This window comes from Candida jiufengensis (assembly GCF_024610255.1).
Source record: "Candida jiufengensis strain CBS 10846 chromosome Unknown scaffold1, whole genome shotgun sequence".
Taxonomy (NCBI): domain Eukaryota; kingdom Fungi; phylum Ascomycota; class Pichiomycetes; order Serinales; family Debaryomycetaceae; genus Lodderomyces; species Lodderomyces jiufengensis.
In genome coordinates, this window is record NW_026261562.1 from 1,504,095 (window position 1) to 1,929,309 (window position 425,215).

A 425,215-nucleotide genomic window follows, 5' to 3' on the forward strand; every position below is an offset into this window, starting at 1 on the left:
ATAATATATAACAAAAATTTGTTTTAAATAATAATTTTGACATAAATAAAATAGACACGCTAAGGTAAATTATAAAATTATAATAATTTATTATATTTGCAAAAAGTAAAGAGATCTAAATTAATATTATTAATCTAATCAAACTAAAAGAAAATTGTCCTTTCGTAATGTAATGATGAATTTGATCGATGTACAGTAGAATTAAAAAAAAAAAACGTTCTCTGATAATGAATGAATTACTATGATAAGTAAAAAAGATTTATGACAATCTAAATTTTAATTTTTTTTCTTTGTCAATATTATATATAATTTAAATTTTTATCTAAATCAGTGATATAACAAGAAACGTCTTGACTAATTAATTTTAAGTTAAACTTATCAGAGTTATTATAAGAAAAATCTATTGTAAATCTTGTGTTCTTTATTTCAAACTTTAAAAAAATTCTAAATTCTAAGCTTCTAAAAACTAAAAATTCGAATATTATAACTAAAGCTTTTCTTAATGATTTGTGTTACTTAGAACTCTTTTAATTATGCATTATTGATTAAATTTTAATTCGACTAATAGTTAAAGTAATATAGCAATATTCTAAAATTTACTTTAATAAGAAATTTCTTCAAAAAGTATAAGCCTATTAAGCTCAGCATCAATCTTCAACTGAATATCTATCTTGTCTTATCTCTTGAACAATCAAAAAAGATCACAACAACTCCTTATTATTTCAATTGAGTTTGTGAGGATCAATGACACAACCAATAAACCCTAAATTATTATACTGATGATCAAAGTTGAATAGAACCCGATACGAATTGGAAATATAATAAATTATTTTTTTTACAATCAATATTATTATTATTATTATTTAGAGAGATCTCCTTACATATATTTTCAATAATATTTTGGTTTAATTGAAAGGGAGAAAGAGAGATGATATTTCTTTGTTACAAAATACAAAAAAAAAAATTATGAAACGCGAATAAAAAAAACTGAAAAATAATAAAAAATTAAATCTACATAATAAATTCTGCATATAAAAGATTTAAAACTTTGATTTCCTAATTTGGTTATAAATTAAAATTATAGAAAATCTTTAAATTTATTATTCAAGAATCTTATTTAAAATCATATCATTTTCTAGATTTTAAAATTTTTATCATTTATATATATCAGTTCTACATTCATTCATATATAATACAATTTCATTTCATCAAAGACTTTTTAATAAACCATTTTTAATTTCCATTCATTTAATTTATATCTTGATACCCATTTAATTTTTTTTTGCAGTAATTATTAATTAGCCAATTTCAACTCAATTTTTCACAAACTTTTGCAACAAGTTTTACTACTTTCCATACTTAACATTTCACATATATATATATAACTACAACTCAAAAATGTCAGATAAAGAAGCATTAAAAATATTTTCAAGACAACCTGTATCATTAGAAATGATTGATTTCTTAGTATCAACAACAAATTCAATAATTCAAGTTAAAAAATCCCCAAAATCATCATCATCAATTATATCCAATACAAATACAACTAAAATAATTTCAAATCCAATAATTTCATTAACTGATTTTATTAAAAATTTAATTAATTATTCAAATGTACAAACACCAACATTAATGTCAACATTATATTATTTAAATAAATTAAGAAATTTTTTACCTGCAAATGCTGTAGGAATGGAAACTACAAGACATCGTATATTTTTATCATGTTTAATTATAGCTGCTAAAAATTTAAATGATTCATCACCATTAAATAAACATTGGACAAAATATACAAATGGTTTATTAAATCTTTATGAAATTAATTTAGCAGAAAGAGAATTAATTGATATTTTAAATTGGAACCTTAAAATAAATGAATATGAATTAATTTTAGTATTACAACCATTTTTATTACCTATTAAACAACAATTAATAAATCAACAACAAATAAATTCATTTAAAAAATTAAATTATTATAAATTATCTCATAAAAATTATAAAAATTCAAATAATTCAATAAATTCATCTTACTCCACAGCTTCATCAAATTATTCATTATCTTCTATTAATTCATCAATTACTAATAATTCAGATTATGACTATCAAGAAAGAATTCCTTTGGCTAATAAATCTTTAAATAATTTACCTACTTTATCTAATAATTCTGAAAAAATTGTACCAATTATTAAAAAAAAAAGGTCAATGATGAATTATTTAAATAATTCTAGAATAATTAATTAATTTAAATGGGGTATTTTCATTTCTGGTAAATTTTTATAGGTTTTTAGGTATTTTAGGATTTAGGTTTTATTTTAATATAGACAATTAATATCAATTTAAGTATCTCTAACTTTTGTTGTTGCAATTGATTGAGTTTTTGGGTTTCATCTTAATACAGACTATTTTTGTTTAACATAAAATTCTAGATTCATTTGTTATTCTCAAAATTCTCCGTCATTACAAGACTAACAATTTATTATTTATTTATTCTATTACACACTTATTCATCAATTTTAATGACCATGAGGATCTTCTTTTGGAGGTTCAGGATGTACTTCAATCATTGTATCAATTCTTAAAATAGAAACACAAGCTTCTAAAGCAGATTTTAAAGATTTTATTTTTGATATAGTTGGTTCTAATACACCAGCAGTTGCTTCATCAACAATTTTACCATTAATTAAATCTAAACCATAATTTTTATATTTTTTCCTTTTTTCATCATCTGTTTTGGCCATTTGTGCAGCTGCATGATATGTTCTTAATTTTGATACTAAATCAGAAGCATCTTTTGCTGCATTCATTGCTAATGTTTTGGGGATAACTAATAAAGCAGCTCCAAATTCTGCTATTGCTAATTGTTCTCTACTTCCAACTGTTGATGCGAAATTTTCTAAATATATATTTAAAGCAGTTTCAACTGCTCCACCACCTGGAACTACATGACCACTTTCTAATGTTCTTTTTACAACTGATAATGAATCATTTATTGATCTTTGCATTTCATCTAATGAATAATCATTTGGACCTCTTAAAATTATAGAACTTGATGAATGTTGTTTTGTACCTTTTATTAATATACATTCATCATCACTAATTCTTGTTTGTACGACTTCTTCAGCATAACCTAAATTCAGTGATTCAAAAGTTTCATCACCTTCTAAATTACTTAATGATGATATTAAAGTTGCACCAGTAGCTCTTGCAATTCTTCTTAAATCTTCTTTTTTACAACGTCTGACTGCCATACAATTATTTTCAATAAATTCCTTTAAACATAAATCATCTATACCTTTTGTAGTTAATATAACATTTGCACCACTAGCTAAAATTTTTTGAATTCTTTCTATTATTATTCCATATTCTCTTTTTCTAATTTCTTCTAATTGATCAGGATCTTCTATATTTATTTGTACTCCCATTGCCATTCTTGCTTTTTGTAAATTTATATCAAGACATGCTATTTTAGCATTTTTAACCAGTTTAACCATTGCTTGTGATGCAACTGTACAATTCAATGCATAACCATTCACTAAAACAGATTCTAAAGATGATTTACCATGAGCTTTGAGGATATTGACTGCTTTTACTGGATATTTAACTTCTCCCTTTGTATTTGTAGTTTTAACAGCTAACATTGCATCAACAACTAATTTACTGAAAAATTCAGAATCTGATCCAATAATTTTTGATGACATTGATGTTTTTGCTATATTAATTAAAGTTTGTTTTCCTAAAGTATCAACATTTTGTGAAAGTATTTGATTGATATACCTTATAGCTTCTCTTAATGCTAATCTATAACCTGTTATAATTGTAGTTGGATGAATTTTATGTTTAACTAATTCATTTGCTCTTTTTAATAATTCAGCTGCAATTAATACTACTGAAGTTGTACCATCACCAACTTCTCTATCTTGTTGTTGAGCCAATTCCACTAAGATCTGACCAGCTGGATGTTGAACATCTAATAATGACAATATAGTAGCTCCATCATTTGTAACTGTAACATCTCCAATATCATCAACTAACATTTTATCTAATCCTACTGGTCCTAATGAAGATTTAACTACATTAGCAACTGTTTGTGAAGCTAATACTGTTTGATTTCTTACATCATCCCCACTTACTTTTTGAGCTCCCAAGAACAAAGTATCTGATCTAGCATTTGAATACATCTTTTGGTTGTAATTGATGTATTATTTTATTAGTTTTACGCTGCAAAAAAAAAATATTTGTGTTGTAAAAAATTTGATCTCTCTACTTAAGAATTCTATAGAATTAAAAGATAAGATTGAAGTATACAACAAAATAAATGTAGTATGAAGGTGGTGTTAAATAGCTCAATTGAATCACTAAAAGATCAATTAACTCATGTAGACACTTCCCCTGATCTATTATCAACTCTAATACGAGAATCATACAAATAAACGCACATAGACGGTGTAAACACGTACTAAAGTAGTCGCAAAGCCACTAAATTATATGGTACTAGTCATATCATTTCAATCATCATCTGATTTAACTTTCAATGAAGCATAAAAGTACATCAATGTACTCTTAAATGAATGATTATTATATTATGCTGGTTAATCTAAGTAGTGCAATTTGACCAAGTTATAATATCACACTGAAACACAAAAGATAATTTAAAATATAAACAAACCACTTAAACTTACGTGACTTATAACTATTTTTGTTTTTTCACAAATTATCAGTACCAAGATGTTTAAAACTATATTAAGGCCAGTTGGGGTTCAATTGGTCAAACAACAACAACAACCAGTCCATTCACTTACCTTAGGTTTTAAAAATTTCACCACCACCAGCACCAACTTAGCAAAGGCAAAAGTATCACCAGAATTAAAAAAATTAAAAAAACAATTAGATCAAGCTAAAACACGTCATAAAAAAACAGAATCAAAATTAAAAGAACATGAATCAAAAGTTAAAAAATTAATTAAAGAAAGAACTAAAACAGCTAAACAATCAGAAAAAGATAAAACTATTAAGGAAAAAGAATTGGAAAAACAAAAAAAATTAATTAAACAAGCATTAAGAGATCCAAGAACTTATACAGTTTTCAATTTTTATTCAAAAATCACTAAAACTCCAATTTCAACATTAAGAACAACTTTTGATAATTTACCATCATATGAACAAGATCAATGGTTAGAAGCAACTAAAGAATTTAATCAATTATTAAAAAAACAAGTTACTCCAAAACCAAAATTTGGTCCAACTTCAAAATATCAAAAATATGTTAGTGAAAATTATCCAACTGGAGAATCATCAAATGAAGCAATGAAAATTTTAGCTTCAAAATGGAAAAATTTAACTACTGAAGAAAAAAATTCATATGATGTATCTGAAGATGAAAAATTAAGAATTAAAAAATTACAACAAGAATGGCAAGATAAAAGATTAAAAGAATATCCTGAATTAGTTAAATTTAAAGAAAATTATACTTTTCAAATTAAAGAATAACTACCAAAGAAAGTTTTACATTTAAAAGTTACGTAAATATTCTATATTAAATAATACTGTCTAATAAATAAATTTCTAATTAAAATTACATTAAATGAACTAAATCTAACGTCTATTGTCTATTGTTTTTCCTTTTTAACTTCTTCTCCTAAATGTGTCAATACTTTTTTTAATTCATTTGGTAAAATTGGTTTACTTATAAAATCAATCATACCACATTTTATACATTTTTCACGATCATCACCTGCTACATTTGCAGTTAATGCTACTATTCTTGGTAAAAATTGTTTATTACCTTGTTTGGTATAATTGGCAATTAATTCTTTTGTAGCTGTTATACCATCTTTTATTGGCATTTGAATATCCATTAATATTACATCATATTTTAAACCTTTTGCGAGTTGTTCATCGCACTTCTCTAAAACTTCAACTCCATCTTTTGCATGATCTGCTTTAAAACCTAATTTTTCTAAATATTTAAGTGCAACTTTATAATTTAATAAATTATCTTCAGCTAAAAGAATTTTTAATGGGTATTCATCTGCTAATAATGCAGGTGTAATTTGTTGAGGTTTATGATCTTCATAAGTTTTGTATCTTAATAATCTAACAACTCTTTCTCTTTGAAATGGACATAATAATGCTTCATATTTTGAAGATTTTCCAGTAAGTGGTTTACCAAATTGTGCTAATATAACAACTTTTGCATCCTTTTTTAATTTATTTTCAATTTTACTAAATTCTTCATATTCATCAAGATTAATGAAAAAATAATCAGAAGCAAGATCTTTTTCCCTGACTTTATTTACATTTTCAGTATCTTTTACCAGTAATTCAAAAAATTGTAACATATTTTTAAGTGCAGCACCAGTTAATTCTAATTTATTAATAATTAAAGCAGATTTATTAGGTAATTGAATTTCAGGTTTTTGAAATAATTTAACATTAAAACTAACAGTAAAATAAAAAGTACTTCCAACTCCCTCTTCACTTTCAAATTTAATATCACCACCCATTAAATCTGCTAATTTCTTGGAAATAGCCAAACCTAAACCAGAACCACCAAATTCTCTTCTTGATGATCCATCAACTTGTGAAAATGCTCCAAATACCTTATTGTGTGATAAATCAGGTATACCTATACCTGTATCTTCAACTGATATTAAAATTTCATATCTATCACTAGTTAATTCCAATGCATTACAATTGATAATAATATGACCTTGAGTAGTGAATTTTATAGCATTACCAACTAAATTTATAATAATTTGTCTAACTCTTGTAACATCACCAGTAACAGTATCAATTTGTGGACAATTATTGAAAAATACAAGCTCTAATTCATTATCAACAACTTGTTCTCCTCCTAATTGTATAGCACTTTCAATACAATCATTTAATGAAAAAGGTGCACTTTCCAAAGTAAAAGAACCATGTTCAATTTTTGAAAAAGCTAAAATACCATCAATAATGTTTAAAGTAACCATAGCTGAACTTTTAATAGCTTCAACATATTCTCTTTGAGTTGAATTCAATGGAGTATCTAATAAAAATATAGAACAAGATAATAAAGAATTGAAAGGAGTTCTAATTTCATGTGACATATTTGCCAAAAAACTTGCTTTTTCAGCAGTTGCATCTTCAGCTGCCATTTTAGCAATTTCCATTTGTGAAATTAATTTAGCTTTACCCATTGCAACAGAAGCTTGTGAACAAAACAAATTTAATAAATCTCTTTTTCTACCATCAAATATAGCTTTCTTTTTGTTTTTACGATCATCAACTTCTAAATACAATGCACCAAATACTCCAAATTGATTTTTCAAAGGTATACAAACAACAGTACTCACTGAATTATATTTATAATAAGAATCTTTACCAAATCTGTTTGCGAAAGCAATATGATCATCTTCTTTATTTATTGTTTCACCTGTTTCCAAAACGTGCATTAACAATGAATAAGGACATACATCAATTCTTGAACTTAATGGTTCTTCTTGTAAACAATAAATATGTTGAGCAGATCCAACAGCTTGAATTATAGGTTCACCATCAGCATAAACAACAACTCCATAATCAACTTCTGCTAATTTTATTGCACATGTCATTAATTCTAATAAAATTGATTTTTCATCTGCTGCTTCTGATATACCTAAACATGCTTGTATAGTATTATTTAAATCATATGGAGAATTTGTATTTGAATTTTTATCAATTTTATGTCTGTTTTTTCTTGCATTTTTATTAACTTTAATTTCAGATTTCAATTTGTCGTCAACATGATTTGAATTACTTATTGGTAAAACAGCTTTTGATTGTTTTGTATAAAGTGGTGCTTTATGATTTGTGGTAGTGGTTGTTTTAGTGGCTGTAGTATCGTTCAAACCAGCCCAAGTGTATAATGAATCTTTTTCAAAATATTTACCAAATTCATTTTCCAACGATTTAATATATTCAGTAAAATCTAGTCTTTTCATTATATCCATTGCTCTAGTTGCAAAATGAATAATTCTTTTCTTATTGTGACTTACTTTAACTAACCATCTGGCACAGAATACACAAACCCAACATACATCATACCAATTTTTAACTTTTGTACCTTGATCAATTGATTCTTCAAATAAATCTAAAATATATAATTTATCAGGATTTTGTTCTCTTATAGCTTTTAATGCATCTAAAAATATAACTCTGTTACTAAAAGTTGCTTCATTACTGGCAGACCAGATCTTAGCCTTATGTAAAATGTCATCAAATATTTTAGTCTTTTTAGCTTCTATTTCTGGTGACATTTTAGAAGAAAAAGCAATATGTATAGCAGTCATAAAATAATAATGAGCACTGAAAAATAATAATGGATAATCACCAACTAAATTATGAACTTTACTTATTATTAATTCAACAGCTTCATCATATTTTTGATCATAAGTCATCGCATTTAATATTACAGAATAATAACAAAATTGACTTAATGGAAATTCATTTGAAAAATCATTTCTAGATTGAAATTCACTTAATGAAATTGATCCAAATAATAAATCTTCACAATCAAATAAATATAATTGATCTTTCAGTACATCATATTTTGGTCTTTGAGCTTTTCTTCTTTTAAACAGGTATGAAACTTCATAGGCTCTACCACTAACAAGCAACAAAAACAATTTAGCAGTTTCTAATACTAAATTCAATGCGGAAAAGCTTGATAATGTATCATTTTGATCAGTTTCTGTACTTATTTCAAAATATTTGAAAACTTGTGACATTGGTTCAAAATAATTTGCTAAAGTACAAACATATATTTCATATACTGTTCTAGTAAAACCTAATGAAATATCATTTGTTCTATTAACTAAAGTCATAGCAACATTACACAATTCTTTTGCTTTTAATTGACCTGAAGAAGTAAATTCTCTTGCAAAATCAGCAGCAAAATCCAATAATATAATTGCTGCATATGGTGATGATCCATGAGAGTGAATTAATTGAATAGCTTGTGCAACTAATAATTTTCTAGTTGCATTTTTGCGTAACACTACCAAAGGTGATAGTATTTGCGTTATTAAATGGAAAATCAACAAACTTTTTGCGTCATTAGTTCTCTTTTTATTTAAAATATTTCTAATTTCTGGTACGGAAACTGGAATTTTGGCTTTTATATGTTCAAATTCTTTTTGGTTCTTCTCTTCGTCTTTACTTATATTGATCCCTAGTTTTGGTAAGCTTTCAAAACAAATATTGATGGCTTCTTCAATTTGTCCTAATTGAATTTTACACTTCACCAACTGATGAAGGAACACTAATCTATCAAATCCATATTTTTTTTGAGATTTTGTCATAACTTCGAGACATTTATCATATTCTTTGAAATAATAATGATTTTGTGCAATTGTCAACACTGATTTTAATTGGGTTTTGGAATCCAATACATCTATTAATTCTCCAACCACTTCAAATAATTTTTGTGCCAATTTCATATTATAAGTTGATGAGGCATACCTACCAGCTTGAACCAAAACTTCAATGTATAATTCTTTTTCTTCAGGTCTTGCAACTTCGTAAGATTCACTGAAATATCCAGCCATTTGTAAATATCCACCAATATTTAAAGTTTTTTCTTTACTTATGGTTTTGTAATACCTTAATGCACATAATCTTGAATATTCTTTAAATTTGTTGGTTGTCATTAAATGATTTAAAATGTGACCACTAATGGAATCATGGAAAAATCTATAACTACAATGTGATGCTAATTCCCATACATTATTATCCGACAAGTCAAATGGTGACTCATTTGAACATAATGCTTGAAATGGAATTTTATAATATGTACTTGTGGGTATTATAACTTTTGCATCAATTAAAGTGTGTAATAATTGAAACACTTTTTCCATTGGTAAAGCAACAGCAACTACTAAATCTGAAAGATGGAAACTAGAACCATTTGATATAATTGCTGCAAATTCTAATAATTTTTGAGTTTCTGGAGTAGTTGAAGCATTCAAGTATTTAACAACAACTTCTTCTCTATTTTTACCATAGACTTCTGGTGATATATTATCTATTACAACTTCTCCATAATTTGGATGACTAACATAAAAACAATGTTGCCAAAATCTTGCCATTCTTGTAGCATAGATTAACAATAAAATATTCCCACCAGTTACGTCATAAAACTTTTTACCTTCTAAATCATATTTATTTGCAACTTTTTTAATTTCTGATTTCTTTTTATCATACATTGAAGACATACTTGTTGTTTCATCATTTTTATTTTGGATTGGATGATTAAAGAAAAAAATTGGATCACTTATATTTGAATCAGTTTTCAAAGGCGGTATATAGTAATAATTTAATTTGATATTTGATTTTTCAATGTGTGTCCTGAAACGTTTTTCTTTGTCGGTTGTACTTATCTTTTCTTGAAATTGATCGACATCTGTGGTGTATGTAGCTATAATTTTCAAAGACATTGAATTCAAATCATCTTCTTCTTGATCAAAATTAAATAATTCACAAAGTAACATCCATGATTCTTCTGTACACCATTGTAAATCATCAATGAATATGGTTAATCCTTGTAATGCAACAACTCTATAAAATGAACGAATGATTGATCTAAATTTAACTTCTAAACTTGAAGTTTGTTCTTCTTTTCTTGGAGTGTTTGGAGTATTATAACCCAGTTTATGTGAATAAATTGAAATATATTTTGGACCTAATAATTTTCTTAACTCAGGTATTAAATAAAATAATATACTTAAATCTAATGGAATATTACTAACAATTAAATTTTTCCAACTATCTTGAATTTCTTCAGAACATTCCAATATTTGAGTAATAATTGTTTTGATACCATCAAGTAATAATGAATATATTGAATTGCCAATATCTGCACAAGAAAATTTCCAAAAACAATAAAAATCATATTTGAAAACTGCCCCAGCTCTTAAATCATTTAATATAATGGTTTTACCAACTCCACTTTCACCACTCAACATAAATAAATTAATCCCACTATCAAATGAACTATGATATTTATCAAATATACTTTTATAAACATCTTCTCTACCAATGAACTTATTATTAAAACTTATAATTGGTGAATGACCAACTTTATTAGAATATTTAAATTTCTCTTTGTTTAAGTAGATATCAAATTCACCAGTTTTTTTCCAAAAATTCCAAACTTGTTCACCTAATGCTCCTACTTTATCAATATAATGATTTTTTGTAAGCATTAAATCACTTAGCAATGAATAAGAATCAAGGTATCTATCTTCTGGATTTTTCTCCAAACATCTCATTATAGTTGAACTTAATTTTTCAGAAATCCAATTTGGTGCTAATAAATGAGGTGCAATTGGTTTTTGGAAAACATGCATTCTAACTATTGAACTCGAATCATCTGCTTGGAAAGGTAAAGTATTCAATAATAACTCATATAGTACGATACCAATTGAATAAATATCTGATCTATAATCCACATATTTATTAACTACTCCTGAAACTTCTGGTGCCATATATGGTATTAACTCTTGAATTTCATTAAGATGGTTTTTCCTATAGCCATAAACGCTATTTTCATTATAACAAAAGGCAAATTCCCAACCTGTCAATTTAATATCATTTTGATTATCTTCTGATTTTAATAAATTTGAACTTGTTATCCCATTATGAACAAAACCTATTTCATGAATCTTGGCTAATGTTTCAACTACACTTATCATATCTGATATTATTTCAATTACTTTCAATGGAGTTTTTGGTGAACTTGTAACTTGTTTAGTTATTTTATTAAACAAAGAATTAGTTGAACTTGTAGCTCCAATTTGACCTATACCATTAAAGACACCAGTTGATTGTTCAATACTTTCAGATCGATTTGAACCTGATGCATTTGACATTGATGCCGCACTTGTAGCTGATTTTCTACGACTATGACCATTTGCAGAACCATTTGATGAAAAAGAACCGGTCCTTTCCACATCGTGATCACTTGTATCACAAAAAAATTCTTTAAGAGTTTTATAATTAAAGTCTTCATATACCAAAGCCATTCTTTTTTGTTCTCTAGAAGAATTAGTTCTTGGAAAATTTATATCTTCTTCACCAAGAAATGAAAAATTTAATACTTCTTTTGGATATAATACACCTGGTATATTGGTTGGTAAAGTTGGTGGTAATGATTTATCACTTAAATCAAGTGTTGGTCTTTTGGTGTCAGTAATAAATTCATTAGTTAAAGTTTCATTTGACCATAATAAATGAGTTTTTGGTGTATTCATACCAGATAAAATATACCATTCATTTAATAATCTTGATAATGATAAATTTTTTAAAATATTTGGAGATAATCTTAATATAACATTTGAATCAACTGTTACAAATGAACCTTGAGGATTAGCTAATTTACACAGAAAATCTTCATTATCAAGATTACCAGTATCACTTATTTTTAAACCATGATATAATAAATTTGTTTCAAAATTCATATTCCCAAATTGTTTAACTAAAGTATAACCTGGTACTGTATCAGGTAAAATATTTGAAAAATCAATATATTTTGAATCTGAATTTCTATGAGATTTTGTTGTATTTAAATTTTGATTTAAAAAATCTAAATGATCTCTTATATGATTTATATTATTTAAATAAGATGTTTTACTAAGGGCAACATTTTCTCTTGTTTCCAGTGATAATGATGAATGATCATCATTACTTTGTTGTGAAGAACCATTTGACATAAGTTCATGTTCATCAAATAAATTTGCAATACTTTGATGAGGATTTATATCTAATGATTCTTTATACTCAGTAAATGTATTGGGACTTAATGTTTGATCTATTGAATAATCATTTAAAGGAATATCTGGTATACTTATATCTGATGGAGGCTTTGTTAAATTAGATGCAGCAGGATCTGAATAATTTAAACTTAATGCAGATGGAGGTTCTGAATTTAATAATGTAGTATCAGTATTTAATGAATTTGTTAATTTTAAATTTGAGTATTTATCCAGTATTGATGAACTTGAATTATGTTTATGTTGCATTGGTAATAACATGGATTTATTATTATTGGTTGCAAATGCATAATCTGATTCAAATGTTGCTTTTCTCAGATAGTTTGGCCTTTTTGTATAATAATCATTTGGTAATATGTCATATTCATCATCTATTATTGTACTTGAAGCACTTGTTTCTCCCCTTATTGAAGTTGTTGGGGATATATTATCAAAAAATAAATTTTGACCATTTGGAGAACCCATATTGTATTTTGTTGTTTGAAAAAAAAATGAATTTACCTCTTAAAAGAGGGTATATATAAATTGATTAAGACTAAATTTTAATAATCCACGCCTTGATATGACGAATTGTTTAAATTGTATTTATAATAAATGCAAGTGAATAAATTTGGTTGTAAAATTACAAAAAAATGAATGGAAAAAAATATATAATGAAATTAAACTTGAAACTAAGATGCAAATGTCAATTGTAAGTTTGATCAACCCAAAAAATAGTAATTGAAAATCTAAAATATGAATAAGTTGATGAATTCTTTAAAAATTCTTGTAAATTGAAAGAAAATATAAATGGTTCTTTAATGGTTTTTTTTGAAATTGATAAAAAAAATTTAAACTTTAGAAAATTAAATTTTTTAATACAAAATGTTAAATAACTTAAAATTTAATATTATTTAAAACTATTAAACTATTATATTTTTTTTAACTATCAACAATTTGACATAATATTATTTATTTATTTAATATACTCAATTACTTGTTATAGATTTTTATTTAAATAAAACTTTATGAAGTTACAAGAGTTTGATGGTCTTAAATTTTAGATCTTTTTCATGTGAAAATGGTCTATTATCATTAAATAAATCAAACCTCTCAAAAGAATTTTTAAAGAGATAGAATACTTAGAATTATCACAATAAAGGGGACAAAAATAAATATAATATTACGGAACTCCTAAAATTTAATCAAATAATTTTACGAAAGAGAAATCTTTAAATTTTCAAATTCCAAATTTTTACTTTTTTTTTTTCCGAATATTTAATTAATTTAATCAAAGATCTTTCGAATAATATGAATTTTCAATATCAATTGAATAAGGGCTTGAATTCAAGTGCATATATAAATGAAGGACCAAAATATGATACTATCTCATAAAATTGCTGCTTGATGATCTTATCAAAATTAAATTTAAAATTTGGAATAAAACAATACAAATGATTTTGAATACTTTAATTTTTTTTCTAAATTTAAATAATTCCGCCCTAATTTTTTCTGACAAGAGATTTTTATTATTTACGTCAACTTTTTATGCGAGTTGCCCTTAAGATATAGTCTAATTTTGGGTCGAGAAGTAAGTTAACAATTGTTATTTGATAACTTTTGTTTGACGCTATTTATGAGTGAATTAAATTTGCCTTAACGATATTATGATTTGAGTAGAAATTAAGCTTAATCACTTGAAATTGATGATACTTTTGTATACAATTCCAACCATACACTTTACTTAATACTAGCCACCATTTTTTTTTTCAATTGACTTTGTGATAGAATTTGAACAAAGAATTAAAAAATATTTCAACTGGAGAAAAAAAAAAAAATTATATCTATGATTTAAGAGATGAAGGAAGTAGTCCATTTGAAAATTGGAATCCTGGCAATCTCGGTATAATCTCGGTACTCCAAAAATATATTTTTGTATAAATAGGTCCAAGAGATTCAATCAAAAGTAAAAGAGATGGAAAAATGTAAATTTGAAGCATGAAGCCCCTAAGCACAAACTTCCTTCTACTTATCTCGCATATAAACTTCATGTTTGTTTGAGACAAGTCTCACACACTGTCTGTTCTTTTAAACTTAATCTAAGTTGCTGTCTGTGCTATAAATTTTATTTTTTATAGTTACACGAGATGTTATATCTTTATTAAGCTAAAATTTCAAAAATTCATGATTGCTATTTAGGTTAAATATAAAAATTAAAAATATTTAAAATCATAACACAAAACTGTATTATTAAGAGAATTTTTTTTTTTTAAAGGTTTAATATATTGTACATACTTTAATTTAGAATTAGAAAAAAATCAGGACACTAAAATTGACTTTGGAAATTGACACTGGATTTGTATATAGCTTAAATTTTGCAACCAAACACAAATACATGAATAAGTTCAAAAATTAAAATCACCAATTATTACAGCCTATAAATTGTCAAATATTAGTCAAAACTTGTACAACTAAATTTAATTGAATCTAATTGAATCTATAAAGAAAATGAGAAAAAAAAAACGACAGAATGAAAAGGATATATATAAAGGATTAAAAGTACACTAAAGATAATATCAAAAAAAAATTGTTACTGCAACTTTAGTAAAATTTAAAATAAAAAAGATATCAAATTAAATACAAACTTATAAAAACAAAAATACAAACTTAAAAAAATCAAAATTTTAGAAAAATTAAAATAATCTAAATAATCAAAATTCAACGAAAAACTTAATATCTCTTCGGCTAACAACGATGTTATGAACTATCTCACCAACAATCTCTAACCAAAAAAACCTTAAGCAAAAAAAATAGAACTAAAAAACAAAAAAACGTATCTTTTTTTATCCATTCCACCAATTCAAAAAAACCACCAGTGTTCTTTTTTGTATCTCAAGCAAATACATTATATGGAACTTTTTTAACATTATATTTATTACCTTTTCTAGTATGTCTAGTTGGAGGAGGTACAAATTTTATATCTTTTGGATTACCGGTTTTTTTAAAAATTGTGAAACCTGAACTTGAACTATCACCTGAATATACTGATCCACATTCATGTTGTTGATTTATTGAAGTTCCATTATATTTATAACGAGCATTTTGAGATGGATCAGTTGCAAATAATGAAGATGAAGATTTTTTTATAGATTTTTGTGAAGTTGATAAATTAGTTGCACAATTTGATATTGTTGGTTTTGTTGATGTTGTAAATAATGGGGATGACATTGTTGATTGTTTTGTTGTTGTTGATTTGATAGATAATGGAGGTTTAGCATTATATGCATTATAGGAATATGATGATGGAGCAATACTTGATGTTTCTTCATATGGAATTGAAGTTCTTGGTAATGATGAACCTAAAGATTGTTTTGTTGATTTTGTAGATTGTAATGAAGTAGTTGAAGAATTTGAATTTGAAGATTTTAATGAAAAAATTGAAGATAATCTTTGTCTAAATCCTTTCTTTTCTTGTTGTTTTGGTTGTTGAATTGGAGTATTATTATCATTATATTCTTTTGCACTTACAAAAGATTGAGTTGATCTATTTATTGATTGTGAAGAATTCATATAAGCTCCATGATGATGACCTTTTAATGAATTTTTAATAGATGCAGAAGACATTGTATTTTGCATATACATTGGTTTTGGTGGTTTATTTAATGTTGTAGTAGATTGTGAAATATGTAATTTTGGCGTTGAAGGTAATGATACATTTTCAGGATGATTATAACCTTGTTGTTCAATTTCCTTTTTCAAAATAAATGAAGATCTCATAAACCCTAAAGAAGCTCTTGAATTAGAATTTATTGATGAAACTGAAGCTGAACAACTTTTTGAAAGTGAATACATTGAATTATTTCTCTTATGAGTATTTTTTTGTTGTTGTGGAACGTTAAATTGAAAATCATCTGAACCACTTGAACTTTGTCTTGAATGTTGTTGTTGATTTTGTTGTTGATTTTGTTGTTGATGTTGTTGTTGATGTAAATGATGAATTGGAGTTGGAACACCACCACCACTTTTACTAAGCATCATTGAATTAGAATCAACACCAGAAGAAATAGATGATCTATAATCTGAATTATGTAATGATAATGAACTTGTTCTTGAATTTGATTCTTCTGCACTTGAAATAGATTTTTTAGTAATTAATTTATTTTCACCATCAGATTCATATTTTGAAGAATTATCATCATCTTCAACAATTGGAGCTAAACCTTTTAAACCAAATGACTGATAATCAAATGTACCACCAGTTATTGGACCTCTTTGTAATGATCTTTCTGGTACAATCTCTTGTGTGTTTTTTTGAATGAAAAAAGTTTCTTCTTCTTGTTCATCAACTTCTGAAGATTCTGGTGATGGAACTTCAATTTCGTGTTTGTTGGTAGTTCTTCTTCTTCTTGGATCAAAAGTTGGAACAATTTCTTCAATTGAATCTTCTTCTGCAATTTCTTGTTGTTGTTTTGATTGTAATTTTGTAAATAATGAAGTTGGTGGTTGATAATTTTCTGAAAATGAACCTCTTCTACTTGGTTTTGGAGTTATAAATTCATCATTTTCATAATCACTTTCTTCTTTTTGTGATGGAATTTGTGGTAATTGTTTTTGTTCATTTACTGAAGAAGCACTTGATCTTGTAATTTTATTTTTTCTTCTTGGATCAAAACTTGGTTTTGAATTATAAGAATCTTCATCATCTTCCATTGGTGATGATAATAAAGATTTTAAATTTGATGAAATATTGGTTGTTGTTGTAGTATGAGTTTTTTGAAAAGTTTCACTAGTTGGAATTTGAACTTGAATTGGTGATGAAGCAACATCCATTGATCTTCTAAAACCTTTGTATTTATCATTTGATTTTAAATCAATTTCAATTGAATTAAATTGATTTAATAAAGCATTATTGGTCTTCATTGAACCTTGTCTAACATCAAAATTCATTTTTGGAGTCATTGATTCCTTTGGAGATTCTTTTGGTGACTCAATTGAAGTTTGTGGTGATGATTTTGTAGATGATAAATTTCTTTGAATATTTAATGGAGGAATTTCAACATCATTCATTGAATTAGTTTCACTAACAATATCTTCTTCAAATTGTAAAATTGAATTAGCAATAAAAACATAAACTTTAATCCATACTAATTCTAAAACACTTGTCCAATAAGTATTTAAAACTTGTTTAAAAGTAGTAATTAAAGCATTACCCATTGATTCTAAATATTTAACAGCTAAATTTGAAAATCTTTGATTTTCATTAACAAATTGATATAAAAATTCATCTATTAATTGACTATCTTCAATATTATTTATAACAAAATTAAATAAATCACTAAAAATATTTGAATGTTCTTGTACTATTGATTCATTATTATTGAAAATTTGTCTTAATGATCTATTTTGATCTAATAAATTTGGATATAATTTCTTATAAAATTGTTGTTTATTAGTTTTTGACCATGATGTTTTAATATTATGTAATTCAACAGGACCTAAATTTAAGTCAGACATCTTTGTTAAGTCTAATCTCTAATCTATTATTGGTATATTTGGTATAAATTGGGTATTAAAATTAAATAAAAATTTAGATTTGATATAGTAATGAACAAAAATTTCTTAGAAAAAGTTATATGATTACAAAATTTATGCATTTTTTAAAAAATTAGGAATATGTAAATTCTTATATATTTGTTATGAATAGATACAAGTTAAGGAAATATACTTAAATTGGTATAAAATGTTTTGTAATCTTAATTGTAAAAGATGTATTATATTGAAGACACAAAATTACATTTCAAAATCTAATAAGATTTCTTAATTAGGAAATTTCCATTTGAAAATTTAAATTTAATTTTTGCATCAAGTTAAAAAACCAAAAAAAAAAAAGTTTTACATTACAGTTTAATACGTCTAACTTGAGGTATATTGAAGCTAGTATATAGATTTAATGTATCTTTCTATATAGAAATTAATCAGATCCCTTTTTAAGTCTCTTTATATATCTAAGATTTATAGATCTAATTGATTTCCAATAGTTGCAAAGATTTCATAAACTACTATGTTCCCCACCTACAAAAGGTAACTAACATATGGTTATATATCTATATAATGCAGCCCAAATTATATTGTATAGTTAAGGAAGGAATAAATAATAATTACTGCCGTTAGAAACATTACTTAAAACTGAATATTACAGTATAAATTTTTGATTGCAAAAAATTTGGTAGCACAATATAAGAAATTTCCCGAAGTGGTAATTTCTTTTTATTCAATTTTTATTAGTACTCCCCACTAACTAAATACTTTATTAATGATGGTTAGTTAGCCATTATGTCTCAAGTTAAATAACATTGAATGAATAGTTTATACGTTTGATCATTTATATCAATATTTACTCAATTTAGTAAGTGACTCTTATTAATCAATTTTCAAACTACTATCGTTTAATCTGAAAAACCCTTTCAACTTTTAATAAACCCCTTTTTAATTCTAGCGACTTATAAGTGAGTAGTTGAAGATATTATTTCTAAAAATAAAGATTTAGATCTTATCTTCTTTGTAAATCTTTAAGTTCCTGTTGATTACGAAATTGATATATTGATATATTCCTTATAAGTAAATTTGGAATGGATTACTACCAAATTTGATATATATGACTTCTGTATCGTAGAAGAAACGTTTATATTACCTACAAAATTTAATTAGCGAGCCAAATTGACAAACTTTTTCACTATTGAAGCAAAAAGTTGTGATTGGTAATAAATATTATACCTATACTTGTTATTGTTTATACAAGTTCCTATTTCAAGATAAGATTTCAAAATTTGCAGCAAATAATATGTAATTTTTGTGTAAGAGATGATACAAATTTTGTCGAGATTTAACTCGCCTTGTAACTACCAATTTTTACGTTAATAATTCTTTGTGGGGTTGATATAAGTCGCGTACACAAACACGTATCAGAAATTACTTTATAACGAATAATAATAAGCTTGAAATATTGTTCATTACTAATTCAAACTATTAAAAACCTATATCGTTAACCCTCTCATTGCATTTTTTTTCAATTAAACTAAAACACCACCTAAATTAATAACCAACACCTCTTTCCCATTTCTTAAAAAATTAATATACTCATTCAATAAATTATGCTTCAACAAAGATTTAAACTCTTCATAAAATAAAATTTTTGAGTTATGTCTATAATTTGAAATTGACAGTGAATAAATTATAGATTGATTAAATTGAGTTTTAAAATTATTTAATATATATGATAAAAATTTAGAATTTGATTTTTTACCTAAATCTATATTATTTGAAAATAATTCTTGTTCTTGTGTTTGTTTAAAATTTTTAAAATTATGAGTAAAATTATTATGTTCATCGTAATTAGCTAATTTTTGAAAATTTGATTTTAAGTAGTGACATTCAGAACAATTACATGTATTAATTAATGAATGTCTTGTTAATTGTATTGTAGGTAACCACCAATTATAAAAATCAACAATTACTAAATCTGTTAATGATGGTAATAAACTAGTAGATTTTGTAAAATTTTTCCAATCGATTTTACATCTATCGTTCTTAATAAATTCATTGATATTTATATAAAATGATTCGATTTTGTTGAATTTTGTAAATAATGGATTGAGTTGGTTGTTGATTAAATAAGTATATTGCTCTAAATTACTTGTTTGATTTTTAGAATTATAATTGATAATACTAATTTTTTTCAATTTTGTTAATGCATCACTATTATTTGATAATTCTTTATAAAATTGATTAATACATGAACAATCAGAATGACAACAATTTAATTTCACTTCTAACTCAAGCAAATTTTCAAAATTAATTTTTGAGGCGAGCTGATTAAAATCAATTGGTGGTCTATTAAATGTATGTGAATATGATAATGAAAATTTATTGAGATTTGGTAAATTTAAATCTAATGAATGAAATGCTATTGTTGATAAACTTGTGTTAAGATTTAATTGTTCTAATTCTGGTAAATTGATCTTGTGGTTAGGTGTTGATTCATCCCCTATTATAATTTCAATAAAAAAATCTAAAGCCTTGAGATTATAATTATTATTAATTGGTAATGAATTTAATTCTTGTAAATTTAAAATTGACCAATTTTTCAAATTATATAATTTTGAACTTTTTGTATTTAAATTATAATCAATTTCATCATTTTCTTCTACAATTTTGTAGTAATTATGTTTAGTTAAATGTTGTAATATAGTTTGATTTTTTCGAATATTATCAATATCAAAATTAATAATTTCTATTGAATGATGAATTATATTCCAAAATCTATTTAATTTAGTGTATAATTGATTATATTCAAATTTATTAAAATTTGATTTACAATTAATATGAATTGATTTAATTTTGAGGAAATTATTTAAAGTTAATGAATTAACAAATGAATTGAATTGATTAATATGAATAAAAGTTCTATTATTTTCATGTGTTATAATTAATTTATTATCATCGTCATAAAATGTAATATTTGAATATAATTTTAAATTTGATAATTGATTAAATAATAATGAAGTATTTGATAATGATGTTAATGAGTTTTGATAATCAACTGGATTTGACAGTATTAATTGTAATTTATCATTTATTATTACTTCAAGTAAATCTAAAGGTAAATTTTGTAAATTCATGATTCTTTATTGAACCTAATCTATTCTTGAATTAATGCAAATAAAATTTAATCATTATAAATTAATAAGTTAAAATATGATTGCAAGTATGTGTCTTATATATGACTTTTAAAAATATTTAATCATCATCCTTTTAAATCTAAATCTAAAATTATAATTATAATAATAAATAAATAATAAATATTATAAATAAATAATAAAAAAGTATGGAGTAACTAATTCATTAGTAGTACAGAAACAGTTGAAGGAAATAAAACTCCGACGGCATTCTCGAATGCTAAGAAAAAATTATTTAACTACAATTGAAAAGGCATTTGAATTAAACTAAATTGTAAATAGTGAATAGTAAATATTATATGTAGAATTATAATAAAATATGTCAAGAAGGTGTAATGGATGAAGTTTTAGTTTAGTTTTATTATTGTGGTTGAACGGCAAAATTTATTTCTTAGTAGTGGTTCTATTCTATTTTGTTATTGCTAGTTTTTTGAAAGCAAACTACTCAGTTTAGTCAAAGCCATAGGAATAAAAGGTATTTAAATCGCTCAAAACATTATGCTAACTAAACTGCTTTGTCTCAAACAAAACTAAATAAACTAATTAAATTGTGTATTTATGTTTTAACTATATTTGTGGAGTTTTAAATATTCCACTTTACCGTTTTTATTTATTATTGTCTAGTGAAAGAAAAAAAATAATTTTTCTATTTACCCCAAATTTCTTTCTCGCTAAAAACTCACTTTATAAAATTTGGCATGGCTCGAAGGCTTTTGTTATTCTTTACTTATTCAACTTGACGCTTATAGAAGTTGATAAAAGGAACATTGGATGTAATGAACCCGTTGAACCATATGATTATAAAGGAATAGTCTCATCTTATGCACTCGTTTCTTTTTCATCTACTGACCCTACAATTTTCTTGGTTTATGCGGTTAGTATTTAATATTTAATTTCTTTTTTTCTATGAATTATGATTCAATCTAGAATCACTTATTAAATCACTTATTATAAACATATAATATAATATAATATCAACTACTATGAATAAACATTTGAACTCTGTCTTCAAAATGAACAAGCCTTCTTTCAAGTGTTGAGACTATAAATCGACTTTGACGTTTCTTTTTGATAGTGTAGAATAATTTCTTTATGTAACAAAAGGTTCAAGACAACTCCATAAAAACTCCTTTCAAACTAAGGATTCTTCTTTTACTATGAAGTACATGATGAATTAATCTAACATGGTAGTTGGATGCATTTCTCTTCATGTTGTCAACAAGTTCCTTTCACTAACCAAATTTGTTGTTTAAATTAATCCTTTAAAATATTCAAATCTTTCAAAATGACCTAGGCTACGACTAATACGAATTTAAAGTATGACTGACCAACGTTTTTAATTCTGGAAATTCGTTAAGTATTGATAATTTAATCAAAGTTCAAAATTGGTAATTAGTTAGTGTTACAATTCTGAAACAAACACAAAATCAAAAATGTAGTTATATTTATTTTAAATTTTAATTTCAAAAAAAAAAAAAAAGTACGTCCAACTAGTTTATTTAAATTGACGACCAAAATCAACAAAATGAAATATTCAGTTGACCAGCTTAAGTTATTTAATATTTATTTATTAGAAAATCAAGAATTAATATTAAATCAACCAATAAATGGAGATTTATGGAAAATTTATGAATTATTTAAAAAAAATATTATAGATAATAATATTTTACAATTTGAATCATTAAATGATTTTTTAAATTATTTTCAACAATTTAATGAATTAACTGGTGGATCTTTACATATTTCCAAATCGAAATTTTGTTCAGCTGAATTAACAAGATCAAGAATAGTTTGGATCAATAATATTGCATTAAACATATTACGTGATCTAAATAATGAAACACCAGAACCTTCATCACCACCAATAATCAAAGATGCAAGTTCATTATTTGATTTTATTTCACCACCAACTACAAGAAACTTAAATCAAATTAGAAATTTAACAATAAATGATATACAAGAATTTATAAAAAAACCAACAACAAAATTAATTCTTGATAAAAAAAGATCAAAATTAAATACTCCCATATCAAATTTCCCATTAATTTGTAACAGTCAACAACATTCATTAATTTTATCAAAGTTTGGATTAAATAGAAAAGAATTTTTAACAAAACAATCATTAAATGATAATATAATTCATCAAAGAATAACCCAGTCTAAAATTCAAATTAATCAAGATATTTTAAATTGTTATAATGAAAAAATTCATTTCTTACCTATTATTTATAATCATACTGATTCAAAATTAGGTGATTGTTCATATTTAGATACTTGCCACAAGATGAAAACTTGTCGTTACTTACATTACTATACATTAAACCCACCATTAAAATCAGAATCACCAACTCAACAACAACAACAACAACAACAACAACAACAACAAATAGATTATACATTAAATGAATGTTTTTCCCAAAATTTTAGAACAATCACACCACCACAATGGATAAATTGTGATATAACATCATTAAATTTTGAAAAATTAGGTAAATTTTCAGCTATTATATCAGATCCTGCATGGCTGATTCATCAAAATTTACCTTATGGAACATTTGGTGATTTAGAATCAATAAATTTACCAATGAATTTATTACAAGATGAAGGTATATTATTTTTATGGGTAACTGCAAGATCTTTAGATATTGGTAGAGAAGCTTTAAAAAAATGGGGTTATATTGTTAGTAATGAAGTTATATGGGTTAAATTAAATCAATTAAAAAGAACTATAGTAACTGGTAGAACAGGTCATTGGCTTAATCATTCAAAAGAACATTTATTAGTTGGATTAAAGGGGAATCCTTCATGGTTAAATTTATCAATTGATTTAGATGTTATTGTAAGTAATACAAGAGAAACTTCAAGAAAACCTGATGAATTATATGATATTATTGATAGAATGTGTGGTTTATATTCTAGAAAATTGGAATTATTTGGTAGACAACATAATGTTAGACCTGGTTGGTTAACTGTTGGTAATCAATTGAATAGTCAATGAGTGTAAAGTATTTAAAATTTTAATCCTTCTTCAGTCTTTGTATCGATCCCTCAAAAATTTTTCTATAGTTGCAGCATTAGAAGACCAAGTTGTTGTTCAAATTGTTATATGAATTAAACAAATAAACCTAAACTTTTCCCAATTCCAACAGACGCCATTCTCCTTTTGTATCCCCTTAACTCATTAAACAACCTAAATTAACTTCTAGTTAGCTTTAACCCCAGCTTTTTTAGCTTTTTCTCTAGCTTTAAAATCTCTTATATTTTTAGCTGCTTCATTATCCATTTTCCTCTTAACATCAAGTCTAAACCCACTATAAAAAGCAAATTCAAATACTGTGAAAAATGGAGCTAATACTATTGCACCTAGTAAATTATCTAAAAGTGCTGGTGATCTAAAGTAAGTTAGTAAAATGAACAATCAATTAAATAAATTTTATAAGACTCTTTCTGAACAACTTCAATTCAGTTAATGAGTTAGTGAGTAGTAAAAAAATCAAACATGCCTTTTCTCATGTACTCCATGACCATAGAATTGAGCAATCCAACTTAAAATATGTAATCCAATAGTAAACTTCAAAAAATTATCTTGATCAACAGAATCCAAACTCAAATAAACTCTTTTAATAAAATACCCAAAACTTATTAAAATTGAAGCTGATGGAATACCTAATTTCCAATCTAATGCAATATAATATAAACCATAAATCCATGCAACTATATTACCAAAGTTGAAATAATCATTACTTGAAATTGAAGGGAAGTTAATTAAACTTAAAAATGATATTGCTGTGAACAATATGATGGGAATGCATACTAAATGAATTGCTACGTTTGTACTGTTGAAATGATAACTTCTATAGAATATTAGGTGATGTTCTAAATCAAATAATCCTGCCATTTTGAAGATATAATTGTGAGTTTTTCAAGTGACTTATTGATTTGTAATTTTAAATGAGATAAATTCTATGATTGATTAAAAATTATTATTGTAAGTTGAATTGAGTAGTATATCAAGGGTGACGTGTTTGAATGAAAGATATAGAGGTATCTAATAATTTGTTATTCTTTTACCCCAATATTCAAAATACATGGAATTAATAATAATACTGTATATAATCATTTTATAACCGACTCACTACATACTCAAAGTTGATGTTGCAAAGAATGAGACTTTGTAGAGTAGCTGTGGACAATAAATCCAGCTCAATTTCAATTTCGTGAAAATAGCTGATGCAAACCAATAATTTATTCTTGCATTTACTTAGTATTTTATAATTACATGGGTGATCTTACCATTAAGGAATTATACATAAATTTGTTATTCGTTATTTACAGGCTCTATAAATTTATCAAGTTTCTCTTTGTTTACATCGTTTAATTTGATAAATTTATCAGGTAAGTCCTGATAAGTAAAACAAAACAAATATGCAAAAAATAAAATATCACTAGTTGAAGGTAATTCAGTATCTAAGAAATACTGTTGATTTGTATCTTTTTTCAAGGTTTTCAATTGTCTCAAGTACTTCTCAAATAACATCAAACATCTCATTGAATTTTTTGATTCTTTTAAAACTTCTTTAGTCTTGGATTTTTGTAATAAGAGTTTTTCATGTAATCCACTAATTGCCTTAGTTTTTTCTTCTTCTTCTTTATGCAATTCATCTTCTAGTTCGTTGAAAGTTTCAGTTTCTGCAATATTTTCATTTTGTCCAAACTGAAATATACTACTTGATGAAGAATTAGAATTTAATTTTAAAATTTTAATTTTTTCAATTGATTCATTATAAAAATTTAATGATTGATTATACATCCAAGGGAAAGAATAATATTTTGTAAATAATTTTCTAGTATATTGTTCATAGTTTTGCTTGTTTAGACAAAGATTATATAAATTTATTATTTCAAATCTTGTTTCTAAATAATTGATTATACTCATATTTAGTATATTTTGTTTGTAGTCTTTTGAAATGTAAATGTTGAAAGGATTGTAAGTTTTGATTAGATATTTTGATATACTATAAAACCCGTCATATTTTTCATCTTCACTTATTATAAGTACTGGTAATTGATTTAATTCTGATAATTTTGTATTATTTGATGTTATAATTTCGTATGGAATATCTAGTGGTTTTAAAACCAATTTTAATAACCAAGCAGCTGCAATACAATGAGGTGATATTATTGAAATCTCGTCTTTATAGCCCCAAACGTGTAATTGAATCATTTCATCAACTTTGTCCTAATGCTAATACCTTAATACTATACTATTGAAAAGATTATAGTCTTAGGTAAGTAGTGTAAATTGGTTTAAACTTTGTTTCTCACTTTAAAATAAAATTAAAATATCAAATTTAATTTTTTGACAACCAAATATCTTTGCATTTCTTTATTTATTATCAATTTAATATTGTTTATATTTCATTAATAGATCAATCAATCAACTATCTAGTTGGACGAAATTTGATAGATTCAAAGTTTATACATTCAAGGGTATTAACTTATCTACTTCATTTTCAATAACTAATCACAAATGCAATGAGTTCAGTATTCATACAATCAAAACCAAAAAAATTGTCGCTAGATAAAATTGGTCAATTAGAAGATGACTTAGAAACAAATCCATTGGATTATAATAAATGGATTAAATACTTAGATCACATTTTGGCAAAAGATAATCAAGAACAAGTTAGAAAGGCATTTGATAAATATTTGGAAATTTTCAAATTTGATGTATGTTAATGAACAGTAATGATGGTCACGAGTTAAAGAAAAGTTAAGACGAAGCATAAAGTGTTTAATGGGAAGGTGTCAAGCTGCTGGCTGGCTTTATTTTTTATTTCATTTTTTGGGAAAACTAGGTTATGAGTTACTTTCATTGTTCTTATTTTATTTCGTATATAGAACTTCAATTTGATGAATTTTATGTTTTGACTTGTTTATCAAGTCTTGGCTTTTCTTTAACTAGTAGACATGGTAAAAAAGACTTTGTAATACTAACTAAACAAATTCTAGGGAGTTCAATGGAATAGATACATAAAATATGAATTAAGTAGAGGAGAAAAAGAAGTTGCAGAATCGTTATTTCAAAAAAGTTTTGGTTTGGCTGATAATGTTGAATTATTTCGACTGTATGTTGATTATGTAAGAAGTGTAACTGATTTTATAACAGGAGGTGAAAAAGCAAGAGGAACAGTTATTCAAGCTTTTGAATTTGCAGTTGATAAAGTTGGATTAGATGTATCAAGTGATGGATTATGGCAAGATTATATTGGATTTTTAAAAACTTGGACTCCAGGAGCAAATTGGGAACAACAACAAAAAATTGATTTAATGAGAAAAGTTTATAAGAAATTTTTAGCTATCCCAACTGAAAATATTGAAAGTAGCTGGGCACAATATACAAAATGGGAAAATGAAATAAATCCTTCTGTTGCTCAAAAATATGTATCTGAAAAATCTTCCGATTTTATGGCAGCAAGATCTTGGAATACTGAATGGCAACATATCACGAACAAAAAATTAAAAAGAACTATAAATCCTCAATCATCATCATTAGATAATTCAACTGAAGAGCAAATTAAATACTGGAATAGTTGGATAGAACTAGAGAAGAAGAATTCTTTAGAATTAAAAGATTCTTTCACATTACAGAAAAGAATTAATTATGTTTATAAACAAGCAACATATGCTCTACCTTTTATACCACAATTATGGTTTGAATATGTAAAATATTTATTAATTACAAATGAGGAAAATAATTTAAATGATTGTATTGAAACTTTAAAAGATGGTTTAAAATTAAATCCTAAAAGTTTGTTACTCTCTTTTCAAGTTGCCGAACTATATGAAAAAGATAGTTCTTTTGAAAAATCTAAACTAGTTTATGAAAATTTAATAAGTAAATTGACTGTTAGTTTCGATAAAGTAACTAAAGAATTGAATGAATTAAAAGAAAAAATGAGCCCACCAAAGAAAGAAGAAAATAGTGATGATGATGAGGATGAAAATATGGAAGAATCAAATAAAAATGGAGAAGAAACAAATCAACAACCAAAAATTAATGGTAATGGATTACCAAATATACCAGGATTACCAAATAAACCAATGTCGTTACCTAATATACCGAATTTGCCAGGTGTACCTACTACTACAGCATTTCCAAACTCACCAAATCTACCAAAAATTCCAACCCACGCACAACTTAGCTCATCAGTTGTCTCTTTAGCAGATTCAAAACAATTACAAACATTGGAAAAACAACAAAAACAAATATCAGAGCAAATCACCTTAATATACATAAAGTTAATGATTGCAAGTAAAAGAGCAGAAGGTATGAAACAAGCAAGAAATGTCTTCAAACAAGCAAGAAAATTCCCTGGTATAGATTATCAAGTTTATATAGAAAGTGCTTTGCTAGAACATTATGCAGATAATAAAAAAACAGCAATCAAAGTATTCGATATTGGACAAAAGGCATTTCCTACAAATGGAGAATTTGCTTTGAAATATTTAGATTATTTGATAATGATTAATGATACCGAAAAATTAAGAAGTACATTACAGACTGCAGATACAAATTTTGCAAAAGAAATTTCTCAATTAACTGATGAAATCAACGTACCTGATATAGAACCAATTTTGAAGGCTGAAAAAGAAAAAAAATTGAAACAACTAAAAACTCAATTGAAAAACCTATATAAAAAGTATATATCATTTGCAGCTACAAATTTGTCATTAGATATAGCTAACACTTTTGCTAAAAAATACGATTCTTTATTCGCAGAAGATGATCCAATTGATTTATTCACAGATAGATACAAATTAGGTAGAATTAATATAATAAAACGTGATGAACTAGACCAAGATGGATATGATAAGGATTATGATAATGAAGATGAACCAGTAAGAAAAAGAAGAAGAAGAATATCAATTTCCAACAATTTCGAAAATGAAACTCAATCATCAGTTGTTAGAAACATTCAAGAATCTAGCCGTTTTGATCACGATTTACAAAATGGTCATAGTAATAATGCAAATAATGAATCAAATTTTGTTGGACCTTCAATTGTTGCTTTAATGACTGCATTACCAAATGCGTCATATTTTGGTTTACCTTCTGATAGTGTTTTCAATAGTGACAAATTAGTTACATTATTTGCTAATTTATCGAATATTTCGTAAGGCTCAAATAGATTAATAAAAGTTATATATGCATATAATAATATAAAAAGAACTTGCACTACCAAATTTTGTGTCAATATAAAAAATTGGCTGCAAAAATCTCTGATCTCTAAAAATAACAAAAAAAAAGATTAAAGTTCCGATTTAATTCATTCATTGACAAATCGTACCAAAACATCTAACTAAACCAAATATGAATATGAAAACACCTTTAAAGCAATACACAGCTTCATTATATAGACAAAGTGCAAAATGGTTGACTACCCCATATGAAAATCCAACAAAATCAAATTTAAAAATTGCTTTAACTTTAAGAAATGTGTTTATATGGTTAATCTTGATAAATATCTTAAATTATAATTTAAAAAATGTTATCAATTTTGGTAATATTGATATTGTTCAAGTTTTGGATAAAAAACTGAATCAATTATTAATTCAGTCCGATGAGTCTGATTTGACATCTAAAAAATATATGGAGAATTTGTTGATTGGAATATATATGAGAAATGAAGAAACTTACTTAAAAAATATTAATCATACTACTGTTTATTCAAGAGTAGTGTTTGAATTGAATGATTATGAAATTGAATTAAGAATGTATGAAGGACTAGTAAATTCAGAGCGTTTTAAAGATCAGAATCAAATTCATATAGCATCAGTTATCAACTGGGCACTTCCCTCAAAGTTCCCCATATTTGATTTAAGACAAAATCAGAATATGATTTCAAATTTTTGTAATATTCATTTGAATAAATTATACCCATTAAACAGTAATCACGAGGTAATAATAAAGAGAATAAATGAAACTTACCAAAATTTGATAATTGGTAAATTTATAATCTTGATCAATTCAATCATTATTTTAGTAACTCATATCTTAATATTTTACTGTCCCAAAAGATTAAGTTTCCATTACCTCAACTTATCTGTTTTATATTTTATGAATTTTTTCAACTTGATACTTATATTAATGATGATAATAAGTAGACAAAAGATAACATCAATAAGAGACAGTCAATTGGGTTTGCTAATTATTGAATTATTTTCAATCTTAAGTTTCAACTTAATATTTTATCAATCTCATGAAACAATAATGAATACTTTTTTCGTACAATTTACACCAACAGCATCTTCAATATACTCGGATAAAGAGGTAGAAACAGATACACGAAATTTACAACATGATGTCGAAACAGGTAATGTAAATGAAGCTGAAACTCCTTCTACAACAGCGGGGTTAACTGGTAGAACTGCAACTAAAAATTTAAGAGCTCATCCAAATGTAGTTCATGAAACAATTAACAATAGTAATGCAATTTTGAAGAACCTACCTAAATCACCTTATGAGTATAAGAAAACTGAATATGAACAAAGAAGAAGTGCAACTGCTCCCATTTTATCATCAACTGGAATTTCTGCATCTCCAAATTATACCCAAGTTTGATTGCAACTTTGACTGGCCATTCAGTCGATGTTGTAAGAAATAGCTGCTAGTTGTGTCAAATTTATCCCCACCAAATAATACAAGTGTCTATTAATTTCTATTTACAGTAATATACAATAACAATATCTCCCTGCTTCGACTTAAGCAAAATCCTCTTCACTAATATCAAAAGTTTCCTCAATAGAAGGTTTGAACGGCCATTGACCATAAGCGTTTGAAAACTCTAAAATATCCTGTTTAGTAAATTCAGAAGCTCTCTTTTCTAATATATCATCTGATAACAAACTAACTAAGTATTCAGCCCCAGGTGCTAATTTAGGTAAATGATCTTTTAATTTTGTAGAACTTACAAACATAGCAGATAGTAAATGTTCGATATTTGAAATACAATCTGTTTGATATTCACCGGGGAATACTTCAATTATAGCAACTTCTGAATTTCTTAAAAATGCATTCTTTTTCAAAACTATTGGTTGATCTCGTACCAAAACTCTTGGATCGTATCCTTTACCTAAAATATCAGAATCATCACCAATTGCTATAAGTTTAGAATGTGTATATAAATCTCTTTTTAATGAAGTTCTATTTCTCTTTTTGTATCCTGGTTCACTTAAAAATTTCATAGCTGTAGTAGATGGAATCATTAATAACATTCTAACTTTCCCATATTTCATTAACCAATTTCTATTTCCACAACATCCTATCCATTGAGCTATAATTGACTCATCTCCTTTACCAGTCCAATTCGCTACTATTAGCAATTCATCATTGAGTTTATCGTATGGTTGTGGTTTCAACTCTTCTATTATTCCATTTTGAAAGATTTTGTCATAGGTATCCCAAATAAATGGATCATGTTTTAAAATTTTGAAGTTTTCTTGATTTTGGTTCACAGTTTGTAAATGTTCTATTTTCTTACTCCATTTCTTGTAATTTTCTTCATGTTTATCTAGTAAAATGTGATTCTTCGGTTTTAATTCATAATTAAGCATAGATGAAAATAATCCAAATCCAGGGTTAACATCAATAATATTTAATTTTTTACTATTGTAATCATCTCTTAAATTTAACTTATTTATTATATTTTGACATTCTTCTGCATTTTTGAGTTGTGACTTTTCGTGTGTAAATCTAGGTAGTAGAAAAAACGAATCTTTTAGTAGTGGATTAAAAGATCTCAAAGCTATTTTGCTCATTAATCTTTGATCTTCTTCTTCTTCACTATTCTTTAAATTAATTGAAGATGCAAAATAGATTTGTTTAAAACACAAAATCAAATTATCAAATTTCCTTTCTTTTTCCCCTTATCAATTACACAACTACTATCAACATAATAATGTCAATAAACGGAGTAATATTGAAACCAAACTATATAAAACTATTAGAATCAAGCGAACTTCCTTTTGAAATAAGTAGTGATGGAATAGAACATCTAAAGTACAAAAGCAAAACATCAAGACAAAATCTCACAATAGTATCAAATAATCCACAACCAGATCAACCTAAATTAAAAATAACAGCACAAGATGGATACATATACTTAACAACAAAAAGACTCATATACATAACATTAACTCAGGGAGATATAGAATCATTTGTAATAGATCTAACATTAGCTTCTGTCTTGAAACTAAATCATAAGTTAATATCACCATGGTTTGGTGCAAACTACTGGCAATTTTTATTCTTTTCAGCTAAACAACCGTCTTTTGTAAGTGATGGGTTTCCTCCAGAACAGTATTACAAAGGTGAGATTAAATTTTTAGATGGTGGTTTATTTGAGTTTATTGAACAACTTAATGCAGTTTTGAATGATGTTGTGAATAATCGAGATATTGATGATCATTTACCTGCTTATAGTGCACAATAAAATACAAAGAAGTGATGTTAAAACTTGTTTAATTATTTATTATAATACAATATACATTTTATCGATATATTTAAAAATTGAAAACTAAAATTATTTGACTTCTCTATAAAAAGATTTGATCAAATTCTTGAAAATCTAAAAGTTCATCAACTTGTTCTTGTGATAATGAACTTGATAATTCTTTTAATTTGTTGATACATATATTCTCCAATGTAACAGCATCTTGATAAACAAATGATCCTTCTTCATTATACTTTTTAGCATTACTAAACATTAAATGAATATCTTCTAAAAACTCTCTAATTTTGGTGTATGTATTAGTTGAAGTATTTCTTTTGATGACATCAAGTGCAATTGGATGTTTAATTAAAATATAATAGTCTGGATATAATTTTTTAGAAGGTTTAACTAAGAACAAATCACTTAATTTTCTACCTTCTTCATCTGTGTGATTCATTATGAGTCCTAAAATATTTTCAATTTCATTCTGTAATCTTGCTCTTTCGTCTGGTGTTAATGGATCTATCGATGGTGTTGGTCTTGATAATAATGAACCTCTTCCTCTTCCTCTTCCACGCCCAACACCACGGCCGCGACCTCTACCTCTGCCACCGCCTCTTCCTCTAGTACTAGCTGTTGTAGGCGCTGTGTTGTTGGTGGTTGTTGTTTCTGATGGAGTGGTAGTAGTAGCAGTTGATGGAGCATTAGTTTCATTATTTGATCCAACTTCTGGAGTATCAAGTTTTTGTTTTTTTGAGGTGGTTGAATCTTCAGATTCGTCTTCAGCTAAACGCTTTGAAGATGATGAATCTTCACCATTTTCAGTATTTGATATATAACTATCTTCTCTATCAAAAGTAGCTCTGGCTCTACCTCGACCTCTTCCAGGACGACCACGACGACCAGATCCTCTACCTCTAGTTGATGGAGTTCTTGATTTTATTTCATCATCACTATCTAAATCATCATCTATTTCTTCTTCACTATCATTATCTGAAACAACTCCATCGATTTGTTTTAACCATTGTTCTTCAGTTAAATTATCATCATATTTAGTAGTTTTTCTTTCTCTTGCTCCACGACCATAATCTTCAGTTGATATATCTTCTTTTTTCAAAACTTCTTCAGGATCCTTTCTATAAATCGGTGGTAATTCTTGTTCTGATAATAATCTTGATGGGTATGTAGCATCTCTTGTTGCAATATATCTTTCTTCGTCTAACCTTTTAAAGGTCTCCAATTCTCCTTCATTTCTTGCGATAATTTGATTTAATTCATCATCATCTAAATCTTCTTCTTTTTCATCTGATCCTCTATGTTTCTTTTCATCTTCTTTTTCAATTAATGCTCTCAACATTGCCTCTTGTTCTTCTGCTGTTGATTTGTTATCAAATTTACCCGCTTGAATAACTTTACCATCAATTTCTAATTTTGCATGAGCTCTTTCCAAGATCATTTCTTCAACTGAGTTTTCAGTAATTAATCTTAATATTCTAACTTCATTCTTTTGACCAATTCTATGTGCTCTATCTTGAGCTTGTAAATCTTGATGAGGATTCCAATCGGTATCAAAAATAATAACCGTATCTGCAGTTTGTAAATTTAAACCTAACCCACCAGCTCTTGTGGATAACAAGAAACAAAAATAATCTGAGTCTGGTGCATTAAATAATTTTAACAATTCAGTTCTATCGTCAGCTTTAGTACCACCATCAAGTCTCATATATTTCATTTGCCTAAGTCTTAAAAAATCTTCCATAATATCCATGACTTGAGTCATTTGGAAAAAAATTAATACCTTATGGCCAGTTAATTTGAATTTTGGTAATACTTTATCTAACAATTCGAATTTACCTGCAACTCTCCAAATTAGATCATTATTTTCAGACGTTGGATTTATAAAATTTTCAACATCTTCATAAACAAAAGGATGATTACATATTTTTTTCAATTGCATGATTTGATTATTGGCATTTTTAATTGGAACAACAGCATTATCATCTTCTAAATCACCAGCATATAACACATTGTAACGTAACATTTGTTGATATAATTTAGCTTGTACTGATGACATCTTACATTTAACAACTTTTTCAATTTTATTTGGTAAATCTTTTTCAACATCCTTTTTCAACCTTCTTAACAAGAATGGTCTTAATACTTTATGTAATCTTCTAATAACCAATAAAGTTTCTTCTTCACTTAACTCGATTTTATCTTGACCACCAGTATTAGCGAATGGTGTATTAAACCATTCATCAAAAGATTTTACCGAATTAAAAATTTTTGGTAAAACGAAATTTAATAATGCCCATAATTCAGGTAAATTATTTTGTAATGGAGTACCAGTTAAAATTAATCTATAATCACTATGATAATTTGTAGTTAAAGTTTCAGATAACTTGGAGTTCGCATTTTTCATACGATGACCTTCATCAATAATCATATGAACCCATTTAACTCTACCTAATAAAGCTTTATCTTTGATAATATATTCAAAAGTTGTTAAAAGAATTTGAAAATTACCCATTTTGATATCATGTTGTAAAACTTTTCTTTGATTTGGTGTACCTTTGTAAGTAATCTTTTTAACTGAAGGTGCCCATTTTTCAAATTCAAGATTCCAATTTGTAACTGTTGATAATGGAACAATAACTAAATATGGCCCAGAAATTTTTTTGACTTCAATTAAATAAGTTAATAATGAAATAGTTTGGATAGTTTTACCTAAACCCATCTCATCTGCTAATATACCATTCAAATGATTATTAAATAATGAAACCATCCATTGTAAACCTTTTAATTGATACTCTTTCAAAGTACCACCAATTAAAATTGAGGGTTGTTTGGTAACTTCTTCTTTAATTCTATGAGCAACATTATAATAATCTGTTTTTTCTCTTTTATCATCTTCGTTGACTGCTGCGGTTGGTGCTTCTTCGTCAGGATTTTGACCAGCACTAGCAAGATTTTCTTGAGCTTCTTTCTGTTGTGATTGAACAGCTTGTGCTAATGAATCCAAAAATTGATTAGTTTGTGATAATAAATGAGTAATTCTAGTATCTTTTGTGTGATCTAAGAGTTTTAAATAAGCTTCTTCATCATTAGATTTCAAAGCTTGTAAACGTTGTTTGGCCATTCTTTCAAGTTTCTTTTGTTCTTCTTTAGCAGTTTGAGCATGGAAATTAGAAACTTTGCTGATGAAACGTGAAACTTTTTCTTGTCTTTTGGTAAATTTAATGGTGGTTCTATTAGTTGAATTTAAAACTTGTTCAACAATCATAGTATGTTTTTTAGATTGTTCTTCCATTTGTGATTCTAATTGAGTACGATACAATTCTATAGTTAATGCAACACTTTCCATTGATAAAGTATTAAATCTGGCCAAAAAGTTTGGATGCGAATTTGGGAGTAAAGATTTATTAAACCACATTTGAGTTAATACTTTACCTCTCGCTTCCTTCTGGTTCGCTATTATTTCCAACAGATTAAGTTTAGTTTGTAATTCTTTTCTTCTTTCAGATTCTGCTTCATCTATCATTGATAATCCTTTTTTAATTGAATCTTTTTCCATTTCTATACTCAATAACATATATAGCTCTCGATTGACAGCTATTTGACCCATATCAATTGTATCTGGCATTAAAGATGGTATTTGAAATCTACTTTGTGGTAAATATAAAGTACTTAATGGAACATCTTTTGCATGTTCTCCCACTATATCTGCAATTTGGAAAGTATCAACTTCCGTAATTGGTTCGGTAATTGGAACTACTATTTTTTTCTCTTTATTGCTTTCATTAACAACTTTACTAAGAAGTACTGGTGGTGAAGGATCAGCAAATACATATGGAGATTGTTGAGTTGGTTGCGGTTGAGATTGAGTAGGTGGAGCAGACACATTCAAATTCGTTGGTTGATTCACTTGGGGCTGGAATTGAGTTTGATTTGGAGGTGGGCCATTCTGTGAAAATTGTCTCATTTGTTGTTGATTTGGCGGCACTGGTCCTAGTTGTTGTTTTTGCGGAGGTATTTGTTGCTCTTGTTTTATTTGATTTTCCTGCATTTGTCTTTGTCTTTCAGCTGCTAATCTTTGCTCTTCTTCTCTCATTTGTTTTTTAGTCATCTTTTTAGGTTGATCTTTGTTCTTTGGTTTTGGTCCCCTTTTACCTTTCTTCTTCTCAGGTTCAGGTTTCAGATTGTTGACGTTGGTGTTATTTGGTAAATTAGGTGTATTTTGTTGCATTTGTGAAGTAGGTGGTGGTTGTTGAGGAAATGGTTGACTTAAATCAACACTTGCATTATTTTGCTTTGAAGCTGTTGCTGGTAGATAATTATCATTTGGATAAGATGAAGCAGGATTAGTAACAAATGATATTAAATTAGTTGGTATTGGATTTTGATTAGACTTTACTAAATATTTTAATGCTTGAACTTGAGATCTAAATAGTTGTTGTTGTTGATTTGTAAAAGCAGATTCTGAGTTGGTTATTGGCAGTTGTTGATTCATTAACCAGTTGTTGTTGGGAACTTGATTCTGCATTTGTGATTGAGGTGGTTGAGATCCATTATTTTGTATTTCTTGATTATTACCAAATTGAGGAGGAAACCTATCATTTGTAAAATTGTTATTAGTGTTATTATTAGTTATGTTGGCAGCAGCAGCAGCAGCAGCTAGATTTGAATTTTGAGATAGTGGAGTTCCATTAGCAGAGTTATTTAGATTTATCCCAATAGCTGGTGAATGACTTGGTTGAGCAGAAAATTGTTGATTATTAAAGTTATTATTATTATTGTTATTACTTCCAAATTGTTGTTGAGGTGTTGGTGGTACAGGATGTTGTTGATGAGGAGTTCCTTGTTGAGAAGTCTGACGGTGTTGTTGCTGTTGCTGTTGTTGTGTTTGATGTGCTTGCTGTTGTTGCTGCACTTGTTGTTGTGGAGGAATAGGTTGTTTTCCCATATTTTGTTGTTGTTGTTGTTGTTGTTGCTGTTGTTGATATTGTTGTTGCAATTGCTGTTGATGTTGCTTTATAGTATTTATAGTTTTATTTAATTGAGTAAATTCAGGTACATTAACAACTTGATCACCATATTGTTCTCTTAATTGATGCCAACGTTGAACTATTTTTTGAATTTCCTCTTTTGTCGGCATACGATTCATTTTCGGAAAAAATTTATGTTATGATATAGTTTAGTTATGTTGTATGTTAATTAATTAGTTATGTAGATTTACAATAGATTTATGGTATATTATTGAAATTATTAGATCTGAATGAAAATAAATAATATATAAATAGTAGTGAATGTATAAATTGCAAGTAAAAAATGTGAAATAGTATAATGAGAAATTAATTCCTCAATACACAAATCTTAAACAATCCAAAGATCTTTCTCTATAAAAAACGAAAGATAATAATGATGATAGTTGATTGATTGATTGATTAATTATATTAAAATATTATTATTATTATTATTACTTAGTATTAGTTTTTTCACTTTTGTTTAACAATTTTAAAATTCTTTTATTTACAATATTTTTTTAATTTTAAAGTTTTTTCTTTTTTGTCGAAGGTTTACAATTTAAGACATCTCAATAAATGAGGAGAATTCTGGAATTTTTTACGACAAGAAACCCCAGAATACGACAATAAACTTATATACAAAGTAGAACAAACAATATGTCAATAACATGAATCTACAACCTGTTGGTCGTACTAAATTAATGGTCTTAAATATATTTATATATTAATGAACTTCTAAAACAATTTACTAAATAGCTAAAATTAGTGAGTTTAAGACTTCAAAAAGTTATACGTTAGCCTGTGCTAAAAAACTTTATGATTAATCTTATAGTATACCAATCATTATTTTACAATCTATGATATTTTGAAATATGAATTAACGAGTGAAAATGCTCGCTGATTAGTAGAATTGATTAGTTTTGAACCAAACTCGCAACCAGTTCATGAAACAAACAATTGTTGGTTCCCAAGAACCATCATTTTTAAAAAATTCCTATGGTCTCCACAATTGGCCATTACCTCTTGGTGCATAATTAATAGCTTGAAACTTCTCCTTTTTAATATATCCATTGACAGAATTATTATCAATTTCTTCATGAACAGCACCTTCATTAGCTATATAAGTTTTAGGATTTCCTGAATTTCTTCTATTACCTCTTTTGTTATATTTAAAATTTAATTTGGGGGGTTCTTGATCTATTGTTTCATATTGATATAATGTTGTTGTATCTATTTTACTTTGTAAAATATTGTTGATTTCAATTTCATCATCGTTTAATGAGAATGGATTATATATCTTAAATGAATTAACGTCGTAATTTTGAAATATTAATAATTCTGCTTCGTTAACATTTACACAATCTATTCCAAATGATTGAGCCCAAATTTTAGTTATTGAATCTTCAGTTACTAATTTCCATTCTTCTATACTATTTCTCTTTTGTTGTGAAGAATTAGATGAAGAAGGTGGTGATTTTTCTAAAAATCTTTTATATATACATGTTCTAATTAAATACTTTAATCTTGGAGGCATTTCAGCAAATGAATTTGAATGTTGTAAAGCATTTTGATACGAAGGAGAATTTTCATAATGAATTTGAAATTTATTATCGTGAATTGAATTTTTCCTTTCTGATCTTGTTCTAAATTTTTGATTGTTTGTTTCGGTTGTTATTGGTTGTTGTGATGGCAATAAACTTGATTCAAATCTTGTCTTGTAATTTGGGAAATCTTTAATTTTTGGTGAATATACTTTGTATTTAAGACATTGATTCCATGATGGTGTATTATCATTTGGAGTTTCTAAATTTACATTATACTTAATTTGATCATTTGGTTGATTCTCATTATTCAAGTTGTTCTGATCTTGATAGTTATAGTTTTCAAGATGTTGATCAATAAATTTTATAGCTTCTCTTGCATTTGTTGCACTTATTGAAGTTCCCTTTTTAACAAATTCAAATTCATGTAAAGTATAAGATGGTATATACAAATTTAATAAAATAGGATCTGAATTTCTATTAAAATTTTGATTAATATATTCTTCATTAAACCATCTTTTGATATTTCCAATACCTCTTACAAATGCTGTTTGATCTAATATTAATTTAACTTGACGTAATGGATATTGGTTGTAAATTTGATTATTATGGTTGTTATTATTATTTGAATTTTTAGGTCCATTTGTAATTAAATCAATTAATTCATCTTGTAAAAATCTTTCACCTGGATCAGAATCATAATCTTGAGACATGATCATGAAATGATGTAGCAGTGGATTGTTCAGGTATAGTTTCTGAAGATATTCAAGTTCAAAGATTCTCCTTTTTAAAATATGAGACATTTTTACGAAGTAAGAAAAAAAAAAAAAAAACTTAGCACCACCATGTAGAAATGATTTAAATGATGTATAATTATATTTTGAAATAAAGATTAAGAGTTCATAAAGCTTTTTGAAATTTCAAACCAACTAAAGGCTGAGAGATTGATTCGGAATGTACATTCTTACTAAAAATACAATATAGACGAAAGATTTGGTCTAAATAAAGATCTTTTGATCTTAAAAACTTCACAACAAGTTAGTAATAATATTCAGGCAAATTTCAATCAAATCTCTATAAGCTTTTTTTGGTAAATCTTGCAAAATATATAATCAGATAAGTTTAGTCAAGGGTATAAGCATTGAGAAAAATCTCTAATATTAGAGATGCCAGAAAAAACATATTGATTAAAAACAAATTTCATCCTATTATATATATTGCTATTTTCCTTCTTAAAGATTTGAATGATATTGATTTTAAAAATAAATTTGAATTATTCATACCCTTTAAATCTTTATTTCTATTGGTTTTATGATTGTAAAGTCACTTTGTTTCTTGATTTGAGCGAAAGAAAAAACTTGAACTAAATACAATAATAAATTTTTTTACTTCCCAATTTGATTTTTCTTAATAAAAAATTCATATATAAACTTTTTTGGTAAATGTTACACGAATTACTTTTTATATATAAAATATTTGCAACCAATTTTACTTCACAAGTTATAATCTCTTGAAGCAATACCGATTTATGAAGCTTATTTATTTATCGTGTATAAGAGACTGCTCAAATGCAAGTTTTTTTGGAATTGATTTGTTAATGGTATGATTGTTCGTAAATATCAATTATTTCGTACTGATATCCAGCCAAAATTTGACTTTTTCGTTTGATAATTTGAGATTTAAAAGGATCATCGAATTTAGTTTAACTAACCAAATCATGTCTATACTTGTAATTATTACTTGCAAGACATCAAGTTTGGACAAAGAAGGATCGTCGGATTTAATTGTTGTATTTTAAATTCATGAGCCCCAATTAGTAAACGGAATTGAAACAATCACAAAACAAATTATTTATCGTCAAAAATTAATTCAATTAAAATCTATTGTTGTTTCATCAAATTTTCATTTAGACCTAAAAGAAGAAATTTTTCTGAATTATTCGTAATTGATTTGATTGTAAAGAAAAGAATAAAATTTTACGAGAAGTTTTATAAATAAGATTGTCTTGGATATATTTTATATATTTCTTATATTCATTTAAAACCCTTATGTTTCAAAAGTTTATAATTCCAGATCAATCTTTGTACTAAAAATAATGAGTAAATTAAATTTTTTAATCCATGGACCCTTTAGTTGATTGAACTACTAGATCAAATATATATTATTCTTTAATTAATAGGATCATGGGGATTAATAATAGTTGTTGTTAGCCAGCCCTTTACCTACATGTATTTTTAATATATTTTATTAATTTAAGTTGTTATACATTTTGATAAAATCAATTTTAATAAAAATCAAATTTACCTAATAAAGACTAAATCAAAATAAATTGGTAGCTGTCTCGAACATATACCCATTAAAAAATATTTCAAAAATTTAATTTATTTACAATTAATTTATTATCAATCCAGCCTCAACTTTGCATTGTTTGTTCTTTCAGATTTACATTGTTCTATTATAGTTTTATATAAAACAAGTATCTTTTTTTTTAATTTTATTTCATAGATCAATTTTTTTACATGAAAAGTTTTTAATGGTTTGAATATACCATTTGTATAAAATCAACAGTTTTTCCACAACTTACAATTATAAACAAAGCATAATCGAGCTTTCACAAAAGTCCGTTTTAAATTCATCTTTCAAAATCACAAGATGACACTGTTACCAACCACTCCAATTAAAGCATTTAACACCACTTTACAACAAAATAATCAATTAACTCCAATATCATCAAGACAACCACAACAACAACAACAAAGAAGTCCCATTTCATTAAATCAAGAACACAAAAGGAGGGCTAGATCTTTATCACCTGTAAAAAATTCTAAAAATAGACATAGTATAAATGGTTCAATAAATTCTCAAGATAATGATGATATAAGGTCAATTTTTAATTCCCCCAATTTAACACCAACTCAATTAAAGAATATATATAAAAATCCATTATCTTCAAAACTACATATAGTTGCTCATGGTAATCCTAATACAAATATAAATCAAAATAAATATATAATACCGATTCCATTAACTTTAAAGTTACCTCCAAAATTGAGTTCTTTAAATTCAAATTCTACAGAAAGTATGACAAATTCATCTGCGGCTTCAACTATTTCATCAAGATCAACTTCACCAAAAAGAAGTGGGAATTCACCAATAAGATCTAAGCCAAAACAAACAACTTTAATATATACACCACAAGGGTATGAAAAAGTAGATATATCACTGTCATCAGAAGATGATGAGATAAGTGAATCAAGTTTTGATAGGTCCACAAATTCATTAACTGAACAAAACCTATCAACTAATTTAAATCAATTTTTATCAACATCAATGAAGATATCACCGTCACCACCATCAGTAACAACAAACAATACAAAATATCTGAAATTAGCATATCAAAACAAAGAAGCAGATGAATTAAGTATGATAGAAGAAATGTCAAATTTTGGTTCAAGAAGTTCAAGTATTTTACTCAAATCAAAATCCATATCTCAAAAAGATATAAATCATAAACCAAGTAAAAAATTACCAGCATTACCACCAACTTTTGAAGATTTTACCACACTTAATAAATCACAAGAACCAAAATCACCTAGAAGAAAACCACCACCATCACCAATTGATTCAAGAAATGGATCAACTGATTCAGTAGTAAAACCATTAAATATATCACATAAAAGAAATCAGTCACAACCACAGCTTTCGCAACAACAGAACACAGCGAAATCAGTAACTCAAGCTCAACTTTTATCAAAAGACTTACCTCGAAATAAACTGGAACTTCGACCACGTTGTTTCAGTGATGAATCTCAAACTACATCAGTAAGTTCATTTGGTTCACCAGGAGATTTTGCATCATTTCAAAGATTACATAGAAAAACACCACCAGTTCCAATTTACAACAATCTCAATAACGCCAACAATAACAAGACTCAAAAATCCAATATACCTACAACATTATCAACTTTACAAGAATCACCAACAAACTCAAAAGCATCAAGCAGAGTCCCCTCAGATGCAAGCAATTTCTCAGAAAATTCAACATCAAGTATAAACAGTTGGAATTCATTACAAAAATCGATTGATATTACTTTAAGTAGAGAACCAACTCAAAGAACAATGGAACAAATTAAGGAATCATCATCAAAAGAGTCAGAAGAACAACAAGATGATTGGTCAGATACTGATGCGAGTGAAGTTGATGAAGAATTTGAAAAAGATACTACTCCTTTACATATTACAAAACTGATTGAATCTAAAACTACTCCATCACCTACGGAAAATAACGAAACTCCAGCCACAAGTGAAGAACAATTATTTGATAAAAATAATGGATTAGGAATAGCATTTAATTTCCCAAATAATTTCCAAAATATAACAAATAACAAACAACTTAAAACAAAATTATCATCAGACGATGAAACAGATTCGAAATCAATAAAATCAAGGTATAGTTTCTATTCACCATCAGGACAAATTGAAATTCCCGACTTATCAAATAAAAAAATAATGGACCAATTTTCAATAAAATCACCATCTTCAAAAGCTCCTTCTACATACAATGACGCAGTATTTTCAGATAGAAATACCGTTTCATCAGTTTCTGAATATAGTTCAAATAGTAGTCATCAACAATCTAATATTAGAATACCTAGTAAAAATGCATTATTTCATTTAGAACAACAATTAAAATTACATTCAATAGAAGATGAAGATTCAGAATATGAATTTACAACCAATACTAAAAATTCATTATATACAACTCCACAAATTTCAAAAACCTTACCTGATTTACAATGTAATTTTGTCAAGCATCCCACTACAGTTTCTCCACCAAGACACAAAAGAGGTAAATCAATGTATAATATAGATATTCAAGATTTCAATTTCACTACAAATCAAAACCCACCACAATTACCAAAAAATCATAATAGATCAAAATCAATAGATCCTTCATTACCTTTGAATAGACACAGAAGAGGTAATTCATTTGACGCTTTGAAACAAATCCAAACCGAAAACAATAAAATCATCAACCAATCACCAATAAAATCCACAACTCATAAACCTAACAATGCAATAGCAGAAGAAATGAATATCAAAATAGCAGAACCACCAAAACCAATAAACTACAAAATTGATTTCAGAGAAAACAACAATAACGATACTCGATTCGGCAATTACAATTCTACCCCTAAATCCATCAAAAAGACCAACCGAAAAACTTCAAAAAGCGACGATAACGAAAGCATAATCGTAGATCTCACAAAAGATCAATACGAAGTGTTTACAATCCAACGTCAAAATTCAACAATCTCATATAAATCTACAACTGAAGTATTTAAGGGAAAAGAAGTGGAAGTTATATTGGTTGAAGAAGAAGATGAAAAAGATGATGAGTTATTAAGTATTTATTCAAAGTATAGGAATAATACTTGGGTTTTTGGTAATGCAAAAAGATAGAACTAATTTTAGACGAAAAAATAGATATTATTTATTAAATTGAATAAAATTATTTATTAAATGACTAAATTGTAGATAATATCCTTTAGTATTCATCATTTGGCATTTCATTGATTTCATCCAACAATTTATCAACATGATCTTGATCATAATCATTATTTAAACTAACGAAATCATTGTTATTGAATACCAACTCTTGATTCATTTCTTCGTCATTTTCATTTATTAACTCTTTAGTTTTGACAAATGAATTCTCTGATTTATTCAACCCACCTAAATTCTTCAATGAGATCTCTTCAGAATCACTAAACCAAGAATACCGCTTTAAAGATTTCTTCCTCATTTCTAAACATTCACCACTTAACTCATGATTTAGATTAAATTCCGATCTTGCAAACTTTGGATTATATGGAACATTTTTATGGTTATGTTGTTGCATATAACTTCTATTACTTGAGTTTCTGGATAAGATCAGGTCAAATCTGTTTAGTTTGTTTGAGTCGTTTTCAACATCTTTGTTCTCAATTTCAGTTTTGGGACTTTGTTTTTGGTTTATTATTGATTGATCTTCTACAGAATTTAGGAAATTCATCATGCCTAATATTGATTCTCTATTAATGCTATCTTCTTTCTTTGTTGAATGATCTTGACTCCAAATTCCGTTATCTTTGATTGAATCATTACTAGCCTTGACATTATTATTAAACTTCTCTTTCTTAAATATTTCTTTTTGCCAATTATCAAATTCTTCAACCTTTTCACCAATTTTGAAATTCAATTTCTCATCAAAAGATTGATGAAATGAAGCAATACGTTCATTACTTACAATTCTCTCTTCTTTATTTTGTATGACTATTGGATCGCGATTAATCAATGATCTGTTGTTGTCATTTGATTTATTTCGGTGTCTTAGATTGTTACCAATTGTAACTCCGTTAATCAAGGGACTATTTAATTTTGAAGATGAAAATAACTCAAATGTTTCTGATTGATCTAAATTTGGTGATATGAATGAATTTATAGTGGAATTATTTCTCTGGTTTTGATTATTCTTGGTAGTAGTAGTTGAATCTGACTCTAAGTAATTTTCTAGTATATCTTCTTCTTCTTCTAAATCTGAACATTTTGGACTTGATATAGTTGATGAATTTAATGATGTGCCTTGAATTGATAAATGGTGTGATGCATTAAAAACTTTATTAGGTGGAAATGATCGATTTTTGATAAATTCTTCAAATTTTGAGTCTGATGATACTGGTGGTTCTGTTAATTTGACCAATGGTTCATTTGTGAAATACAATTTTGAAATTTCTTCTTCTTCTTCTATCCTACTTAACTCATAATAATCTGGACCTTCGTCTTGATGCTGTACCACTTCGTCATCAAAAACTAATTGTTTTGGAGTTAAATCCTCGTCTTGATCATTAAAACTTTTATCATTATCGTTAAACATATCATCATAAGCATTATTGCCACCTTGGAATTCATCATCATAATCATAATCTTCCATATCATCTACACATTCTCCATTATTTTCAAAATCATAATCTGAAAGCTCTTCATCTTCGTAACCTAAATCTTGTTCATCAAACGTAGATTGAACTATCTTGTTATTTGAAATTGCCTTGGTGGTCGAATCATTCTTGGTCTTGTAGTATTTCACTGATGTATTTCTACCATTTTTCATATCTTGTACAAATGAGAACTGTGATGTGTTGTCTTCTTCTTCTTCTTCTTCATCTTCTTCTTCGTGATCGTCATTTTGTGATTCATTTGAATAACTTGTATGGTCAGTTTTGAATTCTTCTTTATCTTCAATTGATGAATTTAATGCAGGATCAAAACAAACATCTTTTGTATAAAAATTATTTTTACTTTCTGGTAGTGATATATTACTGAAATTATCATTTGATAAGTCTATTGGTGGGCCCAAATTATTTGATGGTTCTAGATTTATCGGCACTTTTACTGAGAAGATTGGTTCTTGGCTTGTGTTAGTTAAATTTTGATATGTCTGGGATCGTGCATTAGTTGGTTGTTGTTTTGATTGATGAGGTCGTTGATATTGTGATTGTTGTTGAGCTTGAGACTTTGATGTATTGAATAATTGTAAATCATGTAAAGAAGGTGAAGACATAGAAGGTTGAACAATTTTATAAGTATTTGGAGCAGGTGGTAAATCCTCGGGTAGTTTTTTAAAATCATTTAAACTTGAAATATTATTATTACTTTTACTTCTTATATGTTTTCTAAATCTGGAAGTCTTGGAATCTTTTGGTGAATATTTATTAGGTGTATTGCTATTACTTTGTAAAATATCTTGTAAGTTATCATTTGATGAAGGAGAACTGGTAGTTGATTTATTTGAAGAAAATAAGTTTTTTATTGGAGTTAATAATTTTTTAGGAGATCCCATACCATTTGTTGTTGTGTTACTACTATGATGTGATGGTGGAGGAGTAAATTGTGCAAAGTTCAAAGATTTTGGTGATGATAATGGAGTTGATCTCAGATTGTAATAATTTATTGGAGGTTGGAAATTTGAATGAACTAAATTGAGGTTAGATACTCCAGTAGATGTCATATTCGAATCATTTTGTGAGTCATTTTGATGAGGTATATTATTATCATTTTTCCTTTTAATAAATGATCTCATTTATTGGAAAATATAATTAAAATTAATTTGGTTGTAAATTTCTTACTGGCTATTATATATCTTACTATTGAAATTATTTTAAACAATGAGAACCAGGTTTTGGCACGAAGATATTAGACTGATATTTAATACGTAGCAATGATAAATGAATTGAAAAAAATTAAGTATAAAATAAATGCAGTAATGATTGATGAGTATTACAAAGTAGTTGTAAGTTGTTAGATTGAATAAATTAAATTAAATTAAATAGGTTCTATAATAATAATCAATCTAATAATCTATGCAATTACACAAATAGGAAATTAATTTTTTATTATTTTCTTAACATTACGTAATGAAACACTAGTACTACCATGTGAAAGTAAATTGGTAGCAATTGTTATAATTAATTTTACTTCTATTTACACAATATCTAGAAGGTTTCATTAATATACAATGTAACATTCATCGAATAAATATTAAAATTTTATTTTTATTAACCTATATATATACATTGCTTACCTTTGAATTTTGTTTCATTAAAATTTGATTGTTTTGTTAATTTATTTATAAAAATTTCTTCTTGCTTTAACAGCATCAGATAATAATTTTAAAACATCTTCAGTATCTTCCCAACCAATACATGCATCAGTAATAGATATACCATATTTTAATGCATCTTTACCACCTTCTTCTGGTGATGGAACATCTTGTCTACCTTCTCCTATATTACTTTCAATCATTAATCCACATATTGATTTATTTCCTTTTTCTAATTGTTCAGCTACTTCTTTTGCAACTAATGGTTGATTTTTATGATTTTTATTACTATTTCCATGTGAACAATCAATCATTATTCTTGGACCCTTTTGAGTATCATTTATTAAATTGGCTTTTTTCAATTGTTCTTCTGTTTCATTTACTGATTTGGTATCATAATTTGTACCTTGTTTACCACCTCTCAATATAACAAAACAATCTTTATTACCATCTGTACCTACAATAGCTACTACACCTGGTTTAGTAACTGATAAGAAATGATGTGGATGTGAAGCTGCACGTACTGCATCAATTGCAACTCCTAAAGTACCATCAGTACCATTTTTAAATCCAACTGGGAAGGATAATCCTGAAGCTAGTTCTCTATGTAATTGAGATTCAGTAGTTCTTGCACCAATAGCACCAACTGAAAATAAATCAGATAAAAATTGTGGAGAAATAGTATCCAACATTTCACCAGCTATTGGTAATTTTGAAGTTAAATCAACAAATAATTTTCTTGATATTCTTAAACCTTTATTTATATGAAAAGTTCCATTGATATCAGGATCATTAATTAATCCTTTCCAACCAACTGTTGTTCTTGGTTTTTCCAAATATGCTCTCATAACAATTAATAATTCACCTTTATATTTTTGAGATTGTTTCTCTAATCTTTCAGCATAATCTAATGCAGATTTTGGATCATGTAATGAACAAGGACCAATTATAATAATTAATCTATCATCTTTACCATTTAATATATTACATGCAGAATCACGACCTTCTAATATTACTTTTTGAGATTCTGGAGTTAATGGATATTCATGTTGTAATAAATCTGGTGGAGTTAATGGATCATAACCTCGAACTAATTGATCATTTATGTTAGTAAAAAACGAGCATTAATTTGATTTTCTTGGATAAACTTTATATATTTGAGTCATCTTCTGTTAATGTACATACTTCTCCAATCTTCCATACGAGTTCTATCTCCAATATGTTCGTTTGTAATAAACATAATTTGTAGTAGAAATAGAATATATATCAGTAACTAGTGAATAATCACACTTATAAAGTTGATATTTTGAAACTTGGAGTAAATGGTATGATAATAAAAATAATAAATTTTATGACTGAAAAATTTGAAAATTAAATTTATTTTTCATTTTTGAGTCACTTTCTTACATCGGGTTTTATGCAGGAATGAATAGAAGCTATAATTTAAAATATTGATTACAACAATTTTATACCATGTGGTGAATAGATAATTCAACCATTTGTTAGAAATTTCATGAGAGCTAAAATTCAAATTTAAATTTGAGGTCCAAAAGCTCTTTATGCAATTAAGATTATTTATATTTGTTCAAATATATAAATATATGAGTTATTTTCAATATCATCCAAAGAATCACCACACAATACAACTTTTTCATCATTAAACAACACCCATCGTGTAATACCATCTATATTTTTTCTAACAAATGAAACATAATGACCAGTATGTGGTGATGAACCCTTGTGACAAATTACAGATTTTATAATGTATTTAGCTGAACCAGAAGGTTGAGATTTTAACTGGTTGAATAATTCTAATTTTTCCTTTTTTGTATCTATCTTGGGTTGTGTTGATTCTTCTATTGTACCATCATCTTCTGGATTTGTGAATAACCATTCTACTGCAGCATTGGGGTCTCCATTATTTACGTGAAGTGCTTTTTTTGATAATTGATGAGAAAATCCCATTGCCATTAGGTTGTTCACTGATTCTTCTGATGGTTCATTTGTTGTTGGTGCGGTTGTAGTTGTTGAAGTTAAATCTAATGGATCATCTATATTTGAGTCTTCCATATGTTCAAATAACCAATTCATTGCAGTTTCTGGATCTTTATTACCAGTTGTATATAATGCTCTAATACATCTTGGTTCTGGGAATCCCATTGCTAATAATGTATCTAATGCTTCTTGATTTGGTTGAAAAGATGTTAAGCTTTCTGTTGCTTTTGATTCAACTTCTACTTCTTCGCCTGAGAACGTAGGAGCTGAAAATTCTGATAAATTTAAATCATACGGTATCTCAACTGGCACGTCTATTTTTAAAGGTGTCCAATTTTCTAATTTTATTCTTTGAGCATTTACAATTAAATATCTGGGGAATGTTTTAAACCCACTTGTTTTTATAGCTGATTGTGAAGCGTTACAGTTATCACATTTAAAACCTTCTATAATTTCTGGTGATGTTAATTGCTTGAAACTATTGGTTAAATTTGTCTTTTTGTATATTTTTTTACCATCTTTGACTTCTAAAACTTCATCATTTATAGGTACTGATATGTTATCTATAATTTCATCTTTTATGGAACCATGTTTACAATTTGAACAAACTACTTTGTCAGTAAACAAAAAGCTGAATTTTTCATTTAATGTTAACCCAAAATTTTCATCTAATTTTTCCATCAAGTATAACAAAAACTCGAAAGCATCTTGTTGTTTTGAAGTTTGGAATTCAACGTGATTTCGACCAATCAAGGTTTTAAAAGTTGATGGTTTGATACCAATTTGATAATCTTCTCCTTTCAAGGACCCACTCTTGGAATATCTCCCACTATATATCCCATCATATATTTTGATCAATTGATTCTTGAAATCTTCAGCTGGATTTTTCACACTATAATCAAAATCCATATCCTTAAAAAATTCTTTATACTGATTTAAATCAAATAATGATTGTAATACAGAATTCAAGTAACAAGAGTTACCTAAATTTGCAAAACCTGTTAATCCTTTACCAAAAACAGGTTGTAATTTTTCATCATCTTTGAAATCCCAATTCATATTTTGATCAATATTTAATTCAATCAATGATTTTTCAGTCTTCACTGAAGTTTGTAAATCAATTCCATATTTTTGTAAAATTGCTGATAAATTGGGGACTTTAACTTCATCATTACATTGATAACAATAAGCGTCACAACTTTCCGGATCGGATGATAATGAACCTAATTTTAATGCTACTGGGTGTTGAGTATCTTCGTAATGTTTTAAGGCGTGCCCGTTACCTTTCATTGATGATCCATATTGCTGTCTTCCACAACCTAATGTTCCACAATGTAAACAAATCCATAAATTTTCTTTAAGTTCACATTCATTGCATTGAGTTAAGTCTGGTCTTGTTGTTGTTTCAAATTGTTGTACATCAATTGAGTGAGGACATGGTACTATTTCTTGTTCCCATTGTTTTATTTCATCATTCTTGTTTGACGAGTTGGATTCGAGTATTCGAGTAACCAATTTGTTGAATGGTTCACTTATTTCATCTCTTGCGTAGTATTTATCTTCTTCAACATCATAAATTGTAACTTCAGTATTATAATATTCATCAACATTAACATCTTTAACTTCTAATTTTGGTATTTTAGAGGTCTTTTCACCATTATCATCATACAACAATTTATTAATTTCTTCTTGAGGTTTTCTTATTTTATTTATATTTAAATAATATTTATTGCCCGTATTTTCATAATTTTGTATTGTAAAATTATAATCAGAATTTCTTGAATATGCCTTATATGTTTTTAAATCAATATCTATTCCTAATTCATTATTTTCTGGGGTATCAAATGTATACATGCAATCATCTTTGTAAATCTTGGAACCTTGTGGAATTATTGGTGGTATATCATTAGGCAATTCTAACATCGTTTCCTATATTTGATATGCTTTGGTGATTAATATGATGGTGGCGGTGATTGTCATGTAATTGTAATATAAATTTGTGTAAATTCAATTTTTACAACCAAATTTATTTTTTGGTCTCTTTTTGACTGCAAAATTTCTATTAATAATTTGCCAACTTGTTTTTGCTATTTAATGTGTCATAGGTTAGTTCAAAATTTCCAAAAAAGATTAGATCATAAACAAACTCCACTATCTTTAAATCAACAACATCTGAAATTTAAATCATGTGTATATTTTGCAAATTGGTCAGTATATGATAAAAAACATTTTCCTTCACATATACCAGTGAATTATTATTCTCATATTTTTTACGCATTTCTAACAATTGATGGAATCTCGGGAAATGTGAAGTTTACTGATACTTGGTGTGATTTGGAGATGGATATACCAACAAATGGTGTAAATTGTAAAGGGAATTTACAACTGTTTTATCAACTCAAAAAATTAAATCGTCACTTGAAAGTAATAATGTCAATTGGTGGATGGGGAACTTGCCACTTATTTGAAGCTATGGTTTCTGACTCTAACAAGATGGATAATTTTGTCACTAGCGCTGTTCAATTTGTGGAAGAATATGGATTTGATGGAATTGACATAGATTGGGAATTTTGTGGTGATCACCAAGGTTGGAAATTTGTTGATTTATTAAAGAAATTACGTCAGAGTCTACCTCTGCAATATATCTTAACAATAGCTGCTCCAGGAGGACAACAAAATATTCAAAACCTTAAGATCAAAGAAATGGATCAATACCTCACATTCTGGAATTTAATGTGTTATGATTTTTCAGGTCAAGGTTGGTCAACTACCACTGGTTATCATTCGAATCTATTTGGTGCTAACGGAGATAATGATATGAATGCAGCTGATATTGTACAGACTTATTTACAAAATGGTGTGCTGCCTTCAAAATTGATCTTAGGTCAACCAATGTATGGAAGAGTATTTTCTGGTGTTGGTTCAAACTCAATAAGTAAAAAATTTGCTAAGCAAGATGGAGAAGATACTATGAATTATAATGAGATTAATCAGGAGCAAAGCGAGTTTGATCATAAAAAAGTAAGCGCTTATTCATATGATCCCAAAACTAAAAAATATATATCCTATGATAACCCACAGAGTGCTAAAGTCAAAAGCCAATTTGTTAAACTGAAAAACTTGGGAGGTGGAATGTGGTGGGATTCATCAGGTGATAAACAAGGAGAAGATTCACTAGTTTATAATTTTGTTAATCAATTAGGTGGTGTTGATTCGCTAGATAACTCAGAAAATAATCTATCCTATCCAAGAAGTAAATATCTTAAGAACTTACAATAAACGACTATAGAAGGTTATAATAAATAGTAAAAATATATTTTAGTCAGTAATGAAACTTTTCTCTATATAATTGTATTTTATTATAATTATTATATTACTAATGAAAATTAAAGAATTGAATCCATTCTTGCAAATACACTTAACACAGCAGCTATTAATTCCAATTGTAATTCAGTTGCAGAGGATTCTTCAATTTCTGAACTAACTTGCTGACCTAAGTTTAACCCTAGACCTAAAGGACTTTGATGTGATAAATTAAACTGGAATTCAGAATAATCAGCTAAAATTTCATCAGCTCTTGCAAATGCTTGATCTCTCTTATCGTAATTTAGTGATAATAATACATTTTCCAACACATTAGCTGCATATGAACCACAAACTAAAGAAATTGATCTCAAATACTTGAATGAAACATCTTTTGGAAATTGATCATTTGATATTGTTTCAAGATCAATATTTCTCAGTATTAATAATGCTAATAATCTATTCTTTATATATTCTTTTGATAATTTATCAGCTACTGGATGAGTTGCCATATCAAACAAAAAAAAGTTTTTCCTTTCAGTTCTTAATATTCCTTTATCAACTAACCCTTTAGCTAATCTTTCTCTAACTTGTTTCAATTGATAATTTATTTTCATTAAATTCCAAGTTTCTCCACTTAATAAATCAATCCAATTAGTAACTGATAAATTTGATTCATCACTTTTCATAATTTTTAATGCTTCATCCAACAAAACTTCCCCTGTTGGTTCAGTATTTATAACTTCAACTAATCTATCACTTAATTCAAATCTTCTTCTTGCTGGATCGTTGACTAATGTAATCTTGTTTCTAAATGTTAATTCTAATAATATACAACCTCTTAACGCGTAAGATATATTATCATTCCAGAACGATAGATAACCTTCTTTATCTTTTAATCCCATTAATAAAACTTCTTCCATTAGTGTTAATAAAGGTTGTTTTAATTCTTTACGATCTTTTATATCACGATCATCATAACCTATTTTATGATCTGAATTATTATTATCTATATTTGAATTTGAATTTGAATGGTTGTTGTTATAGTCTCCTCTATCTTCATCAAATGAATTCGATGTACCTTTATTCGCACTTGATTGTTTGGCTCCACGACGTCTTTGCAATCCTGATGATGATGACATTTTATGTAATTGTGATTTATATTAAGGTTATTGGCAATTGATTAATATATATAAATAATATTTGAGAAACTGAGATGTATTATATGATAATGAAAAATACGATGAAATTTAAAGTTCGAATTTAGTAGTGTTTGTATAGCTTTATTAACCTAATGAATTTGATAGTATTAATTATATTAATTTATACAAGTGGAATATCTAATTCAATTGATCTAGAGTTGGTTTGTTTGGTTGTTCTTGTCTATATTTATAACTTGATTCAAGGATCCAGACTACTGGTATTTCATAAAAATTTGTTGTTCAACTTTTTTTTAGTTAAGAAAAAACAAAAAATTGATAAAAGCACGAATAAATTTATTTATTATGTATATCCAGTTAATATCATACAAAATACTAAGTAAAATTAAACTTGATGAACAAATATATCTTTATCTGAGCTATGAGTTTGATGATCAAATTGAGTTTATTCCATTTATAGAAGGCTACTTTTGGTGTCAATTCTTCAAAGTATAAAAATTATTAGGCTTTTCAGTTTTGCTTCAAATTAATATTTTACTATAGATTTTTTCAAGGTACAAAATCCTTATCAATTGGGACAGGAATAATAACACACCAGATCTATTATTAAATAAATATTATTATTACATAAATATATGATTTTCTGTAAAATCTCCCAAAACTCAATTGAAATATTACTGAAAAGATTCTTGACCAAGTGAAGTCTTTTTTACGCTGTTGTTCATATACGTTTTTAAGTTCGGAGGAAATCATAAATTTACAACCAATTTGTTTACACTGAACTCCAAAAAGTTAAACATATTGAACAGTTGAGGGGTGTATTCAATTTTCTTGTCTAGTGTTCAAGGAGAAGTAGATGAAAAAAGCTATGCATCTTTATTTTTATAAAAAGAACATTAGACAACTGTACACTTATTGATTTAAAAAGAAGTGGATTTTTTATAGAGTGATTAGTATTAATTTTATTTTTTTTGCAGCTATTTATATAATATGAAACACATAAAATTATATGCAAAAAGATGGCTTAAAATTTTGAGCAGTAAATAAATATTCAAATTCTATCGGAAGTTATTTATGAATTCAGATTTACGAATATAAAAGTTCGTTTATTAAATAAGAAAATTTAAAAATGATTAGAATTTCCATTTTCTTTAACCTGATTGTCACCGTTAGATTGATTTTTTAATTTTTGAGCACAACCATAATGAATAATATCACCATCATTAGTGACTGTTAAATAACTATAACCTAATCTTTCATTACAAACAGGACATAATTGTTTACTTGAACTTATCTTGTATCCTTCATTTTGTAAATTCAAAACTTTTGATTTTAAGTTAGTTGATCCAATTTTATATAGTTGTGAATTCATTTTGGAGTCGTTTAAGTTGTTGTTTACATTGTGTATTTGTTCATTTAAGAATGATTTTAATTTGTAAAGTGGGAAATTTATCGGTAGTATTTTGAATATTTTTTGTATGGACATTTTACTTCCTTGTTGAGTTAATAATTTTGAAATATCATCAACATTATAATTTGAATCTATTAATAAATCCTCTAATAATTTATGAAATAAATTTATACCTGTTATTTTACCATTTGGTTGTTTGTACATTTCTGAACAATATTCCATTGCTGCATCTAAATCATTTAATTGATTATATAATACATCTATTGATTTTTCATGTTCTTGTAATTTTTTATATATGAAAACTGTTAGTCTTAAAAATTTATCATCATTAGTTGGTATTTCTTTTAATACAGGCCATGGATCAAATGATTCACTTGTCAGTAATAAATTATATAAGCTTTTATAGTATTCATCTTCTTTGATTTTGTCTTTGATTTGTTGAATATATAATATGCACAATTTTGTTTCAAATTTCCCAAATTGACTACCTTTTTTTAGTTTTTCTTTGACATCACTTTTATATAAAACCCATTGTAAATATTCAATCGCAAGATCAATGTTTTTTCTAACAATCAAAAAATGTAAAATTTTACCATTATCATAATTCTCACATTCAAATGAATCATTCATGAACAATTTAAAACAATTATTTTCATCTTCATCAATTACCCAATTTGCAAATTCTAGTATAAGTGATAAGTGTTCATTACTCAATTTTTGTAAATATCGTACTGTCAATTGCGGACTTCGTACATAATCATCATCTAAATTATCCTCCTCATTTGAATGTTCAACAAATGCCTTATCATGAGATAATTTATAAAGCATTTCCAAAGCTTCTTTATGTAAATTTCTTCCATAATAAAAATCCAATAATTCCCTAATAAAATTTGGTTGCTTTAAGTTTCTTTGCTGAACATGATTGTGGATGTTACTCATTAAACATTGATTTACGATTTTTGAATCGCAATGATTGTTTGGGATACGTAGCAATGGTCCAAGCAACATTGGTTTGCAATAGAAGTAACACAAAAATAACGAAGTATCTATAATACTTGCAACTTCCTCAAGCTGATTTTCAAAAAGTGGATAGATATCAGCTGGTTCAATTTCAACATCTTTCCATAGTATTCTTGATTTATCAAAAAATTGCAATAGTATTCTTCTTTGTTCTGTTAAATATATGATCAAATTATTGACTGCTTTAATAAATCTTCTGATACTCACTGGTTTTTTACTTGTTGTTGTTGATGATGAACTATGAGGTTTACGTGTTGTTATATCAGTATCATACTCAGATTCTGATATTGTGTTAATTTCTAATTCTTCTTTTGTTAACTTTTTTATGGGATTCACAAATCCAGAATTTTGATTTCTATCAATTGATTTATCCTCTTTATGTAATAAATATTCACCATTCAAAAAATCAGGAAATAATGCTAGTATGTCACGAAATGATAATATCCAATCTGATCCTATTTCAACTAATGATTCATGGTATTTTGAATAGACCCCAAATAAATATGTTGCTTTCAATTTATTTAAATCTCTTAATTTTAATTCTTTTGATTTTTCACCATCAAAAATATCATTATTTGCTCTAACTTCCAAATTGAAAACAAGATCAATAGCCTTTTCTATACCAATTAGTTTTAAATCATTACTAGGGTCTTTCACATTACCATGTTGAGCTCTACCACTTACACTTAAGTACTGAGTAATTTGATTATGGAATGGAAGTATATTAAATTGAAAGATATTCAGACCTGATGCTAAACTTATAACTGATCCAGTATTATCTGTGAAAACTTGATTTGCATTGATGTGGTGCATGAACTTCTGTATAATTGTTCCTTGTTCAATGTCTAATATTTCAATTTTTTTGGAATATGTTACTGCTAAATATATTGGATATATGAAATTAATTGCTAGTGGAATTGAGGTGAATTTTATATTTGATGGCTGAACTTCAATTTTATCTTTTACAAGCACTACAACTGCAGTATCCTTAATTAGCAACATTTTGTTGACATTTATTGGAATTGTCCAAATCAGAGGACCCATTGAAGATAATCCAAAATATGAAAATGATGTACCATAATTGAAGACTTCCAGATCATTAATGTTTGATAAAGTTTTGGGTACGAAATTGTTCAAGTTTACAAGCCAATAATCATTCTCTACCGCCACTAAAATATTATCATCATCAAATTTATTAATTGTCCGTACTCTGTCTTTCAAAGACAAATCTTGAGCTTTTGTAAATTGTAATACATTTCTTGATTTATTTGTTATTTTGAAAATTAGTAGTTTTTTTTTGACACCAATGAACAATAGTCGATTTTCTCCATGTTCTAAATATAATGCATCTTTACAATTCAATTCTTCAAGATGATAGATTGAATTTGTATGAGTTCCAACAATTTCAAATATCTTTAGGATTGTTGGAGTTATGACTAGCACAATAGTTTTATGAACTGTATGTGATGAAGTGAAAGGTAGTATTTTGATTTTTTGTATACTTGAATTATCACCAACTATATTAATAAAAGAATTAACTAATTCATATTCATGTTTCTCATTAAATAAATGTCTTGTATCATGGAAAGATTTAAAAGATCGAATTGATTTAGTAGCCAGTGATTGGAATGTTTCGGGAAATGTTTTGGTGGTATGGCGATCAGTTTCAGGATTGGTTGATGCTGGTTGTGATGAAATTTCATATATAAATAAATCTCCTTTACTACTTCCAATATATAATTGATTTTCCGTTTGTAAAAAAGACGATATTTTATTATTACCGCTAGCATGTAATGAAGGTATTCGTACTCTTTTCGCTGGTTCAATTATATCTATATTCATTTCATTGTATTATTGGTCTTTTACTTGAGTTGTAAAAGTATATTAATGTAAGAGATTAATATTTGACATAGAGCGGTAATATTACATTACTGAAAAATTGGTAGCATCAGCAATATCACATATTTGATTGCAATTCTTACTATCAAAGCAGTTGTCAAATCATGGACCTAATGTGAACTAGTGAGATATACACTATAGAGTTGGCAAATCGTACAGCAATACTTTTATTAAGTACAGAAAACCCTATTTAATAAAATTTATTACAGAATTACAATATTTAACAACTTCATCTATCTTGTTGTTTAATTCGTCATTAGTTTGCACATATTCGTCTAATACTTCATGTAATTCTTCCTCGTCTTCATATTGATGTATAACATCACCATGAATTTTTAAAAACATTGCAAATATAGTTTCGATAATTTCAAAATTTTTATTGGTTCTTAAACCGTAAACTAATGCTTTGAGAAAATTTATCATTTCTGTTAATGGTGGTTGTGAATTCAATGATCTTATTTCGAGATCTAATTTTGATGGTGGTAGATTTACCAAATATTGAACAAATGAACTAAAATCATCATTTTCACCAGCTTCTCTTAATGATTTTGTGAATTCACTTTCAAATGCATAGCTTGTACTCTTGTTTAATGCTAAAAGTTTACCACCTTCTTCAGTTTCTTCTTGTTGGTTGGCAACTTTTGCACCTTCAGCTACTGATGCTCTATCACCAACAGCTTCACCTGTAAGATTCAAAAAGAAAGGAGTTTTTTCGGGTCTTTTAATAGCTTCCTTTGGTTTATTGTTTTGTCTTATAGTATCCAAATGTAATAAAGTACTAAATTTAGTTCTTGGACCAGCTGATAAAGTTACCAATCCTTCATCAATTTGAGAGCTTGATTCAAATTTCCCAAAAAATTGATCTTGTAGATCATCATTTTCATCTAATGCACCATCCAACAAAGTTGATCCACCATCACCAGATGCATTTGGTAATAACATAGTAGCAAATTCATCCTCTTCTATATGTCTTGTGGATATAGGCTTAAATTGTGCTCTATTTGTCCATAATGATATACCATTTCCTGAAACATGAGTAGTAGCTATCATATCGCCTATAGGTGAGAATTTAACAGAGGTAGCAACAATTGGTAAAACAACACCATCAATACAGCCACCTGTTGGTAAATCCCAAGTTCTTAATGTAGAATCCAACCCCACTGAAACTAGCCATCTTCCGTCTGGTGAAAAATCTAAACCCGAAATTCTGTTGGAATGACCAACCAAAACTCTTACAACTTTTTGAGTAGTTACATCAACAACAACAATAGATAAATCATCTAATGCACAAGCTATCAAGTCTGAAGATTTATGATACACCATTGATGTTATAGGAGCATCTAGTTGTAACTTTCCTAAATATTTGGATTTCCCAAAATCATAAAATCCCACAACACCGTCGAGTGCACAACTTACCATTTTCCTGTTCATTCCATCTATAGCTAATCCAGTAACTGCTTGTTTATGTAAAACATATCTTTTTCTCAATAAACCAGATTGTAAATTATATACCCCAATACCACCTAACGATGATCCAACTAAACCAAAATTACCACATTGAGTTATACATACAGCTTTACACATTCCTTGATCTATGGTGTTCAACACATTCTTACCTACTCTTTTTGTAGACGTATCCCAAGTTCTTGCAAATGGTTCATCTTTATGTGCAGTTAATACATTTTCCCAATCACCAGTACGTGAATCAGATGAAGTTATAGCTATTATTTCTGGAAATTTTTCTTTTAGTGAAGCAACTTGACCAGCTTGTCTCTTACCATCTTTTGATTTCTGCATTCTTTGAGAAAATTCTTGTGCTTGTGCATCTTTTCTTAATGAAAAATTCCAAAATGATCTATCTCTTGAAGCACTGAGTAAGAAATGAGTTTTATCTTCATCTGGGAAATTTATAGCCACTGGTGGTGCAGAATGACCACCTCTTGATCTTAAATGACGTGGTGGTGAAATGATTGTTGAGTTGGTGGACGTTAAGCTTGGATCAAATACAAATTCTTTCAAATGGTTATCTCCCCCATTTGTGACTACTATTGGTTGACCATTTAAAAATTGAGCTTTTGAAACACCACCATGAACTTCTCTATGCGCGTTTCTTAGTATGTGAACCCTTTGATTCTTATCTAAATCGTGAAAATACAAATCACCATTGTTCAAACTTGCAACTAAATGTGGTGATCCATCGGTTCTGAACGATATTGATGTTACTTTAATTGATGCTTCTGAACCTGATGTTATTATTTTCTCACCTATTACTGCACCTTTTCTCAAATTATATAAATATACATTTCCTGATGATGTACCAAGTGCTACTGTATCCAATACTGGTGCAAATTCAACACATGATATATTTTCTTCGCCAAATTGATGAACAGGTGATTTATACAAAAGTTTTCCAGAACGAACATTGATAATTAATATATGACTGGTAGTTGCAACAACAATTTTATTGAGGTAAGTCGGTGGATGTATAAGTCCTACAATTTCACCATCGACTTCAGTATTTATCTCATCTAAAGTCGAATATAATTCAGTTGGATATTTTAAGTCTGGTGATTTTTTGAAAACAAAAATTTCTCCCTTTGAACTAGTTGCAACGAGGTACTCTCCAAAATAACACAAATTATTGATGACACCTTCGGTATCACATACTAAGTTATGTTCCAATCTGCCTCTTTTGTAAATTCCAATTTCATTCCCATTTGCTGCAAAAATATAATGATAGTGAGTTGCAAAACATGTGATTTTACTTTTGGTTTGGGTCTGTGATACAAATAATAAATGTAATGTTGCTACATCATATATTTGAAATGATCTTCCTACTGATGTCACTACGTAAAATGTTGAACCTAGACTTCCTATTGCGAGTGGAGTTGAATCTGTTACATTTCCTAAAACTCTGAAAGGACTGAAAATTTTGGAAGGTCTTGACTTTTTTGTTATGGTCGTTGATCCATTGTTTTGATTATCTACTTTCCTCCTCTTCTCTATAATCTCAACCATTGTATGATATTGCACGGAGTGTTGTTATACTTGAAACACTTTTAAATTGGTTGTAAAATGTACAATTCAATAAATTTATTTTTCACTGCGATGATTTTAAATTATTGCAAAAAATAAAATACCATACAACTTTTGAATTTCTTGCAACCAACTACAAAACCACAATCACAATATGACAGTCCAAGAAAAACGACCTTTAGAAGAAGCTCAAAACCTAGCAGAAACAGAACTAAAAAAACAAAACACAGCATTATATACGAAGGGAGTAGCAAGTATTAAACCACAATATATCGTTCCTGCATCATCAATAACAGAAAATATAGTAGAATATGATGATGATGAAGCAGAAGCTGGGGATAGAAACCAAGAGCAACAAAATGGAAATAGAAGGGGTGGTAAAAATAACAAAAAGCAAAGAGGACAAAATAAAAATAGAGATATCAGACAAAGAAAAGAAACTATTAGGTTATGTTCTTCATTAATTGATCCAAATGATGAAACAAGACCATGCTTAGCTGGAGAAGATAGACAATGTAAATTTTCACATAACCTAGAAGAATATTTGGAATCGAAATTACCAGATATAGAAGGAACTTGCCCTGTTTTTGAAGCACTAGGTTATTGTCCTGTAGGTATGAAATGTAGATGGTTACATTCTCATTATAATAAAGAGACTAAAGAATTAATAAAAGATTTGGAGAAATTAAAAATAGCGAAAGAATCAAACTTCGAAGTGAATAATATTAATAAGGAAGATAAAGTAGCAATGCAGAAGAAGAAATACGAATTTAAAATTGCAAATCCTGTAATAGACTATATCGAATCAACAATAAACAAAGATGGAAAGAACGAACAGCAGTCAGATCCAAAAGAAGAAAGGAAAAACAACGAATCAGCATACGTCGAAGCACCATATAAAATCTCAGAAAAGAAAAAAATTAACTTGAGAAATGCTAAAATAGTATCACCATTAACAACAGTTGGGAACCTACCATATCGTAGATTGATGAAATCCTTAGGAGCTGATGTAACATACTCAGAAATGGCATTATCGGTACCATTAATTCAAGGACATCAACCAGAATGGGCATTACCAAAAGCTCATATTTCAGAATACCCGGGTTTTGGTGTACAAATTGCAAGTTCTAAGATTTGGTCAGCTGCAAAAGCTGCTGAAGCCATTTATAGAAATACAACTCATGTAAGTGAATTAAATTTGAACTGTGGTTGTCCTATTGATTTGTTATATAAGCAAGGTCAAGGGTCTGCATTGTTGGATCAACCTCCAAGATTATTAAGAATTGTTAAAGCTATGAATGCTGCTAGTGGTGATATACCAGTTACAGTTAAGATAAGAACAGGAGTAAAAGAAAATAAAAACACAGCTAAAAATTTAGTAGAAAGAGTTTTATCTGAAAATCAAGTTGCTGCTATAACTTTACATGGTAGATCAAGACAACAAAGATATACAAAGGAAGCAGATTGGAATTATATAGCAGAAGTTGGTGAAGTTGTATCAAAATGGAACACCAAGAGAGAAGAAGATAAAGAAATAAGTGATCCTGCAAATCCAACCTGGTTTGTTGGTAATGGTGATGTTTACACTCATGAAGATTGGTACAAAGGAGTAGGAACAGAAGGTATAGATTCAGTAATGGTGGCAAGAGGTGCATTAATAAAACCATGGATATTTGAAGAAGTTGAAGCACAACAATATTTGGATAAATCAGCTACAGAAAGATTACAAATGTATGAAAAATTTGCTAAATTTGCAATTCAACATTGGGGATCAGATGAATATGGAGTTGCAACAGCTAGAAGATTTATGTGTGAATTCTTGAGTTTTACTCATAGATACATTCCAGTGGGGATTATGGAAAGATTACCACCGAAATTAAACGAAAGACCTCCTAAATGGGTAGGTAGAAATGAATTAGAAACAATGTTAGCATCTGGTGATTATAGAGATTGGATTAAAACCACTGAAATGTTCTTGGGTAAAGCAGGTGATGATTTTGCATTTACTCCGAAACATAAGAGTAATTCATATGAAAATTAAGGAATTTGAAAAAATATGAGTTTTTTAGTATACAAAGAATTGGTGGATTGGTTAGTGGTAATATTTATAGACATAAAGCAATTTGCATTTTTCCTGTACTTAATTTATCTTTTCCCGTTACTTATTTTCTAATTTTCAATTCTGAAACTTCATCATAATCTTTATTTAAACTAGAAGCTTGACTTTTTAATAATTCTAAAGTCTCATCTTTTTCAGCCAACTGAGCTCTTAATTTTAAAATCTCTTCACTATCACCATCATTAACCGCTGAAACATTTGCAGTTTCTTCATGTTTCAATTCATCAACTTTATCCTTTGTTGCAATTAATTCAACAACCAAATTATAAGTTCTTGTTAAAATTAAAGTTAAAAATAATGTAAAACCACATAAATACATATTTCTTTGAGCATAAAATCTTCTTGCTTGAATTTCTGATCTATCATTCATAATTGAAGATCCTGGATGAGCTTGAGTTGATGAATGTAATTCTGAAGTAACTGCATAAACTCTATTGACTGAATCAATAAATAATACACCAACAAAACCCAAAATACATTTTAATGCAATTTGAAATTGTTCATTTCTAAAAGGGGCTGATACTGTTTGTAAAATAGTTCTTCTTACTGATCTTGGGTACGGTAATGAAAGTATTCCAAAGAATATCATTTCAATTACTAATAATCCAAATACTAAATTATAATATAAAGCCATTTTCCTCCTTGATTTAAATTTTTGATTGAATTAGTAGAAGAATATGTACAAAATTTTTGAATCAATTGAGTTGATAAATTGAATTAATTGAACTATTTGATTGATATTTTAACAACAAATCGAACAATTTAATTAAAATGATGAAGAAGTAATTGGAAAATGAATTAAATAATTAAAAATATATTTAAGTATCACACTTTGCTAAAATTATATTTGTGTACGGTTTTTAATTAATTTAGTTGTTTATTAAGATTGCTTTTTTATTAGTACTAGAACAAACAAATCTATATATTAAATTCAATTACTATGTTAGTGAATGTAATGGAATTATGCCAATTTACTTAATTCTATCTTCATGTAGTTTTAAAGTTATTATGTCTCTCTATTGTCAATTATATCTGGAGATCAATTACATTTTAAGGAACAAGTTATTATATTTAATATTTTGATCTGAACTATGACATATTTAATTGCAAAAATCTATATTTTTACGATTATATCAATTGAACAAACGACTTCATAAATGTTAGGTTAAAAAATTAAGACTCCGCAATTTCAAATAGAGACATTGAGTTAGAAAAATCTCACTGAATACTTTAAAAGATTTCTTCTAACCATTTATTGTAATTTATTTGGTCCAACAACTAAATAATAATAAATTTTGATGGCTGCAAAAGCGCGCGTAATTTTAAATCAATATAATAACATATTAGTTATGATCTTGATCTAATATAACATTTATTTGAATAAAAGAAATAATTAAGATTTAATCAAGACCTGAATACGAGGTATCAAGATTATGAATAAATGAATTCATCAGGGTATTGGGAAAGATCAAGTTCAGGACATAATAATAATAATATCAATAGTAGTATTAATTTAAGTGGGAATACAACAACAACAAATACTAATGAATCATCAAATATAATAAATCAAAGAATACAGCCAACAAACCAACAACAATTACAATCAGATTTTACTTTATCATCAGATATTAATAATATAACTTCAAGTAGTGATCAACTAAATACATCTCAGCGATTTTTTGAATTAATTAATAATCAACCTATTCAACATGAAGTTCAATTACAACCACAATTTACACCAGAAGAAATTCAACATTCAATAAATAATAATATTAATTCATCTTTTTTAAGTGGCAGTAATAATAATGATCAAAATAATAGTATCAGATTTACGAACAATAATTTTATGCAACTGATTGATGAAGATGATGAATTAAACCATGATGATGAAAGATTACAAGAAACTTTTCAAAGAATGAACCAAAATGCTGCTTCTTTCAATGTTGATGATGATGATAATATTGGTGAAGATGAAGAAGAAGAAGAAGAAGAAGGGGAGGAGGAAAACGGAGATATTGATGATGATTTTGACGCAATAGATCATGATATGATTAGTCATGGTACTACCACAAGTCATATTCATCGTCATAATAGTAGGAATAGATTTGAAGAAGAAGATGACGATGAAGAAGATGAAGATATTGAAGAAAGAATACAACAGGAAGAAAATAGTACATCATCATCATCACAACCAAGTTTAGAACAAATTCAAAAAGTTTATTACACAAAGGGATTACAAGAACTAGATAATTTACAACTAGTTGACTTATCACCATTAGCAACCTGGAAATTATCATCCTATAAACAAGGTTTTGGTTTAGCGCAGCTAAGAGAAGATAACCCAGAATCATATTGGCAAAGTGATGGTAGTAATGGTGGAAATAATACAAATCCCAACAGTTCAAATTTAGTAAATAATCATTTAAATAATCCACATTCTATCACTATACAATTTATTAAAAAAGTTTCTTTGGAAAGGATATCTATTTTTACAAATTATTCACTTGATGAAAGTTATACACCAAGCAAAATTAAAATCATGGCAGGGTCTAGTGAAGGTTGGGATTTAATTGAAGTATGCACTGTTAATTTCAATCAACCTATTGGATGGTCTCATATAATATTCAATGGAATGCGAAAAGATGCAGTATTAAAATGTTTTATGATTAAGATTTTCATATTGGCAAATCATCAAGAAGGTAAAGATAGTCATATTAGAGCTATTAGATGTTTTGGTAGAAAGAATCAACCTCAAAGATATTTAACAAGTGATTATTATGATAAATTAAGTCATTCAACTAGTTTGAATAAGGGAATAATTGAGCACCTGGATTTATTGAAAGATTTAAGTATTGCTAGTGGGTCTACCAGTTTATCTGGTATTTCATTGAATCAAAGAGTACTATCTACTAGTACAAATAAAGATCAACCGATAAATCATAATGAACCTACTGAAGATGAGAATGATATTGATGAGGAAGACCTTTCTATAGAGATGGACCCGGAAACGTCAAGAATTTTAAAAAATGTAAATGATGTAGTAAGAAATAACGTCGGATTTCAAAGTTTAGAATTAACAAGTGTATCTTCAATACGATAATAAACAAATTTTAATTCCATATATTATTTACAAAAGGTTATCTATATTTTACTCTTTTTCATACATCAATTTTCAACGAATAATCAATTATACCAGTACCTTGATGAATTGAAGAAGTTGAATAAATATCAATATCATTGCAAAGATAACTACTCAAATTTTTTAAAGTTAATCCACCAGAACATTCCAATAAAAACGCCTTGTTACTTCCATCATAATGTTTCTTTAAAGATTGAGCAACTTTTCTTAACTCTTCACCTTTAAAATTATCCAACATGATCACATCCGCACCAGCATCAATAGCTTCGCGAGCATCTTGCTCAGTGCTTACTTCAACTTCAATTTTAACTGCAAATCCACAAACTGTCTTGGCCTTTTTAACAGCTTGTGTTATACTACCAGTAGATGCTATATGATTATCTTTTAACATTACCATTGAACTTAAATCGTATCTATGAGTATCTACTCCTCCAACTAACATTGCGTATTTTTCAATCAATCTTAACCCGGGAGTGGTTTTTCTTGTACCTGCTATTAATCCAGTATATCCATTCTCGTCGGCTAATTTCTTGGTGATGTAAGATTGAGTAGCTACTCCAGAAGCTCTTGCCAATAAATTTAATGCAGTTCTTTCAGCTAATAATATATTTTTAGCTTGTCCACTTACTGAAGCTATAGCAATTTTCCCATTTGTTTGTTTTAATTCTTCCAATGTGATGTACGTCTTTTCGTCGTAATTCCATTTCACTTGTAAATTACATTGTTTAAAAACTTCTGCAGCGAACGGTATACCACATATTAAACCTTCTTGTTTCATATATAATGAAGCAGTTTCAGGTTTTGCACCAACCACAAAACCTCCAAAATCAAATGATGGAACATCTTCTGATAAAAAATCTGTTATTTGTTGTTTCCATTGACCACTTTTTGGTAATAAGTTTGCGTATTCTGACATATTTTGAAGTGAATTGATTTATACTTGTGTTGAAACATTTAAGATCTGGGGAAATCTGCAAAAAAAAAAATATGATTTAATTTTTTTTTGTTTACGAGTAACTTTAAATCTTACGGATATATAATTAATACAACAAATTACCAACATATTCAATCATTTTGCCAGTTAATAACCACATCCACTTTGCTAATATGAGACGACATGTCTGTGAAAGTTGCTAGTGACAAGTCTACCAAAAAGGTTCAATCAATACTAAATTTTACAGATAACAACATCAAGAAAACAATAACATGTACCATCTGTGAAATGACGTATAACTCAAAATTACCAGTAGATGTTGATTTACACAAGAAATATCATCTAGAATTTACGAATGGGATCAGTTGGCCGAATACGCTAACACCTTCGAATTACTTAGCACAAAATTTCAACTTAGTTGTCACTGAAACAAGGCCAAAACTAGGTAAATTAAAATCCATCAAAGCCCAGAACATAGTTAAAGCTAGAATTATTGTAATAGACAAAACCAACAAAAGACAGATTGAGAAAGTGGACAAGATATTAAAAATGGTAAATCAAGAATTAAATGCAACTGAAGATTCAAAACAATGGAGAAATTTAAATTTTAAAAACAGTAAAGCATTTGTTATAGTGATAAATAATAAAGCAGTAGGATTATGCACAACGGATACTATAACGGAAGGTAAATGGATGATTTTCAAAAATCAAAAATTAGTACCTAACCAAACAATTTCTGGAGTTAAAATTGGCATATCGAGAATTTGGATATCTCCTAGATGGAGACAATTGGGATTAGGTTTAAAATTATTGAAATTTGTAACTGAAAACTCCATATATGGTCAATCACTTTTCAAGAATCAAATAGCGTTTAGTCAACCTAGTTCTAATGGTGGTAAATTAGCTAAATCATTTAATGGAGTACTACACAAAAGTGGTGAAGTATTAATTCAAGTATATACAGAAGACGTATAATTTAATGACTATTAATGACTTATTCTATAAATTAATTACTCTAATTTAAACATTGTTTGACCACCAGCAGCATTAACAATATTCTCAACATATTCATAAACAGTTGCAGTCATACCACTACTTATCAACACCTTCAAGAATCTAGGTAGAGCTCCTTTAAACATTGATAATGGTCCTTGAGTTAAAAATAACTTGTATGCAGTTGATAATGAATCTCTGCATATTTTTTTACCATTTTTCAGTTGCATATGAGTTTTAACAACATCTAATGGTTGAGTTACCGCTATTACTGCTAACGATGACATTGCGTGAACTCCAATTGAAGTTATTACTGAATAATCTCTATTAGCCCACAAGTTTTCCTTTTGATGAGGGTTTATTAATTGACGCATAGCATTATATGAAGAAAACCAAACCCACGATAATGCAATTTGTCTAGTGTATGTTATGAAAGTACCTGCTGTGAATGCTTTTATACCTTTTAATCTATACATTTCCTTTATAGTACCAAATAATGTTAATGAGGGATGTTTGTTGTAGTATGATTTTAAATTTTCAATATGTAATTTTTCTTTTGATTTTGGTGGTTGGAATTTATGTTTGTTACTTTTCATTGAATCTATAATTTCCTCTAAATAATAAGCATTGGGTGATACGTATTGCCTCAAATATAATGGTTTATTGGATAACTTGTTATGATGATGTTGATATAATTGATGAGATTTTGATCCAGTGATGTCATAACCCAAATCTTTAGTTCTTGTCAATTCATTTTGCAATGATTGATTTTGAATCATTGTAACCTTTATATTTTCAAATGGTACAATCCATGCAGTTTCTATTGTAGCACTCATGATACCAGCTATAACAATTCTTGGTGCAGTTGTTTTATTTGTTTGTCCATGATGAGAATCAATTGCCATAAATTGACTAGCCCAATTATATGATATCAATCTCGTACCATTTTTGATAATTTCCCCAAGTACTAAAGCACTTCCACCTTTATACATTTGACCTAAAGTGCTTGGATAATTACCAGGTATCTTCCATTTTTTCATATAAGCATCCTTATTGATTTGTTGTTGAGTTTTAATAAAATCAAATGGATAGGTTAGAGTGGCAGTAAGTGCAGCAGCAGTACAGCCAGATACTAAAGCAACTAATAAGTTCTCACCATTGTCTGAAGCTTGTTTTGGTGGGGCCGTTAGTGACTTTTTTGGATCACTATCAACTTCAATTTTAGCCATTAATCCTGTACTTAAATCACAACAATAGAAAAACTATTATCAATGACGATCTACTTCTCCTATTATCTATTAATTGTTCCTGCTACCTCTTCAGCAGATCTTCAATTGAGCTATTATTCAAATGTTCTTTTAGAAGCAAACTTAAGTAGAATTAATTAAATACAAATCTCTAATAAAAACTCACTAGTAGTTACTTGGTAGCGGTTATCAAAATCAAAAATACACAAAAAACAAAACCGCTTAAATTTTTTTTTTCGAATCATAAACAAATCAATATTTATAATTTACAACCAATTCTTATAACAAAGATTTATGTAATTACAACAACTATTATAATATACTCAAACTTAAAGTAGATTAACAAGAAAAGATATAGAGAAATGCATATTAGGTATATATGATGGATAGTAGCAAGGAAAAAATGACATCGACTTTACTACCGAGTCTACATATAAATTTATTACAACCACCGATACTAAATCATGAATCAAAATCTCCAACAAGATCACCAATACGGTCTCCCTCCAAGTACAACATATCATTACCAGCTCATGAACCGATTAGTGAGTCATTATCAAACTTATCATGTAAAAGACCAAGAAGTGCATCTCCTACAAAATCATCTTCAATTCCGTCATTAAATCAATCGCAAAGACAGTCCATATTGTCATCACCAACTAAAAAAAGACCTCAAAAATTGACTAAACACCAACCAATAATAGTAACTGATTCAGGTGAAAAATACTTTAGAGCAAACTATAGAGGTCCTGTTACAATTCAATACCTAAAGTTCCTATGTAAAGTTGCAACATACCAAAGTGGTGAAACTAATCAGCATAAAAAGAGGAAACTTGAACCAATTAAAGTACAAAATGATGAGCCAATTAGCAGTCAAGATAACGACGAAGTAAATTCACATGAAACAGAGTCAGTCAATGTATTATATAACGACCTAAACAATCAAACAGATAATGAGGACCCAAATATCAATCAAACCCCACAAACGACTGCTCAAGTTGATGATTCAGAACCAATCATAACTTCTCAACAGGTCATTATCGAAAGTCAAACCCTTCGCCAAAATCATTCAAGTCAAAATGAACCAGTATCACCATTTTTATATAATGCATCGGAACACCAAACTTCAAAACCAGTTTCTTATTTACAAAAAATACTATCAGCTCAAAGAGCAAAATCTTCCACATCAAATTCAGCAGGATCAGATCTAGTTGAAGAAATTACCACAACAAACAACCAAATTCCAGAACCAACATCTCAACAAAATCTACCGAATAATGAAATTTTAAAACTGAGTCAAACTGAATATAGTGAACTTTTTAGTCAAAATTCATTTTCATACTATAGTGGAAATTCAAGTCAAAATTCTGCAAAACAAAGATTTTTTAAGAGGCCAACGTTTGTAATTGAAGAAGATGAACCAGTTGAAAAAGTTGCAAAGAAATCTGACGTTCCTGAAGAAAATAACAATCAGGAAGCACAAGACTTAGTTCAAGTGAATGATAAGTCGGATAAGAATTTAATTGATACGATAGACATTCCTGACAAAATTAGAGATGATAATAATGCCCACAATTCTTCACCGATTATTGACACATCATTGATTAAGGAAGTTGAAAACTTACAGGGGAATGATCAAATAGAAAACGACAAAAGAGCTCTAGATCAAACCAATGCTGACGACGAGATTGAGAAGCTGCTTCCACTCGTCCCCATTACATCAGCTAATGAAAACAATAAAACACTCTCCCCCGAAAATGAAGAATCTGATAGTCGAAGTCTATTTGTTAGTGACCCGTTATTTGTTAGTGACGTTGATGATGAAGCAGAAGAAGCCATCGATCGAGAATTGTCCAAGCCAATTGACGTGGGCGAAAACTTAGAAGATAAGGATAATTTCACAATTGAACTTAACGACCAAGACCAGGAACAATATCAGGAAGATGTCGCGGAAAATGATGGAGAAGTTGAAAAAGATGGTGAAGTAGCAGATATAATATCAACCAAGGATGCACTAACGCGAGATTTTACTTTGACCAAAGACAAAAAAATTCTAGATGATGACCAAATTACGGAACCCGCTTTAGCTGAACCCCAAGATGTAAACGTAATTGCAAACACAGACGCTAATGTAATTGAAGCAGATTTGGAGAAAATACCCACAAAATCTATGGATGAAGACAACCAAGAATCAGGTATGGAAATAAATGGTATCTCAGAATCCCCAGAGGATATTGGACAGGAATTAGATGAAGTATCTTCATCTAGATCTGATATGTCAACCATTGGTTCAACTGAAGACGATGAAGCAGGGCCGAGTACCAAATTGGTGGAAGAAAACGAAATAGACCCCAAATCCGCTGATCTAGAGGAAGAGCCCGTTGAATTGAATGGCTTTGGTGATGACAAACTATTCGTGGAAGATGAAGATGAAGATGTGAGTATGGCAAGTCCAAACAATTTTCAACTAGATATCAATAAAGCTGAAGTTGTGGTTTTAGATACTGCGCCTGAAAAGTCTGAGATAAAAGATGTTCAGGATCAAGTAATTGAAACAGGAGAAGACTTTATTGAAGAATCGGAGGAAAAATCACTTAGAGATAATGAAAATTTACAATTGGATGTTATAGTTGTCAAATCAAGATCACTGAATGAAGAAAATGGTGGAAAGGGTGATAATAGTGAATTGATTGAAGAGATCACTAAATTTGAACAATCAGAGAAAGTAAAAGTACCAATAAATGAACAGTCACAAAAAGTTATTGAAAACTTAGAGCTGTCAGAAGAAGTGCAAGTAGAAGATAAAGAAGGCCTTTTTGTTAATGAAAAGCCACAGGAAGATGTACAAGCTCCACAATTAGCTGAGGAAACAAATCGATCCATAAAACAAGCGACTCAAGAAAATATAGAAGTGGTGGAAGATCAACGACAGCATGAAGAACGATTGACGAAAGAAGGTGAAAAATCAAGTGAGACCCAGCAAGATGTAGATCATTTAATGAAGCCTTTGTCAATAAAAGAAACTGATCAACTTGTAGCCTTCGAGGAAAGCGGAATAATGAAAAACAAAGAAACAATTGAGGTGGAAGATCCACTTCAAAATATTCCAATTTTAAGACTAGTTGAATTTGATGATCAAACTAACGAAATGATTAGAATCATTGAATCGAACGACGATGATGAATTTAATGAAGGTAGTGACACAGAGTATACGATTAAAATAGATGATATCAATGAAATCGTTCAAAATGTCATTGATCAAAACAAATCAAACGAAGAAGCGAGTGAACAAAATGAAGATATTCTCGAATTGTCAAAAGCAGTATTAAGAAAGATCCAGTCCAAATCAAATTCATTTTTACAAAATCTAATGAATGATTTAAAGATGTATGCGTTTTCAAGAGATTCAACAGAAGTTGATATGTCTGATGTCTTGTTGTATTTGAAAAGAATAAATTTTGCTGGTAACAATGATTCTACAAAAGATGTTGAAAAAATCTCAGGAATTGCTCAGAGGAATTTGCCTTTGGAATTGTTTATGCAATTAGATGATAGTTTGTGTCAAACTATTTCTTTGCTAGGTGAAGATGATTCTACTACAAATGGTACTGAAAAAAAAGGTGATAATGCTAATATTGACATTTAAAATTTTGACTTTATATTATATACAGTAGTTAATAAATAAACAATGAAATGACATTTTGGGTGTTTTAGGAAATACTGGCTGCTGATAACTGTCTTTGATTTCTTACCAATTTTAATAATTCGAAAATAGCAGTTGGAGTAATACCTTGTATTCTACGAGCTTGACCAATGGTTTTTGGTTGTATAGTATTCAAAATTGAACAAGCTTCATAAGATATTTTCAAGTTACCTTCATTAGTGTAATTGAAATTTGTAGGAAGTACTAAATTTTCATCAGCTTCGTATGCGTTTAAATGGGTTTTTTCCTTAAACATAAACGGTTCATAATCACTTTCAACATCAATACGATTACATAATCTGCTTGTTAAGTTGTTGTAGAAATCTGGTACTTTCTCGACAAATTTGCTCATGTGTGGTAACATATCGTTAATCGAAACTCCTTTGTATGATAACAATTTCCATCCATCTACATGATTATTTGACCTCAAATCTGTTGCTGCACCTGATAAAGCTGGTGACCAAGTTCTTCCTGATAACCTTAAGTTTTTCAAGTGGCTCTTTATATTTTCAAATTGCTGAAGTTCTTTAGAAAAGTGATTGTATCTTTGATCACCGACAACTCCCAAATTGTAACCTAATTCCGTAAGTCTGATATCTGCATTATCTGATCTGATGGAGACTCTAAATTCGGATCTAGATGTGAACATTCTGTAAGGTTCTTCAACTCCTTTGGTAATAAGATCGTCAATTAAAACACCAACATAACCGTCCGATCTTTTCAACTCTAACAACGGCTTTTGCAAGTAAGAAAGTCCTGCGTTGATTCCAGCTATACAACCTTGTGAGGCAGCTTCTTCATACCCAGTAGTACCGTTTATTTGACCAGCTAAATATAATCCATCCACTAACTTAGTTTCTAAAGTATTTTTCAACTCTCTTGGATCAACGTAATCGTATTCTACTCCATAACCAGGTTGCTCCATTTTTACATTTTCACATCCTGGCATTAATTTAACTAGTTTCTCTTGTATCTCTTCTGGCATAGTACATGATATACCATTTGGATAGATCAAGTCTGTATCTAATCCTTCTGGCTCTAACCAAACAGTATGAAATTGTTTTTGAGGAAATTTTATGACTTTTGATTCAATACTGGGACAATATCTTGGACCTTTAACTGTTTCTCTTATATGTATAGATTTATCAAGATTTTCAGCAATCATTTTATGAAATTCTGGAGTGGTTTGAGTTTGATAACATTTCACAAGTTGATTTTCAAGTTCGACTTTATCATTCATATATGACATTGGTTGTGGTGGGAAATCTGATGGTTGTTCAATCATATTTGAAAAATCAATTGTTTTTGCTGATAATCTTGCAGGTGTTCCTGTTTTTAATCTACCTAATCTGAACCCAGCTTCTTTGAAAGTTTTTGATAATCCAAAAGTTGCTTTTTCTCCCATTCTACCTGAAGGAAATGCTTTTAATCCTATATGTATTTCTCCACCTAAAAATGTACCTGTTGTGACCACAATTTTGTCACATCTTAGTACTCTTCCATCTTCTAGTATTATACCTTTGACTTTACCAAACTTTCTCCCACTTTGATCTTCAGACTGAGTTGGTTCTATAATTATATCCTTAACCTGGGCTTCAATTATTGATAAATTTTGGTAATTGCAAATCTCGTTTTGCATTTCATTCAAATAAATTTTTCTGTCGATTTGAGCTCTTGGACCATGCACTGCAGGTCCTTTTGACGCATTTAATATTCTGAAATGTATACCAGCTTTATCGGTTATTCTGGAACTTACACCATCTAATGCATCTACTTCTCTCAATAAAGTTCCTTTTCCAACACCTCCCATTGATGGATTACAAGAAGCTGTCCCTATTTTACTTATTTCTGGTGTAATTAATGTTGTAGTAGTTCCTGATCTTGCTGAACCTGTAGCTGCTTCACATCCAGCATGCCCACCACCAATTATTACAACAGGATGTAATGAAGATTCCGCGAGCTTTATTCGTAGATCATTATTTATCACTATTGATCTGTTTTGCTGGATAAACAGAGATCTTATTTTATTCCGTAGTATTCTTTTCGACAACATTTTGGTTATATACGTTATATCATAACTTTTAACGATACGTTATAGGTGGTTGTAAAAATTGTAGATCTGATGTCTGAAAATCTAAAGATTTTGTGAAACAAATATTTTGTCTTAAATTTATTTACATATTCTCATCTCGTTTTGCAATAACCACTTTAGATTGAAAACAACTAATTCAAGATGGCCCCACATACCGCAGAAGCTGATGATTTGGATGATGGTTTGGAATACAAAGTTGAAATATCAGAGGATGAAGGGGCTTTAATAGATTCAACGAACGAAGAAAATGAGAAAGATCAAGAAGATGCAACAACCATAACTCCAGAGAATCCTAAAAAGCGTAAATCAGAAAGTTCTTTAAATTTCAAAGAAAAGAAGAAGATGAAAATGGAATTAGATACTGAACAAAAGAAAAACATATCAACAGAATCAAACACAGAAGTAATAACAGATTTTATAAATTCCAAAATAAATAGAAAAAACTCAAATTTATCTGCATTAGAATTAAGTGAATTATATTTTACAAAAGATGCTATAAGATCAACTTCAGAATATTCAAAACCAAGAACATTGGACAATTTAAGTGACTACATAACCCAAAGATTCAAGAATATGCTACCTGGAAAAGAAAGCAAAAAGAATAAAAAGACTAAGAAGAAAGGATCAAAAGGAAAAGAAGAAGAATCAGAATCTGCTCCTGCTGAGGATAGAAAATTTATAGCAATTGTTTCAATGTCAGCAATAAGAGCTTGTGATATACATAGAGCAACCAAAGACCTAAATGGAAGTTCAATAAAACTAATAAATAAAAATAAATTAGATGTTGATTTAAAAATTTTAAAAACTACAAGATCAAGAATATTATGTTGTACACCAGGTAGACTTCAAAAGATTTTAATTAATGATGATCCAGTATTGACAAAAGATGAAATTAAAATCATAATCGTAGATAACTCATATTTGGATCAAAAAAAACAAAATATTTGGGATATTAAAGAAACTGTTGAAGTGCTAAAAAGTTTAACGAAAGATGGATCAAAAATATATTTATATTAGCTATCTCAAACTATCAGTAAAGGTAAATATATGTTTTTTCTTGATTTAAAAAATGATGAAACTCCGCTAAATACTACCTCTAATGAATTATCATCAAATGTAGAACCATATATCTTTGAAATTCTAGTAATTTGATCTTGTACATCTTTCATTTCAAGTGGTGCATGATTGAAATGCAATATGAATATAAGATTTGCTATTATTTGTAGACCTTGAGCTTTGGAAATCTTAATCTCTTGTTCATTTTTATCAGTTGATTCAATCTCCTTTGCTTCATTGCCTCCATTAATTTCCTTTTTCACACTCGATAAATTTTTAAAATCCTCTACTTTGGTTTCAATAGCTTTGCTATAGCTATTGGCCAACTCTTTGAACCAAAAATTCTTTTCTGAAACAAATAACTTTAATGAATTTGAATTTCTGAAGATATTGATATTTTGATCTTCAATTGTAGATGCATGAGTTAAAATTTTTTGAGCTATTTCATATATAGTCAGTGCAAGTCTAAGGCTCGGTATTGTTGGTATTTCGGTACCCTTAATTTTTAGAATTTCTTCAACATTCAAATTGATTGGTTCATCAATATCTTCTGCAGTTAATAATTGAATGATGTCTTTGTAGATGGTTTTGATAAGTTTATTAACCTTATCTACGATGTTATTATCGACTTTTTGATTTGACTCAAATTCTGTATTCAAGTGAGTCAATAAACCAACTATGAAAAATAACTTATCAACATCTTTTAGATTTTGACTCAATTGCTCAACTGATTTACAGAAGTCTAACAACTCCTTCTTAAAAAGGCTGTCCATTTTGTTATGTAGAGTTTCAAAATTGAACTTCAAAGTATTTGCCGTGAACTCACCCCATTTGACATCATCACTATTGAAGGTTTGAAACAAACGTGGTAAGTAAGTAAATTCAGAATCTTTGGAAAATATTGATAAAGTAATTTGTTGCTGAAGATCTGTCAATTGTTTTAATTTTTTGAAATGTTCTAACCAAGCATATAACTCTTGTGTAATTATACTTTTAGACTCTAAGCTGGTTTGATTCACCACATTAGCAATATATTCATCAACGTTATAATCCATTAAATTGACAAAATTTGAATCAAATCCAAATTTTCTTGATTTTTCTGGTATCGTACTAGAAATTAGATTTTTTAAAGCTCCAATTATACCTTCTTCACTATTCAACTTGGATATATGTTGTTGACAAAATGTTTTTATAAATGTAGCTAATTTGATGGTGTAATCGTTGAAGAAACTGGACTTGGACAATAGTTTAATCAAATGAGATGAAGTACCTGATAACTCGAGATTGTCATTTAGCTTTTTTAAATTGATGAAAAAAGAATAGTATTGACCGACAATTTGAAATAAATTATTGATACTAAAAGTGTTTTCCACTGTTTCAAATGAAGCAAATATAGTTACTGATATGAGTGTGGTAATTTGCTGTTGCAAATTCTCAGTTGTAAATTTATCATTAGTCCTACTTTCAAACTCAACAGTGGTGTCATCTAACCAATCTCCAAAACCAACTAGTGATGTGAGGCTCCATGGTTTGTTTATGTTGCTAATAATTCTCAAATAATCACTACTTTCTTCATCTTCAAAGTACATTTCAACATATTTACAAGTATTTTCCAAATATTTGAGTAAGACGTAGTAATTTGTAGTATCTTCGGGATCTAGTGTTGATAGTAGTTGAGTTATATGATTTATTCTGAGTTTTATGAGTTCTTGTTTCACTTTGTCATGATTTCCAACCTCATTTTGTAATATGGTGTAACAGATTAAGTAATTACATAGCGGCAGTGTATTTTTATCTGACAGTGGCAGTTTTGAACTATTTATCATATCAAATTTTGAATTTTCCCCTTCATCATCACTTACTTCATCATCTCCTTCTTCATCTTCGTAATCATTATCTGCATCTCTTACGTCATTAGATTTTAAAATTAAATCTGTTCTTGTAAGCCTTTGCTTCATTCTAAATTTATCATTTGAACTCAAAATTGATTCGGTAATTTTGTAAACAGAAATCTCAAATTTGAAATATTCGAGTAAATTATTTTTGATCACATTGATATGCAGTTTTAATGATTTGTCCTTTTGTAAAATATCTTGAAATACGGTATTAATTGTGTACAATTCTTGAACAAATGATATGAAATGAGAAGTATGCAACAAAGGACTAGCTCCGTTTTTATTGACTTTACTATTCAACTTGTTTAATCTATTTTGCATGACATTTCTCACCACTATTGATCTTGAATCTCTTTGAACTTTTAATGCATTTTGACTTCTGATATATGTATCAAATTTTTGAGAATTGTCATTATATGGTGAAACAAACGTAGATGGTTTGTATGATAATTCTTGCAAATTACCATCAATTAGTATAGTCTGTTGTTGAACATTGCTTATATCTTCTGCAATTTTAATTAAATCTCTATATTTGTCACTGACTAAATCATGTAACTCATTTTTTGTATGCGATATTATTGATTTATACTTTGTTGCAATTTGCTGAATCTCAGATATGCTTAATTTTGAGAATAACTCATCAACATTTTCTTGATTAGGAATATCATTCTTCAATGTAGACACCTCTGTCATCAATAATTTGGTAAATTCCAATTTAAGTTGTAAAAAATACCAAAAGCTTGTATCTAGAAATTTACGAGTTGTTTTAAAAAATCCAGTTGGTCTAATTTGGTAGCATAATCTACAGAAATTGAAACATCATCAAAAACTTGAAAAGAATGGCCAATAAGGGCCAATAAGGGCTCCAAAGGTCTTCCTAGTAGTCATATGCTTTTTTCGCTTGATCAATACTTTTTATTTCAGCATCCCTCTTTAAAATAACCCAAGTTGCTCAGATGTAAAGTTTGTTTAAATCAATTTTTACAAAAATGTTGATGAAACTAATAGCTGTGAACTAAATCTTAGCTACAGAAAATCCCTAATAGATCAGCTTTACAAAGTTGAGGCTTTAAACTCATTCTTCGTAGGCAATGGTTGATGTTTCTTTCTTATTTATACTTGATGTTTCAAATATTTGCGTGTAAAAGTTTCAAATTTTGTTAGTGAAAAATTATAAAAAAATTTCAATTGATTTATATAATATATCAAAAATATTTGAGTCAGAATTTAAACTACTACAACCAAACCAATATTAACAATGAGTTCAACTAATTGTAGATTTTATGAAAACAAATATCCCGAAGTGGATGAAGTTGTCATGGTAAATGTTCAAGAGATAGCGGAAATGGGAGCATATGTAAAACTTTTAGAATATGATAATATTGAAGGTATGGTATTATTATCAGAATTATCAAGAAGACGTATTAGATCTATACAAAAATTAATTAGAGTTGGAAAAAATGAAGTTGCAGTTGTTTTAAGAGTTGATAAAGAAAAAGGGTATATTGATTTATCAAAAAGAAGAGTATCAGCTGAAGATATTGTAAAATGTGATGAAAGATATAACAAAAGTAAAGCAGTTCATTCAATATTAAGACATTGTGCTGAAAAATTTAATGTATCTTTGGAAAAATTATATGAAACTGTGGGATGGCCATTAAGTAGAAAATATGGTCATGCATATGATGCATTTAAATTATCAATAACGGATCCAAATATATTTGAAGATTTACAACCACCAAGTGAAGGATTATTAGAAGAACTAAAATTATATATTTCAAGAAGATTAACTCCACAAGCTATAAATATAAGAGCGGATGTTGAAGTATCATGTTTTGGTTATGAAGGTATTGATGCTATAAAAACTGCTTTAAAAGCTGCTGAGTCGGTTTCAACTGAACAAATGCAAGTAAAAGCTAAATTGGTTGCAGCTCCATTATATTTTTTATCAGTCCAATCATTAGATAAAAATGCTGGTGTATCATTATTAGAAAAGGCTATAGAAAAAATTGTTGAAAGTATAGAAAAAAATAACGGAGTTTGTAAAGTTAATATGGCTCCAAAAGCTGTTACTGCTACAGATGATGCAGAATTAGAACGTTTGTTGGAAAGTAATAAAAAGGTTGACGAAGAAGAAGAGGACGATGAAGAAGAAGATTAGAAAAAATGAGAAGAGTAAGATTACGATTAATAGATGTATATATTTTTTAATGTATTTTGGGCCACAAAACTTAAGGAATAGTAAAAGAACTGTAACAGATCGTTATGAGTTGAAATACATTAGCTCTTCCAGTTACTCTTATTTGTTGGATTTGTAATGAAGAGAAACTATAGATGCATATTCATTTATTAAATTCACGATTACAAAATCATAGGGTATGAAACTACTTTTGGAGCAGATTGCTTTATCGTAAGTTTATTATTATTAGCTCTTTCAGTAACTTTTGCAGGTAAATTGGCAAGTAATTCAGCAGAAACTCTTAGTTCAGTGACTGATTCAGGAACTTCAATATTATCTAAAGTTGATAATTCAGGGTTACCACCTAAATCTAAAAGTTTTAAATTTGGAAATTTAACATTTCTGATATATTTTAGTTCGTTATATGCTAAACTTAAATTGGTTAAAGTTTTTGGAAATTCATAATTTTCTAAAATTCTTATACCTTGATAACCTAATTTCAAAGTTTTTAAATTCGGTGGTAGTACAACGTCTCTTAATGTTATAATTTGTTTATCATTTTCGTAAGATTCTGGATCATTCTCAATGTCAAGAACTTCTAAAGAAATTGGAAATGAAACATTTTTGAGGGTTGTTAATAAATTATCTCCAATATAAAGTTCTTTTAAACTGGTTGGTAATTGGACTTTATTTAATGTTTTGATATTGTTATTGTTCAAATATAAAACTTCACAAGTTGGTGGTACTTTCAATGGGTTTATACTAACTATACCATTACCTGTCAAAATCAAAGTTTGTACATGAGTTGGTAATTTCAACCCTCTTGGACTTGTCATTGATGAATGTAAATTTAAAACCTCTAAACTATCAGGGAATCTAACACCAGCCATTGAATCACTTGGCATATTTGAAATTTCTAAACGTTTTATTGACTGTGGGAAAATTGTACCTTTCATACTTTCAATTGGATTGAAACCAAGATTTAGTGATTCTAATTTTCTTGGCCATCTAACATCTCTAATGTCTTCCAATCTATTTTGAGAAACATCTAAATTTTTTAGTGATGGTGGGAAATTAACTTCATCTAAAAAGTAAATTTTATTTTCTGGAAGGTCTAAATCTTCTAGTGAATCGGGGAATTTTACATCATGTAAAGTGTGTATAGCTCCGTGACCAGCATTCAATACTTTTAAATTTGGTGGCATTTTAAAACCTCTTAAAGTTTCTAAAGCATAACCACCTCCAATATTAAGCTGCTCCAATGTGTCTGGTAATTTGACATCTGGGAAACTACGAATACTACTTTCACAATAATCTAACACCTTTAAATTTTTCCAATATTCAATATCCAGTTGAATTTCATCTTTTAATTTATCCAAATCTTGATCTTCAGTTAAATAAACAGTTTCCATATCATATTTGTCAATAACAGCAAATTGAGTAATTTTTTCACCACAAATTTCGCTGATGTCTTTCAAAAAGTTTTTATACTGTGTCAAATCCTTTTTGGTATAATCTTTCCAATTTTTACCTGGTTGAAAATGAATATAAAGACCTATTTCTTTAGCATCTGCAATTGCTTTGGAATTTACTTTCAAAAAGTTGGAAAATTTTTCAAGTGGATCCCATTTATTTTCTTGATATTCCACACAGATATGGATGTAATCAGCTGGATTTGGTTTGGTGGTACTATTATTTTCAATCTCAATTATTTGTAGTTGACTATTCCTAGATTCTTTCAACTCTTTGATGATTATAATGGTATGATAATACTTTGGTTTGCCATTGATTAATAATAGTCTGGTTGGCGGTTCTTTTGAACCATCATTAATCTTATTAATCATTTAGATGTATAGTGTTGTAAGAAAAGTGATCTGTTTTCTTTACACACACAAAATTAAAAATTAAATTTTAAAACGCGTCTTGTATTAGTACTGTATATAAAAGATATTTAAAACATATTTATTTACTAAGCTTTTTCATTACTTTTGGAAAATACATTCTTTAATGTATCAGCTACTGATATAGAACTTAGAGTATAATCTTGATAATCTGAATCCTCAACTTCTTTGAGTTTGGAGTCTCTTGCTTTTAAGTAACCTCTTAGTAATAATGAAAACCCAGCAGCTGCGAAAAACATGATTCCTGAAAAGATTGCACAATTCTGATAACTTGATGGATCTACTTGAGCCGCAATACCTTTAATCAATTTGACACCAATTACTGGAGAAAAAATACCTAAAGATGTTAGTATCTAGTTAAAAAAGATGTAATATAATTACGTACTTGAAATACCCATTAGAATAAAAAGTTGAGCAAAGATTATATTTGTTTTTGGTAATCCAAAAGACCTAAGAAAGTTAGTATAAGAACTTATAACCATGTTAGTTGAAAAACCGTACCTTGTAATTATAGGAACAATTACTGGATAAATACTTCCGATTATTGATCCTTCAATGAATGCAAAAATTATAGCAGAAGCATAATTTCTTGAGGGAATCCACATAGCTAAACAAAAAATTCCTGATAGAACATATGCAATAGAAGCTACTGTTGTTGCGCCATATCTATCTGCTATAACTCCAACTGTCGGTCGGCCAATCAAATTTCCAAGCTGAACCATTGCACTAACTATAGAGCCTTGGTAAGCACTATATCCTAAAGTTTGAGTCCAATTTGCCAAAGTGTATAGTACAATAACGTAACCCAATATACTTGTAATGATAAAAAACGAAATCAAATAAAAACTGGCGTATTTGAATACAGAAAACTCAACAAGTTTGAATTCTATTTTGTGTTTTGCAGCTTTTGATCGAATAAGAAAAATTGCTATCCAAGTAATACCAAACCCAATTATAGCTTGAGCTCTTAATGCCCAATGGACATCTCTTACTTGCACCACTAAAAACTGTCAGTATACTTTTGTATAATCAAACAATTGAATACACATACCTATTTGCATTCCCAAATTGAAGACAATACCTCCTAAGCCACTACCTGCTGCTGCTATTCCGTTAGCAAACACTCTTTTCTTTTTAAACCATTCTCCTTGTATTGGAAAACTAACTATACTCAAAAATGCTAAACCAAAAGACTGCATAACCCCTTGAGTCAAATACAATTGCCATAATTTTGTGGACCAACTAGCCAACATCAAAGATGTAAATTGTAAAACATTGCCCAATATCAAAACAGCATGTAAACCAATATATCCTCTTAAAACGACTATCAAAGGACCAAAAATCATACCAACTCCATATGCAATACCCTAACAAAGTTAATATTTATTTGATTAGTTTATGTAACAGTTACGTACTCCCACGTATGCATAATCTATTTTTGTAGCACCTTCAAATGTGTTATTGGCTATATAATGAGCAAAATAGATTGCAAAACCAGCATTCATGCCCCTAATATTTTGTTAATACTTGTTTCTCAATATGTCATGATTTTTCCACATACCAAGTCCCAAAATTAAACATGACTCCAGCCGCTAAAATTACCCAAGCATAACCTCCATCAATATCGGGATCTTCACTTAAAATTTCTTTTTCGACAGCTTTTTCTAAATCATTTGAAACACTAACTGTGCTAGCTGAGGAACTTTGAACTGACATTTTTGGTTTAGTCGTGATTTAGTTCATATTTCTAATGAAGGATTGTCTTTCAACTAAAGTATATATATCAACTTCATTGAGTTTACTTCTGAACGGCATTAATAAGCGGAGAACTGCTCTCATTTTAAAAAACTTTTTAGACAATTAAATTATAAAGATACGGAGCATTTAATACGGAAATAATAGAGTTCATATTTGCTCATATTTGCTCAAAGTTATTCTGAAACATTTGTAAGCACAAGCTGCTACCAAAATATCAAGAATCTGAAACAATTAATTTATCGTTTTCGCATGACTGTTATTAAGAATCGGAGTTGGCTTGCCTACTCAAAAATACTTTGGCAAAAATGCTTTGTCTACATTTATCATTATCTAAATCATATATATCTATTTCATAAAAAAACCCAATTTAAGCTTTTTCCCTGCTTTTAGCAAAAACTTTTTTAAACACCTCTAGCACAGGTACAGTGACTGAGGTATAATCTTGATAATCAGAATCAACATGACCTTCTTTTTCAAATATATGATCTCTTGCTTTAAGGTACCCTCTAAGTGTTAATAAAAAACAACCGGCTGCTATATACATTACACCTGCGAAAATTGCACAGTTTTGATAACTTGTTGGATCTACTTGTGCTCCACTACCTTTGACTAGTTTGACACCAATAACAGGAGAAAAAATACCTAAGACATGTTAGTATTATGAATATGAAAGAAATAGTGTAAACCGACATACCTGTAATACCCATTAAAGTCCATATTTGAGCGAAAACAACATTCATCTTAGCAAGTCCAAAAGTTCTAAAATCGAGTTAGTATAAAATTAGTCTCATTGATTCACCTCATATATACATACCTTGCAACTATTGGAACGATAACGGCATAAACTGTCCCCATTAATGCTCCTTCAACTAATGCGAATATAACAGCAGATGCATAATTTCTAGCTGGAATCCACATAGCTAAACAAAATATTCCAGCTATTATATATGCAATTGATGCAACGGTTGTACCACCAAATCTATCAGAAATGAGTCCTATTATAGGACGACCAAATAAACTACCAACTTGAACCATGGCACTGACAATTGAAGCTTGATATGCACTATACCCCAAAGTTTGTACCCAATTAGCTAAAGTATACAACAAAATAACATAACCAAAAATACAAGTCAATACAAAAAACACTATCAAATAAAATCCAGCATTTTTTAAAACTGAAACTTCAAAAAGTTTAAACTCTAAATTATGACTAGAAGCTTTTGATCGTATAAGGCAAATTGCAATCCAAGTTAATCCAAACCCTATAATGGCTTGAGCTCTTAATGCCCAATGAACATCCCTAACTTGTACGACTTTTTGCATACCTAAATTGAAAACAACACCCCCCAAACCACTACCTGCTGCTGCTACTCCATTCGCAAATACTCTTTTCTTTTTAAACCACTCTCCTTGTATTGGTGTACTTACTAAACTTAATAACGCTAATCCAAATGATTGCATTAACCCTTGTGTCAAATATAATTGCCATAGTTTAGTTGTCCAACTTGCTAACATTAATGAAGTAAATTGTAAACAATTCCCCAATATCAAGATTGGAAGGTATCCTACAATACCTCTCATATATATTATAACTGGACTAAACATAATTCCAACTCCAAATGCGATACCCTAAAAAAGTTAGTATGATTACTTATGAACTTCTAATGTGTAAAACATACTCCAATATATGCATAATCCATTTTTGTAGCACCTTCATAAGTATCATTTGCAATGTAATGAGCAAAATAAATTGCAAATCCAGAATTCATACCCCTAAAATTGTTAGTCACTGATTTCGAAAGTTTGTTGATTTATCACATACCATGTACAAAAATTGAACATTACACCAGCAGCTAAAACTACCCATGCGTAACCTCCATCTATATTTGGATCATCTTCATATAATGTTTCTTTTGGTGGTGGATATACTGCTTCTTCGTCTATATCTTTTTCTTGTTCTTTTTCTGGTGATTGTGTTGTTACAGTGGTTGCAGAATCATTGGATAAATTGGGATGAGACATTATATTAAACTTTAACTTTATAATTTTATAATTTTATACTTTATAGCTCTTTATGTTACTTATTCCATTATATATTAATACAATTTGGTCTTTACATAAACTTTTAAAGTATCAAAACTATATTTAATCCACAATAATTACAAAAAATCGGTATTTGAAAATTTTCTACTAAACAAAAAAATTTTAAAACGTTTTGCATAATATTTAAAATTAGCGGAATTTTTTGACAGTTTTTAAAAGTTAATTTTTCATAATGTTAAAGTCTAAGAAATGATGTTTGTTGCTTACACATTACCACTTGAAGATACTTCGAGAGATCCTATTAGTTAGTCAACCAATTAAATATATCACTTTTATAAGAGTTTAGCTAAGGAGCTATAATTTTGTGGAGTTGAATAATCATTTTGAAACGGCTAAATATAATTTTTATTTGTAAGCAAGATATAATTCCGCCATTGTGTAATTATTTTAAAACACGGAGTATCGGTACGAATTATTGGAAGAATTAAAAGCAATGAGGATTAAATAATAAACGAATTAGTTTAGATCAGATCTCGATCTCGGTGAAGCTTATACATGTTTGAGATCAAATTGATTCAGATATTACTTAAAGGGTGCTGATATGAATTTTTGATTTTAGGCTTAATCAAAAATTTCGTTCAACTCAACCTTGGCAAACTTTATTTGTACAATACGAAGCCCGCGCTCAAGCTATGTCTGACGTAGTGAGTAAGATCATTTAAATGATTAGGCTGTCAATGAGGAAAATAACAAAAAAATTACTCTAGTCGATAAGTTTATGTAGAAATTGCTGATCAAAATTGGAGTCTTAAGAAATGAATGTCGAGTAAGTTAAAAACTACGTTTACGGGGTTAACCCGGAATCGAACCGGGGACCACCTCTATACTGGAGTAAAATCCCTAAAGAGGCATGATAGCCACTACACCATTAACCCTTGTTCTAGCACGGTGAATGCTCAATTTTAGTCCAAGAGCTCTTTTTGTTTGCACCAAAATTGGAACTGAGAATAGCTTATTTACGATAAATTGTAAAATTTACATTATCCAAAACAAGCTATTCTATATGTTGAAACTTCTAAACTTACTATTTTAGATGTATCAGAGAGCTAAAACCTTTACTGAGCTCCCCCTTATTAAATCTGATGTCTTCAAAGGTCATTAGACATCTGTATGCTGGACGAATTGCTTACTCTCATGGTTAGGCTTCCATCATCTTGATTTAAAAAATGCTGATGCTGAAATGTGTTGAAAAATATTTATCACTATCTTTAAATCAAAATCAACTGGAACAGTAACTAGTAGCTCGAAAGCAGTAGAAAGAGTGGATTTGACCAAAATGTTTAAGTAAATTTAAAGTAAAGTATTTTTTAAATCAGAACTTGTACAAAGTTTGAGGCAAAAAAAACAAAATTTGAAACAAAATTAAAAAATTCTAGGAACAGTATTCATTATTTGGAGCTATGACGCTTTAAGTGATCATATATCAAAAACCTATCTTCTTTTCGCAGTTTTGTTAACTTCACTACATTAAGCAAGTTATATTGACATTTGTTAAATTTATAAAGTATTGGAGAAAAAAAAATTTTGATTGCAAAAAAAAAAACCTTGCAACCATTTTGTTACAAACAGAAGAAAATAAAATATAAAAAATTTCGCTACCACTGATTTTTTACTATAATCATTAATGATACTACGACCTTCAAAAAGCATAATTTCAACACTACTCAGAAGATGTTATTCTACAGTTAACGATATAATACTACCTAAAACCAGAAACATTGGAATCATAGCTCATATAGATGCTGGTAAAACCACCACCACGGAACGTATGATTTTTTATAGTGGTAAAACAAAAAGAATCGGAAATGTTGATGAAGGAGATACAATAACTGATTATTTACCAAGTGAGAAAGAAAGAGGTATAACAATTCAACTGGCAGCTATAACAATTCCATGGAATGAAAATAAGATAAATATTATAGATACACCAGGACATGCTGATTTTACATTTGAAGTTATAAGATCTTTGCGAGTATTAGATGGTGCAGTTACAATATTAGATGCAGTTGCAGGAGTTGAAGCACAAACCGAAAAAGTATGGAAACAATCAAGTAACTTAAATTTGCCTAGGATCATTTATGTGAATAAAATGGATCGTCCAGGAGCTGGATTTAGTAGAACAGTCAAAGAAATTATTACTAAATTGGAAAGTAGAGTTGTATTATGTAATTTACCATATTTTGAAACATCGAAGGACCAAGAATTTCAATTTAAAGGTGTTATAGATGTTATACATGGGAAGTTATTAAAATGGAAAGAAAACGATGATGAAGGGAAAATCATTGAAGTTTTAGATTTTGGCCCAGAGCAATATGAAATGTTTGCCAATGCTAGAGAATCAATGGTTGAAACTTTAGGGGAATACGACGAATCGATTATTAATGCATTTTTAGAAACCGAAGATTACACTAAAATAGATTCTCAATTATTAGATGAAGTTATTAGAAAAGCTACAATTGATAATTTCATAACTCCTGTATTTTGTGGGTCATCATTCAGGAATATTGGAGTACAACCATTAATGGATGCAGTTGTGAAGTACTTACCATCTCCAATACAATCAGCAATACCCGAAATTAAAAGTAAAAAAAAACAAGTACCCAAAAAAATGGATTCAAAGGGGTTAATTTTCAATAATGATCATAATTTAACTGTGGGTCTCGCATTTAAAGTAATGACCCATGCAACAAGAGGTCCAATGGCGTTTGTAAGAGTTTATAGTGGTAAATTATCAGCATCATCAAATGTCGTGAATACAAGAACTGGTAAAAAACTATTAATTAGAAAGTTATTAATAATGCATGGAGATGCACCAGAAGAAGTTAAAAGTGTTGGAGCTGGAAATATAGCAGTAATACCAGGGTATGATACGGAATTCCAAACTGGTGATACTTTGGTGAGTACTGGTAAAAAATCAGTAGGTTCTTTGGAAAGTACACTAAAATTAATGCCGATAGATATACCACCACCTTTGTTTACCTCATCAATTGAACCACATACAGCTGGTGATGAAGCTCACATGAAAAAATGTTTAGACGTGTTGGTACGTGAAGATCCTTCTTTGAAAGTACATGTTGATGAAGAAATGGGACAAACTGTATTAAGTGGAATGGGAGAGTTACATTTGGAGATTGTTAGAGATAGATTGATAAATGATATGAAAGCAAAAGCCAACCTAAAAGAAGTTGCAGTTGCTTTTAAGGAATCATTTGTAAAACCAGCTACAAAGGTGGAACAAGAAGGGTTGAAAATTAGTGTTAGTCATGTTGAAAATTGTAGAGATTATGAAGGTGTTGACGGTGCAAATATATTTGAAGATGAAAATAATGTAATTATATTGGAAGATTCTGCAGCTTCTGAATTTGTTAGCACCTCCCTTAAAGAAAGAAGATGGAAATGTACCAATACCATAGAAGATTTAAAAGAAGCAATTATCAATGGGTGTTTAACTTCTTTACAAATGGGTGGTCCCAATTTAGGATTAACAATAAATTCAACACTTATAAAAATCGAATCTTGGGATGCTCCTGTGGATCAAGCAGAAGACTTGATACCTACATTAATGCATGCTGCTAGACAATCAATTCAACAACTCAAAACCACCACCAACTTTGCGGTTTTTGAACCAATTATGAAAACTAAAGTATATGTAAATTCAGCTGATTTAGGTGAGGTTTCTCACGATTTGACTCAAAGATGTCATGCGGTAATTTTAGCGGTAGAAGATGAATCATTACAGAATATTGAAGTTGCAAATTGGGCTGTTGAAGAAGCTGAAAGAATTTATTTACCACCAGATTATACACTTTCCTCCACAAAAAAAAGAGATCTTTCAAATAAAAAAATCATCATTGCTGAAACTCCACTAAAAGAAATGATTGGATATTTGTCAAAATTAAGAGCATCAACTCAAGGCAGAGCTACTTTTGATATGTCTTTTATTGGAATGAAAAGAGTTTCTGGTTCAAGAATTGATTCAATAACAAAAAATTCATAGATTTCATAGACCTGTATATAGTACCAATGTTTTACACACAAAATAAAAAATTTAATATTTGTAAATAAACAACTAAAGACAACAACCAATGCAAGATTATATAGATAGAGCACCATTATCACTAGATAGAGATAGAGTAACATGTTTACTACTTATAAATACTCATTTAATAAAAAAATGTTCAGGAATGTACAATAATATGTTAAGTAATCCCCAATTTATGCAACAAATGTCAAATGAGAATAGATTTAACGTAACTCAATCATATACAAATGCCTTAAAAAGATTACAATGTAATTTAGCTACTTTGAATTACCTAAATGAAAAATACCATGGTGGTCAATTTTATAAACCTGCCATTTATCCGACGATCGTGGTTGCACCTCCAGATATGCCTGAATTAAATCAATTATATGGGAAGTTACAAGAATTATATAGTGATGCAATGCAACATTTGAAAATGAGAATGGAGGAAATGAAAAGACAACAAATGTTTCAACAACCACAACAACAGCAGCAGCAGCAGCAGCAGCAGCAGCAACAACAACAACAACAGCAACAACAGCAACAACAACATCAACAACAGCAACAACAGCAACAACAACAGCAACCACTACAACAACCACTACAGAATCAGCAACAAGCTCCACCACCTCCTCCTCCAGCACAACCACAACCACAACCTTTGGATGATGTTTTACTAGGTTCTGGTGGTAATTTCAATTCTCAAACTCCTGCCAATGATTTTCAATCTGGATTTGGTGGTGGTAGTTCAAGTTTTATGCCTACGTTATCACCACAACAGATTCTACAACAAGCGAATGAGAGAAATACACCACTATCAACAAATGATTTTGGTGGAATGTTTTAAACAAAATCACTTATTGGTTACTAATTAATGTTCATCGCAATGAATTTTGTTTTGAGTTATTGGAGGTTTACTGCTTCATCAACAAACATTTTTAGTGGAAAATTTTTATAGTGTTATATGATCTTAATTTCATAAAACAAAAAAAAAAAAATGCTACACTACAAATCATTCTGCAATTATCAATTGATAGAAACACCATGCTATCGGAAAATGCTTTTTGATGGAATGTTGTAGATAGCAATATAGTGTTATCTATTCATAGACCAAGATCCTGATTGTTATTCATTAGTTTTTTTGAGACAAACACTATAAACCAGCAAGCGAAGTATTTACATTACCATCAAAGATTGGTCTAAAGTTTAAATGGAGCTGTCTAGTATACTCATTGATTCATATATCGTTATTTCAAATCACAATCCACGGATCGTCGTCAAAACAAACCTCAAACTAAGCGAATGTGAGAAATTTACCACAAATTGATGGGATTTTTAAATAGAGTTTTATAGGTTGATTATTTTTTTAATTTCTATAATACTAACTTATCTCCACGGTAGATTTGAAAACCTGTCGAAGGAAGCTCGTTTTCGGTAGAAAATCTAACTAGACTGGGTAATTCTATTTAACACAGGCATTTATAAAAGCTTACCAAGATATTCTCTCTGATCTTTTTTTTTCTCACGTAATTATCGCATTCCTAATTATTGATGTAAGGGTCTTGACAAAATTATTTTGCAGCCAGACACTTTTAAGCTTTAACTTCAAAAAGTATAGTAAAGTCTTGCTCAGATTGTCTTGTAGTAAGTTCGATAAGTAAAATGGTAATACGGGTCTTAGGGTTTTTGAATATTTTTTGGTACCTTTGATTATGAAGATAATTTTGCAAGCTCTTACTCCTAAACAAGATAATTTTGCAAGCTCTTACTCCGAAACAAAGACCAAATTTTTTGAATGAGGAAAGCACATGAGCCAAACCAACCCATACATCCAAGTAACAGTCAATATTGCAGTGTCCAAAGTATTTGATATAGTACTTTTTTAAAGCAGAGCAAAATCTACTAAGGTGTATCAAGGAATGATAATCAAAACGCTATTTTTTGCGAAATAACCCATAGTCATTAAAAATCAACAGCAGATTTAAATGTAAGTTGAATCGAGTAATCTATTTTCAAAAGTCCACTACTGAAATTGTTTGAGATATTCATTGTTTGCATTTGAATGGCAATTGATGTTTCTACATACATTATTAAAAAACGTTACAAACAGAGTGCAATAAGAGCACCTTAAAGTCATTTTATTCATAATTCATAATTCATAATTCATTTACTATAATCCTAAATCATTATTAATTATATCGGAGTAACCATTTGGAGTATCCATATTAAAGTAAAAATTTTTATCTAGTTCATTGGTGGTGGTTGGATCAGTATGAAAATTCAACCAACCCGCTTCATTTGAAATTTCATTCCATAATTTTTGTTCTTCATCGAGGTAAGTTAATCCTTCAATACCTGTAAGATCTGCATTTGTGTATAATTCCGTGTTTGGTAATGCTATTGGTAAATTTTCTTCTGGTTGTTGAGTAACATCTGGTTCTACATATTCATCATCATGTTTCTTGAGAAGTTCATTCATAACTCCATTAAAGTCTAAAACTTTAATCAATTTGAGTAGTTGTGCTCTTCTCAAAGCCGCTGGATAATTTCCTAATTTCTTCATTTTTGTAAACAAAATCAAAGCATGATCTAAATGATCTTTTGTTGCTTCATGAACTCCAAATGATGCATTAAATAAAATTAAAGTTGATGCTGACGTAAAAAGATATTCTCTATCCATCCAACCAAATAATGCAACCATATTATCAGGAATTAATGACCATATACTTTTTATAGTATTTATTGATGCTTGAAATGAAGAATTTAATAAACTAAGCACGTTTTTGGAGTATTTCGTCAAATCAATATATTTATTATCATTTTGATGGAAATGTAATTCTCTAAATTTTTTTGAAGCAAAATGAAACAATAACGGTCTAACAGCCAAATTAACCCCCTGGAAATATTCAGTCATTAAATTCACTAACAACCTAGAAACTTTTGGATCTTCAATTGAAAAATCAACACTAAGATACCTTGGTAATGTATTTTTCCAAGCAACTAATCTTTGAACACAATCAGAAACAATTGGTAAGATATTGTAACTTGGTTGTTTTGTATACAACGAAGACAAAATCACTGCATTAATTTGAGTTATTGTGACACAATTATTAATATAATCCGCCGGAGGGAATATATAATAACCTCTAACATCATGTTCATTTTTTGGAAAATCCGTTAAATCGATTTTGAAATCTATTGGTAACTCCGTAGAAACAGAATCATCAGCGAAACTCAAAGGTAAACCTGCTTTTGATGATAACATTCTCTCATACATATAAACAGTCCACCAAATTCTTCTTCTATGTTCCAACTCAAACCTATTGAGATTTTCCTTTTCTGCATCTACATGCCAACCTAAAATCAATGCTGCTCTCAAAGCTAATCCAAAATAAAAATATGAAGCAATAGTACAATCAGCAACTTGTAAATAAAAAGCATATAATAACATAACTTCAATACCACCATCTTTTGTGATATTATCAATAGCTCCAGAAGCAAACAATCCAGTAAATAATTCAGAAGCTTGATAAAAAAAACCAGCACCAGGTAAAGTATGTTTTTCTTTACTCTTGTTTCTTTTCATATTTTCCATTTTTTGTCTTCTGGCATGAGTGTTTGATTCTGTACCTAGATACATTTCTCCACTAGCAAAAATAAGCAAAATTTTACAAAACCAAATAGTTTCTAAAATAGTTTCGTCATCCATATCTTTTTTGATTGTGTTTTCATTTGTATTTACACTTCTATCAATTGGTGAGTTTCTTCTTAAAATTTTTTTATTCTCTTCAGTTTTTCCACCATATAAGTTAGTTAAAAACTGTTTAATTAGTCCTTCATTGAAGAAATAAAAACATCCATCATTATAATTTATGAACGTATCAACCAACAACATTGCATACGAATAAGAAGGCAATGAAAAGTTCATGGACAATCCAGGTCTTGTATTTGTTTTCGTAAGGGTAATCTTATAAGCATTACCTTCTTTTTCCAAAATTTTACTCTCTCTAGGCTCATGCAGTCGTATATCATTTGGTGAATTTATTGGAGTTGAGGGATTTGTACTACCACTTTCAGAACTTGCTCTTTGTTGTAATAAACTTGTATTTGTTGGTGGTACCATATTTTGAATTTCCAACCCAAACAATGTCATTGATGATGAACCAACATAAAATCTCTCTCCAGTCCTTGACTGTATCAATCTACCATATTTATCAAGTGAGGGATTTATTACCTCGACTCCAGAACCAGTAACTGGTGGATGTATTTGATTAATTGGTGAAAAATGATGTTTTGGTTCATTTGCGGAGTTTTCTTGCTCTAGTTCTTTTAAATTATTTCTTAACATAGCATTATCTTTTTTTAATCTCGCAATATCGTCATGTAATCTTGATAAATATTTCATTGATACCACAATTTTTTTATCTGCTTCTATATATTCACATTTTGTTTTTGCGAGTTGACATTTTTTACATGGATCACCTCCGGGACATCTTATATGACGAGTTCTACATCTTATACAAGCTAACGTTGAACGTTTTTGACGACCATTTGGTTGTTTTTTATTGTTATCTGATGATGAGTCTGTGGAAGACGATTCTGCTGGTTGTTCAATTGCTGGTTGTTCAATTGATGATTCTGTTTTTAGTTGATTATTTATATCATTGTTCATATTACGCTAGATGATTAATGCAACAAACTATTGTAAAATATAATTATTTTGAACTGATTATCTAGATAATAAAACGTAATCTAAACTCCTTTATGTATGATTTCAAAAATTTTTTTTTTTTTTTTTGTCTTTTAGAGGAGAAAGTTTTAGTTACACAAAAAGAAAAGGCTGCAAAATTGCAAAATGTAATAAAATAAATTAAAACAAGAACTAAATACATCAATAAATCAATCTCTCAACATTTTTTGAACCCAAAAGACTTGCTAAGATATGGCTGGAAAGACGTTATCTTTGGCTTGCCCTATTATGTTTGGAGATGAATCGGAATATTCACATACTACGTAATTTCGCCATTGATTTGGCCCATCACCACACCATTTCTTTGCACAACCAATGGTGTGTGTTGACTTCCATATTAAGGCGGTAAAGTGATTATAGTACTTCTCAGGATTGTTGTAGTCGAAAGGTTCATTGTACCAAGCTTGAAAAAACGTTAGTATAAAAGTTTTGAGAAAAAAACAATTTAAAAAAACATACCCATGAAAGTATCTTCAGCACCTTCAAACCCAGCAGCAAGATTTTCACCATAAGGACCATGAGTATGTGTTAAAACTCCAGAACAGTCGTAGTTGTCAGCATTGTTTTTGGCATAATTGTAAAGATCAACATCCCATTTTAATGGACCGGCTTGATGAATTGCTCTATATTTTTTGTGAAGGTCTATCATATCAGAAGCAAATGAAGCATCAACATCTTGACTTTGATCTATAGCTGCGTAAAGATCATCTGACGATGATGAAGTCAGTGAACTAGTTGAAGGTTTTATATATGATGAAGTAGATGGTGAGGTTGAGGATGAAGTTGGTAGGGTTTGTGCTAATGATGAAGTAGTTGCAATTGAAGTTAAAGCTTGTGAAAAAATTGGGGTATTAGTATTTGCAAGTGGTAATGCTGCTGCTGTTGATGCTGGTGTGACTGGTGTAGTTGCTGCAACTTGAGTTTGCGAATTTCCAGCAAAATAATCTTCTAATTGATCCCAAAATGAAGTACCACCTGATGATGTTGATGATGAGGAAGCTGGTGTAGCTGATGCTGAATTACTATTTAAAAGTCCCTTTAACCAAGATGACAATGAATTTGTGGCTGAGCTTGTAGATGGTGCATTTGATGATGAAGATGAGGATGAACCCAAACTATTTATTAAATTATTCCAAAAACTACCGGTTGATGTTGAAGCTGCTACTGCTGTGGCTGGTGCAGCTTGTTGTTGAGCAGCTAAAGCAGCTGTTTGGGTCGCTGGTGATCCTGTTGGTGTTATAATATTTGAAGTAACCGTTTGCCAAACTGTAACAATAGCTGGAGCTGGAGCTGCATTTATAAAGTTTATCAAACAAAATATTAACAACAAAAATCGGCTAGTTTCAAACATTTTGGTATAAGGTTAAGGTTGTTGATGATAAGATTATAAAAACATCTTGGAAAAACTTTAACTCAAAGAATTTACTAAGTATTTATTTGATTTAGAATTCAATGATTTAAATCTTCAATTATATTGTTGCAAAATTAAAAAAAATTACCTTTTTAGGTAATTCAAGTGTCAAGTTGGTAGCTATAAAACATGACACAAAAATTTGGAGTTAATTAAAAGGCTATTTGTGTTACTGTACCAAAAAGGTAATACTAATTTAAAGGTGAATTTGATTTCAGTGGGGAATTATCAATTAATTTATATAATCTACTCAACCTACAAGAATTTCTTTTAATGTATTTGCAATAATTTCTGCAACCCCACCACCGGTACAACGTACAATAATTCTCAAATCCTTCCCAATTTCATCAAGACCTAAAAATTTTGTTAATACACCATAATTTGATTTTTGAGTATGTAAGATTCCAACTCCACTTATATCTATATTAGTGGGTAAAAGGGGTGGTTGAACTACTGCAAATCCTAATCTTGTTAAGGACCTACTAATTTGTGATTCATCGTGTCTATGATTTAAATGAATTGTTAAAGAAGTTTCCCCTTCTACACCTAGATGTTGACCAATTTGTGACCACCTTCTTTCAAACTCTTCATAACTACTCAAAGCGGTAGGTGTTAAAGTTTTCAAAACTGATACTGGAAATTTCAAGTTGAGTTGATTGAATGATCCACCACATTTAAAAGTTAAGGAAAGTATTGGGTTTTCTTTAGATTCAACAATACCTCTAATTTTAACATCTACTTCCATGGATGTTTTATCAACAACATTAGCCTCTGGTAATTGTTTAATACTTAACAAATAGTTTGGATCATTTTGTTTTGCCAATGATTCAAGATTTAAAACAGTTAATCCAGTAATTGATTCACCAACAGTTTTTCCAGCACTATTCAAAATTATAAACTTTATAGATAAATCAAAATTAGTTTTCACTATTCTATAGGTTATTTTTATTAGTTGATTCTCAAAAAATATACCAGCATCAAAATGTAGCATTCTATGAAATCCTGAATACCAATTACTACTTAAGGTTGAATCAACTTTTTGTGGTTTGGATTTAATATTTTGAGCCATAACTAAAGATTTTGATCGTTTTAAGCTTGGATGAGTTGTAACACCTAATCTTCTCATTAAAGGACTTTCTTCTTGATTGAATGCAGGTATTTTTTTAACTACAGTTTTGGCTAATCTAAAATCATTATTTATCGTTGCTAGTTTTAAATATTCAAAAGCTCTAGTTTGTATTTCCAAATCCAAAGACAGTGTTTCAATTTCAAATAAATCAACAATTTCAGGAACAAACTCTTGGTCGGGAAATTTTACCAAGAACTTTAAAAATGAACTTAATAACATTGCTCTAGTTGAAACTGATACTGCAAAATAAGCATCAAACAACAATTTAAATTGAGTTTGAATATTTGTTTCCCCATTTTCTTCTAATTGATCTCCATACTCACCTAATATAAAAGCAGCAACTTTTATCAAATTTTCTGAAATTGGCGCTGATTGATGATTATTAAATGGTCTTTTTAACAAGTTCACGATTATTTTACAAGTTTGTATTTGCATATCATCATTATTCACCACTATTTGTACAATTCTTTCCCAAATTTCATTACTTATAAATCCAACACCATTTGAATTTGTACCACCACCTATTGATAACAATTTTAACATAGTCGTTACATACCATATGGAATCAGTTGCAAATCCTTCTGCTAAAACCGCTATTTTAATGGCAAGTTCTTGTTTCATTTGTAAATCTGTATGCGGGAAATAATTTAATAACTCATTAATTATAGTGGTGTAACATTCACTATTACAAATAGTATATAACAAATCTAAAGCTTTTCTTCTTACAGAAATATCTTTATCATTTAATAACCTTATATATATTGGCAAAGTTTCAGTGAATTTATCCTTTGTTGATAAATATGATGAATCCAGTCTTGCTGTTAGTTTGATTAATGCATCTAAAGCCAAATACCTAGTGTTTGTTTCATTTGAATTTATCAACATAAGTAAAGCATTTGATGCTCCAATGATTGCTTCTGGTGAAGCTTGTAGAAACACCGCCAAAGAAACAGCTTGGAATAATATTGCACTTTGTGAATTCCTATTTGGTAAACCTTTAACATGTTGAGAAGCATTTTGAATTGATTTCGAAACCACCTGTCTTAGTTCATTTATGGAATGCTGATCTATATTTTCAAGTGTAATTTTATAACTACCGTCTGAATCAGTAACTAAAAAGCAATTCTCTATAAATTGTAATAACTTAACAATAAGCCAAGGAGCCGGGGTGTTGTAATAATAATAATCTTGTGGACATTCATTTTTAAAAACCACCAGGAAAAGTCTATGAGCTATTGAAGGTATCACTGATTTTACAACTTCTGGTTTTAAATTTAATATATAGTTTAACAATGGTACAATTGATGTAACTACTCCCAAATCCTCCGATTCTTCCACAATTTTAAGTAGTCTTGGAATCCAATTGACATTCTTCAATATAACTTCTGGGTATAATCGCAATAATGAAATTAATGCTAAAACTGCCTTTTGTTTAACTATTGGCTTATTCAATGGTGATGTTACAGATGCATACACGAGATCAATTATCTCAACCCAAATTGAAGAATTTGAATCGTTATCATAAATTACTACATTCGAAGCAGTAAAACAAGTTGCAATCATTTGAATCGCTAAACAATTGATTTCTTCATCTCTAGACTGTAAATCCCGTATTAATGATTCATGAGTTTCTTCTAGTATATGATTCAAATGCTCTTTTGCTGTAAATAGGGTTTTCTTGCTATTTTTATTTTCATTATTTAAGAATATTGACACCGCGAGGTAACCTAATCTCTTTTCTCCAAAACTTGTTGAATTCATCAATTCAAATGATTCTTTCAATCCAAAATCAACCATATCTGAATTTCCCACAATGTATATATACATCAATTTACATATATATTTCTTCTTTTGATATCCATTTAATGATGTTCCTTGAAATTTTTGATGTATATTACTAATTTCTTGTTTAATTTTCTTATATTCTTCATCTTGATCTTTTGAATTTCTCAATTCTATTATAAATTGTTGTAAACCTTTCATTTGGTTCTTTTGTTGTAGTTTCAGCATTTTTGGTTGTAAATCAATCGGTTAAATATTTCGGACTTAAATTTTGATTCTCTTTTGATTTACTTTCTCGTGCGACAAAGTTTAATTTTTTTTGCAGCACTTTTTTTATATGGAATTGTACAAGCTTAAAACAAAGCTTGAAATCTGGACTACATTAATAAGGAGTTGGAGACTGTTTTATCTACTAGCTAACTCTATTGATTAGGTTTGATTATTAGGTTTTCCAGATTTGTAGTTGAGCTCTAGTTTAGACAGAAAATATGTTTTTCGGATGGTAAAACACCAAAAAAGTGCCAATTTGCGGGACTGAAGATGCAAGAGGTTTACTAGAGAGATTCCTAGCTCTGTTCAGTCTACTCTCATTCTTCAAAGCAAGTTAAGCAATCAAGCAAGAAAACTCTCATAAATGAATGGACTTTGGAGTTGTAAAAATTCGTTCTTTGTTTGAAATTTTTTTCATTGACTTAGGTATCAGTAGCTACGCCTAGTATCACCCCTTGATAAACATTTGAGATAGATCATTGATGATGGTGTCTAATGGTTGCAAAAAATAAAAACAAATATACTTAATTTCACATAGTAAATGTTTAGTAGTGTAATTTGTTCAATGTAATATTATTGGATAAATTTGTATGTGAATTTAAAATCGGTTAATTAACTATGGTTAAAATTGGTAGCATGACCACCAAAATAATCTTTCCAATCAATAGAAAAAAAAATTCATCAAATATATGAGAAACAAACTAAGCACAAATAAATATACCTATTCCACCATAAGATAAATATGTCAGTTTCACAACAAGCCGCCAAAAAGGTCAATTTTGCTGGACTTATTAAAAGTTTGGGTTTAACTGGTGAAACAGCAGCTTCATTGACTGCTTTCAAAAAAAGATACGATGAAGCTAAGAAAAACTACATAGATTTATCAAGTCAACCAACTGAAGTAGATTTCAATCATTATAGATCAATTTTGAAAAATACAAAAGTCATTGATGAAGTTGAAAAAGCAGTTCAAGGATTTAAACCAATTTCAGTTGATTTATCAAAAAATTTAAAAAATATTGATATTTTTGAACAAAAAGCTGTTGAAAATGCTCAATTAACTGAAAAATCAGTTTCAAAAGAAATTGCTGAATTAAAAGCTACATTAAAAGATATTGAAAGTTCAAGACCATTTGATCAATTAACTGTTGATGATGTTGCTGCTGCAAGACCAGATTTAGATGAAAAAGTTACTTATATGGTTAAACGTGGTAAATGGAATGTACCAAACAGTGACGCTTTCCCTAACTTGAGTGTTATGTAGATGTTTTAGAGGGGTTTAGTTAAAAAATATACATTGATGTCATAAGATTATTCTGTAAACTTGTGCTGAATTACTTGGACCAATCTCTAGTTTAGTTACAAATTTCGAGTCAGCAAAAATTTTTATCTTACTATGACTGTGCTCCTTTTCAAAAGTTAGGAAAAAGAATATATAATACACAGTGTATAGCTCTGCTTTATAGAGTAATATTCTTAATCTTTAAATAAATGTATATAAGTTGAATATATTATATGCAGTCTTGTTTCAGAAGCAAAAGTCATGTACAAAACTACCTTAACTACCTTAAAAAGTATAACTATCAAAATTAATCAGATTTTATGTCTTTATCCTATGTGTGTAGAGTGATAAGAGTTTAAGTAAACCACTCCTTTATCAGAGTAGTAAAATTTCAATCAGGTTGATGAAAAGACGGTCTACTCGTGTATTCAAAGTTCAATATAGCCAATGCTAATTCTGATATATGTTGTTACACTATCATCAATAGTATTACGTGCAAAACAATGACATCTATAACATATGTGAATACTCATTTATGATGGACTAGATTGCAGAACATAATATCCGTGTTCATGTAATTTGAATTTTCACACTAAATTCCATTTATTCTCATCTCTTTTAAACTCTTCTATTGAAGTTGAGAAATGTAGGAAATGACTAAACAGCTCCAAAAATGTAGTAGGTAATTTTGAGTATCTTTGAATTTCAGATTTATAGTAGTACGGTTTATCTGAATTCAAACCATTTTCAAATGAAACATCATAGCTGCAAACTAATATAGCGCAATTATATTTCTCATAAATTTTCTTCGTCAAAATTCCAAGCTCTTTGTATATTTCATTGCTTGAATAAAATTTATCTAAATCAAAATTTGAGAAATTTCTTTGATTCAATATTTGTAGATCCCAATAAAAATCTGATAAATTATTGATCTTTATTAGTTTCAATTGCTGAGGAAAATCTAGAATACCATGGACACCATTTGAGATATCACGTAGTTGATTGAGTAAATCTCCTATTGACTTAACTGATAATTTTGTTGCCGTTGATTTTAATTTTTGAGTTGTAATATTTAATGAATTTTGATCAAATACGTTTTTATTTCTTTTCAAAAATGATTGTAAATTAGACCGATTCTCAACTAATATGAAACATGACTGCAATGGTTTTATTGTCAAAGACTTACCATCACTTATTTCTAGTTCTATCTCATTATTATCTGATTGTATATGATCAATTAAATTAGTTATTTTCATGCAATCATACAATTACTCGAGGTTTAAAAAATATCTTATGAAAAAAAAAAAAGATAAACAAAATGTTAGAGAAAAAAAAGAAATGAAGAAACATCAAGATTAACCAGCTATCAATTCAAATTCAAAACAACACAACATAATAATGCTGATAAAACAACTACTAAGACGTAGTCTAATAATTATACATCCAATAATAAAACGAATATTTTATCGACTATTACAATTCACAATCAAATTTTTAAATTTTATAGCATTTTTAAACAATAAATTAATACAAGCCGTACTAAATGAAAGAACGCTAAAAGAATTTAGTAAAGAATTTGGAGTTAATTTTGCATTTGTTTTAGGATGTATATTGTTTACAGCATCAGTTAATTATATACCAAGACCAACTAATCAAATATTTTATAAATTCCTTTATAGATTTGATCCATATTTTTTCGATATTTGGCAACAACCAATAGGTTCTATTAGTGGATTGATTTTAACATGTCTTGGGGCTTACCTTATTAATAATTTTTATTATACACCACAATTAGATGACGATTTATTCAATTTACCAAATCATAATTACTTACAATTAAAACCTTTACAAATTTCAACATTACTTAATAATCAAAGTTCAAGAGCATCAACATCTACCTCCGGCTCTACAACATTATCACCATCAAGTGACTTAAATTGTACAGAAGAAGATGAAATTTTTGAATCGCCTATTAGTTCTTCACCGACTGAATACTACTACAATTTTAAATCATTAAATGATACATATAAACCAAATAAATGGAATAAAATACCCATAATTTTATTATGTTGTGCTTGGGTGGTCCTTAATATATTATATAATTTCAAATTACCAATTTATAAAACAAAAAACATAATTGCATGGATATTTCATGTCCCAGTACATTTTATTGTACCACCAATGATTGGAACTTGGCTTTATATATGGCATGCCCCAGGAGCATTTAAAGTTTTTACATTTTGTTTAGGTTTTCAAAATTTCGCATTAATATTGACTTATCTAATATTCCCAAATGCCCCACCAATGTTTATTAAAATTTATGGAGATAATAAAGTACCTACTTTCGATATGATATACAGTGATGGACAAGCATCAGAAGATAAAAAATTCTCCATTTTTTTACATAAAGCCATATATTATGCAACACCACATAAATTTGCTTCATTTCCAAGTTTACATTCAGCATTTGCATGTTTAATTTGTTTTTTTGTATGTTATTATTCTAAATGGTCATGGTTTAAACTTTTATCTATTATAAATGTTTTAGGTCAATGGTGGGCAGATTTATATTTTGATCATCATTGGAGAATAGATTCTCTAGCTGGTTTAGTTTATGCTATTTTAACTTGGACGTTATTAAGAAATTGGAATAAAAGTTTAAGTGAAATTGATTTTAAATTTAATAAAGCAAGAAATAATGGAGATTTTATAAATGGAAGTACAATGGGAATGAGATTATTTCGAAATACAAAATTACAAAATTTATTTGATCCTTTAGCTTAATAGAGTTTTATAGAATTTTAATGTATTACTAATTAATTAATTTACAATCCACCAAAATTAGAGAAATTTTTCTTGTTTATTTAGTTAAACTAAAGAAGACCTATTAAAAAAAGAGAACAAGATTTGATGCTAGTTGCCTCAACATTCAATTAATTCCACAACGTCCAAAGTAACAGGATGACATTGGAAACCAATTGATTGATCATATAAGTTATAAAAATGACCAGAAGCACATTGCCAAAATTTAGTACAATCACCTAAAGCTAATTGACCATCTTTTGTAACTGACCAACCAGCAGCATAGACAGCACCATGTTGTGGAGTTGGACCATCAAATTGAAATTGATGACCTGAAACAATACATCCAATTCTATCATCTGAATCTCTTAATATTGAATCATGTAATGACATTCTTAATGTTGCACTAGTATAACAAGCTACTGAATAAACTGGAGATTGAAATTCATCATCTTCATAATAATCATATTTACCACGATGATTTGAAGGACGCTTTTTATGAGATTTTTTTCGATCTTCTTCCGGGTAATAATCATTATATTCATCATGTAAATCTTTAGTATCTTCAAATGCATAATCATCAACATTATGATTTTGTGAATGTTTATCATGATAATGTTTTGATGATTCATCATATGGTTTATCTTTATATTCTCCTCCAAGATCATGTACATTTCTCTTGACGTAATGTCCATCACGGTAATCATTATTACTTTGTCTATCATCACCTTTTCTGTGTTTACCAGTACCTTTTTTTTGTCTGTCATCATTCGGATATTGTTTACCATTATGTCTATCATCATAAAGTTGATCATTGTCTCTATCATCATAATGTGGTTCACTCTTGTAATTTTTATCACCTTTGAATTGATCTTGTCTATCATAATCATCAAAACCTCTACCAGAATCATCAGAATAATAACCATTTGAATCACCACCTTTATTCTTACCTTTATAACGATTAGAATCATTACCTTTCAAATCTTTTAATTCTTTATCATCACATAATTCTTCATTAACTTTTTGAACTTGACCATCTTGAAGTTGTAAAATAATATCTTTAGTTTTAGTTGGTTTTGGAGCAGCAGTAACATAACTTGTAACAAAACTTGTTGTTAAACTTCTTGTAATTGATGTAATTTCAGGTTCTAATAATTCTCCTTCATTATTTAAAATATATGGATTTACTACAATTCCAAATTTAAAAGGTAAACTTGTAAAACATCCTGGTAAATAATTTGCTTTTGGTTTGAATTGTGTCCAATCATCTCCATTTGCTGGGACATAATATGCTTTTATGGATGATAAGATAGTAAATGATAATATTAATTGAGCTATTAACATTTTTAAATTGTTTTGAGAAAGAAGTTGATTGACAAGTTGAATTGAAAAATCTTGGTGTAAAACGAAATATTTATAATAAGCAATTATTTGTAACGCCTATAATAATCAGATCTAGTAAGATTGATGGCAATTAATGTTATTCTGGTACGCCAGTATAGGATTCAAGATCTGTTGTAAAGATCTATAGAATCTTTTTGACAATTATCATTGTATTAGCCTTGACAATATTTGGAGGCAGCTTTAAAGAAAACAAATTCATCTCTCTCTGGTAGACAATGGATCAATGACAACTTCGTAATTTAATGAGAAGCATGTTGATTGTTGGTGAAATATTAATTTGGTTGTAAAAAAAGTGTTTCACAATTATCAAATAAAATGTAACTAAAATTTGATTACATAAAATATTTGACCATCTTACACTACCAAATTTGATATTCTAAGAAAATCATTATCATAATATCAAACACTATTGATCAAATATTACTAATCCAATCAATACCCAACCTATTCAGAAATGTTTAAAAGAGCATTATTTAATACTAGGCTTAGTTCTAGACTAGTAAGTATCCCACTCAAAGTTATCAAATTCAAATTTTCAAATACTAACTTATTTTTAAGAATCTTCAACAAACAAGATTCATAAGTCAAGAAATAAAAGAAGCAATAAGTACAGCAATAAATACAACACCAGTAGTATTATTTATGAAAGGAACACCAGAATTCCCCCAATGTGGATTTTCAAAAGCAACAATTCAAACATTAGGTCAACAAGGAGTTGATCCACAAAAATTTGCTGCTTATAATGTATTAGAAGATCCTGAATTAAGAGATGGTATAAAAGAATTTAGTTCTTGGCCTACTATACCTCAATTATATGTTAATGGAGAATTTGTTGGTGGTTGTGATATTATTTTAAGTATGGCTCAAAATGGTGAATTAAGTGAATTTTTAGAAAAAGAAGGTGCTTTAATTCCTGAAAATGATGAAGTAATTGATGTTAAAGTTGCTGATGTTAAACCAAATAGAGATTAAGGATGGTTTGTTTGTTTGTGTATATAGAAGGTTTTTTAAGTAGATGTTTTAATGTAATGAGAGATATTTCTTACAAATGATAATTAAACGTAATTGATTTAGAATTGAAAACCTATAAAACCTATTTCCTAATTTTTATAATACACAATCAAAATGTGTGATTGATGCAATATGGATAGTTAAAATATCCACTTAAATATATATATTTATATAATAATTCCCCGAGTAAATAAATTGAATAAAAAATGTATGAAAAAAAAAATAGTAATCACTTTAAAGCTTTTATTTACCTTCTATTTCATTAACTGTATGAATCTGTCCTGAACTTGTACCAACATTACTTAAAATAGTTGATGGAGTTGTTGTATTTGTGGAATTGTTATTACCACATGATGTACTTCTTGATCTTTTTATAGATGATTTTCTTCTTGATAATAAATTTGAATCATTTAAATTCATTGTAAATTTATAATCACCATTAATACCACTTATTATTGATGATGATCTTGTTTGATATTCTGAAATTTCATTATCAGAATTTGAATTTGTTGTTGAATAATCTTCTTCATCTATATCATCATTTAATAATTTTGTTGATGGAAATTGTAAAGTTTTTGTTGAACTTGCTAAACTATTATTTCTTGATCTTGTAATTAATTTTGGTGTTAATTGTAAACTTGCAATTTCATCATCTAATTCACTAACTTCATCATCATAAATATCATCTTCTTCTTCATGAACTTTGATTTGTGATTTATCAACATTGAAAATATTTTGAAGATTAAATTCTTTTGGAAATGGAGTACGAACAAAAGTTGAGTGATCTCCACCAACATTAATTCCATCATCGTCATCCTCGTCTTCATCTTCTTCACTTTCCAGATCCTTATCATCTTCTTCTTCAATATTCTCTATAAATTGCGATGATGATTCTTTAAAAGTTTCTCCTAACATTGCTGGATTATCAAAAACTGTTTTTATAGCACGAGCTCTTGGTGATAATAAAGGTTGATTTGACATTGGAATAACTAAATTATCATTATTAATATCTTCAATATGATCAACTTCATAACTTTGTTGGAAGTAACTTGTTGCTTCAGTTTCTTGTTCATCTTTCAACCATGAATGATTCCAGATTTCTTCTATAGTAATTCTCTTTTCTGGATTTACATTCAACATCTTGGTAATTAAATCTTTTGCATCATCACTAATTTCATCCCACCAAGGTTGCAAAAATACAAATTCACCACGAATGATTTTCATTGTAACATCTTGAGAATCATCATCATAAAAAGGTGGGAACCCACATAATATAGTATACAAGAAACAACCCAAAGACCAAATATCAACAGCTTTTGAATATTGATTTTTACTTTTTTTGGAGTAATTTTTAGCGTTACAAGTTATAACTTCTGGAGCAGTATAACCAGCAGTACCACAAGGAGTTTTTAATGCAACCTTAAATTGATCATCATCTATTAATTGTTTTGCTAATCCAAAATCAGCTAATTTTATAGTACCTATGGTACCACCACCAATATGAGTTTTAAATTCTCCTTCATCTTGTTTACCATCATCATCTGATTTTCTTAAAGTGGTTTTGAATTCTTCATTTGATCTTGGGAAATATGGAATCTTTTTAAATAATAAATTTTCAGGTTTTATATCACGATGAACAATATTCATTCTATGTAAATTATCAATAGCAGAAAGTAATTGTTTGAAAATATGTTTTGATAATATTTCTGAAAAATAAGTATATTCAATAATTTTATTAAAAATTTCTCCTCCATTACAATATTCTAAAATTAAAAAACAGTGATCTTGAGTATCAAATGAACATTGTAATTGTAAAACATTTGGATGATGAATTTTTCTCATGATTTTAATTTCATTTTTAATATTTTGAAATTGTTTTGAAGTTAAATGTGATTTACTTATAATTTTTATTGCAACAATTTTATTTTGATTTAAATCAATAGCTGTATAAACTGTAGAAAATGCACCTTCTCCTAAAACACAAATTAATTTATATTGATTTGGTAAATCTGGATATAGTTCATTTAATGATGAATCAAATGTAAATGATGCAGTTGAAATATTCTTCTTGATAGGAGTAGTGGTGGTTGTTGAATTCGTAATATTAATTGGATCCGATAATGTATATTTATTATTTATCATATTGTCGTTGTTAATATTATTATCATTGGATATTATTGATGATAATATACTATCTTCAGTACTACTTGATTGTTTTAAATCAAAAAAATCTGGTGATGAATGATAAGGGGGTTGATTTTTTTTATCTAATGAATGTGATGTAATGTTAGTTTTCGTTATGGCAGTTGTTGGATTACTATTATTATTATTATTAAATAATTTTTTGAAATTCTATTAAAAAGGAAGGAATAATAGTTAGTATATATGAATTATCAAAATTGAAATTAAATAATTAATTAATAATAATATCTATAAATCATCAAAAATTTTGTTTGAAAATTAAAATAGAACAGAAAATTATCTGATTATATAATATTCAAAATTTCAATATGAAACAAAACTTTATCAATAAAATTTTTTCTTTTTTATCTTTTGTTTGAATCAATATTAAAATAAAAAAGTCTTGTGTTTTTATTAAAAATTCGTAACTGAAAATCAATAATATAAAATCTATTTCTGGAAATTTTAATAAATTATTATTTATTACCGAAGACCTTTAATAATAAATTTTTTAAGTTACCATTTTATGCATAATAACAATCAATAATTTAATACAAATTCTGAGTTATATAATAATATTCTTATCTTCACACGAATTAAATTTAATTTTTAATCAGAATTTCTTTTCCTCTCCTATTAATAAAAATGGTCGTGTAATTTCTTCGGGAAGTCAAAAAATTTACTTTTAAAACACAAAATTGAAATCTCACTAATAAATTTTCTGAATTGCTAATTATTTTCAATTTTTAATACATTCAACATAATGATGATATTTTAAAGTAAGTAAAACAATTGAAGTTCATCTATGTTTTAGTTCTTAACTGCTGATTTAATGACCCAACTTTTAATGTACTGCATGTTCTTGTATATAATAATCTTTGAACTCACTGCTTCATTTTCAAGTTCAAATAACAAATGCACTTGCTCTATTTACTAATAAGTAAAGATTGTATCTCTAATCTATTGAAGTAATGAGATTTGTGGAATCTTTAAATAAACTTTTGAATTGTATTCTAATACTTAATTATTCGTATATGAATTAATTTATGAATTTATTAAAATTATTGAGTTTGTTTTGTATATGATGATTTGATATTATTAATTAATTAATTAATTCTATTTCATATGAAATCATTAGAAAAAAAGTAAAAATATACATACCTCTACTATTGGCATAGTAATTATATTATAATATTAAATCGATATTAAAGATTTATTTTTGTAGTTGTTATGATTTTTAACTTGTAGGTTGATTAATCTTAAAAGTCAGTTAGTGATTTATTTAGTGATTAATGTGATACAAAATATAATTGTTAATCTAATAATATATGAATCGTTGAAATAAAATTGATGTTGTAAATAATTCAAAAATCAAGATTTTTTTAAATAATAATTTGGCAAAATACTGAAACTTTATTATATAATTGTACAATTATTTATTATTATTATTACAAAAATTGATGTTTAAAGTTAATTAATTAATTGATTAATTAATACAATTTTAATAATTACAAGTATGATTATTAATGAAATTGAATTGAAATTTTAAAATAAATTAATGAAAAAAAGTTGTTGTAAAAATTTAATGATAAATTTGGTTGTATAAAAATTAAAACTGTATTAAAAAGTAAGAGATTTATTTTGTACTTTATATTATAATTAATTTATTAACTATTATAAGTACGTAAGTTAGTAAGTAAATAAATAATACTTAAATAAAATAAAAATAAATAATAAAATTTTATTTCCCCTCAAAATAGAAAAATAAAAAAAAATAAAAAAATAAAAATAAAAAACTAAAAATAAATAAAAATAATATTATACCGGACTGCATATAAATTAGTACATATAAGAAATTTTTAGTTAGTAGTGTACTTACTCCAAAATAAAATTGAAAAGTACACGTAAATATTTCTGTTTTCAATTTAAACTTTTTTAGTTAAGATACTTTTTTAATATTTTATACTTACAGTTAAGTAAGTAAATCAATGTATTATATATAGAAATTTGTATTTGCAGTTAATTAATTCAACTATGAAACGTCTGACATGTGTAAAGGAATTTATTACAGGAAATGAAAGGAAATGCAAAGATTAGATAAGTTATGTATAGAAATAAAATGTAAGAAAATAATATTTAATAGATTCAATATATGATGTAATTATATTAAAATAGATAACTATAATATAACTAAACTTTCTTTTATCAATACTGTTTAGAGATTTTTAAAAAAAGTTTAATTTCGTATCAATGCTCGAAGAATTGTAATAAATCAAAACAATTAAATTATTTAAAATTTCTAATTATAGAATAGGTATATAATTGTTTACATTTAATTGTATTGTTGATTTGATAAAGATATCGGACTAGCTATTGTTTTAAGACCTAAACCAAATCAAATTCAAATGAAATTAATTGTGTGCTATTTGTTCTTACTAAAGAAAATTAGTAATAGATTGAAAAATAAAAAAAAAAGATGTAAAATTACATCATAGTGAAGAGTAACAATATAATAAATATTTTAATATTAAAATATTGATCTTACTATTATTATTTATTTATAAATAAATACAATAGATGATGAGGGTTTAATTTGTTTGTACAAACAATAACTCACAATGTTATAATAACTTACGAATAAAGCTTAAGCCAAGTTTTCAATTTGTAATACTGTTATTGTTTCTGATTTTGTTCAATTAAATGGTTAACTAATTAAATGGTTAACTAGATAATAGCAGAATTATTGTTTGACAATATTACGAAGTTTGTACCAAAACCAAAATTCGTATCGTATGTTATTTATTACTATTATGTAACATTTAATGTTGTATCACTTTGTTATTTTGCTAGATAGTGTTTGTTGGTTATCTTGAAATATTATTTTACTTTTTTACTTTTTCCTCTAGGTAGGGTCTTCTTTTTTTGCATTTATTTAAATTTTCGTAAAGTATTTGATATATTATTAACAAATTATAATATAATATTATATTTAGCATTAAAACAAGACTGTGATTTTTTAAGTCATTTGCTATCACCATTAACATTGTGCCTAACTTGTTTAATTTTACTTTACTACTCTATCATACTTTTATGTAATCTCCTGATCAGAAATCAAAAATTTATCTCACACAGTTAAAATATTTTCTTGGTTTTTAACAATAAAAAAGTACATGTAAAATAATGTAATATGATACAAATAATTTCTTTACAAAATATAATAATTTTGACACAACTTTGACAGATTTTTGCCGTTTACTCCTTTTTTTTCTAGGTACTTGGTCATCAACTACCATAACCAGATCAACTATGCAATCTAGTCAAGAAAATTCTACGGAAAGTGAGATCTTGTTCTAGTTTTACACCATGGGGATAAAGCTGTCAAAATTTCTTTTTCAGCAAAGTGGAATTGATAATTTTAATTTTAGTACGAGCAATTAATTTTGTGTATTGCTATGTGCGGAAAGTTCGATTGAATAATTTATTATTTATTACACCAATTCCATTAGTTGTGTCTATTAATTAATTTAAAAATAGTGATTAATACTTTACTACAAATTTTGACTTTCTATGAATGGTAATTTGAAGAGAAATTTTTTCTAAGAATCTAATTCCATGAAGAAAATTTTTCGTAGGCTTAGCTCTACTAAGAATCTATAAAGAATTATCACCCCCTTAAAATTATTTTTTATTATGTAATCGCTTAAGTTTTTCAGACATGTCCAGAAATTAAAATCAATGACAAATAATTTCTTTTACCACTAATTTTTAACAACCGAACGAAATACATAATAAATACAATAAATTACAGTTCCGCAGTTCTTTCAAATTAGCCGACAATAAATCAGAAGTCACGGACTTTGCTTCATCTAAAAAAAGCAATACTGGTTAAATTTAATAACGTGTGTTTCAAACCAATAATCCAAATAGGTAATAATAATCAATTAGAAACAGTAAACATTACGAGAATGATAGCATTGTCTCGGATTTTACTAATTATTATATAATTTCCTTGAAATATTTCTTCCTGGAATTTTCCCCAAGATTTCAATCAGTAGGTTATGTTAAAAGTTCGGCATTTAGATTGCTATATTTCTTTTAAGCTTCGAATATCATGATAATGTAACATTTCTTACTTTTTGTTTTAGTTTGTGGGTTTTTTTGTTTATCTTTGGAATTTTAAGGCACTTTACTAATTATTATAATCTCAGATCTTTGTCTAAGTTTTGTTATTGTTTTATAAAACTTTATCTCGAGATAGAGATGAAATTTTCAAGTTTTTTCATGCTAACAAATTACAAGCGATAAGAGAATTTAAATTGATTACGAACTATGAATTAGTATTGAGAAATTTAAACTTTTCTAGAAAAACAGGGGTTTTATAAAATTGTTTTTATTTTTTGTAGATTGCAAATCTTTAATTTTGAAAATCTCAAATTGTTTAGATCGGGATCTTTATTTGTTACTTTTAAATTTAATTTCTCGAGTCATTAAGCTAGAATCCAAAAAGTTTATTTAAACGCCTGCTAGGCTTTTCAAAAAATCATAATCATAAGTCCTTTTGAAATCCGAAGTATCTTTACTTTTCGAAAACCTTCCTATTGAATTTCTACAATCATGCATGTTTCTATCCCCAGCTGATTTATATTTGTTGTGGAGATCTATGCGGAGGAAATAAAGTATGGTATAATAATTAATACCTATTGATTAGTGTTGTTGCAGATAATTTAGATATGTACTTATCTCGACCAAACGTTTTAAAATTGTTTTGATTTCGTATCAATATTGTCTCACCACGTACCGAATATTATAGGTGGGGAAGTTTTACAACATTATGTACATGTAGAATAGATAAGTCTAAGGCTTAGTTTGATTAATGTAAAGTAAAAGTTGTATTATGTTTGAGCTACATCCGTACTAATCAGTTTTTTAAGTATCTCTTATTAATTTTTAAATGTACTTTTGATCCTTGTCAAATTGAAAGATTTTGATGCAAAATTTTGTAATTTTCCATAATCCATAAAAATTAAGAGCAGTAAAGCTATAATAAATGCAGTCAACGTCAATAATCTAAGTTTTGTAATAATTAATCAATTCTTATCTGACACAAGCTATATTATAAAGATTATTGTGCTGTCAAAATTCAGGAATACGCAAAATTTGAAGTGACCAAGCATGAGCAACTCAGAATTTAAAAACTTGAATTTGAACCAAATTTTGTTAAAGACCTACTAAAAGTTGTCATACAAATTACATTCACTTTTTTATCTAGTTTTAAGTGAGCTACTTTTTAAATGGGCTGAGTGAACCTTGATAATTAGGGTTGCAAAAATTTAAAAGGTCTTGTTAACTATGGTCACTAGGAGTAGAAGTCGGACAGAGTAGAAGTCGGACAGAGAAAAAATAAGCTTTTTGTATGTAAATGCTAACAAATTTTGTAAACTTCGATTCGATACTTTATAGTGTAGATTCTTCGGTTATCCCTCAAATCTGGTCTCATTTGATAGCCCTGTTCACATAGCTTCGAATGATGTCTGTGAATGTGAAATTAAAGACCCTGATCATTCGCTGACTCAATTGTAAAAAAATCCATACTTAATTTTTAGGCGGCTAACCGTGGCTTTTCTTCATTTTAATGTAAAAAAGGCGAATTTAGTATGTAAAAAAGTTGGATCCTGACAAAAGTAAATATTGTTGCTCAGATTTTGATTTACATGCCCTGAGACTTACGATGCTTAGTTTTTCACTTATTGAAAAAAATACTATGGTAGTTCGGTAGGTCTAGCTACAAAACTCAGTCGATAGCTAATGTATAAAAATTATCATTGTTTTGTTAGCGTTTACATAGTTAATTTTTGTCGAAAAATTTCACTCGTACTCTTTGATCGTTTGCAACAAGAATTGAAATATTGAAAATTTGAATGGAGCGAAGTTTGTTTCGTCAGCACTCGTTTTAGTCTCAAAGTAAATGTGCTTCTACTGTAAGCACTTTTGAAGCTTTTTTTCGTGAATTTATTGAATTAAAATCAATGCTCATTTGAAACACGAAATATCGAAATCTCAATTTTACACTAAAAACTCCATACGAAACAACAGTTTCGACCAAGGCACAGATTTTATTTAGGTAAATTTAATCTGTCACTAAGGTATATCGTATAAAGATAGTCTAATGTTCCGTATTGTATATTTTGATTGGATCATTTCACGGCTTTCATGAATTCAAAGAATCTAAAACTAAGATGTGAATTACTGCAATACAAAAATTCTTTCAATGATTTACAAACCCGACTTTGAGCCTGATAATACTATGGATTTAATCTGAAAGGAATTGAAAACTGACACAATGGTCCTATCATATCATTCTCCTATTCTTCAACTGAAATTATGCTGCAAAATTGAAGCACAAATTTCACGCTACCGAATTTTTGATAGTGCATCTCTTTTGTATTTACAATTTTTTTTGATCCATGAAACTGTTTAGCAGCCAAATATTAAAGACATCTAGAATGTCTGATAATAAAAAAAGGAAAACTTACTCATCAGTCAATGTCGACTATCAACTAATAGACAAACTAAATCAAGTAATAGAATCGAACGATCTTCAAAAATTATCACAATTTATAGACTATGGTAATTTAGGAAAATTATTACCTATTTGGTCTTATTATTCATCTACAAATAATCATCAAGAATTTGTTGAAACTACAAATAAGATAAATAATATACTATATAAAATTAATGAATCAAAGAACTCATTGTTATCGCAGAAACAAATTATAATAGACACATATAAGGATATACTAATAAACTATTCAAAAACCATTTACCGTGCATTAACGAGTCTCAAACCATCATCAACAAATCCAACAATCAGATTGTTAAATAATTTAATATCATATGACTACATAATAAGTGTTGAATTTATAAATCAATTTGATTTTTCATTGCCGGTATTACCAAAATTATTAGTACCAACTAAAATCGAAATTGAAAATGAAACAAATGATGTTTATTCAATAAGAAGTAGTTTTTTAAAATTTTATATTAACTTATGTTCATTATCAAATTATATAAATAGATTGGATTTATTACTGAATTTTAAAATTATAAGAAATATCTGGAAATATGTTGAATATGATACAGAACCAACTTCAGAAAATTTATTTAACTTCTTGAGTACTAAGGTTTTGGATGAAAGTAATTTTAAGAAAGCTCAAAAATGTAAAATATTGAATGACAATTTTATGTACAAAGTACAAATTTTACTCACCAAAATAAAAGAACCATTTTTCATGGAGTTCATGACCAAATTAACGACGGATTACAAAAATGGTTTAGTTTTCCCAAATGAAGAATTATGGAATGAAAATTCAAATATTGGAGTTGAAATAGTAATAAATAACAAAACATTCAAAATTGCAAATAAATTGTTATACACATTACTTACAACTTTAAAACCCACAAATGCAAATAAAGAAATTCAATTCATTGTTAAAATTTTATCTAGTTGTCAAGAATTAATACCTCCATATATGAATTATTTAGTTCAACATGGTGGTGGATATAATGATCCTTCTTTAACTTCATGGTGGATTTCTCATACCTTATTATACTCAAATGTTTTACAAATATCTTTACCACAATTTGAAATGAATCTAGAATTCTACAAATTTGATGCAAAATTGATCACGGAAAGTATTGTATTTGCACCAACACTGAAGGGGGTTTCAGTCGCTGGATTAATTTCAGATAAAGGATTAATTGTACAATTAACTTTACAGTTGATTTTATACATGTTAATCAGATTGGAGAAAATTTTAAACATTGTCAATGTTAGACAAGAATTAATCTCGAGTGTTTTCAATTCACTTCCAGATTTATCTTCAATCGCTCAAGCAATCACCAAAAACCCATCATCCAAGATCATTCAATTAACTGCATTAACAATTATTAATAAGTATGAAAACCTAAAACCAAATTCAGTAAGTAACACATCATTACAAAAATTAATATCAACAGGGGTAACAGACATAGTATCGAAACCAGAATTGAATACATATGACTTGTCCATACTAGACATATACATGAGTTTACAAAACCAAGATTTCAAATGGTGGAACAAGATAAATGGCCAAAATTCATTTTTCACAACATTGATCAAATTAACAACCAACAACAATATTTCCACTAACTACATTACCAAAATCTACCAGCTCTTAAATAAATTAACAAAAGATAAAATGTTCTTTAATGACAACTTATTAATAACTCCAATACTTTCATTAATTTACTCAATCAACTCACAAATGTCCCCCAAATTCTGGAATATGATTGATGAAACTATTGCAAGGTGCATCAGAACTCCATATAAGTACCTTGATATTGCACATTCAGAATACAATGACTTAAGTATCTTTGTCGTTGCATTAGTCGAACAATTTAAATTTATTGAACAAAATGAAGACAATATCTATTGGTTACGAAAATTTTTCAAATACTTGACGATATTTGGAAATGGTAAAGAAGAGTTGCAAAAATTGTATAAAACAATAAATGAGAAAGCATTGGATAGCTCATCAACTACAGAGACTGCATCAAGTTCACAATTTATTTTAGATATTGCCTTCAACTATTCAACCAAATCACAAATCTCAAAAATCATTAAAGCTTTAAAAGACAAAATTATTACATCAGATGTTGATTTTTTAGCAGTAATATATTTGTTGCAACAAACTAATGACTTAAATAATACTCTCTTTCCTATGATATGGGACTATTTAATAAGCAGTAACCAAAAAACATTGGATTACTTCACGACAGAGCTTGTGTGGAAGAGCATGTTAAATAATAACAAGAGTGAATCCTATAATGAAATCCTCAAAAATTTGCCAAAAGTCAATACTAAATATTTAGCTTCGTTTGTATGTGAACAAATTCAAAACCAACCTTCAAATAATGCATATGATAAATATTTTTGGACTTTAAGTGATGAGCAGATAATTCTGTTAAAAGATGTTGATAATGAAGCAATTACGGTAGAGTTCATGAAAAGAAAATTAACAGTCAATTTTGATCAGTTTTGGAGATTAATTAAAGCAAACAATAACGAATTAACTTCAGAAATTATAAAATTAAATTTAATAGAGTTTACGGATAATGAATTAAACCAAGTGGTTGATGAATTAATGAAAACTAAAAACTTAACTATCTTGCCTGATATTATTAATAGATACCACAACGTTGCAACTCAATTATTGGATAAAAATATACAAAATGACAATCTTAATTGTTTGATTGCTGCTTCAATGATACAACAAGATTTAGAAATGCCACAAAACTTTGTGAATTCAGTTTTATCAATTATTGAAAAACAATTGAAAAATAAGGATGTTACAAATTGGAATCAAGTATTAGTGATATTATCATCCCAAGAAAATAAATTAGAAGAACAAGTGTTGGAGCAAATTGATTTCAAACAAACATTGAACGCTATCTTTATTAAATATATTGCTAAAGTTCCAGAACAAAAACTCACTAATTGGTTACATAAATCTGTATTATATATTACAAAATCATTTGCAGAATTAGATTCATTAACTTCGAAATTTAATGAATTTTTGTTAAGTTTTGGTGATTATGTTTTGGATTCCAAAATGTGGGATTTAGTGCCGTCAAGTGTTTTGAATACTCAAATTGAAGTTATTTTTAGATCAAAATTCATACAAGACGAAAAATATTTGAAATACATCATAAAGTTATCAATTATAGCGCCTAGAAAGAAAATTGATTATGAGAAATTATTCCAAATTTCATTAACTAGTTTAAAAAGTTTGAACGAATTACCAACTGTAAACAACAAGACCTTAAAGTACTATTCATCATTTATAATATACATATTGTTTAATTTTGATCATCAAAAATTATCAACTTTATCAAATTTGGAGAATTTATTAGAAAAATATCAAGGATTAAATAACATAGAAGATCAAATTATTAAAACCATATTGAAAAAAATCGAATCAAAGATTTCAAAATCTTGGATTTTAAAAGTATCAAATTGGGAATTTAGTGAATTGAGTTTAAATAATGATTTGTTTCAAATGGATAATTTAATTACCAAGAAAAATAATCAATTTATTGTCACTTTAAATAAGGGGATCATTCAAAATAGTTTGAATGAAGAGGAGTTAGTACTCCCACCTTTAAAAAGTGGTAAAGAGCTATGGAGTCAAATTGGATTACTAGAGATTCAAAATCCATCTACATTAACCTATGACTTTGAGTTTTTAATCATGATAATTTTGAACAATGAGGAACTTTTGAAATTTAACAAATTGGAAGATGGCACCACTACAACAACTTTCAACATCAAAAATCTTATAGATACAGGAATTTTACAATTTATAGTGTCAAATTTATCAAATCAGTATCAATCAATAACAAGTATCATACTCAATAAAATTCTACTTTCATTAGATAATGACTCAAATCAATTCTTTAAGGACAAAAACATTTTCAAAGTTTATTTATCAATCATATGTTTTACATTACAGCAGGACTACAAGTTATCAGATTTAACATGGTTCATTTACTCACAATTTATCCCAATTATATCAAATCCTGGTCATTTCTTATACGAAAAAGCTTGTCGTTACTTATTATCACATCCAAAATTGAATAAATTTGATATACCTTTATATAATCTTATATTCAAAGCAGTTGATACCGAATTTTACTATAGAGAACTTACTTGGTTAATTGAAGTTGTTACACAAGGATTGAAAACCAAAGATGATTTAGTTGTCTTGAATAAGTTTTTCATTGAATCTGTTTTAAATTTATTAAATTCGAAAATCATAAATATGAAATTAAGAACAACAATATTAAGCTTAATATATAAGATACAAAGTATTGATCAAGGTTCGGACTTATTAATTACAAGATTTGGTATATTAAGTGATTTGCAATTATTAAGTAATGAACTTAATGAGGAGAAGACTGACGATAATGAAAACATTTTTAATGACCAGTTAAAATTAAATTTTAATGAAATAACAACTAGATTTGGTGTAGCTGATAGCAAAAGAATTGAAACCTGGTCGAACTTTGATTTTAGAAATAATTTAAAAAGAATTCATGACGAAATTAAATAGTTTGTGATAATTTATAGAGTTTTGATTATGTAAAGAAAATAAACAACTTCTCACCGATGCAAACAAGTGTAGTAACTAAACTTGTTTCTGTTAAGAGACATTTAAGTCCTTTGTTTTTATAACATTTTTCTAGAATCCTATTATTATCATTGAGAGACTATTGTGTTTTGAGAAAGTCAGACTGTCTCTAACTCATGAAGAAATAGTAACTTTGTGACACAAAAATTATTTACTTTTAATCGTTTCACTTTATTTTGGTTAATTTCAAGTATCCTATCACTTATTCATAACACACAACCAGAGAATATGAGTGTACGTATAATTTGTAGAGTACGATGATAATCAAGACTAGCCTACTAACAAATTTTGCAACAGTTAGGTAGATTGACCCATTACGGAATAGATTTAGTTTTAATATCAATAATATTAGCAGGAATTCATAGAAATACAGGATTACAATTTGATACACTGCATTTTAATTCAATAGATATAAGAAGATGGTTTGGTAATTATTTACATTTCGGTGAAATTTGTTATGATAAATTAGTTTCAGTGTTGAAATTTTCAGGATATTTTAAACAAAGAAACTTGATATTGGATAATTTGAAATTACAAGGTGATAAGATTTTGAAAGAACAGACCGGAAGAGATGCTGATGATTATTTACATAAAAAGTGAGCTCGAAGTGAAGATAAGTGTCGGTGGTAATATTGAAGTTCATTTCGAGGAGTGGGAACATTTTCATAGGTTTGGGTAAATTTAATTGAGGTACATACAATTTAATTCTTGCATTATTTAAAGCTTTAACCGTAAAAGTCAATTTATTAGATCCTGCTCTTCACTACTCTTCTGTTGTTGATTGATAAAACTTCCTTTAAATGTTCCTGCATAAAAATTTAATTTCATCTATACATTTACAACCAGACAAAGATCATTATCATTAAATTCATGAACTAAAATTGATTGAATATTAATCAGAAGGATCGAAAAGTAATGAAATGTAGTGTATACCGAATCAAAGAGATGCCTGAAATTTTTAAAATAGCTACACGTCAAAAAGTGTTGTATTATGAAAAATTTCAAAGAAAATTGATTCAAACATTTTTAAAACTCTGTTTTTTACGACTACTTCATGAGTTTATTTAATAAATTCAAAGACGAAATTCTAAAAGAACAAGAAGAAGATGTCACTCAAACTACTAAATACTTAGACTCATACCCACCAAAGAAATTAGCACAATTGGGTTATGCTATATTAAATTTGGTTGTAAGTAATATTAGAACGGGAATAGGTGGTAAAACAATTATAGAATTACAACTAGATAAATCTATATCAAATGGGGAGATTGATACAAGTACTATGAAAACAGGAGATATTGTGAAAATAGCGAAAATGATTAAAGAATCCAAGAAAAAACCCAAAGATGACCAAGAAGAATTAGCAATTGAAGCGGTAGTTATTAAAGTTACGAATCAGCAAGTTATATTATCAGTTGAAGGTTCAATCGATGATGAGAAAATACTATCAATTTACAACAATACAAATGATACTTCAAAATTGTGGATTGTCAAATTGGCAAATTCTATTACTTATAAAAGAATGATTACAACAATGAATAAAGTTTTGGAGCTAAAAGAAGGTGATAAAAATGATATTCATAGAATCTTACTAGGTGAGTCCAAATTCAATATACGGGAAAATTCTAATCCAAAAACTGATTTTTTCAATCCTGGTTTGAATCAATCTCAAAAAGATGCCATCAATTTTGCAATCAACAAGTCCAACATCTCCATAATATTTGGCCCACCAGGAACAGGCAAAACAATGACAATAATAGAATTAATTCAACAACTCACAAAAAAGGGAGAGAAAATTTTGGTTTGTGGACCATCAAATATATCAGTTGATACAATACTAGAAAGATTAGGGAAAAATTACAAACCGAATGAATTGATTAGACTTGGTCATCCAGCTAGATTGTTACCTATTAATTTGCAGCATTCTTTAGACGTATTATCAAAATCTTATGGTAAAGAAGTAATACAAGATCTTGAAAAAGATATTCAATCAACTTTGGGGAAAATTAAAAAGACTAAAAGATATGCTGAAAGAAAAGCCTTGTACGGAGAATTGAAATTATTGAAGAAGGAATTGATTCAAAGAGAGAAGAAAATTACACATGAACTACTAAATGGTGCAAAAGTTATATGTTCAACGTTACACGGTGCTGGTTCATATGTGCTAAAGCAGAGTCAGGTCAAATTCGATACAATTATTATAGATGAAGTTTCACAATCATTAGAACCACAATGCTGGATCCCTTTACTAATAAATAATAACTTCAAGAGATTAGTTATAGCAGGTGATAATATGCAATTGCCTCCAACCTTAATGAATAAAGATTCAATTTTGGGGAATACATTATTTGATCGAATAATCACACAACTAAAAGGAAATCAAGTAAAAAAATTATTAAATGTTCAGTATAGAATGAACGACAGTATAATGAAGTTCCCAAGTATGCAACTATACGAAAATAAATTAATCAGTGACAATTCAGTCAAGAGTATAACATTATCAGATTTGCCTAATGTTAAAGTAACTGATGACTCGAACTTAAAATGTATATGGTATGATACTCAAGGTGGTGATTTTCCAGAACAAATAATGGATTCAATTGGTGACTCAAAATACAATGAAATGGAAATACTAATAGTTAAAAGTCATGTGAATAAATTATTAGAGTTAGGAGTAGAGCCGAAAGATATTGGAATAATAGCTCCCTACTCCGCACAAGTTCAACTACTAAAAAAACAAATAGACCCCACAATAGAAATAAGTACAGTTGATGGATTTCAAGGTAGAGAAAAAGAAGTAATTATATTAACTTTGGTTAGATCAAATGATACAAAAGAAATTGGGTTTTTAAATGAAGAAAGAAGATTGAATGTTGCCATAACAAGATCTAAACGTCAGCTATGTATTATTGGAGATTTACAACTAATGAATGAATCTAATATTAAATTTTTAACAAATTGGAGTAAATATGTTGAAGATGGATTTGAGAATGATGAAATTGAACCTTATGAAATTATTTATCCAAACATTGATGATTATTTAGAAAATTGATCAATAAACGCCAAAGATTTTAGTCATATTATTGAATTGTTTTTTTACTACATTTACATATATTCTTCGAGTTCTCACTGTATTCCACGATTGATATTTCAGAATCAGTAGAAATGGAAGTTTTAAAATCTTCAGAGTTTTCAGAACTTTCAGTCGCTTCATTATCAGCTTTAGCTTTAGCTTCTTTTCCCGCTAAATTTCAACAGGAACTTGCAACACGTTATATTAGTTCAAAACAAACAGACTGAGTATTCCCTGAAAGAGCTAAACAACTACCATCACATTTGTTTTAATACAATTATCACAAACTTTAACGAGAACCTGCTGATACAACATGTTATTTGAAACTTCCTAAATCTTAGCTACCACTTCAAGAGGCTAAGAGTCACATACAGAATTGTTTTGCTGACGATTCTTTATGTCATATTTGTATACTTAAATACTTTGATAGTACACAACGCGTCTTAATACAAGAAAAATTTACAAAACATACACAAAATTCACGTGAGTTAATTTATACGCAAAACAAACAAAGTCAGTTCTAAAACTTCACTAAAAATATAAAGTACAAATTTGCAACCATTTTTTAGACTACAACCAAATCATCAATAGTAGACCATGTTACAATTCAAAAACGCATCTAAACTGAATAGTCAATTAGAACTTTTTTATTCAAACTCAATTACCTTATTTCCGCTTTAATCTGAATTATCAACAAAGTGCTAAAATAAAATAAAATATTATATAAATTTCTTGTCCAATATTATTTATTTTGTTTACAAACATTATTTTTTATGAAGCTATGGTACTATTTACTATGCTGCTAGGAAAATGGTTTAATTTTTGGCAAATCTTGGTATTATATAATATGAACGCAATTTCTGCTTTCAAACAATGCAAAATTTAAATAACATACATCAGAAAGTACACAATTGAAGATATAATGAAAGTGCAGGATTTCATACTATTTGGTTCACTAATATCACTAATTCAATCAGCTATAGTCGTAGTTACTGAAATAAAATACGTAACAGTACTGAGAGTTCCAATAATAAATGATTTAGGTACAATTTTTACTGAAGTTTTGCTAGAAGATACACCAACTCAAAATCCTGAACCAACTCCAATTATTGAAGAACCACAACCAGCAATAATAACAGATTTTGAACAACCACAACCACCTCAACCAATTGTTGAAGCTACAGTCATTACTCAAATACATGAAGTTGTTGTCCCAATAGAAGAAGAGCAGCCTCAGCTAGAACCTCAACCCCAATTACAACCACAACCTCAGTTGGAACCTCAGCCAGAACCTAAACCACAACCAGCGCCTCAAGCACAACCAGAACCACAACAAAAACAGAAACAAGAACAAGCACCTGTACAATCAGGTCCATCATTTGCGCAAGAAATTTTAAATGCTCACAATCAAAAGAGATCATTACATGGAGTACCACCATTAATATGGGATGAAAACCTATACAATTATGCTCAAAATTACGCTAATCAATTTGATCAAATTGGTTTTAAACATTCAGGAGGTCCATATGGAGAAAATTTAGCTCTTGGTCTTAATGATGCAACATCAGTTGTTAATATGTGGTATTCCGAGATTAAATACTACAGTTGGAATCATCAATATTCAAGTTCAACTGGACATTTTCTGCAAGTGGTCTGGAAATCTACAAGTAAATTGGGCTGTGGTAGATCTGGTAATTTTTGGATTTGTTCTTATTCATCACCTGGAAATTTACTGGGAGCTTTTGCTCAAAATGTTTTGCCTTTAGTTTAATCAAGCTAATTTTTTGCTTTGTTTCGTTACATCTGTTCAATGTACCTTTTTAGGATGCATATCATCCGAGAAAAAGAGAACTGTTTCACCTTCAGCTGAGCATGAACCTACTTTTATTGGTTTTTCTAGGTGCTCAAGACCCAAAGTTTCAATTCTTCATGTATAATTCTGTTATATTAAAATGTATTAGTATCATTACCTTTTAGTTTTACTATTAATGTTAAGTATTGTAAGAAATCTACGACTGAGTTAGGTTGTTCTATTAAGCCTTTATATAATAAAAAGGACTGTCACCTTTACTAGAGCTTAAGCATACCTTGATTGTGATATTAAGCCAGGCAGTATTCATTGGCAATGTAATACCCAACAATTTATCTTTTAGGTACAGCTCTGCGATGGTATTTGTCAATTCGGTACAGTTAATCGTTTATTCACTACTTTTGTTTCACATTTGCAACAGACGAATATTTGTGTATCTTAAAAAGTAAAACGGAAAAATTCTCACCTTAAACAAATATTAAACGATAATTTACAATGAGGGGTAACTTACTTACAAGAGTTCTACGATTATTATATTTTAAGAGAGATTCGATCAAGTTCAGATCTCATAGATACAGCAGGTCATAATTCAAATATAGTAAAATCTTCTTTTATTAATTAATTGTCAGACTAAAATTTTCCATGACCAACTAAAACTATATTATAATAAACTCCTTCAACATTCTGTTACTATACTGCTAAAGTATTGTATGTACCTTAATTTTAAATGTTAGTAATATTCAGTGATGTTTGAAATAATAAAATAGTACCTGAAGAATGATTTAATAATTATGAATATAATAATTTTTTTTACTTTAAATTGTTGGCGTTGTTAATTAAGCATTTATTTCTGAAACTTTGTAAGATCTAGATTATTTACTCTACTACATGAAATAAATATTTTCTACGCATATGCTAACTCAATATTATAATCAAGTTATAGAAACTAATATGTGATTTAATGATCATTGAAATGTCGTTGTGAGGAGACCTAAAGATCTAAGAAACTACTTTGTTTTGAATCATATTTTCTCGAAACACGAGGGATCTAAAAACAAAATCGGAGAATTCGAGAAAAAGTAATAAAAAAAATAAAAATTAGATCGAATCGACTAATTTGATTTCTGTTCAAACAATATAGACAGAATTTGAATCAAATCGATCTAACCACTTTAATTGAATTACATCATAGTTTAATTGTTAAACTTTATAGTTTTCCCACATAAGCAAGTACATAATGCAATTGTAAATAAAAATTGCAAGAAAAGTCAAAATCAGATTTAAGATCAAAATTTAATAATTTATTTTTTCTGCTTGCAATAAGGTACATAATAAATTCTGAACAAAATCAAGAAATCTTCTGAACATGTGGGAAAGAGAACAAGTCTATTTTATGTTGAATGAGAAGCTACTTGTCAAAATGGTTGCTCTAGATTTCCTCTTTAATCGCCATTGTAACAATCAAATTTTACAAAGTTGTTGTATTAAAGTTGACAATTCGTCTGTTTTCGTAAAATTAAAATCCCCCTTTTTTAAAAATAAAAACAAATCACAAAATAATTTTTATCTTTTTAATTAATTAAATTATGAAACACAATCTTACTACAAAATTAAAACTTAGTAATTAAGAAATGATACGCAAAAAAATTACAGATGATAATTTTCTTGACGTATAAGATTCAAATTTTAATTTGTAACAAACAACAAGGTACATTATTTACAATTAATCGACTAATTGGAATTTAAATTAGAATTTCTTTTATATTTCATATAAATATGATTTAATTTATTCTAATTTTTCATTTATAAATAATAAATTATTTTTTTAATTAATATTCTTTCATTTCAAATATTAAGATCTTTTCATTCATTTAGTTATTATTTCATTCATTTAATTAACTGTATATAACATCTACCATTCCTTTTCATTCAACTAAATTACAATTAATCATTTCCAACTATTAAGTCATTCCTTTAAATTAAAATTTATTCAAAAACTTTCATTCATTCATTCATTCATTTTTAAAACTTTCATTAAAAAATTAATTAATAAACTTTATAATTACGCGTACTAAAATAAAAAAAAAAAATTAAATTATGAAATTTTCAAATATTGCAACCATTGCTACCACTTTATTTGGTATTTCATTAGCTGATGTTAATTATGTTTATGTTACTCAAACTCGTCAAGTTACAAAATATGCTACCGTAACTTTTGGAGGTCAAGAAACTGTTGCTCCTGTTGCTACTGAACCAGCAACTACTGCAGAAATTCCAGCTCCAAGTGAATCAACTTGGATTTTTTCTACTAATGTTTTAGGTCAAGATATTGTTTTCACAAGTGTTGTTAACTTAAATCAACTTGGAGGAGCTGTTGTTAATTTATTTAATGAACATGTTATTGTTCAAAGTGGTGATTCATTTAGTACAAAAACTTTATTAGTCCAAGCTAATCCAACTACTTTATTGACTTCAACCCTTGGTGATGACAACGTTGCTTCAGAATCAGCTGCTGAAACTGTTGCTCCAATTGCTTCTGTTGCAACTACTTTAACTTCATCACAAATACAACCAACCATTGAAGCAGAAAGTGCTACCTCACAAGAAGAAACTACTGTTGCTCCAAGCTCCACCTCATTAGGAGAAACTACTGTTGCTCCACAACCTACTTTAGCAAAAACAACTTCAAAACAACAACCAACTACTACATCATCAACTAAAGCAGCAGCAACTACTACTTCCTCATCATCAGGATTAGATTCATTTGCTCAATCAATATTAGACGCACATAATCAAAAAAGAGCATTACATGGTGTACCAGCTTTATCATGGGATCAAACCCTTTCCAATTATGCTCAAAACTATGCAAACAAATATGATTGCTCAGGAAGTTTAAGTCATTCAGGTGGTCCATATGGAGAAAATTTAGCTGTTGGTTATAAAGATGGTGTTTCAGCATTAAATGCTTGGTATGATGAAATCAAAGATTACACATGGAATAATCAATTCTCAAGTGCTACGGGACACTTCACTGCTGTGGTTTGGAAATCTACTAGCAAACTTGGTTGTGCAAACAAACAATGTGGTTCTGGTCTTTACGTTATCTGTTCATATTCAGACTCAGTTCCAAATTTAGTTGGTGCTTTTGCACAAAATGTTTTGCCATTAGTATAATTTTTTATATAGTTTATACAAACACTTACCAATTATGCTTATAGTGCTTTTTTTCGAGTTTATACGTTAAAAATAGATGTTTATATTGATGACTTAATTTATTGATTGTAGTTCGTGTAATGAATTAATTTCTAAATTCTGCAACCGTATTTTTGTGTAACTTTTGTTTTTTGTACTATGATTCAATTTCTTGTCAAATTTTACATCAATTTCAATTTATGTACAGGATCAGATTCTAAATAATAAATCGTCATCTACTAAAACTATTCAGTCAGATGAAGATCATATGCCCAAATATATAATTGAAAATGGGTTAAGAAAAGTGGTTCCGTATCATATGAACTATCAAACTCATGTAAAACAAAGATGGGTTGGTAAAACTATAATTGATGTATACACAAATGATTTTGGTGAGACTAAACAAGGTATAATTCAAGATATTAATGAAGATAAATTATATATCGTCAATAATGTGGGGGTAACTTTACCAAGTGTTACAATAAAAGGGTTAAATATATTGAATGTAAGGAAGATCGAGAACAAAGATGTCATATATCATACAAAACATAAACATGAACCGATGATTCCATGGGTTGAAAAAATTCCAATAGTATTTGAGAATGATGAAATTTTAGTAGTTGATAAACCGTCGGGCATACCAACTCATCCCTCAGGAAATTACATGTATAACAGTTTATCTGAAATGATCAAAGAACAATTAAAGTTAAACTCAATTTGGACTTGTCATAGATTGGATAAAGCAACAAGTGGGATTTTAATTTTATGTAAAGCTAGAGAATCTGCTATAAAATATCTGAACTTGTTATTGGATAAGAAAAATAATGTTACAAAAACATATTTGGCAAGAGTTAAAGGAGAGTTTCCAGTAGGTGTTAAAACTTATACTTGTCCTATATTCATTGTAAATATGAATGGATATCTAGCACCAGGTGATTTAACAAAATTACCAACAAACACAACCACAATTTTTGAAAGAATACGGTATAATAAAGAACTAGATGAGAGTATAGTAAAATGCATACCGGTCACTGGTAAGTTCCATCAAATTAGAATACATTTGAGAAATTTGGGATACGCTATATCAAATGATGATTATTATAGACCGGATGATAGTCTACCATCTACTTATATTGAAAAATCTAATATAGAAAAAGGACTATACAAATTGTTATTTACACAGTATCCCCAATTTGCATCATTTTCAGGTGAATCAAACCCCGAAACAATAAATTTGTTAGATCTTATTAAATGGGACACCAATACTACCCTAGTGAACCGCCTCTTTTCACTTAAACTGAGTCATTCACAAATCCTATCAACAAAAAAGCTGTCAATTTGTTCCACTTGTTATAGACCAATATTTGATGAAGATATGAATGGAAATTCAAACATTTATCTACATGCATTAAGTTTCGAATATGATGATCATAAATTTGAAACTGAGGTTCCAAATTGGGCAAATATATAATATTTCACTTTACCTTTATGCTTTTAATTCCGAACCTTTCATAAATGGAAATCTGACTCTATTATCTGTCATATTACCAACCTTGTATGAATACTGAACGTTTTTGAAAAATTCACCAAGTTTTACCGTCTTAGATCCTGTAGGTTTTCTTGGTTTATTTAATTTATTAAGCAATTTCTTAAATGATTCTCTTACTAATTGATCTTCAATTTCATTAACTGGAACTTTTTTAATTGATAATGCATAAACTCCTGCTAATTTCCCCTTGCTTGTATTAGTTTCTTTTATTGCATCAATAAAAAGCTGTCTAAACTTTTTCTTAAGTTTTGTTCTTCCACATGCTGACTGGATTGGTTTTCTTTTGGTTTTGAAAAATTGTAAATTTCGTAGTTTTCCTTGGTATGACCTGAATTCTGTATCTAAAACTGGGCTATTCATTAGTGGAAGTTGTTGCATTGTAAAGAAAAAGGAAATATATGATTTTCTAAAATTACTGACTATGTGATCTTTTGGGAAAAATTGTATTGAGATAAATTCATTGTTAAGAATTGGATGATATAACTTTGGTCTAAACTTTGACTGTACTGCGACATGTATGGCTCCATCTATTCCTCTAATTTCTGATCGATTTGTTGGTAGAACGTGAGTTTGAAAACTTTTCAACCCGTGAATCTTCTTTGGTGGTTTAATCATTATATGTCTATAAGTTGATTTTGGTACTACTTTCAAATCGGCATTTTGAATTGGATTTTGAAATTTGCATGACTTTGACTTCGTTGCGATGTTAGATAGTAGAGTTTGAATCGAGTTCATATATGATTGATGATTTGAAACAGATTAGAAAAAATGTGGTAGCTTAGTTTTATCATAAAATTCATTAATCTATAAAATCTATTTATCTATTAAAATTCATTCATTCTTAGGTTGCCATAAATTAACTGTAGTATCAGCAGTTGCAAAGGTAAATAATTTTGGATTAAATAGTACAATTTTAGGTATACCGACGTTTGATTTTACAATATCATTAGATCTAGTTAATATAATTGGTTTTTCTTGATCAGATTTTAAATCTGACAAATCAAATATATGAATTAATGCCTTTGGACTTCCAATAAGTAAAAATTTACCACATGGTGTGAAAGCACAACATCCACTATAAGGATATTTAGTGGACATCCAGGTTAAATCTTTTCTGAATGATAATTTTGCAATTGCTAATAATTTACACAGGAAAGCATCTAAAATATAATGTTCTCTTGAATCTGTTGAAATTAATAAAAGTTTACCGTTATTTGAAAATTCTAATTTATTCCATATTTGATTCTGTAAACACGGTATCTCAACTTCGACAAATGGTCCTTTATCAAAAGATTTTAAATCATATAATCTTATTTTACCAGTTTGCAGATTACCAATTGGGTACTTTCCTATTGCTACTACTATCCCCTGAGGATCAAATGCAATTACTGAATTTTGTCCAACTGAAATATTCCCAATGGCTGAAGAAGACTTTAAATCCCAAAATTTTACTGTTCCATCGTAACTTGAACTACCAAAAGTATTATGTACTGGATTAACCTCAATACTTGTTACTTGAGCTTTGTGACCTTTGAAATACCGTATATATTGATTATTCGATAATGATAAATATCTTATGGTATCTTCATTTCCTTCATTTACTGTTGGATCTAAAGTTGATGCATATAAACAATTTAAACCTTCATGAGTAAAACGAGCTGAATGTGCTCCATATTTTTGAGATTGAATATCTTTGTAATGTATTCCCTTATGACAATCATATAATTGTATAGATTTATCAATCCCTGAAGAAATTAAATATTGACCTGAATCATCAAAATTTAATGATGTAATTGAAGTACCTTGATGATAATTGAAAGTTTTAGTCGGATGACAAGTAGTTAATACATCTTTTGTTATTTGTACAGTAGATGAAGAAGATATCAAAGACTTATTAGTTGGTTGTTTAACTCCATTTATTGACATCTATTTATAATTCTATAAATTTTCACTTTTCAATAAACTCCTATTTTTAAATTTAATCTCAACCAAAAAAAAATAATAATAATAATAATTTATTTTGATAACTATCTTTTTTTTAGACTTATCATTTTACAACCATTTACAACCGATTCCAAATTTACATCTTTTTCAATAAATTCAATTTAAGAAAGACTGACTCATCATTATATACTAGAGTACAACTCAATTGATCACTTAACACGTAAATTTATAACACAATGGCAGAGCTTGAATTACCATTTAAAGTTAAAGCAATCTTTGATTATAAATCTGATTATGAAGACGATTTACCTTTTGCAACTGGTCAAATTATTACCATAACAGCAATTGAGAATGATGAATGGTATACTGGTGAGTATGATGGTAAAACTGGGATGTTCCCCAAAAATTTTGTTGAAGTTTTAGTTGCCCCCACAATTCCGAATTCGAATAGACCAGTTAAAAAACATGAACCAGAAAATGAGGTTAAGGAACCAGAGCCAACACCAGTCGTCACCAAATTAGTGGAAGAAAAGAAACAATCTCCAAAAACTGAAAGTCCTGGTGCCAAAGTTCCGATGCCACATTCATATACATCTAAACCAAGTGATCCATATAGTATTAAAAAACAATTTGTAGCTGCAGCTCCATCATCATATGTTCCCAAAATTACTCCAAGAGATGAGTCAAATTTGGTGGCTCATCAAGCTCATGACACAAAACATTCAGAAGATATTGTTAAAGGAACACCAGTAAATGAAGAAGAACCAAAAGAAGAGTCTGGTCCTAAAGTATCATTAAAGGAAAGAATTGCATTACTTCAAAAGAAACAACAAGAAGAAGCTGAACGTGAAGCTGCTGCATTAAAACGTAAAGAGGAAAGAGCAAAGAAACAAGCTGAAGATAAAGAAAGAGTAAAACAATTGAGAGAACAAAAAAGTGGCGAAGCTCAATTAGCAGCTACCGCTGCAGAAGAAGCTGATGAAGAGGTACAAAATCATAGTCCAATAGTTCCAAATCATTCTGGCGCAAGTGAGGGAGTTTTTCATTCTAATCATACTGGTGAGTCAAAACCCAGAAGTCTTAGCGCTCATGAACCTGAAGAAATTGAAGAAGCCGAAGATGAAAAGGAAGAAGATCACGAACTTGAACAAGGTGAAGAAGATGATGAAGAATTAAAACGTAAGAAATTAGTTGAAAGAATGGCCAAAATTTCTGGTGGTAGAAATATGTTTGGTATGATGGGAATGCCATCTCCTTTTGGTGCTTCACCACCAGCTGACAAACCTAAAAAGGCGAAATCAACCCCTTCAGCTCCAATTGAACAGACACAACCGCAATCACCTACTCAAAATGTTGAATCAACAAAACAACCATCTATTCCAAATTCTGCACCTGAAATTCCTCATGAAAAATCTGCACCAAAATTCAGCCATGAAAGTTCTTCAATGGCTGAAGACGATGAACCTTCAGATTCTGATCAAGCTGAAATTATAACTCAAAATGATATAAATGAACAAAATCATCATCATGATGTTCACGTTTCAGATAGTGCAGATGATCAACATCGTCCAATTAGGTTGAAAAAACATAGTACATTAGAAGGTGAAGGTACTGGGTATGAAGCTGATGAAGATTTATCTGACATTACAAGACCTCATGAAACATCTAAAAATGAACACTTATTAAAAACTCATGAGAAGGATTCAAATGAGACTATATCTTTGGAAGAAGAACAATTTGGTAAAAATCCAACAATTCCACATCCACCTATTCATCCAACACCAACTTCAAAAGATGCACCACCAATACCACCTGTACCAACAGTTCCACCTGTCCCTTCAAGAAATTTAGATTCTGCACCACCTATCCATCATCATGAATTGCCTTCTTCACCTCCAATTCCTCCAGTCCCAAGTACACTACCATCAACTGAAAATCATCCACCTCCACCACAACCACCAACAAGAACATCAACATCATCATCACATCACAATCAACGACCACCACCACCAGCTCCACCTCGTCAAATTGAACAAGATTTAAGCTCAAGTGAAGAAGAAGACCTAGATTATGATAAATTTGAAATTGTTGATAGACATCCACCATCATCAGCTCCTCCATCTAGAGCTCAAACGTTTGAAGGTCACCATACAAGAGCTCCTCCACCACCAATCCCAGGCTCAGTTCCACCACCACCAATTCCAGTTGGTGAACCGCCGAAAAGAGCAACAACTGAATTACCACCATTAGTCCATACATCAACAGGTGCGTCAATTGGCTCACAACAGCAACAACAACAACCACAAGTTCCACAAGGTAGAACCTCTACAGATTCAACTTTATCTAGATCAAGATCATTAAAGGGAAACGGAAGTGAACAGAGTCAAGCAGAAATTGCATTAGAACAGTTGGAATTTGAAATTGCTAATATTAAATCAACATCAAATTGGTGGTTCAAAAATGATTTACCAGATCAATTAATCAAAAAAATAGGAATTGATTTAATTTATGAAGTTGATTCAAATAAATTGATTAAAAGAGGAGATAGATCTTTAATTTATCGTGATTTTTATATCTTGTTTTATGATTTATCTCAATTGATAATTGAATTAGAATTTGAAGAAAATGATCCAAGAAATACTGTTCATTTAGTAAATCATTTTATAAAATCAAATCCTGTTGCTAGAAAAGATTTATTAGAGAACAATCATCGTCAATTTAGTTCAACAATTGTAAACACTGCAGCTCATTTCATCAATCAAAAATTAGATGATAATTTATTAAATTATGTTTTCAATAATCCTGAATTAAAATCTAAAATATTACAACCAATTGGTAACAAATCATTTGGAGTAACGATATATAAAAATTTCAATAATTCAACAATTTCTAAAATTGATGATATAAAACCTGGTGATATATTATGGATTAAAAATGGAAAATTTAATACTCATAAAGGAATTATTGGTAATAAATCAATAACTGTTGGTGATGATAATAGTAGTTCATTTACTGCGATAATTTATGAATTTGATCCAAAGAAAGAAAAATTCAAAGTTATTGAACAAGATAGTGCTGGTCACATTAAAAAGGAATCTTATAAATTAAGTGATTTTAAAAGTGGAAGAATAAGAGTATTTAGACCAGTATCAAGACAATATGTAGATTGGTAAGATGAATATGTAATAAATGAATTTTCATTCTTTATGTTAATGTATGTAAATTGCCTCTGATTTGTTGATAATGACGTAAGTAAAGAGATCTCAACTACAATTAAAACTTGTAATCATAATACTAATACAAAATTATTAATTCGAAAGACTATGAATTTTACTTCAGTAAAATACAAAAAATTAACAGAAGTATATTATGGACCATATAAAATTGTTAACTGTTCCAACAAATAATCAAGAAACTAAGATGAAGAGTGGTAACTGATGACTACCAAACTCAACTCAGGATCAAGTTAAGCAGAATCAATTAAGTATTAGAAACTCTCAACTTCCAATAATGGCACCGGCAGAATTGTCAATAATTATTGCAAAACTTTAGACAAGGATGAACAAGACATTATATAAATCAGTTTCCATTATTCTATGTGTTGAAATCACCCAAAATTAAAAATTATAACGATTTACCGCTTCATGTTCGGCAATAATGAAACCTAAAAAATTCCAGTTAGTAAAACCCTAAACGTATTGTCAATAACAGGACCCAAAGTATCTTAGTACTTCCATTGCTATGCCAGACCAGAGTTAAATGAAGTATAAACCAAACGAACCCAACTTTTTCATGTAGCAAAAAAAAGAATGTAGGTTAAATGACATCAGATTCTAAAAAGCTCTTTTTTATTTATTTTTCATTTTCTCTTTTTTCTTTTTATTTCTTTAAATTTTGATAAATGGACAATGAAATTTGATAATGAGTTTAAATATAATGATGTAAAGAAAAAAATCTTAAAAGAAAAAGCACCTTAAAAAAATTATGATTCAAAATTAATTGATACTGAGCTTGACAAAAAAAGGAAAAAAAAAAAAATCCAATAAAAAACAACTTGATTTGATCAATAACTGATAGTAGTTATAATAATAATAAAATGAGGTATAAAATAGTATGTGATTATGATAAAAATATGACTAATGATAGCAAAACAAAATGATATTCCAGAAAAAAAAGTTGGTTAAAGATACAAAAAATTCTATAAAAATAAAATTAAAAAAACTTACCTATTTTTAGTTCTCTGAATAATAAATGATTTGATTAAATGGTATAAGAGTGAAGTGGTGAACAACACAATATAAATGTGGAAATATGGAATTAAATGACATCGAATGAAACTGCGTTCTTAATTTTTTCTAATCTACTTGATACAATGACTAATATTTCGTAAGACATGACAATATGAGTGGTAGGAAGTTATTCGTGACAATGGAGATGAAATTCGTAACAATAAATAATTTGATATGGAATTATAACAAAAATTTCTTATATACACAAAAAACTGAATTTACCGTAAAAATTGGACTCGTTTGTGTATGTTTATATTCACTTATGGCAATTACTCTGGACTGACTTAAAACAATAGAATACACTACCTTTTTGGGTGGATTGATTGTTTGGATGATTGATTGGTTGATGATTTGAGTTAAAGTTGGTTAGAATTTTAAATATTTTTAAGAAAAAAAAAAAGTGGGAAAATTATTTGCCTTTTATATTTTTTTCTTCTCCCTTAAATAATTTATTTAGTAATGAATGATCAATATAAATTTAGTAACAAGTACACACACTTCTTAAAGTATAATAGTGCTTCTGTTAAGTACTGGTTCATCAATTAACCACATCTCTGCTATTTGTATGTAAAAACATTGTCATACAAATGTATTCAACTAAGTAACAACCATAACTAAGTAACAACCATTGGTGACAGTCGTTTAATGAGATCACACTTATATAATGGTAAGATCTTGATCGCAAAATGGTTGCAAAACATCTATGCTTCAGCATCCCATCGTAAAATCTAATTGCCTATTCAGGTTACAAATTGTAAAGTTTGAGTAAACTTCTAATCAATCATTCTGAGATAAAAGGGCTACAATGATAATTATAACAAGACTGTTTGATTAAATTTCTATACATTATTTTTCAAAACTATCCATTTCTATAACATTACTATTTACTTTTACAAAATCACTATCCAACTTGATAAAGCACCATACACACCTTCTAAAGATTTCCAATATCTCAATTAGTACATACCCAAATGAGTAAACGTCATAACCAAATAAGAAAGTTGAAAAAATATGTAGAAAATGAATCTTTTTCAGTTTCAATTCTTCATTAATTATAAAAATCTTCAAAACCCATAAATATCTTAGCAAAAAATCAATACTTATAGCTATTATATATATAAAATCTGGATATTGCTTTTGTTGTCTTAATACAGTGAACTTCTGACTTGTCCTGGTTGATGAAAATAAATTAAAGAAATTGTTGAATAATTCCAAATGCCAATCCATTTTTAAATCCCATACAAATGAATAAGTTGAATTTATTAACATTAAGATGTACCACCAATTATTTAACTTAGTTAATTTTATTATTAATTCACCATTTTCTCTTTCCAAATCAGTAGATTTTAATAAAGTGTATTTGATCAATGCGTTTATACTTAATGGTCCAATACCTGTGAAATATTTTAACATATTCAACAAATGCTGTTTATTTAATGTACATTTATATTCATAAAAACATTGTTTCATTCTTACCATTATTGGAAAACATAGTATAAAAAATTCCAATTTATAATTATAAGCATTTGTCTCGTTAATATAATAACTCCATACAAATAATCCAAAATCATTTAAGACTTTTGCAAATGAAACTAATGAATCACTCATTAATATATCATTTGTTCTCATTGTTTGGTAGTTGATATTACCGATTAAAATTCTCTTTAATGTTGTCCACATTCTAATTTGTCCAACGTTTATGATTAGACTTGGGTTTTTATTTGATGGACCAAAAACATTGCTTTTGTAAAATAAGATCAAAAAATTATACATAAAACTGATTATTGGTATGCTGTAATAGATAATTTTATAATCCGGTTTATAGTATTGTAAAAACTTGAACAATATCCAACTTGACAAATTTATGATTGTGACTTTCTTAAAGTTTCTCCAAATACCTTGAATTAGCCTTGAATTCTCTTGCTTTTCAGCTGGTAAACCTGTTTCAAACTCTCCATTTACTTCAGTTGGATTGTTGTTATGATTTAAGTCATCCAATTGTATATAATTATGTGAATTGTATGACAAATTTAGCAATTGTAATACATTAATGCTAGTAAAGTTGTATAATATAACATTCAATAAAAACCATAATCCCAAACCAAATTGTAGAAGCAATAAAATTCTAAATGGTAATGGAATTAAGTCATTAAATATTATTTCATCAGTCTCACCAGGATGTTCAACATCCATATTATGCTAATTTGATTGTTCTGTGAATATATAAATTAAATGGAAAGAAGACTAGTTATTGTTTTGTTGTTACGTTTAAAAAAAATTAAGTATCCATGGATCTAATTGGTACCGTCGTTCACCACTAATTTGTTCTATTTGTTGTTTTGATTAATTTGATTGTTGCAAATCGAAAAATATTAAGACTAAATTTTTTAAATTCTTAAATTCTCGAATTGAGTAAAATTTTAAAATCTAATTCTATGCATTGAAGTCAACAAATCATTCGATTTGACAAGCAAATGAAATACAAAAGCAAAGAGCGAAGAAACAAGGAAGAATAATAGATTTACTGCTTTTTGACATTGTGAAAATTTAGAATTCAAATAATTATTATGTAGAAATACAAATATAAAATTAAGTAAAAGGCTTCAGACGTGTCTTTCGAAGAAAGTACACGATTTGGGTATGTTGATAATCATTAATTTTGATTCATGATTAGCATGGAAAACATCATTAGCCAGTTAATCAATCAAATTAATTGTTCATCGTATTATAATTATTTGATTTCCCATGTACAATGAGACGAGCTAATCCATCAGTAGCTCAACATTATTAACATTGATCGATCTCCAATACAGATAGATGCCTCTACAAACTAAAACATCCAAGGGGTCTTTGTAAATGAATTAAAATTCTTAATACATCCGGTTCTGTACAAAATTAGTTAGTAAAATGTCCATATGGTAATCTCTTATTGAAAATAATCAATTAGATGTGAATGCATGTATAAATTAATCAGAATTTTCAGTGTTTGGCTAATGAATCGAATCGGTCAGCGTCCTGAATAGGATCCTCCGTTTGGGGCGACATCTTTGTCATCATTAAAATTTATACTCATTTTCATAGTGAAAGTCTAAACATACTAATTTGAAATAATCGAAATGATAGTTATTACAACTACTTTGAATTAATCAAATTAAATTTTGTTGCTGTAAGAAGAATGAAATAATTGAAAGCATAGTTATTAAAACTACTTTGAATTGACCAAATTGAATTTTGTTGTTGTATGAAGAAGTTAGTTGTAAATTTGTTTGAAATTTTTTTCTATTTAAAACTTCAATGAGAGAGATGCATCAGAAACAATTTACCCGGATAAGTATTGAGCTTTTGCAACAAGATTTATACAACTAACGTTCTAGAGTCTAGAGGCTTTGATTGAGAGTACATATATCGCAGAAGGTTCATTTCAACACATGTTGAGCTAACGATTTTCTTGTAGATTTAAAATTTGTTTTATAACAGTACCAAAATTATGCAAGGTCAACGCAAAATCCTCATTCGACTTAATTTTACAAACCTTTTAAGACCCATTAGTCGTAAAACCTAGATCTCATCGTATTGCAAACACAACAAATTACCTGAAATACCATTTTAAATTTATGACAAGTGCCTCTATTTTTTACCTTTAAATTTACTTTTTGATTTTTCTTTTCTTGTATTTTCTCTACGTTCAGCTTTACTCAAATATCTAAATTTCTTTTTTGGCTTTTTATTATCTTTTGAAGGTTTAGAAACTCCACATAATACAGCATAATTTTTAGCTCTTTTTATAGATTTTTCCAAGATTGCATCTGAGTTGGATAAATTAACGTTGTTAGATTTGGCTTTTTCTTCTAGTGATGATGTGGTGCCGTTTTGGAGTGGATGATCTATTGATTCTATTGTTACTGTTGTTTCGTCTCCAAATTCATTTGATATTTGGTCATTTTGTTCGTAGATTTCTTTGTGGTGTAGTATTCCCTTTAATGGTATTGTTGAGTTATTTGATTCTTCTTTGTCTTCTTCTTCTTGATCCCCATTTTCTTCGCCACCTTCTTCCTCGTTAAATCCACTCCACTCTTCTTCATCTTCTCCTGCATTTAAAAATCCATTGACTTCATCATCATCATCACCTTTCAAATCACCATTTATCATTGCAATTTCTTTAGCTTTTTCTTTAAAATCTTTTAATTGACTTTCTAAATTTTGTTTTCTTTCATCTCTCATTTGTTTTCTTTCTTCTATTTTAGCTAGTCTCTCTTGTTCTTTATTATATTCTTGAGCTTTCTTTTGTCTTTGTAATTTTCTTTTGTGGAAACCTGTAAGATATTCTTGTCTTGATTCTTTATCAAATACAACTTCATTGACTGCATGTTTTTTACTTTGTTTTTGAGCATAGTTTTTACCACCTGTTAATATTTCTCTATTATGTCTAACCATCTTTATAATTACTTATTGTAATTATGAATATTTAGTTTATTGGTTGTATGTTACTTGTAATGTGATGAGTTAAAAATAATATGTTCCAGATATCTCACAAAAAATTACAATTTTTATAATCAATATATTAGATGGACCAACTTTATTAATCAATCTTTAGTAAAGAGTTTATATTAAGAGAAGTGACTGCAACTGATCAATAACGTTAAGCTACAATCACATTAATAAATCAAAAGTTAACAAAGTTATACATATAATTTCAACATGGAAAACCTAGACAACATAAAACTATTTCTAAAATCATTAGACAATGCAACAACTCAATACGAATCATCACTAACTCCCCTTTTATCAAAATCAATAGACGAACAACTAGCTTTAATTACATCCCCAAAAGACAAAATCAATTTCTTAAACAACTATCAATACATATTAATATCAACAATATTCACATACTTAAAAGTAATAGGAGTAGATACAGATCAACAGCCAATCAAAAAAGAATTAAATAGAATCAAAAGTTATATGATGAGGTTACAACAGTTGAATCAAACACAAGATATCAAAAAAGACGACACCACAACAACAACAAAAGAATTTTTGAAACAAACTCTAGGTGTTAAGAATGGGAATGAAAATACAGTTGATAAAGTAGGTCCTGCTATTAGTACTCAAAGTTTCCAAGGTAAACATACTAAATTTGAAGAGTCAAAAGAAAGTGATAGTGATGAAGAAGATATTAAGGGTCAAAGTAGTACTAAAAGATCTATTCCGTCACCTAAAAAGAAACCAGCAAAAGGTAAAGTCACAAAACCTACACCAAAAACAAATATAAAGAAAGGAAATTTGAATAAAAGTCAGAGGAAGTAAGTAGATGATAGAGCATAATACAGAGAACTTTTTCTTAAAAAAATGTAGGAACTAAAAAATTATCTATTATTCCTTAATTATTTATAATTCCTCTAAATAGTATCTAAAAATATTCATTAAAAATATACTCATGTTTCAAATTTTCCTCAACACAATAATAAATTTCCATTAATAATTTAGGAAATTTATCATTGAAAAATTTGTAGAATCCAGAAGGTAATGGTGACATCTTTTGTTGTAGACTTGTAGGCATATCATTGTAATGATGATATTTATTTCTCATAGCTCGTAACAAATCCATTAACTTTGATGATTGATATTTTCTATATTTACCTAAATTGTCTAAGAATTCTTCATCATCTAATTGTGAATGCCAATCACCAGCGAAAACTTTTGATGAATGGGTTTCTAATTTGATTAGCAATGGTGATGGTGGATCTCTTTTCTCTATTTCAAATCTATCACTTACTTTTAACAAGAATTCCAATCTTTTGTAATTTGTCCAAAATAAAGGATGTTTTAAAATTTGACTTGTGTTTGGTCTTTTTCCAGGGTTGGCACTAATTAATTTAGAAATTAAATCTATACTTTCATACTGATCATGTGGACAAAACTTCAAAAGTGGTGATAAATCATACTCTCCCTTAATGATGTTTCCCTCTCTCAAGTATCTATCACCAAATGGATGTAACCCATTAGTTAATATATAATAATATACACAACCCAATGAAAAAATATCAATTGCTTTAGTTAACCTTTTTCCTGTTGAAGTTAATGATGTATTTGATGAATTTGTAGTACCATTACCATTTGAATGTACAGATGATATTGAATCTGGTGAAATTTCTAGTAAATCATGATTTAATAATAATTCAGGAGCTCTCCAACCAGAAGTACCAGATGCTGCATGTTGAGTAGTTGCTCGAAATGATGATTGATCATTATCTAATTTTTTACACAATCCAAAATCCGAAATTAATAATCTCACATTGTTTTCAAATGTAAAGACTTCTTCAGAATCATTTTTCTCTTGGTCTTGAAGTTGTTGACTTATTAAATTCTTCTTTATAGTTTGAACATTTTTTTTAATATTTGCAACCAAAATATTTTGAGGTTTAATATCTCTATGAACAATTTTCAAAGAATGTAAATAATGTAACCCACTTGCCAATTGATACAAAATTTCATTTCTCTTTGGTATACATAAATCTGAAACTTTTTGAGGTTTTTCGATAATATCTTCCAAAGTACACAAACAAAGTTCTAATGCAATATACAAAAATCTTTCACTTTCAGAAGTTTGTGAACAAAAATATCTAATAACATTTGGGTGATCATCTGATTCTTGCAATAACCGAACTTCATGATTTGCAACATCATAAAAATCTAATAACATTCTTTTAACTGCTACTGGTCTATTTTCAAATGTTCCTTCAAATACAACGGTACCATGTGATCCATAACCTAAAACTTTATCTGATATTATTAAATTATTCTCAATTTGTAATTTTGTTTTAGATTTCGGTGGTAATGGTAAACTTTGGATAAGACTTCTGGTCGTAATGATTTCTTCATCATCATTGCCGTTAATCTTCACAATTTCTTCAATAGATTCTGTTTCGTTGTCTTCTGTGGTTTTGTTTTTATTGATATGTTTGCCTCCTCGTTTACCACCACGAGATCCTCTTTTCCTTTTCTTTTTGGTGGTTGGCTCATCTTCTTTTGAAATTTCATCCTCAGGAGGTTTAGTGGCGTTTTCTTTATCTTGGTCAACTTCTTGTTCTTCTTGTTCTTGTTCTGATTCTGGTTCCGTTTCAAATTCTGGTTCTACAATTTTAACTTTCTTTTTTGCTAATTGCGGCTCTTTTGGTTTGTCATCACTTTCATTAACGTCATTAATTGGTTCTTTTTCATTGATTACATTCTTCTCCAAATCGTCTTCAATATCCTTTGGTTTTTCCACTGTATTTTTTTCATCAACATCTTTATGATTTTCAATAACAATTTCTTTTAAACTTTTGTTCCCTATATTATATTCACCAAATAATTTTTTTACGTATTTATTTTTTCTGCCGAAGGTGATAAATAATAATAAAATTATAAGTAAGACACCAATATCTTCTAAAATTCTTTTCACAATTGCATTTGTTCCCGAATTTTCAGATTTGCCATCATTAATTATTGATGGCTTATAATTGTCTACGATATCTTTTGATACAGGGTCTACCATTAAAATATCAGAACCAATAGTTGAGACTTTAGCAGGAAATTTAATACCATCTATAATATTAGGAATATCATTATTATAACTCTGTTGTTTGTCCAGCTGCTGTTGCAGTAACAGATTATGATCATTATTTCCTTCTCTTCCATCACCTATTCTCTTGATGTCTTTTACTGATGAGAATCTTGAAATTGGTTGATACGATGTGTCACTTGATAATTCAAATACTCTATGTATACCGGAAAGTAGTTGTTCATTTTGTTCTTTGGAATTTGATGCTAGTTGGTAATTTTCTATAAAATTAATTGATGATGGGTCGTTTATACCCGAATAATAATTATTCAAGATCATTTGATATTTTGAGATTGGTGCACTTTTGATTAATGTGGGGTAGTTTTTGAATGACATAGCAATCCATTGATCCAAGCTTGATGTTTTATTTATGAATATTAAATCATTATTGGCAATTTCATTAGTTTGTAAATCATTTAAAACTTTTAAAGGATGTGGTAATAATATATACTCATTATTATTTAATTTGTCATTATAAAAAATATCAAATATATTCACCGCCAAAGCTGGTAATTTACTTATCCAAATTGGAGTTCCAATATTTTTATTTATTGCTAATAATGATCTATCATGAAACGGTGTGAAATAAATATTATCTAAAGATTGTTGATTTTGCATTATCAAGTCATTATCTATATTATTTGGAACCCATTGACTATATGTAACGTTCCACATTACATTGCTATTGGTTTTGGAGTGTATAGTTAATTCATAAGTTGTTTTTCCTATCATTATTGTGTCATCGTCATTCAGTTGTTGTTGTTTATGTCTTTGATTTGGTGGTAATTTACTTTTGGGGATAGGACATTCTTCTTGAATACCAAAAGATGATTTAATCTCTCCTGTATGAACATTTAAATTATATAATGAAGTTTTTCTTGTACCTGTATAAATTTTATCATCACCGCTTAACGAAAAAGGTGATTCCATTACTAAATTTTTTATACTTGTTGGTAATTTATTTAATCCAAAATTTGGTGTAAAATAATATAATGTACCATCTTCATATGGTTCAACGAACCATAAAATATTTGATTGTTGTGTATTTGGGTTTGAAGTATTGTTTGTATATACTTGAACTAATGGTTCATCCATTGGTAAAGTCCAAATTAAAGTACCTGTACTTCTTTCAACTCCATGTAAATTTCCATTAATATCACTAACTAATAGTAAGTCTTGTAGATCACAATCATCTATTGAACGAAATTCTAAAGGTAGTAGAGAGCTAGCTCTTGTTTGTTGATGTGCTTGATGAGGTTGTTGATGTGGATTATATTGTGGGCTTGATGTGGTTGTTGAATATTGAGGAGGCGTATTTCCTTGATTATATGGTTGTATTAATTCATTTTGTTTATTATTTTTTAGTCGTGGTGAAGCAATTGTAAATGTGAATAGTAGTATTGATATTAATGAAGTTATTATTGGTATAATATACATGTTGTATAGTAAATAAATTTATGAGTATATATATCTATTGGTAATTTATATTATTCTATTTGGTCCTGTATAATTATATATTAAATGAATTGACAATGAAGTGAAAAATCAAAATGATTTATGAAAATAATTAAGACGAAAAAATCACCAGGATCTTTTATTGATTTATCTATTGTATCAATGCTTTAGATTAAACGACTTATTACTTAATGTTGATGTATTATAATCAAAATTTTTTGGTTGTATTTAATAAGTTATAAATATTATTATTATAAGGATTTTCTAAAAAAATTTTTCTTTCTTTTTTTCTCTCTATATATTTTGATTATGATCATATTAATACTAATTATGAAATTGAGAGAAGGTAAGTATAGAGCATGATCAAATGGACGAATGTAGACTGATCAGATAGGCGATAGTAGTTTAAAGTGGTTTTAATCAGCTTTGTAGAATTCAATAGCGTATAGCTTTGAGGCTGAAGAAGCTCGGTTAAATCAAACATATACCTAGAAATAGAGAATTATTATATAGAGAAAAATAGATTAGCATATTATATAATCAACCTTAGGAGACAAGTGAATAGGTTTTTACTTTGAACCAAAATTATGTTATACATGAACTAAACAAAAACTATTAAAGCGAACGAAAATCGAATGAAAGATAAATTAAACCTAGCCTAAGCACCTAATGTAATAAATGAATGTATTTGAATTGAAAATTCCAACTTCTTTCTTTTTGACCTGCAAAAACCAACTGTCTCAGTCCTTGGACTAAATCAATGACCTAATCAGCACCATTTTAAATTTTAAATTTGACTGTTCAGTTACTTACCAAAATTTTTGAAGCTGTAGTAAGATCATATTGACCAGTAATTTTAATAACATCATCAATTTTAGCAATTTCAGCATCTTTAACAGCATCAAATAAGGAGTACAAATCATCTTCCATAAAACATGGTTCATTATCCTCATATTCATCGTCCATTTTGAAATCAAAGTCCAAAGCCCTTTTAATTAAATGCGATGATTTTGAATATATTGAAATATTATCAGATTTTAATATATTTGTGGCTGTTGGTTTTAATTGGAGACTATGATTACTTGATTCGTCAATTGATGATTCTGAATCTAACTCTTGACTCTCTCTTTCAAATGTACTTCTCGAATCATTATATGAAGAAACTGGTGATGCCGGTTCTGATGATGTAGTAATTGGTTCTATTGTCGGTGTTTCTATTTTGGAATTTGGGATGATTGATTGTTGAGATTGTGATGATTTTGAGCTGGTAGCTGTTGGTTGAGCTTTAATAACTGCTGTAGTACTATTATCTTGTTTTTGCTTTTTGAGCACTTTTCTTGTTTTATCAAATCTTGAAAAAGTAGCTTGAATACTTGGAGAAAGTAAATTCTCACTTGATGTTAATGACGATGATAATTTAAAACGTTCAAATAATCTTGCTGGTGATCTTTTAGGTACGCTATCATCTAATTTTTCCAAATCTCTAGTTATTGAAAGTGGGGGAGGTTTTCTTTTTAAACTTGTGGATGTTCTTGATGACGTAACATTTGATGAATTTATACTTGTTGTACTTAAATTTGATTTAAACATGAAACCAACCATTTTTTTTGTTGAATCTATAGCGTCAAAATATTGATTAAATTCGATGGACTTCTTTTTTGTTAATTTTGATTGATTCGAAATTGAAAGATTTGAATTGTTTTTGCTTTTAATATTATAAATATCTGAGTAAATTAAATAATCTTGTTGAACTTCAACCTCTAGTAAATTTAATTGAGACATAATTTTGAATATATATAGATATGGTGGGGAATTTCTTTTTGTTTTTTATGATATATTTATTTGTATGTTGTTGTGTAAATTCTTTTGCAGTTAATTAAAAATTTAGATGATTAAAACTTACCTTAAAAATAAATTTAACAATAAAAATATAATAAATTATTATATTTCGATTTTTTGATTGTTGGAAATATGATATATTAATGTGAAGTAGTCAATTAATGTATGTCAAATAGTAATAATAATACTATTGCCTGTTGTTAATTGCAACTAACTGCTTTTGAAAGTAACGATTTATAATAATTAATTATTTTTCTGAAATTTTGAAAAGTTTAAATCACCCCCCTCAATTTGAAACAAATCAAATACTGTTTTTAACAATAGTGAATAAATATTTTTATTATATTAAAACTTTAAAGTAAAATCTTACGCTTTCCAACCCACTTGAATCAAATGCACAACTTCAAATCAATTGAAAAAGAATGAAACTGTAATTATTAAAAACTTTGTTTTGTAGTTAAGTTTATTTTAATTTTAAAGTTAATTACCAAATTAAGGAAAATTTATTAAGTATATATAGAGAAAGAAATACAATGAAAAAAGGGGATAAAAAGACGAGGATACTGGCTAAAGGATTAACAATCAATTATCTTTACATCATGGAAAAAATGTTTTTTTCAATTTGAATTGTTTATAAAATTTTAGTAAAATCTACTTTTTCTGCCTTTTTCCAAGAGTTATTTTTTTTTTGATGTATGGCTGGTTAATTATTTTTTTTAGTTATTGAAATTAAATTTAAACCAAAAAATTATTATTATTTGATGTACAACTTAACAATTTAAATTTTGTATCAACTACGTAATCAAGAACTATCATTCATAGCAATTGATATAGCTAAATATCAAGTGGAATGGTTGAATATTTCAATTAAACTCATGATTATATTAACTTTATTTATTATATCTGATGTATTTAATCTTATCTCCATAATATTATTATCAATAATTATTTTAATTTAATCCAAGAGATACGAAGTCTTTAAATTATGGTACAAAAAGAAAATATACGAGATGTTATAATAAATTTATTGTACCAAAATTGGAATAGTAATTGAAATCTATTATATAAATTTTTCGATAAACTATTCTCAAACATATTGAAAACCCAAATATAGTTGTCAACACCTAATTTACTCTTTCCACAAATATACAACAACTGATCAATCTCTATAACTGGTAAATGAAAAAAAAGTTCATAGTTACAAGATCTGGCTACAACAGAAATTAAGATAACGCAATCTTTTGAATTTATAATATTATCACAATAGAAATTTTAGTTACAAAATTAATTTTTTTGACATTATCATACTTTTTTTCCCATACAAGAATTGATATTTTCTTTTCTATCCTTTTCTCCCTGCAATAAAAATAATTTGAAACAATTTTTTTACATTGTTCAAACAATAAAAAGAGTGATATTTCAGGTACATATAATTGACTATAAAAGTAGGCTAAAACGTTTCTTTACATAAAAAAAGAAATTAATGACAATTTCTAGCTCATTTTTCCAAAGCTCTTTCATACTAAAATATGAATAGTTTAACAACGGGAGGGCACTTTTAATGAGGCATATCATACTCAAGGCAAGAATATTTTATTTGCTTTATTTTTCTCACAAAAAATCGAAATTTTTTCCATATTTGCAATCACGACATATCCACAGAACGAACTCTAAAATGAAATTTCGTAATTAAAGTTTATGACACTTTAGCCTAATCTTCATTTAATAAATCAAAAGCAAGTCAATGAATTGTAAACTTTAACTTTTCTCTTCATATCATAATTTTGAATTATTCTGAAACTTCAAATGAACAATAAAAAGTTGAAACAAGTAAATCATTAGGTGGACCCGCCAAAACTAATTACTAAGAACAACTTAACTTAACGTAACTTAACGTAATAATGCATCAATAATCATCATTCATTTTATTCATTAACTCGCCTCTGACCTTGTGTTTAATATTATTTATGCAATATTTAAGTCTAAGTCATTGAGACAAATTATAATAAATTATTTTTTAACTCGTAAATAAGAGGTCCTTACCAGTCCAATATAGGAAAAAATTGAAATTACACACAATAAGAGAGTTGATAAAAAATGAATAAGATGAGAGAAAAGTTTTTCAAATAAATGCAAGAACAAGAGCAATGACTTACAAGGCAAAACCTTAATTTAGTTTGATTCATTAAATTTTTTTTCCAACAAAATTGGGTATTATACATTTACGTTCAACAAAAAAATCTATATTTCACCTTCTTATTTTTTTGCCTTTTTAGTTGGTGGTCTATCATCAGCTTCTCCGCCTTCTTCATCTCCACTTGAATCTTGTGCATCACTATCAAATTCTTCAGCGACGTCGGAATCGGAATCCGATTTGAAATCAACATCTTCATCTTCATCCTCATCTCCCGCACTTCCCATATCAACATCTGCATCATCATCATCCATATCAGCTTCTTGTTCTAATGCTTTTGCTAATCTTTGTTTAGCAATTTTTTCTTCATTTTTAACTCTTATATTCTTTTCTTTGCAGAATCTTTCAATATTTTCTTGTTCCTCTCTATCTATACTACCAAAAATATGTTTTTGTGATGAATTGACTATGTTAACTTCTAAATCAAAAGTTCTCGAAGCTGATACACCTCCTCCTGTTCTTGACATAGTTATATTACTTATTTCACTATACGGAATGTATAATGTTGGTTTGGTTACAAACAAAAAGCATCTTTCTAATGGGAATAAATAACCTTCAGACGCTTTTACAGAACATGGTATACCTGGTTGTAAAAACCTTGATTGGAATGAACCAGGAGTTATTAATCTTTTTTCAGTTAAACCACGAAGACAATGAGCCATTACAATATGAGTTGGTGCATCATAAGTCTTTTTCAATCTATTTTTATATTTTGATTCAAATTCTTCGTCACTTAAATTTAATTCTAGTTCAGTTTCTTCATCTCTCACAAATTGTAATACTAAAAATGGATATCTTGTTTGACCTTGTCTTAATGGTGGATCTATTTGTATAATCATTAAATGATGTACTTCATCAGGTTTTGGTAATGAAAATATACGTTCAATTTGTTGATATTGAATTTTATAATCATAAGTTTTACCTCTTAGTCTTAATGAATTAGAATACATATCAATATCATAACGACCTCTTGGAGTTAAAAATAATGCATCACTGAATGAAACAATAGCTTCACCTGCAATTTGCCCAATATCTGCTTTCTCTTTTAATTGTTCGTAAAATGCTTGAGCAGCATTTTGTTCAGATTCAAGATTTGTTTCAACAATTTCTTCATCTTCACCATCTTCATTTTTAATTATTTTAGTTTCGAAATCCATTGTTGTACCAGGTACATAAAACCTCATTTCAACAACCTCATCACCAATTTTATCTTGATCAAGGTTAAATTCAACTGCAACTTCATTTCTACCAGTTAAATTTGAATTTGAAATTGAATCATAAGGTAATTCAAATGATGGTTTATTATTTATATTAAAAATTAATTCATTTCTTGCTAAATCAGTCTTACCCCAATTCCAACCTCTTAATGAATGTTCTTTATGTTCTAAATTTATATGAAAATTTCGTGTTAATTCTTGTTTTAGTTGTGCAAAATCATCTACATGAAAACCATCCAACATTATGACTCCCTTGTTTTTGGTTTGTATCCTTAATTCATAACCTTTTGAACCTCTTGACCAAGTTGCCACTAAGATTTCTTCTCTTGGTAATAGGAATGGTTGTTGATTTGATGTTGAACCATTAGTAGCTGAATTATTACTTGCTTTCCAACCAAGACCAGAGTCAGCTATACGCATACGACCACTAGCTCTTGATTGATTCAAGTAAATTCTTTCAAAATCAGTATTAACCATGATGGATAAAGCCTTGTTGATTAAGTTGTATGACGAAACAAGCTATCTAATGATTCAGTTTTTCATTCTGATATACTAAAACGCGTCCTACAAATTTTACACTACTAAGATAAGATCTTGCTACCAAATTATTCAATAATATGATAATACGGTGTAGACCCATTTCTTTGATCAAAGTTTGCGCGAGCTAGCACCGTCTCGGACCCAACCAAAGAGCGATTTTATCTCAAATCTTGCAATTCCATTCATCAATGATGAACAACTCTATCAAGCCCAAAAGAAGATGTTCTAGATCGCATTTCTGAACTAGTTGTTTTTTTTAAGATAGCTTTGAGGGACATTTCTTCAAGTGTACCAAAGGTATTTTGCACATTCTGCTGCACAAACGAGTAATTAGTTTTAGCTCTTCAAAATTCAAAGTAAAAGGAAGATCCAATAATTTCATTACCGCAGCAATAATCAAATTCTGACTTTGATTGTTTTCAACTGCAGAGAGTGTTCACCAAAACTCATAATTTGCCAAACCATCTGCTTTACATTTCAGATAAAGAGTTGAGTTATATAGGATTAACCGAATTTTGGCAAAATTGATTGATCATGTATCAACTCAAATTAACTCAAATACTAGGCTTTATGATTCATTCATGAAGATCTACGTTCTAATTAGAAGAAGTAAGTGAAAGTGACAATAATTCTAGTTTTTTATTTGAAACCAATTCAAGTTTATCAATTTCTGCACAAACGGTAAAGCTATAAAATGGCTATTAATTAAAGAAGTTTCTCAAATGTGTCTTGAATTTTGATAATCCGTGCCTTTCAAAAACAACCTCACTCGTTTCATTATAGTTGTTGTATTTAAATAAAGCCATCTTATTCAGATATAGCACCAATGTTAGAGTAAATATAGCACGACAAAAATATTCTGAATTCAGGGGTATACAATAGCCGTATTTTGTTTTCAACTTATCTGCAATTAGGTCCTGGAACTCTTCTTTATAAGAGGAAGCAATCAACTGCCTATTTTTACTCTTCATACTCAATTTTATTATTTTTGAGCTGCTAAATAAATCAACATATAATTCTTTTAGTACTTTTAGATCAAATGAATCAATTATCGTATTTCCAGTAAATGGTAGATCCGCAAAACATAAATCATAAGCCAACACAAATTGATAAGCATATGAAATCATATTGTTATTATTAAGTTTTAGTTTCCAAGTGTCTTTTATTAACTTGTCTACCTTTCTACATAAACCTTGAGCTGATTTCTCCAACAAGTTGTAATGACTTACTAATGTTTCATTGATCAAACCCAGTGACTTACATGCTAAAAATATTCCTCTGTGTAACGTCGGTAATACTGGACCAATAATTCGATTCATTATCTGGCAATCTGAGTTCTCTTCTTCATCTGTTATATTCATCAAATCTTTTGTATAGGGAACTATTGAAGTTTGATATGATGGAGGTACAGAAACAAACTCAGTTGAGTCATTAAATAAGCTATCACAGTATGATGAAAATTTTGTCATTAATAAGATTGTTGTCAAAAACAACCTGATTTAATAAAAAGTTTCAATATATATAGATCTACAATTGGCATATCAAAATCTTGAATATTGGGTGCAAAATAGTGCGAGATTATAAAAAGTAGAATCTTGTTGCAAGATTCGAGCAGATTACGAAATTCTTTGTGGAAACTGCTTTTTTTAGTTAATACTAAATTATTAGGCAGAAAATTTAGCTGTTTCACCCGATGGTAGATGTTTAGCAGAATAGAGTTCTTTGTTTTATAATGCTTACTTCATGGCCAGACCATTCTTTTATTATTGAATTTGTGAAACACATTATGATTCATTTTTTAACATACGATTACGTAATCCACTTATTCAAAAAAGAAACAAAAATCATATTGAAAAATTTATTTTTATTCTAAATATTTTAGTCAAACAATTACATTTCTTCACAACAACTTAAAACAAATACTAAATAGAGTATCAAATATGGTTAAAAAGGCAGGAGTGTTAGGAGCAACTGGCTCAGTGGGTCAAAGATTTATACTATTATTATCAAAACATCCAGATTTTAAAATTCATGCTTTAGGAGCTTCATCAAGATCAGCAGGTAAGACATACAAGAATGCAGTAAATTGGAAACAAACAGATATTTTACCAGAATCAGTTCATGATACAGAAGTTCAAGAATGTAAACCAGAAGGCAATTTCAAAGATTGTGATGTTGTATTTTCAGGTTTAGATTCAGATGTTGCAGGTGAAGTTGAAAAAGCATTTGTTGACGCTGGTTTAGCTGTTATATCCAATGCTAAAAATTATAGAAGAGAAAAAGATGTTCCATTAGTTGTACCAATTGTCAATCCTGAACATATAGATATTGTGGAGAATAAAGTTAATAAAGCTAAAAAAGAAGGGAAAAAGACTGGGTACCTTATTTGTATATCCAATTGTTCAACAGCTGGTCTAGTAGCTCCATTAAAACCTTTAGTTGATAAATTCGGCCCTATTGATGCATTAACTGCTACTACTTTACAAGCTATTTCTGGTGCTGGGTTTTCACCAGGTGTTTCAGGTATGGATATATTAGATAATATTGTTCCATATATTAGTGGAGAGGAAGATAAATTGGAATGGGAAACTAAAAAAATTTTGGGTTTATTAAATAAAGAAGGTACTGAAGTTGTAAATATACCAGAAGATGACATGAAAGTAAGTGCTCAATGTAATAGAGTACCTGTTATTGATGGACATACTGAATGTATATCATTAAGATTTAAAAATAGACCAGCACCATCAGTTGATGAAGTTAAAAAAGTTTTGTCTGATTATGTTTGTGAAGCTTCAAAATTAGGTTGTCATTCGGCTCCAAAACAAACTATACATGTTTTAGAACAACAAGATAGACCACAACCAAGATTAGATAGAGAAAGAGACAATGGTTATGGAGTATCAGTTGGTAGAATTAGAGAAGATTCTCTATTAGATTTCAAAATGGTTGTTTTATCTCATAACACAATTATCGGTGCTGCTGGTTCAGGAATATTAATTGCGGAAATCTTAAACGCAAAAGGTTTAATTTAAGTAGAAATGTGTATAGAATTAAGATCATATTAAGTAAGTTAGTCAAAATCAATTTGTCACTTCTGATTCTTCCAAGTTCGGAGTTTTTTGTAAGTTTTAAACTATTTCACAAAGACAAAACTGAAATTTATCCGTTAATTGCTAAATCTCTAAAAAGATTTGAGAAGAAGTAATTACTAAAGCAACTATTTCCATGTTTATATAAAGATGGGATGAAATAACTGAATAACGTTTTGATTTATTTCATGGCCAAATAAAAATAATAGATCGATATGTCTTTACCAACAGAAGCTACTGAAGTTATATTTGAAAGAGTTCCAGAAGGTGATGGAGAAATCAAAACTGATGTCTCAAAACCTGATTCAACATTTGCTTTAAAAACTACTAAATTGAATACTGAATTAAAAGATGGTCAACTTTTAATTAAAACTTTATATTTATCAAATGATCCAACTCAAAGAACCTGGTTAAGAAAACAAGGTAATAATGCAAGAAGTTATATTCCACCAGTTTATGAGGGTAATGTAATGGAATCATTAGGTTTAGGTGAAGTTTTAGAATCAAAATCTGAAAAATATTCTAAAGGTGATATTGTAAGTGGACGTATCAATTGGGCTGATTATGCTATATTACCAGACGTTAAAATTTTTAATAAAATTGATACAAAACAAGGTTTACCATTACCTTATTATTTATCAGTTTTAGGTATGACTTCATTAACTGCATTTTTTGGATTGACTGAAGCTGGTCAATTACATAAGTATTTAAAAGAGAAACCTGAAGATGGTAAAGGTCCAATTGTTTGTGTTTCAGCAGCTTCTGGAGCTGTTGGATCAACCGTTGTTCAAATTGCTAAACATTTACTCGGAGCATCAAAAGTTATTGGATTAGCAGGATCAGATGAAAAATGTAAATGGGTTGAAAAAATCGGTGCAGATTTATGCGTTAATTATAAAAACTCGGATTATCAATCTAAAATTAAAGACTTTTTAGGTGATTCTTATGTCGATGTTTATTTTGATAATGTCGGTGGATCAATTTTATCATTTTTATTATCAAACATGAAAAAGTTTGGTAGAGTTGCAGCATGTGGTTCGATTTCAGGATACAGTGATCCAAAATTAGCCTATGTGACTACTTGGTTCGAGATTGTCGCTCAATGTATTACAGTTGAAGGTTTCTTGGTTTCAAACTATAAAGACAAATTTCCCGAAGCCATAAAAGTTTTAGGTGATGCTATTAAAGATAAGAAAATAGATGTTGATGATTCAATTCATATAGAAGAATTAAAAGGTAACTCACCAGATGAAAGATTATCAGAAATCCCAAAAATTTGGAATCTATTATTTAGTGGTGATAAACCACATGGTAAATTATTAATTAAAGTAGCTTAGATTATAGTTTTTACAGTAGTTGTATAGATAAACTTGCTTTTTGTTTTAACTCATTTAAATATACTGTAGTCATGAAACTACCTCTACCTATTAGAGGTATGTTTTGTCATTTTTCAATTCTTGATTTTGCAACTCGTGCATACATTAAAATTTGTAAACAAAAAAATAAGTTCTAAATTAAAAGTAAACAATTTATTTTTTACAACCAAATTTAAATCAATCATAATTTATACAACTAATATCAACCACTTAGTTATCTGATTAGAATTATTAGGGAAGGATTTGCAATTAATTGGAAAACATGACCATATAATAATATGCTGAAGCTGTTTCACCAATTTACAAATATAGATGAATTAGGTAATATTACGATTCCTCTTCTGAATAAATCAAATTCAATATCACAACAAGGGAGTTTGCCATATAATACAATTCCTGATGAGAAGAAATCTTTTGATGAGAAAAAGTCTTTACTACTTAGGTTCCAGGAGAACGATGAAATTGATGGAGATTTTGAAGAATTATCATTTTCAAGATTTTCGAATTCTGGATCAGTAGTTTTACTTAAAGAAAGTGATGGTAATGAATCCCCATTTGTTAAAAAATTTAATGATAAATTAATTATAAAACCAGACTCAATAGGAAGTCAACGGAAAAATTTAGGTTCACAAGATGACAGCAGTGATAAGGAAAATTTCATATTTCAACCACCAGAAACTGAAAATTATAAAAAAGATCATCCTGGTATTTTTAAACCTTTTAGAATTTTTGGTGAACAATCTCAATCAACTCCAAAACATAAGAAGAGCGACTCTCATCAAATCTCATTAACACCAGCTCAAAAAATTGTATCTAAATTTCATGAAATAAAGAGAAATGGGATAGCTGGTTTTGAATTTACTTCTCCAATTGGTAATGGTGCATTTGCAAGTGTTTATAAAGCAACTAATCTTGTTACTGGTCAAATTGTAGCCGTGAAACAAATAAGAGTTGAAAAAGATCAAGATGTTGAGACTCTAACGCGTGAAATTGATCTTTTAAAAATTTTAAAACATCCAAATATTGTTAAATATCATGGATTTGTAAGAGACACAAATTCATTAAATATTATATTAGAGTATTGTGCAAAAGGTTCCTTACGACAATTGTATAAAAAACTAAAATCTGGATTTCCAGAATCACAAGTTATAGATTATGTTAGAGAAATTTTGAAAGGTTTGACTTATTTACATGAACAAGGTGTGGTACATAGAGATGTAAAAGCTGCAAATGTTTTAATTACAGATGATAACCAAGTTAAATTAGCAGATTTTGGAGTTGCGTCAAAGGTCAATACTCAACATCATACAGCAGTTGGCACTCCAAATTGGATGGCTCCTGAAACCATTTTAGGAGGTGAACCTTCATGTACAGCATCCGATATTTGGTCTTTAGGTGCAACAACAATTGAACTACTTACAATGAATCCCCCTTATCATGAATATAATGCAATGGCTGCACTTCATGCAATTGGAACAGATGATCATCCACCTTTGCCTAAAAATATATCGTCCTTAGCAAGAGATTTTTTGTTAGAATGTTTCCAAAAAGACGCAAATTTACGTATAAATGCAAATTTGTTACTCAAGCATCAATGGTTGAATCAAAACTCAGAAACAAAGAATAAAAGAAGTATGCAAAAATTATCTCAATTGAAATTTGATTTGCTAAATTCTGATGAACTTAGTTTCGGAGACTTAAGTACAAGTTCACGTCGTCCAAATATTGAATTAAAAACTAATTTATCCAAAAATGACTTACTAAACAAGTTTCAGGAAGGTGATGAAAATAATTCTTTAATTTTTACAAGTCCAGATTTCGACAAATTTTTAATTACAAATGATGAACAACAAAACGATGAAACTGAAGAAAAAGATCCATTTTTAGATATCGAAATTGAAAATTTTGATACTAATGAGTTAGAAATCCAAGTGAAAATGGAATATTTGGTTGTGAAGTTAAGTCGTAAATTAGAACATATCCACCAAGAAGGTTTTGAAAATGTTGAACCTTTGATTAAAATCACTGGAAGAATGCTTCATCTAATTAAAAAATATCCATTTCTGCATGATACTTTTATTCGTGATCATGGTACACTTTGTTTGATTGAACTTTTGGAATCTTATAATGAAATACCTAAACAAAATCAATTGTGGTATCATACTTTAGCAATACTTAATAATATATTTGAAAAAAACGTTGGTCAATTAGAAAACTTTTGTTTTTTAGGTGGCATACCAATAATTGCGCAGTTTAGAAATTCAACATATGATATGAGAGTTAGATTAGAAGTTGCAAAATTTATTAATTGTTTAAATATCTCAAATAATGCATTATCAATGTTTGTTTCATGTGGTGGTTTACGGGTTGTCTCAAAACTTCTTGAAGAAGATTTTGATAATAGTGCTACGTTTCCGTTAGTAGCAGTTGAAACAATTCATAATATTTTGAGTAGAGATGTTAGCAGATCAAAATCAGATTTATGCCGAATCTTGTCCAAACATGGTGTTTTATTTTGGTTTGTTGTTTTACTAAGAAGATTACTGAAGAAATCCACTAATGAAGGAAATGTGCCTGTAAAAACTATAAACGATTCAGTTGCAAAAATTGTTGATGTTGTAAAATATTTCGGTCAAGCAGAAACAAAAGTTAGAATATCAATCTCAAGTGTCGATTTATTTAAGTTGTTGATTAAAATTTATGATAATTTAATATTTACCCAGAAGTTAACCATTTTGAAATTTATCAAATCCATGTCATGCATAAATGAAGTTTTGAAATATCTTTACAAAGCCGATATATTAGAGTTTTTAATGAAACTTTTAGAGCAGTACACTCCATCCAATCATCAGTACAAAGAAGTAATCAATGTCATATCACCAATCATATACAATTGTCTTTCATTAAATTATACAAAAGAAGCAGAATTTGTTAACTTGGGTGCTGTTCCATTCCTAAAGAATCTTTCAATTATAAATTTACCATTTCGTCAGTTCATCTTACCAATAATGTGTGAATTAGTATATTGTGACAGAACTGTTCGAGCTAAACTAAAAAAATATGATATTGTTGGTTTGTATTATAATTTATTATTAGATCCGTATTGGCAATCAAATGCTTTGGAATCTTTACTTCATTGGTATCAATTAAGCCCAAAAACTATTAAATTAGATAGTCCTTTAGCTGATAGTTGTTTAGCTTCAGGGTTCCTTTTACCAAAAGTTTCAAATTTTGAATCAGTTTTGGATGTATATTTACAATTAATTACAATTAACAAGAGCCTAGTCAGAACAATGCTGCAGGTCAGTATTGTTCAAAATTTATTAACCAAATTAAAAAATCACAACCTGAATTCAGTTGTTCAATTATCCCTTTTAAAGATCTTAAAATTTATTTTGGGTTATGTTGTCAATGATGACTTCAATGATAAAACGGAAGAAAAAATCGAGATTATTGAACTAGTCAAACAATCACTAAACAGCTTAAAATTACGTCAAACCTCTTCAGTATTGATCGATGAAGTTGCTAATGATATTTTAAAATTAATTGAATAGGTTTCATCTATGTATATAGCTTATTTTAATAAATCTAGAATAGAAATATTATTATTTATCCGCTGCTTAATAAATTCACACAAAAAAAATTATTATGTGGAGAAATATTCAACTCTAGATCATTAAACAACCAACAAATGCAACCAATATCATATCCTTCATCAAGAGTTTCACAGTTAGATGCTAATATACTAGACTCAGAGTTATTTTCACTACTAAAAGATCAGCTTTCCTCAATATTCCAGCTACACGAAAATAGTAATAATTCATTTGTTAGTAAATTTTCATTTAGTAAACATCCAGAAACTTATTCATTGCTTTTAAATTTATTAATATTTAAATTGACTGTATGGAAATCAGGATCTTCTTATGGAGATGCATTACAAAATTTAAAATTGACGAACTCGAAAACTGGTAAAGTTATTGGTTTCAATAAAAAGACTTTATTACTTGCGTTCTTAGTTGGAACTTATTTATATAAGAAGATAGAAACGAAACTATATCAGATAGATGAAACAGATCAGAACAACGACAATGAATCCATTTTCAGTAAAATCAAAAACAAAATTATTAATAATAGAACTGAAATATTGACAAAATGTGATAATTCATTAAAAATAATAAATTTGATCAATTTTACAATTTTCTTAGTGAACGGTAAATATTCGTCAGTAGTTCATAGAGTACTAGGAATTACAGAAACTCCAGTTATATCAGACTTATTAAAATTCAACGGAAGCAACGTAAATTACGAATTTCAAAACAGACAATTAGTTTGGAACGTAATGACTGAATTCTTGGTATTTTTATTACCATTATTACAACTTAAAAAAATCCAAAAATTCACAACAAAAATGATCTCAAAATCAACAAATCCAAACCTGAAAGATTCCACAAACTCGGTAGTAGTTGATTCAAAATTAATTACACCTTTTACAAATTTACCAGTACTGGAATGTGCAATATGTCATTATAATATTCAACAAGCTTCACAATCTGGTGGAAGAGTTTTCACAACTGCTGGACCAGTGACTAATCCATGTATTACAAATTGTCAACATGTATATTGTTATGTTTGTATTGCAACTCAATTTAATATTAAAAAAATTAGTGGTGAAGATGTTTTGTGTTTAAGGTGTAATAGTAAATTGGAATGGTTTCAAGAATTTGAGGCTGATGAGAAAGCAATTGATGAAGATGCTATTACTATAAAGGTTGAGGAGGATGACGATGAAGATGATGAAGAGGAAGAATTAGACGAAAAAATAGAGAAGGTTAACGAAAGTGAAACAGAAAGTGAAGAAGTAGAAAATTTTCAACCACTAGAAAAAGTATCGACTACCAAGTTGGAGAGACATTTGAGTCGTAGATCTTCAATCTTTGATGAAGATTATCAGGTAGAGGAAAGTGAGGACGAATTTAGCGATGAAGAAGAAATGGATGCTGATGAAGCGATGCTATAAGTAGTCTATTACTATATAAATTCTAACAAAAGTTTTGAACCTTTGTCGTCGGTTGATAAATTTTTCTTTTGTTTTTTTAATTGATCTTTCAATGTTTTAGCTTTCTTGGAGTTTGCTAATTGTAAAACTTCTAAAGCACTAACTAAGACAAAAGCTGGTTGACCACTTATCCAATCATTCAATTTAATATTATCTATAATTTCATCAACTACTTTTTCTGCAAATTCAACTCCTGTACCTGGCACCACCTCAGCATTTTCAATTTCAATTACCTTTTTGGTATCGTTGTCAAATTTATATTTATTACCTTGAATTAATGATTTTACTGATCTTGAAACAAATGGTGTCTTATTTAATAAGTGGAAATCTTCTAATACATCTCCCTTAATGGTTTTATCGAATATTTTCTGTATCAATTGTGGTCTGTATGTATTGTTGACTTTTTCATTAGTAGTTGGTGTGTTGATTAGTTCAGTGATTGATTGAAGTGCCATGTTTTTAGTCAATAAATTATCAAACTCTTCAGTAGAAAGTAATGCTTTATATATTGGTTCAATTGATTTTTCAAGTAATTCTTGTCTTTTAGTTTCTTTTTTAGATGTTTTAGCATAAGCTAAAGCTTGGTACTTCAACAAAGCCTTTTTAACATTTGGTGAAAAATACCTTCCATCTAAACCTTTTAATATATACAAAATAGGTCTTCTTGCAAATTTATCTTCTATTAATTCTGGTAATAATTCTGGTGTAAACATTTCACTTCCAAATGATTTGTAAGTTAACACTGTATCATCCACTGCCAAAAATAATGTAATTAAAACAACGTTACCGTATTCATTTTTAATTAATTCATTTTTATGTGTTTTTAAACTCTTGACAATACCTTTTCTTTCTTTTGCATTGGCTAAAGCTATTAAGTTACAAGCAATTTCTGAACCTTCTTGTGTATGAACTAATTCTGCAAATTGTTCACTTAGTAAATCAATAAAATCTCTTATCGCAGAATCATTTACTTCTAAATCGTCCACCAATACAGTAACATATTCTTTCATTGCTGCATGTAATATTTGGAAACCTGTTGATCCTTTTTCTACTGATGCCTTTATAGTACCAAATAAATTTTGCATAATCAATTGTTTCTTCTCACTTGATTCATGTATGACATCAAGTACTGTTTTATCTTTACCAGAATCTTTGAAAACTGCATATTCACTACCCCAGAACTCCCTAATCATTTGTTGTTTTTGTTCAGCAGTTGAATATAATACAAATAAATCTTCAACAACATAAGCGCCTTCTCTATGTCTCATCAATTTACGTAATTTACCATGTAGTTCATTAACTATTATTGCTCTTGATTCTTTTGATCCGTAATGTAATATTTTAATCAATAAGTATTTACCATAAGCTGAAGTAGCCAATTGATAAAATGAACCTTTCAAGGAATTTACAATTTTGTCTCTTCTTTCTTTACTTGAGTACTTGATCAAAGTTTGTACGACTCTTGATGCATCATGTTTTAAAACTAAATCATTAATAACATCATGTGATAAATCCCATATTTCATCACATAACTTATCACGTTGCTGTTTTGATGGTGTTGGTTTAGTAACTCTCAATTTTTCCCATAATTTTTTAATGTCTTGAACTTGAGCTCCAGATTTTCTTTGTAATTTTCTCTCACTTAATAATTTTCTTTGTTCAGTATGTTGTTCTTTCGAAGATTTTTTATTTGGATCTACTGGTTTTTCTGAATCTTCTTCAACAAAGACTTCGTCATCTTCATCATCGTCTGGGATTTCTTGATTCTCCTTTACTGCATCATCTTCTACATCTAAATCATCCAATTCATCTAGTTCGTCTTCTTCTGATTCCTGATCTAATTCGTCTTCTTCTTCACTTATGGATAAGTCATCTTCACTACTATTTTCCTCTATCTCTTCTTCTATTATAGGTTCTTCTTCTGATGGTGGAGATGGAAGATTTTTCTTCTTGTTATTATATTTAGCTTTTTTTAAGCTCTTTTGCTCTGCATCTTGAACATTTCCATTTGGACGTTTAACACCTTTCGTTTTATTACCCATTTTCAGTAACTGAGTGTATTAATTTAGTAGATGTTTTCAAAAATAATAGTAAGATCAAATAATGAAAATCTACTCATCTCTTAATAAAATTATAAATCTAAAACATGAAAGTAGTACAAAAATAAAGGAACCAATGCAGCTACCAATTGACGTCGTAAATTTCCCATCAACTAAAATAGATTAAGGATACTCCGCTAAGAAGTGATAGTTTAATTACAATTCACAACATAATACATAATCATCTATCAAATGTTTAGAGGTACAGTGAGAAAGGTGATACCGCTAGTGGCTTTTGGTATAGGATTTGCCACTTTTCCTAAAAGTTTAAGAAAAGATCATATAGATATTCGTAAATTAACCAACATCAATCAATCAGTAATAGAACAAATAGAATCAACAAAAGAATATCAATCACTAGTAAACAATCCAGAATTACGACATTATACTTCAAGTAAATCATTTCCACAACAACATCACAATAACTATGTAAACACTGGTTTATTATTTGGACCTGATTTAATGGAAATTGATCCAATAGTATTCATAAATGAAAAAACAGGAGAACTAACGAGTTTCTATCATTTAGGTGATAAATTGATAAGTCAAGATGGTCAAATTCATAATGGTATTATATCAACTATATTAGATGAAGGTCTATGTTCAGCTGGTTTTCCTTTATTGCCTTCAAAAAAGGGAGTGACTGCAAGTTTATCAATTGATTTCAAAAATCAAGCTCCTCCTCAAAGTACTGTTGTTTTACATGCAAAAGTTAAAGAAGCTAAAGGTAGAAAAGTTGTAATTGGTGGTTATTTAGAAACCTTACCTTTAAAACCCAATGAGAAACCTTTATTGATTGCTGAATCAAGTTGTATATTGGTTGAACCAAAATGGTTTAAATATTTTTGGTGGTTACAAATATAGATAATGTGGAGGAGTTAACTCCATATGATCAATATTAATGAATGAACGAAATGATCCCCTATTTTTTATTTTCTAAAAATACAAATTTTCAGATGAAACTCTCCCTTAAGGAGTCGATTGTAGTTGTACAATTGTATTTATGATTGCTCTTGTACTTTTAATAACTCACTAAACCTTAATTGGTGACAGATGATTATTAAAGTGTAAATCTAAGGTATGACGATTTAATGTTTACAATTTTTGTATTTTGAGCCAATTTAATACACGTAATACTTTTTCTAAAACATTTACTCCACATTTTGCACCTTTAATCTCGAAATAAAATTGGTCCTAGAATTTCCAAAGGTACTGAGATTTTAAGAAACGTATCATTCAATTCTGAAAAGAACAGGTCATAGATATAAAGATAAAGCTATGCAGCAGGTGTTGTTTGGTCTCAATCTGAACACAATAGTAAAATTTTTGGTCTTTTGTTTAAGATTTACTTTAATTTGAATCTAAATTTCCAAATTTAATAAGCCAAGTGTTATAATAAATTTTCCAATATTGCTATTTTACATATAAATTTTTAAAACATACTTGTCAAATATTATATTTTTAACTTTTTGTTTTATTTATAAATTTTAATACATCTTACATATTATTACTTTATATTGTAATTAAAGAAAGAGAGCAATCTAATTACGCATAGTTGCTTCATAATTTATTTGCAACCAAATTTGGTAATTATTCAACAAATATACCTACACTAATTTAACAGGATTGTATAACTTCTACATTTCCACAATTTATTATAACTTTTGTAAAGGATTATCCCTTAATTAGCAAATTAATATTTCCGAATTTTGGAATATATAAAGATCGAAATATTCCAAATTTATTACTAATTTCTTTTTAATTTTTTTGACAAAACAATCAACAACAACAAATTATCAATATGTCATCAGAAGGTAGACAATCAGTAGGAGACAAAATTTCAGACGCTGTTAAACCAGATAGTCAAAAAAGCACCCCAGAAGAATTCGGTGACAAAATTAAATCAAACGCTGATTCAGCTGCCGGTAAATTACAACCAGAAGAAGATAAAGGATTTGTTCAAAAAGCTAGTGATGCCGTCTTTGGTTCAAAATAAGCTGCTGTAATGTAATTGCTTTTATAAGTTAGTCATTTGGAGTTTCAGCTAATTTTTATTTTAGGTTATATAACATATTACACCTGGCTCGCCAGCTGTTTTAATGATTAATAAAAAATTTTTATCTTGAAAAGAGAAGTGTAGATTCTGCTTTGTACATTGTAAGTGCTCTCTCTAACCCTTTTAATCTAGATCACAAGGGCTTACTGTGCATTCTTTAAATTGAAAAATTTGTTAGACAATTTCGCAAAATCCTTTAAGTCCAAATTTAAAGTAGGAAATGTTCAGTAAGCATTTAGCGCAATTTGGTTTTGATCAGGTAGCCCGATTCGTAGCTTTGGGGCCATACTAGGTCAATTGTGGCAAGTGCTTAAAAATTTATTCGTTTGGTAGCTACTTGCGACAGCTACTAAGTTATGTTTTCAAAAAATTTATGTTTCTTCGACACTTCAATCTTCTGAGAATAAATCACCATAGTAAGAAACCATTATACGAAATTCCCAGCAAGCTAGGGAATTTGCAATAAAAAAGGAAATTTAGGATTTCATAGTTGTCCATTACGTAATTGTTATCAGTTACTTAATATTGACAATTTACTATTAACTATCGTTTTTAAAATGCGCGCGTCTTTTTTCAAATAAATGAAAATAAATAAATAAATAATTAAGACGCGATTCTTGATCTGTTAATACAGTCAATACAATAACCATTGTACGATCACATCACATTAATGACCATTTCACCAAATCAAGCAGAACAAGCATACCTAGATTTATGTCAAAGAATCATAAATGAAGGAGAACATAGACCTGATAGAACAGGTACTGGTACATTATCATTATTTGCACCACCACAATTAAGATTTGATTTATCAAATGAATCATTTCCATTATTAACAACAAAAAGAGTATTCTCAAAGGGAATAATACATGAATTATTGTGGTTTATTGCAGGATCAACAGATGCTAAAATTTTAAGTGATAAAGGTGTTAAAATATGGGAAGGGAATGGACTGAGAGAATTTTTAGACAAATTAGGTCTAGTTGATAGAAGAGAAGGTGATTTGGGCCCAGTTTATGGGTTTCAATGGAGACATTTTGGTGCAGAATATAAAGATTGTGATACAAATTATCAAGGTCAAGGTTATGATCAATTACAAGATGTTATTAAAAAATTAAAAACTAATCCTTATGATAGAAGAATTATAATGTCAGCATGGAATCCACCAGATTTTCCTAAAATGGCACTACCACCATGTCATGTATTTTGTCAATTTTATGTAAATTTTCCAAAGTCAAATACGGAATCAAATGTAAAGCCAAAATTATCATGTTTATTATATCAAAGATCTTGTGATATGGGATTGGGAGTTCCTTTTAATATTGCATCATACGCCTTATTAACAAAAATGATTGCTCATATAGTTGATATGGATTGTGGAGAATTCATACATACAATGGGTGATGCACATATATATTTAGATCATGTTGATGCATTAAAAGAACAATTTGAAAGAATTCCAAAGAATTTCCCAAAATTATATATAAAGGAAGAAAGAAAAGAAGAGATAACGAGTATTGATGATTTTAAATTTGAAGATTTTGAAATCTCAGGGTATGAACCTTACCCATCAATTAAAATGAAAATGAGTATATAGATCCAATAATTAATTAAAGTATTTATATTATTCAAAATCAAAAATAGACAAGTCGCAATTTTTAAATCTATTTTCTCTTTTTTTCTTACCATTATCGTCTGTAGTTGTATTGGTTTTATTTGCAAGTGGCTTTCTTCTCTTCTCGGGTGCCTCAGTTGGTCTAGCTTTTCTTTTGACAGTTGTTGATTCGGGTTCTTCATCTGTAACTTTGGTAACGATAGTTTTCTTTTTTTGCAATCTTGTTTTTCGTCTTTCAGACCTATCATCAGCTTTAGGTTCTTCGTTTTTTGGTTGTACATCAAGAAAACCTGACATTTCCAAATCAGAATCTATGATATCATTTTTGTGTTGCACTTTCTTAGATTTGACAGTCATAAGATCATCTTCCAGATCTTCTTCAATTTCCCTTTCTTTAATTTTATCCATAAAACTGATTTCCTGATCTACACTTTTATCAAAAGTCTTATCTTTAACTGGTGGTTCATCATCTTTTGTAATTGTAGCTTCTTTGTCTACTTTATCGTCATCATAATCACTTTGTACAAATAAACTCGAATTTTTGTCGTTACGATGTAACTCCGATGATCTTTGTTTTGCAAATACTCCTATTCTTACGCCGGACGTTTCATCTTCATAATCCAGTTCGTCACTAATATTAATAAATTTATCGCTTGAGATTTTTGAAGATTCTGAATTTATATTATCCTTCTTGAAATATTGCGGTATAGCTTCATCAATTTTTGTTTTAGGCTCAATCTTAACTGGTTTATGACTAGTTGAGAATTTATTTACCGGTAGTTTTAATCCATGTTTTTGTCGTATTTGTTGTATACCACTGAGAAAGCTGTTGTAATTATCTTGAAAATTTGATTCTATTTCAATTAAAGACTGCCCCAATATTTCATTTTCTTTTAATTTTGAGATTTCTTTGTTCAACGACTTAATCTTGTTTTCCAATTCTGTAATCCTCAATGAAAATATTCTATTTCTTTTTGTTAAAATTTCATTTTGTTCTATACATTCTGAATATTTTTGTTGTAGATTTTGATCTTTATTTTGGGTTTTTGGTTCTGATGATAATATAGGTGATGATAATCTTGATGTATTTTGTTGATGTATAGTAGCCCGCCTTCCCACTTCTATCTCTGGTACTACTGAGTCCGCTTTTCTTGCCATTGATTTGGTTATTTAGTGATAATGTAAAAAGTAATGATAATGAATCTAAATGTAAACAAAAGATAAAAACAAACACAAAAAAAACAAATACAAATTATCGTGTTTTAATTAACTACCACCAAATCATTGAATCAAACTACTTACAGCATTCACCTTAAAATGCTGAAACAAAATTCAGCAATATATCAAAAAATATCAGAAAAACGTAGAAACCTAGAACAATTAAAACAATTCAAACAACTCACAGAAGAACTTAATTTGAATCTTGATGAAATTTCTCAACAAATAAATAAAATGAAAAATGGAACTGAAAGTGTTGCATTAATTTTACAAAATTGGCAAAGAGTTATACAATCTATAAGTTTAGCTTCTTTGGGATTGCTAAAGTATCAACAACAACAACAAAAAGATGATGAGCTTTATCCTGAGACTTTAATTAGAATTAATTTAAATGATGAAAATGATAATATTGATGTTGATGAAGAAGAGGAGGAAGTTGAAGAAGAAGTGCAAGAAATCGTGGAATAAGAATTAATTACTTTTATTTATAAAAATTCATCTATATTGGTACAATTTTAGCTTGTTCAATTATGGAATTAATTGAATCAACAAATTGTTTATCCTTGAGTCTAATTTGTAAATTTTGTAACAAGGAATCGTTAAAATACGCAAGGTCTGTCTTTGAGTATGGCAATACTACTGGTGAATGATTTACTAAATCATAAGTCATTTTAATGAGTTCTGGTTGATTATGAATTGCTTTGAAAACTGCACTAGATTTAATTGATGAATTTAATTCTTTATCTGATAACTTGGTATCTATAGAATCGGTTGATAATGTTAATAATCTTAGCAATATAAGATTAAGCTTGCCTTCATCCAATATTCTAGAATAAAATAATGCTACTTTGAATGCATAATAAAAGTTATTATTCTTGAGAATGCTTGGTTTTATAGTAGTTAGTAAATCAATTAATTGGTCATCGTTTAATCTTTTATTTTTTTGTAATTTAGGAAAATAAGAATTAACAACATCTTTTTTATACGAAGAATCGATTTTTGGATTTAGGAAATGATCACTAAAAAACGGACTTTTAATGGCTTCAATTCTACTGTTATTTGTAATTTGATTTCTAATTGATATTTGGTATTTTAATTTCAATAAATTTGCATTAATTTTTTCTGTTGCTTCATTGGATGCAATAGCTGATAATTTGGCAATTGATAACTGAGTAACTTGATTATCAACGGTTTGATCATTATAAAGTTGAGCTCTTTGTAAATCCTCTGAAACGTTAGTATATTTTTCATCCAATATATAACGAATCCATGATACTGAAGCAGTTGATGCAGGATTTTCATGAAAGTACTGCAATAAATAATGTTTATAATTTGTAAAATTCAAAATCAATTCTTGAATTCTATTATTTTGTAGTTCATTTTCATAAACTGCAGAAGCAAATTGATAACCAAATTTTTCAAAATAATCAATATATTTTAATTCGTTTATTGGAGTAGTATCTTTTTGCGAACTTAATATTTCTGCTAATGACTTAAAATCTCGGTATTTTTCTGCTATGTTTATTGCATCATTTTCTAAATTCAAATTAATCAACAAGTTAATCCAATCTTGTTTATTTTCATAATAAATCTCAGTGTAGTCTTCTTCCTCGGTAATTTTAGTAGCTAAATTGAAGAAATAGTATAAAAGTTCAACAAATTTCAAAATCTCCTCTTTATTACCATCCTTTGCTGTTCCTTTGACATAATCGTTATTAAAAATACTTTCAACTTTAATCAATAAATTTGTATCAAAGATCCAAGCAGTACCATCAGCTTCTTCTTCATCAGCATAAGTTATACTATTTGCATAAACCCCATCATACAATGCCGACACTATTAAAGAACCAGTGAAAAGTCCTTGGTCAACTAATTTATCTAAATATGTCAAGAATAATTCATTTATGTTTGTTATATCGTGGGTGAAAAAATCTCTATAATCTGGCTTTAACTTTTTAAATATTTCAAAATATTTCTTGTCATTGTTGTTACCATTAATTTTGGAATCTATGAATTTCCATAAGTTTAATGCAAGATTTGATTTCTCTAAGTCTTCGACAATTTCGACTATGATGTCTGAGTTGTTGAAATTTCTCTTACAATAATTTATGAGTTCTTTAAAAATTTTAATCTTAAATTGAGTTATTTCAGTAATAGATGGTAATGATTTTGGGATATAAGCAGATTGTGAAGTCATTATTTCATTTGTAATTAATTCTATAGCTTTTTCAATAACTGATGAATCAAATCTATTACTCAAATCAAAATCAATTTCCATCGAATCTGAATAAAATATACCTTGTTCAATATGTGATTTTACAATAAATAAAGGATTATTAAGTTCTTCGGGAGTTGTTTTAGTGGTACTTGTTTCTGGGAATTTTTCAATTCTTAGTACTCCGAATTCCTTAGTTATTAAAATAATAGATGGATTTGAGATTGGTGATTGATTTTCATATCCATAACCTATAATTTCAGTTGACTCTCTCAAACGTATAATATCTTCCCATCTTGGTTTATAATATGAAAAGGTATGCTTTGATTCAATATATGAAGTATTTATATCTGTCATAATAATATTTTCATCAGCTATAACAAATGCAGTTTTCCCAGGTTTTGGTAAAAATAATCTTGGTTTATTTGGGATATGTTCTATACTATTTAATTGATGAGCTCCATAAAATATGGCCCCCGAATTATCACAACCTAAAGTGACTAACAATAATTTACCATTCAAATAACAAAGTGCTAAGTAGTAATTTTTATCAGTTAATGGCCAAATATCTAACCATTTAACAGTGTTCTGAGATCCAGGATAAGTTTCAACATCGACATATAAACTTTGTTTAAATGATTTTTGCTTGTCGATGTATGGATGAGCATTTGCTGATAATAAACAGTAATAAATCAGATATAAAGTACCTGTAAAATCCAATATCAAAATTTGTTGTGATGTCAAGTCCTGGTTTTCCTGGTTGTTGCCTGATCTTATAGCAACAATTTCATTATCTTCTCTACTAAAAAATTTTGATAAAATTCCTGAATTTGGATTAATTAATTCCATATATGATAGATTCGGTTTACTCTTGTAATCTCTTAATGAAATCATTAAACATCTTTGTAAAGAAGTTGCAATACATATACCTGATGGTTCTACATTTTCAGCTAATGTTATAACTTCATCTTTATGTAAGTTAATTTGTAATTCTAATGATTTGTCATTTATTAATCCTAAAGTTGGTGCATGTTGTACACTTTCATAATATTTAATAAACCCGGTTATTGAATCAATTATTATAAGTCCAGGATCTTGATCTGTACCACACGATGGTCTAGTTAATATAGCCATTGGTAATTTATAAATTGATTTATCTATTGGGAAATGAATTGAAAATGGTTGGGTATCAATTGATCTATAACTCCATACGTATATTGAATCATCATTTATGACTAATGAATAACTTGAATCTAAATCGGAGTATGCATTATTGAATTGTTCAGTTTTTAATATTTGTGGTAAACCAGGTAATCTTGAAACACAATAGTGTTTATTCTTAGTTAATTCTTCAACATTCAGAGATATATCTGATTTGCTTGGTGGTTTGACGGGTGTAGTTTGTTTGTTCAAAGTACGTGGCTTGAATATTGACGCCATTTATACGTGAAATGATATTATAATGTAGTGAGTCTGTAAGTTGTGTTTTTGGTGGTCAATTATGCTGCTTTTGATGTTTTGATATTTTTTCAAAATTATAGTGCTACCAAAATATCGTGAGTGTCTTTCTAACTACTGTTCAAGACTATAGAATTATTGATAATAACTACAAAACCTAACAGATTATTATTAAAATGCTATTTTTATTTCCTACTTATCTTCTTTGTTTCTTTTGTTGTGGTTCATCTTCAACTTCATCAGCAAAATATTCTTCATCAGAAACATATACATCATCTTCTTCATCTTCATCTTCACTAATTTGATCAAATTTTTCTTTTAATCCTTTCATTTTTCTAGTTTGTAATTTACTTAAATCTTGTTTACCAACATGGACTTGAGCAACTTTATCACCCATAAAATCAGTTGAAATATTTTTCTTTTCTTTTGGTTGTAATTGTTTTGGTTTTCTATAAGCATCTTTTTCAACTTCTGGTGCAGGAGTTATTCTTCTTCCTATTTTGAAATCAATTCTTGGTCCAATTTCTTCAAGTTCAACTCTTGGTAATTTTTGACCTGATTTAAAAGTTTTTAATTTGTATACTCTGAAATTAACTTGTGGTAAATTTTTATCATTATTTAAATCTTCAATTTCTCCTGTACTTATTGAAATTATATATTGTAAACCTGCAACATCTTGTAGATCTGTTTCTTCACCTCTGTAAAAATCTAAAAATAATGATTTTATTTGTTGATATACTGGATGATTATCAAATGCTGGTCCATTAAATACAAACATTGGTTTTAAACCTATTGTGAATGTTAATTTTTTAAAATCTTGGATTAATTTATGGTTAATGATCATTAATTCAATCATATCATATACTTTATGGTTAAAAAATCTCGTGAATATTAAAGTATTTGGTCTTTTCTTATTGTTTGATGAGAATACCATTAGTGATGCATCATTCCTTTCAGCAAAAAATTCTAATTCTGATGAATCTTCAAATGGTCTTATTTCATTCTTTTTGGAAAATTTTTTAGCAAATGGTTTTTTTATAGCCATTAAATCACACATTATATCATGTAATAACTTATTTCCTGTTGATCCTGGTACAAATAATGCTGATTTTGTATTTTCTACTAATTTCGCTTCTTTTTTAGCTAATGCTCTTTTGGAACGTGCATTCTTTGGTTTTATCGTTCTAATCATTATGTTGGTGGTTGTTGTGTGTTTTTGAAGTAGTTGATTATATTTGGAATGAGTTTAGAAATAATCTAAATAGAGATGAGATTGTAACTTTTTTTAAAAACACAAAATTAATTTTTCTTTAACAAAATTATTTTATTGCAAAACTATATAAATTTTAAATGAAACAAATAAAGGGTATGTAACCTTCAAAAACCAGCTTAAAAGTTATATTTGTCCTTCATTGACCTTTTTGTCATTTTAATAGCTCTGAAATTATTAGATAATTTTACCAACTTTAACTGCTCTTTTAAATTTTTATTACCACCTTATCCTTGAATCTAATAATATGCTGTAGCTTTTTAGTAATAAACGATTTATTGTTTTCTTTATCAGCTTCTTCATCATTAGTCTCTATTTCAAAACTTGTCTTGGGTGAATCTAGGGGTTGTTTTTGACATTTTCTAATATGTGATTGACAATCAATTTCTAAATCAAAATCTTTATAGCAAAATTTACAATAATATAGCATCTTTTTGAGATTTTGTAGCTCTGTTTGTTGACTTAAGCTGTTGTCTCAGTTTATTAAATTGGTATCTTTCTGTTCATAGTTAATACTTTATTCACTTATTTATATGAACTGTGTAAAACTATTACAATACGTATTAATTGTTCATGTAATGTGCAAAATTTCTGTTACAAAATTAAATATGTACCGTTGTAATTTGCAACTACGAAAACTATAAATAAAAATGTAGAAAAGGAGGCAAAAAAAAAACAATAATTTCCTATTTTCTTGACAAACGAACTTTAAAATTTTTGAAATCACTATTTGAAGCATAAAACGACAAGTGAATTATGTCATTCAGAAGTGTTTTAAAGTTTTAGGATTTTAAAATTAGTATAGACGAATAGAAACTTTTTTTCACATAAGATTAAATTTCCTTAAATTGGTATTCAAATCTGTTTCACAATATATTTTGAATGCGAATTGTAACAAAATTTATATAATAAAAGTTTAATTTTAAAATTCAACAACTTACAAAATAATGACTAATAACTTAGCCTGTTCAAAGCTTGTTTCAGATACGGATTTTTGATCTTTACATATGATTAGAAAATAAAAAGAAAAGTCTCTAAATCTAAGATCTGTTAAACGTCATATATGTAGAAAACAAAGTTTAACATAGACACAGTTCAATGCTTTAAAATACATATATGACCAATGACTGTTAAGTATTAAAAAGCTTGGCTTATTCAAGAATTGCATATGATCTTGATTTATTTATAAAATTAAAGTTAAAGTTTATGGTTGAAAGGTTGCAATAAAAAACGTTTGAAGCGTATTATGACTATTACTCCTTTATTTAGCACTTCTTTCTAAGAGGTCTGTTGTTTCGTTATATTGAAAAACCAAGTCTCTCAACCGTTTTGATTCATATTGATTTTGGATTCAAAAAAAAAAAGCAATTAGGTCTTTCAAAAGAAAACATCAGTGGATGCAAAAAAAACTGGATGATTTCATTAGAAGGTCCTATCCAGATTCGAACTGAAGTTATCCGGAGTTTTTGACTATATAAATCAAAACCGAATGTGATAACCAACTACACTATAGGACCAAAATTAATGAAAAGGTCCTATCCAGATTCGAACTGAAGTTATCCGGATCAAAACCGAATGTGATAACCAACTACACTATAGGACCTTTTTGATGCGTGTAATTTGCTGAGGTTAATTAACATACAAAAAAAGTTGTCTGAACTCACAAAGAATTTCCGCGCCATTTCAACTCTTATTATACTAATCATCCCCAAGAAAATTGTTCAAGTCAAGGAGAATATAATAATTTATTATATATGAGATATTTAGCGGAATAATTTGAAAATATTGTTGTACTCATCTCTTTGCTAGAATAACATCAAAATAATTTTTGCCTGATATCCAATCCTTACAGCAATTCATTAACCTTGACATTTCTAGTAAAGACCTTTAAATCATATGATTTATTGAAATAAACCGACTTCGGTTGTTAAAATAGAGGGGAAAATTACAAAAATTTCTGTGGTATTTATTAATATTCGGATTAATTAGGAATAAAAAAATTAGGTTGTAAAGAAATAGCACTACCAATTGGGTCTAAATATTTTCTAATTTTCATTGGATCAATTAAAGAAAAATTAATTTGAGAGAAATCATGTAGTTAGTCCAGAAAAATACCATTAAATTTGTAAGAAACTCAATTGTTACCTCCTGTCAATCGATCTGTCATTGCATTTGATCCGCAGAGTCCCTGAAATAATCTACGTTGGAAAAATTTTTAATAATTTCATATTTGAGTCATATTGATCTCGAGGTGAATAAAAAAAAAAGTGGGGATTCTGTTATTAATTATAATAATAAATAACAATTTGACACACAAATTTAAGTTCCATTTATCAGAAGAAAAAAATATAATAATTTTATTAGTCTAATAATAATAAGTATTGAAAAATTTCACTAAATTATAAACTATATATAATTAATTAATAGTTGTCAATTGTTTTTTGAATTATTCCAATTACATCAACTGTTTCTTTTATAAACCAATTCATATTTCCATAATTGATCTATATCTACTAAATTACCATTAAAGATGTATAGAACTCAATTAATTAAACAACATCAACAAAGATTATTAAAAATTAAATCATTTTCTACTACCAATAGAAATTTAAAATTTAGTGAAATTCCATTAGCTCCACCTGATAAAATTTTAGGTATTACAGAAGCTTATATTAATGATTCAAATCCAAAAAAAATTAATTTAGGTGTTGGAGCTTATAGAGATAATTCAGGTAAACCAATTATATTCCCATCAGTTAAAAAAGCTGAAGAAATTTTATTAAAAAAGGAAACTGAAAAAGAATATACTCCAATTATTGGATCAAAAAATTTTCAATCAATTGTTAAAAATTTTATTTTTAATAATTCAAATAAAGATTCAAATGGTAAACAATTAATTGATGATGGTAGAATTGTTACTTCACAAACTATTTCAGGTACTGGATCATTAAGAGTTATTGCTGATTTTTTAAATAGATTTTATACCAATAAAAAAATTTTAGTACCAAAACCAACTTGGGCAAATCATGTTGCTGTTTTTAATGATGCTGGTTTAAAACCTGAATTTTATAATTATTATGAAACAAGTGTTAATGATTTAGATTTTAACAATTTAAAAAAATCATTAGAATCACAACCTGATGGATCAATTGTCTTGTTGCATGCATGTTGTCATAATCCAACTGGTATGGATCTAACTAATGAACAATGGGATGAAGTTTTACAAATTATTCAAGATAAGAAATTCTTCCCATTAGTTGATATGGCATATCAAGGTTTTGCAAGTGGTAAACCATATCAAGATATTGAATTAATTAGAAAATTAACAAAATTAGCTAATGAAAATAAAATTCCAACATTTGCATTATGTCAATCATTTGCTAAAAATATGGGACTTTATGGTGAAAGAACCGGTTCAATATCAATTATAACTCCATCAAAAGAAGAATCAAAAGCAATAGAATCACAATTAAAAAAATTAATTAGACCAATTTATTCATCACCACCAATTCATGGTTCTAAAATAGTTGAAGTTATATTCGATGAACAAACTGGATTATTACAAGAATGGTTATCAGATTTAGATAAAGTTGTTGGTAGATTAAATGATGTAAGACAAAAATTATATGATAATTTAGATAAATCAAATTATAATTGGGATCATTTATTAAAACAAAGAGGTATGTTTGTATATACTGGTTTAAAACCTGAACAAGTTAAAAAATTAAGAGATGATTATAGTGTTTATGCAACTGATGATGGTAGATTTAGTATTTCTGGTATTAATGATAATAATGTTGAATATTTAGCAAATGCTATTAATGAAGTTATTCAAGGTTGAAAAAAAGTCACATCATTTAAGTAAATGACAAAAAATGTATAAGTCAATTTAAGAAAGATACAAAATCAATTAACAATATACAAAATCAATAATATTATAATAAAAATTACGAAATAAAATTCGATCTCTTATTAATTTATATTACAATAAAAGTTTAATTTTACGAGCTAAGAGATACAATTCAACATCTTGTGACAAAGTCAATTAATTTGATTTGGCTCACTAAGCATTCTTAAATTTCAAATTGTTTATTGTATATACTGGTTGTAAATAAAAAAGTGAGACAAAAAGACGCGTCTGCCGTGTTATTTTACAATTTTGATATTGTTCTCTTTATCTCAACAATTTTCGAGATATTTACAAATTTTATCAGCTGATGCCGTATTTGGAGATGAGTTACCTCGATTAAAGAAATCTGATCACTATATAAAGATATGCTGAGATTACTTTACTGAAGTAAGCATTAGTTAAAATGTTAAGGCGCGACTTAGATCCGATTCAAAATTTCCTCGAGGTTGAAATTTTGATTTTTGAGTAAATTTTTTCCATCAGTTTAAAAATTTATTTTTTTCAACTAAAAATGAAAAGTAATATCGTACAATTATTTATTACAGTTTTTTTTTGGTACCTTAAATAACATCCTGAAACACATAACTGCTTTAATGTAAAATATCAAATCTATTTTTAGTATACGTTTCAAGCTTGAATGTTTTTCTACTCTTGTTTTGCATTATCTTACTTCAATACCTCAGTCCATTTGTCTTGAAGGTCCAGACCAATGTACCTTTTGTTTAAATGGTCTTATTCACTTTTCATATTTTATACCGAAGTTAAATGACCCTGTTGTTAATCATCATTCGAATTATTTAATAGGGGCAAGGCTTTTGATTATGTAGCAAAAAAAAGAAGTATTCTGCACCAAGTTTAATGCTACCAAATCGTTTCAGAATTGATAGTTGCTTCAAATTATTGAATTCCTCTGTTCCAAATTCCTCACTAAAATTTAATAATTGATAAAAAAGGTTTTGTTATTTGTTAAAATTTAATTCTATTGTTATTGTTTGTATTGATATCTCTGATATATTTTTGGGAATATTTATGATCATTTCCTTATCTATTATAACAAATTTATTCTACATCTTAGTTTCTAGCTTAATCAATATCTGCCCAATTACAAAATTTATCATTAAAATTGAAGTTATCTCTTCACAATCAATCGTAACTTGATTATAAACTTAATTTGATTGTTTTATTTTTGTTGATCAAAATATTTTTAAGTTGGTTTACATAAGAAGTAAAGAAAGAAAAAATATTATAATTTTAATTACACAACATTAAAAAAAAAATAACAATTTTACAAATTATTATAATACTATAAACAATAAATATAATAATATCTTAATAAAACCAAGTCATATTTAAAAAAATTAGTTCTAAGATAAAGACATTAAAGAATCAATATATCGACTACTATCAGAATTAATCCCCATACAAAAGTATCCATAATGGATCTTCATATACCAAATAATAATCATAATAAACATGATGATAAGAATAATACTACCACTATCGAAAGGGATAAACATTATCAACTGTTAAGACACTCATCCTTAGATAATGCAGATAAAATTTTACAAGATTTAGATAGGAAATTATCAATACTGTCAAATACTTCATCTCAACAAACAAATACATCATCAGTTATACAAAATAATCAATTTAAAGGTTTAGGTAAACAAAATATTCAAATTAATATATTAGATAAATTACAAAAAATTGATCAACAAAATACAAAACAAGACTTAAATCAAAATTTAAAAAATGATATAATATATGATAATATTTTTAATCCTACTGAAATATTCAATGAAATATCTATGGAAAATTTTAAAACAACTACTTTTAATCAACAATATAATGATGATAAACTAGGGTTAGAAAATAATCAAAGTAAAACCAAATCTCCGAGCAGGAAGGATTTTACAAAATCTGATTCTTTAACTGATAATAATGGTAAAATAATAAGAAAAAACTCATTAAATTTAGCTCAAAATAGATTGGAAAGAAGCGGACATGAAGATTCTACTAAAAAAATTAAAGTTAAATTAGAACTGGAGCAAGAGGATGATGAGGATGATGTACCTCATAGATTAGAAATTTTAGATGATTTACAGAATTATAATAGTGATGATGAAATAGAAGATGATAAATTCCATAATGGAGAAGAAGAACAAAATGATAATATAAATTCAGAAGATGATGAACTAACGATGGAAGATGATAGTTTAATGATGACATTATCCCCACCAAGATCACCACCATCAGAATTAGATCCAGATAAATTATATGGTTTATACGATTTTTCAGGTCCAGATCCATCACATTGTTCATTAACTCGTAATGAACCAGTCCATTTAATAAATGATGAAGATAATTATTGGTGGTTAATTAAAAAATTAACAAAAATTGAAAGAATAGCAAGAGAAAATGAAGGGGATTTATCAAAAGATATAGATGATTTAAGTTCAGATGAAGAAGATGGAAAAATTGGTTTCGTACCTGCTGAATGTTTGGAAACTCATGGTGAAAGATTAGCAAGATTAAATTGTTACAAGAATGAAGAAATTGAAAAATCAACTGAAGGTGATCTAACTATTGTTAATACTTCAAAACTGAATATTTCTTTAAAAGCTTCGAAATCAGTTACTTTTGTAAATCTACTACAAAATGAAGAGAGTGAAAATGAAGAAGAAGATGAAGAAGAAAATAATGAAGTCATAAGTGCAGAAAAAATAATAAAGGAAGAAGTACCAATACATAATGATAATGAAAATATTTATTCAATGATGAATGATCAAGAAATACGGATAAATTTAGCTCAATATAATATAGAAGCGCCAGATTTATATCCTCCACAACATCAAGACAAAGAAACATTAAGTGATGTGTATCCAGCAGAAACACCATTAATTATAACCAAAAAGAACTCAATAAAAAACTCACCATCAACCACCACCAACACTACAACCACAGCTTCACCATCAAATTCTAAACTAACAACTCCAATCTTACAACAAACAAATAAATTCAATGAATCATTATATCCACAACCTAGAAAATTCGGTAACTACGACAATCTTGATGATGTTTCAATAAGTTCATTCTCACCAGATACTCCATTAGAATTAAAATCTCCAAGATTCAACAGTAATAGTGAAATAAATAAATCTCCTAATTTAAGAAGACTGATTATATTGGACAGATTGACTAAAGTTACTAGTGATATTGAAGAACAAATGAATAGTCATAATTCAGATGATGAAGAAAGAACGTCAAATGGGAGTAAAGAACAAATTGAACAAATTGGAGTAAAAATTAAAAAACCTTTACAAGAAGATGAAAGTGAAGATGATGATGAAGAATTTTCTTTTGATAGTTATGCTCAAGATCATTCAATTGAAATTGCAAGAAATGACAATGATAAGGATAGTCTAGACAATATGGTTGACGAGGGTAATCTGAGTATAAGTTTGGAAGAAATAGATAAAGATAGTTTTATAAATAACATTAAAAGTAATGAGGAATTAAAAAACTATAACCATCAAGTGAGTAATGAAGGATCCAAGCAAATCACAAATTCAAGTTTAATTAATCAATCTAGAAATTCATCAACTACTTCAATAAACAGAAACAATTCACTAACAACCAGGACACATCAGTTATATCGAAGTTCAACATCATCACTAAATGTAATATCAAGTGCTGAAAAATTACGAACACCACCATCAAATCACCAAAATCATTCAACATCAACTCCAATTATCAACATCAACAATAGTAATCCACTCAGCTATAACAAGACCAATCAAAAAAGTCTAACTAGTGTTATAGATGAAGTTGAAATATTAAGTGATATAGATAATGATTTATCAAATCAAAATTTTGAAGAAAATAATATAACACCTTTAACAAGTATGAATTCATTAACTCCTCAACAAAATAATTCAACAACCAGTAATAATAATATTAATGATACTAATATAATTCAAACTAATTTATCACCTGAAAGATACACCGAAAAAGAAAAAACTACTAGCAATAAAGAAAAAAGAAAATCAAAACCTGTTCATGATATGTTTATGCCAATATTAGGGAAATTTGATGAATTAGCTGAAAAATTAGCTGAATTAGATGATATTTTGAAATAAATTAAATGGCAATTAATTTACTTGACTACTTGACTATATTATTTCTAGATCATTGCATTTATATATAAGTTAATAATATACATTCTACTTATGTTCATCTATTTTTATTAACTCTAATTTTGGACCCATAAACTTTAAATTTGTTAGTAGTAAATTTTTGTGTAATTACTCAGTATTTATCAAAAGAATATATGAGAATATTCACAATTATAATCAAACAAAAATCATACCAAAATCAAGTACAAACAATTCAACAATAAGTCAATCATATGATAACTATACTAAACTTACGCACAGAATAATACAAAATTTTTAAAACTCAACACTCATAAAGTAAAAAAACAAAGGCAAAAATATAATGCAGAATCACAATAATGATCAAAACCTACCCCAACAGATTCTACCTCACCAAATAAACCTAGAATCCAGTCTTAAAGAATTTCAATTACAAATATACCCTACTGTGGAAGAAACTATTTCAAACAATAAGAATATAATTCAAAAACGTAAGAAATTTTTTTTACAAAATTTAAAAGAATCATTTCAATTAATTGAATTTTTATTAATTGTTATACTATATTTAAGAGATTTTTCATTTTTAAAATTAATCATTAGATGTAGTATACACCTTATTATAATCAACATTAATCCGGAAATATTTAAATATAATCAATTACAAAATAATAACATGAACGTATATATTCAAGGAATGATTAAAATGAGTTTGAAAGTAATATGTTACGGAAACATTGGTATAATATTATTACATCTAATATTCAGTCCTGCCTCCCCCGGCACGTTAAATAGATCAGGCGACGGCTTTTCGGGGTTTTCAAATGGTGGATTAACTGTACAATTTATTGGTGAAAGATTACCTTATAATAGATTTGAATTAATTGCATTGGATCTTTTGTGCTTTTTTATACAGTTATTGATGCTTTATATAATTGGTATTGTTGATAATCTGCATATATTGGGTTTACAAAATCAATTAGAACCGAACGCAACATTACAAGATACAACTACAACTACAGAAAATGTACAACCACAAAATAACCAAGAAGAAGAAGAAGAAGAAGAAGAAGAAGAGGAACAAACTCACCGCCATAAATTACAACTAGAAGAAAACGACGGCTATAATGGTAATGTAATGTTACTAACTATTGATTTAATAAAAGGTATCGAAATTATAATGAATATTAAAATCAATCTAATGGATTCTGCATCGAGATCTTCATTATCTTCTTCAACTGATGATAATTCGGGGTTCCAGTTGGGTAGTTTGCCTGGTGCTTTCCCATCTGCTGGTTCAATGGTCTAAATGAAACAAAATTTTATACATATATATAGCTAATAATACATTCTTATAGACTTCAAAGTATTCTTAGTAATATAATTTTATAGTGTGTGAATTTTGGTAGCGTAAAATTTCAATTTAAGTATGTAAGATGATCTTCTTTAATTTTTTTTTCAAACCAAAGAAGATCATTATCACCAAGACAACCAACAAGCAAAATTCATTCATATTTCAAATCATCCTTGTATTATATCATCATCGCTTACGAATCCAATTTACGAAAACTTTTTTTCATCGCTCAATCATTTCACACAATTAAACATGTCAGATAATAATATAGTGGGGATAGAATATAATAGAGTTACAAACACAACATCAACAGATTATCCAGGTCATCAACAAGATTCAAACGGTAAAGATTATTCATGGAACACAGATAATTTTGCTAAAAATTTTGAAATAATAGTAACAAATTTAAATGAAAGAGAAGCAACATTTGATTTAATTAATATAGATACTTCAATATCAAATGCATTTCGTAGAATAATGATTGCAGAAGTTCCAAGTGTTGCAGCAGAAATTATATATTCTTTTATGAACACATCAGTAATACAAGATGAAGTGTTAGCACATCGTATTGGTCTTATCCCTTTAAAAATAGATCCAGATATGTTAACTTGGGTAGATAAATCATTAGATGAAAATGATCGTTACACAGAAGATAATACTATAGTATTATCTTTAGATATAACATGTACAAGAAACCCTCATCCACCTAAGAATTCAACTAATCCAAATGATTTATATAAAAACAGTAACGTATATGCAAAAGATTTAAAATTTGAACCTCAAGGTTCTCAATTGGAAAAATTTAAAGATAAACCAGTTGAATCAACTGATCCAAATATTTTAATTGCAAAATTAAGACCAGGTCAAGAAATTTCATTAAGAGCTCATTGTATTTTAGGGGTAGGATCAGATCATGCGAAATTTTCACCAGTTGCAACTGCTTCTTATAGATTATTACCAGTTATAGATATTTTAGAACCTATAACTGGTGAATTAGCTAAAAAATTTCAAAAATGTTTTCCTTCTGGAGTTATAGGTATAAATAATCAAGGTGAAGCTTTTGTAAAAGATGCAAGAAAAGATACTGTATCAAGAGAAGTATTAAGACATTCTGAATTTCAAAATAAAGTTAAATTAGGTAGGAAAAGAGATCATTTTATTTTTAATGTTGAATCTACTGGTGCTATGTCACCTGAAGAAATATTTTTTAAATCTGTTAGAATTTTAAAAACTAAAGCTGAATATTTAAGAAATTGTCCAATAGGTCAATAGTCTATTCTCTAGATGTATATTAATAAATAAGAAGGGTTCATAATATCAAGTAAATCATTCAAATTAGATTTTTTCTACGTTCTTTTCTTTGTCTTTGGATAAAAATTCTATAACAGCATCACCCCAAACTTCTCTTTTTTTATAAAACCCTAAATCATCAGGCACTGATCGTATTCCAAAAATCATATCACTAGCTAAACCTTCTTTTTTAATCTGATTCAAATTAGTTAAATAAGTTCTAGTTGTCATTATTATAGCACCACTTAAAGGTAATCTAAATAATATTTGTCTTTCACATCTTAAAAAACATCCATTATCAAAATCAATATCTGATATCGAAAGTTTTTTCAATTTATCACCTGATCTACCGTGATTATTTAATGTGAAATAATTTGAATGAGTTTGTACTGACCAATTATAACGGATCCATAAATCTCCTATTTTTAAATTATTAAAAAATTTATGCATTGATGATTTTAAATTTTTTTCATATTGTGGAACTGGCTCGTGGATGTAAGAGATTGGTTTATTAAATAAATCCGTTGCGTCAAAACCTGCTGGAAATCCAACTATACTTCCTTTTAATATATATTCTTCATTTGGATCTTTGGGGTTGTGATCCTTTAATAATAGAATAAAATCTTCTTCCATGTTTGAGCCTAAGTTCAATAACATTTGATCTGTTGATATTTTTGGAGTACTCAACTTTGATTTGAACCCGTTGATTTTGTTTGTTATTTCATCAGTTGAATTGTTATATTGGAAATATTGAGGATACCTTTTCATGTAAAATTTAAAAACCAAAGAGTAAAACTCTTTCAATGCGTTAATTGATCTTAAATCATTAGAAATATACATAGTTTGTTCTGGAATTTTAGTCAATGATTCTTGTTTTAAATTCGTACATTTTAAATAAGTATCTTCAATTAATAACCAATCATTTGGAGTTGATGAAATGTTTTTTATCCCCATTTTAGGATTAAAATTAGTCTTGCCCACAAAAGGTCTTATTTTCAATGGTTCATTATTGTACCATTTAAAATTTGGGTCAATTGAAGTTGTTTTTTGTAAGATTGGATTTAGTGATTTTTGAACATATTTCTTGTATTCCTTAAATAATTGATAAATTAATATAGTTATACTCAAGAATAAGACTGCTAGTTGAAACATGACTTTTTTTCAACTTTTTGACTTTGATATTATAATTGCAACTTTATCCTTAAAGTAATTAGCATTGTGTAAATATAATTGTATTTGAACTTATTATAAAGTCAATATTTATCTTATCAATTTTGAAAAAAATTCCGTTCTTGAAGTCTCGTATTTTAAAACGCAACTTATTACTAAATTTAGTATTAATAAACTTTAAGGGGTTTATGGAGGTATTGGGTTGAACATAATAGTAAGACTCAATATAGGAATATTTTAAATTTGACAAAAGCTTCAAAAAGTATCGTCTGGCTGCCTTTGCATTCTTACCTTTTTGTTAATCCGGTTTTCACTATAGTTTCAGATGAATATTCACGAGTACGAAAAAAATCATTATTTAATTTTAACTTCTATATACTTTAACATACTAATTTATAACTCTATATAAAATTTATATATAACTCTTTTTTATTTTTTTAAAATCTTTTATTATATTGAAATATTTGGTCTTAATGATTCATCAACGTATTTTAAAATTTGATTTTCCCAAATTTCCTCACCTATTAAACTTTTATAATTCATAATCAATTGTAAGAATTGATTTTGTAATTCACTTGATGCATCAGTATAATTACCAACAACTTCTAAAAATTTCGCCAAATTAACTTTACCTTGTTGAGTATTTAATCCACCAAAACCATTATCTGGATTCATATTTATGGTTTTAATCATACCTGATAAAGATGATTGTTTTTCTTCATTATCTTCTAAATGTAATGAATTTTTACACCAGGGGACAATAAATTCAATTAATTTTGGTGCTAATATTTCAGATCCATTTTCTCCCATTCTACCTAAACATATTGCACAATTCTCCAATACTGTTGGTTGTAATGTTGAATCATTCATTATTGGAATTAATAGATTTATGAAATTCTCCAAATATTTTTCAAATTCTGATTTTGGTAATCTTAGTATAATTTCACCTAATGACCATATGGCATTATTATAAATGGGGAAAGTTTCTGGGGATCTATTATTTATTTCATTACCAATACTCATAAATATAGAATGTAAATGAGGTTTTAAAATATCAATTACAAATATTGCTAAATCTCCTAAAAGTGCATATGATGATTGTCTTACATCTTGATTATAATCTTCAAAACAAACTAACAATAAATCAATTAAATTAGTGTTTGGTTTTGAATTTTGTGAATCATGATTAATTAAATCTATTGAATGGAATTCAAAACCTTGAATTAATCCATCAATTAAATCTAATGAAGTTACCATAAAGTCTTTTTCTGGTGAATTTATAGTTGGATCAGTTTGACAATTTTGATCCATTATAATACAATTTGATAAAATACTTAAAGCTCTGTCATATACTGGAATAGCATAAGGTGCAAAAAGATCTTTTAATTTTGCAGCTACTGAAGCCATACATTCTAATAATGGCCATAATGCAGTATCTTCATCACTTAATGAATTCCATTTTTTCAATAATGGTGGTAATAAAATATTTGAATAATTTGGATCTTTAGATAAATTTTCATATCCCATTTTTTCAACAAATGTTTGAACACAATCGTATAAAATAATTAAATTTTTTCTTTGATATATAGCAAAACATTTTGCAAAGTGATTTAATAATTCTTCAAGGTATATTACAATTAATGATGAGTCACTTTCTTCAATAAATGAAGACAAAGCAGAACAAGCAGCTTCTTGTACAACTTTTTTAGAATCTAATGCACAACTAATAATAGATTGAAAAGTAGGTTGAAAATAATTCGAATATTGACCACCTTCATGAGCTTCTTCACTTACCCAAGTAGCATACCTTGATAAGGTCCAACATGTAATTTGTCGAACTCTTGGTTCTGAATCTTGTAATTTATCAACTAAAAATGGAACTAATTCAGGTAATTTATCTCTTGCTAATTCTATAAAACTTATACTCATTGCTCCAAATGCTAATATTGCTGCCTCTCTTACTGGCCATTCATTTGATAATATTTTGGATTGTAATATAGGTAGCGTTAATACCAAAACTTCTTGTGGTAAATTTTCACTTAATATATCTAATGTTGCTGCTGAACATTTTCTTAAACTCCAATGTGTACCTGCTCCATCTTCTTCATCATCTTCGTCCTCGTCCTCGTCGTCTTCTTCATCGTCATCTTCTTGATCGTGGGAGTTATCATTCCCATTCATATGACCATTTTTTGTAGTTCCATTAGATACAGCTCTTGCATCTTTAGACTTTACAATTGTTGGTTTTATATCTTCATCTTTATCCTCAATGTTTGTATCATCTTTACTATCTTCAATTTCCATCGCCAAAATATCATCTTCTGAATAAATCATCTTATCTAATAATATTGGTAATATAATTTTTAATTTATCAGTTGAGAAAACATGATTAAAGTCTGTAGATGTTGTTAAAGCTAATAAGAATTCACATGCTTCTAAACTTACTTCATTACTGTTTTTAGGATTTTGCATTAAATGTAAACAATAATTTAAAATTCCATCAATGTGAGGTGCAATTTTATCTGGTCTTGTTTCCAATATGAATAAAAATGAAGTAACTATGTTTTTTTTAAGAATTTCACAATCTTTTAAATTTGATCCATCAGTATCTTGAGCTAATTGGAAAATTTTTTGTAAATATAAATCAATAATAACTAAAAACGATTGAGTATTTAATAAAATAAATTGATTAATACACTGAATAACATAAAATTTAATTTTTATACTTTGTGATTGATCTAAAATTTTTAATAATTCTTGGATTAAATAATTTAAAGGTCGTTCTCCATTAATTTCTTTATCTAATTGTATATATGAATCTTCACAAATTTTAGCTAATGCACTCATTGCTGCTTCTTGAGTTGAATAATTTTTATCACCATTATCTTGTGGTGGAGTATTCGCTAATTGAATAAGACTAGTCAATGAAGAGCTCCATTTTTCTAATCCATATATTGAAAACAATGAAGTTATGACATTCCCAGTAATATTTCTAACTAGAACTTCATTACTTTGTAATCCAGTGAAAATATTATCCAATATAAAACTTCTATCAATTTGATTTGAATTATGTTTATTTTTTAGTATAGAATTTTTCAAATTTATACCGGCTGCTGCTCTTATATCTGATTTTGTATTTTGATCAAAAATTAACAATGTAAATAAATAATTTTCAATTGCTGAATTTTGTTTGGCTTGAATTAAAGCATCATTTGCTAATTTTCTTTCTTCATTATTAGGTGATAAAGTACCTTTAAAAATATGTTTTAATTGTTCTAATGCATTTTGATCTGGAGTCCAAGACATATTTTCGGTAGGCTATATTTCATTAATTATTTAACTGTAGATGTCTTTTTTTTTGTAATTATGTTAGATTAATTGATCTGATGGATTTCCCTTGATCTAATGTTCCCAATTATATAGATTTAATAGATATTCCAATCAAATTTTTATTGTAGTATATTGTTTGAGTAATTGTCTTTGGATATTATTTGCATAAATTGTTTATTAAAGAATTGAATAATCTAAATAGAAGCGATTTTTAAAAATTTAAAATGGTTTGTGAAATAAAAAATTATTTTTTTTTAGGAAAAAGAAACAATTAAAAAAAATTTGGTTGTAAAAAATTTGATGATGATTTTACTTAATATAGAGAATTTTATTTAGAGGTTAATTAAAACATGCCACGATGTATTAAGGCTGAAGTATTCATCAACTTATAGAGAAAAAGATTTAAATTATGTACAGACTGATACCAATACTCAGAAAATTCTTAACATTAAATTCTAAAACATTTTAAACTTATATTATATTATATTTTATAACTTATGTATAAATTATGTGTTATTATTATGATTTCATTACTTATCAATTCTTTACTTTAATAAATTTAATTATCAATTAATTCATTGATTCTCATTCTTTTAGTAGCAGAAGTTAAACCATCTGGTTCTTCACTTGAACATCTTGTACTTACCAGATCGTCACTTTTAGCATCTTTCATATCAACATCTTTCTCATTTAATTCACCTTGACTATTTAATAATTGTTGTTGTTGTAATTGTTCTTCACCATTTACCCAAGTTTCAACTTTAACTAATTGTTCACTGAATACATTAGTTAATTTTGTAATCATATCTAAACTTTCTTTTGCTAATACAAATATTCTATCATTACCTTCTTCACCATTTGATGATGTTGAAGACTGTTGTTGTAATGACGCTGGTAAATGTAATATTATATCTCTTATAGTGTTTTTTAGTTCATAATCTTGTAAAAATGATATATTTGTTGGAATTCTTGATAATGCATAATCATTTGTGATTGGAGTTGTTGAAGTATCTGATTGAGTAGTTGTTGAAGTATCTGATTGAGTAGTTGTTGTAGTAGTAGTATTGGAAGTACCACCAAGAGTACTTGGTCTAAAATTTGAAATTAAATGAATAATCTTTTTAACTGTACCAATGATTTCAGTTTTAGTCTTTTGAGTTGCTTGATCAGGTGATAAAGATTCATGAGATCTTTGATGTTGTAATTTAACTCTTTCTTCTTTTACAGCTAATTCAGTTTCGTTAATTTTTCGTTGTAAAAAATTAATTTTTGAATTTATATTTGCATTTGCTGCTCTTAAAATATGAATACAAAATTGTAATCTTTTTTTAGTATCATAAGATGTTGACATTGTTGATACATTTGATGATACACTTGATGATGATAATCTTCTTTTTTTTTGTTTATTATCAAATGAAACTACTGGAGTTAATTCATTAGAACTATAATGAGAACTATTAGCTTCTAATTGTGAAAATGATGGTAATCTTGTTTGTTGATGTCTTGTATTTAAATTATCTTCAATTTTATTAACAACAGGTAATGCAGCAGCTTCAACTATACCAGCAGCATAATTAAAAGAAGGATAATTTCTTTTTTGTGATTCATAATATTTTACTGCATTCATAACAATTGGATGTTTTGCAACCATATTAACAGTTGAAACAATAGGATGTTTTTGTTGTGGTTGTTGTAATTGTTGTTGTTCATGATGACCAATTAATGGAGGTAATTGATTATTTTCAAAATTACTTGTAGTTGTTGTAGTAGATAATTCATCACTATCTCTTGTAACAATAGTATCAACATCTGAAGGAGGAGAATTAGTTCTTGTTAATTGAGTTAAAGCTTGAGCAGCTGTGACTAAATCATTTTGATCACGCGGCTGACTTGGTTGTTGTTGTTGTTGTTGTTGTTCATGTTGTAAAGTAAAATTAGAATTTATTGATGATGATGATGATGATGATATATCAGTCATATTAGTTGAAGTAGTTGGTAATGATTTTGAATAAGGTGGTGGTGGTCCAGGTAATGAAGATGAACCATTTATTGAATTATTATTATTTGAAGATATATTTGATGATATTGATACATTTGATGGTTGATTATTTGAATTAGTGTTAGATTGTATATGAGTTTGAGTAGTTGAACCTATTGACATATTGAATATATTATTATTTTATAATTTGACACTTTGAATAATTGATATGAAAATGTTAATTAATTATATTAAAGATATGAGATTGGAATTGTAAATTGTAAATTTTGTTGTATATTTATTGATAAATTAATCTTTAAAAAGTAAAATTAAAAATTTAATAAATGTGACTGATAAAAATAATAATAATAATAATTAATAATAATATAAATTAAAAGTAAAAGTGATTACCAGAATCCCCTTCTTTTAAATGAAATGAAAAGTTTAATAAAACTAAACTAATGATAATAATCCTTATTTAATCAAATATGGAAGAAAGAATCAAAAATTTAATTAATATTAAAATTAAATGATAGATTTGATTAAATATATATAATAATAATGAAATTGTAAAAGAAAAAAGTTATTAATAAAAAATAAAGAAGAAAAAATAAAATAATTTTTAAATTTGTATGTGATATTTTTTAAATAGTATTTTATTATTTAGTATTGTTGTAAATTAATAAATATTAGTAACTTAGTAAAATTAATTAAAAAATGAGTATGAAATTTTTTTTTCTTTATTTAATCAACGATCAAATCTAAAATCGAATTATAGAGAACTGTCTAATTCAATTTCATCTGAACTTAACTTAAACTCAAATGTCTCACTTAAAATTAATTAGTTTAATTGTAAAAATTTGATTGTAATAAACGTTTGATTAATAAATTGATTAATTATATTTGCATGCGAAAATTTATTATAACTATCAATAATTATATAGTAATAATTATTATAATAATCTCAACAAAATTCCAACTAATACAACTATGTATACATAAAAAAATATTCCTTATTTCAAAGATCATAGATAAATTAGATTGATTAATGTTATTATAATATCATAAGATTCTTGGATTATCTTATATGATAAATTGTAAAGATTAATCAAATGAAAGAGATATACTAAGTATCTTATAAAAATAAATCATATGTAAAAATTAATTTAATTATAATAGTAAATCTCATTTAATAATTTCAAATTATAATAGTATTAACTTAATACTTTATTTTACATGATTTATTTAATAGGAGATTAGATAGTCTTAACATTAAACCTCGAATATTATATGATTTTATATCCACTTGAATATTAAAAGTATCGAGGATTAATGCAAAATGTAAATTTAAAGTAAAGGGAATTAAAAAAGTAATACAAAAATTTCATATGAATTTTTATTTTTATTTTTACTATATAATTTTAAAAGCATGTGAATTTTTGATTTATCATCTTGTTACACAAAATAAATGATCAAAAGTATAATATTTTGGTAGCTACCAAATTTTTTGCTAAATTACACTAAATTAGAAAAAGAATTCTCCACAAACCAAAAAAAAAAACAATCCCCTTATACTTAATTAAAGTTACTATAATTGTAAATCATCAATTAATTAATTAGAAATGTTTCACTTTTAATTACTTTTAAATATTGATGTCAGATCTTATAAATTAAGAACAATAAGATTTCTATTCTTCTTTTATTCTATCAATTTATTAATCATTATAAAGTGGTAACAAAAACTTAATTACGTAAATTAATTATTAATTTAATTAAGGTACTATTAACAGAGAAGTTTTGTAATGTAATTCTATATGTCAATGAATTTTAACCTCTGTTGAATAATTAAAACTACAATTTATATTTGGTCTATAATTATATTTTTTTTATTGTATTTTACATTATGATATACCAATTATATACAAATTTTTAATCCTCTATTCATTATTAGTATTATTTTCATTTTTTGAAACATATTCAATAGCTTTAGCTTTAATTTTATTAATCATTTTATCATCTTTTAATTCTTCTTCAAATTTTAACCATTTATTAAAAAAAAATTTAACTTGTTTTCTTGAAATTTTTTTCAATTCTAAAATTCTTTCAAATAAATTTTCAATTTGTAATTTATTATTAATATCTTTTAGAATGTTAGAAATTTTAATTTCTTGATCAATATAAATATTCCATAAATCAATTCTTTTTGGTAAATCTGATATTAATCCTTCAAATAATGATCTACCTTTTTCTAAATCTCCCTTTTTAAATTCTAATATTGCAAAATTTTTAATTAATTCTATATGTTGAGATTTTGGTAATATAGTTAATGCTTTTGATAATACTTCATTTATTTTATTTGATTTGGAACTTTCTTCTTGATCTAATAAATATGATCCATATATTATCCAACTTGTTACATTTTGACTAAATTTTTTAAGGAATTTCTTGAAAATTTCTTCAACTTTTATAAAATTTTCACTCATTATTAATATATTAATTAATTTTTGATACATTATAAAAGAATCCATATATTGACAAGATTTTTTGAATATTAAATCTAATGATTCTTCTGTACCAAAAGAATTTTCTAAATTTAATAATGCAATCCAAATATTTAATTTTTCTTGTTCTTCTCTATAATTTATTGTATCTAAAGCTCTTTCACCAATTTCTCTTGCTTTATCAATTTCACTTAATTGTAAATTATATGACATATAATTCATCCATAATATTGAATTATTTGGATTACCTAAAATTAATCTTTCAAAATCTGAATTTGATTGTGGTAATCTTGTATTTAAATCTATTGTTTTATCTTCAACTTGTTTTTGTTTTTGTTTTTTAGATTTATTAGATTTTGAATTTTCTTCTTCATAATCTTCTTCATCTGATGACGAATCTTGTTGTTCATTTTGATCCAAAATTGATGCTGTCCAATCAAACCCATTAGTTGATAATTGTAATGGTTTTGAATCTTCATCAACTTCTGACATTTCTTCATCTTCATCTGCATCTTCATCTTCACTGCTGTCTTTTTCTTCTTCTTCTGCGTCTATAATTACATCTTCTTCTTCATCCTCATCTTCATCTTCATCGTCCTCTTCACTTTCTTCGTCGTCTACTTCTACTTCTTCGTCATCTTCCTCATCTGCATCAGCCATTTCAACATCTTCATCAACTTCAGTGATCTTATCATTACCATTTGTATCATCAAAATAAGAAGCTTTCATACCTAAAGATAATTGTTTTTTCTTATCATCAATTTTTAAAATTTTTACTTTAACTAAATCACCTTCTCCAAATAATAAACTTGGATCTTTTATATCTTGATTTTCAGAAATTTCAGAATGATGACATAATCCACTAATGTTTACAGTTCCTTTTAATTTAACAAATACTCCAAATTCAGTTGGTTTTGTAACAATACCTTCAAATATATCACCAATTGATAAATCATCAAAAGTTTTTAAAATTTTTAAATCACCATTAATTTCACTTTCTTTTAATGTTATTAATATTCTACCTTCTTCTTTACAATTTACTATTTTACCTGTAACTAATTGATTTGGTTTAAAGAATTTTTTCCAATCTTTAAGGTATGAATCACTTAAATCTGAAATTCTAGCTAATGCAAAGATAGATCTACCTAATGATATATAAACACCATTGTTACTTACATTTTTAATGAATCCTTTAACGATATCTCCACGTTTTAAATCATCAATTGTATTGATAGTTTTATCGGTAACCTCACTAGTTTTCAAACTAACTGAGACTTTATTTTGATCTAAATCAACATCTAAAACTTTAGCAGAAACATAATCATTAACTTGGAAAACTGATTGTAATTTATCTGAATAATTATTTAAAGCATCAGTTATGAAAGAAGATGCTATTATTTTATTTCCTAAATCAACCAACACATACATTTCTTTTACTTTTATAATTCTTGCAGGATAACTTGTACCTTTTTGTAAATCTTTAATATCTTCAACATATTTATCTCTTAAACTTAATTCTATAATTTTATGCTCCAAGTCAATTTCCTTAATTTTAGCTTTTAATGCAGAACCAATTGGAAATTTATTATCAATATCTTCATTAAAAATTTCTCCATTATTACTTAAATCAAAAAATGATATTCTACCTTTAATTTGTGGAGTTATTGATACCCATACAAAACCTTTATCAATATTATTGACAAAACATAATATGTCTTCATTTTCTTTAAAATCTGAGATTTTTAATTCACTTAAACTTTTGCCATCAAGTTTTGAATCAACTAATGACAATTCCAAAATGTTTTGTTTATTTGATTTTTTATGAGTAATTGGTAAGAAACTATGATTTTTAACATCATGAATCCCAATGACTTTCACGTTTAATTTTTCACCTTTTTTGAAAGTTGATAATGGTTGATTCAAATTCTTAATATCTTTAATGGAATTAAAACATTGAGTAATATCAATACGACCTTGTAAATTATCAGCTAACTGTACATTAATTTGAGTTCCTTTTATTGATTTGATTATACAGGAAGTTTCAACTCCATTGGTATAATCAGTTATTAATTTTTTAGTTGTATCTACTGGATTGGCAACTTCATCATCATTCATCTCATTACTTGATGCTAAAGTCAACAAGAATCTTTTATTTTCTAAATCAACACTTAATACTTTACAAGTCAATGATTGATTCTTATAAAATTTCTTGTGAATATCTTCATTTGAATTTTTAATTGCATATTTTGCTAAAATTAATCCTGTTAATCTACCTGTGAAACATACAAACAAACCCAAATTAGTGACTGATTTCGCATAACCTTTTATAATTTTATTTTGTTGAATATCATTTAAATCAATTGGGAATTGTTTTTTTCTTGATGCTTCAATTAATGATTTTTTGGCAGTGGCTATAACTGTTCTTGCTTTTAAATCTTTTTCCAATATCAAAACTTCTATACTTGATGATACTTTTGTTGTTTTTAATAATGCACGATTTTGTTCATAATTTCCATCCGATAATTGTCCATCATAAATTACACCTCGTAAATTTGAACCATCTATTTCTACCAATACTGAATTATTTGTTTTTTCAGCAACAACTGCATTTACAATAGATTCACCGGGTATTAATTTATTGATTTCATCTCTTTGAGCATTTGATAAAGAAGTTGATTGTTTTAACGTAACAATTAATCTTTTTTGATCTTTTAAAATATCCAAAATTTTAACTTTAACAACTTGATTTAATTTTAAATATTTACTTGCATCATCAACAAAAGTTTCTGATATTTCATTTTTAGGTAAAAATGCTTTTAATGAACCAAAAAATGAAACTATAGCACCACCATGAACAAATTTTTCAACAGTTGCATTTGTCTTGAATCCAACTTCAGCTTGATCAAATTTGTATAGTACTTCATCGTTATCAAGATTAATTAATGATTTTCTTAATGTTATTTGTGGAGTCTTTTTATCGTGGTTCAATAATCTACCTTTCACTTTTGACCCAATTCTGAATTTTTTTTCTGGATATACTAATTTTATGTCGGACATTTGGTTTGATGGGACAAATCCATTAAAATTATCAAATAATTTAACTTGTATACCACCAGCATCTGGTAAAACTTTCGTAATCTCACAATTTATTGAAGTACCAATAGGTATATCTCTTACGCTTAAATATTCAGCATTTATTGTGGTAGGATCCAATGACAATATCAATATGTTATCAATTATATTGAAACCTATTACTCTTGCTTCATGTTTTGATCCTATTGGGTAATCAATTAATGTCTTTTTGTTATCGATATTTGAATTATGAATTTGTCCATATAATGAATTTGAACCAAATTTTGCAAATATGTATTCACTATCTGATCCAATAATTTCTATATCTTCGAAAACATGACCAACTGGGAATGCTTCTAATGATTCAGTTTTGAATTCTTGATTTTGTAAATTTAGAACATGAGGTATTACTGATAATATTAAGTGTTTGACTCCATTTTTAGATATGATTGACAAAATTCTTGCTTTTACAATATTACCAATTGCAAATTTTTCTTTTATATTTGCTAAATTGAAATCTTGTAAATCTGATAAGTTAATTGTACCATCAACTAATCCAAATACTTTTGTAGTTATTCCTGACTCTGAATTTTCATTTACTAATGCATCTACTATAATACCTGGTTGAATGGCATCGATTGATGATATTGTAGTGATTGCCTTTTTGGTGGTACTTGAATTAAGTGGTTTTAAATTAATTATTCTTCCAGATGGTTTCAAACTTATAGTGGCTGATAATACTGACCCTTCTTTCTTAATGATAGATTCCTCATCTATATCTTTATTTAGTATAAACCCTGAGTATCCTTCAATTCCCAAGTCCAAGATTATACCATGATCTTCGATGGATTTTATAGATGCTTGTAATACATTACCAATAATTAAATCTTCTTTTTCCAATCCATTATTAACTGATTCTGGTTCAATGTTTAATTCAATTCTTTTTCTCTTTTGATTATTTTCATCACTTGATTCAACAACTTTGGCTTTTAACCATGATCCAATTTTGAATATGGATTTCAAGTCAGGAAATTCTTTTTGCTTTTTCATATTTGCTACGGTTGTGATTTCTTCATCTTCGTCATCATCTTCTGCTTCTTCTTCCTCACTTTCATTTTCATATTTGCTTATCATTTGTGTAATTTGTGGACTTATGGAGGTAATGGGTATATAACCAACTAAGTTATTTTCTAATGCTAATACTATATCTAATTTATTTATGAATTGAATTTGACCAAACACTAAAGATCCAGGAAATAAGTTTTTGAAATTTAAATATTCAATGGATACTTTATTTGATTCTTCTTCATTATCTTTATCTTCTGATTTGGTAGTTTTGGTTGTTCCTCTTCTTGATTTCTTACGTTGTTTAATTTTACTATTTTCTTGATTTGATTCATTCAATCTTTTCTTTTCATTAATTTCAAATAAAACATCTTTTGTTGCTTCATTTGATATTTCTTTGACTTCTAATGGTGTTAATTTTGTATTACCACCTCTTGGAAATGCATGTTCATTACTACTTAAAGTTGATTTTGTAGTATCAGACATGATTATTCTCTATGATTTTTGATACATATAATGTCTAACGATACAGATTATTATAAAATGTTGTTATTGACTAATTTGTTTGATATATGATCTGGTTCTAATACAAATTTGAAAATGTGTTGCAAAGATTAAGAAATTAATAAAAATTATTTAGTAGATGAGATGGTTTAGTGAATCCTGCATATAATAATTTAGTTGTAGCGAAGCTTAAATATTCATGCCATTAATATCCAGAGATTATTATGAGATCAACTAATTTACTTTATGAGATCAAATAGCTATCGAGTTTCAAAGTTAAAGATACATTTATTAGATTTATACAAGAATTTAGTACCAGCAAAAACACAAAATACTAAAAACAAATAAACCCACATCGAAAATAAATTGTAAAATGTTTGAAATTATAATTGATCTCCTGTGTTAAAAAATTCTTCTATCATTAACTGATCCATTGCTTTTTCTTTCAAGCATAACTTTATCTGCTTCACGTAGTCCATATTTTTTAATCAATTTCGAATAAAATAATCCACAAGCATTACATAAAGTTCTACTACCTTCTGGACCTCTTCTCCATTCTGGTGTTTCTTGTGAACAACAATGTTGACAAGTAACTAATGGTTTTGATGATAATTCTGGTTTCAGTTCTACTTGACCACCATTAATATTTGATGATCCATTGATAGCGTCACCAAAATTTCCAAGTCCACTTGCTAGTAATACATCATTTGTTTGTTGTTCAATATCAATCGGCAAAAGTGATACACCATTATTGTTCATTGATGATCCATTTAAAAGTTTCTTCTTACTTTTTTTGGAACTACTGCTGATTAATTGATGACTTGAAGATCGTTTTAGAGCTTTACCATTTGAATTGTTGTTGTTCATATTGCTACTATGATGATTATTGTTACTGTTATCTCCACCATTATGAGTGAATTGTTGATTAGAATTGTGATGTTGATGAGGACGATGTTGATGTTCTAAAGGATACTTAGCCTGAATGTTTTCCAACAATTCAACAATTTTTTTAAAATTTATTAATAATTCACGAACATTTTCATTCTTCATACCTTTAATAACATTTCTCATTATCTGTTCATAATTTTCATGAGAATAATACAGTAAAACACTAACTTCTTTAAACTTCAGTTCAAATTTTGTCAAAAATTGAATTAAATTACTAATAAACTCATAATTTTCATCAGAACTATTATTGCCAGTGCTTGCTAAATTATCAATGTTATTATGATTAATATTGTTTTGTGAATATATACTTTCAATTGAGGCTGGTGAAGTTGTCATAGAATATGATTTCATCATACCATCTTTTGTATTATTTATAGTGTAATATTGATTTGGGAAACTTTCATGACGACCATAGATGGAAGCACCATATAAGTATTCTGGTCCTAAGGTATTGTAACCTTGTTGCAATTGTTGCTGTGGTGGTAAAGGTTGTTGAATTTGTTGTTGCAATTGAAGTTGATATTGCTGAGATTGTAGTTGTTTCTGATGTTTTTGTGATGGAGGTGGTTGCTGTTGCTCCTGCAATTGATCTTGTGATTGAACTTTTGATCTACTTTGTTGTTGTGGTTGAGATTGTGTTTGTATTTGTATTTGACTTTGATGTTGTTGATTTGCTGAATTTAAACCTCCAATTGTTGACAATAATTGACTTTCTTGATATAATGCTAAATTTTTAAATGCTGATGAATAAGATAAGATTTTTTGATTTGGATTTTGATTTTGATTCTGATTCTGATTTTGATTCTGATTTTGATTTTGATTTTGATCTGGATTTTTATTACTTGAAGATGAATCTTTTATTGTATCATTTAATTGCTGAAATGAAGGTAGTCTAGGAACTGCTCCAGTTTTCTTAACCGCACTTTTATTCATCTTTAAGATTATTGTGTTGAGAAGAAAAAAAAATTAATGTTTTATTGAATAAATGCAAAAATTTGGTATTCTTTTTTCAAGTTTTGGAACCTAATAATATACCCTTTTTTTAATTTATTTCTAATTAAAATTAATGTATACAGATTCATTTAAAATTAATTATGTAGTAGCATAACATAAAATTTACAAATTTTTATCACAAAACAAATCTAATCTTTTATCCACGATAAAAAAAAGAAATCTGATATATCAATGGTGAATATATCTTAATGATAAACCAAAAAAAATGCTAAGATTTCAATTAAATAATAATCTGTCAATTTTTATTTTTTAAAGTATTTTTATTCTTAACTTTTTATTCTTTTTAAATTTAAAGTTTTTAGTGTTATGCTTTTAATCTAAAACAATTACACAAAAACTAAGGTACATTAAAACTGTAAATAAATAAAAATGGCTAATTTTTTCAAAAAATAAAAAAAATAAAATTAAAATACTTTTTTTTTAAATCTCTGATCCTTCAAAACTTTCCTAAGATTGACATTACTTCAACTTGACATAATTTTGCATTGAGAAAAGGAACTTGAATATTAAAAATCAGATGTCTTTATGGTCTAGATCGAATCTTCAATTTGAAATATTAGTGATACGCCTTGAACTTTTTCTTTTCAAGATTAGAAATCTTGACTAATTTTTATTTGCAACTGGTTTCTTTTTTTTCTTCTTTTTTAATGACGATGAAGTTGTTGATGGTGGTTGTTGTATCACTACTTTACCTTGTTTAACATCTTCTGGTTGATTTTCAAATTTTTGATTACTATCTAAATAAAACATTAAATCATTATTTTGTTCCTTTAAACCTTCATTTTCTAATTTTAAATCTTCAATTACTTTTAAATGTTCCTTATTTGTTAAATTTAAATGTTCAATCTTTTTTGAAAATGCCTCGTTTAATAAATTTTGAGTATTCAATTCAATACTTATCTTGTGCAACTTCTCTTCTTTGTTTTGAATCTTTGATTTCAATGATGGTATTAAATTTGTAGTTAGATCTGATAGTTTAACAGATAAATCTTCAACCTTCGATTCTAAATCCAGATATTGATTATTATTATTATTAGTTTGACTTAAAATAATATTCTTATTTATGTCCGTATTATTACTATTAAAAAATTCTTTTTTATTATCTAAAAATTTAGATCCATCAATATTATAATTATTATTTAAAATCTCTTCATAATATTCTCTTTGACTTGCTAATTGGCTAATTAATAATTGTGAATATTCAAATCCAACAGCATCAACTTTATCAATATCATTATTATTGGACTTTGCTGAATATTTACTTGACTTTTCATTATCTGGTAATTCAACCAATTTACCATCAGATTCATTTGTAACTAATCTATGAACATAATTATCTCCTGCATAATCCCACACTCTACTTGTAGATATTTCCATTGCAAAGCAATGTCCTGTATTTATAAAATGCTTCAATGAATGTTGCTCAGGCGCATACCTGCTGCAACCTACATTACCGCAGATAAGACAGATCCATAAATTTGAACTTTCTGAACATTCTGAACAATTTTCATATTCTTCTGTAATGGCGTTATCACTGTTATTATTATTAACCTCGGAATTATTATTAACCGATTCCCTTCTATTTAGTAGTCTATTACTTTGATTTTTAATAATTGACAAATTAGTTAATTTGTGTGAATAACGACAAATTGGACATGAATCATCTTTCCATTTTGATAAACATTGACAATGAAATGTATGTTGACATGGAATTGTTAATAAACCTGTCATACTTGAATCCATTTTCTCAAGACAAACTGGACATGTTGGTAATTCGATTAATGATTTATTTGATAAATTTTCTGCTTCTGTTACCAACTTTGAAGTAAATGGATCTTGTAATAAAAAAGGTATTAAGGTTTCTAATTCTTCAATTTCCTGAGTTGGATAATTTAATTGAACAGATCTAACATAAACTACATGACATGATTCTGGTTCCATAGAATTGAAAGATTTTCCATCAAAATAATTTTTAAATTGTGCTGCTTTAAATATGTCTCTAAATTTGATCAACACCAAAAATCTATTTTGTTTATCACTTTTAAGTATTCTTATATGTGATATGGAACTAATAAATGATTCTCCAATATATCCCAAAAGATCAGTGGCTGTAAAATATGTAGGTAGTGCTAATATAGCTAGCATTGTATCATCGCCCTGCGTTACTTGTTGATATTCCTCTTCATTTTCATCATCATAAAACTCCCTAAAAAGACGTATGACTCCATCACCAATCAGTTTAGCCTTTATTGGTTCAATAGTATTTGTTGATAATTTAGATGATAAACTCATTATAGAATTTGATGATGTAGGAATAGTTTTTGTTGTTGGTTCAATATTTATATCAATTTCGATAATCTCTATGTTCGAATATCTATAATCAGAATCAGTTAATAAAAAGTCAATAACAATATGATATATATCACTACCAATCATAATAATTTTCTATATATGGTTGATTTGGAAAATCTAACCTAGTTGTTTAGTCATTTATGAATGTATTTTACTTCGTATAATATTTAGTAAGATTATATTAATGGATTTTTTTTCTCTTTGTTTTTGTTTCATAATTCTTGCAATATGGTTAATGAAATTTTCGAGCTTAGTAAATACTTTACCGAATAATGTTCTAGAATGGTATTATAGAGTAAATGAGAGAGTTCCTCAAATACAAATGAATCTATCTATTATCTCTAATTTATCCTTAAAAGGACGCAAAACTTGTAAAAGCCTAATCATAAATAATACTTGACTTTATCTAGCATGTCTAGATTTGTAATGAGTTCGTATTCACCATCTTTTGCTTCATCAAACAAGTCAAAAGCTTCAGGATGTGGTATCCAAATAACATGAGCATTTGATGCAACACCAGACTTAACTCCAATATGACTATCCTCAAATATAAGACATTCTTCAATCTTAATTTCACCTAATTCGTTAGATTTTCTCTCAGAATTTATACTGTCTAGACAAGCATGCCATATATCTGGATGCGGCTAAAGTCGAATTAGTTAGTAGGTACTTTTGTCTACAAACTTCGTTGTAAAAGTTGTACATACTTTTCCTCTTCCTTCTGCTATTCTTTTATCATCACCAGTGACTATATGATCCCCAAAATATTTAAATCCTTCTTTTAAATGTCCGGTTTTTTTTTCGTAATTTAATAAATTTGAGCTAGTTCCTAATGCCATTGGTATATTTTTCGAGTCTAAGTATTCTAATAATTCTAATGCTCCAGGTAAAAAAGCAGTTTTGGGCCACTTTGTTGATTGAATCTCTGTTGCTTCTTTAAGATATTCTTCTGGTGTGACTGGTAAATCAAATTCCTTTATAATGACATTTGTAGCATATAGTCCAGGTAACCCTGCAACTTTAATTTTTTTATCCCATGTAAATGGACCTTTACCATACCTTGCTAGTAGCTCAGTTGATGATTCAGTATATAAATCTTCTGTATTTAATAAAGTCCCATCCAAGTCTGAAAACCAATTGAGTCAGTACTTATTGTCATATTCTCAAATTAAAAGTCAAAATAAACGTACCAAATAGACATGCTTTTATTTTTGTATGACTTGAAATATCGTAGTTAGTATTGTTGTAAAAATTTAAATAATGGTTCGAAATATTTACTTACTGTCTTTTATCACTCATTGTGAATATTGCAAAATAGTGGGGTAATAATTAAATTAGTTGTAAAATGATATATGATATTTAAATATTTGCGAGATTTCAAAATCTTTGCGCTTTTTCAGACTCATCAAGTAATTGGTAGCCTAATCAATCTAACTATGAAACATTTAATTTAAACATTTAATTCATCTCCAGGAAAAAAAAAATATTAATTAAATTATTAAATTAATTTCCTAGACCAAATACAATATAATCAATTATTATCTGACAGCTTAACTTATTCAATTCTTTAAATCATTACTACTTAATTTACTTAACTCATAATACCCAATCAATCTCATTTAAAAATATAAGCTAGCAATGTCAACCAATTCTATTAAATTATTAGCTAGTGATGTACATCGTGGTCTTGCAGAATTAGTTGCAAAGAGGTTAGCATTACATATAACTCCCAGTGAAATAAAAAGAGAATCAACGGGAGAAGTACAATTTTCAATTGGAGAATCAGTTAGAGATGAAGATATTTTTATAATATGTCAAATTGGATCAGGAGAAGTTAATGATAGAGTTATTGAATTATTAATAATGATTAATGCTTGCAAAACTGCAAGTGCAAGAAGAATTACCGTAATACTACCAAATTTTCCCTATGCCAGACAAGATAGAAAAGACAAATCTCGTGCTCCAATTACTGCAAAGTTAATGGCTGATATGTTAACTAGTGCTGGTTGTAATCATGTTATTACAATGGATTTACATGCTTCACAAATTCAAGGGTTTTTTGATGTACCTGTTGATAATTTATATGCTGAACCAAGTGTTGTTAGATATATTAAGGAAAAAATAGATTATAAAGATGCAATAATAATATCACCTGATGCTGGTGGTGCCAAAAGAGCCGCAGGATTAGCAGATAGGTTAGATTTAAATTTTGCTTTAATTCATAAAGAAAGAGCAAGAGCTAATGAAGTTTCTAAAATGGTATTAGTAGGTGATGTAAGTGATAAAATCTGTGTTATAGTTGATGATATGGCAGATACTTGTGGTACTTTAGCCAAAGCAGCTGAAGTTTTGTTGGATAATAATGCAAAAGAAGTTATTGCAATTGTTACTCATGGTATATTATCAGGAAATGCTATCAAGAATATTAATAATTCAAAATTGAAAAAAGTTGTTTGTACGAATACTGTACCATTTGAAGATAAATTATCACTTTGTAATAAACTAGATACAATTGATGTTTCCGCTGTTATCGCCGAAGCTATTAGAAGATTACATAATGGTGAAAGTATATCTTATTTATTTAAAAATGCACCATTATAGAACACATATAAAATACAATATATATATCATTCATTTTGTATCATAAAGTCATTACCATTATTTATTATAAACTTACTTACTCAAAATAAATCATCAATCGAAAGATTTTCATCTTCATCAGGTAATCCTTCTTCTTCATTATCTTCATCCTCTAATTCATTATCGACTTTATCGTCAATTGGTTTTGGGTCAGAATCTTTTGAAAAATTTTCTTGTGATTTTTCCAATTCTTTCTTCTTTTGATCTAATGATGCCAGTAGTGATGATATAGTATTTTGATATTTCATTTTCATCATTTTATTAGTAGCTGATGCAAGATTTTTTTTGTGTGATTCAACAACTTTCTCCAATTCTGCAATTTCTTCTTGTAATAATTTAGTATGCAGCATTCCGGCTTTATTTTGTTCTGCTTCTTCGTCATCTTCTTCTTCTTCTTCTTCCTCGTCCTCTTCCTCGTCCTCTTCCTCTTCTTCTTCCTCTTCGTCTTCTTGTTCTCCTTCTTCTTGTTCTTCTACTTCTTCTTCCTCTTCTTCATAATCTCCAAATAAATCATCAATGTCTCCATTCTCCAAGCTTTGTTCAACCACTAATTCAGCTTCTTCATCTTTCAATGCTTGAACCATCTCTGATGAAACGGTTATTGTTGGTTCTTCTACTTCACCCTCATCATCAAATACTTTATTAAGCTCTTCTTCCAAATTAAGTTCAAAATCTTCTGCTTCTAGTGCCTCGTTGTTGGCTATACCTGGAGCTTCATTTTCCAATTCAACGGAATCTCTATTCTGTGATTCTGGTCTTGCTATTATTGGTCTTGTTTCCATTGTAGTTGGAGTCGAAACTTCACTAACTTGACCAAATCTTGGTTGAGCTGATTTATCTATAATTTCAAAATGGCTTTCTTCTGCTTCATCGTCTAGCTTAATTAAACTATCCACACTTGCTTCAATATCTTCTATAACTCGATGATCAACTCTTGTAGGTCTGAATCTTCTATATACATCTTTGAAAGGATTTAATAATCCATCTTTTAATACAAATTTTTTCTTCTTGATTTCATTGTTTTTCACATAATTATAAAATGGATGATTGAACAAATATTCTTCAGGCACTTCAAAATCTTTTTCGGTATTCAATTGAGCAGGATTTATAATATGTAAAATTAACAAAATTTGACAAACATCGAAGTTCTTGAAAATGTTTTTCTTATCAATTGATTTATATATTTCAGTCAATGTAGGTAAGTCAATTAATCTTGCTGAATATAAATTACCATTTACGTTAACAACTGCTTTTTCTCTAGTTATCCATTTAACATTTAAACCAGTTAAATCTCCTGAATCTATTGCATTATGGACAAAATCTAGGTTGACATCATTTAAAAAACGTATGATTATCCCCTGTTCAATTAATGGATCATCTTCTAAATCGGGGGCTTCTGAATCATAACCTTCCCCTGGTACTCTTGTTGGTTTTACTCTAACTCTGGGTATTATCTTGGGTTTTGATGGATTTGATTGATTTTGATTCTTGGATAGACTTAGTTTTAATTTCTTTGGTTTTTCGTGATTATTAGTAGATTCTGAATGTCGTTTTAGGGATATTGATGAAGGTTTTGTTTGTTGTGGTTCTATTTGGTCTTGTTGTTGTTGAGGTGCTTTAATTTTGATTTTAGGTACTTTACGTCCATTCTCTGTTGTTGGTGTTTGGGGTTGTGGTTGTGGACTATTTGATGAGTCTGATGGAGCCTTGAGCTTTATTTTTAATGCCATACTTCATATGATCAGGTAAAGGTTTCTTGTTGTAAATCTTTTATGTTTGTATATATATTTTATCTTAAATGTAACTCAAATACAAGTACGAAGGTTTAAAAAATTATTTAATTATTTTTTACAAAACTGCAATTTTTCAGTTAAAGATTTTGATTCAATTGCTACAACATCGTTTATCAGCTTCGTTCAACAATTTATAGTTAGTCATTTACGTCGTTTAAGCTACAGATTACATTGATAGCTAGATTTGTTCCAATCCATAGTTTTTATGAGTCTTTGACAGCTTTGAGTTATAAATATTTTACATTTTTGCAGCAATCAATTATAATTTTCAGCTTTCCTCATTCAACTAGATTAATTTCCAAGATTTTGACCCACAATCGATGACTAAAAACCAAAGGCCAATTCCTAAAAGTAGGAGATCTTCTTCATACGATCGAAGAATGATTCGATCCAGAACCAATTCTGTCACATCAATGGATTCATCAGTTAGTCATTTATTAGATGATAACAATTTTGAAATGTATTCAGGTGCAGCTTCTGAAGTTATCCCTTCATCAATTACATCATTACATTATCCACATAATTTTGGGAATAGAAGAGATTCTCGAGTATCAGGAGAAAATTCACCCTTACTTTCAGCTGATGATAATGACGTTGATTTAAGATCGGTTAAATCAAATATTTCAAGAAATTCAAATGATACTCAGGCTCATTTCAAATTTTTTTCACCAGATGAAATTGAAATGGCTCAAGGTGGGTCTACTTTAGAAAATCCAGATGATCCAGTTGATTATAATACTCCATGGGATTACTCTGTTGATAAATATGAAGAACCAGAAGAAGCTTTAATTGATGAAGAATTAGGGTACCAGCGTCATGCTACTGAATCCCCTGATTATGGATCAATGGATTATGAACCAAGAGGAAGAAGAGAATCCGATGCAAGTAGTAGTAAAGATGTGGAAGATGAAGATCGTGAAGATGCTAGTAAAATAAATGAGAACTTTCATAAACAATTTCCTGCCAAAAACTTTTATCAAAGATATTATTTAGCTGAAGAGGATTTGGTTATTGGTATTGCTGGGTATAGAGATAATTGGTTGAAAAAAGTAATCTATAATATATTATGTATTGGTACTTTTGGGATAGCATATTTAATTTTGAGGTGGTTTCCAAAATATAGAATCAATATAATGGGTACCAAATGTGCTTTGGGAGCGGCTGATTGGTGTGTCATAGAAAATGAGTTTGGAGAATTACAAATTCAACAAATTACAAGCAAAAGATTTGATGAAAAATTATCTGATTTTTTGATAAACTCCGAAATTGATATAGAAAAAGATCCAGTTGTACCAAATATTCATTTTTTCATTTATAGATATATCAAGTTTTTCTATGATCCAATGGAAGATATTTTCAGAACTAATTCAAATTGGTATGATGGAAGGTGGTTGAATATCAAAAATTTAAAAGATGGTATTTCACAAGGTACATATGAAGAAAGAATAAAAATCTTTCAAGAAAATTCAATCGAAGTTCAGGAAAAATCAATTGTACAATTATTAGCTGATGAAATATTGCACCCATTTTATATTTTTCAAGTGTTTTCCATTTTCTTATGGCTTGCTGATGACTATTACTATTATGCATCTTGTATTTTCATTATATCTATGGTATCTATAATAAACTCATTGGTTGAAACAAGAGCCACCATTAAAAGATTACAACAAATTTCAAAATTTGTATGTGAGGTGAGAGTATGGAGAAATGATTTTTGGAAACAAATTGATTCAACGGATTTAGTACCTGGGGATATTTTTGAAATTGATCCTTCATTAGCTACTATTCCATGTGATGCGCTTCTAGTAAATGGTGAATGTGTTATAAATGAATCTATGTTAACTGGAGAAAGTGTTCCTGTTTCAAAGATAAGTGCTACAAAAGATGTATTAAAATTAATACCCGAGAATTTTATTGATCCAAAATTATCAAAATCTTATTTATTTAATGGTACTAAATTATTGAAAATGAAATCAGGTAATGATGAGCCAGTTACAGCAATGGTGTTGAAAACAGGGTTTAATACTACTAAAGGTTCATTAGTTAGATCAATGCTTTTCCCTAAACCAACTGGATTTAAATTCTATGAAGATTCTTTCAAATATATTGCTTTCATGACAGGAATTGCTTTTATTGGTTTTACTTACTCAACATATAATTTCATCAAAATTGGGTTAAGTAAAAAAGTTATGATTTTAAGAGCATTGGATATCATTACGATTGTTGTTCCGCCTGCTTTACCAGCTACATTAACAATAGGTACTACTTTTGCTATAGCAAGATTGAAGAAACATCAAATATTCTGTATTGCACCAACTAGAGTCAACATTGCTGGAAAAATTGATGTTATGTGTTTTGATAAGACTGGTACTTTAACTGAAGATGGATTAGATATATTGGGGATTCATTTAGCTAATAATGCGAAAGGTAGGAAAGAAATTGTATTTGAAGATTTAATAACTGATATCAAGAATTTGAAAACAATAAGAAGTTCAGATCATGAAACTAATAATGGTAAATTTTTACAAGCTTGTATGGCAGCATGTCATTCATTAAGAAATATAGATAATGAATTAATGGGAGATCCATTAGACGTTAAAATGTTTGAATTTACAAAATGGGATTACAGTGAAGACTCAACATCTGGTATACCTATAGTTTCAAGTCATAATGGAAAATATGAAATTCAAAAAGAATATGAGTTTTCTGCACAATTGAGAAGAATGTCAGTATTGGCTAAGCGTAACAATAGAGGTTTCATATTTACGAAGGGGGCACCTGAAATAATGATGGATATTTGTTTACAAGAATCTATTCCTTCTAATTTTGAAGAATTGTTACATCATTATACTACATCCGGGTTTAGAGTTATTGCTTGTGCTTATAAGCAAACAACAAATTTCAACCAAGAAAGATTAGATGCAGAAAATGAATTGATTTTTACTGGGTTTATTGTTTTTGAAAATAAATTAAAAGGTTCAACAGCAGCTACATTAGAAACATTGAATGCTGCAAAAATAAGAACAATAATGTGCACTGGTGATAACATTTTAACAGCTATTAGTGTTGCTAAAGAGTCCAAACTTTTACCACCAGAAGTTAAACACATATACATACCATCATTAGAGTATAAAGAAGATGACAGACAACAATTAACATGGCAAGATGTAAATGATCCAGAAAATAAATTAGATCCAGACACAATAAAACCAATAGATATACGACAAAGTTCAAATTTCAAGTTAGCAATCACTGGTGACATTTTCAGATATCTTTTAACAGAATTAAAAGATACTAATGTTATACAGTCGGTATTAATGAATTGTGACATATTCGCAAGAATGTCACCTGATGAGAAACATGAATTAGTTGAACAATTACAAAAAATTGATTACACTGTTGGATTTTGTGGAGATGGTGCTAATGATTGTGGTGCATTAAAAGCAGCAGACGTTGGGATCTCATTATCTGAAGCTGAAGCATCAGTAGCTGCTCCTTTCACTTCAAGAATTTTTGAAATTTCATGCGTCTTGAACATTATAAAAGAAGGTAGATCAAGTTTAGTTACAAGTTTTTCATGTTTCAAGTATATGTCATTATACTCAGCAATTCAATTTATTTCAGTTACTATACTTTATAAAACAGGTACTAATTTAGGTGATTTTCAATTTTTGTACATTGATTTATTTTTGATTTTACCGTTGGCTATCTTTATGTCTTGGTCAAAACCTTATAATAAATTAGTTATCAAAAGACCAACTGCAAATTTAGTATCGCCAAAAGTATTAATACCGTTAGTTTGTAATATAATGGTACTTTTAGCTTTCCAAATAATAATATGGCTTTGGGTTAAAAAAGAACCTTGGTATATAAAACCAATCCCAGGTAGCGATGATGCAGTTAAATCTTCAGATAATACAGTGCTATTTCTTTTTTCAAATTTTCAATATATTTTAATTGCAGTTGTTTTAAATCAAGGGCCACCATACCGTGAACCAATTGAAAAAAATCTACCTTTTTTAATTAATTTGGTTGTTGCTACGTTATTATCAATTTCATTATTCTCAATAAATGGTAATTCAAGCTGGGGTGATCTTTTACAATTGACCAATTTAAGTTTTGCACTCTATTGGTACATCTTGATTTTATCAGCTATAAATTTATTGATTTTGATTATTGGTGATAAGAATTGGTTTCTTAAATTAGCAACAGTTTATAAAAACCTTTTCCAACGTCATAAAATTGGTAAAAGTAAAAAATTATTTAAAAATTTAAGAAAAGAATTCAACAAGATTCAAAGTGTTTAGATCATTTAGAGTTAAGTATTAATGAATAGAAATTTTATTTATTTGAAACTATAACATCTTTCTTGGCTTCAATTGAATTGATTTACAAAAGCTTAAATACAACACTACAAAAAAATGCAAAAAGTGAACAAAAATCAATGGTACTGATTCCGCCCAGGATCGAACTGGGGACGTTATGCGTGTTAAGCATATGCCATAACCAACTAGACCACGGAACCAATTTATAAAATTTGAAACAGCCTGGCTTATTACGTTTTACAGTTTTTTGATCGAATTTCACGTAAATTATTATAAAATATGGTATTTTAATTCGGGCTTTTGATCAGGGATTTTTAAAATAGCTTTATAAAATGCACTGAAATAGTAATTTTCAGTTATGATCTAGACAGATAGAATATTCAGCACCAATTTTATTGCAAAAATCAAAGTTGTCCTGACCTTTTGTTACTTCTATCTCTCATTTTCCTTTTGAATCAAATTAAATGAGTTTGAATGTTTTTGCTCCAATATCTGGAAAATTACAAATTTTCAAATGCACCAAGAATACGGGTGAGCAAAAGAAACAACAGTGAAATAAAATTGATGGTTTTTAGTAATTTATCAGCTATGAAGGAGACTAAGGTTCACGTTGACTGAATACTGTTGTCTCATAGATTAGGAAATTTGATAAACTAGTTCACCTGAAACATGAATTGGTAGCTTAAAGATCTTTGTAGTAAAAGTGAATCCATCAACTTAAGTGAATTTTACATAATCGAAGCTCTCCTAATGGTGAAAAAATTTTCTTATGTCTGTGTCCTTGTCACCTTAAAAAAGTACACTAGTCTTTGAACACAACCCTCATTGTATTGCAAAATAATTTCGCTATATATGATGAAAAAAAGTCAAGATTTGAATTTACTAACCCCAATAATAGAATTCGAGCTCCACTGTTCATACAAATTACATATACTTTTTTTTTAAGAATCAATTACAGTTGTTTCTCATTAAAAGTTTGTAAAATTTGATCTTAGGCAGAAATTTGGGCAGAAAATCACTGCTGTTGAAACTCTCGCAGGATATGGGCTTTTTTTTTTGAGTTTGTGTCACCAAAAGTACTTGACACAGTTGTTAATACAAACTCAATCATCAATAACGAAGTATACTTTCCATCAGTGTGAGTTAGGAGCCAATTGCTTTCAATCAATATGAGAAGAAAGATATATAGCAAATTGATAAGAAAAATAATGTTTTTGATTTTACCGAGGACGAAAATTACTATCAAATTCAACAAATTTCACCAACAAGTATTTCAACCAACATTAACTTAGAGTAAAGAAAAAATCATTGTATAACAAACAAATATTTCTGAGTCACTTTTAAAGATTTCAAGGCTACAATTTGAGTCATTAAAAAACTAGGCGTATTTTCCATCTCAGATTGATGAAGTCTTGACATAAATATCAGAATTAAGCTTTACTTTGATTGCAAAAGTTGTGCTATTAGATCTACTTACCTCTTTCTGGAGATAAAACAATAAAGCGTTGAATAAGGTAACAAAAGTTCAGGGAAATAAGGGGTCTCAATTGTGATATTGCATTAATCGATACATATGAAATGAAACAGAAAAGATGAGCATCAATCGAATAATAAATAGATTAGATTATAAGTTAAAAAACAAGGCAAATTATTCAAGTTGCATATATGNAAAAAAAAAAAAAAAAAAAAAAATACAAGGCGTAGATCTATCAGTAAGAAAAAAAGGAAATACGTTAACAAACGTTTGATTTACTAATGTTTCAGGAAAGACACAATTATAAATCAATTATCTATGAATATTTAGGTGTAATTCCTTAATGGTCTCAGATCTTGTAAGCCTTGACCGGGGTGTAGTTCAATTGCAGTCATTGCAATCTATTTTAGACTTACTCGGTTTCAGATGATTAAACTGATAGATTGAGATAGAGATGAGATAGAGATGAGATATATTAATTACATTAAATCCGATGGGAATAATGTATTAATTCCTAAACTTGCATAAAAGTATAAATAAATAAATTTTAATTAAAAATTTAAAAAATCTGAAAACTCTGAAAATTCGACTTGAAACAATTTTTGGACTTATTGACATAAATTAATTACGGTGAGTGAAAGTTATTTCAGGATATATGAAACAATAGTTTACAAGGTTTAAAGGTTTACATGAAACTTCAAACTATAAACGAAAAATTGTTTACAATAACTCAATTGACGTATAATAATTTATTATAATTGAACAAATGAAATTTTCAAAATATGAATTTGAGGAAAAACTCAGGAATGAAGGTTTTAGATAATAATTGAACAGTAATCAAGTGAATGGGCTACGACTAAAATAGTCCAGTCAAACTAATTTAATTTTTACTTCAAATTAGAACAACAAAATAACTTGTAAAATTTATCAACTAATTAAAAATAAAATGTAAGCAGGTGATGTTTTAAATATTATATTTTTTGAATTGAAAAGTACAAGTAGGTAAGTAGGTAAGTAAATTAAGTAAACCAAAAAATAATTATATATTATTTCTTATTTGTTCTTTCCTAATGTTAAGTGGTGTTACTAATTACTAATAAACTGTTTGTATTAAACCAAACGTTGTATATTGATGTAATAATATTCAAATGAGTTAAAACAACACACCATTGATTAAAAGTAAGTCTATCTTTATTAATTTCCTTTCATCCCTTTCAAACGTTTCAAAATTGTTTAACTCCTATACGATAATTTCCATAATGTACGTCTGTCTATAATGCTATAATTTAAATAGTAGTGTAAATATGACATAAGAAAAAAAGAAAAGAGAATATTAAATTTGCAATAGTAGATCCGGTATATAAAGCTTTTTTAATTTAACTCAACAATTTAAATAAGTTAAAAGTAAAACCCAAAATTTTAAATTTAATTACACAAAAAAAATAATTTTGTTTCTCTTTAAGGGGACTACTCTGTTATAATCTTTTTAATTTTAATTAATATTAATATTAATATTAATTAATTAATTATCATCATCAATTCATAATTTATATAAAAAGATTTTATTTATCTTTTTTTTTATTTCATTCATTTATTTTCAACTAGTAATTTAAATATATTTATATCAATCAATTCATTTAACTAATTAGAGTATCAACTCAATTATTATCATTTTAATACCAGTTTTTCATTTATTAATTAGTTTACAGTTTTAACAAGTTCCTACATTCATTTATCTAAATTTTTTTTACAACCAACAAACAATCAACTAACAATCAACAAACAAAAAACTAATCAACAAATCAATTAAATAATCATATACAATGTCATCTTCAGTAGAAGAATTAGAAGTTGTTGAAGTAACAAAATTAAATGCTATTGCAGCAGGTACAAATAAAAAAGTACCAAGAATTGTTGCAGCAGGTTTAGGTGGTAGATTAATGGGTACAGCAGATTTAGTTAAAGTAACTGCTGAAGAAATTACCCAAGATTCAATGGAATCATTAGCTGAAAAAGACGCAAAAGAAAAAGCAAAATATGCCAATAAGAAACATATTTCTGAAGAACCATGGACTTTACAAAATTTTTCTGCTAAAATTAATTGGCTTAATGTTATATTAGTTGTTGCAGTTCCTGCATTTGGTTTATATAGTGCATTATTAACACCACCACAATTAAAAACTTTAGCATTAGCATTAGTATTATATGCATTTAGTGGATTATCAATAACTGCAGGATATCATAGATTATGGTCTCATAAAGCATATGATGCAGCATTACCTGTTAGATTATTTTATGCATTTTTTGGAGCTGGAGCTATAGAAGGTTCAATAAAATGGTGGGGACATTCTCATAGAGTACATCATAGATATACTGATACTCCAAGAGATCCATATGATGCAAGAAGAGGTTTTTGGTATAGTCATATGGGTTGGATGTTACAAAAAGCTAATCCTAAAAATAGAGCAAGAGCTGATATTAGTGATTTAACTGCAGATTGGGTTGTTACTTTTCAACATAGACATTATTTATTATTGATGTTATTTTCTGCATTTATTTTACCAACCATTATTGCTGGATTATTTTGGGGTGATTATTGGGGTGGATTTATTTATGCTGGAGTATTAAAATCATTTTTTATACAACAAGTTACATTTTGTGTTAATTCATTAGCTCATTGGATTGGTGTTCAACCATTTGATGATAGAAGAACTCCAAGAGATCATGTATTAACAGCATTTGTTACATTTGGAGAAGGTTATCATAATTTTCATCATGAATTTCCAAGTGATTATAGAAATGCATTAAAATGGTATCAATATGATCCAACTAAAATTACTATTTGGTGTTTATCAAAATTAGGATTAGCTTGGAATTTAAAAAAATTTTCACAAAATGCTATTGAACAAGGTCTTTTACAACAACAACAAAAGAAAATTGATAGAATGAGACAAAAATTACAATGGGGATTAAAAGTTGATGAATTACCAGTTTGGACAAGAAATGAATTTAATGAAAGAGCTAAATCTGAAGGTTTAATTATTATTAGTGGTATTATACATAATTGTAAATCATTTATAAAAGAACATCCAGGTGGTCAAGCATTAGTTAGAGCTTCATTAGGTAAAGATGCTACAAATGCTTTTAGTGGTGCAGTATATGCTCATTCAAATGCTGCTCATAATTTATTAGCAACTATGAGAGTTGCAGTTGTTAAAGATGTTGCACATAATGAAAATACTTTTGATGTACAAGAAGAATTGATTGAAAAAGAAAAACAATCTTGAATTTTCAAAGTATAATTTATAATTCTTATTATTTTATTAGGTTTGGTGTTTTATTTATTTTGTTTGATTTTTTCCATTAGCTTAGTTTTAGATTGATTTTACACGTTGTCAAAGAGACTTAAATTTTAGTAGTATAAATAGAGACAACTTCAAAAATACATAGTTTATTTTTTACTCAATTAACTTTATCTTGTAGAATATAGTTTAAGCCTTACGCAATATTGAAAAGTTTTGTTGGTATATCTTATAATTCGGACTTTATTTTGTGATCTTCGGAATAATTAGGTAGGAAATTTTTTAAGTTATGAAATTAAAAAACTAAGATGGTTATTATAATAATAAAATGGTATGATATTAAATTATTACAAAAGCTTTTTGCGATTCAAATTAAAATAATACTACCCCAGATTTTGAAAAACGCATAATAAATTTCATCCTCAAAATACAACATAGGATAAAATAAGCTTTTTTTTTTTCAAAATTTATGACCCTTTAAAATAATTTCGAATTGATCTTTAGCGAGAATAATTTCGATATACGTAGTTCTTTGAGAATTGAATCAGTAATTTTGGACCAAGTCATCAAATTCAACGTTATCCATGTAGGGGCATCAAATCTATTTGAAATATCTACCTAAAAATCAGACCACTTGCATGTAGAATCTAGAGGCTCTACCAAATGACATCAAAGAAAATTGTATTTTTTAATTTTTTTGCAACCAATTTATTTCATTTACTCGTATTTTGAAAAAATTGATCCTTGCAGAAATCTGCTGATTTTAAATATCAACTAAAATTAGTATTTGACTTGATTTTACCTTGAATTGTAAAGCTAAACTCCAGCCTATTAGAAAAATTGAATATTCTTATATAAATAGTTTTTTATTTTCTCCTCTTCAATTTTTGACATATACTAATCTATCTTTTCGGAGTATATCAGTCTCAGCTATTATATTCATTCAATTCAGTCATTAAGTGTTTCATAAACTAAACAAATCTCAGCTCAAATTCTGAATCTCACAACTCAAACAATAATCGTATAAATTTTTATATAAAAGAAAAAATGCATCCATCAATTTCAAGATTAGCTTCACAACAAATAAGAACTGTTAAAATAGTACCACAATATAAATATTATATTAGACGTATACGTGATGTTGCTGTTTGGGGTTCTGGGTTATTTGCATTTTTTGTATGGCCAAGTGCTTATGTTTATGCTTATAATATTGTAAATGATGTTCCTCAAGGTAAAGGTGTTGGTAATAGAGGATTATTTTATTAGGGAATGTTTATATTGACAATAATGTAAATGGTTTCAATCATAATTTCAATTACAAAAGTTATTTTACAAATATTAATAAAGTCAATTATATTTAGGTCAGTAGCTTAAAAATTAATTAATTTAATGCAATTCATAATTACATAAAATACTAATTTTTTAATTTTTTGGTTGTAAGAGTTACTTTCACTCTTCATATTTTTAAATTTCCACAATTACCTTTGACCATCTAGTGCAAGTAGACAAACTTTGAATACATCAGTAAATTGCTTAAAAACAAACAAACAAATTAGTTAAAGAGTAACAATATTGATCAAATCATCAAATTTCTAAAACTTATTATTGTTTGGGATGAAAATTACAGACACAATAGTTTGATATATGTCAAGCACTTGGTAGTTATCTTTTATCACTTTATATACAGGTACTATGATCTTATTAATTTATATTCCCGATAACAGAAATAAATCTAGCTAAGACATTTAATCAACAAGCTTAAATCTATATTTTATAATACAATCAATACTTGAAGATCCTAATCGGAATCGAAAGTCTTAAACTCAACTACAATATCAATAATATAAATTAGACTCATTTTGAAAGTTATAAATTCATCATCGAAGAAAAAAAAGAACTTCAAATCTAATCTAAATCAAAATCCTTGATTTCAATTTCATCACCAAACTTATTCAAATTCACAACCATCATCCCCAAAAATGTCAAAACAATTCCAACCAATAAGCGACGTGATAAATACAACTCCCAAACACAAGCAACAATCATTCAATGAAATATATGGAGAACCAGAAAATTTTCTAGAAGTAGAAGTTAAAAATCCAATAACTCATGGATATGGAAATAATTTATACACTGATTACGAAATTATATGTAAAACAAATATACCTGCTTTTAAAAAAAGGTATTCAAAAATTCGAAGAAGGTATAGTGATTTCATTGCATTTAAAAAAATTTTAGAACAAGAAACTTCAAGAGTTATAATACCTTCATTACCTGGTAAAATTTTATTAAATAGTAATAAATTTAATGAATTAAATATTGAAAAAAGAAGACAAGGTTTAGAAAAATTTTTAATTGTTGTTAGTGGTCATCCACTTTTACAAACTGGTAGTAAATCATTAATTGAATTTATACAAAATGAAAAATGGGATCCTAAACAAATGGTTTATTAGTCATAAAATCATATCATTAAATTATATATATATATAAATACAAAGGAGTTAAAGTCTGTTAAGCTAAATTAGGTAATTTTTCTTCTCTCCATTTTTTAAAGTCTTCAGTTATCAATCCACCATTTCTTAATTTTGTATTTTCTTCATCTTTTAATTGATTCAAAGTAAGTTTCTTAGCTATTGGATCAAATTTTAAACCAAAACTTTTCAGTTCATCTGATTTATCAATAGAATCAACTATCCATTCAACAACTGCTCCATACCATTTTAATGCATTTGTACAATTAATTTTACTTGCCTGGTTTTGTTTTAAATTGTTTAATGGATTATCTTTAATTAATAATGGAACTTCTTCAGTATTATAAATTTCAACATTTCTTAAAATAAATGAATCATCTCTAAATCCATATATTATTTTAGTTATACCCATTAAAAAACATTGACACCAAGCTTTAAATAATTTTTTTTCAAAATTAATTATTTGAAAATCATTTTCTATAATTTTAGTAGTTTTTAATTCAACATAATGACTTAATGAATTAGCAGGATTATCTGGAATATAATCCCAACAACAATCTATTTCTCCCGCTAATATGATCTTAACATTCCCTATACCAGTTTTAATTACAGATAAAAATTGTTCATAATTATTTATTGGAAGTTTATGTCTATTTTCAATATATTTTCTTGATATATTACTCCATACATCTGGTATTGTAACTATTGATTCAAATTTATATCCTGAATATTCACATTTTTTAATGTAATCATATTTTTCCTTAGTTGTAGTTTGTCTTTGTCTATCTTCTTGTTCTTTCCTTCTTTTTAATTCGATATCAACATTAAAATTTATTAATAATTGACCATTATATGGAACAATTACTAAATCAATTGCATCTTGTAAATTATAAGGTATTGACATTAATTTAGTCATTATTCCTCTAAATGTAATTATATCACCTACAAGTTTTTTCCCAATTTCTTTTTCATAACAAATGATTTGTTCAAGTAATGATTGAAAATCACCTAAATCTTGTTCCATTGGAATTTTTTTAAAATTTTTAAACCCCAGTTGTAAATCAATTCTATTATCTATTTTTGAATCAGGTAAATAATAATATGATAAATTAATATGTATTCCATCTTTATTATATTGATGTTGACCTTCTTTATTTCTAGTATATGTGAATAATTCTTTAGGTTGTTTCAAAGCAGTAGTTTTGGCTCGAGTTGATAATGGTAATGTCTTACTCATTTTCGTTGATGTTAAATGAATGTAGAATTTAAACTTTTTGCAATGTTTTTAAAAAAATTGTAACAAAAATAAAAATGAAAAAAAAAAAATATCAAATATCAAATATCAAAATCTACAAATCAATCTATAAATCAAACCCCATTCATCAAACATAACAACCACTCACAAAAGATGTCTGCTGCAAAATCCGCAATGGTAAGACTAGTAGTGGACGCCGGAAAAGCAGCTCCTGCACCACCAGTAGGTCCAGCATTAGGTTCCAAAGGAGTAAAAGCTATTGATTTTTGTAAAGAATTCAATGCAAGAACAGCTCATTATGAACCAGGTACTCCCGTACCATGTCTTATTACTGTTAAACCAGATAGATCTTTTAAATTTGAAATTAAATCTCCACCAACATCTTGGTTGTTAATGAAAGCTGCACAAGTTGAAAAGGGAAGTGGTAAAACTTTAAAAGAAAGTGTTGGTACAATTAGTTTAAAACATGTTTGGGAAATTGCAAAAATTAAAAAAACTGATGATAGACATAAAGATTTAGATTTAAAAGCTATTATTGGAAGTATTATAAGTACTGCTAATGTTGTTGGAATAAAAGTTGTACCTTAAAGTAGATAGAGATCTTGTATATATTAATCTTAATTTAGTTAATGAAATGTTTTAATGAAATGGAAAAAAAAAAAATGATCTTAATATGTATTTACCAATATCTTAAAATTTGTATAAACCTTCTATATAATTTAGTACTATTTCTTTTTCTTTTCAAATGCTGCAATATGAGCTTTTGATTGATCAACTTGAGTATGTTCATGATCTTCACATTTAATAACTTCAAAAACACCACTATTTTCACTAGTTTCTTCAACTGTACACATACAAACTGATTTTAACCAAGAATCTTCCAATACTTCATCAATTGTTATTCTACATGCTGGTGCTAATTCAACCATACGACCAATTAATTTTCTACAGTCTTCTGGTAATGCTAATAATAATCTGTTTACTCCTGTCTCACTTGAAGTATGATCTTTTGCATCTTTTTCATTGGTGTTTTTGGTGGTGGTTGTTGTTGGTTTTTTAGCTGTAATATCTTCTTCCAAAGCTTCACTTATATCATCTAAATTACTTAAACCACTTGATGAACCATTACTTGTTGAATTTTCAAAATCTTGTGGTGTTTTCTTCAACATTTCTGAAATAGGAATAAATTCACCTCTTGAAGCAAATAATTTAAAACTTGAATCAGATAATTTAGGAACTTTCCAAGGAAATTTTTTAAGCATCATACAACAAAATATTATAGCAGCTGACCAAACATCAACTGGTCTTGGATCATATTTATTAAATACACAAACTTCTGGTGCTAAATATGGATCTGAACCAACTATTCCTTGAGATTCAATTAATGTTTTACTAAAAGGATAAGAAAATACAACTGCTGAACCAAAATCTATAATTTTAACAATTCCTCTTTTATCAATAACACAATTATCTAATTTTAAATCTCTATGAGCTAAACCCATTGAATGTAAATAATGAACACCTGATAAAATTTGTTTAAAACAACAATTTATTTCTTCTCTTGACATTTTATTGGACATTACAATTGCAAATAAATCATAATCACAATATTCCATAACTTGTAATATACGATCATTATCATAACATATTTCAACAGTTTCTATAATATTTGGATGTTTTAAAGTTGAACCAATACAATATTCTCCTGTTATTTTTTTAGCATAATCTCTTTTACTTTCAGTTTGATATTTTGTTCTGAATTCTTTTACTGCAAATGTCTTATTATCTGATAATCTATTAACTAATTTGACTGCTCCTCCTGCACCTGCTCCTAAACTTTCACTATATTTACCATACCTTTTTGAAAATGGTAATTGTTGATTATTTGTACTTATAACCAGTGATACTGAACCTCTTCTTTCTTGATAATTGATTTTATTTTGTAATGTTGATGAACGAGTAACTGTTATTGATGAACCAGGTGAATTTGAATATGAAGATGAAAAATTTATAGATCCATTTGTTGTTGGAGAAGGTGGTGGAATACTCATTGCATTTGACATATTTCCATTTGTAGATCTCAAAGATGATGATAAATTTGAAGTTGCTGGTGAATTACTTGTTGGTGTTGATTTTTTAAAAAATCTTTTTAAATTTGACATTGAATTATGTCTTGATGGAGCATTTGCATTACCATTATTATTACTATGATTTGAACTTCCACCTCCATTATATGTAGCATTTGATATAACAGAATCTGATGATGAAAAACTTGAAGGAGACCCTGAAATTTCATTATTATCTTGAAATGAATTATTATAAAATGAACCTAAATCAGTTGAAGAATCTTTTTTATTTGGTTTATTTTTTGAAGAAAAAAAATATGATAAACCAGATTGTGAACCTGATCTTTGTGAATTACTTAATTGAGCAGCTTGAGCTTGAGCAACTCTTTGTTTTGATATAACAAATCTTGAATCAATATTTGTTGAATTAACTTGTGGTGATTGTATATGAATAGAACTTATAAATTGACCATTAGGCAAATTTGGAATATGTGAATCATTTGAATTTGTTGGTAAAAAATTCATTTCTTTTGATAATGATGATGATGATGATATTCCATTACCATTACCATTTGATGTGTTTACTATAGAATTATTTCTACCACCTGGTGCACAATATGGTATAGAAGTTGATAAACTTTCTCCATTATTTATTGAAAAAGATGAATGACTTATTGAATTATTTCTTAAATATCTTGGACTTGATGCAACTCTATTTGAATTTTGAAACAATTGATTATTTATAAATGAATTTGAAGATTGTCTTGTAAAAGGTGATGCAGGAGTAAAAGTTGAAATTTTAGTATTTGGTGAAGGATCAAATCCATTAATAATTTGTGGACCATTATCATCATCATTCCCATTATTTAAATCTATATTAGTATTTATTCTTGGCTTTTCTAATTTATTCGGTATTGGATGATCACCTAAATCTGTTGAATCATCTTCATTATTTGATATTATAGGAGTAGTAGTTTGAGAATTTATAATAGTTGAATTTGAATTAGAATTAGAATTTGAATTTGAATGTGAATTTGTAGTTAGATTTGAATTTTGTGATTTGACATTGTTATTATTATTATTCATAGTATTATTATTTGTATTACTATTATTATTATTAATCTTTGAAATAGAAGTTGATGATTCATTTAGAAGTTTTGTTAATGATGAAATTGGTTGTTGTTGTTGAGATTGCGAAGATAAATTCAGTTGATGTCTTGTATCAGTAGTTGATGACATTTTGAATATTTACAAATATGAATATATTTTATTATTGAATATATAATTGAAAAAAAAAATTGGAGTAAAATAATAATAATAAATTTATTGAAAGAATGGTTGATAATAATATTATATAAAATGTATAAATTGTTGGTTGTTAAAAATATAAAAATATAAAAAATAAAAAATTGCAAAAAATATTTTGATTCTAATTTAATTTTATAAAACTAAAAATTTTTTAGTATTAATATTCAATAATTTGATTGAACTGTTGATGAAAATTGATAAATCTTGTTGAAAAATGATTTGAATTTTTTTTATCTTTTTAATTAATTAATTAAAGTCGTTGTTAATAATTATCTTTCTATCAATTTATCCTATGTTTAATTATCATTCAATTAAAGAAAAGCAAATAAGTCAAAGTTCTTAAAAATTAAGGCAGGCAAGAGATTATAAATTTAATATTGTGTGCGCTTAACGCTCATTCTATACATAAATATTAATACAATTTGAATCGGCTATAAAATTTTTATCTTAATAAGTTTAATTTCAACTTCAATAAAATTATAAATAGTTTTAATTTTAAATGAATAAATGAATAAATCAAATAGTATAAATCTATTCTATTAGTTGACTTCTGTTCCTTGGATATAAATCTTTTTTTTTTTAATTTCTTTCTTTCTTTCTAAATAATTTTTCTGATTATTACTTTTTATATATTACTACTGAACTACTAATTAATTAAATTTAATTAGTTAAAGATAACGCACTAATTAAAATATTTTTAATTATTACATTATCTTATCAAATCAATACAATATCAAATGTAATCTTTAGTTAGTAGGTTAAAGCAAACTTAAATGTTTGAATAAAACATTCGATTTTTCAATTTGCTTACTTATTCATATACATATATTCAACCACTTATTATCTATCTCTTTCAACTTTGTAATGTAATTTTTTTCCATTTAACCCACAATTCAATCTAATTACAATCTCTAGTTCTTCTACTCCTATTTTTTTCAACGTTTTTTTTTCCTTTTAGTGTTACTTTTTTAATACTATTATTATCATCTCTAATTTTTTATTCCAATTTTCCATTTTTTAATTTTGTTACTCTTTGAAAAAAATAAATCTGTGGTGGTAGTGGTTGTGACTTATTACACAAAATATGATGATCGACCGGATAATCTTGACCTGAAGTTAAATTAAAAAAAGACAAACCCAATAAAGAATTGATTTTAATTATAATTTTTTCAACTAATAAAAAATCTAAATTTTCTCAACTATTAGTAATAAATTTAAATAATTTATCCAATAATTATAATTATAAATAAATTAAAATAATTTGGACCTGAAACCCTTTTTATGTTTCATTTATAGTTTTAAAAATCTATTTTATTTATTATGTATGTTACAATTATGTGTTACTATGAATAATTAATAGATTTTGATTTTGGACAAGAGTTATGTCATCTAAATGAGCAGTAAAGGTGAAGCAAGTGAGATTCTAAGGACCACCATTTTGTAATGAAGTTGTAAAACAAACAAACAATTAAAACAATTTAAAGACTATAATTTTTTTGCTTTACATTAATTGAGCTAAAAGTCAGACTATGAAAGATCATCAATTGATGAATCTGTTTCGACAGGTATGATTTGTTAGTTTTTTTAATTTGTTTAAACAATTAATTTTTTTCTCAGTATATACATAATGTGTTTTTGGTTGTACCTTTTAAACTAAATTGTATATAGAAGTATACCCTATTCAAAAACAATTAAACCTTTTTTGAGTTATCAGACTTATCAAAAGAATGAATACTATACTAGATTCTACTACTTAAAAAAGTAATTTTTACTGGATAATTGAACAATTGATATATTGAGTTGATCCACATACTTATAACAATAATTGGTGGTAGTTTCAGACGCGTTTCCGGTTTAGCACGTGACTTTTGCAAAGTTTACGTACCTTTTAGGGTTCAAAAAATCGCCAGCACCTGACTAAAAAACCGGAGTTCTGTTCATTTTTCAAGAATTATAAGTTTAAAAGTGAGACAAAAAAATATTTTCATATGTTAATAATACGTAGTTCTTAATGTGTTACACAAGATCTCGAGCTTGTTTCAGTATCGATCAGAGAAGGTCTTGTTAGTAAACAGATAATAGTTGGCAAACTCAATTACATATAATTCAATATATTACATACTAGCTAGAATTACATACTTAAAATTTTAAATTGAAATCGCTACCATCTGTTAATAAATAATTTAATAAATAAATCTATAAATAGAAAGTTTAGATAACTATAATAAGGGATAATTAATAGCAAACATTTATCAATTAATTAATCATATCATATTCAAACGCTTCTCCAAGATTAATGAAACACATCACATTCAAACGCCTTTCCAATTAATGAAAATGAGGGGTTATCTCATAGATAATTTAATTGTGTTAGGTCGTGCAGATCTCAAATAATTTATTTTGTATAGTTAAGGCAATTAATCTAAAATTAGAAGTTATTGATAATATCTGAAACAACCAATCTAATTTAATCAATAGATTACACATGCGGGGATCGAATTTATTAATAACCCCTTTCATTAGTTTAAGTATGATAAAATATTGTTTTGAGTTGGTGTAATATGAGACTTAAGGATTGTGGCCCTTGATTTGAAATGATTTCAAAAGATTATAAATAAGGGTTGAATTTCCCAAGATTTGAAAAACTAGTTTTATTTAGATTTTATATATTATTAATATCCATTATCAAAATAACTACTACTAGCTCATTATAAGTTATTCATTTCTTACATTATATCGCTTTTTTCTTGTCATATTATAGATAAAAAAAAATTCAATCAACTACCTTTTTCATGGATATGAAATATCAACTTGGGGTTTAACAAATAATAAATATCAACTTGGGTTTTAACAAATAATAAATATCAACTTGGGGTTTAACAAATAATACAACTTGGGGTTTTAAAAATAATACAACTTGGGGTTTGAAAAATAACAAATACAACTTGGGGTTTTAAAAATAACAAATACAACTTGGGGTTTAACAAATAATACAACTTGGGGTTTTAAAAATAACAAATACAACTTGGGGTTTTAAAAATAACAAATACAACTTGGGGTTTAACAAATAATACAACTTGGGGTTTAACAAATAATACAACTTGGGGTTTTAAAAATAACAAATACAACTTGGGGTTTTAGAATAAGACAACTTGGGGTTTAACAAATAATACAACTTGGGGTTTTAAAAATAATACAACTTGGGGTTTTAGAATAATACAAATTGGGGTTTTAAAAATAATACAACTTGGGGTTTTAAAATAATACAACTTGGGGTTTAAAAATTAATAAATACAACTTGGGTTTTAAAAATAATAAATACAATCTAAATTTGGAAGATATTTTAGTTCTAAGATTTATGCTTAGGATTTAACAACAGGTGGAGGTTGTCAAGGGCCTTTCCTGTACCAAAATCTTTTTAGATTAGATTGATGGTTTTTAATGAGAAATTAGAGTTTAAACTGTCGAAAAGTTGTGGCCTGCACCACGTAAATTAATTTGGTTAATTCGGGTCGCTCTTGTGTTGACTTGCTGGCGGTTGGGAACACTTAGTAAACGTTTAATTCTGATGGATCATTCAATGAAGGTTTAACTTTAGAATAGGAAATGTGTACAGACAATATCAAGTAAATTTGATAAATGCTTCACCGTTTTCTTTGAAGAGTAAAAAGTTGCATCTTCATTTATTTACTATATATAAATTTATAAAAGTTGTTCCTTAGTTTTAGATTTTTTCCTATTTATAGCTCCTTGAATTTCCAATTTCTTTATAAGTTCAATAGTATTATGATATATTTTAGATTGTAATTCTTCATCATCAAATTCTTTTCTCACCTTGGTTATTATTTTACATTCTTGTAATAAATTCCCACCTTCTAATTTCATAAAAATTGGTGCAAATAATCCAAAATAAAAAGTTTGAGCTCCTTGTTGAACACTTTTTAAAAATAACCACCATATGGGGAAAGTAATAACATATAAAATTAATCCCCAAATTGTCCCCATTGATATAAATCTTCTTGTTGATGGTGATCTTACTATTCCTGGATTAACTAAATTAATTCTTATATTACATGGTGCTTTATCTTTTCTTTCATAATTCATTAATTGTTTTTGATAATATTTAGCAAATAATCCCAACATTAATTTAGATGATCCATAAATTTTCCAAGGTTGAGAAATTGGGTATGTTTTATTTTCCCATAATAAATCATTTAAATCTATATCTCCTAAATTTTGTGATGAACAAGTTGCTATTAATATTCTAACATCTCTATCAGGTGGTTGTACTTTTAAACTTGGTTCTAATAAAGTTAATAAATGGAAATGACTTAAATAATTTATACCAATTTGTTTTTCAATTCCATCTATTGTATATTGTTTTGAAATATTTCTAGGTATTGATTCAGCAGCTAAACATAAAATCCCATCTAATCTTCTTGGTGGTTGATTATCTAACCATTTTGTTGCAAATTTTCTTGTTGAATATAAAGAATTTAAATCACATTCTTCTGCATAAATTAATGGATTATTTGTTTTATCTCTTAAATCTTCAATATATTCAGCTAACCATAAATCATTAGTTCTTCTAGTTAATAAAATTAATTGAGCTCCCTTTGTAGCTAATTCAAAAGCTAATGTTGCTCCTATCCCAGAAGTTCCACCAGTTATAATATAAACTTTCCCATGTAAATTTCTTTCCCAAGTATTTGTTGATCCTCTAAAATAATATTTTATAAATCCAATTGTTATTAGTATTGGTATTATAGTAGGGCCATATTCTTTTAAACGATCCCAATAAGGTATTACTTGTGGTCCATCAAATACTACACTTGTTAAAAAATCAACCGGCATTTAATGGATGGGCTCTTCTTAATTTTTAATGGTTTTTGTTGCAAAAAGAATTTTAAAAAAGCTGTCAAAAATTTATTACTGTTGTAAAACGCATCATAAGTTAGAGAGAAATTAAAATACGTTTGTAATATTAAATCCGTCTACCTTTAATAAAGTATAAACAAGGATACAACCATTAGTAATATATTTTCAATCACTACATACAACATAAAAAGCAATTGATTCAATTCGAATTTTAATAATTAATGATACATAACAAAAAAATTAAAATTAATGACAATTTCAAATCAACAACAAACACCAACTGAATCAACTCCACATAAAAATTTAGAAAGAGGTAGAAGTAGACTGAGAGAAAATAAATCTATAATAAATCATGATCCAAATGATATAAGTTTAATGGGATTTAAAACTGGGTCGAAACAAAATAGTCCAGAGAAGATTAAAACAAAAAAATAAAATTGTTTGCTTGTTATTATTAGTGGGATATCTATATTTTATCTAATAATTTTGCATGTTCTTTTATTAATGATTCATGTTTTGATCTTAAATCAGTATAAGCTTCAGATACTTTTTTCAATTTAATTTCCAAATCACTATTAGTTGTTGCATTAGAATTATTATTAACTTTCTTAACAGTTGAATTAATATCTGAAAGGTTTTTAAATTTCAATTCTTCAATTCTTTTTTGTTCTAACCAAGAACTAAAATCTTCTTCTTCATCATCAGCATTATCATTTGAAATAATTTCTTCAGGGATATCCATGAATAATACATGATCAATTGGGTTATTACTTGCTAATATTCTTTTTAAAGGTGGCATCATTCTATGTTTTTTATCTGATCTTATATTGGTGGTATTATCTAATATATTTGTCGGTATTGTTGCAATATATAAATAAGATATGGGGAAATCTAACAGTTGGAAACTTTTAATGGTTTGTTTTGTAACAATATCAGATACAAATACTTGTCCTTTAAAATCACCAGATATTATACTTGTTCCATCCATTGACATTTTGATAGTTGTAACTGAATGATTTTGATGTTGTACAAAAGTTTGACTTAAATTTGGATCTTGTGGATCAATAGTTATAATTTTATTTAATCCTCCTATACTTTCTAGAATTGATGTATGTGTGTTAAATTTATATAAAGGAATCATTTTAATTAAACCATTATTTAATCCAGCATAAATTGCTCTATTTGCTGGATCTCTAGTTAAACATTCAACTGAATCAGGTAATACAAATGTTGTTAATTGAGTTTTTGTTATTATATCATATATTCTAACAGTTCCATCTTTTGAACTTGTATATAATTTTAAATCATTTATGATTCCAACGGTATTTAGTATTATATCAGTTATAGGTAAAGTATTTTCAGTTATGGACCAATATGGTTTTAATTTTCTATGATAATTCTCTTCATCTTCTTTGACTCCATATATAGAAATTAATTCTAATAAATTCCAAACTATACATCTAGCATCTTCTCCACCAGTTACCAAAAAAGTATTACATGAACTTGAATTTATAACTGTTATACCTTGATAATGAGCTTCTTTCACACATAATAAATCTCCAGAAGATAATTCCCATATATATAATTTCCCACTTTTAGATCCACCACATAACAACCAAGGAACTCTATAATTTGATTTCTTATGTTTAGAGATATTTTTTATATCAGGATGATGAATTATATGCAATGTAGTTAATGCTTCGGGAACTGGTATTCTTTGATCAATACTTTCCTTATTGTAAGAATATACATTTATTAAAGCTTTCTTGTTATCACAAGTGAAAATTCTTTCACCTGGTCCAATACCTGTTAAACAAGTTCCAAATTTTGGAGATGATGCATGACGAAATGATTGATATTGTTTTGATGAATGAATTGAAGTTACGTATGCAAATGATTCTGCGCCCTTTTCTTCTCCTTTGGAAATATAAAATAACACTTCATCCATCTTTTGATTGCGAGTGTGGTCAATTGTTGCAAAATTTAATGATATATTATTTATTTTTTTTCAATTCAAACTCCGCATAAATTTAATTTTTTAGCAGATATAAAATCATCATACTCATCTCAACCAAACCCATATAAAAATGTCAGATTCAAAAAAATTATCTAAAAAAGAAAAAAAAGCTCAACAATTCCGTAAGACTAAAGATGAAAGAGATGCAGATAAAATAGAGAAAGAAATAAACAAAAAGAGAAAACGAGAGGAAGATGAAGAGAAAGAAATACAGAAACAAGATGAATCAATTGAAGAACAACCAAAGAAAAAAAGAAAAACAAGAAGAGGTAAAAAAGGTAAAGGAGTAAATGAGGGAAAGGGACCAAGATTCATATTATTTGTAGGAAATTTACCATATGATATAAATCAATCAGAACTAATTGCACATTTTCAAAATAGTTCACCTAATAGAATAAGAATTAGACAAGATAAAGGTATAGCATTTTTAGAATTTGATAATGATACTCAAGAAATTCAAAGAAAAATGGAATTAGCATTAAGAATGAATCATACAGAATTAAGAAATAGGAAAATTAATGTTGAATTAACTGTTGGTGGTGGTGGAAATTCAGAAACTAGAAAATTAAAATTAAAAGAGAAAAATGAAAAACAAGAGGAAAGACAGAAGAAAAGAATTGATGATGAGAGGAAGAAAAAGGGTAAATCTGCTACTTCTAAAGATCTTGGTGGGGTTCATCCTTCAAGAGCTGCATTAATTCAATAATTTCGGTGGGTTTTTATTTTTTTAGTTCTTGAACATTAAATGTCTATTAATAATTTTAATCAATTTCATTATTTATATCTTGTAATTTATAATATTGTACATTTTTTAGCTTTCTTTATTTTCCTCTTTTTACTTAGATTAGAACCAGATTGATTATTTGAATTTTTTATTATATTATTGTTATTATTATTATTATTGTTATTGTTTGTAGATTGTGATTCAGTATATTCTTTATTATTTAAATTTGGAGGATCCAATACTGCTCTTATAGCATAATCGAATATTTCTTTAACACCATTTTGAGTAGCTGCAGAACATTCCATATATTTTATTGCACCAATATCTTTGGCTAATTTAACACCTTGTTCATATTTTATTGGTTTTATATTTTTTGAAGTTAATTCATCTAAAACATGATAATCATCTCTTAAATCTATTTTTGTACCTATTAATAAAATTAATATATCTTTTGGACAATGATGCATTATTTCAGGTATCCATTTTAATTTTATATCATCAAATGAATCAGGACTTATTACTGAAAAACAACATAAAAAGATTTCAGTTTGAGGATAAGATAATGGTCTTAATCTATCATATTCTGATTGTCCTGCTGTATCCCATAATCCTAATTTTATTGGTTCACCATCTATTAAAACTGATGCTGAATAATTATCAAATACTGTTGGAATATAATCATTTGGAAATGTATTTGTCGTATATGATATTAATAAACAAGTTTTACCAACTCCTCCATCTCCTACTACTACTGATTTAATTGATCTCATATCTAATGTTAATTAAATTGGATTTTATGAATTAATGATTATCAGATCTTTATCAATTGATGATTAGATTTTAAACGGCTGATTTTTGAACTATTTTTTATTTTTTTATCTTTTTGTTTGATTAAAATAAAAAATATTTTATTTTTTCGACTAAAAAAGAAATAATTTTGTTTTATCTTTTGAGTTTCAGGTGAAAATCAGGTGCAAAATTCAAGTAGAGAACAAAGAGGTGTTGTTTCACAAATTCTAAGTACATTTTAGCGTTGTTGTAGTAATAACAATAAAACTGTTAATGATTGACAACAATTGACAATTCGAATATAATATTTACGAATATATTTTTTTTGATTAAAACTTATACTAATTTTGCTTATATTTTCAATAAATTTTGATTGAAGTTAAGATCTGTAATTTTTTGATCAGACGACATCAATTTTGTAAATGATGATTAAGAATTAAATTTAGAGATTCAGTCTACAATTTTTGTATCAAATTTTTAGGAGAAAAACTTGCTTATTCAAGAAAAACCGTATAAAATGGAGACCCTGCCTTGCTTATTCAAGAAAAACCGTATAAAATGGAGACCCTGCACCTTGTAGTTATTTGTTCTGATTGGACTCAACGCCCTTTAATTTTGGCTCAACGCCGTTGTAGATTTTAGGCCCCTCGGCCATTTAATTTGGAATTAACCTGTTGTAACTTATTTGTTATATATGTAAAATTTGTAGTTATAATATTTTATAATGGAAATTTTGATTTAATTTAATACTATTGGAAAATCATTTAATTATATCGGAAATTAGGAAATATTTGGAGAGTCTAGAATTATATGGTGAACCCTTAGCAGAATTTATGGAAAATTTCGACTTGAAAATATTGTAATATAATGATACCATCACAGCAAACCATGTACATTGGGGCGGATTTGAAAGGTCGCGCTTGAAGTTTAATTGAATAACTCCAACAACTACGCCATAAATAAAAAAAAATTTTTGCAGCCAAAAACAAAAATAAAACAAATAATAGCTACCAAAAATTTAATAAACCAGCAACAAATAATGATAAATCTGAAACTAATAAAACCACCAAGAAAAATTGATAAATAAATTAAATTGATAAATTCTTAAATAATAATTGATATAAAGTGTTAAATATTTGAAATAATAATTGATAATTGATATAAAACTTGAAATATTAATTGATTTGAAATAATAATTGATAATAAAATGTAATTGATAATAACTTATTGATCTAATTGATTTTATATAACCTAAAAGCGTCGATTAGCTACCAACTATTAGAAGTATGACCTTAGATGACCAATATTAGAAGGTTATATATATGTGATATATATTTATGAGTGATATTCTATATTGTACTATATAATCTGGAATTCATATTCAAGGGGATTTCATCCTCCTTATATATTATTCAAATTCTTAAACTCAAAGGCGGCACAATCCTTACTTCCATAATCCTTAGCATTAAGACAAGATATCATATGATTATTAAAAGTGAACAACTCATTATTAATTACTCTATTTGGATATTGACAACTTAAGCTTTTGAATGTAACCTTGTTTCATATTTCTAATTTACTTATTCTGGATACCAACTCTCTTATAATATTATTATTACTTACCTGTGATGTTTGCCTTACTTTATTATTTAACTGATGTTTGCCTTAATTTATTATTTAACTGATGTTTGCCTTAATTTATTATTTAACCTTAATCTAATATGAACTCTTGAGCCTCGGATATATGGGGTTGCATTTGAAGTTTGTACATAACTCTTAGACTCAATTCCAATTCCAAAATCAACACATGATTGAGAATCATGTGACTAGAACCCTCATATTACTAACACAAAATTTACCTTGTTTCTGAGTTTAGACCCTCTAAAAATGTCGTAATTTTTCATAGTAAAATTGTAGAGATAAGATACGAAAAAAGTCTCGATTTGAATAATTTTATTCAGATCAACTGATTAGATTAAAATGATAAATCGAATAAGTAAAAGACTACTACATCATTCAATTCCTCTTGGTTCTGATTTTTCACATATAGTAATTGGTGGAGGTATAGTTGGAATAGCAACAGCAGCAGAATTACAAAAAGTAAAAGGTAATAATGTACTTTTGGTTGAAAAAAATGATTCTTTAGGTCAAGAAACAACATCAAGAAATTCAGAAGTTATTCATGCTGGTATATATTATCCTTCATCAAGTTTAAAAGCTCAATTATGTATAGCAGGTAAGAATAAAATATATGATGCTTGGTCCAAGGGTAATTTTCAAGTTAATTTACAAAAGTGCGGGAAATGGGTAGTTGCTCAAGATGAAGTTGAAGAAGAATATTTACATAAATTAAAACAAAATTCTGATGAATTAGGAGTGCCGACAGAGCTTATATCTACTAAAAAAGCAAAAGATTTACATCCTTTAATCGGAGCAAATAAAGCCATACTTGAAAGTCCCACAACTGGAATTATATCAGCTCATGATTATGTACTATTTCATGAAGGTCGATTTGAAAATAATGGAGGTACAATTGGATTAAATAGTAAAGTTAAAGATATTACATATAATGAAGGTAATAGAAATTATTCAGTATTAATTGAATCAGATGGTGAGCAAATGGAAATGACTTCAGATAATATTGTTAATTCAGCAGGATTATACGCTGCAGAAATTGCCAATTTGGTTTTACCACAAGAGTCAAGATATGATTATTATTTCGCAAAAGGTAATTATTTCAGCTATACACCTGAAACCCCCATTGGGAAAGTAACTACAAAATTAATTTATCCGTGTCCTAACCCCAACGCATCATCTTTAGGCACTCATTTAACTTTTGATCTAGGTGGTCAATTAAAATTCGGACCTGATTTAGAATGGTTAAATACTACGAACCCAAATAATATTGATTATACTCCCAACCCTAAAAATTTAAAAGCTGCTTATGAAGCTGTGAAAACTTATTTTCCTGCAATAACTGAAAATTCATTACATCCATCGTATTCAGGAGTTCGACCTAAATTACTATCAGCAGAAGAAAATAAAAAACAATTTGCAGATTTTATTATAAAAGAAGAAACAAATTTACCAGGTTTTATTAATTTATTAGGTATAGAAAGTCCAGGATTAACTGCGTCTTGGGCAATTGCAGAATATATTAAAAACATTTATCATAAATAAATGTTTTTTTTACAAACGCTATTTAAATAAAATTTAGTGTAATTGTATCTAGCCTGATTTTAAAAATAAAGAATTAAAATTAATAACAAGAAATAAATAAATTGTTTTTTTTGAGGTGGTTTATGAAAACTAACTTGAAAAAATTGTTGATAAACCAATCACCATTATTCCAATAATACACCAAATCATAACAAAATTCATATCACCACCAAATGATACAGCACTTCCATACATTGACAATGAAATAACCGTTAAAAATCCACTAGTTAAACTCATAGTTAAACCAAATATAAAATTTAAATTTTGTAAATTGTAATTTTTAGAATTAAATTTCAAAAATAAGTAACCCAAAAAAGCACCAGCAGGTTGTGATAATCCACCTAATAATGAACTAATTAAAACTGCTTTTAATTTAGCAAATTTTGAAGTTTGTGACATTGAATAATATAATGGTAAACACATTGAAAAACCTTCTGTGAAATTATGTAATACAAGACTTATAAATATAGATATACCTAATTTAGGATTTGTTTCAGAAGTAATATATGTTATAAATCCTTCTGGTAATTTATGTAATGTTATTGCTAATGTTGTTTGAATACCAATCAATAATAATCTTGATAATGGTGAGTTTACATGATGATGATGATCAATTTCATGAGAATGATGTGATTGATTTGAATGGAATACTTCATTTTGTTGATGATTTTGATGGTGGTGTTGGTCATGTTGATTATGACGTTGTGATTCATCATCATCTTCTACTTCAGTTGATCCATCTTCATTTGAATCATTATTAGTTAATTGAGGAATTTCACAAAAATGTAATTTATCTTGTGAATTATTTGAATGTTCATGATTTTTATAAGTACATAATTCAGCTGATGAATAACCTTTACATTCACCTGAAGTTTCTTCATTTTCATGATGTGATAAAAACATTTGAATTAATGATTTTCTTGGTTTTAATGTTTTTCTTATTAATGGTGTATTTTCATGATCTCTTACTTCCATATGGACTGAATGATTATGTTCTTGAGGAGCTGATGGTGGAAAATATTCTTGAATATCTGCTGAATTTGGATCATCTACTCTTGAAGGTTTTGAAGAAGTATCATCTTTTAAATTAATATTTGAGTCAAGATCTTCCGAATGAGAATGAGAATGAGAATGATCTTTTTGATTATGAGAATGAGAATGTTGATGATTATGTTGACTATTATTATTATTATGAGAATGATGATGTCCATCATAATGATGATTTATTTCTTCTTCATCTTCACCTTTAACATTATTTCCATGATTACAATGAACAATACTTTCACTAGTTAATAAATGTAAAGCAAAATTAAAAAATAAACAAATTAAAATCCCACCAAAATAACTAATCATTAAATAAAATTGTAAATATTTTTTACTTATTTCTTCTTCATCTTTCTTGGTGTTTTCTTGCAGTTTTAATAAATATTTATGAGCTTCAGGTAATAATCTATATAATGAAGTTATAATTAAACAACCAGAACTTAATGCTAATGATCCATTAAGAAATGAATAATTTTCTTTTAATTTAAATTTATATCTTGATGTAATCAGTTTTGGAAAAATAAAATAATAAATATCATCAAAATATATAATTAATGTTCCAAATATACATATAATTGATGAAAAAAATGTAAGTACCCAACCTTGTGATGATGTTCTTGATAGAAACTGTAGAATTTCAATCATTTATGAATAACGATTTCTTATCAATTTTGAATTGTAATTGTTGATGATTAAATTATGAAAAAAAGTCCGAATAATAATGTAATGAAATTTCATAAATGGAAATTTGTAAATTAAAATATTTATTTATTTTTTATTTTTGCTAAATCAAAAAGTGAGATAAAAAAATTAAAGTAGTTATCACTAAATATTATTATATTCTCTCTCTTAAGTATATATTATAAGATTATATATAACAAACAAACAAGGATTATTAAGCTTTTATATCTTTAACAACATCACTTAATTACCAACCAATACTTTGAATTCTGACATTTTGTAATAGGAGTATAGAGCATATCCCTTTTTTCACATTCTCTATCCTGTTGAATTTTTTTTCTCTATTTATTAATTTTTTAAAACATTAAATACATTTATACAATTTATTATATACTTGTTAGATTTCTGATTAATCAGTTTTTGGTCCACTAATATCTAAATTATTCAATGGTAAACTTTCTCTATCTTTTTTAGTTATAAATGGTAATTTTCTATGAGTTGTTTTAGCTCTTGCAAATTTTCTCTTTTTTAAATGACTTAAATCAAATGAATTACATTTAATAAATAACCACATTCCAAAAGCTATTATAATAACACAAGTAGGTAATGTCATCATAATCATATATTTTTCATAATCTAAACCTTCTTCAATTTCATCAGCTTCTCCTAAATATTTAGCTCTATGTTTTTCTTCTAATCTTTGTAAATCTGCAAAATCTCCTTTACTTACTTTTGATCCTTTCCAAAATTCAACAACTATTGAATCACTAAGAACATTAAATTCATCATCTGGGACATTATCTGGTTGTAATGATATTAATACTTTTTTTTCAAATGCATCTTTACCTATCCAATCTTCAATTACAGTCAATGGCCAAAATCCATCTTCATTATTAATCCATTCTGATACATAAAATGAATTTTGAACTTTACCTCCATGTTCCAATACTTTTGATCTTTTATCGAATGGTGTATATTCTATATCGTTTTCTTCATCTTCCACTATAGCATCTCTTTTTTTTAAACCTTTTTGATGAGCTGATTCCTTAATATTTGATAAATGAATTCTAACTTTTTCAACTTCTGGTGAAAAATATCTTGAATACCAAGTAACAAAAGAAGTTTTATCCATTCTTACTCTAACATCATCTTCTGGTGTACAAAATGGTTCAGTTGATGTATCTTTACCTATCCCCTTTTTTTTATATCTATCAGGAGTACAACGAATTATTGGATTCAATAAATGGTTTTCTAAATCTGATTCTGAGACATAAACAACTTCTTCATGTATTTCATCATCTGCCATATTATGAGCTTGTAATTGTTCTTTATTATATGTAATAGTAGTTGCAGATTGAAAATAAGTACTATAATTTGGTCTACCATTTTTAGTTCTACCATTTTTAATTTCTGGTCTTATAGTTTTAGGCCAACCTTCTTTATTTAATGATACCCATTCAGCTAATGGATCAGTTTCTTTTGGTGGTTTTGCACTTATTGTTACCCCTGCTATAACAGTAGGTCGTACAATTTCTGTTTTACCATCTATTGTTCTAAACCAATTTGCTGGTGGTGGATCGGATGATGAAGAACCTGTTTTCATTGCTTGAAGTCTTGCATAATCTTTATTTATTTTGATTTCTTTAATACGTTTCTGATTTTGATGTTTAGGTTCTGTTGTTGGAGTTAATTCTGTTGTATACATTTGAGTTGATGATGGAATTATAGTTTGATCTGGTTGTGATAATGTTAAACTATTCACAGTCTGAGTTAGAAGTATTGAGCATACAATTGCTATTGATGATACTTTCATTGTTGATATATGAAGTGAAAGTAAATGAGTAGATAATTTGTAAATTGATGTTAATCGGAGTTTTTAAATAAAAAGAAAGATTAAGATCAATTTAATGTTTTTCTTATTTTTATTTTTAATTTTAAGACTCTCTTTGAAAGAAAAAGAAAATAGAGAGAGAGAGAAAATAAAATAAAACGGTTATACTTAAATCATTTTATCACCGATGGTTTAAAAAATTTAAATTTAAAAAGGTAAGGCTAAATTTAAAACTTATTAATAACGATGTAAATGTTGTAAGTTTTTTAAATAGATAATAAACTCTATTGACAATCACTTAAACAAGATTGTACTAAGATATCTTATTTAATATAAACTATATTTTGATTTATGGCAAGAAAAATTCCATCATTATAAACATTGATTTTTTGTGAATAATGAAACTATGCTGAGATTGCCAAAATTGCGTTAACTACACCTCAATTATAAAATAAATTGATATTAAACGTTTATTATAGCTAAACTATATATACTAGATGATTTAGTATGGAAAAGAGATGTGATGTAAAACTAAATTAAAAATTTTATAGAGTCGAAAAAGTTTGTTACAAAATTTGTGAAAAATTATTTGGTAGCTACACCAACTTATAAAGAGTTCAAGAATCAATACTTTTCAATCAAAACTTAATCTTTGATTATATCTATATATTGTTAACCTATTTTTTTTTATCTAATCCCTAATTTCCAAATTTGGTCTTTTAATAGCTCTTGTTTTCTTCTTAGTACCAGCTTTAGTAGTCTTTATTAAATCTCTATTAAGATTATCAAAATCTTTAACTTTATATATTCTAACAATCCAATTTTCTGAAGTAAAAGCTTCTTCAACAACATTTAATTTTGGTGCATCAGCAGCTGATATTTGTTGATTTCTAACACGATCTACTCCATCTCTACCTCCAAATAATTCAGCAAATCTATAATAACACATTTTATACATTAATGAATTTTTCATTGTTATGGAAGCATCTTTATCTACTTTATATTCTCCTCTATCTGTAAAATAATCTCTCTCCTTAATTTCATCAGGCCATATTCCTTCTGCTATTCTAACCATCCATAAGAATTTATTTATATCATCACCTGAATATCCTAATAATCCTCCAAATATAACTAATACATAATCAACATCATGTTGTTTTAAAATCTCATATGAAACTTCTTCTGAAGATGACATTGCTTTTCCTACCGTTGCAATATGTGTATTATTCCAAGTATTATTATCAACTAAAGTAGTTCTATCAGCCATACCACCAATTTGATATCCATAATCCCACCAAGCCATAACTTTTGCATCTTCGGGTGTATTCATTCTAAGCCAATAATAAGCTTCTCTATAATCATCAATTAAATGTTGAGATCCATCTGGATTTTTCGAAGCTAATACAACTGATGGTGATGAATAAGCATTTGAAGTTACCCAAGTACAATGTAATACAAAATAAAATAAATAAAATCCGAATGATAATAATATAATTAATTTTGAAATTAATGCTGCAATAGGCAATTTCTTATATTTTTCTTGAATTTTGGTGGTGGTAAATATATCAACAACATTTAAATAAACATCAAATAATTTAGATAATGCAATTGCACCAGCAATACATATAACAGGAGTTAAAGTTAACATTAAACGAACCATAACACCAGCGAAATATGAACACAAGACACTATAAATAATAACAAATACATGTTCATCTCTTAGTTCTTGGAAACACAAATATATTCCAGCTGGAAACAACCAAATTAACATTGATGTATCAAAAAAGAAAGAAGGCCAAGCAGTAGGTTGATGTTCTGAAACTGATGCAATAATAGGTATATGAATTTTAGCATAATTTGTATCCCAAAGTGAATAAAATCTACCAGTCCATGGTGCAATCCATCCCATAGCAGTTAATCCAAATAATGCCCCCACACCCAACACAAAAACTAATCCCATAGATACAATTAAAAATGATTTAAATTGTTTTGAAGGAACTTTAGATTTAACATAATCTCCAAATGCAACTAATTGTAATAATCCAAAAACACCTAAAGCAGCCATATGATCATTTGATCTTATTGGTAAAAACCCTACAAAGGGGATTTGCATACTTGCTAGTGTTCCCAAAGCGTACCATGTAGTATAAGCAGCATATAATTTTGGATTATATCTACCCATTAATAATAATACAAATACATGTAATGGAATTAAATTTGTTATAAATACATAACCACCCCATGCACTAACCATATAAAAATAAAATATAGCAGTTAAAGTAGCATAAAATATAGATCCAATTTTCATTGATTTGATCCAAAAATAAAAAGTTGCCATTAATAAAGTTATAGCAATTGCTTCATTATCATAAGATCCAGCTACTGATCTAGATATATAACCTGGTGCAATACCCATAAATATAGCAGCTAATAATCCAGCATTTGAATCTTTCATTTCTTTAGTTAAGAAGTAAGTAGCAATTGCAGTTAATCCACTAAAAACTGGTGCTAACATAACACAGATATTTCTAATATCAACAGGTAATTTAAACCAATCTTTTAATACATGCCATATAGCCCCTGAAGTAACCATTAATCCAGGATATAAAGTACCTCCAGTAACTCTTCCCAAGGGGTACCAAGTTCTATCATCAAACCAATTTAAAAATTCATAATATGAATGAGTTACTAAATATTTTGTAGCTCTAAAATTAAACCATGGATCAAATTCATGAATTATTGATTCAAATCTAATAACTGAAAATAATCTTGATGATATAGCAGCTCCAGCTATAGATATTAATATTATTACTTTTAATAATGACCTTATTAGTTGAACATCAACACCCAATACTTTCAATTGAGTTGATTTTTGTAGTGACATGTTTGTGAAAAGTATTGGTTATTGTATAGTTAATTTTATTAATTTGACACAACTGAAAAATTTAAACCGTGTTTTCTAAACTCTTTCAGAGCTTGTTGTAAAAATATGAAATGTCAAAGAAATTTACGACATGTCAAAAAATTATTATATAAATGCATTAGAATATTATATTTATTATTATTTACTAATTAAATCTAAATATCATTCAATCTATAAATTAAACTACAATTTAAAATGAACTCCAGCTCCAATTTGCAGGTACACTTCCCACCAATTGTTCACTACGATTATTACTATTATTTTGTTGATTTGATCCATTTATTATATTTGACTTATTAGGTTTTTGTTGATTATTAGCTTTATCAAGTTCCTTAAACAGTTGTCGTATTTGTTGATTCTTATGATGTGGGAAATGATGAGGAATATTATTATTTATTATGTTTGCATTATGATTTAATTCAATAGCTGAAGGCGACTTTGGATTTATATGAACTCCAAATTCCTTTTGTATAAATTCATTATATTCAGCAATACAATTATCACAAACTTTTGATAATGTACCTCTACCACCTGTAGTAAATTGTGCCATATGATTAATGTATAATGAATGTGAAGTATGTTCTTTACAAAATATACCACCACATTTTCTACAATGATGTCTTCTTTCAAAAAAATTGAAAACTTTTGTACATGTTGGTATACTACATTTCAAAACTGTTTCATCTTTTATCCAATGTTTTCTTGTTGGTGGAGCTTTTGATATATCGAAATTTCTTGAACTTATAAATCTATTGAGGGATGTAAATTTGGGGGAATTAGTTGAATCTTGTGATATTGTTGAATCTGTTGATTTTATGGATGCTGTTGATGAATCTATGTTTCTTTGATGACCAAATGCTTGTAAATGAGCTTCATATTCTGGGGAAGACGATAAGAAGTCTGGAGAATTTGATCCTGATCTATTTGATAAATAATAACTCCCACTTTGTGTCATTCTCAATACTGCTGGAACATACATTGGATTTCTTAACCCTTTAATTTGCTGTAAATGTTTATTGGACCTTTGATTTTGATTTTGTTCGTTTTGTTGATATGGCTGATTCTGGTGGTGGTGTTGATGATTTTGATGTGGTTGATATTGTTGTTGTTGTGAATTTATTGGTTGTGGAATATTTTGTTGTTGTAAGTGAGATTGTTGCATGTGAGGTAGACTTTGAACTGCTTGCAAACCTGGATTCAGTGGTTTTCTTTTAGTATTTATATCTTGTGGTGGCATTACTGGTATTCTTGCTTGAGAATTTGTTGGTAAATTATTATTTGATTGAAAAGGTTGCCTAAATTGATCTCTTTGAGGTTTTATATCTTGTTGACGATTAAAAGAGTCCAATTGTTGTTGTTTTAAATCTTGATGATATTGATTTATATTTTGTGATGATGATGTGGAAGATGAAGATGATGTATTATTATTATTATTATTATGAGTTATTGGGTCTATTAATTCTCCTTCTGGTAATCTTGGTAATGATTGTTTTCTATTTATTTGTGAATTAATTAAATTAGTAGTTGGAGTTTGATTTACTGGTGATGGAATTTTTGGAGTTGTTTTAGGTTGTCTTGTAAGACTTGCAAATGATGATAAATCTACTTCCGCTGGTTGATAAGGTTCTTGAGTTTTAGATTTTCTTCTTGCATTTTGTTCTTCAATCTTGGAAATTACTAAATCATCAGGATTAGTTACAGGTCTTGGTGATAAACTTAATTTTTTTAATGCATTCAAAGTTAAATTCTTTTGTTGTAATAATGTTTCTTCATCATCATCATTATTATCATTATTATCTTCCTCTGTACTTGTTGTACTTGACGTTTTATTTGTATTTCTTCTTTTTTTAGTATCTGGTTTATCATTAAATGGTAATTGTTGACCAATTTGTAAATCTTCCATCAGTTTTTGATTAGTTATACTTGATAAAACTGGAGCTTGTATAAATGATTGAAAATTTTTAAAATTATTCATAGATGAATTACTTCTTAATAATTGAGGATTATTTGTTGCACTATTGTTCCTATTTAATGTAGGATTTACTGGTGTAGTTGTTGTTAACATATGTTGTTGTTTTAATGATTTTAATGATGCTATTGATAATACTGATTGATAAGATTGAGTTCTTGATTTACTTAAATCCTTTTTTGCAAACATTATATCAGAAGATTTATTATTAAATGAACCAGATTGTTCATCATTATTTGGATTTTCGGAATTTTTGCTATTATTACTATGATGAGATGAAGTTGGTGATGGTAATTGTTGTTGTTGCTGTGGTGGTGGTGGTTGTTGTTGTTGTGATCCATTTAATTCTTCTACTGTGTTATCATTGTTGATTTTATTATTGGAATTTGTGTTAATATCATTCTTAGTGTTAGTGTTGGCGTTAGTGATGGTGTTAGCGTTGATGTTAGTGTTGGTGTCATTTTCATTACTATCATTATTATTGTTATTGCTTATATTTTGAGGTAATTCTTCAATTTGAGAATTCATATTATTATTTTCAAGTGATGAATGTGAATTAAGATTGGTATTATTACTTTTATTATTTATTATTATATCTTTATCATATTGTTCGTAATGTGATTGTTGTCCCGTTTTATCATTTTTATCATTATTATTACTGATGTTACTTTCGTTATTCTTATTATTATTATTATTAGTAGTATTATAATCTTTTATATTAATATTTTTCTGGACAGACGTTGATGTCTGTATCATACTTTAGTTATTGATTAAATATAAATGAGAAAGATAGAAAAATATGGTTGTAGTAATTTTTGAAAATAAATTTAACTTGTTTTCTTAAACTGATGTTATAATAATATCTAATAATAATATTAGTGTTAGTGTTAATAAAAATAATAAAAAAAGAAATCTTTAAATAGAATAAAAAATTAATGTTACCAAATAGAAATAGATGATAAAGATTATTTTAATTAGTTTTATCATATGATAAAACTAATATTTGAATTATAATCCCTGTTTGAAAAAAATGTTTTTTCAAGTTATTAAGGTTGAAAAGTAAGTAAGTAAATGTATGTAATAACTATATACGTATAAATATAACTTTAATTGAAACATATGATATTAAGACAAATAAGACCTTAACTATAATTTACACTAAACTTCAATAATAATTGTTATCGGAACAAAAAGATAATTAATTTACAGTGAAAACAAAATTGTTGTTTTGTGTAGAATTGATTTATCGTTTTAAAAAAAGTTCTCATTTTGTTTCAATTGTCGCTTTTCTAGAATTTTTTTGTCGCCTAAAGCATAGTTTGATCTGTTGTTTCGACCTACAAATTTCAGTCGCACTTTTACTCTTTATTTTACTAATAAACAAAACGTACGAAATTTTTGACCCTATAACGACAAATCCGTTTGCAACGAAACAACAACTTAGAGTCTTAAAACGAAAACTTGATTCTACAGAGACTAATGATAATCTTGGAAGAACGACAATCCCATTCTACCACGACAATAGATTTAATTTGACAGTAAATTATTATTACAATCTTTTATAAGCTATCAAATTCAAACTTTTTTTTTCTAATGCTACCAGTTAAATTTTTTTACGATTGATTCTTATAAACTTAATTAAGGGAAGTACCGTTGTAGCTACCAATTTACATACTCTTTTAATTCTTAGTATTAAAAATTAAATTTATTCTATTGGTTTAATTTTAAATTATTTTGTCTAAATAACTTCCCCGGGAAAAAAATTTAAATTTTATAATCGATCAATTCTTTAAATAGATCAGCTTCATAATCATTATTTTAATCAATACTCAGTCATTATATACATATATATCTATTCCAAACACTACAATAACTCAAAATGATTTCACGTATTGGTTTATTAAATAAACAATCAATAAATTTAATTACAAAAAATTCTTATTCAATAACAAAATCATCATCATCAATACAAATATTAAAAAATTCAAGATCAATTACATCAATATTATTAAATAATAAAAGATTTTCTTCATCAATTCCAACAGTATCAACAACTCATGATCAAGAACAAGATGTATTAGTAGCACAAAGAAAAAATAGACCAACTTCACCACATTTACAAATTTATCAACCTCAATTAACTTGGATTATGTCAAGTTTTCATAGAATTACTGGTATTGCATTAGCTGGAATGTTTTATACATTAACTTGTACATTTGCTGCTACTTCAATATTAAATATTCCATTTGATACAAATACTTTAGTTTCTGCTTTTGCAAGTTTACCTATTTTTTTACAATATAGTATAAAAGCTATTGGTGCTTTCCCATTTGTTTATCATGGTGCTAATGGTATAAGACATATTTTATGGGATTTTGGTAAAGAATTAACTTTAAAGGGAGTTTATAGAACTGGTTATGCTGTTTTAGCTGTAACTGCTTTAATTGGTACTTATTTAACATTTATTTAAAATTATATTATTTAATTAATTAGTTAGTAAATAGATGAAATAATGAATAAGGATAATTTTTATTTATGGAATATTGAATTAAAATTAGAAGAGAGTTAGTTATAATAGTTGAACTCTACAATAATTCTTTCTCAAAATACGTCATAAAACTTTTGTATATTTTTCATTAACTTTAATTTTTTTATATCATTTCATTTTTTATCGTAACCCAGCAATTTCTATATCTGAATCAAAGCATAAACATGGAGTATCATTAGTACAAAATCCACAATTAAATTTTAATTTTTTTTTCATAATTATATCATTAACAACAATTGGATTTCTAGCATCATTTGAATTTGACATAGGTGAATCATTACCATTACCATTATTATTATTATTCTTAAAATCATTATTTGTAATATTATTGTTATAATCATTATCATTCTTATTATATATTTCAACTTTACCTAATTCCATTTCTTCTTTTATTTTATCCTCTAATACTAATTTATTTAAAAAATCATGTTCATCAACAAAAAAATCAATATCTTCAATATTTGGGTTTATAATATATTTATTTGAAATTGATTGTTGATCAACTAAATCAATTGTTGTTTGATTAATTTTATCAGGACTATCAATTGGTTTCATTAAATCTGATGATGATGTTGGTGATTCTTCAATTGTTGCAGTTTGTAATTCAATATCCATTAAATCTAATGTTGGATCATTAAATAAATTTGATGCTTTTAATGGTCGTAATAAATCTGGTGTAAATGATGAAGTTGTTGGTCCAATTGTTTTTGGAGTTATTGTTCCATCATCTTTTTTATTCAATGTTCTCTTGGAATATTTTGTGTGTTGATCATTTGAATTATTTAACATTTTAAATTTATTTCTTAATTCAACATAATTATTAATTTGATTATTTAATGATTCAGACGTTGTTATACTCGATTGTTGTTTCTTAACACTTTTAATAATATCTGATGATTTACTTAAATAATTTAAAAATTTATTTAAATCATTTAAATTATTAATTGAATCTAATTGATCTGGTTTTGTATTACTTAAAGTTATTAATTTTTTTGTTTGAGTATTATTATTGTTGAAATTATTTAATTTAACATTGTTTTTTAAAGCATCAAATGTAATTACTCCATTTTGTACAAAACTTAATTCTTTTATTTGATTTTTCAATACTTCAATATAATTTCTTATAATTTCTTGTTCTTTCAATTTTGATAAATATGACATTTTTAATTCCATCATATGTAAATTTGGATCATTTGATTTTATTGGTGGTGGTGGTGGTGGAGCTGCAGTTGGTGATTTTGATTGTTTTAGTATTGGAGTTGTAGTTGTAGTAGTGGGAAGTGGAGCAGGTTTAGATATATGTTGTGGAATAGGTTGCTGTAGTTGCTCTTTTTTCACAGTTGTCTGTGGTTCTGTTTTCATGACTGGTAATGGTATTGGTTTTTTATCAACTTTTGGATGATTTTGTGCTGGGCTAACTGAATTGGCAGGATTTGCAATTGATTGTTTCATAACATTATTCTCTTGTTTAATTTGAGTAGGTGGTATAGATTTCATTTGCTCATTCAATTTGACCATAGGTTGTTGCAAATTTTGAGTATTATTTCCATTAATTGTAGCTGTGTTTCCCTGTGTTTGATTCAAATTAGCTGGATTCGACATTTCTCTGGCTAATTTTGGTTTTCTTTTAATCATATTACTATTATTGTTATTATTAATATTATTATTAATAGTATTATTATTAATTTGAGTTTTTGTAATTTTTTCACATTCATTACCAGTTGGTTTTCTCCCAGGTCTTGGTCTCGGTGGAAGTACCCATTTCTTAGAAGTATTTAACCCACCATTTGAATCATTTGTAAAAGAAGTTTTCAAAGGTAATAAAATTTTACCATTAGGAATAGGATTAAATTTACTTGTTGAAGGCATTATTGAAACTGGTTTTGGTGCAATTGCTGGTTGAATTTTTGTATACTTTGGGGCTATTGGTTGTTGTTGCCGTATTTGTTGTTGCTGAGGTTTTAATTTTGGTTTTGATATTGTTGTTGTTGCTGTTGTTTGGTTGTATTGCATTGATTTTGGTTGTGGTTGAACTAATTTTGATTGTAAATTATTAGGTTGTTGAGTGGTTTGAGTATTCGGTGGAATTGATGTTCGTTGTATAAAATTCGGTTTTGACATCGTGGCTGCTGGATTCTTATTTTGTATAGAAATTGGTGTTGAAATTGGAGTCTGAGACTGTGATTTTGGTGGTTGTTGCAATTTTGAGTTATTTCCAGGTTCTGTTTTAATCTGCGTTGCAACTTTCGGCTGTTGTTGTTGTTGTTGATTGTTTCTGTTATTACTCATTTTGTGGGATTTTGTTATATGAGATATACCGAGTCCATCTAATGAATCTTATCTTGAATTTTTGTAGTTGAAAATTATGATTTTTTATTGTTGTCTCAAAAGTTTGCCAATGAACTGGAAAATATGGGGGAATTGAATATTTAAGTTTTTTTTTAATTAGCTTTGTTTTGAATAGTTATGGCAATTTTAAAGTGGTTAAAAATGATAGAATAGTTTGTTCTTTCGAGATCAAGGTATTTTCTGTATTTTGGAGTGTCTGTGTGGTTGGTTGTACTTGTTCTTTTGTATATGAAAATAATTAAATGATTAAATTAAAATTCGATTAATTATAAAAATTTTAATCTTAACCCTTTTTGTGTAAATTCATTCTTAATCATACAATTTATTTACTAAACGAAAAGAACTATAAACAAACTTATAATAATTTAAACATAGAAGCATAAATGGCAACTTCAAACAAAAGTTCATCACCAAGAAGAACAACAACTTCCTTAAACCAATCATCATCAATTCAATCATCAACATCAGCAATAACAAATAGACAATTAAGTCATTTAAATTCTCAAATTGCTCAATTACAAGCAAATTTATCTGATTTTAATGATTTATTAACTACATCTTGTGATCAATATAAAAATATTGAATTATTGGGTAAAATACATGCTAGTTTATTTATGGCTAGTAGGAAAGTATTTGAAGAAGAAGATGCAATGAATTTAAATACTACAAATGGTGAATAAATTGATAATATATCATGAGAGTTCAAATTTAGAAAATCACATAAGTTGAGTGTTATGACATACTATATTACCCAAATTGTCTCAACAATAGGTTCAATAGGGCAGCAAAAGTTTTACACTGTTTCGACTTAAGCTGATGGAGTCAAGAGATTCATTGGAGCTCTGGGTTGTAATTACTTGATCATTATTTTGTATTATATTATTTACATGAATCATTTAATATACATAACATCATCAATCCCAACCTTAAATAACCTTTCTATTTTCATATTTCCTTCCCTAATTTCTCTTGTTCTAATTCTTTTAATTTAGCTCTATATATTTTTTTCTTCATAATTTTTTCTTTTATATAAATATCTCTTTCTTGATCTAAGCATTCTTGAGTTTGATATTGTTCAACACATTTTAAAGATTTTTGATTTATTGCAGAACATTTTTCAATGGCTTCAATTGGATTTTTGAATGCATTTGAACATTCAATATATTTTTTAATTAAATCATCACATTTTGCAAATGTTTTTTTTCTCCATCTTTCAAATATTGCTTTTTCTTCTTTAGGAGTTATTATCCATGATGGTAAATTTGGATTTGTTGGTAATTCTACGTCTGAATATCCTTTTTTATCCTTTTTGTTGTAACTCATATTTTGGTTGCCAACTTTTGTTAATGTTTCTAAAACTGATGATAATTTTTTGTGAAAGTGAGAATCAAAATATTGAATGAAATAATTTAATTTTTGTGTACAAATGATAAATGTAAACAAACAATTCTTAATCTTTATAATCTCATGTTCAGTTGAACTTACATATCATATAATTATACAATGACAAGTGTACTACATAATGATCAACCAGATATACCCTCACATAACAATGATGATTTATCAGTAGATCCAATAAATATACTACAACAATTAATAGACCAATTAAACTCAGGTGATGAATTTTTAGCTATTGAACAAATACAATCAATAATAAATAATCAAAATATAACCAATACAAATGAAATATCAAAAACAAATGAAACAATAACCAACCTAAAGAATGAAATAGATCTAAAGCAAAAATCAATACAGATGTTAAATAAATTAAACGATATAAATTATGAACTAATTCAAACATATACATCATCAATTAAACCAACCACCACTCCAAATAAATCCGAGAATATTTTTCAATTAATCAAATCAAAATCAATAGAAATGGAAAATTATAAAGTTAAAATAATTAAGGAGTTACAAGACCTAACTAGTTCAATAAATATTTTGAATTCAAATGAATTAAAATTAAACAACGAGATACAACAAATTAATGAAAATATAAAAGATAGTATTAACAATTTTCAAGGAAACTTAAATCTAAATAACAACGAATTGCTAGAACAAGATTTGACCATTTTATTAATTAATTTATACAAAAATTTAGGTATGAATCTAGAAAGTGCTAAAAAGATTACAGGAGATAATGAAAACAATCAAGATTTTAATTCTCAAAATCCTGATAATTATTTAGATGAACCTGAAGATTTCATGATTATAAGCGGTAAAGATGATACAGTTACTGCATTAGCTTTAGAAGCAAGGTATACTGAAGAATTTATTTCAAATTTCATATGGGATAAAATCGATTAATTTAATTAATTTCGTTTCTTAGTCATTAAAATACGTAAAATATATATACAGATCCTTTCTTCAAATCTCCAACTATTTAAAAATGTTTTGGATTTTCTCTAAATGATAATTTTGTCCATTTTGGAACTCTATGTATAGGTTTTCTATAATCTCTTGAATGTCTACTAAATGTAGTATATTTATCTCTACTTGACATTTGATTGAATTTAGGAAATTCAAATTTTAAATGATCTATTTTTTCATATCCAGTTTTTTTACCTTGTGTTTCAATTTTATTTGTTTTAATTAATCCTTGATATATTTGTTGTATATTTTCATCAACTTGTAACATTCTCTTTTTTAGATTTGCTCTTTGGGTTGATGTGATGTGTGGGGTGAATTTCCAGACGTAACCTCCAGTCCTTACTAATGATGGAAGCATTATTTTTAGTTATGTGTGTATGTGATATAGTTTTTATAAATTTGGTTGTTAATATTTATTTCTATATCTCTACTACACATAAAAAAATTTTCGATATCAATTTTGAAAAGTTTATGCTACCAAATTGGGCTAATGCTTTTTCCAGTACGAGCAAACACATTTCTCGACCTAGTAAATGTAGCTACGAATTATTGCGAAGTAACAATGTATACCCTACTTTTATCAAGCTATTTGATCATGTTCATTACGCATAGAGCATTATATAGCATAGTTATTTGACCGGCAGCCTTATTATCTAAGCCATCACGAGTTGTTACAAGTAGTATTTCATTTTGGCAAATAAAAAGAAGGAGACCGATTATAACTTGAACCCCCCATTTCTTTTCTATTTGACAAACGAGCTAGAGTAGATATAAAATTAGAGGTATTGAAAATGTCTACTACTGAAGGTATTGAAAATGTTTACTACTGAGTTAAGTCAATGGATCCATTATGATTGCAACATTTGCATTGGTAGTCTATAACGTGAAGAGTTCTCTTGAAAAAGCCGCTTAAACCCTCAAGATATTTATAGATTGAATCTATTTGAGGTGATAAGTTCACATGACGAATTTCATTTGTTTAGGGAAAAACCCAATGACTATATCATGGCTACATCGATGAACAGAGAAGCAAATTAAATTGTGGGGTTATATCGTAAACATTTACGTGATACTTACTCAAAAAAACGACAAATTTATAGCTTTTAGTATATTGAGACTTTTCAATCACTATAGTTAAGAAAAATGACATCAATTGAATTAAATGACAACTTAAAGCAAAATTAAGACGCGTAACTCATTTAATTGAAATTTCAATTACCATTTGAAAGTAAAATTGGTCCAGTTATAGCAATTAATCCAAATTAAGAACAAAATTCATGAAAATATTTATAATGTTGTCAAATTCGGATCGTTAAAAAAGAAAATACGTCATGAAATTTAAAGTTAAGTAATATTGCATAGAAGAAAAAAAAAAAACTTTATTCGGAGAAATGCATAAAAAATAAAAAAAAAACAAAGAGAAGATGGAGTAAAAAAGAAGGAAAGTGAGGACATTCATTTGTGTGGAAGAGCGATAGGAAATATGGTATTCCGAAATCCAGTATTGTGTTTGTGTGTTTGAACGGTTTTATCAACATATCAAATTTCCTTGAATGCAAATGAAATTTTCACTTCTTTCTTCTCTTGATAACTGTTATAGTCTAAAAGCTATATCCAATAAATCCAAAAGGTTATGAATAAACCCAGATCAAGAAAATCATTGTAATTGACAAAAACTTTAAAGTTTGAAATAAATTAAAAAAAAAAACGTTGTACTTTAACATCGTGGGTTAAAAAAGATCTTTTTCATTTTTCGTACTTTAATTTCCTAACAATCTTGAAAATTTTTCTAATCACACAAAAAAATGACGCGATAAAAAAAATTTTGCAACTTTTTTGCAACCATAAAACCATGTGGTACTTGAATGAAAAAAAAAAATTTTCAGTTGTAAATTAGGATCTTGTAAAAGATATAGATCTGTATTTTGTGCTGGATCTTATTTGGGATGCTTTTCTATTTGACTAATTAGGATTATTATTTATTAAAATTGTACAGCATGATTTATGTTTAACAAGAAAATTTGAAATAATAAAAAGTAACCCCACCACGACTTTTGAGTTGACATATTAATTTACTACATCTCCTTTTTTATTTTCTTTTTTTTTTTTAGCTTTTCTTTTATTTTTTTCTGGCATGATTTGATCGATCTGGATGAATTGCGCATACGGAAATTTATTAATTTATTTGCATTATTGTATGTGATTAAGCGAACTATAATTACGAATTTTAGTTGCAATTCTCTAATAATAAATTTGAATAATTATTAACCAGCTATTAGAGTTAGAGTGAAAGAACAATATATTATTCAATTATAATAATAAAATAATATGTATATTTATTTAAAAATTATATAGTAATAAAAAAAATAAAAGAAGAACCATTACCGTTAAAATATAATTTTAAAATTGTCTTCTTCATGTTTTTTATATTAAAAAAAATTTGAAAAAAAAAAAAAAGTAAGTGTAAGCAACATTCTTAATGTTATTGAAATAACTGTTGTTTAATATTAAATTGTAAAAGATTTTTTTGTCTTTTTGATGTATGAATGTTTTTTGTTTAGTTTTTTTGTAAAAACCCCTTTGACCCAATTAAAAAAAAATTATAAACCTGAATAAAACCCAAATATAAAAAATCAAACTTGTGAACTAATTAATTAAAAAAAAATTAATTTATATGGTAGATTGTTATAAAGCAGTTAACCATTTTCTATAATTATGTGAAGTAGAATTAATTAATTCTTCATTATTATTATTATTTGATGATGTTTTTGTATTTGTTGTAGTATAATTTATATTTGAATTTATTGAATAATTTAAATCAAAATAATTTAAATCAGATTCTTCAGTTAATTCATCAGATTGTGATAATAGTAAGGGAGATGATATTGATAATTGGGAATTGTTAAATAATTGTTGTTGTTGTTGTAAATATAAAGCAGGAGTTAATAAAGGTGATACTAATTCAGTTGAACTATTTGATGAAGTTGAAGATTCTGATGATACTGAACTATGAGTATGATTGTGTTGATATTTATTGTAAGGATTTGATGAATATGATAAATCTCTTTGTTTTTTCAATTCTTGAATTGATGATTGAATTTCTTTATTTTTACAATTTTCTGAACAATATACTGAATTTGTGGGACATAATTGATCGCATTGTATACAATAATTATTAAATGCAAAGTCTGACATGATTATTAATGTGTTGTGTTTTATTTATAAGTTTGATTGAGTTGTAAATGCTATAAATTGTTGTTGTTGTTGTAAAATAAGTGTTTTAAAAAAGAACGTGTTTTCCAATATAAACGTGTTTTTTTTTATATGTAATAAATTTAAAAAAGTATTAGTAGTCTATTAAAATTTAACTTGTGAAGTAAGTAGTAGTAGTAGTAGTGTTAATGAATGTATATATAAATTAACTAAATTAATAGTAATTAATATATAAAGTTATAAAGTTATAAGTTTGATTGATTTATGAAAAAAGTAGAATTAAGAAATTGAAAAATTTTAAAGATATTTTAATTTACTTTTATATAATTTTATTTAATTTGTATTAGTAGTCATAAAAAAAAATGTATGACTGAATAATATTAAATTTAAACTATGGCTTGTTTGTATTAAAATAATTAAAAGTCTTATTTTTTTTGTCTTTGTGTAAATTGTGTGAGTCTTTTTTTTTATTTTTTATTTTATTTTTTTTTATTTATTTTTTTAGTATTTTATTTTAGTTCTTAAGTATGACACCACCACTATTTTAATATTTTTATTATTACTCATATAATAAATATTATTAAATCCTTTAATTCCTTTACATGTTTTTACATTTGTTGATTAATAATCTATTATTATTTATTGATTCAATTGATTAATAATTGAATGTTCTAGTAGACATATTATATAAGTTATCAATTGACAGCTTTATTATTATTATTAATCAGTGATAAATATAGAATTAAAATAGTTATATTTATTTCAAATGTCGTAACTAGTATAATTTTTATTAAATTAAAATTAAGAAAAAAAAATAAAAAATCTAAAAATTTAAAATTAAAATCTGAAACGAGGTCAATTTCATTTAATAAAAAATTTTCACTATTTTGTGTGTAGCAAGCAAATCTAAAATTATTAAAATACTAAGTAAAAGATATTCCTTCCATTCCAGCGTAGAGAAAAACTTAATACTTTCCTTTTAAAATACCTTGAAATCGTGGGATATACTAGCTGTGATGTAAAAGAATGTAAATTTTGTATACTTGCCATAGCTTATGTCATATTTATTTATAGTTTTTGTTCTCGATATATTTTTCGGAGTTGTAAATTCATACTGTATCTTTTTTTTTCACGGATACTTTGTGGTAAATTTACTACCATCTCCTACTATGTTCGAGGTAACTATGAAAAATTTTCACATCAAATTATTATAATTCATTCTATCTCCAGATTTGAATTATTGATAAACGTATAAATTAATTATTTAGATTACCTGAAGAGTAATAAATTAATAGTTTTCGTATAGTAAAATTGAATGTCGTTGACCGCATTTATTAAATTAAAAAACGTTTTTCATCAAATATTATAAAAGTTTCAAATCAGTTTTTCTGTTTATGTCTTTTCAATTCTAATCGATTCTTATTATTTCTAAATAATCTTGAAGTTAATTATTATTCATTAAAATTGTTTGTTTACTTTACTGAATATGGTAAATTAAGCATTGGTAACAAATAAAATTATTTCTTTCATTCTGCTACTTTGTTTAGTGGTATCATATTAATATCTGACAGAACTCCTTATTGACTACGACGAAACGGTCAAATTAACGCACTTCTAGATCTATTGACAATTGATCAATCCGTTAAAATGGTTTTTAACCCAAAAAATGAGCTCCTTGTTTTTAATTCACTTTCACCCTTGAACTCAAAATCCTATTCGATAATTCTTCAAATCTAAAGTGAAAAAAGAAAAGCATGGCTCATAAGAGAGAATCAATATTGGTCTACATTTCTTTTTAAACTTTTAGTTTATGTTTATTAATTGGTTGAAAATAGCTCAAGGGGTAAGAATTATAGTTGTAAATCTTAAATTTTAAAAGCGTAGGCTATGGCCGACTAAGGAACGTGAATGAATTTAAATCGATCCTTGAACTCAAACCTAATTTCCTAACCAATGCACACGTTGTACTCGACTTGAACAAATCCGAATTAAATTTTACGACAAAAATAGAACGCAAATTTACAAAAAAAATAAATAAAAAAATACTAAAGTTAAAAATAGATTTTAATTCCTAATTAGTAAAAAAGCCTAAAAAACTTTACTTTCTTTTTAAATCCTAGTAATCTTTGTTGGATTTGAGTACTTACATTGTGGTTATAGGAGTAAATAAAGAACATGTACCGATACTCGTGGTTATAGGAGTGAACTTAAGAATCAAGGGATATTAAATAAAAAATGCCTTAAAATTAATAAACCACTGATGTTAATGTTGATCATTTAAACATTCGATTCTAGTCTAGATTTCTTGACTTAATAAACTATCCTTAAATTTTGTTTCAATTCAAAATGTCTCTTTAAATAGCTACCAAAGTGGTTACATGATACTTGAAAAATGATTACCGGAACTATAAGTACGATGAGTTGTCCAGATCCAATCAAGAAATGTATATGATTGAGCCGAGACTCAATAAGCGATCTTAATAAGATACTTACCAATTCATGTTACATTCTCAACTGAGTCGGCTAATTGACAATAAATTTTTCTATCTCATCTTATGAGAAGTTTTCAATTCTGGGCTCAAACTAATATTGGTAAGATCTGTTCAATCAAGTCGAATTTAACGTTACATTGCTCTTCAATTACAAGAGCCAAGAAGTGAGCTGTTTATTGGCTATGTACTTGAATATCGAAGAAGAAAATAAGTTTCATTTTGTGTAAAAATGAGTTATTAATATCCACTCGGATTTCGTGGAGAAGATTGGAAGTGAAAAGGATCTCAATCTAGTGTTTGCTTTAACTAATAATTTTGCTTAATTATATATCCTACGCAAAGTAAAGGGCTTCAAAACATATCAAAATTGGGGATATAATTTAATTCGCTTGTTCCGACAAATAAAGGACGAATTGTTGTCTTGATGAAAATCCAAATTCTCACGATAGCCTCAAAACTCTGAACATTTGGGCTCTGCAATAATTAATTCCGTGGATAACTCTTTCATGACACTGGTAAAGTATTTGAATACTGTAACATTATTCAGATAGATCCCATTTTCAATCTAAGCATATAATCACTTAAACTGATCAAAAAGATAAAAAAATAGACAAATCTAGAAGCGCATAAATTAAAATCTGTCAAAATTAATAATAAAAAAAAAAAAAAAAAAACTATCAAAAAAAAACCTATAAGAAAAAATTTTATTTCCAGTTCATTCCAATTTCTTCTATTATTTAATTAGCCAGATTAAGTTAATACTTAATTTGTCAAATCACGATTTATCACTAGGACTACATTTAATTACATTAAAGTGTTACCATGTACTGATTCGTCAACTCTTATCTGTATATAAAATTTACAGTCTGCGACTTTTCCTCGAGGATATTTTTTTTTTATTTATAGAGTTAATTTAAGTGATTATGCGTTTACGTAAACTTTAAAAAATTTCTTTCGATCTTATTATTTTTTTTACGACACGGCATTCGTTGAAAAATATTATAATTTCAGTATACTGATTTCTGAAATATAATAAATGTACTGAACCCTTTCGTTGATTTGATATATAATTCATGTATCAAACTGAACAAGTACACCTAGTAAACATTTCTGATTAAAACAATAATGCTGAAATATTCAAAAGTCTAGACTAATATGAATCACGAGATTCTTTTGTTCCGTGTACGTTTAGCTTCAAAATATGCGGGGTTATTTTCAGATAATACGAAATAATATGAAAAATTTTTCAAGACAAATTTAAGGAACCTTTGTGTAGTTTAAACTATTGAATCTACTTATCAAAATCAAGTAATTCACAAATTCTTGCCTTTGAAAAATTTTTCACTGATGATTAATTAGTTAAAAAATTAATTTGAAACGTTTGATTGAAATAATTTTTTGTCTGTTTTTTCTCTGTTATATATCCGGTTGCAAAATATAATTTTTGAAGGGTTCATTATTATAAGCTGGGGAAGTGATAAAAACTTAGTTTCAATTTGATTTGACCTACCCTGTTACAATTAAGCTACTCGAAAGGAGTTATTGACAACAAGGCTTAATGAATTAAAATATATAGGAGATATGAAAGTATTTTTTTTGTCTAAAAACAAGGCAAATTTTACAACATTAAATAGTTGTCTTTAAAGTAACTTGATGCAACATCTCTAGTAGGCTATACAAAAGAAATAAGACTTAATAATACTTTGAATAGCTTAGCCGAACACAAACACTGTTACGCTGTGTAATTTTTTGATCACAGCTATTGATTTTACAAAAAATATGGAAAAGCTATAAGACAACATCCGTACTTACGTAGTGAACTATTCTTTTTTGTCAAATCTAATTACCAACAACAATATATTGAAACTGGGCTTTATAATTGTAGAGAAATAGAAAGAAACCCTAACTAATTTATTCAAGAGGTAGTTTGTCTTTTGAAGTTATGTATCTAAAGAAAGATAAATTTTCGTTCAGTATTTTGCTTCAAAAGCTCAAAGTCTCATGTTCAGTTGCTACGACATTTCATCTTTTTTCAACGAAAAGGTTCAAAATTCTTGAAATAAATTTTCTTTCTAAATTGACAATTCGAATACTAAGTTCTTTGTTTGGCAATTCTGGCGCGTTATCTGATCGAAAAATGCTTATTTTGTTTGTTTTGAAAAGGTGATTCCATATGTGATATTTAACAATCCACTAATAAATTGGGATAGTTAGGATGTCATAGAAATGAGAGGTTAGGTATATGGTTTGTTTCTTTTGGTGTTGATCCTTTAAATCAACTTTGAGGTAAGGATTACTCACATTACTGGTTACGAACAAGATTTTTTCAACTTTTTTGTATTAAATTATTTAAAGGTGAAAAAATTCGAATGATATACCTGAATATTTGCTCAACTTATCGATTAACTCGATTTCCTGAATGCAGGTTTTGCGGGCAAGTTTGAATTTCATGTGAATGATTATCTAGAAGTCTTTGATAGTTTTTCAAACCAAATTGGGGAAACTTGGTGTGTAAACTTTATAAGGCTCAAGATTAATTTATTAGTGATTATCTGATAGCTGATTGTTTCTTTAATTGTTTTTCTTTTTTAAACAAGAATTACAAATTTAGTTACAATAATAAGTCATCTTCACGAATGAGACTTGATAAGGCTTGAAGGAGAAGCTGCCTAATTTCTGAAATCAGGTACGACTCCATTTTATTACTACAAATGTTGCAAAAGTTGGGCCTTTCCTCATAAAAGCAACCACCTACAGCTTTGTTGGATGTTTCCACAATGAGCACCTTCTTTTTCCCATGTATTGGTAAAAATAACTTCGGCAAATTGACCACCATTCTTTTAATTGATTGAAAGCAGCTTTTTATTCATCAGTGTGTTCAATTTCTGGATTTTTTGGTTGGTTATTTATTAGATCAGTTAACGGAATTAAAAGGTTAGAGATATCTTTCATTAATGCCAGGCGTTTGGTTTAGCTCGCTAATATATATGTATTATTGTATGATGTATGATAAGTTTAGGATGTAGAAAAAATTTTACTCTTTATTTCCCATATCTCATTCTGTATAATGTATTATAAATGATGTATCTCTGAATAGGACGCAAACTATAGCGATTGTTTAAGGAAAATAGGAGTAGAAAGCCTCTAGGCAAACCTCATTCAAATTGTATAGTACTTTCTGTTAACAGGATTTCATAAAAAATTGGGCAAAGTCAAAGCCGCACCCCGAATAGGTAGTTTCAAGAAAATTGAGCTCTGGTTCAATAGACAAAAAAAAAAAAAGCTCACCAAATTAAATACATCTTTAGAGTCATTATAGCTTTTTTTTCGGTGTCACTGCAGTCAATGCCAAATACTTTTGGGTTTAATCCAAATTACGTTGTTTAAGAATAGAAAATTTGAATTGTTTCTTATTTTGATATCCTTTATCACTTGCAAAGGATTTTAATCAATCAAAATTAGTTATGATATAAGATGTTTTTGGGAGAATTTGTTTTGAACTTACATTTTCAGATGTTGATTTCATTTTAATCTACGATTTGTTGAATACAATCTTATACAGTTAAATATTAGACAACATAAATGTATTTTCTCAAAACTTTATTATCCTTAATACGTCAACTAATTACTAGATCAAAAAATGTTCAATTTACAGACTTTGTCCATCATTAAAAATAATTTTGACACTGTTGTTTTCAGATTAAAAATGCATTTGTGAGTCTTGTGAGAAACCTACAATAAAACTTACATTTATTAATAATTTGGAATTTATGAAAGATGTGTATGACATAGCCATTACACGGCTTGTCTTCCATCTTTTGTATCAATGTTGAAGATTGCATTCCTAATGTCATGGTTTCAACTCCCTCAACAATTCGTGTTCTAGAACGAAATCTCCATATGACATTTTTCAAAAGGTTCGGTTTGTTCAATTCGGTTTTTCATTTCGAAGAGTTATAATTTTACTTACTGTTTTAAATATAGTGTAACATTGAAATTTGATAGAGTATTCATTTCTTCAACTCAAGGATGGGGAAACATATCTCAATATCATCAATGTTATGATAATATTTATGTACACCTCATGAAAAGCGTCCCATGTTTACTTTTTTGTTTGAAAGTAGAGAGCCGTCACCTATGAAAAACCTAGGATTTCTAAAAAGGTATCCAGATAGAAAGCCTTTTGTAATGATTTAGATGAATTTATCAATTATTATTTCTTGATTAGCATTTGGAATTGAAAAATTCTTGTTTTTCAGAACTTTATATGGATTTAATGTATAATTGTATGAATGTATCTTTAATATATTAATGTTGTAGATACTGATCTTTCTTAGGGGCAACGTGAATATGAGAACTCGCAAAATCAGCCGCACAGAGTTAGGAAATTTTATTTCTTGAGTTAATTTTTTCAAATGAAAACAGAATACGTCAAATTTTATATTCAAACTACATTAAATTTCGAGTTCATTTACTTTCTCAGCGAGAAAAATGGAAATTTTTGGACCATATTTTATTTCGAATGTTAAGATTCTTTGTACAGTGGGTAGTTCAGGTGCATTGTCTGATCGAAAATAAATGACTTTGTCTTTTTTGAATAAGTTATTCCATATGTGAAATTTAAAAATTCGTTGTAATGATTTACAATAAATTGGAATAGTTGGGATGCCATAGAAATGCAAAGTTAGGTATATGGTTTGTTTCTTTTGGTGTTGATCCTAATAAACCAACTTTGGAAAAGGATTATTCACATTACTAGTTACGAACAAGAGTTTTTCATCATTTTTGTATTAGATTATTCAAAGGTGAAATAAATCGACTGATATATCTAAGTTATATGCTCAACTATTCCACTCTTTAATTCATTGACAAGTTTTTCCCGAAAATAATTGAATACTTATATGATGTCTATACCAAACTTGTGTAGTTAGGGATATATTGATTTTGGGTAAACAAAATTGCTCAAAATTTATTTATTTGTGGTCATCCAATAGCTGATTGTTTCTTTGGTTGTATTTCTTTTTTATACAAGAATTACAAATTGAGTCACAATAATAAGTCATCTTCATGGATGATACTTGAAAAGGCTTGAAGGAGAAACTGCTTAATTTTCTGAAGTCGTGAACTACTCTAGTTTGTTACTGCTAATGTTGCGAAGGTAGGGACGTACCAGGCGTTTGGTTTAGCTTGCTAATATATATGTATCACTGTATGATGTATGATAAGTTAATGATGTAGAAATATTTTTACTCTTTATTTTACTACAATTGATTTTTATAAACTTTTCATATCTACTATTTCTTAGGTCTTCTAAGCTTCAATATATCTAGAATATTATAAACTATGTATTTCTTAGTAGTGCACAAAATAAATCGTTTGTTTAAAGAATATATGAGGTGAAAGTTTTGAGGTAAATCTCATTGGAAATGAATAGTAGTTTCTGTTAACAGTGATTTCTTAGGAAATTGTGGAAGTCAAAGCCGCACCCAGAATAGGTAATTCCAAAAAAATTGAGCTCTGATTCAAGAGAATGAAAGAAAAACAAATTACCAAATTAAAAACATCTTCAGAGTCATCAATGATTTTTTTTCCGCGTCACTGCAGTCTATGATGATTAGTTTCGGGTTTCAATCCAAGTCACAAGTTATTGTTGAAGAAAAGAAAATTTCAATTGTTTCTTATTTTGATATCCTTTATACCTTGCAAAGGATTTTAATTCTATCAAAACAAGTTATGATATAAGGTGTTTTTGGGAGAGTTTGTTTTGAATTTACATTTTCAGGTGTTGATTTCATTTTCTAATCTACGATTTGTTGAATACCAATCTTATAAACTTAAATATTGGACAACATGAATGTATTTTTTTCAAAACTTTATTATTCTGAAAACATCAATTTGTTACTACATCAAAAATATATTCAGTTAGATTTATTTAAGATGAATGACACATCTATTTGTGAGATTAAGCAAGCATTTGCGTCTCGTGAATATCCGATAAATAATCCATTTATCCACTTGTAATTGATGAAAGAGTGTTTGACTAAGCCATTACACGGCTAGTCTTCCATCTTTTGTATTGATAGTTTTAAACAAAATTTCCATATTGCATTTTTCCATTAGGTTCGGTTTGTTCAATAAGATTTTTCATTACGAAGAGTTATAATTTTACTTACTGATTAAAATATTGTTTAACATTGAAATCTGATAGGTATACATTTTATCAATTCGAAGTTGGCGAATGTATACCAAAATCATCAGTGTCATAATAATAAGACCTTATGAAAAGTGTCCCATATTTACTTTTTTGGTGAATAGTAGCGACCCATCTCCTGCAAAAAAGCCTAGGAGTTATAAAAAAGCGATGCATTTGTCTTGTCTGAATCGGAGAAATACTTTTTTTTGTTAATATTTGTATAGGTTTAATGTTATATTTGTATAAGTGTATGTTTTGGAGTTTAATGTTGTAGATACTGATCTTTTTATAGCAACGTGAATATAATTTCTCCAAAATCAGCCGCACAGAGTTAGGAAATTTTATTTCTTGAGTTAATTTCTTCAAATGAAAAAAGGATACATCAAATTTTATATTCAAAGATTAAATTTCGAGTTCAAATACTTTCTCAGCGAAAAAATCGGAAAATTTTGGACCAAATAATTTTGAATGTTAAGATTCTTTGTACAGTGGGTAATTCAGGTGCGGTGTCCGATCGAAAATAAATGATTTTGTCATTTTTGAATAAGTTATTCCATATGTGAAATTTAAAAATTCGTTGTAATGATTTACAATAAATTGGGATAGTTGGGATGTCATAGAAATGAGAAGTTGGGTATATGGTTTGTTTCTTTTGGTGTTGATCCTATCAAACCAACTTTGGAAAAGGATTATTCACATTACTAGTTACAAACAAGAGTTTTTCATCATTTTGTACTAGGTATTTTAAAGGTGTAAAAACTCGACTGATATATCTAAGTCAAATGCTCATCTTTTCCATCATTTAATTTATCTGAAAGGTATGTTTTCAGAGAAGGATTGATTACTTGTACAGTGCGTATACCAAACTGGTGAATTTCGCTCAAGATTTATTTATTAGTGATTATCTGATAGCTGATTGTTTCTTTGATTGTTTTTTTATATACAAGAATTACAAATTTAGTTACAATAATAAGTCACCTTCATAAATGAGACTTGATGAAGCTCGAAAGAGAAACCGGTTACTTTCTAAAGTCATGAACAAGTTTTACTATGTGTTTTTGTCGTACATTATGGAAATTAACAAAAACTGGACCTATCGTATCTGATGTTATTGACAACATTGCGACAACAAAATTTTGCACGCAGTGCGTAGAGCCACACTGGGCGTTGTCCTTATCTCGCTAATATATATGTATCACTGTATGATGTATGATAAGTTACTGATGTATAAAAAATTTTTACTCTTTATTTTACTACAATTGATTTTTATAATAGTTTTCATTTATCTAATATTTCTTATGTCTTCTAAACTTTGCTATATCTAGAGTATTATAAACTATGTATTTCTTAGTAATGCACAAAATAAAGCGTTCGTTTAAAGAATATATGTGGAGAAAGTCCTGAGGTAAACCTCATTAGAAATGAATGATTAATTCTGTTAACAGTGATTTCAAAAGAAAATGAGCTGGTGTCAAAGCCGCACCCAGAATAGGTAATTCCAAAAAAATTGAGCTCTGATTCAAGAGAATAAAAGAAAACAAATTACCAAATTAAAAACATCTTCAGGATCAATATGGCTTTTTTTTCGGCATCACTGCAGTCTATGATGATTAGTTTCGGGTTTCAATCCAAGTCACAAGTTATTGTTGAAGAATAGAAAAATTCAATTGTTTCTTATTTTGATATCCTTTATACCTTGCAAAGGATTTTAATTTTATCAAAACAAGTTATGATATAAGATGTTTTTGGGAGAATTTGTTTTGAATTTACATTTTCAGGTGTTGATTTTATTTTAATCTACGATTTGTTGAATACCAATCTTATAAACTTAAATATTGGACAACATGAATGTATTTTTTTCAAAACCTTATTATTCTGAAAACATCAATTTGTTACTACATCAAAAATATATTCAGTTAGATTTATTTAAGATGAATGACACATCTACTTGTGAGATTAAGCAAGCATTTACGTCTTGTGAGTATCCGATAAACAATCCTTCTATCTACTTGTTATTGATGAAAGAGTGTTTGACAAAGCCATTACACGGCTAGTCTTCCATCTTATGTATTGAAATTTTAAAACACAATTTCCATGTTGCATTTTAATTAAGGTTCAGTCTGTTCAATTTGATTTCTCATTACGAAGAGTTATAATTTTACTTACTGATTAAAATATTGTTTAACATTGAAATCTGATAGGGTATACATTTCATCAAGTCAAGGTTGGCGAATATATCAATGTCATCAATGTTATAGTAATATTTATTTTCACCTTGTTAGTCAAACAGAGGTGAACCATCGCCGCCAAAGAAACCTAAGAATTCCAAAAAGAGACCCGTTGTCTAGTCTGAACTTGAAGAAACTAAACCACCTTTACCGTTTGAATAGGTTTAATGTTATATTTGTATGAGTGTATGTTTTATGTATTAATGTTGTAGATACTGATCTTTTTAAAGCAACGTGAACATATTATTTCCCAAATCGGATGTTCTATTTTAATACTTTATTTCTTCAAATGCAAAAAAGAAAACATAGAATTTTAATTCCTAGCCAAATTAGATATTCAGTTTGTTGAGTTGAAGAGACTAAATTTTCTATAAATTCGATGCATTCATTTTTGCTTTGATGTTAAGATACTACATGATAGTTACAAAAAATTTTAATTGTTAAATTGATATTCTTTTATCGCAAATACTATTGAAAAGATACTATTTGTCAAAATGAGTCATCGATTTAGAGGTTTTATGAAACTTCATATTATTATATCATTTATTTGCAAAATCAATTTAATGTTAATAATTTTAATGATATGACGTTTATCAAATTTTTGTTTGTCAATTGCATACGAATCTCATTCTGGAAGTGTATTTAATAGTTCTTGAAAATAACTACCCATTCTCAATTCGTTGTAGCACAATTATTTATAAAACCGCTTGGATTCCAATTATTTCAATTATTATATCATAATTTGAATCTTGTACCATTTGACCGATTATCAAATCATGTTCTGGTTTTTTACATTTGAACTGAAACAGGACTACAAACGCCGCATCCCAAATTATTTTTGGAACAATGTTTCAGAATTGAAATAAAATCAAGACAGTCCAAAAAAATGAGTCAATTTTAAGTTCATGACTAGCTTCTATTATTAAGGAAGCTTTATAAATAGAGCATGACTCGTCTAAACATTGGAATAAAAACCCAGCTTTATCTTCACATTTATTTTGTTTTCCGTTGACTAAGATCGTCTTTTACTAGTCTGACACAGCTTTAATTGCACTGGGGTAGATTTCAATTTAGTTTCAGATTGTTCAGTTTTTATTGTTTTTTATAACAAGAGTTATAAATTTCACTTACAGAATCTACGTAGAAATTTTTAATTGTGAACACTAATTAATGAATTAATGCTATATGGAATTTCCAACACCTTAATTGAACGACGCATTATATTTATTTAAGGCTAGGTTCTATCTAAAGCATTTTAAATTATGTGGAAACTTACATTTGGATCATATGTTTTGAGAAATGTTTTTCAATTTTATGCATTTTGATTTATTGTTAAATTTCTCAAATTATTTGAAATTAATATTTATGCTCTCTTTGTTAATTTTCTAAATATCACTCAAGAGGTGTAGATAAAAAGACTACATGTGTTCGAGACTTTAAAAACAGAAATGTTTTGACAATTGATAAAAATTGCATTAATAGTATATGTACAATTAAATAACAACAAGTTCATTAAATTCATTAAATTCATTAAACATTCTTATATTTATATTTCAAATCATTTAATTCATTTACTGATTGATTAATTGAATTGAATGAAAATTCATGAAAATAAGGTAGAATAAAATTCAATATAATCAATATAAATATCCCTTTTTGCGAATTTAAATTAATTTCTGAATTATGGTAGATAAAGTATAAAATTTGTAGATTTATAACGATTGATAACATTTTTATTAGTAGTTGTAAGAATGAATTTAATTTTGTGATAATTGATTTCGAAGTAACTTGAACTAAATTTAAAATTATTGAAATCAAAAATAGTACTAGTATAACTTTACTTTGAATTGGATTATTATCATTCTTTATCTTGAAATTCATGAAAATAATAGTCAATATTTGAAATCCATAATAAATCACCAAATAAATCTTATACTTTACATATTGTTCATTATTATACTTATTTAATTCCTTAATGTATTCAATTTGATCATCTTCATCCATATAACTTGATTGATTAATTATTAATTTATCAAATTTTCTTAACCTACTTTTACTACCTACTTCATCATTGATTGTTCGTGTACTGTCTACGTTTGTAGTTATCTCATCTTCGTCATTCATATTTGATGCATTGTTGAGCTTTGCTCGTTGATTGATTGATCGATTTGGTTGTAAAAATTCAATTTACTGGCAAATTCTTTTATCTTTTTGATCTCATGATATTTATTCGGAGTTTAACAAGTAACTACCAATTGATTTTCAAAAATTTTATATGTTTATGTCAAAGTTTAGTTAAAGAACTTATGAGACCAAATTAAGTCTGATCTCATCATCATGAAACTCGTCCAAGCATACAATGATTAACTCAAAAGCAAAAAGCTTATTTAAATTACGGGAATTATCAACTTAAAAGTTGGATTTACGTTAAACTCTCGTCAATTTCTAATTTCTTTTATAATAGAACATCAGCATCTAATGAAAGTTTACAGTTTAAAACGGGATCACTGATAGAATATTAAAACTTTAAATGTTTGTTTGAATTGCATCAGAATTTGGTTTGAAACCAGTATAAAATTCGAATCATTTCAATTTGTTCATTAATTGCAGATATATTCATTCAACAACAAACGGAAATGTGAGTTTGATCTAGATCTTTAACTTTCTCAATGGACTGGAGTGAATTGACCAACTCTAACTCAAGTGGTTCATTGAGAAAGGTCAGTTAGTTTATGATGAATTCCATTTAGTTTTGTGAAACACTGCCTCAATTAAATGTACAAACGGCTGATTCAATATATGCAAAAAGAACTAAAAAATCAAAAAAATTGTAAAGAATACATATTTAGTCTAAAAAAACCCAAATCTAGATTCATCTTTACTTAATTTGGTAATTGTCTTAAATTTCAAAAATTTTTCCTTCTTCTGTCTTACACATTTTGATCTAAAACAAAAATTCAAAAAAAATAAATAGGGAGGCTAGAATTAACGAAAGATATACAGTGAAATCAACTTGTAATGAAATTGAAAGCAGCTTTTAAATTTCCAAATCGTATCATTTAGTAAAAAAAGTTACGCGTGGTAATTCCAAGTTTTTTATCTCATTCGATTTTTGATAATCCATGGATATTAATTTAGGTATGGGTTGATAATTAAAGAATAGGACCAATATTCTCGTGATGAGAAATACAATATTAATATAATTGAATTTTCTATTATTATTTTTAGATTGTCAAATTAAATCAAAATTAAATCGTGTAGAACTTAGATAATTGACGGATCAATAGGTCTGACTATTTAAAATTTATCAGGTTGTAATTAGAATGATTCAGAATCGTGTTAATAACAACAATATATAATATAATCTTGGCTTAAAATGATTTTTTATTGTCAATGAAAAAATTTAAAATACGTGTTTATATAATTGAAAAAAAAGCTTAAATTGTAATTAACTATTAGATCAATAAAAAGTTGATTTGTAACAAGGTGATATAATAATCAAATAACAATTACTTGAAGATTAAATTGAGTCTAAGATGGTTAAGAGAAACTCACCGAGCTTAAAGCATCTGACTTAACAGCTCAGCTCAACTGTCAAAACATTTAATTTTGTACAATCTCTTGATTTAGACGAAGTTGATATGAAAAGGACAAAAATACAACTTATTCTTTTTATATCTAATAAAAATTTTCAATTTCAAATTTGGTTGTAAATTAAAACTCAGTTAAAATTTTTTTTAATTGGGGAAAATTTTTACTTTTTAAGTACAATTTTTTTTTTAGAATCTGCATTAAAAAATCGTTTAAATTTTCAAGTAGTGCATATTATTATTTACTCTATCAATTAATCACTCGTAAGTGTATACACCACACATTTTATAAAAAAGAACATGTTCATGTTGAACTACCTCTATAACTACACTTCCAATCTTATCAACATATAATATACCTCCTTAATTCTATTGATACTATTAATAATAATAAATTATTATATAACTTATATATATATAGAAAATATTGTTTCTTACTCCTGTTATTTTATTAATTAATTTCTAATTAAGTTTCATTAAAGAATTAATTTAGACGCGAATTATTATTATTTGAATTTTAATACAAAATTAATTATAATATGTCACACAAAATTTATTATATTTATGTATGTAATAGGAATTAACCAACATACACTACTTTACATAAGTTTATTAAAAGTATACAGGAGTAGAATTTCAAATTTTAATAAAGGGTTTTTCTTTTCTTCATTTTTAATTGGANAAATGATTAATCCAATCAACTAACTATTGTGAGATAGTCTTAGAAAGATTTGAATACTAATAGAAATCAATTCAAATATTAATTATATAATTGAATTAAATATATTTGATCTTAGTTTAACAATAACAATCTTATTATTGTTTAATTTTACTAAATATTATTGTTGTCTATTTTGGTTAATTAATATAATTCCTTCACCAATTAAATTTTAATAAAAATATTTTAAGTAATTATACTTTTACTTTTACTTTTTCTTTTTCTTTTTCTTTTTGATTGTTGTTGTTGTTGATTAAATTTCAAATTGGGTTAATAATAATAATAATAATAAAAGTAAACAATAAAAATAATAATTAATTTTCTCTTAACCCAAATTTTATTATATACGTTTTTATTTTATTTTATATTTTATATTCTAATATTAATATTAATATTAATATTAAATTTTTTTTATATTCTATTCAATATAAGTTAAGTTTTTAAATCATCAACAACTTTTTTTTTTGTTGTAAGAAAATCAACAACAACAACATCAACAACACCTTCATTAGTATTAATACCAAAAGAAATAGTATTATATATACTATATTCTATTATATTCATCATCATCATCATTAGTTAATTAATTATTATAACAGATAACATTTATTATTGATACCCTTTTCATTTGTTATATATACAATATTATTATCATACTAATATTAAATTTTTTTTTTTTACAACCAAAGTTTTTTTACAACCAAATTTAACATATACATTTCAAGTTTGTTTTGTTTTAATTCATTTTTATTATAAATTTACCAACTATTAGTTTAAATACTAGTATTATTCATTCGCTTTAATATTCACTTTATAACTTTTTATTGATTAAATACCAAATTACTATTCTTATCAACGAATTTGTTAATTATTATCATACAATTAACCAACTACAGTCATTCTTTAAAATACCATTTATATCTATTTTATTCATTTAATTCAAAGAAATTTTCATTAATTTACAAGTTATTATTCAAAATAAAATTTAATTCATCATAATTTATTAATTTAATTTACTTTAATTTGGATCAATACTAAAGATGTTGTCAAATATTAATTTAAATTTTATTACTGCAATTTATATATTATCTTATATATCATTTATAAATGGTGAATCAATACCAAATCAACATTTAAAACCTTTACAACCTTATTATAAATTTATTGATAAATTAAAAAGAGCTGATGATAATTCAAATAATAATAATAATAATGGTAATGGTAATGGTAATGGTAATGGTAGAGTAGCGAATTTTTTACAAAATTTATTTGGTAATTCTACTACTTCAGAACCAACAACAACAAATGCCATAACTTCATCACCTTTATATGAATCATCAAGTTTATCAAATAGTGAAGAATCATCTACTAGACAGTTATCAAATGATAATAATAATAATAATAATAATAATAATAATAGAGTACAAAATTCAGATATCAATGGATCTACTTCAAATGATAGAATTTTTACTTCGTCAACATCATCAGATATTCCATCTGTAACTATACCAGGATCATCATCATCAGCTAGCAATAATTATAATTTTTTTAATAATGTACCAAGTACAACTACTCAAAGTACTTCTGAACAAGATACAACTACAAGTAATAATTCACCTACACCAGTAAAAAGTTCTTCAGAAGATTCTACACCAAATACTACTTCATCAGAAGCTTCTGCACCAAATACTACTTCAAAAGAAGCTTCTACACCAACTACTACTTCATCAAAAGATTCTACACCAACTACTACTTTATTAAGTAATTCTCAGTATAGAGCTCAACAAGAACCACAACAACAACAATCATCATCTTCACCGGTATCATTTTCAACTAGTGAAGATTCTACAACTAGTGCAACTACTTCACAACAGCAACTGCAGCAACCTACTACCTCATCAAAAAACTCACCATCAACAACAACACCAGTAGAAGATACATCATCAGCAAATCCACCATCAACAACAACACCAGTTGAAGAAACATCATCAACAATTTCTACTTCCACAAATTCACCAAATTCTTCACAAGAACAATCAACTACAGCCACAACTCCAACTACCAGTGCAATCCCAACAACTAGTTCATCAACACCTGCAGATTCAAATGCTCCAAGTGTAGCAAACACAGTAGCATTATCAAATGAAGAACCTAGTACAAATTCTCAAACTACTAGTATTACTTCACAAACTACTACATCTTCATCATCTACAACATCAACTGATGAATCTGTCGATTCTACTACAAATACTACACCAACAACAACTTCATCAACTACAAGCTCATCAAATGAAGATAACACTACTTCAAGTAGTTCTTCAGCAGTAATTGAAAATACTCCATCAGCCGCATCTCCAACAACATCAAACACATCTTTACCAACTACTTCATCCTCATCATTAACTTCATCGAATGATGTCAATAGTGCAAATGTTGTTGGCAGTGCCGATTCAAGTAGTTCTCCAACAACCTTCACCACATCAACCGATGGTCAATCAACTACTCAATCTTCATCATCATCAACTTCAGAAAGTTCCACTTCCTTAGTTGAACCAACAACTTCATCATTAGATTATTCAACAACTTCAAGTTCATCACAATCAACATTACCAAATACTAGTTCCAGTACTGATGAAGTGGTTTCTTCAAATACTCCAGCAAGTTCAAATGTTGAAACTTCATCATCAAGTAGTACATTAGTTGGTGCTTCACAATCTGCTGTTGCTCAATCTGCTGTCGCTCAATCAAGTTTATCATCAGATTCAAGTATAGTTGATACAACAACTAATTCACCAGTTACTTCTTCGAGTCAAGCTACTACAAGCTCACCAACAACTACAGATACAGCTCAATCAAGTTTACAATCAACTTCATCTTCAAATAATGATGTTTCAGGTGTTACTACTAGTAGTGGTACTCAATCAGTAGTAACTTCTTCACCAAGTGATCAAACAACTGTAGAATCGGCATCAGATGTTTTAATAAATCCATCATTATCATCATTTGCATCAAATTTTGTGTCTGGTGGAACTACAACTTCAACTCCAATTGTTAGTGCTTCATCAGGATCATCAATAATTTCCAATGCACAAGTTTCAGGAGTCAATACCGCTAGTTCAATAACTACTTCAGATAGTTTTTCAGATGAAGAAAGTACTACATTACATAATCCATCAGAGACTTCACTTTTAACATCTTCCTCAACAGGTTCATCATCAACCTCAATAATTTCAGAGGTTATTAGTTCATCTACCAATACACCAGCTGGTGTAATTTCATCATCACCATTTTCATCAGGAGAAGTTACGAGTACATTTATAAGTTCAGGTGAATTACAATCACAAACCCTTTCTTTAGAAAGTGGTAATGTTATATCATCACCAACATCTTCATCAATTAGTACAGAAACTCCAGTTGAATCATCTTTTATACCAGGTGTTATACCATCATCTACTCCAGGTATTGTTGAATCCTTTACTCCAGGTATTGAACCATCATCTACTTCAACATTATCAACTCCAGCTTCTGCATTAACTCAAGAATTAGGTTCTGAAACTGGAATTTCAACAGCTTTAACCTCAGCTTCAGAATTACCAATTGCAGAATCAGGTAGTACACAATCATTACCATCAACTGCAAGTTTAGAATCTCCAAGTACGTCATCTTTAGTTACAGAACAACCAATAAGTAGTGGTTCGGAAATTCCTTCAGTAATTACATCAGCTTCATTAAGTTCAGAAAGTGGCATAGAAGGATTGACAAGTGAATTAACTACATCTACTGGAGAAGCATCAATTAGTGAGGCAACTGGACAAGCTAGTACTGAATTAACTTCACCAGCAATTATATCTGAGGGATCATCTACTGTTACCGGTTCACAAGTATCTGGTGCTGAAACTGAAGGATCATCTACTGGTACTGAGTCACAAATATCAGCCATTGAAACTGAGGGATCATCAACTACAGGTGTAATACCAGGTCAATCAACTACTGAAGGATCAATTACTAGTGAAACTCCATTAACTTCCCAAACCACCGATTTGACTGAAGCCTCTGGTGTTACAAGTGAAGGATCGTTGACTTCTGAAGTCACTGGTATTGCAAGTGAAGGTTCATCGATAACTTCTGGAGTTTCTACTACAGCCAATGAAACCCCAGCTGAATCTGAATCTGGTATTTTTGAAACTGAATCATCACAAGCTACTGGAATTGTTGGATCATCAATATCGCAAACTCAAACTGGTGCTTCACCAATCACCACAAACACAGTTGAATCATCATCATCTACTGTTGTAGAAGGTCCAATCATCACCACTTCAACACCAGGATCAAGTATTACCAGTGCAGCACCAATTGAAATTGATTCATCATCAACTGTACCAGGACAAGCAGCTACCAAAACCTCATCAACAAAAAATTGGTTACCATCATCATTAATAATAGCAGAAACTCCAAGCTCAAATCCAGAACAAACCTCAGAAACTGATATTGCTCAAGCTACTTCAACACCATCATCAACTCAAGGATTACCAAGAGCTATTACACCGGCAGATACTAGTGACCCAGGTGCTGAATATTCTGTTATAACTATTGGGTTTAAAGCAGCTTTAAATTATCCATTTGTTGTTAATCATACTATATCATCAGCTCAAATTTTCCAATTTTTACCATCAGTTGTTTCATATCCATTTGGTAATGATAAAGATTTAAATCAAGTATCAGTAAAACAATTGATTCCATACCAAGCATCAAATATTGATTATACAATAACAGTTGCAGAAGTTTATTTCCCATCAGATAGTATAGCACAATTAAGTCAATTAATTACTACTTCTGGTTCACAAATTTATAGAAACCCTGAAAATACTTTAAATACTTTAGCTTCATTAATAGATTCTAGAATTCCATTAACTGGATTGTCAGATTCAAGTCAACAAGTTAGTGGATCATCAACCAATCAATCAAACTCACCAAATTCAAATGGTTCAATGGATGCAAATTATAATAGTCCAACAGTTACAAATAAAGGTAGAGTAGCAGGTCTAACTATTGGAGCAGCTGCTGGTTGTGCAATTTATATGTCTTTGATGATTTTATTATTTAGAAAATTTAGATCTAAAAATTCATTGGAATTACCATCAACTGATTCTGAATCTAATTTTGGTATGAGTTCTGATGAAGAAGGTAGTATGATGACTGATGAAATTTCAAATAATTCTTCTGGGTTTTCAGATATTTTTGATCGAATAAATAATAATCAACAACTAAATCAACCTGTTAATAATAATCATACTCAATTTGTTGATATGGGAAATACTGGATCAACAGAGAATAGAGCATTCTACTGGCCATAAATGTGATGTTATTTCCATTTAAAAGAATTTGAATTTATATATACTTTATTTTTATTTATTTCTTGTTTACATTTAATTAAATTTAGACAATTTAAAAAAAATTTAATTTTTGTTTCATTATATACCCATTCAAAACATTCAATATATATTATTTTTATAAAAACTTTACTACTTACTCTTCCATATACTCTATGATATTGACTGAATATATTTGAATAAATCATTAACTAATACTTCTGCATCTTCATCTAATACTTCAACTAATTCATTAATTAACTCTTGTTTCTTGGTAAGGTTATATGTATTCAAATTATCATTTATTACTTGAATTAAAATTTCATCTTGGATACCTAAATATTCTTCAATTGATTCTATTATCTTTTGTTGTATCTTTTGTTGTATATCAGAAGCGAGATCTTTAATAATGATGGTTGTGGTTGTTTTATTTGACGGTTGTTGATCGGTTTTTGTTTTCTTATATGGTGGTTCTTCTACAACTTCAACAATTTCTGAAACTTCTACTTTAGATTGTTGAGGTTTTGCGTTTTTATTTTCTTCTTCTTCTAATTTTCTATCCTCTTCATCTTTTTGTTCTTCCATAAATTTCCTAACTTGTCTTTGTTTCAAATACTCGTTATAATTTTTTTGATATAAATTATTTGTTTTATCTAATTTTTTCAATATTTCAATTGATTCTAATTTATGGTCTATTATTGAGTTTTCATAATTTTCGAGGTTAATTAATTTTGTAATTAGTTTCAACTTTTCTGCTTCTTCTTTTTGTTTAAAATTTTGTAGTTCCTTCTGATATTCTTGATCTGATGCAATTTGTTGTTTTGAGTTGATAATTTCAGCATATTCTTCATCATTTAATTCTTCATATTGATTTTGAGGAATAACAACATCCTCATATTCATCAACAACTTCTTCTTCTTCTTGAGTTTGCTCATTCGTCTCTTTTAAATTTCGATATAAATCATTTAATTTCTTTTTAATTTTTAATCTTTCTTTTTCATTTTGTTTTTGTCTATTTAATTTTTCAATATTTAACATTTTTGATCTAAATTTTATTATTTCTTTTACTATTTTATCTTTCATCTCTTTGGGGACGTCTATTAAATCGTTGTTGTCTACTCTGTAAGTTGAATACGATTTCATTATTGTGTCTAGGTCTTCCACACCTGATGATTTTGAAGTTGTTGCGAAATTTTTGTTATTGTAACATATTAATTTTATTTGATTTTTGATTTTGTCCTTGTATGATTGAGTAAGTTTTGTTGATTCTATGATTTTGATAGTTGACAAAGTTTGTTTAACTTCTGGACTGAATATGAGTTCAGTTTTAGGTATTATGTGACGTATATCATTTTCATAATTTTCAATAAACCATTTCAAATCTTCCAATTTTGAAAATCTTATAAATACTAGTTTTTGATCTGTAAATTCTGAACTATTTATAGTTGACCATTCAAAACTTCTGGATTTTTCATTCGAGCTGCTTATTAGTTTTAGTAAAATATTTTCAATAACATTGTTTTTTAGGTTGGGAAAATTATTTATTAATATAGTTGATATCTGGTCTTTTAAATTTGTTGGATTAATTGAACTTATATCTATCAGATACTTTGGTTCATCATTTTCATTTATGACTTCCGATACTAACTCTTTTGTACTATTAGATTCATTGGATTTGTTATTAATTTGTTGATTTGACTGTTGAGTTAAAATCTTAGTATTATTGATTTCAATTATATCAGATGCGTCAAATTGTTTGGGCGTTGGTAATTGTAAATTTAAGTGATACAATTCTTTTTGCTCCTCATTTTTATCAATTTCTGTTTTAGTTCCTATACTGCTTTTATCATCTATGTTATTGGATTTTGGTTTCTTGGATAGTAGTGATATTAATTTTGAATTATTTGATGATGGTATTGAATATGGAGTTGTAAATGCTGTATCTCCAGTTGATGGCAATAGACTTGATGTGTTCGATGAACCATAATTGGACATCTTGTATGAAATCTGTCTTGCTTGAACTAAAAAGTATAGTTTGTAGTTTAGAATGGTTCTAAAGTTTCAAAAGTTTCAAAAATTTTAAATAATAACTTTCGTGTAATAAATTTGAAACACTTCTTACATCATCAAACAATACAACTTAACAACATCAACATTACAACTCACATACCATATGTCAGATGATCTAGATATACTACTACCTCATGACTTAGAGTTTGGTCAAGCAGATTTATTTCAAAGTAATGATAATCACGTATCAATAAAGAGTCCAGAATTTAATGCAGAAATTAGAAAAAACCCCAATAATATAGAATTATGGAAAAATTTATTTTCAAACTTTGATGAATTAATAAATGAGAGCATATCACCAGAAGATTCAACAAAAAACTCATTGGATGAAGAAACTAAAACTAAAATCCACAATGCATATAAGACTTTATTATCAAGGTTTCCTTACTTGGAAGAAATTTGGAAAAATTGGACCATTGTAGAATTCAAAATGAATGGTAAAGAAGCTTCAATTGATGTTTTACGATTGGCAGTTGAGAATTTCCCCACTTCAATAGCATTATGGTCTGATTATTTGGCAGCTTTGAAAACTACTGATGTTTATGAAGATATTGAAAAATTTAGATTCATATATAATGAAGCATTAAAGAATAATTCATATCATTTCAATTCAGAAGTCATATGGGATAAAATATTTGAATTTGAATCAGATTTGGCGAAAAAGAAAGAAGATGTAAAATCTACAGCATTATTAGAATTATATTTAAAAGTTATTCATATTCCATTATATCAATACGCAAGATACTATACACAATTTTCGGAAATCAATAAAAACTACGATATAAATTTATTACTACCTCCAGCAGAATTACAGAATTATGCTACGAAATTTGGTAAAACAAAACCAGAAGAATTATCATTAATTGAAAAACATCAAATTATTGATGATTATTTTTCAACTGTTTTCAGTAAGACTCAATTTAAAGTAAGTTCAAATTGGGAGTATGAACAATCTTTACTACATCAAAATTTTGAGATTGATCGAACTGAAATTGATAAAGAATTTAGAATTTGGATTGAATATTTAGATATTGAAATCAGGATATATAAGAATTTACCATCTGGAGAAGAATCTAAAATTCAATTTGATTTAGTTGTAAATTTATTTGAAAGAAGTCTAATCCCAAACTGTTATAATAGTGATCTTTGGTTGAAATATATCAAGTTCATTTACAATTCCAAAACATCAGAAGATGAAAAATTTGAAAAACAACAACAAATATACTTAAGAGCAAATTCAAAATTCATACCACTAGATAATAATATATTAAGAATAATGTACTCCAAATTCTTATTAAGTCATAATAAATACGAACAAGCAAATGAATATTTATTTGATTGGATGAAAGTTTTTAGTGGTATCTCTAAACAATATTATAAATCATCATATTTGGAAATATGTAATGAAATTATATCGAATTGGCAAATTCTTATAACTGAGAACGATTTACAAACTATACTTGAACAAATCATTAACACATATTTTGATATTCGTGAACCTAAAATAAAAAAAGAAAAAAAGGAAAAAGTGGAAATGAAAGAAGAGCAACCAAAAGAAGTACCGTCTGAAAATCATTTGCATTTGTCATTACTGAATGAATTCATAAACTTATTCACAAAATTCCTAATCGATGATTCAATTCCATTAATAGTCAATACTCTACTCAACATATACAAACTTCAAAACCAACCATCAAAAATAAGAAAATTTTTTAATCAAAACCACAATCATAAATCATTAACCAACTCACTACAATTTTGGAAATTCATATTCGAGTACGAAGCACAAGTTCAAAACAACTTGGAAAATTTAAAATCCATTTATCATCTAATAACAACGGAATCAAATCTACCTAAATCTTTCTTGAATATGTTTATTGATTGGTATTACGATATAGTAAGTGCAAATATTATTGAGTTTTTAAAATTAAACAAAAACAAATCTGATGAAACTTTGATTTTAAAAGATTTAAATTTATCAAATTCTGTATACTATAATAAAATAATTAGAAAGAATCAAGAAAAAAATAATTATAAATTAAATCAATCCAAAAAAGCTATAGATGAGGATCCTTATACTAATTTCATATCTAAACAAGTAGGTCATCCTGGTGTATTTGTTGATCAAACTCCTGAAATAACTAATAAATTCATGAATGAAGGTAATTGGATTGATTTAACTCAAAAAAATATACAAATACCTCCATACCCTACATATAAAGGGGTTGAAAAAGCACAAGCTCCAATAAAATATCAAAATGATTAAATTATATATTTGAATTAAATTGAATACTAATTTTAAATACAAGGAATTTATATATATAATTCTATAATTCATCAGTTTGACGACCAATCACCATTAAATCATCTCTAAATACTGCTTTACCATTACATCTATTATCACCATATACTTCAATAATTTGTAATTTAGAACATTTTTCACTAATTAAAGATAATATTTCATTATCAACACTACGAACAAATGAACAATCTAAATATGTTAGTAAAGGTAAATGAATTTCTTGATAATATTTCAATTGGTCTTCTTGTGATCCTCCATTTTCTGTTCTTTCTCTTAACGATTTTTTAAATTGATGATGATCATTTGTGAATATTTGTGATAAAAATTCATTTGTTATTCGATCTAATGAGTTGATACTTAATTCAACTAATGTATGACATGAATGACTTAATAATGCAAATAGTGCTTCATCTCCTAAATCTGAACATTTCATCAAATTGACTTCTAATAATCCACCCGCATTTACTTTGGAATAATTACTAAATGCTTCTGCAAATCCTTCATTTGTAACTTGATCTAAATTTTTCATTGATAATTGTGTTAAATTTGAACAATATTTTGCTACACCTTCTAATAGAAAGTTATCAGTTAATGCTGAACAGCCATCAACATTTAATGAAATTAATGAATCACCTGTTTTGGCTAACAAGTCTATAAGAATTTCATCAGTTACTATATCTTCATTTGTAGGATATGAAATTTCTAGATGAGTCAATTTGTTTTTGGAAATATATGAGCTTATTTCTTGATAAGAATCTGAACTAGTCAACCCATCCAATCTTGATAATTTCAAAGAAGTTAAATCTTTCCCACAATTTATTAAAAGACTAATCAAAGAATCATTACCAAATCTATGAGTATTTCTAACTTCAAATTTTTGTAATTTACCTTTCATTTGTTTGAAATATGCTTGCCACATTTTATCACTAATTAAGAAAGGACCATTTAATGATAAAGTATGTAAATGATTTAAATTTGTCGCAAAATATTCTAAATTATCATTATGTAATTGACCACACATGAATAAAGTCAATGATTCTAAATTTGGACAAAATGACGCTATCTTGTTTAATGAATCTGAGTCAACATTTGAACAGTCCCAGAATGATAATTGTTTTAAATCCGGTGATAAAAATAATGATATTGTTTTATCATTTAATGATCTATTCTTAGATAAAATTGCTGATATTTTATTTAAATTAAATTGTCCAATATCTCCCAATACATCAACATCTTCAATATTTTGAGTGATTTTTTTAATACAAACATCTTGTAATTTTGGGATTTTAACAGTTGATTTATTTAATAATGCTTGAGCAACTCTTTTTCTTTTCTTTCTTGCATTCATTTGATTGGCTTTGGCTTTTCTTTCTCTTGACTTTAGAATTTTATTACATGGATCACATAAATATCCCGATTTTTCATTTATATATCTTGAAAATACTGATAACTCAAATTCTTTACCACAATCAACACAAGTATCTAAATCTCCAAATTTTTTCATATCTGCATCACCTAAATCATCTTCATCTTCGTCACTATATAAATCATTATCACTATTTTCATCACTACTATCACTTGAACTATCATCTGGTTGACCACTTTTTTTTCTTTTACCTCTTACACTGTTTTTCATTGCTGCTTTTAATTTTCTCTTGGCAGCTTTTCTCATTAGTATTATTTCTTCATCTTCTTCTTCCTCATCATCTCCGTCTTTTGTGGAAGTGCCATTATTTGATAAAGTATTATCTGTTGATCTATTAGGCGTTATTGAATTGCCGCGTTGTGAAGTTCTTCTTGATAAAGCAGGACTATTATTTCTTGATGATACGTTTGAATTATTATTTGAAGTTCCTTGAGATGCTAAATCCCCAATCTCATTAGGTTCGGGAGTTTCATTTAAACTATTATCCCCCGTTGAATTTGTTGCTGCTGCTTCTCTTTCACGTCTTTGTCTAAACGCGTCAGTGATACCTTCACTTTTTAAAAATTCAGTTAATGCAGAACTTGGTCCTTTAACCCCTGTAGATGAGTTTCTATTTCTGTTTCTTCTAGCCATTTATTAGTAATATAGTATACAGATGAAAAATTGTTGGAGTTGGTCGTAAAAAAAAACACAACTGATGATTTGATGATTTACAATAAGATTCTAAAAAGTTGCAGCAATGTTTTAGATTATTGTGCTACACAAAGAAATTAAATTATATACATATTTAGTAGCTACCAAATTACAACTCTGCTACCAAATAATCTTGTTAGAAAAAAATTGCCATTATAAAAATAAAGGTTAATTAATTTGTATGAAAAGTAAATTAAAGACAGAGAAAGAATTAAAAGAAACAAACTTGATTTCAAAAATATTAATTTTAATCTTTTAATATCAAATTTGAAATCACCATAGTATTGCATTGAGTCATCGACCTGTCCACTTACCATGCAAATCATTTTTAAAGATTTCAAGAAAAATACTATACCAATTGAGGTTGAATTATCAGATACTGTATGTATAATAGAACAATTGAAATTTATCTCGAAATAATTAATACTAAAGAAATTGATACTAACTTATACTTATTAAAGGTATTATCAGCTAAAGAAAAATTAAGTAAAGAAAAAGATTGTGAGCCATCACAAATTAAATTAGTTTATTCAGGAAAAGTATTACAAGATGATAAAAAATTAGAAGAATTTAAAATTAAAGAAGGAGCTTCAATAATATATATGATTTCTCAATCAAAAAAATCTTCTACACCAATTTCAAATTCTGAAACCCCTTCAAATACTACTCCACAACCAAGTTCATCAACAACAACAACCGAAAATAAACCAGCTATTGAAGAAACCAAGACAGAATCTACTTCATCAACTAATACAAATGCTACTCCTTCAACAAATCAAGATCTTACATCTACATCTACATCATCAGAACAACCAACTAATGCATCAAATGAATCAACATTTGCAGTTGGAAGTGAAAGAGAAGCAACAATAACAAATATAATGGAAATGGGTTATGAAAGACCACAAGTTGAAGCTGCTTTAAGAGCTGCTTTTAATAATCCTCATAGAGCTGTTGAATATTTAATAACTGGAATTCCTGAATCTTTACAACGTCCTGAACCACCAATTGCTTCAACTAGATCTACAAGTGGTGCAAATACTACAGGTCCTTTAGCTGAATCAACTACTGGTGATATATCTCAACAAAATACAACTCAAGGAGAAGGAGAAGATGAAGATGATGATATGGATGATAGTAATACTGGAGAAAATTTATTTGAACAAGCAGCAGCAGCAGCAGCTCAAGAAGGTAGAGGTGGAAGTGGTGGTGCAACAGGTTCAGGAGGAAATACAAGTGGAGGATTATCACATCAAAGTGGTGGATCAGCATTAGGAGGAGATGATCAACAAATGCAATTATTAAGAGCAGCATTACAATCAAATCCAGAATTAATTCAACCATTATTAGAACAATTAGCTGCAACAAATCCACAAATTGCAAATTTAATACAGGAAGATCCTGATGCTTTTATTAGAACAATTTTAGGAGCTTCAGGAGATGATTTAGGCTTTGAAATTGAAGGTGAAGAAGGTCAACATGATTTAGCTCAAGGTGGTGGTGGTGGTGAAGGTTCTGATCCAGAAGGAACTATAAGAATAGCATTATCTGAACAAGATCAAAATGCTATAGATAGATTATGTGAATTAGGATTTGAAAGAGATTTAGTTATACAAGTTTACCTAGCTTGTGATAAAAATGAAGAAGTTACTGCTGATATATTATTTAGGGATAATATGTAAGTAAGTAAAGATTGGTGGAAAAAAGTAGTATAATACACAAATGTATAAGTAGAAATGATGGAATCAAAGAAGTGAAAATTTAGTATCTGTCTATTTTTTTTTTGAAAATTAAATAAATAACTCTATACATGTCTCTCTATCATATATCTACTTCATATAAAGAAGTAATTGTTCTATATCCATTTTTTTCTTCAATAGGTATTGGAGCATTACCTGGTCTAATAACAATATAACTTTGCATACCAGCTTTTATAGCAGCTTTAACTTCATTTATATTATCACTTAAAAATAATACTGATTGTGATTGATCTAATTTATTAATTTCTCTTAAAATTTTAGTATAAGAAGTATATTCATTTTTATAACCTGCAGTAGTTATATCAAAATAACCTGATAAATATTTATTTAAATTTGTTGATTTACCATTAACATCAACATGACCAAATAATAATTTTTGAGCATTTATACTACCTGATGAATATAAATAAATTTTCTTTGTTGTTGAAGGAAATTTTTCAATAAATTCTATAGAATCTTTATATATTGGAGATTTTAATTCACCAGATTTATAACCTTGATCCCATATAAGACCTTGTAAAGATTTTAAAACAGGATCTTTTATATCATTATCTACTAAATTTTTTAAATAATTATAAATTGTTGTTTCTGATATTGTTATATTTGATGGTAAATTTTCTAATACATTAATAATTGGATCTTTATCAGATATTGAATTTAATGGATAATTATATTTTTCAAGTATTGTAGGTAATTTATTAATAAAATATGGAAATAATTTATCTTTTACAAAAGTAATTGGACATATTGTTCCCTCTATATCTAATATTATAGTATCTATTTTAGATTGATTTTTTAAATCTGAATGAATTGAGTCCAACTTTTTGATTGGTGATGTTGTCATTAATTTTAATTGGTTTGTTGTAGGTAAAACTTTAAAATTTTGGTTGTAAAAAAGTAATATTTGATTTAATAGTAATATATGCTTATGATAATTTATTTTTCAGACACTGTTTTGTAATTTTCTTAATAGCATTTTTTTTTCGATTAAGAAATTGTGTTTCAAACGAGTTCATGAGTTTTCATCAAATTTCAAAAAACACATGCTATTTTTAACTTAGAGTGTAAATTCAAATTGAATACAAGCTTTTTAATTTGAACCTTGAATGTAGTCAATTACTTTTCTTGAAATTAAAAATGAAGACAATAACTTTAAATATTATAAAATAATGAAACGTTTACAACTTTATATTACTAAGTAGAGGTAAGTATACAGAAGTTCTACCGTGGTTGAAATATAGTATAGCCTTGAACTAAACTACTAGTGCTCTCATTAGATTGAAGCAATTTATTAACTATGTTTCAACCATGAGACTTGTTCATTTTTTCATTTTATTGGTTATTAATATTAAAAATTATAGACCATAAATCGTAAATAATATAAAACAAATTAAAATCTTCTATTATTAAAATTTATCTAAGAAGTCCAAAAAAAAAAAAAAAAAATCACTTGACATTTTCTTAGTGAAGCTTTTGAAAAAAATGACATAAAACTATAATTTAATTATTTCAAATTAACAACGAAAGGGCTTAAAAAGAGTATACAGTTCTCATATTGGTATTGTTTTAAATTATTATACTGTAGTTAATACTTATAATTTTATTCCTTTTTACTGGTTGTTTGTTAACTTATAAAAAGGTTATGAGATTTAAACATATTTGTAAATATTTGTTCAATATAAAAGAAATTACCTCTTAAGATAATTCATAATAACCCCAATAAAATGACTAAGAATTTGGTAGCACTTATCTACTATTATTAAGATAAATTTAAATTCTATCAGATTAAATAAATAACTACTTAGAAAATATATAATAAAAGCAATTAATAAATTATCATTTATTATTTTCAAACTGAGTTTTCATCAAAACTATATTATACGACAAGATCAGTATATATATCTATATCTATTTATTAATTATTATTAAAGACAATTTTATTATTCAAACAATTATTCCAACAACTACTATATTATACAATTCTATGCATTTTAAGGTATTATTATATTGATTCTATACATATAAGAAAAAATATAAAAATTCAAAAAAAATGGCAAGAAGAAAACCATTATTTGAAGAAGACAAAGATTATATAAATGAAGATCATATAAGTGATTTTGCTAAAGCATTGATATGGCAAGATTATGATACTGATATAAATACAACTCCTCCTACACCAAAAAATGAACCTATAGATTTAAATGATGATGATGATATAAGTTCTACATCATCACTGAGAACTGAAGAAATTGATCAAGATGAAAGTTATATGTCTGATAGTAATTATAATACTAGGAAATTATTAAATGAAGGTGCTGAATTAGGTATAACACCAACTACAAAACCTGATATGATTACTTCAAAAAGTGATTGGTTTCCTATAAATAATGAAAATATTAAAAAGAAGACAAAATCAAATGTTAAAAATAAAAATAAACAAACTCATAAACCTTCAACTTTTAAAATACTACAAAATGAATTTAGAAATAGTGCAAGTTATACACTACTACGATGGCCAATATTAATATTTGTATTTATTTGGATTGCAATATTGGGATTTTTATATTTTATTGTAAGAGTTTATGTTGCATTAAGTGAATATTTTTTTACATGGACTGGAGAAAGAAAGAAATTAAGAGATAAATTAAGAAATTCTACAAGTTATGAAGAATGGATTAAAAATGCTAAAGAATTAGATAAATATTTACATTTAGATAAATGGTCAGAGAATCCAAAATTTTCATATTATGACTATAAGACTGTGAGGCTAACATTAATCAAATTAAAAAAGGCAAGAACAGAAAATAAAATATCAGAATTATTAATACTTTTACAAGGTTGTTTAAAAAGAAATTTCGCAGGTATTGAAAATCGTCAATTATATTCTCATAGATATTATGGTACAAAAAATTTAGTTCAAGAATATAATGAAGAAGTTGTCCTTTGTATTGATAAAATCTTAAATACTAATGATTTAAATATTGAAGTTAAATGGAAATTTTTTAAAATTGTTTCTAAAAATTATGGTAAATCAGCACTTTGTTTAAGTGGTGGAGCATGTTTTGCATATACTCATTTTGGAGTTGCTAAAGCCTTATTAGATAATGATTTATTACCAAATATTGTATCTGGAACTTCAGGTGGTGGATTAATTGCAGCTTTAGTATGTACAAGAACAAATGAAGAATTACATAAATTATTAGTTCCTGAATTAGCAAGAAAGATTACTGCATGCGAAGACCCTTGGTATGTATGGATCCCTAGATTTATTAAGACTGGTGCAAGATTTGATGCTGTTGCATGGGCAAGAAAATCAAATTTTTTTACAAGAGGATCAACTACTTTTGAAGAAGCTTTTGAAAGAACTGGTAGAAAATTAAATATAAGTACTGTACCAGCAGATCCTCATTCACCAGTTATATTATGTAATGATATTACTTCACCACATTGTATCATTTGGTCAACTTTATTAGCATCTTCAGCAGTTCCAGGTATATTAAATCCAGTAGTATTAATGATGAAAAATCCTGAAACTGGTCAACTGGTTCCTTTTTCATTAGGTAGTAAATGGAGAGATGGATCATTAAGAACAGATATACCAATTGATGCATTAAATACTTATTATCATGTCAATTTCACTATTGTATCACAAGTCAATCCTCATATTTCATTATTCTTTTTTGCACCAAAGGGAACAGTTGGAAGACCAGTATCCATGTCTAAACGTAAAACCACACGAGAAAAATTTGCATCATTTAGAGGTGGATTTATAGCAACTGCATTAGAACAATTATTTAGATTAGAAATTAAAAAATGGTTACAAATTGTAAAATCATTAGATCTTTTACCTAATGTTTTACAACAAGATTGGTCTAATATATGGTTACAAAATTTTACAGGATCTATAACCATTTGGCCAAGAAATAAATTAAAAGATTTTTGGTATATCTTATCTGATCCATCTGAAAAACAATTAGAAGAAATTATATTAAAAGGTGAAAGATCAATGTATCCTAAATTATTATTTATTAAAAATAGAATTTCAATTGAAAGATCAATAGCAAAAGGAAGACAAATCACTACCAACAAAATGAAAGAAGGTAAAATGAATGTAGCCCTCGGATCAGATGATGAAGATGAAAACTATGAACCAAGTGATTATGATTTCACAAAATTTAAAAAATCTATCGGATTAACTTCAAAAGAATTAGAAGATCAATATATAGCTTCTTTAGATGAAGCTGATGATGATGAACTAGATGATTTTTATGGTGATGATGAAGATGGATTAGAAAGTGATATTTATGATTCTGATGTTGCTTATAATAATGGTAATTCTCCAAGAAATTCAAGGGAAAAATTGAAACTTAGACGAAATACAATTTTTTAAAATAAATACTTTTTGATAAAGATTTTATAAAGATAATAAACGAATATTTAGACAATTTTTTTTGAGAATTTACAAATATTTTATCAGTCTAGTTTTATTTCTACCAGTAATCTCTTTTTATCTTTTTTTCATATAGTCTACTCATCAGTTTCTGATTGTTTCTTATACATTTTTTTGATTCTTGCATCAAATTTCCCAATATCACCCAATTCACCATTCTCAGACTCTTGAATCTTTTCAATAATTTCAGCTAGGTAAAAAGTACACAATTCAAAAGATTTTGTTAGAAAAATTTGTTTTTGTTCTAATGTGAAAGGAGAAAGTACCCAAGAACTCATTGTTTCTTTATTAGAGTTTTGAGGTTTTGGACCAATAGCTAGACCTAATTTTAAAATTTTATAATTTTGACTTGTAGTAAATTTTTGTAGATTTTTTAATCCATTATGTGATTCATTTTTTTTAAGATTAGATAATTTAACATTTGGAAGGTTTGATTCAAAATCATCATATAGTACTATTATTAAGCAACCAAAAGGTAGGTTTTCATCTTTGAACAACCTTTCCATCGCCTTACTACTTTCATTCATGTACGTATTTGATTTAACAAAATAAATAGATTTATTTGAATTTGATGTTATGGAATAAGTCAGTTTTGTATGTAGTTGTTTTACATTTTGTGATGAGTCAATTAGAGGTTTAAGCATTATGTGACCTGTTGAGTGTCTGTTTTGAGGACCAGGGTTGCCTATTGAGAATAGTATTAGTGGTGGAGACATCTATATGAGTTGGATACTTGTAGTTTATTGTATTTTTTATTATTGTTGCAAAAAGTTTAATTATATAATTATGTAAATTGAAAGTAAACGCAAAAATATGTGTTACTTTTTTTTTCGAGATTTCGAACCATTTTCAAATAATATTCAACACTTCAGTTGATAAGTTTACTTATTTGTCATATAATATGACTGATGAGAATGAATACATTGGGACGATAATTAAAGAATCAAATGGCGGTCTAATTGAGCAAAATGTAAATGATCAAGAAATCAATGATCAATCAAATCCAGAAAATAATTCACTACATAATACCAACAAAGAGTCAAAAATAGAAGAAACTGAAATCGAAAACCCTCAAATTGATTCATCTGCAAAAGAAACAGAAGAAGAAGAAGAAGAAGAAGATTTCGACGACGACTTTGATGATTTCGAAGAAGCAAAACCATCGACAACAAATAATCAAGATAATCACAACCAAAAAGAAGAAGACGATTTTGAAGAGTTTGACGAATTCAACGAGTTTGAATCACAACCAACCACCACAAATAACATAGCAATTCCAGACTCTTCATTCCATAACAAAATAGAATTTGAAAAATCTTTAGCAAAATTAATGTCAAAATTATTCATATCATCATCATCAACAACAATAATAAATGAAAAATTAACAACAGATTCTTTACTAAATGAAAGATCTCAAACTATATATAATCAAATATCAAAATTACCATATTTACAACCATCAAATTGGATAAAACTGGATATAAGACATAATTTATTAATAAAATTAGGTATACCTATAAATTTAGATGAATTGAAACCTGTAACACCAAATGCTTCCACAACATCAACCACAAAACCACCCCTGAGTTCATCTTCATACTTGCAACCACCAACAAACCAACACCAAAGAAAAAAATCCATATCAGAACATGATTTAATTTGGACTGTTCCTATACCGAATTTAGAAGATTTACAAATATCTATTGATGAAAAAACAAAATTAATAAAAGACACCAAGAAACTTATATCAAAATACGAAATAAATCTTTTAGAAAATTCAACTTATGAATATTTAATTTCAATTAAAAATGAAATAAAATTAAATGAAAAACTCGAGCAATTTAAAAATATAAAAATTGAATTAATAAAATTAAATTCTATATGGTTAAATCAATTATCTGAATTACGAAAAGATTATGAAATTTATGAAACTTATATACAAAGTTGTATTGGATATTCTCAAAAATTAAGACGTGAAGAAATTTTAGAAAATTTGAAAAAATTAAATAAAAATAAAAAAATTAACAATAAGAGAAAGTAACTCTTTAAAACACTTTAACGTCATTGTCATTATACATATATTATATTATATAGTAATACATATTTTATTTGTGAATAGATTTTATTTCTAATATTTTATTTAATTCATAAAATTGAATAATGAATTGAAATCATCATTCATATCAATACCAGATTGTAAATTCATATTAATAAATGAAGAATCAATGAAATTAGTTTGGAAACCTGGAGTTGATGGGTTGTTTTTATTATTATTATTATTGTTGTTATTAGGATTAGGATTAGCATTTGGATTTAAATGTGATGATTCTTCATTATTATTATTAACATTTTGATTGTTATTGTCATCTTCAATTGGCTGATTTGGTTGTTGTTCAAAAGATGAAGTAACTGGAGTCATACTTGTACTATTATCATTTGAACCCATATTGTATATATTACTACCCATATCTTCTAAAGCTGGTGATTGAACTCTTGTTGCAGGTACACTAAAAGTTGGAAATAATTGAGTTGGTTCGAAATTTTCAAAAAAATTTTGTTTATTTGGAATATTTTCTGTGACTAAACTTATATCTGGAAATGATTTTGTTGATGATGTTGGTGAAGTATCTGTTGTTTGTTTATCACTTCCTTCAGATTGTGCATTAGCTAATTTCATTGGTACTTTATATTGTTGAATTAATTGTTCAATTTGTGGAGTTCTTGAAGTGAGGGAAGAGTCTTGTGGTTGATGGTTTGGTTGTGATGTTGGCTGACGTGCGTGATGTTGTGATGTTTGATAATCATAGTATGCGTTACTACCTGGTGAAACTCCAGATGTTGTTGAACCTGGAGAAAAATTTGATCTGACTTGCAGTGTAATTGGTTGTGGTTGTGGTGCTACAGGTTGCGGTTGATAATTTTGTTGTTGTTGTTGTTGTTGTTGTTGTGGTAATGGTGATGGGTGGTTGTATGGATTTTGAATTCGAAGACGCTGGTTTATTTTTTGTTGCTGCTGTTGTTGTTGTTGCTGCTGTTGTTGTTGTTGTTTTTGTTGTTGTTGACTAAACATAGTGATTGAATTTGTTGATAAACCTATTTTTTCATTTGCATTGTTTTCTTTTTCTTCAGCAATTCTTGAACCATTTTCAATAACACTTGCTCTTTTAATTTTATCATTAGCGTATTTATCAAATAATTTAATTAATAAACCAGCAATTGGCCAATATTCTGATAATTTCATTAACACTGCTCTTGATATGAAAATGGAATCACTTGCAGTTGTAGCAATGACAGTATTTGTTGAGTCAACATGATAAATTAACATAATTAATGCACTGAATGCAATATAAACATACATTGTTGGAACATATTTTAACAAATCTCTATCTAACAAAATTTTTGAAATTATTGAAATCATTCTTGCAGATTGAAAACTTATACCCCAACTTGGATATTTATAATTATTTGGATTAGTTGATGAAGATCTTGCCATTCTGATTAAATTTGATCTATGAATCAAAAATAATCTATTATAGTATTGAGCATTTAATAAACATGCATAAAAATTTTGACTTGATGAGTCAGCTAATGAAAATGTTAATTGTGAAGGTAAATTTGTAAACCAAATACCCATCAACATATCACAATGTTCAATAATTGAAAAAGCATTTCTTCGTTTCATAGATTCTGATTTAACACTATATTGATGTTTGATAATTATACCGGTAATTTCAGCTAATTTGATTAAATGTATAAAATATAATGCATGAGTTTCATTTATTGGGTAAGGTGAAACAATACCTAAATCTGAATCATTTTCATCAAAATCATCAGTTGTTAACATTGGTACGTCACAATCATTTAAATCAATAACAACTGGTCTACCAAATGCAATTGCAACATTTCTATCTTTTTCAAATAAACACCACCAAATTCTTCTCCAAACTCTTTTTTCCGATAATGTTAAACTTTTTGATTTTGTTACATCTCTTTGAAATCCAAAACCTTGAGCTAGACCCACTGCAACTCTTGACCAATAATAAGAATTTTTTGTGACATCTTCAGGACCATCCCAATAAGAACCAATTAAAATTAAAGTTTGTATAATTGATACAGGATCGCTTTCATAATTAGTTTCATACAATGCTTTTGCTCTTCTAAAAAATGTTAAACTTGCTAGATTATTTGAACCATTGGAATCTAATAATAATGGATTTTTGGAAACTCTACAACCACATAATAAAACTGCATGTAAAACCATTAAACTTGGACTATCATTTGGATCATTAAATTTTTTCATAAATAAAGTTCTATTTAAAACTGGCATTAAAGGATGAACATGTTCAAAATATGCATCAACTAAATCCGAAGCTAATTCTTTATTTGGTAATAAAAATGCACCTCTTAATTTTAAAATTTCCAATTCAACTGAATCTAATCCAGTATCATTTATTTCAAAAACATCTTCAGTTAATTGAACGTGATTTTCACCAACTTTTTGTGGTAATACTGCTATTGATGATGAACCAAGAAATGTTAAAGATGGTTTTATTTTAGAAGAAAGTAATTCCTTTTTATGCATTGATGGTCTATTTTTATATGATGATGTTAATGAAGGTGGTACACTGACTTGTGATATATTTAATATTGGTTCACTAGTATTACCATGATTTTTTGTATGACTTGTATATAAAGATGATGATGCTTTAGGTGGTTGATGATTAGTTGGTAATGAAGGTGAAGCTGATTCCTCAATTTTTATACATTTCTCTTTTGTTTCTGGTTTATCATTTTTATTAATTGAAGAAGCTTCGTCGGTATTGTTTGTAGATTGTTGTCGTTGTTCCTGTGACTGTTGTTGCTCCAGTAATTGTTGCTGTTGTTGTTGTTGAGCTAGTTTTTGTTTTTTAGCTTTTGTTTCTCCTGATTGATTACCTCTTTTTTTAACTTCTGGTAAAACACAATCACAACCAAAAGTTATACAATTAGTACATGGTATATGAATTTCAGCATCACATCTAACTTTTCTTGATCTACAAACTGTACAAGCTCTTGATCCTCTTGGTCTTTTATACTTGATTGTAAATGCTTTTGGTTTATCAGTTTTGGAGTTTGCCTTGGTTGATTTGGTGGTTGTGGTTGTGGTAGGAGTAGTGGTGGTTGTTTCATTAGTATTGGCTGTTAAATTTGCTGTCGTAGTATTATCATTTATGTTCTTTTTAGTATCATTGGTTGTATTATTGTCAGTTTTGTTATTATTAGAATTATTGGAATCATTAATTTCGGAGTTATTTGAATTTGATTCAATTGTTTCCTTCATTTTATTTATTGTGATTATTTCCCTTGATTTAATATTTAGACGTTATTTTTATTGATATAATTGAAATATGTTTATCAATATTTTATTTTGATTGGTTGATATTGAAATTAATCATAAAACTCATATATAAATTTGTTGAATAAATAATAAAGTTGGTTGTAAAAATAAATTAGAATTGAATTTTTGGTTGTAAAAAAAGAAACAGAAAAAATTTTAGTATTAGAGAATTAAAAAATAATAATTTTTTCTTAACAAATTGATAGATTATTATTATTATAGTAGTAGTAATAAAGATTGTTAGTAGTAATAATTAACAATATTCATAATATTAAAGGTAGTAAGAAATGAAAAGGAAAGTATAATAATTTATATATAAAATGATATATGATTTACGAGTTTTTAATTCTACAAAAGTTTTCATCAATTCATTCATCAAAAACAAATGTTAATTATTAAAATTAATGTGAACTTACGAAAAAGATTGACTTCTTAAATAGATTAATATTAGATTATAATATTATTATTAAAAAATATTTAAATAGATTTACAATATTTATAATTTCTTTTCACCTCAAACTTATCCTTTTATTATAATAATTGTATAATTAGACTTTAGAATCTTAATTTAATATATCAATTAAAGCAATAACGAAGTTGATTATGCTACTTGATAAATTATTTTAATTTTATATCATTAAAAAATTGATTATCAAAAATTAGTAAAAATTTATGTGAAATTATTACACAAATGTTTATAATTTTTCACTAAACATGAAACAAGTTTTCATCAGTCTTTGAAGTGCTGGATCTTTTAATATGTAAAAGATTATCCTGCAATAATAATAAAGTTTATGTTAAATTAAGTTCAAAAAAATGTCAATTCTTGACAATTATATTTTTTGTTTTAATACCCCTGAATTTAATACTTTTTTAGTATATAATACATATTGTAATTACTTAAATTCAATTGTTTTGAAACTATAATTGACTTTTGTAACCATGAAACCGTTAATTTTCCATATTGGATTAATGATTATTTTCTAAATAAAATAATTAATTAAAATTCATATTAATAGTATGTTACAATTTCAAATTGTTTATAATTCCAAAGTTTGTGGCAAATGATTAAAAACTAATAAAAATATACAATCCTGTTTTATGATTTCAAAACTTTTATATTAAAGTTTATGCAAAATTCACCAAAAAAAGTACATTTACTAAAAGTAATTGTACTTATTTGCAATCCCTTTTATTTTTCAATCAATTTTATTCAAATCTCACATTAGACACTTAAGTTAAAATGAAATTGAATAGCACAATAATTAAATTTTTTACTGGTGTCTATATTTATTATATCGTCTGAGATTTATATATGTGATCACGCGTTACATAGTTAATTTTCGGACATTATTATCCGTAGATTTAACTTTTACGTGTAGAAATTTCAAAAACTTTACATAGTTAATTATAATACTGCAGTAAATAATGTAAGTAGTACTAACAAAATTTAATTTTAACAATCAAAACACATCACATACACAAAATTAAAAAAAAAGTGAAAAATTTTGAATATAATTTTGCTATAATAAATTCAGTTTCATAGAATAAACAGTAGTAGCAAAAAGTAGTAATTATTAAAATCATATTACAACAAACTACATCAATAAAATATAGATTTTTATTAATTTTATATTTTTTTACTTTTTTTAATTCATTTTTACATATAGAGACAAACAAATAAATAACTTTGATAATTTAAGTCAAATCAAATAAATCATTTATATAAGATCATCAGAAGACAATTAATCAATTAATCAAATCATTACATATACCCTAATCACATATAATTATAGAAATCACTAAATCATGAGTCAACAAGAAAATGATGCTGAAAAAAATATTGAAATTTGGAAAGTTAAAAAATTAATTAAATCTTTGGAATTAGCAAGAGGTAATGGTACTTCAATGATTTCATTAGTTATACCACCAAAAGGTCAAATTTCATTAATTCAAAAAATGTTAACAGAAGAATATGGTACTGCATCAAATATTAAATCAAGAGTTAATAGATTATCAGTATTATCTGCAATAACATCAACTCAACAAAAATTAAAATTATATAATTCTGTACCAAGAAATGGGTTAGTTGTTTATTGTGGTGATGTTATAACTGATGAAGGTAAAGAAAAAAAATTAAATATTGATTTTGAACCTTTTAAACCAATAAATACTTCATTATATTTATGTGATAATAAATTTCATGTTGAAGCTTTAAATGAATTATTAGAAAATGATGATAGATTTGGATTTATTATTATGGATGGTAATGGAGCATTATTTGGAGCAGTAAGTGGTAATACAAGAGAAGTTTTACATAAATTTACAGTTGATTTACCAAAAAAACATGGTAGAGGTGGTCAATCAGCTGTACGTTTTTCAAGATTAAGAGAAGAAAAAAGACATAATTATGTTCGTAAAGTTGCTGAAGTTGCAGTACAAAATTTTATTACTGCTGATAAAGTAAATTGTAAAGGTTTAATATTAGCTGGTTCAGCAGATTTTAAAAATGAATTAAGTAAAAGTGATTTATTTGATAATAGATTACAAGCAAAAGTTATTAAAATTGTGGATATATCATATGGAGGAGAAAATGGTTTTAATCAAGCAATAGAATTATCAGCAGAAACTTTAGCAAATGTTAAATTTGTACAAGAAAAAAAATTATTAAATGAATATTTTGAAGAAATTAGTCAAGATACTGGTAAATTTTGTTATGGTATAGAAGATACATTAAAAGCATTAGATTTAGGATCATGTGAAAAAATTATTGTATATGAAAATTTAAATATAATAAGATATACTTTAAAAGATATTGAAGGTGAAGAAATTATAAAACATGTTAATCCAGAATTACCTGATAAATCATGGCAAGAAGATAAAAAAACTGGTACTGATATGGAAATTATAAAAGAAGAATTATTTTTAGAATGGTTAGCTGAAAATTATAAAAATTATGGTGCTGAATTAGAATTTGTTACTGATAAATCTTCTGAAGGTGCTCAATTTGTACAAGGTTTTGGTGGTGTTGGTGCTATATTAAGATATAAAGTTAATTTCGATCAATTAATAGATGAAGATGATAGTGATGAAGATGAATATTTTGATGATGAAGAAGATTTTATTTAAGTTTTTTTTGCATATTGCATAATCTTTTTTTTTTTTGTTTGGGAAAATAGTAAAGTATAAAACATAATAGTAATTTTGGAAAGCTAATGTTGTAATATATTAAATAACTACTATATATATAGATCAAAAAAGAAAAATCTTGAATGAATATACACAATCAAAATAGTCATCAACCTTCTAGTCCTCATCTTCATTTTCATCATTTCTTCCTCTCCCATTTTTCAATTGTTGCCTCTTTTGTTTAGCTTCTTTCTTAGCATCTTTCTTACTTTGTTTTAATTCATTTATTTTAATAATTTTATCCATTTTTGTAGATCCACCTCCAATAGATTTTATAGAATTACCATTTTTTTGTAAATCTTTTAATGCATTAACTTTTTCATGACCAATAACATCTTCATGATAATTCCCAGTAATCATTTGATGAGCTAAATTATCAAATCCACTAGTTAAATAAGATCTACGATTATTTTTTCTTATTGGAATAGAAATCATTGAATTTAATTCATATCTCATTCTTTTTTGTTCATCTTTTGTTAACAGTTTACCTTCTTTTCTTTTACGTTGTTTTTTTATAATATCATCTTCAAATTCGTCTAAATCATGTAAATCTTCAACCCCTAAATCTTCAGCTGCTTGTTTTACCCAAGAATCTTCTTTTCTTGTCGCAGTAGAAGATACATTAGCATCAGCTAATTTTCCAGCTAATTCAATTCTTGGTTTTAATTGTCCAATTAAATCCATTTCTATAGGTAATAATTTCACATCATTATGAACATTTAATTTTTTATTTCCAGAAGCATTTGATGCAACTAATTTACGTAATTTTCTAAGGGGACCACTTGCTTCTTGTGGTGAACAAAACATAACTGAAACACCTTCTTTCCCTGCTCTTGCTGTTCTTCCTGATCTATGAATATATACATCAGCAGATCTAGGTAAATGATAATGAGCAACATGATCAATGTTTGGAATATCTAAACCTCTTGCAGCAACATCAGATGCAACTAAAACAACTGAAGAATTTTTAGATGCTGCTTCTTTAAATTTTTCTAATGATCTTAATCTTTGTTTTTGTATCATTGATGAATGAATTGCAAAAGTTGGTATTTTTAAATTATTTAATAATGGAACTAATCTTTTAACTGAATCTATTGAATTTGCAAATACTAAAGTTGTACCTTTATACATCAATAAAAAATAATATAAATATAAGTCTCTTTCTAAAGCACCACATTCAACTAATGCTTCAGTTATTTGACCACTTACTATTTCTTTTGGATTTGCATCAATTAAAATTGGTTTTTTATCTTTAAATTTTAATTTTTCATTTAATAGTTCTATAATTTCATCATTTCCAACTAATGAATTCCCATCAATTATTGGTTTTTTATTATTATTTTTGTTTTTACCTACTTGTTGTTTATTTAATTTACTAAATAAATCTTTTGAAAATGTAGCACTGAAAACTAAAGTTTGCCATTTCCATTCAACATCTTTAGTTTTAACTCTAAATTTACCAAATAATTCTAATATTTTAGCAAATTCTTCAAAATGTCCCTCTTGTAATAATCTATCAGCTTCATCCAATACTATAATATCAGTCAAACTTAATCTTTTACATAATTCATCATCATTTGATATAAGTTCCAACATACGACCAGGTGTTGCTACAATTATACCAGGTCCAAATTTTAATAATCTTTGTTGTTTTTGTATAGATAATCCTCCAGTTACACTTACTATACCTCTGCTTGATAATGGTGTGAATTCAGCTAGTTTTGTAAGATGGTCAACTACTTGATGTGCTAATTCTCTTGTTGGTGTAAATATAATCCCAACTGGGTGATTTATAATTTTGTTAGTTATATTCTCTTTTATTTTAGGTAAGGAATTCAAGTATTTTTCCAAAATTGGTATACCATAAGCTAAAGTCTTACCAGACCCAGTAGTAGCTTTACCTATTATATCTTTCCCACTTATGGCAATAGGTATAGTTTTAGATTGAATTGGTGTTGGTGTTTGAAATTTTAATTTTGATAATCCGTTCAAAGTATATGGACTTAGTTTTGTTTCTGATAGTTCCCATTGTGGTAAGTTGACATCATCTGGTAAAGGTAGATCCAAATTTGCAAATGTGTTATGTTTTAATTCATCATCATCTTCTTCGTTAAGTTCAACTTTCTCTATTTCTGGTTTTGATTTTTCCTCTTCAGTAACTTCGTCATCATCAAATCCCGTGAATTCTTCATCATCTAGTATTTCGTCGTCATCTTCATCATCTTTGTCATCTTGATCATCTTGATCATCCTCATCTACTTCCATTTCATTATCTTCCTCCACTACTTGTTCTTCTTCTTTTTCCTCTGACTTATTACCATCTTCTTTCATTACAAATTGAGCTTTACCATCAATGATTTCAACATCAACACCATCAATTTCTTCTAATCCAAAAAATCCAGTATAATCACCTAAATTATCTGGTATTTCAACTGGTTTCCATGCTAAATCATTTAATTTAACTATTTTAGATTCTTTTTGTAATTTTTGTTTTAACGTTGGTATCTTTCTTTTTTGTTGTGATTTTTTGTTTTGAGGTTTGGAAACTTTGCTCTGTTTCTTATTATTCTTCCCCATTTTGCTTAAATGAATGTAGTAGATCCTTAATAATTCTATAACAAGTTGTTTGTTTCAATTAATTCCATACTAAATTAAAAATTAATATGAGAAGCTCATCCTTAATAAAATTATGTTACACAAAATTGGAGATTTTCCAGATATCAAATGTCAATATATTATTATTAGATAATTAAGAAATATCAACTACAACTAATGCAATAATATGGCCAAGAAGAAAGTTAAGAAGAGTCTAAAGTCAATTACCAATACCCACAAAGGAAAGCTATTAGGTCCAAAATCTTTAAAACCACAGCAGACCAGACAGATCATACGACGATTTCACATTATACAAAAAAATAAATATTCAATAATATCAAAGCTTCGAAAAGCCAATTCAAATATAGACATAAATGATTATGATTCAATCAAAAATAGCAAAGTGTATCAAAATGAATTTAAAAACTTTAAAATTCCAACGAAATACAGTGAAAATGAAATTTACAAGATAGATAATACCTCAACTGACAAAGAATTAATCAAAATATTAGCGAGAATTGATTCAGAAATTGAGCAAAGAGGTGGATTAAAAACTTACCAATCAGCATCAACACAAGGTCAAACAAGTAAAAGAGGTGGTGATTCTTCGAAAAAATTAATAGAATGGTTGAAAACATCAAAATATGAAACAAAGTTAACTCAAGACTTGAATGCATTAGAAATTGGTTGTTTAAGTCCACATAATATTATATCCACAAGTAAAATTTTCAAATCAATAACAAGGATAGATTTGAATTCTCAAGATCCATTTATTTTACAACAAGATTTTATGGAACGTTCATTACCAACAAGTGAAGAAGAAAAATTCAATTTAATTTCATGTTCATTGGTTTTAAATTTTGTTCCATCTCATGAAAAAAGAGGTGAAATGTTAATTAGAATCACTAAATATCTAAAATCACCAAAAAATGGTCAATTAAGTTCATTGTTTCTAGTTTTACCATTACCTTGTGTTAAAAATTCAAGATATTTTGATAATGATAAATTATTAGAAATTATGGGTAAGTTAGGTTTCAAACAAACTTTTTTTTATGAAGCTAATAAAGTTGCTTATTGGTTATTTGATTGGAATGGAAAAGTTTCTAAAAATATAACCTTTAATAAAAAGGAGCTACATTCAGGTTCAACTAGAAATAACTTTTGCATTTCCATCGATAATACATAATCTATCATTTTTTCAAGAAAAGGTACTCATATACCATTAATCAACATTCTCACAATTGTCATGATGTTCAATAATTGCTTTTGCATTATCTGAAGAATGAGTCATCTCTGAAACAAATGGAGGAACCCATTCAGAAGATTTCCGAGGTAAGACTTTAGCAGCCCACATTTCGTCAATTTCCTCCAAACTTAATCCTTTAGTTTCCATGATACAATAATAAACAAAGACAATAGATCCAGCAATACACCCAGTAAATACAAACCCATAATAAAAATGAATCGAATTAATAATAAATGATGAACAAAGTGAGATAATAAAACCCCAGATCCAATTAGTAGCCATTGCAATAGCCATACTTTTGGCTCTCACTCTTATTGGATAAGTTTCCGATAATATTGCAAATACTCCACCAGCCCAAGTGGAAGCAAAGAAAAAAATATACAAGCAAGTTATAAAAGTCATTGCTCGTCCGGTTGGTAAATGAGTTATTGAATTTTGAAAATTTGATGGATCTTTATATAAATTTGTTGAACCCAATACTGAATAAATTATAAAACAAACAAACATACCACATGATCCAATTAGTAGACATTGTCGTCTACCAAATCTTTCAATTGCCCAAATGTTAACAAATGTGGATAAAAAATTAACTGCTCCTAAAATCATTGAAGTTTGAAAAGAATCTTTTAAACCAACAGACTTGAATATTGTTGTTGCAAAGTAGAAAAAATAATTGTTACCAGTCAATTGTTGCAATGATGCTAATGTTATACCAATTAATAATCTTTTAAAAATTGCAGGTTTTCCAATGATTAATTCTTTCCAAGATGCATTATTTCCCATTTCTTTCCTATCAATACCTGCTTGAATTAACGATAACTCAGAAAGAACAATTGGATCATCAGGACTCAACTTGTTAGATTTTGCAATGGATAATGATGCATCTTTAATCTTCTTTTTTTCAACTAAATACCTTGGTGATTCAGGCATGAATAACATACCAACCACCAAAAAAATAGCCCATGCGAAACATAACCCCAATGGAATTCTCCATTGTGCTGAATTATTTAGCTGTTTAGTTCCATAAGTACAACAATATCCAATAAAAATACCTAAAGTAATACACAATTGAAAACAACAAACTAAAGTGCCTCTCAAGACTTTTGGTGATGATTCAGATATAAACATTGGTGCAATCACAGCCACCGTACCAACACTTAACCCAGTTATAAATCTACCAATCATAATTTGATACCAAGCAAATTGAGCAGAAATTTGTACAATAACACCAATATTATATATTACCATTGAAAACATTAGACCAATTCTACGTCCATTTAAGTCAGCAATTTTGGAAAAAATTAAACCTCCAATACAACAGCCAATATTGAAAACTGAAATAATTAAACCAATTTTAATTTCACTTAAATAATGTTCACCTTGAGCATTAACTTGTCCAAATCTATTTATAAAATCAGTCATGTTTACAAATCCGGAAATAGTACCTGTATCATACCCAAAAACAAATCCACCAAATGCAACCATGAAGCATAGAAAAGTAATTAAAATATGGTCTCTCCATGTTTTATCAGCTGATCTTTTTTCAAGTGCCTCATCCAGACTTTGATTATGTTTATCGTTTAATAGCTCGTCTTTTTTCGTATTGCTTTCGGATGTAGAAGTCTTTAGTGTTCCAATTTCTGAATTAGTGTTTGTAGCAGAATTATTGTCAGTAAATTTAGAGCTCGACTCAGAATTTATTGTATTAGCTTTCTTTTGGTTATATGGTTTAACATTAAAAATAGTGTTATAGATGAATAATGTACAAAGATCTGAAAGTTCCATTATGTTATTTTTGGTTATTTAAGAATTGTGATTAGAGAACTTTTGTAATATCAAGCACTTTTGCTATATATATATTGCAATTTTATTGATACGTAAGTAAGCAGTTTACTTATGCTAGATTTTGATTTGAGTTAAGGTTTTTCGAAAAATCTGGGGTAAAATAGAAGCTCTTCTGCAGTTCTTGATTTTAGGAAAGCATAAGGAATCTTGCACTAATACTAGTGTGACTATTAAAGACACCACAAAATTTCATCTTTAATGCTTAAGAACAGATCATAATGAAGCTTTATCTGCCATTCAAAGACTGTAAATTTTATGACCATATTGAGTCCAATTAATAGCTGCAAAAATGGTTTTTATTGCAATTTTCTCAGATCAATTTCAACAAACAATTTCAAGTATAACAAAAGATATCTGAAACACAGTAACTACCAATTGATTTTTGGTAAAACTTCATAAACTTTTTCTCCTACAAGTATACGTCGCGTAAAAATAGTGTCTCTATATTCTATATTCTATAATAATTAATATTACATACATTTATATATGTGTTGGCTAAGCCCAAACCTGTAATTGTTCATAGTAGTCGACTCTCTTTCTTTCGGTATTATATATATTTACCACAACTGATTGTCTCACTTCATCAACCATGGCTGGATGCCCACATGTAACAAAACAAGTTGAACCTCTTGATTCTTCTATATTGGACTCGACTATCTTGCTCATGTTTGGTCGTGATTCTATGAAGTTTATATGTTTTAATTCTTTCTGTATTATGAATATGAGGTTCGTTGAGTGGTATGAATTTGATGACGATTTGTCTATATCTATTAGTGATGTTGATGAGTTGGATTGCTTTTGCGATGATGAAGTCAAAAGTGGTGATAGTTCATTATGTTCTTTTAATGTATCAGTCGATAAGATTCTTCTTTCAAAATCCCCCTCTGTTATTGGTAAATGAGGTCTTGTTACGTAAATTGTTGTTTCAATTTGAAAGTTTCTGAGTGATATTAATTCCTCATAAAACCAAAGTAATGATGAGTATTCTCTAACTACCCAAATTAGTTTTATTTTATTTTGATTATCTACTATTTGATTTTGGTGATTGTCCGTTAGTTCAATAGCTTCTGAGAAAATTCCAGGTATACCGTTACCACCAGCGATAAATACAGCACTATCATATTTACCTGCTGGAGTTTTCTCACCATAAGATCCTTCAATAGCAACTCTCAAAGTACAAATGTTTTTGTGAGTCTTTAAATAATCTGCTAATGTTCTCGTAACACCCTTTTTAACTTTAATAAATAGTATAATATGGTGATTTGTTGTAGTATACGTGAAAGGATGAGATTGCCAAAAACAATCCCATTTCAAGAAATGGATAAAAGCGTGTCCACCAGGGATAGCTTCCCAATCCTTAGGTCTCGGTACAATGACTTTCAAAGTCTCATCAGGCAATAAATAGATTCTTGCAGTGGGAAATCCATATTGTACTAACCTTAAAATTCTAATAATCCTGTCAAATGCCCATATCGTAGCTGATACGTAATAAAACCAAACACAATATAGGGTTTCAACATGAAGCCAAGCTCCAAAAATAAAAATCGCAGCTAGTATAATATGCAATACTAAAAACATTTCATACCATTTTCTTCTAAGCACTAAAAGTCCTTGGATCATTATTATAACACCTGATATAAATGCTGCTGATCCTAATACTATATATGGCTCTATTCCCTTGTGATTTATTCTCAAGTATATCGAATAATTGAATGAATGAATAGTTATCAAAATCATGATTACTCTTGATACCCATCTATGTAACGTTATGAAAGTTGAATAATCCCATCTTGTAACCCATTGTAAGAAATTATTCCTACCACCAAACAAAATTAGAAGTGGCATCATTGTACTTGATAACAAACTTGCCCTAACTGCGTAGTATCGTAATAATGCAGTAGTTTTTGTATGAAATAATGGATCTCCTTCAGTATATGATATTTGAGCAGTCATGAAATAAGTACATAGTATTGTAAAACCAACTAATATCAAACTTTCAGCTCTTGTTGGAACCAACATATCGAATATTTTACCGATTTTTAACTCGTTTGTTTTATTTTTATTGTTTGTTGATGGTAATGAGATCCTTGATCTAAACCAGTTAGTCAAAGGATCAGTAAAATATTTAAAAATTTGAGGGCATAAATATTTTAACCAATTACTTAAACCCGCAACAACAAAGATAGCAACCCAATATAAAACTAAGTAAGCACCATAATCAACTGATATATCAAAGTTGCCCAAAAAACTAGTATAAGCTTTTTCAAAAATATGAATTTCAGTTTCATTTAATTTTATTGGAAAATGAATAAGATCTTGATCAGATTCATTTGGTAAATCCATTATAGACTTTGCATGATTAGTATAATAATCATTAGCATGGGTTAACGTATTGTAATTTAATGTCTTATTGTATACTGAACACATTTCAAATAATGAGTCAATTTCATTAGGATGACCAATTTCATAACAATGAGCTAATGTAGCAAATGCATTAAAATTATTACAAAAACACCAATCTAATGATTTTGAAGAATCACAAAATTTCTTTTTAGTTAATTGAATTTGATAATTACATCCAAAATATGCTATTTTTGGTTTACCATATTTGTGGAATGGTGCTCCTATTTGAGCTGTTTCTGGTGCTATTGATGATAATATTGAAATTGTCAATAATACTATTAGTGATGTTTTGATGTATCTGAGTGATTTACTTTTTAACTTGGTTGGTATTAGAAATGGGAATAGTAGTATGAAAATAATAATTGAGGCATAAACCCCAGGAATATACATATTGATATAAATGTGGACCTAAATTCCTTGTAATCTTTAGTTGCTAATGATGAAATTGATTTGTAATAAGAAGAATTTGAGTATGAACTAAATCGAGAATAAATAAACTGAATAAATAAATTTAATCAATAATGGTTTGTTTAAAACATCAAGGATGTAAAGAATATTGATAAATGTATAAAATGTTGATTGTTGAAGGAAGATCTAAACTTTTTAATGCATGAAATTTATTTGTGTAGAGATCAAATAGATAAAAATTTTTTTTTCTTAACTTTATTATTTTGATCAAATAGATAAAAAATTATAATTCCACAGTTGTTTTTATCACTATTGATGTTATAGTCTACATTTTACAGACTCATTATTCTAGTACTGCTTAGAAGGTAGACACAAACACTCATATTAATGTTTAGTTCGACTTTTCATTGTACAATATGGAAAGATTATTCCAACTTCTTTACTTCAAGGAGTAAGAGTGGCTCCAATCTGAGTTTTAAGATTTCTAATCAGATTATAAAGATAACGTTTTTTCTGATTCAGCTACCAATTCCGATGAACGGGTTGGGGAGTACTGTTGTAATTTTTTACTGTACAATCAACGATATAAGCTTTCATTAAATCTTGTCCAAAGGTAGAACTGTAACGTTGAACAATAAAGTTTTAAAAACTAGAATTAACTTAAATTGAAACTCAAATTTACATTCCGTTAGATTCCCTAATATTTGACATCTCTTTGACATCTCGTATCTTAATACCAATTGAGAAACAGATTGGTGGAATTTAGAGTCTGTCAGAAAATTTATGTTTGCGACTCATCACTAATATTTGTCATCATTAATTCAATGACATAATTCTTAAAACTTAAATCTGGATTTATTTCATATTTTATTAATTTGATTACACAAATCTATATCATATATATAGGATTTATCATTTTGGTTATTAAGCAAATATATAAGTCTAGATATAGATGACAATAAATAACTAAGACCAATTCTAATATTCAACTTGAATTAATAATCATCAAAACATTTATTTCATATAAATACATTGCAATTCCATAGAAATTTCATCATCTCATATTTACACATATAGTATCATTAATCAATATATCAAGAGATAAAATCAATAGGGAATTAACACTTCAATTATAAAACCCATATCAGATACATATTATTTCCACAAAATGTCTATACAAACACAAGGTTTAAAAGATGAATATATACCATTAAATCAAATCAGAAGACCAATCCCACCAGTACTAGATCATCAAAAAATAGATTCAATGGTATCAACATTAAAAGGTACTCCAATGGCAAGCAAAACTGCAACTTTAGAAGAAATAACAGCAGGTGAATTACCACCAGTTGATGTTTTTAAAGTTCGTGAACAAGGTCATAATTACTATTTTATAATGAATTCATGTCATAGATTGCAAGCTTATGATAGAATTGCTAAAGAAGAAAATAAACCTGATTTGTTGATTAAATGTAAGGTGTTACCATCTACTAGAAAGACTCTAAAATTATATTTGGGTGGATCTGTTGATGAGATGTTCAAAGACTTTGATAAGGAAAAGGAAGAAAAACAGGAGGAAGATAAAAAGCGAGATGTATCTACCGAAGAGAAGAAATAAATTAAGAAGCTAGAGATTTATAGAATGTATAAAAGTGCTTTTTATAGTATTATTTATGACTATGATTCAATATAAAACAATTTGATAAATTTTGATCTTAACTCTCCTTTGTATACTACTTTCGGATTAGATAGTATATTCATTCCTATTAGAGCTCAATTGTTGGAACTAATCCAAAGACCTAGACCTTGATCAGCCTTGATTTTTCAATTATACGTTTTCGTTCTAGATTTTGTAATTGCAAAATGAAAGAATTTTTTTTTTACCCTCGGTACATCTCTTATAGTCAATCTCAAATTTCTTTTGAGTTAAGGCAGGTAAATTTAATTAGCGGCTAGTGATTTAGGAACATCACTATGAATTAATCGAAAAAATGAGGAGTATCTGAGTTCAACAAACTTTTCTTCATTTGCATAAAAGTAGATGAACAATCGAAACCTTAAATTTTGAATTGTCATATTAATCTCGATTAAACTTTCTTCGTTCCTCACTGTTTTGTGTCTAAAGAACAAATTATTATATGAGGAGAATTAATAAAAATTACTATTAAAATGGAAATCGTAAAAAAAGTTACACCCTGTACTTAAACTGCTTTGAAAAAGGCAATTTTAGTATTGGGACCCAAATAACTTTTCCGAAAACGTTTTATATTGTTTTCAGCTTCAACTTATAATAAATTATTTTATCAAGAATTTTCAAATTTTTTCAAATTGACACCAAATAATCTCTCAATTTTTTATTATAATTCTTTAACAAATTGATTTGATGTATTTTCTTTTGATACAATAAGTTTCTTTTCCACATTCAAATTAGTTGATCTTTACTAAATTTATAAAAAAGATCTTCCCTTTCTTAAATCGATCGTTTTTTTTAAATTTAAACTGCCAAAAAGAAAAAAATATAAATTTATTAATTTACGAAATTTATAGAAAATTTAACAAATGTAATGTAACAATAACAACAACAATAGTTAATAGTTTTGTATTAGAAAAAATAATTAAAGAAAAGAATTTTTTTAGTACTTTCAAAAGTTAGGCTAATTTTTAAATCGTTAGACTAGATTTAAAATTAAAAACTTTTTTAAATCATGCTTAATCGAATTTTTTTACAATATGTATAAGTTTATGAGAATAAATCAAAGCACTATGTGACAGTTATAATTAATTAAATGTTTTAAGTTTGACATAACATGACATTTTAAATTCATAGATTATTTTTTCTTCTTAAAAGTTATTAAATTTTGACATACGATTTATAAATTATTATATTTATGATTTAATGCAAGATCATGTTAAACGGATTAATAGATTTTTTAAATTTTTTTTGGAATTTTAATAAATCTTAAGGCGAGGAAAAAAAAGTAACTTCATACTATCACAATACGATTACCAAGATGATAGTAAAAGTATTGTTTAATTAGTGTATCTTACAGCAAACAGTTTATTCAATAATAATGAATTAAACACCCATATCGGATTTATTAAACCTGTGAACAGGATTTATTATTTATCAATCAAAACAATAACCCAATTTTTAGGAAGTTACAAAAATTGTTGAAAACAACTAACCATACATATGTACATATATAAAACTCAGATGGTTTTTTTTTTCCAATTATAGATCACACAAAAAAACTACTTATTTGCTATTATAATAAATGTATATTTCTCAAACTTCTTTGTTTCCTTTATAAGTGCATAATTGTTTTATTGTACATACGTTCGTTTTATTTTATTTAACATTTATTACATATTATGTACATACTAAGTATTTAATTAATTTTATTAATTAATCACTTGACTTCTTTTTCAATTAAGCGTTTTACAAAGATAATTTTTTTTAAGTATAATTTATGGATTGATTATAATGATAAGATAAGTGAGTAGAAATTAAGGAAACTATAAAACTCAAGTTATGTATATCTTAAGTGCTAGGTATTGATCATAAAACCTGTATATAAATTATGTAAATGAAAAAACCCTTATTATTATAATTTACTAACGAATGTTAGTATTAAGTAGTGTATAACTCAAAAAAACCGTTAAAAGTTAAAAAAAAGTTTAAAGAACAAAAAATTAAAAAAAAGAAATTTTATAAAATAAAAAATAAAATAAAATAAAATACAAAAACAATAAAACAGTTTTAAATAAAAAATTAAAAAAAAGAGAAGAAGTAAAAATAATTTTGATACAAAACATTTAAGAAGTAAAAATCTATATAATATTTCCTAAATTTATTATCATATTTATAAATTTTAAACCGCCATTTCAATATATAAATATATATATATAATATCTCAAGTAATTACAAATTAACTTATCAAACCATCAAATTTATTATATTTCATTATTATCGGAGTATTTATTTTAGATTAGCAAACAGTTCAAGAAAAAGAAACAATAGATTTTCTTTTTTAATTAAATCTACAAAATACTTGAAATTTGATTTAAAGTAAATAACTAGAACAAGAGAAGGTAGTGATACAACCAGGAGAACAAAGTGATAGTGGTTTCTAGTTTCAGCACAAAGTTGGATATAAAGTAATATGACTGATTCAAAATGTCATCAACAAAATAATACTACAAATGGGACATCAACAAATAAATCAAATATAAAAACTGTATCTTCATCAACTTCTTCTAATTATTTTTCAACAACATCTCCAGTATTTTCACCAATTACTTCAACGTCTTCATCATTTACTGCAAATCCAATACCGACTAAATCAATAAATTTTAAGTCATTAGATGAAAGTGTAATACGACATAATCAAAATGTTGTAAATTCAAATTCATTACTGTCTTCTATAAATCAAACTCATCATTCACAAACAAGTCCAATAAATTTGAATAATAGTATAACCCCGCCACCTTCAAGTGTTCCTTCATTAGATGATTTAGTAAATGATTGCTTTTTACTATCTATCAAGAAATTGGATGATGAAATTCGATCAACAATGTGTAATAAGTTCCACAACTTTTTGATTAAACAACATTGTCAAGAAAATTTAGAGTTTTTAATTGATATTTATCGTTATGAGTATATTTATAACTTAAAGATCTTATCAGCTTCATCAATTACAACAAATAATAATAGCGGTATAAATGCAAAGTCAAGTTCATATGTCAATAAAAACAACCATTTTTATGTTGAAAATATTTCAAAAATAAGGTTGAACAATAGCCCTTCACCAATTGATTTTAACAGTATACCGAACAACAAAGCTACCACCACCAACAACAATAATAATGGTGTTTCATTAAGACATGGTAAGACATCCTCAGTTGCATCACTCGATCTGATGTTTAAAAAGAGTCAACAACATTCAATGAAATTAGACGATTTGGATGATCCACAAAATGCATTTGTTTCAACTATTGATGATCTAGATTTATCACAACCTTGGGATAATTTCAAACAACAATTAGTAGATGACGATGACTCAGATGATGAAGGTGAACTCGAAATAAATGCCAGAAATCACTCTCATGAAGCTCAAGATGATAACGACGGTAAAGTCTTGTATATAAACGATGATGACTTGAATACATTAAATGAACATTGGGATTATTTAATGAACAATTTTATAAAAAATGATTCACCACAACAAATTAATATATCACAAAGATTATTCAAAGAAATTGTTGAAGAAAGTTCAATTACAAAATTACACAATCCATTAATTTTAATGAAAGCAAGAAATGAAGTTATTAGAATGTTGAAAGAAAATGGATATTTTGAATTTTTAAGTTTATGTAAAAAAAATCAACAAAGTCAACAAAATTCAGTTAAATCAAGTTCTTTAAGTAGCAATGGTGCCAAGAATTGTGAATGTGGTTTACCAACAAACACTAATTGTTCAAATAATGATCAAAACAAAAATTTAAGAACCCAATGTTTAAATAAGAATTTTCAAACATCATCCTCAACCAACCCAACATCAAGCCTGACACCAACCATAGCAGCTACATCAACTAACTCATCAACAAATGTGTCACCAATAATATCACCAAATCCTGATAGAATAATAAGAACTCCAAATTTGAGATTAACACCAAGACAACAAGCACAGAATAAAATGTCATCAGATTTGGACTCAAATTCAATATCATTACCTGCTTCAATATTGGGAAAATTCTCATCTTCGAAAAGAAGTAACAAAACTACTCCACACCAAGAAAATGAAACATCATCACCAACATCATCAACACCAATAGATTCGCCAATCACAACAGCCCCAAGTCTCTCAAGTCCTATTTCATCATCTTCATCATCTTCATTACTGAATTTATTAGGACATTTAAAATTTAATGGAACTTCAACTAGTGTCCCAATTACTGATTCTTCATCAACTATAAATTCAATCAATACATACGATACAGCAGCTACTAATTCATCATATATACCCAAAGAACAGCAGCAAACACAAAGAACAAAAAGTTTCAGCAATCACAATCACAACCACAACCATAATTTTTTACATCATCATCATCACCATCATAATCGTCAAAATGATAAATTTCGCACAACAACAACTGAATCAAATTCAAGTGGTTCAAATTCAAATTCAAGTTCACCAAATTTACCTAAAAATTTAACAAATTACATTATTGATGCAGACGAAAAAGATTCACAAGTTAATAGATCATTAAATTCAAGTCCAATTTCTATTAATTCTTCTATAGGTGATCAACAATCAAACATTGATCAAAAAGTTAGTGGTTCACAATCAAAAAGAGACAATGGTGTTGGGAATGCAAATTCAAGTTCATTAAGTTCATCTTTAAAATTTTGGAGAAAGAAAAATTAAATTGTTTGTTGTCCATTCATTCGTTATTTGTTTTAATTTTTACGTTGTTATTTTTTACATTGTAGATTAGAAAGTTATGTTTGCATATTAGTATTTTTTCATTGCTTTTTTCAGTTTTTGTTTTTGCTTCAGTTTTTGATAGTGGAGAGGGAATGGTTCAATTATATAGATATTGTTTTATTTAATAAACAATTTTTGGGATTTCTACTAATACTATTTATTTTGTTGTAAATTATTTGACAACTACTCTAATAAAATTTACTTTTCTATGCAAGTAATTAAGTTACCGAATTTGGAACAATACCAGCCACTTTTTATTTTTTAATTAGATATCGGAATTTAATAAAATATTAAAACTTATCAGTCAGTGATCTGAGTAGCACTAATCTATTGCATATGAAAGTGACAAGTTCACATAATTCTAGGCAATAATTCGAAAAATATGTCACCATTATTAAATCTGATTTCCTTATAATTTCCCCAGTTGAATCTACTGATCTAAGAATTTATTTTTTCTTGATGTTGAAATAGGTTACATTAGTGAGTGACATATCTTTTGATCTAATACTTGCATTAAACAACCGCTCGAGGATATTCAATTTTGAAGTTTATAGTTGTTAGCTTCATAGAATAGAGTTTTGTTTAATTATTCAAAGTTATAAAACTGAGAAGATCAAGGGATTGAATTATTTAGTGAAAAAAAATTGTTTAGTATATAAAATAACCCCTTAAAAAAGTTTAGCAATAATATATCACAAAATTACAACTTGCTATTATTATATTTAATATTTCACACAGTTTTTTAAATTCTTAAACTTCTATTTTTATCTATCATTTTACTATTTAGAATTATTCAAAATTTATTAACAAAAACCTATAATTCATTTCCATGAAAGTTGAAGATATCAAAAACTACTTGAAGCATTACAAAATTTAATTCAAAACTAAAACTTTCTTTTTTTTTGGTTGTAAAAATTCAAGAGATACACTAAACCAAAATCAAGATTGGATAAGATAAGATTAGATTACAAGATTGGTCAAAAACTAAATCAATAAATAGTGGAGTGTTAAAATGGATACGAAAGATCAAGATCAAGATCATCAAAAATCATCGACCCCGCAACCATCAACTCAAACATCAAATTCCACTACTTCAAATAACAATCATCATAGTCAGAATCAATTAGATCATAATCGTAGTTATAGTCACTACACTCATATACCTCATCATCAACATCATCATTTACAAAATCATGAACAACTGCAAGTAACTCAAGATGATGTTCAATTGAGTCGTACCGTTTCACCAGTTTCAATTAATGTTCCAATTTCAATTCCATCATTATGCAGACATAATTCTTCAAGTGACTCAATTGATTCAAATAGTTTCCAGCTTAGTTCTTTTGACAAAGACACGAATAATACAATACTACCAGAAATTACAATCCCCAAAACTCCACCACCCATAGACCATAATAATAGAAGAAATAACAATGGGACATTTTCAAATTTTCAGTTACCAAATGATATTTTAAAGAATTTAACACCAGTTATAAAATCACCACCAAGAGATAAATCCAAAAATCAATTATTGAGGAATAATCATATTAAAAATATTCAACTAAGATTGAACAACCAAAACAATAAAATAAACAAGACTATCAAAGATTTGAAAATTGAGACCACAAAGAAAATTGAATTTCAAACTTTCAAGTTAAATGAAAACTACAAGATTGCAAAGTTTAGAAGAGAAAATTATTTGAATTTGATAAAGGAAAGAGCTGGAAAATTTATCACCAACAACAATTACAATAATAATGATAAAGGCAGGATACTATCAGCTGGAACTGAGAACAAGGAATATGGCAAAAGCCGAATCAATAGTGTTAATAGTCTAAAACTACATTTCAACATTCCATTCAGCCATATCTCACCATCAACGATTGAGAATATAACAAACTTTCAATCTCGATCAAGACAATATTTATTAAGAACATCTGTGAAATTTTTACAACAATCAAATTTCCTTAAAAAGTTTAACAAAATGCCATTTAATCAAGTATTAACATGTTTAAATTCAGAATCAAGTATTAAAAAAAGTCTTTGTTTTGTACTTAAGTACCTCAATATTACTAAAGATGTATTTGAAACCAAGATTTTTTTGTATTGTTTTATAATGATATCTGATTTTAATGATTGCATGCAAAATGGTCCATATCAACCTGGTTTTAATCATAACATAAATTATGATAATATCAATTCTAATTCAGGTACTTTTAATAGTAATGAAGAATCAAATTTTTTCAATAATTTTATTTGGGTTTTGCTATTCAAGTATAGTACTTATTTATTAGAAGAGTTCACAAATTTAGTTCATGGAGACAACCAACCAATGATTACTTGTAAGCTTCAAAGCTATTGGGAAGACTACAAATTCATTTTCAAAATTTTCAAATGGAATCATTACTTGAATATTAAAAAAATCTTATACAGTTCAATATCTATAGTTGATCAACAATTGAAAATTTTAAACAACAACAACAACAAAAATAACCCATTCGATGAAGGAGATAACATAAACAACGATATATTTCACCAGAAAGAGAGGATGACTATGGAGTTAAATTTGTTAGACAATTACAATTTGAAAAGTTTACAAGAGTTCAATTCTTCAGCTAGAGTCAAAAATTTTAAGGAAAAACTATCTAACAAAATTAATGATATCTACTTGAGTTACAAGCACTACAACAAGAGCAATTCAAGACTATCAACAAACAATTTTATTCAAAACAAAGCTAATTACATTTGTTATAATAATTTGAAATTTCATATACCTCATTTTTTACCACTTGAGAAATGGAGGTCATATTGGAGAGCTTATTACTTCGAGAATAATTTCAAAGATAATAATAATAATCATGAATGTGAAAGTAATGTTCCACTTAAGTTGAAAAGTGGGTATTTGGGGGAAATCAACAGTTATTATTACAATGGCATGAGTAAATTTGACGGTGGTAATAGATACATCAACGAGGAATCAAAAATAAACTATTTTGAATTAATTGACTCCATGATTGACGTGAAATCCGTAACTTTGAAAGAAATATATGAAATATTATTCAATTACTATATTCAATTTTCATCGATCGAAGAGTTTCCAAATGATGATTTAGATAGTGAATCAGATTATGAAGAGACTTTTGAATTTATAGAGTATAGTATTAATGACGAGAGTAATTTTGATCATGATATTGAGTATTTCAATAAGATTAAATCACTTTTTAAGCATTATGATCAATTAAATAAATTCAATCATATAATCAACAATGAAAACAATCATCAAAAATTGGATAATGAAATTATTCTACAGTTAAAATATGAAATATTGATTCAATACTTGAACAAATGTCATTTTGGTAATGGCAGTAACAATGACTTTACCAAATTCAAAAAATTTGAAAATTTGATTACAATTTTTAACTTGTCAAATTTTAAAAATTTGAAGTTTTCAATTTACACATTAAATCCTCAATTATTATTTCCAAAATTTTATAAAAAATTCATGATGAGAAATCATTATTTATCATTGATTAAACATGTTGATTATTTGGAACCTACTTTGGTTGCATCGTCCAAGTACAGTTTGAATAGAGTTTTACAATTCGAGTCAACTCACAATTTATTAAGTTTTAAATTTTTCAATAATTTATTCATCAATCATATGCTTAATATAGACAAATGCTTGGAAGAGGGCAAGATGCAAGTTGATGGTTTTGATACAGTAGATAAAGAAGATGAAATCTTATCAAATTTTGAGAGTGATTTTTTGAAATATAATCAAGAATTGAAGAAACTTTTGAAATTAAATTGTTTTGGAATAATGTACAAAAATTATTTTCCAAATTATTCAAATGTTTTGCAATCTTCAATTATAAACTTATTCACGACTTACGAAGAGTACTATAAAATCAATACTTTAGATTTATCATCATCGGCACCACATACAGACTTAAGTCAAACGGATGTGTTGAAGTTTTTCAACTACTACCATCATCACAACGAGAACATCACTCAAATATTGAGTATAAAATGGTTAGACTTGATGAAAGAAAAAACTAGTCAATATAACAACAGAAATCAAACATTTAATTTAATTGCATATAATGATCCCAATTTTAAATTTTACGTAAAGGAAATTAACGAATTATCAAATGAGATTTTTAGATTTAGTTCTTATTTATATGAAGTATATAATCCTATTTTAAATTGGATCTATGAAGACTTGGCAATAAACAATGAAGGGTTAGACAGTAGTTGAAGAGAGACGAATGGGGTTATTACAAAGGAAGACAATTTTTAGCTCAAATAGTAAAACGCTATACTTAAACGGACAAATGATAGGGAAAGTGTAACAACGATTGTCACAGAGCATTTAATTAATTTTTTTAATACATATTTATTTACTTCAATTTACATCATTTGTAAAGCTTTCAAGATCAACATTTTTTTGTGTATCTAATTAAGGGAGAGATGAGTTTTAGTGTAATTAAATGTCTTTCTCTGATAATTCTTAAATGAGTAATTGATAAAAATTTACCGCCCTAAAAATAATAGAGTAAAAAATATCTCTCATTCTTGAAAAAAAAAATTTTTCATTCATTTTAAACCACAACTGAATTAATTCAATTTTTGATATAATAATATAGATTAAAGAACTTCTTTCTCTAGTTCTTTTTCTTATATATCTTCAAAAATGTTAAAACAAGTTACTTGTTTAAATAAATCATCAACAATTAAAAATGTTAACAAATCATTAATCAGATCATTATCATCAAAATCAACCATTTCATACAACAACAAACCAAAATCAACATCATCATATATTCCAATAATAAATCAACATGCAAAATATTCAACAAAATCGACTGTTATACAATTATTAAATAATATTGGTTCAAAAAGAGAAGTTGAACAATATTTAAAATATTTCACTTCAGTAAGCTCCCAACAATTTGCAGTTATAAAAGTTGGAGGAGCAATTATAACTCAACAATTAGATGAATTAGCTTCATGTTTAGCATTTTTATATCATGTTGGTTTATATCCAATTGTTTTACATGGTACAGGACCACAAATTAATGAATTATTAGAAAATGAAGGTGTAGAACCAGAATATATTGATGGTATAAGAATCACTAATCCAAAAACAATGGAAGTTGTTAGAAAATGTTTTTTGGAACAAAATTTAAGATTAGTTACAGCTTTGGAAAAAATTGGTGTCCATTCAAGACCAATCACTGCTGGTGTTTTCCAAGCTGAATATTTAAATAAAGATAAATATGATTTAGTTGGTAAGATTACAGGTGTAAACAAATCACCAATTGAAGCAGCTATAAGTGCTGGTTATTTACCAATTTTAACCAGTTTAGCAGAAACTTCAAGTGGTCAATTATTAAATGTTAATGCTGATGTTGCAGCTGGTGAATTAGCAAGAGAATTTGAACCTTTAAAGATTGTTTATTTGAACGAAAAAGGTGGTATTATAAATGGTAATACTGGTGAAAAAGTTTCAATTATAAATCTTGATGAAGAATATGAAGATTTATTAAAAGAAAGTTGGGTTAAATATGGTACAAAATTAAAAATCAAAGAAATTCATGATTTATTACAACATTTGCCAAGATCTTCATCAGTTGCTATTATTGATGTTGGTGATTTACAAAAAGAATTATTTACTGATTCAGGTGCTGGTACATTAATTAGAAGAGGTTATAAATTAATTAATAGAAATTCATTAAAAGAATTTGGTAATCCAGATTTGTTGAGAACTGCATTATTAAGAGATCCAGAAATCAAATCTGGTAAATTATCAGTTGCTTCATATTTAAAAATTTTGGAATCAACAAATTTCAAAAGTTATGGTGATGAACCTTTGGAGGTATTAGCTATTGTTTTAACTGAGGAGAACAAAGTTCCAAAATTAGATAAATTTTTATCATCAAAGACTGGTTGGTTAAATAACGTTACTGATAATATTTTCAACTCAATCAAAAAAGATTTTAAATCATTATGTTGGATAGTTGATGAAAATGATTCAAATTTATCTTGGTATTTTTCAAAATCAGATGGCTCATTTGCTAAAAATGGTCAAATATTATTCTGGTATGGTTTAAAAACTCCAGAAGTCAGTGAATTAATAAAAGAATTTGATAACTCATCAATTATTGGTTCATCGTTGTCTTCAAATAAAGAATCAGGAGTGTTCTCAACTAAGCAACAAAAAAGAGGTCTTCACACCACCCAAAGAAGAACCTTAGCTACTTCAACAACTAATCCAAATCCACCAATTAGACAAGGTTCAAATACAGATAAGAAAAAAGTTGCATTGATTGGAGCAAGAGGTTATACAGGTCAAAATTTAATAAAATTAATTGATAATCATCCATACCTTGAAATATCTCATGTATCATCAAGAGAATTAGAAGGTCAAAAATTGAAAGGTTACAATAAGGATAATATTATATATTCAAATTTACAACCTGAAGATATTAAAAAACTAGAAGAAAATGGAGAAGTTGACATATGGGTTATGGCATTACCAAACGGTGTGTGTAAACCATTTGTTGATGTAATTGATTCAATAGGTAACCCAAAATCCAAAATTATAGATTTATCAGCAGATTATAGATTTGACACAACAGGAGATTGGGTTTATGGTTTACCAGAATTGAATGATCGTCAAACTATAGCTGAAGCCAAAAAGATCTCAAATCCAGGTTGTTATGCAACTGCTGCTCAAGTAGCTATTGCACCAATATTAGAATACGTTGATGGTAAACCAAGTGTATTTGGAGTATCAGGTTATTCAGGAGCTGGTACAAAGCCATCACCAAAAAATGATGTTGAAAATTTATCAAATAATTTAATACCATATTCATTAACTGATCATGTCCATGAAAGAGAAATTTCATCACAATTAGATCAACAAGTTAATTTCATGCCTCATGTAGCACAATGGTTTCAAGGTATATCACACACCATCAATATCCCAATCAAAAAATCATCATTAACATCTAGAGAGATTAGAAATATTTATCAAGATAGATATCAAGGAGAACAATTAATAACAATAAGTGGAGAAGCACCTCTCGTAAAAGACATAAGTGGTAAACATGGAGTTGTTATTGGTGGATTTGCAGTCAATTCTCAAGAAGATAGAGTTGTTATCGTTGCTACAATTGATAATTTATTAAAAGGAGCTGCTACTCAATGTTTACAAAATATTAATTTAGCTTCTGGTTATAACGAATATGAAGGTATTCCAAATGATACAGTTATTAGAGGTTAGATTTTTAAAACATTTAATTGATAATTTATAGAGTTGATAAATAAAATAATAAATTGGATTAGTGAAATACTTATAATAATTTTGTAAATCGTTAATGTTGAAAAATTCCATTACTTGAAATAACGTTTTCTCTAAGTTTGTGTAACAGAGAATGTTTCAAAATAAATTTAAACTCACTACAGTTATTCACTTATTAAGTTTACAACAAAGCTATAGAGAATTGTGAAAAGCTCCTATCATTCATTAACTAATCATAAATGTTAGTATCACCCGAAAATTTTGGAATAGTAGAACCAGGAATATACAGATGTTCAAAATTGGAAATTGAGAATTTTCAATTCTTGGAAACATTATCATTAAAATCAATCATATCACTAGATGCAGAAAAACCACCAAGATTATTAACCAATTTCTTAGAATCTCATAAGATCGAATTATATAATTTAGGAGATTTAAAGATATCAAATCATCAACATACTGGTATAAGTTCCAAAATTGATTTGGAAGATTATGATAATTATGAAAACAAGAGAATTGATGATTTAAATTCTACAAGTTCTAAAAGTTCTACTACTTCTGCTAAGGATTCAGTTGTTCCAAAATTTATAAGCTTAAAGAATAAAGATAGTAAAAGTAATGGTGATCAATGGATGTTGATCGAAAAAAACATAATCATAAAAACATTTGAATTAATTTTTAATAACAAGAAACATCCAATTTTATTAATCGATTCAACATCAACAATAGTCGGAATACTAAGAAAAATACAGAAGTGGAATTTCAATTCAATTCTAAATGAGTACAGAATATTTAATGGTACAAATAACAAGAACAACTATTTTGCTGAAACGTTTCTAGAATTAATATCAATTGAACTAATACCCAATGAATCCAAAAAGAATAAAAGTCCTTTTGGAAGTAGAAGAAATTCAATGAAAAACCTAAATAATGCATCATCAAGATCTATATCTGGTCCATCTCAATTACAACAACTAATGAAAAGTCCCCTCATTGATAATGATTCAAAATTTGATAAATTGGACTCAAATGAGATAAATATGAAAATTGAACAACCAGAAGATGAAGACCCAACAGCAGGGGACACAGAGATGGACGAAGACGAGGGATTTGGAGACGATGATGAAGAGTTTGAGAATAACCAAGCAATAGATGATTACGATAGTATGGATGACATTGATGATTTAGATGATGATTTAGACGATGATCTTTTGTCAGCATCACCACAAATTCCAGCAAATTTATTGAAATTTGTTGAACAAAAAAAACAAGACAAACAACAGCAATTACAACAACAAGATAATTCAAACCCTAATTCACGAAATAATTCTATAGATGCTTCCACCAGCAATACAAATTTAATACCAACATCTCCTAAATTAATTATTGGACAAATTTCAAATAAAGGTAATAGTGGACCTCCTAGTAGGAATAATAGTTTCAATACTCCTGACTCATATCTAAATCTAGTGAGAGGAATGGATAGAAGAAAATCGTCAGGCGATATTATGAAGAACAACCTAAAATTTAGAAACTCAAGCGTTGGTTCAAACCAACAACAGCTACAAAAATTATCTTTGGAAAGTACATCACCAAGTTCCAAAAGAAAAAACTCGAGCTCAAGAAGAGCATCAACTACCCAAAATGATGAACAGCAACAAAAACCTACTGATTTTAAGTATTACAAAAATCTAAACAAATATCCTATAAAATTTGAAAATGTCAGCACAATCAAATTAAAATTACCACCTGAATATAGATTGCCCGAATGGTTTATCAGAAATAGAGATATTTGGGAAAAATCTTACAAAGTATTAAATCAAAATAGTTTAATGTCATCGGGCAAAGATAAATCATTTGATTCATTTTCATCAACTTCGTCGTATACTTCATTGTCATCTATATAGACTATACTGAATTACAATTAGTAAGTAACCACAATTACTCATAAATCAATGTACTTGTGTTGAGCTTATCATATTTAATGGATCAATGAATTGAGCCAGTCTTATTGCTTAAACCTAATGCAACATTGCGGCTCCCGTAGATTTCATGTAGTAGTAATGAAACGTCTTTGAATTATTTTCCCCCTTATCGACTATATCTACTCCCATAATTACTACCTTGAGACTGCTGTCTTGATTTGTTGTACATGTCTTGTAATCTGCTTGAACCCCTTTGATAAGTAGGTTGTTGAGGCAGACTAGAACTACCCTGCAGTTGCTGTGCTTGTTGTTGTTGTTGTTGATTGTTATACGCTCTTTGATTATAACTGTTATTGAAAACATTATCTTGTCTAACAGGTTGAAATTGTGAAGTTTGATTTGAATTATAATTCCTATAGGCATGAGAACTTGAACCACCACCATTTGTGTTATAACTTGAAGATCTACCATAATTTGGTTGTTGTTGATGATCTATTATTTTAACACCCAACCATTCTGGATATGGTAAGCCTTTAGATTCATAATATTTTACAAATGCATTATGAATTAATGTATCATCTTCTGATGAACCATCTTTCTCTGTATAATTCGATAATGATAAATTTGCTAATTTTGTACTATAGTTTTCTTTTATTTTGGAAAAAAATCCTCCTCCAGTATTACTATGCTGCATAATTACTAATGATTGGGTTGACTGAAAAGGTTATTTTTGATGACCTCTTCAAAGATCCATGAATTAATTAAATTGGTTGACTTGACATAAATGACATTAAATGAATCTTAATTGTTGCCTATTTGGGAATTAATGGAGATCGAGCATTCATTCTTGTGACATAAACTTAAATTTTACGACACTGACTTTGTTTTTGTGACAATTTATGGCTTTAGAGTTTTTTTCACATCTCACTTTATTTAATTAATATTGTAAATTTAATTTTTCACATTTAAATTATCATAAATTATTCAAACTAAATCAGCTCTAGAAAGTACATCAGGAATGTTCACTAGACAACTAGGAAGATTAATAAGGTCTTCTAAACTAATTAAAATAAATATAGTCAAATCTTCAAAAAGATCATTTCATTATACAAAATTATGTTTAAATACTTCAACTATATCTAACACAGAATCAATCAAAGATCAAACTATCCCAAATTCATTAACAAATGAAACTCGTGACACCGCAAAAATTAATACAGAAGCTAATTTGGCTACTCCAACAAAAGAATCAAAAGAAGCAAAAGCAGATGAACCCTTTGTACCCGTCAAATTTTCAGATTTTAAAAAAACTAAATTTATACATCCAACAGTTTTAAATGCATTAAAAACAGCTGAATTTGAGACATTAACCCCAATACAACAACAAGCTTTAATACCAATCATTCAATCTGAAAGGGGTGTTGTATGTAGAGCTAAAACCGGTACTGGTAAAACATTAACATTTTTGATACCAACTGTTGAAAGTGCAGTAAGGAGAATAATTAAAAATCCAAATTTCAAAGGAGTTGATTCAATCATTGTTGCACCAACTAGAGATTTAGCTTTACAAATACGTGATGAATACGGGAGAGTATGTCGTAAAATACCGAAGAAATACCAACCTAGAGTATCATTAATTATTGGTGGACAAAAAACCACATTTAATCCAAGATCTCCTAGTGAAATTGTTATTACTACGCCAGGTAGATTAGAAGCAGATTTGAAAGATAAGAGATTTTCTCAATGGTTTAAAAATGTTGCTTATAGAGTTTATGATGAAGCTGATAGATTATTAGATGTTGGATTTGAACCACAATTAAATAGTATTGATGTTATGTTGAAAAGATTAAGAGAAGATGATATAGAACCAATGAAATCTTTATTATTTAGTGCTACTGTTGATGATTCAATAACAAAATTTGCAAAGCAACATATTAATAGAAAATATGATTATATAAATACTGTTCCAAAAAATGAACCAGAAGTTCATGAAAATGTCACACAAGTTTTATATAAATGTGAAGATGGTGTTGATAAATTTCAAGCATTCTTCAAGTATGTCATCAATGTAATTAAACAAGAAAGAAATCCAAAAATTATTTTGTTTTTGCCAACCCAAACTGCTGTTGAATGGTTTTATGAATATTTAGATGAAGCTTCAAACTCTCCGTCATTAATGGATCATTATTTGGATTTTGGTATATATCAATTACATGGTGGTAGATCAGCTTATCAACGTAAACAAGCTTTAAAAAATTTCAAAGAATGTCAAAAGGGTTTATTAATTTCAACTGATGTTGCAGCAAGAGGTATTGATGTGAAACAAGTTACTCATGTCATACAATTATATCCATCATCCGAAGTTGCTGATTATGTTCATAAAGTTGGTAGAACTGGTAGAAATGGGGAATTAGGTAAAGCTATTTTATTTATTACCGAGAATGAATATAAATATGTTCAAAGATTGAAAAAAGAAAGGGGTGTTAAATTTGAGGAAACCATTACAAGTAAAACCGATGATTCTACTATCAATATCAACATGGAAGAAATTATGGGAAATATAAATCCAAACTTACAACTGACGAATGAATTTTTTTTCACATTTATGAGTTATATAATGCAAATTAAAGGTGTTTATAGATTAGACGGTGATGATTTAGTTGAAGACAATATTCAATTATATAGAACTTTGATTAAGGATGAATTTGCTAAATTAAATGTTCAATCCATAAACAGAATGAGACATCATTTAGATAGAAGAATAGTTAGAGAATATTTTGAACATAAGACAGATCAAGAATTGAATGAATATAGAGAAGAAGTTGATAGATCAAGTCACAAAAGAGCTGGTAGATTCAGACCAAGATCGAATGATGAAGATGAAGATGGGTATCAAGATAGAAAAAACTTAAGAGGTGGTAATAGATCTTACAAGAGAAATTCATTCAATAATGATAGAAGAGATGGAAGAGATAATTTCAAATCAGGTGGTAACAAAAAATTTGGGGATAATAATAGAAGCCATAAACGTTGGTAATCGCCAAACAGTTATGAAAACAATTTTTTCAGTTCTTAAACTTCTTGTACATATTTAAGAATAATTTATATAGAGTATTTTTTTAGGGGTTTTGTTTATAACAACACTTGTATATATATTTAAGTATTATTAATTATAAATATTTTAATTATTTAATTATTATGCAAATTTCTACTTTAAAGAATTATGGGTTGGATTTTTTATGTTTTGGATGTAGTTTTGGATTAAATGGAACAACAACTTGATCTGTAATCAGTTGTGTATGTGATTGACTTGGTGTTAATTTCACGTTATTATTATCAGTGGCTGGTATATTTGTTTTCTTACTTTTATTGTTGGCCATATCCTGGAATTCTATATTAATATCTCTTGTCAAAATGACATATATCAACAAACACAATACGATTATGCTATTGAAGATTGTCATTCTTTTTTGGGTAACGATCTCACTATTTAACAACTGTATTTTCTTTGCAGAATCAGTAAGATATAATTTATGAGATTTTTCTTGCACTTTCAAAAGGTTGTTGTATTGTTCATATAAATGATTATACGAATCTTTGAAGTTAAATAATTGACTGATTAAAGTTGTATTCATTGATGAGACTAGATTATTAAAATTTATTGATTGTCGTCTCTCTAAACTTGCAAAAGCATTACTCAACAATTTCAGCTGTTCCTCAATATATAGTAGTGATAATGTTGCATTTGCTTCTAGTAAGGATAATCGTTTTACAATATTTTTATATATGGATTCTTGAGTTGTGATAGTTGATGCAGTCGATGATGATAACGATGAGGATGTTTGTGCAGCACTTCCATTATTTTCTGACGGTAGACAAAGTTGTGATGTGTTTAATTCTTTTAAAAACTCATTCAACATTAAATGTGGTAGTGATACTCTACATTCATTCAATTCGTCAAGTAGTAAAGAATCATCAATTTCAGGTTCATGAGTTTCTTGTTGAGCTATCAGCTGTGATGCTTGTTCTTGTTCTTGTTTCGATTTTTCTTCATCTTCTTTAAAGTCATCAATCATAGTTTTACCATGTACTCTCAATACTGATATGGGACAATAAAATTCATTTCCATAATGACTCAAAATATCTAATTTCAAATATCTTGCCCAGATCAAAGGATTCTCTACTTGAAATAATTGTACATCTCTCACGTTTTTGGCTGTGAATGTACCCAACTCTCTCCAGTTATTGGTCGGATATCTATCGCTGACACTAACTCTAATATCTTTAAACATTGATGAAAAAAACTCATAATTACCCAACACAATCGAGTTGACTAAAATATCTTGACATAATTCAATAATGACAAATTTATCTGAAACTGAACACTCATTTAACAAATATGTGTCTTTATTTTCTTTCAAAATTGCTGATGCTCCTTTGGCATGAGAATTCGTTTTGACTATAGTTGCTGCACAGTCAATAGATGCAAAGTTAAACCTATCTTTATAGATTTTGCCTTCACTTTCAATCTGAGTTATGTTGGTTAGAGATAATGCTTTGTCAGTTGTATCTTTTTCAATTTTTTGTGAACTTTTATTGACTTCAATGTTGGATGAGTTACTTGACGAGCTTGCTGCAGGTGAAATTTTAGTTGAGCTTGATGTAGTTGAATGGTTATTATTTGCTTCTACAACCTTTTGCTTCTTCCATTCTTCAAATGACATGAATCCACAATCATTTATTTGAGTATCATTGTTAAAAGATGTATTTGTTTGTACTTGTTGATGCTCTTGAGTAACTTTTTCAATAGGCGATTTCAACAATAGGTTTGTGTCATTGCTCAATTCAAATAAAGAAATATTTGGATTTGATGGTGTTGAAAAGAAGATTGAATTTAATTCTCGAATAGGCGAAAGTTGTTGGGACGAAATTAAATTTGATGGTGAAGTCAATGAATCATTGGCAGCATTGATATAGCTAATGAATATGATTAGTGTAACTAAATACGACCATATTTGATTAATCATTAACCACTTTCAATAGTGATAATCGTTCATCAATTATGTTTCAGATTAAAATAATATTAAAGTTACTTTTAATTTTTAGTCTTGTGATTTACGAGAGATAAAGCCACAAAATTATTTCAAATATTTTTTGAATACATAATTATGTTATCAAAGATTTTACTTGACTTATAGCTACTTAAACTATGAAAACATTTAAAATCAATTTCTCCAATCATCTTCTTCATACTTTTTTCGTCTACCAACTCTTCTTTTATCATCGTTTTTCAAATGTTCCCTTTTCAATCTTCTTAATGATCTGATTCTTTCTGCTTCTCTTCGTTCTATTTCACTTGAACTTAATACTTCAACTGATGGCTCCCAATGATCATTACCATTGCTCATACTAGTTTCCGTAAATATTCTTAACCCATTTTCAAAAACTATCCCTTTAACTAAATGCAAGTTATGGATTTCATTATTAAATGAACCTTCTATTATTTCCTTTTTGACTCTTATTATGATTTCGTGTAATGCATGAGATATTGCAAGATTAAATTCTAATGATAAACCTAAATCGGCACATACAATTTCTGCGAATTGTTCTGGAGTTACTATATTCTGATTTAAATCCCATTCAATTCTATCTTGATATAATTGTTTATTTAAATTTACTGATAAATCTATTATTATATTACATGGATTCTTGTGAGGTATTATTAAATTTGAAGCATAAGAACATTCATCAATTTGTTGTTGTATAGATTCAGCTATTGTTGACACCATTGAATTCGGTAATTCTAAATCATTACATAATATTTCTGAAAATTGTTGAGGTGTAATTATTGAATCGTTTAAATTCCACATAAATATATCATTTAATTTATGATTCCCATTCGAGGTTTCTAAGTTCAATTTTACAGGTATTAATACTTCAGGTTTACCAATTAAGTTCTTAATATTTGATTCATCTTCTAGTTCTTTAAATTTTGGAGTATTTCTCGCTGGTCCATATTTTTGAACATCAACTTGAGTCTTTGATTCTATTAGATTTCTTTGGTTATTAAAACCATTATTTATTAATCCATTAAGTGTATTACTACCATTCGACATAAATGAGTCTACTGGAGTATTTTCAAAATCAAAATCATCTATTATTTCCTCTGAATAGTTTATTTGTTGTGCATGTCTTTTCGCTTGTCTTCCAGTGGGTATTGATCCAATCAATAATGAATTGGTTTCGCTAGCAAGTCTTTTCGAAATACTTGATGCTAAAGCTTGAATCTGAAGTGATGAGTCATAATTTACCATTGTTTATGTAAATACAATTTTCCTTATTTTCAAAATGTAAAAGGTTGTATCTAATATTAATATTGTGATAAATTAAATTGATGCTTGAATGCTTTTTGAATCATTTAATGTTTCAAAATTTGTTTTTGTTTTTTATTTTTCTTTTTCAGTTTTGAAGCTCTGCGTTTTTGCGCGCTTTGAGAACTTTTTGAAAATTATCATGTAAATAGTAATTACAACTACACGTTTGGAGAGTATATGAAGTTTGATCTATAAATGTATGTATTTACTAATAATCTACACTTTCATCACTTTCATTAAGTTCATTTAAAATATTCAACTCGGTTTCACCTAGCCATCTCCATATAGGAAATTTCCAGTTTAGACCATCCAAATCACCAAGATAATAGCTAGATTCTATACCACCACCATTCGATACAGATTTCAAGTATGTTAGCCTTTGGATTCTTGAATGTACTAATGCCATACTACACATTACGCAAGGTTCATGAGTTGTATAAACTATCATATCAGTACAAAGATAACCTCTTTCTTCTTTTAATTGATAGTTTAACAGTCTATTTTTTACTTCTTTATCCGCTATTGCCTTTACAGCCTTCATTATACTATGCTCTTGGGGGTCGGCACCACCACTACTAGTCGATACTGTCTGAATTATGAGTTGACCATTTACATCCTTTGCCATTATTGTGGCCAGTGGAAAAGTGGACTCATTCTTCTTGACTTGAGCCAATAGATTCAGTATCATTGTTCTTTCTTGCTCCATATCAAAAGTAGTTGAATTTAAAAATTGATGATTGGGATTTCCTTTCCAAAGCATAGGCCAAGTTTCCGACCACTTGACTATGCTCTCTTTTGAAAAAGCTGGGAATTTGGGTACTTCTATAACCTCGAGTTTTTGCAATTCCACTTCCTTTAATTGATCTAAAACTAGACGTTTTTGGTCATCTTGATCCTTGAATATGCATATAATTCCTTGAAGTGTATCTTTTCCTATTTTTCTAAATCTCTTTAAATGTTTGAGGTCTACTTCATCGTCGTAATACTTTTTTAATAAAAGATCTAATGCTCTGGCTTCTTTCGGATTGATTTCACAACTCCACACTTTTGCTAAGTCAGGTTCATCTGGATCAATATCATTTCCTTTTCTAATTTGCTTTAAAGTCTTATATAAAATTCCAGTCTTCAAGTCAACATGAGCTCTGGTATCATTGTTTTTGGTCTTTGTCATATGCAGTTAGTTGAGTATTTGATCATTTGAATTGGGGTTATCAGTGCACTTCTAGATTGAGTTTCTTGTCATATTAATGACTTCTCATTTTAAGTTGATGATAAAAAAAGATATAGTATGAAGAAACCTCGCACTGTGCGGCTTATTTTGACTAAAGTGGCATTAAAATTTGTTTCAAATAATTAACGCGTAAAATCAATCATTTAATTTGATTTCAACTTACTTTTACAACCTTGAGAACTACTCAAATGATTAAGATCGAATAAACATTTTAAATGAGTCACAATTTGGTGAATGGTATAACTTTAGGAAAATATCTATCCAAGTTCCATAATGTATCAATTGAAGATGAGCTACCTACATTTAAAGAATATATGAGTAGAGTATTGATACTACCACTAAAAAAATTTGAAACGCATTTATTATCTTCAAAGTTAAAATTTAGAGATCAAAGCTATAAAAAGTTTCTTAGATTATTAGCTATAAATTTAATCAAAGAGCAATCTCAAAATATACTAATATCAGGATTACCACGAATAAAAGTCAATACTTATTTCAACAATGCAAAATATAATTTTACAAAATCTTCATTCTTTATGATCTCAGAGTTGGAAAGTGATCATTGGGAAAGAATTTATCAAATTTTAGGTTCAGGGAAATTTTCAGATTTATTGATCAATTGTAAAGGGTTTTTGAGAAAAGACAAAGGTTATGTTCAATTTTTTGGTGACTCCATCAGTTATACCCCCAGAGAAGGTGCGGTTGAGCATAACTCCATTCAAAAGAGATCGCTTTTGCAAAAGTTAAATAAAAGACAGAGTTACTGGAATTTTAAATTATTAAATGTTTCTGAAGTAGAATTGTGTAAGGAGATCTTTGGCTCATCAATTAAAGGTAAGAGATACAATAAAATTATATACATATTAAAACATATCATTAGAAACGATGACAAATGTCGATATAATTTGATGTACAGAAGTATGCTTTGCGAAACAGATATCAATTTCAAAGATGTATCAAAAAATGCAAATTCTTTACAAGACATTTTTTCATTTATCTTTTCAATACTTGGTAAAATATTGACCATAGAGGCATGGGGTGGTGAAAAGAATAAAAAGATTATTCGAAAAAGAATAGTCGATTATATTAAATTGGATTCTAATGGGTGTTTGAATATTCATGAAATCATGAAAGATCTACAATTGAAAGATTTTACGTGGCTTGGTACAACATCTAACATTACTTCAAAGCAGGACTTCGAAATAAGAAAGAATTTACTAAAACAATATATTACCTGGTTATTTGACTCGTTACTAAAAAAAATTGTGAAAGCGTTTTGGTACATCACCGAATCCACGTCTGGGGAAATATTGTTTTTTCCACGTCATGTATGGCATAAAATTTCAACGTTATGGTTAGAAAATTATGCAAAAGATAATTTTATTAAAACTACTTTGGTGGGGAATGAAAAGTATAATTATGGAAAACTCAAATTGGTACCTAAGAAGAATTCTTTTAGATTGATATGTGTACCTGTCAAAAGATCAACTCGATTATTGACTGAGAAATTGTCTGAATATGAACAAGAGAGGCAAAGAATTGAATTTAATGTCTTTAAGGCGAATACGCTAAGACCCATAAGACTAATACTAATACAAAAACTAAATTCAAAAATTGAAACTGATGTACGGTTTTCGGTAACAGCAACTTCAAATAGAGTAGTAGCAAATCGAATGGTAGACTTCAGATCCAGATTACTTAGTCTCTATGATGGCAAGATCCCAAAGTTGTATATGATAAAATTTGATATGAAAGAATGCTATGATCGAATGAATCAAAAGAAATTGATTGAAAAAGTTATAGGTTTATTCAAAGATGATCCATATCAACATAAATACTATTTCAAACTGTTTTATAAATCTGATGCGTTATTAAGAATAGAAAAAACCAAATATAAAGTCGAGACTGAATTTCACAAATTGAATATTTTATCTGAAGATTTTGATAAATTAAATAAAGGTATATGGTCAGATAAAGGTAAAACATTATTTTTTACAAGAGCTCAAATTATTGACGAATGTATACAACAGATATTTGGGGCAAAGGGGTTTATAGAAGGTACAAAATCTCCTGATTTTAAATTTTACAGAAGAAAACAAGGTATATTTCAAGGTTTCATATTGTCAAGTATTTTCTGTGATATTTTATATAGTTCGATGGTTGCGGATACTTTCAAATTTCTTTGGGAGAGTGAATTAAAAGAACCTTTCTTTTTCACCAGAATGGTTGATGATTTTTTATTTTTATCAACAAATAAGGAGCTTTATGACAAAGTGTCAGAAATTGTTAATGGTCAACAACTTGAAAAATATGGAGCATTTGTGAATCATGAAAAAACTCAGCAAATAAATCATAAAGAAGAAGCAAACTTGGACCAGACTTTTCAATTTGTTGGGCTTGAAATTGAACTTTCAACTTTGAACTTCAATAAGAATTATAAAGATTTAGGTGTTCTTCCAACTACAAGATACAGAACTTTCAAGACATTGTTAACATTTTTGAGAAGTTCTTATTGTGTGAGGTTACATGAATACATCCTAAAAAAAGACTCAGACTTTATAGATTCAATATTGAGCAATATCAATAATTTGTTGGAGTTCACAATTTCATCATTCAAAGAAGCATTTAAAGGGATAAATAAAATAGATCAATTTAATATCGCAAACTTTTGTAAATTTTTGGTTGAGATCATAAATGAAACGATAAAGAAATATATGATTGTCAATAGAACAGTTGAAAATCTTGACGATCTCTATGATGGATTAAAAGAATGTTTAATTGAATGTTTACATGAAGCTCAATATGTTGATGTACTTAAGTATTTGGATAGTTTAGAGTTAGAGTAAAAAGATTTGTTATAGTATGTATAAGTATTTTTATTGAAAACCTAATAATACACATTTTTATCAAAATTGACTTCTAAAGAATAATACTTTTTAACTTTTACACATCTAAAATCCAAAAGGATTGTCTGGAGTGGCAGCTGCTAAATTGGCTCTTCTACCAGTTTGTTGAGTTTGTAAAGGAGCATTACCAAATCCCATACCTGTTGGTTGAGATTGTAATTGTTGAGAATTAAATCCTTCAAATTGTGAATTATTACCAAAACTTGTTGTTGGCATTTGTGAAGTGAACTGTGCTGGTGATGATATGGATGTGTTTGAGAACATGTTTGTCATTTGATTCATTTGTGGTTGTTGTTGTTGTTGATTAAATTGCGGTTGTTGATTGAATGTAGGTTGTTGATTGAAAGTTGATTGTTGGAATATATTAGGTTGTCCAAATGATGTTTGAGGTGGTAAACCTCCAGTATTTTGATTGAAGAGGTTCGGTTGTTGTTGTTGTGGATGTGGCGCTTGTCCAAATGATGGTTGAGAAAACATTCCAGATGGTTGTTGTTGTTGACCAAAAGAAGTCTGAGGGAACATACCACCAGTTGCTTGTTGTTGACCAAATGATGTTTGTGGCATCATTCCACCATTTTGTTGCTGTGGTTGTTGTTGGCCAAACGGAACAGTATTTGTATTCATAAAACCACCAGTAATTTGTTTACCAAAATTAGATTGCGGTACAAAACCTCCAGTAATTTGACCACCAGTTCTTTGAGTAGGAACTAATGGAGCTTGATTAAATGAAGTTGGTGGAAATCCACCAGTTGGTTGTTGTGATGGTATTTGACCAAATGATGTTTGAGGAGGTAAGCCACCAGTATTTTGAGTACCAAAAGTAGTTTGAGGCATAGTGATACCACCGGTTTGTAAAGGTATAAAACCTGGTTGAAATGGTTGTGATTGTTGTTGTGATTGACCAAAAGTAGTTGGTGGCGGTGCATTTCCACCAGTTTTTTGTGGATTAAAAAGTTGACCCGTTTGTAATGGAATTATTCCGAATGTAATTTGTGGTTGAATACCACCAGTAGCCTGAATTGGTACAAATCCAGTTGGTTGTGCAGTAATTGGTATAAACCCAGTTGGCTGTGCTGGCATAAATCCGCCGGTTTGAACTGGTTGTAGTCCCGCGCCGGTTCTTTGAACAGGAACTAATCCACCTGTACGTTGAGCTGGTAATAAAACACCTCCTTGACGTGGAGCAGTTGAATTCGCTGTTTTTGTTGGTTGTAATGGTTGTAAAGATGGAGCTGTTTGATTGGTTTTTTGAGGTTCTGGTTTATTTTCCATTGGTTTAATATTCACTAAATCAGATAATGAGCCAGTGTATTGAGGAGTTTGTGGTTGTGGAGATGGTTTCAATAAATTTTCATTTGATCTTGCTGCTGGTTTCATTGCCCACGCATCATCATCAAATTTAGAAGGTGTGGTATTGATTGAAGGCTGTTGATTTTTAATTGGTGATGGTAAAGCATCTTTTGAAACTTTAGATAATTCTGTATTTGAATTGTTTTTCAATGCTCCATTGGTATCTATAAACAAACTACCAGTCTGAGGTTGTTCCGGTTCAACTGATTTCTTTCTATCATATTTGTTATCCAAAAATTTCATGACTCTAATAATATCACCTTCTCTCAATCCCAATGTTCTTAATAAAGATGGAGATATATCTTCTAAAATATTCTCATCCATTTGCTCCCTTTCAAAATTTAAAGTATAACGTTGACAATTTCCAACATCGACTCCACACTGCAAGAAAAAATCAAACCAATCATAAGCCGGAGCACCATTATTTGAAGTGTGAGTAGTTGGACGAGCTTTTGATGGATGTGGTGGTTCAATATTATTGATAGCAGCAGTAGCTGATTGTGGTCTTTTATGTTCAGGCTCTGCAGCAGTTGCACCAGATTTACTTCTCGATCTTGCTCTTTTCTCCATTTGTTTTTGAACCATCTGTTTATAATTCTCCAACGAAGTACCAGTAATTTTTTCAACATACTCTAAATCTTCAATTGATAATTTTTCAGCTGCGACTGCGATTTTAACACCATTTGTTTTATGTAAATGAACTTTACCTTCAACACAACCCAAAAATTCGGCTTCAACTTTAAAAATACCGGAACTATCAATCCAAGTTCTAACTCTATGGAAGTTTGGCATACCTTTATCATTCTCATCATGAGATTGTTTTTCTCTACTAGCTCTGTCTTTTTCTCTAACTCTATCTCTCTCATCTCTACTTCTATGACGTGCATGACGTTTATCTCTACCATTGACAATTTTGCCTTTTGATCTAGTTGATTTTCTTCTTAAAGGTCCATCAGTTAATTCATCTAAGTTTGAAGTACTAATAACTTCAATATACGACGATGGAACCACACCTTGTTTCCCAGTATCAACGTTTTGAACCATCCACCAATCAGTAGATTTGGATTCATTAACAATATAGACTTCATCTCCCTCTCTACAATTCAATTCATCATCACCTTGTGCTTTGAAATCATATACCAATCTACCAATCTTTCTATTTGATCCTCCTGTACTGGCTTGTGATGCTTGTTGTACTTCTTTTAATCCTTTTGCTTCTTCAGCACCTTTCAAATCACCTAATATCGCCATTATAGCCTCAGCTACATCTTTGGTACCAGTATGCAACTCCAATGAAGCAGGTGGGTTTTTAAATTCTAAAAATACATGTTTCTTTTCATTGCTGAAACTTAATAAATCTCGAATTCTCCATTGATTATCAATTTTGGAATCTGATCTTAATCTCAATTTTTTGGGATTTTGAGTATTTGGTTTTATAATTATAAGTCCTTGGCCAATTGATACTTTAATAGGTCTTTTCTTTCTTCCATCTACTTCATCAATTTTCCAAGTGAAGAATTCACCATCATATGAATGTTCTGCTTCATCATTTGTTTGTAAATTTTGCTCTCGTTCATAATTGCTACTTGATCCAATGTTAGTTTCTGGTTCAGCTGGTCTCGAAGGCATTGGTGGTGGTGCTTCCTCTTCATCATCTTCCTCAGGTTGCTGATATTGTCTTCTAAGTGGACTTTGTTGCTCCAATTGTCTAGGCAAATCTTTTTCGGGTGTTTCTGGTGGTTGTTCTGGTTCAACTGATCTTGTTGGATGTGTAGGTGGTGGAGCTAAGTTGCTTAATGGAATAGGAATTTGTTGTGGTGGTTGTGTTTGTTGCTGGGTTGGTTGTGATTGACTTCTTGTCGAGTCCAATTGGATATAGTTTGAAGGTATAAATCCAAATTCTGTTTGACTTAAATTTCCTACCAAAATCCAATCTGGATCACTCAAATCATAGATATTAAATAATTCATTTTCTTTGAAAGATAATTCTTCTTCTGTTTGTTTATCATAATCGTACAAAGCTGTTGCCGTCTTCAATATTGGAGCTTGTTCAATATAATTAGAAGGTACCAAACCTTGAGGCTCATCAACTATTTCGTCTCCAGATGCAATAACTCTTTTCTTCACTTTCCACCAATCATCAATATCTGATTTTTCTAATAAATATAAAAGATCGTCAGCTTTTATTGTCAATTCTTCTTCCGCTTGTGCATCATAGTCATATATGGCTTTATAAACGCCAATATAAGACAGCATAATTGATTTTTATTAACTGATTTGATTTGGTTGTCTTGATCAATATTTTAAAACAAATGATAAAAGGAGTTATAGGAAATTCAATTTTTGTTCGACATTAATGGGTATTTTGTGTAACAATAGAATTGAAAGTTGTATGTTGCTATGAACAACTGCAAGATCAAATACCAAATAGATCATACTAAATTTAAAGAAGATGAAAAAGGTTCTAAGAGTAAATGTGTATCAATTTATTAAAAGGAAACTGTAAAGTATATACAAAAAAGAAATGAAAGTGCAAGTTTTTATAATACACGAATTGAATTAATTGTATTTTTTTAATTTTTTTTGCAGCCATTTAATTTACCTGAGTAATTGGTCTATCAAATTTTAACAAGACAGTTTCAATATTTTCAATTGATGTTAAAGCAGTATATGCATAATTTTCAGTAGTTGCAGATCCAATATGAGGACTTAATACAACATCTTGTCTATTTATTAATTCCGGATTCACGGATGGTTCATTTTCAAATACATCCAAACCTGCAAATAAAATTTTACCAGATTTTAGACCCTTCACTAAGGCTGTTTCATCAACACAGAAGCCTCTACCAATGTTTATAATTCTAAACTGTTTTTCCATAAGATTTATTAAGTTTTCATTTATTATGTGTCTTGTACTTGGTAATCCTGGACATGCCACTACTATTAAATCTGCAAATGCTTTGATTTCTTCAATTGATGAATGATAAGTTACTCTATAGCCTAGTTCTTTCTCTTCAGCATCAGATAGTTTAGTTCTTTTAACATAATGAACGTTCATTCCAATACAATTTAATCTTTTCCCTATCAATTTACCAATATTCCCAAATCCGATTATAACAACATTATGATTCTTTGGGGACAAGTTGGATCTCCCACAACAAGACTCGCCATATGAATGTCTGTATACTGGCTCCAAAACAGCTTTACCTTCCTCTTGATCAAAATCCCCATCAATTAATGAAGTTCTTAACACATTAGTAGTTGAATATTCATTTTTGAAATTTTTTTCATATATTTTAAAATTTCTGAAACTTGCTATAGTGTTATACAATACTAAGTCAGCAACTGCCTCAAAGGCTAAAGTAGAAGGTACATTAGTTAAAACAATACCTTTTGAAGTTAATCCTTCAACATCGAAATGATCATATCCAACTGAACAAGTTGTCATTATTTTTAAATTCTTTGGTGCAAAATTCAATAATTTACCCTTAAATCCACCTAATTGTGCAAACCCCATCCAGCCACAGTATATAGCTTCTACGTCTATTAATCTTGTTTGAAAATCTTTTATACATTGTTCTATACTTGTTACTTGATAATATATACAATCAAATAAAGTTTCGAATCTATTTTGTTCTTCTATTCTTGGTTTTTCTAAAAATAATACCTTTTGTTTAATAGTCATCTTGAAATGGTTTTGCTATGCTTTGATGTAATCATTGACGCTATTCTACATTTTTAAATGGTTTTCAGGAGAATTTATATCAAACTAGTTTTTTATAAATTTTTCATTTACCTTGAAATACCGATTCTATAAATAGTAAAAATATATTATACGTGCGGCTGTTTTTGATATATTCTAATAAACCGAATATGATAATTCAATATGCCACATTCTCTACTTATATCAATCTTTCATTGGTTTAATTAGTATTTTAGTCAATTATGATACTTAAATGCTAACTCGTAACGTAGAGTTTTGCATAATTGATAGTAAATGAATTTACGAAATAGTAATACAAAATTTGAAATACTCACTTTCATACGTTAGAGTTGAAAATGTCCAATTAAAGAAATTTCAGAAACCGTTTTTGTTATTTTTTTATTTATTGATCCTATTCAAATCATAAATTAAATTACTGTATCATAAAGCGTCTCATTCTTGAATAAATTACATTTAATGAGCCATGCCTGGTTCACCTAAATATTTAGCTTTTAATACAGTACCACATTGCCAACATCTTGAAGTTTTACCTTCTTCAACTTTCATCCAATATGGTTTATGATCAAGTTGAGAAGTACCTTTACATCCAACATATCTATAACCAATATAAGTTGGAACTAAAAATGGATCAGCCATTGTACCTTTACCTTCAGTGATTGGCATTTCCATATCGAAAACATCAATACCTTCTCTTTTACCTAATAATTCTAATCTTTGTAAACCAGTAGCTTGATCCAAATCAGTTGGTATTACACCTGGTTTTGAACCTGGACCAATTAATGATGCTGGACCGGTAACTTCTTGTAAATCTTGAGCTGTTTTAACTTTTCTTGTAGCTTCTGATGCATAATCCGCAGTTTTATTTGCTAAAATTCTTGATGTTGATAAACATCTGGTCTGTTTTGAAGCAATTCTAAATGAACGTGAAAGCATTCTAAAAAAAATGTTAGTATTTGTGATGATAAATTTGAAAAGAATACTGAAAGTTCTGAATCAATTGACAATTTAGATGAATTACGTTGATAAGACAGAATAAATTTTGTATTTGTAGTAATAAATGAGTCCAATTTTGATCATTTTGTCCTATCTGCTGATGTCGATATCAAACCTGAAGATTTTGAGTCACAACTCAGTTCTGTTGTAGTTTATTGCAATCTCTTAAACCCCGTTTATTTGTTTAATCGATTCATATTCATAAAAATTCAATTGATCCCAATCTATTCTGTTAATTAAAAACATACGTGTGTGAAATATATATGAAAGATTGTGCTATAAGTTTTTTAGAAGATTGAATAAATAAATGAATTAGAATATACTTGTGTTTTAAAAATTGTCAACTGATAATGAATCTATTATATTATGCTGGAATGAATAATGAATAGGTAATATATTTAATAATCCTTATCAATATATTTATTGATCTTTGTATAATTTACAATCAGCTCATATTTTTTGTTTGTTTCTCGTTATTACTTTAGATTTTCTCATTAATTTTAATTGGTTTAATTTATAAGTAATGTCTTGACACATAAACTTAAGACAATGAAATCAGACTTTGTTAATCATAGTTTCCAATTATAGAAATAGAAATTACTTTGGTATTGACTCTAAAAGTGTATTATCAAGCAAGTCTCGCAATCAATGAGCGCAGTAAATGACTATAGGTATGAAATTACAATTGTTACTTTCATAGTATCAATTTATTAGTTACACTTAGACAAAGTTTGTAACATTATTTTAAATATTAGTTCGGCTTAGACAAAGCTTGTACCATGAATTAACTGAAAAATTAGATTCTTACAAGGATCAAGTTTCACAATTGAAAACTATTCCACATTTTTCAAGACTCTGTCCTAGAAACAACAGTGAAAGCACTAAAGCTGAACTGAAAATCCAAAAGTATTGACTGGATTAAGCATAAAAAAATTTATTTGACGTCATTAATGTGCTTGTGAGCCAACAAGTACTTAATGTATTATCAACAAACAAGAAGATTCATTTCTGGTTATATTGCTGCTCTGATCTCAGTCCACCGTAGCTGCAATCAGCTTTAACCTTCGTACTTTTGCAACCAGACCACTAATAAATTTTAAACTTTTTTTATTAGGGTTATAACCATATTTACGAAGGTTGTATAAACACGCATCAAACTACCAAATGTGTGCGTAATATAACTCCTAAGTAAATCCACATAGTAAATACATTTTGTGCTATACTTGTCTTAACTATGCGAATTTCTCTCTTTCATACTAATAAAATTTTTCAAGTAATATCAATTTTCAATTTTAGAATCTTTTCTCTCATTTTACTGTTTTCACAACAACAATAAAGAAGTATGTTCATAACAATAGGGATCTAATGATCATTAGTTAATTAAATAAAAGATCTGTCACATAGAGGAGATAGTTGTATCCAGATTCATCATTAAATCAGACGTTAATTCATATAAATCAATTGAGTAAATGAATAAAGAATGCAAAATGGCATTTCAATCCTAGTTTGCATAAAATGGAAAAATCAAATGGAATTAGTAACCTAACATGAAATACTGCATTAAATCATTACAGAGTCCCTGTCAAAAAAATGCTACTACGAGATTCAAATGGAGAGTTTCCTTCTCGATTTAAATAATTAATATAAGGTCAAAATTCATCTAATGATCCTATTCAGCATCAATAATTAACTAATTCATTGTCACGTATTTATAACAATCTTGAATACTAACATCTTTTTTATAGCTAACATGCCAAAAAAAAGAGCTTCCAACGGTAGAAATAAAAAAGGTAGAGGTCACGTCAAACCAGTTAGATGTTTAAACTGTGCTAGATGTGTACCAAAAGATAAAGCTATCAAAAGAGTCACTATAAGAAACATGGTTGAAGCTGCTGCTGTTAGAGATTTATCAGAAGCTTCAGTTTATTCAGAATATGCTTTACCAAAATTATATAATAAATTACATTATTGTGTTTCATGTGCTATTCATGCCAGAATTGTTAGAGTTAGATCAAGAACTGATAGAAGAATTAGAACTCCACCTCAAAGAAAAAGATTTACTTCTGACAGAAAAGTTTCACCACAAGATGCTGCTAAAAAAACCGTTACTGTTTAAATTTAGATAAAAGAAATTAGTAAAAATGTGTTTTTAAAATGGTTATCTTTTAACAATTTTGTAAAAAATTTAAATATACATCAAAGAAGTTGGAAATTCTAGTTGTATAGGAGGTATAAACTTTAATATATCAAATCCATTCATAGTATTAAAATTGAATTTTGTAGAAAGTTTCGCGGAATGTCTTTACTAGAATATTAGATCGACCAAGCGTTAGAGAAATTATAATCTTGGACCAAATTAATATTATATTGCTGAACGAGAATCTTTCAACTTGACATAGAACAAAAAGATCACCCCCCACCTTTAATCGTTTATATTGAACAAACTATACAATCTCCAAGAAATCTAACGAAATCATTGGCTACGCAACTATGATGTATAAAAACAGCCTAAACAAAAAATAGTTTCCTTTCAATCTTACAAACTGTTATATCAACTATAATTATCTCTAAACTATTGATTAGATAAAGAAGGAGATAATATCTAATTAAATGAGAGAGAAAAAAAAAAATAATATTCAATCGATTATACTGTTTAAAATAAAAAATTAAAAATATCAGAAAAAATCAACAAATTGAATGGAACAACAAAAAATCAACTCATCTAAAATTATTACATTAATCAAATCCTTATAACTTATAACAATCTATTATAATCAATTCATTATAATAATTCACTCAGTTTTTTTATAAAATCAAAATTGTAAATTTAGAATTTCTACAATTATAGTCGTTAATTTCATTTTTTTGCATTCAATATTACATCACTTATCAGAATAGTCAATTGATACTTTAAATCACCCAAAAATTCATTAGACATACTTATCCAGTCAATTGATATAAACTTTACTATACTGCATTATCAATTTGTGCATCATCACCGTATTAATTCAAAATTCTACAATTAACTCATTATACAGCAATAAAAAATGTCACTGGATGAAACTTGGAAATTTTCACAATGTTTTGGAGATAAAGGAGATATAGATAATATAACAGAAGCAGATATCATATCAACTGTAGAATTTGATAGTACAGGGGATTTTTTAGCTACTGGAGATAAAGGAGGTAGAGTTGTATTATTTGAGAGAAATCAATCAAAAGATAAAAAACAAAATTGTGAATATAAATTTTATACCGAGTTTCAAAGTCATGATGCAGAATTTGATTATTTAAAATCATTAGAAATTGAAGAAACAATTAATAAAATAAAATGGTTAAAACTGGGTACTGATTCATTATATTTATTATCAACTAATGACAAAACAATAAAATTATGGAAAATTCAAGAAAGAACTATTAAACTAGTAAGTGAAAATAATCTTAATGGAATGAGTCACTATTCAAAAGATGGTGGGATATCTTCATTGAAATTACCACAACTACAATTACATGATAAATTAGTATCAGCTCAACCTAAAAAAATTTATTCAAATGCACATGCTTATCATATAAATTCAATATCAGTAAATTCAGATCAAGAAACTTATTTAAGTGCTGATGATTTAAGAATAAATTTATGGAATTTAGGAATATCTGATCAATCATTTAATATAGTTGATATTAAACCAACAAATATGGAAGAATTAACTGAAGTAATAACAAGTGCAAAATTCCATCCTTTACAATGTAATTTATTCATGTATAGTTCTTCAAAGGGAACAATAAAATTATCAGATATGAGATCAAATTCTTTATGTGATACACATTCTAAAATATTTGAAGAATATTTAGATCCATCATCACATAATTTTTTTACGGAAATCACAAGTTCAATGTCAGATGTTGAATTTAGTCATGATGGTAGATATATTGCAAGTAGAGATTTTATGACTGTTAAAATTTGGGATTTAGCAATGGAAAATAAACCTTTGAAAACAATAAATGTTCATGAACATTTAAGAGAAAGATTATGTGATACATATGAAAATGATGCAATTTTTGATAAATTTGAAGTACAATTTAGTGGTGATAATAAATCTATAATGACTGGTTCATATAATAATAATTTTATGATTTACCCTAATGTTATTGGTACTGGAGGTGATGCCAAACCAAAGACAATTAAAAAACATACAAAAAGAAATAATGATTCAGATACAGAAGATTTGGATCCTGCACCAAATAAAAATTCACCAAATTCACAATTAAATGATGATGATGACGATGATGATGATGAAGAAGAAGAAGAACCACATCCAGAAGATGAAGAAACAGAACAAGAAGAAATTATATTACAAGCAGATAAATCTGCATTCAAATCCAAAAAATCAGGTCAACATCCAACAAGACGTAGAATGATGTCAGGTGTAGGATCAAGTTTAACATCAAATAATGGTTTAAATTCAAATGGTAATAGAGATTTTGATGAAATTGATTTTAAAAAAAATATTTTACATTTATCATGGCATCCAAAAGAAAATTCAGTTGCAATTGCTGCTACTAATAATCTTTATATTTTTTCAACTTTATGATAATAATAATAAGGTGTGGTGGATAAAATAAAATTTATATAAAATTAAATACATTTCTTAGAACTGCTTTAATTTACACTTTTTTTTTGAAACAATTAGATGCACAATTGCATTCTTCATAAACTCAATTGATAAAATTAAATGTTACTGAAATCTTTTATCAAGTAAATTCAATAGTACGGGAATTTGGATTTTCTTGATATTCAATTGAAAGACTTTTATATCTCAGTAGAATTTCAATTGGTCGTTCAAGTCTTAGATTATTAAAAGATTATACGCTTTTAAAATCTCTACATTAGATCAATAACTTAAATATCTGAATATATATTCACTTCAACATATAAACCAAATTAAAAAAAAAATTAAATAAAATAACTCTTTTACTTTCATAAAATTAAACCTTAAAAATAAAAAATCACTTTTGACTAATCTTTTTGAACATGTCTATTAATATCAGAATTCCAAAATAAAGTTTTATCACCATCACCCCAAAAAAATGGTTTTGATCTAATATTTTGATAATCATATTGAGTAGGCCATTCATCATCACTTAAATGTTTAGTATGTTCACGATGTTTAGCATGATCCATTTCAACTTTTCCCACAGGAATAGCAGTTAACAAGATTGCAGGAATTGCTACAATATAAGTTAATTTTTTCCATAAATTTGTTATAGATTCTGAATGATGAACTTTTGCTTCATAATTATTTATAAAATCTTTTCCCTTTGTTGGATTTGATTTATAAGCTACTTCTTTTAAATGTTTTGTTGGGGCATAATGAGATGCAAATCTTCTGAATGTGAATTTTGGAATTGATTGTTTAAACATTTTTTGGTGATGGTGTTTTGGATTGAATAGAATGAAATCTGCTGTAGTTTGTATAGTTTGGTCTCTTATATTACTTTTCTCTTTGATTTTTTTGTATTGATTTTATTGGGTTAATGTAATTGGTAGTGTAAAATAGGATAAATTTATTAAGCATGTTAATTAATATCGAATGTTTTTTTTTTTGTTTTGTACTAAAGGGGGTACTTGTGAGTAATTACAATAATTAAAAGAGGTTTGAATTACAATAAAGAGTTTGAATTTTCAATTCTATGCATTTAAATTCTATCAATAATATACTATAACTTTTTCGGTGGTTGTTGCAGTTGTTGTTGAATAAAAGGTTTACCATCGGCATTTAATACAACCCCATCTATATCTTCTGTTGGTGAATCAGGTGTTGACTCTAATAAAGATTTTTGAAATTTTTCTAAATTTATAATTTGTTGATCGTAATTATATTTTAATAATTTTAATCTTTCTATTTCTTTTTCAAAATTGTATTCTTTAGCTTTTGATTCAGTTGAAAAATAATCATGTCTTAATGTAGTTCTTAAATTTGGTTTTAAATTTTCTTCATTTGATTCAAAATCATAAAATAATGATTTTGTTGATTTTTGATAAAATAAATCATTTAATTCATTTTGATGTATTCTTGTTAAATTATTAGTTAATAAAAAATTTTTAAATTGATTTAAATTTTTGTACAAGTATTCAATAATTTGATCATCTTTCAAGTTTAAAATAATCAGTTTCAGATCTTTCTTTAATTTATCAGCTTCTTCTTTATTTCCATTAGATATAAAATCAACAACATTATCTTTATTTAACCAAAGTCTTAATCTTGGAATATACAAAAAACTTCTATAACTTATTTCATTTAATGATTTATCTCCATATTCTGCTAATAAATTTTTTTCAAAATTTGATGGAATATAACCATATTCTCCTTCAACTAAACTTAGTTTTAAAGGTGATAAATCTTCTAATCTGGTAAAATGAACATTACGACAATTATAAACTTGTAAAAATACATTCCTTTGTGATTGAGATATTGTTTGATCTTTTAAACTTCTATCATATGGTGTATTTGCCAATAATGAATTATATCTTACTGGTGCATGAGTATCACTTATTGCTAAACCTGTAATATCAATATAAAGTCCAGTATCTAAATCAATAAATCTTGCATCAATATTATTATTACCATTACCTCTAACACGTTGTGATATAATGGAAGAAGAATCTAAGAAATATCTACCATATCTAATTTCTTTTTCAGGATCATTACCAAAATCAACAACAACAGTTTGATTAAATAATTGTGATAATTTATGCAAATCATCAATTGGCATTTGTACATCAACATCACCATCCCATGGAAATTGTAAACCATTCCAATACCAAGATAATAATGAACCATGAGCAACCCAAGTATTTAAATTATATTGATTTGTTAATTTTAAAAATGCTTTAACTAATCCATGAATACTAATTTCTTGTTTTGGTGTACCATTTATTATCCCATTTACAAATCTCCAATCATAATGACCTCCAATTCCATAATTTGATTCCTTTTTAATTATATTTGCTTCTCTAAAATATTTTGGTGGATTGGTTTCTTGAATTGAATGTTTTAATGAATTCAAATAGTTTTGGTCAGTTTGATTTAATGATTCTTTAGCATTGAACATATTGATACGTTCAACTGTATTATCTATAAATTGTTCATGTTGTAATTGTTTCTCATAGGGTAATGTATTAAAACTTGATTCTAACTTATTTGATAATTTCTGAATTTCTTCTCTCATATTAATCTCACCATCTTGAAATATTTCTTGTGTATCTTTTATACTGTTTCTATTATTTGGATTTATATTATATTGAATTGATTTATCATTTGGTAATAAAAAAGTTAAACTTAAAGGATTTCTCATAAAATCATAAAGATAAGATCTTGCTATAATTGGTCTTAATGCTTTTTTATTTCTACCTGAAAAACTAAAAATATGAAACCCAGTAGTTAATTGATTATCTAATTTATTTGCATTTATATCTTTAATTCTTTCAATAAAATTCGAATCATAATTTTGTTCATTATTTAAAATTGTTTCAATTTCATTATCTTGTATACAATAAGTATTAGTTTTAAATAAATCATCTTTTTCATTTGTTTTTGGATTTTTTTTAGTAACATCAAAAAATTTACATTCTTTTTTCGTAGGATTGAAAAGATATTCTTCTAATATTGACATATCAGTATAATCAGACCAATGAAAAGTTGGAATTTCACTTAAAGTTTCAAAATTTTCATTAATATATTTCAATAATAATCCAAATGTAAATCTTGGATCATATTGTTGAAAAAATGGTAAATTTTCTTTTAATGGTATATTTATAATATCAAAACTTTGATCTTTAAATTGAATATCTTTTAAAATATCATTTAATTTTGAATTATCATCATTAAATTTTAATTTAAAATCTTGAACTGTATTTATTAAATTTGAATCAAATTTTAAATAATCTTTATTTGATTTAGTTGTTGAAGTAATATATGATCTCATTTTAGGTATATTAACATTTTCAAGTACAAATTTTTTAATTGGTTGTAATTTTATATAAAATAAAATTGAAAAATGAAGTAGTAGTATACCGACAAATAAAATTATACCTCTAGATCGTCTAATAATCATTTTGTATGTTAATTATTTAAGTTTTTTGCAATTTTGAAAAGTTTAAGTTTAAAGGAATTAATGGAAGAATAATGACTATAATAAATGCTAATGAAAAATATATCGAAAATGATTTTCTATAAAACGATAACTTTTTTAAGTATATAAATGAACTTTTAAATTAAATATGAAAACACTTTTTAAATTGAAGACTTGTAGTTTTGAAAATGGATCTGGTTGTAAAAATAAATTAATTAATTAAATAAAAGTTTGCAACAACTTTTTTGACATAATAATTTTAAAAAGTTTAAATAAATAAATAAAAAAATCTTAATTTAGTTAATGATCATAAGACACTAAAAAAAAAAAAAGAATTTGATTCAGTAATTTATAATTATATGATGTAATTGATCTCTCAAGATCTTTAACTTATTAATAGTATTTTCAAATTTGATATTAAATTTTGAAGAAATGATAACTAATATATATATATTCAACTAATGAATATTAGATTATTTATATATTATTATAATTAATTCGATATTGATCATAAAAATACGTTGAAAATAAAAATTATTTTATTTTGGTAGAAAAGGCTTAATAATTTTTTTGTAATTTAATATTTTTTTATTTGATTAAATAAAAAAAAAAATTTTTATTAATACAATTATAATATTTATATGATTAGATTGAATAGAACTATATAATAAATTGTCAATTTATTACTTAGTTTACTATCATCACCATTTATTATTGGGTAATTGAGATTTCAAAATTGAACTCAAAGTTGTAATTGAAATTAATACGTATATTATATAAATATTCTAAATAAAGTAATTACTCGTAATATTCTTATCTTATTTAAATAGCTTATAAATAATTTATTTATTCAATATTTATTTCAAAGCCATGTTAAATATTAATTATGTATTATTATAATAATTATTAATATTGTACAATATTAACAAGTGAAAAAAATATGATACATCATTTGTGTTTTTTAATTTTGATATTTCTAATTCATTTTTAACAAGGCTAAATTTTTTTCATATTTTCAATATTGATCAATACAATTCAAGTTTATAATATAAATAAGAAATATTCAAATTTGTTATTAAAAATTTTTTTTAGATTTTTCTGAAACAAATTATAAAAAAAGAAGATTTGGTTTTTGTGCCTTAAATCTATATGGATTTAAATTTAAACAGAAGAAATTTATATCCGTCCCCGATACAGCTTTTATTGTTTATTACACTTATTCCTTCGGCTTATTTAATACTGAGATCTGCATCCGTTATAAACTGAGCAAGAGCTTTTTCCCAAATACAATAGTTTAAATCAAAATTGAAAACTTCGTAAAATTGAGCTATTGTCACTTTATAATCTTGAATTTATAGGATCAAACATTGAAGGAGAAATTTTCTCATAACCATATATATGGAAAAAAACTTATTTTCAAATCGTGTCGTCATGAGACAATCAGATTCGGATTAACAAAATTTTAATAAAATAACAATAGAGATAGAAGGATCCGGTAGAAATTCAAATGAAAAAAAGCTCATTAAAAAGTTTTATTTAATTACAAAACATAGGAATAATGATTGATCTATTGTTTAGTTTCATGACAACGAATTAATAGTCAGCTTTTTTGAATATAATCATGAAACCTAAGCAAGCGATTCATACTTTAGTGGCCCTGAGTTGTTTTTTATACTTTGTTTATTTGCCGACTTGCAAAAGTTCAATATATACTGAAATCGTATTTAATTAGTCTAACTTACCGTTTCACTAATATTTTTCAGGAATATCAGTACATTGACACGAACCTTGCCTTTCTTTTCTTGATACTTATTGAAAATTAACGTACTTCTAATAATCTTCTATAACTTCAGTATTAAGGAATAAACAAATGTGAATAATGTGAACAAGAACCACTATGAAACTATGAATTTTCCATATTGATACAATTTTTTTTCGATAAAAATCAAACAAAAAATAATAAATTTCAAACAGGAATTAATAAATTTATCTAATACCCCTATTACTTTGGAATTGGTGTAAACAATATAAAAAATTGAGATTGAAAGCAAGAACCATATGATCGACTTTGATATTACATTATTGTATCCATCATTTGAAATTTCAATATCGTTTCTGCAAGATCTATATTTGATACGAATTAAACTTCTTCCTGTATTTCCTATAAATTTTATTAAAATTATTATTGCCAAATATTTACCAAGTGTGTATGGTTTTTTCGCCAAAGGCTCTATATACTTGCTCGTCACTTGATTCATTTGACTTATATCTGAGTTGATGAGTTAGTGAATTTGAAATTTGTAAATTTTAAAATGTTGACAGAATTTTAAAGTTTAGCCAGTTAAATGCGCTACTTTTTAATTTAAATTTTGAGCCTTGCGCTAAACTACAAAAAACAACAATTGTATTAGTCAATGTTACAAATTGATTTCAAAAATGTGATCGCTCAATTTCACAACTTAGGAGAACTGATAATAGATATACAAGTATTTAATTTTTTTTAGAATCTTTAAGCTAATTTAAATTTGGCAGATCTCGTAAATTCTCGAAAAATGTAAAAGTGGCAAGTATGCGGCTAGTATTTTTTTATAATGTACCTTAAAGTATGCAAAAAATTAAGAAATATGAGAATGAAAATAACTTAACAACAATCTTTTTAAAGCTAGAACTTTTTGATAATATTAGTTTTCACTATTGACTTGTTTCAGCACTCCATGACTTAGTGACGAGGTGAGGTTTTTAAAAACCCTATCAAACAACGAAGTACAAAATTTAATACTTAATTTTGCTAATTTAAATTTTATAAAAAGCTTTTTGACATGTTATAACATTGACTTAAACTAAAACTTGTGATTCACACGTATTTGGTATTCTGTGATCTTAGAATTGTATTTTTCATATTCATGAATAAGATGTTTAGAGGTTTCGAATTAGGCACAATGCGGCTTTTCTACCTTTATTGAAAAAAATTGCAATTAACTTGATTATATATGATGAATCAGTTATTTATTTAAATAAGACAAATTGTCCAAGATTGAATGAAAGTTGAATTTCTTGGATATAAGGGAAACCGTTTTATTAAAAGAACTAGTTTAGATCTTTTCCTTTCAAATTCGAGTGGTATTAATCATGTTGGTTTTCGTGAAATTTGCAACAAAATAATTGTAAACTTGTGTAACCCGTAATAAAAGGTTTTAATCCTGTATTGATAATATAAATTTACTCAACTTATAATTGAGGCATAACAAGGAAAGAGATCGAAAGTTTAATGGCTTCTCAAGTTCTTAAAATGTTGTAATAAAACGTATATACTCAAATTTAATATGATCAACCAAAAAGTATCTAGTATTGAATTTATAATATTTTTTGCGGGGTTTTATAACAAACTCTCAAGATTTAAACGATCCAACAAAACTTTAATTATCCTTAATAATTTGTTTCAAGTTGTTTTATAAATGTTTCAGATTACAACCAAAAAAATTCTGAGAAAAATTGTGTATAAAATTTTGTATAAAATGATCTGATCGATCTATAATCTTATTCATGAATATTAATTACGGAGTTGAGCTAGACCTAATTTAAGCGCATACTTTTTAGACGAAGTCCGTGAAAACAAAAAATGCAATACCACAACAGTGATCGAATCATTAAGTCAATAAGATGAGCATCTAATAACTAAGCAATTGACATCATCAACTTTAATTCAATTATCATTTCAATTGTTATAATTAGTTGCACGGCTAATTTTATTGAAATTTTGTAATTATTTGCAAAATTAAAGTCCGAAAGATTGTTCAATAATTGTGCAGTATTAGCTCAAGAATGAATTTAAAAACAGTTTCACTGAAATTATTGGTCTTAGATTAGTTTGTAGTTTGGATTATCATATGCTTATGTATAATACACATTGAATCAATTGATCAGTTGATTTTTTACTTTAATTGTAATTTACTTCAATGGTATTATCGGAAAATTTTAATATTTAAATAGCACAAACACAAATTTTTTTCATAAAAATAAGAAAAAGTTTAAATTTTTCAAACACTTGGTAGTTTTTATATTTTATTTTTTTCGTTTGACTTGCTTAAATATAAGATTTTTTATAGAAGTATGTTATATATCTTATAAAAAGTATAAAGAGACTCGTGTTTCAAATCATAAAGCAATATAAGAGGATATAGTTTTATGATAATTAAATTTTGTAGTTTTATTGACTTTATCTAATATATGACAAGAGGCTGATAAATCTCTCAGTAAATTATTTGCACAATAAAATAAATCAAAAACGTAATTCTTTTTCATACAAAAATTATTAATTAATAAAATAATTTTTTTTTTTGAAATAAACCCGAGGAATTAATTTTCCATTTAACCTACTTTCCATTTTTGTAAATTTACCCCAGATCTCTCTCTTTCTCCTTAATTTAAATAATTTTTCAACCAATTAAATTAAATAAGTTAGTAATAATACAAATTTAAGGATATCAAAAGAATTTATGATTTATAGAATTGAATTGATTTATAATAGAGAGAGAAACAATAAACACACAAGTATAAGATACATATTTTGCTATAATATAAATATACAATCCAATAGAAGTTAAATAAATTATAATTAGTAATTGCTATTTCATAAATTTAACAGCAATTGTAAATTGGACCTAAATAAAAATTAAATATTTTGTCTCACTTTTGTTTACTAATTTTTATTACGTATATTTTAACTATGGCAGTTCTCTCTCTCTCTCTCTTCATATTTTTATGTTCTGGATTTTAATTATTGATTGATAATCAAAATTAATTCCCCACTAAAAGAATTTTTTTATTTTTGCATTCCTTTATTATTAATTAATTTATTTATTTAAATATTTAAATAAATAAATCCCTCTTGATTTTCAATTTTTTTATCCTATTAAATTATTTATAATTTTTATTACATTTTTTTTTTAATTTTTTACAACCAAAAGATTGATAATTAAATTTCAATTCAAATTCAATTCAATTTATAAATAAAAAATGGCTCCAACTTTTACAAATTCAAATGGTAATCCAATTCCTGAACCATTTGCAACTCAAAGAATTGGTAAACATGGTCCTTTATTAATTCAAGATTTTAATTTATATGATTCATTATCTCATTTCGATAGAGAAAGAATTCCTGAAAGAGTTGTTCATGCTAAAGGTTCAGGTGCTTTTGGTGTTTTTGAAGTTACCGATGATATTACTGATGTTTGTGGTGCTGGATTTTTAGATACTGTTGGTAAAAAAACTAGAATTTTTACAAGATTTTCAACTGTTGGTGGTGAATCTGGTTCTGCTGATACTGCAAGAGATCCAAGAGGTTTTTCAACTAAATTTTATACTGAAGAAGGTAATTTAGATTTAGTTTATAATAATACTCCAGTTTTTTTCATTAGAGATCCATCAAAATTTCCTCATTTTATTCATACTCAAAAAAGAAATCCAGAAACTCATTTAAAAGATCCAAATATGTTTTGGGATTATTTAGTTTCAAATCCAGAATCTGTTCATCAAGTTTGTATTTTATTTTCAGATAGAGGTACTCCAGCTTCTTATAGAGAAATGAATGGTTATTCAGGTCATACTTATAAATGGCAAAATAAAAAAGGTGAATGGTGGTATGTTCAAGTTCATTTTATTTCTGATCAAGGTATTAAAACTTTAACTAATGAAGAAGCTGGTCAATTAGCTGGTTCTAATCCAGATCATGCTCAAGAAGATTTATTTAAAAATATTGCTGCAGGTAATTATCCTTCATGGACTTGTTATATTCAAACTATGACTGAAGCTCAAGCTAAAGATGCTCCATTTTCAGTATTTGATTTAACTAAAGTTTGGCCACATAAAGATTATCCATTAAGAAGATTTGGTAAATTTACTTTGAATGAAAATCCAAAGAATTATTTTGCTGATGTTGAACAAGCTGCTTTTTCACCAGCTCATACTGTTCCATATATGGAACCATCAGCTGATCCAGTTTTACAATCTAGATTATTTTCTTATACTGATACTCAAAGATATAGATTAGGTCCAAATTATTATCAAATTCCAATTAATTGTCCAGTTGCAGGTACTGTTTTCAATCCTCATGTTAGAGATGGTGCTATGACTGTTAATGGTAACTTAGGTTCAACTCCAAATTATTTAGCTTCAGATGAACCAATTAATTTCAGAAGTCATTCATTACAAGAAGATCAAGAAGTTTGGGAAGGTGCTGCAACCCCATTCCACTGGAAAGCAACTGATGCTGAATGGACTCAAGCAACTGCATTATGGAAAACTTTAGCTAAATATCCAAACCAACAAGAACATTTAGCTCATAATGTTTCAGTCCATGTAGCAGGTGCTGATGCAAGAATTCAAGATAAAGTATTTGAATATTTCTATAAAGTTGCACCAGAATTAGGTAATGCTATTAAAAAAGAAACTTTAGAATTATCACCAAGAAAATAAATAATTTGGTTTTACTTTCTAATTTATAGTTTCTTTTTCTAGCTAAAATTAAAAAATCTAAATTTATATATATAATTATTTAAAATAGTGGATTTATTTTGAATCTGTAATTATTGTAGAAATTTATCTGGGAATGTGAATAGACATTTAGAAATGTTGTACAAGTATTCTTACTTTATTTACAGCCTTTGCTAAACCATTTGTCAAGAATGGTTTGCTTAATAGGTAGGTTGTACACAACTTCAAAAATCAAATTAATCTCTAATATTATATTATTCTTCTATCGTTAACTAACTATATACTTTCATAATCACTTTTCTACTTATTTTTTTCTTCTTATAAATTCATTATATGTACTTTTAGCAATAAATGCTATTGTTTTTCTACCTGAAACTAATGGAGCAAAACCAATAACAAATAAAGTAACATATAACCAAATTAAACCAACTGTAACATATCCTTTAAAATAAGATCTTGTAAAAATCCAATCACGATATAAAGGTAATGGCCATAATACCCACATAATAATTAATATAAATAATGAAGCACCAGTAGATATTTTAATCCAAAAATCTAATTGTTTTGGAGTTAACTGATCTTTTTCTGCAAATACTTCTTGAGCTTCTAAACTACTTGATGATTGATCAGAATCAATATTAACATCAACATCTTCATTTTTTTCTTTTGTTTCAAGTTCTTCTTGAGTTGAATTATTATCTGATGATGATGATGATGATGATGTTGATTTACTATCTGGTTTAATTAATAAATGAGCTTTTTGTAAAACAGCCCAATCAAATTTCTTTGGAAATACTAATGAAATAATTATACTTGCAACACCTGGTAAAAATAATGAAGTTAATGCACCATATAATGCAGGTAATTGACCTCCTAAAGTTGTAATATTAACAGCACCATAAAATTTATAAGCAGTAGTTGTCCAAACTGTAAAACCAAATATTATACCTAAAATTGGTGAAATAAATGCAGCATAGACAGTTTGTCCACTCCAAGTAATTGATAAAATTAATGGAATAACACCAGTACAAATAATTAATGGATAGAAATAACCATACCAAGTCATATTAACACCAACATAATGTAACATAATTGAAAATCCAGCTGCTCCTAAAGTGAAAATAACACAACCAATATGTGAAACTCTAATCATTGATTTATTTTGAGCTTTTGGATTAATATATTTCTTATAAATATCAAATGATAAAATTGTAGAAACTGAAACCATTTGAGCACTAACAGTTGAAGTAACAGCTAAATAAATAATTAATAATAAAGCACCAACAGCTCCTTTACCTAAAGTTGCCATTAATGCATAAGGTAATGCAAATCCAGAATCAACTTCATATTGAGTCATTAATCTTGGATAAGTTGGAAACAGAGGAGTTCTTTCTAAAATAATAGCAGAACCACCAAGAATAGCACCTAATGGCCATACATTTGAAACAATTAATACAGCAGCAGTTAAATAAGCTGGTACAGTTGCTCTTGGAGTAGCTGAAAATGTTTTTTGCCAAAATGAACTATCCATAACTGAAAGACCAAAATTACCAAAAGTTAAAATTAATCCAAATATAATAGCACCTTGAGATTTACCTGTTAAAACACTATTATCATAATTACCTGGAATTTCTTTTGTACCTGTAAAATTTAATAATCCATCATATAATGCATCTAATCCTCCAACATTTGATAAAACAGCAGTATTTAAATAACATAAAACAATTAATAAAATTAAAGTATGTACAAAATCAGTTAAAAAAGTAGCTTTTAAACCTCCATACATTGAATAACATAAAACTGAAAAAATTGTTAAAATAGTTGAAGCAACAATATGTAAATTACCAGCAATTATTGAAATAGCTCCAGAAGCACCTAAAATCATACTTGAACAAGATAATAAATTATTTGTTAAACCTAAAAAGATATATAAAATATGAGTTGCTTTCCCATATCTTAATTCAATAATTTCAAAAGCTGTATGCGCTTGTGGAACTTTCTTTTTGGAATTAGCACCAATCATTGACATAACTGCAATTTGTACTGCAAGACCTGCTGCATAAAAATAAGAAGCTTGAATACCATATGAATAAACCATAGTACTACACCACAAAAGCTCTGTAGCCCAACTATTAGATGTTAGTAATTTCCTATGACTTGGAAATGCATTGACGAAATCATGAGTTTTGAAGTTCAAGACTAAGTCAAGCTAGGGTTGAAAAAAGTGTTGCAAAAACATACCTCCATGAACTATTGAATAGTTAGTATAATGCTCGTAATAAAAAATTCGGATTTTGTAAAACACCACATACCTGTACACAGCAGAAGCTGTTAAAAAAGTACCAACTGATCTATTAGCAACTGCAAAACTTTCAGTTGAATTATTATCTTCATTTAAATATCTTTTCAATAAATAAGTAACTAACATCATACCAGCTGCAAATGCAACACCACAACCAACTAAAATCCCATATCCTGCACTTTGATTCAATAAATGAACTGTTGAAACTTCTGACATATTTGTTATTGCCCGCAATAGTTATAAGGAAGTTTGATAATTGTTCAATTGATATTCTATTGTAAAAATTTGAGAATCTAGAAGATCCATTCTATTTTATATATTTTGCAAGATATTTCAGAATAAACAAAGTTTTTACATTTATTGCATAATTTTTTGTTTCAAAATATATTGGTTTTGTGTCAACGGTTCGGTTGAGTTAGTTTCAGATTGTGGAAATATATTGTGGCATAATAATTCTCAACCGATATAAAAAAATTATAGTTTTATCTTTCAGATCTGTTCATCTTGACTAAACTTATGTCAGATAGCTAAGTTACTAACTGTTCTTGATTCTACTTCGCTCTATTCAGAACGTTTAACTCAATTGACAAAAAATTTTACTTTAAGATGACGATGCATACACGATTTATTGATATATTAATAAATATTATAATTCTTTTTTAAAATAAATTTATTATATAACGTATCTGGTTAATAATATTTGAGATCTATTAATAATCTCAAGTCCTTAATTGGTGATATTTTACTAATAATCTGCATTTACGGCTGGGAATTAGTCTGTACCGTTCTTTGCTATCACTAACCACAAGATTAAATTAACAATAGTATCCTTGATTATCTTTCTAGGGTTATCATCTTTAATCATATGCAGATGATGTAACATAAAATATTGATAAAGAATTGTGGTTGTAAAAAATTTAAAGAAGATATTATTTTTTTTTCTTAATTATCATCTTCGAATATAATATTTTTTTTTGAAATGATAAAATAACTTCACAATTGATTTTTATAAAATGTGGCTATTATCAATGAAGATAATATATCCTACTTGCGATTGACTCACTTTATATTCAATAACCACTAAAGCATTTTTGCTCCGAAGTATCAAGAAAAAATCTTATTACAAGGAGTAGATGTTGTGGTTGACTTGAACAAAACTAGTAACTAGTACACTCTATTAGAGTTTTAGTCCTCATCTAAGAGATTCTGAAGATGAATCAATCAAGTCACTTTGTGCAGATAATTGTACGGTTTTGGGGAAAATAAAAGGGAATATTGTGTTTGTGAGTATCGGAAATATACAATTTTGATACACTCTCAACCAACATGAAAATGTAAGAAACAAAAAAATTTCTGCATCTGTAATAGTATTTCGCTTCATAGCTTATCCAAGACTTTTTATAAAGTGGGAAAGGACTGTGTTATTACTCTCGAAGCATCAAAGAATTTAATTGTCACATATATCATTTTTCATTCGTGATTTTGACTACTTTGCCACAAGAAACAATGAAAACTTTAAATAACTCAAGGCGAAGAAGTAATCAAACAAAAGTCCTCTTACAAATTACATTCAAAATTTTTTAAAAATTCATTTGAAACTAAAATTAGAGTTTTTACGTTAATATTGAAAATTTGGGTCTTTTGAATTTTTTGTTATACCATTTAACCATTAATTTAGCAATTTTTGGCCTAATCGAAGAAAAGTTGTACTTGAAAGCAACAAAATCAATTCTAGTTTTTCACACACAAATATTTGTGGAAAAGAGCTATCAAATCACCTAAACAATTGTAGTTACTTACCTATTTCACCTATAAATCTGTCAAAAAACAAGATTTTAAAAATATGGTTTAAGCTAATTATCTATAGTCAGCTTCGAGCAGGATAGGTCAAAAAAGTTTGGCTAAACTTGATTTCAAAATGAGCTAAAGTCTACACCAAAAAGCTCAAGTATTATAGGCTTGACAAGTTCTAAACCTTTTTTATCAATCTCTGACCTTTTGGACATCGATTTTTGTTGATCCCTTCTGCCATTTTTTGATAATCTTGTTGATTCAAATCCATGATACTCACATGGTAGCTAATTTTTATGCATCATTGAAGTATCAATCACCATTTTTAAACATAATACTTAGTCAATCACCATTATAAACAACATAGCTTAATAATGTCAACAGCAGAAGTCCAAAATCTAAAACTACCCGATCACAAACATCACAACCCTCAATCACCATTAACCACACCGATCAACAACAAATATACAAAAGATAAAAAAGTAGGTGAAGGTACTTATGCTGTTGTATATTTGGGTAAACAAACTACAACAAAAAGATCAATAGCTATAAAAGAAATTAAAACAGGATTATTTAAAGATGGATTAGATATGTCTGCAATAAGAGAAGTGAAATACTTACAAGAATTAAAACATCCAAATGTAATAGAATTAATTGACGTATTTTCAACATCAAATAATTTAAATTTGGTCTTAGAATTCTTACCATGTGATTTAGAAGTACTTATTAAGGATAAAAATATAGTTTTCAAAAGTTCAGATATAAAATCATGGATATTAATGACTTTAAGAGGTATACATCATTGTCATAGAAATTTTATATTACATCGAGATTTAAAACCTAATAATTTGTTAATATCACCAACTGGACAATTAAAAATTGCAGATTTTGGATTAGCTAGAAGTTTAGGTAATCCTAATGAAGATTTAAGTTCAAATGTTGTTACTAGATGGTATAGAGCTCCTGAACTTTTATTTGGTGCTAAACATTATACTGAAGCTGTTGATATTTGGTCAATTGGAATTATTTTTGCAGAATTAATGTTAAGAATCCCTTATTTACCAGGAAAAGATGATGTTGATCAATTGGATGTAACTTTTAGAGCTTATGGTACTCCAACTGAACAAATTTGGCCAAATGTTTCAAGTTTACCATTATATAATGCATTACATATTTATCCACCACCTTCAAGACAAGAGATGAGAACAAGATTTAGTGCTGCTACTGAAAAAGCTTTAGATTTTTTAATATTATTAACTCAATTAGATCCAAGTAGAAGATGTAATTCAACACAAGCTTTATTACATGATTATTTTGTTGAAAGCCCAAGACCTACTCAACCTGAAGATTTACCCAAAAAGCAACAAAGCACTAAAAGAGAAATACTGGAACAAGATGATTATTACACTTTAAATAGCGGTAATAAATCAGATGGATTGAAAAAAAGAAGATTACAAACTTAAATGTTAAAAACCAAAATTAACTTGCATTAAAAGAATCTAAATTTACTTTATATACATATATTTATTTTTTGTAATTAATGAGTTTAATGAATTTAATGACAACTTTCAGAATCACAATTTGTAAAACCATCAACTAAACAAAAAGATTTCGTAGTATTACCAAAAGTATTTTCTTCATTATTATTATTATGTTTTTTATTATTATTTTTCTTTTGAGTTTTCAATTCTGATTTTTTATAACTTGGAAATTCAGGTTGAATAGTAACTGAATGAACCCCATATTTATGTAAAATATCACGAACTTGAGATACAACAATTAAAAATAATTTTCGATCTATTTGCATATTTGAGTCATCAGTAGAATCAACACTATCATTAGATTCATTTTGCTGTTGTGGTGTTTGTGATGGTAAATTTATCTCACAATTTGATGTTAATTCTATATGTAATGATGCAATTAATATATCCTCATTTAAATTCCATACATGAAAATCATGAATATTTTTAACTAATGGTAAATCTTTAATTTCTTTAACTATTTCATCTGAATTTATATATGGTGGAGTTGCTTGTAATAATATTTTGGAAGATTTTAAACATAATGGTAATGCTGAATTAAAAATTATTATAGTAATAATTAATGATGTTACAGGATCAGCATAATATTTCCATGAAAAATCAGTTTTCCATATTATTAACGCTGTTATAATAACTCCAATATTTCCCAAAGCATCTCCCATAACATGTAAAAATACACCTTCCATATTCATTGATTTTCTTTTCTTGGTGGTGGTTGTGATTGTTGTTGATGTTGTTTTTGAGTCGTGAGAATGTGAATGTTCTGTTGTGGTTGTGGGTGTTGATGCTGAATTATATCTTTCAACTACATTATCTGGGAAATAATCAAATACTTCAGAAGGACTTGATCTTAAAGTACTATCGTTTTTAATTAATGGAGTTTGTTCATTATCTTCTTCTTCTACTACTCCATTCAATCCAATATTTGCTTCATCGCTAATATGAGAATGTGAATGTCCTTGATTTTGTGTAGATCCACCATGAGAATGAGAATGTCCATGTTCATGAAATAATACTAATCCAATTCCATTACTTATTAATCCTGCAATTCCAACAACTAAAATTAATTTGGGATTTGTAATTTCAGTAGGCAGGAAAAATCTTTGAATTGCATCCATTATAATAGTAAAACATAAAGCAATTAAAAAAACAGCATTAATTAATGCTCCTAAAATTTCAGCTCTTTGCCATCCATAAGTATATTTCCCATCAGCAGGTTTCAAATTTTTAACTTTAACAGCCCATAATGCAATAATTAATGATATTATATCATTTAACATATGAAATGAATCTGCTATTAATGCTAATGATTGAACTGTATAACCTATTATTGCTTCCAAAAGAAAGAATATAGTATCCAATACTAATAATGCACCTATTCTGATCTCTTTATTATTCATTTTTTGTTAAGTGATGATATATTAATAAAGATTAAATTGAAATGATATAGGAACACTTGATAAAATTTAAAACTTATGATAACTAATTTTTAAATGTAACCAATTATAAATTTAAACTTGAAAATTTAGATATATGGTTAAGAATATTAATTAAAAACTTAATAATAATTATAATAAAATTTAAAATAAATTAAATATAATAAAGATAATGTGATATGGATGAAATAAAATTATATGTTTTAATGATAAATGAATAGATGATCAACAACTATATATATTAATAGTCTAATAAAATGATACTTTCAGATATTATTTGGTCTATAAATTTATTACATATAATTTTTTATAAGTTAAAGTATGTTTTAAATTAAATATTAAAAGTAGTGTAAATTATAACAGAAGTCGTTATATATTATAATATACATAATAGTACTACTATTACTTTGATACTTCATCATATTAGAAAACTATGTAAGAGAATAAATTATCAAGATTATAAATAAATAATATCTTTTAAATTGTATATATATATTTAATACTAATTTATATGTATATTTAATCTTTTTCATCCTTTTACACCTACTTTTTTCTATGCAAACATTTATAAATATAAGACTCAATAAGTTTCAATCATCACAAAGTACTTTTATACAACTATTTCTTTGATTTTCAATTTTCTTCTAATTGTTGTTGTTGTTTTTTGGCTTTCTTTTTCTGATTCTTTTTTTGAGATTTTGTTAATGGTTTATTGTCAGTGGTTGTTGAATCTTCTAATTCTCCTTCCGCTTCTTTTTCTTCTTTTTCTTCTTCTTCTTTGTCGTCAACTTTTACCTCACTATTTTCTTCTACTTTTGGTTCTTCTTCTTTTGGAGTGTTTTTTTCTACTTCAATTTTTGGTTCTTCTGCAACTTTGACTGGTTCAGCAGCTTTTTCATCTTCATCAATTTTTAATTCTTCCAAATTATCATTTAATTTTGCTGCAGCTATATCATTCGTGAGTTCCTCTTTTTTGTCATCTTTTACTTTCGATACTGTCTCTACTTTTTCTTTATTTTTATCAATTATAGTTTCTTTTGGGATTGAAAAAGTAGAATTATTATCAACATTAATTAAAGGACTTGAAATACTTGGTTTATTTTTACCATTATTGTTTAAATTTGATGAGCTAGCATTTACACTAGTTGTTGAATTATTTTTTGATTGATAAGGACTATTTCTACCTGAATTTATTATTGATGAATTATTCTTTTTGGAATTGATTATTTTTGGAACTTGATATGTAGTTTGGAAATTTTCAGTTAATCCATATTTTTTCAATGCTCTTTTCTTTAATATTTCAATGTAATTAGTTCTACCTCTTATATTATTTTTACCAAATTCTTTACCATCTTTATCAAAGAAATTTAATTCACCTTGATTTTCATCTTCATCTCCAATAACATAGTCACCATCTCTATCATGTGATAAATAGCCTAATTGTTCTTGGAATTCACTTGAATCTATTAAGAAATTACCTTGTTCTAAATCACTTACAAAATCAAAAATAAATTCTTGTAAATTTGAAGCAATAACTAATTTTGTATCAAAATCTCTACCAAATAATATAATTTGTCCCCAATTACCATTTGGTCCTGGATTTAAATCCATTGCTATTTGATTCCCAATATTATCTTTTAACAATATAATCCAACTTTTGTGATAGTAATATGGTTGAATTGAATTTGGTGGAATTGATCTTTGATTTGTTATAAATGAATTCTTCTGTTGTTGTATTTGGTGATGACTATTACTACTACTACTTCCTTCTTTTATATTATTATCATCTTGTTGTTGTTGTTGATGTTGCATCATATAATATTGTCTTTCAATTCTTTCTGCAACTTTATTCCATAAGATATTTTCTTCAACAATCAGTTCCAAATCCAATAATACTAAACCCATAATTAAACCCGTAGGTTTCCCACCTCTTAATTGTCCATCATGTCTTTTATAAAATTGTCTAAATTCATCAGGTAGTTTTGTTGAACCACATTTTAAATCTTGTAAAAATTCATTCAAATCTGCTGTTGTAACTCCATCATTTAAATTATCTTCTAATTCTGGATATTCTTCTTCTATCCATGATTCTATTCTATCCCATAAAGAATCAATAGATGGTAATGGTGGTAATCCATTTGAATCAAAATTTTGTAATGGAACATCTTGTTGTTGAACATTTACATTTAATTTACTTTGTGATGATCTCATTCCTGGTCTATAAAATCCTCCACTTGATTCTTGATTATGTAATGATTGAGTTGACATATTAATATCAGAATTTAAATTTAAACTTGATTCATTTGGATATGGATTATTTGATTGATCATTTAATGAAGTTGGATCATTTTTTTTTGATTTAAATGGTGAATCATAAGATGCATAATGATCATCCGTAGTTATTGAATGAACAAATGCTTTAAAATTATCAAGTAAACCCATGTTAGTTGTTATATTTAATTAATTGTAAGCGATTGTTATTGTTTCAAGTTGAAAGTATTGTTTTTTAGTAAATAAATATTTTTAAAGAATGTTGTTCATGTAATAATTGTAAATAAAAAAAGATCTTAAAATCTAATAATGTAATGTAATATTGATATTAATATTATTTAATTGAACTATTCTTGATACTCTAGATTCTAAAGATAAATATATAATAATAATTCTGGTTGTATAAGGAAATAATTGAACTATTATTATTTATTTAATTTACTTCTTAATTATTAAAATAGCTTATAAAGTAGTGGAGAATGTTTAAAAAAAATGTGTTTGTTTGTTCAATAAACATAAAAATTTTTTATTTTTATTATCATTTTGTACTTGGAATTATATTAATCCGGTTTAATCAATTAACTCGAACTAGTTCCAATTCCGAATGAAGTTCAGCTCGATTTTGCAACGAATTAATACAACATACCTTAAAACATACCATTAAATACTGTATATAATTATTACTCGAAAGTCACGTAATTACGTGACATTTTTAAACTTACGTGGTAGCAATGACCGCCTTTTTTGTTAATTTATGACGTATTCAAGCATTTCAAATATTTTTCGCATTTTATCATTTTTTGAATGCGCTTATCAAACGACCTTAGTATACCATAACAAATAAAGTACCATTTCAAAAGTAGCAAATCAAAAAACAAAATAAGCAAACTGATCATAACATGTCAACTAGAAATAAAAACTACATTTGTGAATTCAACTTGAATAATGCAAATGCAATTATCTAAAGAAGTACATATTTTATATCTTTCTTGTAAATTAGTTTTTTCATAAAATTCATTAAATTATTATTCTATAAAACTCATTTATAAAATCTTAAAAAGAAGTAAAAGTTAATATTAGGAATTAAAACTTAAAAACAATGCGTTTTGTGAATTCTTGAACAAAAGTTTTAAAAGCTTTTCTATACTCAAATTTAGTACTTAGCTCCATCATCAAGGTTATGATGTATCAAATAGTTACCAATACAATCACCGAAAAATTCCAAAACTAGACTTACGCTACTTAAATTAGTAATCTTATTAATCTTGTTAATCAAATTATAATTGATTACTTCATTAACTTTTGAATCTTGTTTATAGTCAGGATCATGTAATACTTGTTCTCTTATCCAATGTGCAGTGGTTGGAATTTCTCCTGAAGCTCTTTTGGAAATTAACATTAGGTAATATTTAATTCTTATTAAATTTGATGCAATTTCAGTATTTGGACAATGTTGACTATTTTCAGGTATTAATTCTTGTGATATTAATTTTATAATCAAATTAATAAAACCTGGGAATTTATGATTACCATTTATTAATTCATTTATTGTATATCTTTGATCACAACCATTATCATCTATATCATTAATTTCTTCAACTGTTTTACCAGTTCTTATCCCTCCATTACTAATACTTCCATTCATCAAAGGTTTACTATTCCCATTTCCATTCCCATTCACGTTCCCATTTGACATGCCAGCTAAACTTGAACTTGATGAAGATGATCTATAACCTTTTAAGTAAACATTATTATCATATAAACAATCATTACCTTCACTTAAATATCTATCAAACCATGAAAAATCATATCCAATAAATTCATGATAATCTAAATTCCATAATTCAAAAGATTTGAACCAGAATTTATTTTTCAATGGTGAATCAACATTATGAGCAAATTTCATATTTTTTTCAACTTTCAGTATTGGTATATAAAAATTTGGTTTAAATTTAAGTATTGCTTTAGATAATAAACTAATGAAAATCGAATATGCAGCATTTTCAAAATCAGTAATTTGAATTTCCATTGGTCTAAATTCAACTCTCCAACCTGGTCTATTTGTAAAATCTATCAATCCATTTTCTTGAATTTCATATAATGCTGGTGGTTTAAACCTTAAAGTTTGCCAATTTGTACTTTGTATATTTTCAAAATGATCATTACTGAGTTGATTATCTTGATTTATTCTTTCATTGAATATTACTAATGGATCTCTTATAAACAAATGTGCAAAATGATTAGCTAAATATTTATCAAAAAATTTCAGTTTTTCTGTGGTTAAAATTTTGAAAACTTTCTCATTTCTAGGAGCATTTAAATCATTATATTCATCTTTATAATAATTTGTATCATATTTGAAATCACTAAGATAATTATCAACTGAATCGTATCTTGATTTAGGTATTTTTTGTATTGGTTTCCCATCTTTTGTAAATAAATCTTGTAAATCTCCATTCTTGTTAACTCCATGATTATTAATTTGAAGATTTTTTTTGGAATCAATATCTAATCCACCAAAAAGGTTATAGTTTTCATAAGGTTCTTCAAATTTCTCTATAAATGTACGATCATCAACTGCTCCACATATAACATTCCATCTAACATCTTGATTTACTAAGTAACCTTTAAAAATTGGGGCTGCACCAGATAAACTTAACATTAATGGAGCTATAGGTACCAATGAATCATACAAGTATCTAGCTTCATCTATATTAGAACATTGCATAGTAATTTGTAAACAACTTGATCCCATTCCAAATCCCATTGAATCCATATAAACAAACCCAGGTTTTGAAGCACCTAATTCAGGTTCTTTATCACTTTTAAATAATTGACGATTATTGGGTATTGAATCATCTAATAATTTAGTATTTTTATCAGGATACATTGGTAAATTAATTGAAATTTTATGACCTTTTCTTTTTCTTATATTTGCAGTTAATGTTGGAAATCTTGCATGTCTATTTATAATTTCATCAGGTAAAAATAATGATTGTGATGCTGGTCCTATAGCTTTTGCAGAAGGTGAAGTAAAATTATTACAGCCCATTCTTGGATAACTTGTCAATGTTAATGGTTTTATATTTTGAGGTAATTCTGATTCACTTATTTTTCTTCTTTTAATCATATTTTTTTCAACGTATATATAATCATTAAGACATTCACCATTATAAGGTTTTAAAGGAGTACCTTCAATCATAAATCTACCATATTCTGGATGAAATGATACATTATTATTTATAGATTTATTTAATGATTTATTTTCATCATTTAAATCATTTAATATATAATCTTTATCAATTGATAATTTTGCTGTTTTATGTTGTTCATCTAAATCAATTAACATATATTCAACTTCATCTCCCCATAAAAATTTATCATTTTGTCTATTAAAATGTTGTTTAAAAATATTTATTAATTGTATTGTACCATTATCTCTAACATGTTCATTATATTTTTTTGATTCATGCCAATCTAAAGGCGTACCTAATGATAGCAAACCCATTTATTAATATTAAAAATTGAAATTAAAGAATTATATGTGTAAAATAAAAAATTGAAAAAGTCTGGAAAAGTCTATAATTTAAATTGAATTGAAATGGTTGTAAAAATATATGAATTTCTGGTAAATGAGTATTTTGATTGAAAAAATTAGCAAATATTATTGGTAGGACTACCTAAATAAGTAATAGCTAATGAATATGTAAAGAATGATATATGAATAAATAAAATTGAGTATGATTAAGTTGTTTAAATTGGTTGTAAAAAGTGAATTGAAAATTTTGAAGGGTAATACAAATTGCAGTAAAATTAATTTATGTATTTAATATCCGCTATGTTAATTGAAATAAAAAGTATGATAATGAGCAAAGTTGCAATAATTATTAATTTCTATTTAATCTTAGTGGAAAAAAAGAAAAAATTCAAAAATTATTCTAATCTGTTTATTCTGAAAATATCAAGTGTATATATTAAATCTGTGAAACTTGGTTTGTATATATTCCTTAATATTCTTTTCTTATCAGATTATCAAAAAGATTTAATCAATTAATTATTTATAATCAATAAAATTTTTTTTTCATCCTAAGATGATTGTTAAAGTATGAAAGAAGATGATTTAAGAATATTAAAAACTTTAAATAATAATAATTACTAATCAATAGCACACAAAATCGAAGGGTTTTTACAATATTTACATACTACATATTTACATTGGCAGGTAGGTCAAAAATAGTACATTTTAAGTATATCAAATAAAAGAATCAATATAAATTATTAGCAGCCTTGATCCTAATTTGTAACATCATTGATGAAATTAATTTTTATACAGTTAATCTCTATCTTTCTACTCTCTGTTATACTCCACAATCAAAAATATTATTTACTTACGTTAAATAAAGTTAAATTTTACGAGGAAAGCAAAAATTTTATTAAGTGGAAAATTTTAATTATTTTCTTTTTAAAATTTTACGATTTTTTTTTTTTTCAATTTACATAATTAATTGAAATATACAGTTGCGGTACGGATGCAATGTTAATAATAAAATTATTATTATAATTTAAAACTAAATAGAATTATTTTTTTAAATTTAATGCATCGAAGTGGTTGCAAAAAACTTTATATGAAATTAAAAATTTAAAATACGATAAATAAATGTGTGTTTCATATATTTTACATTAATATATTTAAAGTAAGATTTAATTATTTAATATAATCCATCAATATTTTCAACAATACATCTTTCTTCTCCTTCTGGTTTATTAATTAATTCACCAATTATAACTGCATCTTTTTCACCATTTGATTTTAAATTGTTTAAAACTTTTGTTACATTTTCTTTTTCAACAATTAATACCATACCAATACCTAAATTAAAAGTTTTTAATATATCATTATATGGAACTTTACCTTGTTTACCAAACCATTTAAATATAGTTGGAACTTCCCAATTTTTAATATTAATTTTAGCTTGTAAATTTTTTGGTAATGCTCTTGGAATATTTTCAATTAATCCACCACCTGTTATATGAGCTAAACCTAATAATAAATCATCATTTATACTTGATATTAATTGTTTAACATATATTTTTGTTGGTATTAATACTTCTTCTCCTATGGTTTTTGATTCATTCCATGGAGCTGGGGATTGATAATCAAATTGACTTATTTCTATAATTTTACGAACTAATGAAAATCCATTTGAATGTATACCATTTGATTTTAAACCAATTAATATATTACCTTGTTTCATTTCATTTATTTTTGGTAAAATTTTATCTTTATTTACTGCACCAACAGCTGTTCCATTAGTATCATAATGACCTTCATCATACATTCCTGGCATTTCTGAAGTTTCTCCACCAACTAATGCACAACCTGCTTCAATACAACCATTAGCAACACCTTCAACAAAAGATGCAGCAATTTCGACATCTAATTTACCAGTTGCAAAATAATCTAAAAACATTAATGGTTCAGCTCCTTGTACAACTAAATCATTTACATTCATTGCAACTAAATCTATACCAACAGTATTATGAATATTCATAATTTGTGCAATTCTTAATTTTGTACCAACACCATCTGTTGCTGCTACTAATAAAGTATTTGATGTATTATAACCTGCGGCTTTTAAATCAAATAATCCACCAAATCCACCAATATCTGAATCTGCTCCAGGTCTTGAAGTAGATTTAACTTTTGCTTTAATTGTTTCAACTAATAAATTCCCATTATCTACTGAAACTCCAGCTTCTGCATATGTAACACCACCTCCTTGTTGTTGATTCATAAATTTATCAGCATCTCTAAAAGCTCTATGTGCAATATCTTTTCTATTATATTTACCATCAAATTTAATAAATTCAACTCCTTCATAAGCTTTATCAACTGATTCTCTTAAAGTTGATGCAATAGCTGTGGCTGCTATAACTCTACCACCATTTGTAACAATCTTATTATCTTCAGTTGTTGAGGTACCTGCATGGAAAACAAAAGTATCTGAAGGTAATGGAGTTTTTATTGTAATCTCATCGCCCTTTTTATAAGATTCTGGATATCCACCTGCAGACATAACAACAGTTGTAGAAAATAATGATTTAGTTGAAATTTTAACAGAATCTAATCTATGGTCAGCAGCTGCTAACATAACTTGAGCTAAATCAGTATCATCACTTAATAATGGTAAAACAGTTTGAGTTTCTGGATCTCCAAATCTTACATTATATTCCAAAACTTTTGGTTGATTTGATGGTGTTAACATTATACCAGTAAATAATATACCACACATTGGGAATCCATCTTTTCTCATACCATCAATAGTTGGTTTTATAATTTCTTTATCGATTTTATCTAATATTTCTTTTGTTGCAATTGGTGCTGGTGCATATGCTCCCATACCTCCTGTATTTAAACCTTTATCACCATCATTTATTCTTTTATGATCTTGAGCAGCAGGTAAATTATAAAATGAATATCCATCAGTAATAGTTAATATACTTAATTCATCACCTTCTAAATATTCTTCAATAACAATTTCATCTCCTGCTGATCCAAAATTCTTATCAACCATAATTTCATTTAATCCTTTTAATGCTTCTTCTTTTGTTTCTGGAATTAAAACTCCCTTTCCAGCAGCTATACCATCAGCTTTTAAAACTAATTTATAATCTATTGATTCAATATATTCTTTAGCTTTATTTACATCAGTAAAATTTTGAAATTTAGCAGTTGGTATTTGATGTTTGTCCATAAAATCTTTTGAAAATGCTTTTGATCCTTCTAATCTTGCAGCTTTTGGTGATGGACCAAATACAGGTATACCAACTTTAGTGAAAACTCCACTTATACCATCAACTAATGGTTGTTCAGGTCCAGGTATAACTAAATTAATTTTTTTATCCAATGCAAATTCTTTTAATTTATCAAAGTCTTTTGGTGATGAATTTATTGGTACATTTGTAACTTTTGAAGATTGAGTTGTTGTACCTCCGTTAGCTGGTGCAACATATATATGATTAACAGTTGGTGATTGTAATAATTTCCATACAATAGCATGTTCTCTACCCCCATTACCAATAACTAAAATATTTAATGACATGGTGTATTAAATTGTGTAATAATGAATTTGAAAGAATTGAATTGAGTGGATTGATAAACCTTTTGTAAATATAATATTTACTGGAGTCGTTCCAATTAATTGAATTGTAACTGTTATAAATTTTTTTTAAAGGTTACAAAATCTATATACTAAGACAACCTGTATATAAAATCTTTTCATTTAGAGATGAGAATATTAAATTAATAAATTGACTCTTACATTTCATAAAGCTACCAGCTGTGTCCTTTAATTTCCATTCTACGAACTTTGATAATTTGTTAAGATCAATGTGACATAAAGAATAAAAGTTACAACGTGGAAAGCTCTCAAAGTTTTATCAGCGACCTGGTTTAGTTGCCGCGGGCAAGAATGACTCTAATTGCTCAAGACAAACTTCATAAAATTCTGATGGAAATACTTGATTATCTTAATTTGTATTTGAATTAGACTACAAATTCCAGAGATATTGGAAAAGATTATTTTACATATGAACCTTATTGTCTTTGTGTTGAGAGTGTTCGATAATTTCACCTCCATTAATTAAGTTGTGTGGTAAAAATATTATGTTTTAAATTGATGCAAAAATACTGAAAAAATAAATAATTATTTTCAAAACAAAATAAAAGCATAATCAAAAGAATTTGCAGTTAAGTGTTTGTAACAAATGTAAAAAATGTATCTGCTATGAGTTCAGTTATATGATTACAATGTTAAGGTCTGATCTAATGAAATTATTTTCAGAATATAGATACTTCATTTTTGTGTAACGATCAGTTATTATCTGATCGATCAGTAAAATTTTGTACCAACTTTTTTTTGAAGATGAAATTTCTTAATTCTGAATTTACTTTCTGAGTTTAGAGCAATTACTTGATAAAATTAGCTTTGTCTTGAGTTGATCGCCTAGTATGTAATAAAACTGGAGTCTCAAAATTACTAGGGTTTTCAATATAGCTTTTCGATTTTTTATCATGAAGATCAAATGGCATAAAAATATAGTACAAATTATATCCATTAAACTTTTCATTCAATTTTCGTATTGTAGAGAGAGGTAGAGTTGGACAAAAGTATGTAAAAAGTCTTCAAGAGGTAGCCATGCTGAAATATTTTATTGAAACTTTTAATCGATTAAATAAATTAAAGGGAGGAGGTACAGAATAGAATGGATTAAATAATAAATTGACTTCAAAGCCGACTTCAACTTAAATAATTTTTTTTTTTTTTCTATATATAATGGTTGATATATTTAATTTAAGTTCAACTATCCTATTGTTTTAAGTAAAAATCCAATCAAACTGTACAAAAATTAATGCATAAAAAGTGGATTATGAGCTAAAGATAAATTTAGATTTATATTATTAGTTAAAACTAACAACTATAGTGCCATTTTACTTATAAAACTATTGATTGTACTGCATGAACTAACTAAAAATTGAAAATTTTTCAGTTGTAAACTTTTCAATAATTGGTTAAAATTTTAATACATTGTACATATTCATTAAATTTTATCTTTTCCATCTATTATAATAATAATTATTATACGCATTAATTTTTAAAATTTTTGACAGATTAACAATAGAACTTATAAATTAGTTGAATAGTATTTAACCAACTTTGTATCCTCAATGTCTTAAATTTTTTACATTTTTGAAAGTAGGCTCCTTTTCTTTACATTCTTTATTTCTTCAAGTTTAATTCTAATTACAAAATGGTTTCAATTAATACTTTATTACCATTAATAGTATCATTATCATCATCAGTTTTATCATTTCAATTATTGCATGATCAAGATGGATATGCAATTTTACCACCAACTGATAAAGTTTTAGAGCATTTAAAACAAGTTGGAAAACAAGATTCTTCAGAACATTATGATGTTTTAACTACAGTACATAGCAATGGGGAAATTATTCAAGTTAATTTACATTCACATGAAATAAATCAAACTGGTAAATATAAATACGATTATGATAATTCAGCTTATAATGATGAATCAAAAAGAGATTTATTTACAAGAACTATCGAAGATGCTGATTTAAAACAATGTTTTAATAAAGAATTTGAATTAGAAAGTTCTCAATGTGGATTTGATTTTATTTCTTATGATAATGCAACAGATTGTGATCTGAGTTCAACTAAATATTCTTGTGTTTTAGATGTTATGAAACAACAAGATGCTACATTAAAATTAAAAGATATGGATGATGTCCCTGCTCAAGTAAGATGTTATCACAAATTATCAACTGCACAAAAAGATGAAGTTATTGGTGGTGCTTGTGGTAAATAAATGTTTTAAGTAGTTTATAACTGTTTGTCTTTCTTAATATATACGTTTTGTTGAGATTTCACTCGATTTAGATTTAACTCAGTTTTTACTCTCACTCTATCAGTTTCTTTATCGAAAGTCTTATTTATTGGTTTGCAACATCAGTATAGTCTATGAAAGGTCTATGTACATGATATGTTTGTATTTTTCCTGAATAATAATTAAATTGCAACATCACCAATATCAATAATTCCCTCGAATTTATAATTTTCATCACTTGGTAATTTTACTTGATCACCATTTTCATTAATAGGTGAGTATAAATAATAACTTAGTAACAGATTAATACTTGCTCTAATTTGAGCCTCTTTTAAACTTGATCCAATACCTTCACCTAATTTTTCATCACCTACAAAGCAACCAGCTAAAAATTGAGGATGAGCTGATAATCTACCGGTTTCTGCAATTAACCTTATTGTCAAAGGTTCTTTGAATTGTAATTTATCACACAATCTTATCAATTCTGAAATTGGTTTATTAAATTCAAACATTTTTTCAAATTGTAAATTTCTTGATAATATGTGATCTTTTATAAAAGTTTTGGCAACATCTTCTCCACAATGAGTATATATGCCACCTATTATTGATCGTACAGCACTTGCGTACGCTATATCTTCTTGATTCAACATAGTTAATGGGTCTTTTTTTTCTTCAATTCCTTTAATTTTTATTTTATTTTCTTTTATATCATTAGTCATATATCTTAATCTACCGTATTTTATAAATTCAGATTCTTGACCTAAAAATCTATCAATTTTACTTATTTCATCGACTTCAATACCCCAACTTTTACCAATTTCTGATAATGTTTTTACACCCATTAAGGAGTCCACTGATGCATTGTGGATTGTCATAGGTAATCTTGGATAATTCATTAACAAATATTCACTGACGTAGTAACTTAATAATGTTTTACCAATTGTATTTAAGCCAAAATTATTGGCCAATCCCTCACTTTCTTTTGATGAAGTTTTTAACATATTTAAACATTGTGATAAAGTACTTAATTTGAATTGTGGACTTAAATTTAATCTTGAATGTAATGATACTAAAAGTGGTGATTGTTCTGCAGTTGATTCTGGTAATCTATGTATGAAAAGGTTATTATTATTGGTGACAGATGAATTGAAATCTATTGATGATGAAGTGTTATTATTTGATGTAGGTTTGGTTGTAGATGAAGATGATGATTGTCTTATTTTTGGTGTATTGTGAAGACAACGTATGCAGTTTAGTAGTACCCTTGAATTCCCAGCATTAGAAGAACATGAAATTAGTCTGAACATTATTGTTATGTTCTTGATGTTTCCAGACTAATTTTATACGTCTTGATATTTTAAAACTTTGCTAGTATAGTTTGATTTGAAAATTTTTTTAGAATAGTAACAAAACTAGAGACAACTTGGTAGCCTTTGAATATTTGCAACCAATTTTCAGATACAAATTGTAATCATCTTGCAGTCCACATCCTTGCTTACAAAAGCTCAAGATTCGAGTCTGATGTTATTTCAGCATAAAAAAAAGCCAAGCACAAACCAGCTGAGAAATTAACCAGTATCAACTTGCATGATAGCTCAGACAACGATATATTGTCACATTATAAAGTAAATTTCATTTACAACTGGTGTAATATAAATGACCGAGACCAGACACACCATGAGCATTAATTTATGGCTTACGGCTTTGCTAATAGTTTTCATCTTTCACGCTGACGATTTGCTTGTGCTTAGGTATCGACATATAGCAGTAGTTACTGTTGTTATATAGGTAGTGTAAATTTCCTAAATACTATTTCGTATATTTTTTCAAATAACCAACCAAATCTTAACAGAAAATTCTTACTTAATAAATCAAGTATAACAAAATAATATTAAATAAATCAACTTATAGACATAAATATTCATATCACCATTTATCAACAACATACTACACATCATAAAAACATTCTCATTTATCAAGTAAACAATTCATTAGTTTAGGGAATATAAATTTTTTCATTCATTATAAATATCATACAATACATACAATTCAATAAATATTAAAATATGGCAGGAACAAAGTTAAGTGCAGCTGCAATTGCAACGATGTCATCTGTCTTGGTCTTATACGTAGCAATAAAATCCCCTTTAAAATACAAATGGGCAGAAGAAAATAGGATGAATCCAAAGGCAGATTTAGCATTTAGAGAAGCAGCTGATAAATGGTTGGAAAAGAATAAAGATTTACCAAGAGATATAAAATTAGGTACTTCCACTTCAGATGGTTTTGAAACTTTCTGGAGTGTATTGTCTTGGCCTATTAGAGCTCCATTTATGGCTTATGATACTGTTTCATCATCTTTCACACCAAGTAAGAATGGAAGTATAAGTAACGTTAAGGATAATGAATAAATACATAAATAATTTAAAATACATGTACAATATTATTTATCAATAATTCGAGATTGAACCGTGAATAAGAACTGAATTTTTATAAGATTCAAATTAATTTGGAGGCTTTGCATCAAAAATTCCTAATTTAAAATCTGGAATTTTATTTCTCAATGCAAGTAGTCGAGTCTCTTTATTTGATCTTTAAATTAGTAAGCTCAAGTTCTCAAATATATTGGGTAACAGCATTAAACTTCTCAAGTTCTTAGTGGTTTAAATTGAATCTAATCAAAGAAGATGCTCAAATAGTTATTGCTAAACTAGGGATTAATTGATTGTTAGATAAGTGGTCAGTCTCTACTATAAATTTAATTGCATGGAAGTTGGTCAAGAAATATTTTATGATAATTTGCAACCAAAATGTTGTAAAAAATTGTGTTGCAAACTTTTTCTTTTCTATGTAGCACTGTTTTTACCTTGCCAAAAAAAATTAATTTCCCATTGCTACTTAATATTCAAAAATGTTCTTCTAAATGACTACTAGTACTTATTTATAATACAACAGTATAGAGGTTACGATTCTTGGTTTTGGTCAAATTGTTTTTAACACAAAAATTATAATGAAATTCGAGGTATACATTAGAACTTATGAATTTCACTAGAACGTACCTTAGAGCCATCGTCACAACCGAATTGATTAAATTATCAACATCAGCAGACAAAATTAGCGTATCATGACTTGCATTTTCTGCATCACTTTCATCCAATCAGTAGATCAGAATATTACACAAAAACAACTGAAAATAATGATTTTCTTTGTCAAATTGATTGTTTCATTGAAAATGATGTATGTGTTTTGAATCTATATTTAAGATGTACATGTAAGACATCTGTAATATTTATGTAAAGATCTATTATGAGTTGTTTATTAGACAATCAAGTGACTTATTAGAGTTTAGTAGGGCACTTTGGTCTAAAATATTCAATTAAACTATTTTACGAGGTATTTATTAATCACACTAAAATTGAAATTGTTCACACAATTGCTATAATCTGAATGAAATTACTTGATATAATAGATTAAAATTTATGATGATAATGCATGAGCAAGACTCGAGATTATTTAATAGCTATTCAAAAAGTTAGTATATTTTTTATATTATGAAACTGATTAATAACTACGTAATTACTTCATTTATTTAAGTTTGCTCCAGATTTTATTTTTAAATTAATATTTAATTTTTTATTAAAACATGAAATTTTTAATTTCTAATTAAAGAAGTTTTAAATGATTGGAATATTTATATCAATTGACTTATATCCCCTTTTTTTGATACAGTTTCTCAATTTATTTTCTTTCTTTTTTTTTAATTAACAATTGGACCAATAAGTTACAATACATCAATTGATTTTACCTTGATTAGTTTATAGAATCTCAATTCTCTTACTCAATTGAATTGAATTTAACAATGCCCTTACCACTTCAAGAATTAGATCCTGATTTTTATATTTCATTTAAATATCCAATTGATGAAACAACTAAAAAAGTTAATTCAACTACTGATAAATCATTATATAAATTAATTGAATTATTATATGAAAAAGGATTTGCAGCAACAATTAGACCTGGTGAACCAGATGTTTTATTAATTTTTATCAGATTATCACCATATAAATTTATTGAAGAGGCTGAAAAAGATTTAATAAAAAACTATGAATTTGGAATTACTTCTAAAGATGATCAATTGAGTTCAAGATTCAGAATTATATTTCTGTATTTAACATCAAATGAAAAACTCGGTGGTTGTGGTATAACACCTCAGGAAAAACCGTGGGAAAACGTCTTAGATATTGTTCCAGTCACTACAGCATTTGATGAAACTTTTTTAATTGAAGAATTGAAATCAAATTTTTCAGATACAGAATTATCAACTAATAAGATTAAAAAGATTTATGGTGTTCAAATTGCTTTGTATTTCGAGTTTTTCAAATATTACATATATTGGTTACTTGGATTATCAGTTTTAGGTTTAGTTCAATTCTTTAAAAAATCCAAAAAATATTCATTAACTTATGCATTTGTTAATTTAATCTGGGGTACTTTTTTTATATCATATTGGCATAGAAAAGAACAATATCTTGTTAATTTATGGGGAGTTCAAAATTGTCATTTAATTCAAGAACATAAATCCGAGTTAGCTAGACTTAATGAAAAATTCGAAGAAAAATCAACCTATGTTCATCAAAATAACACAGCTGGTTTTAGATTTATCAAGCAATTAATTTTTGTTCCAATCGCTTTAACTTTTGTTGGTGTTTTGGTCAGTTATCAATTAGGTTGTTTTTTCATTGAGATTTTCTTAACTGATTTATATGATGGTCCTGGGAAATCCTTTTTAACTTTATTACCAACTATTTTAATTTCCGTTTTTATTCCAGTTTTAACTATCGTTTATAATTTAGTTGCTAACATTGTTATTAAATTAGAAAATCATGACAATCATGCTAGTAAAAATAATTCGATTGTTGTTAAACAATTTGTTTTAAATTTTTTGGTTAGTTATGCACCATTACTTATTACTTCATTTTTATATTTACCATTTGCGCATTTAGTTGGACCACATTTAGGAGATATTAAATCAACTATTTCAACATATGTTGGAGAAAATAGATTTTACACCAAATATTTAACAAAATTAAAATCTCAGAAGGAATTTCAAATTAATCAGGGTAGATTAGATGCACAATTTTTTTATTTTACAGTTACCAATCAAATTATTCAAGCTTTCATGAAATATGCTTTACCATTAGTTATTGCAAAAGCTACAAGATTTTATCAATTAAAAATCCAAAAGAAACCACAATTACAAACGAAAGATGATAATGCACATGAAGCTATTTGGTTACATAACGTTCGTGCTTCATTAAGTTTACCTGAATATGACGTTGATGCTGATATGAGAAGTTTGGTCATTCAATATGGTTATTTAATCATGTTTGGATCAGTTTGGCCATTAGCACCGTTAGCTTCTGTTTTTTTTGATATAATTTTCTTCAAATTAGATGAATTCAAATTACAAAGTGGTAGATATTTCAAACCACCAATTCCAAAAAGAGTTGATTCTATTTATCCATGGAATTGGGCATTATTCTTATTAACTTGGATTGGTTCAGTTGTTCAACCAGTCGTTACTGCATTTTATCGTCATGGTACTGCTCCACCAAAGACAATGGGTCAATTTGCATTTGATAATGCTAGTGTTCATGTTTCATCATCAGTTTATTTTGTATTATTACTTTTATTTTCAGAGCATGGATTCCTTATTTTGAGTTATGTCTTGTATAAATTAGGTAATTTATTCAAAAGTGAAGTTGAATGGGAGAATGATTTTGTTGATAATGATATGAAATTAAGACATGATCATTATTCAAATAAAGTTAAACCTACGATAAAAGTTAGAGACATTCAAGCATGGAAAGATTACACACCAGAATCAACATTGGAATTCAGACCACCAGTTGCCGTTCCAACTGATGACTCCTTAGATGTTGAAAAAATACCATTGAAGAAACAAGGATTTACTACTTCATTAGAATCATCTGAAACTACTGTTCATTCACGTTCTGATCAAGCTAAATTAATAGCTGAAAAAGAAAGATTATTAAGAGAAAGACAAGCTGAATTAGCAAGGTTAGAAAAAGAAAGAAAATTAGGACCTGGCGCTGTATCTGCTAGTGAATATGATAATTTAAAAAGAGATAAAGAAGAAGGAGACTCCATCATTGAATCAAAATCAGACCCAAAAGGTAGTAAAAAGTACAGTACAATTGACAATAATAATCACCGTAGTGATAATATTTTAGGCGCTTCAGTATTACCCCCAGCACCAAATGATAAATCTGCAGAAGTTCAAACTGATAAATACACAACCGACACTACACACTCAGCTAAAGCTGCTGCTATTGCTCCTTCTGCCGCTGGCTTACCCTCAGCAGCCGGTGCACCACCAAAATCAAGTAAATCAGATAAAACAAGTTCAAGTAGTTCTAAAAAGGATACATCCTCAAATTCAAAATCTGGTGCAGGAGGTGTTGATGGAACAAATTCAAATTCATCTACCTCTAATTCAAACTCTTCAAGAAATAAAGATCAGGTCAACATGGTTGATGATGAAAAAGAGTACAGGAAATTACAAAATGATTCCGATAAAGAATCAAAACACAAGAAAAGTGGATTGAAGAAATTATTTAATAAAATTTAAGCTTATTTTAAGTCCTTGTATTAATACATTTTAATTAATTTTTCTAGTTTATATTAATAATTGTCATATACATAATATTTTTTTTACAAAACTAATTAATTTTTTGTAGGTCTTGCTCCAAAAATTGAAGAACCAACTCTCACATTTGTACTTCCTTGTTTTATTGCTTGTTCATAGTCATTACTCATACCCATACTTAATTGTAAATCTAAATTAAACTTATCGTCCAAATTCTTTTTCATATCAGTTAATTTTTTGAAGTCTTGATTTTCTTCATGTTCAGATGTCGATTCAGCAAATGAACCTATGGTCATTAGCCCAATAAGATTTAACTTTTTACATTCGTCACTTTTCAAATATTCAATACATTTATCAATATCGTTTTCATCTAAAAATCCCGATTTTTGTTCTTCTCCCGAAGTGTTGATTTGTAAGAAAACATTTATCACTTCACCGTTTTTCCTCTCTCTTGCATTATTCAATTGTCTACATTTTTTCAAACTATCCACTGTTTCAACAGCATATAAATTTGAAACTTTATTACTCAAATCTTTAGTTTTACCCAGTTGTAAACCACCAATAAAATGCCAACATATATCTTTTGGTAATTCTTCTGATTTTGCTATTAACTCTTGAACGTAATTTTCTCCGAAATGTCGTACTCCTATTGAATATAATGCCATTATATCTGAAGATGGTTTAAATTTTGATACTGCTACTAATCTTGTTTTGGGATTCAAAGCTTCAACTTTTTTTAGAATGGTGTTGTAATTTTCAATTAATTCTTGAGCTCTTGACTCTGTCGGCTGAGGATAACTGGACATGGTTCTAATGAGTTTAGTAGATTGTTTTAAAGTATTGATTCTTAAAGAATGCATAAAAATGTCATTTGGTTAAATCAAAAAATCATGAGAAAGATTGCAAAAAAAATTTATATTTATTGAAAAGTCCGACCTAACAAATACCCCGACTAAACGACAATAGGTAAAAACAGCCAACTTTATTTATATGACTCTACTATCAAATTAATAAATGACAAACATACTAAATTGGAAAAATGTGTATCTATTAACAATTCCATTCAGATTTATATTTACTTTATCCAATTCATACATTCATCCAGACGAACACTTTCAATCAATTGAAGTATTAAGTAGTACTATTTTAGGATATTCAACTAATTTACCATGGGAGTTTACATCAGATTTACCAGCAAGAAGTTATGCTCCATTATATATAATATATGGTCCCATACTATATTTCATTAAATTTTTCAATCTTCAATTAACACCTATTCAAATATGGTATATACTACGATTACAAGTCTGCATTATTAGTTGGTTGCTTATAGATTTTTGTTTATACTGGATGTTACCTACAAAACAGGAAAGAATTAAAGCATTATTTTTCACACTGACCTCATTTGTATCTTTGGTGTTTCAAAATCATTTATTTTCAAATAGTATTGAAACTGTATTGTTACTAGCAGTGGTTTATATACTAGATGATTTGAGGTATATTCAAGAACAAAAGGACCTAGAGAATATGAATAAAACAAAGACTTTATTGGTGCTAGGTGCCTTACTATCATTTGGAATATTTAATAGAATTACATTTCCTGCATTTTTGATCTTACCAAGTTGGTATTTATTAACATATGTGTACACCCATTTGAGTTCAATAATTCCATTGACTTTGGGATTTATTTTACCAACTATAGCATTCGTTTTATTAGACACATATCTATATAACTCAAGTTCATATGTAATTGCCCCATTAAATAACTTACTATACAACTCGAGTTACGCAAATTTATCAATACATGGAATACATCCCTTTTATACCCATGTGCTAGTCAATTTGCCTCAGTTAATTGGCCCAGGTTTGGTTTTCATGTTGTCCAAAGTTTATATAAAAACAACACCATTTTTAACAATATTAAGTGGACTTATTTTCCTCTCAATTTTCCCACATCAAGAGTTAAGATTTTTGATCCCCTTGTTACCGCTTTGTTGTTGCTGTTTTGATTTGACTCAAAAATTTGTTAAGCCATGGATGGTTCACTTATGGTATATTTTTAATATAGGAATGAGTTTACTTATGGGAGTGTTCCATCAGGGAGGTGTTGTGCCTGCTTTAGAATATATTAGAGAAAACGATTTGCAAGGTGTTCATATTTGGAAAAACACTTATTCTCCACCTTCTTGGATATTGGGCAGTCAATCTATTGAAACAATTACGCTAAAACAGAAAATAAATAATTCAAAAAATTTTACAATGATAGATGCCATGGGCTCTTCAATTGAAAATATAACGAACCAAATTGTTGGAGATAGACCGGTATATTTAATAACTCCATTGGCATCTTATAATTATGGTGAGAAGTTCAAACCTATTTGGAATTATACGTATCACATTGATTTAGATCACTTAGATAATTTTCAACTAGGACTAGGTATATATCAATTAATATAGAGTCAATAATATTTTCTTCAGTAGTCTGTAAACGTGCATTAATTTCATTAATCTATTTATAAAACTCAAATTTATCATGTTCAGTACCAGTTTTTACTTGTGAACTATAAGCTTCTTCTAGATCATTTTGTAAGATCATATATCTATTCTTTCTTACAGCTCTTAAACCAGCTTCTTGCATAATAGCAGCAATTACTGCACCACTTAATGGATCATTTCTTATTATCAATGAATCTAAATCACATTCTGGAGCTAATGACATTTTTGACGCTATAGTTGTAAAAATCAATCTTCTTTCTCTTCTATCTTTTAAATTTGGAAATTCAATTTTTCTATCCAATCTACCGGGTCTTAATAATGCTGGATCTAAAGTATCAGCTCTATTTGTAGCCATTATAACTTTAACATTTGAAGTTTGATCAAACCCATCCATTTGATTTAATAGCTCCAATAAAATTCTTTGAACTTCACGATCGGCCCCTGTTTGTGCATCAAATCTTTTTGTTGCTATAGCATCTATTTCATCAATGAATATGATAGCTGGTGAATTTTCTCTAGCCAACCTAAAGACATCTCTTACCATTCTTGGACCTTCCCCAAGGTACTTTTGCACAAATTCTGAACCATTAATTCTTATGAATGATGCTTTTGTAGCATTTGCAACAGCTTTTACCAACATTGTTTTACCAGTACCCGGTGGACCATATAATAATACACCTCTTGGTGGATCTATACCAATTTGACTATATAAATGACTTTGTTCTAAAGGTAATTCAACTGATTCAATTATTTCTTGTTTTTGCATATCTAGACCACCAATATCCGCATATGTAACATCTGGTTTTTCATTTTCTCCAACAATTGATATTGATGAGTCTGCTTCTGGTGGTAATATGTCAACTAATGCATTTGAATGACGATGTAATGCAACTGATGATGATGGTTTTAATAATTCACGATCTAATGTTGATAATATACGAACAACATAATTTGATCCTGTTGTTGATGACACTATACCTGTATTTTCATCAATTGGTTCTAAAAATTGACCAATTACTAATGGTACTGATTTAATTCTTTTGACTTCTTCTTGAGCTCTAATTAATTCTCTTTTTAAATGACGTTGTTCATCTTTTATATATTCTTCTTGTATTTTTAGAATGTTCAATTCTTTTAACAAACTTTTATGATGTAAAAAAATATCAGAACTTGAATCTGTAGTTGCCGTAGACATGATATGCGGGTGGTATTGGTTGTTGTAATTGAATTTTGATTTTAGTGGTGGCAAATACTTAAAACTCAGATTGTTTGAAGAAAAAAAAAGTGTTGATGTTTTTTACAGTGAGAGTACTAAATTTTGTGCAACCAAGTTTATGTATGCAAAAACTTTTGATTAAATCTAAATGAATCTATAAATTAATTTTTAAATAGTATCGTTATAATACTAAACATTCCACATGATAACAAACTTACCATTAAAGTATATACACCCAATTCTAGTTTATCAAAGTTTAAAGATTGAATATTTGGTGAGATTAAAGCTTGATAATTTCTGATACAAGATTTTTTGACATTTGACCAACCGTTATTGATAATTTGAAAATAAGTGCTATTCTCATTGAAGTTGGTACTTGGTGCTTCCTCAATTAGGTTTACTTCGTCAGAAACATCTACCTTTTCAGGAACGTGTACTACCTCTGGAATTTTTACTTTTCCATCATTTGGTTCCAATTGACTTATAATCGGTTCTAAAATTGCTTCATTTTGTTGACTTATACCAACTACAACATTCTTCACTTTTTCCTCAAATCCCAACACTAATTTTTTTCTCTTCCAAGGTTCAACAATAAAACTTGCAAATACAAAAAGTAAAACATTTAGACCCATTAATACCCATGTACCCCAAGTTGAAGATCTTCGAATTTTATCGGACCAAATTTGTTCTTCATGATACCTAGTTAAAATCAGTTGAGTTAATTTTAATTGTATACCATCAACTTTCAGTTCTGCATCTTGTAAATTTTTTTCACATTCTTGTTCCTGATTCTCATTTTCATGATCATTTCTATATAACTCTGTAAATCTTTCTAAATCTTTCAGTGACCAATTATGTTTTCTTGTTAATAATTCATTTACTTCTCTTTGAGAGTGAGATCTATTTTGAATTGCTACTCCATATTCAATTTTACATTTCTTGACAAAATCTTTGGCTTTTCTTAGATCATCTTCTTGTTCATTAATTGATTTTTTCAATTTTTCAATTGCTGAATATCCAGTAACATCATTTAGGGCCCTTGTAACAGTCAAAATTGTATCATGAGCTGAATCTAAGTATTTTGAAACTTTTTTTGTAATATTACTTTGATTCTTGGCCTTCTGTGATGGTAATCCCACAATCTCTTTCTGTATAGATTCATTAATTTCTTTAGCTAGATTAGGAATCTCAGAATCATCAATTGAGTCTTCTGTGGTGGCTATGATTTTATCTTCCACTCGTAATTTGATATTGTCGTTATCTTCATTTTTTATATTTGTATTCTTTGTTTCTTTCGCAGTCCCTTTTAATTGACCATCATCAGTGGTTGTGAATTTTGCTTCATTATTTTCATTAGCTTTTTTGAGGTTAGCTTGTCTTTCTTCTTTTTCTGCTTTCTCCTTTTCTTGCTCTTCTTTTTCTTTAAGTTTCCTACTGACTTCTCTCTCTTTTTCTAATTTTTTCCTTTCTTCATCAATTTCTTTCTGTTTTTGATTTAATGATTCTGATCCGAAATTTGTACCTTCAATAATTTTCCGTAGTTTTGCTTCATTGATATTCGAATAATCTGATTTTTTGGATTGAAGACGAATACAATTGAGTAGTAAAGGACGTCGTATAAGTCTTGTCGTGACTCTTAAAGATAACATGAATAAGTAATTATATACTAATGAATATTTATTTCATGTATCGATTAATCCAAATTTTAATAGAACTATAAAACAAAACATTACACAAAAACACAAACTAATACAAATCCGAAGTCGAGTTAATTTTCGTAGCTATTTTTTTAAAAATTAGATTCAACTAATTCTTTAACTAATTTCCAATCATTTGATTCAGCATAATCTAAGACAATTATACCACTACCTTTATGGAAACATTCATCAATTCTACCCTCAATCATTGCTTTGGAAACAGGTTCTGGCCAACAATTTTTATCAAAGAAATTAGAACCAGAAGTGAAATTAACAAATAACTTATCATCATTTGTATTATTATAATTTTGAGCTTTTTGAGCAAAATCTTTGACATATCTAACTTTGTCATTTAAATTTTCTGAAGTAATTTCACAAAAATCTTGAGCACAAACATGACCTCTATCATCATCAGTAGTATTATAAGTCCAAAATGGTGCATCAAAACCAAATTGACTTCTTAAATTATCATCCTGCACTCCGAATCTTCTGAATAATATAACTTTACCTCTTGCATCCCCAAGCCTTGGTATGTCTGTGCCTAAATACCACTTATTTTTGTTTGGATTAACGTATTGATTCCAAATTACTTTACCAAATTCATCATTCTTGTTATCCCAATCATCACTACCTTCTTGTTTTATGGAAACAATAACAGTTTCGCTTGGGTTTCTAGAGAGAAATTCATACACTTCTTCTAGAGCATCTTTTAGTTTCAAAGGAAATGGAATCTTAACTGGAAATTTTGAATGAACCACTTGTAATCCATCAGTTTGAGTATCACCAGTAAATAATCTACCAGCTCTTACATCTAGAAATCTAATTCCATGCTCCAATTGCTTTGTAACACTGGCACCTTGACATTGAACTAAATATTTTGTTAGTACAGGCTTTCAACGATACTGGAAAGCCGAAAAAAGACATACCCAGTGGGAGATTACTACCATTAGCAAAACTATTGTGAGTTCCGGGGATCGAAAGCTTGGAGATTCGTGAATCATCTGGAATTTCTTCTATCCATTTAGTTAAATTGACCATGTTGATAAAAATTGAATTTTAAATTTTAAATTTTGAATTTAGTAGTGCAAAAGACTGAAGCTATCAGCAATTTCGTTATAAGAACAATCAAACAAAAATAGAATCTTTGAAAAAGAAGAAAACCAAAACTAAAATTGTTGGAAATAATTCAATTCCAAATATGATCTACTTGAAATTTTAGTCCCTTACTTGAAATTTTAAGAAGTAATAAATAAAAACAATAATTACGTAATATATACTGCATATAAGGTATATGTTGCAAAACTTATAGCTGGTTTGATTTTGTGTAATGTTCCTAGCATTTCAAATTTCCTTCAAAGTATTTGCCTCAAATTGTAAATTATAAAGTTATAATAAATTATAATACATCATGAGAAAAGAAAATCCCTTTAAGTCGAGTATAAATTGAAATTATGAATTACTTACCTTCTTGTATTAACTTGTCGTCTATACACTTGATTATTAATATCCTTAATGTTTATCATCTTCTTTATCCTTCTTTTGCCAATAATGTTCCTCTTCCTCTACCACAGATTTTTCAGAATGATTAGGAACGACATAAATTTCTTTATTTCTGACTTCAACTTTTGCAACTTCATTGTTCTTAATTTGACCAGATAAAACTAATCTTGCTAATGGATTTAATAGATCCTTTTGTAAGACTCTATTTAATGGTCTTGCACCGTAAACTGGACTATAACCTTTCTCAATTAATAAATCTTTTGCTGGTTGAGTTAATTTTAATTCAATTCTCTTGTCTAATAATCTATCATCGATTTCACCTAATCTTATTTCCAAAATTTCTTTTAATGATTTCTTGGATAATCTGTTAAACACAATAATATCTTCAATTCTATTCAAAAATTCTGGTGGATAGTGACGTTTTAATGCATCAATAACTTCTGTTTTAACAACTGGACTTATTTTACCATCATCTTTTGCACTTGAATCAGCTAATAAAATTTCTTGTCCAAGATTTGAAGTCATTACAATTATAGTGTTTTTAAAGCTGACTTTTACACCATGAGTATCAGTTAATGAACCTTCATCCAATACTTGTAATAATATTTTAACAATATCTGGATGTGCCTTTTCAACTTCATCAAAAAGAACAATGCTATAAGGTCTTCTTCTAACAGCTTCAGTTAATTCACCACCTTCTTCATAACCAACATAACCTGGAGGAGCTGAAATTAATCTTGATACCGAATGTTTTTCTTGAAATTCACTCATATCAAATCTTATAACTGAATTTGGATCATTAAATAACCATTTAGCTAATGCTTTTGTTAAAAGAGTTTTACCAGTACCTGTACTACCTAAAAATACAAATGATGCAATTGGTTTATTTTGATCAGTTAAACCAGCACGATGTAATCTAACAGCATCTGAAACAGCATGAATAGCCTCTTGCTGTCCAACAACTTCTGCTTCTAAAGTGGCTTCCATATCTAATAATTTATCTTTTTCACCTTTTAATAAACTATTTAATGGTATACCTGTCATTTTAGATATGACTGATGCTATATCATCAGATGTAACTGAATCATGTAAAAGATTTGATGATTTTGCAGCTTCTTCTGATTTGGTGAATTCTATAACTTTTGTTTGTAATTGTGGTATTTCAGCATATTGGATTTTGGAAGCTTTAGCATAATCACCTTCTCTTTGAGCTTGTTCTAATTCAAATTTAGCTTGTTCTAATTTTGATTTAGCTGCTTTTACATCATCAATTGCCTTTTTCTCAGTATTCCATTTTTCTGTTAATTCTTGAAGATCTTGTTTTTTTAAAGTGAGTTGTTCTTCTAATTTTTGTTTTCTATCTCTTGAAATTGGATCATCTTCTTTTCTTAATGATTCTAATTCAATTTCTGTGGTCATAATTTGACGATCTAATGTAGATATAGCATCTGGTTTGGATTCATGTTGTAACCTTAAAGTCGAACTTGCTTCATCTACCAAGTCAATAGCTTTATCTGGTAAAAATCTTTCAGTTATGTATCTATTTGATAAAGTAGCTGCTGAAATTAATGCAGAATCTAATATTCTAACCCCATGATGTACTTCATATCTTTCTTTTAAACCTCTTAATATAGATATGGTATCTTCAACAGTTGGTTCAGTAACTAAAACTGCTGAAAATCTTCTAGCTAATGCTTGATCTTTTTCAATGTATTTTCTATATTCATCAGTGGTAGTAGCACCAATCATTGATAATTGACCTCTAGCTAATGCAGGTTTTAACATATTACTTGCATCCATACTACCTTCACTTTTGCCCAAAGATAAAATAGTATGAAATTCATCAACAAATGGAATAATTTCACCATGTTTTTCTTCAATTTCTTTCATGATAGCTTTAAATTTACTTTCAAAATCACCTCTATATTTTGAACCACTTACAATTCCAGCTAAATCTAATGATATAACTTTTTTACCTTTCATTGAGTCTGGAACTTCACCATTCACTATACGTTGAGCAAGTGATTCCAATATAGCCGATTTTCCTACACCCGGCTTACCAACTAAACAAGCATTGTTTTTAGTTTTTCTTGATAAAATTTGTATAGTTCTTTTAACTTCTTCATCACGACCAATAACAGGATCTAATTTACCATCTTTTGCTAATTGTGTAATATCCGTACCATATTTTTCAAGAGCTGGTCTATTATCTTCTTCTTCATTTTTTTGCATTTGTAATTGTCGTCTATTTGAAGAATGAAACAGTCTTAATTGATGCAAATGTTGTGATTGAAGTTTTGGTGATATTTGATTGAACTTGTGAAATTGACCATTTATGCTTTGTGATTTGAGGTATTGACACTGATCTGGTCTTTGAGTGGATAATTGTCTTTGAATTTGATAATTTTTGATATAATTAGTAGATATTGGAATGTGAGCATTTGTAAGATTATTATTATTTTTTAATAACGAGTTTATCGTCCTATTTCTTGAAACTTTTGATGTTAACATCTTATGCTATTCTTTAGGTTTGAATTTATATATTTTTCATAATAAAAAAGTAATATAAAAAATTATCAAACGGGTAGCAAGGTAGTTATATATGCTAAATGGAAATGTTACTTATTGAGGATGGATATCTGAAACTATTAATTTAATTGTAGAATTAAATTTGTATGTAAGTTGAGTTAAATTTATTATAGTAAAGATATTTCTAGAAAAAACTAGTTTAATATTAGTACTTAAATTAAAATTGATACAATTGATTAAACATTTTGACAAAGTTTTACAACACCTAACTTATGACTTAATGCCTTTGCCACTGTTGTGAATATAAACGCATTGCCGGCTATTAATTCTTCCCTATGAGACCAATTAAAAAATTGTTTTCAAGTTTACTTGGTCCGAATTCTTAATTAAAACTTGAAACATTTTCCAATATTTGTCACAAATTATCAGTGTCGCGATTTAAAGTCGACATACAGGGTCTCTAGGACCATACGTTTTATCAACCCTATAGAAGAAGCATAATTATTTTGCATCAGGGAATAATAACTTGCGACGTCTCGTTAGGTAACTTTTATTTACATGTTTCATTACAATTATATATACTAAAGATTCAATGGTTCAGTGCCTCTGATTTTATCAAAAACTCTACCTCTACCTAATCCGTATTCTTCCCTTACTTTTGGAACACTTCTATCAAATTTTTGTCTCCATACATGAGCTCCAATAGCAGTTAATTTATGATCATCTACAAATTTTCTAATATCGAAATTTTCTTTGTCTTCGTTTGTTTTATCTATTTTGGAATCTTGTCTAAAAACCCATAAACATGCTCTTTGAGTTGGTGCATTTTTTTCAGGAGTTAATGGTACGTATTCTGAGAATGTGATTTTAGGACCATTTTTCAAAATTCTTGATACATCAATTGTATTATCCTCGTTATTTAATGAAACGTTTTTTAAACCATAATGCAATGTAGTCTTGAATGAATTTGTTTCTAAATTTGGAGTATCTGGATTGACTAATAAAATAGTGTATAAATTATCTTTGCCTTCTTTTCTTTCAAATTCTTGAATTTGTATAGTTGGTGGTTTTGAAACTGCAAAAGCTGGTAATAAAGAACCTGGTGTAACCCAATCTATAAAATTTGAATCTGTGTTATGTGTAAATTTTATTTTAACGTCAGCTTTTGGGTCCAAAGTTGGTAATGTATCTGGTATGACATGTAATTGTTCTAATCTTTGCATTGTTACTAATAAATCATAATCTTGCCATTTTTGTTTTAATAACTCTCTATAAACTGGTTGTGATTTATCTAATAATTCCGAATTTACAAATTCTGTATTGTATAAAACTTCTGGATTTTCAATTTCTGCATCTACTAATATTTTATCAAGTTGATCTTTTAAATCAGTTACATCTTCATTCGCATTTTGTTTTTGTTCTATGGCTGATTTTAATTTATTTATTACTTTATATTTTGATTCTGAATCCTTTTCTAATATTTTATATGCCATTTCAAAAGTTTCATCTATATCTATTGGTGAATGATATTGTTGTTTCTCATCATAATTTAGTATTGAAGCTGGTTTTTGATCTTGTGGTAATTGATTAAATATATCCTTCTTTATGGATTCATTTTGTATTTGTAATGATGTTGGTCTTTCGGTAAAATTTGACCATATACCCGAGTTTAAGGTGCTTTGCCTCCTTTTCAAGACTCGAAGCGAACTCCTTAACATTGTTATTGTATTGGTTGTATAAAAGTTGAAGTTGATATCTGAAAAATTTTAAAATAATTTTTTTTTTTCAGATTTCTGTGGTACAAAATTAGTGCGAGAGAGATTACAATACATAACTGTTAATTCCATTAGATAGATTTGTATTTAATTATAAAATATATAGTAAGACAAGAAGAAAGAATAAAATTGGGATATCTTGACTACCCATGAAGTAGCCAATCTATTTTGGTCCAAAAGGATTTGATAAATTATCATGTTGATGATCCATTTCTTTACCTTGAGTTAATTCAATAATCTTTCTTTGTAGAATCATAACATAATCTTTTAATTGAACATTTTCATTATTTAAATTTTGATATTTTGCTTTCATTTCATCTAATTCTTGAACTTTTAATTCTAAATCTTGCATATATTTATCTCTTCTTTGTCTAAAAGCTCTTTGTGCATTTCTATTTTGTTCAGCTCTTTTGGTTTGTGATATTGGTTTTTGAATAGAACCAGATGATGCAGTTGAAGTCAATGCAGGATCAGTATTTGATGTGTCTATTGGCGATGTAGTATCTAACATTGATGATTTATCATTTAATGATTGTTGTGGTTGATTTCTAAATGATAAATTTTGTACATGCTGTTGCTGCTGTTGCTGTTGCTGTTGTTGTTGATGATGAAGTTGTTGCTGTTGTTGATGAAGATCATCTTTATTAGTTTGCCAATTAGTATAATTCATTTTAAATTAAATGTTTCAAACTATTAGTATATATCAAATGGTTGCAAATTTAATATTAGTTAATTAATTTGTAATATTATTATATAATTATTACAAATTTATTACTTAATCTTTTTTTTATTGAAATTGTTTTGATTATTTTTTTTTTTTTTGTTTTGATAATCTGAAAAGTCGTGTAAATAATCTAGTAATTAATATCATAACTCATGATATAGATACATTTACTTACATTCTAAGCACTGTCAAATTAGATAGCTAAGAATGTTTCTGATCATTTAAAATTAAGGGTGAATCTTTACAATTACAAGAGCATTTAAATTAAATTCATTCAATTTTGAGCAAAAATTGAGTTTCATATAGGAACAGGTTGCAAAAAAAAAGGTATTTGAAAATACTAACCTCACCCAATCAAAACTTTGATAATAAACTACATGATTATAGTCGAAACCATGCTCGTGGAGATAAATTCAAAGGAACTACTTTTAAACTTATCATAAATTTGTTCTGTTGTATCCTCTATAATTTGAAATCATATGATCTAAATTAAAAAATCCACTAGTAATTGGTAGCTCTTCCTTATATAGAAAATTAATTCTATCCAATTATTATTGTTATAAATATTTTTACTTATTAAATTTAATTACTTTTATTTATTACTACTATACATAATAATTAGTATGAACAGTGCTACCACATTTTTACATATAGAAAATCTTAATACTTAACAATTTTTTTTTTCTAACAATCAATTCTATAAACTATAATTGAAAAAAAAAAAACAAGAACTAAATATCAGTTCATTAAACTATTTCAAAATCAACTACCACTTAAAATAATTATATTGTGATTGGTACTCCCACCTCATTAATAAGCTCAATACTTTACACTACATAATCACTGTTTCATTAACCCACAAGGAAATTAACTCAATTGTGAACATTCCTCCAATTCATCTCATTTATTTATTTTAACGGTCAATTCTTATACTTCAGAAAAATTATTCAACAAACTACAAAATATATTCAAAAATGATATCATCAACTATTCGTTCTGCTTTAAGATCAAGATTAGCTATTCAAACCCCAAGAATTTCAAATGTAATGAAAACTTCAATCATCAGACCATCTTTAATTCAACATAGAACATATGCATCAGCTGAACATAAAGATGAAACTTTTGAAGAATTTACAGCAAGGTATGTTTCTATATCAACTAGAAATGAATTTCAACAATTGAATTATTAATACTAACTCCCATATTCTAGATATGAAAAAGAATTTGAAGAAGCTTATGATTTATTCGAAGTTCAAAGAATATTAAATAATGTATTTTCATATGATTTGGTTCCAGCTCCAGTTGTTATTGAAAAAGCTTTACAAGCTTGTAGAAGAGTAAATGATTATCCAACTGCTGTTAGAACTTTTGAAGCTTTAAAACATAAAGTTGAAACTCCAGAACAATATTCAGCTTATTTAGAAGAATTAAAAGATATCAGAAAAGAATTAGGAATTGATTTAAAAGAAGATTTATATGGATCTAATTAATTTATATTATATGATTTATTATTAATATTTTAAAAATGAAAGAACAAAAAAACATTTAAAATCAAAAGTATAATAATATTATAACAAGAATTTGTTTATTATTATTCGATGTAACTTATATTTCTAACGTAAGGGTATATTTTATATTACAAGCATTATAATTTAAGATCATTAAATTGTAGTTTTTAACCTCTTAATTTGGTCGTTGTTGAATAACTAACTAAGCGAAATTTAAATACGATCGTGCTACCAAACTATCTCCATATTTCGTTACAAAAATGATTTAGCAAAGAAAAAGATAGAAAAGGGTACAACTTTATTATCATTATATTTACAATAATTAATGTTACAATAATAAAAATATCAGTAAATACCCAAATTTTTTATGAAATATGGGAGTATATATACCGCCTCCTAATGATAATGATAACAATAAGAGTAATAATAAGAAAAATAATGATTTTACGACCAACACCAGTAACAACAAACCAACTAATCCAATAACTAATCCCTCATCATCTTCAGATTCAGATACAACAACTATAATAATACCAAATCCAGCATCATTAATACCCAAAAATCCAAGTATAGGTTTAATATGGGGACCATTTACACCTTCATCAGATAATCGACCGGCTTTAGCTACCATGATTGGATTACAATTTCTTTTAGGAATTGGATGTTTTAGATTTGCAAGAAATCAATTAAGACGTCATCCTATAATAATACCAAATCAACCACCAAAATATATGAGAAATGGATCAATGTGGAAACTGATTATTGCAATTGGAATAGGAGCAACAATTATTTTCGGTAGTGGATTAGAAATAAGTAGAATGATATTACCTTATGATCCATGGTTTGAAGAAGCAAAACATTATAGAAAAATGGCAATTAAAAATGGTGATAAACCAAGTTTCTGGTTTGGTGCCTACAAGTATTATAGACCAATGGAATTAAAACTGTGGACTGATAAATTAGGTACTTGGTTTGATAATGCAAGTAAAGAAATCGATAATGATACAGAACAATTTGGAAATTTACCTATTGAATTAAGTCAACAACAACAACCACAAATTCCAAAAACAGCAACCAACAATATTTTGTATAAGTTAAACAAAAAGGGAAATTATAATGAAATTTACAAACAATTAAAAGAAGCAAATAATAAAAGGATTAACCACATTCTAAAAAATGAATTGAAAGACGTTAACGAATTAAATAAAGCAGAAAGATTGGATTTAATACTAGAAGGCAAAAGTGATCTAGTTAATGAGGATTTTACAAAACCAAGTATTCAATTAGGTACACATACAATGGATAATGATGATGATTTTGATATGGTTTGGTTGAATTTTGAACCTTGGGATGAATTAAAATTAGAAACTGATTATGATATAAGATTAATTCCAAGGTATGCTCAGGTTACTGAAGTTGAAGCGAAAGATGATTCAGAACCCTTACCAGAAGTTGAAAAAATCGAAATAATTGAAAACTAAGAGTATATAAAGTAAATACCCATGTAATTTATAAATATTTATTGATCTAACTTTATACAAGAACTCACTTCTATTTCTTTTCATCAATTAATTCATCAGCCCATCCTAATTCACCAACCTCACTTTTTTCTAAAGCTGGTTTATTATATTTAGCCAAATGATTTCTCCATACAATCTCAGCAGGATCTTGATCAGGTTCAACCCATTCAAATCCATCACCACCAGTCATCCAATAAGCTTGAAACTTTATTTTCTCCAAATCATCCTTTTGTTGCATTAATCTTATTTTATTACCATCTCTATCATATCCAGCATGTAAAATATTTCTATTTGATCTAGTCTCTGGTGCTTCCCTACATATTTCTTCAATAATGTATGGTGAAGATTCGCCATTGTTCAAATCTCTATCACTTTCTATAATTTTAGAATTAAATAACATTTCATCTGAATGTTTAAACCAATGAGAATAAAAAGTTCCATGTTGCCATGTTAAATAATCACCACCTGAACTGATTAAAGTACGTCCAAATTTAACTATTGATACAAAAAAAGTAGTGTTTATGATATATGTTAAAAGTATTGAATTTATTGCACCTAAATGATGCCATGCTGGTGATAAAAATCCCGAATCTATTAGGGATGTGACTCCAAATTTTGTAAATAAAGTAATACCAACAACTGTTGAAATTAATTTTAAAATACTGCTCTTCATTACTTTATCTTTGGCTAATATATAATTTGGATGTCCAACTGTTGTATCTGTAATTTTAATTGCTTTTGCAAAATCAGCATTAAAAATTGCATTTCTTAATGGTATTAATGCAACTTCCTTATCTATTATAGTTTTTGATCCAGGATTTAATTCATAATATAAGTTTATAATTTTTAAATTTATTATAGTTGGTAAATTTAATGTAAATAATTCTTTTAATAAAGTTGGTGATAATGAATTTTTATTTTGGAAAATTAAATTTATTATACTAATTGAATTTGTAGTCAATTTTGAGTTAGCTTCTAATTGATCGTGTATTGGATACTTAGACTGTAATAATTTTATACTTCGGACAGCTTCTAGTATTGAGTCGTTATCTGAATTTGAAGTTATGTTAGTCTTAATTTGTTCATATAACGTTGGATAATCCTTTATGTATTCATAAGGTGAATCTGATTGAGTAAATGATGCAGTAGATGAATTGAATCGTAGTAATTGTAACCGTCTCACAGGTATTATCAGCCTTTTTAACCCCAATTTTAACATTTGGATCTTAAAAATGTGATAAAGCTAGTGAGAAAGTAACATTTTCAATGATTCTGTACATTTAGGAAAAATTGTGTCGCGAGATCAGGATGGAGTTTGACATCAAAATTGACTACCAAATGGGTCAAAATGGATTTACTTATTAAAAACGTTTATAAAAGAACCAAACTAAATATATAAATGTCTATATGAACTTAATAATACCAGCATTTATATTAAATCAAAAAACCCAAATAAGAAATACAAATAATAGCAAATGAATTAAAAGGAGATAAATTTGAACCTTTACCAGCTTGAGATTGACTTGAACCTGAATTTGAACCTGATCCACTTCCACTACTTGTTTGAGCATCATTATTTGCTGGTGGTGCTGATGTGGATCTCATTACTCTCGTGGTAACTGCTGAAAGTGAAGATGGAAAAGTATCTGGTTGAACTGATTGATTTTGGGTTTGAGGTGGAGCGGCATTTGTATTAGTTTTAGTCGAAATCGACGAGCTTCCCGAGGTGATACTCGAGCCAGTTTTAAGCGTTCTCGTAGCGCTCCATGCAATTAATTGGTCAGGATTCATTGTAGCTGTATTATCACCATCTAGTAAAGAAGAGCTTGATGATAATTTGGTATTTAAAGTACCCGTGGTTGCCGTATTCAACAATGTATTTGTTCCAGTATTTGCTCCAGTGGTTGTTCCAGTATTTGCTCCAGTGTTTGTTCCAGTGGTAGTTCCAGTGTTTGTTCCAGTTTTTGTTCCAGTTGCTGGAGTTAAAATTGAAGAGCTGGTTGTTGGTGAAAGATTTGTGGTAGTAGGATTCACAAGACCTGGGGTAGTTGTTTGAAGAGTATTGGTATTCAATGTATTAGTTGTTGGTAAAGTATTAGTAGTTGGTAAAGTATTGGTTGCTGGTAAAGTATTAGTAGTTGGTAAAGTATTGGTTGTAGGATTCGTTTGAATTGTATTCTCTGCGGCAGTTTGGTCGGTATTTGGAGTAGCAGCAGCAGCGGCAGCAGCGGCAGCAGGGGTAGTAGCAACTGTAGTAGGATCGGCTGCAGGTGGATCGACTGCAAAACATTTTAAAGCAAGGAATATTATCAATGTCAAGGAAAAAGCTTGTTTCATTTTTTAAAAATAATAATATATTATATTTGAGTTTGAAGGAAATAAAAAAAATGGTTTTGTTACCAGAATGTGAGGCTTGGGAGAAATAAATGGGGCCAAATTGAGTTTTGAATAACGAGTGACTTTATGAGCTTTATATTGATCAAACTTAAGTGTGAAATAAGAAGAAAAATTGTATAAAAAGGATCAGAAAAATTTTAAATTGAAATTTCTCGAATCAATTTAAAAACAAATAAATAAATAGTTGAAATTAAGGGGTAATTCTATTTCGTATATCGCGTTTCTTTGTTTTAGTATTATCATTTGAAATTTAATAATTGAGATTTTTGATCAATGAAGTTCATACTATAAGTTAAGTAGATAGAAGAGCACAACCGATGGATAGTATATTTATTACCTATTATTGTTTCGTAAATTCATTATATAGTATAATACAGGATTGACCAAATAAAGTCAATATGTTGATCAACAGATGCATTCAAATTTTGATTTTGATTTTGAGTCTTACAATCTTAATTTCTTCTCTTCTTTTTCTTGGTTCTACAATCGGGACAATACCATATTTCATCATCTTTGGGCGGTGAAGTTATTCCAACACAACTCCAATGAAACCATTCATATTTACAATCGTCATTATCACAACCAATCATTTCACCAAATGATACTCTTTGACAGAAACAATATAAATTATTATCAGCATCTTCACCTTGTTGTATATCCATTGACCCTGCATCCATGGCCAATGAACCTGTTTCATAAGCTGGTACATCTTCAATTTCTTCAGATTTAAGTTTCTTATGTTTATTGGAGGATACAGCTAATGAACCTGTTGCACCAGGAGTCGAACCAGACGATGAAACTCCTTTTGTTGGTTGTTTTCTTTTTTGACCTTTCTTCATGTTTGATGATACTGTTGTTGTTATTGAATCAACTGCTGGTGTCATTGATAGTGGATTTCTTGGAGTAGGAGTTGCTGACAAACTATCTGATAAACCATTCAAAGAATTTAAAAATTCATCTTTGCTTAGGTTTTCTAAATCTATTGGGGCTTCTAAAGGTGGCAATAGTTCATCTCTTTCAAGTTTTGTTATATCAGCTTCAAAATTAAATAAATGTTTCGATATTAAGAATAACGCAGTATTTGATAACAAGATCTTCTCCTTTTGTAGTTTTTTTAACGTTTTCATATCATCTTCAATTTTAGAATATAACTGTTGTTCTTTTGGATGTTTTGTTAATGTACCATTTGCTCTTATAAATTTATGTATTTGATTATCTTTTGATTGACATTGTTCTCGTAGATCTACTACTTGTATATCTTTGCTCTTTATTTCTTCTAGTAGATGTCTTACTTCTAATGGTAAGTTTGATAGATCTTGAGTATATTTCTCAAGAACAGTTGATGTATCCATTTGTTTATGTTGTTTATGTTGTTGATTTGATGGATTTTTAATAATGAAGTTTTGTATTTTTTTCCTGTTCCTTTTTGTTTTTGTTATCAAAATATTTTATAATGTAGAATTTATTTGCAACAATACAGATGTCAAATCAAGAAGAGATAACAAGTCAAATAAAAAGCTTGAAATTAGACAGCGAAGATGATACAATTAACAAGTTGTTTAAAGAGGCTTTAACAACAGAACTCAATGAGTCAGATCAGAAAATAATCAAAGATTCACTCCATAGATCATTATCTAAAGAAAAGTCCGGAGTTCTATTGAATTTATTACAAAATAATGCTCAACAATTTATAATACTACTAAAAAATGTCAATGATTCAGGTACTATTCTAGCTGACATAACACATAAACACTCTATAGCTGAGATAGAAATACAAAAATTATTAAGTGCGATTAGAAGTGAAGTCAGCCAGAATAAAAATGTGGATTACTACTTGGGTTTATACAGTAATATTATATCAAATTTCAAGTTTTCGAATTGTCAACATTTAAGTTTGTTATTATCGTTAATAGGAAGAACTAAGAAAACAGATAATTTAATTTTGGTGATTATCATTCAGAACTTACAATTGAATAAAATTGAAACTGAAAGTATCATTCAAGAATACTTTGAATTGCAAATAGAAGAAAAATCTTTTGCCACAGATCAATTCATAAATTTTATATCAACTTTATCATTATGTTTTCCAATATGTCCTGAACTATGTGCAAAAATCTATATGGATGACAGAACAAAAGAAATAACTTTACTGAAATTGAATACTTCAAATGATTTACTAATACTAAAATGTTTTTCAAATTCATGTCTTGTAGAAAATTGCAGAACTTATACAGTGAATAACTATTTTCAGTTTTTATTAGATTGCTTCAAATCTACAAACGTTCATAAAAGGATACTAGCAAGTTTGGTATTAGTTAAACTTTGGAGTTTTATAGAAGTTGAAAAAAAGACCAAACTTAAAGTTACAAATTTGGCAGAAGATCTTATACTATACATTGATGATAAGAATGAAATTGAATACATAGAATATTCAATAGAGGGATTAATCTACCTAAGTTTATTTTGGGAAGTTAGAGAAATGATGAGAATGGATATATCATTTATCGAAAATTTATTAAAAATATTACAAAATTCATCGACTGAAAATAATGTAAATACATCAATTCAATATGGGGTACTATCAATAATTGCAAATTTAACAAAATTAAAAGAACCTGAGCAAAATCAAAGAAATAAATTGAAAAATGTGACATCTCCACAAACTGGTTCTCAAAGTCAAGAAGAATCTCAGGAAAATATTAAATTATTCAATAAGGAATTACTTGAAGATGATAAAATAATATCGGTTTTGACTAAATTAAAAACTTATCAAAACTCAAGTACTAATAATCTAAATGAAGTAATCAATATAGTTTATAATATTTCTTTTGATCAACTAAAATCAATTAGAATAGAATTAGTCAAACAAGGTGCATTAAAAATTGTAATAAACTATCTAGTGAAATATAGTGAAATTGAAAGGATTGACAACAGAGTAATAGCCAATCCATTGAAAGATGATTTAAGACCAGAGGTACGATTGAAAGCTATTAGAAGTTTAGCAAGAATGTTGATATGTATTAAACCACAATTAACATTTGAACATTTTGATATCAAATCAGCAATTCCATTTTTAATAGAGCTTTTGGGGAGTTCAGCCAATGATCAAATCTCATCTTACTCAGATGAATTATCACCATTAGATAAATATGAATCATTACTAGCATTAACAAATACAGCAAGTATAAATGATTCAAGCTTAAAAATATTCATAATCTACGAAATATTACCATATGTGGACTCCCTAATTTTACAAAGTCTTCAAATTCAAATTTCTACATATGAACTACTTAATAATTTGATATCAGAACCAATCTTACTATCAAAATTTTTCAATGTCGCAACGCCTCAAAATAAGCAAAGATTAGAAATAACTTTAAAATTGTTAAATTCTGATGAAATCAAATTACAAGTTGTTATTGCTGGGTTTTTAGTAAATGCTACTAATTTTGATATGATATCTGATGTTATAGTGAATTCAAAAGAGATATTTGATGATCTTTTTGGTACTATACAAAACATAATTACAAATCAGGTGAATGACGAGAAACTAATCACGCCAATTTCGTATATTTTGTTGAATTTATCTTATACATTGGCTAATAAATCAAGATTATCTGTACTCAAAAGTAATGCATTTATAAACGGATGTGAAAGTATTATAAAAAACGGTAGTGAAGAAAATAAAGAAGTTATTTCAAATATTCTTGAATTATGCAATAATAACACCTAATAAAATCTAAAATGCTAATATATACTGTTAAATATTTTTAAAAATTAATGAATCTTTGAGCTAAAGTTTCAGTATCATGTTCAACATTTGAAATTGATTGTCTAATATTTTTAGAAGCTTTATCACTATCTAATTGAACTTTAATAGCTTTGTGTAAACTACTTAAATATTCGCTAAAACTTGGACCATTTGATGCTTTTAATGCACCACCTAAACTATCATCTCTTAATAACTCTTTGAAAGAATGTTCAAATCCATCAATTCCTTTTCTTACTAATTGTATTGATGATGAATCTACACCTATTATGAATTTGTTTAAAAATTCAACTAAGTTTCTTGCTTGTATTGATATTTCTGATGGTAATTCTGGTAATTCATCTATGAATGCATCTAATTCTTCAACGGTTTCGTACTGATCACCAAACAAGTCTTTGATTAACATAATATTTGATTGAGGATCAATCCACATATAAACTCTAGTGCCATCACATAATATATATACACCACGATCCAAATTTGTAATTGACAAATCTTTATATACAGGTATGCTTGTGAATCCAGTAACATCATCAATCAAACCTTCTTCAGGATTCAAAGAATGCAATTCAATTAATGAAGGATACAAATGATACATCAACCTTTCAACCGGCATGTTCAACATATTAAACAAATCAACTAGTCTAGCGTCTGCACTTATACCTGTAGTTGACCTTATAGCATTAGTTTTTAAAAAACTTAAAAAATAAATAGGCAAATGTTTCAATGATTCTGGAAATAATAATCTATTTGTAAATGTTTTTGATTTATTATGACCATATTCATTCATTGCTCTATATTGAGTGAAAATATCAACTAATTTATTATTTAAAGATTCTCTTAATTCATTTAAAGTTTGAACACCTAAAAATGATAATGTATCCCTGACTATAGTTGTTACAATAGCATTTTCATCAGTAAAATGGAAAACTTCTTCTAATTTATTTGTAACTGCTAGAACTAAATTTATAACTCGTACTTTTCTTTGACCAGTTATGTCAGTATATAATAATGCAACTTGAAAATGACAATCTAATTTACGACTTAAAGTACCATCATAGGTTAGCAAAACGGTAAACGTCTGATCTTTATTCAAAATGGGTATTATAGGATCTTGAATCGATCCACCAATAGTGGTTTCCTTATTTGATGACGACGTTCCGTAGTATTGTGCCACTTGTAAACCATTTGAGCTACGTAATTTTAATTGCCCTTGATAACCAGATATATTAATCAAAGAATTCTTAAATTTTGCAATGAATAATCTGCCATCTCTTTCGTAGTTTAAATTTGTCCATCTTGTAATTTCACCACCAGTTGTTGATACTAAATATCCCAAATTTGATAAATCCACTGGTGTGTGAGATACAACATGAAGATCAACACCAATACTTTTTTCAACAAATTCTTTGGTCATATTCTTATAAAATTCATTATCAGGTAAAAAGATTCTTTTTTCAACTTCAGGTGAAGGGGTTCTACCTACGGCTTTATTATCTTTGTATTTTAATCCACCTGGTCCCCAAGATGGTAAATTACTTAATACTGATATAATTTTACCACCACCGTGCATGCCCAAAGCTAATCCAGCAGTCTTACAAGCTACTGCAAAACATGGCTCTAAATCAAACACTTTATCTTGCGAATTAGGTAAGTTTTCAAGATAATATAACGCATCTTCTATGACAAACTGACTTTCATCTGGATTGACAAAGAATCCTTCATCAAATGGGACAAATGGATCATCTAAATCTGAAGATATTGAAATTTGAGTTTTATCAAGTTTTGAAGATAAATTAAAAAAATGTAACCTTTTATCAAATGCTATAATTGCAATCTTGACTGATTGCATATCTGAATTGAAAATTGAGTTTTTAATCGATTCAGAAACTAATGTTGGCAAATTTTGTTTTATACTATTTTCAGTTATATCTATTAAATACACCACATGTAATGATTCTGAAATTTTATCATCACCACCAAAATTATATTCTTTCGGTACTTTGATATCATAAACACTTTGATGTAATTCGGGTCTTATAAATTTATCAGCTCTATACCCTCGAGCATCTAATAATGATGCATAATCATTAGGTACTGAATTGTTTGGAAATTGACATATATTACAAATAAATCTTTGATTGTGAGTGAATTGCATTGAAGGATTAACATATGCTCTACATCTATGACATCTTAATGGCCCCATATTTAGTGAATTGTTATTATTATCTTTAGTCAATGGTGTGTTACTATGAAATTCTATAGTTTCAATAGGTTTTTCAGATGACAATTGAGGTGCAAAAGGTCTTATAGTGACTGCCATGGGTAATTTCGTGGTCAGTCTTAATTTTTCAGTTTCTGGTACGTAATACATTGTTGATCTAATGAATTTTGAAGATGCAGTACCTTGATCTGTTACATGAAATTGAATTGTAGAATCTGGTGGAACTGTTTGAGAAAATGTTTCAAATGATTTGTAATTACCTTGACTATCTGGAGTTGAATATGCCAATTGTTCTGAATATCTATGATCCAGTAGTGAAGGAACTGTTGAAGTTGAATTAGATTTATGTTGTTGAGATTGTTGATTATAGGACTGATCAATTGACGGATAATTAGCTTGTTGAGGATTTTGAGGATTCTGAGGATTTTGAGGATGTTGAAATTGTTGCTGGGGTTGTTGAAATTGTTGATATTGTTGCTGCAGTTGTTGCGGTAATATTGGAGATTGACTTTGTAAAGGAGTATTTGATGCAGGTGAATTAAATTCTGTATGAAAAGCTCTTCTTGACCTTTTTTTATTACTTGTAGATTGTTGTTGATGTTGATTATTTAGATCTAAAGCTTGTAAATTTAATGACAAATCATTATTATTATTATTGCCATTATTTATAGCACTCATTACAATTTATAATAATGATAATAATATTAGTCCATTTAAATTTGGTTGTCAAAATTTAGATCAATTTTTATTTAGTGTTTATTATTTATTCTAATGAAAAATGAAAAAATAGATCTTTTAATCATGTGACTAGTCATGTGATTTACTTAAAGATTTTACTAAATTAAGAGATTCTAACTACTGTACTTAGTTACTATATAATAAATATTAATAAATAATAAATAGACTACTACCTTCTCAATAAAAAAATATAATTATTCAAATACCAAGAATTTAAGTTCAATCAAAAAGAAATCATTAGATAATAATTTGTACATAAACAAGACTTTTTGAATATTTATTATATAAATAAGTTATTTCCCTATATTTTTTTAATGAAATGAATCTACATTATAAATATTTTCATATTCCTCCAATAGATCCCAATATGGGTAATAACTCATTAATATATTTACAAAATAATAATATACCAATTAATTGTTCAGTTTATTCTTTAACAAATGGTACTATTGAATTATTGGATCATTATAATCAAACTTGGAATAATGCAACAAATTTACATGAATTTTTACCTGCTTATTATGTTACAAATTGTTCAATACCAAAATTAATTGAATTAGTTTTAAATCAAGAATATAATTCAACTTTTCCAAAATCTTCAAGATTTGATCAAAGTCCTTATAATCAAAGAGATAATGGTGATACATTTGTTGCAATTTTATTTACTTTATGTGGATCTTGTGTTTCATGTTGGATGTTAAGTTTATTATTATATTTAACTCCAAAACATAAAAGAAAACCTTGGTTAACTCAATTTACAACAATTTTTTATTCAATTGTAACTAGTGTCTTGTTGAATACTTTAACAAAAGCAGCAGAACATGAATATTATAATGATAATTTAGATATTATAAAATTACATCAAAAATTATATAATACAAATGTTTATAGAATTTTAATGGTTTTAACTCAAGTTTTAACAATGCTGTCATGGTTTCAAATTATTCAAAAATTAATAAAACTGAAATATAAAATTTATACTGCTATTTTAAATTTTATTATTATGGGATTATATGTGGCTGTTTTCACTTATTATCAAGTAATTTATAATACTTTACCATTTATTCATCAACAATATCAAGATTTAACTGGATATAATAGATGGAATATTGTAAGAGCTGTAACAAGATTAATTGTGGTAATTTGGTTTTTAGGTATTTTAGGTTATTATACAATATTTGAGAAAAATCCAAGAAAAATTTGTTATAATAGAAAATTATTTCCATTAGCTTTATTTATTTGGTTTTTGTTTTTATTAGACATTGTATTAACTATTTTGAATGTTTCTTTATTTATTGATAGTTGGTTAGTTAGAACTTGGTTGGTTTTAGTACCATATTTGATTGAAATTATATTATTAACGGTTATATGGGAATGGATTTACAATATTTGGATTTTAGAGAAAAGATCGGAGTTGATGAATGTTTTAGGGAGAAGAATAAGTTATGAAGATGTTGTAAGTTTTAAAAATTCACCAAAATCAAGAACTTTTTTGGAAAAATTATCTGAATGGTTTGTGTACAAATTTACTAAAAGCAATAATAATATAAAAGAAATTGATGATGAAGATAGTTTAAAAGAATATTTTACTTCATCAAATAGTGATGATTCAGTTGAACGTACAATGACTACAAATTTAAATGCATATAATAGTAATAACAATGCTATTACTGATAATAATAATAATAATAATAATAATAATAATAATAATAATAATGATCATTCAACTACAGTTGGTGAATTTACTAATGATAATCATGCTAATGAAATTAACAATGATAACAATAATGAGAGTAATGACAATAATGATAATGATGATGATGATAACGATGATGACACCAATGAAAATAATGACAATTATGATGAAAATAATGACATATATGATAATTATGATGATGACGATGAATATGACAATGAGTATAATGCATACTATGTCATTGATCAAGATGAATCTGACTATGCTGGACATAGACTCAGTAATGATAGACAAATTTAATTTATTAATTTATAGAGATTTTTATTCTTGAAACTTTATAATGTATTATTTATTAATTTATTTATTTTACAACAAATTAAGTTTTAAAATAATAAACCAATTCGTATTCAAAATATAATTTACTCTCTAAAAATTTAATTTTAGAAAGTTCTGGTAATCAGTGTAAGTCTAATCTTACTTATATATATAAACAATATATTTAAGCTTTACTCTTTGATTTGACTGTATAGCATAATAATAATATTAGTAAAATTTTGATAATAAATTTTACAAAAGTAGAACAAATAAAAATTACATTAAATTCTAAATAGATATTTTTATTTTTACAACCAAAATAATATTAAAGAAGAATTGTTTTAATTTTAACAACTTCGACTTCTAAATTAAACAAATAAACTTAAAATTATTATTAATCCATATGCAATAACTCAATTTTAATTTAAAGAATTTTAATGACAGTTGAATTAGATGGTCGACGAAAAGATTTATTAGAACTAAATTTAAAATCATGGGATGGTGATTATATCTTTCCAGTTGCAAATAAATTAGATTCTTCATTAAAGAAAAATACAACATTTATCAAAAAAATTAAAACTGGTTTAAATCAAGATCAATTTGATAATGTATTAAAAGATATAAAAACTACTTCAATTGAAAAATATTTATCAGAAGTTATTACTTCTTTAGTTGAAGGATTATGTAAAGTTTCTAAAAGTGATGAAATTTTAGCTTCAATGGAAATTGTATCTGCATTACATCAGAGATTTGGAATACCTTTCACTAGTGAACTATTCAATGAAATTTTAATTTTGATGATGAACCCTCATGATGCGGATGAAATTGATGAAAAAAATGAACAAAATAGAATTACAAGACAAAAAAATTTACTCAGATTACTAGGAGAATTCTATATCATTGGTGTATTAAGAACATCAAGTGATTTTTTGAATGAATTGGATTCAAAAGTAATCAAAATTTACAACCTAGATAAAAGAAGAAATGAACCAATTATAACTTTAATTTTGAAATATATATTAAATTACGATCTTGAACAAGGTCGAACTTTGGGAATGGTTCAATCTTTCTTGAAAAGATTTGGTCATATAATTTTTAACGATTCTAATGAAATCATAGCTTCAGATGTGAAGCATGTATTAAAACAAATATTCATCATATATACTGAAGCAGTAATGAATGTTCTGGTCAACCTCAAAAAACAAATTCATAGACTTTCAATTAGAAATAGGAAAGCTTCTATTAGAACAGGTCGTATCTTGGAAGATCAACAACAAGAGTTGGAGTCAACACAATCATTATTTGAATCTTTTAAATCGGCAGGAGAATTCTTATCACCAATTGTTAATATCCCAATACCTGAAAAATTGTCACAATCGTTAAATCAAGATGAAGACGATGAAAGTAATACAGTTGAATTAGTAAAACAAAAAGCAGCAAATGAAGAAGAGATGAATGGTGTGTGGGAGGATGCAAAAGAAAGAAACTTTTATACAGTCATACCACTGTTGGGGGAATTATTGGATGCATATTCAGACAATAAAGGAGATACATCTCAAGCTTTTAAAGACGGTGAAAAAATTCAAGACTTTTTAGATAAATTGGAAGACGTAGTATCTAATGACTTAGAACAATTAGTTGTTGAGTTTAACAATTTGAATTTAAATAATAAAGCAACAAAGAATAGAATCATGAGATTTTTCATTGAAACATCAACTTTAAATAATTTAAAATACTATTCAAGATTTTTAAAAATTAACGAATTGCATTTAAGTGATTTGATTGAAGAATTAATTATATATTTGGATAAAGGATTCAGATCACAATTGCATCACAACAAGCTAAATGTTAAAAATATTTTATTTTTTGTGGAAATGATTAAATTTAAAATGATTCCAATTCATATCATATTTCACAAAATTAGAAATTTAACTTTAAATATTACTTCAACTAATAATATTGAAATATTGTCAGTTTTCTATGAAAATGTCGGCAGATTTTTATTACATGATCCAGATTATAAAACATTAATGAGAGAAATGATGGATTTATTAAAAGTGAAACTGAAACAATCTAGTTTAACAGTTAATGAAAAATTAGCAATAAATAATCTATTAATTACTGTTGAACCACCAGCAACAAGAGTACAAAGTTTAAGAGAATCTGCAAAATTATCAACGAGACAACAATTTATACAGAGAATTATTAGATCGGAATTAAATATGAAATCTTTACCAATAGTTACTAAATTAATTAAAAAGGCATTTGTTGATTTAAATGAAGAAGAGTATCAAACTTTATTGGAATGTTTCGCACGTCCAGATTTAATAAATTATGATAATATTCAATCCCTAGCTAAATTGGTTCACTACTTTGCCGATAGACATAAGGAAATAGTTGTAATTACAGTTGATACAATAATTGAAAATATCATAAGAGGACTAGAATTAAATGATTTTAGAATGAATAGATCAAGAATGTCACAAGTTAAATATATTGCTGAATTATACAATTCAAAAGTTATAAATTTTAAATTGATTAATGATATTTTGTATCGTATATTATGTTATGGACATCCTCAAAATCAACCTTTACCAGATAATTGGGATGTGAATATTGATTTACCAAATAATTATTTTAGAATTCAATTATGTTGTTTATTATTGCTCTCATTAGAAACAATTTTTGTTGATACTGACATTACAAAGAAGAAAGCATCAAACAGAGCAGCGTTAATTAAAAAGAGAAATGGATTGAACAAAGATCTTTTAGGTGTATTTATGACTTTCTTACAATATTATTTATACTGTAAAGAACCACCATTTCCAGTTGAAGTAAATTTCAAATTAAATGATGTATTTGTTAAATACAAAAGTATACCAACAGTGCAGAGATATGATACCATACAAGAGGTAGCGAAAAGATTATCAGAATCAATCAAAACCAAACAAACCGCTGAACTTGAATTAGATGAAGATGAAGTAAATGAAGAAGAAATGGAATCGAAAGCAAATGATATTTCAGATGATAGTGAAGACGATGATGAAGACGATGATGACGATGAGGATGATTCAGATGATGAAGAAGAAGAAGACTCGGAAGAAGATTCAGATGAAGATGAAGAGGAAGAAGAAGAAATTGAAGATACAAATAGTGTTGCATCAGAAGAAGATCAAATGGCAAGTCATTTAGAAAGAATGAGATTAGAAGCTGATAAAAAATTTCAAGAGGATTTGGATAGAGAATTTCAAAAAATCATGAACGAGTCATACGGCTCAGCAACAACTCAACAATCAACAAACTCAATACTACCACAAAGATCATCAGCTGGATTATCAAGAAGATTATTACCAGTCCCTGAAAAATTAATAATTGAAAGTTCAAAATTTGATGTTAATCCGGCTAAAGAAGAAGGTAAAACTAAATTCAGATTTTTATCTAAAAATGGTAAAGTTAATCAAATTAAACAATTTGATTTACCAAATAATAATATCTTTGCAGAATCAATATTAAAAGAAAAAGAAAACCGAAAAAGAGATAAAGAGAGAATAATACAATTAGCAAATCGAGAAGACTAAGATAATTAGTTATTCCATTTAGAGGATAAGTCAATAGCTATATGATAATCATTATGTTCAATTGGATCAGTAATTTGAAGATCATTGCATTTAGGACATTTCTTGGTTTTAATTAATTCATCTAATAAACTTGTGGGTTTCTTTTTGGTTAATGTTCTGAAAAAATCCAATGATGATGATGGAGGGGACTTTTTAAGGGAATGTTTAATTTTTAATGTAGAAGATTGAGGTTGATTATTATTGTTTCCCTTTTCATAATCTTCAAACAAACTTGATATAGTTTGTTTATCTTTATCAGTTAATGTTTTAGGTTTCTTTTCAGGTATGATAGTTGTTTCTTTATCTAACTTTCTTTTCCTCATTTGATTATTAATTTCAATTAATTCAGAATTTCCATTTTGATTATTTTTAGTTGTTGATGACTTTTTGGTAAAAGTTTCAATTAATGAATTATCATTAAGGGCAATAAAATTTGAAACTGTTAATGACATATTTTGCATTTTCATAATTTTACATTTTTTAGGATCATCATTATATAAATCTTTTATTGATTTATAATTTGGATTTAGTTTTAATAAATTTGTATTATTTTCCATATATTCTCTTAGCAATTGGAAAGCACTCTCTTGAATTGTTTCTCTCATTTTGTTTAAATCTTTATGAAATTGTAATGGCATTTGTCTCGTTTGTCGAACAAATGCTGTTGATCTTACACCAATAGTTATAGTTTTGGGTCGTTTTAATACACCTTTATCCCTTTTCGATAATCTTGTGTTTGATAATTCAATTGATTCGTTGTCTAAATCCTGTATCCTATTGGTTAAGTCACCTGCGTATACGACCAACCATTCATAAGCATCATTCATTGACCAAGGTGAATTATCCCTAAAATTTTTTGTAGATGTCATTGATTTAACATCAACTTTATAACTTAATTCAGAAGGATACAAACCTCTTACTATTTTATATAATTTATTAGCCAAATCTAAATCATCTTTCATTTCTTGTTTTATAGCAGTTAAATCGTAATTTTCTCTAATATATGCTATAGAATTTCTTTCTGGTGGTACTTCAAATTTATTAATTAAAGAATCACCTAATTTTCCACCTAATCCAGTTATATCAGTTAATTCAAAGTTATTTAAAAATCTATTTATGGAACAATTTCTTATTATAGTTTGATCATCTGGTTTTTTAAAGCCACCAGCTAATTTAGCAACTAATTTATTTCTTGCTAATCCTGCTGATGTTGTGTATCCTAATTCTTTAAAAATTGATTGTCGTAGTGTCAATAATAATTGTGATCCAATGAGTAGTGTTATATCATCCCAGTCTTGAATTATTGGTTTTGATGGTTTTGATTTAGAATCATCTGGATTTACATTACTCATTTCTGATTCTGATTCAGCTATATATCCTTCCCATTGTAATTCTATTGGTAGTATGTCAGGAATTCTTGGCATTATACTATCAATTCTGTCATCATTATTGTACTCGTTTAATATTGGGAATTTTTCTAACATAATTTCAAAAATCAGTCTACCTAAATCAACATAGCTTTCATCAACACTTGCTTTATCAACTAAATCAAAATGTTGTTGAATAATTCTTAAAATCTTTCTACTTTCTCTTCTATAAGTATCCAAACTAACTTTGTGATCAACAGGACTTGGATTTTCTTCATAATATGCCCAATGACTATTTCCCTTTTTATAAGCTCCTGCATGTGCACAAATCAAATTAGGACATTTTGCTAATGCTGACAGAACAGTATCTAATCTACTTATACCATATTTTCTTGCTGCATAACTTACAGCAATTATTGATTGCCATTGTTGACATACTACGGGATCTTCATCTGATAATCCTAATCTAACTGTTTCAACTTGTGCATAAAATGCATTTAAATCAATTAATGAAATTACTGATAAGGGCAGTAAATATGAAATTTGTGGATCATTTAAATTCTTTAGATCTTTAAATGTAAATTGAGAATTAGGTAGTGGATTCGTTATTAGTGGTTGTCTATTTGTAGGTCTTGGTGCCTTAACAGACATTATATTGAAGTTAAATAAAAGGACGTGTTTCAAATATTTTATTATACGTGATTCTTAAATTTAATTGTAATTTAAGATGTTACTAAATATTTTTTGTGTAACAATATAAATCACTACAAGCCGCACATGATTACATATCAAAAATAAATTTATGGCAAATTAAATTAAAATATTTTCATAACAAATACATAATAAAAATTCATAAAAAGAAACTACAAAGAACCAAATAATTAATAAATAAATATCATATGCTAATTATAATCTACATTTCATACTTTTCACTGAAAAATTGATAATTATGCTCTTTTGACCATTGTCTAGATTCATTGATTAAACTGTCTGGACCACATGCTAAAACCCAACTACATTTGGGGTCATAATTAGTAGCTGGATTATTCATTGCAAAAACTTCATCTAATTTAGGTCTACCTAATTTATATGTTTTATTATTTTTAGTGTTTTTTAATTCTTCCTCTCCTTCGTCTTTACCTCTAATACTTTGTAATTCTATTTCTTCTTCTTCTTGTTGTAGTAATCCATGATCTTCTCCTTCATCTTCTATAATAAATTTAGGTAGTTCTAGATTATTTTGAGTGTTTTCAATTGGTTCAACCTCATTGTCATCTATTGAAGTAATATAAATTTGTACATTCTCAAAATCTAATTTATCAACAATAAACAAATCCTTTTTGAATCTAACACACCAAATTAAATTTATTATTGTATTAGGACTATTGATTTTAAAATATTGATAAATTGGTAAACCAAAAGATATACCTGAACCACCACAAATTACATTAACAATTTCAGAAGTTGTGAAAAATGGTGGTGGTAATGCTGGATAAGGTCCTGTTAAATAATATGAAAATTGTTGATTTATAGAAAAAGTTTTGGTTTTTTTAGTGATTAAATCAAATGTTTGATGATTATTCTCATAAATTGAGGCTATAGTGAAAGGATGAGTTGAACCAACCCAACTTTGGAAACTTGATATGGGATAATTTAATCTTATATGACTACCTGGTAACCAAACAGGAAAATTTATAGGTACTGAAATTTTCAGAATTTGTAAAGTAGAATTTGGAGTATCAACCACTTTTATGGAATCGATGTTATAACCACTGAAAAACCTCAAATATAATTGATAAATCATTAACAAAACATTTATAATTGCAATTGGTAATACCCCAGGTCTTGCATGTAAAGTAATCAACAAAATCATAAACCATGCAGTGACATTATGAATTATATAAAATAATGAGTACCATTTTCTTCTCAAATATCTAATAGATACAAATATCAACACGATAAAGGGTACTAAACTCACTAATCCTAAAAAATTCCAAATATTAAAAACTTTAGAAATTGTGTTTTCTTTAATCCATTTGAATAGAAATCCAACTGCATGTAAAATAACTAGTAAGAATATTAATCTTGAAATCCATTTATGTAAATTCAAATTTTGTAAATAATATCCTAAATTTAATGTATATGAATTATTAATCCTTAAAATCAAATAAATATTTAATGGTATTAAACAATATGCTATTCTCCCTAATCTTTTACATATTGTAATATATTCTTTACTAAAATTATAAATTCCCCATTGTGATAAAAAACAAATTATAATAAACCAAATTAATAATATAACAATAGTTGAGGGATTTTGAATTGATCTTAAAATTTTATTAAAGTATCCTTTATTTTTCCAATTTAAAATATATAAATATTTAAAAATTAATAAATATAAAATTTGTAAAATAGATAATCCTAATATATAGTAACCATATTTAATATTTATAAAATGATGATCTCCATGTCTTGATTCAATATCAATCTTATTCATTTGTTAATGATAAAATTATTATCATCAAATCATATAATGAAAATTAATAATAACATTTTTAAATAAATTCTTAAGTCTAATTATAAATTTATTTATAATATTCTTTAATTTTGTGCAATGTCTTTAATTTAGATATCAAAACTTCAAAAAGCGACAATAGGAAAAATGACACATGAATTATAGACCATAACTATATGCAGTATATATGTAACTATTAACTACACAACCTAAATTATATAATTATATAAATTTAAATAGATTTATTATATAATTATTTAAACCTAGATTGAGTTATTGCATATGGATTAATAATATTCTTAAGTTCATCTGTTTTAATTAAAAATTGAAGTTGTTGAAAATAAAATAATACTTCTTTTATATTATTTTGGTTGTAAAATTAAAAAGATCGATTTAACATAATTTTTATTTCTTCTACCTTTGTAAAATTTAGTATCAAAATTTTACTATTTTTATTATTATGCTATGCACTCCAATCAAAGAGTAAAACTCGAATATACTCTTTATAGATATAAAAATTTAGGCTCACCCTGATTACCAGAACTTTCTAAAATTAATTTCTTAGAGTAAATTATATTTGTTTTAAATACAATTGGTTTATTGCTTTAAAACTCAAGTAAGTTTTAAGAATAAAAATCTCTATAAATTAATAAATTAAATTTGTCTATCATTACTGAGTCTATGTCCAGCATAGTCAGATTCATCTTGATCAATGACATAGTATGCATTATACTCATTATCATATTCATCATCATCATCATTATCATCATAGTTGTCACTGTTTTCATTAGTGTCATCATCATTATCATTATTGTCATTACTCTCATTATTGTTATCATTGTTAATTTCATTTGCATGATTATCATTAGTGAAATCACCAACTGTAGTTGAATGATCATTATTGTTATTATCATCATTATTATTCTTATTATTATTATTAGTAATAGCATTGTTATTACTATTTTATGAATTTAACTTTGTTGTCATTGTACGTTCAACTGAATCATCACGATTTGATGAAGTAAAATATTCTTTTAAACTATCTTCATCGTCAATTTCTTTTATATTGTTGTTTTTGGTAAATTTATATATAAACCATTCAGATATTTTTTCCAAAAAAGTTCTTGATTTTGATGAATTTTTAAAACTTACAACATCTTCATAACTAATTCTTCTTCCTAAACATTCATCAACTCTGATCTTTTCTCTAAAATCCAAATATTGTATATCCATTCCCATATAACTGTTAATAATATGATTTCAATCAAATATGGTACTAAAACTAACCAAGTTCAAATTAACCAACTATCAATAAATAAAGTAACATTTAATATAGTTAATACAATATCTAATAAAAATAAAAACCATATGAATAAAGCTAATGGAAGTAGTTTTCTATTATAACAAATTTTTCTAGGATTTTTCTCAAATATTGTATAATAAGATAATATACCTAAAAACAATCGCTATTTCTATAACATTATTTTTTAAAAATGATCTTAAATTGTTTTAGTACAATTCACAATTTGATAGAAAATTGAATACTAAATAGAGCTTGATTCTTATTGAATACTCATTGTAAATTAAGTCTAGTACATGCACAAGTTTTAATGTGTTTTCGACATTTATCAGTGTCAATGAACTCGTAGAAAACTATGATTTGAACTTATTTATTTAGCGTAGTTTGTCTTTCTTAACAGAGAAAAATTACTTTGTAAGGCATATACTACGAAATGATATTGTCATAAAAATTAGAAATAAATCTTATTTGGCATTCATGATTACGAACTTATAATTTACCTTATTTACAAATTTCTTTTTTTTTCAATTTCTTTTAAATTTTAGTCTATATGATTTTCGTAAAGTTTAATTAATTTTTACGAAATCTCGCTAATATTTAAACTTTTTTAATAAATATTTTTTTAGAGCCCTTTTTGATTTCGAGATATATCGTTTGAGTGAAAAGTTTGAAAGTGAAGGTTCGTCCATAAAATTTTTTACCCAATGCTTAACATGATGCTCGTTAGGAAAGATTATCAGCTGATTTTTTCGTTATTCAATATTATAAAGTTTCACTTTTTTTAATACTTTAATTGTTTATCAAAAGTCCATCTAGGAAATTAATAGAACTTGATAGCTTTGTGTCAAGTTGGTAACAGAAATCCGTTATTATGTTTTCCATTTGAGAATAGAACATTTAGAGGAAGATAAGGAATACCATGTCAAATTTAAAATTAATTTCATTTAAATTTGTTAATTACATCATTGAAACTTTTTAAGCTGCAAATGATTTTATTAAGGTTAGTAAAATTTAAAATTTTACTAAAATACGAAAATGTTTTTGTGATTGTTTACATTTAAATAAACATTAAATATTTGGAAAATACCGACAACTATTTGGCAGACAAATTTACGACATGTAACATGCTAGTAGAGTTCAATTATTCTAGAATTAGAATTGAGTAAAATATAAAATTTAGTATATGCACATCACTTAAAGTAAATTTAAAAAATTTTGCGTCAAAATATTATTGAATTAAAATGAAAGTACTGGCGTATTTTACTTGCATTTGTTATCAAGATCTACAAATTTGAAATTTTACACCCTATATCAGTTATCTAGGCAGGCGACTAGACAGATAAAGATTTGATCCTTTTTATCTGGAATAGCCCAACTGAGCAAATGGCGCAATTTTACTTTTTCAGAGAGTAAAACTAAGATACTAATGATTGAGCTCGTTGTGATTTTGTATTTGAATATGAAACCTTAATCAAGAGGGGTTTTTACTATCATATTTGTTGCAAAAATGACAAAATTTTGACAATTCAGCGAAACCATAATAATCTAATCATTTCAATTAATGTTTGTTCTACATTCACCAACAGTGTAAGAATGAATTTAGTTGGTTTATATCAGAGTTAATAAATGAACTGATTAGAGATTTTTCTTTCCTTTCAGGGTAATTTGAATTAGGCTGGATGTATTTGTTAAATTAACTACCATTCAAAATTTTTTTTTGACACCCCTTCAATATTCGACTTTTTGCAACATTTGTAAAAATCTTTCACCAAGTTTGTGAACACAAAATCTCGAGAAAATACAAGAGTTACCAGCTTAAAACAATTTTAATAACATGAAAATGGTTTTGAGTTTCGAAATCTGGGAAAATTATCTTCTTTTACTTTTGATTATTAACTATAAAAAAAGAGAACTGCAATATTGACTGTCATGCCAGTGACCAATACGATCTCTTTATTTAAGATTTCCGAGCAGTTGATGTAACATGAAAGATACCTTTATAGAATACGGAAACCCGACTTCACACTGGATATGGTTTACGAGATTTTTGAAAGAAAAAGAAGGAAGAAAAGAATATAATTTGGAAAAATAAGTAAAGATTATAAATTGGGAAAAAAAAGTTTTTTAAAGCTAAAGCCCGAATTCCGAATTCCATTGAAAGTATTTCTCGAATATTTAAAATTCTTTACATGACGATTACTTAATAAGAAATCATACAGTCAAATATTTATTTTTGAGGGAACAATCATAGTGCATGATGTAATTATGAATAGAAATAAAAAAATTGGAGTAAAATAAATAAATTAGCTCTCGAGAAAAAATAATTTATAAAATTATTTTCAATTAAATAAATTATAAATTAAAGTTGTGGAAAATTTAAACTTTTTTAAAAAATAAAAATAATATTAATTTATTTTGAGGTACATACATAAAATATGAATTATTTTATTATTATCATTAAGTTTACAATTTATTTTACACGTTAATTGATCATGAACCTTAAAAGTCTGAGATTCCACAAAGGTCTGGACAGTTGATCCAAATATTCAATGGAGTCCAAAGTGATTTTCTGGATCCTAATCCAATAAATGCAGAATCAATGTCATAAGGCTCCAAATAAAATACATGATAATAAGATTATTATCATGCAAAAGAATAATCAAAAGTTAATTATAAACGATCCAAATAATAAACTTTAAAGTACAATAAAAACTAAATCTTTTACTTCAACTTTGTATTTTACTTTATTTTTAACTTTATTTTTGACTTAAAAATTACGTATTTATGATTACACATATCCTTAAATTCCCCCTTTTTTCTACTCTTTTGAAGTTGAATTTAATTTACCACACGTTTACTTTTTTATCATAGAAGATTTACGATCTACGATTAAATATTTATCCCTGAGTAATTTAAAATCTGATGATCTCGATTGCATTCACATTATTTTTAACCTACATATGACATAATTGAAGGAAGGGAGAATTTTTCTAACCTCTGAGTAAAGCATCAATTTCATGGATACATAAATTTTTTATCTGGTTGTCATACAACTCATTTTTTTTCAGTACTTCATTTGTTTCTTAATTTGAATATCATCATATATTTGATTTTTCAGAATAATGAAGAACTCTTGCATATAAGTTTATTTATTGACCACTTTTCATTATTATCGAGTTCCAAAAATCCGGTTGTTGTAGATACTGTCGAAATCTTAAAAAGCCATATCAAAATTCAAATCGAATATTCAGGTTTCAAAATAATGTCGTTTCCTTGATTGGAAGATTAGAAAGTACATAAATTTATGACATCATATTGCATATTCGAAATAGAAATTATACGAAAATTTCTACTTATATTCTACTTGGATGGTCTAAGCTATGAAGTCATAGACAATTACTTTTATCACTTCTAACCTTACGTGAGCAGATAGCTAACTCTATTTTTAAATTATAGTACCATCTTAATTAAATAATCAAAGGGTTACAATTAAAAAATACATTAACCAATTTCATCTTCATGAAAACTATAAATTATCATAGGGTATAAGTCCAGCATCACCATGCGACAAAAGAGAAGAATTTATAAGAAATGAAGTTTGGTCGCCTTGAAAAATTGGTGATAAATTATGTTAAGTTTTTTTATTCTTCTACTATTTTATTAGTGATCAAAAAATCAACGTTTCACAAAAAAAAACAATCTATAACGACATGAAAATCAACTGACAAGTTGATATGATTTAATAAATTAACTCTCTCAAATATGATACGAAGTGGCACATTAACAAAAGAAATAAATAATATAATAAAGCCTTGAAGTCAATTAATTCATGCAGAATTATTTTATTGACCGCTTTGTTTAATACAAGAAGATTTTGAGAAGAATAGATAAAAATACAATTTTCAGTTTTTTGGGTTCCATACTATAGCCTCTCTATTATTCCTACTTAAACTTTGTAATTAGCCAAGTAAAAGATTTAGTGGAGTAAAGGGTAAAGATAATATTTTTTTAAACTTTTGTCAAAAGAAATCAGGTTAAAAAACTTTAAAATCGGAAAAATGAAGCTTTTAGATATACATAAAACTTCATTAAAAAATTTGACCTTTACTGATCAGGTCTCAATCTGAACAACTTGTTGAATTGCTTCCTATTATGTTCACAACATCAACATATTTCATGCCAAAATAGTAGCAGTTTATTGTTTTTAGTTTTTTCAGGCATGGCACATCAAAATTTTCTGTGCTTATGCATTTAAAATCAATGACGTAAGAAATCATAAAATTATAGTTTCAAACAGGATAGCTCATTTCAAGTCAAGCTTACTATTTTAACTACAGAACAACGACGATAGTTAAACTAGTGGACTAATTTTATACCCACCATTAAGTTTTTATAATATTGAGTTCTGCAATGATTTGAGGTACTCTAGGTAATCAATGTTGAATTTCAGGATTTATCCCTATAGTCAGACGTACTTAAAGTTGTTAGTTAATTAATTTTTGAAGTCATTGACAAATAGCTGCAGGATGAAATTTTAAATTACATAGAAATCAATCAAGATTCTAGAACCTAACTGTAAAATGTCGTACATTCTTTACACAAAATTAAAATTTTAGCCAGGGATTCAAGAAAAGAATAAATAGAAAACGTCCAAATTCTAGATCATAAGAACTTATCAAATTTAATATGAACAATCAAAATCTTGTTTGAATCGGAATAAATAAGTGAAAATCAACAACGATTTTGAGTTATTAATAAATACCTATGTATACTTATATCATATTATTAATAAAGATGGATCTATAAAATCTGTGTCAAAGTTTGACTTGAATTTCTTCTCGGAGTGGTAAAAAAATACTTATGATGAACTTTATTTCATTTGAAAGAAAGACGTAATGCGATACTTTTTTAAAAATAGTAAAGAATTCTATACATCAGGCTAGATTGATTAAATTAATTTAAATATTTCGAGAAATTAAAAATTCAAAAAAAAATATTTGAAATCCGTTTGAAAATCAAAATAAATAAAAAAATTCAATCTGTAATTTAGACTTTTGTGTAATTATGCTGAATTGGTTAAAGATTTTTTTCGAAAGTTAATTTTTTTTTTTTTTTTTCTTAATTTTTTTTTTTTTAATTGAAATAATAATAATAGAATGTAATAATTTGATAGATATAATATTTCAAAGTTTATTATTCTTTTAACCATTCTAAATATTATTCATTTATTAAGTATTCCACTAAGTCTATTTATACTTTTGTGTAAAATAATGTCATTTTACTTAAGTTTCTATAATAATAAAATTATAACTTTTCAAATTTTTAAATTTAATACGGATAATTTAATTTGTGGTAAATTAATTTTGTTAGGAAAAAAACAAATTATAATAAAAAATTATAAAAAACGTAATTTCATTTTCTTTAAAATTCAAAATATAAATACATCAAATTATTTCTCTTTTCAAATTTGATTATAATCCTGTCTATTATTATAGTTTTTATTTTTTCCCCAATCACCAGTTCATACAACGGAAGTCCTCATAAAAAGTTCGAGTAAAATTTAATCACTCACTTCAACAATAAATATATATAATACATCATACATATTGAAACATAAGTTTTAATTTTATTATCATCCCATAGACACACTCACATTAGAAAAAAATAACCCACATTGCCACTTTAGATTAAGAAATCAAAATTAAAAATTTACAAACTTATAAATATATCTTTCAATCCAGTTTAGAATTATTATTTTAAATTGTTAAATTTTTTGTTTCTATAATATTTACTAATTCAAATTCTTATTTCAATAATTTTTTTATATTTTTTGATTTCCAAACTTCATCAATTAATTCAATAATTATCAATTACTATAATTCAACTTGAATTATAATCCCATATTTAAAAATAAAGAATAAACCTTGAATCTTCAAATTAAGGTTTTTTATATATCCGGGAAAGGTCGAAAAATTCAAATATAATTTTTAAATCCCCCTTTTTATAAAAATTTAAAGTTTGTGTACAGTTAAAGACTTTAATTTAAAGAATTATTAAGAACAAAATTTCATATTTATAAATATTATAATTATTTTCAAAGTACTTTATTTGCTTTAATTAACCAACTCAACTAATTACAAATTAATTAAAAACATATACTTATTCTTCAAATATATTTAAGTCAGTCAATTGTTTTCAATTTATTAAACAACCTTCAATACACATTCTTGAAATACAACCGCACTTAAGAAATCCTTGATTATATAATAATTCATATTCATAATGGTATATCGTTCTGAAGCAGCTAAATGGAAAGCTTATCAATTTAGTGATCCTTTCGCAGCAGGTTCATTTTATGTTTGTAATAAATTAAATAGGATGTTTTGTCGTCCAGATTGTGATGCAAGACCAAGAACAAATTTAAAATCAGAAATTAAATTTTTAAATTCAAGTGACGAGGCAATAAATAATGGATTTTTACCATGTGAATCTTGTGATCCATTGCATAGTGCAATAATTGATGTTAATTTATTAATCAAATGTGTCTCAACAGTTAATACAAAAATTGGTTTTATGCCACCACTTTTAGATGAAAATGAAGAATTGAATTCTAGAAAAATTAAAGAGAATATTTTAGAAAGTAAAAAGGCAAATGAGGAACAAATATTAAAAACCATAAATGGAAATTCAAATCAATCATCCGAATTACCAATGCCATCCAACGAACATAGATCATCAGCTCCAGTATTTAACTTCCAGGGTAAGGCATCAAAAGATTTAGAGAGTACTTCAATATCCAAAAATGATTCAGATCATTATAGATTAGTTGACTTAGCTTGTCGTCATTTAGCTTTAGCTGCTGCCGTAAACGTATTTCAACCAAAGCCAATTGCTTTGACTCCAGAAGAATCTTCACCAGGTACTAATCCAAACGGTTCTAAAAAAAGAAGGAGAAGAGGTGGGGTTTTAGGATTTAAAGAGTTGGCAGCAAAATCAAAATTAAGTGCTTGGCATTTCCATAGAGTTTTTAAATCTGTTACTGGTTTAACTCCAAAAACATATGGTGACAAATGTTGGGAATTTATTAAAAGAGTTAAAGAAAGTGGTGAATATACTTCATTTGAAAACTATACTTCAACCAACTCACCAAAAACTATATCATCATCATTATCACCAAAGTCTCCAACTGATGTTTCCAATTTATCTCAACAACAAACACTACCAAAGCAGAAGAAAATCAAGTTAGAACAAATTTCATCACCATCATTATTCACAACTCAACCATTAGCTGAAGAAAAAAAATTATTAGATCAATCTATAACTCCTCCACAATCAGGATTCCCATTACCATCACAACAGTTTCCAAATCATCAACATCCAACAACTCCAACGAATCAAGAAACTTCAACATCATTAAGTCAATTGAATACTATACAGTCAGAAATGCCAGAGTCATTTTATCAACAAGTTCCATCATTTGATGATCAATTACAAGATTTACCGACCTTAAAAGATGATGATACTCATTTACATATGAAGGCTTTCTCTTATCCAGATTTATCTAAATTTAGAGCTGATTCCTTATTCAATCATTCACAAAAATTACAATATAATTTCCCACAACAACAATTACCACAACAATTTAGTCAACCACAATATTCACATGACACTACGAATGAATTTGGAGATTTCTTGAATAATAATACAGATTATTATGGATTAAGTAGTAATAATGGCGGTCAATTTGGTGGATCAATGATAAATTTACCTGCATCAGCTACATCAACAACTTCATCATTTGATGAATTTGAAATTGATCAAGATAATTATTCAAATCCATCATCAACAACAACTATAAATAACAATCAACCTTTACAAAATCCAATAGTACCTAATTTCAATTACGATGAATTAGAATTTTTACCATCAACTTTTGATGAAACTTTATTATCCATGACAACACCATTTTTAATACCAAATAGCAACAATAATTACAACAATAATAACAACAACAATAATTTCAGCGCTGGCGCAGCTTCAACTACCAACACTACAAATAATGTTAACAATAATGACGATATTTTTCTTAATGACACAACTAGTTTTTTTGCAATGAATCCTCAATTAGCTACAAGTATTGGATTATAGATTATAGAATTTCTTATCGCTTTTACAATGGTTTTTTTTTAAACAATATACTTTTTTCATTTATTCAACTTACAAAATATTTAGTAACTATTTTTTTCGATATTTTATAATTATATATAAATTTAATACTTATTAATATAAAATTATAATATTACTTTACCCAACAACTGATTTACTCTGATATACTTTTGAATCGTTATAATAAAATATTATTATAACTCAAATCAAACCCTGTAAAATTTAGATGTATTTTTTAATAAACCTTTGACGAGAAAATTAAATTTAATATTATATTAATTAATAATTTATTATAATTACTATTAGAATACTTCGTTCCCCTCCCTCTCATAATTAAAGATAAATTTCAAACTTTCAAATAAACCTTACATTACTTTACTTTTGAGTTAAGGAAAATCTCCTCAATTCTCCTAATGTATGAATCAAAACAAAAAAAATCTTCACTTAAAATAAATATTATAAATCTTAAGTCCAGGTCAATTATCACACTGCAGTATTTCTCGAAGAATAAGTTAAGACCAATCAAATTCAGGATCAAGTTTCACCTCTATATATGGTATCATTAAAAACCACTGGTGGTAAGCAAATAAGTAAACAAAAGAATTTGTAATCCCTTAATATATAATGCGGAGATCTTTAGCTCAAATTACAGATTTATTTAAAGAAGTATCTGTGAATATTGGGGAATTATACATTTAGTAGTTGAATTGAAAGAACAAAATTAGCCATAAGAAATATGACCTTTTTATTTACCTATTAAATGCTTAAAAACGTATGAAAGTTCTCTGTGTAAAAGAATATAAAGAATAGTCTTGTTTTTGGATATGAATTTCAAAATTTCATGCTCAAGTCTCCCCATAAGGAAATTCGCATGTACTTATTGAAGGTGCCAGGTCTAATATGCTAACACATTCCTGAGAATGAAGTTAAGAAAATTTAAGCCTAGAACATTTTGAATAGTAATTAATAAAAAAAATTAATAGCTCTCCTTAAAATAATTAACTAAAAATCCTTAAATCTAGTGACATATCGTTTTTATATAAACACAATTTCAGAATTTAAGATAAGAGATTTTAGTAAATCCTTACGGACAAGCTAAAGACTTAAGCAAAGGGATACGATTGTTCATCCTTGAATTTAATTGTAAGCTAATGAATATATAGAACTAGAAAAATTTACTTGAATATTCAACTGGACACTCCATGTATTCTTTCAATTCTTTGAAATCTATTTTCGAAGGTGCGATAAAAACTTCTTGCAATATTTCCTTTAAAAAAATCCTTAATTCAGTCAACCACAAAATGACGCTAATATTCATTATTTTTGTGGGTTACTTAAAATTAATTTTGACATCATCTAAAATGCATCTCGATAAAAGCATCCTCAAAAAAAAATCATATCTTAGCGTATTATAATCAATCGGTTTAAAACGTAAAAGTAAAAATTTAAAGGCGGTTTGATCTTTTATATTTAATATCAAATAAAAAAAAAAGGTTTTGTGAACTTAGAACTGATAAACATTATAATACCCTTTGAATTCTTTATTTTCAATTAAGTTTGATAGACGAGTTAAAACAACATACATATATATATATATATATATTTTTTTCTTTGTTTGTCGAAATCCGTCCATATTAATTACAAATTCATAATTGAATTCCATTGCAATTTCTATTGTCTCAGTCATATTACTTTTCACTTGCATCATTAATTGTAGAATTTATCTAGAAATAATCCTTTCTTCTGAAACAATTGAAAGCATTTGAAGTCCGTTTAGGAACACATGTTTGAGATTTAGGTAATTACTACTTCCTACGTTCCTGTCAAAGTTGTACACAAAGTCTTATTCAACAACATTGATTCTGTCGGAGTTATATCTTATATAAAACGGGTTAGTAATTTTGCAAAATCAAAAGATCAATTTAGTTCCATTAATTTAGGTCCATATAACGTTTAAAAAAATTCAACGGGGGACTGCCAATTAGCGAATTTCGTTAAGTTCATCGAAGATTTTTCAATCATTTTTAGTCAATTGAGGCTAGATTTCTACAAATTTCCATTACTGATATGTCAGCCTCAAAAAAAGAAAGAACTTTAGCAATTCTTCTTTGAGTATTTAAAACGTAAAAGTGATTAGTGGAGAATTCTCTTTGAACTTTTAGCAAATTCAATCAATGGTAAGATCTTGGTATTAAATTTAAAAAACTTAAAAACTGTATTACTGTTTAATAAAATGTCAGTAAGCTAATATTTAGTTCATAGCTAATATTTAGTCCATCTTTTGTTCGCTTTTTATTCTACTAACACATGGGGCCATTAAATTCAGCTAACAAGGGATGGCTTTTGATAAAATCGTAGGCGAGTACAAAATTTGATTGAGACTTTACTTTAGACAATTGTCCTTAAATTTTCTCCAAACTCGGAATAGAATATATTTGGGGTCTAGCTCAAATAAATTATCTTATAATAATATATATTGATTGAAGACGTTTCTAAATACCCAACTGTACATAATTAAGATTATATAAGTACTGTATATAAAAGCTTCATACACAAAATTTTAATTTAAATAAATAGGTATTAAACTTGAACGATCTTAAATACCCATCACGCACATAGTTAAGACTAAGTACGTACTGCATATAAAAACTAAAAAATTATAAAAAAAAATTTAAGAATTTGATAAAACAACCTGCGCAATCAATTCTATCGTCAAAAACTGACCTAGAGAATGTGTTCAAACTGTTCTAAAGACTACCCTTCGTGAGCAACAGACTTGTTCATATAATTTGTATGGGATTTTGAAGAAAAAAGGTTTTATGCTTTGTTTTATTTTTTTGTTTTTAAACTTTAAACTTTTTTTAGACAATTTTTTACGAGTCTCCTTTTTCCTTTAATTAATAATTATAAATCAAAATAAGATCAAGTAGATAATCGAGCTTTGGAGTTTATCACAATGAAATCTTTTTGAAAAATTCTTATTCCGAACAGTTTCTATCCATCTCAAAATCTGCACACAGTCCTGTTACCAAACTAATAAAAATATAACTTTTATCTTGTGTTGTTGTTGTACATAGACAACAAGGTGTTTTTCAATTACAACTTAGACTTTTGTCTTATTCTATAATACAGATCGAATTCTCAAGCCACATGGTTTTTTGCATTTTGTTTTTGTTTTAGCTCAAAATTGGATTTAAACTTACGGAAGTCCGCCAACATGAAAGTTTTAATTTAAAGTTTTTTCTCTGTGAAGGTTTAACGAAAATTAAGCAGGAGCTGTTAAATGTTTAAAATTTCATGCCCACAGTTTTCCGTGATATTTTAGGGGTAGATACAAGACAAGTTTAATTTAAATCCAACCAAAATTCGTACTAATCGCAAAAGCAACATTTACATATCCGGTGGTTATAATTTTTATCAGATTGTTAACCAAAGTTTAACCTATATTAAATTTGGACAAGATGATGTAATATCAAAATGATGTAATTTTGTTTGCATGCTACAGCACTGTTCAAAAAATATTGATTAGCATTTGATCTTCTCAAATGCTAAGTTATTGATCAAACTGTCTCAGATTCAGCTATGACGAAATCCTTAACTTTTGGTTCTCTTTTCGAAAAAAATGAAAGTTTATGTATTCGCATGTATTGTAAATTTCAATTTTCCATTTTAGTGAATGAGTTTGATACCAGAAGCCAAATCTTTTTCTCGGTAATTATTGAGACTTCAATTAAACTTTCTGACTTTTATACTGAGATTTGTCATTTAAGGTAATGAAAGAAAAACAAGAACAAGTAAACCTTTATTTCTCACCTGAAAGATGAACTCACTAATAACTTTTCAAGTATCGATAGTTCTATTCGAATTTCATTCGTCATACTTCCGTACAGCATAGGATCTGTCTTTACAATTCCACCAAATCAGTGAAATTGAAAGCAAATTTCCGATATTTTTAGATTAAAACTAAATACGTGGAGAACCACTATGTGTTGAAGTAGGAATTATGAAGTGGCTCAATGATCAAAATTAGATTAAGCTTTTATAAATTTACTTGACTTTTATGATGTCAGGTTTAAGGTTTAGATCAAAAATTGTATTTGAAATTTCATCATTTTGTTTCTCGTCAAAAGTTTCAATCTTAATTTTAAAAAATAAAACTAAATTTACATATTTCCATTTCCACGGAACCTTGTGCCATATTCCTGGTTTGATGTGAACGATCTGGTACATAAATTTAGCTTGTCCGGCGAGCTGAGAATTGTTTAGATCTTTTTACCCGTATCCAAGCTTCAGAGTTTTCAAAATTTGTTGGCATAAAACTCATATCAAAAAGTGGTAAAAAATCTTAATAAAAATGTCGTAGCATCTACGAATCTTCAAAAAGATCTAATAAACCTTAAAATTAAGATCTGGTTAAAAAAACTTTATTTTCATCAGCAATATTTAAACAACTTTTAAATTAGCTTATTTTTTAGAATGTAAAATTTGAAGGTCATGATGTATAAAAAAGTTCCGGATTTTTGAAAGATTTAAGTTCAACGAAGAAGTTAATAGTCAATACACAATTATTCTTTAGATTTTTAAATTAGATTTTAAGTTTAGGAGTTATGCGGTTTTATGAATTAAAAAAGTTTAAAATTAAAGTGAAGAAATCCAAACGAATTAAATTACGTAACGTATTTCCATCAGTATATAATTTCGAATCACCTGATGCAGGAAGTCACAAATAAAAAAGTACTTATTGGAGACAAATGAAGAAAGAACAATACAAGCCCGATCAAACTAATTGTCATACAAATAAAGTTGCATATCAAGTAGTACGGAAAAGAGAGCACTGCCGATGAACCATTACTTTGTTGAACAGGTGCATACTTTTCTTGCGTGGGGTTGTAGACTTTTTTAGCTGATACTTTTAGCTTGGATTTGCTCATCTCATCAATCGATACTAACTTTAGAAATTTTTAGCAAACTAGTTCTAGCTGCGAATTCTACTCTTATTGAAGCTCAGATATTTTAAACATCTTCAGTTTAGAACTACTTTTCAATTACTAAGTGTGACCAAGTTTCTAATTTACTCTATATTGCAAGAGCATGTTTCCTCTGCCACTGGCTAAGGTCTATCACTGTATTGGACGTTATTTCGAAATCTCAAGATATATTGTATCACCGGAATTTGATTCAAATCCATAGTGATATTTTGAGTAAACTGCGCAATCTCAGGTTCAAACTCTTAACTCGCTGTTCACGAAGTCAAAACGAAAGATGCAATGGATAAATTTGGTAAAAGTTATGAACTAAATTGAGTATTACATAAACTGAATGGATACACATTGTTTTAGTTGACATTGACATCTGATTTGCTACGTTAAATACTGTTTGGTCACCAATAAGGGTAAATTTGTAAAAGATCCCAACCCTGGCTTATTGCTTCACAGGAAGTTTTCTCTCAAAATATTGTTGATATATATTCAAGAATTCTTCGTTTCAATGAATTATAAAAAAAGTACTGTATACAGACAAAATTGATACAAATTATGCGAAACACATACATAAATCAGAAAAATCAAAAAAGTCAACCGCCAAATGTAGTAAATTTTGACTGGGCAAAGATATCCTACGACCAAGCTATGATGAGCTTTTTATGGCTTTGCAATGGTGCCAAAACATCAAGCACCAAATAATTTATACTCTCATTTCAGTAAATGTAGAGTAAATTCGCACATCATTTGGTAATTATATTATGAGTTTACAAGAACAATAATGTGATAAAACACTTGTTCAAATAGTTTTCATTGGAACACATTAATTTTCTTCAAAAATCTTGCTACCGTTTTGCTCAAACTTTTCAGTCGCTGAGGCGAAAATGGTGTACATTGCAAAGAATCAGTTTTCTAAGGCACAATCAGTAAATTCAAGATAAATACTGTTCCTACCTTTAGAGTAAAATTTTCCTGTAAAAAACCTTTATATTCAATATTTCATAACTTCCAAGTCACTGATCTAAAATGTTAAATATGATTTTATTAGGGAACCGGAGGAACTAATCAATCAAATTCACTTGAGCCATTGTAGTTGAGCTCATTATAAGGATAAAATTTCAAATTTTAATACATCATTGAAGGAACCAATTTCAAGGAGTTCCAAAGGTGTTGACATTTGAACATATTTATTCCGTCTTAAAAATGGGAATAACAGTGCCTTTAGATTAAGTTGTGAGTAGATGGTAGTTACTGTGTGTAAGAAACTTATGAAAATAAAATCACTAGCAACTTTAGCACGCTCCTATGCTAATTGCGAACTTACCTAATGCTATTAACTTAGTATTTTCACTTGCACGTTTTGAAAACGAATAAATACTCAAATTTAGCATTCTTTTTAACTTGCATTAGCAATTAAAATTTCAAAACAAGAGTATTTTCTAAGCTGAAAGGGATAAACTTTGCAGCATTAACAATTAAATAAAAATTTTACTAATAGTGTTGTGGACTTAACGGAAGGTAAAAAAATAGCAGTACACAGGTAATTAATCATTAATAAGGTAAACAAGAAAATTAGTTTAAAAATTTTTTCTAATGCAAATGATTGTATGTAATATTAAAGATTTTCACTTTATTAAAATAATAAAAAAAAGATGAGATAAGCAAAATAAAGTGAAATGATCAATCGTTGTATCACAAAATCAGTTATAATAAACAAAAACAACTAAAACAAATTTAGATCTAAAATTAAACTAAAATGTAAACGAACGAGATCAATAAAATTTTGTATCGATAATTAATTAAATTTGTAAACAAATTTTTGACTATTAGTTTGCTTAATCAATTCATTATTTTTAATACGTTTTTGACCTTTCATGCTAGTTATTCAATATTACTCGACATATTAAAAGAATAAGTGAGAATAATTTAAAAAATTATGAAAAACATTTGATATCAATTATTTATTTAATTAATATGAAATATGTATGTAATTTAAATTCCTACATATAAAAATCCCTTGTCTTAATTTTGAAGGGGGGCTAATATTGAAATTAAAGTTACAAAAATCAA

General features: G+C 27.5%; 175 protein-coding genes across 175 annotated transcripts; 77 read left to right on the forward strand and 98 right to left on the reverse strand. All coding sequences in view use genetic code 12, as the record gives it.

Annotated features, from left to right (window-relative positions):
• Positions 1-1,398: 1,398 nt before the first annotated feature.
• Positions 1,399-2,241, forward strand: PCL2 (cyclin; the record flags this gene model as incomplete). The annotated part of the gene is made up of 1 exon (XM_051765114.1): positions 1,399-2,241. One exon carries the CDS (start codon positions 1,399-1,401, stop codon positions 2,239-2,241), a length of 843 nt encoding a protein of 280 aa, XP_051618460.1.
• A 272-nt stretch (positions 2,242-2,513) lies between these two features.
• Positions 2,514-4,178, reverse strand: TCP1 (chaperonin-containing T-complex alpha subunit; the record flags this gene model as incomplete). Its single annotated transcript, XM_051765115.1, has 1 exon — positions 2,514-4,178. One exon carries the CDS (start codon positions 4,176-4,178, stop codon positions 2,514-2,516), a length of 1,665 nt encoding a protein of 554 aa, XP_051618461.1.
• A 547-nt stretch (positions 4,179-4,725) lies between these two features.
• Positions 4,726-5,487, forward strand: GCF1 (Gcf1p; the record flags this gene model as incomplete). The annotated part of the gene is made up of 1 exon (XM_051765117.1): positions 4,726-5,487. The coding sequence occupies one exon, from the start codon at positions 4,726-4,728 to the stop codon at positions 5,485-5,487; it is 762 nt and encodes a 253-aa protein (XP_051618462.1).
• A 119-nt stretch (positions 5,488-5,606) lies between these two features.
• Positions 5,607-13,256, reverse strand: CHK1 (Chk1p; the record flags this gene model as incomplete). The annotated part of the gene is made up of 1 exon (XM_051765118.1): positions 5,607-13,256. One exon carries the CDS (start codon positions 13,254-13,256, stop codon positions 5,607-5,609), a length of 7,650 nt encoding a protein of 2,549 aa, XP_051618463.1.
• A 2,406-nt stretch (positions 13,257-15,662) lies between these two features.
• KGF54_004422 (uncharacterized protein) lies at positions 15,663-18,284 on the reverse strand (the record flags this gene model as incomplete). The annotated part of the gene is made up of 1 exon (XM_051765119.1): positions 15,663-18,284. One exon carries the CDS (start codon positions 18,282-18,284, stop codon positions 15,663-15,665), a length of 2,622 nt encoding a protein of 873 aa, XP_051618464.1.
• Positions 18,285-19,840: 1,556 nt separating this feature from the next.
• On the reverse strand, positions 19,841-21,448 carry KGF54_004423 (uncharacterized protein; the record flags this gene model as incomplete). Its single annotated transcript, XM_051765120.1, has 1 exon — positions 19,841-21,448. The coding sequence occupies one exon, from the start codon at positions 21,446-21,448 to the stop codon at positions 19,841-19,843; it is 1,608 nt and encodes a 535-aa protein (XP_051618465.1).
• Positions 21,449-23,030: 1,582 nt separating this feature from the next.
• KGF54_004424 (mRNA (N6-adenosine)-methyltransferase) lies at positions 23,031-24,503 on the forward strand (the record flags this gene model as incomplete). The annotated part of the gene is made up of 1 exon (XM_051765121.1): positions 23,031-24,503. The coding sequence occupies one exon, from the start codon at positions 23,031-23,033 to the stop codon at positions 24,501-24,503; it is 1,473 nt and encodes a 490-aa protein (XP_051618466.1).
• Positions 24,504-24,707: 204 nt separating this feature from the next.
• KGF54_004425 (uncharacterized protein) lies at positions 24,708-25,403 on the reverse strand (the record flags this gene model as incomplete). Its single annotated transcript, XM_051765122.1, has 2 exons — positions 24,708-24,880; positions 25,031-25,403. The coding sequence occupies 2 exons, from the start codon at positions 25,401-25,403 to the stop codon at positions 24,708-24,710; spliced, it is 546 nt and encodes a 181-aa protein (XP_051618467.1).
• Positions 25,404-25,823: 420 nt separating this feature from the next.
• SAM37 (SAM complex subunit) lies at positions 25,824-26,729 on the reverse strand (the record flags this gene model as incomplete). The annotated part of the gene is made up of 1 exon (XM_051765123.1): positions 25,824-26,729. One exon carries the CDS (start codon positions 26,727-26,729, stop codon positions 25,824-25,826), a length of 906 nt encoding a protein of 301 aa, XP_051618468.1.
• Positions 26,730-27,040: 311 nt separating this feature from the next.
• On the forward strand, positions 27,041-29,686 carry KGF54_004427 (cleavage polyadenylation factor subunit; the record flags this gene model as incomplete). The annotated part of the gene is made up of 2 exons (XM_051765124.1): positions 27,041-27,235; positions 27,518-29,686. 2 exons carry the CDS (start codon positions 27,041-27,043, stop codon positions 29,684-29,686), a joined length of 2,364 nt encoding a protein of 787 aa, XP_051618469.1.
• A 193-nt stretch (positions 29,687-29,879) lies between these two features.
• KGF54_004428 (uncharacterized protein) lies at positions 29,880-31,130 on the forward strand (the record flags this gene model as incomplete). The annotated part of the gene is made up of 1 exon (XM_051765125.1): positions 29,880-31,130. One exon carries the CDS (start codon positions 29,880-29,882, stop codon positions 31,128-31,130), a length of 1,251 nt encoding a protein of 416 aa, XP_051618470.1.
• Positions 31,131-31,270: 140 nt separating this feature from the next.
• KGF54_004429 (RNA polymerase specificity factor) lies at positions 31,271-32,326 on the reverse strand (the record flags this gene model as incomplete). Its single annotated transcript, XM_051765126.1, has 1 exon — positions 31,271-32,326. One exon carries the CDS (start codon positions 32,324-32,326, stop codon positions 31,271-31,273), a length of 1,056 nt encoding a protein of 351 aa, XP_051618471.1.
• A 140-nt stretch (positions 32,327-32,466) lies between these two features.
• Positions 32,467-33,000, forward strand: KGF54_004430 (uncharacterized protein; the record flags this gene model as incomplete). Its single annotated transcript, XM_051765128.1, has 1 exon — positions 32,467-33,000. One exon carries the CDS (start codon positions 32,467-32,469, stop codon positions 32,998-33,000), a length of 534 nt encoding a protein of 177 aa, XP_051618472.1.
• A 103-nt stretch (positions 33,001-33,103) lies between these two features.
• On the reverse strand, positions 33,104-38,164 carry SNF2 (SWI/SNF catalytic subunit; the record flags this gene model as incomplete). Its single annotated transcript, XM_051765129.1, has 1 exon — positions 33,104-38,164. One exon carries the CDS (start codon positions 38,162-38,164, stop codon positions 33,104-33,106), a length of 5,061 nt encoding a protein of 1,686 aa, XP_051618473.1.
• An 854-nt stretch (positions 38,165-39,018) lies between these two features.
• Positions 39,019-40,278, reverse strand: KGF54_004432 (uncharacterized protein; the record flags this gene model as incomplete). Its single annotated transcript, XM_051765130.1, has 1 exon — positions 39,019-40,278. The coding sequence occupies one exon, from the start codon at positions 40,276-40,278 to the stop codon at positions 39,019-39,021; it is 1,260 nt and encodes a 419-aa protein (XP_051618474.1).
• A 1,939-nt stretch (positions 40,279-42,217) lies between these two features.
• KGF54_004433 (uncharacterized protein) lies at positions 42,218-45,028 on the forward strand (the record flags this gene model as incomplete). The annotated part of the gene is made up of 1 exon (XM_051765131.1): positions 42,218-45,028. One exon carries the CDS (start codon positions 42,218-42,220, stop codon positions 45,026-45,028), a length of 2,811 nt encoding a protein of 936 aa, XP_051618475.1.
• An 85-nt stretch (positions 45,029-45,113) lies between these two features.
• On the reverse strand, positions 45,114-47,684 carry KGF54_004434 (uncharacterized protein; the record flags this gene model as incomplete). The annotated part of the gene is made up of 1 exon (XM_051765132.1): positions 45,114-47,684. The coding sequence occupies one exon, from the start codon at positions 47,682-47,684 to the stop codon at positions 45,114-45,116; it is 2,571 nt and encodes an 856-aa protein (XP_051618476.1).
• A 542-nt stretch (positions 47,685-48,226) lies between these two features.
• ARO3 (3-deoxy-7-phosphoheptulonate synthase) lies at positions 48,227-49,443 on the reverse strand (the record flags this gene model as incomplete). Its single annotated transcript, XM_051765133.1, has 2 exons — positions 48,227-49,293; positions 49,389-49,443. The coding sequence occupies 2 exons, from the start codon at positions 49,441-49,443 to the stop codon at positions 48,227-48,229; spliced, it is 1,122 nt and encodes a 373-aa protein (XP_051618477.1).
• A 335-nt stretch (positions 49,444-49,778) lies between these two features.
• KGF54_004436 (ubiquitin-specific protease) lies at positions 49,779-52,121 on the reverse strand (the record flags this gene model as incomplete). The annotated part of the gene is made up of 1 exon (XM_051765134.1): positions 49,779-52,121. One exon carries the CDS (start codon positions 52,119-52,121, stop codon positions 49,779-49,781), a length of 2,343 nt encoding a protein of 780 aa, XP_051618478.1.
• Positions 52,122-52,670: 549 nt separating this feature from the next.
• Positions 52,671-53,477, forward strand: CHT4 (putative chitinase; the record flags this gene model as incomplete). Its single annotated transcript, XM_051765135.1, has 1 exon — positions 52,671-53,477. One exon carries the CDS (start codon positions 52,671-52,673, stop codon positions 53,475-53,477), a length of 807 nt encoding a protein of 268 aa, XP_051618479.1.
• Positions 53,478-53,584: 107 nt separating this feature from the next.
• KGF54_004438 (uncharacterized protein) lies at positions 53,585-54,643 on the reverse strand (the record flags this gene model as incomplete). Its single annotated transcript, XM_051765136.1, has 1 exon — positions 53,585-54,643. One exon carries the CDS (start codon positions 54,641-54,643, stop codon positions 53,585-53,587), a length of 1,059 nt encoding a protein of 352 aa, XP_051618480.1.
• A 1,141-nt stretch (positions 54,644-55,784) lies between these two features.
• On the reverse strand, positions 55,785-58,934 carry KGF54_004439 (uncharacterized protein; the record flags this gene model as incomplete). Its single annotated transcript, XM_051765137.1, has 1 exon — positions 55,785-58,934. One exon carries the CDS (start codon positions 58,932-58,934, stop codon positions 55,785-55,787), a length of 3,150 nt encoding a protein of 1,049 aa, XP_051618481.1.
• Positions 58,935-59,177: 243 nt separating this feature from the next.
• Positions 59,178-62,009, reverse strand: UTP21 (rRNA-processing protein; the record flags this gene model as incomplete). Its single annotated transcript, XM_051765139.1, has 1 exon — positions 59,178-62,009. The coding sequence occupies one exon, from the start codon at positions 62,007-62,009 to the stop codon at positions 59,178-59,180; it is 2,832 nt and encodes a 943-aa protein (XP_051618482.1).
• A 172-nt stretch (positions 62,010-62,181) lies between these two features.
• KGF54_004441 (tRNA dihydrouridine synthase) lies at positions 62,182-64,068 on the forward strand (the record flags this gene model as incomplete). The annotated part of the gene is made up of 1 exon (XM_051765140.1): positions 62,182-64,068. One exon carries the CDS (start codon positions 62,182-62,184, stop codon positions 64,066-64,068), a length of 1,887 nt encoding a protein of 628 aa, XP_051618483.1.
• Positions 64,069-64,189: 121 nt separating this feature from the next.
• On the reverse strand, positions 64,190-64,780 carry KGF54_004442 (uncharacterized protein; the record flags this gene model as incomplete). The annotated part of the gene is made up of 1 exon (XM_051765141.1): positions 64,190-64,780. The coding sequence occupies one exon, from the start codon at positions 64,778-64,780 to the stop codon at positions 64,190-64,192; it is 591 nt and encodes a 196-aa protein (XP_051618484.1).
• An 807-nt stretch (positions 64,781-65,587) lies between these two features.
• On the forward strand, positions 65,588-67,246 carry KGF54_004443 (anaphase promoting complex subunit; the record flags this gene model as incomplete). Its single annotated transcript, XM_051765142.1, has 1 exon — positions 65,588-67,246. One exon carries the CDS (start codon positions 65,588-65,590, stop codon positions 67,244-67,246), a length of 1,659 nt encoding a protein of 552 aa, XP_051618485.1.
• A 58-nt stretch (positions 67,247-67,304) lies between these two features.
• KGF54_004444 (nicotinate-nucleotide diphosphorylase (carboxylating)) lies at positions 67,305-68,201 on the reverse strand (the record flags this gene model as incomplete). Its single annotated transcript, XM_051765143.1, has 1 exon — positions 67,305-68,201. The coding sequence occupies one exon, from the start codon at positions 68,199-68,201 to the stop codon at positions 67,305-67,307; it is 897 nt and encodes a 298-aa protein (XP_051618486.1).
• Positions 68,202-68,402: 201 nt separating this feature from the next.
• On the forward strand, positions 68,403-69,194 carry KGF54_004445 (uncharacterized protein; the record flags this gene model as incomplete). Its single annotated transcript, XM_051765144.1, has 1 exon — positions 68,403-69,194. The coding sequence occupies one exon, from the start codon at positions 68,403-68,405 to the stop codon at positions 69,192-69,194; it is 792 nt and encodes a 263-aa protein (XP_051618487.1).
• Positions 69,195-69,229: 35 nt separating this feature from the next.
• KGF54_004446 (uncharacterized protein) lies at positions 69,230-70,441 on the reverse strand (the record flags this gene model as incomplete). Its single annotated transcript, XM_051765145.1, has 1 exon — positions 69,230-70,441. The coding sequence occupies one exon, from the start codon at positions 70,439-70,441 to the stop codon at positions 69,230-69,232; it is 1,212 nt and encodes a 403-aa protein (XP_051618488.1).
• Positions 70,442-70,838: 397 nt separating this feature from the next.
• On the forward strand, positions 70,839-74,105 carry KGF54_004447 (uncharacterized protein; the record flags this gene model as incomplete). The annotated part of the gene is made up of 1 exon (XM_051765146.1): positions 70,839-74,105. The coding sequence occupies one exon, from the start codon at positions 70,839-70,841 to the stop codon at positions 74,103-74,105; it is 3,267 nt and encodes a 1,088-aa protein (XP_051618489.1).
• A 64-nt stretch (positions 74,106-74,169) lies between these two features.
• On the reverse strand, positions 74,170-76,215 carry MTO1 (tRNA modification protein; the record flags this gene model as incomplete). Its single annotated transcript, XM_051765147.1, has 1 exon — positions 74,170-76,215. One exon carries the CDS (start codon positions 76,213-76,215, stop codon positions 74,170-74,172), a length of 2,046 nt encoding a protein of 681 aa, XP_051618490.1.
• Positions 76,216-76,395: 180 nt separating this feature from the next.
• Positions 76,396-77,271, forward strand: KGF54_004449 (uncharacterized protein; the record flags this gene model as incomplete). Its single annotated transcript, XM_051765148.1, has 1 exon — positions 76,396-77,271. One exon carries the CDS (start codon positions 76,396-76,398, stop codon positions 77,269-77,271), a length of 876 nt encoding a protein of 291 aa, XP_051618491.1.
• Positions 77,272-77,276: 5 nt separating this feature from the next.
• Positions 77,277-79,898, reverse strand: KGF54_004450 (uncharacterized protein; the record flags this gene model as incomplete). The annotated part of the gene is made up of 1 exon (XM_051765150.1): positions 77,277-79,898. One exon carries the CDS (start codon positions 79,896-79,898, stop codon positions 77,277-77,279), a length of 2,622 nt encoding a protein of 873 aa, XP_051618492.1.
• Positions 79,899-80,463: 565 nt separating this feature from the next.
• SUI2 (translation initiation factor eIF2 subunit alpha) lies at positions 80,464-81,366 on the forward strand (the record flags this gene model as incomplete). Its single annotated transcript, XM_051765151.1, has 1 exon — positions 80,464-81,366. The coding sequence occupies one exon, from the start codon at positions 80,464-80,466 to the stop codon at positions 81,364-81,366; it is 903 nt and encodes a 300-aa protein (XP_051618493.1).
• Positions 81,367-81,566: 200 nt separating this feature from the next.
• Positions 81,567-83,228, reverse strand: KGF54_004452 (uncharacterized protein; the record flags this gene model as incomplete). Its single annotated transcript, XM_051765152.1, has 1 exon — positions 81,567-83,228. One exon carries the CDS (start codon positions 83,226-83,228, stop codon positions 81,567-81,569), a length of 1,662 nt encoding a protein of 553 aa, XP_051618494.1.
• Positions 83,229-83,353: 125 nt separating this feature from the next.
• Positions 83,354-85,001, reverse strand: KGF54_004453 (uncharacterized protein; the record flags this gene model as incomplete). The annotated part of the gene is made up of 5 exons (XM_051765153.1): positions 83,354-83,607; positions 83,671-83,735; positions 83,787-84,285; positions 84,337-84,652; positions 84,843-85,001. 5 exons carry the CDS (start codon positions 84,999-85,001, stop codon positions 83,354-83,356), a joined length of 1,293 nt encoding a protein of 430 aa, XP_051618495.1.
• Positions 85,002-85,410: 409 nt separating this feature from the next.
• Positions 85,411-87,065, reverse strand: KGF54_004454 (uncharacterized protein; the record flags this gene model as incomplete). The annotated part of the gene is made up of 5 exons (XM_051765154.1): positions 85,411-85,652; positions 85,738-85,802; positions 85,858-86,672; positions 86,723-86,816; positions 86,866-87,065. The coding sequence occupies 5 exons, from the start codon at positions 87,063-87,065 to the stop codon at positions 85,411-85,413; spliced, it is 1,416 nt and encodes a 471-aa protein (XP_051618496.1).
• A 1,705-nt stretch (positions 87,066-88,770) lies between these two features.
• MEF2 (Mef2p) lies at positions 88,771-91,143 on the forward strand (the record flags this gene model as incomplete). The annotated part of the gene is made up of 1 exon (XM_051765155.1): positions 88,771-91,143. One exon carries the CDS (start codon positions 88,771-88,773, stop codon positions 91,141-91,143), a length of 2,373 nt encoding a protein of 790 aa, XP_051618497.1.
• Positions 91,144-91,231: 88 nt separating this feature from the next.
• On the forward strand, positions 91,232-92,014 carry KGF54_004456 (uncharacterized protein; the record flags this gene model as incomplete). Its single annotated transcript, XM_051765156.1, has 1 exon — positions 91,232-92,014. One exon carries the CDS (start codon positions 91,232-91,234, stop codon positions 92,012-92,014), a length of 783 nt encoding a protein of 260 aa, XP_051618498.1.
• A 1,323-nt stretch (positions 92,015-93,337) lies between these two features.
• KGF54_004457 (PUT3) lies at positions 93,338-97,268 on the reverse strand (the record flags this gene model as incomplete). Its single annotated transcript, XM_051765157.1, has 3 exons — positions 93,338-95,845; positions 96,178-96,320; positions 96,377-97,268. 3 exons carry the CDS (start codon positions 97,266-97,268, stop codon positions 93,338-93,340), a joined length of 3,543 nt encoding a protein of 1,180 aa, XP_051618499.1.
• A 310-nt stretch (positions 97,269-97,578) lies between these two features.
• On the reverse strand, positions 97,579-100,467 carry KGF54_004458 (uncharacterized protein; the record flags this gene model as incomplete). Its single annotated transcript, XM_051765158.1, has 1 exon — positions 97,579-100,467. The coding sequence occupies one exon, from the start codon at positions 100,465-100,467 to the stop codon at positions 97,579-97,581; it is 2,889 nt and encodes a 962-aa protein (XP_051618500.1).
• Positions 100,468-101,251: 784 nt separating this feature from the next.
• On the forward strand, positions 101,252-101,773 carry ATP7 (F1F0 ATP synthase subunit d; the record flags this gene model as incomplete). Its single annotated transcript, XM_051765159.1, has 1 exon — positions 101,252-101,773. The coding sequence occupies one exon, from the start codon at positions 101,252-101,254 to the stop codon at positions 101,771-101,773; it is 522 nt and encodes a 173-aa protein (XP_051618501.1).
• Positions 101,774-102,378: 605 nt separating this feature from the next.
• Positions 102,379-103,047, reverse strand: KGF54_004460 (uncharacterized protein; the record flags this gene model as incomplete). The annotated part of the gene is made up of 1 exon (XM_051765161.1): positions 102,379-103,047. The coding sequence occupies one exon, from the start codon at positions 103,045-103,047 to the stop codon at positions 102,379-102,381; it is 669 nt and encodes a 222-aa protein (XP_051618502.1).
• A 142-nt stretch (positions 103,048-103,189) lies between these two features.
• KGF54_004461 (phosphatase PAP2 family protein) lies at positions 103,190-104,575 on the forward strand (the record flags this gene model as incomplete). Its single annotated transcript, XM_051765162.1, has 1 exon — positions 103,190-104,575. The coding sequence occupies one exon, from the start codon at positions 103,190-103,192 to the stop codon at positions 104,573-104,575; it is 1,386 nt and encodes a 461-aa protein (XP_051618503.1).
• A 138-nt stretch (positions 104,576-104,713) lies between these two features.
• PIR32 (Pir32p) lies at positions 104,714-105,937 on the reverse strand (the record flags this gene model as incomplete). The annotated part of the gene is made up of 1 exon (XM_051765163.1): positions 104,714-105,937. One exon carries the CDS (start codon positions 105,935-105,937, stop codon positions 104,714-104,716), a length of 1,224 nt encoding a protein of 407 aa, XP_051618504.1.
• A 514-nt stretch (positions 105,938-106,451) lies between these two features.
• KGF54_004463 (monothiol glutaredoxin) lies at positions 106,452-106,969 on the forward strand (the record flags this gene model as incomplete). The annotated part of the gene is made up of 2 exons (XM_051765164.1): positions 106,452-106,496; positions 106,556-106,969. The coding sequence occupies 2 exons, from the start codon at positions 106,452-106,454 to the stop codon at positions 106,967-106,969; spliced, it is 459 nt and encodes a 152-aa protein (XP_051618505.1).
• A 282-nt stretch (positions 106,970-107,251) lies between these two features.
• KGF54_004464 (uncharacterized protein) lies at positions 107,252-109,951 on the reverse strand (the record flags this gene model as incomplete). Its single annotated transcript, XM_051765165.1, has 2 exons — positions 107,252-109,360; positions 109,943-109,951. 2 exons carry the CDS (start codon positions 109,949-109,951, stop codon positions 107,252-107,254), a joined length of 2,118 nt encoding a protein of 705 aa, XP_051618506.1.
• Positions 109,952-115,692: 5,741 nt separating this feature from the next.
• Positions 115,693-120,339, forward strand: KGF54_004465 (uncharacterized protein; the record flags this gene model as incomplete). Its single annotated transcript, XM_051765166.1, has 1 exon — positions 115,693-120,339. The coding sequence occupies one exon, from the start codon at positions 115,693-115,695 to the stop codon at positions 120,337-120,339; it is 4,647 nt and encodes a 1,548-aa protein (XP_051618507.1).
• A 306-nt stretch (positions 120,340-120,645) lies between these two features.
• On the forward strand, positions 120,646-121,017 carry KGF54_004466 (uncharacterized protein; the record flags this gene model as incomplete). The annotated part of the gene is made up of 2 exons (XM_051765167.1): positions 120,646-120,649; positions 120,719-121,017. 2 exons carry the CDS (start codon positions 120,646-120,648, stop codon positions 121,015-121,017), a joined length of 303 nt encoding a protein of 100 aa, XP_051618508.1.
• Positions 121,018-121,471: 454 nt separating this feature from the next.
• On the forward strand, positions 121,472-123,469 carry KGF54_004467 (ATP-dependent 5'-3' DNA helicase; the record flags this gene model as incomplete). Its single annotated transcript, XM_051765168.1, has 1 exon — positions 121,472-123,469. One exon carries the CDS (start codon positions 121,472-121,474, stop codon positions 123,467-123,469), a length of 1,998 nt encoding a protein of 665 aa, XP_051618509.1.
• Positions 123,470-124,412: 943 nt separating this feature from the next.
• Positions 124,413-125,261, forward strand: KGF54_004468 (PRY1; the record flags this gene model as incomplete). Its single annotated transcript, XM_051765169.1, has 1 exon — positions 124,413-125,261. One exon carries the CDS (start codon positions 124,413-124,415, stop codon positions 125,259-125,261), a length of 849 nt encoding a protein of 282 aa, XP_051618510.1.
• Positions 125,262-127,397: 2,136 nt separating this feature from the next.
• KGF54_004469 (uncharacterized protein) lies at positions 127,398-129,963 on the forward strand (the record flags this gene model as incomplete). The annotated part of the gene is made up of 2 exons (XM_051765170.1): positions 127,398-128,456; positions 128,707-129,963. 2 exons carry the CDS (start codon positions 127,398-127,400, stop codon positions 129,961-129,963), a joined length of 2,316 nt encoding a protein of 771 aa, XP_051618511.1.
• A 15-nt stretch (positions 129,964-129,978) lies between these two features.
• On the reverse strand, positions 129,979-130,776 carry KGF54_004470 (uncharacterized protein; the record flags this gene model as incomplete). The annotated part of the gene is made up of 1 exon (XM_051765172.1): positions 129,979-130,776. The coding sequence occupies one exon, from the start codon at positions 130,774-130,776 to the stop codon at positions 129,979-129,981; it is 798 nt and encodes a 265-aa protein (XP_051618512.1).
• Positions 130,777-130,872: 96 nt separating this feature from the next.
• On the reverse strand, positions 130,873-131,967 carry SWD2 (WD-repeat containing protein; the record flags this gene model as incomplete). The annotated part of the gene is made up of 1 exon (XM_051765173.1): positions 130,873-131,967. One exon carries the CDS (start codon positions 131,965-131,967, stop codon positions 130,873-130,875), a length of 1,095 nt encoding a protein of 364 aa, XP_051618513.1.
• A 254-nt stretch (positions 131,968-132,221) lies between these two features.
• Positions 132,222-135,158, forward strand: BBC1 (Bbc1p; the record flags this gene model as incomplete). Its single annotated transcript, XM_051765174.1, has 1 exon — positions 132,222-135,158. The coding sequence occupies one exon, from the start codon at positions 132,222-132,224 to the stop codon at positions 135,156-135,158; it is 2,937 nt and encodes a 978-aa protein (XP_051618514.1).
• Positions 135,159-137,120: 1,962 nt separating this feature from the next.
• On the reverse strand, positions 137,121-138,467 carry ERD1 (Erd1p; the record flags this gene model as incomplete). Its single annotated transcript, XM_051765175.1, has 1 exon — positions 137,121-138,467. One exon carries the CDS (start codon positions 138,465-138,467, stop codon positions 137,121-137,123), a length of 1,347 nt encoding a protein of 448 aa, XP_051618515.1.
• A 1,434-nt stretch (positions 138,468-139,901) lies between these two features.
• KGF54_004474 (uncharacterized protein) lies at positions 139,902-140,708 on the reverse strand (the record flags this gene model as incomplete). The annotated part of the gene is made up of 1 exon (XM_051765176.1): positions 139,902-140,708. The coding sequence occupies one exon, from the start codon at positions 140,706-140,708 to the stop codon at positions 139,902-139,904; it is 807 nt and encodes a 268-aa protein (XP_051618516.1).
• Positions 140,709-140,972: 264 nt separating this feature from the next.
• On the forward strand, positions 140,973-141,578 carry KGF54_004475 (uncharacterized protein; the record flags this gene model as incomplete). The annotated part of the gene is made up of 1 exon (XM_051765177.1): positions 140,973-141,578. One exon carries the CDS (start codon positions 140,973-140,975, stop codon positions 141,576-141,578), a length of 606 nt encoding a protein of 201 aa, XP_051618517.1.
• Positions 141,579-141,681: 103 nt separating this feature from the next.
• IRE1 (bifunctional endoribonuclease/protein kinase) lies at positions 141,682-145,311 on the reverse strand (the record flags this gene model as incomplete). Its single annotated transcript, XM_051765178.1, has 1 exon — positions 141,682-145,311. One exon carries the CDS (start codon positions 145,309-145,311, stop codon positions 141,682-141,684), a length of 3,630 nt encoding a protein of 1,209 aa, XP_051618518.1.
• An 819-nt stretch (positions 145,312-146,130) lies between these two features.
• On the reverse strand, positions 146,131-147,111 carry KGF54_004477 (uncharacterized protein; the record flags this gene model as incomplete). The annotated part of the gene is made up of 1 exon (XM_051765179.1): positions 146,131-147,111. One exon carries the CDS (start codon positions 147,109-147,111, stop codon positions 146,131-146,133), a length of 981 nt encoding a protein of 326 aa, XP_051618519.1.
• A 2,313-nt stretch (positions 147,112-149,424) lies between these two features.
• Positions 149,425-151,056, reverse strand: POB3 (FACT complex subunit; the record flags this gene model as incomplete). The annotated part of the gene is made up of 1 exon (XM_051765180.1): positions 149,425-151,056. The coding sequence occupies one exon, from the start codon at positions 151,054-151,056 to the stop codon at positions 149,425-149,427; it is 1,632 nt and encodes a 543-aa protein (XP_051618520.1).
• Positions 151,057-151,820: 764 nt separating this feature from the next.
• KGF54_004479 (uncharacterized protein) lies at positions 151,821-152,588 on the reverse strand (the record flags this gene model as incomplete). The annotated part of the gene is made up of 1 exon (XM_051765181.1): positions 151,821-152,588. The coding sequence occupies one exon, from the start codon at positions 152,586-152,588 to the stop codon at positions 151,821-151,823; it is 768 nt and encodes a 255-aa protein (XP_051618521.1).
• A 471-nt stretch (positions 152,589-153,059) lies between these two features.
• Positions 153,060-154,151, forward strand: HOM2 (aspartate-semialdehyde dehydrogenase; the record flags this gene model as incomplete). The annotated part of the gene is made up of 1 exon (XM_051765183.1): positions 153,060-154,151. One exon carries the CDS (start codon positions 153,060-153,062, stop codon positions 154,149-154,151), a length of 1,092 nt encoding a protein of 363 aa, XP_051618522.1.
• Positions 154,152-154,423: 272 nt separating this feature from the next.
• Positions 154,424-155,545, forward strand: KGF54_004481 (uncharacterized protein; the record flags this gene model as incomplete). The annotated part of the gene is made up of 1 exon (XM_051765184.1): positions 154,424-155,545. The coding sequence occupies one exon, from the start codon at positions 154,424-154,426 to the stop codon at positions 155,543-155,545; it is 1,122 nt and encodes a 373-aa protein (XP_051618523.1).
• A 71-nt stretch (positions 155,546-155,616) lies between these two features.
• CDC15 (serine/threonine protein kinase) lies at positions 155,617-159,138 on the forward strand (the record flags this gene model as incomplete). Its single annotated transcript, XM_051765185.1, has 2 exons — positions 155,617-155,641; positions 155,897-159,138. 2 exons carry the CDS (start codon positions 155,617-155,619, stop codon positions 159,136-159,138), a joined length of 3,267 nt encoding a protein of 1,088 aa, XP_051618524.1.
• Positions 159,139-159,275: 137 nt separating this feature from the next.
• Positions 159,276-160,601, forward strand: PEX2 (ubiquitin-protein ligase peroxin 2; the record flags this gene model as incomplete). The annotated part of the gene is made up of 1 exon (XM_051765186.1): positions 159,276-160,601. One exon carries the CDS (start codon positions 159,276-159,278, stop codon positions 160,599-160,601), a length of 1,326 nt encoding a protein of 441 aa, XP_051618525.1.
• Positions 160,602-160,612: 11 nt separating this feature from the next.
• KGF54_004484 (uncharacterized protein) lies at positions 160,613-162,682 on the reverse strand (the record flags this gene model as incomplete). The annotated part of the gene is made up of 1 exon (XM_051765187.1): positions 160,613-162,682. The coding sequence occupies one exon, from the start codon at positions 162,680-162,682 to the stop codon at positions 160,613-160,615; it is 2,070 nt and encodes a 689-aa protein (XP_051618526.1).
• Positions 162,683-162,931: 249 nt separating this feature from the next.
• KGF54_004485 (uncharacterized protein) lies at positions 162,932-163,603 on the forward strand (the record flags this gene model as incomplete). Its single annotated transcript, XM_051765188.1, has 1 exon — positions 162,932-163,603. The coding sequence occupies one exon, from the start codon at positions 162,932-162,934 to the stop codon at positions 163,601-163,603; it is 672 nt and encodes a 223-aa protein (XP_051618527.1).
• A 937-nt stretch (positions 163,604-164,540) lies between these two features.
• On the forward strand, positions 164,541-164,846 carry WH11 (Wh11p; the record flags this gene model as incomplete). The annotated part of the gene is made up of 2 exons (XM_051765189.1): positions 164,541-164,724; positions 164,800-164,846. 2 exons carry the CDS (start codon positions 164,541-164,543, stop codon positions 164,844-164,846), a joined length of 231 nt encoding a protein of 76 aa, XP_051618528.1.
• A 619-nt stretch (positions 164,847-165,465) lies between these two features.
• CDC21 (thymidylate synthase) lies at positions 165,466-166,392 on the forward strand (the record flags this gene model as incomplete). The annotated part of the gene is made up of 1 exon (XM_051765190.1): positions 165,466-166,392. The coding sequence occupies one exon, from the start codon at positions 165,466-165,468 to the stop codon at positions 166,390-166,392; it is 927 nt and encodes a 308-aa protein (XP_051618529.1).
• A 27-nt stretch (positions 166,393-166,419) lies between these two features.
• On the reverse strand, positions 166,420-167,568 carry SGO1 (Sgo1p; the record flags this gene model as incomplete). The annotated part of the gene is made up of 1 exon (XM_051765191.1): positions 166,420-167,568. The coding sequence occupies one exon, from the start codon at positions 167,566-167,568 to the stop codon at positions 166,420-166,422; it is 1,149 nt and encodes a 382-aa protein (XP_051618530.1).
• Positions 167,569-167,727: 159 nt separating this feature from the next.
• DAD2 (Dad2p) lies at positions 167,728-168,096 on the forward strand (the record flags this gene model as incomplete). The annotated part of the gene is made up of 1 exon (XM_051765192.1): positions 167,728-168,096. One exon carries the CDS (start codon positions 167,728-167,730, stop codon positions 168,094-168,096), a length of 369 nt encoding a protein of 122 aa, XP_051618531.1.
• Positions 168,097-168,127: 31 nt separating this feature from the next.
• KGF54_004490 (uncharacterized protein) lies at positions 168,128-171,283 on the reverse strand (the record flags this gene model as incomplete). Its single annotated transcript, XM_051765194.1, has 1 exon — positions 168,128-171,283. One exon carries the CDS (start codon positions 171,281-171,283, stop codon positions 168,128-168,130), a length of 3,156 nt encoding a protein of 1,051 aa, XP_051618532.1.
• A 214-nt stretch (positions 171,284-171,497) lies between these two features.
• Positions 171,498-172,493, reverse strand: RPF2 (rRNA-binding ribosome biosynthesis protein; the record flags this gene model as incomplete). The annotated part of the gene is made up of 1 exon (XM_051765195.1): positions 171,498-172,493. One exon carries the CDS (start codon positions 172,491-172,493, stop codon positions 171,498-171,500), a length of 996 nt encoding a protein of 331 aa, XP_051618533.1.
• A 2,608-nt stretch (positions 172,494-175,101) lies between these two features.
• AAT1 (aspartate transaminase) lies at positions 175,102-176,412 on the forward strand (the record flags this gene model as incomplete). Its single annotated transcript, XM_051765196.1, has 1 exon — positions 175,102-176,412. One exon carries the CDS (start codon positions 175,102-175,104, stop codon positions 176,410-176,412), a length of 1,311 nt encoding a protein of 436 aa, XP_051618534.1.
• Positions 176,413-177,917: 1,505 nt separating this feature from the next.
• On the forward strand, positions 177,918-180,620 carry BUD14 (protein phosphatase regulator; the record flags this gene model as incomplete). The annotated part of the gene is made up of 1 exon (XM_051765197.1): positions 177,918-180,620. One exon carries the CDS (start codon positions 177,918-177,920, stop codon positions 180,618-180,620), a length of 2,703 nt encoding a protein of 900 aa, XP_051618535.1.
• Positions 180,621-181,308: 688 nt separating this feature from the next.
• KGF54_004494 (uncharacterized protein) lies at positions 181,309-181,941 on the forward strand (the record flags this gene model as incomplete). Its single annotated transcript, XM_051765198.1, has 1 exon — positions 181,309-181,941. One exon carries the CDS (start codon positions 181,309-181,311, stop codon positions 181,939-181,941), a length of 633 nt encoding a protein of 210 aa, XP_051618536.1.
• A 297-nt stretch (positions 181,942-182,238) lies between these two features.
• RPC40 (DNA-directed RNA polymerase core subunit) lies at positions 182,239-183,258 on the forward strand (the record flags this gene model as incomplete). The annotated part of the gene is made up of 1 exon (XM_051765199.1): positions 182,239-183,258. The coding sequence occupies one exon, from the start codon at positions 182,239-182,241 to the stop codon at positions 183,256-183,258; it is 1,020 nt and encodes a 339-aa protein (XP_051618537.1).
• Positions 183,259-183,321: 63 nt separating this feature from the next.
• On the reverse strand, positions 183,322-184,428 carry KGF54_004496 (uncharacterized protein; the record flags this gene model as incomplete). Its single annotated transcript, XM_051765200.1, has 1 exon — positions 183,322-184,428. The coding sequence occupies one exon, from the start codon at positions 184,426-184,428 to the stop codon at positions 183,322-183,324; it is 1,107 nt and encodes a 368-aa protein (XP_051618538.1).
• A 468-nt stretch (positions 184,429-184,896) lies between these two features.
• KGF54_004497 (uncharacterized protein) lies at positions 184,897-187,752 on the reverse strand (the record flags this gene model as incomplete). Its single annotated transcript, XM_051765201.1, has 1 exon — positions 184,897-187,752. One exon carries the CDS (start codon positions 187,750-187,752, stop codon positions 184,897-184,899), a length of 2,856 nt encoding a protein of 951 aa, XP_051618539.1.
• Positions 187,753-188,335: 583 nt separating this feature from the next.
• On the reverse strand, positions 188,336-189,937 carry OPI1 (transcriptional regulator; the record flags this gene model as incomplete). The annotated part of the gene is made up of 1 exon (XM_051765202.1): positions 188,336-189,937. The coding sequence occupies one exon, from the start codon at positions 189,935-189,937 to the stop codon at positions 188,336-188,338; it is 1,602 nt and encodes a 533-aa protein (XP_051618540.1).
• Positions 189,938-191,691: 1,754 nt separating this feature from the next.
• KGF54_004499 (uncharacterized protein) lies at positions 191,692-196,878 on the reverse strand (the record flags this gene model as incomplete). The annotated part of the gene is made up of 1 exon (XM_051765203.1): positions 191,692-196,878. The coding sequence occupies one exon, from the start codon at positions 196,876-196,878 to the stop codon at positions 191,692-191,694; it is 5,187 nt and encodes a 1,728-aa protein (XP_051618541.1).
• Positions 196,879-197,298: 420 nt separating this feature from the next.
• KGF54_004500 (uncharacterized protein) lies at positions 197,299-198,777 on the reverse strand (the record flags this gene model as incomplete). Its single annotated transcript, XM_051765206.1, has 1 exon — positions 197,299-198,777. The coding sequence occupies one exon, from the start codon at positions 198,775-198,777 to the stop codon at positions 197,299-197,301; it is 1,479 nt and encodes a 492-aa protein (XP_051618542.1).
• Positions 198,778-199,461: 684 nt separating this feature from the next.
• Positions 199,462-201,294, reverse strand: KGF54_004501 (uncharacterized protein; the record flags this gene model as incomplete). The annotated part of the gene is made up of 1 exon (XM_051765207.1): positions 199,462-201,294. One exon carries the CDS (start codon positions 201,292-201,294, stop codon positions 199,462-199,464), a length of 1,833 nt encoding a protein of 610 aa, XP_051618543.1.
• A 299-nt stretch (positions 201,295-201,593) lies between these two features.
• On the reverse strand, positions 201,594-202,411 carry KGF54_004502 (uncharacterized protein; the record flags this gene model as incomplete). Its single annotated transcript, XM_051765208.1, has 3 exons — positions 201,594-201,854; positions 201,918-202,280; positions 202,397-202,411. The coding sequence occupies 3 exons, from the start codon at positions 202,409-202,411 to the stop codon at positions 201,594-201,596; spliced, it is 639 nt and encodes a 212-aa protein (XP_051618544.1).
• Positions 202,412-202,848: 437 nt separating this feature from the next.
• Positions 202,849-203,811, forward strand: PRS1 (ribose phosphate diphosphokinase subunit; the record flags this gene model as incomplete). Its single annotated transcript, XM_051765209.1, has 1 exon — positions 202,849-203,811. The coding sequence occupies one exon, from the start codon at positions 202,849-202,851 to the stop codon at positions 203,809-203,811; it is 963 nt and encodes a 320-aa protein (XP_051618545.1).
• An 80-nt stretch (positions 203,812-203,891) lies between these two features.
• On the reverse strand, positions 203,892-205,580 carry KGF54_004504 (TATA-binding protein-associated factor TAF7; the record flags this gene model as incomplete). Its single annotated transcript, XM_051765210.1, has 1 exon — positions 203,892-205,580. The coding sequence occupies one exon, from the start codon at positions 205,578-205,580 to the stop codon at positions 203,892-203,894; it is 1,689 nt and encodes a 562-aa protein (XP_051618546.1).
• Positions 205,581-205,963: 383 nt separating this feature from the next.
• Positions 205,964-209,950, forward strand: KGF54_004505 (putative acid anhydride hydrolase; the record flags this gene model as incomplete). Its single annotated transcript, XM_051765211.1, has 1 exon — positions 205,964-209,950. The coding sequence occupies one exon, from the start codon at positions 205,964-205,966 to the stop codon at positions 209,948-209,950; it is 3,987 nt and encodes a 1,328-aa protein (XP_051618547.1).
• Positions 209,951-213,265: 3,315 nt separating this feature from the next.
• On the forward strand, positions 213,266-214,729 carry OLE1 (stearoyl-CoA 9-desaturase; the record flags this gene model as incomplete). The annotated part of the gene is made up of 1 exon (XM_051765212.1): positions 213,266-214,729. One exon carries the CDS (start codon positions 213,266-213,268, stop codon positions 214,727-214,729), a length of 1,464 nt encoding a protein of 487 aa, XP_051618548.1.
• A 1,062-nt stretch (positions 214,730-215,791) lies between these two features.
• Positions 215,792-216,010, forward strand: KGF54_004507 (uncharacterized protein; the record flags this gene model as incomplete). The annotated part of the gene is made up of 1 exon (XM_051765213.1): positions 215,792-216,010. One exon carries the CDS (start codon positions 215,792-215,794, stop codon positions 216,008-216,010), a length of 219 nt encoding a protein of 72 aa, XP_051618549.1.
• Positions 216,011-216,723: 713 nt separating this feature from the next.
• On the forward strand, positions 216,724-217,197 carry KGF54_004508 (uncharacterized protein; the record flags this gene model as incomplete). The annotated part of the gene is made up of 1 exon (XM_051765214.1): positions 216,724-217,197. One exon carries the CDS (start codon positions 216,724-216,726, stop codon positions 217,195-217,197), a length of 474 nt encoding a protein of 157 aa, XP_051618550.1.
• Positions 217,198-217,255: 58 nt separating this feature from the next.
• KGF54_004509 (decapping nuclease) lies at positions 217,256-218,452 on the reverse strand (the record flags this gene model as incomplete). The annotated part of the gene is made up of 1 exon (XM_051765215.1): positions 217,256-218,452. The coding sequence occupies one exon, from the start codon at positions 218,450-218,452 to the stop codon at positions 217,256-217,258; it is 1,197 nt and encodes a 398-aa protein (XP_051618551.1).
• Positions 218,453-218,623: 171 nt separating this feature from the next.
• On the forward strand, positions 218,624-219,058 carry MRPL19 (mitochondrial 54S ribosomal protein uL11m; the record flags this gene model as incomplete). Its single annotated transcript, XM_051765217.1, has 1 exon — positions 218,624-219,058. One exon carries the CDS (start codon positions 218,624-218,626, stop codon positions 219,056-219,058), a length of 435 nt encoding a protein of 144 aa, XP_051618552.1.
• Positions 219,059-219,195: 137 nt separating this feature from the next.
• On the reverse strand, positions 219,196-221,775 carry NPR1 (serine/threonine protein kinase; the record flags this gene model as incomplete). Its single annotated transcript, XM_051765218.1, has 1 exon — positions 219,196-221,775. One exon carries the CDS (start codon positions 221,773-221,775, stop codon positions 219,196-219,198), a length of 2,580 nt encoding a protein of 859 aa, XP_051618553.1.
• Positions 221,776-225,546: 3,771 nt separating this feature from the next.
• On the reverse strand, positions 225,547-226,698 carry KGF54_004512 (putative oxidoreductase; the record flags this gene model as incomplete). The annotated part of the gene is made up of 1 exon (XM_051765219.1): positions 225,547-226,698. The coding sequence occupies one exon, from the start codon at positions 226,696-226,698 to the stop codon at positions 225,547-225,549; it is 1,152 nt and encodes a 383-aa protein (XP_051618554.1).
• A 490-nt stretch (positions 226,699-227,188) lies between these two features.
• Positions 227,189-228,670, reverse strand: KGF54_004513 (IPI3; the record flags this gene model as incomplete). Its single annotated transcript, XM_051765220.1, has 1 exon — positions 227,189-228,670. The coding sequence occupies one exon, from the start codon at positions 228,668-228,670 to the stop codon at positions 227,189-227,191; it is 1,482 nt and encodes a 493-aa protein (XP_051618555.1).
• Positions 228,671-228,809: 139 nt separating this feature from the next.
• NOP6 (Nop6p) lies at positions 228,810-229,445 on the forward strand (the record flags this gene model as incomplete). Its single annotated transcript, XM_051765221.1, has 1 exon — positions 228,810-229,445. The coding sequence occupies one exon, from the start codon at positions 228,810-228,812 to the stop codon at positions 229,443-229,445; it is 636 nt and encodes a 211-aa protein (XP_051618556.1).
• Positions 229,446-229,531: 86 nt separating this feature from the next.
• RAC1 (Rho family GTPase) lies at positions 229,532-230,233 on the reverse strand (the record flags this gene model as incomplete). Its single annotated transcript, XM_051765222.1, has 1 exon — positions 229,532-230,233. One exon carries the CDS (start codon positions 230,231-230,233, stop codon positions 229,532-229,534), a length of 702 nt encoding a protein of 233 aa, XP_051618557.1.
• A 1,999-nt stretch (positions 230,234-232,232) lies between these two features.
• Positions 232,233-233,432, forward strand: KGF54_004516 (uncharacterized protein; the record flags this gene model as incomplete). The annotated part of the gene is made up of 1 exon (XM_051765223.1): positions 232,233-233,432. One exon carries the CDS (start codon positions 232,233-232,235, stop codon positions 233,430-233,432), a length of 1,200 nt encoding a protein of 399 aa, XP_051618558.1.
• A 129-nt stretch (positions 233,433-233,561) lies between these two features.
• KGF54_004517 (Zn(2+) transporter) lies at positions 233,562-235,160 on the reverse strand (the record flags this gene model as incomplete). The annotated part of the gene is made up of 1 exon (XM_051765224.1): positions 233,562-235,160. One exon carries the CDS (start codon positions 235,158-235,160, stop codon positions 233,562-233,564), a length of 1,599 nt encoding a protein of 532 aa, XP_051618559.1.
• Positions 235,161-235,605: 445 nt separating this feature from the next.
• On the reverse strand, positions 235,606-237,009 carry KGF54_004518 (uncharacterized protein; the record flags this gene model as incomplete). The annotated part of the gene is made up of 1 exon (XM_051765225.1): positions 235,606-237,009. One exon carries the CDS (start codon positions 237,007-237,009, stop codon positions 235,606-235,608), a length of 1,404 nt encoding a protein of 467 aa, XP_051618560.1.
• Positions 237,010-237,718: 709 nt separating this feature from the next.
• Positions 237,719-239,911, reverse strand: STT3 (dolichyl-diphosphooligosaccharide--protein glycosyltransferase subunit; the record flags this gene model as incomplete). The annotated part of the gene is made up of 1 exon (XM_051765226.1): positions 237,719-239,911. One exon carries the CDS (start codon positions 239,909-239,911, stop codon positions 237,719-237,721), a length of 2,193 nt encoding a protein of 730 aa, XP_051618561.1.
• A 229-nt stretch (positions 239,912-240,140) lies between these two features.
• Positions 240,141-242,675, reverse strand: KGF54_004520 (uncharacterized protein; the record flags this gene model as incomplete). The annotated part of the gene is made up of 1 exon (XM_051765228.1): positions 240,141-242,675. The coding sequence occupies one exon, from the start codon at positions 242,673-242,675 to the stop codon at positions 240,141-240,143; it is 2,535 nt and encodes an 844-aa protein (XP_051618562.1).
• Positions 242,676-243,798: 1,123 nt separating this feature from the next.
• On the forward strand, positions 243,799-244,389 carry KGF54_004521 (succinate dehydrogenase cytochrome b subunit SDH3; the record flags this gene model as incomplete). The annotated part of the gene is made up of 1 exon (XM_051765229.1): positions 243,799-244,389. The coding sequence occupies one exon, from the start codon at positions 243,799-243,801 to the stop codon at positions 244,387-244,389; it is 591 nt and encodes a 196-aa protein (XP_051618563.1).
• A 198-nt stretch (positions 244,390-244,587) lies between these two features.
• Positions 244,588-246,756, reverse strand: HAP42 (Hap42p; the record flags this gene model as incomplete). Its single annotated transcript, XM_051765230.1, has 1 exon — positions 244,588-246,756. The coding sequence occupies one exon, from the start codon at positions 246,754-246,756 to the stop codon at positions 244,588-244,590; it is 2,169 nt and encodes a 722-aa protein (XP_051618564.1).
• A 443-nt stretch (positions 246,757-247,199) lies between these two features.
• HSK3 (Hsk3p) lies at positions 247,200-247,496 on the forward strand (the record flags this gene model as incomplete). Its single annotated transcript, XM_051765231.1, has 1 exon — positions 247,200-247,496. The coding sequence occupies one exon, from the start codon at positions 247,200-247,202 to the stop codon at positions 247,494-247,496; it is 297 nt and encodes a 98-aa protein (XP_051618565.1).
• Positions 247,497-247,761: 265 nt separating this feature from the next.
• Positions 247,762-248,139, reverse strand: KGF54_004524 (uncharacterized protein; the record flags this gene model as incomplete). The annotated part of the gene is made up of 1 exon (XM_051765232.1): positions 247,762-248,139. One exon carries the CDS (start codon positions 248,137-248,139, stop codon positions 247,762-247,764), a length of 378 nt encoding a protein of 125 aa, XP_051618566.1.
• Positions 248,140-248,319: 180 nt separating this feature from the next.
• Positions 248,320-249,126, forward strand: KGF54_004525 (kinetochore-associated Ndc80 complex subunit; the record flags this gene model as incomplete). The annotated part of the gene is made up of 1 exon (XM_051765233.1): positions 248,320-249,126. One exon carries the CDS (start codon positions 248,320-248,322, stop codon positions 249,124-249,126), a length of 807 nt encoding a protein of 268 aa, XP_051618567.1.
• A 76-nt stretch (positions 249,127-249,202) lies between these two features.
• KGF54_004526 (mitochondrial 54S ribosomal protein mL60) lies at positions 249,203-249,547 on the reverse strand (the record flags this gene model as incomplete). Its single annotated transcript, XM_051765234.1, has 1 exon — positions 249,203-249,547. The coding sequence occupies one exon, from the start codon at positions 249,545-249,547 to the stop codon at positions 249,203-249,205; it is 345 nt and encodes a 114-aa protein (XP_051618568.1).
• Positions 249,548-251,874: 2,327 nt separating this feature from the next.
• Positions 251,875-252,384, reverse strand: KGF54_004527 (uncharacterized protein; the record flags this gene model as incomplete). Its single annotated transcript, XM_051765235.1, has 1 exon — positions 251,875-252,384. The coding sequence occupies one exon, from the start codon at positions 252,382-252,384 to the stop codon at positions 251,875-251,877; it is 510 nt and encodes a 169-aa protein (XP_051618569.1).
• A 12,461-nt stretch (positions 252,385-264,845) lies between these two features.
• Positions 264,846-265,439, reverse strand: KGF54_004528 (uncharacterized protein; the record flags this gene model as incomplete). Its single annotated transcript, XM_051765236.1, has 1 exon — positions 264,846-265,439. One exon carries the CDS (start codon positions 265,437-265,439, stop codon positions 264,846-264,848), a length of 594 nt encoding a protein of 197 aa, XP_051618570.1.
• Positions 265,440-268,663: 3,224 nt separating this feature from the next.
• Positions 268,664-272,977, forward strand: MSB2 (Msb2p; the record flags this gene model as incomplete). The annotated part of the gene is made up of 1 exon (XM_051765237.1): positions 268,664-272,977. One exon carries the CDS (start codon positions 268,664-268,666, stop codon positions 272,975-272,977), a length of 4,314 nt encoding a protein of 1,437 aa, XP_051618571.1.
• Positions 272,978-273,166: 189 nt separating this feature from the next.
• KGF54_004530 (uncharacterized protein) lies at positions 273,167-274,987 on the reverse strand (the record flags this gene model as incomplete). The annotated part of the gene is made up of 1 exon (XM_051765239.1): positions 273,167-274,987. One exon carries the CDS (start codon positions 274,985-274,987, stop codon positions 273,167-273,169), a length of 1,821 nt encoding a protein of 606 aa, XP_051618572.1.
• A 178-nt stretch (positions 274,988-275,165) lies between these two features.
• PRP39 (Prp39p) lies at positions 275,166-277,328 on the forward strand (the record flags this gene model as incomplete). The annotated part of the gene is made up of 1 exon (XM_051765240.1): positions 275,166-277,328. The coding sequence occupies one exon, from the start codon at positions 275,166-275,168 to the stop codon at positions 277,326-277,328; it is 2,163 nt and encodes a 720-aa protein (XP_051618573.1).
• A 61-nt stretch (positions 277,329-277,389) lies between these two features.
• On the reverse strand, positions 277,390-279,423 carry RAD7 (UV-damaged DNA-binding protein; the record flags this gene model as incomplete). Its single annotated transcript, XM_051765241.1, has 1 exon — positions 277,390-279,423. One exon carries the CDS (start codon positions 279,421-279,423, stop codon positions 277,390-277,392), a length of 2,034 nt encoding a protein of 677 aa, XP_051618574.1.
• Positions 279,424-279,798: 375 nt separating this feature from the next.
• Positions 279,799-281,165, forward strand: RAD23 (Rad23p; the record flags this gene model as incomplete). Its single annotated transcript, XM_051765242.1, has 2 exons — positions 279,799-279,864; positions 279,945-281,165. 2 exons carry the CDS (start codon positions 279,799-279,801, stop codon positions 281,163-281,165), a joined length of 1,287 nt encoding a protein of 428 aa, XP_051618575.1.
• A 139-nt stretch (positions 281,166-281,304) lies between these two features.
• On the reverse strand, positions 281,305-282,087 carry KGF54_004534 (putative acireductone synthase; the record flags this gene model as incomplete). The annotated part of the gene is made up of 1 exon (XM_051765243.1): positions 281,305-282,087. One exon carries the CDS (start codon positions 282,085-282,087, stop codon positions 281,305-281,307), a length of 783 nt encoding a protein of 260 aa, XP_051618576.1.
• A 1,206-nt stretch (positions 282,088-283,293) lies between these two features.
• KGF54_004535 (uncharacterized protein) lies at positions 283,294-285,633 on the forward strand (the record flags this gene model as incomplete). Its single annotated transcript, XM_051765244.1, has 1 exon — positions 283,294-285,633. One exon carries the CDS (start codon positions 283,294-283,296, stop codon positions 285,631-285,633), a length of 2,340 nt encoding a protein of 779 aa, XP_051618577.1.
• Positions 285,634-285,770: 137 nt separating this feature from the next.
• On the reverse strand, positions 285,771-286,409 carry KGF54_004536 (uncharacterized protein; the record flags this gene model as incomplete). Its single annotated transcript, XM_051765245.1, has 1 exon — positions 285,771-286,409. The coding sequence occupies one exon, from the start codon at positions 286,407-286,409 to the stop codon at positions 285,771-285,773; it is 639 nt and encodes a 212-aa protein (XP_051618578.1).
• Positions 286,410-286,594: 185 nt separating this feature from the next.
• On the forward strand, positions 286,595-287,734 carry KGF54_004537 (uncharacterized protein; the record flags this gene model as incomplete). Its single annotated transcript, XM_051765246.1, has 1 exon — positions 286,595-287,734. The coding sequence occupies one exon, from the start codon at positions 286,595-286,597 to the stop codon at positions 287,732-287,734; it is 1,140 nt and encodes a 379-aa protein (XP_051618579.1).
• A 99-nt stretch (positions 287,735-287,833) lies between these two features.
• Positions 287,834-291,013, reverse strand: CTF1 (Ctf1p; the record flags this gene model as incomplete). Its single annotated transcript, XM_051765247.1, has 1 exon — positions 287,834-291,013. The coding sequence occupies one exon, from the start codon at positions 291,011-291,013 to the stop codon at positions 287,834-287,836; it is 3,180 nt and encodes a 1,059-aa protein (XP_051618580.1).
• A 1,866-nt stretch (positions 291,014-292,879) lies between these two features.
• Positions 292,880-294,199, forward strand: ERF1 (translation termination factor eRF1; the record flags this gene model as incomplete). Its single annotated transcript, XM_051765248.1, has 1 exon — positions 292,880-294,199. One exon carries the CDS (start codon positions 292,880-292,882, stop codon positions 294,197-294,199), a length of 1,320 nt encoding a protein of 439 aa, XP_051618581.1.
• A 177-nt stretch (positions 294,200-294,376) lies between these two features.
• MAK5 (putative ATP-dependent RNA helicase) lies at positions 294,377-296,836 on the reverse strand (the record flags this gene model as incomplete). The annotated part of the gene is made up of 1 exon (XM_051765250.1): positions 294,377-296,836. One exon carries the CDS (start codon positions 296,834-296,836, stop codon positions 294,377-294,379), a length of 2,460 nt encoding a protein of 819 aa, XP_051618582.1.
• Positions 296,837-297,041: 205 nt separating this feature from the next.
• On the forward strand, positions 297,042-298,040 carry KGF54_004541 (25S rRNA (adenine2142-N1)-methyltransferase; the record flags this gene model as incomplete). Its single annotated transcript, XM_051765251.1, has 1 exon — positions 297,042-298,040. The coding sequence occupies one exon, from the start codon at positions 297,042-297,044 to the stop codon at positions 298,038-298,040; it is 999 nt and encodes a 332-aa protein (XP_051618583.1).
• Positions 298,041-298,076: 36 nt separating this feature from the next.
• Positions 298,077-299,885, reverse strand: KGF54_004542 (sugar porter family MFS transporter; the record flags this gene model as incomplete). The annotated part of the gene is made up of 1 exon (XM_051765252.1): positions 298,077-299,885. The coding sequence occupies one exon, from the start codon at positions 299,883-299,885 to the stop codon at positions 298,077-298,079; it is 1,809 nt and encodes a 602-aa protein (XP_051618584.1).
• Positions 299,886-300,440: 555 nt separating this feature from the next.
• On the reverse strand, positions 300,441-302,738 carry FRE9 (Fre9p; the record flags this gene model as incomplete). Its single annotated transcript, XM_051765253.1, has 1 exon — positions 300,441-302,738. The coding sequence occupies one exon, from the start codon at positions 302,736-302,738 to the stop codon at positions 300,441-300,443; it is 2,298 nt and encodes a 765-aa protein (XP_051618585.1).
• A 1,186-nt stretch (positions 302,739-303,924) lies between these two features.
• KGF54_004544 (sulfiredoxin) lies at positions 303,925-304,374 on the forward strand (the record flags this gene model as incomplete). The annotated part of the gene is made up of 1 exon (XM_051765254.1): positions 303,925-304,374. One exon carries the CDS (start codon positions 303,925-303,927, stop codon positions 304,372-304,374), a length of 450 nt encoding a protein of 149 aa, XP_051618586.1.
• A 2,545-nt stretch (positions 304,375-306,919) lies between these two features.
• On the forward strand, positions 306,920-309,184 carry KGF54_004545 (uncharacterized protein; the record flags this gene model as incomplete). Its single annotated transcript, XM_051765255.1, has 1 exon — positions 306,920-309,184. One exon carries the CDS (start codon positions 306,920-306,922, stop codon positions 309,182-309,184), a length of 2,265 nt encoding a protein of 754 aa, XP_051618587.1.
• A 1,072-nt stretch (positions 309,185-310,256) lies between these two features.
• Positions 310,257-313,502, forward strand: KGF54_004546 (uncharacterized protein; the record flags this gene model as incomplete). Its single annotated transcript, XM_051765256.1, has 1 exon — positions 310,257-313,502. One exon carries the CDS (start codon positions 310,257-310,259, stop codon positions 313,500-313,502), a length of 3,246 nt encoding a protein of 1,081 aa, XP_051618588.1.
• A 435-nt stretch (positions 313,503-313,937) lies between these two features.
• ARG5,6 (bifunctional acetylglutamate kinase/N-acetyl-gamma-glutamyl-phosphate reductase) lies at positions 313,938-316,532 on the forward strand (the record flags this gene model as incomplete). Its single annotated transcript, XM_051765257.1, has 1 exon — positions 313,938-316,532. The coding sequence occupies one exon, from the start codon at positions 313,938-313,940 to the stop codon at positions 316,530-316,532; it is 2,595 nt and encodes an 864-aa protein (XP_051618589.1).
• A 257-nt stretch (positions 316,533-316,789) lies between these two features.
• On the forward strand, positions 316,790-318,457 carry KGF54_004548 (uncharacterized protein; the record flags this gene model as incomplete). The annotated part of the gene is made up of 1 exon (XM_051765258.1): positions 316,790-318,457. The coding sequence occupies one exon, from the start codon at positions 316,790-316,792 to the stop codon at positions 318,455-318,457; it is 1,668 nt and encodes a 555-aa protein (XP_051618590.1).
• A 184-nt stretch (positions 318,458-318,641) lies between these two features.
• Positions 318,642-319,169, reverse strand: MSO1 (Mso1p; the record flags this gene model as incomplete). Its single annotated transcript, XM_051765259.1, has 1 exon — positions 318,642-319,169. One exon carries the CDS (start codon positions 319,167-319,169, stop codon positions 318,642-318,644), a length of 528 nt encoding a protein of 175 aa, XP_051618591.1.
• Positions 319,170-319,493: 324 nt separating this feature from the next.
• MSS116 (ATP-dependent RNA helicase) lies at positions 319,494-321,512 on the forward strand (the record flags this gene model as incomplete). The annotated part of the gene is made up of 1 exon (XM_051765261.1): positions 319,494-321,512. One exon carries the CDS (start codon positions 319,494-319,496, stop codon positions 321,510-321,512), a length of 2,019 nt encoding a protein of 672 aa, XP_051618592.1.
• Positions 321,513-321,696: 184 nt separating this feature from the next.
• Positions 321,697-324,789, reverse strand: KGF54_004551 (uncharacterized protein; the record flags this gene model as incomplete). The annotated part of the gene is made up of 2 exons (XM_051765262.1): positions 321,697-323,452; positions 323,729-324,789. The coding sequence occupies 2 exons, from the start codon at positions 324,787-324,789 to the stop codon at positions 321,697-321,699; spliced, it is 2,817 nt and encodes a 938-aa protein (XP_051618593.1).
• Positions 324,790-325,057: 268 nt separating this feature from the next.
• On the reverse strand, positions 325,058-326,020 carry KGF54_004552 (uncharacterized protein; the record flags this gene model as incomplete). Its single annotated transcript, XM_051765263.1, has 1 exon — positions 325,058-326,020. The coding sequence occupies one exon, from the start codon at positions 326,018-326,020 to the stop codon at positions 325,058-325,060; it is 963 nt and encodes a 320-aa protein (XP_051618594.1).
• A 275-nt stretch (positions 326,021-326,295) lies between these two features.
• TERT (Tertp) lies at positions 326,296-328,926 on the forward strand (the record flags this gene model as incomplete). The annotated part of the gene is made up of 1 exon (XM_051765264.1): positions 326,296-328,926. The coding sequence occupies one exon, from the start codon at positions 326,296-326,298 to the stop codon at positions 328,924-328,926; it is 2,631 nt and encodes an 876-aa protein (XP_051618595.1).
• A 105-nt stretch (positions 328,927-329,031) lies between these two features.
• Positions 329,032-332,592, reverse strand: SLA1 (cytoskeletal protein-binding protein; the record flags this gene model as incomplete). Its single annotated transcript, XM_051765265.1, has 1 exon — positions 329,032-332,592. The coding sequence occupies one exon, from the start codon at positions 332,590-332,592 to the stop codon at positions 329,032-329,034; it is 3,561 nt and encodes a 1,186-aa protein (XP_051618596.1).
• Positions 332,593-332,929: 337 nt separating this feature from the next.
• KGF54_004555 (uncharacterized protein) lies at positions 332,930-334,021 on the reverse strand (the record flags this gene model as incomplete). The annotated part of the gene is made up of 1 exon (XM_051765266.1): positions 332,930-334,021. One exon carries the CDS (start codon positions 334,019-334,021, stop codon positions 332,930-332,932), a length of 1,092 nt encoding a protein of 363 aa, XP_051618597.1.
• A 492-nt stretch (positions 334,022-334,513) lies between these two features.
• On the reverse strand, positions 334,514-334,993 carry COX4 (cytochrome c oxidase subunit IV; the record flags this gene model as incomplete). The annotated part of the gene is made up of 1 exon (XM_051765267.1): positions 334,514-334,993. One exon carries the CDS (start codon positions 334,991-334,993, stop codon positions 334,514-334,516), a length of 480 nt encoding a protein of 159 aa, XP_051618598.1.
• Positions 334,994-336,803: 1,810 nt separating this feature from the next.
• RPS26A (40S ribosomal protein eS26) lies at positions 336,804-337,169 on the forward strand (the record flags this gene model as incomplete). Its single annotated transcript, XM_051765268.1, has 1 exon — positions 336,804-337,169. One exon carries the CDS (start codon positions 336,804-336,806, stop codon positions 337,167-337,169), a length of 366 nt encoding a protein of 121 aa, XP_051618599.1.
• A 931-nt stretch (positions 337,170-338,100) lies between these two features.
• On the forward strand, positions 338,101-339,645 carry CDC55 (protein phosphatase 2A regulatory subunit; the record flags this gene model as incomplete). Its single annotated transcript, XM_051765269.1, has 1 exon — positions 338,101-339,645. One exon carries the CDS (start codon positions 338,101-338,103, stop codon positions 339,643-339,645), a length of 1,545 nt encoding a protein of 514 aa, XP_051618600.1.
• Positions 339,646-340,070: 425 nt separating this feature from the next.
• COX13 (cytochrome c oxidase subunit VIa) lies at positions 340,071-340,475 on the reverse strand (the record flags this gene model as incomplete). The annotated part of the gene is made up of 1 exon (XM_051765270.1): positions 340,071-340,475. The coding sequence occupies one exon, from the start codon at positions 340,473-340,475 to the stop codon at positions 340,071-340,073; it is 405 nt and encodes a 134-aa protein (XP_051618601.1).
• A 296-nt stretch (positions 340,476-340,771) lies between these two features.
• Positions 340,772-343,168, reverse strand: KGF54_004560 (uncharacterized protein; the record flags this gene model as incomplete). The annotated part of the gene is made up of 1 exon (XM_051765272.1): positions 340,772-343,168. The coding sequence occupies one exon, from the start codon at positions 343,166-343,168 to the stop codon at positions 340,772-340,774; it is 2,397 nt and encodes a 798-aa protein (XP_051618602.1).
• A 5,034-nt stretch (positions 343,169-348,202) lies between these two features.
• On the forward strand, positions 348,203-349,660 carry CAT1 (catalase A; the record flags this gene model as incomplete). Its single annotated transcript, XM_051765273.1, has 1 exon — positions 348,203-349,660. The coding sequence occupies one exon, from the start codon at positions 348,203-348,205 to the stop codon at positions 349,658-349,660; it is 1,458 nt and encodes a 485-aa protein (XP_051618603.1).
• Positions 349,661-349,982: 322 nt separating this feature from the next.
• KGF54_004562 (sodium:solute symporter family protein) lies at positions 349,983-352,196 on the reverse strand (the record flags this gene model as incomplete). The annotated part of the gene is made up of 3 exons (XM_051765274.1): positions 349,983-351,828; positions 351,920-351,928; positions 351,991-352,196. The coding sequence occupies 3 exons, from the start codon at positions 352,194-352,196 to the stop codon at positions 349,983-349,985; spliced, it is 2,061 nt and encodes a 686-aa protein (XP_051618604.1).
• A 1,949-nt stretch (positions 352,197-354,145) lies between these two features.
• KGF54_004563 (TFIIH complex serine/threonine-protein kinase subunit) lies at positions 354,146-355,234 on the forward strand (the record flags this gene model as incomplete). Its single annotated transcript, XM_051765275.1, has 1 exon — positions 354,146-355,234. The coding sequence occupies one exon, from the start codon at positions 354,146-354,148 to the stop codon at positions 355,232-355,234; it is 1,089 nt and encodes a 362-aa protein (XP_051618605.1).
• A 92-nt stretch (positions 355,235-355,326) lies between these two features.
• KGF54_004564 (Zn(2+) transporter) lies at positions 355,327-356,712 on the reverse strand (the record flags this gene model as incomplete). Its single annotated transcript, XM_051765276.1, has 1 exon — positions 355,327-356,712. One exon carries the CDS (start codon positions 356,710-356,712, stop codon positions 355,327-355,329), a length of 1,386 nt encoding a protein of 461 aa, XP_051618606.1.
• Positions 356,713-357,381: 669 nt separating this feature from the next.
• Positions 357,382-359,190, reverse strand: SMI1 (Smi1p; the record flags this gene model as incomplete). Its single annotated transcript, XM_051765277.1, has 1 exon — positions 357,382-359,190. The coding sequence occupies one exon, from the start codon at positions 359,188-359,190 to the stop codon at positions 357,382-357,384; it is 1,809 nt and encodes a 602-aa protein (XP_051618607.1).
• A 982-nt stretch (positions 359,191-360,172) lies between these two features.
• GCS1 (glutamate--cysteine ligase) lies at positions 360,173-362,527 on the reverse strand (the record flags this gene model as incomplete). The annotated part of the gene is made up of 1 exon (XM_051765278.1): positions 360,173-362,527. One exon carries the CDS (start codon positions 362,525-362,527, stop codon positions 360,173-360,175), a length of 2,355 nt encoding a protein of 784 aa, XP_051618608.1.
• A 1,201-nt stretch (positions 362,528-363,728) lies between these two features.
• ADE5,7 (bifunctional aminoimidazole ribotide synthase/glycinamide ribotide synthase) lies at positions 363,729-366,122 on the reverse strand (the record flags this gene model as incomplete). Its single annotated transcript, XM_051765279.1, has 1 exon — positions 363,729-366,122. One exon carries the CDS (start codon positions 366,120-366,122, stop codon positions 363,729-363,731), a length of 2,394 nt encoding a protein of 797 aa, XP_051618609.1.
• A 1,708-nt stretch (positions 366,123-367,830) lies between these two features.
• Positions 367,831-368,409, forward strand: COI1 (Coi1p; the record flags this gene model as incomplete). Its single annotated transcript, XM_051765280.1, has 1 exon — positions 367,831-368,409. One exon carries the CDS (start codon positions 367,831-367,833, stop codon positions 368,407-368,409), a length of 579 nt encoding a protein of 192 aa, XP_051618610.1.
• A 200-nt stretch (positions 368,410-368,609) lies between these two features.
• MRPL3 (mitochondrial 54S ribosomal protein mL44) lies at positions 368,610-369,734 on the reverse strand (the record flags this gene model as incomplete). Its single annotated transcript, XM_051765281.1, has 1 exon — positions 368,610-369,734. The coding sequence occupies one exon, from the start codon at positions 369,732-369,734 to the stop codon at positions 368,610-368,612; it is 1,125 nt and encodes a 374-aa protein (XP_051618611.1).
• Positions 369,735-370,493: 759 nt separating this feature from the next.
• KGF54_004570 (uncharacterized protein) lies at positions 370,494-370,838 on the forward strand (the record flags this gene model as incomplete). Its single annotated transcript, XM_051765283.1, has 1 exon — positions 370,494-370,838. One exon carries the CDS (start codon positions 370,494-370,496, stop codon positions 370,836-370,838), a length of 345 nt encoding a protein of 114 aa, XP_051618612.1.
• A 1,448-nt stretch (positions 370,839-372,286) lies between these two features.
• On the forward strand, positions 372,287-375,079 carry IST2 (Ist2p; the record flags this gene model as incomplete). Its single annotated transcript, XM_051765284.1, has 1 exon — positions 372,287-375,079. The coding sequence occupies one exon, from the start codon at positions 372,287-372,289 to the stop codon at positions 375,077-375,079; it is 2,793 nt and encodes a 930-aa protein (XP_051618613.1).
• Positions 375,080-375,174: 95 nt separating this feature from the next.
• Positions 375,175-375,903, reverse strand: KGF54_004572 (uncharacterized protein; the record flags this gene model as incomplete). Its single annotated transcript, XM_051765285.1, has 1 exon — positions 375,175-375,903. The coding sequence occupies one exon, from the start codon at positions 375,901-375,903 to the stop codon at positions 375,175-375,177; it is 729 nt and encodes a 242-aa protein (XP_051618614.1).
• Positions 375,904-376,111: 208 nt separating this feature from the next.
• SMP3 (glycosylphosphatidylinositol-alpha 1,2 mannosyltransferase) lies at positions 376,112-377,554 on the forward strand (the record flags this gene model as incomplete). The annotated part of the gene is made up of 1 exon (XM_051765286.1): positions 376,112-377,554. One exon carries the CDS (start codon positions 376,112-376,114, stop codon positions 377,552-377,554), a length of 1,443 nt encoding a protein of 480 aa, XP_051618615.1.
• Positions 377,555-377,606: 52 nt separating this feature from the next.
• On the reverse strand, positions 377,607-378,788 carry PR26 (proteasome regulatory particle base subunit; the record flags this gene model as incomplete). The annotated part of the gene is made up of 1 exon (XM_051765287.1): positions 377,607-378,788. One exon carries the CDS (start codon positions 378,786-378,788, stop codon positions 377,607-377,609), a length of 1,182 nt encoding a protein of 393 aa, XP_051618616.1.
• A 182-nt stretch (positions 378,789-378,970) lies between these two features.
• Positions 378,971-380,458, reverse strand: SHE9 (She9p; the record flags this gene model as incomplete). Its single annotated transcript, XM_051765288.1, has 1 exon — positions 378,971-380,458. One exon carries the CDS (start codon positions 380,456-380,458, stop codon positions 378,971-378,973), a length of 1,488 nt encoding a protein of 495 aa, XP_051618617.1.
• A 140-nt stretch (positions 380,459-380,598) lies between these two features.
• On the reverse strand, positions 380,599-381,544 carry PLC2 (Plc2p; the record flags this gene model as incomplete). The annotated part of the gene is made up of 2 exons (XM_051765289.1): positions 380,599-381,374; positions 381,433-381,544. 2 exons carry the CDS (start codon positions 381,542-381,544, stop codon positions 380,599-380,601), a joined length of 888 nt encoding a protein of 295 aa, XP_051618618.1.
• A 471-nt stretch (positions 381,545-382,015) lies between these two features.
• HSP78 (chaperone ATPase) lies at positions 382,016-384,517 on the reverse strand (the record flags this gene model as incomplete). The annotated part of the gene is made up of 1 exon (XM_051765290.1): positions 382,016-384,517. One exon carries the CDS (start codon positions 384,515-384,517, stop codon positions 382,016-382,018), a length of 2,502 nt encoding a protein of 833 aa, XP_051618619.1.
• A 599-nt stretch (positions 384,518-385,116) lies between these two features.
• Positions 385,117-386,253, reverse strand: KGF54_004578 (mitochondrial 54S ribosomal protein mL38; the record flags this gene model as incomplete). The annotated part of the gene is made up of 1 exon (XM_051765291.1): positions 385,117-386,253. One exon carries the CDS (start codon positions 386,251-386,253, stop codon positions 385,117-385,119), a length of 1,137 nt encoding a protein of 378 aa, XP_051618620.1.
• A 220-nt stretch (positions 386,254-386,473) lies between these two features.
• CAP4 (Cap4p) lies at positions 386,474-386,980 on the reverse strand (the record flags this gene model as incomplete). The annotated part of the gene is made up of 1 exon (XM_051765292.1): positions 386,474-386,980. One exon carries the CDS (start codon positions 386,978-386,980, stop codon positions 386,474-386,476), a length of 507 nt encoding a protein of 168 aa, XP_051618621.1.
• A 1,028-nt stretch (positions 386,981-388,008) lies between these two features.
• Positions 388,009-388,524, forward strand: COX6 (cytochrome c oxidase subunit VI; the record flags this gene model as incomplete). The annotated part of the gene is made up of 2 exons (XM_051765294.1): positions 388,009-388,175; positions 388,245-388,524. 2 exons carry the CDS (start codon positions 388,009-388,011, stop codon positions 388,522-388,524), a joined length of 447 nt encoding a protein of 148 aa, XP_051618622.1.
• A 392-nt stretch (positions 388,525-388,916) lies between these two features.
• On the forward strand, positions 388,917-390,023 carry KGF54_004581 (uncharacterized protein; the record flags this gene model as incomplete). The annotated part of the gene is made up of 1 exon (XM_051765295.1): positions 388,917-390,023. One exon carries the CDS (start codon positions 388,917-388,919, stop codon positions 390,021-390,023), a length of 1,107 nt encoding a protein of 368 aa, XP_051618623.1.
• Positions 390,024-390,093: 70 nt separating this feature from the next.
• On the reverse strand, positions 390,094-391,281 carry KGF54_004582 (uncharacterized protein; the record flags this gene model as incomplete). Its single annotated transcript, XM_051765296.1, has 1 exon — positions 390,094-391,281. The coding sequence occupies one exon, from the start codon at positions 391,279-391,281 to the stop codon at positions 390,094-390,096; it is 1,188 nt and encodes a 395-aa protein (XP_051618624.1).
• Positions 391,282-391,496: 215 nt separating this feature from the next.
• On the reverse strand, positions 391,497-392,399 carry PGA33 (Pga33p; the record flags this gene model as incomplete). The annotated part of the gene is made up of 1 exon (XM_051765297.1): positions 391,497-392,399. The coding sequence occupies one exon, from the start codon at positions 392,397-392,399 to the stop codon at positions 391,497-391,499; it is 903 nt and encodes a 300-aa protein (XP_051618625.1).
• A 512-nt stretch (positions 392,400-392,911) lies between these two features.
• NBN1 (histone acetyltransferase) lies at positions 392,912-393,811 on the reverse strand (the record flags this gene model as incomplete). Its single annotated transcript, XM_051765298.1, has 1 exon — positions 392,912-393,811. One exon carries the CDS (start codon positions 393,809-393,811, stop codon positions 392,912-392,914), a length of 900 nt encoding a protein of 299 aa, XP_051618626.1.
• Positions 393,812-393,939: 128 nt separating this feature from the next.
• On the forward strand, positions 393,940-396,192 carry KGF54_004585 (uncharacterized protein; the record flags this gene model as incomplete). Its single annotated transcript, XM_051765299.1, has 1 exon — positions 393,940-396,192. One exon carries the CDS (start codon positions 393,940-393,942, stop codon positions 396,190-396,192), a length of 2,253 nt encoding a protein of 750 aa, XP_051618627.1.
• Positions 396,193-396,229: 37 nt separating this feature from the next.
• On the reverse strand, positions 396,230-399,130 carry KGF54_004586 (uncharacterized protein; the record flags this gene model as incomplete). The annotated part of the gene is made up of 1 exon (XM_051765300.1): positions 396,230-399,130. The coding sequence occupies one exon, from the start codon at positions 399,128-399,130 to the stop codon at positions 396,230-396,232; it is 2,901 nt and encodes a 966-aa protein (XP_051618628.1).
• A 427-nt stretch (positions 399,131-399,557) lies between these two features.
• DFG16 (Dfg16p) lies at positions 399,558-401,186 on the forward strand (the record flags this gene model as incomplete). The annotated part of the gene is made up of 1 exon (XM_051765301.1): positions 399,558-401,186. One exon carries the CDS (start codon positions 399,558-399,560, stop codon positions 401,184-401,186), a length of 1,629 nt encoding a protein of 542 aa, XP_051618629.1.
• Positions 401,187-401,638: 452 nt separating this feature from the next.
• On the forward strand, positions 401,639-404,779 carry KGF54_004588 (uncharacterized protein; the record flags this gene model as incomplete). The annotated part of the gene is made up of 1 exon (XM_051765302.1): positions 401,639-404,779. The coding sequence occupies one exon, from the start codon at positions 401,639-401,641 to the stop codon at positions 404,777-404,779; it is 3,141 nt and encodes a 1,046-aa protein (XP_051618630.1).
• A 5-nt stretch (positions 404,780-404,784) lies between these two features.
• On the reverse strand, positions 404,785-406,836 carry RAD32 (DNA-directed DNA polymerase eta; the record flags this gene model as incomplete). Its single annotated transcript, XM_051765303.1, has 1 exon — positions 404,785-406,836. One exon carries the CDS (start codon positions 406,834-406,836, stop codon positions 404,785-404,787), a length of 2,052 nt encoding a protein of 683 aa, XP_051618631.1.
• Positions 406,837-407,098: 262 nt separating this feature from the next.
• KGF54_004590 (putative metalloreductase) lies at positions 407,099-408,682 on the reverse strand (the record flags this gene model as incomplete). The annotated part of the gene is made up of 1 exon (XM_051765305.1): positions 407,099-408,682. The coding sequence occupies one exon, from the start codon at positions 408,680-408,682 to the stop codon at positions 407,099-407,101; it is 1,584 nt and encodes a 527-aa protein (XP_051618632.1).
• A 672-nt stretch (positions 408,683-409,354) lies between these two features.
• KGF54_004591 (uncharacterized protein) lies at positions 409,355-409,939 on the reverse strand (the record flags this gene model as incomplete). The annotated part of the gene is made up of 2 exons (XM_051765306.1): positions 409,355-409,658; positions 409,797-409,939. 2 exons carry the CDS (start codon positions 409,937-409,939, stop codon positions 409,355-409,357), a joined length of 447 nt encoding a protein of 148 aa, XP_051618633.1.
• A 6,343-nt stretch (positions 409,940-416,282) lies between these two features.
• Positions 416,283-418,148, forward strand: ADAEC (Adaecp; the record flags this gene model as incomplete). The annotated part of the gene is made up of 1 exon (XM_051765307.1): positions 416,283-418,148. The coding sequence occupies one exon, from the start codon at positions 416,283-416,285 to the stop codon at positions 418,146-418,148; it is 1,866 nt and encodes a 621-aa protein (XP_051618634.1).
• Between the last annotated feature and the right edge of the window lie 7,067 nt (positions 418,149-425,215).